This window comes from Prunus mume, linkage group LG6, assembly GCF_029339155.1.
Source record: "Prunus mume cultivar Tortuosa linkage group LG6, ASM2933915v1, whole genome shotgun sequence".
Lineage (NCBI taxonomy): Eukaryota > Viridiplantae > Streptophyta > Magnoliopsida > Rosales > Rosaceae > Prunus > Prunus mume.
The window spans coordinates 9,613,848-10,060,955 of NC_142703.1; the positions used below are offsets into that span (position 1 = coordinate 9,613,848).

A 447,108-nucleotide genomic window follows, 5' to 3' on the forward strand; every position below is an offset into this window, starting at 1 on the left:
ATAAAAAATCAATCAATGTATGATAGGCAGCTTCAAATTATTGATTTCTTTTTCAGTTTTTCAGTTTATTATTTATTATGTGAGTCTAGAATAAAACCAAATCCCAACCATATATATGATGAGCAGTGCAGCCCATAAGAGAAGGCCAAGAGAAACAAAACAACCCTTAACCAAGGGAGCAAACAAAAACGACCAAGAGAGGAAGACAGAATGTGAATGGTGAGAGAGAGAGAGAAAGAGAAACGAGAAGGCCACGAGAAACAAAACAACCCTTAAACCAACCAAGGGAGCAAACAAAAACGACCAAGAGAGGAAGACAGAATGTGAATGGTGAGAGAGAGAGAGAAAGAGAAACGCATGCATACAGTATCACTTGGGTCAGCATTGCTGTTGTTCTCCGGTTCAGGGCTTTCTAACGAGTTTTTCATCCTTGTTTCTTGAAGGGAGCGAGCGATGGGGGAAAGAAGAGAAGACAATCTTTTTTAGGGTTCGGGAAGACCGACTTTGCATTTTTTTATTTATTGCGCAAACCCACTTTTACTAGCATTTTATTGAAGATATTTCTTATTTAATTTCAACTACTTATGACTGCAGCATGGGTGGTCTCCATCTGCACCACCGCCAGTCTTCGTGTGAGAGAGGCTTTAACGGCGGCAGCGACCGCGATGCTGCTTTTGGTGGCTTCTTGGTCATGAGTTGGGTTCACTCGTGAATATGTTGTATGTTGGATTTAAAATGAAGGCACTCTTTTGCATATATATCACAAGGGTATTATTAAACCAACTTTAAAATTAACTGAGTACATACTCTAGAATCTAAAAGTACAACATAACATTTGTTTGACAAAAAAAAAGTAAACCATAATATTTAAATCAAATAGTAAATTTACTAAATACACCCTATTCAGTGACGATCCTTCGTTAAGAGCAAGGGCAATTTACCTACCCAGAAGTTTTCCAAAAAAAAAATAATAATACCCATATGTAACGTAGGGTAGGCACTAGGTTGGCAAGGTAGGCATGAGCTTCAACTCCCAAAAAGCTTCTCAGGTGCCCACATGATACAAATTCAACATGCTTTCACAATTTTTCATGTCATAAAATAGCAATACCTATCCAATATGAAATGATAATTCATATTTCTATTTGATTTCTTTATTGCAGTCCTAATTCCCAAAATATATTTTCCACGCTTCCTCACAAATATTTTCAGACCCTCTTGTATTTGGTTGGAATTTATTATGATAATTTTAATAAAGGGCTACTTATTTTAATTTATATTTCTTTGGTTTGTTAGACTATATTTCTCTTTTGTACTCAAATTTTAAGGTTGATAAATGAAGAAATATGTTGTCATATATAAATTGCAAAAATTGTTGTCATATGCGGGGTTGGAAAAATTGTAATGCTAGATATATTTAAATTTATATATGTTTTTTTGATGTGCAATAGGTAACACATCATGATATTGTTCATAACAACCTCAATTTTGCACAAACAACTAAAGTTCAAAATTTAAAACATCACTCATAGGACAACGGATGCGTCTAACTAGAAGTAGCATCATAACTATTGATTTTTGTGATGTTGTAAGTCAGAAAATGCATTAGTGCAATATAAACCGTAGTGGTTATTATAGAACTAATGTTACAAATATATAAAGGTAATGTTATAGGAAAAGGTGAGTGATACCACAGTAGCAAGGGTGATTTGGCAATGTATATTATCCGTTCCTAAAGGCAAAATTTGGCGAGTGAATTATTATAAGCTCTTGTCAAGTTATTGACCCAAAAAACAAAGCTCTTGTCATGCTTTGTATGTAAGTTTTTTCCTACCCAAAAATACGACTGATACACTATAGTACACTCTATCACACAACACCAAACCCATACAGCTCCTCAATTACACTTCTGGCAGAAGCAATTCTTTACACTTTGTGTTTTTTTTCCTCTGTTTTTTTCCGTCACAACAACTCACTTTAACATAAACAAATAAATAACATCCAAAAGAATCATTGATAAACAAATGCTAGAAGATAGTGAGCTATCTCATCTCAAAATTGTTGTATTGAAAAAGGGAGCTATAATAAAATAATAACCCACAAATGCAAAAACAACAACCCAGTATTATTATAATTAAAAATGCAACCAAAAAACATAGAATAGATGAAATGGGAAACCAATTCCTTTCTCTGAGTCAGCATTAATTAATTAATTTAGAACATGAAAAACAGTAGACATATTCAAGCCAAGCCACTTGAGCTCTCTCTCTCTCTTTTACTTGTCTTCTTCGCAATTTTCCGTCTTCTTCGATATGTTTTATCCAATCGCTTTTGTATCCGCTTCTTCTTCTCCAAAGCCAACTGTCATACAACAACAATCAAAGATGAAAAGTGAGTTACAACATTTCCAAAGAAGCTATTGTGGCATGCATCCCAACCCAAACATTGACATATCAACTTGATTTTACATATATATATCAAACATGAATCACTTTGGACAATACATTTTACCAAATTTTAGTTCCTCACCTGCTGCTCTTCGAAATTCCTCACCTCCTCCTTTTCCTTTTCGTACATATACTCCCACATCTGCAAAAATCCAGTACAAAACTGTTTCAGTACAAACTATAGCAATTTTTTGACTCCATAAACAATCCCTCCGCACATCACATTAGAATAACATTCTTAAAGACGACCAACAGAAGCTGATATCTCCAGAGCAAGACCTAGAAGACCTTACGTTGTGTGTGTCTAATAATATGAATAATAAGGAGCCCTGCGAGAGAAAACAATGCAAGCCGAAAGCTCTCCTACAACAATCATATTCAAACTCCGGTCTGATTATAACATTTGCAAACAAGATATTGAATTAATGCCTCTTAGCATTGGCAGCATATTTACTGGATGACATGGATGACCAGTGAAACTGATGTATGTTTCCATGACACGGCTCATCAAACAGATATACGAATAATAGACATCTGAAAAGCAATTAAGGTGCTAAATATACACACCAAGACCAAACAAAATGGGGAATTACTTACTATTTTACCATATCAGGCTCATAGTCAACCAACAACAATCAAGAACTCAAAGAAGGTGATTGCAACAATATTTACAAACAAGAAGCTAATAAAGTATACCAAATACATGGTTATTATTTCCTCACCTCTCGTGTCCATTCTTGAGGATTCTCAGGGATGGATGCCTCGAATTCCTCAAGATCACGAGCAGCTTCCTACAACAATCATAGAAGCAAAATTTAATTCCAAAGTGATATTACAAAGTTTACAAACAAACAAGAAGTAAACGCATGCATCTCAACATCGGCTTATTTATTTGATTACATAGATGACCACCACATCATGCTTTGACTCCTGGAATTAAAAATCCCCTATACATCGAATTAGAATCACTTTAATTTGTTTTACTCGATCAACGAACCCAGATGTTTCCAGAGCAGAGAAAAAGCTCTTGTATGTGCTTAATATGCAAATAATAGACCTCACAAAAACAACTGAAGTGCCAAATCTTGAAAAGAAGACGATGAAAACTGGGAATCATACTGGTTATCACCTTATCAGGAATGGTTGTACCAACATCTAAACTAGCAGCATAATAAATAAATAAATAAAAAGAGCAGAAAAAAGGAAAAGACATATCCAACTTGTATAGAGACATGTGACAAGTTTAGTTAGGTCAGGATCTTACCGATTCAAGACTTGCAACCAATCTGCAGATGGACTTCATAGCCCTATGACGCTCCTCCTCCGTGTCGCATGCTTCGTTCACAAAATCTACAGTAGGTTCATGGAGAAAATCAAGAAGAGACTCGGCGTACCTGCAGAATGGGAAAGAGGGGAAAATCATATCATACATGAGGACACGTTAAAACTTACAAGAATAGAGGTCAAACTAAATGAGTGAGGATTTTTACTCGCTCGAATCCTGCTCTTCCTCCTCCTCCTCCTCCTCCCCCTCCTCCTGCTGCCGTCCAGAAGGGTCGTCTGTTTTCTTCTCTATCTTGAGATTTGACATAAGGGGAGGTAACTGAAAGGCAAATTGGATAGAATTTTTTTTATAAAAAAAACCAACAATAATCATACTTTTAAGTTTACTGAAAAAAGGAAAGAGAGAGAGAGAAACGCATGCATACAGTATCAGTTGCGCCAGACAGAGCATCGCTTTTTTGCATCACAGTCTCGATTATCTCTAAAACGACTCGCAGCGTCTCTTTACTCATTGTTTCTTCCTCGGAACGGGCGAGGGAGCGATGGGTTGAGAGAAGAGAAGACAAATATTTTTTAGTGTTGGTTGGAGAAGAAGACTTGCGTTTTTCTCTTGAATGCCTGTGCCTTCATTTATATAGATGAACACCGACTTTTTCCTTTTTTGTTGGAAGAACACTGCACCGACAAACCGGTCCAGTTTTAAAAATAGGGCCCAAGCCCAAACACACGTATTGTTTTAATTTTAGTATTAAAAATAAAGAAATTGCCACTGAGATTGCCGCTAAACGTCTTCTGCAAAAGAAGGAAACCCCCATATTAAGAAATCGAAAAGCCATGGATTTTTCAATTGAGGATGGTTACCAGAAGAAAAGGAGGAAGAACTACAATCACCAGTCGCCATGGTTCGATGGTACTGAATGGGATAAGCTTTATCAAATGGAAGCTGCATTTATTCCTCAATTTTTGTGGAGTTTGTGAAGCCACTTGTGTCGAGCACATCATATTGCTGATAATTTGATTTATAGTAATTGTCTGACACCCAAACTCAGAGTTCATCCAGAACTGGTCCCTGGAGAAAGGTAAGCTTTTGGGTTTTGTCTCTTCTTAGCTATTGTCACTAATTTGTATATACAATTTGCCACCCCCAAAATCTTACCAAGTTTTCCATTATTTTCTCTCCATTTTGCAGATGCTCTCCTCTATGGACATTAATTTTGTGCGCTACACATATAAAAACTTCGAAATCGTTAACGATTATCTAGTGCCTGGGATGGGTATATATATATATATATATATATATATATCTCTCTCTCTCTCTCGCTCTCCCATGAACTTGCCTTAAAACTTTATCTTTTGTTACATTTGGTTTAAGTTCACAGTTTGTGTTATATTTGTGTGTGTAGACATATAGATTTTGGCGGTTCATGTAATGCACGGGTTAATCTAGAAAATGTTAATGGTTGTTAGAATGGCAGATGCCGTGCACAAATTTGTGTTTAGTTATTGATCAACGACGGTCAAGTGACCAAAATAACTGGGAAACAGAGGAAGTATGAACTAACTTGCTGGATTTTGATCACATTGGCCGTATAGTATCCTGTCTGGTTAAGGCCACCCATCCATCCTGATGTTGCTGGAAGAACATTATTTTAGCTGTGTTTATATTATGAGTACTCTTAGCGTGGCATTTTCTTTCTTTGTAAACTAATTCAGTCTCTTGTCTACATGTAAGCCTCGTTGAAGAAGAAAAGCACCAAACCAAAGAGATTGTCCGTAAAAACACTATTTGGTAAAAACTAATATACTTTTATCCGTTTAAATATAGGAGACCAACAAAATACAAAATATGTGTGGCTGTGTCTTGTACTTTCTATTTTATTTCTTTCTTTTTCAGTATACCCAAAACTTGGGAATCTGATTTGATTTGAGTTTTTAGAACAGGATACCCAAAACTTGTTTCCTTTAATGACATAATTTGAAAGATATTCCCCAAGGCTCCACGTCTTTTCTTGGGGAACAAGATACCCAAAACTCGTTTCCTGTTTTCTTGAATTCAGACTCCCAAAATTTGTAGGAAAGGCAGGTCCAAACCCATGGTAGTTTAAAAGAAGTGCCTTGAGCACATTCTTGGTCATATCCACTAACAGCAAGTGAAAGTGCACCCCCCAAGTATCTGAAGACACCTGCTAAGGTTTGAAGCACCGACGAGAGGCAACACCCCTTCTTTCCTCCTTACTTTATTTTGTTCGTTGGATTAAGGTTAATCTTCTTCTCTTGTACCCTACCCTGTTGTGTATGTCGATAGCGGTTATTGTTGTTTTTCCCCCCCTTGAATTGCTAATTTGCTAATAGATGCTGAGATTTTTATTTTTTAATTTTTTTATTTACACCATCTCTTTCTTTTCATTCAATCTACAATATTATTTTTATTTTGAACTATTTTTCGGAGAACAGTCCCCAACAAATTTCCCGGTAAGACTTTTAACTTTTTTCATATGAAATTTCACCCAAAACACTAAAACCTTTTTATTTTGTGCCGCAGCTGTTGTATAAAGCTCTTCAAGGCTTCTGTTGAGAATAACTTTTGACAATGCCGAAGCGCGATAAAAGTGTCTCCTTCCCGTGCATAAAAATAAACAAAGGTGTCTCCATCAACAAGAAGTTACGGCTGGCCATTGAGTCTGCGCTTCAAATTAATCATCCAAGAGACGAATCATCTCAATTGGAGGTGCAACGTAAAATTGACTTCGAACTCATCAAGAAGAACATTGAAGAGCACAGGTGGAATTTTGACCCTCTCCCATCTTTATCAATACAAGAAAAAGAAGAATTTGTTGAGGTGTCCGATCTTCCCGGGGAAGATGTGCAACGCGATTTAAAGAAACTAATAGATGATACCTCCCAATCCTGGAATGAAAAAGAAGACTTCGGATTCACTGTGCCTTCCAGAGATTCAAACATGATATAAGACGTTCCTTATCTGGTAGAAGTCCAAAGTTATGCTTGCCTACCTTGTACACTATTTCGAGCATTTACACCCGATGTTTCAAAAATAAAGCAAGGTACGTAAAGAAGCGTGGGATTTATTATGATATTTTTGTGCGATCTAGTTGTAATCGGAAAACTGCATATGGAATAATTGATGACATATGCTGCATGTTAAGGTGCACAAGTTTGAGTCTCAGGGTAGTTTCCGACACAACAGGTACGGTTATTGGTCCATTTACCTTCGTGTGCAGTGATACTCCACATGAATGTTCTTCGAGTGCCGAGAAGATCCCATCTTGTGAGTTTATGGCCGATACTAGGTTCAACAATTGTAAGGCATCCTTCATCTTATTGGTTGAGAAAAATACAGTGTTACATGATTTAGCCCAGGCTAATTTTCATGAGAATGCTAAATGCATTATGGTGAGCGGCCAAGGATATGGTGATAGATCGACCAAGGTATTCTTGAAAAAGCTTCATCGTGAGTTCAGGATTCCGATATTAGCCATTGTCGATTGCAATCCGTATGGGCTTCAAATACTTTTTATTACAAATATGGTTCGGCTAACTCAGCATTTGATAGCGTTAACTTAGCTATCAAAGACATTAGATGGTTGGGAGTGAGGCCTTTAGATTTAGAAAATACAAAATTGATGTGGAAGACAACAAATTCACAGGTCGTGCTGTCTCTATGGCAAAAGGCTTTTTGGAACAAGATTTTGTGAAGATGGACGACAATTGGGTTTGTGAGATAGAAAAGATGTTGGAGATCGGAAACAGCGTAAATATTGAAAGATTGCACACCAAAGGGATTGACTTTTTGTCAATGAAATTCTTGGCGGAAAAACTAGAGTCAAAGGATTGGATATAGAGGAATAGGGGGCATAGGGGAAGAAGCACTACTCCTAGCAATCAACACACGAATGGGGGGCATAGGGGAAGAAGCAGTACTATATATGCAAAGGCGTTCAGGGAGTGTGTTGGCTTTGCTGGAGGACTACTATTCCTAGCAATCAACACACGAATGGGGGGCATAGGGGAAGAAGCAGTACTATATATGCAAAGGCGTTCAGGGAGTGTGTTGGCTTTGCTGGAGGACTACTATTGTTACTTAAGAATGGTTCAAGCGGCGAAGTAGCTGCTTGCTATAGAGTGGAAAGCTTAAATGTATTTAATTAGTATTATGAGGGCATAATCTAAAGCTGAGGTTAAATTTATTTTATATAATTGATAATTATCACTAAGTTGCAGAGTTATGATTTTTTTACAAGTTTCCCAATTCTGCATGGAATAGCAGACATTTCCAACCACACACACATATATATATAGATATAATAAGAGTTTCAACAATATATAACGTGGTTCCCAATATTAATTTTGACGACTAAATTGAGCACAATTAATGTTGAACACAAAGGGTGAGCACAAGAACCCATGCTGCCAATGCCATAATTAATGGTAGTAGCACCGAATGATGATAATATAGCATATGTACGTCCAGGCACTTGGCCATACGATGAAGCACAAGCTTGTACTCCTTTTCTCTATGGGTTAGGTCAACCCTACTCCACTAGTACCAATAGGGGGCATAGGGGAAGAAGCACTACTCCTAACAATCAACACACGAAAACTTGGTTATAAATTATCCCTTTTCTTGAAATCAGAGCCCTAGATTTTTGCTCATCCTTCACTGCAATAATATCTCGGAGTTTGCAACGATAACTTGGTATATCTACTATACAACCATTAACTAAAAGAAAAGAAGTGATACAACGTTTCTTTCTTCCTTAGTGCAAGCTACTTATCTCTATCATCTTTAGTCAATTCTTACTGTTCACTCTTAGTTTTGTGAAATTAAAAAAAATTACGACGTGTGTATCTAGGGAATAGTCGCTTCAAAGTGAATTTGTATTGAGGTTTTATTCTGGAACTTCATCACCCTCACAAATATTTTCAGACCCTCTTGTATTTGCTTGGAGTTTATTATGATAATTTTAATAAAGGGTTACTTATTTTAATTTATATTTCTTTGGTTTGTTAGACTATATTTCTCTTTTGTACTCAAATTTCAAGGTTGATAAATGATGAAATATGTTGTTCTATGTAAATTGCAAAAATTGCTATCATATGTGGGATTGGAAAAATTGTAATGCTGGATCTTTTAAAATTTATATATGTTTTTTTTTATGTGCAATGGGTAACACGTCATGATATTGTTCATAATGTAGGGGTCTTTTTATTCCAGCAGCTTCACGAATGGGCTTGGGCTGCCGAAAAGAGAAACATGTGTGAAATTTCCCTTGAGTCTGAGTTCAAGGATCAGGCCCCAAGAGTGTTTCAAAAGGTAGTTGAGCTTTAGGAAACACCTTGGTCTTCTTCACCAACGAAACCGACAGTTGCTTACAGGTAAATTCTTGGGCTTGGCATGAGAGCTTGTGGCATGTGAGCTGAGTATTCGTGAGTTTAGCATGAGAGAGAGAGAGGCTTGGGGTTTCCTATGAGGAACAAAGGCTTTGAGAGAGATGAAGCTTGCTCTCTAAATCTGAATTATGGAAAGAGAGGTAGAAGATAAAAGCATGGATGGCTTTAGCATATTTCCAGCAGCTTGAGGAAAGCTTCGTCAAGCTCATGGGCGATTTGACAGAGGAGAAAAATGGAAGCAATGGAAGAACAAGGCTTGAAATCAAAGGGTTCTAGAGATGAGAGATGATGCTTGCTCTATCTGGATGTCGGTTTTGAGAGAGAGGAAGAGAAATGGAAGAACAAAGCATGAAATTGAAGGATTCCAGAGTGGATGCGCTTGCCTTCAATTCGTTCTTGTCTGTTCTCTCCATTGTGAGTTGTTTTGCTGGGAAGAAAGTGTCTCATTTTATAGGGGCTAGAAGACTCAATTTTATCAAGCCACCCTATCCCCTTTTCCTTCACTTTCTTCCATTTATGTAGTTTGGTGAAATTTCTCTAGCCTGAACCCATAGGCACGCAGCTTTTTGGGGTTCCAAGGTCCTCAAGCAGCTGGACTTTTCATGTGGGTGAGGTGCCACCCACTTTTGCTTCTTGTTTTCTCACCAAAGCTTGAAGAGGAAAGAATGGGTAAGGGTGCTTGGTCAAAAAGGTGATTAGCACATGGGTTTGCTTGCTTTTGCTGGTTTAGCTTTGAACTAGTTTTAACAGAGCACGACGTTGGATATTATATAAAATGCTTTAAAGGCTGGGCTGTTTTGTTCTGCACAGTTTGTGAGTTCCCTTTGATTTCATCGATCGCTAGAAGCTTTGGCTGATGTGGGATTTTTTATGAGTTATGGCTATTGGACATTTTTTAAAGATGTTTGGGCATTTTCTTAATGTGATGGGCTATTGGGTTTTCTTTCATGCTTGCCCATATGTTTGGACTCAAGGAATGGGCTTGAGTTTTGATGTTCCCAAGTAGCCCAAAACTTCTACTCCTTGACCATCAATGGGCCTCGGAATACTCGAACCATCCATACCACAACTCGCTCAGAAGCCTCGTGCATTAACGTGGCTTGGGCCCACTTAAGCTTGTAGTGTGGCATTTGCTTATTTGCTTGGCGTGGCATGTGTGCAAAGCGATATGACGAACTTTCGCGTGCCCAAATCGGGTTTCTTCTGATAAGGTATCGCAATGAAAATTTATTTGGGCCAACTGTATTTTTTGGGCCTCAACATTAGCCCTTGATTATTGGGGCCATGAATGTGTATTGAAATGATCCAAATAATCAATTTCCAGCCCAAAATAAATTGCAGTGGCATGGCATGGGTTTAGGAGCAACTCGAGGTTTGCAACGATAACTTGGTATACAACCATTAACTAAAAGAAAAGAAGTGATACAATGTTTCTTTCTTCCTTAGTGCTAGCTATGTACCTCTATCATCTTTAGTCAATTCCAAAAGGGTTGTCTATTTTCTTCTCTATCTTGAGATTTGACATAAGGGGAGGTAACTGAAAGGCAATTTGATAGATTTTTTTAAAAAAAAAAAAAAAAAACCAACAACAATCATACTTTTAAGTTTATTGAAAAAAAAAAGAAAGAGAGAGAAAGAGAAACGATGCATACATGATCGCTATGAAGACAGAGCATCGCTTTTCATCACAGTCCGATTATCTCTATAACGACTCGCATCGACTCTTTACTCATTGTTTCTTTCTTGGAACGAGCGAGGGAGCGATGGGTTGAGAGCAAGGTCTAAAATATCGGAAATATCGGTAGTCCAAAAACACGAAAATTTCGATGGAAATATTGGGATATTATCGATATCGATAAAAATTGAATAAAAACCACGGAAATTGTAAGAAAAACTTGGAAATTTTTATTGAAACTTTGGAGGATGCTTATTTAGTCAATTATCTATTAGTTTATCACAAAAAATTGGAAGGAAATGTATTGCATGATGAATTTAACTCATTTAAGTTGATTATATAGCGAACTGACAAACACCGTGAGTGTAGAAAATATGTAGTAATTAATGAAAAAAGATTAAACACACCACAATCATTTATATATAATGATTTACTATAATATTTTACATTTTATACATTGCATGGTAAGATACATAAGTAACTTAGTAAGTTGAAACGTGGTGAATAGTTGAAAAGTTGAAACTTGAAAAGCAGCTCGCAAGTATTATATATACTAGATTCCATAGTTTATAATCACAAAGTCATCAGCAGCGTGGTGATTAAGTGGCTGCAAAAAATCGGAGTTGAGAGGGGTTCGAATCCCAGTGTGTGCTGAGTTTATGTTGTTTAATTTTTGAAAGTCTCGCAAGTATTGTATATACTATATTCCATAGTTTATAATCACAAAGTCTTCAGCAGCGTGGTGGTTAAATGGTTGCAAAGAATCGGAGTTGAGAGGGGTTCGAACCCCAGTGTGCGCTGTGAGTTTAAGTTGTTTAATTTTTGAAACTTCAAGTCACAATATTATCGATAATATCGCGATATTATGACCATTTAAAGCTGCAAATCAAACGAAATTATCTTACCCGAAATATTATCGATCGAGGATAATATCGATAAATACTTGGAATGCTCCTAAAATTTCGCTCCCCCAAAAAAACGATAATTTCGCCAAAATATCGGTGAAATTATCGAAATTTTGGACTGTGGTTGGGAGAAGAGAAGACAAATCTTTTTCAGGGTTTGATGCCTGTCCGTGCCTTTATAAAGACTTGCAGCGACTCTTTACTCACTTTTATGTCCCAATTGGTTTTTTTTTTTTATAATTATTTTATTTTTAGAATTAAGGAAATATAATATGGGTAGTTATGTTCCATAAAAATAGGGACATGTTATCTGATTTTGTTTTTAATTTTAATTTTTTAATATGAAAAAGTGAATTTACTATATTATCCTTATTTAGTTAATAATTTTAATTATTAATGTTTGAATTAACTAATGGCATTTTCTGGTATTTTGAATGTTTCACCGTTCTCTGCCTTTTGCTTTATATATAAGTTTCTTTAGCACATGCTTACGCATGTGCCAATTGGTTTTATTTTTTATTTTATTTTTAGAATTAAAAAAGATAATATTGGTAGTTATGTTCCATAAAAATAGGGACATGTTATCTGATTTTGTTTTTAATTTTAATTTTTTAATATGAAAAAGTGAATTTACTATATTATCCTTATTTAGTTAATAATTTTAATTATTAATGTTTGAATTAACCAATGGCATTTTCTGGTATTTTGAATGTTTCACCATTCTCTGCCTTTTGCTTTATATATATTAAGCCCCTTTTTGGTACATGCTTACGCATGTGCCAATTGGTTTTATTTTTTATTTTATTTTTAGAATTAAAAAAGATAATATTGGTAGTTATGTTCCATAAAAGTATGAGCTATTATCTGATTTTGTTTTTAATTTTAATAAATAAAAATATGAACTTACCATATTATCCTCAGTTAATTAATAATTTTAATTCTTAATGTTTGAATTAACTAAGGGCATTTTCTGGTATTTTGAATGTTTCACCATTCTCTGCCTTTTGTTTTATATATATAGATAGATAGATATATAGATATAGATGCCTTTTTAAATTTATTTATGCCTACTTTGGCCTGTAGGGGTAAGAAAGAATTATTTTCGGTCTTTTATGAGATTTATTGTAAACAATCTCAATTGAAAATTTGAATTTGGAATTAAAACTGAAGTGATTGTAAAAACACAATTTAAACCTGTCTTGATTCTTCACACTTTGTTTTATTTTAAGATAAACAAACAAATGCAAATGACCCACTAATGTAGTGGTTTGGAGTATTTACTCCCTCGCAAGGTCCTGTTCAAGATCCTAGCATCCGTGTTGTGTGTGTGAGTTTAATATGCTATCGCCCTTTTCAATATGAAAGGTCCTAAAAAAATAATAATTATAATTATAATTATAATTATAAAAAAAAAAAAAAATAAAATCCAAAAGAATCATTGATAAACAAATGATTACCCACGAATAAAAAAAGAAGAGCAATTCTGAGCAAATGAAAAGAAAAAGAAAAAAACACGTTCCTTGATCTCCTTCAAAACCAAAAGAACGGCCTTGCAGTTCCACGGGAGAAGAAATAATGAAGGCTTAGAGGCAAAGTGCGACTGTTTGTGTCAGTCCATGTGAGGTTTGAGTATTTTCTCTTGTGTTTCTCTTTCGTAAAATTCTGCTGCCAATTCCAATGCTGACTTTGGTTTTGTGGTGTTGGATTTTATGCAAGATGAGAGGAGAATAATAGAGACAAGATGAACTCATAGGTCTAAAACTTAGACTTGGTTCTCAGAGATATAGATATATATTTTGGAGTTGAGAGGGTTTTCCTCTCTTGATACATATAAAGGAGTTGAGAGGGTTTTCCTTTTTCACACACACCAGCCCTACCAATTAAAGTAATAGCAAAAACAAGGATCCAGTATTATTAATTAAAAATGCAACCAAAAAACATATCTAGAATAGATGAAATGGGAAACCAATTATTTTCTCCGAGTCGGCATTAATTACTTTATTCAGAACTTGAGCTCTCTCTCTCTCTTTTACTTGTCTTCTTAGCAATTTTCCGTCTTCTTCGAAATTTTTTGTCCAATCGCTTCTGTATCCGCTTCTGCTTCTGCAAAGCCAACTGTCATACAACAACAATCAAAGATGAAAAGTGAATTACAACATTTCCAAAGAAGATATTGTGGCATGCATCCCAACCCAAACATTGACATATCAACTTGATTTTACATATATAGATAGATCACCATATTCATAGACTCTTGGAACAATCAATCCACCTATATATATATCAAACATGAATCACTTTGGATAATACATTTTACGAAATTTTACTTTCTCACCTGCTGCTCTGTGAATTTCCTCATACTCTCCTGTTCCTTTTGGTACATATACTCCCACATCTGCAACAATCCAATACAAAACTGTTTCAGTACAAAAACTACAGCAATTTTTTGACTCCATTAACAATCCCTCCACATATCACATTAGAATAGCATTCTTAAAGATGACCAGCAGAGCCTTGATATTTCCAGAGCAAGACCTAGACAAACATTGTGTTGTGTGTGCGTAACACGTCATTTGTGGTCTGTCTAATAATATGAATAACAAGGACCCCATGCAATGGTCGAAAGCTCTCCTGCAACAATCAGATATTCAAACTCCGGTCTGATTATAACATTTGCAAACAAGATATTGAATTAATGCCACTTAACATTGGCAGCATATTTACTGGATGACATGGTTGACCAGTGGAACCAGATGTATGTTTCCAAGACACGGTTCATCAAACAGATATACGAATAATAGACATCTGAAAAGCAATTAAGGTGCTAAATATACACACCAAGACCAGACAAAATGGGGAATATGTTACCATCTCAGGCTCATAGTCAACCAACAACAATCAAGAACCCAAAGAAGGTGATTGCAACAATATTTACAAAAAAGAAGCTAATAAAGTATACCAAATACATGGTTATAATTTCCTCACCTCTTGTGTCCAGTCTTTAGGATCGTCAGGGATGGATGCCTCGAATTCTTCAATAGTACGAGGAGCACCCTACAACAATCATAGATGCAAAATTTAATTCCAAAGTGATATTATAACGTTTACAAACAAACAAGAAATAAATGCATGCATCTCAACACCGGCTCATCTACTTGATTACACAGATGACCACTGAACCCAGATGTAGATTTTTCTGGAGCAGAGAAAAAGCTTTTGTATGTGCTTAATATGCAAATAATAAACCTTAATCTACTTTCATTAATATCAAGTGATTTATTAGATGGCAAATCTTGAAATGAAGACGAGGGAAACTGGGAATCAACACCTAAACAAGTGCACAACTTGTTAAAGAGACAAGTGACAAGTTTTAGTTACCGATTCAACAAGTGCACAAAATCTGGAGATGGACTTCATAGCCCTATGGCGTTCCTCGTCCGTGTCGCAATGTTTCTTCACTGACCTTTCAAAGATGTCACGACTTAAACCAAGAAAATAATCGGGATACCTGCACAATGGGAAAGAGCGGAAATATCACATCGTACATGAAGACACGTCAAAAATTAGAAGAATAGATGCCAAACTACGTGAGTGAGGATTTTTACTCGCTCGAATCCTGCTCTCCCTCCTCCTCCTCCTCCTCCTCCTCCTCCTCCCGTCCAGGAGCTTCGTCCGTTTCCTTCTCTATCTTGAGATTTGAGATAAGGGGAGGTAACTGAATGGCAAATTGGATAGAACTTTTAAATAAATAAAAACCAACAACAATCATACTTTTAAGTTTATATTAGATTAAAAAGAAAGTTAAATACTAAAAAAACGAAAGAGAGAGAAAGAGAAACGCATGCATACAGTATCACTTGGGCAAGACATAGCATTGCGTCTTTCCACCGTTCTGTCGAGCATCGTTATAAGGGCTTGCAGCGACCTGCTAATCATTGTTTCTTTCTTGTAACGAGCGAGCGATGGGTGGAGAGAAGAGAAGAAAAATCTTTTTTAGGGTTGGTTGGAGAAGACTGCGCGTTTTCCTCTTGAATGCGTGCGTCAGCCTTTTATATAGAGAACACTCCACCGACAAACCGCTACAGTTTTAAAAATAGGGCCCAAGCCCAAACACACGTATTGTTTTAAGTTTAGTATTAAAACTAAAGAAATTTACGGAGATTGCCACTGAGTTGGTTCCTTCTAAACGTCTTCTGCAACATAAGGAAACTCCCATCCTCTCTCTCTCTCTCTCGTTCTAAGCATCTCCAAAGTAAAAATCGAAAACCCATGGATTTTTCAATTGAGGATTGTTACCAGAAGAAAAGGAGGAAGAACTACAATCACCAATCGCCATGGTACCCCCTCTCTGTCTTAGATCGAGTTTATATATCACGGTGAATCCATGCTCTTCATAGTATTGTTTTACAGAAATGTTTTAGGAAATAGTGCATAACTTTTCTAATTTTTGGGTGATTATAATCTTTTTGGTCCAAAGTATATTTTGGGTTATTATGCATCAACAAATCATTCCAAAACTTGACACAATGCGAGGTCTCCTTCCCTAATTGAAAAATCAAAGGGTAGTGATGATTTGTTGGGTGGTGAATAATATGGAGGACAAATGTTTAAGGTTTTATTTGTATTTAGTTTAGCATCACAAATTATGAATGAATCGTTTTATGTTGTGTACTGAAAAAGGCAGGATGCACTTGTGATGCAGGAGCATCCATCCTAGCCAAAAAGGGCTAAGTTTTAGCTATATTAGATTATTCAATTAATTTTTTTTCCTATCTTTACTAGGATTTGGTTTAATTTCTTGTTTTGTCAACTTCCTTTGCCAAACTGACAAATTTGACACTTCCGAACTAGTCTATCAACATCTTTATTTGTTATGATGTGTTTTATCCCTACCGAAATGTCCTAATCTATTACCGTGAAGCTCCTTGATAATTTGTTCATGTAACGATCCCTCGAAAATACAAAACAAATTGACTTTAAATAAATACCCATCAAGCATTCGAAATGGATGCATCTTTCAACTAGTAGGACTTTTAGAGTTCAAATTCTAGAGAGCTGAAACATGAATCTATAATATACTGATCTTTTAACTCCTCAAACCCAATAACTTACGCAAAGTTTATGACTCACTGATATTGCTCATCATCATTTAGTTATTGTGTTTATTTTTCTGATTGCTGGTTATATGTATAGAACTAATTTCTGGGGGGCATTGGATTCTCACCAATGTTTGCGTTACTCAAGCCGACATTCTCGCCTCGCTGTCCACCTGTCGCTGCACGGTGCCCTCTAGGCGGAACGCTCCCCTACCGATGCATTTTTACGAGTACTCATCATAGTTAACAACAGTTTCCTTATGCTCAAAGCATCTCTAACTTTGTTATTTAGATTCCCCAGTCTTGTACAGTAGTTGAGAGAAAAGTTGAATTCTTAAAAGTAGGAACATGCGAGAAGATAATCTCATCTAAAAATTGTTGTATTGAAAACAGGGTTATTATCAAATATTACCCACGAATGCAAAAATAAGGACAAACCAATTCCTTTCTCCGAGTCAGCATTAATTAATTAATTTAGAACATGAAAAATACTAGACATATTCAAGCCAAGCCACTTGAGCTCTCTTCTCTCTCTTTTACTCCTCTTCTTAACAATTTTCCGTCTTCTTCGAAATTTTCTGTCCAATCGCTCCTGCTCATGCTTCTGCAAAGCCAACTGTCATACAACAACAATCAAAGATGAAAAGTGAATTACAACATTTCCAAAGAAGCTATTGCAGCATGCATCCCAACCCAAACATTGACATATCAACTTGATTTTACATATATAGATAGATCACCATATTCATCTGACTCTTGGAACAATCAATCCACCTATATATATATATATATATATCAAAAACATGAATCACTTTGGGTTACATTTGACCAAATTTTACTTCCTCACCTGCTCTGTGAAATTCCTCATATCCTCCTGTTCCTTTTGGTACATATACTCCCACATCTGCAAAAATCCAGTACAAAACTGTTTCAGTACAAACTATAGCAATTTTTTGACTCCATAAACAATCCCTCCACATATCACATTAGAATAACAACAATCAAGACCAGACAAAATGGGGAATATGTTACCATCTCAGGCTCATAGTCAACCAACAACAGTCAAGAACCCAAAGAAGGTGATTGCAACAATATTTACAAACAAGCTAATAACGTTTATCAAATACATGGTTATTATTTACTCACCCCCCTTGTGTCCAGTCGTCAGGATTCTCAGGGATGGATGCCTCGTATTCCTCGCGATTATGAGGAGCCCCCTACAACAATCATAGATGCAAAATTTAGTACCAAAGTGATATTACAACGTTTACAAACAAACAAAAAGTAAAGGCATGCATCTCAACATCGGCTTATCCACTTGATTACATAGATGACCACCACATCATGCTTTGACTCCTGGAATTAAAAATCCCCCTATATATCGAATTAGAATCACTTTGTTTTACTCGATCAAAGAACCCAGATGTTTCCAGAGCAGAGAAAAGGCTTTTGTATGTGGTTAATATGCAAATCACAGACCTCACAAAATCAACTGAAGTGCCAAATCTTGAAAAGAAGAGGAGGAAAACTGGGAATCACACTGTTTATTACCTTATCACGAATGGTTGTACCAACATCTAAACTAGTAGCATTATAAATAAATAAATAAAAAGAGCAAAAGACACACCCAACTTGTTATAGAGACAAGTGACTAGTTAGGTCAGGATCTTACTGATTGAAGACTTGCAAACAATATGCAGATGTTCTTCATAGCCCTATGACGCTCCTCCTCCGTCGTCGCATGCTTCCTTCACATAATCTACCATAGGTTCATGAAGAAAACCAAGAACAGACTCGGCATACCTGCAGAATGGGAAAGAGGGGAAAATCATATCATACATGAGGACACATTAAAACTTACAAGAATAGAGGCCAAACTAAATGAGTGAGGATTTTCACCTCGCTCGCTCGAATCCTGCTCTTGTTGAGAATTAAGCTACTCAATGAGCTTAATAAGAAACTGCAGATGACAATCCTGCAGATTGTTCCCGAGAAGAATGAAGAATTGAAGAACTTTCCCTTTTGGGAAGTAACTTATTACTCTAGCTATTTTGGGATAATTTCTACAGCTGGTTTTTGTCCTATTTCTTCTTAGCTGCCGGTGTTAACAGCATCTAGCCTAGGTGTAAGAATCGTAGCCTCCAATCATTATGAATGGTAGGAGATGAGTCCTTGTATCCTAAAATTTAGGATCCTGATGGCACCTTATGTCATGTATATGAGAGCAGGTTTTTGCTCAGACTGAATATAGAAAAATACATAACATATTCTCATTCCTCGGTTTTTCTTCTCTCTCTTCGCATAAACGTTTTTTAATATACCAAAAACCAACATGGTATCAGAGCTCTGGTCTGAATCCAGAGAGAGGCGTGAGTTGTGAGAGAGAGAGCTTTCCTGAAAAATTCCCAAAAGGGATAAAGGTTGCTCTTTTATTGTTTGGTTCACTAAGACTCACTAGGAAAATGGTGGGATAAGGTTCTTCAGGTGGAGATCTACGAACTCCACAGTTTGATGGTGCAAACTATGATTTTTGGGTTGTCAAAATGGAGACCATCCTCATAGCACATGATCTATGGGATGTAGTTGAGGTCGGAGTACAACCTCAGCCAGTTATTGAGGAGGAAGAAGACTCTGGAGTTGAAGGAAGTGAAGCTGAGCAAATTCCAGCGGAAGCACCTACTATCTCCAGAGAAGACATAATCAAAAATGCCAAGGCACTGAGTCTCATTCAAGGAGCTTAACTGATGAGCTCTTCCCTCGCATCAGAAATGAAAAGACTGCAAAGGAGCTTGGGATGTCTTGAGGAGAGAGTTCAGAGGAGATAAAAAGGTAAGATGTAAAACTTCAAGCTGTTAGAGCAGATTTTGAGTATATGAGAATGACTGATGGTGAAAGCTTAGATAGCTATTTGGCTAGATTTTTTGGAACTGTGAATAATCTGAAATCTCTTGGTGAAGATGTGACTGACAAGATTGTGCAAAAACTTTTGATGAGTCTAAGTAGAAAATATAAGTCCATTGTGTCTATCATTGAAGAAACTCGAGATCTTGATGTTCTTAGAGTTGAAGAAGTTATTGCATCTGTCAAGGTTTATGATAAAAGGGAAGACTTACATGCATGATGAAAGAGATAAAGTGGCTGGAACTGAGAGAGCTTTTAGTAGCCTCAAGGTTGGAAATAACCAAGTTCATGGCTCTAATAAGGGCTCACAGAGTAGACCAAATCAAAAGTGGCAGGGACAAGACAAAAATGGATCAAATTGGTCTCAAAATAACAATGGCTCAAGCTGGAATAACAATGCTGGAGGAAATTGGAACAATAGTTTCAATTCTCAGAACAAGCAAGGTAGCAGCAGTCAAATGGAAGTGTGAAACCACAATGCCAAGTCTGTCAAAAGTATCATTTTGGTGTGTGCAGGCACAAAGGCAAACCTAGATGTGGAAAATGTAATAGGTTTGGTCATACTGCAAAACGTGTGAAGGCAACAAGCAGGTGGCTAACTGTGCAAAGGAGGAAGAGGTAATCACAGGCACCATGTTCTATGCTTGCCACTCTGCAAGTGTGAAAAATGGAAGTGTATGGTTTGTGGACAGCGCCTGCAGCAACCACATGACTTCTCAAGAGTCATGTTTAATAAACATTAATGACAGACTGTGACTTGCAAAGTTAAAATGGGCACTGGAGATCTTGTACAAGCAACTGGAAAAGGCACTCTAGTAGTTGAAACTCAACATGGGAGAAGGTATATACATGAAGTGTTGCTTGTTCAGGGCTTGGATGAGAATCTATTGAGTGTAGGCCAAATGATGGAGCATGGTTACTATGTCCTATTTGGGGGTAACATGGCAGTTATTTTTATGATGGCAGCCTCAACAATGTTGTAGCTAAAGTGGTCATGGGAGGAAATAGATGCTTCCTCTCTCACTAGAATCTATGAGCAGCTAGAAAAGCATCGATGATTGAAGATTCTTGGATCTGGCATAGAAGACTTGGACATTTGAATTTTGTTAGCATGAAAAAAATGCAGCATGGAAATGGATGGCTGGAATACCTGTGTTAACCGAATGAAAGATGTGTGTGAAGGTTGTGTTTCAGGAAAACATCACAGAGAGAAGTTTGACAAAGAGGGAGCATGGAGAGCAAGCCACCTGGAATTAATGCACACAGACTTGTGTGGACCAATGCAAAATGAGTCAATTGGTGGAAATAGGTACTTATCACATTCATTGATGATTTTTCAAGAATGTGCTGGGTATACTTTCTCAGAAACAAATCTGATACCTTTAATGTGTTCAAGAAATTCAAAGCCTTTGTTGAATTGCAAAGTGGATTTAGTTTGAAAAAACTAAGGAGTGATAGAGGTGGTGAATATACCTCACATGAGTTTCAAGAATTCTGTGCAAGCATGGGAATGAAGAGGCAATTAACTACTACCTCAAAAAATGGAGTTGCTAAGAGGAGAAATAGAACAATATGTGAGATGGCAAGATCCATGATGACAGAGAAAGGAACCCCTGTGATTTTTTGGGCGTAAGTCGTGTAATGTGTGTAATCTCCAAAACAAATGTTTTACAACATTCTGTGCTAAGTAAAACACCATTTGAAGCATTCACAGAAGAAAGTCAGAATCAAGCATCTCAAAGTGTTTGGTTGTATCTGTTATACTCATGTTCCATCACCCTTGAGGCGTAAGTTTGATGACAAGGCTAGAAAGGGAGTTTTTATGGGATATGGAAGCTGTGAAAAGGGTTACAGAGTGTATGACTTGCGATCTAAGAAAATTGTGCTCTCAAGGAGTGTAATTTTCAATGAGGACAAGGCATGGAATTGGAAGAGTGATCAAGAGGAATTATTCCAATACCATTCAACCTTGGAGGAAATGAAATAGAAACTGAATTTGGTGAAGAACAAACTGAAACAACTCAGTTTGATAATGGTGGCAGCTCTCACTCAAACACAACTGTTGATGTTTCAAGAAATAATAAGTTTCTTTTACACCTAGCTCTACTCCAATGAAGTTGAGAACTCGGAAGACATATATGCAAGATGCCATGTGTATCATTGAACAGAGAACTATCAAGCAAGCAATTGCTGGTGATTTAGCTTGGCAAGAAGCTATGAATGCCTTGAGTTGGAAATGATAGAGAAGAACAATACCTGGAATTGGTTGAGAGACCAGCTGAGATAAACCGTTATAGTGTGAAGTGGGTGTTTAAAACCAAGCTTAATTTGGATGGAATGGTTCAAAAACATAAGGCGGACTTGTACTAAAATGCATAAACCTGAATTGATTACAATGAAACCTTTGCACCAGTTGCAGAAGACACAATTAACTCTCATTGCTCTTGAGACAAAAAGGATAGAAGTTGTTTCAGTTAGATGTCAAGTCAGCATTCCTAAATGGTGTGCTTGATGAGGAAGTATATGTAGTAAGCAGCCTGAGGGTTTTGAACTGAAAAATGCAAGTCCCAAGGTTTCACGCTGAAAAAGCCTTGTATGGACTTAAGTGCTCCTAGAGCCTGGTATAGTGAGATTGATGCATATTTATCTATGTGCAAGTTCAAAAGAAGCATTAGTGAAGCTACTCTGTCACTAGATCTGATAATGAAGGAGGTTTAATCATTGTCTCAATCTATGTTGATGACATTGTTTATACTGGAAACAGTGAGCGATATTTCTTTGAGTTTAAAAGGGAGATGATGCAGAGATATGAAATGTCGACCTTGACCGCTTCATCACTTCTTGGGCATGGGAATACTACAAACTGATCAAGGGGTTTTCATTCATCAAAGCAAGTATGCCAAATCCTTGCTTGTGAAGTTTGGGCTTGAAGATTGCAAACCAGTATCCATTCCATTGCCTACTGGTGAGAGACTCAAGAAAGTGGATAAGTGACTTAGGTGATGAAGGACTAGAAAGATAGTAGGAAGTCTACTATACTTATGCAACTAGACCAGATTGATGTATGCTGCCAGTTTCATGTCAAGGTTTATGACTAGTCCTACAAAGAAGCATATGGGAGTTGCAAGAAGGTCCTAAGTTATGTGCAAGGAACTCTCAACTATGGCATTGAGTATGTGAAGGATAAGTCCGCAATTCTCATTGGATTCTGTGATGAGATTGGGTGGTAGTGAGGATGATAGCAGGAGCACTTCTGGCTATGCATTGCTTTGGAAGTGGAGCATTCTCTTGGGCCTCTGTGAAACAAAATCGTTGGGCACTATCAATAATAGAGTGGTGAGTATGTCTCGGGCAACAGCAACAGCTATTTGGTTAAGGTTTGTCCTTGATGATTTTGGTGAAATGCAAACTGAGGCAACACCTCTTTTCCGTGACAATATGTCAGCAATTTCTATGGCCAAGAATCCAGTTTTTCATCAAAGGACTAGACACATAAACAGGAGGTATCATTTCATAAGGGAGGCTCTACAAGAAGAAGTGATTGACATGAAATTCTGCAGAAGTGAAGAACAACTTGCAGATATTTTTACAAAGGCACTGCCTAAAGACAGATTTAATCAACTAAGGTTGAAACTTGGAGTTAAGCCAGTAAGCAACTTAGGAGAGGTGTTGAGAATTAAGCTACTCACTGAGCTTAATAAGAGCTGCAGATGACAATCCTACAGATTGTTCCTGAGAAGAATGAAGAATTGAAGAACTTTCCTTTGGGAAGTAACGCTAGCTACTCTAGCTATTTTGGGATAATTTCTACAGCTGGTTTTTTTGTCTGTTTCTTAGCACTATGTTAACAGACTCTAGCCTAGGTGTAAGAATCATAGCCTCCAATCATTATGAATGGTAGGAGATGAGTCCTTGTATCCTAAAATTTAGGATCCTGATTTTGGCACCTTATGTCATGTATATGAGAGCAGGTTTTTGCTCAGACCTGAATATAGAAAAATACATAACATTTTCTCATTCTCTCTGGTTTTTCTTCTCTCTCGATAAACGTTTTTAATATACCAAAAACCAACACTCCTCCTTCTCATCCTCCGCCGCCGGAGAGGTCGTCCGTTTTCTCTCTATCTTGAGATTTGACATAAGGGGAGGTAATTGAATGGCAAATTGGATAGAATTTTTTTTATAAAAAAACAATCATAAAGGAAAGCGAGAGAGAGAAAATGCATGCATACAGATCGATCGTGCGTGTGCTGACATAGCATCCCTTTTTTTCATCACAGTGTCGATAATCTCTAAAACGACTCACATCGACTCTTTACTCATTGTTTCTTTCTTGGAACGAGCGAGGGAGCAATGGGTTGAGAGAAGAGAAGACAAATCTTTTTTAGGGTTTGCCTGTGCCTGTGCCTTTATATAGATATAGATTTTATTTTATTTTTAAATTTCTATAGATACTTTTTTAGGAAATTATAGATATGGATATAGATGCCTTTTTTATTTATTTCTGCCTACTTTGGCTGGTAGGGTTAAGAAGGAATTATTTCGGTCTGTTAGCATCACAGCCTAAAGAAAGTTTCTTTCTCAGGATGGTAAAGAAATTCTTTTGAAATAAGTTTCTTATTCTATGAGGTTAGGAGATTTACTGTAAACAATCTCAATTGAAAAATGGAATTTGGAATTAAACCTGTCTTGATTCTTCACATTTTGTTTCACTTTAAGACAAGCTTGCCCACCACATCAGCAAATGCACTTGTTTCGCCAAGAGGACAACCCAAATTCTTTACGCTGTTCGTAGAGGTCAGGGGTCCGGGTCGCCGACTTGTGGGTGGTCGTGAGTGGAGCCCGTGTGGTGGTCTGGAGAGAGAGAAGCACCACCTTCGAGGAGGCGGTGTTTTCTTTAAAGTCGGGAAAAAAACCAGGCTAGGCGTGGAGGCCTAGCGCTAGGCCTATTTTACTTTTTTTATATTTTTATTTTTATAAATATAAATTTAGTTTCTTTGCTCTTTTTTTTTTTCGCCAACTTCTTAGTTGAATGTATGCATTCAAGTAATATCTTAACCTTTTGTATTTACTTTAACTTTGTATTGTCCCAATTTTTTTATTTAATAATTATTTTATTTATTTTAGAATTAAGGAAAAGATAATGGGTAGTTATGTTCCATAAAAATAGGGACATATTATCTGATTTTGTTTTTATTTTTAATTTTTTTTAATGTGAAAAAGTGTGAATTTACTATATTATCCTTATTTAATTAATAATTTCAATTATTAATGTTTGCAATTAACTAGGGATTTCCTGGTATTTTGAATGTTAGCAATTCGTCCTTTTTTTTGCTTTATTTATATTAAAGTTTTGGCACATGCTTACGCATGTGCCAATTGGTTTTCTTTTTTATTATTTTTATTTTTAGAGAATTAAAAAAGATAATATTGGTAGTTATGTTCCATAAAAGTATGAGCTATTATCTGATTTTGTTTTTAATTTTAATAAATAAAAATATGAACTTACCATATTATCCTCATTTAATTAATAATTTTAATTTTAATGTTTGAATTAACTAATGGATTTTCTGGTATTTTAATGTTTCACCATTCTCTACACGCTTTTGTTTTATATATAGATATAGATATTAGTATATATATATATAAGATGCCTTTTAAATTTATTTTGCCTACTAGAGGTAAGAAAGAATTATTTTCATCTTTTTAATGATTTATTGTAAACAATCTCAATTGAAAATTTGAATTTGGAATTAAAACCGAAGTGATTGTAAAAACACAATTTAAACCTGTCTTGATTCTTCACACTTTGTTTTATTTTAAGATAAACAAACAAATGCAAATGACCCACTAGTGTAGTGGTTTGGAGTATTTACTCCCTTAGGCAAGGTCTTGGGTTCAAGTCCTAGCATCCGTGTTGTGTGTGTGAGTTTATATGCTATCGCCTCTTTTCAATATGAAATCCTAAAAAATTATAATTATAATTATAATTATAAAAAATAATAATAATAAAACATCCAAAAGAATCATTGATAAACAAATGATTACCCACGAATAAAAAAAGAAGAGCAATTCAGAGCAAATGAAAAGAAAAAGAAAAAAAACACGTTCCTTGATCTCCTTCAAAACCAAAAGAACGGCCTTGCAGTTCCACGGGAGAAGAAATAATGAATGCTTAGAGGCAAAGTGCGACTGTTTGTGTCAGTCCATGGGAAACTGAGGTTTGAGTATTTTCTCTTGTGTTTCTCTTTCGTAAAATTCTGCTGCCAATTCCAATGCTGACTTTGGTTTTGTGGTGTTGGATTTTATGCAAGATGAGAGGAGAATAATAGAGATAACAAGATGAACTCATAGGTCTAAAACTTAGACTTGGTTCTCAGAGATATAGATATATATTTTGGAGTTGAGAGGGTTTTCCTCTCTTGATACATATAAAGGAGTTGAGAGGGTTTTCCTTTTTCACACACACCAACCCTACCAATTAAAGTAATCGCAAAAACAAGGATCCAGTATTATTAATTAAAAATGCAACCAAAAAACATATCTAGAATAGATGAAATGAGAAACCAATTCTTTTCTCCGAGTCGGCATTAATTACTTTATTCAGAACTTGAGCTCTCTCTCTCTCTTTTACTTGTCTTCTTAGCAATTTTCCGTCTTCTTCGAAATTTTTTGTCCAATCGCTTCTGTATCCGCTTCTGCTTCTGCAAAGCCAACTGTCATACAACAACAATCAAGGATTAAAATATCGGCCGTGCAGATAATATCGGACCTCCAATTTACAGATATTTCGAGAGATATATCGTTATCGTTTTGGGTATCGGGAAAAAATCAACAAAAATGACAGATATAGGCATTGAAACACATAATTTTGGTGTAAAACTTTCATAGATGTTATGTACATTGTCAATGAATGTATTGAACAAATAAAACTCAAAATTTACTAATAATAAGATATATATATATATATATATATATGATGAAATATAAGTGGTATGTAATACGCGTTAATGAAAAGTTTGAAAATAAAAAGTTGATTAGAATGAATAAACCATGCATAAATCCATAGTTTATTTGAACATTGGATTACAATTTAGATGAGTGTCCAACTACATAAATGAAGAGCTCCTATGAGGTTCAAACAATGTGGAACAACTATCTAGATTCATACAATAATCATACCAAGTCATGTAACCCGAGTAGTTTGTAAGCCATGTTTGAACATGGTGCACATATGTCTCTTGAGCTCTCATCACATCCATATATGGATAGTTAGGATTAACCCAACTAGTAGGTCCATAATCTGTTTCATCATCTTGAGCTCCATATCTAGTTTCACTATAATCAGACATGATATAACCATAGCCATCATAAGATTCATTTGAGTTAGTACTAGGTCTATATTCTTTTGATGCATAGTCTATATTCTTTTGATGCATACTCTAAAACATGCATACTCCAAAACATCTTTTGAATTGAATATTGCCAAAAGCCTTCACACATATATCTAATCACTGCACATATACCTCCAAAAAATCTTTTCAGTTTCAATTTGCTTCAAAACTTTTGAATTTTTTTGGGTTTTGTTATGGGTATCGGAAAATATCGGGAATATCGGCAAAATATCGGGGATATCGCACTTATCGGGGATATATCGTCGATATCGGGGAAGATATGACCTTACCCCCCAATATCGGTGTCGACAGTTCAAAATATCGATATATCGCCGATATATCTTCCGTATCGGGCCTATTTCAATCATTGACAACAATTAAAGATGAAAAGTGAATTACAACATTTCCAAAGAAGATATTGTATGCATCCCAACCCAAACATTGACATATCAACTTGATTTTACATATATAGATAGATCACCATATTCATAGACTCTTGGAACAATCAATCCACCTATATATATATCAAACATGAATCACTTTGGATAATACATTTTACCAAATTTTACTCACCTGCTGCTCTGAAATTCCTCATACTCTCCTGTTCCTTTTGGTACATATACTCCCACATCTGCAACAATCCAGTACAAAACTGTTTCAGTACAAAAACTACAGCAATTTTTTGACTCCATTAACAATCCCTCCACATATCACATTAGAATAGCATTCTTAAAGATGACCAGCAGAGCCTTGATATTTCCAGAGCAAGACCTAGACAAACATTGTGTTGTGTGTGCGTAATACGTCATTTGTGGTCTGTCTAATAATATGAATAACAAGGACCCCATGCAATGGTCGAAAGCTCTCCTGCAACAATCAGATATTCAAACTCCGGTCTGATTATAACATTTGCAAACAAGATATTGAATTAATGCCACTTAACATTGGCAACATATTTACTGGATGACATGGTTGACCAGTGGAACCAGATGTATGTTTCCAAGACACGGTTCATCAAACAGATATACGAATAATAGACATATGAAAAGCAATTAAGGTGCTAAATATACACACCAAGACCAGACAAAATGGGGAATATGTTACCATCTCAGGCTCATAGTCAACCAACAACAATCAAGAACCCAAAGAAGGTGATTGCAACAATATTTACAAACAAGAAGCTAATAAAGCATACCAAATACATGGTATATATTCCTCACCTCTTGTGTCCAGTCGTTAGGATCGTCAGGGATGGATGCCTCGAATTCTTCAATAGTACGAGGAGCACCCTACAACAATCATAGATGCAAAATTTAATTCCAAAGTGATATTATAACGTTTACAAACAAACAAGAAATAAATGCATGCATCTCAACACCGGCTCATCTACTTGATTACACAGATGACCACTGAACCCAGATGTAGATTATTCTGGAGCAGAGAAAAAACTTTTGTATGTGCTTAATATGCAAATAATAAACCTTAATCTACTTTCATTAATATCAAGTGATTTATTAGATGGCAAATCTTGAAAAGAAGACGAGGGAAACTGGGAATCAACACCTAAACAAGTGCACAACTTGTTAAAGAGACAAGTGACAAGTTTTAGTTACCGATTCAACAAGTGCACAAAATCTGGAGATGGACTTCATAGCCCTATGGCGTTCCTCGTCCGTGTCGCAATGTTTCTTCACTGACCTTTCAAAGATGTCACGACTTAAACCAAGAAAATAATCGGGATACCTGCACAATGGGAAAGAGCGGAAATATCACATCGTACATGAAGACACGTCAAAAATTAGAAGAATAGAGGCCAAACTACGTGAGTGAGGATTTTTACTCGCTCGAATCCTGCTCTCCCTCCTCCTCCTCCTCCTCCTCCTCCTCCTCCTCCTCCTCCTCCTCCTGCCGTCCAGGAGCTTCGTCCGTTTCCTTCTCTATCTTGAGATTTGACATAAGGGGAGGTAACTGAATGGCAAATTGGATAGAACTTTTAAATATAAAAAAACCAACGACAATCATACTTTTAAGTTTATATTAGATTAAAAAGAAAGTTAAATACTGAAAAAAACGAAAGAGAGAGAAAGAGAAACGCATGCATACAGTATCACTTGGGCAAGACAGAGCATTGCGTCTTTCCACCGTTCTGTCGAGCATCGTTATAAGGGCTTGCAGCGACCTGCTAATCATTGTTTCTTTCTTGGCGATGGGTGGAGAGAAGAGAAGACAAATCTTTTTTAGGGTTGGTTGGAGAAGACTGCGCGTTTTCCTCTTGAATGCGTGCGTCAGCCTTTTATATAGAGAACACTCCACCGACAAACCGCTACAGTTTTAAAAATAGGGCCCAAGCCCAAACACACGTATTGTTTTAAGTTTAGTATTAAAACTAAAGAAATTTACGGAGATTGCCACTGAGTTGGTTCCTTCTAAACGTCTTCTGCAACATAAGGAAAACTCCCATCCTCTCTCTCTCTCTCTCTCTCTCTCTCTCTCTCTCTCTCTCTCGTTCTAAGCATCTCCAAAGTAAAAATCGAAAACCCATGGATTTTTCAATTGAGGATTGTTACCAGAAGAAAAGGAGGAAGAACTACAATCACCAATCGCCATGGTACCCCCTCTCTGTCTCAGATCGAGTTTATATATCACGGTGAATCCATGCTCTTCATAGTATTGTTTTACAGAAATGTTTTAGGAAATAGTGCATAACTTTTCTAATTTTTGGGTGATTATAATCTTTTTGGTCCAAAGTATATTTTGGGTTATTATGCATCAACAAATCATTCCAAAACTTGACACAATCCAAAGTATATTTTGGGTAGTGAATAATATGGAGCATCACAAATTATGAATGAATTGTTTTTATGGTTTTATTTGTATTTAGTTTAGCATCACTAATTATGAATGAATTGTTTTATGTTGTGTTTTGAAAAAGGCAGGATGCACTTGTGATGCAGGGGCATCCATCCTTGCCAAAAGGGCTAAGTTTTAGCTATATTAAATTATTCAATTAATAATTTTCCTATCTTAATTAGGATTTGATTTAATTTCTTGTTTTGTGAACTTCCTTTGCCAAACTGACAAATTTGACACTACCGAACCAGTCTATCAACATCTTTGTACATTATGATGTGTTTTATCCCTACTGAATTCTGTGAAGCTCCTTGATAATTTGTGCACGTAACGATCCCTTGAAAATACACAACAAATTGACTTTAAATAAATACCCATCAAACATTCGAAATGGATGCGTCTTTCAACTAGTAGGACTTTTAGAGTTCAAATTCTAGAGAGCTGAAACATGGATCTATAACATACTGATCTTTTAACCTCAAACCCATAAACCCAATAACTCGCAGCTGACTCATATTGCTTATCATCATTTAACTATTGCTTATTTTTCTAATTGCTGGTTATATGTATAAAACTAATTTCGGAGGGCATGGATTCTCACCAATGTATTACTCAAGCTCACTGCACGCTCATGCGAGAGTACATTCCCTCTAGGCGGCGCTATTCTTACATGTACTCATCTTAGTAATTAACAACTCCTTATGCACAAAGCATAATTAACAACAGATTCCTTATGCACAAAGCATTAACTTTGTTATTTAGATACCTGTGTAGTTGAGAGAAAAGTTGAATTCTTAAAAGTAGGAACATGCGAGAAGATAATCTCATCTAAAAATTGTTGTATTGAAAAACGGGGTTATTATCAAATATTACCCAAGAAGGCAAAAACAAGGACAAACCAATTCCTTTCTCCAAGTCTTCTGAAAAATTAGACATGCCAATGTAAGAATTGGTGTTGAAAGTGAAGGGTATTTATAGGTATTTATAGAAAAAATCAGAATTTTTAGATTTTTAGTTTGATTTTATAAAAATTTGATTTTTCATAATTTTATTGTCCACAAATTCCATGGCTATCCACCCGTTGTGGTTGGCGTTGCGGCGGCGTCAGCGCCGCAAATTTTTAGCGTCGGTTCATTGCGCGTGGCGACCTGCTCGCCAGCGTTCACGACGGTGACAAAACGACGAGCTGCCCGTCACCTACCACGGCATGGCATGGGTAGCGTCAAGCGGGTTTTGCTTTCGTGGGTCCCACAAAGTTGCCTGGGCTTGGAAGCAGATTTTGTTTTTTTCAGGCATAACTTTTGCAGGCATAGTTTTTGTACCGAACTTGATGGTTTCACGCCATGTCTTGGACTACAAAGTATACCTTTTGCCGGGAAAGTATCGGTCTCTCCTAACAAATATTATGTCTGTCAGGAGAAATTTTGCCGCCAAAGACATCATTTTTTGTAGTTTTAGTTTTTAATTATTTTTTCCTTTTCTTTTTGTTGTTGCTTAGAAACCAAATTGATCAAATTCATTGTGGTGAATGATGACAGCTTACGTGATTTTCACGCATGCTCGAGCCAGCAAAATACAAAATATGTGACTGTGTCTTGTACTTTTTATTATTATTGTATTTATTTAATTTCTTTCTTTCTCAGTCGAAACCAGAAGTGCACAAAGATTTTGTGGAATGCAGGTCAATTTGGAATCTGATAACTTGATTTGAGGCCAAACGAAATAGGGCATAATTCGAAAGATATTCTCCACGGCTCCCTCTATATATTCCTGGTGGGTCCATGCTTTCTCTGAGAGTGCCATTTGGCATGACATTAGGACAATATAGAGTCGCCATCATTCAGCTACCATTTCTGTATTTAAATTAGACATTGAACCACTCATATCCATTCTCAATTGACTGGAGAAAAATGGCACATAGGTTGAAGAGTTCATACTAATAAACCTTCAAAACGACGGCACATAAAACTATAACTTGTGATCCACTAAAACACATGCAATTGGATCTTCATCAACTTTTAGACACCAACTCGTGCAACAATTTCTTATTTGCTGTAAATAAATAAAGTTCATAATGAGTTCCGAATGAAAATTAATGAAATACAGTCATATCAATTGATGTTTGTAGTATTACTCAGAACGTGATAACAGAAAAGTGAAATTTAATTATCTCTTTCTTTAGTTGTAGATTTTAGATGGGAAAAGCAAAATGTGGAAATTTAGTATTAAAATGCTCAGCTAATTCCCTTGGTTTTGATTCTGCAAAACAAACAAAACCCCAACGGTAATGTGTTCTTTCAAGTTTTTTTTGTTTTTCTTAAACAAAGGATTTTTTTTATTTTTAAAAAAAAAAGGAAATTGAGCTAATCCAAACTGGTTGACTAGGACTTGGACCCTAGATCTTGACAAGTTTGATGGTTTCTGGTCTTTTATTCTCCCTTTATTTAGGTTGACGATCTGACCTCAGAAAATATGACTTTGCTGGCCAAATTGGTGGGGGCCAATTCTATAACATTATGGCCAAATGGGCTTTTTGCTAATTTGGACAATTCTCTAAAGTATGAGGCTATCAATTAAGAAATCGTCAAATTAAGCTATCGGATGGAATCCAAACCCAGAAACCAAACAAGTTCAATCCTTGACCCATTCATACTCAATTTATTTTGGGAATAATTTATTTTTCCAAAACAAAATGGTGTGTCCCCCCCAAAAATGTCTTTTCATGTGGGCCAATATGCCTCCATATAAGAAACAATAAGAAACAAAATATTTCAAACAAACAATGCATCTAAAAACCAGAGACTAGAGTAGAGACAATCCAAAAGTCTGAATATGATGAATTATTATTATTTAAATTAAAATCATATTAATTAATTCACAGCAGCCATCATTAACAGTTGCCCTGTAGTATTTAGTGGGTTAGTTGTTTCTTTCCTCATCTTCTTGATTTGTAATTTCATCTAGATCTAGATAGAATATGGGTTATATACATATATGGATAGTGACATTGTGTTTTATATAATTACAACACACTTTTATGTATGAATACTTCTAATCAAAGTAACATTAATCAAATTGTTGATAATCTAGCTGAAGACCCAAATTAATTAATGGAAAATATTAGTTCATTTCTCTAGAACTAGAAGTACTCCTACCTTTCTGCCAATCGCAGTTTAATATGCGCGTATAAATTATTTTTTCCTGCCAAATTAATTAATGGAAAATATTATCATCATGATCATTAATCAATAATATATAAGAAAATCACTACCTGACTGACGTGGGTCTTGGCTTGTAGCATGCTAACCTTTTCTGTATGTCTTGGATATGCCGGCCATTCCTTTCCATCAATACCAAACAAGTGCCAAAATTCTGCTATGTCATGCACAGGACCTTTTCTCTGCTCACCACCTTTAAAAATAAACTCCTCCTATTTTCTAACACCCCCTTCATCGCCATCTATCTTCATTTGTGATTTTGATGAAAGCAAAATTTGAAATGGCTCATGGGACTATGAATATGATCCAATCCCATGAACCTTGGACTAACTATCCCAGTCCTGTTGTTGGGTTTCAAAATAATCCAACCTCCAATCCTTTCCCCAATCCCAAGCCTATTGAAAACCGGTTTGTAACCTTGGAGAGAAGTGAACTCTCTCAGTGGGTGGAGCATATCACCAAACAGCTCATAGACGACTTGCCTGAACCCCCTGCCGCCACCACAGACACCTTGCAAACATCCGAGGACTATTTTGTCCCGTCATCTCTCTCCACCGACTTAATTAGTCCGAGTAAAATCAGCCAGAGAAGCTATGGTGATCATGACCATGAGCTTCAATGGGGGAATGAGCTTCAACTCCATGCAGATAACAACATTAGGGCAAGAGGAATGAGCAAGCTTGATGAGCATGGCTTATCCCTAATCACCCTCCTCTTCGAATGCGCGGTGGCCATCTCCGTTGACAACCTCCCCGAGGCCCACCGGATGCTTCTTGAGCTGAGCCAGATGGCCTCGCCGTATGGGCCATCATGCGCTGAGCGCGTGGTGGCCTATTTCGCCAAGGCCATGACTAGTAGGGTTATCAACTCATGGTTAGGCATTTGCTCTCCTTTGGTGAATTACAAAAGCATTCATAGTGCTTTTCAAGTCTTCAACACTATCTCCCCCTTCATCAAGTTTGCCCACTTCACTTCAAACCAAGCCATCCTCGAGGCCTTTCACCGCCGAGATAGGGTTCACATTCTTGACCTCGACATCATGCAGGCATGTGATTTATCCAAATACTTTTATAATTTCTCTTGATATATATTGATATTTTGTCGATATTTATGTGTTTTTGACATCAACTAACATCGATGTTGAATACTTCGTGTGTGCAGGGTTTGCAATGGCCAGCCTTGTTTCACATCCTCGCGACACGAATGGAGGGCCCTCCACAGGTGCGAATGACCGGTGTGGGAACATCATCGGAAAATTTGATGGAGACCGGTAAACAGCTCTCGAATTTTGCTAAGCGACTAGGGCTATCCTTCGAATTTCATCCAATTGTGAGGAAAATCGGTGACATAGATGCTTCCATGGTGCAAGTAAGGAGAGGGGAGACTCTAGCGGTGCATTGGCTGCAGCATTCACTTTACGACGCAACCGGCCCCGATTGGAAAACAATGAGACTGATTGAAGAACTAGCACCAAGAATTGTGACATTGGTAGAGCAAGACTTGTCACATAGTGGCTCATTTTTGGACCGTTTTGTTGGGTCACTACATTACTATTCGACCATGTTTGATTCACTAGAGTCATATTTGTCTAGCGACAACCCTAGCAGGCACAATGTGGAGCACTGCCTGTTTTATAGGGAGATCAACAACATTTTGGCGATCGGGGGGCCGGCGAGAAGCGGGGAGGACAAGTTCAGGCAGTGGAGGAGTGAGCTTGGGGGGAGAAATGGATTCATGCAAGTAGGGATGAGTGCCAATTCAATGGCTCAAGCTCAGTTGATATTGAACATGTTTCCTCCTACACATGGGTATAGCCTTGTGCAAGGAGATGGGACTATTAGGCTTGGGTGGAAGGATACTAGTTTGTATGTTGCTTCTGCATGGACTTGTTCTCATGCTTCAAGGTAGCTATGGCTAGGCTATATAGTTACAATAAATTTTTTTTTGGGTATGTTTTGGAAGTCTCGAGACCTTATGTAATTCAGAATTTCACCTCAAGAACTATGTGTTTTTTCCCCTTCAAAAAGATTAAATTAGGTTTAGAGAATGAAAATAATTTAAAAGGTGAGTTGGAAACTGATCCACTTTTTTCATTATCTCAAGTTTTTATGTAAGAAATTAGGAATGAGTGAAAACCGTAACGACTTCTCTTAAAAATAAATTAGGGGATGGATCTTTAAAATTACATTCCGGTTCACTTTAACAAATTTTTGATTCACCGACAAAAATTTCAAGTTTGTGTAAACTTGTATTTATACGAAAACTTGGGATAATGAAAAAAAAAAAACGTATCATGGTTTACAAGGAAGGAGCTTAATTTGTTAGTTTGCCGATAATATAAAGCAAGATTTTATTTAGTCAAAAACAATTGAGCTCCTTTCTTGTAAACCATGATATTATCCCAAGTTTCCATAGAAATAAAATGTATGCAATGAATCATAAACCACCTCTATAAAGAGCAGAGTGTAAGCCTTTTTCTTTTATCAAACACACCGAAAACAAAACAAACAAAGAAAATCCATTCGAGAATTCGCCTAGGTCAAATTGTCATCTTAAAGAACTGTCCTTTGCATGTTATCGTTGCTGGTGTTTACCAATCTTCTGTTCACAGAAGCCACCTTTGACCCGTTGGGGTAATTTTCTATTCTATAATGTTCCACATTTTTGCTTCTCTTTATTTATTTATTTATTTATTTGTATCTAGAAATCGTAATGTTCAAGTCTTTTGTTTGAATTCTTATTAGTTTATTAAAATATTTATTTATTTGGATGCAGGGTGCCCTGCCCCATGCAAGAAATACTGCCTCAGCACTGCAGTTCGAATTCCAGTGTGTGCAAGATGCTGTGAAGATGATGACCTTGTGATATAAAATCATGGCTGTGATAATTTTAAGGTTATAGCATATAATTGCGAATAGAATACCACAGCTGAGGTGAGCCCCAAAAATCAAAGTGCTCATCTTTGTCTTTGGTTTTTATTTTATTTTAATACAAGCGATATTGGGAGAGCTCATCTTTGTTTTGTTCTGAGCTTTGCCACCCATGTGACCAGGGAAAAAAAAAAATTGTAATGCAAGCTCATAATGCCATTGCCAAAGAAGCATTTCGTTCAAAATTTTATATTCTATAACCATAGTTAATTTGACTTTACATAATATGACACCATGCTTCTCTGTTTTCTTCTCTCTCTGTGTTTTCTATATGGGACAAGTATGCAAGCCGATGCCCAATTAGGTACACATTGCTTCTCTGTTTTTAGAGAGAGAGAGAGAGAGAGAGAGAGAGATAGAGAGAGAAACAAGTACAAAGAAAACATGACAGAAAAAGGTGATGAGAAAATTGAAGGTCCCATGTTGTCACCAACTCACCAACACCTGGGTGCAAAACTTAAACAGTTGATATCCCAGGAAATTATCTATTGCTTCAGAGTCTGCAAGCCAACAAATCAGTTTCTAAATCAACACTAATGATATACCCAAGAAGATAATTACAAAAAGAAGAGAGCCTTTGAGAGAGAGAGAGAGAGAGAGAGAGAGAGAGAGAGAGACATAAACGTGATAAAAGGAGGAAGAAAATACCTTGAGGTACTTTTTGTGAATCCTCAATGCCTCATTACATGCCTTTTTAGCATCCAGATTTCCAGTTATGTCACCTAAGATCTGGAGACCAATATGAGATAAATGAAGACACAAATATCAGTAAACATGAATGTGCACCTGCACCTGCACATGAGAGAGAGAGAGAGAGAGAGAGAGAGAGAAAGACCTTGACAACATCATCTAGACCCGTAGCCTCCTTTAAAAGTTGCTTTTGCTTGGTCTCAAGAACACTTGCAACAAGAAAAATGGAAAGTGCACCATGTTTTTCTGTGTATCCTGTCTTCACAATGTTTCTCTCAAACTTGCCGTATTGCTTTAGTTCTTTGTCATTTACATTAGATGGTGTGGCGCCACCACTTGGCACTTCATATGATGAGAATATGTTTGGGTTGTATTCCATGGCCCACATCAGCTGAAACCAATCTATATTACTGTCTTAAAACAAGCTTATGAATGAAAAGCAAAGAAAGAAACTCCAAGACATTAATTACATTCAGATTCATGAGACCTAAAATTTGAATTCACATCAGAAATCGACAACATGAATGCAAACGAAATCTCATCCATCATCCATAAGGAAGTAGCTATTTATCAATAAAAGAGAACCCAGTTAGGGAAATGAGTACAGTTTTCCTCCTCACCTCCCAAAGATACAGTGAATCCACAAAGGAAAACTCTCTTCGGAACAGGACCATCAGCATGCGAAATGCAAATAAATACTCCCCACCATCTAGATCCTCTGACAATAAAAAGGAAATGGAGTTTTAGCTGAGTACTAAGGACCTGTGTTAGTGGACATGCATAAAGGAAATCTTACCGAGGTGCTGATGAAGTTTAGGATCAATAGTTTTGATTACTTGGGAGAGTGTGCTCAGCTGAGATTGCACTCCAATCGAACTAGCACTGCACCTAAAATTTTCTCTCTGTTTTCGAAACAAAAGCAGGAATCTGAATTATACTGTAACAGAAGCATATCACAAGCACCAAACATCTAACACATCATTTGAAATAAATAAATAAACAACAAATAATCAGCCTCAAGGTCCCCAAAAGACCATTAACAGCTTTCTTGTCATCCATATATTTCTATCAAAGCAGAATTAGAAACACCAGATGAACATAACTAAATGAGTCTTTAATTAGTCGATGTACGAACCAAACCCAACTATTCTTCAGAACATGTTGAATGCATTAATTTGACTAAGGTTTAAGAGTTGATTTAACTATAGCAACTTGCCTACTTTTAACCTACTTTTAGTGCCTAAGATTGAATCATGTTGGCTAATCAGAGCCACTGACTAGAGCACTTCCGCTTATTATATTGTCAAGAAATCCACTTGCAGTGTTTTGTAAGGAATCAATTTCCAAGATACCTTCTAGGGCTGCCAATCATCCATCTAAACATCCTCACGTCCATTCTCAGTACATTTTTCTCAACTGCCCAAAGGGTGTACCATCACTTCAGGCCTTCCTGTTGTCCTTCTAAAGCCTTCTACTAATAATTCACTTCTCCATTTTGGTGTTCTGACATCCATTCTAGTCTACATGATGAATTTGAATAGTCAGGACTCAGTCTACATTTTCATTAAATTTGTGTTCATAGTACAAGGAAAAAAAATTATCAAAAGAATAAGAAAACCAAAATTGCTCATAATGGTACTAGAAGGCAATTACTAGATCCCAGTGTCATTATCTACTACCTGTTCGGAATCACTCATAACAAGGTTCATGGAAAATTAAAAGTAGAGGCAGTCAACACTGGTCCATCCAAACATGCAATTCAATAATAGTATCATCAAGGGAAGAAATATTAATACCAGCCTTCGCATCGCACGTTCGAAACACCAAAAGGCATCTGCTTCATCGTCAATAAGAATTACCATTGGCGAACATATATCATTCATTCCTGCTCACAAATGGCCATTATAACTGTCACCTATACTATTCAACTTTGATAGAATATCACTGAGATTCAGTAACATTCACCTTGAACATAACCAATATCGTTGTCCACCCAAGCATAAACTGAAAGAATGTCCCAAAGTTTTGCCTGATGAGCTTGACTCTCATAAAAGACAAGTGATCGATCTGTGCGAACAACATCCAAACCTACAAGCCAAATCCCCCAGTTGAACTTGAGTTAACCACTGTTAAAAGTTAACACAAGTTAAAATAACCATAAGATACCAAAATAGATAAGATTCAGAATTTGAACTATAAAAAAATATATTAAAAAACTAAATTAAGTATTAACAAAAGGTAAAATAACCATTAGATATCCAAATATATATGCCTCAGAATATTAACCATTATGACAAAAGTTAAAAAGTTAAAGAGTATCATACATATCAATGTTGGACATTCATGCATGAATAAGTGTAAAACATGTCCCTCGAGAAAAGAAATACAGAAGTGTCAAGTTAAGTTAGCGTTCTGGTTTTCTTCCTTAATCAGTTCAAGGACATTTGTGGTTTTCTTCCTTAATCAGTTCAAGGACATTTGTGGATCATTTTACCGAAAGCAACACCCAAAAGAGTGAAAACAACAGAAAACTGAGATTTTATCAAATGGTAAAGGGTAGGTTGGATCTTAGGTTCACAACTTATCCAAAGAATGTAGATTTGCAACACGTACAACAGATATATACCAATTTGATGCAAGAAAAGCTTCCACTGAATCACTTTCTTGTCTGAAGTAGCATGGTTTGCATCCCCTCCATAGTTACTTATATTGCCATTTGCTGATTCTTCTATTGGTTGGCCATCATCTGTGATGATTGGTGTTGTAAGAAATTTTCCACTGCCAATAACTGGAACCATCTTTTGGCATTCAGATTTCAATCTGCTGTACTGCTCCCTAAAATGGTCAACGTTATACATGAACTCACGATATTCAATCAAAATAAAGAATGCAGGATGGACAGCATGCCAATAGTTTTTTATTTAAAGGAAAAAAATCAACATAACGAGAATTGGAATATGGAAAACCACTTATACCCATATGGCAACTCAGATGAAGAATTTTATAAACTAAGGCTTGAACCTTAAAGGGCATATGGCTCACAAAACAAATGTTCAATGGGCTGGAGCATGATGGAAAAGACATAACATGTACGTAGATGAGCATGAATAATGCAAAAACAATTGTCATAAAAAAGAATCTAAAACACCTGGATGGCATAAAGATTTAGAAATTTAATAGTTCAAAAAATATATTTGAAAAAGGCAAAGCATGAAACCAAGTACAGAGTAAGCAAAAGGGCCCCAATGATCCAAGGAAAACCAGCTTCTGAAATCAATAGCATCTATTGAACCACATAAATATGATCTAAAAGCCATGAGAGGCACAACCTAGAGACATCATCTTGAATAGAAATGGATTCTCTACCCCTTCAAAGGCTGCTCATCCCCGTTAAATGCCATATCAAAAAATAAAGGCATTGCTCTCCAAACCTCACTTACCTGCATCCTTCTTAACTTCCAAACAACTACAGCAGAGTCTTAGGTATAACACTAAAAGAAAAACTAATATAACTGAAACCCCTTCTTGTAACTAATATAACCCTCTAAACATGATAGAGATAGCATATGAGGAGCGAAGTATACTCTGTTGCTTTTGATAGTGATTAAATTGAGAGACATATTCTACATATTAAATCAGAATTAAACAAAATGTTTTACCTCCGGCGCTGCCTGAGCTGATTCCGGTCATCAAATGTGCTATTTGGATCAAAGCAACCTAACAAGAATTCCCAGACTACACCTTTGATTGCAGGATGGACACCCTAGTATAATAAATTAAATAAGAAGATATATACTTAATATCATACACATACAATTTTAACTTTCAGTACACCAAAGGAGTAACATGTATGGTGTATCTAACACCACCAAGAATAAAAATAAATTTGATGTGTTTGTTAAGAAAAATTGTATCACGTATTTGTTATATCCTACGTCTACATGCCAACAGAGGCATAAAACAACACCCCAACCCCCCAACAAATCCCAAACAAAAAAATATAACACAGGAGAAGGTTACCCCTCGTTGGATTCGTCTTAGTACTTTGGCTATATCCAAGTGACCGTCTTCAGAGAAGGCAGCATGCCATCTTCTTGCACTAAGAGTTTTCCCAGCCTGCAAAATTTTAAAGTTTTAAACATGGATCATATACATCCATAGAAGTACAATAAGTAATCATACTGTGATAGAGCATTAGTGGTGCATAACCGAAACTTTGCAATGGAAAAACACTAGAATATTATGCTAGCAGCAATAATTAAAGTCTCATAGAATGTGGTGTTGAACTGAATTGTGTTATAAAACTAAACAATATATTAGCAAACAAAATAAAGTGAAAAGGGCACACCCTGAGCCTAAACTGGGTCTTCGGGACATCAACTTGGCATTCTGGTCTAAGTGGATAGAAAGCATCCAACTCAGCTGTCGAAGCTTTCCTCATAAAAAACAACGCCATTGTCTCTCACAACCAAGCATCCAAAAATCAATTCAATCACTTTCAGTTTTTCTTCGGTTGGGAACCAAAATTAAAATAAAGAGTCAGTACCACTTAAACATAAACAAACCAGAAACACTAAGAAGATCACATATAGTCGAATGATGACTTAAAGGGAAGCAACACAAACATATAGGATCCCAATACATTACCATCCAAATGGTACAAACAACCACCATTATACCCAAAATCCCAGATTTTCTCAACATTATGATTTATATCATCCCTATGAAAAATGCAAGTTTTTACATGTCAATATCTCAAAATCAAATTTTAAGATAAATCCAAAATCCCCTATAACTTAATATTCGTTGTGATGAATCAAATGAAATATAATTTGAACATTAAGATTCCAAAGATTGCATTTTGAACCATCCGTCCTATAACAAAAGGCCTTGAATCAAGAGAAACCCAGATCACATATCTTGTTTTGTTTCTAAATATCACATGCATACAAAATCATTCAAACATGTAGATTTATGTACCTTCACTAACTGGAGTCTTAGAAATTCAAATTTGAATTGAAAATGCTTCAACCTCCTTGAGCTTTCTTCAAGATGATAAAGATCACACAAGAGATTAGAGAGAGAGAGAGAGAGAGAGATATGGGAGCGAAGACGACGCGAAAATATTATAGAAAAGGACGTTGTGAATACATTTGCTTTAACGGTATTTTTTTATTTCACGAGCCCTTTTTTGGATTATAGTTAGCCCAAAGCGGCAACAGCTAGCCCCCCACCATTTTTCACTGAGCCTGACTCTGTCAAAACGAAAACCAGTGGGGCACTTATTCAAATAAAGTATAAATAAAGGTCCTAGTTGTAAAAATTAGAATATGTCAGGGCGCAAGACAATAGAACTTTTCTTACACACTCTAGCCAATAGAATTACGACCTAAGAAATTCTACGATAAACTCGACCGCAGGTGATTGGGCTCAGCTCGAACAAAACCCTATTTCTTCACATCTCAAACCCTAGCTCGGCCTCTTTCCTCACTCATCTTCTCCGACTCCTCTGCCCGACTTTTTTCAGAGGATCTGAAAAATGCCGTTCAAGAGATACGTTGAGATCGGACGAGTGGCCCTCGTCAACTATGGGAAAGACTACGGCAGGCTCGTCGTGATCGTCGATGTCCTCGACCAAAACAGGGTATGTTGTTGCGTTTATTTACGCAAATGCCTTTCTTCTCAATCCATTTAGGTTCAAAGTTTTCTACTTTACCATTTAAACTTGTGATTAAAATAAAGGGTATGCGTTTGCTGTTCGTTCAATGCTTGTTTACTTTGAAATAGATGGGTTGTGGAATATTTACAAGCAGCACAACATAGCACACATGCATTTACCATTGAATACTTACAAAGTGTAATGCTTTTTCACAAAATAAAATAAGTTCGAAAAATCGGCCTAGGCGCTAGGCGGGAGGACACCACCGCGATTTCACCTTAATCGTTAGGGGTAAGCGCCAGGGAGTTAGGCGGCGCCTGGGCGGTTCTGGGGTCTGGGCGGGTCGGTTAAGCGTGTGTCATTTGATACTGAATATTTACGTTTGTTTTTCTGGATTAAGCGTGTGTCGTTTGATACTGAATATTTAAGTTTGATGTAAGAACTTAGCAGACCTGCATTTTATTTTGCAGGCTCTTGTTGATGCCCCTGACATGGTGAGGACCCAATTGAATTTCAAGAGGCTTACACTCACTGATATTACCATTGACATCAAAAGGGTTCCTAAGAAGAAGACTCTGATTGCTGCCATGGAGGCTGCTGGTGAGTTTTGAGTGATTATGGAAAGATGAGGATTTAAGTCGTCTACTTTTTTATTTCTTTGCTTGTTCCCAACTGAGTTGAGTTTTCATATTGTGGTTGGCAGACGTAAAGAACAAATGGGAAAACAGCTCGTGGGGCAGGAAGCTGATAGTGCAGAAGAGAAGAGCTGCACTAAATGATTTTGATAGGTTTAAGCTCATGTTGGCAAAGATCAAGGTGTGTTTTTGATCTCTCAAACTTGTATTATCCTGAAAAACTGAGATTCCTTGTATTTTTTATTTGTAGTTTGTATGTTAATAAGCATTTTATTCGTTGGGTGAGAGGTTGATCAAACCTTTGAGGGTTAGGTTTTCATCCTTTTCCCCTTCCTTTTCTCCACCCAAGGCCCCCCTATGCTCTTTTTGGGTGGAGGAGCTAAATTCATGAATGTTAGACTCTGCCAATTAGGTATCTCTTGCTTTTTAGATCCTTTTAATTTCTACCATCAGCTAAAATTGTTTCTTCAATTTTAATTGCATGGTAGTTGTCAAACGGCTTCTAGAATTATAACTTGGTCTTTCCCTTAGTTATTTCTTAATGCGTGGATGAAGATTGCATCCTAGCTCATGCATACAAAGAGCATGAATCGTCAACACAAAGTAGATAATTAAACTTTTAAAAATTTGATCTGTTAACCTTGTTTTTTTGGTCTCAGTGTTGACTTTGTGAGCTGGTATAACTAATTAATAATTATGCTTTGTTTTTGTGTTTGTGCAGAGGGCGGGAATCATCAGGCAGGAGCTAACGAAACTCAAAAGGAGAGTGCAGCCTGAGTCTTGAATCTGTACTCTTTTAGATTTTGCAGCCTTGTTGCAATATTTTTGAGTTGTCTCTTTATGTTTTGAGTCGTTGTGGTGGCAGTAACTTGATATTTTGGTTAGGTCATAGTTATTACGAGTGGGAACCAGCCACAAGTGATTATCTCTATAAACCTTGTATGGATTTTCTTTGAAATGAAATGGAGCCAAGGAACTTTCCTTCTCAATTTTATCTTATCATGCTGAATAATATATTTTTGGGCAATTTGATAGCCTTCATATTCCACGTCTTCGTTTTTTGCTCTGATTTGTAGACAGAGAATCCAACTCCTCTTGTGTAAAGCCTTTTGGGGAGGTGCCAGGGAGTGATGGTAATGTTGTGGAACTTGTTAAAGGTGCTGTTATGCCACATTGCTGAGAGAAATTGTCTTTAAAATAAGTTAGAACTGTCAAATTCCGCAGATTTTAAGCGGGACTAAGTTGAAAGCACTTTTAAAAGCATTTGGCAAAGGAATTTAAATGCACTTTTATGCGAAATCACTGTAAAAGTGTATTTTTGGAGGAGTACTTTTTCAAGAAGTTTTTTGATAAAATTTACAATGGGCTACTAATAAAAGCATTTCTAAAAAAAATTGCTTACGAGCAAGAGTGCGTTATATAAAACCTAGAAAGTCCGTAAATCAAATAATCTCCCCCAATGTTCGACTCGTAAGTCGTGGCCAATCAGAACAAGAATTTTTATTTTTATTTTTTTGAAGAAAAAAACAACTGAACTTATAAGCGGGTTACCAAGGCTTTGTCCAATTGAACAGAGCATGGTAAAGACAACGAAGCCTCAAACTCCTGCACATTTTCCTTTTCTTCATTCTTTCAATTAAAAAAATCCAATAAAATAAGCTATGGACAAGGTATAAAGCTAGAGAAAGCAACGAGAATAAAATGGTTTGGGGGGCTGTTGGACCAAAATAGAACATCTGAGCAAAATTACAAGGCACTTGAAGTTTACAAGGACATACTTGCCAGCCCCCTTGCCTTGACCTACAAAGAGGCACCAGAAGAAAAGCAACCAGATGGTGAGCTGCTTTTGGAAACAATCTCACTCCTTCGATAACAGCATGGACTACTGTTACCTCGTCAATGATTAATTGCACTCTCTCCCGTTGCAAACGAGCTATTCACTGTGGAATTCCAGTTTGTACCTCCTTGAATTTCATGAAAGCGCAAGCTCATTGCCTATCAAACAAAATGAGTGCCAAGGTTGCTTGAATACGGTTGATGAAGGTTACATGACCAAGCTTGAGATTTAATGTTGAACAGGACTACTGCCGCTGATGTGTGCCATGGAGCATTTTGACATAACAAATTATTCTTCATTGAAATGAGCAACTTTGACGAGGCATCTGAAGCTATCTCATGGGCAACTGCATAAACAGAAAAACATCAAAGAACTCAGTTAACTAACACACATGATTTTGCTGCTGTGTACAACCTAAACCTAAGAAATACTAACTTCTACAAGGATCATTCATCATCTCTAAGAAAAGAGATGCATAGATTCTACACATCCTTACTACATGTTTGAATTTAGCAAGTCGCTATGGTACATTCACATTAGGCTCTAAGATCTAAGAGACAAGCAAGTGCTGATTAAAAAATAACATATAGCTAACAATTTTTCTTTCTCAATTTTCCTCTCTTCATCTCTACAATTGAAATGAATAATTCAAGCATCTGAATTCACTACAGAATTAGAACAATTTACCAAATTAAGGGGTTGTTTAAGCCTCCCAATGAAATTGCAAGCAATGAGGTCCATCTATTGGATCCTCTGCTCGAGAATTAGGGTAATGACTCCAATTGAGATGCTGGAGAAACTTGTTTAGGCTCAGGAACAAAATATTTTCTGTTATATCACCACAAAATCTCAATGTAAAAGCTCACCTTCTTGAACTTAAAAAGGAGCCTCGAGTGATTCATCCCATACTTCTACACTTCCATTAGAGGCATTCTCACCATCTTCTTCCATTGACAGCCTTATATATTCTCTGTGTGCAAAGCGGTCCCACTCTGTCAAAGTTGGATCCTCGCGTTCCTGTTCAATCCAAAATGCCAGTGCACCATTATTGTTCCAGAAAATTAAAACAGTATTTTATTTTATTTTAACTTTCTAATGTGTAGTCATTAGTCACTCAATGGTTTAAAACACCAATTATTGCAAAAATACCTGGCGAATAAGAAATGGATCACGACTTTCAAAAGCTATAAACTTATTAAGGTTGAAAAGGATATTGAAGACATTTCCTGAAAGTTTGCACCCTTTCAAGTCAGCTAGTGTGAGATAATCTTCCCTCTGCAAGTAAGATTTCAAAAAGTAGTCCTGTCTAGTGAGTAACTGAAAGCAAGATCTGGCATTCAGTAACATAATAACAATATCAATGATGATGATGATATTTGACCTCTGGTGCAATCATGTCAACTATTTGGCACAAAATATCCTCAAATAGAACAGGTTCTTGGGCCATGCATTCCATACGATGCAGCTGCTCCTCATAAAAGAACTGCAACTCATTGGGTGTAAGGACTCCATTTCCATCCAAATCTATACATTTGAACCTACAAAATAAGATTGGACTGAATAAAAGTGGAAAAAAGCAGACATAGTAAAAGACCAATTACTGGGAGCATAGCATCAGAAAACCAGGTTTGTGAATCAAGGCTTGTCATCACAGCAATGTTTATGGTACATGTATGACTTATCTCTGAGACTTTACGCATGCTAAAATCTCATATTTAAAGAATACTAGCACCCCAACACGCACTTCAGGCATATAAGATTGTTCCTTACATACTGAGTTTTAATTATAAGATTTTTTTTAACGGAAGGTGAGAAAGTTATTTATAATATTTGAATTCAAATGCCTCTGATAATTTCCACGGAAAGTGGGAATTAAATTTAAAACTCATGAGAAGTTCACAGGAAAAGGGAAGTTAGTTTTCCATTTTACAATTTTAATCTGTAAAATACTGATAATTTATTTTAAACATATTGCAAAAGATTACATTTCAGGGATTTAGAATATTACACCAACTTCCAAGATTTGGATTAACGTATTAAAACATGGATTCACTCTTTTCTTTGTTAGATACCTACTATTTTCACTTAAAACCAGGAACCTTGACTCTGCTTCTAAAATATCAAGACTTCCACGCCATATGAAATTACCAAATGGAAAAAGAACAAAGAAGCAAGAAACATATACCAATACTCAAGGCTAGGCTCACACGACTTATCCTCCTCTGACAGCATGAAGTAAACAAAATCTTCATAACCCATCTTCCCTTCAACCTTGCTAGTAAACTTTCTCGGAATCTGGAATGGAATTGAGCAAATACACAATCAACATGGAAACCTCATTTAGGTAAATAATTTGTTCCAGAAGTTTGTGGGGGAAGCCATAGTATATATACACCAACCTGCGAAAATACTCTATCAACAATCCTGTAGGTAAGGGCATGGTTACCATATCTAATGAGGTTCTCTTTGTCAATCAAGAAATCATGGTCCGTGTCCAGCTCCCAAAATTTGCAGTATATAACATAAAAATGTTCATAAGAGAAGTACCTGAAATTTGACAGAAAAAATAAAAACATGGTTTAGTATTTTTGTTATCACAATTTAGTACCTGAAATCTAATATATAAAAATTTGTTGTACTTAAGTTCCTCCAAAATATCTTTCAGCCACAATTAACTTCTTCCAGGTAAAAAAGGGTCAAACTATTAAGAGACATTCTCCAATAAGTATTTGAGTTAAGAATTGGTTACATACTTCTAATCTCAACCTTTGGATTGCATCTAAGAGACTACCAACACATTTAATGAATGCAATCCAACGGCCAAGATTAAAAGTATGTAACCAATCCTTAACATAAAATACTTATTGGAGAATCTCCCAACTATTAAAACACTACAAATCCAAAATAAAAACTTTCAAAAATACTCATTACACCACCACCCCCAGGGTGGCAAAAGCACACAGCTCACAGGTCATATATATCAACTGTAATTTGTACTTGAAATTTCATGTTGATAAACAAACCTCAGAACTTTGTTAATGTCCTCTTCCTCATCTGCATGTTGCATGGCAGCAATTAGATTTCCTCGTTTCAGCTCCCTGAGGGTAAGGCGACCGTTTCCTGATCTATTTATGTAGTAAAATATTCTGTATATTACAGTTTCAGCTGGGGTATTGAAAATGAAGCTTATGTAAGAAAATATTAGTATGGGAAAACAAAAAGTAATCTTAAATAGAAAAACCTAATGTAACAATACATGCTTTTTATGGCAGTTTAAAGTACCTCCAATCAATCCTATATTACATCTATAATTTGCAATATTTGTTTGAAGCAATAAAAACTACTGATGTCAACCAGATTGTTTGCAACAGATTCTGATAAAACTCTTTTATTTATTTTCAAATTTTGATCTTAACAAATAATTATACCTGAAAAGGACAAGAGATCTTAACCGGATATAACTAAGCATTCAAAAACAGTCTCTATTCTATAATCAACAGAACCATGCAACCAGTTCTGATAAGTGAATTATAAACCTTACTCAGGCATGGAATACATAAAAACAATCAATCATTATTGCACTTACGAAGAAGTACGAAATACATACCATATCTTTCTTGAAATTCAGGAGTTCCATGTAAAAATTCTAACCCTGGATGGGTTGCCACAAGCTCTAGAAGAATGGGTTTGAAGTCTACCTGCAGTGACAATACAAACAAATAATTGTAAAAGATACAAATTACACTGCAAAACCAAAAGGTCCGAAATCAAAGGAACGTAACTGACATAAATGGTCATTTAACAGCGCAGAAAACCAAAGTTCCATGTTCCTATACCAAATAGATAATAGTTTTAAATCATACCTGAGTAAGGTAATTGCTATCAGACTGCTTTAGAATTTTAAATATTTGAGTTGCTGTATCCATTGTCAGCATATTGCCATCGACCCAATATCTGACGAATGCATCCCTACAAACAAATTATGCAAATCAGCAAATAATTATATATATATATACATATATATATATATATATATATATATAACAAGAAGAAGAAAAGTAAAACATAGAAACAATATAGGGGACTTGTATAGTCGTGGTTCTATAAGTAAGAGAAGCCTGTCTATTAACGAATAAAAAAATTACAACAAAAGGTAGAAGGATTGCAAATAATATTTAAACTGGGAATATGTAGGATCAAGCTGGGATCAAATAAAAATTACAATTGTTTATAATCAAATATAAACAATAGGAAGTGAGCTACAAATATCAGGACTTCATGTTTCTATATTCTTGTCTCCTAGGAGGCTCTATACTTACACCCTTTTCTTTATTCATATCTTCAGGGAGAGAGACAGAGACACAGAGAGCAAGCTGCAGGACATAATCGCCCAACAACAAACACATGAGGAGAAGCATTCCATAGATCTTTTCTTCCAGAGTACAAAATGAGGTCCCATCAACACTAGGTCTAATTGTTTCTAGTAAGCTTAATTACATTTTCTGCATACCTGGTCACTATCCCGCTGCAGCTAGTATCTATCTTTTTAAAGATAGCAGAGGAGAAAAATGTTGGTAGCTTGCATAACTCCTTCGTAACCAACTTAAACTCTGCATAACCATGAAAATAACATCAACTCCTTGCTTTCAATGGTTTCAGTTTCACGAATCTCTAAGAAGTGGATTCACTAGGGGGCAGAGAAAATCATTAATTCTAAAAGGTGAATTTATATATCAGATACACATCTCACCGTGAAGTTGCAATCCATCCATATGACCACCAAAAAGGTCATTAATTCTAGAAAGACAATGCTCCTGAAGTTCCTTTGGTGGTGGACGGCCATTTTGAAAATAGAACTGCAAGCATATTAAATCATAAAACATTATGAGCATTAATTCTTCAATCTTGACATCATAAAAAGACCCCAGCATTCAAGTTCACAACTAAATTTCAACCTCACAATATTTACAAAAATATAATAATAATAATAATAATAGAGAAATTAGAACTGAGTTCAACCTGAGGAATGGCTTCTCGAACTGGTTCACTAACCACTTTTAGCGGAGATCGCAGAGAAGAAGGACTAGTTTTCAGCTTTGAAAAGCGAGGAGAACCAGAGGAACTTCTCGGTGAAAGTGGGGGTGTACTTCCAGCCTGAAACATGGAAGGTAATGAATTGCTCCCGGCAGCATTTGCACTTGAAGAGTTCCCAAGGGCATTGATGGGAATGCCTGCAGTTGCATCGTCAATTAGAGATTTCACCTGTCAAATCAAACCGCAAAACACCATCAGATAACATCAACTATTATTACGTCTACCATAATCATACATAAAAAAATAGAGAAAAATACAAACCCTGTATTTTAGTGGCAAAAACTATTATTTGTAAAAAGGAAAGTAATGACATCCCTGAGGCAATTACCAACAGCGAAGTACTAAGCTAACAATGGAAACCCTGTACTTATCCAAACAAGAACAACAAGCTATAGCTTTGAGGACAGAAATGCACATTGATAACAAAAATTGTACATAAAAACAAAAGGTAAGCAATTTACCAATCGACCGGTTTGAGGAAGCGAAAGCCACTGTGCGTACAAATCCTCGGCAATTTGGGGACTAGCTTTGAGCGCAAACGGAGACAATTCCGGGAGCTGTAAAAGCTCAGGATCGAAAGAACCAACATCCCCTACAACCGCGTCTATATCCATTGAGAATTCAACTCTTCAATTCCTAAAATCATCACAATCGGTGACTCTTCAACACTTATCACAATCCTAACCCAGTCGCTTTCTCTGGGGCTCAATTCTCAACACAAAAATTCAAAAACCCTAGGTCGAAAACGAAAAGTCTGAAACAAGAACGGAGCTTTGCTTTGAATTAAAACGAAAAACCCTAGGTTCCCCTACAGAATAAGATTCTAAAACCAGTTACCAGTTCTTTTCTCCGATGCTCCGTGCGAGCGAGCACTTTCTTCAATTCTGATGCTCGCCACGAATGGTCTGCTGCCGCAAGACTCAGAACCCGCCAAGAAACCTTGTGGTTTCAAGCGGACATTTGCGTCCCGGAAATCGGAGAACCGCGCCCTGAGAGTTCGTGTCTGAAGTGAAGACTTGGGAAGACTGAGAGGGTCCTTTTTGGGCAGAGAGAGAGAGAGGAGAGAGAAAGAGAGATTGTAAGAAGAAGTGAAGAATAAAAATTTGAAGGCTAAAATAGAGGGGCGGCGACCGTGAGGATGAGCGCCACGTGGGCCTTTATATAACGGAAACTGCCGCCCGGACCCGGAGACTTGCTCGTCAAGGTCTGACTATTAATCTGTTGTGTGAATTGAATGAGTGGGCATGGTGAGCCCAAACCTCTCTTCCATCAACTCAAAGAAAGACAAATTTATTTGTTTATGGATTCAATTTTTTGAGTGGTTAAACACATAAATTACATTTTATTAGCGTATTCTAATGAAAATGCTAATACAGTAGAAAACATGGCAGAGAAAAAACGAGCATAAAGAAAACGAGAAGGAGGGTATAGGAGGATTGTGACACGACAAACATGAGCATAGTCACGATTTGAGGTTTGCAGGGAGCCATAAGCTGAATTTTGATCATTTTTCCTTAGTATCTTTCATAAGATACACATAATACTACATGGAGGAAAACAAAAATGGAGGGTCTATGCCTCTTTTAAAAATACGACGTCATATCTTAAAGAATAATATAACTAGATTCTCGTATCCATATGAAAGAATCATATTTTCCATGAAGGCAAATCGTTGCATGTTAGACACGTGGACAACAAATACAAATTGTATCTAAGCATAACATGTAGTTCTATGAACATCGTGAAATTCGTGATTGAAGAAGTTAATAGTGGAGTTATGATCTTTCCAACTATACTTGAGATTTTCTATACTACGCATTGGATAGATATAGATAATCATAATTTGTATTCATTGTATCATGATTGCAATAGCGGTTTAGTAAGTAATTGATATCTCTTGTGCATATATAGAATGATAGGTACAATAGGAAAAACCTAATTACAACGGTTCCTATCCTCCAATAGAATTGGATTCGTGAAAATTTTAGTATGACATTATTTTTTTCAAATATACAAAAAAGGTTAGCTACTAACGAAAAGAGAGAGGAAAGAGAGACGTCTTCTTGAAACCCTTTGCAACAAATTTCTTTCAAATATATGATCAAATCTTTGTTACGAGTCCACTAGCTAAAATGATTAGTAAAGTTAAAGTCTATTTTCCAATCATTATCATTTGTCATAATAAGTGCCCATTTGAATCATTGACGGTTTTGTAAAATTCAAAAAGATCCCAATATTTTTGGAAGAAAAACAATCCCAATATTAAAAAAAAGAAAAGTCCCCAATCCAAATCCAGGGATATGATTGAAATTTCACAAATCATGAAGGGTCTGCTTGGATATTTACCGCCAAGTCCCTACCTATATAAATAAATAGGAAAGGACGGCGAAAATCTCCACCTTGGTTTGGTCCTCTCTGTCTCTCTCCCTCAAAGCTTCACAGCTTGAAGAAGATATCTCCGCGAGTCTCCGTGTGCTTTGCTTTCGTTGCGACCAATCTAACTGGTACCATGAACATCTTCAGTAAGAAACCCACCGCCAAAGGTTCGAGCTTTCTTAATCTTCCGCTCATTTTTTTTTCTTTTCCCTGTGTACGATTAAACTTAAATTCAAGCGTTCTTATTTGCATACTAGATCTGAATTATGGGTATAATTTATATTTTCGTAATTTTTTTATATGGGTTTGCATTTTTATCGCAGAGGCTCTTCGGGAGAGCAAGAGAGAAATGGCTAATGCTACTAGAGGTAATATAAATTATATGTTTTTTGGTTTTCATTTCTCAATGTTTGTGATTATAATGATCATTTTCATCATTCATTTTGTGGTAACTGATTTATGACCCTCTTGGACTAATTGAGGCATTGGGCAGTAGTTTTGATATTGCACTGCTTTAATAGACATTATAGGCTGGATTAGATTTGTGATTAGATGGGTTACTGTTCAAGCTTAAATTATATCTTATTTTGTCCAGCTGACCTGTAATTTTACACCTGTTGTGTATATCTCATTATGCTATGAATGGGGCATTTCCTTGATTTTAATTTTGCTCATTTGATATATTTATTTTCTTCCCCATTTTGCTTCAGGAATAGAGAAGGAAATTGGAGCATTGCAATTAGAAGTATGTCAAGAGATTCCTGTTGGTGATCCCTTTTTGTTCTTGCATTTTTATCTACAGTTTCATTTAATATATTTTACTATCATGTCAGGAAAAAAAGCTTGTTGCTGAGATAAAGAGAACAGCAAAAACAGGAAATGAGGTATTTTCTGTGTTGTATTTGACTGTTTTCATCAGTCCAGGAATACTTGAGTGACTCTGGCAATTGAATCTTATCAGAAGTAGTCAATTTATATTCTCTCAGGCCTTTGTTTTGCATTCTGCAGGCTGCAACTAAAATACTAGCCAGGCAACTAGTCAGGCTTAGGCAACAGATAGCTAACTTACAAGGAAGTCGAGCTCAAATGAGAGGAATAGCAACTCATACGCAGGTGGACTGTGAAATCGTCATATTCTGATTCAACTTTATATGTTGCATTTGTGAGTTGTGCTCTTAGTAAATTCTATTCCATCATGCAGGCAATGCATGCTCAGTCATCAGTTGCTGTTGGCATGAAAGGTGCTAGTAAGGCGATGGCAGCTATGAATAAGGTTTGATTGTAACAATGAAACAAATATTTTATGTAGTTTTCATATTGTAAATTAGACATTAAGATTGCATCTGATGATGAGATTTAGTTTAAGAGAACCCCTGCCTAGTGTTGTGTTTAGTTTGAAATGTAAATAAAATCCTAGAGAATTGTTCTTTATTATATTGCTTCCTGTTTTTATCGCTAGTAATTCAAGCTCTTTTTAGTAACTGAATTTGTGCGACATTGCAGCAAATGGCTCCTGCAAAGCAGGCACAGGTGATACGCGAATTTCAGAAGCAATCTGCACAGATGGATATGACTGTAAGATTGGTTCTATCTTTGAATTATTGGCATAGAATTATGTTCATCTCGGCTTTTGGTTGCATAAGTGGATCATAATTTAGAGCTTTGAACATGCAGACTGAAATGATGTCCGACGCAATAGATGATGCCTTGGATGATGATGAGGCAGAAGAGGAAACTGACGAGCTGACAAACCAGGTAAGTCCTAATTGCATTGTATACTAATTTTTCATTTAGATGAATATATTCATAGACGATACCCAAGAACAGGAAAAGAAAGCATGCTATTCCTCCGAGATTAGATTAATTCCTATTGTTACCAGGATGTTCTGTATACCTTTCTGAACAAATTGTTAGTTGAAGTTTGATTGCCATCTTGTGATTATTTGGTTTATCTGGTAATGAGACAAGATTGAGAAGGGGTTGTGTTAAATGATGTGGAAAGTGTTCATATGAGACTGAGAAGCAGTCTCATTCTTTATAGATGTCATTAACTATTGGTCTTGGTACCAGGAATTGACAGATTTTTTTTTGGTTAAATTTTTTTGAACAGGTGCTGGATGAAATTGGCGTTGATGTCGCCTCACAGGTTGGAATCACTGATTATGCCTTTTTGATTTTTTGTTATCATGTACTGTACTATTCCCAGTCGTTTAAACTGATGTGCTTTGTACATGATCTATTGACAGCTGTCAGCAGCTCCCAAAGGAAGAATTGCAGCGAAGAACACTGAGGGTGTTGGCAGGTACAACCTCCAATCCCTTTGTTATTGTAATAAGTTAACCGCCTGAAGATTTTTACAGTACAACTTAAAAGTTAGTCTTTCTACAAAGTAATTGATGGTTTGGCATACTTTGCGTTTAAGTATCTCATGACCACATATACGCTGGCAGAACAAGAAATTTCTTGTGGAAAGAGCACCTCAAACAAATTAATGTGCCATTTGTAATATGCATTTATCATTGCAGTGGATCTTTTAAACTTCTAATGCTTTTCTTTTTTCCCCGCTTCTTTTCTGTTTTTAATTTGGTTATGTGCTATAACTAACAAACTTTCAACTTCTTACAGTTCTGGCACTGATGAACTTGAGAAAAGATTGGCAGCTCTTCGAAATCCATGAGTCAGAGATCAGAAAGCTTTTTTTTTTTCTCCCCAGAGTTTGATATTAAATTCTTGCTAGGTTGCACATTGTAAATATTTTGTTGCTTATCGCAATTATCCATTTCAGCGCCACTACATACAATGAAGCTAATACACTTGGGATGTTTACTGATGTCGATAGATTTGAATTGCTCCTCCTTGTATCGTAAAATGAAGAGCTAATACACTTGGGATATTTGCTATCAAAGTTTCTTTGAGTGGACTACTAGACTAGTCAGTTCTTGTATTGTATCTAGCGAATGTAACTTAATTTTTTTCCTTTTCAAAGCACTTTTTTTCCGGTTAAGTTTCAAAGCATCTTATTTCTTAACCAATTGGAAAAGGCGTTCATTTGAAAATCACAGTTGTCTAGAATTTAGCTTAGCTAATTACTTAACAATTAGAATCGCTAAATTGTCCCTGCAATGAGCTCGCATCCGTGCATTTTATTTTAATTTGCCGTTTACCAACACAAAGTTGAAAAGTTTGTGGATGGATTTTAGAAGACTGCAAGGGTTTGAAAATTTCCAACGGGCCATGCTCAAGCTAGCGCTAGTGAGGAAGTTCTTGAAAAGATGACCATTACAAACAACACAAACTGGTCTCAATTCAAAGTGGCGTATAATAAAGAAATAGTAATTATTACAGCTAAGAAAAATGTATGTTTCTAATACAGTTACAATGGCCGGAAAGGAAACTCTTGGGAGAGAAAAAAGTGGGAGGAAGAAAAGCCTGGAAATGCTGTCATTAGACATGCAATAAGATCAGAAAACGCAGTGCTTAGGTGATATCCCATGTACAAAGCAAGCGAGTTTTTGTCTTGGTTTTTTGTTTTTCTTTTTTCAGTACTCATCAAATAGTACGAGGATTTATCCATTAGATGACTGGCAAATATCTATAGTGAAATACTCTCCATTACTTCCTGATTGAAAGGAGCTCAAAGCTCCGGAGAGGATCATCACGTGTGCCTCTTGCTGCTGCAGAGCGCTTGGGTTCATACCCCAAATTACCTCTCTGTGTGGTAGAAGGGCGGCTACTGCTTGAGACTAATCGGCTTGTGCGGCCATCACTGTGACTTTGATCACCAGCTGAGGAACTTGGCTTACTGTTTATAATAGCTTTTCTTGAAGTGCTGCCATATCGAGAGGAACTGCGTCCCCTTTCAGAATCATGGTGCTGAAAATACAGCAATAGCATTCCATAAGGATTTTTTCTATAAACAATTGAGAAACAATTGCACCACTTCAACTTGAATACGAGGATAAGTAAGGAGATGGCTTCAAAAAACAAAGTACTAACGTTAAAAGTTTGCAACTCTTCCATTCTTTGACTTTACCCTTAATTTCCAATGCTAGTCTTGTTTTCCCTAAGGAAATTGAGTTGAGACCCCTACTGCAATTGCTTAGACTTAATAACTTGGCCAGGATTCAATTTTGCTTTCATTGAAATTTTATAACAAAGAAAGGAGGTAACTATAAGACCATAGAAAATTGGTCAAAAGAAGTGCACTGATTATAATTATCAAAACAAAGAATAGCAACTTTTAAGTTTAGACTTGAAATTAGTAAAATTTCCAATTGGGTGCTTGAAATTCTTTTACTTGGTGACTTCTCTACACCCAATTTCAGAGAGAGAACAAATCCACAAGATTAACTTCATGTAGAACAAGCACTCACAAACTGTCCGGGCCCAAAGAAACAAGAAAATAATTAACAATACAAAATATTTTGTCAGATATCAAAACTTTACCACATCTTTGGATGAAGGTGCATCCTCAAAAGACCTGTGTTTCAAATGATCCTGACGTGGACTAGACCCTGAAGTATTTCTCCTCGAAAATGCTTCAACTGCACCTGAGAATCTTTCTCGAATCTCTTTCCCTACTGGATAAACCAATTGCATAAGGGTTTAATAATTGTGGGAAACCAAAAGGGAAAATGCTGAGAGTAAAATTGTAGTTTAAAGTTAAATAATGAGCTGAAGAAAGGAAGACATACTAAAAAAATTTAAAGAGGACCAAGTTCTCAGATACTAAATAAATCTTCAAAAATAAGGGAGTAACTGGCTCCTAGCCCAAAACTTATTTATGAAATCAGCAAGGGTCAATAATCCTTATCGGCATTTAATTCAAATATATTTTTTCAAGAGAGAGAAACACCTGAGACTCTTTCTGTTCTTTCCATAGATGGCCCGGCGCTTAAACCTGCTTTTCCATTGGCATGCTAAAAACACAGAAATGAACTAAATAAGTAATGTTCTTATGAGGTCAAAATTTGAACATAAAATTTCTAAACACTAACCCATCCTCTAGAGCTGCCACCAATCTGAGGGTACTTCAATACAGTCCAGTCAAATACATAGTCAAATTGATAACCTGCAAGTAATCATAATATTAGCATCCCAACCCCAAAGGGGGGAAAAAAGGTAAAACACTCAGCAAGCTTGACTTCTAACAAAAGAATTAGGAATCTATAAGAAGATAACCAAATTTGTGGCCGTTACCTTCTCGAATAAATAAGTCTCGGAAAAGCCTCTTCAAATAAGAATAATCTGGCTTGTCTTCAAACCGCAATGATCGGCAATAATGAAAGTAGGATACAAACTCAGATGGATGTGATCTGCACAGCACCTGTTAAACATATCTGTGGCTATATTACCCATGTTGCAACTAACAAGAATTCCCAGCACAGAATGAAGATCATTAATAGCAGCATGGTGAGTATGTGTGTGCGTGCGTGCATGAATACATATGAACAAACATGACGACATGAGCTATCAGGCTAGGCTTGGTTCAAACAACCTCTATAACGTGTTCATGTCCAAACGCAAATATTCAGCCAGCCAAGCAGCCGATCAAAATCAGCGAAAGTGGGTCATACTGGCTGAGACTTATTTTTGTTCATCTTACAAGCAATGGCAAAAGGGGAGGGACTGGGTTTGCCATCCCTAGCAATCTACATCTGCCCAATTCAAATCTCAGTCCAGTCCCGCCCCAATACCAACAGACACACACACACACGTATATATAGAGTTATCTTCTACAATGATGAACACCACAGTAAAAACATAATACAACACACATCAGGTTCATTTATGCGGTACATATGCAGTTGCTAGTAGTAAGAATGCATGCAGGAAGTTGTTACCTCTATAGGAGTTGACATTTTTTTTTCACTGATTTTATCGTACTTTTGCTTTTTTGTGCCAGCTTTTAAACCCTGCCAGGGAAGGCTGATTGGAGGATAAGAAAAAAGAAAATATGAAAAAGGAAAGGTGTCAAAAATAGAATAAAATACAATGTTGCATACCCAACATCAGGTAGCAAATGCCCAAAAAATATGAAGAACACAACTACAAGGACTTTATTTTAACCTTCCTCTTAGGAAATACATTAGAACATAACCAAGAGATTCCAGATCATCTCTTCTGCTTTGCTCTGTACGTGCAATAAAACACAATGAGAATTAGAAATGGAGCATAGTAAGTTGGATCCGTTATTATACATTTACTATTAAAAGTTAGATACCAACAGATAACAACATATAATATCTCTCACCAATTCCAAGGTGAGTGTTAACACTTGCATAGCGAGCAGTGCCTGTGAGGTTCTTGTTCTCCCTAACAAATGGAAAAAAAAGGTAATGAACTTTCACAACAACCAAATAAAAACCAAGGCTGGCACAAAGGAATCAAACTTACAAGACTTGAAAGAAAAAAAGAAAAAAAAAAGTGAAATCCAAGAAATTGGAGTGGGGGCGAAGAGATACTTAGATAATACATAATGCATGACACTAATATATACAAATTATGTATATGTATAAATGAAGAGAGAGAGAGAGAGAGAGAGCACCACCAAGCAGGAAGTAGATCAATAATGTGCTTATAGATATGATGGTCAACAATGATTTTCTATTAACTATAGGTAAATAGAAAAACAATACAAGGTAGAATATGTATTAGAACTGTAAAAAGCTTCTTTACTTTTTTTATAATGAAAAATATATACTTTTGTTTAAAGAAATAGTTCATGCTCATAAAATTTATAAACTTTCTACAACTAGGTCAAAAGGTTAAAGTTTCCAGTGCTTTCTTCTTCAAACAAGACAAATGATAAGCCGATGCTTTCTTCTTAAAATAAGACAAAACATAAGCCAATGGTTTCTTCTTCAAACAAGACAAATCATAAGCAATTCCTAGAATCCAAATCCCTCCCCCTCCCCCCTTCTTTTCCCCAGTTGAGGCAATACCTAGGCAATAAAAAGTATATCCGTAAGTAGATTCTTGAACCACAAGACAAGTACAACTGTACAAAACCCAAAAGCAAATTTATCATAAGTTGTAACTCTACAAAATAATTATAATTCACCTGTATGGTATGTGCCTATGAGTCTGAAGATCCCTATACTTCTTTGCTAGACCAAAATCAATAGCATACACCTGTGACAAGTAATGGCAGATAAATTACATTTCCAAAGAAAAAAGTGAGAATGGAGTGTTTCTCAATGAAAGATTTGAAATCCCACTTCTAATACCATAGTATATCCCCAATAGCATGTTTTTCAACAATAAATGTTAAAACACATGCATGAGTTGCTATAATTTGCTTGCACTAACCACAATTACACAAGAAAAAGATACCTGATTGGCTTTACGCCCTAGGCCCATTAAAAAGTTGTCAGGCTTTATATCACGGTGAAGAAAACCTCTTGAGTGCATGTATTCAACTCTGTTAATCTGAAAAGATGAAATTGAAGGAAAAAATTTATTATCCTGGCCATTTTAGACCATATTTGGGGAAGGAAGTACTAGTACTTACTAATTGATCTGCAAGCATCAACACTGTTTTCAATGTGAACTTCCTATTACAGTAGTTGAACAAATCTTCCAAACTTGGTCCAAGAAGATCAATAACCATGATGTTGTAGTCACCCTCAACTCCAAACCACTTGAGGTGGGGTATGCCCGCTTCATCACAAAATGACAACAGTTGATCATTTACTATATGTAAATATATCTGTAGGGAGAGAGAGAGAGAGAGAGAGAGACACTTACTTCCTCCTTGAAGAAGCATATACAATTTTGACTCATAGTGAAGCTGGGGATGCTTGGTCTTCCCAGGTTCCTGAAATTTGGAAAATAAACTATCCCATCAAATGCAAGATGATTGTAGACTAACGAGTTGAATGCAGACATATTCCAATGAGGGAATATAACAAGGTTGTAATAGAATGGAAGTTTATGGGCTCGAAATGCATCCATAACCATAATAAAGAGAGATTTAAAAAAAGATATGGCTTCGTGTCTCTTTTCATTGATAATAAATGAAACGGAAGATGTATAACATGAAGCTTCAGTTGTAACTCGAATAGAGTTTGTCGACTAGAAAATCTAATGTACCATTCTTACTCTTATTCACAAAGATTCAAAAGAGAGAGTATTTGATTTATTCTTTGATCTACTCTAGTGACACCAGTGTGTTCTGAACCTCTTGAATGGAAAAATGACTTGATGAAACATGAAATTAACTTCAATATCCCGTCAGGTATCACATTGAATAATATGTTAGAAAACTAAAGAACGCTTAGAAAATATTTACCCACAAACTAAACATCAGAACAGAATCTACTATTTAAACGTTAATCACATACCAGCTTAACAGCCACCTCCTCTCCAGTTTGCACATTTACACCTGACACCACGACATGAATTTCATTAGAAAAATACCTAAATAAATAAAAAACCAGAATGATTTTACAGAAGAACACTGATTACCATACCTAAATAGAGTTCTCCAAAAGAGCCACTCCCAATCTTCCTCCCCAACTTAAACTTCCCAGCAATCACATGCTCCATGATGCAACAATCTTCAATACAGCTCAACCCAAAAGCTCAAAATGGCTATTTTACAAGGATTTGTGCTAATTTCAGCCTTTATTGTGTGCATAACCCCAAACCCACCAAACAATAAACCCCCAAATCTCGAAAAATTCCCAATTGACACCTCTCCGCAGATCAAAACCTTCACTTTTCCCCAATAACTCGGCCTAAGAACCACACGATCGCAATATATGCATTAAATTAGCATCAAACAGGATAAATACCGAATCCCAGAAAATCCAATTGGAAAAATCCGACTTTTTCTACAATAATTACAAAATCGTCAAAATTGAGGGTAACTTTTTCCGAAAATCAAGAACCCCCTTTCTCCAACTACATATCCAAAACGCCCCAAATCCGAAATCCTTGATTGCAGACAGCGAATTGAAACCTCAATTACAAGAACATTGACCTACATTGACCCTGAAGCCCTCGAATCATTCTCCAAACCCTTTAAAAAAAAAAAAAGTAAAAGTACCAAATCAAATGAGGATCAAGGATACGTTTTTGTATTGGGATCGGACACAGAAAGAGACAAATCGATTTTAAAATATAGACAGAAAATAGGGAAATTGGCGGAGGAAAAGAAACTGCAGAGAGAGACAAAGAGATAGAGAGAGAGAGAGATAATAATAAAGGTGGGCAGAAGAAGGGAAATGAGGTTGGGGAGATGATTAGAGTTTTTATTATTTTTTATTTTTTTATATATATAATTATTGTTTTTGGAAATATTTTTTTGTAATTATAAAAAGAAATTAGAAATTATAAGATAAGAACAATAATAATAAAATATGAGGGGTAAAGCGCTACCTTCTCAGATTCTGAGCTGCAGCCTAACACGTTTGGGCTGTCTGTGAGTCTGTCAGGTCCGTCAGGTCAAGGCAAACTTGGAAAAAAAGGCTTTGGTTTCAATTTAAAAAAAAAACGTGTTCAACCCAAAAAAAGAAAAGAAAAATACAGAAAAAAACGTGCCTGGCCTTCTCTTCTTCTTCTCTATCTGTGTTGGCTGGCTCTTTCAGATTTAGTTATTTAATAGATATGTGAGGATCTTCCTGGTCCTAATTATGGGATATTCTCAGTCTCTCTCTGTCTGTCTTTTTCTGATCTGGAAGTAGTGGGCCAGTCTGGTCTGGTTTGGTCTGGTTACTATTTTCTTGTTAGAAAATCGAACTTTGTCTCAGGCTCTCTCTCATCTTTGTGTGGTCGAATTTCTGGCCCAATTTGGTGTTGGATTTCTCCAGGTTTGTTTGCTGCAGTGTTTGCTCTCATTTCATGTCTCCAAGTCCATGACCCAAAAAAGAGAAGAATTTAAAAAATAAAAAATAAAACCAAAGAGAACTTTATAGCACATTATGGGAATTTGGGTTGCTCTCTTGGGAGATATGTACTTGAAGAAAGAGAAGTTGCCTTGAATCAATTACACAATTTTACTGAAATTAATTTTAATTGGGAATATAACAAATTGTAAGAATCCAAAAAGAAAGCAAAAGGATCCAGCCCATCATCTGGTCATGGTTATAGTGGGCTTAGTTGAGTTGGGTTTCAACGTCAATCTAGATGCTGAGAAATTTTTTGGTGTGTCCGTAAGGAGGCGTTACCACGCCCTAATATTTAAGGCACGTAAAAATTCAATTTTTTTATTCCCATCATTCTAGTGGACTCCAAAGCATAGGATGTCAATAGGGTGTAGCTTAGTTGGTTGAACTCTTCCACTTCTATCATGTGGACAGGATGTTCGAAACCCTCAAACACCCAATCAATATAAGTGTAAATCCCCTCTCCTAATCAATTGTCTTAAAAAAAAAAAAATTAGGATGTCAATGCAAATTATCAACTTTACAATTAGAAATTAAGAGAACCATCTCACAATTTCCATTTGCTTTGCTTAACTTAACATAATTTACCTGTTTATGTTGACATGTCGTAGATCTCACGACGACAACTGTTTTTCCCCCGTTGATGGCCTACGACAACTGTTTTAACACCACAATGTACCGGGAAAAGAAATAACGGCCTCATGATCTTTAAATCAACAACACTTAGAATTCACATAACTGATTTTCGGATCTTCACGACGTTTGTCTGTTGTTTTCAAGGTTTGTGTCCATTACCATTTTACGTTTTTCTTGTTCTGTTTTTTTCTTATCATCCTTTTCCATCTCCAGTTTCGTTGGACGGTGAGGCCTATAGCGTTAATGGTAGAGCTTTTTTTAATCCCTACACACAGGGTGAAATTTTTTTATTCAAATTTCTTCTCTCCTAATTTTTTAAAAAAATTGAAGTTATGCATCAATCATGGTATTGCATGATTTAAAAATTTGGCTAGTTGCTAACTTGCACGCATCGAATTATGAAAGTAACACCAATATATATTGATTGCCTGATTGGTTGCCAAGTATGACTTGTGGTGTTTATGCAGAAAATTGAACACAAGAATGGCAGGATCAGGAACTGTTTTCACTTCTGCTTTGGAAGGGACGAACCATGTTAAATCCGAAACGGGGGAGATGCTCACCAAGCCTTTTTTGGATGTATGCAAACACTTGCTGCCCGTTTTAGGTATGAAATTTTTTATTCTTACCCTAAAACAGATTGAACTCGATGCATTTTCATGTTGAGAACACAATTTTTTTCTTCATTCAATATTCTTCAATGCACATGCATGAGGACCTGTTTATGTTATGGCAGATAAGTTTGGAGCTGCCTTTGCGCCTGTGAAATCTGATATTGGTAACAACATATCGGTAAGGTGCTTTTTAAAAATTTATGGAGAAAACAATGTGAATTTTGTAAGAAGCAACACGTTCCAGTTTTTTAATGTTTGAAATATTTTTCCATGTTCTTCCCCACATTGCAGAGATTGGACTCGAAGTATTTGTCAAACCCGTCAGAATTCAATCTCTTGTACAGTCTAGTCCAGGTTGAGATTGAAGCCAAAAATGCAAAATCCTCATCCAGTTGCACAAATGCTCTACTCTGGCTAACAAGGTATGCCATGTTCATGTTGCATGTTGCATGTTTTTATCAGCAAGCCAATCATTACGTTTTTGAGAATTCTCATGTCTCCGTAGGGCCATGGACTACTTGGTGGAGCTGTTCCGGAATCTGCATGACAATCCAGACTGGCCAATGTCCAAGGCTTGTTCCGAGGCCTACGGCAAGACCTTGAAAAAATGGCATAACTGGCTAGCTAGCTCAAGTTTTAGTGTAAGAACTCTCACTTGCTGATGTTTATCTGCACAATGCCATAGCCTCTTCTTCTAGCCTTTTAAAAGATTGTACTTGATGGGTTTTAGTTTAGTCATTGAGGCAGATCAAAGTAGAATATGCATGCTATTTTGCCTCAGCAACAAACAAAAAGAAAGGAAAATCTTTTCTTGATGCAATCCAAATGTGATTTGACCAATTTCTCCATTTAGGAAGACCATCTAGCATCTGATTTGAAGCACACTGGTTTTTCTTAGATAATATATGCTTCTACTTTTGATGTCTCATGATCATCCACTGAGAAAAAGGAAATGAAATTGTTCTGATTCTCTCCGGTCAAAATGCAGGTTGGAATTAAGCTTGCACCAGATAGGAAGAAATTTATGGACATATTAGGTGGTGAAACACCTGATTTGAATTCTGACATTGGTAAATTCTGCACAAACTTCTCTCCACTACTCCAAGAGAATCATAAGTTCTTGGTAAGTTTTTCTCATGTTCATACAATATTTCCACTTTTGGTTCAAATTTGCATAACTGGGTTTTAATTAAGTTCTGTGTTTCTAATGTTTCAGGACTCTGTTGGAATGGACAATGTGAAAGCTTGATGCATCTAAATGCTTGTTCATTACAAGTTGTATATGTATTTTAATATACCAAAAAATATATATAATTCCATTGGTTTTCTTGTAAGCATTGTTTGATTTGCTACTAAATACATTTTCATTTTCTTTACCACTTACCTCAATTGGACTATAAATCAGTCCTCAAAAACAGAGAGAGAGAGAAATTAGAAGTTTAACCTGGATATCTGGCTAACAAAGCAGTAAGAATCTTAGACCAACTGAGTTACTAATGATTCTGTCAAGTAAAAACTAGAGGTGCAACTCGGGTCGTGTCGGATCAATCCAAATTCGCCCAAATCCAGCGTGAGTTTTTACCCCACGCTAGATGTTATTCACTCTATTTACAATGATAGTAACTTGCAATGGAACATCAGAAATGTGTCAGTGTCAAGGTATTGAAGTAGACCAATTTTCACTGCTAAGTAAGGCCAACAATGATGAACCAAAGGAACAAGGGGGGTTTAACTTTTACCTAAATTAAGCAATGACTACATAATTAGCCGTAAATATGGCAATTTTGGTTCACATCAATGATGCTTCATGATCTTGACTGGAGAAACACAGAGCATATCCGTTTGGTAGAAAGCATTTCTGCTCATAATTGCTTTTTGAAGAAGTGCCCGCATTCGAAGAACATTAAAAAATTTATTAAAAATTCATGTGTTTGCACTTTGACTTTCATGTTTTTCGCACAAGTACTTTTGATGGTCAGAAAGCGATTTTAACCAATCTAGAAGGCGTTCTTTACCCTTGCATTCATAACTAGAGTGTGACTTCAAAGAAAAAGTTAATAATCCTAACCTAACAATAATGGTCAACGGACAAACCTAGAGCAAAATGTAGTTGACCAGTTATGAAACCAGAAGAAATCCATTGTCTGTTTCATTTTAGTTTATCAATTCTAGTTCCCTATCAGTTGTGTCTAGATCTATCCATTTTCTCCCATGCAATTTGCAACCAAGGAAATAGCCAACAAACCATGGAAAATTCATATGCATCTAACAAAACCATTCATTACAGCCTCTAAAATGACCCGTTAAAACCTTCCCCTATATTTAGCATGTCAAAGATTTTCTTTCTTTCTCCTATATTTTCACACCGAAAAATTCGATTTACTTCTGGTTATGAATCGTAAAAAAACAATGCCCTGCCATCAAATGCACGAGATAAACGATAGCTTTACTTTAATTAAGCATAATTTGTTTGCCAGTTTTCATCCCTTTTCTCATCACTGCAACCCTCCATGGCCACATTTGTCAAAAGCTGTTGTTAGTTTTTGAACACCTTTTTCCCTTTCTTCAAAAGTTTTCCCCATCTTGTGCAAAATCAATACAAGAAAGTGAATGCATATATGCCCACTTCAAATTTCTGGGCATCTTTTTATTATTTAGTTTCTTATTTAGGAAATATATAGTTTGAATTAATGCAACCCTCTCATGGGGGCCTCTGTAAATTTTAGCCTTGCAGCAAGGTTTTCCTTCTGAGGTATCATTGGATGAAATGTTTGACTTTTTTTTTATTTCAATTGTTTTGATCATTGACTTTCTTCTTGTTACCAATATTTGCAGAATTGGAGGGCAAATTTTGGATCCCACTTCAACTAGAGACTTTCCAGGAGTAGCTTAATTGGTTCTTCATTGATAGAGCCAGTATATATATTATATAATCTTCCACAAGAATGGCAAACACTGCAAATAACACAAAGATGAAGGGCCTCTTGAAAGGCCTAAGATACATTTCTCAAATTTTTGGTATGTATAATTTGTGTTCCAAGTAGAAGCAGGCTTTATAATTAGAGTATTTTTTATCATACACAAATTTTATAATGTGGCCTGACGGAGTTGCCCTCTGCTTTGGCAGATGATAACAAAGGCCAAGATATGCAGATTGGGTTTCCTACAGATGTAAAGCATGTGGCCCATATAGGATGGGAGGGTCCATCAACTGCTGCTGGTTCTCCAAGCTGGGTAATTAACCTTTTTTTGTTTGTTAATTTTTGCTTAAATGGTTAATTAGAAGCCTCATGAAAGCCATGTTTGTGGATGATGCTGCATGCAGATGAATGAGTTTCAAGCTCCACCTGGATACTCATCAGGACCTTTAAGCAATGGAGAGACAAAAGAGGATCCTGGGGTCAAATGGGTCTCTCAAGGTACTTCATTTTTGTTTTTGTACCCTAAAATTGTAAATATCCATGCAAATGTGAATGGTTTTGGTTGGATCACATCACCTTATTTATGTATTAACAAGTTAATGTGTTGGATTTTCCAAATGACTATTCAATTTTTGTGTGTATGTATGTAGATTCAAGCCGGAAGGGTAGTTCAAGGGGTGCTAGGTCTCCGGCACATGACATGCCGCCACAGCAAACATCAAGTGGGCATGGAGATAGTGGAATCGACTCCCCTAAGAGGGAAAGATCAGATAAACCGAAGCAAACAAGGCGGTCTTCTAAGAATAGGGACACAACAGATAGTGTTACTAGAGGTATCCGGCAATCCATGGAGTCAATTCATGGCAGTGAATCACCACAAAACCCGCCAGACATCCCTAAGAAAACGCGGCGAAAGAAATCCAAAGATTCCTCTATTGGGGGGGCATCAAGAAAGGCTAAACCCCATGCTAGTTCAGAAACATGTACAGATCCTGGACACCAACCTGCAACTACTTATAAATGTAGTAGCAAAGACCAACTATCTCAGAATTCTTTTCAAGAGGGGGAAGACAAGGGATTTACATGAATTTCTTCACAAAATTTATTATTGGTGTAGCTAGAATAAAATGTATCAGGGAAGTGAAGCCAAACAATTGTAACTTCAGTGTAATAACATCATTTCAATTTTTGAACATTTTGCTTCCTATGTTTTGCAATTTTTCAAATACAATGCTGTCCAGCCAGTGTATGTGCGCCAATTTCAAAGTACTTACCCTAATTGTCTACAGCTATCCATCCTTGTCCAACAGTAGAAAGATGATTTTCTTCTCTCTCTTCATGATTTGTGATCAATTATGCCTTCAATTAGATAAGAGCCAAAACATGATTGAGACTGTGAACAGCAACCATTCTGGGAAACTTCAGATTCTCTCTCCTTTTACCATATCAAATGCCAAAATAGTTGCTTGATCCCCACTCAAAAATCCCACTTCAAAATAAACAACTGCAGAATAGATAGTTGTTTACGTACCAAAAAGTTGAGATCATGTCCAACTTTTTCACTGATGGGCAGAATCCCAGGAAATTTGGGAAAATGTGATAAAACTAAACTAGAATGAAATCTAAAATAAAAGAAACCAAAAGCACCAATATTATATATATATAGAGAGAGAGAGAGAGAACCATGCTTAAAGATAATGCTATAATTTATATGCACTTTCCATTAAAAAAAGTCCATAATTACATTAGTTTTTTCCACTGTATCACCACATTGACTGCACATCCAAAATTCATCTCCATGTCAGTATAAAACCTGTTCCTTTCTTAATCTGTTAGATGACCTAATCCCAAGCTCTCTCAAGGAAAAACAAAAAAACTCAATTAAGTCTAATCCCAGTTATTAAGCAAAGATAAGCATGAACAAAACCCAAGTGGCAAACAGAAGCTTAGAAGGAACAACAACCTGCACTGAAGAAGAAACCACACTGAGAAGGGCAGGATTAGGTTTATGGGGTTTTCTGCAAACCTTCAATTGCTCCAAACCAGCAGCACTCTTAGTCTTGGAGAAGAAGATGAAGCCATCGTCAACACAGAGTTGTGGGTTTCCAGCCAACTTCAGCTTGTGCCCAATTTTGGCAGAAAAACTGCGAGATAATGAAACCTTACCACTCAGACTATTGTTCTCCAAATTAATCTCATTCACAGATTCCAAGAACCCAAACTCCTCAGGCACTGTCCCTTCAAGCTTGTTATTGTCAAGCCCAAGGTATCTCAGATTCTTCAAATGCACACCCATTGAAGCTGGAATTTCCCCAACCAGTCCCATGTCTGAGAGTCCTATTCCCAAAATACCTCCCAGGTTTTTCCATATTTCCGGAATCTTCCCTCCCAGTAAGTTCCCACTCAAATGCACTTGTTTCAGCTGAGGCATCTCAGCCAAAAACAGAGGAATCCCAGAGTTACTAAACTGGTTGAGGCTGAGGTCCAAAAGCTCTAGCCTTTGCATGTTCTTGAAGCTCTCTGGGATTTTACCAGAAAACCCATTGGAGCTTAAGTCTAGCTTCAACAGCTCCGAGAGATTACCGACCGATTCAGTGACATTTCCGGCAAAACCATTATAACCCAGATCAAGAACCTTCAGTTTCTTCAACTTGGCAAAACTCAGGAAATTTCGCCGCGGAGTTGATTCCGAGACAGAGTCAACTCTTCCAGGTTGACTAGGTGGGCAACCCCGTCTGGGATGTTCCCATAAAACCCATTTCCGGTCAGAACTACCCTCCTCAAGTTGGTGAAATTACCCAGTATGCCACCGATGGAGCCCACCAGAGACGGGTTGTCCACGAACACGAGCTCCTCCAAACTTGAACCGAAACTCGGCGGAATTTCGGGGACCGAGACGCGCATTTCGGTGAAGCATTGGTAGAAGAAGAGCTTGCGGAGGTACTTGAAGGACGTGAAGAGAAGTGGGTCGATGGTAGAATTGGGAGAGCAAGGCGGGTTGGGCGTGTAGTCCGAAACGTACCCGAAACTCAGCTCGGTGACGTGAGCCGTTTCGGCGAAAGAAACGTCGGGGTTGGAGAATAAGTCGCAAACGACGCCGTGTGGGGCAGAGGAGCAGAGGTCGTCGGGGAAGAGGGAGCGCCAGGGGATGGCAGAGTTGATGGAGTCGAGGACTTGGTAGACGGCGTCTTGCTCGGTGGAGCTGAGGAGGGGTTGCTGCTGGTGCGAAATGACGACTGTGGACAGGAGGGTAGCGAGGAAGAGGAGGGTAAATTTGGAAAATGGATGGAACAGAGGAAACCGAGCCATTGAAGAGAGAAGAGAAGTTGGAGAGGTTTTTTGGAGGCTGTGAATAAGTGGGTTTGAGAGAAGGAGGTGGAGACTGGTGGGTATAAGTATAAAAAAGGGAGGGTGTGGTAGGGTGTAGGAATGTTAAGGTGAGGTCTCTTCAATCTCTCTCATTCTCTCTGAGGAAGAGAAGTGGTTGGATCATGGTGTTTAAGTGGGGGAGGAGGAGGCTGGCTTTTTTAAGCTGCTGCTGGTTATGCAAATTTTAGTGAATTTACCAATGTGGCCTTGGTTTTGGACTGGAGTGGAAGACCAACCAATTACCAACTTTTCTTTTAAATTAAATATATTTCCATTTTTAAACAAGTAAAGTTGGGGGAATTTCTTCTTATATACATTTTTAGATTTTATTGCAAGATAATTTTTGTCTTCCTGGTTTTACAAAAATTGCTCGAAGGAGCAAAACAATGCTCTTATACAAATAATTTGTTTATCACATCTAAATTAAATTAAAATGAATACAGAAGATTCTACATAAATAAGCCTAATCACAAAGACAAAGAGTATATGCAGCAATTGGATGAAGTGAAAAATCGATAAGTATTATGAGAGATGTTCAATCATTGTTGTCATGATTCATAAACGACAGTTGTTATTTACCGTTTAGTCAATAGTCATACACTTCAAATTTATTATTTTGCTATTTTTAAGATTTACACAAAACGAATGCATACATTGTGACAAATTCAATTTGACATTAACATTCTTTTTTTTAACATTCGACTTTATTTTATTTATGACTTGGAAGGAAGGAGAGGGGGTTCAACAAGTTTAAATACATACACACAAAAACATATAAAGAAAACTAAAGTCCCTAAATTGTATGTTATAAAATTTTATTAGCTCTACTACAACATTCACTCAACAATATTTTTTCAACTATATCAATATCCGCATCTATATTGGTAGTATTTCATAATCTTTTAATGGAAAATGCTTGAAATTGTCACATAATTTAATATTAGTTACTCATGCATAGTACGTTCAAGTAAAATTTGTGTATCACTGTATATGAACGGGACATGACATTGATATGTGTCATAAAAAAATTCGACAATCACCATAACTATTACATTTTTGTTCTAAGTTATTTTATTATAAAGAATAAAATCTTTAAACTAGATGACCAGAATTAAATTAACCTCCTTTACCCAAATCTAATTTTATTTTCAAAAATAAAATTACACTAACACCCAATAATAATAGAAACTTCAGTCCAGAAAACAATATATCATAGGGATTTTTTTGGGGGTCAAAATATATCATAGGGATTGATAAATTTGAAATTACATAAATACAGACTGCGGTTCCCCAAAAAGGATAAAACTGACAGGGGTACTGCAGACATTTACAATATGGACCGTATAGCTCTCCACCAACCTCATGCAAATTATGTAAAGCAGACGACATCGGGGCCAGAAGTCAGAATGCCACAGAGAGAAAAACTTTGAACCGGATAAACCTCGACCACATCAACCCCGTACCCCAAAGTGCTTCAACGGACACATTCCCGCCCTCGCCGCTAAAAGGCGTTCGACCTTTAACCGGCAGAAAGGCTGGGCTCGGAGGAGTTAACCGGCGGAGGAGCCGACAGGAACCTGCGCGGACATTGGCAACCGCGAAGCGACAGAGCCGCGCCGCACCCGCCGACTTACTGTCTTGTGTCAGCTGCTTGTACCATGAAAGCGACGCCTAACCGATCGAAACGAGGCGCATCAAGGGCACGGCTTGGACCGTGTCGACACGTGGAAGTTGTACGGAGGATCCGTTTCCGGAAATGTAAGAGGCATGCGAATTCCATGTTGGAGACGGGGTCGTTTTGCTCCAATCGCAGCTGTAAGGTCGCGGGAGGGACCACTGGGACCCACATGTTCAAAAATGCGTTTTTGCTGTTATTGCTTTTGGGCTTTTGACCTTTTTGCTGCGTCCTGGAGTGGAAGGAAAGCAAACAGAGCCTAGAGGAGGTGGGGCTCTGATTTCTGAAACTAGGGAAAAGAGAGAGAGAAAGAGAGAGAAAGAGAGAGAGTGGTCCACACCCAATATGCAAAATAGCACTAAAATGGGGTCATTGGGATACAGAGGAAAACACTGACTCCATTTGCATACCTGGATTAAGCTTAGCTTAGGGTTTGTTTTGTTCGCATAAATTTGAGTAAAGAATTCAATGGTAGATCCCAAAATTTAGATATCAAGCGATGGATGATATGACAGTGTTTTATCTGCACAAAATAGACGATGTTGTGTTTTAAACAAATTTATTATTATTTTTTTAATTTTTAAAAGTTTGACGAATTTAACAAACGGAATCAATTTTACAACTGTCGCATCATTTGGTGTTTACGATTACCGAATTGTTTTAACCAGTATTAGTATTTTTCTTTGGTACTCATACTTGTTTTTGTTAGTACTAGGTTATAATCATATTGTTCGGTGAACCCATGAAGCATTTTTGTACCATTATGATAAAGCTAATTATTTTTATTATTAATTAATGAAGATGAATATATTTGAACTTGAAATCTCTTTCAACTAGTCGAAATTTTAGTACTCTAGGCCTATGATGATCAGCGCTTAGGTTTTCTTGTTCGGTTTCGACCCTCCTCCATGCATGAAAAATAAAAAAATATAAGGAAATCTAGCGTTTAATTTTTTTTTTTGGTTTCTCATCCCATTTGGGCCTTTTTTTAATTTTTATTATTTATTCATATATACAAACTTCTGGCCCATTTGATTGGGCTTAAAGGCCTCTGTGTATCACAGGCCAACTTGAGCCTGGGCTGAAAAAGATCTTCCTTATCGAGGACGGAAGAGTATTTTCCTCGTTTTTTCCCTCCCATATGCTCATTGACCAGAATCAAACTTCCCTCTTTTCTTCATTCCTTGTTGACTTGTACAAGCAAATCATCATCTTTTGTTTCCTTTCTTATCCACTCAAATAACTGAGATTTTGCTTGGAACAGAAAAAATTAAATTATTTATGTAAAAAAAAGCACACAACCAGACGAACAGAGACTAACTAAGTAATTATCTGTGTATTTATTTGACCACATTGTCCAAAACAATAATGGATCAAACGTGGTGGACTTTAAGCACTGATTGCACAAGTCCTAATACTATCGTCTCATGTTGTCTTCCTCTTAAATTGTGCAGCCACTTGAAAGAACTCAAATTCTCTTCCTCTGTCGCTTTTCTCTCTACTTGTATTTTCCATCAAACTTTTCCCAAGCAAAGCATACTCACAGAAACACCATGGTGAAGCAAGACCAGAAACCTCAGAAAGTTTCCATGTCTGCTGGGTTTTACAAACGACATCTTCCTTCTCCTCCTGCAATTGAGTTTGCTTCTTCTCATGGCAAGGTTTGTGGCTTTGTAATTTTAATGTTTTTTTGTTTAAAGTTGAGCTTGAATATTGGAGATGTTGGCGTCTCAAAAACACATTGGTGTTAGGTTGGTTGATTGTCTTGTTTTTAAATGATCTTTTTATGATTCAAAGGGTGTTTAGCATGAAGGTTTAGCTAGGGTTTCACGTAATTACTATAACAATTATTAGATAAAAGCAAATTAGTTTGTCTTAACTAAACGTAAGACTTATCGAGTTTGTATTATTCAGTGAGCTAGAGTTTCATTGTTCTGTTCATCCTATAAAAACAAATTTTCAAAAGGGTTTGTAGCTCAAAGGTTTCGAATCTCTCCTTACTTCAACCTCAATTGTATATATATATATAAACTTATCTAGTTCGCGTATTATTTAATGAACTAGAATTTTATTGTTTTGTTCATCGTATCAAAGTAATTATCAAAAAGCTTGCAACTCAAAATTTTTGCATTTTGAATTTCTCCTTACTTCGAACTCAATTTTATATAATTTAAAAAAAATGAATAATATGGTTAGTTTTTCAAGTTGTTATATTAGAAGTACGAGAAATATAAAAATGTGATGATCACACTGTTAAATCGTGTTATACTATTAGGCAAAAATAAAATTTGATATGTTTAATCTAAGTCATAGTATCATACATGTTATTATCATATAATGGATTTGATTACACCAACATCTTAAGGTTAATGCTTATTTAATAACACACTTAATTTTAAAATTAAGTCCAAATTTGAAAAACAAATAAAATCTTCAATCCACCCACGTTACGTAATCCCCACCTCGTCATCATTAGCCATCGCCATCGCCATCGCCAAGTTCGCAGCCCCCTTCCAGCAAAATGACAATCTTATCCTATTCGTTGATTATTATTCAAAGGGTTTTATTTTTGGACTCATTTGTTGTTTTCTGCCACATTTTTGACTAAAACTCTCGCTTTTTGAAACAGTAAATTACGCGGGTTCCTTCCTAATCGCCCAAGCAGAGAATTTTCCTACCAAAACCCTAGCAAGCATTCTGCCTCCCACATACAGAAAGAAACCCTTTTGACTTGGTCATCTCAATAATTCACATTTCTCAGTCCTACCAAATCATACGCTTATTTGTTTCTTTCTTTTTTTTGCCTTTTCTCGGTTTAAATTTTGGAAAAAATAAAAAGAAATAATTAAAAATGGCTATGGCTGGGCTGTATAGGCGAATCCTTCCTTCTCCCCCTGCAGTCGAATTTGCCTCTTTACAAGGAAAGGTACAAGCTTTAGTTGCTTCGTCACTCACTCCCTTATATATCCTTCAAAATCATATTTTCTTTTATGATCCCAATTATTTTATTTTATTTTTTATTTGTTGGTTTGCGATTCTGTTATGCTTTATAATTAAAGCTTGCAACTTTGTTCTGTAAAATGATTTTGTTTTTACAAAGAACTCACAGGATTTTGATACTAGTCTGAATTTTTTTTTTCCTTTCTTTTTTCGAATTTTTTTTTTTTTTGTGTGTAAAATTTTGGTCCAATGTGTTATTAGAAAAGCTGTGTCACACTTAAGGTTGATGTAATTTTAGTTGTAGAATGGAGGAGAGGTAAATATTTAGCTAAGCAAAATCTGATAAGAATTTTTCAGTTCACTGTAAGAGTAAGGCTGTGGTTTGGGACTGTACCAGTTTGTTAGTCACATTATGTGGGCCTTACGTTTTTCTAGGCAGTGAGTGATTTTTCTGCTTATTATTGCTAACTCTGTTGTTTTTCGAATTGCAGCAACTTTTTCTCGAAGCCATTCAAAATGGAACTATGGAAAACTTCTATAGGTTAATTTCTTATTTTCAGACACAATCGGAGCCGGCTTATTGTGGACTGGCGAGCCTCTCCATGGTCTTGAATGCCCTTGCTATTGATCCTGGAAGGAAATGGAAAGGTAAGATTCATCATCTAATGGGTTTGAAAGTATCATTTTGTTTTCCATCTAGTGAATGGCATAAGTTTTATTGTATAATCCATAAATATTTGGCCATTTTTTGTTAATCACATCCTTTAGTTTTATTTGACAACTTAAGCTTACATGGATTATGAAATTGTCCATGTTGATATGATTTGAACTGTTGATACTCAAACTCTGTTAACTGTTATAATCATTGTCATTACCCAATTAGTTGAGGGTTTGATGCTTAATATTCAATTAATATGCTACTAATCATCAGCATTTGAGCTTTTGTTGCTCCTAAAATTCTGATACAATATTGGTATTCTTTACATAGTATAAACATATTGTCACAATATAGTAGGTGCTGTCTCTCATTATTGACTCCATCATGGTTTGCAAATGTCTTGAATGTAGTAAACTTTTCTGGTCCATGATTTTCCATCCATTTAGATCCTATAATGCAAATGTATTATACACTTCAACTTTTCCCACAGGACCCTGGAGATGGTTTGATGAATCTATGTTAGACTGCTGCGAACCTTTGGAGACAGTCAAAGCTAGAGGCATCTCATTTGGGAAGCTTGTATGCTTGGCTCACTGTGCTGGAGCAAAAGTTGAAGCCTTCCGCACAAATCATAGCACCATTGATGAGTTTCGTAAATTTGTCAAGAGATGTTCTAGTTCTGATGATTGTCATGTGATCTCATCATATGATAGATCAGTTCTCAAACAGGTATTATTAATTGCCATACTACTGTACATTTTCTTTGATGGATCCATTATTTTAAGTTAGCTGTAGATATGCTTGGTATTCTCAGCCTTATGAATTACTATACTGCTATACTGATGATTATCTCATCTAAGGATTCTGCTTAAATTTCCCTTTGTCACACTCTCCAATTCTTTGAAAATTGATCAGGTATTGACTAGTAAAATCAAATTTTTATTGCAGACGGGTACTGGTCATTTTTCACCTATTGGTGGCTATCATGCTGGAAATGACATGGCGCTTATTTTGGATGTTGCACGTTTTAAGTATCCTCCTCATTGGGTGCCCCTGAAAATTCTTTGGGACGCCATGAATAATGTTGACTTATCTACTGGACAACGCAGAGGGTATGCATTCTTGTGTGCCAGTGAATATTACAGCTAATGGCAATTAAATTGGATATGCATGTTGGAAGCAATTTCTGTATAATTTCGCTAAATTATGAGATGCATTGAATGTAAATTACATTCTCACTTCTTAAGTTCCATTTTCTGCCCAGGTTCATGCTTATATCTAGGCCTCACAGGGAGCCAGGACAACTTTATACCCTGGTATGATTGAATTTGGCAATTTTATGACTTCAAAACCCAAACCCAACTCTCCCTTACACTAACACACAGTACATTCTGGTTGTCTTGATGTGCATGTGTTATTCCCTTTCTTTGAGGCTTATTAATTTGTTTATATGCGTTTTCCTGTCGTTTTCCTGTCTAGTAGTCAATATGAGTTTTACCTACATTGTGCATTTTTTCTTTCTTTTGTCTTGATGTGCATATCTTATTCCCTTTCTTTTAGGGTTAGTAATTTGTTTATATGCGTTTTCCTGTCTAGTAGTCAATATCAGTTTTACCTACGCTGTGCATTTTTTCTTTCGTTCAGAATTATAAGAGATGAGTATATTTGAGAAGCAAGGTTGATGTTTTCACTTCCGTATCCTCTTCTTAAGAGCTAATTTTGTTGCTTTAACTGATAGTGAAGATAGTTCCTTGATGAGTGCCTCAATTTCTGATTTTGGACATATCAGAGAGATGAACAGAAGTCTGTCTCTTGATCTCTTGAATTGTCATTGTTGTATTCCATCTCTCCTATATGTTGTGTGTGTTAGTATGTGTTTTTTTGGAAGTATGTTTGTGTACTAGAGTAATCTGAAATCTTGGAATTTCTTACATATATTGTATGCTTGCTGAAGATATTTATCTATGGGGCTTCTTGCAGAGCTGTAAACATGAGAGTTGGGTTGGTATTGCGAAATACTTAATGGATGATGTTCCTCTTCTCTTAAAGTCAGAGGAGGTGAAAGACATTCAGGAAGTCCTCTCTGTTGTTTTCATGTCGCTCCCATCCAATTTTGGGCAGTTCATCAAGTGGGTTGCAGAAGTTCGGAGACGAGAAGATGGTGACCAAAGCTTAAGCCCAGAGGAAAAAGCTAGGCTTGCCCTTAAGGTAATCTAGTCTTCTACAGCTTCTCATTTATTTTTCCGTTTCTTCTTTTCCCCTGTTTTCTGCCGAGAATTGTATCTGTTTTTACCTTTATGAACCCCATACTATTTTTCTAGTTTATTGCACCTCAAAATCTCTATGCCCAAATTTTTATTTGCAGGAGGAGGTACTGAGACAAGTGCAGGAAACTGGCCTTTTTAAACATGTGGCAGAATTATTATCTTCAGCAAATTCATGCTGCAGAAACTTAATTTCTGGTCATGAAGAAAACTTGCCAAACATTGCTGCGAGTGTTTGCTGCCAAGGGGCACAAATTTTGTCTGGGAAGTCTGCCTCGTCAGAGATGTACTGCTGTCAGGAAACATGTGTGAAATGCTTGAAGGCTAATGGTGAGAAGCCAGTCACAGTGGTGAGTGGGACAGTGGTAAACGGCGAAACTGAGGAGTGGATGGACATGCTAGTTCCTTCATCCCGAAAAAATTCGGGTTGCTCTTGTGGAGGCTCAATAAATCACATTGGCATGCACCCGGCTAGCAATGATGTTCTAACAGCACTTCTACTATCCCTACCCCAGAGACATGGTCTGGGATTAAGGAGGAGAAGCTTTTGAAAGAAATAAATAACCTTGTTTCCACTAATAATCTTCCTACTTTGCTTCAAGAAGAGGTAAAATTTAAACTTGTGTATTTTGATCCTTTCTGTAACTTCTCACTTCATTGGTAATTTTCAGTTAGCTTTCTCATTTGTTAGTGTCGTTATTCAGATAAGTTGTTAACTAATTCTACTGTTTATGTACGTTATTGAAGTTTGGATATCTTCTCCCTATATTTCCTGAAGTAAAGTTGCGTATTTTTCTGCAAAGTTGGTCAATGTATCTGATTACCAATATTTTTTCATGCCCAAATTAATCTTTCTGCTGCTAATTTGACAGACACTTTACTTTCATTTAAAAGATTTCATAACATTAACTACTGGCTTGGCACAGGTTTTGCACCTACGGTGTCAGCTCCAACTTCTCAAGAAATGCCAAGAGGATAGGGTAGATGAGGATCTTGGCGCTCCTTTTCCTTAGAATTCTTTACCAACCCGTTTCGGATGTACGCATGAATTTGTTACAGAAAGAGAGAGGCATTGTGGAGAGGCTATATTGTAGAGTTGAATACTTCATGATGATGCAGAAGAGTCATGGTGAAGAGACGGTTGTTTCCCCTTGATAAAGCTGCTGACCGGGTCGTGTGCTAACTTAAATACTGGTGTTAGGATACGATGTTAATTTTTTACAGACGAACTTCTTGATTATTACAATTTACATCTATCTATATGTATTTTTGACTTTCTTGTCGTGGAAAGAGTTTTTATCAAAATTCAAACCATGAATTATTTATTTGTTATGTATATCTATGAAAGTTCGAACCTGAAACCTGTTGTGCAAGTCAAGGGCGTTTGAATTGAGTTTTTGCAAGGTCCCATTCATAAATGACATACGGTCTCATCTCATCAACAATGAGAGATTTTCGTATTATTTTTTTAAAATTATTTATACCACCACCCATTGCCCAACCAGCTCAAAACATTGGACTGACCACCAAGCAGAGCACTCTTTTTGTCGTATTGTGCATTGTAACAATCTGTGGTATCAAAACGACATGTCGCTTGCAAACATGACTTCTTTGGGTTTCAATTTTGAATTCCAAAAGGCCAAAATGGAATGGTCGGTAAACTACCCGCCACAAATAAAAAAGAAAAAACGGTCAACCAATTCCTTTTCTCAAATTTTAAAATAACAAAAAAAAGAGAATTTATTTGCTGAATTTCTAAGCTGAAGCCCAAAGCAGAGACCTTTGCTCAAGAAATCAGTCTCACTTTCAGTTTTCTCATTCTGATTTTTCAATTAACATCAAAGCCTCTGAAATCCGAGCAAGAAGAAGGAAAATTTGAATCCCAGAACAACAAAAGGCAGCAGATTCAATGGCAGTGGCTGGTTTCTATCGCAGAGAGCTTCCTTCTCCTCCTGCAATTGAATTTGCTTCCCCAGGTGGAAAGGTGCGACACAACCCCACCCCCGCCCCCCCCCCCCCTCCTCTTCTTCTGTGTGTGTGTGTGTGTGTGGAATTGAATGAGGGGTTTGGTGGGTCTGTCAATGTAAATTTCATTGTTATGCAGAAGCTCTTTACTGAAGCTCTAGGAAATGGAACCATGGAAGGGTTTTTCAAGCTGATCTCTTACTACCAAACGCAATCAGAGCCCGCGTATTGTGGGCTGGGCACCCTTGCCGTCGTCCTTAACGCCCTCGCTATCGATCCCGGGAGAAAATGGAAAGGTAATTAATTTTCTCAGTTTTACTTTATTTTATTTTTGCTTTTTGAGCTAAATTAGGAACTGGATTTTGGGTTTTCTTCAATTGGTTTTACTCAAATTGCTCTTGGGTTATAAAGCCATATACTTGTTTATTTTCATGATGTGCGCTGTGACTTTTTGTGAGCTCAGGCCCATGGAGATGGTTTGATGACTCAATGCTGGATTGCTGCGAACCTTTGGAAAAAATCAAAGCCGAAGGCATCACCTTTGGGAAAGTTGCGTGCTTGGCGCATTGCAATGGAGCTGAAGTCAAAGCCTTTCGAACCCATGAAAGTTCCGTTCATGATTTTCGTAACCAAGTCATTTCGTGTACTTCTTCAGAGGATTGTCATGTCATCACATCATACCACAGAGGTGTATTTAGCCAGGTTTTGTAACACCGTTCTTTCTATCACACATTTGTCTCAATATTGGATTTATTTTCCTTTTTATATCTAAGAATTTAAGTTAGATTTATCTGATGTCTTTGAGTTCTATTTATAATCATTAGTGACTTACTGGCATTGTACTGTCTGGTTACAGACTGGAACTGGCCATTTTTCACCGATTGGGGGTTATCATGCTGGAAGAGATATGGTTCTCATTTTGGATGTTGCTCGATTTAAATATCCTCCTCATTGGGTTCCACTTTCACTTCTTTGGAAGGGAATGGATACTATTGATGCAGCAACTGGACATCCTCGAGGGTATGCCCTTCACTTTTAACCTTCCACATATTGAAGTATGAAATTCAAAGCTTTAGTAGCCAGTTAGGCTTTTTTCCTTCTTCTTTATTTCATAGAATTTTGTTGTTCAAACTGCAGTAGTATTGCTTGCTCACTTTTTGTTCTTTGCATTATGTCCTCCTGGGGTTCATAGTTGTTAATTTAATGAGTCATTGGCTGTAGGCTCTTTTATACTGACAAATGTCACTTACAATCCGTTTGCATTCTGTAATTTGGCTCTTTCAGGTACATGATTATTTCAAGGCTTAACAGAAGTCCATCTATTCTTTACACTGTGGTATTGCTCTTGTTGGCCGATCTGTTTTACGTAACCTAGTTTCTGTTAGCCTTCATGCGAAATTTCAGTATTACACTTGTATCCTTGTGGAAAAACTTAGATATTACTAAATTTGGATCAACTTCATAGGCTTGAGCAAAATTAACTATGATAATTTGACACGAAAACCCTGTCGTTTAATAAATTCATGCATTTTACATTCTGAACTTCTTTGGTTTTTTATGATTTGAAACTGAGATGTTTAAATTAGAGACTGGAAGGTAAAAGTAAAATCCACATTATTTGGTTCCTTATACATATAAAGGTGGCAGGCTTTGTTTCCCTTCACATCTCTATTGCTCACTTTCTCCGTGGTAGTCTGCTAGATATTTGTTATTGTTTGTGGTTGCACATTTTTGTTTTACTATTCTATTTCCACTTGCCATAAAACATTTAGATCTTGATGTAACTGTGAATTTTCCCCAGAGTTGCAGACATGAAGGTTGGAATAGTATTGCGAAGTACTTAATAGAAGATGTTCCTCTCCTGTTGAAGTCAGAAGATGTAAAAGATGTCCAGAATGTGATCTCAGTTGTATTCAAATCACCACCTGCCGACTTGAGAGAGTTCATTAAATGGGTTGCTGAAGTTCGGAGACAAGAGGATGGGAATCCAATCGTAAACAAAGAGGAAAAAGGAAGGCTAGCTATCAAGGTTTTATTACAGCCTTTTCCTATTTTAATTCATGCATTCTGATTTTCTGCTTTTGCTTTGTAATCCTCAAAGGGGGCAAAGTTTGAAGCATACCTTTTTATCATATACTTCTTTTCCATACTTTTTCTTCTTATACTTGAAATAAAAAGTAATATATAGGTGGGGGATCTCTGATTTTGAGTTTCTAAAATTGGGATTTCAGGGAGAGGTATTGAAACAAGTAAAGGAAATGGAACTCTTCAAGCATGTAACCAAATGGTTGGCTGCTAAAAATTCACTTTGTAAGGATACTGTATCAGTGGGTGGTAAAGATACCTTGCCTGAAATTGCAGCAAATGTGTGTTGCCAAGGAGCTAAAGTTTTGGCTGGGAAAGTCGGTTCATTAGATGGAATGTGTTGTAGAAAAACTGACATGAAAGTCTTAAAATCCAATGGTGAAAAGCCCGTAACAGTGGTCTCAGGAACTGTAACAACTAATGGCATGGAACAAGCAGTTGATATGCTTGTTCCCTCATGTCAAACAGATCCAAGCAGTCTGTGTTCTTTTTATCATGGCAGCTGCATAGGGATGCATCCATCTACAGGCGATATTCTAACAGTACTTCTGTTGGCTCTGCCTCAACACACATGGTCTGGCATTAAAGAAGAGAAGCTACTTGCAGAAATTAATAGTCTCATATCAACTGATTGTCTGCCCACTTTGCTTCAAGGGGAGGTAAATTCTCTTTCTCTGGAGCCTCGACTCTTTACTACAACTCCAATTTTTCTCCATTGTCTGATCAGTTTAGAACCCAATACCTAATTTTGCCCAACCCATCCTGCTACTAGTACTATAATAAGCACTTTCTTATGGACAAGCCTTGAATCCTTTAACACACTTATTTTAAGACACACACACACACACACACACATATGCTGAGAAGCACAGACCTTATCTCTAGTAACTCATGGATTGAATGCCTGTGGCAGGTTCAGTACTTGCGACGGCAAATCCACTTCCTCATGACTGATAATGTAGCAGGTTCTCTTTCATAACATATGTTTTCTTCTTTTGCTTAAGTTCTTAAAGCATAAAACATGGAAACACCCAAAAACAAACCCAAAAAAGTTACAATTTTGGTAAGATTTGGTGAAATTCATATTTTTGTTTTATCATGTAATTTCATTTCAAATTATGATTGCTTTCTAGTCTGTAGATGTACTCATAAACTATGCATGCCTGTAATACTAACATTCAGTAGAAAAATTAGTTTTATCAATTGGCATTCAGTAGAAAAAATCATTGGAAATAACCAGAAAAGCCTTATTTATTTATTTTTTAAAACAAACAATATTGGGAGAGGGGAGATTGAAACCTATTCTGGAAATGAAAGCCATTAATCAAATAAACTAGAGAAGCCATGCCTTTTTTTGAGTTTCTGCTACCAGTAGCCTACATGTACAAAGAAAAGCTAGTCAGCAGTGCAATGCTTTGCATGAAGGCCAAAAGAATGACCAAGAACTACCACACACAAAACTTCCACCTTAGAGGAGTGCCTCGTACTTCCTTAAGTAACTGCTCCTTATAAAAGAGTTTCTGGCTGCTACATGGGATCCCTCCCATCCTCTCACACATATAGTGCTTAATGTCCTCTATGGAGTTAAGCCTGATTGTTTCGACAATTTCGAATAAGAACCAAATACCCAAATCGTTGATCTCTTTTTTACATGATAAAACCCTAGGGGTTTCTCATCATCGTCACTATTATATAAGCTCTAGTTTGTCAAGTTGCACTTGAGCAAAATTTTCAAATTAAGGGGGAAATCTTTATTGATATTGCACTCACTTATGCTCTCATGGACTCCTCTATAAGCTTCTGAACATGGCTTACTTCCATGAACGCCTTCATTTCCCAGCCAATATGCCACGGTTTTACTTCCATCAAGATTGGTCCCCAGCCAGGTACCTGGGAAGCATATTCACACCATGTCCACATTGGGATTGATTTCTTCAGGACCAAAAAAACTACATGAACCGCAGACCAGCTGTCCACGTTGGATGTTGCTGGGGTTTCGTTTTCTTGATCTAGCACTTTGTAAACTAGGGTTTGTCGCTCTCCCGAGACACCTTCCTAGAATTGGATCATATTCATGCCCTTGAGATTCTTGAAAGAATCTGAACTCTTCTATTTGAACAAGGTGATATCTTTCTTGGATGTTGTTTTGACCAACATTTCCTTCTAAGTCAAATTGGAGAAGTTCATAATTTGTTCTTCTCATTATAGGCTTAACATATAGCCTATAGGGTCGATCCTTTTAAAGCCGTAAGACCTAGTGGCAAACCTTTTCCAGCCACCATCAATAGTAACAAAAAGTAAATACAATGGCATTGTGAGCAAATTTTCGGTGTTCGTTCGCTCATAAAGTCCGAGGACCACCCCAACAGATCTGAGGTGTGAGTTGTCTTGTGACCACAAATGGTGGGGTCGCTGGACATTGCCTGACGATCTTCAATGAGATCCATCTGTATGGACTCTCTGAATTGATGGCAGTCTTGCTCACACATAATGGAGACATCACAAACGAATTAGGTTGATACATATGCAAAAGTAACTCATTAAAATTATCAATTGCACGCATATTAGAGGCAAGTATTTTTAATACATAATACTGATCATTTATCTTCCTGTAGAATTTATCCGTACAAAATCGGCTTGTAAGAGAAGACGGCCAAATTATATACCATGTCAAGATGAACTAGTATTTCTCCAACATGGGATATTGGGTGCTAAACAGGATACTAATCTGGAGTGGGTTTTTGCTACTTTATTGAAGGGGAAATACAAGAAAAGGCTGGAATTGGCAGTGTGTTATGATTCATGAATTAATTTTGAAACTCAGGCAGGTTGACTTGGTGGTGGTTGTTGAATTTGAATCCTTCTAAAGTAAAGATGTGGAGGCAATTAATAAAAGAAATGATTGATATGGGTGGATATTATGCATGCATGGCCCTATTCAGCCATAAGTGCTTCACCAAAACCAGTGGTTGTTGAAACTGTAGCTACACTCAGAAATGGCTAACAACTATTCACAGATCGGAGGCCCATAAAATTTAGCAGTGTGGGGTTTGACCATAACATCTCTGTCTCCTAAAAACGCAAAGATATTAATGTCCAGATTTTTAAGGCACCTACCTATCAACATAATATCTATATATATTCTAAAACATTCAAAATATCAGAAAATACTCTTGATTAATGTAAATATTAAAAATTAAAATTATTAATTAAATAAGGATAATATGGTAAATTCACACTTAGATAATATATCTTATTTTTATGGAACATAACTATCAATTATCTTTTTTTTTAATTCTAAAATAAATTAAAAAATTTATATAAAAAACTCCTCATAGGTGCGGAAGTGTGTGCAGAGACTGAGGTTATATATTTGAGAATTTTACTATAATAAGAGAAATGATAGAATAATACGGATGTACGTAATAATATTTTCTAATTTTCTTTTTAAAAACAGGGAAGAGGGTTTTATTTTTCTGGTATGATCTCCATTTTCAATGCCACTTGTTAGACAAAATATGAGTACTCCACTTTTTTTTTTTAATGAATAAAAGTTAACTTGAAAACTCATATATCAGTTATCTGATCTTTGATTTATCCATCCTATGAAATCTATAGAAACATTTTTTTCTATTTTTTGTTTTGTTTTAGACTATGACTTATATTATTATATATATAAATGCAATGATGTTTAAAAGATTTACGCAAAATGAGTATATTATATCTAATAATTTGAACTTTTCCACTTGACTATAGGCCCATTTAATGTGCAACCTAACTATTTGGTTTATATACCAATCCTAAAATGTTTAGATGAGTGTAGTGTTTGGTTTCAACGTTCTAATTTGTTCTAGACGATGACAAATTTACAGTTGTTATCTGTTTGTTTCCGCACGGCACACCATCTCTCTTCTCCTGTTTTTATATAAATTCGGCAATGCTTGTTCTTTATGGAACAACATGAAGCCAAAGACACACCCCTACAAGAACAAAGCATCTTCTTAGAGAGAGAGAGATGGAGGGAAGAGAGAGCAGTTGCCATCCTTTGTTGAGAGGAGGAAGGAGGGAAAGCAAATTCAGCCATGGTTTCTCTCCAGCTCAAATCCAATCACTGGCTGCCATCTGTGAAGCTCTGGTACCTCCTTTCTCACTGGAAGACACCATAAACAACAACAATAACAACAAGGAGGAAAGCCCAGATGACCAAGCCCTTCATTCCATCTACAGAGCTTCTGGGTCTCAGCCTCCTATACCAGATGAGGTGAATTTCATGTTGGTTTCTATTGAAGTTTATAGGAAAGCTCTTCTGTTCTGTTTAAAAAAAATAAAAATAAAAAAAAATTTAATTTTAAATTTTTTGAGTACAGCTATAGTCTAAACTACAGGAGCGTATAAGAAACCCTTAAGGTGTCACAATGGTTCGAACTTGAGAGTTTGCAAGTCAATGCCCTTTATTTTTTTAGTTTATGAAATATTCAACTTGTTCTGTTTCTCTTTTGGATCAATTTGGTAAACAAACAGGTAGCAGAATTGATGGTGAAGAGGGCTCTACCAGAAGTTTTGGAGGGAATGAAGCTATTTCTGAAGATGCTGTCATTCAGATTAGGAACATTATTACTATGTAGGCATCGTTGCCTTAGTTGGAAATGGCCATTCATCCACAGCTTCTCTGAAATGTCTTTGGAGAAAAGAGAAGAAGTCCTCAAGAAATGGTCAAAGGAAAAGCTTGTGCTCACACTCAGATTGATGTTCTTGGTGGTCAAAATGTTCTGCTTCTACACCTTCTTCTCCAGGGTAATCTTGCATCTGATTTTAACCCCCCTCTCCCCACAATGAGTCATACTTCACTATACCCGTTTCATTATCCCGCTCTCTCTGTCTCTATGCCCGGGACAATGAAACGGGAATAGAGAAGTTAGTTTTTCTCCTCCACTATTCCATAATGCAAGTCTTGTCAGACTTGTCAGCTGGCCTTTTTTCTTTCTTTTTATAATTTATGTTATCTGTTCCTTTCTTCACTCATGTCTCATTGCTTTGATAATGGTAAGGGAAAGCAAAAGGACAAATATTCTTTAACTCCTACCGACCTCCGTGACACTTTCCAAGTAAAAGAAGAAGAAAAAACTCTTTAAACTAGAAAGAAAAATCAAAGAGATAGATTAGTGCTGTATTTAATAATTTATGACAAGAGGGTCTGAGAATTTCGGTCAGTTTTAAAAAAATAAATTAAACTCAAAGTGCGGATTTTACTATATATTTCTGTTTGTTTCTCTTGTGACAAAAATGTGTGACGGTTTGTAGTGATCAGGAGACCGTCTATAATATCTTGTAGCATTCATCTGCAACGTCTATGATGTCTTCAATAATATCTCATTCTGCATCTAAACTGTTTATATTTGCTCAAAACATGATTTGACAAAGGCTATATGTAAAATTGCTGGAAAATGTGGATCTAAATAACAAAATCCTACAAGAAATGTCGATAGAAAGATATATAGCAGAATACATATGTGTTCATCTTTTCAATTACAGGAATTAAAGTTTAATATCACTTTGTCTGGTTGGTTTCAGCTTGATGAAAATTCAAGAAACCCAGCATGGAAAGCAGTTGGATACGATTTGAACACCAATAAAAAGTTGATAAAAACTCCAAAGGAGAGACCTCTTGAAAAGGGAATCATAGAAACCATGAATGAGAGTGATTCTACACTTGTTCAATCTCTCACTAAGAGAGGCCTTCGGGTCTCGGATGATACGACTCACAACATCCACAAGATCCAATGTGATGTTGTTATTGTTGGCTCTGGTTGTGGTGGAGGAGTTGCAGCTGCAGTTCTTGCACAGTCTGGCCAAAAAGTGATGGTTGTCGAGAAAGGGAACTATTTTCTGCCTAAAGATTACTCTTCTCTAGAAGGCCCCTCAATGAATGAACTATATGAATCAGGTGGAATTATGTCATCAGTTGATGGGATGATAATGATATTAGCTGGCTCAACAGTTGGAGGAGGTTCTGCTATAAACTGGTCTGCATCGATCAGAACACCGGATACGGTTCTGCATGAGTGGTCTGTGGATCATAAGATTCGACTTTATGCAAGCTCTGATTACAAATCTGCCATGGATGTTGTGTGTAAGAGGATTAGAGTCACGGATAGTTGTGCTGAAGAAAACTTTCAGAATCAGATTCTGCGAAAAGGGTGCGACACTCTTGGTCTGAAAGTTGATTTGGTTCCTAGGAATTCCCCGGGAGATCATTACTGTGGTTCTTGCAACTATGGCTGTCCAACAGGAGAAAAGCAAGGGACTGATTCTACTTGGCTAGTTGATGCTGTGAAATGTGGTGCAGTGATTTTGACTGGATGCAAAGCTGAGAAGTTCATATTGGAGAATGACAGTCAAGGACGAGGTACAAGAAAAAGATGCCTTGGTGTGGAAGCAACATCTTTGGGCAAGAATATGAAAAAGAAGCTGCAAATTGAGGCCAAGGTGACAATTTCAGCATGTGGATCTCTCTTGACACCTCCTCTGATGATCTCCAGTGGACTCAAGAACCCAAATATCGGCAGGAACCTCCACCTTCACCCTGTTCTGTTGTCCTGGGGATACTTTCCTGAACACGAATCAGAATTTAGAGGCAGAACTTATGAGGGAGGGATCATCACTTCACTCCATAAGGTGGTTTCCGATACCACAAACGTCCGGGCAATCGTAGAAACTCCTGCACTAGGGCCTGCCTCATTTGCTACACTGTCTCCATGGATTTCAAGGCTTGACATGAAGGACAGGATGGAGAAGTATGCAAGAACAGCTCACCTGTTTGCATTGGTCAGAGATAAGGGTTCAGGGGTGGTGAAGAGAGAGGGTAGGATCCACTACACACTAGACCAGTTGGATAAAGAGAATCTTCAAGTTGGGCTTAGGCAGGCTTTGAGAATCTTGATTGCTGCAGGAGCTGTTGAAGTGGGAACATATAGAAATGATGGGCAGAGAATAAAATGCAAGGGGACAAAGCATGAGGATTTGGAAGAGTTTTTGGACACTGTGGTTGCACCTGCAGGACCAAGCTCAAGGGAAGAGCTTTGGACCATATACTCTTCTGCACATCAGATGGGAAGTTGCAGAATGAGTGCAAGTGAGGAGGAAGGAGGAGTTGATGAGAATGGTGAGAGCTGGGAGGCAAAAGGGTTGTTTGTTTGTGATGGGAGTTTGCTTCCAACTGCAATTGGTGTAAATCCCATGATTACCATCCAATCCACGGCTTATTGCATTTCCAAGAAGATTGCAGAGTCCTTGGAAAAAGAAAAATACATTTATCCTAATAATATTAGCTATTAGCTTATCTTGTTCTTCTGCAGCTCATAAGCTCTGAAAAATCATCTCAACACATTGGTATTGTAACTCAGAAATTTTAAAATTGCAACATGAACCCGATTTCCTCGTATAGCATATAATAATATAGGATGTCCAGTACTCTTTTTATGCTTTATAAAAGCTTTCCTAGTTTTCCTGTCTATGTTAGTCTTGTTATTATGGATGTTCAGTACATGGAGCCGAGAGAGGGGACATAGATTTATGCCATCCTTCGGATCTGCCGTCCCCCAACCTCAGCAATATTAACCCTGTCAACAACACTACATGTGAATTTTATGTTGTTTCTGTTTCTTTCTTTCTTTTCTGTCAACGACATTCCATGTGAGTCTAAATTGGACACACTGATGCTGATTGTGAGTTTAGCTTATATATATACATATCACTTGGGAAGGAACACCCTTCTCCATCGATAGAGATCTTCCTTAATATCTCCCTCCCTCCCTTTCTTAATTAGCATAAATTGTTGAAATATACTTAAAATCAAACATGAAATTCTTGGCGACCATAGTTGCGATGGTTTTAGGTATTGCTCTTTCCTTCAACATTGTGGGAAACATGAGCTGCAATGCTGCTGGACATTATGACTACTTTCAGTTTGTTCAGGAGTCTCCTTTTGCATTTTGCAGAGATGGTAATGGAAATGGATGCAAGATCCTACCTCTGCCACGAATATTTACCATTCATGGCTTGTGGCCAAGCAACTTCACAAATCGTCATAAACCTTGCGTTGGTAGACAATTTAGTAGAGATGTGGTATATCTCTATCATACATACATACACATATTGAGAATAATGCATGTAGCTTCTGTTATGTTTCTCGTGTTTTGTTTAGTTTATATGAAGCTGTAAGGCCCCGTTTGGTTCATGGGAAAAGAGACTTAGCGATAGGAGATCAATTGCATTCCCATGTTTGGTAAGTCCAGGTATGAGAAATATGGTTGCCCGATACATGGGAAAGTAGGGGGGAAAGTGAAGCCCTCCTCCCAACTTGGGTTTTGTTTTCTCTTCTCATGGGAAAGTTGGGGAAATTAATCAATATTAAATACACATTTTTCATGACAATTTTGTCCTTATTAACAATTTAGGATTACAATATATCATTAAATGCATTTTTTTATTTGATTTAATATGGGTATAATTGAAAAATTATACAAACTTTATTTTTCATTCCTACTCAAAACAAACATGGGAAAGAAAATAAAGTAATATCTCTTTGTTACTTTTTCGGCATTACCAAACGTGGAAAATGAATATTTCATTTCTCATCCTCTTGGGAAATGACATGGAAAGTGATTTCAAACCGTTCCGTGAACCAAATGGAGCCTAAGTATGTGTTCCATGTTACCCAATTCTGTGAACTTCATCCATAAAATCCTTGTATGTTGACATGGTGCCTAGATGGCCATACCCAATTAGAGTTGCCCACAACTTTGTCGTTAAACCCATTGGTTCCATTTCCACAAAGAGATAGAGGTTGCATGACCGAATCCAAATCAACCAACACACACTACCAATATACCATGAGAATTCGAACATTATACCGCTAATTAGCAAATCTATCAAATTCAGACATATTGGACTGATTCGAACCCCGTCTCAAAAAATGTATTCTTGTAACTAATACGGCACCCAAAACCATTGTGGCTAGATGGCACGTGATTCATAGGTTGTCTCCAAATCCTTCCCATCAAATACAAACATCACTTATCAAACTCAAAATATTCTTTAATCTTGAGGATGACAAGCAGAGTATGGTACTAGGAGCAGATGGGTTGATATGGCGGAAACAATGAAACAAGGGCTACCCCACGGAAATTTCAAATCAAGTATCAAGGGTGGTTAAGAATGCTGTCCTCAAGCCTTAATAATGGCTCTCTTTTTAATTCTGGTAAGTCCCCGACCATTCGGGTGAGGTTAGCTCTTTAGTTTTAGTGCTGACAAGATTCTTAGTTACACTTGTCCAAAAAAAATTACATAAATAAAGATTCTTAGTTGCACATGTTTATACATAATTATATTATGTGGTGGGCAGAAGGCACAGTATCCAAGATTCTGGGCTCTCTGAACGCATGAACTGAACTGGTACGAATTTTAAAGGGTACTTATTTATTTATCCAATTGCTGAATGCCACTTCAGCAAATGGGGGGTTTTGGCTTTACCCTTCGTTTTCTGTAAATTCACAAAAAACAAAAAGTTAAAAGTAGAGTTGGGTACTTTTTTTTTATTACAGAGAGGAGTTTTAGTTTACACGAACCGGGTGGAAATTTGGCAAAAATATATTCATAAAAAAGTACGTAGAGGAGTTTTAGTTTTTTGGTTTTTTTATTTTTATTTTTTGGCATGCATGCACGAAATGATATTTAATTTTTCTTTGCCATTGTTAGATGAATGAAGCCTCCAATGATGAATTGCGAGCTGATCTGGAGTTGTCATGGCGAAGCTTCATCAGTGGGCGGTCAAATATGGACTTCTGGGAATATGAATACAACACACACGGCAAGTGCTCCGACCACAAGTTTTCGCAGACGCAATACTTCTACCGTGCCAGGAGTTTGTGGAAGCAATACAAAGCTCATACTCTATTTTCTAATCGCTCGGTTGAACCAGGCAAGTCATATCGTTTTACTGACCTTGAACAAGCCATCCGATCATTTATAGGCGGGAGAAGACCTCTTCTCCTTTGCATGCAATCTGAGTGGAAGAAGAAGACAAAACAATATTTGCTGGAAGTCGTAATTTGCTTTGATGACATAGCAATTAATCCAGTGAATTGTCCCAAGAGGATGTCAAAAGAATGTCTTCCACAATCCCCTGTATGGTATATGCTATAGCCTATAGGTACAAGGGTGAATTAAGCTATATTGATATAAATCTAATAAGGATGGAATATATAATCTATGTACGTAGCTATGTGACGCAATGAACTAATCATGATCATGATCGTAATGCTTAATTTGCAGTCTATGTTATATATAATCTATGTTTTGATTTCTTAATGCACATCCCTATATAGTTTTGCAACAGGCATAGTCATCATGTTTGTCTGGAAATGGAAAATCTTATATGAGTTGCATGCATATGTCAATCAACTACAAGTTTAATTATCTCTCTTTTGATCATCAACTAGAATGTACATACGTACAGTGAGAAAAAGATGAGAATTTTCTTTCTTAAAAAATCAGTGCTTTTTATTAATTGTTTGAAATTAGAAGCTTGGATCATAATCTTGTATCAAACTCGTGTACATGACACACCAAGAAATTCTATATTGCCAGATTTTCTCATCTCTCAAGTTTGATGCCTCCCAAGACCTATCGAAACTATACTATTCACATAAACAATTGGCGAATCCATATTCGACATACAAATTTGTATAGTAGGAAGAGACATTCGGTTTTCGGTGCGGAGGTTATAGCAGATTGTGCATCCATCTTCGTCAACCACAAGAAGCTCATCGCTTTTCCAGAGTGCCAATACATATCCGCCGCCCTCCCTGAGGTCCATTATGGGGATTGATGTGAGCTCAAAACCTGCGTGTTTTGTCCAAACACAAGCACCAAAATCATTATCCAACAGCCACATTCCGAAGTATGGACTAACATCACAACTGTTATGCCAAACACAAAGAGCAATGGAAGATTCATTCCACACTGTAAGCAGCATGAAAAGCCCTAAAAAAGTTCTTTCATGGTCTAGCAGCTCATCTGGTAACGTTACCTCATCAAACACCTCATCGCTCATGTCAAACGAAACCATCACTTGCCTAATCATTTCTTCATATCGAAGTTCCTCCTCATCCACGAATTCCTTTTGTTGCTCAGATCCCAACCAATAACACATCCCCTTCAAGTGTATCTGGAAAATTTCAGGCCAAAGGAAAGTAGTTTCTGTTTCCAAAGAGCAAGTCTTGATCTCTCTCCAAGAAGAAGATTCTTCACTACTTCCCAGCGTGTACACTTGTACTCTCAGAGGATAAATAACCACAGAATATAATGTATGAGCATGCCTTTGCGAACCATAAAATATAATGCTAACAACTTTATAAGCTTTAGATATAGGATCATAGCCAAATCCCATGGCCCATTCGAGCCGATTATTTAATGGTAGATACGGGGCACGCTGCTGATCTAGGGACTCCCAATCCGTAAAGTATTTCTCTGAGGGAAGAAGCTTGAATTCCTGAATTGCCGGATTCCACACAAACACCTTACTATAATTATCTACGTGTACACAAATGATTCCATGACAATGGCCTACAATTCTAAGTTCTTCACCACCACTCATTACACTCAAAGAAACTGGAACATTGATGTCCTCCACCCTAGACAATAGAAACCTATGCGCACCACCATCTGCATCCTCGCAAAAAGTAAGCACTGAGAACACTGATTCGGTCTCGCTAGCATTCGAGTCCTTATTAGGGACTAATCGCTTCAAAAAGATTGATTGATTGTTGTGCAAGCAATTGGAGAGTTGATTGTCTACGAACCTGGGATTGTTGATCAACGCATACCACCATTTGGCCGCGCACTTGAATCGCATAAGGGATTTTGGAGGTAGACTTGATAGAATTTTTACCAATAAATCTTCCCCAATTTTGCAACCGTGTGCCATTATTTCAGTATATATATATGTCTCAACCCTTCCCGTCTTCTACCTCTTCTTCTTTTGCACACACAATCCGGAAATAACAAAACAACACCCAGGTTAAACATAAGGAAAAATTATCATATCTGTATTATATATAAATCAAAGAGTAAAAACAACGTAAGACTTTCTAAAGTGTAATCCACAGAGAAAGTTCAATTAACATCGTGTTCAGAATAACAAATATTAAAAGGGATTAAAGTATACCAAACCATATTAAACAATACAGAGAAAAATAGGTATATATAGTTACCTTATAATGAGTGGGAAGAAGAACATAGCAAATATACAATGGAAAGAAGCAAATTTAAGGTTTGATCATGGGATGAGAGAGAGAGAGAGAGAGAGAGATAGAGAGAGAAATACAGCAGTGATTCCGGATCTGTTCTCTCCAAAATTGGTGTTCCCCTATGTCTCTGCTTGACATGTGTCCCTCAACCTACCGCTGGAATTTGTTATTCAAAAAAGAAATTACAGACAAAATTAAACATTAAAAACAAAAAAAAAAACTAGGGAAAAGGAACATAGCAAATATACGATGGGAAGAAGCAAAATTAAGGCCTGATCAAAGGATGAGAGAGAGAGAGAGAGAGATGCAATACTAAGTCTGTATATGTTGTTCTCAAATTGAACTAACAATTTAAGGGACCGTTTGATAACAATTTCAATATTAGTTTTTATATTTTTTTTGTGTTGGAATCTATAGAGAAAAAAAAGGGAGAATGGACGTGAGAAGAAGAGTGGAGATGGGATTGAGAGAGAAGATGAGATGAATTTTTTTTTACTTTTGTTACTCCTCCCTCTCATCATCTTCCTCAATGTCATCCTCACTTCCATTCTCACTCTCTTTTTCGTCTATACTCTAGCACAAAAAGTGAAAATTAAAAACTAAAATTGAAATAGTTATCAAACGGACCCTAATTTATTAGTCCTTTTTCTAGAATTTAATGTATTAATCTATGTGTGATATCAATCGATATATCACTGATATAATTAAAAACCTTGAAGTTTTCCTACATTTCCATTGCTATAGCCTATTGTTGTTCTGGTTGTTCAGAAAGTGGAGCCATAAAAAGCCTTAAAAAAATAGATTATGAGGTAATATCATCTACAACATTATTTTTGTACGATTGTATCACAGTTCAATGGTGCCATATATTTTATGGTGTGTCTATGTTTTTTGTTTATTTTATATTCAGTTGATATTAGGAGAGGTGACTCGAATCTAGGACATCAAATGCAAGAGTAAATACACTTGAACTACAATACTAGCCCGTTATGGGCATAGACATTTTTTAAGCTTGATATATTTTTTGTGTGTGGATAAATACCATTAGGTGTTCCCATACCCGAATGGTGAGATTAATCTGATCGTGTTTTGACTTGTCTATGGCCACAAAATACTTCTAACAAGCTTCAAACCCTTGTCATTGAGGCACCAAATAGCTCGCCAACTAAAAATGAAAGTTTGTCAATCGCACAACCCCTCGTGGTTTTTAAGCTTGAAATTTTACCAACAAGTAAATGGGACATTGGGATCAAACCGAGAACCGGTTCATTCATAGTAACAGGTTTTGAAAGTCTGTAAGAAAAGAAAAAGGAACCGGAGATCTATGACGCGGCGCCGATCTATTGGCTCACATAAAATAAGAAAAGAAAAACAAAATGAAATCCATAAAATGCCTAAAACGGGTCAAAAGAATATTAAAAAAGAAAATGCACTAGGTATCCTTTCGCATTCTCAGACCCAATCCCTTGGTCCAAAAAAAAAAAATCTCAGACCCAATCGCCTCTGCGTCCGGCGAACGCAGTCTCTCTCTCTCTCTCTCTCTCTCTCTCTCGCTGTGTGCGTCTCTCTCTCTAGTTGCTTTAGGGTTTGAGAGCTTCATACAATGGTGAGAGGATTACTGAAGCAGCTTACCTCTCGTTCTCTCTCTATCGCCGGAAAATGGCAGCGGCAACAGCTCCGTCGCCTCAACATCCACGAATATCAGGTCTCTCTCTCTGCATATTTCGCTCACACTTACAATCAAATTCAAACTTTCATACGTAGCTGATCTGTTTCTCTTTTAATTCTCCAGAAACTCTGGAAAGTAAAGAACACAATTTTTCGTTTTATGATTTGTTTATATGTTTCATAGTTATTTTGTTGTCTTTGATTAATTTAATACATTTGTTTAAAGTTAATAGTAGTGATCAGTGAAAATTTTCATCCCTAAAAAATTGTCTTCCTGTGCAACAAAAAAAAACTTCAAAATTTTGAAATATACATGTATAGAATATAATGTGTATGTATATGTGCCAAATGTCTGTTTTTTTCATTTATGAGAATGGTGTACATCTTCGAGTCACATTACATCATTCTAGTTGTTGGTTATACTTCTGTGCGAGAGTGAGAATGTTGTTTGAAATTTGAGGATGAATGCCTTTCACTTTGGCTGAAACCAGGGGGCTGATTTGATGAGCAAATATGGGGTTAATGTTCCGAAAGGTGCTGCCGTCGCTTCCGTTGATGAAGTCAAAAGGGCAATTCAGGATGTATTCCCCAAGGAAAGTGAGGTAATTATTGGAAATCATGGTCTTTTCATATTCAGGTTTATTTTGACAAGAAGACAAGCACTATTCTATGTTGCTGATCAAACTGAGAAAAAAGAAATATTCATAGCAATATTCGTTTTCTTTTCCAGGACAAAACTTTATGTCTGATTTAAGGATAATTTATCTTCATATTTCAATGGCTGAAAAAGTAAAAGTTGGAATACCGTTGTTATATCTTTTTTTTTTAAGCAAACTAGCTTAGTGTTTGAAAGGGGGCAATGCTAACTTGGATTTTGGTGCAGTTGGTAGTTAAAAGCCAAGTTTTGGCTGGTGGAAGAGGCTTGGGAACCTTTAAAAATGGTCTTAAGGGTGGTGTTCACATTGTCCCGGCTGACCAAGTTGAAGATATCGCTGGTACTAAAAACCATCTTTATTATATGAGAATGTTTCCCTGGCGTTTTTGTTTGCTTAAAGTTATCTCTGGGCATACCAACATTGTCTCTCATAGAAATAACTCTAGCGCACCCAAGCTTGATATGTTAGATTACAATGCCTCTAGCAATGCATGCATGTTAGTTTACAATAGTATGTTGTGATAGTCTTTTGTACATTTATTGTTCTGTATGATTCTGGAAGTTGCTGCTTTCTAAGATGTGATGCTGCTTTGTCCTTTTGGTGCTCTTCTTTGTTTCAATTTTGTACTTCTCTTGCAGGCAAGATGCTTGGTCAGATTCTTGTTACCAAGCAAACAGGTCCTCAGGGAAAAATTGTCAGCAAGGTTGGCATTGCAGTTTGTTTCATATTGTACATATATATTAACTTGTAGCATTCAATACATGTTAGTTCCCAAACTTTCATTTTTATGTTAAATCTTGGAATCCTTGTTTCTAAGGATTCCAAATTTTCATTTTTATTTTATATTAAATAAAACTTGGTGCTAAGGAGTTCCAAGCCTCAAACTTTATTGAACATACACATCAGCACTATAAATTTTTTACTTATGATTTGGTTTCTAACTATTGCCTGTACAGGTTTATTTGTGCCAAAAGTTGTCGCTTGTCAATGAGATGTACTTTGCTATCACTCTGGATCGCAAAACTGCTGGCCCAGTATGTTCTCAAACTGACTTCATTATCTTTGTCTGGTGCAAATTACCTATTTTATTTTCCTATGTCTTTGTTAACGTAAGTTTTCTTCAAAGTGAGCTTCCTGAATTAAGATGCATATTTTGATATCCATTTTTCAGCTTATAATTGCCTGTGCAAAGGGAGGAACAAGCATTGAAGACCTTGCTGAGAAATTCCCTGATCAGATAATAAAGGTACTTAGCCGTATCTTTTATTTTTATGTTTTAGCAACTACTCTTTCCTTTTCTGTATTGTGATTTAACTAGTATCTTCTTACTTTTGTTTTCTTATTCTATGGTCGATAGGTACCTGTCGATGTTTTCACTGGAATTACAGATGAAGATGCTGCAAAGGTTGTTGATGGTTTGGCTCCTAAAGTGGCCGATAGAAGTAGTTCAATTGATCAAGTGAAGAAATTATATAAGCTATTCAGTGAGACTGACTGCACACTTCTGGAAGTGAGCATAATTTTTAGGTTAAAGTAATTGTACTGTTTAACCACTTCCCCTCCTTCCATTTTACCTATCTGACCCTTGATTTTTGGACAGATCAATCCACTTGCAGAGACTTCTGATAACCTGCTAGTAGCTGCTGATGCTAAGTTGAACTTTGATGATAATGCTGCTTTTCGTCAGAAAGAGATATTTGCTCTTCGTGATCCAACACAAGAGGATCCTCGAGAGGTTTGGTTAATTATCCTTGTGCTTGATCACTTTTACAGCTGATTAGTACCATTCGTTGCAGTTCTGTTGCCACTTACCACCCCATCTTCCTTTGTAGACTTGAATTTCATTCCTAATTGTTTAGGGTTTTTGGGCTCTACCTTTTAATGTATTTCAATTTTTTTTTTCCTTTTCTGCCTTCCTGTACAGATTTAATATATATTTTTGGTTTATATGCATGTGCAACATGTGCATCCCAAATTTGGTGAGGATTTTTGCTACAAGCAGCTATTCTCACACATCTTTTGTTGATCTGTAACAGAATTTTTTGTTTAAGATCATGATCTGGGTTGGGCAGGTTTAGACCTGCCCCTTATAGTTGGGGTGGAGGAAGGTGGGGCCCCGAGATACCTAGTGAACCTTTGTCAGCTTTTAATAGGCATTCCTGATCCCCACTTCCAACAGGAATGGAGGAATAACAGGGCCAATGAAAGTTCCCATATTGTCTACTGGGAATAATATTTAATTGTTATAGTAAAGCCCAGCTGCCACCCATGAGTTTGTTTGTTGGAGATGCTTTATCTAGGTAGTTGAATGTTATCTGATACATTTACAACAGGACACGCTGTGTCTAAAGTTAAGAGTGCACAACTTGAATGTGAAGTTCTTTGTGCTAGATAACAATCTTTTTTGGTGTTTACTTATTTGCTCTGGTGCCTTTTACCTACTGACAGGTGGCTGCTGCTAAAGTAGATTTGAATTATATTGGATTAGATGGGGAAATTGGTTGCATGGTGAATGGTGCAGGATTAGCTATGGCTACAATGGATATCATTAAATTACACGGGGGAACTCCTGCCAATTTTCTCGATGTAGGCGGAAATGCTTCTGAAAACCAGGTAATGATGGAGTGATAGGAAATGAATGAACTGCTTCTCGGACCTTTTTTCCCCACTGTTGTCATCGAGTCTTTTTCTTTTTCAGCTTTATTCTTTACTTCTTTGGTATTAGGATCTGTTTTATATCTCAATTTGAATGTGGCTTTGGGTTTAAGATGGTTCACTAGTTTGTTAAAAAATTGATGATGCTCTTTGCGCAATGTGCACATGCATGTCTGAGTGCTAAAGCCTAATCCCAGTTTTTGTTATTGGTTTTACACTCCCCTGTTAAAGAATATGACTGATTTATAGCACATAAGAAACTCAAATTTCTTTCTGTTTCTCTAATTTTAAATTATGTGAAACAGGTTGTTGAGGCATTTAAGATTTTGACTTCTGATGAGAAAGTGAAAGCCATTTTGGTGAATATCTTTGGTGGAATAATGAAATGTGATGTGATTGCAAGTGGAATCGTCAATGCTGCTAAACAGGTGATTCTCCAATTAATTGCCATGTTTTGGCAAATTATTTCCTGGTGGATTCATTTTACTTGATATCACTTTGGATTGTGCTTAAGAAGGAGATTGAAATAATTTGGTTAATTGCTGCTGGGAGATGAATTTTGGGAAAAGAAAAAAAAAATTTCCACCAAGGAAGGAGCATTAACTTTTGTTCATCCATGTTCAAGGTTAAACTAGAAGTGCCCGTGGTCGTTCGTCTCGAAGGCACCAACGTTGACCAAGGAAAGAGAATTCTGAAGGTACCAATTAGAAATTTAGGATCCTAATACATGAAAGTAAAGAGAAAAAAAAGTCAGTCATGGAAAATATATTCAGAATGTATATTAGAAACTTTACTGTTCATTAATGGCTGTGCAGGAAAGTGGAATGGCTTTAATTACAGCAGAAGATCTGGATGATGCTGCCGAGAAAGCGGTTAAAGCACTGAAGAAATAGATCCCTTGATTCTCTTTATAATTACATTATGAATATAATTCTTATTTTATCTTTTCCTTTTTCTCTTATGGTGACACTGATGTACTCTGTTGGTGTTTTGTGTATGACATTACATAACACACCACCTGCATAGTTCGATCATAATTGAAATTGTTTGAAAGCAAGTTTTGAGGCTATATTTGTTGTCAACGAATTTTCAATATTGCAGATAATTAGAAAAGAAATTTTTTCCAAAGGGGATCGAGTTCTACTACATATTCAGTAGTATTTTTAGATATTTTCTTTTTTATCAATGAGGTTAAGGAATTCGATGGGTGAGTATTTCAGGTTGCGGATATATAGATTGATCTCTTCACACAAGAACGCTGGAAAGCAAAAAACACACTATAAACATGCAAATATGCAATGGTTACTCTCCATTCTCTGGTAATTTGCCAACCCCAACAAAGACTATACCTCTCCACTTGTCTCTCTCTCTGATGTGGGATCACATCACATCACGAGGAGGGAGAAGGAGCAGAGGGTGCCGGTTATCGGGGTTGAGTGACTGTCGAGTGGGGTTCAGCAGCTGCTAGGGTTTTTTTCTTCTTTATTCAAACTCTTCTTTTTTTGTATTTTCTTTGTACAGTTAAAATATAGGACGAAAGAGGGGATTGCTGGGATGAAATTCTTTATGGTGGATCAAGTCAGCAGGAGGGGGTTATATTTAGACCTTCCCATAAAAACAAAATCCCTCCTACAAAACACCTTACAGACGAAAGAAACATCGGCCTCTCTGCCCCCTCGACAGCTCAAGCTCTCTCGCACGCAACTCTGCATTTCTCTCCTTCATGCCATGATCGAACCTTAATTTCGCTTCTTCCCACTTATCCTAGTTGACATTTTCTTTGTAAAGATGAACAAGGAGGGTTTTCTATATTGTAGTTGTTGATGATCAAGATATATATATATATATATATAATGACTTTCTCCTGTTAGATTGAAGTGAATATAATCAGCTGATTATAGTAAGGTGGAATGATTGCATTGGTCTTTGTGGCTTGCGTACGTAGGAATGAGAGTAATGGTTTTGAATCGTTTGGAATGTGGCTGATGGATGATGATGCCGTTGCCATTGCCATTGCCATTGCCAAGCGTGTTTGGAGAAAACACTTGGATTTTGAACCGAGCCCCATAATGGACCTCAGGCGGTTGGATTGGGCATTGGCATTGTGTGGTTCACGGAGATGGATGTACATTTGCTATAACCTGCGTACCAAAAACCGTACGTGTCTTCCTATTCGAAGAATTCCACCCTATTATGATCCATTATAAAATCTAATTACTGAAGAATATAATGGACTTGTGAATATATAGTTTCTGTCTAGGGAGGGAGGCAACAAGCTTGGGTGATGTGATGTGCAAATTATGTATCTATTTCATGCTATTAACTGTAAGTTTAAAAGGACACTGGTGTGCTATTAACCGTAAATATCACACACATTCATATATATACAATCAAAGTGAAGAACACATGTCAAGCAGAGACAAATGATGAGGACACCAATTTTGGGGAGAACAGATCCTTATTTACTGCTGCATTTCTCTCTCTCTCTCTCTCATCCCATGATCAAACCTTAAATTTTCTTCTTTCCATTGTATATTTGCTATATATGTTCCTCTTCCCACTCATTATAAGGTAACTGTATATAACTTTTTTTCTTTGTAATGTTTAATATGGTTTGGTATACTTTAATCCCTTTTAATATTTGTTATTCTGAATACGATGTTAATCGAACTTTCTCTGTGGATTACACTTTAGAAAGTCTTACGTTGTTTTTACTCTTTGATTTATATATAATACAGATATGATAATTTTTCCTTATGTTTAACCTGGGTGTTGTTTTGTTATTTCCTGTTTGTGTGTGCAAAAGAAGAAGAGGTAGAAGACGGAAAGGGTTGAGAAATATATATAGCTGAAATAATGGCACACAGTTGCAAAATTGGGGAAGATTTATTGGTAAAAATTCTATCAAGTCTACCTCCAAAATCCCTTATGCGATTCAAGTGTGCGGCCAAATGGTGGTATGCGTTGATCAACAATCCCAGGTTCGTAGACAATCAACTCTCCAATTGCTTGCACAACAATCAATCAATCTTTTTGAAGCGATTAGTCCCTAATAAGGACTCGAATGCTAGCGAGACCGAATCAGTGTTCTCAGTGCTTACTTTTTGCGAGGATGCCGATGGTGGTGCCCATAGGTTTCTATTGTCTACGGTGGAGGACATCAATGTTCCAGTTTCTATGAGTGTAATGAGTGGTGGTGAAGAACTTAGGATTGTAGGCCATTGTCATGGAATCATTTGTGTACACGTAGATAATTATAGAAAGGTGTTTGTGTGGAATCCGGCAATTCAGGAATTCAAGCTTCTTCCTTCGGAGAAATACTTTACGGATTGGGAGTCCCTAGATCAGCAGCGTGTCCCGTATCTACCATTAAATAATCGGCTCGAATGGGCCATGGGATTTGGCTATGATCCTATATCTAAAGCTTATAAAGTTGTTAGCATTATATTTTATGGTTCGCAAAGGCATGCTCATACATTATATTCTGTGGTTATTTATCCTCTGAGAGTACAAGTGTACACGCTGGGAAGTAGTGAAGAATCTTCTTCTTGGAGAGAGATCAAGACTTGCTCTTTGGAAACAGAAACTACTTTCCTTTGGCCTGAAATTTTCCAGATACACTTGAAGGGGATGTGTTATTGGTTGGGATCTGAGCAACAAAAGGAATTCGTGGATGAGGAGGAACTTCGATATGAAGAAATGATTAGGCAAGTGATGGTTTCGTTTGACATGAGTGATGAGTTGTTTGATGAAGTAACGTTACCAGATGAGCTGCTAGACCATGAAAGAAATTTTTTTGGGCTTTTCATGCTGCTTACAGTATGGAATGAATCTTCCATTGCTCTTTGTGTTTGGCATAACAGTTGTGATGTTAGTCCATACTTCGGAATGTGGCTGATGGATGATGATTTTGGTGCTTGTGTTTGGACAAAACACGCAGGTTTTGAGCTCACATCGATCCCCACAATGGACCTCAGGGAGGGCGGATGGGTATTGGCACTCTGGAAAAGCGATGAGCTTCTTCTGGTTGACAAAGATGAATGCACAATCTGCTATAACCTCCGCACTGAAAACCGAATGCCTCTTCCTACCATACAAATTTGTACGAATCTGGATCCGCCAATTGTTTATGTGAATAGTATAGTTTCGATAGGTCTTGGGAGGCAACAAACTTGAGAGATGAGAAAATCTGGCAATATAGAATTTCTTAGTGTGTCATGTACACGAGTTTGATACAACATTATATGGTCCAAGTGTCTAATTTCTAACAACTAATAAAAAGCACTGATTTTTTAAGAAAGAAAATTCTCATCTCTTTCTCACTGTACGTACAAGAGTTTTCATTTTCTGTATATATTGATTGATATATGCATGAAATTCATATAAGATTTTCCATTTCCAGATAAACATGATGACTATGCCTGTTGCAAAACTATATAGGGATGTGCATTAAGAAATCAAAACATAGATTATATATAACACAGAGTGCAAATTAAGCATTACGATCATGGTCACGATTAGTTCATCGTGTCACATAGCTACGTACGCATTAATTCGTAGATTTTATATTTCATCCTTATTAGATTTATATCAATATAGCTTAATTCACCCTTCTACCTATAGGCTATAGCATATACCATACAGGTGATTGTGGAAGACATTCTTTTGACATCCTCTTGGGACAATTCACTGGATTAATTGCTCTGTCATCAAAGCAAATTACGACTTCCAGCAAATATTGTTTTATCTTCTTCTTCCCCTTAGATTGCTTGCAAAGGAGAAGAGGTCTTCTCCCGCCTATAAATGATTGGATGGCTTGTTCAAGGTCAGTAAAACTATATGACTTGCCAGGTTGAAGTGAGCGATTAGAAAATAGAGCATGAGCTTTGTATTGCTTCCACAAAATCCTGGCACAGTCGAAGTATTGCGTCTGCGAAAATTTGTGGTCGGAGCACTTGCCGTGTGTGTTGTATTCATATTCCCAGTAGTCCATATTTGACCGCCCACTGATGAAGCTTCGCCATGACAACTCTAGATCAGCTCGCAAGTCATCATTGGAGGCTTCATTCATCTAATAACAATGGCAAAGAAAAATTAAACATCATTTCGCGCATTCATGCCAAAAAAAACACCCAAAAACTAAAACCAAAAGTAAACTAAACAAAACACAAGAAACATAACAAAAGTTGCATGCATTATTCTCAATATGTGTATTTATGTATGATAGATATACCACTTATCTACTAAATTGTGCACCAACGCAAGGTTTATGACGATGTGTGAAGTTGCTTGGCCACAAGCCATGAATGGTAAATATCCGTGGCAGAGGTAGGATGTTGCATCCCTTTCCAGTAATAGTTTTGTAAAATACAAAAGGAGACTCCTGAACAAACTGAAAGTAGTCATACTGTCCAGCGGCATTGCAGCTCATGTTTCCCCCAATGTCGAAGGAAAGAGCAATACCTAAAACCATCGCAACTATGGTCTCCGAGAATTTCATGCTTGATTTTAAGTATATTTCAACAATTTATGCTAACTAAGAAAGGGAGGGAGGGAGATATTAAGGAAGATCTCTATCGATGGAGAAGGGTGATCCATCCCAAGGATATATATATATATATATATATAACCTAAACTCACAATCAGCATCAATGGGTCCAATTTAGACTAATTTACACTCACATGGAATGTTGTTGACATAAAAGAAAGCAAGAAACAGAAACAACATAAAATTCACATGTAGTGTTGTTGACAGGGTTAATGTTGAGGTTGGGGGACCGCAGATCCGAAGGATGGCATAAATCTATGTCCCCTCTCTCTCTTCTCATGTACTGAACATCCATAATAACAAGACTAGCATAGACAGGAAAACTAGGAAAGCTTTTATAAAGCATAAAAAGAGGAAAAAGCTTTTAAACATACTTTGTTATCTAATTAACACTTGTTGAGAAAATTTTGGGAAAAACTCTAGCCACTCTCTTCCCCTTGTGAGTCCCAATGTTAACGCAGCTTTCCTTTTCTAGCACACACGGAAGTCAACTTCACAATCTCCTCCTAGCAATTAGCTTTTCCTGCTGTAAATCAGATTTCCTGTTGTAAATCGGATTGTATTCATGTCTATATTATTTCCTACCTTAAGTAGATTTTCTGTATCAATATAAATAGGGACTTTGTATAATCAGTTTAATACAAGGAAATATATTCTCTACATGGTATCAGCCTAACCTAAGGTTTTCTCCCTCTCCCTTATTCGATCATCTTCTCCTTTAGGTCCACCTCATGGCTTCGTCTGAATCCACCATCTCCCTCCCTAGCCCCAACTCTTCTCATTTTATCAAGCTTACTAACTTCAACTATCTCCTTTGGCTCTGCCAGCTTAAACCCATTTTAGTCGGTCATGACCTCGAAATTTATCGATGGATCGATTGTCACGCCTGATCCGGTCGGTGGAAACCTCCGCGCCCAGGCGTGAGAAAATAAAAACTAAAATAAAATAAAAAGATGCTGAAATAGGATTTAAAATAAACTTCTCTTAAAAAAATAGATCCGAAATCTTACAACTTTACAAGAAATAAATAAAGCTCTACTACTCTCATCTAATGCATCCTCAATCGATTTAGTTCTCGTCTTGTCCACTAATTCATCTAAAAAATTAAACATGGTGAGGGATGAGCAACCACCGCTCAATAGGGAATGAGACCTACCACAATAGATTGATATAACTAAATTAAGTGATATGCAATCACACAGCCAAATAAAAAAAAAATTGAATGTCAAGTCAACAACAACTCATGCTTGACAACTTGCCCATGCGTCCATTCCACTTGCCCAGGCTTGACAACAGATGGCGTCCAAGGTGTGTTCTTTCCCTTCTGTTCTTATTTTAATTTTTCTTAAGTATTGTCCTCTATTTTCACTCGCATATTTTTTATGTTTTATTTTAGGCTTTACTATTTTTATTAACTTCTTTATTTTCTTTTCCACACCTTGAGGACAATGTGTGATTTAAGTTTGGGGGTGGGAAAGTAAATTTGAGATTTGAGATTTTTTATTTATTATTATTATTATTTTTTTTTAGTCTTGTTTAAAATTTTCGTTTTTAAGTTAATATCCATAGATTATTTTAAATGTTAAAACAAATGGACATGGTGAAGATCAATCCCACATTGGAGTCTTTTCTATTTATCGTTGCTTAGACGCTAATTCATGAATTATACTTTGAAATTTGCACATCACACCAACATGATTTGTGGGGAGTGAGATTGAAATACTTACTTTTTGTCCCAGTGTGTTTTATTTTTTGTTAAAAAAAAAAGTTAGTATGTGTTATAAAGCAATAATTACCTTACCCGAAGCTTTGTTAGTAACCGGGCTAGTCTTGCCTAATCAACAGTGATTCTTGAGTCAAACGGTAGAGTTTTGGCATGAGGCAGGGTGGTGAGTTGGTTTCGTAGCCTTTTCAGCTTGAGTTAATAAGTCCTTAGGGGTGTTCTACACCTAGTGCCGTAAAGCCTTAGTGGTTTGGTAGTCATTGACCTAAAGCTCGCTACATGGGTTGGATCGAAAGCTTAAGGGAACCAACATTGCACAACCACCACTGTTACTGGAAAAAAAAAATGATTCTATAAGTGTTTGAAGTATGAATAAAAGGGATTAGGGGTAAGAGTTTTAGTTGAGTCTCCTTAACTATGATGATTCACTTTACACTGAAGGAAGTTTGTGAATTCTTTTCTAATTGATTCTAAATAGCTTAGACTCTGTGGTGGGATTAGTTGGATCTAGTGAACATATGTTCTAATTTTTAAAATTTGCTATGGATTGCAACTTGAATGAAAATTTTGTTTAGCTAGGTTTTATTTAAAAGTTTTTAGTTCGTTAATTTTTGTGTTTGTATTCTAGATTTGTTTCGCTTGAGGACAAGCAAAAAGCTAAGTTTGGAGGTATTTTGATTGGTATATTTTATATTATATATTTAACCTCATTCTTAGTATATTTTGGTTAACATTTTGGAAGAATTTTGATACTTTGAATTATATTTCCAATATAGGACTTTCGACTTCCTCTGGAGCAAAACATAATCAAATGGACAAATTTTGGAGTAATTCCAGTTGAAGGACGTTCATAAAAATTTCAGATTTTTCTACTAAGCGGTTATTTCCTGGTGAATAAATAAAGGAGCGATGTGCAGTGCTAGAATAATAACATTTTGGGCTTTTATTGCATTTTTGAAGCCCAATATAGCCTTCTGGAGAAGTGTTCAAAATGTTTTTATCTTTAAAACAAGCTATCTTGGGCCATATTTGGAGGAGATTTGAGGCCAAAACGTGGCTAAGCAGATTATGGCAGATTCTCCTAATCCAATTTGGATTTTATATCATAGTATTATTTTATTTTAACTTAGTTTCCTTGTGGGGATTGGACAGCTAGATTTTAGGAAGTATTTAAGTTGGTTTTCACAGTAATTTTGGGAGACTTCTTTTTGGCTTTTGAACGTGACATTGTGGAGAGCAATTGCTAGGGTTTTGGAGTTCTTGCGACTTTCAGGTGTTTTCATTCTTATTCATTCAAATGATATTTTCTTGGATTTTAATTATGAATATGCGTAACTAATTTTCTTTTGCTAGGGTGAAGCCTTGAACCTTAGCATGAATATGTAATTTTTATTTAATTACTTATGAGTGAGCGCATGCATACTTTGAATTGTTAATCACTGTTTTAAACTATTTAATTGTCTTAATGCCTGATCAATATTAGGATCTTTAGAAAAGTAATTGGATGCAATTTTGGTCGGAATGTTCCCTGAAATTGACGCTGGCTTCTTGTGATTAATAATTGTAATTTCACTTAAGATGAACACCACGTCTTAAGGGTTACATAGTTTTTCAAAGGGTTTTCACAAAACTTAATGAGTCTTTCATGTTCAGATTTGATCCGAACGTCTGGACGGGTTGCATGTTGGATATACGTTATATGTTGGAGGTTCCAAGTAGAATATAAATTAGGAAAACCTAACCTTCAAAGTGGCATGCGCAAATCATAAGTAATTGGTAAAAATTCAAAGGATTGCTAGGTGATGGTGAAATCCTAGTGCTGTTATAAATTGGTATTTAAAACTCTTTCCTTCAATCGTAATTGTTTTTGTTTAAAATTTGTTTTTAGTATCAAACAATTTCATAATCATCTTTCTCAACTTTTAATTTTAGGTAGTTAATTGGAACTTGATTTTACATAAATTACTAAATAGTCATTGAAGAGAACGACCTTGCATGAGTATCTATACTACAATAGCCTTGTATTCTTATAAGTATTTTATGTGATTTTAACCCCATTTGCACAAGTACTAAAATATCCCATCCCATATACCGAGACGGGATGTGAGGTTTTATTTACATGTATGTATGTATGTTAACTTATAGGTAGCTAGGGCGATGGAGGAGTGGGCAGTCATAGGTGCACCATGCACAAGCAAACTTTGTGAGGAGGCTCTGAAGTTACGCAGGATCCATAGCTACTGGCATAGTGCGAGCATTCTTGCTTGCAAGCTTGGACACTGGTGCAGTCCCACGTGGTTAAGCACCGAAGAGGCTCGCCTTCGTCTGACCTTCTTCTTCACCTGCCACCACGCCCACCACTCCACTAGCTTCAACTACAAAACTAACAACACACAACACAAATCAAACTCCATTATAAGTATATATGGACCTCCTAGCAGGAAGAAGCAAGCCGTGGTGGTGGCGGTATGAATATGAAGAAGCTTTGCCATTTATTTCCTTCACAAAAGTATATAGGTGGCTTCTTATTCTAATTCTAATTCTGACTCTAAGCATATTTATGGAGTCGTATCAACCTCAATTAGCTTCTATATGTGCCATATGCTGCGGCTGCTGCTGCATTCCTTACTTGATTCCAAACCAATACATATCCAATTTTAGATATATATATATATATATATATACATTTTTTTTTTCTTTCCAAATTTACTTGGTAAATTAAAAAAAGGAAGAGATTGTGAAGGTTTGATTGTGCCAAGAGGGATGGACAGTACAATTAACTGGAAATTGTTTCATGTATATTACATGATTTTCCCAATTACCAGGACAAAAAACTGCATTCACCACAAGATTCACATGAGCAGATAAAAAGAAGTTTATTTATTGCCTTTTTTTTCTTTGTTATCTTATTTAAGACTTGTTTATATAGTGCCTAATCCTCTTTTATTTTTCTTTTTATTTAATTTTTTTTCCTTAAATGATCTGAATTTGATATTAACTGTAAGTTTAAAAGGACACTAGTATCCTATCATAATTTAAGAAAATTAATCTCTATTTCTGAGCTCTTTCTGAAAAGTTGCGTGTATTGATTGAATAAAAATGTACATAGTCAACAAGTAATTATATATTAAATAATGCAAAAACCATACGAAAGGGGATATAGATCTTATTGCGTTTAGTGTATCTTAAACACTTGACATACATACTTAAATTTATCATGTCTAGCAAGCAAACCACAGCCGCACCAGCAAAAATCTTATCATGTCTAGCAAGCAAACCATAGCTGCAGATTCCACAACCTTTCAACTTTTTCCCGCAAAGCTACATTTGCCCTCTTCACCATTAAAACAGTCCCATGATGACACACAGGCTGCTCACCTGGTTCTCGCATACTCTGTTTCAGCTTCCACAACACATACAAACACACATGCAGCAATAATCAGTATCGCTTATGAGAGTCGGACGTCCTAAGAGGGGAATAAAATGTGTTCGCTTAGGAAGAGAGAGAGAATACAAAAACCAAATTAGAACAGATTTATACAGCCTAGCCTATACATTACAATTGGTATAAGAATGTTACGAAAACAAAGCGTTTAGGCATATCCCAATCGTGAATACGCATGTATTTATCAGCTACCTTATGATAATATGAGTGAATAATAGGAAATTATATATGGACCTGCAGCTGCCAGGAGAACGAGGACGAAGAAGCAACATGTGGTATGAACTTTGACATTCCTTTGACAAGAATGCATCTTTTCTAGTGTAACTTTTTGGGATCTATTGTTTTCTAATTCTGAGCCTATTAATAGAGTGCCTTCACTGCCTTGCCTTGTTTGCAATTGACAAGCCGTGAATTAGTGTAATGATATATCATATCCATGAGATTAGCTTTTAGTACAATTGGTCCATATTCCACAAGAAGCTCATGGGTGAAGAATGCATTGAAATTACAGCTAACCAATTCCCACTCTGTACCTAATTCTTTTTATTGTGCAAATTTAGCATCTTGTATAATCACTGACATTGTAGGAGTGAGCTCCATTAGGTTCGTTTCATATAAAAAATTATATCAGTATGGTCAAAGAAAGATATCATCAAACACAAATGACAATAATTCATTACCTAATTAACACCCATTCAAAATCAATACCCAGGGATCATCAGCTTATACCTGCAAATGCAACCTGCTCTCGATTTTGCTCCATGCTTCCAAGCTCTGAATTAACCAATGCTTTCACCAGCGCATAATCTGAAGCCTGGAGGGCAAAAAACATTAAAACAGATGTTGAAGCCATCAGGGAAGAGCTCATAATCAAGCTTCAAGCATAAAGAAACAAAAGAAAAAACAAACGTTACTGCATTCAGATTCTAAGTACCAGATTGCCACTAGTAAGGTGGAGATAACTCCTTGACATCAATCCAGGAAGGCCTCTTTGCATTGTAGTAGAAATGCGCTATCATTGGAACCAATTCTTCTGCTGTTCGAATCTCTACAAGAACAAAACAAACTTAATATCATGGCAACATAGGAACAACTTGCAAAAGTATATGATCCATGCTTTGGTTCTAGCTTAAAAAAGCACTGATTTTTTAAGGAAAATAAGTACTCACCTTTCTCTCTGTACAAGATCCTGTTTCCACGTAGAAACAAAATCTGAGGACATTCTTTAACTTTGAGAGCATAAGCCAAATCTCTCTCAATATTAATGTCTATCTTAACCGACTGTTGAATACAAAAACAGAAATTGGAGGTAAAGTTACAATCTTTAACAACAATCATCCAAAAATCATTGCAAAAAATGAAAATGACGAGTTTGATAACACACACATACCCGAGGAGGCAAGCGATCTTTGGCATCCCAATAGACCTTGACCGCCTTTTCAAGCTCTTTCAAAGCCTTCCAGTTATCGCTTGCTCTGTTGTACCTCTCAAAAACAAGAACCAGAAGCGGACTTGGATGAAATGCAAAGCTTTCCCATTCCAAGCAATTAATCTCCTTCACCCAATTATCTTCAACCTCACCTTCCCAATCAAGCTCAACCCCATTGTCACCCACCACGTTCCTTATCGGGTGATTCTCAAAGTACTCCGAAGCCCTAATCCCCCACCCCACGTCAGCATCCAAAGGCCAATCCCTACTCTCTTCTTCAACCACCATGCTCTTCTCTCTTCCAAAACCCTCATCTTCTTCATCGTCGTCAACTTTCCTCTTCATCACTTCTTCTTTCTTCTCAACAATTTCTGGGTTCTGCTCTCTGATCGATGCAAATGTTCGATCAAGTGACTCCCGCACGTAATCTTCCACCGCCGCCGCCTCGCTTCTACGCCCACGCCGAGGCTTCCTCGGAATCGTCGTCGGGAACGTCTCGCCTTGTTCTTCATCTTCGTCTTCAGAAGTTTCAATTTTTCGGCGGCGAGGTTTCGGTTTCGCGTTGGAGCGAGGTTTAGGATCGGGCTCCGAATCGGATTTTTTCGAGATTGCTAAGCAAGAAAGAGAGTTTAGAGCGCGGGTACGGTGCACAGAGGCGCTCGGCAGTATTGGCGGGAGGCAAGTTTGAAAGCTCAGCATTTTTTGGTGCTTTTTTTCAGTGGTGAATAAGTCTCTGCACCCCAAGTGCTTGTGAAAATGCCACACCTAATTCCCTTCTTCCCTCTTCTCCTGTAAAGTCTTGATGACGCCTCAGATGTTAAAGTAGTTACATGAAAACGGCCGTGTTTTGTTAACCAATTTCAAGTACTTGCAATTTGGTTTGCTTGCACCACATGAGCAGATGGGACCCACATCTTTGTTGAATAAAGTTGTGAGTCTCATTTATGCCAACGTCGGCTTTTTTAACATATTATTTGACGGATTCGACCGGGAGGGATAATGCGAAACACAAAATATTGATATACGGTGCAAAATGAGTCACTTTGTAAGGAGATTAATAATACTTTCAATCAAACTCATTTAAATTCGTAACCCAACAAATAAAGTTAGATGTACAAATCGAAACTCAGTACTTACACATTATATGAAAAATATTACCTTCAGTCATACATGGCCGCAAACAAATTCTCTTCTCTTGATGAGGCGGTCATGCGTAATTGAAAACTTGATTTTAGCGTTGATGAGTAAGTAAATGATTAATTTGCTTCCGATTGACATCTCACTTGATAATGATAATGTAACTTAAGTGTGATTAGATGTAAATGTTATTTAGGTGTGGCATCTCTATTATTGGTTAAGGTCGATTTCAATATTTACAGATGTTCTAAATATGATGTTATTGCAAAATAATCAAAGAGTAATTGCTCAGAAAATTTCCCATTTCTATTTTAAATTGAAAAGCGATTTTATCAAACATTCATAATGCATGCCTACCTACAAGCCCTGCGAGCACATACACACATTCATACATTTTTGCCCACTACAAAAAAGAAAAAAAAAAGGGGAAAAAAAAAATGTAATTTCCATATTTGAAAGCCAAAATGCCAAAATGCCAAAATGCCCAAATGGGTTTCTGCCCTTTTTAGCTCCCATCTGCCTCACAACTGTAAAACGCGAGCGAGCTGAGTTGGGTTGACAATGCCAGCTAGGTGGGCCCCATCCGTTTTCAGTAAATCAGCAACCTCCACGTATCTCTCCAAGTTCTCAAGATGCGGCTCGGCTCCAGAACTCGGCTCGGCTTCATCACCCGAAGGCCCTGGGGCCGGCTCGGCTTTGGATGTGTCCCACGACTGCCCTAGGAGGGTGCCCTTGGTTAGGAACTCGTGGGCCAAATAGCCGGCTAGAAGCTGGGCGGACGAAGCCGGCTCTGGTGGACTGTTGGAGCCGGCTTGAGGCGGTGGGGCCAGCTTGAGCATCTTTGTTGTTGTTGACTGGTGGAGCGCGTCGAAGCCACTCTCCTTCTCTTTGCGCTTGTTGTTATTTGACGCATTGGTCGTCGAAATCCGACGAGGTGGCAAACGCATCGTTTTGGTGTTCATGATGGCTATCTGGGTGCATGCCACGTGCGCAGCAGCAGTTCATGAAACCCACCACAAATCCAACCCAGAAGGAAATTTTTTTATGAAAAAAGGATAAATCTGATAAAACTTGTTTGGTAAGTAGGGAAAAAAGACAAAACAAAACGTCCAAATCGAGGGGTAAAACGGTAAATTAACAGTAAAAAATAAATTAGAAACTGACTGTAGGATGAAAAATCCTAAAAACAAAAGCAGATTCAGGAAAAATCAGGACCCACCCAAAAAAATAAAAAATAAAAAGAGAACGGGAGGGCAAAGGTTTGGGTGGGAGAGAAGAGACCGTACGGACAATTAACCGGAATCTGGAGAAAGATTGTTGCAAAGAAAGAGACAAGAGAGAAAAAGAGAAAGAGGGAGGGGGAGATAGAGAGAGAGAGAGAGAGAGAGAGAGAGAGAGAGAGGAGGAAAAAAAATATGGTATAGAGGAATGGGAGGAGGGGTTGAGTTCTCTGTATTTATAGATGTGGAATTGAACGATTGCCCCTTGTTCTCTAACGAAACTACGAGAATACCCTGATAGATGGAATGACAAATATGCCCCTAAGTTCTTCGGAGGTTAGGGGTTGGCTAGTCCAAAACTACTTAGATTCCTGTTTAGCCACAATTAATGTTAGTTTGCGTGCCACACCAAAGTTGGTTCATTGTGGCAAATCGATGTGGCAAAAATTCACTTCATCCTTGATAATTCGGATGTATAATAGGATGAACTTTCTAAAATTTAACATTAAACTCATATTTTTTTCACCATTTATATTGAGTTAGATTCCACCCTAAACCAAGGGAGTCTACACTCGATCCTAATCAGTTTGGAATAATAATAGGTTTCCCATTAGTAATTAAGATAATTTATCATAGTTATAGTCCAAATGGGATATGGACTTGAGATATATTAGCATAAATAACACAAATCTTGAATGGAATGGATTACTATAAAAAAGAAGAATAGACTTATTTCATCAATGAGGGTTGGTTTAGTTGGTAAGGATCATTCTCTTCGCTATTAAGGCCTAGGTTCGAGTTTCTACCAATAATCTCTCTTAGTGAGTAATCTGTAAAAATAAAAAAAGAATAGACTTATTTTGAAATTAAAAACATATTTAATTATAATTATATGATTTTTTTTTCCCTACTTTTTTGTCATAGACTTATGTAACACGTTTAACTAATACCTCTACCATCAATCATTTGGAACAACTAATCATAGTTGTGGTAAAAGGATGTAAATCTTTTAAATTTTAATGGCATATAACATGAACCCCGAAAAATGAAGGTGGAGTTAACACCTTGTCAAATTTACCTCACGTTCAATAAAACTACTCAACAAATTACTCAAAAGTCAAATTAAACTTGTGCTTAAGAATATATTCGTGTTGTATTCCTATTGTTCAATACTTTACCTTGACAATGAAATTATTTTCTAAGTAATCTATGTTGCTTTATGACGATTCTTGTTGGCATGTAAAACAACTTTATCGTTGGAGCGCAAAATTTTGGGTTATCTAACAAGTAATCTTGTAATTCATGTTGAGAAGCAAGATATCACCCTTTGCTTGTAACCAATAAGTGAGGAGGGGTGTTTGCGAAAAAACACTATGATGCTAAGTCAATAGGGATTCAAGAAATTGCAGGAGAATTTAGAAATAATATTGTACATCCCTTTTTTCCTATTGGGATGCTACGTTAATTGGTCTTTTTTTTTTTATGAGCAATGGAATCTTGGGCTCCAAATTCTATGTTTCATGGCTTTTTTCATGAGCCACAATCACTCCATCATGGGCATGATAGTGGGTGATCATGCGGGCTTTGTCATGTGGCATGAAACATGCTAGCCTTTGATTTTGGACATATGACATGTTTATCTTTGTAGGCCTTAGCCATCAAGTCCCACTATTTCCATGATTTCATTCATGTATAGTCATTGATATACCACATTTTTATCTAACATTTCTATACCACATGATGTGGTATGTTCATATTATATGTCACAACAATTAAATCAATGAAATGTATTTTAATTAAGACAATTAGAAAAACAAATATTGGAATAAATCATAAAAGAAAAGAAAATATTACATAATTTTAATTGTCATTTATAAGAATGATACTGTAGTAAGAGTAGCATTATTCATAGAAAAATATGTATCTTGATTGCAGCAACTTTCTCAAGTTTAGGATGCTAGTGGATTGATTTCTTGGGAGTAATTTTTGCTCCCACATTTACGAACATACAAAGACATGCTAATTAATCTTAGCGCTACGAATTTTTCCACAAAATATATATCAAGAACATACAACCTTTAAGACATTCTAGATATAAATGAACTTTTATTTCGTTAATAGATATGGTGATTCAAACTTTTGATATGTTCTAATTTTACGGGGAAAAAATGTACCACTTTATCAACAACTCATTATTGGATATGTATGAATTTCAAGTGAATCTATTTAACTTGCTAACAAGTTAACAACAATTGATCAAAAGCACGTTTTAAATTCAATTAAGATGTCTTATTCCTTCTTATTTTCCTTCTTTTAAATTCCGCATTGTTTTTTTGAAGCCACATTATTATTTGCGGTCGGTCAACTTGAAAAGTTCAAATAAAATAAGACAAATATGTGGAAGAAATTTATCCGTTGTATGCCAAAACAAAAGTTAAGGTGGAGGAACAAGTCAGCACCAATAGATAACTGAGGTGACGATGTATAAAATCTATCTGCACTTGAAAACCATAACTAGATACATCAGAAGACGGTTTGATGTCAATAAATCAAGCAAAGCTCAGCAACCACATCTTCATATGTTTGATCAGTTTCTGATCCGTGATTGTTGATAGTATTATGAAAAGATATTTGGTGGGCAGGATTTGTTCCCCGTTGTATATTTCGTACTCTTATTTAATCATTTGAGTATAAATTTGATTAGGGTATGGATTTGCAAATCAACAGTCTCAAGTTCGAACTCCATGACATCTTAATAACGTGTGTGAGAAAACCCTCTCTCCATTCATAACTTTGGCAAAATAAAAAGGTACTAATTCCACCCACTTTTTAATACCCCATAAAATGACAAGTGTATACTTTACTGTCGCATAAATGAGGTTGATTTCCATGACATCTTAATAACGTGTGTGAGAAAACCCTCTCTCCATTCATAACTTTGGCAAAATAAAAAGGTACTAATTCCACCCACTTTTTAATACCCCATAAAATGACAAGTGTATAATTTATTGTCGCATAAATGAGGTTGATTTAGTCTTTATGTTTTGTTATGGGAAAAGTCACTTTGACTCATGTAGTTTGTATAGTTTTCTACTTTGGCTTGGTCTATGTAATTTTAACTTTGGCATATAGTTTAATTATATCACAATTTAAAACACATACAAATTTCTATAAATTTCCATAAAAAAGTTCGTTCAAAATACCCTTCCATGTATGTGCTTATTCCGTCGAAAAATTGAACATGTCTTTGAATTGCGACGTATATTAAATTACAAGAGTCAAATTACTAAAAATGCAGCAAACTATAGAGATGAAGAGTGATTTTTTGTCTTTATTTATTTAGAAAAAGAAATATATATTTTTTACATTTTTAATTTTTGTAAACCGGAAATATAAGTGCCCGTTTGATAACCATTTCAATTTTAGTTTTTAGTTTTCATTTTTTGTGCTAGAGTAATATAGAAGAAAAAGAAGAAGAATGAGAGTGGAGATGACATTGAGAGTGAAGATGAGAGGAGAGGATGAGAGCAGGGATGTCTTTGAGATTTTAAGGGCCTTGCGTAAAATGAGTAATGGAGCCTCTTAAAACGACCATATATATTAATAGAAAATTTGCAATTAAAACTCACCAAAAGACAGTCACATTAAATAAAAATTATCCGACAAATAATTAATGAATTTTCTTGGATCAATAACTATATTATCAAAGTTTTACCTCAATTTGTCTTGATCTTATAATGATGAACTCGTTGATTTGGGAAATTTCTTCAATTATGATTTAGAAAAAGGCAAGGAAAACTCTTAAGTATTTGAGAGAGAGAATTGAGCTTGATTCATGAAACTTTCAAAAAAGGCTACATGGCTTATGACAGTGGGGGGAAAAGAAAAATAAACTTGAATGCTATATTATATATTACATTAATATATTATGTATTCAAAAATTTTGTTTTTTGTTTTGTTAATATGACTAGCATGGAATTATTTTTTTGGGCCTGCAAAGTTAGTGGCAAATTTTATGTAGTATATGTTATATTATTAATATTATATTAGTATATTAAACTAAACCCAATTTGATATTTTTTATTTAAAAGAAAAACCTAGCATCAATAAAATAATAATATTTCATGCAGTAATATAATATTTTTGGGGCCCTTTTGGAAGTGGGGTCCTGTGTATGTGCTCACTTTACACTCCCTAAGAATCACCACTGGATATAAGAAGCAGGAATAACAAAAATGAAAATAAAAAATACAAAATGAAATCTATTTCAAATTATTTTCACTTTCAAGTTTTTATTTTCACTTTTGTTAGTAATTCCTTTCATTCTTCCCTTTCATCCTCTCTCTCAATCTCATTCTTACTCACATTCTTACTCTTATTTTTCTGTATACTCTAACACCAAAAAATAAAAAATAAAAACTAAAAACTAAAATTGAAATGGTTATCAAACGATTCAAATTAACGGAAATATGGTAAAGAAAAGGAGAAATAACTGTTGACTTTTGTACAGTGTAGTTAAATACCGTTTACGCCAACGAAGCGTCTTAAAACGCATTCCACGTGGCGAACAATCAGCCTCAGCCACGGTGGTAAAAGTAAATGAGATGCTACACGCGGCGGGACCCAAAAAGGAATTTCCCAATTCCCGAAAACCCCAACTTTTTATTTTATTTATTCTGAGTTCCTCAATTTCTTAACCCCTAGAAAATCTTCAAGCTTACGCTTCAATTCAAAATTCCATGCCCTCCTCTCACCCAAATCACCTACTGAAGAAGCAAACAAGGAAAAGAGAAGAAAAGGAAGATTCAAAAGAATCCATCAAAGGAGGGTTTTGTTGGAAATAAAATTGAAGTGATGAGTAATGCATTGCTGTTCATGTCATGTGAGCTCTTAGCCTCTGCTTTTCTGCTTTGCACAAACAAAAGGTGATTGCTTTTGTTTTTCATTGGTTATTTATACAATTTAAGGTTGTTCTGTCAGTTTCTAGGGTTTGGAATTTCCATTTGGCTCTAGTAATTTGTCATGGTTTGTCTTTCTAATTGATGCCATTTGAGGGTTATATGTGGGTGAGGCTGAAATTTGATGATGCTGTTGGACTTTATCAAGTGTGACTGATGGGTTTTTGGGTTTCATAGTTATTGTTTTCTGTGAGTGATAAAGTTAGGGTCTTGGCCTTGAATTTTGGTAAATTTATATCTTTATTATTGAAGAAATTTTCTTCATGTTAATTTTCATTTGTATTCTCTTTTCCAGTGTTAAAATTATGGTTCCCTAAATTTTTTGTTCCATCATATGTACGATTAGTTAGTTGTTGGGTTCTCATAATTACTTATTTTCTAATGCAAAAGTTTGAGCGATTGCCTGATTGATCTTTATCTTAATCTGATCATGGTCTAAAAGTTATCACTTAACTGTTGTTATGAGCATGTTCCAATTTCACTCACAAAGGTTCTGAATTACTGTTGGTGGTTGAAGATTTTGGACCACTGTGAAGCATTATGAGGAGGAGTAGAACTGAAAAGGGGAGGAGGGGTAAATCTACGCGGAACTTTGGAAAGGTAATGAAGTGCCTCTGCTCTGGAGAGCAATTAAGAGCAGCAGATGAAATGGTTCCTTCAGAAAATGAATCCATTGCAACCAAGGATCGTACAACAAGTGAGTCTTCATCTCGAGCTGTCGAGGTTACAAAGAAACCACACACTGGCAATATAGAAGAAGCTGAGTCATCTCTGCGTGAGAGTGGTTGCTTGAACTATGAGGTTCGTTTGCTTTAAAAATTGCTTATCTGTTGAACCACCTGTTTTCTTCTTTTCAATTTCAATTTCAATTTTATTTTATATATTTTTTAACTCCCCAGAGGTAAACTAATAAAACTGAAAGGATTTTGATAAATAGACATTAAACTGATTGTTGTCAAACCCAGTTTCCGTTGCCTTTTCATTCTATTATCCGTAAATATATGAGTATTTGGTCATAATGATCAGGATTTCCACATAGACCCTTACAAACCCTTCATCTCCATCATGAACAGAGAGGTGAAGTCATTGCAACTTTTGACAAACCTTCCTGGGTCAATGTGTCACTCTGCATAGATTAAGGTTGTTGTTCAGTTCATAAAATAGTCCTACTTTTAGGCCCTTCGCATACTAAAGGCTGTCCATTGACCTTTTAGGGAGAAAACTAGGTATGCCAGGAGGAGGCTATTGAGGATAATTAAATGCAGCCAATAGTGGTTTTGCACACCAAAGCATGTCAGTCAGACTCTCACAATGAAAAGCAGAGTTCTTTGCCTTAGGAGCCTGTCTGAAACAATTCAGTCTTTGTATTGGTGACCCTGGAAGTTGTTTGTGTATTTTAAAGCTTAACATTTGAATTTTCAGGAAGCAAGAGCGTTATTAGGAAGATACGAATATCAGAAAGGAAACATAGAAGCTGCTTTACATGTATTTGAAGGAATAGATATTGCTGCATTGACTCCGAAGATAAAAAATACCCTTGCCAGAGGAGGTGAGCGGCGTAGGAGACGTTCTCAAAGTTTTTCTACCCCGCCAATGTCTATAAATGCTGTAACTTTACTTCTGGAAGCAATACTTCTTAAAGCAAAATCATTGCAGGATCTTGGGAGGTTTAAAGGTACTGTTAATATGCTGGTTTACATATTTTTCATTCTTGCTTGTAGAATCTTGGATTATGTGAGACTGTACATAATTGTAACCTGCACTCATTTATTTTAGTGAGGCGGTTTAGTTTTTGGTCAGTTTACTTTTACTAATAAAAAATTAGTACGCATTAATTTTGTAAGAATATAATAGGCTTTTAAGACATTTTGTAATGATGCCACCATCAAACAAATTCAATTTAAAATCAATGCTCTGTTATGCTTCTTCACCATAATATTGAGTGTTTTACTTGGGATGGGTAAAGAAAAAGAAGGAATTTGTGAGCTTTACCTGATAATCAGAGCATCATCGTGTGGCTTATGTATATCTTCAATCATTCTTGCAGAAGGTGCTCAATCTTGCCAGGTTATTCTGGACGTTGTTGAATCTTCATTACCAGACGGCTTGCCTCAAAACTTTGGTGCTGACTGTAAATTGCAGGAGATTGTAAGTAAGAGTGTTGAGTTGCTCCCAGAATTATGGAAACTTGCTGATTGTCCGCATGAAGCTATCTTGTCCTACCGACGGGCTTTACTCCATCACTGGAACCTTGAGGTAGAAACTACTGCAAAGATTCAGAAGGAGTTTGCTGTTTTTCTTCTTTATAGTGGAGCTGAAGCAAGCCCCCCAAACTTCCGCTCCCAAATGGACAGTTCATTTGTACCCAGAAACAGTTTAGAAGAGGCTATTCTTCTGCTAATGATACTACTAAGAAAAGTGTGTCTTAAAAGAATTCACTGGGATCCATCAATCTTGGATCATCTTTCATTTGCTCTATCTGTATCAGGGGATACCAGGGCTTTAGCTAGTCAAGTTGAAGAATTGCTACCTGGGTTTATGGATCGGAAAGAAATATTCTACAAACTAGCTCTCTGCTACTACGGAGCAGATGAGCATTCAGTTGCTTTAAATCTACTGAGGAGATTGTTGAGTAAAAGCGAGGATCCAATGTGCTTTCCAGCTTTGTTATTGGCATTGAAGATATGTGGGGAAAACCCCAGTCATGCAGAAGAAGGGGTAGGTTTTGCCCTTAGAGCCATTGAAAGTTTGGATGGTAAGTGTGATCATTTGAAAAGTACCGCCGCTTGTTTATTGGGCATATCACTTTCAGCGCATTCTAAATCAGCGGTTGCTGATTATGAGAGAGTGAAAAGACAGGCTGAGGCACTTCAGGCCCTGGAAACTGCAGGGAGAATGACAACAATGAGTGACCCTATTATTCTTTACCATCTCAGTCTAGAATATGCTGAGCAGAGAAAGTTGGATGCTGCAGTTGATTGTGCAAAGCAAATGTTAAAGCTGGAAGGTGGGTCTAATATTAAAAGTTGGTTATTGTTGAGCAGAATACTGTCAGCTCAGAAACGGTTTGTGGATGCTGAAACAATCATAGAGGCTGCTTTGGATCAGTCAGGGAAATGGGAACAAGGTGAATTACTGAGAACCAAAGCGAAACTTCAAATTGCACAGGGTCAGTTTAAAAATGCCATTGCAACCTACACTCAACTTCTCGCTTTTCTTCAAGTTCAGAGTAAAAGCTATGGTTATGGGAACAAGCTTCTAAAGGTGCATTATTTGATTACTTTTCCCATTTTTTAAGAACTATTTGAAAAACAAGTTGTGAATGGATGTTTCTTTCATATACCTTTGATACTTGAATTGTTCCACTGCAAGTAATCTTCTGTTGTTTTATTAAATGACAGAGTAATGGAAATTTTTCTGGAAGGTTGGAATTGGAAATATGGCATGATCTGGCATATGTCTACATAAATCTTTCACAATGGAGTGATGCTGAGATTTGTCTTTCCAAAGCTAAAGCCATAAATGCTTACTCTGCTAATAGATGTCATGCCACAGGTAAATTCAGAAACTCACTTGGTTTGTGTGTGTGTCCGTGTGTTTTTTCTTATATCTGTTAATCAGTTCTTTCATGATTAGATCACTCACCAATTAATAATTGAGAACGAAATATATGTATCCCTCTACGTTTGTGTTTTTGGAAACTTCTCCTGGCATAGTGTGTAGTGCTAAAGATGTGGACCTCATCGATTTTGCAGGTGTGCTTTATGAAACGAAGGGCCTCTATAAAGAAGCTCTAAGAGCTTTTTCAGAAGCTTTGGATATTGACCCTTCCCATGTACTGAGCTTAATCTCTACAGCTGTTGTCCTCAGACGGCTTGGTGATCGCTCACACCATTTGTACACTGTTGTCCGAAGCTTTCTGATGAATGCATTAAGTCTTGATAGAACGAACCATTCTGCATGGTATAACCTTGGCCTTCTCTACGAATCCCAGGGCACCCCATCTTCTTCATTAGAGGCTGCGGAATGCTTTGAGGCTGCAGTCTTTCTTGAAGAGTCTGCTCCTGTTGAACCCTTCAGATAGCCACACATACATTCATGCAAACCTTTCTCAACTTCAAAACCATTTCCCGCATACAAAAACATCCATTTTCTGATTTGGTTGAGTTACCATTCTCAGGCTGCGTCATACGGTCGGGATAAAAGTATAGATATATCGAATCCCGCTATACAGTGATGACTGCATCACCCCAATATAGTAACTATTTTATACAATGCCTTTGCTCGTATGGAGATCTTTGTTCTCCTATGTAGTCTTAAACTATATTGTTGTAACTTTCTTTATTCTTTTAATACCACCTTTTCATATATATATATTTTTATACAAGGCTGTGGTGCCTGCGGAGAAACCTTGGTTGTAATGTAAAGCTATCTACACGGATACCGAGTGGGTTCCTAGTACTTTGATGCCAACAAACGAAAGTACAAGTGAAAAAAGAAGACACTTGGGTTGTATAAAAGTAACTTGTATCAAAGTTGTATCTTTTCTTTATGTATGCTTATTCACAATAATTATATGATCATATAATTACAACAGAGAAACAATTATTTATGTGCTATTGGGTACAAGAATACATGATTTACAGTCCAAACCTAATTTCATAATCCCTTTTTTAATTTACCAGTCCTCAAGAACATCGAGGAGAGACAGCGCCTTTGTACGCAGGTTTAACATTGTTGCATTTGGCTCTTCCATTTTGCAGTTGAATGTTTTGAAGCACAATGCCTTGACATGGAACACTTTGGCTGCAATTAAATGTTATGGCATCAGTTGAAGCACTTGTCCCTCTTATGTTCTGGTACAACACATGTTTCACTTGAACTGCCGACCTCTGCAATATATTACAAATCAAACAAGGAGGGTTGATTAAGTTTCCAATGTAGGACAAATTAATGAAGGGATTAGATACTAATTAATGAAATTAATTACCTGTTGTGTACAATCCTTGCTTTTGTGGTCACAATAATTTTGGTCTATGATGATAGGGTTAGTCACATCATTCATTTCCACATTTTGGAAAACAATGTTGCTTGCACTACCTGAACCTCCCTGCCACGTCTTGATCCTAACTCCATTGGAGGTTCCAGAAATCTTAGCCCCATTCACAAATACTCCTGAAACATGGTCATTTGCATTGTCTTCTCCCAAGCTACCAATACTAATCACATCCCATGGAATCAAAATAATAAAAAATTAAAAACCATTAACATTATGTTGATAATATTTATTTCAATTTTGGGTCTTGAAGAAGTTGGAGTTTAGAGTTGGAAATTAACCTGATTCCATGGCCTGGTCCACAAGTTATGTCTGCAGCTTGCACTCTTTGGGACCCGCTTACAATAGAGATGCAATCATCACCTTCAATTCAAACAACATGGTTCAATTAGTTTGAATTGATGATCATACATGTGTGTGTATGTGTGCATATATATACAAAAAATCTCTTATATATGCGGACATTTTTCGGACATTATTATGGGCAGACTTTCGATAAGAGAATAATTGTATATATATTTCTTTATATATATATACCTGTTCCTATAACAGAGCTTGAGATGGTAATGTTCTTGGTATTTGTGATATGAATTCCATCAGTATTAGGACTATCTTCTGGTGCAGTTACTGTAAGATGGGAAGCTTCAACATTTATACAATTTTGAAATCTAACATGCATTTGTTGTGCGTCTTGGATCTTCAGATTCTTCACCACCAAGTTATTGCACTTGTTGAAGGTCACAGCCTGCACCCAAGGCATGGACACGAACAATTTTTAACTTCAAACTTCATTAATGGCACTAATTATAATAAAAAAAGCACATAAATTTTTTTGATTAGAGGATTGTATACGTACCGTGGGGGCCTGTTCGTTGCAGGGGGGCTGTGAATCAATTGAAGAGATTCTAATTAGTAAGTAAGTCAATTTTACAACTTTTCATTGTTGAATAGAGCAAATTAATTTAGGGTTTAATTAGTACCTGAGGCTTTCTTTTGCATGAGTTTTTCCACCATATATTTCCATTGCCATTGATGGTTCCAGGACCTACAACTAACAAGCTTTGGACGTTGTCAAAGATAAGCCAATGCGTGACATCTTTGTAGACTGACTGATCATCTGATGCTTCTATGGTTCCATATATCTGAAATTTTCCAAACAAGCAACATTATGCTTATGAAAACATCCAAAATTAATTAAACACATTAATCTCAATTACCTGCATTGTAAGATGAGATTTGCAGGGGCCTGAGAATTCGATCGGCCTAACAAGATAGGTCTTTTGTGGCACCACAAGAACTATGGCTCCATTGAAAGAACAAGCTGCCTTCCACGCCTTCTCAAATGCCTGAACGAACTCAATATGTACATGAAGAAACAAATTAAACATTACCTTTAACACAAATTCTATTAAAACAAGAGCATAATTATTTGTACCACATTTACTAATCACATTTATTCACGAACTCATGTAAAGAGATAAAATATTATCTTAATGGGTTCGATATGAAACTATCAACTTCTACAATAATTTCTACGAACATTATTTGGTTACATCATTCGCAAAACCAAACAGAGATTGTGACCGCCAAGGTTGTTATTAGTTAATGTGGTCATATTTATCTATATATATGTGTGTGTGTGTGGCATTAATTACTATATGAATATTCTAATATTAACAAGCCTATAAGCCTATCATCTATTATATTTATACCCGTGTGTCATCGGCACCATTTCCTTTAGCTCCAAAATTAGCAACGCTAATCGTTTTGACCGAGCTTGATGACTTGCTACCGGCTGCTCTTTCGAGCTTCCTCGAACTGAAGAGCTGAGCTCTTGGCTCGATGAATTCCATGAACTTGACACCTTCAATGGTGTTCATGTATGAAGGATGAGCTCTAGAATTATAGCCAGACTCTTTTACATGGTCAACAGAACTATGAAGTGAGTTGACCTTTGGAAACCACTACTGTAACATGAAGCAGCACAGAAAGAGACAACAACATAGAACAAGACCAAATGTTTTTGCAGAGCCATTGTTTGATGCATCCTCTTTTGTGTGTGTGGTTTTGGTCGTGTGTAAAAGAGGGACAAAACAATTCAAAAGGCTGGTTTTTTCAGCAAATGCTATGTGATGGGATGTCAGAATGTAGGTTTGTAGGCTATGAATGAATATTGATGTTCAAAGTGATGATTTGAATGTCATAAGGAGGTTTAGGTATTTATAGACAACGAGAGAGAGAGAGAGAGATATTGGCTATGGGTTGAGAGGTATGGGGTCTTGGACATTGAGAGATTGAGACGAAATGATCTCTTTGGGCGGACTATGACTTTTGCCCCATGCAGCCCTCGTATAGCATAAGGTGAAAAATAATAATATGTTTGGTACCAGTGCCAAATTAGTGTCGATATTTCGTTTACGGATAATGTTTGAACAAATGTCGACAATATATTATATACTGTAAATTGGTACTCGGTACTAGTTAATTACTCTCTTTTAAATTTATATTAGATCAGTATAATTAAATAAACCAAAAAAAAAAATTCACAATTTTAGGGTTTAAAGTTCGGGATTTGTGGTTTAAGATACACATCTTAACCCTAACTTTTCTTTCCCAACTTACAAGACATTTACTCATGCATGTAAAACCATGCAAACGCATGCATGCTTCATCATGCAAAAATATGTGATGGATTGAGCATTCTAGAGCTTGATTGGCTAATGGGTCACGTATCACACTTCCATTTGAAACATTAAATAAAAGATGGACATCCACAATAATATCATGCAGCTGAGGATAAAATTACCAATATTGTACTATATGTTTGTTCGTGACCTCAACAAAACTTGGTTCACTGTATGTGTTAGGGATTTTTGCCCTCTTTTTAAGGTGTTTATCGATAAGTTTAACAGGCACTTTTGCATGTACGTGTTCTCCTCTGCACCTAAAAAGCGTGTGGTTTTAGCATTGCTAGCCTCACAATAGAGCCTTTGAGTTGTCGTCAGATGTTTACTGGCTTGTTGGAATGTTGAGGGATGGGTTTGGATCAATTTGGAATAGAAGACATATTTGCCACAAATTCTTGGCGCTTCTTCTTTCTGCTTTGAGCTTCGAAGTTTCTAGTTCTAACTGGTACATATTTAATCTGCATTTGAGGTTTTAAGTTCGATTTCTTCTTTCTTAATAGGGCTTGTATAAAGGAAAAAAAGTTTGGTCTTGCTCTTTGCAGAATTTTGTGAGTCTTTTTAATTCGGCCACATGTCATGATTAGTATTGTGATCAAAATGCAAAAGATTTCCAACTAGGGTTTTATTTGGTTTGTACATTTTAGCATCCCATGTATGATTGCCACGTGTCCTGTTAGGTTACAAATTAACAAGCACTAGTAAATATACTTTTAGAAGCGTACTAAAATGGTTATCTTTGAATTGAATTTACTCTTCCTGGCCACGCAATCATAGGTATGAATGAAGCAGAAGAGGATATTTGATTAGGTATTTAACTATCGTAAGTTTTAGCATAACTATCAGGTACGTATATATTTGGCAACTAAATAAGAAAGAAATTGCGTACTGCAGGCGATAATTATGCATTTTGTGAATCGTTTGTGAGCATACATTCTTCAAAAGTTAGGCCACATTAAGATTTGGCTTATCGTTAATGAACAATTCAACTGTTATGTTGTTCCAGAATTGTAGCCAAAGAAGATAAATGTTCATTATGTGTTCAAACTTCTATGACGCAAAATTTGTGAGTATTTGGTTGACAAATCCTTTAACGTGAGTCGACCACGTGTCGAAATTTGGCTTCTGTATATAACTAACTGACTTTGCTTTATATGGAACCCACTCTCATAGCCCGACCCGGAAAAGGTTTAATTTGGGCCCTTCCCATACATGGGTTGGGGAGGTTTAGGGCAAAAAAATAATACAAAAATGGGCTTAGAACCCTTGAGTCGGAGTTGGGCCAAAAATGGGTTTGAAATCTTTTTCTTCTTTTCGGGTCCGATGTTGATTTGAAAATTTTCTTTTTCTTTTGACAAAAAAGATCCAGTTTATAATATATGGAGGTGGATCAAACGTTTTTTGGAAAAGTGGCAATAGTTTAAATTATATGCGGAGAGATTTCTCATATATACACAATTAATATATTATAGGAGTTCAAACCTACTATTATTAGTTTGTAAATTAAAGCGTTTTTTTATTGGAATAGAATCCCATAAAAAGATTAAATTTAAATATAAAATAATCGGTATATTGCCTTGATCAACCGGTGTAACCTACATATTCATATTCATGTGAGTTGAAATTTAATAGGGTAAAAAGAAAAGAAAAAGACATGATGTAATATTCAGTTTTATTCACGGATTGACCCAGTGGTTTTGTCATATTGGAAAAGTATTGGAAAATTGCAAATTGGTCCTTTTGCAGTTGAGGATATATTTAAATACAGTGAGCTGCTTCGTAAATGGTCCAGTGAACAGTGGACAGGCAGTATGGCCAACAGAGACACACAGCAGAGATAGGTATAAAGGGCTCTAGAAGACGACAAAAGTCAGCAGACAAACAAACAGCGTAAGTGTATAAAACGGAGAGATTATACGTTACTTTATACGTATTTTTTTGGCCCTCTTTGAATTGAAACACTTCTTTTGTTCTTTGAGTTCTTGTCCCAACAAATTTCAAAGGGCTAGTTTGACTCTCTGTGTGTGCCTTTTTTACTGTTTGTTGTAAGAGAGAGAGAGAGAGAGAGAGAGAGAGAGAGAGAGAGAGATGGAGGCAGGGTCATCATCAGGAGGGTCTTCAGCTGGTGGTGTTGTGAGTGATCAGGGAAGAGAAGAAAAGCAAAAGGAAATGAGAGAAAAGCTAAGTGAGGTTTGTGGAGTTGGAGAAGAAGAAGAAGAAGAAGAAGATGATGATAAGAGCAATGGGATTGCTTCTGGTTTTGTACCTGGGCCTTTGGTTTCTCTTAAGGAACAGATTGATAAAGACAAGGTTCTCTTTGTTCTTCTCTCACCCCCACAATTCTATTTGTCTTTTCATCTATGTTGATTTGAGTCTATTTTACTTTTTCTTAGTTAATGATAGTTTTGTTTGATTGAATATACGTCATGGGTTATTTAGGTTTTTTCTTGAACCCAAAAAGATGGTGTCTTTGGTAGCTCAGAAAATGCAGGAAAAGAAAGAAAAAGCCTTTTTTCTGGTCTCATTTTATTAGCTGTCTGAATGTGTGGTGTGGCCCCTGCCATTGCCCGAACATTTGAGATTTTAATCTCAGTTATGTTCAGTTGGGTGATGCATCTGAAATCATTTGAATACATCCTTTTAGTTTTGATATCACAATCAGATCAATCTTATTATATTGATCTAATTCCTGCCAAATTGAAGTTGCATCTATTTAGATTGGTCAGTTTGTGTAAAATTGGAAATCAAACTGTTTGGAGCCTACCAATATGATTTTGAAGCTACCTGTGCTTAACAGGATGATGAAAGCTTAAGGAGGTGGAAAGAGAAGCTGCTTGGTTGCTTGGAAAACGATTTAAATGGTTTGTCTTCGTCGTCACACTTTATGCTTGGGTCTTTATTTGACACCTAGTTTGTGATGGTTTTTGCATCTGTTGTCTTATTCTTGCTAAGAGTCTTTCCATTTGATTAGGCCAAATGGAACCTGAAGTCAAATTCCACTCATCGGAATCATCTCCGATGATTTCGAGGAAATCAGTACTCCCTTGCCTGTTGATGAAAATCAGATTGACCGTGTCCTGTTTACACTCAAGGAGGGATCTCGATATCAGCTTAAGCTAACATTTAGTGTTCTGCACAACATTGTTTCAGGCCTCACCTACTCCAACACAGTATGGAAAGGAGGGCTCCAAGGTACTAAGACTGTTTGATTGTCTTCTCTAGATGTTTTAAATGCAGTACAGATGGTTGAAAGCATTTTGAAATATGTTAACAACTTGTTAACCTGTTAACATAAATACGTACTGATTTTGCGCAACCAGTTTACTTTTTTCGTTCAACCCACTGGACTAACAAGAGAGAAAGATTGATCCTTTCAATCTATCTTGTTCTAAGTTTAGGTTGTGTAGTCTTAACAATTATACCAATTTTTTCCCTTCCCTTATGTTTCAGTTGATCAGAGCAAAGGAATGTTGGGTACATTTGCTCCTAACAAAGAACCATACGTGCACACCTTGGAAGAGGAGACAACTCCATCTGGGTTGCTGGCAAGGGGCATTTATTCAGCAAAGCTTAAGGTGCGTGGAAGTTAGTACATATTTGCAAGCAGCAAGCTCAATTTTTAATTTTTCAATGGTAACATCTGTAGTAATTGCTTGGGGTCGAAGAGACTATTTGTAGCCATTGCTTCATGTTTGCAAAATGGCTTTCGTCTAGCATTGTTTTCGTCTCTGTGGTAATTACATAATGAGTAGTAACTTGTAAATTTTGTTCGTGTATATACAGAATTATGCCGATTTTTCTGATTGGTTTCTATTTTACAGTTCGAAGATGATGACCAGAGAAGTCACATGGAACTACAATACACCTTCGAGATAAAAAAGGGCAGTTAGCTGCCTTTTTTCTGGAAGATCCTGCATTCTTAAATACATTTCTTCCATTTGATCCCCCTATTTTCTTTTATCAGCGAACCACACATCTTTGTTATAGGAACAATTAAGCTTTGCCTTGTAGGTATGATACAAATGTAGATTTGGATTCTCATTGCTTGTTTCCTTGATCTGTACAATCACATGCTAATCACATGTGTCATGTAAACCTGGGTGTGTTTGTGCCTCTACTTCACTTAAGCTTTTGTCAACTCAGCAAATTTCCACAAGGGTTTCTCAGAATTACATCAATTTAAAAGGCTTCCAGATAGAGTTTGCAGATTTAAAGATACAAAAGATAAATTATTAGTAATAACTTACATACAAAATCAACGAGGACATATTTCAGTGAATCTTGAAGATATAGACCGTGTAGTTGAATGCATCTTTTATCCGTTTGCGGCACTAAAGCCTTTACAAGCTATACTTCTTGAGTAAATAAAATACACTTATTGGAAAGAATCTGATAGCAGGCCATGTTAACAATGCATATGCAAAATACTTTGGTGGTGCATCGAAAAGCTACAAGAAAATAATAAGCTACAGCTTGACAGAGTTTGGGAAGGCTAATCAGGGCTAGAAGTGTCTTCCAGTGGCAAAATCGAGCAAAGACAAGGCTGAGGCACCAAGTTAGAGTTCTACCATCAACAAAATCATCAAGCATTCTGAAGATCCGAGATGCTGTCCCGATTCTGCTTGATACGAAAGGGAATTTGCAGTAACTGCTAAAGTTTTACAGGAGATAAAAGTGAGACCACTTGTATGTGAATGGTCTGTGCCTCCAACTATCTCAAATATCAGCAAGGGACCTGAAATATCATCAAAATTGCATAGATTATAGTTAAAAAACCATTTCTATGGATATTGGAATGTTTAATCAATGAAAACCTTACATGTCTCAGTATCACTTTCTTGTGTGATCCCATTGTTTCCACAAAATCACAAGGCCATGTAAGGTCAAAGCCCAACAAGTGCAGTAGTATTAAGCTTTCAGTAAGAGAAGAGAAAGGAATACCTCCTAATCTACAAATAATGCGAAAGAAGATTTGCTGAAGAATTCTTCAACCTACAGCTCTGTCCTAAATGAACATCTCCGAAAAGGTATCTGCATCATCAAGGTAAGGTTTTTCTGTTTCTATTTCCTTGAAAAAAAATAAGGAGGGAGGGGTGAAGGAAAATTTAGAACTTTCAGCTAAGATTTATCAGTTGTTTTAAAAGAACAAACCTGTATTCACAGTATTCAGCCCATGCACATCGAGCTTTTCCATAATCCCAATAACAGTCCTCATCCCTCAGAGGTCCACGCTTGGCTGTTGCAGATTTTATATGTCAGCGACACTGCTTAAAGGAGGAAGTTGAGGAGGAGATAGAAGAAGAGAAGAAACATTCACCTTTAGTAACAAATTTTGATGTTGCATCGGGATGGATATCATGCCACATTTGAAGCCACAACTCTCTCATTAGAACTGGGGATCTAACAATGTTCCTATGATTCGCTACATTAAGACAGTGTCAACGTATTGTCTATTTATTTAGAATCTGCTATCATTAATTGTTAATATAAAAAAAAAAATTGTAAAAATGAGAAATTGAAGTCTAAGTGAAACAAACCATCGTGTTTAGCTACACAGAATTATATTGTAATAGTCAATGTGATTTATCTAGTCATACTTTAAAGTTATTTCCATGCAGAGAAGTTATGCGTTTGTGAGCACTGGTTGAGACCCACACCTTTATCTATCTCCCAGACTGCTGTCCTTTTTCCTGGTATACTTTCAGAATCTTCATAGTAAGTTATGTACTTGACCCTTGGCAACCTTGTCATATTGGGCAAAATATCTTCTTCATGATGATGTTCCACATTCAATTCCACTTGTACATCAGAACCATCATGCTCTGACTGCAATTTCAAGAAGAAAAGAAAAATCAAAACTCATATATAATGCCACTTTACTGGTGAAGAAAAACAAACTTAATGATGATCCTTCCATTTTTGTAAAGAGACTGTTGAAATGAGTCATTGTAAACGAGGTCGCGTACTATATATTAAACTGAGAGCCAATACCTGAGGAGCCCTAGTTATGTTGACTTTTGGTCCAAGCCAGTTCTTGCACCAAGAAAGAGAATGGTACGGTACCTGTTAATGATTTGTTTACTAAATGCTGAGTATGATACTCATAATAATACTGAAGCAGGAGAATCTAAACATATTCTATTCTTGAAACCATGCTGGCATGTAATAATTTTGAACTCACAGTCTCATCCCCACTTGAAGCTCCTGGATTTCCTTCAACAAGATTTCCTGACCTGCAAGAATATTATGAAATTATCTACTACAGTTAGTGGTAACATCTCTCTTCTTAGCTTACAAGAAATCAACACCTTGTGATTTTTTACCAATTAAGCAAAAATAAGATCTGATAATACATTCCACGCTTGCACATAAACCCACACTCATGCATGCACAGGGTTTACTGATGTAGTCTGGAAATATGAAGAAAACTTACCTTGAGAACAAGGAACCTTCAATCTCATAAATCACATCGGTAATGATCCAATTATCAGGGTAGGGCTTGCCACTCGGTGCAAAATAGTAACCAACCTGTTTTTCCATTGCCAAGATACCAAAACTATCATTCACCACAACACCGTTACCAGCTAAATGTAGAACAGGCACCAACAAATCCCTAGTCATAAGAAAGAGATATCTTAGGATGAATATAATCTAGCAGCTGTTCTTATTGTCACTAAAACTGATTGATAAGTTATTCATAGAGAAATTAACCAAAAATAACATAAATGTTATTGAACTTGTGACAGATATGAAGTAAAATAAATTAGTGTATTTAAAAAAGAATGATGTCTGATTCTGAAGAGTAGTTTTACTTATATTACTCCTTTGAAATTGTTATCACTTACAAACTTCAAGTGACAACAACAAGGTGAACCATGAATTCTAGCACCAAGTGCATTTAATAAGCAAATACCATTTAGTAATAATAAACTAGAATTTTTCAAGTATGGGAAAATACTAAGAAATAAAGCACACAAACATTAAATTTTCAAATTCACCACTGTGATACAGAAACCAAAACAAAAAAAAACCAAGCAATAGTTACTAAAACAAGAACGCCAATAATGTGAAATTGCTTCAGTAATACTAATGACATAGAGAAATATTCTATCCACTACAAGAATGTAAATATACCTCAGTTTTCAAGTCCGTTCCATAGATACAAAAGATATTTTTCAGAGGCGGCCTGTCCCATGGTGAAAGTGGATTTAAAACTGGATCATCATGATATAACCTGAAATACACAGCATCGCAAACACAATCTAGTTGGAAATCTGAACCAGACACAACTTCATCTATGCTTGCAAAAAAATTCAAATTATCGAAATAGAAGTACAAAGTTTAAGGGGCAACATGCATAACACAACAACTACCATTAAAGCATCTTTATCCATACAAAATTAGGTAACTACAGTCAAGATGGCTTAATCTTGGACCACCCTGTAAAAGAATTGAAAGAGAAAACTAAAGCAAAATATACACTGGAAAAAGAACAACAATTTTTTATAGGAGAAAATGTCCTTAACCACTAGCATTAAAAGGTGTAATTTAACTTGGGTGATTGGAACACAAACACAACTAACTTAAGAAAGTAAAACGGCTATTGAAGGCAGCATTGATTTGTTGACACAAAGAAAATGAAGTCTGGAAGCTGTAATCAGACTAAGTTCAAAACTAACAGCACGGACAACAGAAGTTGTAATAAAAAGGCATCCAATGTCAGGAAAAAAAACACACAAAATGGTATTCTTCATGATTATAAACAAACTACCCACGTCTTTAATTGGTGCAAAATCCTCTTGATGTCCGGGTCATAATCCTCTATTGCTTTGAAAAAGGTCCCATCTGATATTTCGCGAGCAGAGAAAGACAATTGGGTAGGGAGTCCACATTCTATGCTAGACAAGTTAGCCTCAGCTATTTCAGTAACCGATGGATAGGCTCCAAATCCTGCCAATATAAGATGCAAAGAGTACATATGAGCATAATAACAACATCTTAACCACAAAACTTGCATGAGGGTTAAGAATTTACCACGGATTGAAGGAATTTCAATATTGATAATATTTGTTGGCCATCCAGAAAAGTTTAACTGAAATTCCCGCTCATCACAGTGATACATGTTATGACCCCTCTTGTCCATGTTTCCCCCAGAGAAATGTTTCCAGTATGTATTCTCTGCCCTACAGTACTTTGAAAATGGCATCATCCATAACGAAGATGCAAATGAATTGACCATCAATCGAGCTGTCCCCTGATAATGTCAAACATTTAAAATATGCACATGTTAGAAACGTCAAACATTTATCATATGCACATGTTAGAACATGAATTCATATCTAAAAGAACCTATCATGAATCTCCACTATTTCAAAAAAGCTAGTGAAAGCCACATTTGCTAGCTCAGTTAGTTCAGAGAAGGTCCAAGTAACCAATGTAATTTAGGTATGAACAATGATATTAACTGATTACCATACCAATTTATATTCTTTGAGTTTTCTGAGCATGATCAAGACAATATCAATTCGAATTTCTAAGTGTATCTGGATATAATGACTGAAAAGATAAAAAGATCACTTTGCCCTCTTTTTCCATAAGAACAAATAGTTAAATACATAAAAAGAAGAACAAAACATATGTTGAACAGTTAAAAGTTAATAAGAAAAAGAAATGAACTATTGTTGAGGAGAGTTATTGAATAAGAAAAAGGAGGTCACCTCAGAAATAGGAAGGCCAAATGTTAATCCAGAAAGTGTTCCTTTGACTGTCTCGATTGCACCAAGAAGTGGAGCTCCTGGATTCAACTCAACAAAATAACTAGATAAATAACATGCACTATTGTAAGTGACAAAACATTCAAGGTAAACAGACTTTGATGCAAACCAATCATACCAACGGCAAAATAGGCATGAATGTGTTCATCCAGCCATTGGATATAATGTTTCGGTGCAATTTCCTGCTTCAACCACTCCAGAAAGTAGCGGAAGACATGATTACCCAGTGAATGGGCAAACACTACTGAGGGGCCTCCACGAAGTTTTAGTGCCGTTTCAAATGTCAATCTGTATTAACACATCAGTATATGAACATAATTGTGACAATAACTCTTCTGGTACAGAATGTATGCTCAATTTGATTGTTGGTTTAGTTCATTAACAACAAATATTAATTCTCAGTTTGCCAAATGGAAGCTGACTGGTAAGGCAAATGTGGTAGTAAATAAGCCATGAGAATTAGATAAAAATACGAACTTTAGCTTGTGAAAGTAAAGGTCTCGCTCCTCAAGCATAGACGGTGACAGCCTCCAGTCATATGGCACAGCAATGATAGCATTCGCCTCAATACCGAATTCGATACACCATTTCACCCATTCTTTCCATACCGAAGAGAGAGGACCTGTTGGAAATGGTTCAAAAGAAAGCAAGAAACTTGAAAAATAACCAAAACCTGAAAAATCAAATTCAAAAGACACACATGAAATTCAGAGACCATGGAAAGTTACCAGTAATGTAGCCAGGATCGAGTTCCGTGATCGCCGAAAGACCGCTATCGGGCCGTGACTTGCACTCAGGGTGATCTGTTTGGTTGTACGGGTCCAGAAGCATGCATTTGAGCCAACAGTTCACAGCAGAGAGAAGCTGCGACGCAAAAACGATATTTAGAAACGCAGACAAAACTCATATTATGCGAAAATCAAAAGCAGAACGAAGCAAAGAGAAGAGAATAGAAGAGACGTACTTTGGTGGTGTCGAGCCAGACCAAATCGAGAGGGTTGAAATCGAGAGGAGAGTAAGGGCAGTCGAGGATCGACCAAGCGCGAAGCTGCGTGGAGGCCAAGCCAGGGATTATGATTCCCGAGAGCTTGGAATAGTCGCCGCTCCAGTCTCCTCCGACTCCATGGCCATGGAAGAGCGGTAGAAGAAGGAGGACGAGGAGAAACGCCGTGACGTGGTGGTTGTACGACGGAGCTCGCATTGCCGTTTGGCGGTTTGAAGAGGAAAATGCAAAAGCTACTGTCGTTTTTATGACACCATGTTTTTGGTTGGGAGTTGGAAAGGAAAGACTCTTTTCGGCTATTGGTCCAAAGTCTCTTTCTGTTTCACACCGTTATTCCCTAAACGACGCCGTCCAACCAACTCCGCATCACCAACACGTCGCCGTATCACCTGGTACTGCAACAGAGCCGTTTGCTGAGAGAGAGGAACGAAGAAACCAAAGCGCGCCAATACGAAACGACAAGGAGAGAGCTCCAAAGGCTTGAATTTTTAGAAGCTAACAAAATGACTTCGTTTAAATCCTCCATTGGAGCTTACGTTGTCGTTCGGGCAGTGGAAGACCAGTTTCCATGGAGTCTTCGTCCTCCAGATTCCGATTCAGAGACCTTCCCGAAATGGAGAACTGCACGCAGTCCGATTCCGCCTCCGACTTGTCCTCCGTGTCCAGCGACCTAGACGACGAGTCTGATCTTCAATCCATGACTGGAAAGGTCAGTTCTTTTCGTTAATTTCTTCAGTTGATTAATTAGTTACCTTCTGTTTAGTTTCCGAGAAAGCTCTGAGAAAAAGAAAGGGACAGAGTATTATTAAGTTCTTTGTTTGCTGTTGATTATGTAGGGAATTAAGCATCTTTGTTCAGAGCTCGTCGAGCTAAAGGCTGCATCCAGTGAAGAATTTCACAAACACATATTTTCCAATTATTCGGCCTTTGTTAGGTACTATATACTACGTTTTTTTTAAGCATAATTAAAAATGTTATCTTTGATTATATACAGCATTTTTTTTCATAAAATTTGAAGTAAATTTAGTTACTTGACCCTAGGGAATTGAGGTGATGGTTTTGTTTTGTAGAATATTTGAAGAAGTAGGGCATGTAGAAAGTGAGCTGATGCAACTGAAAAACCATGTAGTGACCCAAAAGAGGCTAGTGAGTGACCTTGTAGATGGAATATATTTGAAGGTTTTATCAAAGGAGACTATAGACTTGGTTATCGAAGAATCTGGATGTGAGGAGCTGCTTCCCATCAGCAAGTTAGAAGCTCATGCAAATGATGTTTTAGAAACCTTGGACACTCTCTTGTCTGAGAACAGGATAGATGAGGCACTGTCCATCATAGAATTGGAGGATGAGAATCTTCAAAGGTTGCAGTTCGAAGAGGATTGTCCGGTGGATGAGTTGAGATTGTTTAGCTCTGAAGTTTCTGAGAGGAAGGCCATGCTTACACTACAGTTGACAATGGTGGCTGAAAATCGAAGAATAGCTGCCCCGGAGCTTCAAAAGGCACTGGTGGGGCTCTGCAGGCTAGGTGACAGTCACCTTGCAACTCAATTGTTGATCAAGTACTACCATTCACGCATTGCGTCTGGGATACATAAGTTTCAGGCTTCAAAATCATTCTTGCATAGGGTATATATCAGGGAACTCTCTAAGTTTGTATTCTCTATGATTTCTCAAGCAGCAAGAAGTTTTGTGATGTTATATGGGGAAACTTCTCCTTATGCATTGGAACTTGTCCAGTGGGCCCGTCAAGAAACAAAACTGTTTGGTGCTTGTTTTGATAAATATGTTAAGACCATCTCAGAAATAAGTGGTGGATTGTCCACAGCAGTGGAAGCTGTACAGTTTGCAATGTCATTCTGTTCTCTGTTGGAAACTCAGAGATTAGTGCTGCGGCCATACTTGATCAAGCGTATTCGCCCTTGCATGGAAGAGGTTCTACATAAACACCTAGACCACTTTAAGAAAGTAATTGATATCTTTACAGCGACTGATGCTTGGGTTTTGGGTAGATATCTTGTATCAGGAATTATGAATGAAGGTTGTTCTTCCATGGTTGTCGGGCAACAGCCAGAATATTGCTTGCTCACTAACAGCGGCCGGAAGTTTGTAACACTGCTGCAGGTATGTATAATTTTGTCTTTGTATTGATTTTAGACAAAAACCCAGCAAAGCTGCTGGGTGATAGACATGCATTGGGTTTTTGTTTATGAGACTAAAGCTCTTGAATGAGAGACCAAATGTGTATAAAGGGTCATGATAGTTTTTTGTATGTGTATATATAAACTATTAATCTTTCTGGTGTGATGCTATTCTTACTTATAACTTGTTTTTTCCCTTCCAGTCTATCACTGTAGATGTCACCCCATTATTTTCCCTTCAAATTGAAGGATCAATCGTTAGTGGACTTATGAACCTCTTCAAAAAGTATATAGACATCCTTGAAAGAGCCATCAACTGTGAAACAGCTGTTGCAGAAACAAATAATTCGAGACTCTATTTGGCCAATTCAGTGCAACAACAGGTTTCTATCTTAGCCAATCTGTCAGCACTAGAGCAACTCTTCTCCAGCATGGTTAGAAGCATCTTCAAGGGTGTTAGTGATGTCAACTCGGAATTAATGAAAATCCATCCAGTTGAGGTTCAAGTGAAGGAACTTGACAGTTGTATTTCGTTCATTCAAGAGGCTTCTTGTCGGCTCAGAGCTCTTTTCTGTGAGCAATTTATCTTGAAAATTATGTCCGTCAAAACTAGCTACAAACTCACTCCTGCAAGTAGCGTTGACGGGCCTGGTGAGTCTTCTATGTTTCATGGAGTGATGCCCTCCCTTGCCTTTCAGGTATTTTTGCCAACATAAATGGTAGTTGTAGATGGTTTTTCATGTCACTGCCTCATTCAGCAGTTTTTGTTTTAATTTTCCTCATGCATTAGTCGTTAGACTCTTATTGGTTGATAAAATCTGTAGTTTGTGGACTAGATTTTATGCGCTTATATGTTGTGATTCTGATGTCTCATCAGGTACTGTTTTTAGAGCTGAGAAAACTGGAAAAACTTTCTGAAGACAATATTTTTGAAGTTGATTGGTTATTGGAGCTATTGAGGGAGCTTATAGAGGCCGTCTTTGTTTGGGTTTCAAATAACAAAGAGAACTGGGATATCGATGGGGAGAATATGACAGTAGAGCTTCCTCTCAATTTCAAGCAGGTCTGTGGCCCATTTTTTCTTTCGCCTTTCGCTTAGATAAGTGCTAGCAGCCTCGTTGTAATCCATTTTATTACGATGCCTGTTCATTTAATATATATCATTTTGTTTATGTTTCCTGGAGCAGTTTGTTTTGGATGTGCAATTTCTGGTGGAAATCTCAAAGTATGGAGGATACTTCTCCAATAACCCTTTGTTTCTACTAAATCTCATGAAATCAGCCTTACTTTCAGCTGGACTAGATCCAAGAAGGTCTCTCTCTCTCTCTCTCTCTCTCTCTCTCTCTCTCTCTCTCGTACTCCATCCTTTTTCATTAAAGGTGGTCCTTTTTTTCACTTGTGCTAGCTGTAAGTTCAACATTTAGCATGTGCTTCTACTGCCATGCTCAAAAGATTGAGTTTTATATTGATCCCTTAGACATTACAGTTTCTTGAATCCTTTTGCGCAGAGATGTCAATGATGATATATGGGCTATAGACTTTGCTGCTGAAACAATCCAAAAGCTGCTGGAGAGTGAGAAAACACTGTTGCCTCTGGACCAAGAGCCTGTCAGTGAACAAGAATCAGAGGACCAATCCAAGTATGCAGCTGACTCTTTTCCAGATGATGCTACTAGTTCTTCCGAGAAGGATGCAGTAGCCACAGACGAGCCAGAAGTTGCCTCTGATGCTGAATCAGAATCATTGAATGCAAAATCACGTGTGAACCAATCCAAGAATTCGGCTGGCTCTTTAGAGGAAAACGTTAGAAGCTCTTTAGAAGATTATGTGGAGCCAGAGGAGGATGCAGTAGCCACACATGATCCAAAAGTTGCCTACAATGCAAAAACAGCATCAGTGGATACAGGACCATGCATGGACCAATCGAAGATTTCAGCTGACTCTTTTCAAGAAGATGTTGGAAACTCATTAGAAGATTATGTGGAGCCAGAGGTGGATGCAGCAGCCACATATAATCCAGAAGTTGCCTATAATGCTGAATCAGCCTCACTGAATGCAGAACCATGCATGGACCAGTCCAAGAATGCAGCTGACTCTTTTCAGGAAGATGTTAGAAATTCTTTAGAGGATGCAGTGGCCACATATGATCCAGAACTTGCCTTAAATGCTGAACCGTGCAATGGAGAATCAAAGTACGCAACTGACTCTTTTGAGGATGATGTTGTAAGTCCTTCAGATGATTATACACAATCGAAGGAGGATGTGATAGCCGTAGACAATGCAGAAGTTGCCCTTAATGAAGAAACAGCATCATTGATTACATAATCTTGTCCTCAAGGAGGGTCTTATGGTGTCGTAGAATTGGATTGGAATTCCAGTGACAGAGGTGCTATAGATTTGACAGACACTTCCATAGAATCTCAAACTACTGGCTCTGAAAATTTGTCCAACAAGGCAGTTGATATATCACATAGCATTGAAGAAACTAATGTACCATCAACATAGTTGGCGGTAAATAACATTGGTGAGGCCGTGGAGATGGTCTCTGTTGAGGAGGGGAATGACAGTCCATCTGATGTCCCAAGTTTGTGATGAACAATCTATAGAGATGGTGAAACTGTGGAATTTTCAGGGATTGAATTTAATTCTGAGGAAAACTCTGTTAGACTGCAATAGCAAAATGAAAGAGGTGACATGATGATCATGGCTCCTTCAGTTTAAAATCTGAGGAAATATGAAAATTAAATAAGAACTAATGTACCAATGAGATTATTTCACGAACCTCTAAGAACATGCATTTTGTTTTTTCTTTTATCATTTTTTCACAATTGTAATTTTCTTTTACAATTTTTTATATTGTAATTGAAGAGAGTTTAATATAAAAAAATACAATCGTAAAAGGCCTTATGCCTTTATTATATTAACCCACAATCTTTAAATTTGAAATAACCCAAGAAAGGGAAAATAAAAAATAAGAGGGAAACGCAGGCGGGAGTCTCCAAAACCGAAAATGGAAAATGCGCGCGAGTGGAAACGTCAGCGTTCTAATCAAAACAATCACCCGCCCATTTCTTATTTCTCAGAACAAATCACGGTGTCCACGTGTCCCTCACACTCCAACACACCAAGCGAAAAGACCCCCATATTAATACTCCATGCCCTCCTCCTCCACCGCTGAAACCTTTATGCACTCTTTGTTCTCTTCATCTGTTCGGTTTCCAGAGCCAAGCTTCAATGGCGGATTCTAAGTGTAGTGACAGTTCTACCAGGTCGATGATGAATCCGTGGGTTCTTCATTTTCAGAAACTGGGTCTCGAGCTCAAGTGTTCGCTCTGGTTTGTTTCGCTTGCTAAATTTATTTTCTTTTTATTTTATTTTTTCGGTATTTTTTGTTTTGGTTTTATGAGAAACAAACAGGGTTTATCTGACATGGGTTTTTCTGCTTTTGTGTTGTTCTTGTTGTCTGCAGCTTGAGTTTGCTTCATCGGCCAACATTGCTTCCATGCAATCACATTTTCTGCAAGTGCGTCTTCTTCTTCAACTTTTTCCTTTTCCTAATCTCCTTGTTCGGTTACTTTGTATCTCAAGATTCTTAATTTGACGTTGTATTTTGAATTAATTGCAGTTCCTGCATACCCAATTCGACGCATTTTGGAAAAGAGTGCCCTTTGTGTAAAGTTCAAGTTGCGGATCGAGGTATAGTTGTTCATTGCCCTTAATTAGGGTTTTATGATGGGAGATGGTACTTTTAGTGAAAAAGTTAGTTTCTTTGGCTGAAAAAATTATTGTATGAACTCTAAAAAATAATCTATCTAATTAATTTTCTATCTGATGCAATGGTTTTGTGGGCTGGCAGATCTCAGGCCTGCGCCTTTCATGGAAAACATAGTAGCAATCTACAAAAGCTTGGATGCGTCTTTCTGTGCCAACTTGTTGCAGCCCATTTCTTCTGGTACAACCTTTATGTAAAAATACACTTATTTAGATACTACTTTGGAGCTTCTCACCCACTGCTCTTTGTTTTAAAGCTTTGTCAGGCGATAATATTTTAGCTGTATGTGTCAATTGCTGCAGATGTTAGGACAGTTTCGCCTAATATCAGTTTTGCTGGGAAAATGGCTAAAGAATCATTTGACAATGGCCAAGGGGGTAATTCAAACAGTGGGCAATCCATCTATTCATCAGGTGCTAATGAACGAGTTTGGGTTCCATGTAGTCTGAATCGTTCTGTTGCAGATGTAGTTGACACGAATTGCAAAGTAGATAAGTGTGTCATGCCAATAGATGGATTTAATGGAGTGGGAAATCCCAATTCGCCTCCAAGCTCTCAAATAAGAGCTGGGGGACTTGAAGAATGTATGACCATAGAAAGAGACATGAATCAGGTAGCGCAGTCATTGCCAGACAGTCCTCCTTCATTTGGTGATACCAAATGTTCAGATAATGATAGCTCTGATCGTCACCGTGAGCAAGTAAGATTTTTATAGTTTCTTGATTTACTAATGCCTTTTGTTGTTTTCTTCAAGTTACAAAAGTGCAAAATTAGCATTCACCTTTGGTATCTTACCCATGTCATGCAAGCTCGATGAAATAAAATCATGTGTGAGAAATCTATGAAGTAAATATAAATATTTTATTTTGACAGAAATTTGAAAATTCCATGGTTGAATAGAAATTGTGCGATGCATGAGTGTCTACGCGTATATGAACTCTTTTTTATTTTTTTCATTTCAAAGCTAGTTTTATTGATATATTATTATGTTCTACAGTTATACTAATGTCTTATTATTGTGATTATTTATATCCTCTACTTTTATGTGATTCTTTTTTCAGATTTCAGAAAGTTCTTTGGTCAGGAAATCTATCAGTGAAATTGATGATAGTAGAACAGGTCTGAAGAGGCATGATAGTTCTGCAACTGAAAATGATGGTCATTTGAGGGACCTCAAAAGACAAAAGAATCTGAACTTTGAGCCAGTTTCAACTACTAATTCTGAGCTGGAACATGGATTCAGGACATCTTCTAATACCATTTGTGCATTTTGCCAGTCTTCCACAATCTCAGAGGTTAGTTACTCGTACATGGTTTAATTAATCTTAGTGCCATTTTGTATACATGGTAAAGTGTAATTCAATTGAATTGATGAAATCTTTCAGGTTACAGGGCCAATCCTGCATTATGCTAATGAGAAATTGGTAGTGGGAGATGAGGCAGCTGTTTCAAATGCCATACCTGTTCACAGAATATGCATTGATTGGTATGTTCAAGCAGTAATATGTCAATTTTTTTTTTGTCCACCATAGTTAGTAAATATGTGTATGTTTTCTTTTTCTGAAAACATAATAATGTCTTCTATACACTTTCGGTTATACACGAAAGTGTATGTATTTCTAAAGATGAATATATAGTGAACATATTTTGGATTTTAAATTGCAGGGCACCACAAGTGTATTTTGTTGGTGAAGCTGTTAAGAAGTTGAAAGCGGAAGTGGCAAGGGGTGCAAAGCTTAAATGCAGCAAATGTGGGCTAAAGGGAGCAGCATTGGGATGCTTTGTGAAGTCATGCCGGAGAAGCTATCATGTTACCTGTGCAATTGGAATTTCTAAATGTCGTTGGGACAGGGTATGTATCATTTGCTTTTTTATGGAGTAGCATGTTCAATGTGTTAACTGTGGTCCTTTTGTTTAGTATCTATCGTCTTAAGATTTTATTTTTATCTTTACATTTTCGCCTAAGTCCATTAAGCCTTAAATAATAGTTAATGGTTTTTTGACATCTTACAGGAAAACTTTCTGCTGCTCTGTCCAGCTCATTGTTCTGTTAAATTTCCCAGTGAGAAGTCAAATTCTGAGAATCCCAAGTATGACGTCGTTCTTTTTTCTCTTTTGATGCCCACATGATTAGTTGAAGCAGAATTCTTATGTTTTGGTCCCTTTTATTTTTTAATTATTAGCTCTTCAAGATGCTTAATTTACTTATAAGCCCTAAGTCCTTACAAAAGGCTTGTAAAATGTTTCTTTCTTAGTTACATTGTCAATGTTTAATCGAATGTCAAATTTTCTGTCATGCAGAATATGTCCACTGTCCAACAGTTGGGTAGCTTCAAATGGAGCAAAAGAATGGATTTTATGCCCTTCTGGTTTGTCTTCTGAAGAGAAGGTTAGTTTGAAAGGAATTGCTCATGTTATTAGCCACTTGGCTCCAGGTTGTTATTAAGACATGATGGAAAGTAATCTTGAGTGTCTCAAAACTTGGTAGAGCTTATCTCTGCAATGATATTGATCCTTTCTTTGTTTACCTTGCAAGGACCTGTTGTGGTCAAATTACTAATTTGATAACATTATGTTTTGCAATCTATTTAGACTTATCCTTGGATAAAATTTATAATAATGTTATAAGGTGAATTGTGAATTCTACCAATAGTAATCAATCTGCAATGCCAATTTTCTTTTTATGTGATCAGGAAGATCATGTTCTATTGTATAAACTAAATGTCTTGGTTGCTGTATGAGCAACTTGTATGTTTTCTCTGAATGGTGCAGCTTCTTTTGATCAAGTTTGCTAAGATGAATGGTGGAACTGTGTCCAAGATCTGGAGACCAGATGTTACACATGTAATTGCAGCCGTGGATGAGAATGGTGCATATGTCCGGACTTTAAAAACCTGCATGGCCATTTTGGCTGGAAGATGGATTCTGAAAATTGACTGTAAGCTTCAATTGCATTTTCTATGGATGTGCTTGAAAGATCTTTCGTGCATTTTGCTGACAGGTCTTTTAGTTAATGTGTTATTTATCATATGGTGTGCGCTTTTTATTCATTTTAAATGTCTAATTACATAGAAAATGGGTGCAGGGGTAAAAGCATGCATGGAAGCCATGCATCATGTAGATGAAGAACCTTATGAAGTTAGTCTCGATAACTATGGGTGTCATGATGGCCCAAAAACTGGCAGGCTTCGGGCATCAAACAAGGTAAGTTCCTCCAAGAAAACTTTGTGAAAATGCATAAACTCTAGTTTACTTTCCAATAATTGCCCTCCAACTGAAATATCTGCCAATAACTTTAGAACCAATTATGCAAATCTTCTTAGAACTCTATTTTGATTTGAGTTATTGGATTATTTCCTTTGCAGGATCCAAAGCTCTTCAATGGTTTGAGTTTCTATTTTGCTGGTGATTTTGTACTGGATAGACAGGAAGATCTTGAAGATTTGATCATAGCCGCAGGAGGTACCGTCTTTGACAGCACAGAAGAAGCGCTGGAACAAAGTTCTCTTGGACAGGCAGCTTCAAGGACGCTAGTTGTTTACAACCTTGACCCCCAAGAAGGATGCAAGTTGGGGGAAGAAGTTTCAATCCTTTGGCAAAGGTCAAATGAAGCCCAGGATATAGCCGCAAAAATTGGATCCCAAATCGTTGGCCACACCTGGCTCTTGGAATCAATTGCTAGATGTGAGTTACAGCCTCTTGTCTGTTGACAAAGCATGCAATGCCAGGGATTTTTCTGTTCATGCCAAGAATATCCATCTAGCAAAAGAAAAAGAATGGGAGCTATTTGATCATGTAGATTTTATTTTCAGACTGAATCCCACATATTAGATTTCAGTTTGTGGCTAGGTTTTTCATATATATATTTTTTCCTTGTTCATATTTAGTTTTGTTTTCAAATTTGTTTATTTCTAAAAGTCAAATAAAAAAATTGAAATTTCTGACTCTTTTTAGAGAATTTATCAAAAATAGCCAAAACTTGATTCCTAATTTCAAAAATGTTAGTTTTTATAAAAAATTTCAAATATAGCAGAAAACTAATCTAAATAGACATAAATGCCATCAAATTTAAAACCCACATAAACCTATAAAAAAAACCTTGCTAAATAGAACTTTGGAATATGTCCTTCAAACACTTTTCCAATCACCCTCTCTATTTCTTTTTCATTTATTTTTTCTTTCTTCTTCCGTTTGTCTCCAGCATCACTCCCTCTCTTTTTCTTTCTTCTTCTCTCCATCTCTCTTTCCCTTTTTTTCTTCTTCTGTCTGCGTGTCTATTTTCTTCTTCTCATCTTCTTCTCTCCTATTTGTCTCCAAATAAAATGTATGTATTTATTTGGCAAAAAAAGAGAGTATTTAGAACCAAAAATTCAGAAAATGATTGAATCAATGCACAAGTATAATTTCCTCCTCTCACTAAAAAATGAAACAGAAAAATTACAAAACTTAATGGATACCAAATAAAGCTTAGACACATCCAAGTTAGTCGAAGGTCCATATTGATGAACTAATAACATCAACATGTGATTACATCTTCTGCTACACATATGTCAGAATCATCATATTACCAGACTCGATAATTTTCCAAGCCTATCTGCACTAACCTTTGATGTAGGCTCAAAGTGAATTGACGATATTAAATCATAGCACTTCGGATAGGGCTCAAGAGTTAAGTCAGCAAAACCAGAATTGAAATTTTATAAACATAGATGAAGAATAAACAAAGAAACGAAGAAGAAATTGAACGAATAACCAAGGAAGAACTGCACTCACCGTTTGACTATGGCAGCAATACGTTTGCGAATGAACTCAACGTACAAAGATTCCCAATCTAATAGGGTTTTCTTTTTTAGGTTTATGTGGGTTTTAAATTTGAGGGTATTTGTGTCTATTTAAGCGAGTTTTCTGCTATATTTGAATTTTTTTACAAAAACTGACATTTTTGAAATTAGGAGTCAAGTTTTGGCTATTTTTGATAAATTCTCCTCTTTTTGTCTGTTCATGTTTAGTTTCATTTCCCCACTCCCGTTTTTTATTTATATATATATTTTTATCATGAGTTCTAAGGCAGCCCGCCTTTCAAAGGCACATGTAACATCTTAAATGTACAAAAGTTGAAATATCAAATCCAAAATTCTGCAAATAATTATTCAAAATAAGAATACCCCAATATGCATCAAATTAATCCCAACGGCCGCTAGTAATTATATAGGATCAGAAATTTTACCCCCTAAATGATGACTCTAATTGAACTAAACACCCTGAACTAACTTTTCAATCGATTTAGCATGTGAACTTATATAAATAGTCAATTTAGCCCTTATCGTCAACTTTTTCAAATTTCATTCATTATTTCGTTTAAAGAGTCACATGGCACAAGACTTACTAATTTATTTTTGAAAATAAATTTTTACTTTAATTATTAGTTATGTTTAAATTATTATTTACTTAGTGAAAAATTAGTATTTAAATATTTTATTTAAGAACAAAATTTTAAAAAATTAATTACTATTTATTAAGTAAATTAAAATATTTAATACTAATTATTCGCTAGAGAAATAATAGTTAGAACATAATTATTAATTGCAGTAATTAAATGAAGCTAAGATAATAGTAATGGATAATGCTCAAGACTAGCCTTATCGATAAACAAAAATTAGGGATAAATCTTTTTTTTTTTTTAAGGAACCCATTAGATTTAAAGATTATCGCTACCCGGCTATACTAATGATTTCAGAAAATTTAAGAGTATTGTCCCCCAGTATAGCTTAGCAGCTATACAATTTATTTATTTATTTTATTTAAAAGGACCCGCATAAGGCCTAGGCAGTCCAATTTATTCATTACAAATTTATAAATAAACCCAATCCTAGACATGTATTTATAAAAAAACCCAAGCACTATTTAAACATAGAAACACACCCAAAATCAATCTCATAGTCAACTTTTTGGGTGTGTTTATAAATGGGTTTTAAGTGTGTGTAATGATGAGTTTTGGGTGTGTTTATATGTTTAAATAGTGCTTGAGTTTTTTTATAATTTCAACCCTCATTTTGGGTGTTTTAATGAAACTCCCTTTATTCATTTATTTTTAAAGAGTATAGCTGAGCGGCTATACTCTACAAACAGAATGTTTAAATAGTACAGCCGCGCTATTACCACAATTTAAATTTCTCTTTTTTAATTACATTAATTATTACTTATGTTTTAATTATTGTTTACTTAGTGAATAATTAGTATTTAAGAATTTTAATTCAAAATTTTTAACAACTAAATACTATTTATTAAGTAATATCATTTATGATGTTAATTAAAATATTTAATACTAATTATTCACTAGAGAAATAATAGTTAGAACATAATTACTAATGAAAGTAATTAAATCAGGCTAAGATATTATTTATTATGAAAAGAAATTTTTTTAAAAAAATATTTATTGACCAAAATTATACTAAGTTTATATTTAGGTTTTTTTTTTTTAAAAACCTCTCTCAACAAAATTTCGTCGGCACAGGTCTATGCCGGCAAAATTTGATTTAATTAGATTTCCTCCGACAAAATTTCGTTGGTAGAGGTTTTTTCGTCAAGAGAGGTTGTTCTGCCTTTTTATTTTTTTTAATAATTAAATTTTTTAAAATATAAAATTAGTTTCTTTACTTTTGCTTTTGGGCCAACTTCTTCAATTCAGTACATGTAATTAGGTAATACCTTAGCCCTTTTTTAATTACTTCAATTAGTGATTATGTTTTAATTATTATTTCTTTAGTGAATATTTAAATATTTTACTCAATTTCGTAAATTACTTGGTCAATAGTAATTAATTATTTTGAATTAAATGATCAAAGGGGGACAATACCTATACCTTGGTAATGACCTAAACGTAATGGATAATGCTCTAGACTAGACTTATCGACAAAAGGAAAATCAAGGAGCAAAAGTTTTAAAAAAATAAAAAGGCACCCATTAGATATTTAAAGAGTATAGGCGACCGGCTATATTGTTTAGTTTATTTAAAAGGACCCGCATAGCTCCTAGGCGGCCCAATTTATTAATTTATTAATTTATTTCAAAGAGTATAGCCGCGCGGCTATACTAATACTCTACAAATAGAATATTTTAAACAGTAGAGCCGCCCGGCTATACTCTATAAATACCACAATCTGAATTTCTCTTTTTTAATTACATTAATTATTACTCATGTTTTAATTATTGTTTACTTGGTGAATAATTAGTATTTAAGAATTTTGTCAAATTCAAAAATTTTAAAAACTAAATACTATTTATTAAGTAATTTCATTTATGACGTTAATTAAAATATTTAATACTAATTATTCACTAGAGAAATAATAGTTAGAACATAATTACTAATGAATGTAATTAAATCAGGCTAAGATATTATTTAATTATGAAAAGAAATTAAAAAAAAAAATTTTAAAAAACCTATCACGACGAAAGTTCGTCCGCAAAGATCTATGCCAGCAAAATTCGCTTGTGGGTTTTGGCCTTTAGATCAATGTCTAATTAATTGAGCCAATGATTAATTAATATATATATTTAATTAATCAAAAGATGGGCCTTGGGCGTTGGGGGCTATTGGGCTCTGTGATTTAAATTAAACAAAATTAATTAATTAAAGGACACTGCAACCCTTTTATTTTACTGCTTTGTTTAATTTCGTTAATGATTGTTGTTCTTCCAACAGAATGAAGCCTGTTTAGGTTTGAAACCTGGTCTTCAAGTTTATATGTCTTGATATAGTTTTGTGTTTTCCTTTGTGCAAACACAATAAACATTTTATCAGCTTACAAGTAGAGCATTTGAGGCTTCGGTTTGAGCTTCAGCCGGAGGTTTGTTTGGCAAAGTTTCCATGGCAAAGTCTCCTTTCGGATCTGTCGTGTCTGCATTGTAAACAAAGTATTTCGCCACGAAGAGGAAGAAGAGCAGGTTGAGAGAGCTCAAGACAGCCAAGAACAAATAGTAGTAGTCGAAATGAGAGATGTTCAGGTTGTCCAAAATCCAACCCCTGCCATGTTGCTTGGTGATGTTTGAAACTGTTGAGAGAAGAAAACTACTAAGAAAGCTTCCAATTCCCAAGCTGGTTGTGAAGTATGAGGTCCCAAGGCTCTTCATGCCTTGGGGTGCTTGGTCATAGAACAATTCTATCTTGGCTGTTTCCACAAAAGAATCAGCAATCCCCAACAAAGCAAACTGAGGAAAAAGAAGGAAAATTGTGAGAGGAAGTGTGTCCTTTTTCCCAAACAATTGACGTTCTCTTATGACACTCAGCCTTTTTCTTTCAGCCAACCAAGCTGTGACCATGATCATGACATGTAACACAAGGCCAATGCCTAATCTCTGCAGCAATGTGATCCCTCTAGGGTTCTTCGTGTAGCGCCGGATCCATGGGACGAAGAGGCGGTCGTAGACTACAAGGCTTATCAGCATGAAGATTGTTATGAATGCTGAGAGACATGCTGGAGGGATCTCAAAGTTGGGACCTATGCTTCTATCTAGTGTTGTGCCCTGTTTGATGAAAAGTGTTCCTCCTTGAGCTAACATCATGCTTGACACAAATGTTGCTACCAGAATCGGAACCAGTTTGATCATTTGCTTGGTTTCTTCAACTTGCGTCACGGGACACAGCATCCACGGTGAGGTTGGCCCGCTCTTTACAGCTGCTTTGTCAAGAAATCTGCAGGTAATAAAATGCTAGCGATATTTAGGCTTATCAAAATAAAACTGTTTGTATCGCATTAATTAACTACACTATATAGACCGCATCACAATTTTATTAAAAATGTGGTATAGGGTCATTTGGATCTACCTTAATGAAGGGGAGTGGTCAATTCTGAATTTCCCAGACTTTGTGTACGCTTCCAAGCTCAGCTCATGAAGCTCTTTTTGGTCATCTGGGATTGTAACCCTCCATTTTCTTAGAGCAGCCACAATCACATGAGCTATCCTGCTGAAAGGACTCTCAGAAGGCAATTTGTGCCTATAAAATTTAGTGCCCAACAAAAACACCAAAATAGAGAGAGCAAGCCCAAGTGTTGGAAGCCCATAGCCAAGAGCCCAGCCCACATTGTCTTGTAGGTAAATCAAGAATGTGTTTGAGAAAAGGGTCCCAAAGAAAATGCTGAACATCCACCAGTTGAAAAAGGAGAGCTTTTGGGTCTTCTCCTTGGGCTCAAACTCATCAAATTGATCTGCTCCCATGGTTGAGATGTTGGGTTTGGTCCCTCCTGTTCCAATTGCAATTATGTACAATGCACCATAGAATATGCCTACTTGGAATGGTGAGGCTCTTTTGTCACAATCTTCACTTTTGATTCCATGGCCACAGGATGGTGGCCTTAGGGCAGGTAATGAAACTGCTAGGGTTAATAGGGACATCCCCTAATTGGTAACCAAGAGGAGCATTATGAGTTTCTTGTATAGATACAGTGAAAAAATTATGTAATGGATAGATTGTTAAAGCCAGATAGGGACCAAATGGCCCAAAAGCCAAAATTTTCAGCTTCATTTTTCTTAATTATTAGGCATATTGGTGAAATTGTGAATCTGCTTCATATTTAAAATTGTCATGATCAACTAATCTCTTATCTATTTGAGAGCAGTTATTTGATAACTGGATAGGAAGAGTTAAAGAGGCAGGCAAGTGCATGAGGAGGCTTGTGATGTTTGATCAAATCAAACTACCAATTATATCCCAAAATATACAATGAGAAATACATAAAAAGGCCATCATGATATCCGATTGGGAATTATTTTGACACTTTCAAATCTCACCTCACACGCTCTTCTACCACTCACAAGTGAGGAGTGCATGAGATAAGTTAATAAGCTTAATAAGCTTAATAAGCTTCCATGTTACCAAGGTGAGATGTGATCACATTTAAGCAGAAAATTATCACTTATGTATAATGCTTGTGGTTTGTTCAACAATTAATGATCCATATATACTTGTGCATATATATTGGCATGCAAGTTCTATCATGAGAAATGATAAATTATGTATATGCATGTGGATATAATTTATTGAGTGCTTGGAATTGAGTTAATTCGTACCGCAAGATATATGGCAGAAGCAATAACAAAAGTCCAGTAGCGGCCGAGATGAGCATCTGCAATATAAGCTCCCAACAGAGGTGTCATCCACACAGTCCCAACCCAGTTGGTAACATTGTTGGCAGAGGTTACAGTGCCTTCATGGAGCTTCGTTGTCAAATAAATCACCAAGTTTGATGCAATTCCATAATATGCCATCCTCTCAAACACTTCATACCCTACAAATTAATCAAACACACCCAGCAACAAAAAACATCATGCATATTGATTCGTCATAGTGAAACGGAGGATGGTTTTGACCACGAGACTTATACTTCTTAACACATACTCAGTCTAATTATCTCCTTACGCGACAAGTCATGTAAAAAGAAAAATAAACTTACAAACAGATGTATACCTCCGGGATATGCACGTTTTGCTCCCAGCTAAGGGGCCCTTACAATATTTGAAGAACAAAAACTAGGGAGTTCATTACATACCTACAATGAAGGAACAAGCTCTCCATCTCCCAGTCTTTGATCGTAAAATTGGTCTACCTTTGAGATCCACAGTCCCATCTTGTGTGTGATCTTCTCTTCCATCTGCAGAGCCTTTCTCTTCTACACTTGCCATCATGTGTTTAATCAAATGACTAGGGACTTGGGGCCTTGAAAGTCATGTGATTAGCTCATAGCTTTTTATAAAGTCTTCGGACGTACGGGTAATTAATTAGTTGGTTGGCTCCAACATTTTAGATTTATTTCCTGTCACCTTGTTGGTCACATTTTTTGTTTTTCACCTATAAGCTTTATTAACGGTATAGTGTCTTGTGGGTGACTACAAGTAACCATTAATAAATTTAAAATTCACATTAATCAACAGTTGTTAATCATTCACGAAATTATGAGCTAGTCGATTTTATTTTAACTCTAACTTATTCGCCTTCTCTTAAACTAGTAAATGTTTAACAAAAAAACAAGAAGAAAAAGAAGCCGACTTAGGATCTTTGTGTTATTTTCTAATATATATTTTTTCTGTTGAGTAATTGGAAAAATTATATTTACTAATATAATTCAGCAATAATTGAAACTATTAATGACCAGAGATAGATGAGTGATGTCGACAAGTGCTAGAAGAACAAGCCCTGAACTACAACAAACCATCGAAGGATTTGGATCCTCTCCCTTTTTTTTAAGATAAAAATATTTCAGAAAACGATCCTAAAGTTTGATAATATCCATGTCACATCAAAATTAACCCAAAAATTAGGTGGCGAAAAACGAAAGATTACGATCTGCTGTCCCCTTTAATTTGACATGTGTCTTTAATTTCATCCTTCTTTTGGTAGGCCACATGTGATTAATCATATTCTAACATTTTGAAATTAACCTCATGCCACTGCAAAGTGTTTGTTTTGTATGGAACGTCACTTTCATGGAATCAAAATTAGCCGGTCATGAATATGCGAATCCAAAAATAATTTTCTTTCTTCGTCATTTTGTTTATTTATTTATATCATCAATCTACATCAACTTGCTATAAAAAATTGAAATGCATCGTAAGAAAAAGACAGACGTATGCATCAGCCATGGTGAAGAATCTGAAGATTTTAAGAAGGCTGGATGCCTTAGAGCATCCACAATGATGCTCTCTATTTCTTAGTTAAAATTTGATTAAGAATATAAGAAAGCTATTTTAGGAGCTCTCTAAAAAATTTCAACTCCAACCATATCCCATAATTTGGAGAGTCATAAATACTATAACTCTTTTTTGATTGGTCCATCTCTATTAAAAAATAAAATAAAAAATAGTTAGCATTAAATAAAGGTTTGAAATACTCATTAAATAAAGTAGCATTAAATTATAGGGAGCCACTAGGAGCCCTTTATCTCTCCTCAGATTTAAGAGCTTCTAGATGACTCCCTATTTTAGGAGGTGAATAGAGAGCGTGGTTGGAGTTGCATTTTTACAATTCCTCCCTAAAATTTGTCTAAGGATATGGTTTAAGGAGCTCATTGTGGATGCTCTTAGCCATTTTTGTAGCTAATGCAATTCTAACTCAGATAAGACGTTTCCGCATAGATGAGTTTTATATGGGTCTCACTTCTATAGGAGATGTAAACGGTCTCAAAATACTAAGACTTTTCTTAAGAGAAATCGGTTTCATCTTGTACCATATGGAAATCTTTGATTGGGTTTACAGACAGAGACCAAAAGAAATTAGTTGGATTTTATTTGATCTTAATTAACTGAGAAGCAAGGAACATATATGTAAAAAAAAGCTTCTAATCCATGATCAGCTTAACTAGTCCAGTCTTCAAGTCATCACATCTTAAGATTCCACAGCTACCTTGGCTTGAGAGATGTCAGCATTATAAACAAAGAACTTGGCAACAACCTGAAAGAATAGGAAGTTAAGGAAGACTAAGCCAGCCAACAATGCATAGTAATAGTCCAAATGTGAGGCATTCAAATTGTCCAAGACCCAGCCGCCTTGTGTCCATGTCTTTTGGTCACATCAGAAACTGTTTTTAGAAGAAAACTACTTAGAAAATTCCCAACCGCAAAACTTGTAGTGAAATATGAAGACCCCATGCTCTTCATGCCTTGTGGTGCTTGGTCATAGAAAAACTCAATTTTTGCAACTTCCACAAAGGTATCAGCTACACCCATCAGAGCAAACTGTGGCAGCAGAATGAAAATTGTGAGAGGTACTTTTTCTCCTTTGCCAAAGATGCCATTTTCTCTTGCAACGCTGAGTCTTTTTCTTTCAGCCAAACAGGCAATGACCATGATTATGATTTGCATCACAAACCCAATTCCCATTCTCTTCAGCAGTGTGATTCCTCTGGGGTTATTCGTGTAACGCCTGATTGCTGGCACAAAGAGACGGTCATAGATTGGGAGGCTGACCAACATGGAAAGTGTTATGAATGATCCAAGAGATGCAGGGGGAATTTTGAAATGGGGACCCATTGAAGCATCTAATGTGGTGCCTTGCTTGATGAAAAGGGTGTGTGTCTCAGCTATGATGATGGCAGGTATAAATGTTGTGAGCAAAACTGGAATCATCTTCATCATTTGTTTGGTTTCTTCAACCTGGGTCACTGGACATAGAGTCCATGGTGTGTTCGGTCCACTCTTCACAGCAGCTCTGTCAAGTGATCTGCAAGAGCATAATGCAGAGCAAGTAAGGTGGGACATCCACTTAGGGGTAAAGGTTAGAAATTGAAAGCACTTGGTTTGAAGACTATGATGAACATTATATATGTTTATTATTGTCTAAAACTAAGAGATTGTGATATAAAAAATGGTTCTAAGTTACTTAATTTGTTACCATTATTAAAACAAGAATTCACTCAATTAGTAGTTCAAATTGATAATATGATAACATAATATCTCAGACTGTTTAACAAGAGAACATTTTCTCATTAATAAGAGAGACTTTGTTCGAGGCCCATAAATTGTTCAAATTTATAATATAATAACATAATATGTTAGACTGTTTGATAAAAGAACATTTCCTCGATAATAAGAGATGTACGAATTTCGAGACTAAGAATTAAACATAGACATTAAGAACAAGTACCTCAAAGATGAGGTGTGGTCAATTTTGAGTTTGCTTTTGTCTGCATAATCTTCCAAGCTCAACTCATAAAGCTCTTTTGGGTCATTTGGGACAGGAACTTTCCACTTCCTAACTGCTGCTACTAGTACCTGAGCAACACTAGTGATAGGACTTCCTGAAGGCAATTTGTGCCTGTAAAATGGGGTTCCCACCAAGAACACCACCACTGAAATCACAAGCCCAACTGTTGGGATGCCATAGCCAAGAGTCCAACCAACATTGTCTTGTATGTACACCAAGAAAGTGCTTGAGAAAATGGTTGCCAAAGAAAACGGCAAACATCCACCAATTGAAGAAGGAGAGCTTGTGGGACTTCTCCTTGGGCTCAAAATCATCAAATTGGTCCGCTCCCATGGTTGAGATGTTGGGCTTGGTTCCACCAGTGCCAACTGCTATCATGTACAATGCACAATAGAAGATGCCCACTTGAAAAGGTGAAGCTTTTGTGCAGTCCTCTGCTTGAATGCCATGGTTACAAGCTGGTGGCTTCAAAGCTGGCACTGATACAGCTAGTGTTAAAAGTGACATGCCCTGTTAAGAGAAACCCATATTTTTGTTACTGCGGTTATTATATGAGCTACCTAAGACAATTCATCTGAAAAAAGGAAAAAAGTTGTGTCCAAGAATTTACCATGAGATAAATGGAAACTGCTAGAACAAAGGTCCTATATCTACCAATATACGTATCTGCAATGTAAGCACCTAAAATAGGTGTGAGCCAAAGGGTACCAGACCAGTTGGTGACATTGTTTGAAGATTGTACAGTGCCTTCATGGAGCTTCCTTGTCAAATACACCACTAAGTTTGCTGAAACCCCATGATTTGCCATCCTTTCAAATATTTCATACCCTAAAAAACACAACAATATATATATGTAAATGTATATATAATGTTATAATTAAGCTATATACATACATACCCACAATGAAGGAGCAAGCTCTCCATCTCCCAGTCTTAGATCTTAAAATTGGTCTGCCTTTGAGATCCACAGTCCCATCTTGTGTGAAATCTTGTCCTCCATATGCAGGGCCTTTCTCCTCTGGATTTTCCATAATGTCAGAGCTAGATAGAGCAAGAAAGACAGATTTGGGGTCTAGTTAGCTTTTTTTTTTGTCATGGGAGTCTAGTTAGCTAGTTGGTCTTTCAGCTTCCAAACAAAACTATGAATAGAAAATAAAATAAATAATTATATTTTTAGATCTCATTCACTTGTTTCTTTTTGTTTAGGAGTCTTATCATAGAGATGGTATTATGGTCATGCAAATTACTTCCACATTGCTTGAAATAAGTACTACATTTAATTATTGGACTTAGGACGTCCGATGGTGGTGGAGACTGGCAGTGGAAAACGTGGTGTCAACTCATGGATTCCATTGACACTCACTGAAAGTGAGTGAAAAGGTATAATTCAATCCAATCTCGCATATGTCATAAGTAATTATGTACGTGTGTGTATATATATATAAATATGAGAAATTTTTCAATAAGTATTTTATGTGAATGATTGATTATATAATTTTAATATCGACCGTTGGATTGCATGTATATTACATATTAAATCTACTAACACATCTAATAAATGCAATCCAACGGCCGAAATTAGAAACACGTAACAAATTCTTAACTTAAAATACTTATTGAAGAATTCTCCATAAGGATATACTCATCACTAAACAACAACAAAAAATGAATTGTAAAGTAAAAGAATATGAAGAACAGTGCAAGCACCAAAGATTAAGGACGACACACCCATAATGCAACCAGAAAAGACAAATTGAAGCTAAATTCAACGAAGGCAAAGACTCACTCAAACAAACAGGAAGCAAGCAAAAACAAAACATGAAACAGCAAAGCATTCAAGACAAACACTAAAGTTGAAAACCACCACCAATACCGAACATAAAGATCACAAGCAAATAATATTTGGTAAACTTTCAATGTCTGTAGACCCCATATTACAATAATTGTGTGCAATCCGTCTAAGGGCAAAGCTCAACGTCACACTCGAAATAGACTAGATACCGAAGCCCAAAAGGCAAAATTAAAAGAAATATTTAGAAAGGATTCCAAGAAACTAAGTAGGAAGATGGAAAAGATGAGGGAATAAACAGGGGGTGGTCGATAATAGAGCATGAGGGAAAGGAAACAGCTATGGCTTGGCTGGGCTTCTGTTCGTTCAAAATGCTCTGCATATGGAGGTTACTGTTCCCATGACTAACTAAACCCACGTTCATAGGCCCACACAAAAACCCACTGGAAAAAGAAACACCCAGTGGAAATGTGGGATCATAGCTAGACTGCTACTGATGATAGATAACCATGCATATGGCAATATAAACAGGTGCATATATACTGACAATACCATCCACACACGATCACCACGCTCACTTGCTTGTGTTGGGTGACTGTCATCCTTCGATGGACGTAGACCTCACACCTTATATTGGGATTCACATTTTTCGATTGATGGCAGTCACCCAAGCATACGCCAACGAGTATGGATTTTATGGTGGAGTCCACATATCTATGATTAATAGCATCCAGTCGCGTATTATTTTAGCCTCACTCACCTTTTGGGCTCGCTTGAAAATTATTTAGAGAGGTTTGGAATTAATTCTTGGCTGAGTATGTAAGGTGTAGTAGCCGGAAATGCAGTTTGGCAATCCCACCGCTGATTCTCTCAGTGACACAAACGAAGTTTTGTTTTTTAAACAGAAAAAAGGGAAAGAAAAAAAAAACATGAAAGAAAGCCAGTTTTTTGCTAAATTTTGTAAAATGGATCACCAGTGAGTAGTAACGTTCCCGAAAAACATTTAAAAAATATGTACCAAAAGGAAATCTATATATATATATATATATAATAAAAGGCAAAGAATAGTAAAACATTCGAAATATAAAAATTGTCATTGATTAATGAATTTAGGGTAATTTTCATTTTAGTACGCGGAAGTTTACTGAGTTTCAGTCTTCGCATCAAGTTTTTTTTCATCTCAGTCTCATACATATGAAAATTATCCATGAATTTATTAAGTATTGAAACTTTTCATTAAATAAAAATAATATAGTAAAATAATATTTTTTAACATTATAAAAATTTAAAATAAAAACCAAAATAAGAACTTGGGTTCTATTTTCATGAAACACAATTTCAATTTTTTTGGTTGGATTATCTTTAATTTCGTAATTCAAAAATAAAAATCAATTGGCACTTGGGGCTGGTAAATAAATAAAAGAGAACATGAAAGTTCTTAAGCCAAACATTACATATATTACGTTTGTTGCCCAAACTGTCTTATTGATTTTTATTTTATTTTATTGAAAGGCTTTTTTTCTTGTTGTAATTTATTGAGAGGCTTTGCTACTTCAACAAAAAGCAATCGGTTTGCACAAAAAAAATTTAAAATAAAAACGCAAAGTCGGTCTTCTCTCCACCCTGAAAACGATTGTCTACTCTTGTCTCAACCCATCTCTCGCTCGCTCCAAGAAACGAGGAAGAAAAACTCGTTGGAAAGCTGTGAACCGGAGGACAACAGTAATGCTGGCCGAAGTGATACTGTATCCATGCGTCTCTCTCTCTCTCCTTTTTTTTTTCTTTTTCAATATTTAAAGTTACTTTAGTTAAGTGTACGATGTAGTTTGGTTGGGACTTGTCCTGCGTGACTTGTCTTCCTTGGTGGCTTTTGTTTGCTCTCTTGGTTGGTCAAGAGCTGCTTTGTTTCTCTTGGCGAAACCCTAAACCCTTTTGTTTCTCTTGGCTGCTTTGTTTCTCAGTTGGTGACTATTTGGGCTCTATTCTTCTAATTCTTAACGTGTCGTCTTCATTTAAAAAATCGCAAAGTTCGTCTTCTCAAACCCTAAAAAATATTTATTTTCTCTCCACCCATCCATCGCTCCAAGAAACAAGAATGAAAAACTCGTTGGAAAGCTCTGAACCGGAGGAGAACAACAGCAATGCTCTTTCTGGCCGAAGTGATACTGTATCTGTATGCATGAAATTTCTCTCTCTCTCTCTCTCTCTCTCCTTTTTTCAATATTTAAGGTTATTTTAGTTGAGTCTGCGATCTAGTTTGGTTGGAACTTGTCCTGCGTGACTTGTCTTCCTTGGTCGTTTTTTGTTTGCTCCCTTGGTTGGTCAAGGCTTGTCTTGTTTCTCTTGGCCAAACCCTAAATGAGATCACTATTGACCACACACACACACACACACACACACACAAAAAAAAGTTATTTTAGTGGAGGCTTGCCATGAGATATATATGATTAAAGTTACTTTTCATTAGTTCAATTTAGTTGTGAATTCGAATATTTTTATGAATTTGGTTGCCTCTTCTCTTAATTTGAACCAACTTTCCACTCAGCTAAATCTCAGTTTGTCAAATTCCGAGATAGAGAAGAAAATGGAAGAAGTTCCTGAACAGCAGCAGGAGGGAAAGCAGGATTCCAGCCTGTAAAAATCCTCACCCATTTTATTTGGCCTCTATTATTCTTGTAATTTTTAACGTGTCCTCATGTATGATGTGACTATTCCCCCCTCTTTCCCAATTTGAAATGGTTCAACTGCCAATCTGCAGGCCTCTCGATTTTATTCTTGATGATATTGCAAAGTTAAGGAAGTTAGTGGCCCAACGCGTGATGATCCTAATAGGTTTCCAAAGTTCATCTTCAGAATGATGATGAGCCATCTTGAAAACAAAGATAGTGTATGTTCCTTTTTATTGCTCTAGACACAACTGGGTTCACATGCTATAGCTTGTTTATAAATCTTGTAATCACTTTGGAACTTTGTATTTATATATATATGTATATATATTTCAGTTAAGTTGTTGATACATATATATTTATTTTTTTTTTTTTTTTTTTTTTTATTGTCATTTTTACTTTTATTTCTATTTCTATTATTATAATCTTATATATATATATATATATAATTTAAGCGAATAATATACAAAACGATTCATGAATTAGAGGGAGTTCAACGTATGGCTTATTTATATTTAGTATATAACTGTTTCAAGTATTGGGAAGCTGTAATGTATTGTTTTAGAGTTGTGAATATGATTGAGTACATCATGCGCATGAGCACTCAGTTTGATTTGCAAAACACATGGCAATATGATGAATGAATAAGATATTCAAGTACATTATTAAAGGGAAAGAACTACGTGTGGCTTGTTCCCTCAGTAAGGGTATGTAGGCAACCTAATGTTACAAGGTGTAGCCGCGAGTTAGTGTGTTTGAAATTGCTAATGTATTATTAATGATATGAAAGTTGAGATGAATTTTAGATGATAGAACATTTATTTGGGTTAGAGAGGCCTGAGGCCATAATAAATTGATGTTGGTCGTTTGAATGGTATTATCGTGCATGCTGAATGTTGGGATTATAAAAATTATGTTTTTTTACAGGTAAAATTTTTGGGAACGTACAATTTACAAATGAGACTTTGCCGAAATTTCGGTAGAAGTCAAACTAGTAGAAAATTTGGTTTCTAGTTAGAAGGGTATTTTGGTATTTTGTGCATGGCACCTGCCGGGTGTCGTACATGCACAGGGTTCAACTTAAATTTCAAAGTGGAATTTGGGTCGGGTCCTGTCACAAATCGTCTCTTTTTCAAGTCTTCATTCTTAGAGATCACCGTTACAAAAAAATAAAAAATAAAAAATAAAATCAAACAAATTGAAAATCATTAAGGCATTTGGTTGGGATCTACAAAATAGACGAATATGGTACTTCACGAAAAAACTATAATAACAACCATCTAATTGAGTGGTGAAATAATTTTGTATTCAAGTTATTTTTTACCGAAATGGTTTTTGAGGAAATATCTACAAATTAGACGGTTGGAATCATTAATATACAATACATATGAAATATTCTCCAACAAAGGAGAATCTTGATGCATCTCTAATCAAAATTGGGGCCTCTTGAAAAATTAGCCAACCCTATATACTACACAAATCAAGAATGACTCAGATTTCGAATGACTCGAACTGTCAAAACGCTATTTTAAAGTAGTCTACTTTCATGTTTGTTTCCCATTGGGCAACTCCCCCATGAACCATGAAATACATAAACGCCGAGTAAGGTCCAAGACAAATTCAGGCCCAAGTGGGACGTAACGTGGCCTGAATATGTTTTGAATTAATTAATGATTATTCATAAAGAGAATTAGTTTTTCATTCTATCGAAGTACGTTGCTATTTCGTTCACTTATATAATGCAAAAGAATGCCATTATCTAAATTTTCCACCCTGGCTAGAATTAACAACCCTCATAGTAAACAATAAGTTAGTAATATTAACAAGGCCTTTTGCATAATGATTGCAGCACCAATACTTTGTTACTTGATTCCTCTATATCCAATCCTTTGCCACCAATTTCTTTGGCAAGAATTCCCTTGACAAATATTGACTACCTTTCAAGTTCAAATTCTCAATATTTATCATCTTTCCGATCTCCAACATTTTTTCTATCTCACTAGCCCAATTTTTGTCACTTGTCACAAACTGTTGTTTCAAAAAGCTATTTGCTGCAGTAGAGACACTAATCCATTCCAATGGTATGTCTCCTGGATGAAATTCATATTTTTCTATATCTGATGGCTTCAAACCCAACCATTTAATGTTTGGAGTGGCTAAGTCACTATTGTCAAATGATTTTCTAACCGAACCATATTTGAAATTAAAAGAAGTGAAGTCCAGATAGATTGCAATCAACAATGGGTAGCACTGGAAGCTTTAACCCATAATAAAGCTTTTTCAAGAATAACTTGGTAGCTCTATGACCAAATCCTTTTCCAGTCACCATAATGAAACAAGACTCCTTATGAAAATTATCCTTAACAAAATGAGTAAACACAGTATTCTTCTCAACAAGTAAGATGAATAATGGCCCATGGTTCTTGAAATTATCTATTATATGTTCACAAGACGGGATATGCAAGGCAAATAAAGAATAGTAAAAAAGAGTACTATGCTAGCCCAGCCCAAGGTGGGCCGAGCCATCTCAAAGCCCATAACTGGTCGGGCCAGGCCTTTTTTAGATAGGCCAGTGGGCCCCCATCGGCCCATGAGCCCGCGGGCCAAATGACGAGGCCTAGCTGCAGAGACACTAGTCATTTCCAATGGTATGTCTCCTAGATGAACTTCATATTTTTCTATATCAAACGGCCTTAGACCCAACCATTTAATGTTTGGAGTGGCTAAGTCACGATTGTCAAAAGATTTCCTAACCGAACCATATTTGTAATAATAATAAAATATGTGAAATTCAGATGGATTGCAATCGACAATGGCTAGCACTGGAAGCTTTAACCTATAATAAAGCTTTTTCAAGAATAACTTGGTAGCTCTGTGACCAAATCCTTTTCCGGTCACCATAAAGCAACGAGCCTCCTTATGAAAATTATCCTCAACTAAATGAGTAAACACAATATTCTTCTCAACAATTAAGATGAATAATGCCCAATGGTTCTTGAAATTATCTACTATATGTTCACAAGACGGGATACGCAAGGCAAACAAAGAAAAGTAAAAAAGAGTACTGTGCTAGCCCAGCCTAAGGCGGGCCGAACCATCTCAAAGCTCATAACGGGCCGGGCCGGGCTTTTTCTTGATGGGCTAGGCGAGCCCCCGTAGGCCCATGAGCCCGCAGGCCAAATGATGAGGCCTAGCTACAGAGACACTAGTCTTTTCCAATGGTATGTCTTCTGGATAAACTTCATATTTTTCTATATCTGACGGCCTCAAACCCAACCATTTAATGTTTGGAGTGGCTAAGTCACGACTGTCAAATGATTTTCTAACCAAACCATATTTGTAATAAAAAATATGTGAAGTCTAGATGGATTGCAATCGACAATGGCTAGCACTGGAAGCTTTAACCCATAATAAAGCTTTTTCAAAAATAATACTTCGGTAGCTTTGTGACCAAATCCTTTTCTAGTCACCATAATGCAACGAGCCTCCTTATGAAAATTATCCTAAACTAAATGAGTAAACATAGTATTCTTCTCAACACGTAAGATGAATAATGCCCCATGGTTCTTGAAATTATCTATTATATGTTCACAAGATGGGATATGCAAGGCAAACAAAGAACAATAAAAAATGAGTACTGTGCTAGCCAGCCCAAGGCTGACCGGACCATCTCAAAGCCCATAACGGATCATCTCAAAGCCCATAACGTGTCGGACAAGATCATATCATATCATCCATTCATATCTCGGTTATCCTTCATAGTATGTAATCAACCACTTGACCCATATTGGCCTTAGTGCCTACGTCCCCGTGTGGTACATCTATCTCTCGAATACCCCAACATTGAAGTTCTTATGTTCCATGAAAAATACCCACTTCACAAATATTCCAATCAATATATATATATATATATATAATGTGAAAGATTGCACCAAATTAGACATGCTTGACTTGAAATAGAGAGATATTTATAAATAGAACAAATCCACGATAATTCATGGTTTTCATATTTTATCACAAAATAAGAACTTTTAAAATACATTACATAAACCACTCACCTCAATAATGAGAGTCCTTAAAATAAATTGGCAAGACAACCCATCTACCTATCTTCATGTACTATCACCCAAACCAAGCTCCAAGAGTTTCATTACCACTCTCTCTCATTTTTTCTCTCTTACTCTCTCTCATTTCTCATGCAAACTATGCATGCCTTTCTCTAGATGTAGTAAACCATTTGTAAACATAGACTTCTATTTATAGTAGTAGAAATAGGCAACAAGAAATTCATCATTGGTTAATACTCTTGGCGGCAACAATATAGGATAACAACAACTTGAGGTTATCTTCAATCTTTGCATGTCCCGCCACCTAGCAAGAATGGTGGCACCATCTCTAGCTACAAGACTCTTGATCCAACACCTCATGCTAATGAGTCCACCTCAAACTTCTTACCAAATATATCTTTTAAGCCTTAACTCCTAAGTTTTCAATAAAATATAATATATAAATTAAATGGCAAAATATTAAATCTTCAAACTATATAATTTAATAAATATAGGGTTCCACAATATTACTCTATTTGAATTCAAATAAAAATACTAGAAAATCAAATTCCCACCAAATCAAATATGAAAAATCGGTTTTTGTGCAAAGTATGAGTTTTGCTAAAAATGATGACTCATTAAGTCAATATATATTTCATACTAAAATCCCATAAAATCAAATTTTCTTATTTGATGTGTAAGGAATAAAAACCGCCAAAAATTATCTTGAGAAAATGATTATCCCCCCCTCCAATCCCATGAGAACTAGTCTGCGATGTGGTTTCGTTGGTCTGTCTTGGTTGGGACTTGTCTTCCGTGGTCGTTTTGTTTGCTTCCTTGGTTGGTTAAGGGTTGTTTTGTTTCTCTTGGCCAAACCCTAAACCCTTTTAATGAAATCACTACTGACAAACAAAAATAAAAAGGTTTTATTTTAGTGGAGTCTTCCCATGAAATATATATGATTAAAGTTATTGCTTTTCATTAGTTCAAATTTTTTTTTTTTCAATTCGCATATTTTTATGAATTTTGGAATCAATTCGGTTGTCTCTTCTGGGCTGCTAATCATACATGTTTTGGCTTTGGTTTTATTCAAGACTGATATAATAAACTAAAAAACTTTATTTGTCTCTTATGTACCTATTTTTTTTATCTGTATATATATATATATATATATATAATTCTATCCAATTTGCCATTCAGCTAAATCCCGAGATAGAGAAGAAAATGGAAGAAGCTCCTGAACAGCAACACGAGGGAAAGCAGGATTCGAGCCTTTAAAAATCCTCACCCATTTAATTTGTCCTCTATTATTCTTGTAATTTTTAACGTGTCCTCGTGTATGATGTGACTATTCCCCCCTCTTTCCCAATTTGAAATGGTTCAACTGCCAATCTGCAGGCCTCTCGATTTTATTCTTGATGATATTGCAAAGTTAAGGAAGTTAGTGCGCCCAACGCGTGATAATCCTACTAGGTTTCCAAAGTTCATCTTCAAAATGATGATGAGCCATCTTGAAAACAAAGATAGTGTATGTTCCTTTTTATTGCTCTAGACACATCTGGGTTCACATGCTATAGCTTGTTTATAAATCTTGTAATCACTTTGGAACTTTGTATCTATGATTGTTGTAGGATGCTGGTGGTGAAGACGTCGGGACATCGATCTGAGAGGAGGTAATGAAATGGATTCTCATAATTCCAAGTTTACCTGGTGTTCTTTAGAAGATTTTGCTCATCGAATTTCGATTGTTTCGAACATTAGACATATGTTGTTTTAGGCACATAAAATGTTGTTTGCTCGTGAACCATTATTAGGTTCCACTAATCAAATCTAAAAGGAAAGAAAGTGATACTAGTTTGATGCAAAGTGGGAATAGAATAGTTCCCGGAGTCTGAAAATTTGATCTTTCTAGTCTAGTCAGGTGGATATGCTGATTTGAAATGCATGTTAGAGTTTGTACTGAAAATTTTCAGGAGCAGTCGGAGGTGGATGTTATGGATCTGGATGAGGATCCTCAATTATGGCCAGAAGAGGTGAGGAAATAAAATCTATGTATTTGGTAAACTTTATTAGCTTGTTTTTGTAAATGTAGCAGTCACTTTCTTTTTCTTTTTTTTGGTGATGCTCCTTATTCTAATTGGATGATATATGCCAATTTGAAAAAATCAAAAATCAAAATAATGCTATGAACTGAAACAGTTTTGTATTGGAATTTTGCAGCTGTATGATGAGTATTACAAAGAGGAACAGGAGAAGATGCGGAAGGGGTTAGAGAAGGTGAGGAAGTTAAATTTGGTTAAATGTATTATCCAAAGTGATTCTTGTTTGATATATATATGTGGACTGTTCCAAGAGTCAGACGAATACGGTCATCCATGTGAACTCAAGATGATATTTCTGTCAATGTTTTTGTAGATGTGTCTGTCAATGTTGAGATGCATGTAAGAACTTCTTTGGAAATTAAGAGTCTGTTTGGTATTAAACTTGAATCCAACTTTTTAAATTCAAAAACAGAATTTAAGTCTAAAACAAAGAAAACCTATTTGGTAGCCTTATTTTTAAAAACTCAAACTCAAGAACAACTTAAAAACACTACAATTATGAAAAATAAAAAATATCTGTTTTTTCAGTTTTTTTTATTAACCCACAAGTTCTCAATTTTTTAAGATTTGAAAATAATTTTCAAATTGTATACCAAACAAGTTTTTGATCTCTGATTGTTTTACTACAGTTGCTTTTGAAGATGGGGAAGCGATTGGACGAAATTGGCTTCTGAGATGGGGAAGCGATTGGACGAAATTTGTCGAAGAAGACAAGTAAAAGAGACGTCAAGTGTGACTTGGCTTGAATATGTCTAGTATTTTTCATGTTCTGAATAAATTAATTCATGCTGACTCAGAAAAGGAATTGTTTTCCCATTCCATCTGTTCTAGATATGTTTTTCTTTTGTTGCATTTTTATTAAAGTCTTGGAAACGAAAGACCACCAAGGACTAGTCTGAGTGTTTCTGTTCCGTTGATTCACAAGTAATGCAAGAGGGATTCCTTTTCACTAACTTGTTTTTTTTGTTGCAAATAGACTTGTTTGGGAGTGATTCTAAATATGCCAGAATCACTTCGTCTATAGAATCACATAAAACTACTTAAAGTGATTATATAGAGAAGTGATTCTCCAAATAAATGCTTTTTGACCTATTCAAAATCACTCCAAAATGAACCCTTAGTAATGAAACTAACAAAGATAGGAAAGAGACCACTAATGATGGCCAAGTATCAGGCCAAGGAAACAATTTTAAGCATAAACCGGCGCAACTATCAGCTCACTTACATTGGGTGACCATCAACTTTTGATGGATGTAGACCTCACAATCAACCAAGGACGCAACGGTGTTCCTATTAAAACTCTTGTTCCCTTCTATTTTTTGCCTAAAAATTGTGGAGTTTTGCAAGCCGCCAATTGGTGTGAGTTTCATAATAAAATTCACACTGATCTACGCTTAAGCCAATTGGCATATGTAGTTGAAATTACGTATGAATTATTCTTCAACTACCATTAATATTCCCAATCATGCAACAAAAGGAGAAAGTATTGTCTTCACGGATCTCTAATCAAAATTGGGGCCTCTTGAAAAGTTAGCCAACCCTATATACTATATAAATCAAGAATGACTCTGATTCCAAATGACTCGAACTGTCAAAACTATTCTGAAGATTTCTACTTTCATGTTTGTTTCTCTTGTTATCCTTTTCCCGTCTTCAATCCTAAAAGAACACTACCGACATCTATAATCAAGGAAAACACATAAACAGGTACTTATATAATCCCATATTAAATGAAACTGAGCACCTAAAACTACCCACATAAACTTTTTGGTAACATACCACCACAAAGACTGGCTTGGACAACTCTGAACCAAGGCAATGCATCGAGCAACTCCAACCTGAAAATCATGTCCATGCTACAAATCCCATTTATAAAATTATTGCATCCCAGAATTGAAAAGTAGGATCTCCTGCACAAGAAGTGCAAATCCAGGAGGAAAGTTATTACACATTTCAAGAAGAGTGTAGAGTAATCCTATCATGCGGCGCACATATTACTCAGTGCTACTTAAGTTTTACTAGATCTACCCTTCAATCACTAGAAATGCAGTAGCCCAGTTGCTTAAATGGACCAGACATAATAAACTCAAAGCATGAGTAATCCAGGCAGTAACATCTAGCGCACAGAAACTGAATTAAACTAATCCAGTACCAGGAACAATGAACTATCGTGATTACCCACCGGATAAATAAGTTCAATGAGTCTGATCAAGGAAAAAAAAATTCAATGAGCATGAATAATGAAGACAGTAACATAAAATTTCTAGCACATCACAACTGATAAAACTAATGCAGCACCAGAAACAATAACTATCATCATTACCCACAGTGATAAGTAAGTTCAATAGAAACTATCTAGGTCAAACAGAAAAGAGAGGGAGAGAGAGAGGGTTGAGTGGAAAGGGGAAGAGGGGAGCTCCAAAATCATAAAGCACGCACAATTTAAGCATCCTAGATATTAAATTCTGAAAATTTCAATAAGAATTACTACTACTAGAATGCATTGGTTGTAACTTCTAGCAGACCTGCCAACTACCACCAAGAATTAAGCAATCCAACCAGTCTCTGGATTTAATTTCAACTCTTCTCACGCATAAACTGTCAGACTGGAGAAATGATCACTTGCACAAGGATTCCTGTGAAACAAATTTCAAAATCTGTTGGATCTCCAATGTTAGGCCTGCCTGGACTGAGAACCACCATAGCCACCAGTGGCCTGTGAAGGATCAGATCTCCATGATGCATTAGAGTACCCTGAATTTCCATTGGTGTCGCCATAGCCACTCCCCATGTAGCCACCACGGGTCCCTTGTTGCTCTCCACCACTAGCACTACCACCAGAGTTGCTAGTTGGGGTACTTCCACCACGCCCACCAGAGCTCCCGTATCCACCAGGATAAGAAGCGTAACTCCCGCCATAATTTCCATACCCATAACCTTGATTTCCGTAACCAGAGGCCCCACTTGGGGATTGACCTCTTGGAGCAGAAGGAGCACCACTTCCACCAGGAGCACTCCAAGGAGCTGCAGCCCCATAACCAGAAGCACCATACCCAGAAGGAGTTTGGTTGCTCCAAGTACTTTTCAATGCAGCAGGTGCCCCACTAACATAACCAGCATTAGGGGCATTCGGATTTCCATATGATCCTGCAGGACCACCAAAACCAGTATTGGCACTTCCATAACCACCAAGACCATAACTTCCATAACCTCCATAACCAACCCCAGCATTTGCCGCCCCATAACCATACCCTGGCGCACCATAACCAGAATATGGAGGGAAACCACCTGCTGTAGTTTGTGGCTGCATGTACCTATTGCCATCCATGCGGCCATCAAATGCATTTGTACTGGCACCAGAGGCATTGTAACCTTGAAAACCCCCACCACGGCCCCCACCACCAGGATTTGCATCTTTAGGAAGTGCTCGCTTTACCTCTACAAGTTTACCATTCAACTCATGGTAGTTCTTGTGTAGTACTCTATCAACTGCATCTTCAGTATCAAATGTTATGAAACCAAAACCACGGGGTCGTTGAGTATTCTGGTCATACATTATTACTACATCAGTGACAGTGCCATAATTTTCAAAGAATTGACGAAATCCATCTTCTGTCAGTGTGGAAGGCAATCCTCCAACAAATATTTTCTTGGTCTTAAAATTTCCTCCCCCACCAGAGCTTCTGGTGGTATTAAAATTTCCACTTCTATTGGATGTCTGCTGTTCTTCTCTTGATAAAGCCTTTTTTGCTTCCACCTGTGTAGTCAAAGTAGAACATTCAACTGATGAAGGGACAAACATATGTACAGAGAAAGCAAAGAAATATATTAAACTAGTATACGCCCATCCATAAGGGGCAAGAAACAACCCAATAAAATGAAAGTGGTAGATTTATGTCATCCCTGAAAAATTGTTCCATACACAAATCAGCTGAGAATTTTTTGTAAGGAGACACATAAAAGTAGTAATTGAATCTTAAAAACTAGAAGTCAATCATTTTGAGACTAAAAGCTAAAAATTTGTATTTGGACAATTTCACAATTGAAGGCCATGACAGGAATTTTTAAAATAAAAGAAAATAATCCAACCTCCCTATGTGTGTTTGTACAAACTTTTTAACCAGTACCATTAAGCCGTGCTTAGAAGAAATAAATTCAGCCATTTAAATCAAGAGTAAGTTGGTGTTGTTATACAACATAATTTTCAGTAAATTACTGACTGTTTTGGGATTGAATAGTCAAGTTTTTTAATGTTGACAACTTAATCTTGTGCTTCCATGAAGCACCCTATGCGTATAATTTCACATCAATGGGCACCCAGAATATAAAATCATAGACAAATCTTCACTAACGAATAAGAAGTAGATAATAATACGAAACTCCCATTAAAAATCATTGCTTGCACACACTTTACATCTTAGAAAAGATGTCACATACACAAAATTATTTCTAGCAGACTAAGTAAGCAATGACAATGGAATTCTCGCCCTAATGAACTTGGTTTTCATCAGTCAAAGACCACAATGAACCCAAAAATCACATAACTGTAAGTACTTCTGTAAAGTTCCCCACAAGGAGCTTAACAACCAACAAAATCAGTAGAAAGTCAAAAGACACAATAAAGATAGACTCTTTTTATAAATATTTTTAAAAAAAAAAAAAAAATCAATACAAAGATAGACATTATAAGCCAAATAATTGATTCTTTCGCTAACTCTTATGGGTCTTCAGCAAGCAGATGCAAGCCCAACTCAAAATTAGCATTACCCAGTACACATTACCACATAATAAGAGACTCCAGAACGCAATAACACTCAAAACAGCTAAAGCATGTGAAAGCCTATAAAAATTAACATCAAAATAGCCAAACCCATAACACATTACAGCAAAGTAACGAAATCCCAGAACGCAGAACACACACAAGAAGCTAAAAAAACAATTAAACCCAATAAAATTAGCATAAACAAGAAAAGCATTAAGCAATCCCAATCGATGAGCCAATGCAGCTAAAATAAAAGAGGGACAGAGACTGACCACTCGGCCATCAATGGTGTGCTTGTCGTTGAGGACCCTATCGAGCACCGAGGGATCAGAGAAGACAACGAAGCCGAAGCCCCTGGGCCGGCCAGTGGTCTTGTCGCGCATGATGACGGTCTGGGTGACGTCACCGTACTGGTTGAAGTAGTCGGTGAGCTTGTCCTCTGTGGTGTCCCAGGCCAGCCCTCCTATGAACAGTTTACCTTCGTCTGAGTCCATGGCTGGCTCTCTGTGTGTGTTTTGTGTCTTGGTGTTGTTTCTGCTCTCTGAAACGAGAGAGAGAGAGAGAGAGAGAGAGAGAGAGAGAGAGAGAGAGGAGACACAGAGGGGTTAGAAAGGAAGGAGGAGGAAGTGTCGAGGAGGGAAGGGCTACTGCCTAGGGTTTGTTTGAAAACGACACCGAATTGGGCACGTGGGAACTGGAAGATAGCCGCGAAGGTTTGCCCAACCAATGGCGAGAATGTTATACATTAAGTAAAATTACTGTAGAAGAAAAAACAACAACGGGGTGGTGGCGCAGTTGGCTAGCGCGTAGGTCTCATAGCTTCTGAGTTATCCTGAGGTCGAGAGTTCGAGCCTCTCTCACCCCACTATAGCTTTTCCTTTTTATCATTATGATAAATTATTTCTTTTGAATAAAGTCCTTCATTTTTAAATGAAGACCCTTATTTATTTTTTTCATTGTCTATTAGTACTGATGGAGCATTTACCTCCAATTGTGGATTGAGATAACATGAACAAAGAATTTATCATTCCTCGCCTGAAATTGTTTCTAGACACATGAATTTTTCTTATTAGTATCATAGTTTAATTTATGATTTTCTAGAAGATGGGACAATTTAGTTGCAATTGTAACTAAGTTGCTTGGCGATTCAACCTATCCTAAACTATTTTAATTAAATTTAACTAATGCCCTTATTATTGTTTGATGAATTCATAAATTTGTGTTTTACAATCTCATTTAGAGTTGTGAGATGCATGATAATTGGCTCGGACTCAATTCTAATACAATTCAAGCCGAACCACCAACACAAAGTCTATCAAAAAATTTCTTTTTCTGTCACCGTAAATCATAATAAATTATACATTTTTTTTAATGACAGGAGGGTGATATAACTGGATGGTAAATATAGAGGCCCTATGATCCCATCCCACTCATTGTAGGGATGCAAGCAATATGGGGATACTCTAGGATATTAAAACTTAGCAAAACTGAATGAACTCAGAATCAAGTATTCTTATTTCCAATATCCCTCCCACCTTGCAAGAGTCGGTTTCTCATTTCATGAGTATTATAAACCATTGGCCCATCGCTCATGGGACCAGCGGAGCGGGTACGAAGGGTCCAGATAAAACATGAGGTAGATGTAGGGCCCACAGGCTACCAATATTTTCAGTGATCAGTGATGAACGGTGCAGATTAAATAAAGACAGAGTCTGCAACACAGCTTGGCGTTAGAAAAATCCCCAATTTACAGGCTGTGATCAACACACTCATGAATCCCTAACGGTCACTTCCCTTTTCTCGAAATTTAAAGAACCCTAGGGGCGCCCTCTCTCTGTCTCTCTGTCTCTCTAGTGGTAGGGTCCCCAAGCCCCAAATCCTTCAAAGTTTATGACCGTTTTGTCCTTTCCTTCCCCCCATTTGCCTTTCCAAAACTTTCTAATTCTTTCCTACCAACCCAACGGCCACTGCTCTCTCTCTCTCTCTCTCTCCCCCTCTTCCAGTGGGAAAGATGGATTTGAAACTATGAAAACCCAGAACCCAATTCCTTCTTTTACAGAAAGACGCAATCTTTGAGAGACCCAGAGGAAAGAGATCAATAATGGGTTGCTTTCTTGCATGTTTTGGTTCTTCCAAAGACAAAAAACGCAGGATACAGAGGTACAGGGTTCAGCACCGAGACCATGTAAGTCAGAGTTTCTAAGCTTGCTTTATGGTCATGTTTACGCCTGTTTGGTTCCTGAGAAAACTGTTGAAAGAAAGACTAGAAACAAGCAAAGTTTTAAACTTTGATTCTTTATTGTTTCCTTTTTTGGGGTTCTAAGTTTGTAAACAGACCAGTCAGTTCTGAGTAGGCCATATTTTGTTGAATTAGGCTCAATTAGTAAGCTTTTTCTCTATCTTTTAATTGTTCTATTCAGAAAACTCAAGTTCAAGACTTTGTTTTTTTGACTTTCTGTGGATTTATCAACAGCCAAACAGAGCTTTGTATTTAATCTCAACTAATCTCTCTTTCTCTGAATTTGTTTTTGGCAGAGATATACAAGTTTCGAGCCTGTTCAATCTGCAGTCTATTCTGTATCGGAGGTTCAGGAAACTCCTATTAGCCCCGTATTGGGAGAAGTCCGGTGAGAGATTGAATTTCATGGTTTTTTCAGTTCAATTGCTTCTTAATATATTTTTTTTCTTCCACTTAATGGGGTTTTTCAGTTCAATTGCATCTGTTGGCTTTTAGATTACACTTATTTTTTGGTGTTTTTTATATTAAAGTTATGAGTTATGGTCTGCAGGGATAAGCCAGTGGAGCAACTGAGCTTAAATGCTAGAAAGAAAGTAACTTTTGATTCTAATGTCAAAACCTACGAGCATGTTTCAAGCAGCGAGACCTCGGATCCTTTGTTGGATACTGAAGAGAGTGGGAAGAAGGAAGAGAGGAAGATTTTGGAAAAACCATGCCAATCCAAGTCTTCCTCTGACGATAGTTCGATCACTTCGAGCTCAGGGTCATACCCTCCTAATCATAGGTACCAGAATTGCAGGGATAGTGATGATGAAGATGAACCATTAGACTCTGAAGACAGTGATCTTGATGATGAAGATGAGGATGATTACTATGATGATGATGCGGAACTAGAGTACGAAGATGAAATTGTAGAATTGAATAAAGGGGTTTCTATACCTCAAATAAGTACTGAGGATTTTGATAGTCCAATGCCAATAAAACCAACTGGTTTGAACCACAATGCACGTGATAGGAGTGGTTATGTCCATTCCGTGCTAAACCCTGTTGAAAATCTTACACAGTGGAAAGCTGTCAAAGCCAAAGGGACATCACTAATGAAGCCTCAGAAAGAGAATTTCACACTGGATCAAGAGCCCCGGATTTCATTCAGTTCGGAACCAAGTTTAAGCTTCAAATCCAAAGTTGATCAACACAAGAAGCATTCGAAGAATCCTCACCAAGAAGTGGCAGTTGATGCTAGCCTCTCAAACTGGTTGGTTTCATCAGAACATACACCTGTTAACAAGACTAGCACAATTGCTTTGGACACTGGCACACCCGAGAAAAGCATGTCCCACGGATCAAACTCAGCGAGAAGCCAAGAAGATAGACCAATTTTAGGTGCATTAACTGTTGAAGAGCTCAGACAGTTTTCAGCTTCCTCTTCACCAAGGAAGTCGCCAACTAGAAGTCCCGATGAGATGCCGATAATAGGGACTGTTGGAACCTACTGGAATCACTCACCTCCTCCTGCCAAGGGTTCTTCTGGTGCTTCTTCTTACAAAGGAATACCAAATACCACCAGCAAATACAGAGAGGTACATTGGAAGTAAGATTTGTGAGACTCTTTTCCATTAGGTCTTGGTGGGTTCTGATAAAAATTCATGGGTTTGCAGGATAAAAGAGTGAATTGGCATTCTACCCCATTTGAGACAAGGTTGGAAAGGGCTTTGAATTGAGGGGGTGCTGCTGAAGCTTAGTGTTTGTATAAGATTGTTTTTCTTTTTTTGGAGGAAACAAGATTGGTTTGTGATTGTATGTTCATGATGTCCATTTTTTTAATTCTTTTGTGAATTATGTATTTATTTCTGTGTGACGCTTGGCTGTTGTAAAATTTAGTGGTTGAATGAAATAGACTTCTTGCTTACCCATATTTCTTTCTCCAATGCTGAAAAATGGAGATTCCATATTTGAGCGGTTGCCAAGTTCACTAGTAGGTTCTCTTCTCTGGTAGTTTTTAGTACGCATACCCAGAAATATTCTCTATCATCCACATTTTAAAAGATTTTAGGGACTAATTGTCCCCTTTTAAAATAACTTCGAAGTACTTGCCTTAAATAATAAAATACTTACAAAAAATAATCGAAGGAATATCCGTAGTTTTAGTTGTTTTTGGGCTTTTGGGGAGAAAAAAAGAAGAAAAAACAGCAATTTGGGGTTTGAAGAAAAGAAATTCATCTCAAACTCTTGAATCAAGTGACTTTTCTAGTGGTATGTCCATGAAGTAGGTAACAAGCTTATAATAAAAGTTATATTTTACTACAACATATCCATCAAGTTCCTTAATGTGAGCGTATGGAAAGATGCAGGTGGAGACATATGTGTGGATGCTGCTGAGAGTTGAGCAGCCACTTGATGCATGGTGGGTCGAGAAATGGGATTTTCATGAATGCAAGCCAATGAGAGGCTGGTAGCTAAGACCAGACTTTGTTCAACTGGACCAGCAGGTGGTGCAGGCCTCTTGTCAAGGACATCAGTTAAGAGCATGTCTATGTCTTCTCCAGATTGCAGACTTAGGAGGAGTTCCTGAGGGTGCTTCCCCATGAGTAGCTCTAAAGAAACTACGCCAAAACTGTACACGTCACACTTCTCTGTCACCTTCATTGTAGAAGCAAGCTCTGCAACAAAAACAAAGGAACAAGTACAAGAATTTAATGAGATTATATATCCTTTTGGACTTGGACTTTTTTTTTTTTTTTTTTCAATTGAAATGGGAAGTTTGAGTTCATGGTTTCAACTATATATTGGTTGAATTTTGTTGCCTTTTAAGGACAAAAGTGTTGGTCAGTTGTGGGTGAATTTGAGAAATACCTGGTGCCATGTAACCGTATGAGCCAACAGGAACTGTCCAGTTAGACTCATTCTCTCCCAGCAACCTTGCTGTTCCAAAATCCGATATCTTGGGCTCCAAGTCTATGTCTAATAGTATGTTATTTCCTGTTATGTCTCGGTGCACGATTCTTGGGGAACAGTCGTGGTGCAGGTAAGAAAGTGCATGTGCCACTGCTCTGATAATCTTTAACCGGATTTCCCAGTTCGAAATCTGTCCCTCCTCCTCCTGAATTACCTTGTTCAAGCTACCCATTTCTACATACTCGTACACGAAATACATGGAGCCATTGTAGGAGCTGAATCCATACAGTTTGATAATATTTCGGTGTCGGATTTCAGTGAGTGCATGCATTTCAGCCATGAAGTTCTTCGTCTGGTTTTCCTTGGGATTTTCACTTTCATCAAATGGTTGAAAACGCTTCACAGCAAAGATGTCACCTGTAGGCAGCATTGCTTTGTACACGCTTCCTTGTCCACCCCTTCCTATGCAATAATTGTCATTGAAATTCTCTGTAACAGCAACTATGTCTTTAAAATCAACTCTCTTCATGTAATTCCATACAGAAAATGTGGATCTTCCTTCTATATTATTGTCCTTTTATGTTGATTAGCCCTTGATCGACGACACAACATAATGTAAACCCCAACCAAAGTTAATAGAAGGGTTAAAGCAGCCACTGACGTAGCTATGGCAATAATCAATTTCCTTCTGTTGTTTTTGTCTTGGTTTTTTGTTGAAGAGTCTGCATTGCAGGGGCTCAGTCCTTGTCTCTTCTCTCCACACAGACCAGGGTTGCCTGCCACTGACTTTGCTGGAGCTTTTCGAAATGCCTGATTCTCGGGGAGAGGACCTTCAAGATTATTATATGACACGTCAACATCTTGCAGACTTTGTAGATACTGAAGACCATTAGGTATTGAACCAGAGAGATGATTGTGAGAAAGATTCAAGATTTCTAATTTTCTTAAATTCCCAAGTTGTGGGGTTATCTTTCCTGTGATTGAATTTTGACTAAGGTCTAGGAGATACTGCAACGCCAAAAGATTTCCTAGCTGAAATGGCATTGTGCCATTTAGTCTATTTCTACTCAGCTGCAAGTATAAAAGTTCCTGGCAGTTCCCAAGTTCTTCTGGTATTGGCCCACTTAAATTGTTTGCTGAAAAATCCAAGTACTGCAGCTTTACCAATGCTCCAATTTTTGCTGGTATCCCATCTGAAAGCTGATTGTTGCTCACATTAATTTTGAGTAGAAGCGAAGAGGGACCGAATAGCTCCACGGGGATTCTCCCAGTAAGTTGATTATCAGAAAGGTCGAGATTTTGCATATTTGGCAGTTTTCCCAGCCCTGGAGGGATGTTACCTGATATCATGTTGGAAGGTATCTGGAAGTCTGAGAGATTTGTACATTTTTCCCAGTTGGATGACAAAACACCATAGAGTTGGTTATATCCCAAGCCAATAAATTCCAGATTTGGGTATACGCCAAATGCATCTGTGACATTTCCATTGAGAAGGTTCTGCTCCAGCCGGACTCGGTTCAATCCTGTACAGTTCCTAAGACTTCCTGGAATAGGTCCCACTAGTTTGTTATTGTTGGCTGCTATGTAAACAAGGTTCCCTCCATTACAAATTCCAGGAGGAAGCTTTCCAGAGAAATTGTTTCTGGAGAAACTCACATTTCTCAAAAGAGTGGGACCAAAATCTTCAGGAATGCTTCCTGACAAGTTGTTAGATGTAACATAGAATATGGTAATCTTTTGCAAGCTGGTTATTGATGAAGGCAAAGATCCCTGCAACTTGTTGAAGCTGAAGTCCAGTTCTTCTAAGTTTTCCATCCTTCCTATTTCAGGAGGAAGGTTTCCACTGAGCTGGTTTTCATAAAGGCCTAATTTGACAAGCTTAGATAAATTTCCAATGGTTGAAGGGATGGTACCGGTGAAAGAATTGGTGGACATTTGAAGCTCTAACAAATTCGACAAATTTCCTATTTCTGGAGGCAAGGGACCTGAAAACTGGTTTTCATAAAGATAGAGATAATTGAGCTTTTGGAGTAAACCAATTTCATGAGGAATGACTCCAGACAGTTTGTTATTTGGGAGTAGCAACGAAATGAGTTCTGTCCAATTCGATAAAAGGGATGAATGGAGTTCACCAGATAACTGATTATCTGAAATTGCCAGCTGTTCGATCCTTGTTAAGAAGGCCATGGAAAGAGGCAAAGAACCAGTAAGGTTGTTTTTTGATAGATCAAGAAAAGTAAGGTTCACACAGGAACTAAGTTCTTTCGGGATGCTGGAATTCAGGCCTGCACTATGAAGATTCAAATTCTGAAGCATCTGCAGATTTCCTATTGAGGATGGTATTGGTCCCTGGAACAAATTTTCTTGCAGTTCAAGCAATTCGAGGTTCGACAAGAACCCAATTTCGTCTGGTATAGTACCATTGAGCATGTTTATTCCCAACCTCAGGTGTCGAAGTTTAGAAAAATTCTTAATACCTGCAGGAATTTGTCCCTCAAATGAATTCTGGTCAGGTTTAGGTACTCAAGGTTCTTAAGACCTGTCAGTAGTTGCACTGGAACCTGACCTGTGATCAGATTGAAGGACAAATCTAGAGATATTAGCTTTGGACATTCTGAGACAAATGAGGGAACCTCCACCATATTGTTATAGTAGAGCCAAAGGTCTGTTAAAGATGCCATCCCCTTAAACTGAACATTATCAGGATTCTCTAAATAGTTTGCTCCTAAACTGAGATTCCAAACTTTTTGTAGGTTGCTAAGCTGATATGGGATTTGACCTGTGAGTGAATTGTTGTAGAGAAGAAGAACTTGGAGTTCTGAGAGGTTCCCGATCTCCGGGGGAATCGGGTTTGTGAAGTTATTACTTCCCAGATCAAGTAAAGTGAGCTTTGTTGCATTCCCAATCCCAACTGGGATTTCTCCCACAAGATTGTTGTAATTGAGATTGAGGGAAGAGAGATTAGGAAAGGCAGAGAAGTCAAACCTGTTGAGTGTTCCATCAAGGCCTGAATCGACCAAATTTATTGCAGCAATGCTGCCAGCTTCATTGCACTGAATTCCAGTCCAGTTGCAAGGGCTGCTTCTGCTGCTAGTGAGAGTCCATGATGTTAAAGAAGAAGAGCTTAAACTGATTTTCCAGTTTAGCAGAGCTTCTGCTTCAGTTTGTGCATGTATTGCTTCAAGAAGACAGAACAGAAGAACAAAACAAATAAGTGTCTCTGATTTCTTCATGCTCTTGGAACAGAACTAATTGAATTCAGAGCTTTTTTTTAGTTCTCTGAAAAAGTTTTGAAGAGAAACATGGCATGCAGAAAATGCATTGAAGAATATATTAAATTGGTTATTATCTCTCCTTTGACCGTTTACTAAACATTGAAGAATATATTAAATTGGTTATTATCTCTTCTTTGACCGTTTCCTATTTTGCTTAGTGTGTGAACATCTTTTCAAGCTTCCCCACCAAAGGTTGGGTGGGGTGTTTGAAAATCCAACCTTTCCTTGTAGGTCCTGTGGATGGAGGGTGTTTTTATTTTTGTAATTTGTATTAAATATGGGTGTAATAGGCTTATAGAGTTCAATTTTCTTATGAAGTATTAATGATTTATTTTTGTTATAATTGAAAGATGGAGATGCTTATTGTTTTTAATGAATATATTTTCTTCCAACTGCTAGTCTATCTATATCAGAAGTCTCATTTCCATACTTGAAGTTGAAAAATATTGCCTTCCATTAATTGATTTGATTTGATTTGATATCTTCACGCCAGAGAAAATTAGAAAAAGTAAATTTAGATTTTAACAACAACAAAAAAAAATTCACAAAATATTGTCTTCCATTAATTGATTTGATTTGATATCCATTTTGACTTCTTTTACAAAATTTCTCTCTCCTTTGTGTTTTTCTAAAATCTCCCGGATTGACTTTATAAAAAATATATATTCTTTTTCTTGTAAAATATTTTACACGTACACAGTTAGAGCAGCCTTTTTCGACTAGAGAGGAGCAATATTCCTCAGCATTAAGATATTGTTTTTAGTGAGAAATTGAAAGCTGGTACAACAGGTCTAACGAGAGAAGATTCATAGCAAAAGGAAGGAAATGGATGGATGCCTAATGAAATGGGAAAATTGTACACCATCTTCTAAATATGCTTCTCGTACAAGTAAACTTAAAAAATTCTAGCATTCTCTAGCTGCACGTATTGACTCGCGATCGACATTTTATTAATGCTGCAAGAGACGAGAAGTAATAAACATCACACAATTTTATCAAGTGTTTATTCTTCAAAATTTATTGTCCAATTGCATATGTAAAACCGTCATACGACAATTAGAGATGAAAAGTGAATTCCAACATTTCCAAGGAAGCTATTATTGTAACATCCTACATCGACCAACAGAGAAGGGGTGATGTACCTTATATGTACATGCCCACCTCCATATAGCACGAGACATTTTGGAAGCTCACTGGCTCCGGTGTCATGGGAACTCAGAAGTTAAGCAAGTTGGAACTAGAACAATCCCAGAACGAGTAACCCACTGAAGTTGCTCGGCAGAGCAGATCCCGGAATGTGACAATTATAGCATGCATCTCAACATTGACGGACAACATATCAACTTCATTTTACAGTCCATAAGAGAAGAGAAATGCATACAGTATCACTTGGGCCAGCATTGCTGTTTTTCTCCGGTTCAGAGCTTTCCAACAAGTTTTTCATCCTTGTTTCTCGAGCGATAAACCCAACACCCAAAACACTTTATAAACACACCCAAAACCCATCATTACACACACTCAAAATCTATTTATAAACACACCCAAAAAGTTGACTTTGGGGTTGATTTTGGGTGTGTTTCTATGTTTAAATAGTGCTTGGGTTTTTTTATAAATACATGTCTAGAATTGGGTTTATTTATAAATTTGTATTTTATAAATTATGGGTATAATAGGGAAATTCAATAATCTCTCTGGCATTAATTATTATTATTTATTTGTTATGATTTAAATATGGGGTATAATAGGCTTGAAGTTAACTTGTAATCGAAGTTACCTTTTATTTTGAGCAAAGAAGAACATTATCTTTAAGGATCCATATAAAAAGGCTTCAATTATTTGCCTCATTTGATGTCTTCCCTTTACGGTAGACAAGAAAAGTAAAAAACCCTGTAGGCTTGAAGTTGACTATAGATGAGAGTATACATTCCATCAGCTTGTGATGGCATTTTATATGTTGCTTAGAGATTTCAGCATTATTTCAAACACAGAAAACTAAAAACAACAGTAAGGAAGGAAATAGATATTTATACAATCTTGTTGGTAAATAACATTCTTGGAGAAGGCCTTCGTTCTACCTACATGATTATGCCACCCAGATGTCCTTTACATCAACAATAATAAACACACACTAGGATGCCGAATGAAATGGGAAAATTGTACAACTTCTCTAAATATGCTTTTCGTACAACTTCAAAAATTCTAGCATTCTCTAACTCACTTTGCTTCCTCAAGCCTTGCACGTATGGACTCGGGATCTGACATTTTATTAATGCTGCAAGAGACCATAAGTAATGACATCAGACAATTTTATTAAGTGAATCCTTTTAATAGAAGATAAATACATCTGCACTCGAAACGCATGATTTGTACTTCTAACTGTGGAGAAAACTCACTGGATCATAATCAAATCAGCTTCAGATGCCAACTGTTTCTCAGAAATCCAATCAGGAACCAGCTCTAGCAACAATTTTAGCTGCTCTTGAACTTCCTCTGCGAAAAGAAGAAAGAAAGAGTTAGGCTCACCATGAGCTTTCATAGAAATATTATTGGCTTTTATTTAAAGACTTACTTCTGTCAACAATATCAAAATTGGTCCAGATTAGCTTGTGTACAAGCTCCTCTTTTGTGATAACGGAACGGTTCATAGACTGCAATAGGAAATGAATCATATTGAAGAGCTTAGGCAGGCTGGAAATCATTTGGTGCCGCCTCTTTGCTTCTGAGATGGCTGGATTTCTCTCCTCTATTGCCTTCCTCTCCTTTTCTCTAAGCTGAAAAAGATATATTCTTCTCAGAATTACAATTCATTATGTTCAAGTTCAGGTAGTACATGCAAAGACTTGGAATAAGCAGGCTAGAAGATTGAGACTGAAGTACATTTCCAACCACGTAAGAGTTTCAACTATAACATGGTTCCCAATAACTTTCGGGAATAAATTGAGCAAAATTAAATTCATCTGTGTTGAACACAAAGAGTGAGAACAAGAACACATTGTGGGCTGGATTCAGGAAATATTTGTTTAAATACGCTACACCATTTTAGCAGAAGTAAGAAAGCTCTCTAGCAATGTATGCACATTGTTCCGAACACATGCTGCCATAATTAATGGTAATAGCACCAAATGTAATGATGATAGCATACGTCCAGTCTACATTTAAATGTAATCTACTCCTTTTGGACATTTCATTTTAGACCAAAAAAAAAAAAAAACAAGGAGATGATACTTTCATGAAGGTGGATTAAGGTAAGATGGAATTAGTAAGCTCCAACAGCTTTCACAGAATTCTAGACATAGAAGTCATGCTCAATACGGGAAAAAAATATGGAGAATTCATGATAGACATACCGATTGCAAAAGATCCTCTGGAAGAATATCGAGGCTGTCATTATCGATTGATGCACCACCCATATCAGGAACTTCATCCTCAACATTTCTATTCTTCACAGGAGTGTCAAATTTCAAAGACCTGGAGCGTGGAGGACGCCTAACCAACTTGTTCGGTGAGCTAGTAGAATTATCATCTGGGCTCATATAGCATCGCTTGGTCGGTGCAATGCAGGCGTGTCAGCCATCAACCTAGCTGGAGTTGAAGCAAGCTTTGCTGGAGTTGACTGAATGCTATCACTTTGTGTGGGCAAACTACCATCATTTTCTATGGGGTCTATGCCATTGGTTGGAGTTACAGGCACTTGGCCATACAATGAAGCACAAGTACTCCTTTCCCCAACAGAGCAAACTGTATTGAGGTTTGACTCTGGAACTTCATCGCCCTGAAGGCAGCTTGTGGACACTGCTGGCTGCTCAACTGTGTGTACATCAGTCAATATGTCACCAGAAGATAATGATAAGGGAAGCTTGCCTGTATCTGATTGTATATCTTGCTTCCTAATATCAAATGGCTGAGGCAAAGTTTCTTCTGGAATTTCATAATCCTGAAAGCATGTTAAGCATTGTTAGACCACATGCTATTAATAGTTCAAAAAATAAATTGTTAAATTGATAAAAATAAAACGTTGAAGTCCCAAGTACAGGACCATAATCTAACTTGATATTCATAAAAACCTTTTTGAATATAGGAACCCAACTGCAAGAATAACCTTTTGAAAAAACTAAACAAATGAAACCATGTGCATAGAGTTATTTCTGTTACATCAATTAATACAGTATTCATATTCTAAATCCTTGTGTCCTTTAAAGTCTCTGCACGCTCAAAGTCATGCCAGAACACCAATAACTTTCCAGATTCCAGATCAATTTAATAACAAAGAATACTTTAGAAATTAAACCATTTTAGTAATGTTGTATCAGAAACTGAGTATTGGGTATACCTCAGGATGGGATTTTGAAATATCTGCAAGCCGTTTGTGGAACGTCTTCCTCAAATTCATACTCCCACCACCTTCAGATTTCGCTTTGCCATCACTCTCTAGTGCATCAACATTGATGGTGACATGAAGATCAGGCTTCAGACAACTGGTTCTCTCATCCTTAACAAGAACTTTCTTTATCTCAATCACCTCAGGTAAAACAAACTTCAGCTGAGCCAAGTGACCACATGTAAACCTCCTAAAAACCGAGATAAAGAGACGATCAATTTCTATAATAGCCTAATTTCATTTCTTCAGCAACCAAACAATCAATTGAAAAGAAAATTTTATTTATTTTTTGAAGTATACCTATCCGTCAAACACTCGATTTGGGGGCAAATATTGCTAAAACTGGGCTTCAAACCCCTCAACCGCAACAACCGAATCGAAGTGTCCAAGCCATTCAAAAACTCACTCAATATTTCATATCTGCAAACAAGAAACAAAAAGAAGAAATAAGCCAACCCACAAATCGAAGAAATCAAAATCAACCTAGAAATGCAGGAGCAGATCACATAAATATAACAGACAACTGAGATTCACAGACGCTTACTTTTCCGGTAGCTTCTCGGAGCGGCCGACGCGTTTCTTCTTTGGGCTTTCGTCGGGCCAAGAATCGATCTGGTCCGTCCGTCGCTTCTGGCTCGACTCGCTGAGGCTTTTGGCGGCGGCTCTTCTGATGTCGCCGATGGAGAACGCGACGTTGCCGTTTCGTGCTCGTCCAGAGAATTTTTCGGATTTCTGAGGGGTTTTGGTGCTCAGTGTATCATTGCCTAAGATTTGGGGATTTGGGTTTAGGACTTTCTTTTCTCGGCTTCTGGGTGTCTTGGATTTGAAGTTTCCTAAGGAACTCATTGCAGAGATCAAAGAGAAATGCGGGATTTAGATTCGATCGAAAGGTGAGATTTTGAGGTTTCACAGTCTCACAGAGAAGAAGAAGAAGAAGCAATGGCCATGTGGGGTTTTTCCGGTATTTATCGGCGTCTCTGGCGGGAAAGATGAGCTGGCACTCTCGCGTGACCCGTTGCTTCCCGCCAAATAGATCCGTTGGCTCGCATCTTATGTGGGCTAGTGGGCTAGTGGAACACCCGTTGTTTATTGGGCCTAAATCCAAATCTAAAGCCTATTTTTTGAAGAAAATTGTGCAAGATATTTAGATAACTATCAAATGTCCGGTTAAGAAAATGAGGAAAAAACTCTACTCAATTTTTAAATTAATAAAATTTGTTTTTATACAAAATTAATACATTTTACTTTAAATTAATAATATTGGTTTTTATACAAAATTTGATCTTCTATCTATGTATACTATTATTAATAATTAAAAATATTGAAAAAAATTAAAGTATAATATAACTCACCCATATACATACTAGTAATAAATTTACCACCAAAAAAAAAAGAAAAGGGATTGCTAGTAAATGAGACACATAATCCAAAAAGAATAGAGATGAGTAATTAGGATGGTGCAGATTTTTATTTTTTTAGAATGGACGGTGCAAATGTTAATGTTAACATACATGGTATAAGAATTTCTCTTATATCCCCATCAGCTTGTTGATGGTTAGCATGACAAATGGTTCAGGAAGGGAAGGCAGACTATGAGCTGATAGTTTTTGTGCTACATAGAGCATTGTAGGTCGAGACCCGGGACGCGTACGTATACAAGCCAAGGCTAAACTCATCACAAGCACCACTGCCTTTGCCAATTCATTCCTTGGAGCCTCCAGCCTTTGGTCTAACAAATCCTTCAAAAGCAACTTTGCATTGTCCTCCTTCATTGATTGTGATGATTCTGAAAGCTGGGATTCTAGCAAATCCCCTGGGTGCCTTCCCATCATAACTTCCAGCGCCACCACTCCAAAGCTATACACATCACACTTATCCGTGATTCGCATTGTCAATGCAAGCTCTGCACATGAAGAGAAAAACAAACCAAATCCTCAAAACATATCTCAGCCACCAAATTATGATCCAAAAATGCACAACGTTAAATTGGTATGTTACCTGGTGCCATGTAGCCAAATGAGCCAACAATATGGGTCCAGTTGGATGAATTGGCACTAATCAGTCTTGCTGTTCCAAAATCAGAAAGTTGAGCTTCGAAATCTGACTCGAGCAACACATTGTTGACAGTTACATCACGGTGCACAATTGGTGGAGAGCAGTCATGGTGCAAGTAAGAAAGTGCATGAGCTAGTCCGTGCACAATTTTAACCCTTGTAGCCCAGCCAAGTTGAGTTACCCCTTCAACCCCATACAATGCTTTTCCCAGGCTGCCTCTCTCTAAATATTCATAGAGCAAGAAGATGCATCCCCTTCTTGAACAGAACCCATATAGTCTAATGATGTTCCTATGCCGGACATTTGTCAGAGTTCGGATTTCATTCTCAAAACTTTGGAGATTGATTGCTGGAATGTCGTTAGAGTCAGACATGTTAAGCCTCTTAACTGCGACAACTTGACCTGATAGCAACTCTGCCTTGTACACCCTTCCAAATCCTCCTTTTCCAATACAGTACTTCTCATGAAAATCGTCTACGGCCTTTACAACTTCCCCAAACGTAAATTTTACTTCTTCTTGCAATATCATTGACTCAAAATTCTCAAAGTTTTGAGCACTATTGATTTTCTTAAGAGCACACTTGGTTTTCTTATGGAACATAAGAATCATAGCAATTGTAGTTGCAACCACTGATAAACCACAAACAGGTACAAGGACACCAATTATAACTTTGTTATGTTTTTTGGAATTGCCGGGGGCTTTTTGGATTTCCCATGTGAAATTGTTATTAGACAAATCAAAATTCATCACGAGTGGGAAGGGAATATCTGGCGGGACTGGGCCATTGAGATAGTTGTTGGAAAGATTTAAGCTCTGAATTAATCGAAGTTTCCATAGTGTTAGAGGAATTGACCCAAAGAGGTGGTTTCTCGAAAGATCCAAGCTTCTCAAAAATGATAATCTTCCTATATCTGACGGAATTGAGGCAGAGAACTTATTATCATTCAGATAAAGCACATTGAGTTTTGTCAACAGTCCAATTTCTGGTGGAATATTCCCACTAAAGCTGTTGTGTTGAAGTTGCAAAGAGACCACTTCGGTCCAATTGGAGAGCAGAGAAGGCAAGAGTGGACCAGTAAACCGATTAGCAAATAAACTCAGATCGGTGATGGTGTTCAGATTGGATAAGGACAGAGGCAGTTCCCCATTGAGTTTATTGGAAGCCAGGGCCAAGTAGGTGAGGCTGGGACAAAAACCAAGCTCAGAAGGGATTGAAGAAATTAAAAAATTATTACTAAGATCAAGGTGCTGGAGCTCTCTGAGTTGGCCTATAGAAGGCGGAATTTTCCCTTCAAGGTGATTGGAAGACAGGGCCAAGTAGGTGAGTTTGGTACAAAGACCAAGCTCAGAAGGGATTGAAGAGTTTAAGGAATTCTCTCTAAGATCAAGGTATTTAAGCTCCCTGAGTTGGCCTATGGAGGATGGAATTGGCCCTTCAAGGTGATTGGAAGTCAGGTTCAAGTTGGTGAGGTTGGTACAAAAACCAAGCTCAGAAGGGATTGAAGAGTTTAAGAAATTCATTTGAAGATCAAGGCATTTAAGCTCCCTGAGTTGGCCCATAGAGGATGGAATTTTCCCTTCAAGGAGATTGGAAGTCAGGTTCAAGTGGGTGAGGTTGGTACAAAAACCAAGCTCAGAAGGGATTGAAGAGTTTAAGGAATTCTCTCTAAGATCAAGGTGCTGGAGCGCTATGAGTTGGCCTATAGAAGGCGGAATTTTCCCTTCAAGGTGATTGTAAGCCAGGTCCAAGTAGGTGAGGCTGGTACAAAGACCAAGCTCAAATGGAATTGTAGAGGCTAGGGAATTCTCTCTAAGATCAAGGTGCTGGAGCTCTCTGAGTTGGCCTATAGACGGCGGAATTTTCCCTTCAAGGTGATTGGAAGTCAGGTCCAAGTAGGTGAGGCTGGTACAAAGACCAAGCTCAGAAGGGATTGAAGAGTTTAAGGAATTCTCTCTAAGATTAAGGTATTTAAGCTCCCTGAGTTGGCCTATAGAGGATGGAATTGGCCCTTCGAAATTGTTGTTGGTGAGACTGAGATATTCAAGCTTGCCCAGATTGGTAAATACTTGTTGTGGTATTTGGCCAATAAAGTTATTTCCAGACAAGTCCAGGAATGTCAAGTTCAAACATTTAGATATAAATTCTGGGAATTCTGAATGCTCAAGAAAGTACAAAGAAAAATCGAGGTATGTCAAAGAAGGCATGCCTGAAAATTTAGACCAGTCAGGAGTTTCTGATATGTAGATTCCTCCAAGAATCAAAAACTGTACCTTTTGGAGATTGCTGAGCTGATAGGGAATAGTACCAGAAAAACCGTTGCCGTAGAAACTCAGATACTTGAGCTCTGTTAACTTGCCTATCTCCACAGGTATTTGATAATGGAAAAAGTTGTTGCCCAAGTCCAAAGTTGTGAGCTTGGAGAGGTTGCCAATGGCAGATGGCACAGGCCCTGTGAAATTGTTGCCATAGAGGTTGAATTGGGTGAGATTGAGAAATGGGGTGACGTTGAAATGGGTTAGTGTTGCAGAGATGTTGAAGTTGGAGAGGTCAATTTGGGAAACTTGTTTGCTGCTCTGTTCACAAACAATGGCAGTCCAGTTGCAAAGATTGTTGAGGTTAGTGAGGGACCATGAACTGAGAGAAGGTGGTGCAGAATCAAAGGTGTTCTTCCAACTTAGCAAAGCTTCTGCCTGTGTTCTCGGTGATGAAATGGCCTTGAATGGAAGCAAAGCAAGCAGGAAAATATGAAGGAGAAGAAGAAGATAAGTAGGCTTGTGAGCAGAGAAAAGTCCTCCTTCCATGGTGGTTTGAGGAGTTAATGTTATGCTTCAAGCTTTATAGAAGGTTGATTCTTATTGTTATCATTTTCGTTCTTAAAATTCACTTGTAATTTGCATTATTTTTATTTAGCTTTATAGTTGTTGACTGATGATGGCATTTCAATTATAATATAAAGTCTAGCCCCTATGTCATAGAGTCATAGAGTCATAGAGCTAGCTAAGCCCCAATCCTTGAATTTTATTTTGAATTGGTCAAATTTTTGTATTGAATGGGAAATTTCATTTAGTTAGAAATTTCATTTAACAAAAAACAGAAAACCAAAAAAATGAAAAATAAAAAAGGGAAATAGATAGTTCTATATCCATAATCATGATGTAGCCCAGCCATTATTTTATGAGATATTTAATAATTTACTCATTCTTAGCACTAAAATTAGGGGTGGTTGCGGTTTGGTAACCGCGAATTTTTACTCAAACCGCAAACCGACCGATTATTTGCTGTTTAGTGATTTTTGAAATCGCAAACCGACCGCGTTTTGCGGTTTAAAACCGCAAGTTCTCAAGCATTCACAAAAATATAAATTCACAACCTAAATAAATAAATACACATCCTCAATTTCTCAAGCATATATAAATTCACAATCTCCTCAACTTCTCAAGCATTCACAACCTAAGAAAATTAAAGTTACAATTCCAAGCATTCTAATTAAAGTTAAACTTCTCAAGCATTCCAATTCCAAATCCTTTAAAGTTACAAACCAAAAGGAAAATGCAAAGCAAAATGAATTAAAGTTACAACCAAAAAAAAAAATCCAATTCAAAGTTAATTAAAGTTACAAACTAAAAGGAAAATGCAATGCACCAATGTTACAAACTCGAGTTACAAACTCAAGTGTTGGTGGTGAGTGGATTTAAAGAACCCCGTTGTATTGTTTGAGCACCAATGTTATCTACAAATAAAACAACATAGTTTAGTACATTTTATTATAAGAAGAAACATAAATAACATTAGCATAAATAAACTAATTACTTACAAGTTGTCATATGTTCAATTTCCTTGTATAATTTAACCTCATCATCCGTGCGGCTATACTTTGTGGTTTGCGGTAACTGCAAGTTTTGAAAATCAATATCAGAACTGCAACTGCAAATGCGGTTCGGTTCTTAATACCACAAATGCGGTTCGGTTTACCACGATTGCGGTAAATTGTCGGTTGATTTTTGCAATTTTTCGGTTTAAAATGTCACCTCTAACTAAAACTATAAATAAACCCTATATCATTTCATTTTTATATACATACCCAAAAAATAACAGATGGTCCTATTGAATTTAATTTTAATTATTAAATTACTTTGATGCCCTATTGAGTGTTGTGGGTTTTTTTATGAAATTTTGGATTGGGTTTGTTTTAAGAAATCAACGGCAATTTTGTAATTTAAAAAAAGTTAAAAGCCTTTTTGTTATGTTGTAAATGAGCTTTGGGTGTGTTTATAAATTCCATTTCATATAGAGTTCTTTTATAATTTAGGCTCTTATATTGGGTATATTAGTGAATCTTCCTTATTTTATTCCAAACTGTAGAAAAGTCTAGCCCGTATGTGAAGACTAAGAAAAATATTCACAATTGTTCTCAACTCAAGCAGTTGACTTAAAATCTACAAATGAAGGGAAATTGCCTTGGTCATTTCTGATCACCATAGTCAACGTCAGCAAATCTTGGGAAATTGCCTAAGTTAACCAAATATTGTACCCACATATAGCAATATCTTCTACTTATGAATTCAAGCACCCATCATATGTAACAATTATTAGATAGTAAATTACAACATTTCCAAGGTGCCTAAGTAACCAAATAGGTAGCAAATCACAAAAAGGAGTCAGGAATAAATCATATGCATATAAACAACTCAACTGAAAGTTACAAAAACTTTACTTTTCCGGTAAAGCTGCCAGCATATGCCTTTTTATGGGTCGATTCGGTGAAGCTTTTGGTGCCAACTCCTCAGATTGGACAAAGACAGGCAGTTCCCCCATTGAGTTCATAGGAGTAGTTTGATTGTTTTATTTATATTGTTTTAGTTTCTTACATATGGAAAACTAGCCTAGGTTAATTAGGTTATAAATATTGTTCCGAAAAGCTCAACTGTGGTAATTGCTGAATGGTACAAAGGTTCACAACCTAAAGCAATGAGAGCCAAAAAATAAGAAGGAGAAGAGGAAAAGGAGGCTTGTGACCAAAGAAAGGTTTTGCCATGATGTTGTTGACCTAAGAAAGGTGATAAGGCATTATGTTTTGCTTTTTTTTTATTTATTTTTATTTTTTTAAAATAGTTGTAACTTGTAATAAGTGCAACAATTCTCCATAAGATTGCCAAATGGGAATGGGCTTTAGTCTTTGTTTAGGTTTTAAGTTATTTTTTTCTAGGTCCTTCCTTCAGAGGGTTTTGTTTCGTTCTTTATGTTGGTGTGTGTCCAGTTTATCCAAGCAGTGGGGCGTTTTCGGATTTTCATGAAAAGGTCGCCAGAGCAAAGCCAGGTTACATTGGTTTGCTCCTCAGCTCTGCTGCAGAAAAAAGCAAGGCTATTTTGGGATTTTTCAAAAAAATACGGGCATTTTTGGCATTTGAAAAGTATTATTAATGGAATCCAAGTGTTTCCCATGTTTCTTCCATGCAACACTTCTATTATGTGATTCTTGAAAAACCACCTCAAGTGCTTTTGAATCCCACCAAAGCACTCCTAGATTATTTAAAAACATCATTTTTAAAAGACATTAGTGTTTGTTCTAATTTAAAACAGCTTTTAGCAGCTCCAAAAACACTCCCAAACGTTCCCTAAATTATGTAAATCATTCTTCCTCATTAAGGTTTTGCAACCTAAAACTAAAGTGGATACTAACAGGTGTTAATCATGTTTTATTAAAAATTGTCAAATTAGAGGACCCTCCTCCTTTTAGCCACAACATCCCGGGCTAATTAGAGCACATCCATTCATTGTTCATTAAGCTTAATCTACTTGACTCCAATATTAAAATCAAATCTAAAATAAAATGTTTCCATTTTCCTTCCCTTCGAATACTCCACTAATTTTTTGAGTGCTGCTAAACAAACCCTAAAATTAACTGAGTACACCCTATGATCTAAGTACACCCTAATATTTTAATTAAAATATAAAATTAACTAAGTACACCCTATGGAACTATCAAAAATACCCTTAGTACACCCTAATACTTGTAGCATTATTTTATAATTGATTTTCAGCTTGAAAGAGTGTTTATAAATCTTTGACTTTTCATATGGATTTATGCTACTACTAAAACTATTGACACTTTTTTTGGCAATTCCAAGTTCTTGCAATCACCACCTCTTTGTTAAAAACACAATAGGACAAATTCGAAATTAAACACAAATTATCTCATAAGATTTTTTGTGTTGGAAGAAGCCAACACTTGTAGGAAATGAACTTAAGCAAGCGAGATAGAAATAGACTGAAACTTCATCACCGATCTAAGGGAACCCGCCTTGTATAATTGCAACACTTGTAGGAAATGAAGCTAATCTTTGCAATTACTAGAATCATAGAATGACAAAGGGGGGAAAATAACATAAAAACGAAAAAAATAATTGCAATCAAATATGTTTCAAGATGCCAACCTGAAGAAAAAATAATAGCAGTCTTATGTGTGTAACACGAAAAAGAATAACAAGCATGCAAAAGTGCACCCACTTGAATATAGTTCCAATAAACCTGTAATAAGAAAAGAGCAAAACAATATAGTTTAGAGCACAAGATAGCTACAGAGCATTATACATCCATTACAGATCTGTGACTTCCAATCTCAAACTAAAATTATAGAGTGTCACCGAACCTGCTTTCTAAGTTGTCTAATCCAAGTTGCCAAGAAATAGTTCTGAGAAGAAAGAAGGAAGGTTTCATCTGCTCCAAGCCATTCTGACTCGCGGATCACAAAGATGGGCACCAAATAATCTCTTGATTAGGGTTCAAGATGGTTAGTAGGGTGCACTTATTAAAATTATATTTATTTCACAATGCCATATATCTTTTTTGGTCATTTTATATTAGGGTAAATCAGTAATTCAATATATACTTTTGTAATAGGGTGTACTCAGTTAATTTTAGGGTTCGTTTAGCAGAACTCAATTTTTTTAGTGCAGTCCCAATTCCCACATGCTAATAAAAAAACGTAGTATACGTGATGTTTATGCTTCCAGTATACGTGGCAGTATGTGGTAGGGCTTTCAGAATATTGTGAACGCACATGCTATATTTGATCAAAGCTGACTTTAAAAATTATACTAATTTCTGTTCAATTTTACATTGCAAATAAATTATGTAACAAAAATGTGATTTTCTTCTAAAATAGATAACATAAATTATGTAACTAGTTTTATTTTTTTTCCTTCTAGTTTTATATCCCCATCAGCTTGTTGATGGTTAGCATGCCAAATGGTAAAGGAAGGGAAGGCAGACTTTGAACTGATAGTTTTTGTGCTACATAAAGCATTGTAGGCCGAGACCCGGGACGCGTACGTATACAAGTCAAGGCTAAACTCATCACAAGCACCACTGCCTTTGCCAATTCATTTCTTGGAGCCTCCAGCCTTTGGTCCAACAAATCCTTCAAAAGCAACTCTGCATTGTCCTCCTTCATTGATTTTGATGATTCTTCTGATAGCTGGGATTCTAGCAGATCCCCTGGGTGCCTTCCCATCATAACTTCCAGCGCCACCACTCCAAAGCTGTACACATCACACTTATCCGTGACTCGCATTGTCAATGCAAGCTCTGCACATGAAGAGAAAAACAAAACCAAATATCCTCAAAACATATCTCAGCCACCAAATTATGATCCAAAAATGCACAACGTTAAATTGGTATGTTACCTGGTGCCATGTAGCCAAATGAGCCAACAATATGGGTCCAGTTGGATGAATTGGCACTAATCAGTCTTGCTGTTCCAAAATCAGAAAGTCGGGCTTCGAAATCTGACTCGAGCAACACATTGTTGACAGTTACATCACGGTGCACAATTGGTGGAGAGCAGTCGTGGTGCAAGTAAGAAAGTGCATGACCTAATCCTTTCACAACTTTGACCCTTGTAGCCCATCCAAGTTCAGTTACGCCTTCATACAAGGCCTTTCCCAGGCTGCCTCTCTCTAAATATTCATAGAGCAAGAAGATGCATCCCCTCCTTGAACAGAACCCATATAGCCGAATGATGTTCCTATGCCGGACATTTGTTAGAGTTCGGATTTCATTTTCAAAACTTTGGAGATTGATTGCTGGAATGTCGTTAGAGTCTGACATGTTAAGCCTCTTAACGGCAACAACTTGACCTGATAGCAACTCTGCCTTGTAAACTCTTCCAAATCCTCCTTTTCCAATACAGTACTTCTCATGAAAATCGTCTATGGCCTTTACAACTTCCCCAAACGTAAATTTTACTTCTTCTTGCAATATAACTGACTCAAAATTCTCAAAGTTTTGAGCACTATTGATTTTCTTAAGAGCACGCTTGGTTTTCTTATGGAACATACGAATCAGAGCAATTGTAGTTGCAACCACTGATAAACCACAAACAGGTACAAGGACACCAATTATAACTTTGTCACATTTTTTGGACTTGCACGCTCTAGTTGGGATTTCCCATGTGAAATTGTTATTAGACAAATCCAAATTGACCGTGAATCGGTCGGGAATCTCTGTCGTCGGGTATGTGCCATTGAGATTGTTCTCGGAAAGATCTAAGCTCTGAATAAGTGGAAGTTTCCATAGTGTTAGAGGAATTGACCCAGAGAGCTGGTTTCTCGAAAGATCCAAGCTTCTCAAATATGATAATCTTCCTATATCTGACGGAATTGAGGCGGAGAACTTATTATTACTCAGAGAAAGCACACTGAGTTTTGTCAACAGTCCAATTTCTGGTGGAATATTCCCAATCAAGCAGTTGTGTTGAAGTTGCAAAGAGACCACTCCGGTCCAATTAGAGAGCAGAGAAGGCAAGAGTGGACCGGTAAACCGATTAGCAAATAAACTCAGAACGGTGATGTTGTTCAAATTGGACAAGGACAGAGGCAGTTCCCCATTGAGTTTATTGGAAGCCAGGTTCAAGTAGGTGAGGTTGGTACAAAGACCAAGCTCAGATGGGATTGAAGAGTTTAAGGAATTCATTTGAAGATGAAGGTACTTAAGCTCTCTGAGTTGGCCTATAGAAGGTGGAATTTTCCCTTCAAGGGAATTCCCAGCCAAGTCAATACGCTGAAGACCAGATATCAAACCAATATCTTCAGGAATAGAACCACCGAAGTTGTTTTGTGCTAAATGAAGGTGTTTAAGCTTGGGAAAGTTTGATGGCAGTGGTCCTTGGAATTGGTTGTTGGTGAGATTGAGATATTCAAGCTTGCTCAGATTGGTAAATACTTCTTGTGGTATTTGGCCAGTAAACAAATTTCGAGACAAGTCAAGGAATGTCAAGTTCAAACATTTAGATATAAATTCTGGGAATTCTGAATACTCAAGACCGTTTTGAGAAAAATCAAGGTATGTCAAAAAAGGCATGCCTGAAAATTCAGACCAGTCAAGAGTTTCTAAGTGGTTTCTTCCAAGAATCAAAAACTGCACCTTTTGGAGATTGCTGAGCTCAGAGGGAATTACACCAGTGAGAGTGTTGTTGAAGAAACTCAGATACTTGAGCTCTGTTAAATTGCCTATCTCCACAGGTATTTCTTGATCGAAAAAGTTGTTGCCCAAGTCCAAAGTTGTGAGCTTGGAGAGTTTGCCAATGGCAGACGGTATAGGCCCTGTGAAATTGTTGCCATTGAGGTTGAATTGGGTGAGATTGAGGAATGGGGTGAAGTTGAAATGGGTTAGTGTTGCATCGGTGTTGAAGTTGGAGAGGTCAATTTGGGAAACTTTGCTGCTGTGGTCACAAACAATGGCAGTCCAGTTGCAAAGATTGTTGAGGTTAGTGAGGGACCATGAAGTGAGAGAAGGTGGTGCAGAAGCAAAGGTGTTCTTCTTCCAAGTTAGCAAAGCTTCTGCCTGTGTTTTTGGTGATGAAATGGCCTTGAATGGAAGCAGAGCAAGCAGGAAAATATGAAGGAGAAGAAGAAGATAAGTAGGCTTGTGAGCAGAGAAAAGTCCTCCTTCCATGGTGGTTTGAGGAGTTAATGTTATGTTCCAAGCTCTATAGAAGGTTGATTGTTATTGTTATCATTTTCGTTCTTAAAATTCACTTGTAATTTGCATTATTTTTATTAATTTATTTTTGGTCGAAAGCTTTATTTTAATTTAAGTTAAGAAGAAAATTTACTTTTTTGAACTAATAGTTGTTGACTAATGATGGCATTTCTTTGCCTAGTTTTAAGAAGAAAGATGTTAGAAAATGAAATCTATATTGCGTAGTTTTCTTTACAACAAAGTTTGAGGGTTTGTTTAGTATTGCTTATAAAAAGGCTAAAAATGTTTTTTGATATTAAAAAAAATTTAAAAAGATTTAACCCTGGTCCTTAAATTTATAACCAAGTTTCAATTAAGTGCTGAAACTTTTTTTTTTTTTTTTTTTTAAGCAATTCAATTATCCCACTTTCTCTTTCATTCCAATTGAGTCGTTCCTCACATTTTGACCGTCAATTTAATTTTTACATACCAAGGATGGGAGACGTCATGAATCGGGGAACTTAGATGGGGTTATTAAGGCATGAGAATCGGATCAACTACTCCCTCCTAGTTGATTTCATTCCCAATTTTGAGGGCATTCAATTATGAATTTTAATGTGGAACCCACATAATCTTTTATTCCTTATGTGTTAGTAAGCGTATGGGAAGTCATGAATTGAAATCATTCCATGTGTTAGTAAACACAGAAAAAGTAGGAATTTGAATCATTCCAATGCTCATTCTTTACAAGTTAACGTGCCAATGTTAAGTTAGAAATTTCATTTAACAAAAAACAGAAAAATAAAAAGGGGGAAACAGAAAAATATAAAGTCTAGCCCCTATGTTAAGTTCTATTATGAATGAGCTGAGGAAGTTAAGCCTTTGTAAGTTTCAAATCTGGAGTCAAGTCTTGTAAGTTTCCTACCTCTGACACATATAAAAATTTCTCCTGACACAGAAGGTTATTGTTGACAAAAAAAGAAAAGAAAAAGACACAGAGGGTTATTCATTTGTCCAAGTCTGGTCTTACTCTAGCTATAAGATCCAAAATCGTGAAAAGAGCAAGAACATTCACAAGCACAATGTTGGCCGTCATTAGTAGGACGATTGACTACATTGAACCTTCCGTTGATCTTCATTCTCAGTTTCACATTAGTTTCTTTCTTTACATAGACAAAGAAAAAACCCCAATCCCACGTTTTAGAATTTCTAACCATAACATGGTATTCCAATTACATTATAGTCATTTACGTATGTGTGAACGACTGTTGTATTATATCATAATATCATAAGTGCATTTCCCTTCAACATGTTATTGTCTAGGTGAAGGGACAGTTGCAATTTAAGCATTGTTGGACCAGCATGCTATTCAAAACTAGTAGTACAAGAAAAAAGGTTCTTATATTGATATAAGGAAAATCTTTAACTGCTATGCTATTCAAGATTTGTAATCAGCTGCTTTACACACTTCTAACTACTAATGTTTCTTTTAATCTTTTTTAACATGCTGAGCCAAATATTGGGCAATCGTAATTGCTCTGCCTAACAGAGCAAGTGCATTCGGTTACTTCATAAAAGCCAAACATGCGATGCGAGGGTAAAGATGATTACAATCAACAAACTTAATAGCTTGAAGCAGAGATAGACATCAAGCACAGGTTTATAAAGTTTATCTTAAACATAGAATACTTTCCAACTAGTTTCACATTTTCTTCTATTTTTGTATAACCATTAGCCTGTTGATGGTCAACATAACAAATGGTTCTGGAAGGCGAGGCATGGTCTAAGCTGTTAGCTTTTGTGCCACATAAATCATTGTAGGTTGAGACCCGGGACGCTGCAGATGTTGATGGTAACAAAAGTTGTGTGGTTGGTTTCCTCCAGTCGATTGGCCTGGTCTAGTCTCCCTTCCCTTGGCCCCAGCCATTTGTCCGGACGAATATAAAGTCTAGCCCCTATGTTACGTTTCAAAAGTCTAGCCCCTGTGATTATATGTACCCAGCAATAATATTTTCTTATGAATTCAAGCACCCATGATTATATGTACAATTAATTGATTAGTTAGTAAGCTACAACATTTCCAAGATGCCTATAAATATTTGGACAAAAGTCAGGAATAAATCATATCAATATAAAACTGAACTACTTTAAAAAATAAATAAATTAAATGGTGCAGGTTTGCAGGCTTTCCGAGAAGAAACAACACTACTAACAACTCATCTTACTTTTGTTTTTGTTTTGTTTTTTTTCCTCTCTTCTTGGTAGGGTCTTCATAACTTGCTGCTCGTCAAAGCCGTGTAAATTGAGGGCTTACTGTATCCAACCAACTTTTGACAAGTTTAAAGTTGTTCTTGACTTAGAAAAACAGCGTAGCTTTCATATCTTCATCTTCATTTTCAATTTCACACTGTAGCTTCTCTACACAGACAACAAAAAACAAAACAAAAACCACCCGCGTTATAGAGTTTCTATCTTATATGAGAATTATATCTCCTTTCAACATGTTATTGCCTAGATGAAAGGAAATTTGCAATTTAAAACATTATTATACCAACATGCTAAAGCTCGGATTTGGGCCCATGACTTGCTGTTTCGAAACGAACGACATTACAAGCAAAACTCATCAATTTGCCATGAATATGAGCTTTTTCGAGCGTTTGAGATCATTTAGCAGCCCCAAAAAAGTGTTTTAGTATTTTGCTAGTTTTTGGAAACTTTTGTTAATTTCCCTTTAGAATCCTAGGGTTTCTAGGAGTATTTAAACCAACTTTAGCCTGTGGTTAGGGCATTATGCTATCATTCTGAATTCTATAAACTTGAGGTTTTCTCATATATGGTGGATTCTAGGCTTGGGTTCTTTTAAGCTAATCGGTTGATTGTCTTCTATATTGTCACGCTGTATCAACATTAGCAAGTTCAACATTTTATTATTCTTAGGGTGGGCGTGGGCTAAGTGAAGCACACGCTGTTCAATGGGGCTCAAGTTTTTTGAAGAATATTGAACTCCAGCATTAGAAGCTTAATAAAATAAATAAAATATATAATGAATTGTTTTACTACTAATAGCATCGAGACATTTTTTTTAATATAAATTTCACACTTGTCAAATATGTTTAAATTGAAGCAATATCGATATTGCTAATTGTGAACTGAGAGTTGTCCATAAAATCATCCGTCGGCTCGCATCTTCTGTGGGCTAGTGGGCTAGTGGAACACCCGTTGTTTATTGGGCCTAAATCAAATCCAAAGCCTATTTTTTGAAGAAAATTGTGCAAGATATTTAGATAACTATCAAATGTCTGGTTAAGAAAATGAGGAAAAAAATCTACTCAATTTTTAAATTAATTAAAAAAAATTAATACATTTTACTTTATCTATCTATGTATACTAGTAATAAATTTACCACACAAAAAACAAAAAAAACAAAAAAAAACAAAAAAAGGGGTTGCTAGTAAATGAGTCACGCATATAATCCAAAAAGAATATAGATGAGTAATTAGGATGGTGCAGATTTTTATTTTTTTAGAATGGACGGTGCAGATGTTAATGTTAACATACATGGTATAAGAATTTCTCTTATATCCCCATCAGCTTGTTGATGGTTAGCATGCCAAATGGTTCAGGAAGGGAAGGCAGCCTATGAGCTGATAGTTTTTGTGCTACATAGAGCATTGTAGGTCGAGAACCGGGACGCGTACGTATACAAGCCAAGGCTAAACTCATCACAAGCACCACTGCCTTTGCCAATTCATTCCTTGGAGCCTCCAGCCTTTGGTCTAACAAATCCTTCAAAAGCAACTTTGCATTGTCCTCCTTCATTGATTGTGATGATTCTGAAAGCTGGGATTCTAGCAAATCCCCTGGGTGCCTTCCCATCATAACTTCCAGCGCCACCACTCCAAAGCTATACACATCACACTTATCCGTGATTCGCATTGTCAATGCAAGCTCTGCACATGGAGAGAAAAACAAACCAAATCCTCAAAACATATCTCAGCCACCAAATTATGATCCAAAAATGCACAACGTTAAATTGGCATGTTACCTGGTGCCATGTAGCCAAATGAGCCAACGATATGGGTCCAGTTGGATGAATTGGCACTAATCAGTCTTGCTGTTCCAAAATCAGAAAGTCGGGCTTCAAATCTGACTCGAGCAACACATTGTTGATAGTTACATCACGGTGCACAATTGGTGGAGAGCAGTCGTGGTGCAAGTAAGAAAGTGCATGACCTAATCCTTTCACAACTTTGACCCTTGTAGCCCATCCAAGTTCAATTACCCCATCAACCCCATACAATGCCTTTCCCAGGCTGCCTCTCTCTAAATATTCATAGAGCAAGAAGATGCATCCCCTCCTTGAACAGAACCCATATAGCCGAATGATGTTCCTATGCCGGACATTTGTTAGAGTTCGGATTTCATTTTCAAAACTTTGGAGATTGATTGCTGGAATGTCGTTAGAGTCTGACATGTTAAGCTCTTAACGGCAACAACTTGACCTGATAGCAACTCTGCCTTGTAAACTCTTCCAAATCCTCCTTTCCAATACAGTACTTCTCATGAAAATCGTCTATGGCCTTTACAACTTCCCCAAACGTAAATTTTACTTCTTCTTGCAATATAACTGACTCAAAATTCTCAAAGTTTTGAGCACTATTGATTTTCTTAAGAGCACGCTTGGTTTTCTTATGGAACATACGAATCAGAGCAATTGTAGTTGCAACCACTGATAAACCACAAACAGGTACAAGGACACCAATTATAACTTTGTTGTTATTTTTTTTGGAATTGCGCGCTTTAGTTAGGCCCCTAGCATCTCCACACAGGCCAGAGTTTCCAACAAAAGTATCGTCGAGGGCTTTTTGGATTTCCTGTGACAAATTGTTATTAGACAAATCTATCACGTAGACGGCGCAAATCTCTGGCGGGACTGGGCCATTGAGATAGTTGTTGGAAAGATTTAAGCTCTGAAGATTTGCAAGTTTCAATAGTGTTAGAGGAATTGACCCAGAAAGCTGGTTTCTCGAAAGATCCAAGCTTCTCAAAAATGCTAATCTTCCTATATATGACGGAATTGAGGCAGAGAACTTATTATCATTCAGATCAAGCACATTGAGTTTTGTCAACAGTCCAATTTCTGGTGGAATATTCCCACTAAAGCTGTTGTGTTGAAGTTGCAAAGAGACCACTTCGGTCCAACTGAAGAGCAGAGAAGGCAGGAATGGACCGGTAAACCGATTAGTAAATAAACTCAGATCGATGATGTTGGTCAGATTGGACAAGGACAGAGGCAGTTCCCCATTGAGTTTATTGGAAGCCAGGGTCAAGTAGGTGAGGCTGGGACAAAAACCAAGCTCAGAAGGGATTGAAGAATTTAAAAAATTATTACTAAGATCAAGGTGCTGGAGCTCTCTGAGTTGGCCTACAGAAGGCGGAATTTTCCCTTCAAGGTGATTGGAAGCCAGGGCCAAGTAGGTGAGGCTGGTACAAAAACCAAGCTCAGAAGGGATTGAAGAGTTTAAGGAATTCTCTCTAAGATCAAGGTGCTGGAGCTCTCTGAGTTGGCCTATAGAAGGCGGAATTTTCCCTTCAAGGTGATTGGAAGACAGGGCCAAGTAGGTGAGTTTGGTACAAAGACCAAGCTCAGAAGGGATTGAAGAGTTTAAGGAATTCTCTCTAAGATCAAGGTATTTAAGCTCCCTGAGTTGGCCTATGGAGGATGGAATTGGCCCTTCAAGGTGATTGGAAGTCAGCTTCAACTGGGTGAGGTTGGTACAAAAACCAAGCTCAGAAGGGATTGAAGAGTTTAAGGAATTCTCTCCAAGATCAAGGTGCTGGAGCTCTCTGAGTTGGCCTATAGAAGGCGGAATTTTCCCTTCAAGGTGATTGCTAGCCAGGGCCAAGTAGGTGAGGCTGGGACAAAAACCAAGCTCAGAAGGGATTGAAGAATTTAAAAAATTATTACTAAGATCAAGGTGCTGGAGCTCTCTGAGTTGGCCTATAGAAGGCGGAATTTTCCCTTCAAGGTGATTGGAAGACAGGTCCAAGTAGGTGAGTTTGGTACAAAGACCAAGCTCAGAAGGGATTGAAGAGTTTGAGGAATTCTCTCTAAGATCAAGGTATTTAAGCTCCCTGAGTTGGCCTATGGAGGATGGAATTGGCCCTTCAAGGGAATTCCAAGCCAAGTCCAAAGTTGTGAGCTTGGAGAGGTTGCCAATGGCAGATGGTATAGGTCCTTCGAAATTGTTGCCATTGAGGTTGAATTGGGTAAGATTGAGAAATGGGGTGAAGTTGAAATCGGTTAGTGTTGCAGAGATGTCGAGGTTGGAGAGGTCAATTTGGGAAACTTGTTTGCTGCTCTGGTCACAAACAATGGCATACCAGTTGCAAAGATTGTTGAGGTTAGTGAGGGACCATGAAGTGAGGGAAGGTGGTGCATCATAAAAGGTGTTCTTCCAAGTTAGCAAAGCTTCTGCCTGTGTTTTTGGTGATGAAATGGCCTTGAATGGAAGCAAAGCAAGCAGGAAAATATGAAGGAGAAGAAGAAGAAAAGTAGGCTTGTGAGCAGAGAAAAGTCCTCCTTCCATGGTGGTTTGGTTTGAGGAGTTAATGTTATGTTCCAAGCTTTATAGAAGGATGATTGTTATTGTTATCATTTTCGTTCTTTAAAATTCACTTGTAATTTGCATTATTTTTATTAATTTATTTTTGGTCGAAAGCTTTATTTTAATTTAAGTTAATAAGAAAATTTACTTTTTTGAACTAATAGTTGTTGACTGATGATGACATTTGTCTGGACCCTATGTTAAGTTAGAAATTTGATTTAACAAAAAACAGAAAAATAAAAAAAAGGGAAACAGAAAAATATAAAGTCTAGCCCCTATGTCAAGGTCTATTATGACTGAGCTGAGGAAGTCTTGTCTTGTCCAAGTCTGGTGTTACTACATTGAACCTTCACACGCACAATGTTGGCTGTCATTAGTAGGACGATTGACTACATTGAATTGAGCCTTCATTCTCAGTTTCACATTAGTTTCTTTCTTTACATAGACAAAGAAAAAACCCCAATCCCACGTTTTAGAATTTCTAACCATAACATGTTAGGTCGAGACCCGGGACATTAGCTTGTTGACACTGCTGGCTGCTCAACTGTGTGTACATCAGTCAATATGTCACCAGGAGAGATGACAAGGGAAGCTTGCCTGTATCTGATTGCATATCTTGCTTCCTAATATCGAATGGCTGAGGCAAAGTTTCTTCTGGAATTTCATAATCCTGAAAGCATGTTAAGCATTGTTAGACCACATGCTATCAATAGTTCAAAAAATAAATTGTTAAATTGATAAAAATAAAACGTTGAAGTCACAAGTACAGGAACCCAACTGCAAGAATAACCTTTTGGAAAAAAACCAAACAAATGAAACCCTGTGCATAGAGTTATTTTTGTTACATAAATTAATACAGTATTTATATTCTAAATCCTTGCGTCCTTTAAAGTCCCTGCACGCTCAAAGTCATGCCAGAACACCAATAACTTTCCAGATTCCAGATCAATTTAATAACAAAGAATACTTTAGAAATTAAACCATTTTAGTAATGTTGTATCAGAAACTGAGTATTGGGTATACCTCAGGATGGGATTTTGAAATATCTGCAAGCCGTTTGTGGAACGTCTTCCTCAAATTCATACTCCCACCACCTTCAGATTTCGCCTTGCCATCACTCTCTAGTGCATCAACATTGATGGTGACATGAAGATCAGGCTTCAGACAACTGGTTCTCTCATCCTTAACAAGAACTTTCTTTATCTCAATCACCTCAGGTAAAACAAACTTCAGCTGAGCCAAGTGACCACATGTAAACCTCCTAAAAACCGAGATAAAGAGACGATCAATTTCTATAATAGCCTAATTTCATTTCTTCAGCAGCCAAACAATCAATTGAAAAGAAAATTTTATTTATTTTTTGATGTATACCTATCCGTCAAACACTCGATTCGGGGGCAAATATTGCTAAAACTGGGCTTCAAACCCCTCAACCGCAACAACCCCTCAACCGCAACAACCGAAAGGAAATTTGTAATTTAAGCATTATTGGACCAACATGCTATTCATAAACAAGTACTACAAGAAAATACAAAAAGAGAAAGGAGATATTATAACTCAACCCAAAAGTGTGGTTCCAGTGTTTCCTTGACTTGACTGGCGTGGTCTAGTTTTCCCTTGGCCCCAGCCATTGTCTAGCCCCTATGTTATGTTAGAAATTTCATTTACCAAAAAATAGAAAACCAAAAAACAGACAAATAAAAAAGGGAAACAGAAGAATTTCATGTTAAGTTCTATTATGAATGAGTTGAGGAAGTTAAGCATGGCCCAACCATAATTCCAAACTGAAGAAAAGTCTTGCAGTCAACTTAAAATCTATAAATGAAGGGAAATTGCCTTGGTCATTTCTAATCACCATAGTCAATGCCCGCAAATCTTGGGAAATTGCCAAAGTTAACCAAATATTGTACCCCCATATAACAATATCTTCTACTTATGAATTCAAGCACCCATCATATGCAACAATTATTAGATAGTAAATTACAACATTTCCAAGGTGCCTTAAATAGCAAATCACAAACAAAAGGAGTCAGGAATAAATCATATGCATACAAACAACTCAACTGAAACTTACAAAAGCCTTACTTTTCCGGTAGCATCTCGGAGCGGCCAGCACGTGCCTTTTTACGGGTCGACTCGGTGAAGCCTTTGGTGCCAGCTTCTCAGATTGGACAAAGACAGAGGCAGTTCCCCCATTGAGTTCATAGGAGTAGTTTGATTGTTTTATTTATGTTGTTTTAGTTTCTTACATATGGAAAACTGGCCTAGGTTAATTAGGTTATAAATATTGTTCCGAAAAGCTCAATTGTGGTAATTGCTGAATGGTACAAAGGTTCACAACCTAAATTTCATTTCTTTTCTTTACAACATTATCACAAAAACTCAATGTTGTTCGATCTAATTTTCTTTTAATTTTCAATGTTGTCTTACAGCATTATCACAAAAACTCAACCTAAGTTTGAAGATGAGCAAACTCTCTATGTATGTATTTTTCTGTGAGACTCAAAAGGAATTCATCTTCATGATCACCACGTCTTTCAAAGTTAGCCTTACCTACCATAAACAGAAAAAAGAAGCAGAAAAAATATTACAATTTCGATTAAAATTTTGACTAATTGTCCTGCAAAATAAGAAAAATGATGAAATTTCGACGTTGAAATCACCGTAAGAAATACCAAAGAAATACAGGGAGCATTGCAAGTATGTATCATAACCACACCCGTGAAGGCTTTTGCTATGCTATGGAAGGTACAATTACAATATTTCTTTAACCCAAGTCCTTTTAAAATTGGAATAATTAAAACTTAAAAGGCAGATATTTGTGAGGTTTGTGAGGGACCATGAACTGAGAGAAGGTGGTGCAGAAGCAAATGTGTTCTTCCAGCTTACCAATGCTTCCGCATGTGTTCTTGGTGATGAGGTGGCCTTCAACGAAAGAAATGATAGCCGAAAAATAAAAAGGAAAAGAGGAAAAGGAGGCTTGTGACCAAAGAAAGGTTTTGCCGTGATGTTGTTGACCAGTTAATGTTCCAAGCTTTATAGAGGATTGTGGGCCCCACTTGGTCCATTAATTTTTTTTTAAAAAACAAATAAAACAAAAACAGAAACAGAAAAGGCAAATAAAATCTTTCCAACCAAACAATCAATTGAAAATAAAATTTTATATGGGCTTCGTCGGGCCAAGAATCGATCCGTCCGTCCACGCTTCGCCTGACTTGCTGAGGCTTTGGCTCGCGCTCTTCCGATGTCGCCAATGGAGAGCTCGACGCTGCCGTTTCGGGCTCGCCCGAAGAATTTTTCGGATTTTTGAGGGTTTTGGTGCTCAGTGTCTCATTGCCTAAGATCCGGGCTTTGGGTTTAGAGCTTTTTTTCTCGGCCTGGGTGTCTGGGATTTGAAGGTTCCTAAGGAACTCATTGCAGAGATCAAATAGAAATGAGAGATTTGGAATCGATCGAAATGTGAGATTTTGAGGGTTAACAGTCTCACAGAGAAGAAGAAGAAGAAGAAGAAGCAATGGCCATGTGGGGTTTTCCGCATTTATCGGTCTCTGGCGGGAAAGATGAGCGGCACTCGCGTGACCCGTTGCTTCTCGCCAAATAGATCCGCTGGCTCGCATTCTTCTGCGGGCTAGTGGGCTATTGGGACACCCGTTGTTTATTGGGCCTATATCCAAATCCAAAGCCTATTTTTTGAAGAAAATTGTGCAAGATATTTAGATAACTATCAAATGTCTGGTTAAGAAAATGAGGAAAAAACTCTACTCAATTTTTAAATTAATAAATTTTGTTTTTATACAAAATTAATACATTTTACTTTAAATTAATAAAATTTGTTTTTATGGAAAATTTGATCTTCTATCTATGCATACTATTATTAATAATTAAAAATATTGAAAAAAATTAAAGTATAATATAACTCACCCATATACATACTAGTAATAAATTTACCACCAAAAAAAAAAAAAAAAAAGGGATTGCTAGTAAATGAGACACATATAATCCAAAAAGAATAGAGATGAGTAATTAGGAATGGACGGTGCAAATGTTAATGTTAACATACATGGTATAAGAATTTCTCTTATATCCCCATCAGCTTGTTGATGGTTAGCATGCCAAATGGTTCAGGAAGGGAAGGCAGACTATGAGCTGATAGTTTTTGTGCTACATAGAGCATTGTAGGTCGAGACCCGGGACGCGTACGTATACAAGCCAAGGCTAAACTCATCACAAGCACCACTGCCTTTGCCAATTCATTCCTTGGAGCCTCCAGCCTTTGGTCTAACAAATCCTTCAAAAGCAACTTTGCATTGTCCTCCTTCATTGATTGTGATGATTCTGAAAGCTGGGATTCTAGCAAATCCCCTGGGTGCCTTCCATCATAACTTCCAGCGCCACCACTCCAAAGCTATACACATCACACTTATCCGTGATTCGCATTGTCAATGCAAGCTCTGCACATGAAGAGAAAAACAAACCAAATCCTCAAAACATATCTCAGTCACCAAATTATGATCCAAAAATGCACAACGTTAAATTGGCATGTTACCTGGTGCCATGTAGCCAAATGAGCCAACGATATGGGTCCAGTTGGATGAATTGGCACTAATCAGTCTTGCTGTTCCAAAATCAGAAAGTCGAGCTTCGAAATCTGACTCGAGCAATACATTGTTGACAGTTACATCACGGTGCACAATTGGTGGAGAGCAGTCGTGGTGCAAGTAAGAAAGTGCATGACCTAATCCTTTCACAACTTTGACCCTTGTAGCCCATCCAAGTTCAGTTACCCCATCAACCCCATACAATGCCTTTCCCAGACTGCCTCTCTCTCTAAATATTCATAAAGCAAGAAGATGCATCCCCTCCTTGAACAGAACCCATATAGCCGAATGATGTTCCTATGCCGGACATTTGTTAGAGTTCGGATTTCATTCTCAAAACTTTGGAGATTGATTGCTGGAATGTCGTTAGAGTCTGACATGTTAAGCCTCTTAACGGCAACAACTTGACCTGATAGCAATTCTGCCTTGTATACTCTTCCAAATCCTCCTTTTCCAATACAGTACTTCTCATGAAAATCTTCTATGGCCTTTACAACTTCCCCAAACGTAAATTTTACTTCTTCTTGCAATATCATTGACTCAAAATTCTCAAAGTTTTGAGCACTATTGATTTTCTTAAGAGCACGCTTGGTTTTCTTATGGAACATACGAATCAGAGCAATTGTAGTTGCAACCACTGATAAACCACAAACAAGTAGTACAAGGACACCAATTATAACTTCGTTGTTATTTTTTTTGGAATTGCCGGGGCTTTTTGGATTTCCCATGTGAAATTGTTATTAGACAAATCAAAATTCATCACGAGTGGGAAGGGAATATCTGGCGGGACTGGGCCATTGAGATAGTTGTTGGAAAGATTTAAGCTCTGAATTAATCGAAGTTTCCATAGTGTTAGAGGAATTGACCCAAAGAGGTGGTTTCTCGAAAGATCCAAGCTTCTCAAATCTGATAATCTTCCTATATCTGACGGAATTGAGGCAGAGAACTTATTATCATTCAGATCAAGCACATTGAGTTTTGTCAACAGTCCAATTTCTGGTGGAATATTCCCACTAAAGCTGTTGTGTTGAAGTTGCAAAGAGACCACTTCGGTCCAATTGGAGATTAGAGAAGACAAGAGTGGACCGGTAAACCGATTAGCAAATAAACTCAGATCGGTGATCTTGTTCAGATTGGACAAAGACAGAGGCAGTTCCCCATTGAGTTTATTGGAAGCCAAGGCCAAGTAGGTGAGGTTGGTACAAAGACCAAGCTCAGAAGGGATTGAAGAATTTAAAAAATTATTACTAAGATCAAGGTGCTGGAGCTCTCTGAGTTGGCCTATAGAAGGCAGAATTTTCCCTTCAAGGTGATTGGAAGACAGGGCCAAGTAGGTGAGTTTGGTACAAAGACCAAGCTCAGAAGGGATTGAAGAGTTTAAGGAATTCTCTCGAAGATCAAGGTGCTGGAGCTCTCTGAGTTGGCCTATAGATGGCGGAATTTTCCCTTCAAGGTGATTGGAAGTCAGGTCCAAGTAGGTGAGGCTGGTACAAAGACCAAGCTCAGAAGGGATTGAAGAGTTTAAGGAATTCTTCTCTAAGATCAAGGTGCTGGAGCTCTCTGAGTTGGCCTATAGAAGGCGGAATTTTCCCTTCAAGGTGATTGGAAGTTAGGTCCAAGTAGGTGAGGCTGGTACAAAGACCAAGCTCAGAAGGGATTGAAGAGTTTAAGGAATTCTCTCTAAGATCAAGGTGCTGGAGCTCTCTGAGTTGGCCTATAGAAGGCGGAATTTTCCCTTCAAGGTGATTGGAAGTCAGGTCCAAGTAGGTGAGGCTGGTACAAAGACCAAGCTCAGAAGGGATTGAAGAGTTTAAGGAATTCTCTCTAAGATCAAGGTATTTAAGCACCCTGAGTTGGCCTATGGAGGAGGGAATTTTCCCTTTAAGGGAATTCCCAGCCAAGTCAATACGCTGAAGACCAGATATGAAACCAATATCTTCAGAAATTGGACCGCCAAAGTTGTTTTGTGCTAAATAAAGGTGTTTAAGCTTGGGAAAGTTTGATGGCAGTGGTCCTTCGAATTGGTTGTTGGTGAGATTGAGATATTCAAGCTTGCCCAGATTGTTAAATACTTGTTGTGGTATTTGGCCAGTAAAGGAATTTCGAGACAAGTCGAGGAATGTCAAGTTCAAACATTTAGATATAAATTCTGGGAATTCTAAATCAAGATGATTGCTTAGAGAAAAATCAAGGTATGTCAAAGAAGGCATGCCAGAAAATTCAGACCAGTCAGGAGTTTCGAAGTAGAAGTTATTTCTTCCAAGAATCAAAAACTGCACCTTTTGGAGATTGCTCAGCTCAGAGGGAATTACACCAGTGAGAGTGTTGTTGAAGAAACTCAGATACTTGAGCTCTGTTAACTTGCCTATCTCCACAGGTATTTCTTGATCGAAAAAGTTGTTGCCCAAGTCCAAAGTTGTGAGCTTGGAGAGGTTGCCAATGGCAGACGGTATAGGCCCTGTGAAATTGTTGCCATTGAGGTTGAATTGGGTGAGATTGAGGAATGGGGTGAAGTTGAAATGGGTTAGTGTTGCGGCGATGTTGAAGTTGGAGAGGTCAATTTGGGAAACTTGTTCGCTGTTCTGGTCACAAACAATGGCATACCAGTTGCAAAGATTGTTGAGGTTAGTGAGGGACCATGAAGTGAGGGAAGGTGGTGCATCATAAAAGGTGTTCTTCCAAGTTAGCAAAGCTTCTGCCTGTGTTTTTGGTGATGAAATGGCCTTGAATGGAAGCAAAGCAAGCAGGAAAATATGAAGGAGAAGAAGAAGAAAAGTAGGCTTGTGAGCAGAGAAAAGTCCTCCTTCCATGGTGGTTTGAGGAGTTAATGTTATGTTCCAAGCTTTATAGAAGGATGATTGTTATTGTTATGATTTTCGTTCTTTAAAATTCACTTGTAATTTGCATTATTTTTATTAATTTATTTTTGGTCGAAAGCTTTATTTTAATTTAAGTTAAGAAGAAAATTTAGTTTTTTGAACTACTAGTTGTTGACTGATGATGACATTTCATAATTAATGCCATTTGTCTGGACATAATATAAAGTCTAGGCCCTATGTCAAGTTCTATTATGAATGAGCTAATACTTAGAGGAAGTCAAGTCTTGTAAGTTTTAGAATAAAATTGAACTACATTTAAAAAATAAATAAATATAAAAAAACAGAACTTGTGGTAACAAAAGTTGTGTGGTTGGTTTCCTCCACTTGACTGGCATGGTCTAGTCTTCCCTTCCCTTGGCCCCAACCATTTGTCCGGACGGAATATCAAGTCTAGCCCCTATGTTACGTTTCAAAAGTCTAGCCCCTATGATTATATGTAAGCTACAACATTTCCATGAAAATATGAAGGACAACAAGAAGAAACGGAGGAGGCTTCTCAACTCCTTCCATGGTGCTGAGTCTGTTGACCATGGTTCGTTTCATAATCAAAAGTTGTGTGGTTACACACACAAAATACCACCCCACATTATAGAGTTTCTATCTAGTATTTTCATTCATGTGCATAGACTAATGGTATAGTATTAATAAATAAATACATATGTCATAGACTTACAGTTCATTTCAGAGCACCTCCAGCGCCCAACCCAAAGCTGGGTGAAGGGGAGAGAGCCCGAGGCAGCCGGGCTCAGTTTCGAGGTGGGTCCCACCAGCCCGAAAGCCCAAGGGCAAGTCTTGCCGGCTGAAGCCCGAGTTAGACATCAGCGCCACGGCGACGCCAGAATCAATTTTTTACCGTTGACGATGAATTACACGCGCCAATGGTAAAAATTTGACTCCGTGTCTTGCGTCGGACGCCAACCGACACTCCAACGGTGTTTGCCACATGGCGCTCGAGGACTCTCCGATGACTTTTTCCAGTAATCCGACGGTCCTCGCTTTTTGGCTAAAAAAATCGAAAAAATTTTGAATTTTTTAAAAAATACCCAAAAATTCTGTATTTTTTCTCTATAAATACCTAACCATTTTATTTACTTTCCACACTAAATCTTCATACAATTTGTTCTCCATCCAATATTTTTTACTCTTTACTCACATTTCTAAAACATTCCACACCAATTCTTCATACAAACTTTTCTCATTCCAATATTTTTTTATCTCCACTCACATTTTTCACTTCCACACCAATTCTCCATACAAACTCTTCTCCTTCCAATATTTTTTACTCTCCACTCACATTTTTCTACTACTTTCCATTTGTATAAAAAAAAAAGAATGGCATCTTCTATTGAAGTCGGAGGCTCGTGGTCAACGAATGAAGATATTGCGTTATGTCAATCTTGGGTGAATATTAGTCATGACCCTATCACGGGCAATGAGATGAGGTTTCATCACATGTGAAGCAAAATTCATGGAGAATTTTGTCAAAGATCGGGTTCTATTCGGACCGAAATGGCGTTGTCTAGTAGATGGAAACTTCTGAATAAAGAGTTAGGGAAATGGAGAAATGCCTTGACAAAAGCAAAGGTGAACATTCAAAGCGATCAAAATTTGACCGATGAGGTAAAATATTTATAATTGCCATTTTAATCAATTCAATGTCATTTTTTTTTATTGCATATTCTATTTGTTTTTCTTGCATATTTTTTTTTCTTGGTGCGCCTGTAATTTGTCTATATTTTCTTGCATAATCAATTTTATTTTTGCATTTCAAAATAGTTTATATTTTCTTGCATAATAATTTTTGTTTCTTGCACTTCCAATTATTTATTTTAATAGATGATACAAGCACAAATGTGATACGGTGCCATGGGGCAAGGCAAAAAAAGTTTCGTGCATTCCATTGTTGGGAAATTGTGAAGGATTGTTCGAGATTCAAAATTATTCCCACCGGTCCGCCGATTGTGATGAATGAGACGCCACTCCACGATTCTCCATCAACCGATTCTCCATTGACTCTCCAATGGAAACGGAGTCACCATTTGTGCCACGTCCGCCAAGACCTATGGGGAGAAAGGCGGCAAAGGCCAAGAGAGGGGGCACTCGACCGATGAATGTGTACAATTATTGAAGCAAATAGCTAAGAGCACCTCACTAAGAATGGAGAGAGACTTGAAAAGAGATGAAATTGACATGGCACGAGAGGAAGCATTTGTTCTGCAACAACAAATGGCACAAGAAAAAGACATAGAGGATAGAGAGATGAAAATCATGGCCATGGATACGAGCCATATGTCTCCCGAAACAAAAGCCTATTGGAAGCTACGTGAAGAGATGTGATGAGAAAAAACTTTTCAATGACGACGGACCTAGCAATACGGATTGGTTAAATGATGAAAACCATTAGGTTGTATTGAAACACCTTTGCCATATGTTGTATTGTTGTATTATCCTTTAATTTGTTGTATTGTTTTTTATTCAATAAAAACATTAAATAAAATGACTATTTATTAAAAACATTTGAGCATCAAAACAAATATTAATTTAAAAAAACCTTCATTTATTGGAAACAACACACAAAACAAACCATACATAAAAGCATAATAATAAAAAGCATAATTCCAAAAAAACCACACACAAAATAAAACATAATTAAAAACAAAGCATAATTCCAAACAAAGCACTAATCTTGACTTCATCCATTGTGATTGCCTTTCATCTCCCACAAGTGCTCGACCAAGTCACCTTGACGTATCTCGTGAACATATGAAGATTGCATTTCTTGATGCCGATCAATCATGGGGTTGTTGAATTGACCATCCCGAAGTAAGGGTTCGGGCCCAGTGGTAGTCCATTTGGTCCAATCGGCCTTTCATATATTCTTGTCAACGATGTGTTCATTGGATCGGGTTCAAACACCTCTTGAGCATCATAGTCATACTCATCCTCCACAATCATGTTGTGAAGGATGATGCAAGTCATCATAATACTCCGCAGCACCTCCTCATCTAGCATCCGAGTAGCACCTCTAATAATTGCCCAACGAGCTTGCAAGATACCGAAACACCTCTCCACGTCTTTCCTGTAACCTTCTTGAAAGGAAGCAAAGTTTCTTTCCTTCTAGGATTGGGGATTCGGAATTGTTTTCACGAATGTCGTCCACCTAGGATAAATTCCGTCGGCAAGGTAGTACGCACCAGAGTAAACGGTATTGTTGATTTGGTACATGACCTTGGGAGAATGACCTCGCAATACCTCGTCGAACACCGGGGATTGACCAAGGACATTGAGGTCATTCTGAGATCCGGCAACCCCGAAGAAGGCATGCCAAACCCAACAATCGAATGAAGCTACGGCCTCCAAAATTATACTTTTTGGCCCTTCCGATTCCCATACTCCCCTTGCCAAGCAGTAGGCGTTCTTCCACCGCCAGTGCATGCAATCGATGCTTCCAATCATTCCTGGAAACCTCGAGCCTCGCCTTTTGTAGAAGCCGTTGCAGGTCTCTTGGCGTGGTTTGCGAAGGTACTCCCTCGTACAAATTTTCTACTGCATCACAAAATCTCACCAAGCACTCTAGGACAGTAGATTTTCCCATCCTTGCATCTCATCCACCGCCTGCAGATGCCCCATAAGCAAGCATCCGCAGCAGCTGTAAGTTTTGCTCCGGATAAGACCCAAAGCTCCAACAGATCATGCTTTTGAATGAAGTATATGTCGTAATTACAAATATCATGCATGATTTTTTGGAACAAATGTGGCTGCATTCTATATCGTTCTCGAAACTTAGAAGCAGGATATAACGAATTTGGGATAAAATAATCCTCCATGAGATTCTTACCCCGAGACTCCTACGTCTGTCCACATTCGGGGCACGACGACGACGGTGTTGCCTTGATTGATTCATCATACACACCGCTGCTGCAAGCAGTTGTTCCTCTTCTTCATTGGCATCCCGATCTTCTTGAGCACGTCTACGCCGGATTTCTTCCCTTTGTTTCTGTTGCCTCTCCAACACCCTCGACAAGTTTGACATTGAGAGTAGAATGTGTTTTCTAAAATCTAAGAAATGAAGGAATAACTAAGAGATGGTGTGAGAGGTATGAGTTGATGGTGTAGTTTTATAGAGGGATTTAGAAGATAGAGATGACACGTGGCACAATTTTAGAGGATGAAAATCTTATCTAAAATCTGATATTATAATTTTTTAAAAATATCTGAAAATCTTATCTGACATTTGACACGTGGCACAATTGTAGAGGGTGAAAATCTTATCCGAAATATGAGATTATAAATTTTAAAAATATCTGAAAATCTTATCTGACATTGGACACGTGGCACAATTTTAGAGGGTGAAATTTTTTTCTGAAATCTAATATTATAATTTTTTTTTCAATATCTGAAAATCATATCTGATATGGGACACGTGGCACAATTTTAGAGGGTGAAAATCTTATCCGAAAATTTAATTACAAAAGATTATCAAAATTAATGATTTAAAATATAAAAATATAGGAAATAAAGTACAATGAATAGTAATTGCCTTAGACTTGCCCTAGACTTTGCCCTTGTGGGTGGAACCACAAATGCAAAGGCTGACACTATTCACGTGAATAGTGACAGCCCTTACTTGCCATTGCCTTAGACTTAGCCCTTGTGGGTGGAGATGCTCTCATAATTGAGATATTAATGCAATTATAACTCAACCCAGAAGTGTATGGTTCCAGTGTTTCCTCGACTTGACTGGCGTGGTCTAGTTTTCCCTTGGCCTCAGCCATTTGTCCCAACATAATATAAAGTCTAGCCCCTATACCTATGTTAAGTTAGAAATTTCATTTAACAAAAAACAGAAAAATGATAAAAAAAAAGGGCGCATTTTCGGCATTTGAAAAGTATTATTAATGAGAGCCAAGTGTTTCCCGTGTTTCTTCCATGCAACACTTCTATTATGTGATTCTTGAAAAACCAACTCAAGTGCTTTTGAATCCCACCAAAGCACTCCTAGATTATTTTAAAAGACATAAGTGTTTGTTCTAATTTAAAACAGCTTTTGACATTTCCAAAAACACTCCCAAACGTTCCCTAAATTATGTAAGTCATTCTTCATCATTAAGGTTTTGTATCCTAAAACTAAGGTGAATACTAACAGGTGTTAATCATATTTTATTAAAAATTGTCAAATTAGAGGACCCTACTCCTTTTAGCCACAACATCCCGGGCTAATTAGAGCATATTCATTCATTGTTCATTACGCATAATCTATTTGACCCCAATATTAAAATCAAATCTAAAATAAAAAAATGTTTCCATTTTCCTTCCCTTCGGATATTCCACTAATTTTTTTAGTGCAGTCCCAATTCCCACATATACTAATATTTTTGTTATAATTGCTAGTCTATCTATATCAGAAGTCTCATTTCCATACTTGAAGTTGAAGAATATTGTCTTCAATTAATTTCCTTGATTTGATATCTTCACGCTGGAGAAAATTAGAAAAACCCTATTGACTTTATAAAAATATAAATTCTTTTTCTTGTAAAATATTTTACACATACACAGTTAGAGCAGGCTTTTTTTAACTAGAAAGGAGCAGTATAAATAGATTCCTCACCATTAAGATATTGTTTTTAGTGAGAAATTGAAAGCTGGTACAACAGGTTTAATGGGAGAAGATTCATAGCAAAAGGAAGGAAATGGATGGATGCCTAATGAAATGGGAAAATTGTACACCATCTTCTAAATATGCTTCTCGGTACAAGTAAACTTCGAAAATTCTAGCATTCTCCAGCTCAGTTTGCCTCTTCTAGCCTTGCTGCACGTATTGACTCGCGATCGACATTTTATTAATGCTGCAAGAGACGAGAAGTAATAAACATCACACAATTGGGGAAAAAATGGAGAATTCATGATAGACGTACAGATTGCAAAAGATTCTCTGGAAGAATATCGAGGCTGTCATTATCGATTGATGTACAACCCATATCAGGAACTTCATCCTCAACATTTTTATTCTTCACAGGAGTGTCAAATTTCAAAGACCTGGAGTGTGGAGGAAGCCTAACCAACTTGTTCGGTGAGCTAGTAGAATTATCATCTGGGCTCATATAGCATCGCTTTGGTCGGTGCAATGCAGGCGTGTCAGCCATCAACCTAGCTGGAGTTGAAGCAAGCTTTGCTGAAGTCGACTGAATGCTATCACTTTGTGTGGGCAAACTACCATCATTTTCTATGGGGTCTATGCCTTTGGTTGGAGTCACAGGCACTTAGCCATACAATGAAGCACAAGTACTCCTTTCCCCAACAGAGCAAACTGCATTGAGGTTTGATTCTGGAACTTCATCGCCCTGAAGGCAGCTTGTTGACACTGCTGGCTGCTCAACTGTACTGTGTACATCAGTCAATATGTCACCAGGAGATGATGACAAGGGAAGCTTGCCTGTATCTGATTGCATATCTTGCTTCCTAATATCGAATGGCTGAGGCAAAGTTTCTTCTGGAATTTCATAATCCTGAAAGCATGTTAAGCATTGTTAGACCACATGCTATCAATAGTTCAAAAAATAAATTGTTAAATTGATAAAAATAAAACGTTGAAGTCACAAGTACAGGAACCCAACTGCAAGAATAACCTTTTTGAAAAAAACCAAACAAATGAAACCCTGTGCATAGAGTTATTTTTGTTACATAAATTAATACAGTATTTATATTCTAAATCCTTGCGTCCTTTAAAGTCCCTGCACGCTCAAAGTCATGCCAGAACACCAATAACTTTCCATATTCCAGATCAATTTAATAACAAAGAATACTTTAGAAATTAAACCATTTTAGTAATGTTGTATCAGAAACTGAGTATTGGGTATACCTCAGGATGGGATTTTGAAATATCTGCGAGCCGTTTGAGGAACGTCTTCCTCAAATTCATTCTCCCACCACCTTCAGATTTCGCCTTGCCATCACTCTCTAGTGCATCAACATTGATGGTGACATGAAGATCAGGCTTCAGACAACTGGTTCTCTCATCCTTAACAAGAACTTTCTTTATCTCAATCACCTCAGGTAAAACAAACTTCAGCTGAGCCAAGTGACCACATGTAAACCTCCTAAAAACCGAGATAAAGAGACGATCAATTTCTATAATAGCCTAATTTCATTTCTTCAGCAACCAAACAATCAATTGAAAAGAAAATTTTATTTATTTTTTGAAGTATACCTATCCGTCAAACACTCGATTTGGGGGCAAATATTGCTAAAACTGGGCTTCAAACCCCTCAACCGCAACAACCCCTCAACCGCAACAACCGAAAGGAAGCATTATTGGACCAACATGCTATTCATAAACAAGTACTAGAAGAAAATACAAAAAGAGAAAGGAGATATTATAACTCAACCCAAAAGTGTGGTTCCAGTGTTTCCTTGACTTGACTGGCGTGGTCTAGTTTTCCCTTGGCCCCAGCCATTGTCTAGCCCTATGTTAAGTTAGAAATTTCATTTAACAAAAAATAGAAAACCAAAAAACAGACAAATAAAAAAGGGAAACAGAAGAATTTCATGTTAAGTTCTATTATGAATGAGTTGAGGAAGTTAAGCATGGCCCAACCATAATTCCAAACTTAAGAAAAGTCTTGCAGTCAACTTAAAATCTATAAATGAAGGGAAATTGCCTTGGTCATTTCTAATCACCATAGTCAATGCCCGCAAATCTTGGGAAATTGCCAAAGTTAACCAAATATTGTACCCCCATATAACAATATCTTCTACTTATGAATTCAAGCACCCATCATATGCAACAATTATTAGATAGTAAATTACAACATTTCCAAGGTGCCTTAAATAGCAAATCACAAACAAAAGGAGTCAGGAATAAATCATATGCATACAAACAACTCAACTGAAACTTACAAAAGCCTTACTTTTCCGGTAGCATCTCGGAGCGGCCAGCACGTGCCTTTTTACGGGTCGACTCGGTGAAGCCTTTGGTGCCAGCTTCTCAGATTGGACAAAGACAGAGGCAGTTCCCCCATTGAGTTCATAGGAGTAGTTTGATTGTTTTATTTATGTTGTTTTAGTTTCTTACATATGGAAAACTGGCCTAGGTTAATTAGGTTATAAATATTGTTCCGAAAAGCTCAATTGTGGTAATTGCTGAATGGTACAAAGGTTCACAACCTAAATTTCATTTCTTTTCTTTACAACATTATCACAAAAACTCAATGTTGTTCGATCTAATTTTCTTTTAATTTTCAATGTTGTCTTACAGCATTATCACAAAAACTCAACCTAAGTTTGAAGATGAGCAAACTCTCTATGTATGTATTTTTCTGTGAGACTCAAAAGGAATTCATCTTCATGATCACCACGTCTTTCAAAGTTAGCCTTACCTACCATAAACAGAAAAAAGAAGCAGAAAAAATATTACAATTTCGATTAAAATTTTGACTAATTGTCCTGCAAAATAAGAAAAATGATGAAATTTCGACGTTGAAATCACCGTAAGAAATACCAAAGAAATACAGGGAGCATTGCAAGTATGTATCATAACCACACCCGTGAAGGCTTTTGCTATGCTATGGAAGGTACAATTACAATATTTCTTAACCCAAGTCCTTTTAAAATTGGAATAATTAAAACTTAAAAGGCAGATATTTGTGAGGTTTGTGAGGGACCATGAACTGAGAGAAGGTGGTGCAGAAGCAAATGTGTTCTTCCAGCTTACCAATGCTTCCGCATGTGTTCTTGGTGATGAGGTGGCCTTCAACGAAAGAAATGATAGCCGAAAAATAAAAAGGAAAAGAGGAAAAGGAGGCTTGTGACCAAAGAAAGGTTTTGCCGTGATGTTGTTGACCAGTTAATGTTCCAAGCTTTATAGAGGATTGTGGGCCCCACTTGGTCCATTAATTTTTTTTTAAAAAACAAATAAAACAAAAACAGAAACAGAAAAGGCAAATAAAATCTTTCCAACCAAACAATCAATTGAAAATAAAATTTTATATGGGCTTTCGTCGGGCCAAGAATCGATCTGGTCCGTCCGTCGCTCGCTCGACTTGCTGAGGCTTTTGGCTGCGGCTCTTCTGATGTCGCCAATGGAGAGCTCGACGTTGCCGTTTCGGGCTCGTCCCAGAGAATTTTTCGGATTTTTGAGGGGTTTTGGTGCTCAGTGTCTCATTGCCTAAGATCTGGGGCTTTGGGTTTAGAGCTTTCTTTTCTCGGCTTCTGGGTGTCTGGGATTTGAAGGTTCCTAAGGAACTCATTGCAGAGATCAAATAGAAATGAGAGATTTGGAATCGATCGAAATGTGAGATTTTGAGGGTTAACAGTCTCACAGAGAAGAAGAAGAAGAAGAAGAAGCAATGGCCATGTGGGGTTTTCCGGTATTTATCGGGTCTCTGGCGGGAAAGATGAGCTGGCACTCTCGCGTGACCCGTTGCTTCCCGCCAAATAGATCCGCTGGCTCGCATTCTTCTGCGGGCTAGTGGGCTATTGGGACACCCGTTGTTTATTGGGCCTATATCCAAATCCAAAGCCTATTTTTTGAAGAAAATTGTGCAAGATATTTAGATAACTATCAAATGTCTGGTTAAGAAAATGAGGAAAAAACTCTACTCAATTTTTAAATTAATAAATTTTGTTTTTATACAAAATTAATACATTTTACTTTAAATTAATAAAATTTGTTTTTATGGAAAATTTGATCTTCTATCTATGCATACTATTATTAATAATTAAAAATATTGAAAAAAATTAAAGTATAATATAACTCACCCATATACATACTAGTAATAAATTTACCACCAAAAAAAAAAAAAAAAAAGGGATTGCTAGTAAATGAGACACATATAATCCAAAAAGAATAGAGATGAGTAATTAGGAATGGACGGTGCAAATGTTAATGTTAACATACATGGTATAAGAATTTCTCTTATATCCCCATCAGCTTGTTGATGGTTAGCATGCCAAATGGTTCAGGAAGGGAAGGCAGACTATGAGCTGATAGTTTTTGTGCTACATAGAGCATTGTAGGTCGAGACCCGGGACGCGTACGTATACAAGCCAAGGCTAAACTCATCACAAGCACCACTGCCTTTGCCAATTCATTCCTTGGAGCCTCCAGCCTTTGGTCTAACAAATCCTTCAAAAGCAACTTTGCATTGTCCTCCTTCATTGATTGTGATGATTCTGAAAGCTGGGATTCTAGCAAATCCCCTGGGTGCCTTCCCATCATAACTTCCAGCGCCACCACTCCAAAGCTATACACATCACACTTATCCGTGATTCGCATTGTCAATGCAAGCTCTGCACATGAAGAGAAAAACAAACCAAATCCTCAAAACATATCTCAGTCACCAAATTATGATCCAAAAATGCACAACGTTAAATTGGCATGTTACCTGGTGCCATGTAGCCAAATGAGCCAACGATATGGGTCCAGTTGGATGAATTGGCACTAATCAGTCTTGCTGTTCCAAAATCAGAAAGTCGAGCTTCGAAATCTGACTCGAGCAATACATTGTTGACAGTTACATCACGGTGCACAATTGGTGGAGAGCAGTCGTGGTGCAAGTAAGAAAGTGCATGACCTAATCCTTTCACAACTTTGACCCTTGTAGCCCATCCAAGTTCAGTTACCCCATCAACCCCATACAATGCCTTTCCCAGACTGCCTCTCTCTAAATATTCATAAATCAAGAAGATGCATCCCCTCCTTGAACAGAACCCATATAGCCGAATGATGTTCCTATGCCGGACATTTGTTAGAGTTCGGATTTCATTCTCAAAACTTTGGAGATTGATTGCTGGAATGTCGTTAGAGTCTGACATGTTAAGCCTCTTAACTGCAACAACTTGACCTGATAGCAATTCTGCCTTGTATACTCTTCCAAATCCTCCTTTTCCAATACAGTACTTCTCATGAAAATCTTCTATGGCCTTTACAACTTCCCCAAACGTAAATTTTACTTCTTCTTGCAATATCATTGACTCAAAATTCTCAAAGTTTTGAGCACTATTGATTTTCTTAAGAGCACGCTTGGTTTTCTTATGGAACATACGAATCAGAGCAATTGTAGTTGCAACCACTGATAAACCACAAACAAGTAGTACAAGGACACCAATTATAACTTCGTTGTTATTTTTTTTGGAATTGCCGGGGGCTTTTTGGATTTCCCATGTGAAATTGTTATTAGACAAATCAAAATTCATCACGAGTGGGAAGGGAATATCTGGCGGGACTGGGCCATTGAGATAGTTGTTGGAAAGATTTAAGCTCTGAATTAATCGAAGTTTCCATAGTGTTAGAGGAATTGACCCAAAGAGGTGGTTTCTCGAAAGATCCAAGCTTCTCAAATCTGATAATCTTCCTATATCTGACGGAATTGAGGCAGAGAACTTATTATCATTCAGATCAAGCACATTGAGTTTTGTCAACAGTCCAATTTCTGGTGGAATATTCCCACTAAAGCTGTTGTGTTGAAGTTGCAAAGAGACCACTTCGGTCCAATTGGAGATTAGAGAAGACAAGAGTGGACCGGTAAACCGATTAGCAAATAAACTCAGATCGGTGATCTTGTTCAGATTGGACAAAGACAGAGGCAGTTCCCCATTGAGTTTATTGGAAGCCAAGGCCAAGTAGGTGAGGTTGGTACAAAGACCAAGCTCAGAAGGGATTGAAGAATTTAAAAAATTATTACTAAGATCAAGGTGCTGGAGCTCTCTGAGTTGGCCTATAGAAGGCAGAATTTTCCCTTCAAGGTGATTGGAAGACAGGGCCAAGTAGGTGAGTTTGGTACAAAGACCAAGCTCAGAAGGGATTGAAGAGTTTAAGGAATTCTCTCGAAGATCAAGGTGCTGGAGCTCTCTGAGTTGGCCTATAGATGGCGGAATTTTCCCTTCAAGGTGATTGGAAGTCAGGTCCAAGTAGGTGAGGCTGGTACAAAGACCAAGCTCAGAAGGGATTGAAGAGTTTAAGGAATTCTCTCTAAGATCAAGGTGCTGGAGCTCTCTGAGTTGGCCTATAGAAGGCGGAATTTTCCCTTCAAGGTGATTGGAAGTCAGGTCCAAGTAGGTGAGGCTGGTACAAAGACCAAGCTCAGAAGGGATTGAAGAGTTTAAGGAATTCTCTCTAAGATCAAGGTATTTAAGCACCCTGAGTTGGCCTATGGAGGAGGGAATTTTCCCTTTAAGGGAATTCCCAGCCAAGTCAATACGCTGAAGACCAGATATGAAACCAATATCTTCAGAAATTGGACCGCCAAAGTTGTTTTGTGCTAAATAAAGGTGTTTAAGCTTGGGAAAGTTTGATGGCAGTGGTCCTTCGAATTGGTTGTTGGTGAGATTGAGATATTCAAGCTTGCCCAGATTGTTAAATACTTGTTGTGGTATTTGGCCAGTAAAGGAATTTCGAGACAAGTCGAGGAATGTCAAGTTCAAACATTTAGATATAAATTCTGGGAATTCTAAATCAAGATGATTGCTTAGAGAAAAATCAAGGTATGTCAAAGAAGGCATGCCAGAAAATTCAGACCAGTCAGGAGTTTCGAAGTAGAAGTTATTTCTTCCAAGAATCAAAAACTGCACCTTTTGGAGATTGCTCAGCTCAGAGGGAATTACACCAGTGAGAGTGTTGTTGAAGAAACTCAGATACTTGAGCTCTGTTAACTTGCCTATCTCCACAGGTATTTCTTGATCGAAAAAGTTGTTGCCCAAGTCCAAAGTTGTGAGCTTGGAGAGGTTGCCAATGGCAGACGGTATATGCCCTGTGAAATTGTTGCCATTGAGGTTGAATTGGGTGAGATTGAGGAATGGGGTGAAGTTGAAATGGGTTAGTGTTGCGGCGATGTTGAAGTTGGAGAGGTCAATTTGGGAAACTTGTTCGCTGTTCTGGTCACAAACAATGGCATACCAGTTGCAAAGATTGTTGAGGTTAGTGAGGGACCATGAAGTGAGGGAAGGTGGTGCATCATAAAAGGTGTTCTTCCAAGTTAGCAAAGCTTCTGCCTGTGTTTTTGGTGATGAAATGGCCTTGAATGGAAGCAAAGCAAGCAGGAAAATATGAAGGAGAAGAAGAAGAAAAGTAGGCTTGTGAGCAGAGAAAAGTCCTCCTTCCATGGTGGTTTGAGGAGTTAATGTTATGTTCCAAGCTTTATAGAAGGATGATTGTTATTGTTATGATTTTCGTTCTTTAAAATTCACTTGTAATTTGCATTATTTTTATTAATTTATTTTTGGTCGAAAGCTTTATTTTAATTTAAGTTAAGAAGAAAATTTAGTTTTTTGAACTACTAGTTGTTGACTGATGATGACATTTCATAATTAATGCCATTTGTCTGGACATAATATAAAGTCTAGGCCCTATGTCAAGTTCTATTATGAATGAGCTAATACTTAGAGGAAGTCAAGTCTTGTAAGTTTTAGAATAAAATTGAACTACATTTAAAAAATAAATAAATATAAAAAAACAGAACTTGTGGTAACAAAAGTTGTGTGGTTGGTTTCCTCCACTTGACTGGCATGGTCTAGTCTTCCCTTCCCTTGGCCCCAACCATTTGTCCGGACGGAATATCAAGTCTAGCCCCTATGTTACGTTTCAAAAGTCTAGCCCCTATGATTATATGTAAGCTACAACATTTCCATGAAAATATGAAGGACAACAAGAAGAAACGGAGGAGGCTTCTCAACTCCTTCCATGGTGCTGAGTCTGTTGACCATGGTTCGTTTCATAATCAAAAGTTGTGTGGTTACACACACAAAATACCACCCCACATTATAGAGTTTCTATCTAGTATTTTCATTCATGTGCATAGACTAATGGTATAGTATTAATAAATAAATACATATGTCATAGACTTACAGTTCATTTCAGAGCACCTCCAGCGCCCAACCCAAATGGGTGAAGGGCTGCCAGAGAGAGCAGGCAGCTCCAGGCTCAGTAGCGCCGAGGTGGGTCCCACCAGCCCGACGGCCCAAGGGCAAGTCTTGCCCGGCCGAAGCTCGAGTTAGGTGACATCAGCGTTAGCGTCCACGACGCCTACAGACTAATATCAATTTTTTTACCGTTGACGCATGAATTACACGCGCCAATGGTAAAAATTTGACTTCGTGTGTTAGCGAGGACGCCACCACCGACAGACCCAACGGTGTTTGCCACATGGCGCGACGAGGACTCTCCGATGACTTTTTCCAAATCCGACGGTCCTCGTTTTTGGCTAAAAAAATCGAAAAAATTTTGAATTTTTTTAAAAAAAATACCCAAAAATTCTGTATTTTTTCTCTATAAATACCTAACCATTTTATTTACTTTCCACACTAAATCTTCATACAATTTCTTCTCCATCCAATATTTTTTACTCTTTACTCACATTTCTAAAACATTCCACACCAATTCTTCATACAAACTTTTCTCATTCCAATATTTTTTTATCTCCACTCACATTTTTCACTTCCACACCAATTCTCCATACAAACTCTTCTCCTTCCAATATTTTTTACTCTCCACTCACATTTTTCTACTACTTTCCATTTGTATAAAAAAAAAAAAAAACGAATGGCATCTTCTATTGAAGTCGGAGGCTCGTGGTCAACGAATGAAGATATTGCGTTATGTCAATCTTGGGTGAATATTAGTCATGACCCTATCACGGGCAATGAGATGAGGTTTCATCACATGTGAAGCAAAATTCATGGAGAATTTTGTCAAAGATCGGGTTCTATTCGGACCGAAATGGCGTTGTCTAGTAGATGGAAACTTCTGAATAAAGAGTTAGGGAAATGGAGAAATGCCTTGACAAAAGCAAAGGTGAACATTCAAAGCGATCAAAATTTGACCGATGAGGTAAAATATTTATAATTGCCATTTTAATCAATTCAATGTCATTTTTTTTTATTGCATATTCTATTTGTTTTTCTTGCATATTTTTTTTTCTTGGTGCGCCTGTAATTTGTCTATATTTTCTTGCATAATCAATTTTATTTTTGCATTTCAAAATAGTTTATATTTTCTTGCATAATAATTTTTGTTTCTTGCACTTCCAATTATTTATTTTTAATAGATGATACAAGCACAAATGTGATACGGTGCCATGGGGCAAGGCAAAAAAAGTTTCGTGCATTCCATTGTTGGGAAATTGTGAAGGATTGTTCGAGATTCAAAATTATTCCCACCGGTCCGCCGATTGTGATGAATGAGACGCCACTCCACGATTCTCCATCAACCGATTCTCCATTGGACTCTCAATGGAAACGCGAGTCACCATTTGTGCCACGTCCGCCAAGACCTATGGGGAGAAAGGCGGCAAAGGCCAAGAGAGGGGGCACTTCGACCGATGAATGTACAATTATTGAAGCAAATAGCTAAGAGCACCTCACTAAGAATGGAGAGAGACTTGAAAAGAGATGAAATTGACATGGCACGAGAGGAAGCATTTGTTCTGCAACAACAAATGGCACAAGAAAAAGACATAGAGGATAGAGAGATGAAAATCATGGCCATGGATACGAGCCATATGTCTCCCGAAACAAAAGCCTATTGGAAGCTACGACGAAGAGATGTGATGAGAAAAAAACTTTTCAATGACGACGGACCTAGCAATACGGATTGGTTAAATGATGAAAACCATTAGGTTGTATTGAAACACCTTTGCCATATGTTGTATTGTTGTATTATCCTTTAATTTGTTGTATTGTTTCCTTTTTATTCAATAAAAACATTAAATAAAATGACTATTTATTAAAAACATTTGAGCATCAAAACAAATATTAATTTAAAAAAACCTTCATTTATTGGAAACAACACACAAAACAAACCATACATAAAAGCATAATAATAAAAAGCATAATTCCAAAAAAAAAACCACACACAAAATAAAACATAATTAAAAACAAAGCATAATTCCAAACAAAGCACTAATCTTGACTTCATCCATTGTGATTGCCTTTCATCTCCCACAAGTGCTCGACCAAGTCACCTTGACGTATCTCGTGAACATATGAAGATTGCATTTCTTGATGCCGATCAATCATGGGGTTGTTGAATTGACCATCCCGAAGTAAGGGTTCGGGCCCAGTGGTAGTCCATTTGGTCCAATCGGCCTTTCATATATTCTTGTCAACGATGTGTTCATTGGATCGGGTTCAAACACCTCTTGAGCATCATAGTCATACTCATCCTCCACAATCATGTTGTGAAGGATGATGCAAGTCATCATAATACTCCGCAGCACCTCCTCATCTAGCATCCGAGTAGCACCTCTAATAATTGCCCAACGAGCTTGCAAGATACCGAAACACCTCTCCACGTCTTTCCTGTAACCTTCTTGAAAGGAAGCAAAGTTTCTTTCCTTCTCGGATTGGGGATTCGGAATTGTTTTCACGAATGTCGTCCACCTAGGATAAATTCCGTCGGCAAGGTAGTACGCACTAGAGTAAACGGTATTGTTGATTTGGTACATGACCTGGGAGAATGACCTCGCAATACCTCGTCGAACACCGGGGATTGACCAAGGACATTGAGGTCATTCTGAGATCCGGCAACCCCGAAGAAGGCATGCCAAACCCAACAATCGAATGAAGCTACGGCCTCCAAAATTATACTTTTTTGGCCCTTCGATTCCCATACTCCCCTTGCCAAGCAGTAGGGCAGTTCTTCCACTGCCAGTGCATGCAATCGATGCTTCCAATCATTCCTGGGAAACCTCGAGCCTCGCCTTTTTGTAGAAGCCGTTGCAGGTCTCTTGGCGTGGGTTTGCGAAGGTACTCCCTCGTGTACAAATTTTCTACTGCATCACAAAATCTCACCAAGCACTCTAGGACAGAGATTTTCCCATCCTGTGCAATCTCATCCACCTGCTCTGCAGATGCCCCATAAGCAAGCATCCGCAGCACTGTAAGTTTTGCTCCGGGATAAGACCCAAAGCTCCAACAGATCATGCTTTTGAATGAAGTATATGTCGTAATTACAAATATCATGCATGATTTTTTGGAACAAATGTGGCTGCATTCTATATCGTTCTCGAAACTTAGAAGCAGGATATAACGAATTTGGGATAAAATAATCCTCCATGAGATTCTTACCGAGACTCCCGTCTGTCCACATTCGGGGCACGACGACGACGGTGTTGCCTTGATTGATTCATCATACACACCGCTGCTGCAAGCAGTTGTTCCTCTTCTTCATTGGCATCCCGATCTTCTTGAGCACGTCTACGCCGGATTTCTTCCCTTTGTTTCTGTTGCCTCTCCAACACCCTCGACAAGTTTGACATTGAGAGTAGAATGTGTTTTCTAAAATCTAAGAAATGAAGGAATAACTAAGAGATGGTGTGAGAGGTATGAGTTGATGGTGTAGTTTTATAGAGGGATTTAGAAGATAGAGATGACACGTGGCACAATTTTAGAGGATGAAAATCTTATCTAAAATCTGATATTATAATTTTTAAAAATATCTGAAAATCTTATCTGACATTTGACACGTGGCACAATTGTAGAGGGTGAAAATCTTATCTGAAATATGAGATTATAAATTTTTAAAAATATCTGAAAATCTTATCTGACATTGGACACGTGGCACAATTTTAGAGGGTGAAATTTTTTCTGAAATCTAATATTATAATTTTTTTTTCAATATCTGAAAATCATATCTGATATGGGACACGTGGCACAATTTTAGAGGGTGAAAATCTTATCCGAAAATTTAATTACAAAAGATTATCAAAATTAATGATTTAAAATATAAAAATATAGGAAATAAAGTACAATGAATAGTAATTGCCTTAGACTTGCCCTAGACTTTGCCCTTGTGGGTGGAACCACAAATGCAAAGGCTGACACTATTCACGTGAATAGTGACAGCCCTTACTTGCCATTGCCTTAGACTTAGCCCTTGTGGGTGGAGATGCTCTCATAATTGAGATATTAATGCAATTATAACTCAACCCAGAAGTGTATGGTTCCAGTGTTTCCTCGACTTGACTGGCGTGGTCTAGTTTTCCCTTGGCCTCAGCCATTTGTCCCAACATAATATAAAGTCTAGCCCCTATACCTATGTTAAGTTAGAAATTTCATTTAACAAAAAACAGAAAAATGATAAAAAAAAAGGGCGCATTTTCGGCATTTGAAAAGTATTATTAATGAGAGCCAAGTGTTTCCCGTGTTTCTTCCATGCAACACTTCTATTATGTGATTCTTGAAAAACCAACTCAAGTGCTTTTGAATCCCACCAAAGCACTCCTAGATTATTTTAAAAGACATAAGTGTTTGTTCTAATTTAAAACAGCTTTTGACATTTCCAAAAACACTCCCAAACGTTCCCTAAATTATGTAAGTCATTCTTCATCATTAAGGTTTTGTATCCTAAAACTAAGGTGAATACTAACAGGTGTTAATCATATTTTATTAAAAATTGTCAAATTAGAGGACCCTACTCCTTTTAGCCACAACATCCCGGGCTAATTAGAGCATATTCATTCATTGTTCATTACGCATAATCTATTTGACCCCAATATTAAAATCAAATCTAAAATAAAAAAATGTTTCCATTTTCCTTCCCTTCGGATATTCCACTAATTTTTTTAGTGCAGTCCCAATTCCCACATATACTAATATTTTTGTTATAATTGCTAGTCTATCTATATCAGAAGTCTCATTTCCATACTTGAAGTTGAAGAATATTGTCTTCAATTAATTTCCTTGATTTGATATCTTCACGCTGGAGAAAATTAGAAAAACCCTATTGACTTTATAAAAATATAAATTCTTTTTCTTGTAAAATATTTTACACATACACAGTTAGAGCAGGCTTTTTTTAACTAGAAAGGAGCAGTATAAATAGATTCCTCACCATTAAGATATTGTTTTTAGTGAGAAATTGAAAGCTGGTACAACAGGTTTAATGGGAGAAGATTCATAGCAAAAGGAAGGAAATGGATGGATGCCTAATGAAATGGGAAAATTGTACACCATCTTCTAAATATGCTTCTCGGTACAAGTAAACTTCGAAAATTCTAGCATTCTCCAGCTCAGTTTGCCTCTTCTAGCCTTGCTGCACGTATTGACTCGCGATCGACATTTTATTAATGCTGCAAGAGACGAGAAGTAATAAACATCACACAATTGGGGAAAAAATGGAGAATTCATGATAGACGTACAGATTGCAAAAGATTCTCTGGAAGAATATCGAGGCTGTCATTATCGATTGATGTACAACCCATATCAGGAACTTCATCCTCAACATTTTTATTCTTCACAGGAGTGTCAAATTTCAAAGACCTGGAGTGTGGAGGAAGCCTAACCAACTTGTTCGGTGAGCTAGTAGAATTATCATCTGGGCTCATATAGCATCGCTTTGGTCGGTGCAATGCAGGCGTGTCAGCCATCAACCTAGCTGGAGTTGAAGCAAGCTTTGCTGAAGTCGACTGAATGCTATCACTTTGTGTGGGCAAACTACCATCATTTTCTATGGGGTCTATGCCTTTGGTTGGAGTCACAGGCACTTAGCCATACAATGAAGCACAAGTACTCCTTTCCCCAACAGAGCAAACTGCATTGAGGTTTGATTCTGGAACTTCATCGCCCTGAAGGCAGCTTGTTGACACTGCTGGCTGCTCAACTGTACTGTGTACATCAGTCAATATGTCACCAGGAGATGATGACAAGGGAAGCTTGCCTGTATCTGATTGCATATCTTGCTTCCTAATATCGAATGGCTGAGGCAAAGTTTCTTCTGGAATTTCATAATCCTGAAAGCATGTTAAGCATTGTTAGACCACATGCTATCAATAGTTCAAAAAATAAATTGTTAAATTGATAAAAATAAAACGTTGAAGTCACAAGTACAGGAACCCAACTGCAAGAATAACCTTTTGAAAAAAACCAAACAAATGAAACCCTGTGCATAGAGTTATTTTTGTTACATAAATTAATACAGTATTTATATTCTAAATCCTTGCGTCCTTTAAAGTCCCTGCACGCTCAAAGTCATGCCAGAACACCAATAACTTTCCATATTCCAGATCAATTTAATAACAAAGAATACTTTAGAAATTAAACCATTTTAGTAATGTTGTATCAGAAACTGAGTATTGGGTATACCTCAGGATGGGATTTTGAAATATCTGCGAGCCGTTTGAGGAACGTCTTCCTCAAATTCATTCTCCCACCACCTTCAGATTTCGCCTTGCCATCACTCTCTAGTGCATCAACATTGATGGTGACATGAAGATCAGGCTTCAGACAACTGGTTCTCTCATCCTTAACAAGAACTTTCTTTATCTCAATCACCTCAGGTAAAACAAACTTCAGCTGAGCCAAGTGACCACATGTAAACCTCCTAAAAACCGAGATAAAGAGACGATCAATTTCTATAATAGCCTAATTTCATTTCTTCAGCAACCAAACAATCAATTGAAAAGAAAATTTTATTTATTTTTTGAAGTATACCTATCCGTCAAACACTCGATTTGGGGGCAAATATTGCTAAAACTGGGCTTCAAACCCCTCAACCGCAACAACCCCTCAACCGCAACAACCGAAAGGAAGCATTATTGGACCAACATGCTATTCATAAACAAGTACTAGAAGAAAATACAAAAAGAGAAAGGAGATATTATAACTCAACCCAAAAGTGTGGTTCCAGTGTTTCCTTGACTTGACTGGCGTGGTCTAGTTTTCCCTTGGCCCCAGCCATTGTCTAGCCCTATGTTAAGTTAGAAATTTCATTTAACAAAAAATAGAAAACCAAAAAACAGACAAATAAAAAAGGGAAACAGAAGAATTTCATGTTAAGTTCTATTATGAATGAGTTGAGGAAGTTAAGCATGGCCCAACCATAATTCCAAACTTAAGAAAAGTCTTGCAGTCAACTTAAAATCTATAAATGAAGGGAAATTGCCTTGGTCATTTCTAATCACCATAGTCAATGCCCGCAAATCTTGGGAAATTGCCAAAGTTAACCAAATATTGTACCCCCATATAACAATATCTTCTACTTATGAATTCAAGCACCCATCATATGCAACAATTATTAGATAGTAAATTACAACATTTCCAAGGTGCCTTAAATAGCAAATCACAAACAAAAGGAGTCAGGAATAAATCATATGCATACAAACAACTCAACTGAAACTTACAAAAGCCTTACTTTTCCGGTAGCATCTCGGAGCGGCCAGCACGTGCCTTTTTACGGGTCGACTCGGTGAAGCCTTTGGTGCCAGCTTCTCAGATTGGACAAAGACAGAGGCAGTTCCCCCATTGAGTTCATAGGAGTAGTTTGATTGTTTTATTTATGTTGTTTTAGTTTCTTACATATGGAAAACTGGCCTAGGTTAATTAGGTTATAAATATTGTTCCGAAAAGCTCAATTGTGGTAATTGCTGAATGGTACAAAGGTTCACAACCTAAATTTCATTTCTTTTCTTTACAACATTATCACAAAAACTCAATGTTGTTCGATCTAATTTTCTTTTAATTTTCAATGTTGTCTTACAGCATTATCACAAAAACTCAACCTAAGTTTGAAGATGAGCAAACTCTCTATGTATGTATTTTTCTGTGAGACTCAAAAGGAATTCATCTTCATGATCACCACGTCTTTCAAAGTTAGCCTTACCTACCATAAACAGAAAAAAGAAGCAGAAAAAATATTACAATTTCGATTAAAATTTTGACTAATTGTCCTGCAAAATAAGAAAAATGATGAAATTTCGACGTTGAAATCACCGTAAGAAATACCAAAGAAATACAGGGAGCATTGCAAGTATGTATCATAACCACACCCGTGAAGGCTTTTGCTATGCTATGGAAGGTACAATTACAATATTTCTTAACCCAAGTCCTTTTAAAATTGGAATAATTAAAACTTAAAAGGCAGATATTTATGAGGTTTGTGAGGGACCATGAACTGAGAGAAGGTGGTGCAGAAGCAAATGTGTTCTTCCAGCTTACCAATGCTTCCGCATGTGTTCTTGGTGATGAGGTGGCCTTCAACGAAAGAAATGATAGCCGAAAAATAAAAAGGAAAAGAGGAAAAGGAGGCTTGTGACCAAAGAAAGGTTTTGCCGTGATGTTGTTGACCAGTTAATGTTCCAAGCTTTATAGAGGATTGTGGGCCCCACTTGGTCCATTAATTTTTTTTTAAAAAACAAATAAAACAAAAACAGAAACAGAAAAGGCAAATAAAATCTTTCCAACCAAACAATCAATTGAAAATAAAATTTTATATGGGCTTTCGTCGGGCCAAGAATCGATCTGGTCCGTCCGTCGCTTCGGCTCGACTTGCCGAGGCTTTTGGCTGCGGCTCTTCTGATGTCGCCAATGGAGAGCTCGACGTTGCCGTTTCGGGCTCGTCCAGAGAATTTTTCGGATTTTTGAGGGGTTTTGGTGCTCAGTGTCTCATTGCCTAAGATCTGGGGCTTTGGGTTTAGAGCTTTCTTTTCTCGGCTTCTGGGTGTCTGGGATTTGAAGGTTCCTAAGGAACTCATTGCAGAGATCAAATAGAAATGAGAGATTTGGAATCGATCGAAATGTGAGATTTTGAGGGTTAACAGTCTCACAGAGAAGAAGAAGAAGAAGAAGAAGCAATGGCCATGTGGGGTTTTCGGGTATTTAACGGGTCTCTTGCGGGAAAGATGAGCTGGCACTCTCTCGTGACCCGTTGCTTCCCGCCAAATAGATCCGCTGGCTCGCATTCTTCTGTGGGCTTGGGGGCTAGTGGAACACCCGTTGTTTATTGGGCCTAAGTCCAAATGTCATTTCACAATTTACCAAATTAACCAAAGATATTTAGATAACTATTAGATGTGTAGGATTTCTAGTAATAAATTGACCCCCCAAAAAAAGAAAAAGGATTGCTAGTAAATGAGTCACACAGATAATCCAAAAAGAATAGAGATGAGTAATTAGGATGGTGCAGAATTTTATTTTTTTAGAATGGACGGTGTAGATGTTAATGTTAACATATATGGTATAAGATTTCTCTTACACACAGAAAACTTTCCAACTAGTTTTTATTTTTTTCCTTCTAGTTTTAAATCCCCATCAGCTTGTTGATGGTTAGCATGCCAAATGGTTCGGGAAGGGAAGGCAGTCTCTGAGCTGATAGTTTTTGTGCCACATAAAGCATCGTAGGTCGAGACCCGGGACGCGTACGTATACAAGCCAAGGCTAAACTCATCACAAGCACCACTGCCTTTGCCAATTCATTGCTTGGAGCCTCCAGCCTTTGGTCTAACAAATCCTTCAAAAGCAACTCTGCATTGTCCTCCTTCATTGATTTTGATGATTCTGATAGCTGGGATTCTAGCAGATCCCCTGGGTGCCTTCCCATCATAACTTCCAGCGCCACCACTCCAAAGCTATACACATCACACTTATCCGTGACTCGCATTGTCAATGCAAGCTCTGCACATGAAGAGAAAAACAAACCAAGTTGCCTCAAAACATATCTCAGCCACCAAAACATGATCCAAAAATGCACAACGTTAAATTGGTATGTTACCTGGTGCCATGTAGCCAAATGAGCCAACGATATGGGTCCAGTTGGATGAATTGGCACTAATCAGTCTTGCTGTTCCAAAATCAGAAAGTCGAGCTTCGAAATCTGACTCGAGCAATACATTGTTGACAGTTACATCACGGTGCACAATTGGTGGAGAGCAGTCATGGTGCAAGTAAGAAAGTGCATGAGCTAATCCTTTCACAACTTTGACCCTTGTAGCCCATCCAAGTTCAGTTACCCCATCAACCCCATACAATGCCTTTCCCAGGCTGCCTCTCTCTAAATATTCATAGAGCAAGAAGATGCATCCCCTCCTTGAACAGAACCCATATAGCCGAATGATGTTCCTATGCCGGATATTTGTCAGAGTTCGGATTTCATTCTCAAAACTTTGGAGATTGATTGCTGGAATGTCGTTAGAGTCTGACATGTTAAGCCTCTTAACTGCAACAGCTTGACCTGATAGCAACTCTGCCTTGTATACTCTTCCAAATCCTCCTTTTCCAATACAGTACTTTTCATGAAAATCGTCTACGGCCTTTACAACTTCCCCAAACGTAAATTTTACTTCTTCTTGCAATATAATTGACTCAAAATTCTCAAAGTTTTGAGCACTATTGATTTTCTTAAGAACACGCTTGGGTTTCTTATGGAACATAAGAATCATAGCAATTGTAGTTGCAATCACTGATAAACCAATTATAACTTTGATGTTTTTTTTTTTGGGCCCTGTAAAATTGTTATTAGACAAATCAAAATTCTCCAGGAGTGGGAAGGCAATCTCTGTCGGGAATGGGCCATTGAGATTGTTGTTGGAAAGATTTAAGATTTGAATATTTGGAAGGTTGCTTAGTGTTGGAGGAATTGACCCAGAGAGGTGGTTTCTCGAAAGATCCAACCTTATCAAATCTGATAATCTTCCTATATCTGACGGAATTGAGGCAGAGAACTTATTATCATTCAGATAAAGCATTTTGAGTTTTCTCAACAGTCCAATTTCTGGTGGAATATTCCCACTAAAGCTGTTGTGTTGAAGTTGCAAAGAGACCACTTCGGTCCAACTGAAGAGCAGAGAAGGCAGGAATGGACCGGTAAACCGATTAGTAAATAAACTCAGATCGGTGATGTTGGTCAGATTGGATAAGGACAGAGGCAGTTCCCCATTGAGTTTATTGGAAGCCAGGGCCAAGTAGGTGAGGCTGGTACAAAAACCAAGCTCAGAAGGGATTGAAGAATTTAAGGAATTGTTACTAAGATCAAGGTACTGAAGCCCTCTGAGTTGGCCTATAGAAGGTGGAATTTTCCCTTGAAGTTGATTGTGAGACAGGTCCATGTGGGTGAGGCTGGTACAAAGACCAAGCTCAGATGGGATTGAAGAGGCTAAGGAATTCAATTGAAGATCAAGGTGCTGGAGCTCTCTGAGTTGGCCTATAGAAGGCGGAATTTTCCCTTGAAGTTGATTGTAAGACAGGTCCAAGTAGGTGAGGTTGGTACAAAAACCAAGCTCAAAAGGGATTGAAGAGTTTAAGGAATTTTGTTGAAGATCAAGGTGGTGGAGCTCTCTGAGTTGGCCTATAGAAGGCGGAATTTTCCCTTGAAGTTGATTGTAAGACAGGTCCAAGTAGGTGAGGCTGGTACAAAGACCAAGCTCAGATGGGATTGAAGAGGCTAAGGAATTCAATTGAAGATCAAGGTGCTGGAGCTCTCTGAGTTGGCCTATAGAAGGCGGAATTTTCCCTTCAAGGTGATTGTGAGACAGGGCCAAGTAGGTGAGGTTGGTACAAAGACCAAGCTCAGAAGGGATTGCAGAGTTTAAGGAATTCTCTCTAAGATCAAGGTATTTAAGCTCCCTGAGTTGGCCTATGGAGGATGGAATTGGCCCTTCAAGGGAATTCCAAGCCAAGTCAATACTTTGAAGACCAGATATGAAACCAATATCTTTAGGAATTGGACCGCCGAAGTTGTTTTGTGCTAAATGAAGGTGTTTAAGCTTGGGAAAATTTGATGGCAGTGGTCCTTGGAATCGGTTGTTGGTGAGATTGAGATATTCAAGCTCGCTCAGATTGGTAAATACTTGTTGTGGTATTTGGCCAGTAAAGAGATTTCCAGACAAGTCAAGGAATGTCAAGTTCAAACAATTAGATATAAATTCTGGGAATTCTGAATGAAGTCCTATTAGACCAGAAATATCAAGGTAAGTCAAAGAAGGCATGCCTGAAAATTTAGACCAGTCAGGAGTTTGTAAGTTGTAGTTGGCTCCAAGAATCAAAAACTGCACCTTTTGGAGATTGCTCAGCTCAGAGGGAATTACACCAGTGAGAGTGTTGTTGAAGAAACTCAGATACTTGAGCTCTGTTAACTTGCCTATCTCCACAGGTATTTCTTGATCGAAAAAGTTGTTGCCCAAGTCCAAAGTTGTGAGCTTGGAGAGGTTGCCAATGGCAGACGGTATAGGCCCTGTGAAATTGTTGCCATTGAGGTTGAATTGGGTGAGATTGAGGAATGGGGTGAAGTTGAAATGGGTTAGTGTTGCGGCGATGTTGAAGTTGGAGAGGTCAATTTGGGAAACTTGTTCGCTGTTCTGGTCACAAACAATGGCATACCAGTTGCAAAGATTGTTGAGGTTAGTGAGGGACCATGAAGTGAGGGAAGGTGGTGCATCATAAAAGGTGTTCTTCCAAGTTAGCAAAGCTTCTGCCTGTGTTTTTGGTGATGAAATGGCCTTGAATGGAAGCAAAGCAAGCAGGAAAATATGAAGGAGAAGAAGAAGAAAAGTAGGCTTGTGAGCAGAGAAAAGTCCTCCTTCCATGGTGGTTTGAGGAGTTAATGTTATGTTCCAAGCTTTATAGAAGGATGATTGTTATTGTTATGATTTTCGTTCTTTAAAATTCACTTGTAATTTGCATTATTTTTATTAATTTATTTTTGGTCGAAAGCTTTATTTTAATTTAAGTTAAGAAGAAAATTTAGTTTTTTGAACTACTAGTTGTTGACTGATGATGACATTTCATAATTAATGCCATTTGTCTGGACATAATATAAAGTCTAGGCCCTATGTCAAGTTCTATTATGAATGAGCTAATACTTAGAGGAAGTCAAGTCTTGTAAGTTTTAGAATAAAATTGAACTACATTTAAAAAATAAATAAATATAAAAAAACAGAACTTGTGGTAACAAAAGTTGTGTGGTTGGTTTCCTCCACTTGACTGGCATGGTCTAGTCTTCCCTTCCCTTGGCCCCAACCATTTGTCCGGACGGAATATCAAGTCTAGCCCCTATGTTACGTTTCAAAAGTCTAGCCCCTATGATTATATGTAAGCTACAACATTTCCATGAAAATATGAAGGACAACAAGAAGAAACGGAGGAGGCTTCTCAACTCCTTCCATGGTGCTGAGTCTGTTGACCATGGTTCGTTTCATAATCAAAAGTTGTGTGGTTACACACACAAAATACCACCCCACATTATAGAGTTTCTATCTAGTATTTTCATTCATGTGCATAGACTAATGGTATAGTATTAACAAATAAATACACATGTCATAGACTTACGGTTCATTTCATAATTGAGATATTAATGCAATTATAACTCAACCCAGAAGTGTATGGTTCCAGTGTTTCCTCGACTTGACTGGCGTGGTCTAGTTTTCCCTTGCCCCCAGCCATTTGTCCCAACATAATATAAAGTCTAGCCCCTATGTTAAGTTAGAAATTTCATTTAACAAAAAACATAAAAATATAAAGTCTAGCCCCTTTTATTTATTTATAAAAATATAAACACTATTGACTTTATAAAAATATAAATTCTTTTTCTTGTAAAATATTTTACACATACACAGTTAGAGCAGGCTTTTTTTTACTAGAGAGGAGCAGTATAAATAGATTCCTCACCATTAAGATATTGTTTTTAGTGAGAAATTGAAAGCTGGTACAACAGGTTTAATGGGAGAAGATTCATAGCAAAAGGAAGGAAATGGATGGATGCCTAATGAAATGGGAAAATTGTACACCATCTTCTAAATATGCTTCTCGGTACAAGTAAACTTCGAAAATTCTAGCATTCTCCAGCTCAGTTTGCCTCTTCTAGCCTTGCTGCACGTATTGACTCGCGATCGACATTTTATTAATGCTGCAAGAGACGAGAAGTAATAAACATCACACAATTGGGGAAAAAATGGAGAATTCATGATAGACGTACAGATTGCAAAAGATTCTCTGGAAGAATATCGAGGCTGTCATTATCGATTGATGTACAACCCATATCAGGAACTTCATCCTCAACATTTTTATTCTTCACAGGAGTGTCAAATTTCAAAGACCTGGAGTGTGGAGGAAGCCTAACCAACTTGTTCGGTGAGCTAGTAGAATTATCATCTGGGCTCATATAGCATCGCTTTGGTCGGTGCAATGCAGGCGTGTCAGCCATCAACCTAGCTGGAGTTGAAGCAAGCTTTGCTGAAGTCGACTGAATGCTATCACTTTGTGTGGGCAAACTACCATCATTTTCTATGGGGTCTATGCCTTTGGTTGGAGTCACAGGCACTTAGCCATACAATGAAGCACAAGTACTCCTTTCCCCAACAGAGCAAACTGCATTGAGGTTTGATTCTGGAACTTCATCGCCCTGAAGGCAGCTTGTTGACACTGCTGGCTGCTCAACTGTACTGTGTACATCAGTCAATATGTCACCAGGAGATGATGACAAGGGAAGCTTGCCTGTATCTGATTGCATATCTTGCTTCCTAATATCGAATGGCTGAGGCAAAGTTTCTTCTGGAATTTCATAATCCTGAAAGCATGTTAAGCATTGTTAGACCACATGCTATCAATAGTTCAAAAAATAAATTGTTAAATTGATAAAAATAAAACGTTGAAGTCACAAGTACAGGAACCCAACTGCAAGAATAACCTTTTTGAAAAAAACCAAACAAATGAAACCCTGTGCATAGAGTTATTTTTGTTACATAAATTAATACAGTATTTATATTCTAAATCCTTGCGTCCTTTAAAGTCCCTGCACGCTCAAAGTCATGCCAGAACACCAATAACTTTCCATATTCCAGATCAATTTAATAACAAAGAATACTTTAGAAATTAAACCATTTTAGTAATGTTGTATCAGAAACTGAGTATTGGGTATACCTCAGGATGGGATTTTGAAATATCTGCGAGCCGTTTGAGGAACGTCTTCCTCAAATTCATTCTCCCACCACCTTCAGATTTCGCCTTGCCATCACTCTCTAGTGCATCAACATTGATGGTGACATGAAGATCAGGCTTCAGACAACTGGTTCTCTCATCCTTAACAAGAACTTTCTTTATCTCAATCACCTCAGGTAAAACAAACTTCAGCTGAGCCAAGTGACCACATGTAAACCTCCTAAAAACCGAGATAAAGAGACGATCAATTTCTATAATAGCCTAATTTCATTTCTTCAGCAACCAAACAATCAATTGAAAAGAAAATTTTATTTATTTTTTGAAGTATACCTATCCGTCAAACACTCGATTTGGGGGCAAATATTGCTAAAACTGGGCTTCAAACCCCTCAACCGCAACAACCGAATCGAAGTGTCCAAGCCATTCAAAAACTCACTCAATATTTCATATCTGCAAACAAGAAACGAAAAGAAGAAATAAGCCAACCCAGAGATCGAAGAAATCAAAATCAACCTAGAAATGCAGGAGCAGATCACATAAATATAACAGATAAGAGATTCACAAAGCTTACTTTTCCAAGGTAGCTTCTCGGAGCGGCCGACGATTTCTTGTTTGGGCTGTCGTCCAAGAATCGATCTGGTCCGTCCGCTTATGGTCCGACTCGAGGCTTTTGGCGGCGGCTCTTCCGACGTCGTTGATGGAGATTTTTCGGATTTTGAGGGGTTTTGCTGCTCGTGTTGAAGGAAGTTGAGGTTCCACCCCAAAACCAATTGGCAATTAGGGGAGTAGCTCAACTCCTTAGAGCAACTCCACCCATTTGCCCTTAGCCATGGCAAGGGAGTTAGGGCAGCCACTATTCACGTGAATAGTGGTTGCCCTTGCAAAATCCGAATTTTGTGTTTTCACCCGTTGCCCTTGTTAAGGCGATTATATTCATTTTTTTGTTTTATTCACAACTTTTTTTACCTCAATAATTAATTTGGATAAGATTTTCGAGTTCCTACGTGTAATACTATTCATATCTCATAATCGGATAAAATTTTCAATTTCAAATTTCAGATAAATTTTTTAAAAGAAAGGCTGGTATTTATAGGAAAAAATTCATTAATTTTGGGGTTTTTTTAAAAAATTTTCCAATTTTTTCCAGATTTTATTGCAAAAATTGGCTGCCGTTGGATTGGAGGAAAAAATCATATCGAGAGCCCATAACGCCACGTGGCAACAGGAAAAAAATCAAATCTGCGAGGGACCTCAGAGTTGCCTTGGGCGGCCGGTTTGTGGGTCCCACACTCCCAAACACCTTTTTTCCCCCTTTACCGCTAGAAAGGCTCTTATAAATCCAGGCTAGGTCCCTTAACATTTCAATATGGGACAAACACTCTCAACACACCCTCGCACGTGTGGCGAAATTCCAAGCCTAACACATGGAGAACACATATTGGGTGATGTGAGAGCACGTGAAGCCTTGCTCTGATACCATGAAGGAAGTTGAGGTTCCACCCCAAAACCAATTGGCAATGAGGGGAGTAGCTCAACTCCTTATAAATCCAGGCTAGGTCAGTTAACATTTCAATGTGGGACAAACAAGTGTCTCATTGCCTGAGATTTGGGGCTTTGGGTTTAGGGCTTCTTTTCTCGGCTTCTGGGAGTCTGGGATTTGAAGGTTCCTAAGGAACTCATTGCAGAGATCAAATAGAAATGCGAGATTTGGAATCGACCGTAAGGTGAGATTTTGAGGGTTAACAGTCTCACAGAGGAGAAGAAGAAGAATATGCAATGGCCATTTGGGGTTTTCTGGTATTTAACGGGGTCTCTAGCGGGAAAGGTGAGGTGGCACTCTCGAGTGACCCGTTGCTTCCGGCCAAATAGATCCGTTGGCGAGCATCTTCTGTGGGCTAGTGGAACACCCGTGGGCCTAAGTCCAAATCTCATATCCCAAATTACCAAATTACCAAATTAACCAAAGATATTTTTTTTGAAGAAAATTGAGCAAGATATTTAGATAACCATTAAAAGTCTGGTTAAGAAAATGAGGAAATCATTAAAAGTCTGGTTATTAATTTTATTTTAAATTAATAAAATTTGTTTTTATAGAAAAGCATTAAGTATTAAAAATATTAAAAATTATGACAAATTAAAAAAACATACTCATATTTCATAACCACAAAAAAAAGCCTATTGACTCAACCAAAAAGCCCAACACCTCAAGCCAAACCTTAGTGAAGTTGGCCCATTTATTTGATATGCCAATCCATTGTTCTAAAAGGCCCACATAAGTAAAATAAAGACCTGCAAAACCATCAGCACTTTGCTGGAAAACAGAAGCCACGAAGGAAAGTCTGAAAAGCTAATGAGAAGCTCCAAAGACATGGGAGGAGCACGTTTCAAGCAAAAACTTCCAAATGACCAAGGGATATTGGAGCGCAAATCACCCTTTGAACCAGCATGCATACCTATTTCTTTCCATCATCAGACCTAGCCTTGGAAGATGGGAGAAAAGAAAGAAGAAAGATGGCTGAAAATAGGAGTCCAAACAGAAAGGGGGCCTTGAGCTCCCAAAAATCCCTGATTTTGTGCAAATGGGTAGAGTGGATTTCACCAAAAAAGGATGATTGATAGGAGAAATGAAGGGAAAGACTTGGCCAAATTGGATAGAAACCATTAGGGTTTCTTGGAAAATGTCACTTCCAGTGCTATAAAAGGGGCCTCTTCTACCCAACAAGCATGAACTACATCAGAGAGAAAGCTTCCTCTCTTACTCCCAAAACCCAGCAATTTCGTTCTCAGCCCATCATTTTCCTTAGTTTTCCTTCTTGGCAAGTGTTCTGACACTTGATGAGTTTCAAGTCGGAAAAACACTCAAGCCACATTTTTCTCTCTTTTTCCTCATGCTCAACCAAACCTCTCTGCAAAATCCTTTCTCTCCAACCTTAACACCCCATCTTTCTCCTAGGAACACTTAGTTTTCTTTTCAGTGCTAAACTCATGACAATTTTGCTCCCATGCCACAAGCTTCTCATGCCAAGCTAAGAATTTATCTGTAAGTTGTTGTTGTTTTGGTTGGTGAAGATAACCAAGATGCTTCCTAAGGCTCTACTGCCATTTCGAAGCATTTTGGGGCTTGATTTTACTCAGGCTCAAGGGGCAATTTCTTCCATTTTGCTCTTTACGGTAGCCTAGGCCCGTAGTAGTTGCCGGAAGAAAAAAGGCCCCTACAACTAGTAATAAATTAACCACAACAACAACAACAACAACAAAGAAAGATTGCTAGTGAATAAGATGGTGTAGATTTTTATTTTTTAAGCATGAATGGTGCAGATATTAATTGTAACATACATGGTATAAGAATTTCTCTTACACACAAGCATGCCAAATGGTAAAGGAAGGGAAGGCAGTCTTTGAGCTGATAGTTTTTGTGCTACATAAAGCATTGTAGGTCGAGACCCGGGACGCGTACGTATACAAGTCAAGGGTAAACTCATCACAAGCACCACTGCCTTTGCCAGTTCATTTCTTGGAGCCTCTAGCCTTTGGTCTAACAAATCCTTCAAAAACAACTCTGCATTGTCCTCCTTCATTGATTGTGACGATTCTGGAAGCTGGGATTCTAGCAAATCCCCTGGGTGCCTTCCCATCATAACTTCCAGCGCCACCACTCCAAAGCTGTACACATCACACTTATCCGTGACTCGCATTGTCAATGCAAGCTCTGCACATGAAGAGAAAAACAAAACCAAATATCCTTAAAACATATCTCAGTCACCTAAATATGATCCAAAAATGCACAACGTTAAATTGGTATGTTACCTGGTGACATGTAGCCAAATGAGCCAACAATATGGGTCCAGTTGGATGAATTGACACTAATCAGTCTTGCTGTTCCAAAATCAGAAAGTCGGGCTTCGAAATTTGACTCGAGCAATACATTGTTGACAGTTACATCACGGTGCACAATTGGTGGAGAGCAGTCATGGTGCAAGTAAGAAAGTGCATGAGATAGTCCGTGCACAATTTTAACCCTTGTAGCCCAGCCAAGTTGAGTTACCCCTTCAACCCCATACAATGCTTTTCCTAGGCTGCCTCTCTCTAAATATTCATAGAGCAAGAAGATGCATCCCCTCCTTGAACAGAACCCATATAGCCGAATGATGTTCCTATGCCGGACATTTGTCAAAGTTCGGATTTCATTCTCAAAACTTTGGAGATGGATTGCTGGAAAGTCGTTAGAGTCTGACATGTTAAGCCTAGCCTCTTAACTGCGACAACTTGACCTGATAGCAACTCTGCCTTGTATACTCTTCCAAATCCTCCTTTACCAATACAGTACTTCTCATGAAAATCGTCTATGGCCCTTACAACTTCCCCAAACGTAAATTTTACTTCTTCTTGCAACTTCCCCAAACGTAAAGTTTTAAGCACTATTAATTTTCTTAAGAACACGCCTGGTTTTCTTATGGAAAATAAGAATTAGAGCAATTGTAGTTGCAACCACTGATAAACCACAAACAGGTACAAGGACACCAATTATAACTTTGTTGTTATTTTTTTTGGAATTGCACGCTCTAGTTAGGCCCCTAGCATCTTCACACAAGTATGTGAAATTGTTATTAGACAAATCAAAATACTGAAATGATGGAAGTTTGTTTAGTGTTAAAGGAATTGACCCAGAGAGCTGGTTTCCCGAAAGATCCAAGTAGGTGAGGCTGGGACAAAAACCAAGCTCAGAAGGGATTAAAGAACCTAAAGAATTGCGACTAAGATCAAGGTACTGAAGCTCTCTGAGTTGGCCTATAGAAGGCGGAATTTTCCCTTCAAGGTGATTAGAAGTCAGGTCCAAGTAGGTGAGGCTGGTACAAAGACCAAGCTCAGAAGGGATTAAAGAGTTTAAGGAATTCTCTCTAAGATCAAGGTATTTAAGCTCCCTGAGTTGGCCTATGGAGGATGGAATTGGCCCTTCAAGGGAATTCCAAGCCAAGTCAATACGCTGAAGACCAGATATCAAACCAATAGCTTCAGGAATAGCACCACTGAAGTTGTTTTGTGCTAAATGAAGGTGTTTAAGCTTGGGAAAGTTTGATGGCAGTGGTCCTTCGAAGTCATTGTTGGTGAGATTGAGATATTCAAGCTTGCTCAGATTAGTAAATACCACTTCTGGTAATTCACCAGTGAAAGCATTGTAAGACAAGTCCAGGAATGTCAAGTTCAAACATTTAGATATGAATTCTGGGAATTCTGAATCAAGACTGTTTAGAGAAAAATCAAGGTATGTCAAAGAAGGCATGCCTGAAAATTTAGACCAGTGAGGAGTTTCTAAGTTGTTTCCTCCAAGAATCAAAAACTGTACCTTTTGGAGATTGCTGAGCTGATAGGGAATAGTACCACTAAGACCGCTGAAGTAGAAACTCAGATACTTGAGCTCTGTTAACTTGCCTATCTCCACAGGTATTTCTTGATCGAAAAAGTTGTTGCCCAAGTCCAAAGTTGTGAGCTTGGAGAGTTTGCCAATGGCAGATGGCACAGGCCCTGTGAACTTGTTGCCATTGAGGTTGAATTGGGTGAGATTGAGAAATGGGGTGAAGTTGAAATGGGCTAGTGTTGCAGCGATGTTGAAGTTGGAGAGGTCAATTTGGGAAACTTCTTTGCTGCTCTGGTCACAAACAATGGCAGTCCAGTTGCAAAGATTGTTGAAGTTAGTGAGGGACCATGAAGTGAGAGAAGGTGGTGAAGAAGCAAAGGTGTTCTTCTTCCAAGTTAGCAAAGCTTCTGCCTGTGTTTTTGGTGATGAAATGGCCTTGAATGGAAGCAGAGCAAGCAGGAAAATATGAAGGAGAAGAAGAAGATAAGTAGGCCTGTGAGCAGAGAAAACTCCTCCTTCCATGGTGGTTTGAGGAGTTAATGTTATGTTCCAAGCTTTATAGAAGGTTGATTGTTATTGTTATCATTTTCGTTCTTTAAAATTCACTTGTAATTTGCATTATTTTTATTTATTTATTTTTGGTCGAAAGCTTTATTTTAATTACAAAATTAGTTAAACACCCAATCCTAGACATGAAATTATAAATATACCCAACACTATTTAAAACATAGAAACACACCAAAAATAAAACCAAAAATCAACAATTGTATATTTTTTGGTGTGTTTATAAATGGGTTTTGAGTGTGTTTAATAAATGGGTTTTGGGTGTGTTTATAAAGTGTTTTTCATGTGGGGTTTTTTTAATAATTTCAGCCCCTATTTTGGGTGTATTAGTGAAACTCCCTATTTTAATTTAAGTTCAGAAGAAAATTTACTTTTTTGAACTAATAGTTGTTGACTGATGATGGCATTTCATAATTGAGATATTAATGCAATTATAACAAAAAAACAGAAAACCAAAAGTTCGTGGTCCATAATCATGATGTAATATAAAGTCTAGCCCCTATATTAAGTTAGAAATTTGATTTAACAAAAAACAGAAAACCAAAAAAATGAAAAATAAAAAAGGGAAATAGATAGTTCTATATCCATAATCATGATGTAAACCTTCGTGTGTTCGTCGTATTTAATCATGCTTCTTCTTGCAATATCCTTGGAATTTTTGTGAGTATTTTAAAATACAAAATTCATTTATCTAATTTATATTGAAAGTGAAATTTTAAATGCTTGATTTAATTATATTTTATGAAAATTATAAACTTCTTTTGTATTGGTTTTGAATAAATTGGACATTAATTTGTTGTCAGTTTTGATATCTCCTTTGTGGTCTTAATTGGGAGATTATTTCCGTTAACTTTTTGTATCAATTTATTTTATCATTTAAATAAGTTAAATGCCTTTGGTTTTACAATAGTGGTTGAAGGTTTTGATTCCAAAGCTTTATTGCACGAGTTAATTGCTTAGTTGGGATCAGATTTTACTATTTGAGCAATAGCCTTCAGTTTTGTTCTTAACGTGCAAATGCGGTCTAATTGCTTGGTTAATAACCCATTCACTGGAGTCAATAAGCTTATATATACATCAAAAAGAAAAACGTTGGAGAGAGATTTTTAGCACCTTTCTTCGTTATTTTATCCTCCACATTCTTGAGTTTGTGTTCCAATTTGTTTTCTTTTATCAAGGAAATATTCGAGTTGCTCATCCGACCCAAGTATTACGAGTGTACGCTTATGAGGGTAGGTTGTTGTATCCTGGAAGGTAGGGTGCTATACAACCTTGCTACACCGAGACATTGTCTCCGAGGGTCGAAATCTACTCTTAAGGATAGTGACTACACGCCTCAATCTAAAACTATTATTCTATTCAAGTATCAATGGAGACCAACTTCCACATCCCAAAAGATAAGTATTTTATAGTACTTATACTCGACTTGACTGGCGTGGTCTAGTTTTCCCTTGGCCCCAGCCATTTGTCCGGACATAATATAAAGTCTAGCCCCTATGTTAAGTTAGAAATTTCATTTAACAAAAACAGAAAAATGAGAAAGGGAAACAGAAAAATATAAAGACTAGATACGTAGCACCTTGAGTTTTCTTCATTTTCAGTTTTATAGAGTCTATAAACATAATTTACCATTATTGCATTATATCATTTACGCACGTGCGAATGTCTTTACCTTCTCTTTGAACTTGTTGTTGCCTAGGTAGGTGAAAGGAAATTTGTAATTTAAGCATTATCGGACCAACATGCTACTCAAAACTAGTACTACGAGAAGAAAAATTGTAAAATTGAGGAGAATGAAATCCCAAATAGTAAGTTCAAAACTTTATTAATTAGTTAGTAAACTATACAACATTTCCAAGATGCCTGAGTAAGGAAATATTGGAGAAATGTATACTCAGTGACACTCACAAAAACCTTACTTTTCTAGTAGCTTCTCGGAGTGGCCAGCATTTGCCTTTTTATGTGTCGACTCAGTGACACTTTTGCCGGCTCTTTAAATTGGACAAAAACAGCGGCAGTTTCCCCCATTGAGTTCATACGAGTAGTTTGATTGTTTTATTATCACAAAAATTCAACATTATCACATCTCCATGATGCATATGTAGGTGTAGGATTGCTAAGTAATAAGAAAAGGATTGCTAGAAAATGAGTCACACATAATCCAAAAAGAATAGAGCTGAGAAATTAGGATGGTGCAAATTTTTATTTTTATTTTAGAATGGACGGTGCAGATGTTAATGTTAATCCATGGTATGATGAAATAATGTGAGGGATAGGAGCAGTAAGATGTCATGCAACTTGGGTAGGAATTTGCAAACAAAATATATCAACCGTGCAGATCAAGTTTCTCTTACACACAGAAAACTTTCCAACTAGTTTTATATCCCCATCATCTTGTTGATGGTTAACATGCCAAATGGTGCAGGAAGGGAAGGCAGACTATGAGCTGATAGTCTTTGTGCTATATAAAGCATTGTAGGTCGAGACCCGGGACGCGTACGTATACAAGCCAAGGCTAAACCCATCACAACCACCACTGCCTTTGCCAATTCATTGCTTGGAGCCTCCAGCCTTTGGTCTACAAATCCTTCACGTTGAAGAAAAGTCCATGTGAACTTTTTCAACTAACAGTTGTTGGAAATGGGATTAATGGAGTTATAGGAATTGGCCCTGAAAGATCCAAATCTGGAGTCAAGACTTGTAAGTTTCCTACCTCTGACTCTGAGGGTTATTCATTTGTCCAAGTCTGGCCTTACTCTAGGTTCCAAAATCGTGAAAAGAGCAAGAATATTCACACGCACAATGTTGGCTGTTATTAGTACGTAGGATGATTATTGACTACATTGAACCATCCGTTGATCTTCATTCTCAGTTTGACATTAGTTTCTTTCTTTACATAGACAGAAAAAAACTCCAATCCCACGTTTTAGAATTTCTAATCATAACTAGTAGTACAAGAAAAAAGGTTCTTATATTGATAAAAGGAAAATCTTTAGCTGCTATTCAAGACATAGAATACTTTCCAACTAGTTTCACATTTTCTTCTATTTTTGTATCCCCATTAGCCTGTTGATGGTCAACATACCAAATGGTTCAGGAAGGCGAGGCATAGTCTAAGCTGATAGCTTTTGTGCCACATAAACCATTGTAGGTCGAAACCCGGGACGGTGCAGATGTTAATGTTAACATACATGGTAACAAAAGTTGTGTGTGGTTGGTTTCCTCCACTTGACTGGCCTGGTCTAGTCTTCCCTTCCCTTGGCCCCAGCCATTTGTCCGGACGGAATATAAAGTCTAGTCCCTATGATTATATTTTCTTATGAATTTAAGCACCCATGATTATATGTACAATTAATTGATTAGCTAGTAAGCTACAACATTTCCAAGATGCCTAAGTAATGAAATATTTGGACAAAAGTCAGGAATAAATCATATTAATATAAAACCGAACGACTTTAAATATATATATATATATATATATATATACAATTGTACAATTGTACGGTGTGCAACATCCATATAAATTATTGTATTAATAATTGGCACAAATTATTGTGCTAATCATTCAATTAAACATACCCGCAAGTGTACAAATCTATTGGAGTATAGATTTGTAAATACGGGATTGTTCCCATGAGGAATTGGAGGCTTATACAAAGGTCTAGTTTGAATACGTAAAGAACACTTATTTAACACAACACAAAGGTAAAATACAAATTGAATACTAGAAATGAGTAAAGAAAAGCAAATGAAATGAAACAAAACAAAAACATAAAATCAAAGATAAACACAATTAGCATTTTGTATCACTCATGTATCACCACTATATCACTGCTGTATCACTAAGGTATCACCACTTTATCTCGTTTTAGGTCAAAGACGAATATTTTATGAACTTCCTCTATTTTCCAATTTCGACTTCTGTCCCGTTTTTGCCCTGTAACTTTCCAATCATTAATCCAAATTTTATATTCTTTATTTGGTTGGATTCAACATGAAAAAATAAAGAACCTAGCTTGGACCAAATGTCGAAAAATAGATACAAAAGTAAGCAGAATTCAGTGGAAAGAACACTCAAAGTTTTAAATATAAAAAAACACAAACCAGGGGGGTTGATTCAAGTAACCTAATTCTAATGCTTAAATGTAACTAATTTTAACAAGAATAACAAATATGATTATCAAAGTGTGATTTAATATGTGACGAACACTAGGGTTTTCGGAATCCACCCTAAACAATCCTACTCGTGTCCATGGATACTCAAGTTATGAACTCTAGATGCATTGCTAAGGATGTTAATTCGCAATCAAGACAAGGTTTAGTCGCTCAAGACGCATGATTCTAACTCAAATAAGTAAAGTGCGTATTTAGTGCTACAATACTCGTGCTTTCCATAAAATCAATCTAGGTGCGTTTCGTACTTTGATTTAATCATATGAAAAATCCATTAAGATTGAAGAGAATATGAATATCATAAGAATTCTAATTGTAACACCCCGACCCCAAATTTATCCCATGTTTAATTAATTTAAGTGGAATTGAGAAATTACCCGTGGGATAAGGGTATTTTGGTCATTTTCTTACCCGAAAGGAATTTGGGAATTTCGATTGTACCGTTGCGTAGAGCACGGTGAGATGAGTTCGTAGACACGTAGTAGGCTCGAATCGGAGTTGTAACGAGAGAGATATGATCACAAGAAGCTTGGCATAATCGTAAATATTTGAAAAATGGATTTTTGGTTAAAAGACGGAATTGTCACTCTCTCTCTCTCTCTCTCTCCGTTGGTAACTTAGAAAAATCGAAGAAAACCGCCTTTCAACTTCACCGGCTTCGATCTCCCTCCTCCGCCACCGTTATTGAGGTATGGATTCTACCTATTTTTAATGATATAGCTGATGGTTGGATAGGATTGCATCAATTTTGAGTGTAGATTATCCGATTTTCGATTTAGGTTTCGGCCGATTTTGCGATCGCGATTCCGACCACTTCCGGTCAGTTTTTGGGGTATGCCCAAGAACAAAAGTGACTCAAATTAGGTGTATTACCTAGGGTAGGAGTCTTGGCTCACGATTTGGAGGATTTCGGCGATGCGTTATCGCTTTAGACACCCATGGGGCAAGTCCCATTGCGATCCTCTCGATGTCACGATAGGTGTGCTCGGATCTCATTTTGGATACCGTTAGAGTTCCAATATCGATATCGCGTATTTTCCGGGTTTGCTAGGTTTGGACCGTTGGATGGTCCTGGTTATAGTTATATATGTTGATCCGTATTACCAGGATCATGTAGAATTTGACGGATCGTAAAATGGAGTCGGATACTCAAAACGCCAACCCTAGGTTAGGGTTTTAGTAACCGTCCGATCGTGCGATCGTGAGCGATCCGACCGTCCGATCTGGACCAAACTTGCAGGACGTGTGTCCTAGACCTTGTAGAACCTATAGGAACTGTCAGATCGGAATTTGGAGGTTGTGGGCCCCGCAGGCCCGTTTGACCTTAGGTTGACTTCCGAGATAGTCTTACCTTTCTTTGAGGGTTAGAATGACCTTAGTGATAGGTCTTGAGCGTTGTCGAGCTAAATGGATATTGTGGGTTTAGGATATAATTGATGAATTTAAATGGGGAAGTTTATGGAATGCTTTATTTGTTGAGGTTTATATAAGTTTAGAAATTATACTTTATATATTAAATTGTGTGGATGTATAAAGGTAAATAAAGCGATCAAATGTTAGCTTACAGTGCTATACGCACTACCCCACGTACCCCCCCATATTGTGATCATGTTGAGAAATGTAGCCTGGTGAGAATGTAGCGCCTTTGGATTAGCTGGAGATGTGTGATTGTGTGAGGCTATTAGCCGCGTGGAGAGAGATGTGTGATTGTGTGAGAATGTAGCTCCGTGAGAATGTAGCTCATGTTCATAGTAAAGGATGGATAGATACGAAAGAGCTGACAACTTGAAATAAAACATAGAAAGAAGGTTTACAGTTGCTAATTAGAAATTTTGTTCTTGGTTATCTTACACAACTTCTCAACTTTAGCTAGATGCATACAACCTAAGGTGATCAATCAAAGGAAGCAAACACATAGCATATGATCAATTTAATTAGTGAAAAGGAATTCATCAACAACATCTAGAAATTCAATAACTCAAACATCAAAACAATAAAGTAATCATGTTTAGGGCTTCAACTTAAGCCCTAGCTATGGAGTTTAGTTCCTCATGTTCATAGTAAATACAACTTGAAATAAAACTAGAAAGAAGTTACAGATTTTGTGAAGGTAAAAGCACAAAAGCTTTCAATGGTGGAACGGTTTCTTCTCGTCTTGGTTGCTCCTCCTCCTTGCTCTCCTTTCTTTCACTTGTTTCATAAATTGCAAAGTGTAGCAGTCTCTCCCTTGGCCAGCCGATCCCTTTCCCCTTGCTTGGCTGCCTTCTCTCTCTTGCCAACTCATTCTTCCATATTAAAGTACTCCACCTTTTACCCAAAGTCTTTGGCACATACTCCACTTGTCTCCACTTCATCATTTCATTTTGATTTTAATACATAGAGAGATTCTAATTTATTTCCAATCTGAAATCAAATCTCTACAATGTAATTAATTGTTACGAAGAGGTGTGGCAACAATTAGAAACGGAGATGATACCAAAAGGGGGGTAAAAGTGACCCAAAATAGACTTTCAAAGTTAGTATATCAATACTGGATCGGTTGGGAGGTTATACTTGTTCAATGGAGCTAAATTTCGGATATTTTGTAGCCGACACCCATTGGAACAAGTTTCATGAAGAACTTTACCCCATCCGAGCAACAGAACAAGGTGATCCAAAGCCAAGAAGTTGACCTACGAAAATAAGCAAAACCAGAATTTATATTCAATAATGCACTTTTAGCTCACATTCATACCAATCAATGTAAAATCTATGAAAAACACAAAAAGGAAGTAAATGCTATGAAATGTCAAGAACTGACTCAAAATATTGGATGAATAACATGATAAATCATGTGGAAAAATGAACCCAACATAAATATAAGCCACCTTTGATGATATAAACTTAAGAGCTTAAACCGATGGGTTTACCTCAGTGGTAAGGTACCTCCCCCCATCACCAGTTCGAATCCCGGGAAAAGTGCTTCCCCTCCGCAATTGCTGTAAATAAGAAAAAAAAAAAAAAAGTTAATAGCTTAATCTCAATCTCAAAAAACGTTGAAATTTGCAAACAGTTTAATTTATTGCCCACTCCATGTCAATCTCAAAAATGAAACACAAGTTTTGAAGTCCCTCTTAAAAAACATAGAAAAACTCCTACTAGTTTCACACTTCTCTTCTATTTTTGTAGCCCCCATTAGCCTGTTGATGGTCAACATACCAAATGGTTCGGGAAGGCAAGGCATGGTCTAAGCTGATAGCTTTTGTGCCACATAAAGCATTGTAGGTCGAGACCCGGGACGCGTACTTATACAAGCCAAGGCTAAACTCATCACAAGCACCACTGCCTTTGCCAATTCATCGCTTGGAGGCTCCAGCCTTTGGTCCAACAAATCTTTCAAAAGAAATTCTCCATTGTCCTTCATTGATTTTGATGATTCTAATAGCTGGGATTCTAGCATATCCCCTGGGTGCCTCCCCATCATAACTTCCAGTGCCACCACTCCAAAGCTATATACATCACACTTATCGGTTACCCTCATAGTGAATGCAAGCTCTGCACATGAAGAAAAATAAACCAAGTTGCCTCAAAACATATCTCAGTCACCAAAAGATTATCAAATAATGCATGCACAACATTAAATTTTTAAGTTACCTGGTGCCATGTAGCCAAATGAGCCAACAATATGGGTGCAGTTGGATGAATTGACACTAATCAGTCTTGCTGTTCCGAAATCTGAAAGTCGGGGTTCGAAATCTGAATCGAGCAAGACATTGTTGACAGTTACATCTCGGTGCACTATTGGTGGAGAGCAGTCATGGTGCAAGTAAGAGAGTGCATAAGCTAGTCCTTGCACAATTTTGAGCCTTGTAGCCCAACCAAGTTCAGTTACCCCTTCAATTCCATACAATGCTTTTCCCAGGCTGCCTCTCTCTAAATATTCATAGAGCAAGAAGACGCAGCCCCTCCTTGAACAGAACCCATATAGCCTTATGATGTTCCGGTGCCGGAGATTTGTCAACGTTCGAATTTCATTCTCGAAACTTCGGAGATTGATTGCTGGAATGTCATTAGAGTCGCACATGTTAAGCCTTTTAACTGCAACAACTTGGCTTGATGGTAACTCAGCCTTGTATACCTTTCCAAATCCTCCTTTTCCGATGCAATACTTGTCATGAAAATCCTCTATAGCCTTCACAACTTCTCCAAACGTAAATTTTACTTTTTCTTGCAGTATCATTGACTCAAAAGTCTCAAAGTTATGAGAAATTTTGATTTCCTCTATAAAGAGCTTGGGATTCTTACGCAACATAAGAATCATAGCAATTGTAATTGCAACAAATGATAAACCACAAACAGGTAAAAGTACACCAATTAGAAATTTTTTCTTTTTGGAAAGTCTGCTAGAGAGATTGCATTCAGTTGGTCCATGCAGATTTCCAAACATACCAGAGTTTCCAGCGAAGGCATTAGCCGGTGCATTTTTGAAATGGCACAAAATTGGGATTGGCCCTGTCAAGTTGTTGTAAGAAAAGTCATAGCTATCTAGACTAAGAATTTTGAAAAATGCTGATGGAATATCCCCTGATAAATGGTTGTGTGAGACATTGAAAACCTTTAAGCTTGTGAGCTTTCCCAAGCTTGAAGGTATTGCGCCCGAGAGTGAATTGCTGCTGAGATCCAAGTGGTAAAAATAAGATATGCCTTTTAATTTGTCAAATGTGCCAAGCTCAGGTGGTATTTCTCCTGTCAAATTGTTATTTGACAAATCAAGAACCTCAAGCCGAGTCAATTTGCCAATATCTTCAGGAATAGCACCACCGAAGTTGTTTTGTGCTAAATGAAGGTGTTTAAGCTTGGGAAAGTTTGATGGCAGTGGTCCTTGGAATTGGTTGTTGGTGAGATTGAGATATTCAAGCTTGCCTAGATTGGTAAATATCTGAGCTGGTATTTGCCCGGTAAAAAAATTTGTAGACAAGTCGAGGAATGTCAAGTTCCGGCATTCAGATATAAATTTTGGAAATTCTGAAGAGAAATGGTTTCAGAAAGATCAAGGTAAGTCAACGAAGGCATGCCTGAAAATTCAGACCAGTCAGGAGTTTCTAAGTAGTTTGCTCCAAGAATAAAAAACTGTACCTTTTGGAGATTGCTCAGCTGAGAGGGAATTACACCAGTGAGATTGTTGTTGAAGAAACTCAAATACTGAAGCTCAGTCAGCATGCCTATCTGCGCAGGTATTTCTTGATTGAATAAGTTGTTGCCCAAGTCCAAAGTTGTGAGCTTGGAGAGGTTGCCAATGGCGGATGGTATAGGCCCTGTGAAATTGTTGCCATTGAGGTTGAATTGGGTGAGATTGAGAAATGGGGTGAAGTGGAAATGGGTTAGTGTTGCAGTGATGTTGAAGTTGGAGAGGTCAACTTGGGAAATTGTTTTGGTGTTGTGGTCACAGACAATGGCAGTCCAATTGCAAAGGTTGTTGAGGTTTGTGAGGGACCAGGAATTGAGCGAAGGTGGTGAAGAAGCAAAGTCGTTCTTCCAGCTTATGAGAGCTTCTGCCTGTGTTCTTGGTGATGAGGTGGCGTTCAATGGAAGCAAGAAAAGCAAGAAAATATGAAGGATAAGAAGAAAAAGAGGAGGCTTCTGAACTCCTTTCATGGTGCTCTCAGTCGACTCTGTTTGATATTTGAGTTGCATTTCTTGTTTCATAATTGAGATATTATTATGACAAAGAAAAGTTGTGTGGTTCCAAATGTTTCCTCAACTTGACTGGCATGGTCTTAGTCATCCCTTGGCCCCTATTTTCCGTTTGAAATGTCCGTTCGCATTTATTCTATGGGCATGCTTCTTGACAAAAGTGCATCATAGATGATTAATTAATCAACTAGTCAATCAAAACATATCCCCAACATGCCTAACTAATGGAATGGGGAAATCTATCAAATCCACACAAAACTCATGGAAAGAAGAGAGGTGGCAAAGGGCATTGCCTATTTATTTAGTACCCACACCATAACATTAGGGGTTTTTATTTTTATTTTTATTTTTAAATTTATCGGCTTCTGGGTGCCTTGGATTTGAAGGTTTTTGGAGGATGTCGTTGTAGAGACCCAAACAAATTTGGCGATTTGGAATCCATCCAAAGGTGAGATTTTGAGGATGACAGTTTTCAAAGAAAAGAGGAAGAAGCAAGCACTTGGTGGCCCGTTGCTTCCCGCCAAATAGATCCGTTGGCTCCCGCATTTTTCTTAGGATGTTGGGCTAGAGTGGGCTAGTTCAACACTCGTTATCTGGGCCTTCTGTAAGTCCAATCCATATGTAAGCAAACAAATCGTAGTTAGTGAGAACTTTTTTTAAAATTCTGAATTCAAGCAATAGTCTAACCTATAAGCCACAAAGGGATGGAGTTTGCTCTCACACACTATCAAAGTGTCACAAAATTAGAACCTGAGACCACTAAATTGCAAGTCAAAACCCTTTTTCATGACTCGATGGTTGGCTAGCTAGTGGGAACTTAAAAGTGCAGGGTTTGCAGGCTTCCCAAGAAGAAACAACACTAATAACAACCCATCTTTTGTTTTGTTTTGGTTTTTTCGTTTCCCTCCGTACGGTCTTCATAATAAGTACTTGTTGTACTACCAGGAAACTTCGAATTGCTGCTGAAGCCGTGTAAATTGAGAGTTTACTGTATTCAACCAACTTTTGAGTTGTTCTTGATTTGGAAAAACGGCGCAGCTACACTTATTTTCATATCTTGATTTGAACCCACAACTTTTGAGGTGAAACACTTGGAAATGGTTTTAATGCAATGTGTTTTATTAAATTTGTAAGATCATATAGTATTTTATCTACCTACCTACCATAACATCTTCTACTTATGAATTCAATTCATGCACTAATTGGTGATATTGGGATAAAAGGGGGAGTGGGAAAATCACCATCCTATAATTACTGTTATTAGATTAGTGTTGGCCCTCTCAATTGAAGATGAAAAACCTATGTGGAAGAGATTTTGAATTTTGGCCCCTCCATGCTAAGAATCCTAACTCCGCCATTAATGGTGATACTAACTCACTTGTTAAAATATGTATGGACGACATAATAACATCATAGACTTGTAAACTTGTAATCAGTTGCTTCACACACTTTAGCTACTTAATGTTTGTTTAACTTGATAAGCCAAATAATGAGTAATAGTAAATTCCACTTAACTGGCTGCTCTGCCTTTTACGCTTTAAAATATGTAAGCCAAACCTTCTTTTATGCTAATAATTTTTTGGACGGTTACCACTTTATAGACACCGAGTCCAAATTATTAAGCGAGTTTTCACATGTGAAATCCAGTCCCAAATGGAACTCGTGCTTCTTCTCTATATAAGCCGAAATTGTGCGTGTGAAACAAATTAGGGGAGAGTCCAAGTGAGATGTGTAACTCGTGCTTCTTCTCTATATAAGGAAGCATGCATGCATCTAAGAAATGAACCATCCACGGCAACAATTCCCAAACTTTATGTCACAAGTTGACAAACTCAAATCAGATCCAACACTAAAGCAAATGCAAGTCCAAACCATGCCAATGATTCAGAAACCTCTTTCCCTCCTCTTTCACATTTTCCTGTTTTCCTCATTGCCACTTATCACAACCACATCATCATCTCCAACACCAAGAGCACAGGCAGAGGCCCTGATCAAATGGAAGAGAAGCTTTTCTTCTTCTTCTTCTCCACCACCTTCACTTCTCCATTCATGGTCCCTCACTAACATCAACAACCTTTGCAACTGGACCGGCGTTGCGTGCGGCGATCACACCACCAAAACCAGAACAGTCTCCAAAATAGACCTCTCCAACATGAACATCACCGGAACATTAACCCGATTCAACTTCATCCGATTTCCCAATCTCACTCACTTCAACCTCTTCAGCAACAATTTCAGTGGACAAATTCCATCTGCCATTGGCAACCTCACCAGCCTCACATTCTTGGACTTGGGCAACAACGTTTTTGATCAAGAAATACCATCTGAGATAGGCAGGTTAGCAGAGCTGCAGTACTTGAGTTTCCACAACAACCGTCTCTATGGTGCCATCCCTTATCAACTAAGCCATCTCCAAAAGGTACGGTACTTGGACCTTGCATCAAACATCTTTATGTCTCCCGATTGGTCCAAGTTTTCAGGCATGCCTTCATTGACCTACCTTGATATTCATAATAATACTCATCTAAATTCAGATTTCCCAGATTTCATATCCCATTGTTGGAACTTGACATTCCTTGACTTGTCTCAGACTAATATGACTGGCCAAATACCAGAAGCAGTATGTAACAATCTGGCCAAACTTGAATATCTCAATCTCACTAACAACCTGTTTCAAGGACCCTTTCCAAAAAACTTTTCCAAACTTACCAAGCTCAAACACCTTCATGCACAAGTGAACAATTTCAGTGGCCCAATTCCTGAAGATATCGGTTCAATATCTGGTCTTCAGCGTATGGACCTGCTTCAAAATTCCCTTGAAGGGAAAATTCCATCCTCTATGGGCCAACTCAGGGAGCTTCAGTACCTTGATCTTCAAATGAATTCCTTAAACTCTTCAATCCCATCTGAGCTTGGTCTTTGTACCAACCTCTCCTACTTGGACCTGACTTCCAATCACCTTGAAGGGAAAATTCCACCTTCTATAGGCCAACTCCGAGAGCTGAAGCACCTTGATCTTCGTAACAATTCCTTAAACTCTTCAATCCCTTCTGAGCTTGGTTTATGTACCAGCCTCACCTACTTGGCCCTGGCTTCCAATAAACTCAATGGGCAATTGCCTCTGTCCTTGTCCAATCTGAACAACATCAAGGAATTGGGTTTATCTGAAAATCATCTTACAGGTCCCATCCTGCCTTCCCTTATCTCCAATTGGACTGAAGTGGAATCTTTGCAACTTCAAAACAATAAGTTCAGTGGGAATATTCCAGCAGAAATTGGCCTGTTGACAAAGCTCAACTACCTTTTTCTCTACAACAATAACTTCTCTGGATCAATTCCCTCAGAGATTGGTAACTTGAAAGATTTGACAAAATTGGCTCTTTCAGGAAACCAGCTCTCAGGGCCAATTCCCATGACACTGTGGAACCTCACAAATATTAAGACAGTCAACCTTTACTTCAACAATCTCACTGGCATGATTCCACCAGAGATTGAAAATATGGTGTCACTGGAGGAATTTGATGCAAACACTAACCACCTGTATGGAGAGTTGCCAGGCACCATTTCTCGGCTTACTAAATTAAAGTCATTGTCTGTGTTCACCAATAATTTTTCGGGAAGCATTCCGAGGGATTTTGGCAGGTACAGTCCTAATTTGAGCATTCTGCGCCTTTCGAACAACAGCTTTAAAGGAGAGCTGCCACCAGAATTGTGTAGCGGTTCTGCTCTGGAAGAATTGTCTGTAGGTGATAACAACTTCTCCGGGTCATTGCCAAAGTGCTTGAGAAATTGTTCAAAACTACGAACAGTTGCTGTTCGTCACAACCAATTCACGGGAAGCATTACAAATTCATTTGGTATTCATCCCAATCTTAGCTCTGTTTTTCTCAGCAATAATAAATTTGTTGGTGAAATCTCACCAGAATTGGGAGAATGTAAAAGTCTCAATCGCTTATGGATGGATAGAAATAAAATTTCTGGTCAAATCCCACCTGAGCTTGGGAAGTTGAGCAAATTGGAAGAACTAATCCTGGACTCTAATGACTTGACTGGATACATTCCGGCTCAGTTGGGAAACTTAGGCCTACTGTACAAGCTCAATCTGAGCAAGAATCATTTGACAGGAGACATCCCCAAGAGTCTAAGCAATTTGACTAATCTCCAGGAACTTGATTTATCCAAAAACAATTTGTCAGGAAACATCCCCATAGAGCTTGGTAAGTTTGAGAGGTTGTCAACTTTAAATCTGAGCCACAACAATTTATTTGGTCAAATACCACCAGAGCTTGGTAATTTGCCCTTGCAGTACTTGTTGGACCTCAGCAGCAATTCACTCTCAGAACCGCTTCCTGCAGACCTGGCTAAGCTTATACGGCTGGAGATTCTTAATGTCTCACATAACCATCTCTCAGGGAGCATCCCAGAAACATTTTCCAGAATGGTTAGTCTATTTGGCATTGATTTCTCTTACAATAACTTAACTGGTCCAATCCCAACTGGTGCCATTTTTCGAAAAGTGCCTGCAAATTCCTTTCTTGGAAATGATGGCTTGTGTGGAGATACCGAGGGTCTAACTCCATGCAACTCAAATCCCGGAAAGTCCAACAAGATTAGCAAGGTTCTACTTGCTTTCCTGGTTTCCAGTTGTGTTATATTAGTGGTTGCAACTACAAGTACTGCTGCAGTGCTAAAGTTCAGCCGGAAATCGAAGCTTAAAGAAACCGAAAGTCCTAGGATGTCTGAGAGTTTAGATTTAGGGATATTGGGAAGATATGGAAAATTCACATTTGGTGCAATTGTGAACGCGACGGAGAACTTTGATGAGAAATACCTCATTGGAAAAGGAGGATTTGGGAGTGTCTACAAGGCTATGTTGGGCAGGGGGAAAGTGGTTGCAGTTAAGAAGCTGAACATTTCAGACTCTAGTGACATTCCAGAAATAAATCGCCAAAGTTTTGAGAATGAGATACGAACCTTGACAGAAGTGAGGCACAGAAACATAATAAATCTCTATGGGTTCTGTTCATGGAGGGACTGCTTGTACTTGGTGTATGAATATGCAGAGAGGGGTAGCTTGAGAAAAGTATTGTATGGGACAGAGGAAAGGGAAGAAGAACTTGGATGGAGCACAAGGGTGAAAATTGTGCAAGGGCTAGCTCATGCAATTGCTTACTTGCACAATGATTGCTCTCCTCCAATTGTTCACAGGGACATAACTTTGAACAACATATTACTTGAGAAGGGTTTCGTGCCACGGTTATCGGATTTTGGAACTGCAAGGTTGTTGAGCACAGATTCATCCAATTGGACTTCTGTAGCTGGATCTTACGGCTACATGGCTCCAGGTAAAATCCAATAAACTAATATTCAATTTATACATGACTTATATTGACACATTGTTTATGATAGAAAAATGTTGGTTGATTTTGTTGTTCTGATGTGCATGTAGAGCTGGCTTTCACAATGCGTGTGACGGATAAGTGCGATGTGTATAGCTTTGGAGTGGTGGCATTAGAAATAATGATGGGAAGGCATCCTGGAGAGCTTTTAGCTTCTCTATCAGTCTCATTACCAGAAAATGCAGAATTGCTTTTGAAGGATTTGTTAGACCAACGGCTAAGGCCTCCTCCCGTTCAGTCAGCAGCGGCAGTGGCTTCTGTGGTAACCATGGCTTTGGCCTGTACGCGCACTAATGCAGAGTCAAGACCTACCATGGATTTTGTGGCAAAAGAACTATCATCAGCCAGGACCCAGGCTAACCTCTCTGTACCATTTGGCATGATCACCATCAACAAGTTGGCAAATTTTCAAAACCAGAAGAACTTTTAAACATAAGAGGTCCAAACATATATGAATACTAATCGTTTATGTACCGATGCAATGTTAAGGGTTGTAGCTCTATCCTGTCAACATGAACGGTTGTAAACGTTGATTTATAACAATTATTCACGAATCGATTACTCGTGTAATCCAACCAGACTATGTTAAAACTTCTATGTTATACATTTGATTAAGTTTTCAACTACCAACAAAAGTAACACTTCCGACCTACCAACACCAAAGTGTCGTCCAGAAAGAAAAGAACCAAAAACTAGTTAGCAACCACCGAACTGTTGGGGCCTAAAAAGAAACTGGGCCCTTAAAGTGCATGAAAGAATGTTAAAAATTTCCAACAAGGTGATGGATTGCTGAAAAAAGTGTAGGGTAGGGTCCAATATCTGTCTGTGTAGACAAATGTGAAATTGAAGTGAAGTTTGAGGATGAGCAAATTCTCTATGTATGTATTGTTCTATGAGACTCAAAAGGAATTCATCTTCATGATCACCGTCTTTCAAAATTAGCCTTACCTACTATAAAGTTTATAAACAGAAAAAAGAAACAGAAAAATATTACAATTTGGATTAAAATTTCGACTAGTTGCCCTGCAAAATAAGAAAAATGTTGAAATTTCGACGTTGAAATCACCTTGAGAAATACCAAAGAAATACAGGGACCACTGCAAGTACGTATCAAAACCACACCAATGAAAGTCTTTTGCTATGCTATGGAAGGTACAATTCCAATATTTCTTAATCAAAGTAAGTCCTTTTAAAATTGGAATAATTAAAACTTAAAAGGCCGATATTGCCATGTTCAACTTTGGAATAATGAAGCTGATCAACTTTGAGAAGTACCTGGAGACTTGACTTGTCATTGTCCCACTTACTATATTTTTTTTCCTTCTGTCTTGTCATCCTCACAGGCGGAGGACTAAGCAGCAACAGCAGGCAAACTTCCTCAATCTTCATTTTCAATTTCGCATTTCTTTCCACAGACTGATACTCACGTGATTAGCACGTGAGGAGAGAGATGGAGGAAGCAGAGCATCCAAGAAGCGCCATGTGGCATTTTTCCCGTTGGGTTTTGTCAGCAGTGACGTTGCGCTGACATCAGCGAGCGGAAGTCAAATTTTTTTGAAATGTGCTCGCTGATGTCAGTAGTGGCGGAGGTATTTGAAGGCCTGAAGGGGCCCAGACTCTCCCAAAAATTTGATAATATTTTATTTTTGGTCCCCTATTCCTACAAATTTTAGAAAGTATGCATAACAATTTTGCTTGTGGCCCCCTCAAGATGTGTTTCTCTTTCCAAATTAAGTATATATAATAATAACCACTTGACTGAAGGTTGTGAATGTTTCTTATCCACACGCCAGCTTTGGTTTTTAAAAAGTGGAATCTAATGTCCATCAATATATTAATAAAAAAATTAAAGCAACCAATGAAATAAAGTTTCAAAAAAATTTCTTTATCAAATAGGAAGTAGACTTTTACCCAAATAAAAAAGGATTGGGATTTTAATTTTTGTTTCACTTGTTTATAGAGTGGTTGTGCTTGTGCTTACTCTTCCTGTTTCTACAGCAACTGCAGAAGCGATCATTTTGTGCTATGTGTATAGTAAAAACTAGGCTTCGTAACAAGATAGAAGACGAATTTCTCACAGACTCTTTGATTATGTACATTGAAAGGGAAATTGCAAAAAGTTTAGCATTGACTCAATTATAGATGGTTTTCGATATATGAAAGAACAACGAGTGTTATTTTGATACCTAATTGAATAAACAATTATTTTTTGCCATTAATTTTTCCAAACATTGTTAAGGTTGAAAATTTGAATTTTTTTAAAGTCTTGTTTGGTTTATATGTTGGCCCCCCAACACATAAATTCCTGACTCCACCACTAGATGTCAGAGCCTTCAAACTTGAGCCCAAACAAGAATTGCCTTAGCTGGTCGGACCCAAGGCTTGCCCCGGCTGGATTCCTCACCCTGGAGCTGGATTTGGGCTGGAGGGGGCATGTTGCCCTGGCAAGGCTGGTGCCCTGCACTTGCCCTTATAGTGCATGAAAGAATGTTAAAAATTTCCAACAAGGTGATAGATGGCTGAAAATAGTGTAGGGTAGGGTCCAATATCTGTCTGTGTAGACAAATGTGAAATTGAAAGTGAAGTTTGAAGACGAGCAAATTCTCTATTTATGTATTGTTCAATGAGACTCAAAAGGAATTCATCTTCATGATCACCATCCTTCAAAATTAGCCTTACCTACTATAAACAGAAAAAAGAAGCAGAAAAATATTACAATTTCGATTAAAATTTCAACTAGTGCCCTGCAAAATAAGAAAATTGTTGAAATTTCGACATTGAAATCACCGTAAGAAATACCAAAGAAATACAGGGAGCATTGCAAGTATGTATCAAAACCACACCAGTGAAGTCGTTTGCTATGCTATGGAAGGTACAATTACAATATTTCTTAACCAAAGTAAGTCCTTTTAAAATTGGAATAATTAAAACTTAAAAGGCAGATATTGCCATGTTCAACTTTGGAATAATGAAGCTGATAAACTTTGAAAAGTACCTGGAGACTTGACTTGTCATCGTCCCACTCACTTGAATTTTTTTTCTTCTGTCTTGTCATCCTATTCTCACTAGGAGGACTAAGCAGCAACAGCAGGCAAACTTCTTCAATCTTCATTTTCAACTTCGCATTTCTCTCAACAGACTGATACTCACGTGATTAGCACGTGAGGAGAGAGATGGAGGGAGCAGGCAAGTGTTTTTTGGCCTAGCCTGGTACCATTACCACCACTATTATGTCGGTGAAAGTTTTAACGTAAATTTAGGTTTTAGTCAAAAAAAAAAATTATTTTTGGAAAAAGTTAAAACTTTTTCAAAAAAGATGAAAAAATTTCAACTTTCAAATCAAAGACATGCAAATGTAAATGATTTCTTATAAAATCAAAAAATAAATAAGGACAATTTTGTCTATTTTGACTTATTTTCAAAAATTTCTCTCTCTTTTGTCTTTTTACAAAGTCTCTCAAGTTTTAATAATATTTGATGCCTTTTAAGGGGCTGGTTCCCTTCTTGGAACCTACGTGGTATTATCCTTGGTAGTTGGGAAGTTCATGTTTCGGTTGGTATAGTTGGAAATTAATCCAATACATAACACAGAATTTTTAAACATAATTCTGTTGTATCTTAGATGTTCGTCATAGTCGTTCATACGTGGATTTATAATTCTTATACAGTAATTGTTTATAATTTTTGAATTTGCACGTGTACGATTGTTGTTAACATTTCTTTTTACTCGTCTGTTATATCTATTTTATTAATAGTGTACAAATGAATCTAGATGGTCTTCCTTTAATTGCCAAAAAAAGAGAAAGTAGATATCCAAAAAGACCAAGAAGTTGAAGCACCTAGTTTGAATCTAGATGGTATGACTTATCAGATTGTTAATCTGTCTTCTCTTTATTGGTTTTTTTTTTAAAAGTACTTTTAATTTTCTATGCCAAATGTTTGGTGAAAAAATTCCACTTAAAAGGGTGCTCCGCATTCCACGCTCCAAACTACATAAATTTTTAACCTCAACTAATTATCCATTTGGCTGAATAATCATTTTAGTAATTAAAATATATAAGTGCCCAAATTCCTAACCTCAAATAATTATCCATTTGGACTGAATAATCATTTTCCATTAAAATATTTTGATACAGTAATGTAAGCGGCCCCTCTATTTTCTAATCGATCATACACCAATTTCATTTTATTTCCATGATTCTGTATCGATGAGTACAGATAAAATTGTTTTCTATACATTATACATTTTTTGCATTATTTTTTTCTTTTCTTTTTGGTTAAGATTATATACATTTTGTATGGTGTGCAAATATACTCCATAGTAAAGTTAATTTAAAAAAACAGAGATGGGTTTAGTCAAGTTCACTATAGCGGATGTGATTCACACTCTGCACCTGAGTTCGAATCTCCATCCCTCTAATTTCGATTAGATTAAACTATAACATTTTTTGTATTAAGAAAAAGATGGTGGACCACTAGTTTGGTTGGTTTGGGTATTTAGCATTATTTACAACAATCTTCATCAAAACTGCAATATATTTTAATTTTAGCATTAGCTATATGTCTCTTTGAATGTGTGTACGTTTTAAATAATACATATACTGCGCATGTCTTTTAACCTTTTCATAAAAGTCTCTTTCTTAAAACATTCACTCCAACTTGCACACTCAGAAGAATCAAATCCATCCAATGCATCTGCATACAAAGCCATGAGCATGACCTTTTAAGTTGACCTATCTTTTTCCTGTCATTTTAATATGAAGAAGTTAATGGACAAGTGGACCACTATACCTCTATAAATCTTGGATAAAATTCATACATAACATTAACGCGTCAACCCACCATGGAAGGAGGAGTTTTCTCTGGTCAGAAGCCTACTTATCTTCTTCTTCTCCTTCATATTTTCCTGCTTGCTTTGCTTCCATTCAAGGCCATTTCATCACCAAAAACACAGGCAGAAGCTTTGGTAAGTTGGAAGAACACCTTTGCTTCTGCACCACCTTCTCTCAGTTCATGGTCCCTCACTAACCTCAACAATCTTTGCAACTGGACTGCCATTGTTTGTGACCGCAGCAGCAAAGAAGTTTCCCAAATTGACCTCTCCAACTTCAACATCTATGCAACACTAACCCATTTCAACTTCACCCCATTTCTCAATCTCACCCAATTCAACCTCAATGGCAACAATTTCACAGGGCCTGTGCCTTCTGCCATTGGCAAACTCTCCAAGCTCACAACTTTGGATTTGGGCACCAACTTATTCAGTGAAGAAATACCTGTGCAGATAGGCATGTTGACTGAGCTTCAGTATTTGAGTTTCTTCAACAACAATCTCAGTGGTGCAATTCCCTATCAGCTTAGCAATCTCCAAAAGGTACAGTTTTTGATTCTTGGAGCAAACTACTTAGAAACTCCTGACTGGTCTAAATTTTCAGGCATGCCTTCTTTGACATACCTTGATTTTTATCTAAACAGTCTTGATTCAGAATTCCCAGAATTTATATCTAAATGTTTGAACTTGACATTCTTGGACTTGTCTCAAAATGCTTTCACCGGTCAAATACCAGAAGTGGTATTTACTAATCTGGGCAAGCTTGAGTTTCTCAATCTCACCAATAACCAATTTCAAGGACCATTGCCAACAAGCTTTCCTAAGCTTAAACACCTTAATTTAGCACTGAACCACTTCAGTGGTCCAATTCCTGAAGATATTGGTTTGATATCTGGCCTTCAAAGAATTGACCTGTTTAACAATTCCCTTGAAGGGCCAATTCCATCCTCTATAGGCCAACTCAGGGAGCTCAAATATCTTGATCTTCGAAACAATTATTTGAACTCTTCAATCCCGTCTGAGCTTGGTCTTTGTACCAACCTCACCTACTTAGCCCTGGCTTCCAATTTCCTCAGTGGGGAGCTGCCTCTGTCCTTGTCCAAGCTTACCAATATTGTTGAATTGGGTTTATCTGGGAATTCATTTACTGGTCCACTATTGCCTTCTCTGGTTTCCAATTGGACTGAAATGGTCTCTTTACAACTTCAAAACAACAGCTTCAGTGGGAATATTCCAGCAGAAATTGGGCTTTTGACAAAACTCAATGTCCTTTTTCTGTTCCAAAACAAGTTCACTGCCTCGATTCCCTCAGAGATTGGAAACTTGAAAGATTTGACAGATTTGGATCTTTCTGGAAACCAGCTATCAGGACCAATTCCTATAACACTGTGGAGTCTCACAAATCTTCATAGCCTACAGCTTTTCTACAACAATCTCACTGGGACAATCCCCCCAGAGATTGGAAACATGATGTCATTGGCTACCTTTGATGTCAACACAAACCAACTTCATGGGGAGTTGCCAAAGAACATTTCTCTTCTAAGTAGCCTTGAGAATTTTTCTGTGTTCACCAATGAATTATCAGGAGACATTCCAAGCAATTTTGGGAAGTACAGTCCTAATTTGGTGTATGTTAGCTTTTCCAACAATAGTTTCTCTGGAGAATTGCCACAAGAATTGTGCAGTGGGTTCGCTTTGCAAGTTCTCACAGTCAATGGTAACTACTTCACAGGGTCATTGCCTGCGTGCTTGAGAAATTGTTCAGGATTATCTAGAGTCCGTTTTGATGGTAACCAATTCACCGGAAACATTACAAATGCGTTTGGTGTTCATCCCAGTCTTGAGTTCATTGCGCTTAGTGACAACCAGTTTGTTGGTACTCTCTCACCACAGTGGGCAGAATGCAAAAATATCACTGATATGCGCATGGCTAGTAATAGAATCTCTGGTCAAATCCCACCTGAGCTTGGGCAGATGACACAATTGCAATATCTAAGCTTAGAAGCTAATGATTTCATTGGGCAAATTCCGGATGAACTGGGAAACCTAAGCTTGCTCTTCTCGCTCAACCTGAGCGGCAACCACTTGGCAGGATCAATCCCCAAGAGTGTAGGCAAATTGACTAAGCTCCAACTTCTTGATTTGTCTGATAACAATTTTACAGGAGCAATACCAATTGAGTCTGGCACGTTTGACAGGTTAACAAGCTTGAACTTGAGCCATAACAAGTTATCAGGTAATATCCCTGCAGAGATTGGAAACTTAGGTTGCAGTACTTATTGGATCTTAGCAGCAATTTTCTCACTGGAGAAATACCTTCAAACTTGGCCAAGCTCAGTCAATTGGAGGTTCTCAATGTCTCAAACAACCGTCTCTCAGGGTCCATCCCATCAGCATTTGCCAACATGCTTAGTCTAAACATTTTTGATTTTTCTTATAACTACTTGACAGGTCCAGTCCCAACTGGTGGGATTTTCCAAAAGGCGCCTGCAAATGCCTTTGTTGGAAACTCTGGCTTGTGTGGAGCTTCAGAGGGACTAAGTGCATGCAGTTCTTCCGGCAAAAAGTCCAACAAGAACAACAACAAAATTCTAATTGGTGTTTTTGTTCCTGTTTGTGGTTTATTAGTGATTGCTACTGTTATTGCTCTTATTCTTATATTCCAAAAGAAACCCAAGTTGCTTGATGAGGAAGCCAAAAGTTCTAAGTCTGAGAGCTTTGAGTCTAGTATATGGGAAAGAGAAGTGAAATTTACGTTTGGAGAAATTGTGAAGGCCACAGAGGACTTTGATGAGAAGTACTGCATTGGAAAAGGAGGATTTGGAAGGGTGTACAAGGCAGAGTTGCTATCAGGCCAAATTGTTGCAGTTAAGAGGCTTAACATATCCGACTCTAGTGACATTCCAGCAATAAATCGCCAGAGTTTTGAGAATGAAATAAAAACTTTGACGCATGTCAGGCACCGCAACATCATTAGGTTATTTGGGTTCTGTTCAAGAAGGGGTTCCATGTTCTTGGTTTATGAGTATTTAGAGAGAGGCAGCCTAGGAAAAGCATTGTATGGTGTGGAAGGAGATGATAAACTTGGATGGGGTACAAGGGTCAAAATTGTGCAAGGACTAGCTCATGCACTTTCTTACTTGCACAATGATTGTTCTCCACCAGTTGTGCACCGGGATGTTTCTGTCAACAATGTGTTGCTTGAGCGTGATTTTGAGCCACGCCTTGCGGATTTTGGAACAGCAAAACTGTTGAGCTCGGATTCAACTAACTGGACCAATGTTGCTGGTTCTTATGGCTACATGGCACCAGGTAATCTTACTGTGTAGTTTGTTCATTTTTAAGGCATTTTCGATCTTGAGAAGTATTGTAAATGCTAATGTTTTTGACTAAATACTTGGCAAAGGTGACTAATTTTGTTTTTCTTGATGTGCAGAGCTTGCATTCACCATGCGTGTCACAGATAAGAGTGATGTGTATAGCTTTGGAGTGGTGGCATTAGAAATCATGATGGGAAGGCACCCAGGGGAAATGCTCGAGTCCTTATTAGAGCCATCAAAATCACTAAAGGAAAATACAGAGTTGCTTTTAAAAGATGTGTTAGACCAAAGGCTGGAGCCTCCAACCGGTGAACTGGCAGAGGCAGTGGTGTTTGTGGTGACCATAGCCTTGGCCTGCACTCGTACCCAACCGGAGTCACGACCCACAATGCGTTATGTGGCACAAGAACTATCAGCTCGGACCCAGCCTTACCTCTCTGAACCATTTGGTGCGTTAACCATCAACAAACTAACTGGCCATCAAAAATAGAAGAGATTGAAACTAGTGGTAGCGTGTATGCCAACCAAATCTTAGTTCAAAATGCAAATATATAACTAGCTCTTTCTTGGTGTGTTTGTATTGTGTGTACATGCATTGAGCCTAGTGACAATAGTGGTTCTTGATGCCCCAGATGCATACTAGTTAAGAAAATAATCTTTTGGTCTAACCCAAAAGTTTTGAATATTTTGGTGCTTGTACCATATAATATTGTATATAATGTAGTTTCATTTACAATCGACAATTGTCAACTTTTCCATACTTCATCTGCTAAACCTTTAAATGCTTTAAATTCACCAAATTGTCTGCAAAACCGCGTTTTTCGAAACGGGTAAGACTTGCTTTTTTGTTCTTTTCTGGGGGGGTTTCAGACTTAGCTTTCAACAGCTTGCTCACAGCTCACATCATCAATGGCTTTTGATGCTTGTTAAATACTCTCCAGCCAGACAAAGGTTCTGTCTGTGTTGTTGACTTTATTGCTATGTTTTAAAATACCAGCCCATAGTCACTTAAAAAAGGCCAGACTTGCAAACCAGGTCTTAGGTTCGAACTTTCGTGACATCTTAGTTGTGTGTGTGAAAGAAAATTCCTCTATCTTGTAGTTTAGGTTATTATTTGTACTAATATATAACAGCCCATAGTCTCAATAAGAAAAAATTTCGTGGAAAAAAATAATAAGAAACACATAATTTGTATTATAATTAAGTTTTATACATGTAGCAGTGGGTCCCTGGTCACACAAATAAGTGTCAAAAATCTCTCTTATGAATATATATCATATACGTATAGTGTCTACACAAATGACCTTCGGAAACTCGAGAACATTTGAAGACAAACAAGCAAAAGTTGCATAACTACAAAGACAATCAATGAAGAGAAAGTTGAAAACCCCAACAGCATAGCATGGCTAGCATTCCACACCACATTGTTTAAGAATTGGTCCAGTTTGCTTGGGCAAGAAGGGATCAATTCTCACCCAAATCAATGAGAAGATGGAAGCAAGAAGAACTGACCAAAGGATCACAATGGTAGGAGTTCTGTTTTGCCTCCCCATCAAACCTTTGAGGAAGGGGTAGAGATGAACAATGACCCAGAAGGAGAAAAATAGCTTTCCGAACAAAGGACCCCACGAGCCGTAGCCATTGTTAATGGCATCAGAAATTCCAGCTACTACTCCTACCATGTTCAAGATGATCAGGTGGTTGGTGGTATGAGAAGAGTTGTCCATTTGAAGAGGTAGAGTTCACCAAACTCTGCATCCTCTGCTGCTTTTGATGTTACAGTAAAGTTGGTGTCAACTCCAAACAGGACTTTGAGGAGGCCTTGAAAGACAGCAAAAAAATGTGCAGACACTCCACCAATCACCCAAAATTGCTCGTTACGCCACCAGTCCTCGATGCTAACATTGCTCCATCTGAGCTCTAGGATGCCAGTTGCAATGATGGAGAGGAAAAGAGCCATGAACCATATGCTAGCAAAGTTATTAAGCTGCAAATAATGAAATTCTGATTCATGAATTGGCCAATTTCCTTTGATCTTCAAACAAAGTAGTCTCTAAAAGTAAAAGTACTTACAGTGGGGATGATGAACTTTCCGGTCAAAAGACAGACTGCTGGAACAGTGCAATATGCAATTAAGGGGATCGAAGTGAAAGGGTAGACTATGGTGTTGATGTAAGCAAGCCTCTCCAGCCATTTCAATTTTCCTCCATAGGCATACCATAAGGGGCAGTGACGACTAAGAAAGATTTCAACAGAGCCAAGAGCCCATCTCAGAACTTGGTGCAACCGATCTGATAGATTAATAGGAGCAGATCCCTTGAAAGCTGGTCTTTTTGGCATGCAGTAAACTGACTTCCATCCTCTACAATGCATTTTGAAGCCGGTCAAAATATCTTCTGTAACTGAACCATAAATCCACCCAATCTGCAATGAAAAACCAACCAAATCTTGAGTTATTATAGTTTTTGTATCAAATCCTGATGTAAGAAGAATCGAATACTAGAAATGCATAAATAGTTAAGTAGTTCATCATAATGCTACTCACCTCTTTTCCCCATTCAGTTTTTTCTTCATAGCCACAACTTATGACATGAATGGCCTCCTTAACGAGTGTTTGGCTATTATTCCCTTCAGGAAGCCCACCATTTTCCATAAGAGTGGAAGCAATAAAAACAGGAGATTGTCCAAAACGTTTCTCAAAATTTTTCTGTGACATAAGTGATGATTTCTCCAACTCATCATAGCCTTCAAACCCTTCTTCAATCTCTTCAAGATCAAACATGGGGGCACTCCCTTTCCTTACGTAGTTTTTCCCCATCATTTTCTTCTTCTTGGTGTAAATTCCCCCAAGAAGACTTCTTATCCCATGCTTCTTAGACTTAGACTTAGACTTCTTTGAACCGCGACAACAGCCACAGAAGCACCATGAAGGCCAGCAGTCACATGTCATCTTAGGTCGCTTTTCAGACACTGGAGGATCATAGCCATACAATGCTTGTCTATTGAAGACACATCCAGTACCAACATACACTGGTCCTTGGATCCCATCTAGGCCTCTCATGTTGATCTATAACCAAAAACAAAGTCAAGGCATTGAGCTAAACTTTTAAAGGCAGATAATTCTGTATTGTAAGAGAATGTGTTAGTTAAAGCTCTAGTGGCACTTACATCAAAGAACACAACATTTCGATTAGCATATCTGTCATGCCGATCAATACCATCAAACCTTTGAGGGAACTGAACATAGCATAGCTTCTTCCCGAGTTGGGGATCCATTAGGAAGCACATAGCTTCTCTTACAGCCTTGCTGTTGTTGATGTAGTGGTCACAATCAAGATTCAACATGAAAGGTGCATTAGTAAGCACTGCAGAAACTCGAACCTGTTGATCACATACAACATTTAAGGTATAAACATTACTGTATGAACCAATCTTGCCTCAACCTAAATACACACATTTAATCAACATTAGCTCACCAAAGCATTCATGGCACCAGCTTTCTTGTGATGTTGATAGCCAGGACGTTTCTCACGTGAAACATACACAAGACGAGGCAGTTCCTTACCATCCACATCTAGTGCTCCCTCACTTCCCAGATAAACCTGCAAAGCAAGTAAAATGTCCACAGGCCATTGTCACAGTGCATTTCCTTTACTTTTGCTCTCTCTCTTTGAGAAACTAATAAATCCTAAAAATCAACAAGAGCTACATTGGATGACATATGGATTTAATGGGAAGAAAACAGAATATCAAACCTGGATCATTCCCGGATGATCACGAGTGTTGTTCCCAGGCCATGGAGTACCATCCTGCATTACCCAACCCTCTTCTGGTTTCTTCTGAGCCTTTGACACCAATGCATTAATCCTCACTTTGAATTCTTCGTACTCTCTCTGCAGTACCACACAAATAAACCTTTAGACCTCATTTCGTTGTCGTCAAAGTGTTGCAACAAAATAACTAAAGAACAGAAATTAATATATGTTTCTCCTGTATCTTTTAGCTTACCTTCATGGCTCTACGCTCCTTCACAAAGTTTGGGTGCACCTTGTCCTTCAAGTAATCAATCTTCTGAGAGAAATAGAACTCAGGGGCCCTAGGCTCAACGTTATGCTTTTTGCAAAATGGCACCCATCTTCTTGCGAATTCAGCAGTCTCTGATAGGGAATCAAAAAGGAGCATTGAAGCACCATCATCCGATACATAACAGCAGATCTTGTCAACAGGGTAGTCAACAGATAAGATCGATAGAACCGTGTTTGCAGTAATGATTGGAGGCTCCTTGAGAGGGTCCACTGTACTCACATACACATCAACTGATGATAATGTGTTAGGCTCACCCTCACGCTCAAACCTTATGGTCAGGCGGTCTAGGTAAGTCTCACGGTTGATGGGGTTCCACTTGGGGAACTGATCAAGTATCCAAGAAAATGCAAACCATATCTCACAAATTACAGATATGATCCACAAAGGATAAGCATCATATGCCGGAGTTAAAATTCGAAAACGGAAGAAGAAGGCCAGAATAACAAGCCGGCAAACAATGACTATGCGGTAAGGGCTGATTTTGCTTGATGAGACAGGTACTTTTCGCCACAGTGGTTGCCGGGCTTCAGCCAAACTACAAAAAGTCCAGATTCGAACAAATGAGACACTGCTACATCAGTTGAGAAGCATAATTTGGTACACAGATTTTGTACAAAACCAACTTACAGGAAGTCATCTTCGTAGCCTTGATCATCATTTCTGTCGTCTTTGTTCACCAAACCTTTCTTTTCTTGCCTGACTTTCCATTTCTCCACTCTGTCTTTCCACTCTGCATTGCTCAAAACTTCTTTCTCACCTTCAAAATCCTTACCAGCAACTACAGAAACCAAAAATGGCATAAATTAATACATCCAATTCCCAATAAAAAGAAACAAATATATAAGTTGAATTGAATATTATCCTTACCACTTCCTCCAACAGAGAAAGGTTGATCGTTGTGATGCCACTGCTGTTGAGTGTGTTCTCCATTTTCCTGTAAAACTCAACAATTTTTAATCACTTGGGTGCCTTAAGATCACTTCCTACTCATAACAACTTATTATCTTATCAAACTAGATGAAATTACCGAATGATTAACGAAGTTATTTTTTTCTGTAGACTCATCATGGTGATCAATCTTGATCTGAAACTCATCATCAAAATCATCTGCATCAAAGTCTTCCTCATCTCCAGCAACTCTAGGACAACCTGCACATTAAAAACCGTACACGTTACATAATTTAAGGCCTAGGCCACATATAACTACATATGGATATGCAATATTAATTTATGAGAGAGAGAATTAATTAAAATGTCACCTTTTTGACGCTTATAACGAGTGTTGCACTGAGGGCAGCTCTGGTTGCCTTCACTCCTTTCATAGTCATAACAAGGCCGACAAACTGGGAAGCCGCAAACATGACATGCCACAAACAACTCCCCATCTTCTTTGTATCCAATGTCATCCCCACAAACCCTGCACACTTTCGATGAAGACACCGACTGCCTTGTCGGAGGCCGGTTCTGCATACCATTTGTCACATGGAGAAGGTTGTGAGTTCAGATCTCATGGACGAAGATTGTGTACTAAAAAAGAGATTAAGCTATACATTTTATGCATACCTCTTCAGTGCCATTCACAACATGGAGTTCATCTCGGGCGTGAGAACCAGTAAACAAGCCGGCCATGGTGTTTGAAGCCATGGCATGCAAACCAAAACGAGATTGTTGAACTTGAAAAGATGGTGAGAGGGGAGAGAAGGGAAGGAGGGTATTATAATGAAATGTTGGGGTGTAAAGAGAGAATATGATAATCAGGTGGAAGTGTGAGAGTCAGTTGTGCACCTACTGTGAGTTGGGAGGTCGTATGTTTGAGTCTAAGAAACGTTACTGAGCGATAGGTGAGAGGGAGAGAGGGTTTGCTTGCTTGGTATGGCAAATGCTCCATGGCTCGCTTCAACTCAAAGGTGTCTATGAGGCTGACGCCAAACTTTATTATTATTATTTTTTTATAAATAAACAAACAACAAAAATAAATACACACCTTACCTTCTCCATGTGTCACGTACCCACCTCAGAAAATTCTCCTTCATCAACGATATAGAACATAAATCTAATTACAAATTCAATAGAGTTCCTTAATAAAATTACAAATTATTCCTTAAACTAAAATTCCTCGTTCATATTAGTCATTTTCTGTCTAAGAACCACACTACCCGGAGAAATGTTTCTGACAATAATACCACGTGACCTGAGGACATGGTATTGCAGATTACATGGATTATTATTTAATTAGATTCGTAATATCATCATCACACACAATAGTGTTTCCTTTTGTAGAAAAAGATGAGCAGGGGTAAGCCATGTTAGGGTCTTCCAACATTTCCATGATGCCAGTCCCGAGGATGAATGATGGATCCAATTTCGTGATTCCAATGAACATTATTATTGCAAACAGCATCAAAGTTGAGAACAGAGGCGAGGTTCAAGAACGTTAAGATCAAAACTTGACTAATTAGCTTAAAACTATCAACTAGACAATAAAAATCACATACGCATTATTCATGCCCACGAGAATACGATGAATATTAAGTCAAAAAAAAGCTCTTTCCATAGGCGCCAAAGCCCATCTTAAAATGGGGACCTTCTATAAATCAGGAACGATTGGTCAGTCTAATACTGATATAACAGATGACAAGCTTATTCTTTTATTTTGGGACGCTTTGGGGTTTGGGGGTTGGACACAGAAAGATCTAGCTCAGGATCCTCAGGAGCTTCCGTTTCAGGTACCTTCTGCTTCCCTGACAGCTCCAGTGAGCCTACTTCAGATTTGGTGTTGGCTTTAACTGGATCAGTTTCAGTCTTACCAAGGTCCACCTTGGAGGGCTCCAGTTCACTTTTGTCAGGACAAGCTTGCATTGCATCTAAAGGGTCAGCGGGGTCGTCCAAATTCAACGATGATGCCTTCAGCGTGTCGATACCCGTCTTGCATTGCTTCTCAAACATCATTTGAAGATATTTCCCTTGTTCTTCTATCCGTAATTGTAGATTTCTTTGAATCTGCGGAGAACGGAAAGTTACAAATAGTGCATAGCAAAATAACCAAGAAACGCACAACAAAAGAAAACAGTATTAAACAAATAGAACCGGGGCCATATACGCAACAATCAAGGAACATATGAATTTGAGGGTTCGAAGTTTGACCAAAGCCTAAACAGTACAACGGTGCTATAAATGTTTCTCAAGCTTTGGCAGCAGAGACAAGTCAAGTTATAACTCAAAACCTATATCAATTAGAAAGAAAAATCCTTTTCCAATAAACAAATTCATACCTCAAGCTGTTCATGCAGCCGTTTCTGAACTTCCATCTGCAGCCGCAGAGCTTCAGTGATCTCGATACCCCTGTACCCAAATCAAATGAGCATAGAGTTTCTGAAAAATTTAACATGATAATGCAACCAACAATGAGATAAGAGTACACTAATCTATTGGTAGAATGTTGAATCATTTGACCCCTTTCCCCCCCTTAGATAGACCCCACTCTGGGATTATCACATTTAAATAGTGAACAGTTAGCAGTACATTCCAGGTGCTACAGTTAACAGTTCGCAGTATCTGCCAGGTGCTAAAGTTAACAGTCCTATAAAAGAATAATGATTAAAAATATCTTCCAGGTGCTAAAGTTAAGCAATTGAGGTAGCTCATATCCTCCTATTCTGCTTATAAAGCCTCTTTCCAGGTCATTTTTCCATTATGTTTTTTCTTCCCGAGGCAGCCCAAGGTATCACGAATTAATCAGTAATTGACTTACGTTTTCAAGTCAAGAGAAGTCATTTCTTCAATCGGAGTTAATTTCTTCTCCGAGGACCCTGCATAGAAGATTGTTTAACAGCACATTACATTAACTAATTAAGAAATCCTTACATGTAAGGTATAAATAGTAAATGAGGTCAGCATAGACATGCCAACTACAAAGTCTCACGGTAGAACATGAAACTCAAGGAGATAAAAACAAGCATTTCTGCACAAATATACCTCAAGGATAATAATTTCAGCATCCTGTACAGTATTGGTGAATAGACTAATAAAAAAACAGAGATAAATAATCTGAAAACATCAAAGAATAATAAGAAAATTCAAGTATTCACCAAAATACAGCCTGCTCAGAAATGATATGGGAAAAATTAATCAGACGGCTTGGACATTTTTACAAATAGTACAAAATTGAAATATTGCAAATCAATTTCTGGGAAGAGGGGCATTATAAAGGATTTTAAAAAAAGTCAGAAGAATTTCTCATTTGATGGAATCAAAAACAAAAAATACACAAAAGGTAACACTGCTAAAGATCATAATTTTTCTCTAGACCACACAAACTCCAGCACCAAAGCACAGAAAATTAAGTAACGAACAAGAAATATAGTTTTCGAAAAGAAAAAAAGATTTTGCATCCGACTTTCATTTGTCACAAATTTGGTGCTTAATTATGTCTTGTTTTATCTTCCGTCGCCAAAAACATCATACAAAAGCTTCAGCAACATAGCAGATTCGCATCACAGTAAGAATAAGAGATTCCTTATCCGAAAACATATGCACTTCAGAGATTCAATTTTTACCCCAGAAAAATTAAAACAAAAAATATAGAGACAGGGGAATGCATACTTAAAACACCCCTCCATTCCCCCTTGTATATCACTTCTGGAAACAAGGAAAATGCAAGCGAAAAGAGGTCGATGAAGTGGGATAAAATATTAAAAGAAGAATCAGAATGAGAGTAAAATCATGCCTACATAAATACAATCAACATATACACTAAATAGATATATGCAATTATGCATACATACACACATCTAGATAATATACATAAAAATGTACACATGTATAAACATTGAGGCACATGCCATATACCTTCAGATGACTCTGGTCTGTACCTAGCAGTCCGGTATTTCTGCAATTCAAAATGAACTCCAGTAAAAAGAAAGTTCTCACAAGCACACATACACACAAACAGTTTCTATGTGAAACTATTTATTGGCGAAAGAAGTATGTGTACCTGCAAATGACTTTTCACATGATAGATAGTCAAGCTTTCAACTTTCATGAGCTTTAGCACACCCTTAGGAGTTGCTCCTGCAAGAAGTAAAAACTTAATTGAGGTAGAAGTTTCTATCATACGCTAAGAATTCAGTAAAGCTAGAAGAGTTACACACTTTCACTACCGCCAAGTTGGTTCACAGCCTCCACAAAGGCCTCATGAAGTTCTGGTGTCCAACGCATGCGCGCCTTGGCGGGGGCACTATTAGCTGAGGAAGGAGCAGTAACAGAAATGATTTCCCTAGATGGAGCTGGAATGAGTTCTCTAGAAGGAGCAGGAATGATTTCCCCAGATGGAGCAGGTTGTTGCTGATGAACTTGGGGCTGCTGTGCTGAAAAATTCGAAGATGGTTTGGGAACCTGATATTTTATCTGAAACAACATAATCACAACCCAATTGGTTTTTCTTTTTTCATAACAATGACAGATATTATTCACTGAACTTGAAAATCTATATCAAGCACCAACTATACAAGAACATCTCAACCTTTGGTTCCAGATCTGTGACATTGTTGTCAACAAGAAGCTCATTCCAGTTAGAAGTCAAAGCATCATCATCAGTAATTAGCTGGTCTGCCCATTCCTGCCAATCACTTCGCTTAACAAATTCTTCAGCAGGCATAATCCCGCTACAACTACTGCTCTCTACTTGACTATTCTCGATATGGTTATTTACAGGAAAATCAAGGAAACCTGGCAGTGAATCAGTACACCAGGAACCACTGTTTTCTTTGGAATAAGGACAAGAGGATGTAGATTGAAGAAACCCTGAATGAGAAGAATGGGGTAATTGCAAAGACACAGAACTCGATGACTGAGAAATGAAAGGATTGTTTTTTGGCTGTTTTTCATGAGGTGAAGGAGCTGAGTAGTGAAGATCTGTTGAGAATCCTGATGATGATGAAAATATGTGACCAACTACTCCACTGTTGGAAGTTAAGTGACCTGCATGCACAACAGGCCTTGTCATAAGTTCTCTTTCCATGGACACCTGTTGGGAGTCAGGCAACTTGGGATATGTCTCTTCCATAGGGGTTGGAAGGACTGGTAAAGATGAAGACATTGCTGCAGATACCCCCAGGTGAGTAAACTGTTTTGCAGCTGATCTCTGAATGGACAAAGCAGGGCGTGCCTCCATCAATAGCCCTAAAACCAGAGAAGGAGCATCAGTAATTTAGTCATTAAATATTAGCTTAGCTTGTGATAGTGATGATAATTACCAACTTAAAACCTACTGAAAGCACACCTTTTGCTTGTTATTGATACCAAAATCACAGAAAGGGGTCATCAATTTTCACCTGTGAACAGAAGGATAAATCCATTAGTGCAAGACACCATTAAAACCAACCATCATAAAATGAAAGCATTTTTTGGCATGAAGATGATAAAAACTCTCCCAGAACCCCGAAAATGTTTTCAGAAAAAAAAAACCCACAAGAATGAGTTTACAATTGCATCACAGTGTCATCAGTACATTCCACTGCAAGGTAATAATGAACCCCTTAAAACTATGAGTGGAAGAACCCTAGTATCCGAAAAAAAAAGCAGAACATATAAAATAAAAATCTTTCGGCATTGTCTTTTTTTATGAGGCAGTTGATCATTTAGTTGCAACGCTACATAACACAATCAAAAGTTCACATTCATCAGCACAAAAGCAATTATTTGTCTGACTTTGAAACACCCTAAAGAATAATCCAACTTATGTCAATCAAACAAAACAGGAAAAAAATTGCCAGAAAACAAAAATATCTACAAAAATACTTAAGTAACCGAATATAAGTTCACACTTGCTTTCACTCTCTCTTAAAACCCTACTTCTGCTATAAGCCATATTCTATAAAACAGCCTCCTCCACTGAACCCCAACAACACGATCACAATTCAAGTGATAACCAGCTCCAACAATTCAAATTTCATCAAAACATGCAATCCATCCAAGTTAAAAAAAAACAGCTACAAAGAAAAAGCATTGCACCCCACCATGCAAAACAATTGCTATATCCAAGCGAAGCATGTCCACCAAAATTGAAGAATAACAAGAAAACAAAATATCCACCAAAAAAATGAACCAATACAAACAACAAATACCAATTCAATCGAAACCCAACAATACCAATTTGGAAAAAACGCAAAATTCAATCAAAACTCCAAATGAGCATTCCACAACAAGCAATAAAGCCTGAAATTCCAACCCAAAAACCAAAAAATTGAAAAACTTTATCAAAAGGGTATATCGAGCTCGTACCTAAAACCTGATAGAGCGCCCCAAGTAGGAGAATTGGAGCCCGAAACACGCAGAATCGAATCAAAACCCAGATTTTGGCGCAGGAGGAGGGAGATACGTCTAAAATAACAGGCGGGTGTTTTTAAATTCCGTCACCGGCGTGCCCAGGAGCGAAAGGAAAGGATGTGAACGGTGACGAGTCACACGAGTGCGCTTTGTTTTTGTGTCCCCTTCGGCTTTGGGCCTCGTTTGGGGCTCTCTTTCTCTCTGCATTTTTAACGAACAGTGGATGTCTCCACGCGCCTCGGCAGTTCGTTTAAACGATTTCTCGGAAGCATATGCGTGGGGCCCACAGTGGTGGCGGACTGTGATTGGTAGGCAGGGTAAATATCCGGTAAGGTGCACGTGGGGCAAGCGTGACAACTGAAATGTTCTTTGGAGTTGCCCAAAAGCCCAACGTGGCCTAAGACAAGACATTTAACGTCCTTTGTTTTTCTTTTTCTTTTTTCTCTGTGTTTTCTGTTTTGTGGGCTTGTCTTGGGTCTTTCATTCTCGGACCCAAACTTGGTCCATATGGGATGTTGAGTGGACACGTGTAAGGAACCCATATGGATAATTAGAATGTTGGACAATCTGAGTCAACACTCGAAGAGTAAAAAATGCTCAAGGAAAATTCAATACTCAAAATGGGATTTCGTTTTCATGGCCTAACAAAAATGGGATTTGGTTTTTATTATGCAGATTTGCGCTGTTAATGACCTTCTTAACAGCTGTTTAGGTAAGATTCTGAGCATAAAAGGGTTGTAAATGATGAGCAATTATTTTTACGCGTGCTCGGGTTTTAATAACAATTACGCGGTGGAGATCATTTTTATTTCTTATTAAGATAACGTAGTAAGTTAAATTTTTATAGATTTGACCAAGTTACTAATAATAAAATTAAAATGTTTTTTCTTGTTGTTTTTTCTCTCTCTGCATAATTGAAAACGTTTGCTTGAAGAAGTAGAACTGTGTATAAAATAACGTCGTGTACCTGAATTGAGCCATTTTGAGTCCAATTTCAACAAGTAATGCCATATGCTATAATTAGCCCAGAAGAAAGCTTCTTTTGTTTTGGGTTAAGAGATGGAGAGGTAAAGGGAGACAAAGTTCCAAAAGAAATCAACATCTAATGATGCCATTTCAATAATTCAATGGATTTAAAAGGGGAAAAAACATCAAGTTGTCTCCTTGACTTTTGAGGTACTTTCCTTTGAACATGCAGGAACTTCAAATGCAGAAGCACTTAAAACCCACAACTTTGCAATACAACGCAGCAGAGCATATAGTTCATACCCACTACCACTAACATTGTACTGAGAAAGGACAAAAGTGCTTTTGTTTTGGCTAGTCAAATAAGTGCACAAAGAAGCACAGAGGAACAGCAATATTGTGCTTTATAATTTATAATTTATGGACTGAAATTTCATGCTAATTGTAGTACATGGAATTGGGTAATTTGAATGTCCTTTTGGCAATTGGAAGGCCCTCAAAGCTGCTCCATTGATCTCCAATGATGCCCCAGATGAGGTAGCCTTCATCAACCAATCTGTGCCTTGCCTTAGACTTGTATTTTTGCACTTCCATGAACTCATCTTCAAGACCCCTGTATTCAAAACGACTCCTGTTAAAGTTTTCAATTTCAGGCAAGCTTAATTATACAGAAATAATCAACAAAAAGATGGATTTGAAAGCCTTGGTGATAGCTCATTATACCTTAATATAAGACCAGTCCATCCATGGTATCCAACCTTAATGAGATTGTCCACACTTGAGGATCTAAGGTTTTCCCTTCTTGAGGAGATCAAAAATATTTTTAGTCCTCTGTTTTTTATCTCATGGAAGAGCTTCAGTGTGTGCTCAAGAGCTGGTGCCTTACTCTCTCTCATCCATGCCTCCAAAGAAGTTGCATTGATCTTCTCTCCCCTAGTTTGAGATTTCCAAATCCAAAAATATATTTTACTCAGGTAATTAAAAATTTACCCCAAGAAAAACACAGTAAAACTCACTTACCCAAAACCATGTGTCTTGAAGTAAGGAATGGTGGAGAGAAGTGTATCATCAACATCAAAAATCCATGCATCTTTGCCATCACCTTCCAATGTGCAGCAGCTGCTCAAGTAGAAAGTGACCTCCTCCAAGGCCTTCTCTGAATCAGCCTTGTACTGAGAGGATGTCATGTATTTCTGAATGTACTGGACACATTCTTGGGGCACCACATCAAAACCTCTAATGTTGTTCACTTCCACATTGATCCTCCAACTCTCACAGTACTTCTTCAAGCCATCTCCTACCCCATTGTTCTTGTTTTTCTGGTTTTTCAAAATGTTCCAGTCTGCTGCAACCACTAAGCCTGTGAAGAGGCTTGAAAAAATTAGAAATCCTGTGAGTTTTCCCATTGCAAATGTGATGACAAAAAAGAAACGGAGATGGAGAAAATTATGGGTGAGTTGAGTCTAGATTGGGGGTAAAGAGAAGACATAATTGAGGGTGGCATGGGCTGTGGGGCATGAATTGTCATTGCCTTTTACCGGAGATCACATGGTGTGCAATCAATTAAGTTTGATAGCTAGTAAATTGATTGTTGATTAATGAATGTGTAATGGACAACTGGACAAAAGGAAAATTTAGAGTAATGTTGGAGAGACAACTTTTGAACACCAATTATGATCCAACGTTTTATTTGTTTTCTTTCCGAACTCACTCGAAATTTTATTTATTTCCAACCAATAAAACATTGTCGCGTTAATTAGTGTCCAAAAGTTAGTGTAGTAAGTTGATTTCTAGTATTTATGCTTTACAACTCATGAAAATTGTTCCCTAGTGATTTGTGCTCTTTGAGCATCATCACTTTAAAAACGCATCAAATGGACGCTTAATTAACATGGTCATGCATAGTTCTGGTTTGATCAATGAATCTTAGCCGTCTGATTAAATGTCTTGTGGGCTTTGCAAGGAGACTCATAGTCCATGAATCTCCAAAGTGATGTTATGAATCTCCAAAGTGAATTTATATAAACATAAAAGAGGAAAAAGCATCCAATGGACCAAAAAGAAAAAGCATCCAAGGGCTAGCCTATTTGTCCTATTTTAAATTTGAGTTGCAAAATTAGGCATAACAAACGGATGGCAAAGCAAGAAGTTTTGATAGATAGAAGTTGAGCAAAATAAAACGTAGGTGTTTGATTGATAATGGTCGTTAGTTTTAGGTAATTTCGTGTATGTTTGTCATATCGACAGTCAAAAAAGATCAACTGGGTGTTGTGAATGTGAAGTTTGAATCCTCTGGCATTTTAAAAAGAGAAGAAACAAAAAAATTAGGTCAAGTTTGTTCATGGTTGCAATCTTGGTTGGAATGCAAAAGAAACATGGCAATGAATAGTGGACCCCAAAACCATCTTTGTAGAATTTAATTTATCTTTTTTACAAGCAAAGATAGAAAGATTGAAAGAAGAATAATACTTGCTCCACTCCACAAGAAAGAGGAAACAGAAGAAATAGCAATTGTTAAGATCCCTTTTTTCCAACTATTTCAAGGTTTGGTTTCCTTTACATTATCTTGCCACAACATAAGTCTCACTGCAGAGAAACGAAATAGGTTGAAAATGAAACAAAATTTGGTCATGCTATTATTAGCCAACAATTTTGAATGTAAATCTAAGTTGCATGACTCAAAGGAAAATATCTATACATCTCAAAGGAAAAATTGTCCATATATCCTTTGAGAGGACAAAGCATCACCGGAAACTATGAGGTGAAAGATGGTCATCGAAACCGTTGTCGAAGTTCAGAGAATAGCTTTGAAGATCATAGGTGTAATGAGTGTAGCTCTTTCGCCATCCCACAGCTTGTTTCCATTGCGACTTCAACTTCCAAATCAACTTCCTCAAAAGATAGGATACATGGCAACAACCAGTTGATGCTCTTCTTTCAATGCTAACAAGTGTGACCGCAGATCCGGTGCTTGCGATTCCCTTCACCAACTTCAAACACTGGATTTTCCAACAGCTAGAGACGCTAGAAACTTTCATTTTTAAGCTCCTTATCCACCTTGGTCTGTGTGTTGTTTTATAGCGAGCTCATATGAAATGAAGCAAAAAAGCACCAAGAATAATATACGGTTGGCAAGAAAACAAACAGATGAAGCTTTCAAGTATCAATTCCCACTAGCAGGCATCATCAACGAGATGTCACAATCCCATTGGTGGAAGTTGATAAACATTATAATCAAATAGTCTATTCAACTTTTCTTTAAAACAATTCCCAGGTCCCATAGGTCCCAGTTTGGAGAAAAGATTGACGACTTGCCTCTAGTGATGTAACGTCAGTCAAGTGATACAAAACTTTTTGAATGGATCGTCTCTGAAAAGTTGCTTGTGCTCATCTGTTGTATTTGGCTTCTGTTTCAATTAAAGGCTCTTGATAGTGAACTTTCCAGGAAGCATATAAGTGGGATGAGGTCGACTCTTACATCAAAAGTTCCCACCGGCCATACCTACATGAGCCATATAGTAAACAGATTAATCAAAAAAATTGTGAACTTGCCCCTTGATGACAAGGTTGATCACACTTTACACAGAAAAGGCCCACAAAGATCATGACAAATTGTGTCGTGTATATTTTTTATACTTATATTATAAAAGGAATTAATCAAAACTGTGCTAACAAAGCATATATCCAAGCAAAATATAGCAAACCCTACTGTATTTTTAGAATAGCTACCTAGTAAACCATGAAAACCACAAAATCTTGAGAGAGGAAAAAGTTTTGTTTACCCTTTGGAAAAAGAAAAAGAAAACCCTGGATTGATATCAAGAGCTCATCAACATAAAACAACCATATTTTTAATAAATTTTTGTGAACTTTATGTAGCCTTTTCATCACATGGTTGATTATACTGCACATAGAAAGGGCCACAAAGATCATGAGAAATTGTGTCATGTAGATCTTTGATACTGATATGGATATAAAGTGAATTAATAAAGATTTTGCTACCAAAGCAGGTCTCCATTCAATGGACCAAGCAAGGTGTTGATTTCTCTTTTTCCAATCAAGGTCTTCTAACCAATATAACTGAAGAATAATTATGACTACGAGAATATTTCACAGAAAAACACCACTGCATTTAGAGTAGCCACCTAGCGAACCAGGAGGAGGAAAAAATTTGATGTTTGATCCATAAACTTACAGTTTATAATTGACTTTCACCCTTTGGTAAAGGAAAAAAATCTTGAAATGATATCAAAAGTTGATCAACATAAAACAAACATTTTTATAAATAAAGCTAACTTTAGTGAGTTGTACCATATATCTTACAAAATCGTGACCCACACAACTATTCAGTCACAAGTTTCCAAAACCATAATAGTTTCCTTCCAACTCTAAACTATTTATTAAATTTCATCCTATGTATTTATTACTATAAAACTTAACCCTGCATAGAGTTGCTTTACCTAACATATAAAAAAAATGGGATAAATGACTAATGTTATTAGTATTAATTCAGCTGCATGGAGGATAAACATTCTTACAGACGACTGGCCTGATACTTTCAAGCACCATCGCAACTTCAGACAAACAGGTGGGAGCCACAAACATGAAAAATGTAAAGGCACCAAATTCTCTCAGCAAGCTCACCTGGAAAAAAGTTCATATATTAATTCTAGCATTTCCTCTATTTCATTTCTAAAACAGTTGGGGGACAGGGAAGGTTGACTGCAGAACTAATTGAATATAAATACTCACAGTCATTATGCTCCTTCAAATCATGAGCACAGCCACAGCATCTACAAAACAAAATAAATGTGAATTGCTGCCACAATCATACATCTTGACAAAGAGTATCATTAGGGTTACAATACAAAACCTCATTGTTGAAAACTCCCCTCTAAACTGAATCTGAATTTCGCTCAAATATAGTCTAAACAAGGGTGACCTGCAACACCAATTAGCAAAGGGGGAAAGAAAATCATTCAAAACCTATGATTCAGTCAGTTCCTGTGCAAATAAGATGATTGATTCAAATCAAAGTAAAAAAGACGTCCAAACATTGCATAGAATAGTATAGGAATACCGGGATGGAATTGCAACAGCTACAAGGGATGGGGATATTTTCCACAACTGATGCAGCTGACTTCCCAGAAGTCCGCTCAAATATTCAAGAATGTTACTTTCCTAGTTCCACCACAAAAGCCAACCATGATTACTAATACAAAAAGATAAAGCATGAACAAGCAAAGAAGCATGCATGTCTTCTTATCAGCATCAATTTTGAACCTTTGAACTCACTGCTTCCTGTTTAGATAAAGGAGCTGTAGATCTTCCATAAAGTAAGTTGCACACTTCATGATATTGCTCCGAAATATTTTTGCAATCATAACAAACTGACACCATATATTCGATTAGAGAAGTCCATCTGCTTGCAATGCACCCTACTAACAAGAGCTCCTGTTTCAAAAGGGAAAAAGGGGAACTTGAGCACAATTTCTTCATTCAACAGTACAATTTATTTCCTAAAGAATGCAAGGGTACAGAGATGTGTAGTTAGCCACGCGACCATTGAAATACAAAATATTTATTGCTGAAGAGAATCAATCCTTCAGATTACAAAAGTAAAAAAATTCACAATTCATTCTAATTTATTTATTGAACTGAACTGACTTACAATTGTGCCTGAAAAACAAAAACAAAAAAAAACTGACTTACAATTGTTTCGCGCAGACCATCATCACTGCTTCCTGCTGAAACACTCAAATTCAGCCGTCCAAATATTTGTACCCACTGAATCTTAGGGGCAGAAAATATCATGCTGGCACCGGAGACCAATTGAATAGTTCTCTTATCAAGAAAATAGGAGATATTCTTTGATTTCCAGCGATTCCATGTCAGAGAACCAACCAACCACTCTACAATGCTGAATAAGGAACCACAAGATATTCAGTTCAGGTCATAGTAGTGAGATCCTGAAAACATACAACAGTAAAATTTTGATTTTTCATGTAAACTCCTCTAAGTATCTACAAGAACACTCATGACTCAGCTAAATGCATCTCAGAAAAGGAGTTTATTATGAGACATACTATCTTCTATCACAAAGAGACTAGCCACTCACTCCTTAAGCCAGACACATACAGTCTTAATACAACTCCTCAGACTAATGCTTGCACATAGAACATAATCCACTTAACTTCATTCACACACATTATTTACTCTTCTATTACACACACGCTTTTGCACACACATTTCCCACTTACTCTGGAGCATTTTCACGCTTTAATTGTTCTTTTAACAAATTATCATCAAACTCGCTCCAACTGCTATGTCTGATACTATGAGAAAGAACATCTAAGCCTGCCTCAACCGCTGACATTAAAGAAACTTTAGACCACCGCTTCAAGAGCTCTTGCACCACATAATTGGTGAAACCATCACCAGCGCAATTTTCAATCTTTGTAGCTGATGCAATGCTTCGGTGAAGTGATGTATTCTGCAACTTCAACTTGTTGAAGTATGCATTCAGAAAATCATGCTCAGTTTCTGATAGCTCTTCAAGATCCATCTCTACAGTTGCCATCAGCAAAGCTCTGAGATGTGCATCCCTCAACGGTAAGGTATGAATGAGATGGTCTAATACAAAGTGCCGTGCAGTAGTAAGATTTGCAGATGAAAGATGTGCAAGCCCCTGCTTTATCAAATACAAGCATACAACTAAGCTAAGCAGGCTACACTTTAAACTTTTTCATAAGCAAAAACTAGTTAATTCAACAAATTTAAGGAGCCAAACCAATAAAATCTACAAAACTATAACCTTAGGAAGAGAAGCAGCAGATGTCATTTCAGATAGAGCTGCATCAAGCTCCTCCATAGAGCCCCCATAATCATCTGAGCAGCCAAAACTTCCAAGAACCTAACAACACTAAAAGAAAAATCTCAACTTACTGAACCCAACTGAAAGAGACATGAAATTCAGAGATACCCTTTCCACTCAAACCAAATATGATTGGGGAAAAGCAGTGAAAGCTGACCTTCTCAAAGAAGAGGCCCCATTGGAAGGCTTTTTTTATGTTGTGGGAGTCCCAGTGGGCAAGGCGACCAGAGGATTGATACCCAGAAAGCAGAAGCAGTATATCGACAAACCCTTTGATCAGATTCAAGAGTTGCTCCAAGGAGATGTGTGGGTGGTTCCAGCCCATCGTCTTCTTCACTAAGCCACTGCCCAAGCTTACGATAGGAAATGTGAAATGGAAAGGACCTCAAGCGGCGGCGTCTCTTCGGCTTTCCGGTTTTCCCGCCCTCCCCAACCTTTTTCTTTTCATTGGGAGGCTAAAATCAATAATTTTTGCTTTGTATTTTAAATATTTTTGCTTTTTCCTTTCATTGGGCGCCACGGCTTTTGCTACCCCTCGATGGCGCCAATCAGTGCTTACGACGCCGTTTCAATACAGAAGACACGGACATTGCATTAGCATTGATTTTCATACGACGTGTCGTCTGAAGGGTGAATTCCCAACCACACAGGACGACACATTCATCATCAGTCAGCAGCTGAACTGAAAAAAAAAACCCAGCATTTTGAGATGTCGTGCACTTCCCTGCTCAGCCCTCCCAACCTCCCAACTCCACCGCCGCTGAAGAAACCCATCACCGCCAAATGGGCTAAACCCAAACCCATCACCTGCCACGTCAGCACTAAAATGTCCAGCAACCAACCGCCTGACCCAACTTCCCTCCTCTCCTCTGCCGCCAAGCTCTTGTGGGGCCCCTCCCTCCCTCCCGGCCTCCTCATCTCCACCGTCCGCACAGCCTGGAATTCCACGTGGCGCATCATGATGTCCCAGCTCGCCCCCTCCGACCCCACCCTCGCCTACACCAGACCCCCCTCCAAATTCCGCGCTACACCCAATCAAATCCCCCGCCAAGCCCAAACCTCCCTCCACCTCTACGTGGGCCTCCCGTGTCCCTGGGCCCACCGCACCCTCATAGTCCGGGCACTCAAGGGCCTCAACGACGCCGTCCCAGTCTCAATCGCAGCCCCGGGCCAGGACGGCTCGTGGCACTTCAGCAGCACCCTTATCCCCGATCCGAATACCCTCGTCCCCGGCCCGGATAACGCAAACGGGTTTAAAACCCTGAAAGAGGTTTATAAATCGAGAGCAGGAGGGTACGATGGGCGGTCCACGGTCCCAATGCTTTGGGATGTGAAGAAGAGAGAGGTGGTCTGCAATGAGAGCTACGATATAATCCAATTGTTCAACTCGGGACTCAATGAGTTGGCTCGGAAGCCGGGTTTGGATCTCTCGCCGCCTCCATTAAAGCAAAAGATTGAGACTTGGAATAGCATAATCTACCCAAATGTCAATAATGGGGTTTATAGGTAATTAATTAGTAATTAATTTATTATTAATGATTTTAATCAAGAACTGTATATTTACTGGGATTTTCCATTTTGCAGATGCGGGTTTGCTCAGTCTCAACAAGCATATGATACGGCGGTGAATGAGTTGTTTGATGCGTTGGACATGGTGGAAGATCATTTGGGCAGCTCAAGATTTTTGTGTGGAGATGTTCTGACGCTTGCAGATGTTTGTTTGTTCACAACTTTGATTCGGTTTGATCTTGTGTACAATGTGCTGTTCAAATGCACCAAGAAGAAGCTGATTGAATATCCTAACCTTCATGCTTTCATGCGTGACATTTACCAGGTACTGCCAATGCCATGGCTTCTTTTCACATAAGCTAGTTAGTGATTTTCTTTTACCAAGTTCTGATGAGACAGCTTGGGTGTTTGTGCAGATTCCGGAGGTTGCTGAAACTTGCAATTTTACTTCAATCATGGAGGGCTACTACAAGACCCTTTTTCCGCTCAACCCAGGAGGCATTCAACCCGTCATGCCCTCTGGGTCTGAGCATGAAATCCTCTGCAGACCTCACAACAGGGATTCACTGTCAGTTAAAGATAAAAGTGCAGCAGCGCTTTACATTTCTTGAGCGATACGGCAGCTCAGTTAAGAACTTCAGATATGCAATGGCATTGAGTTTCTTCATCTGCCTTCACACTCAAGGCCTTTTTCCTTATATTTGTACACTTGGGTGCACCCAAATATGATAATACAAGTAGAATACACATTTCTGGCTACATATTCTATTTATAAAACACACAATATCCAGCCTTACATTGCAGCAACCATATATAGAACTTTTGAGTATTTTTAGCAGTCTAGCCTCTGCCAACATCGAAAGCTGCGGTGTCTGGCTTTTAAATTATCATCGATAGCATTAGACACCAAATTGGCTATACATGTATAAAACCCTGTACAAAATCATCCAACAAGATCTATCCTCAGTTTTACACCTATCCTTGATATTGAACCAAAAGAGAAGGTAGCCACTACCCACTATCCATGAACTGACCCTCCGAAGTTCATGCTGTAATTGATGCAGATCTAGATCCTGTTGGATGCAGACATCAAAATGAATGTTAGCATCAGGAGCAACATGTAGTTCGCATTAAAAAATGATTGTCACAGACAAAGCATGTGCAAATTTGGCGTCTTAGGGGACAGAAATGGAAAATACACTTACTATTTGAACGTTTCATGTTCCTGCAAAATTTACTACCACATCGGCACTGGAACACCTTAACAGGATGATCATGGTCGTCAAAGTCAATGCCATAATCCTGCAAACAGATCCCATATTGCACGGCGTAAGAACAGCCACATTATCCATAAAGTCATTTATACATTAACTTATTCAATATCTATATCCAGAACCCTGTCATCGAAATTATACAATAATACCAAGTAATGCAGTCCAAAATGGAAATTGCTGTACCATATTGTGCTTGAACATTTCTAAAGGATGAAGCTAAATGTTGTCTTCAGGATAAAGGCACACCAGCATACCATATTGAGATAAATCGTTCTGGTCAAGGCCTCAAACATCACATACAATTATAATCTACAAATCCTTCCATGTGGCTGTAGGTTCAAAGTAGGTACTCAAGCATCACGTATATTTAACCAAACAATATCAATCAACCTGTCCTCTTTATGCATTCTTATTTCAATAAGCATGAAGCCTTTCACAGAAAATAGATAAACAGGTTTACCAAACGTCAATTTACCATAGTTCGATGAAGCAGAAATGACTCAATTGAACTAGAAAATAGTAATAAAGATCACTTGTAAATATGGAATTATATGTACATATTGCCATAACCTATCTAGCATAGTAAAATCAGAAATAATTTATAGAATTCGCCAGTCTGGTGAAATTCAAAGCTAAAAAGCATCTAACTAAAGTGGAATTAGTGGACAGTGGATTCTGTGTTGGCAAAAGAGATCGTAGTAAGAGTTGGCTGAATAAGTACAAGACTAAAAATAGAAATAAATTTCATATGCATAAGAATTTCAGCATTTTAACAATCCACATGAAGAAAAAAAAAAGTTCCATTATGATACATTCAAGTTTTCAGAATGCTGATATTAAAATATCAACATTTCTCCTCATATGGGAGCAGCTATGCTTATTCCATTAAAAACTAATTCTGAAAGGACAAAACAATTAATGCCATATGCATACCACCAACAAATACAATCTAATAAGATAAAATATACTCACCCAATTAAGCTCTTCCAAAGCATCCACTTTTCTTGTTGTGAAGAAAGCAATCTGCACAATAGAACATATAAATGTCTTCAATCACCAACAGAGTTGATAAACTATAACTATGCAAATGAAGGATCAAAGGCTCCATAACTTCACATACATGATAGTAGCAATGATCCGGGGTCTCCACTTCAACTGGGATTTCAACCAAGTTTGCATCCAAACATCTAGTAAGATACGAAACAATATATCAGATATTCTGAAGCCTAACTCAATTTAACACAGTCAGACGTTTCTCCACACGATAGAATGTCATAGAATGAAGCCAACATGAATCAGCTCCTTCTGCTAGCAACCCTAGCTATGACGGGCAACAAGTTCAGGGAACAAATTCTACAGTTCAAGCTCTATTTTAAAGCAAGTTGCCACTTTCCCTAGACACTCAGGCACAAGACCAGTAAACTTTCTTAAGGCGTGCAAGCTTCCCAGAAAGAGCCTAATGGCTCTGCTGCTGATACAATGCTAAAGCTCCTGGTGCATAAATTGCAGCTTCTCTCATTTCTACTCTGTTAACAAAAGAGTAACATGAAACTGTATTTTAATGCAACAAACTCTCAACATGCATTGCCTACTGCTAATTCCCTTTTAACTTGGTAAGTTTCCTTTTTGGCATCCTCAGCAAGAGTCAGGTTACTACAATTTGCAACTACATTCTACCATCCTCAGTTATTTTCCTACTATACTATTTCTGATCCTAAGTATAAAAATTCCATGCATATGCGGAAACCAGAAACTTATAATTCCCCAAAATTTACAACTTCCGTTTTTGCATATGCAAAATATATCCCATAGATATAAATATCTTAGTAAAAGAAGATTAACACATCATATGAACTGACTATTAAGGACATGATTAACCGAAAGTTAATTTGTCAAGCAAACAAAAAGTTGGCTGTGGGCTAGAGGAAGTGAACTTCAAAAGTTTACCTGTGATTAATAAACCTAGCAACATTTCCATATTTTGTTGCATCCAAACAGAGAGCTTCTTCATTCCTCAAATCCGCTTTCAAACCCCAATTTGCATCCAGGAGCACTGGATAGGGACGTTTCCCACTTCTGGCGCTTTGAATGTTCCTCTCCTGTAACTCTTTGCTGGTTAGCACTTCTCCAACATACTCACACACAAAGGCACCTTTTGGCAGGTCCTCTAAGGTTCGTAGACCCCAACCTTTTCCGTCAGAAGTAAAAAATACCTGGAATACACAGTGCAAATTCAACAGAGAGGCTGTGAGAACAGACAAAAAGTACTATAGAAGAAAACTTTATTGCTTACATTATAACGTCAGACAATATAACTATTAAAATTTATGCACAAGATTTACATCAACAAGAAAATAAATACACCACTCCATCAAATAATGACAAACTAAGAACATTTTCACATAAATTCCAACCTGCAACTTGCAATTTAAGCCTCTCTGGACCACTCGATTGCCACATTGTATGACGCAGCCGCATTTGCTCCAGCATTCTTTGATAAACTTTCTCCTTGAGTGGCCTTTGCATGGTTCTAAACAATCATCATTCTTTACTCTTTCAAGTGGGCAGCTTTTACAATATAAGGGATGATGTTGTTGAGGATTGCGAGTCATAGAGATACACTCTTCCAAGAAATCATCCTTAACAAGGCCTTCTGGGGTGTAAGCAAACTCCCCCCCAGTCTGACATGCACAAGCACAACGTGCAGGCACTGATAGGCAATCACCCAAGCAAGTTGAGCAGCAATCCCCATCCCCAATACCAGAAAGACAGAAGTTAACATCAGCGTCTCGGAAAACAAGGCTTCGGGAGATGTAGAAGAAGGATAGTGGACACTCGCTGTTCATTTCATTTACCCATGGTATTGTGACTCTTTCTGCTCCTTTAGTTATGTCATTTATATCATGATAAGCCCTTAAATCATCAGTCGTCAGATCAGACTGTTGAACAACAACCAGAACACGAGAGTCTTCCAATCCACCTTCCTTATTAACCTCAGAAAAACCATTAGAAGCAGTCCTCCCACAGGCTTCTCTGCATTCACCAAAACCATTCAAAGACAAGGGAAGTCTTGGAACTTGAGGAGCAGTAACCACAGTAGGGTGTTCGATACTAACAGATCCGTTTAAAGAAAATGACTGCATACATAATAGTTCCTTAGTTCCACCCCCAGCATCCCAAGCAGTAGTTTTTCGCAATGCATCAAGATTTGGCGCTACACTAATTGATCCATCCTGTGATTCACTATTGGAATTAGATCCCAATTCCAAAAAGCTCTCACACATATGCGCCAACAGATTCTTTAGAGAAAAGTTTGGGTCAATAATTTTGTATGAGTGCAGACATTTTTCCTCCGTCAATTTTATAACGGCATCTAGATTAGGCATATGAAAATCTGGTCTTCCAATAGCTGAATTACAACTGAAAGAAAGCTTTACCTCTCCTAAGGGTGAAGAGGCAATTTCTAAGTTAGAAGGAGATTCCTCTTCAATGGTTGCAAGCTCAGAGTTTGTATTCCCCTCATTATATGAAGCTTGAATACCATTTGTTGTACTTTCTTTCTCTTGGGATGCCACATGTTCTTGATCATTCTGTTCCACGGTTGCACCATCTTGGAGTATAGGGTTTTCTTCACTTGAGGGATCTGCAGAAGAACAAAACAACAATCATTCTACGAGAAGATTATTGAAGGTAATAATAATATCCAAAATAATTTTATTCCATAGTATTATGCCTTTGATGCTAATAAATGACTATCTTAGTTATATTCTATTCACAGTTAAAGCAGATTTTTAGGTTCCTGGTTCCAACTATCCATCCACTGGGATATCAATGATAGTATAGTATAAGGCAAACAAAGATGTACCAGGTAAAATGGCTGCAATAGGAACCTCATCTTGTGCCATGTCATCAGTGAAGGGCTCATCTTTAGGCTTCAGTAATTGATGAGTGTTAACATTCTGTTTAGGCAAAAGAATGATGCCTGGTTCCACCACCACCAGCTCCTTAAAGCGTACTCCGTGAGGTGCCAAGGGTTTAGACATAACAGGTTGCTTGCCTTTGTTTTTATTACCAATATGGGGTGAAATTGGTTGCTGCAATTCTGCCCTTGACTCAGGTGACCGTGTAATGTCCCGTAGCTGCTGGGGAGAACGAGTACCAAGTAGCTCATCTTTCTCAACTTTTGGTCTTACCGATGAAGTATCACCTAACATAGGGTTGCAGGTATTTGGGAATGGTGAAACCTGACCCTCATGACTTTTTCGCAACCTTTTAAGGGGACGTTCCCGCTGATGAGGCAGCGGCAATTCTTCCTCCATATCACTCTCCAGCTATAGACAATAGGCCAAAAGGCATGTTAACAGATATAGGTAGAAGGGTGAGAATGCAATAAACACAAGCAAGGGAGTCAAGTGTACAGACATCAGCATTTGTAGATTTCTTCTTCTGTGATGAACTCTCATGACCGCTTGAATGTAACCTTTTTGAGGTACGACTAGCTTCATGACGCACCTGATGTTCTTCCTCCATATCTTCCTCCTGATAAGTAAAAGGCCATAGATATGTCAGAAACTATAGCCAAAAGTGTGAGAAAAGAAAAAAAACAAGAAATCAGAGCACCAGAACCAAGGGAATTTAAATTACATACATCATAGTTCTTGCAATTCTTCTTCTCTTCCACAACCTAACAGAAGAAATCAAAATCAAGCAGGCATAAGTAAAGGAGAGGGAGAGGAGAGAGAGAGAGAGAGAGAGAGAGAGAGAAGAAGAAGAAGAAGAAGAAGAAGAAGAAGAAATGGAATAAAGAATGCCTGGATAAAGGAAAAAAATATAAAAGTACACCTCATTTTCCTCCTCATCAAATATAGCATCTATAAGCACTCTATAATTCTCTGCTTCGATCAGTTCCCAGTTTTTGTCAAATAACTTAAAGAGTCTCTTCAACACTGGTTTGACCTGTTTTTCATTAATACCAAGCTCTGCCATTGCTTTAAGGGCTGCCTGAACTTTTGGTTTTTGCGCCATCACTGTCCGCTCACCCCTTATTCTGATTATGAGCTGCCCAATGCCAAACTGTACCTACATATTCCAAAATTTCTCAGAGAAGATGCCCAATAGGAGTCTAAAGAAGTAGATATGCGAGTCCATTATAAAATTAAAAGGCTACCACCATCGAAACCTTGTAACTAAAATACAATCAACATAAGAGTATTAGAGCTTGCACTGTCTCACTGAAAAACAATTGGATGTTCCAACATCCTTAACACTGCACAAGCAACAGTTTTTCGGAAAGATCAAAAGGATGGAGAACTGGACTCTCTCTCTCTCTCTCTCTCTCTCTCTCTCTCTCTCTCTCTCTCTCTAAACACAGTGGAAGAGAACTTGAAGCCCCAAATATACATGCATGCAAAACATAGCACTATTATCAACACAAGTCGTACCTCGAAAAACCCTTGGAGCTCGATTCAAGCTATCAAGACCTGAAAATTACCCATAAACAAAAAAGAGTGAGAAACTAGAAGAACCTATTTCGCCTACAATTTTCCCAAGAACCAAACGACTGAAAAAGAAAAAGAAAAAATATAGAACAGAAGTTTCAGAAATATACTCTCAAAAAAAATTAGCAAAAAAACAATCTAAACCAATGTACCAAGAAATTCGTGGAAATAAAAACCCAGAACACAAAACTTGAAAACATTTTCGGGAAAAAAAACCAAAAAAATTTGAGAAAATTGGAAAAATGAGAGGTCAAAGGATCGAAATTGTTTTCAGGAAACAAAAATTGGAAGTGAGGGTGATGAGCTTACCAGCATTTCGAAGAAATTGAAAGAGTGACAGTGAGAGACTGAGAGTGTTCTTTTCTTTTTGGAGTAAATAGGGTTTTAGAAGAATGGAAATTGCTTTCGTTTTACATATTACTCTGTCTCTTGGATTGTTCTTTAATCTAGTAAAGTGATTCACTGTGAAAGCCACTTGTCATCAGTTACGGGCGAGTACGCTATCGTCTGGGATATTTGGTTGACAATTGAAAAACTTGGATGAGTGCTATGCTATCATGCGCGTGGAGGGTGAAGAATCAAAACCTCACTTTTGTAATTTTTTGGCTCTTTTGTGTAATTTTAGATGGTGGACTCGAACAGCTTATCAGTTCGATTAAAAACAAACACAGGATGTATCGAACAGAAGGTTAGCTAATTAAACTGTAATCCATAAAAGGAACTTTAATCTAAGGGTAGTTTTATTCAAGATAATTGTAATTTGCACTCCCGAAAAAAAAGGGAAAAATGTAGACGCTTACAAAATCTTTCTCATATGGTCATTTGATTTATGCACAATTGCCTTTTTAATCTTAGAAATGAACCTTTGATCCGCACTTCTTTAATACATCTCTAATTAAAATGAACATTTACTTTTAGAGAAATTCTATTAATGATAACATTCTGGCAGTGTACCAAAAAAACGAAGTTTAGGCATACAAAATCTATCTCAAATAATTACTTAATTTAAGTGCAATAACCATTTTAATCTTAGAAATTAACTTCTGATCCACGCCCCACTAATAACCATCCTCAATTGAACCAAGCCAAGTGCTGGAGTAATGCCCCAAACACAAGTTTTAGCTTGCATAGCCAAAGTCATAAATCTCTCTGTAAGTTGCCCTGCAGCAGTTCTCTGCCACTTGTAGATCTAGGAACCCTCTCTTCAGAGCAAAGAGGCTCATCTGGCTCAAGAGCTTTAGGTTTTCATCCCATATGTTGAGGCTTTAGTTTCTAATTTTTACTAAATCTTTCAACTTCTTGAAAATTACAGCAGCAAATTTACTATAAAATGAAAGGTGGCATACCCAATTTTCCTTCTTGGGTTAATTGGTTGAAGTCAGAATTTCAGAGCCACACAAAAAAATAAAAAAATAAAAAATTAAAGCCAACTGGTTCTGCAAGACAGAGAAATATCTTCTCCAACAAGGTACCTCCTGTACTGTAAACTTCAATCTTGGGAAATATATATATATATATATATATATATAAAGGAAATTCAAGCTGAACAAACACAAAAAGTGTATAAAATAAAATAGCAACCAAAAACTTCTTTGACCTTCAGTCTCTCAGAGCAAACTTCTTTGATACAGTGCCTTGAGACCTATGCCTTCTAATGACTTGTTATACTTTCTGTAAAATTTGAACCAACCTCAAGTCGAAGTCGAAATATTTCTTAAGTACGAGTGCTTTATCTCAATCAGATAGTAGATGTTATTCTCTCTTGTTAGTTGCCAGCAACTATTTTGAGCCTCTATTCTAAGGCAAATCTGCTGAAGCAAAAATGGAGGCACGATAATTTTGTTGCTTGCCCAAAGTCCACTTTGAAGACTAATCCCAATCCCCATATTGATATCTTCTTTGAGAATAGTTCTTTTTTTTGGGCTGCAACTGCTAAACATACACAGCATGCATGGCATGCGACAGCGAAGCGTTACTAATTGCAGTCAAAATGTCCAGCTAAGATTCGGAACCACTGGTCAAAAAGTACTCCAATTCCAGGTTTTGCAGCAGAATAAAATCGGTACAAAATTAAAAGCTAAGAACAAGGGAAAGGGGTTAGGAAGCACCGAAATTAAAAAGGGTTAGGAAATTTCCCATTGTTGATCCCCTAAAGCTCAGATTTTTCTGATATATATTCTCCATACTTACAAGGAACCGAAGGTCTAAACATGACCAAACGGTCAAGAACATAAAAACACGTTTAGATAGACTTCTTCATTCCAAATAAGTAAGCATTATTCATGAAACTACGGTACCCTTGACGTTTACCGTCAATTTCATTTAGTCAAATAGTGACAAACCAAGATACCCAATACTTTAAGCTTTAATCCTAGTGCTTAATTTTCTTGTTTTGGAAAAAAAAAGTAGTGAGTTTGGAGGAGCATAAATTTTGTGCTGCATGATCAGTAATAAAAGCTCCAAAAACAAAACCGGCCCAAAAAGTCCAAAACCCCACAAGAAACGGCCAGGACTCTTTATAGCAAAACCAAGCTCCCTTATTTTCAACCAAAACCGCTCTCTGGAAAACTCCGAGAGCAACTTCCTCCAAAAGTTACCAAACCCCCTCTAAAACCTTTGACGGTGTGATCAAATCTCCCATCTCAAAAAATGGGTTTGCCCACCAAGCTATCTCCTTTCATGTGTTCTGCTCTGCTTTTCTACACAGTCTTTGCTTCCTTTCCCTTTGCCATCACTTCTGCTGATTTCACAAACTTGGTTTACAAGGGCTGTGCAAGCCAAAAGTTCCAGGACCCAAGTTCTTCACAAACCCTCAAATCCCTCTTTGATTCTCTGGTCTTACAATCTTCACAAAAGACTTTCTTTTCAACCACTTCTGGTGAAGGCCAAAATGCCATCTCAGGCCTGTATCAATGCAGGGGAGACCTCACCACCTCCCAGTGTAACAGCTGTGTGAAAAAGATCCCAACTTTGGCCAGCAAACTCTGTGGAGAAGTCGTAGCAGCTAGAGTTCAGCTCGGTGGGTGTTACTTGCGCTATGAGATTGCTGGGTTCAAGCAGGTTTCTGGAACAGAGTTTTTGTTCAAGATCTGTAAGTCAGATCAGGCAAGTGGAAGCAGTGGGTTTGAGGAGAAGAGAGACTCGGCTTTTGCTATGGTGGAGAATGGGGTGAAGAATGGAACTGGTGGGTTGTTTTATGCTGGGACCTATCAGTCTGTGTATGTTTTGGGGCAGTGTGAAGGTGATTTGGGCACTGGGGATTGTGGGGATTGTGTGAAAAGTGCTGATCAGAAGGCTAAGACTGAGTGTGGTGATTCAATTTCTGGGCAGATATATCTTCAGAAGTGCTATATTAACTACAGCTACTACCCCAATGGTGTTCCAAGCATAACTTCATCATCAGGTAAACTCAGATAGAAGACTGATTTTTTTCAGATGCATTTTTGTTTTGTTTTTATCTACAAGGGTTTACTTTAGGACTTTGTTTTATTGTGCAATTTCTTTTTAATATTTAATACCTAGTTGTCTTTGGCCGGGCACGTCTTGATTTTAGTAGGTGGATTTTAAAGTAATCTTTTTGGTTATATATGATGTGGGTTCTCTTTGATTTATTTATTTCTCTTGGAGATCATAATAAACTGGTATGACGAAGAATGAAAAAGAAAGAGAGAGTCTTAATAAAATAAAATAAAATAAAAGAAATAAAGAGAGAGAGACAGTTGTATGGTGACGGACTTTGACACATAAGTTTTCAAGTTTCCATCTGTCATGAGTAATTCTATCACTTACTTTTTCTTCATCTTTCTTTTTTTTCTCTGACATTTACTGGGTAGTTTTTAGTTTCAACTTCAAGACTAAAGATTTGTGTATCAAATAAAAAATCTAACACCTGTGATGTGCTTACTGTGTGTAGGGACTGTAGGGTCTAGGCATCATACACAAAGGACAGTGGCTATTGCAGTGGGAGGATTGGCAGCTTTTGGGTTTTTAGTGGTTTGCTTGATGTTTGTTCGGCAGCTCATGAAGAAACATGGTGGTAAACATGGAGATTACTATTGAAGATTTGAATGTTTCTCAATCAAGACAAGTTAACATTTTGTACAGCTACTATAGTGGAGAGAAGGCCAATGATTTAGTGCAGATTATTGAGGGCATGAGATGGGTTTTGAAGATTGAAATGCTTTTTCAGATGGTTTGTATTGAGATGTAGGGATCAACTTTTGATCTGATCAGAAAGAAAGTTAGCATGCGCTTACCCAAATACACACTTAACTTTTGTTGGAGTTTTGTTTTATGTACTTGCCAGATATGGGTCCTCAAGATTATACTTTTTAGCTTTTGATTTCATTCTCTTCTTCGTTGTTTTTGCATCAATCATTGAGAAAAAGAAGTTTGGCATGGATCATACTTTCTTCCTTTTCTATTTCGGCCCTTTAGATGTTTATGCCCTAATGGCAATTCAAAATTTAAAAAATATAAGTTTGATGGTGATGTGCGAAGCATTTGTTGGTCGGTTTCCTTAACCACACTTATTAGAACACGCTTAGCATAATTAGGGTTGTGCTATTCCCGGCCAATTATTAAAACACGCTTTGCATGATTAGGTTGTGCTATTTTCGACCGATAATACGTGGAAAAGTTAACTCACATATCGTTGCGTTATTAACTAGAGATAACAAAAAGTGTTATTTATGTCGCATGAGAGTGTTTCTCCGACTCTTGCTGTTGAAATGTTTATTTGGTTTGGTTCAATTGGTCTCCATTTGATCTTTTTATCTTCCAATCCCTAGTTGCCTATCAAGCAGATTTGGGGTCCATCTAAGAAGTGATAGTGCTACGTGCCCTTTTTCTTTCTTTGCCATTTAGCTTTACCCATTAATGCTGATGGCTGGCTGGCTGGCTGGCTGGCTGAGCCAATATTGTTGCAAAAGTATTTCTTCGTTATATCATTAGGTCGCAACAATATTTAGAGCCTTCCTAACTAAGCAATGAAATGGGTCATAGTTCATTTTTCTTGTCTCTCTCTGTTTGGAATGAGGGTTGAAATTAGAAAATTTGGTAGCTCCGGCATAGAATGACCACTATTTTAAAAATAAAATAATGATATGAAATATTAAGGGTCCGTTTGATAACTATTTCAATTTTAGTTTTTTATTTTGTGTGCTAAAATATAGAGGAAAAAGAGGGAGAATAGAAGTGAGAATGAGAATGGAGATGAGAAATTGAGATGGAAGATGAGGGGCGTAGGGGTGGGCACGGTCCGGTTTAAGGAATTTTTTTTTTTTATAAAAATGGCCGGGTCGGTTCTGATCGGTTCTGGTTTTGAACCGGATTATTAATTTTAAATATTTTTAAAAATTTTTAAATAAAAATTATAATAAATAAGTTATTTTTTTGGCTTAAAAATTAACAAATGACCCAATTCATACAATGATAAATTTTTTGAAGTTGAATTTGAAAAAATATTAATTATAAAATTTAAAATATAGCATTGGATTTTAAAATTTTGTAATAAAATAAAATAAAAAAATACAACCAGTCCGGTCGGGTTTGGTGCAGTGTAAAACAAGAACCGAAATCGGTTGGAATCTTTTCGGTCCAATTCCGGTCAGATTTGTTGACTTTTTGGTCAACTAGTTTTTTTTCACTAGTCCGGTTCGGTGTTCCGGTTTTCCGGTCCCGATGCCCCCCCTGGAGTAATAAAAGTGAAAACAAAAACTAAAAGCTGAAATCTTTTTGAAATTATTTTCACTTTCAAGTTGTTGTTTTCACTTATGTTACTTCTCTATTCCATCATCCTCTCTCTCAATCTCATACTCACTTCCATTCTCACTCATGTTTTCTTTTATACTTTAGCACAAAAAATAAAAACTAAAAATGAAAAATGAAATGATTATCAAACGGGCCCTTAAATTTCTATTCAACTAGAGAAAGAAGGTTGGCTATGATGTGATGCACACTTAAAAAACTTCAAGTGAAGTCTTGAATTATGGCCTAACAATGTTAGCTTTAGAGGTTTTAGGTTCAGTTTTCACTTGTAATTACACAAGTGAAAAATGAAAACAGAATTTGGAATGTATTATTTGATTTTCGTATAAAAACACGGTAATCTTTCAACTTTCGTGATAGAGACTAAAAATAAACAAGCTTCAATTGAAATCCACGTGGTTAATAACCCTACTTATTTAATATTTATAAATCTCTTGTTTGAGAGACAGTTCAAACTTCAAAATAAAGCCATTCTTTTCTTTTAGTTTTTTCTTTAATCAAAAGCTTACAGCTTTCCAAGTATTATATTATATATTAAGATAACTAATCAAAATAAGACGAAGAGGAAAATTCTACCGTCCTTCAATGTATGGATACACCAGAGGATATGCATCCTTAGAACATTTTCAAGGGAGATGTCAAATACCAATTATTAAATTTAAATTTGATAGTTGATGTGACAATTTGACATCTTACACAGCTTTACACTCCACCCCATAAGTCAAATTAAATTATTATTTTATTACATTTTAGTGTCGATTCATTTTTAGTTAAAAAGAAAAGAAAAGAAAAAATAATAAAATATTCATTTGACATCTTACTTTTGGGATGTCAAAAATAACATCTCAACCTCCAACCTTTATTCCACATCTGTTTTGACACATCAGTTGGAGTAATATGAGATGTTATTTTTAGCCGTTAAATATCTATGTGGCACTTTTGACACATCGGCTGGAGATGCTCTAGAAATAACATCTCACATTACTCCAACCGATGTGTCAAAGCTGATGTGGAATGAAGGCTGGAGGTTGAGATGTTATTTTTGACATCCCAAAAGCAAGATGTCAAATGAATATTTTATTATTTTTAAAGATAGTTGATTGTTACTTTCATTTATTATTTTCCTTTTTATAATTTTTTTCTTCTTTATCTTAAATGATTTGACTGTTACAATAATTATTTATTTGACATATCGGGTGAAGTGTAAAACTGTATAAATGTCAAATTGCCACATCAACCATCAAATTTAAATTTGATGTTTGGTATTTGACATCTCCCTTGGAGATGCTCTTAGATTGAGACAAAATAACATGTTCCATTAAAGTACTTCCACCTATGGGTTTTGCCATAGCAAAAAGCCACCTGGGCTAGCAAAACGCATCCCACGCCCACTATGCATTTCCAGTCCGGGCAAGAGGCTGAGTCTACCAAGATTGGGCAAGTCCAAAGGCAAGATCGGTCCAAGGTTGAATTTAAAGGTTCCTGAATCTTGATGCGCCCAACTTTTTTTTTTATTTCGTTAAAGGTTCTTGCAATGGATTGCTTTGCTTCTCTCATCATGTTCATAATTCTATATATCTATGGAATCCCTCAATCAAAAAAAATCAAGACACTTACTCCCATTCTGATTCAAGACACAACCTATACTGTTAATATCATTGCTTTTGGGTTCAAGTTTCATTGTGCCGAAAGGTTGTGAGGGTGATAATGTTTGCACGCAAATGCAGAGGCCAAAAAAGTAGGTTTGAGGTTGAGGTTTACAGCCTTAGACTGAATGCCTGGAGAAGTAGTAGCGCAGTTCCTCCCGTTTCATATGATGTCCAAGTTTCAACGAGAGACCGATGTCCATTCTTGAATGGAGTTGTGTATTGGATTACAATGGAGCCTAATTCCTCCACTTCATTATTTATTTCGATTTTGGCAGTGAGGAGTTTAAAAGGATTATGCTACCTCATCAAGTAACCCACAGTACGTAGTTTTCAAACAAACTCTTCTGATTATTCGAGTGTTGGAGAAATCATTTTCGTTCTTCCATCAAATTCGAAGACAAGACGATGAGCAACTGGGTTCTTTTTATGAGGTATGGATTCTTGAAATGGATGATACTCAGAAATAAAGATTTCTTTGTAGTTCAGATTAACAGCCCCGGATTGGATGCTTGGTGAACAATTACCATTTTGTTTACTACATCGTAGTTATAATCAATCTACTTATCGGCTGGAATTCTCACCCTAGGGAAACGTGATGAGAGATAAAAAGAAGAGTCCACCACAACCTTGACGGGTTTAGTTATTCTGCACCCTAAGGCTCAAGTCTAGAATCTAGAGGAGCTGGTGGTTAGCAGCAGACCATATCCATCAACGTTAACTAGGAGGGTCCTACAACATTTGAACTGTTGAGATCTTAGCAATTGTTTTTCCTAGTAGAGACCGATTGTTTTCCCACTGAAAGTTTTGAAACTGGTCTCTAAGCTAACAAAGGCCATTCATCTGAAAATAATTACCATCTATCTCTCTGCTAGGGTTGCTTCATTCCGCAAGTTGGACTATGCCAACATAAGTTCCAGCTCTGTCACACCAATGAGTTCTGCAGTCAAAAACTGTACAGCCAGTAATGCATCCATGCTGTTCTAATAAGCCCTAAATTCGCAATCTTCTATCAAACTTCCACTTCCTATCTCATATTTCACCATATCATCATTCTGACTAGCAAGCCAAGACCTCCTAGAACACGTACGCTAGCCAATCACTTCCTATTTCATCCCTCACATATCATCATTCTGTCTGGCAAACCCAAACCAGCTACAACTACACTTACTGATCAAACAAAGGTTTTGAAACTGAAAAATGGAGAGGCCTGCACAAGAATATCTGTCCATACATAGCCACCATACCACCAACTCCGAATGATAAAATCAAGCATGTTGAATTCAATAGGTATAAGGGTCATAATGCATAGCACAGAAGGGGTGCATACTGATTGTTTTAAACCTTAATGAACTCCCCACAACCACAATTTTACTATACTGTAAGTACTGACTTCCGAAAGTCAGGGAAGGAGATGATATGAATATGTTTGTGAAAGATACAAAACAATTCACCACGTATTTCCAAACCAAGAAGAAATTGCAATTGTCTGTGCACTACGCTGAACATTATAATAAAGCGATGACCAATCACCCCAGAAATAGTCACTGATCTAGACAAAACCAAAAGTACTATGCTACGAAGCTCTCAGAAGTCAAAATAAATAAGGTTCAATTAATAGAAAATATTCAAAACCTGTGTGTGTTGGCCCATCATCTCGACCAAATGAAAGACCCCTCGACCAATTCCAGAGAGGATTTGGTGGCTGGCTGATGAAAGACATTCCCCTCCATGCCATATACTCTTAAAATGCATGGTACAGATCAGAATCAACGTAAAACAAAGTTCTAGCTGCCCAGAAAAGGGTATGGCTTATCTATATTGTACCATGAAACACCCTAGATTTGCAAACTGTGCCAAGGCCAATGAAACACCCCTACATAGAACAAGAGTCTCATGGCACTGAAGAGTCTAAAAGTGCCGCCATAAAATTAGAAGCCACACCTCACCAAGATGCTTGGCATATGAAAGTTTAGACAATCACAACACAAAATCACTGGTTCTTAGGCATAGTGCTCAATAACAACATTTGTTGAAGAAAAATCCCAATATTTGCAAGCATGACAAATACATTTGTACATGGGAAAATTCTTTTAAAAGCTATGAATTAAACAAAAGAGGGCACATACAACAACAAGGGATTATTATGAATAGTAAACACTAAGCCAACCAGCAAAAAATATTTCTAATATCGAAGCAAATTCAGCTCTAAACTTGTTCATGCCCAAATAAGACACACAAATGCACCGTCAGGCATTTCAGTAATTCATTGAACTTCCATTCTCCCAAAAAAAAAAACACTAAAACTCTCGAAATTATTGCAATTCCGAATCGAATCTCACTAACCCTAGGAAATTACGCAACCATCACAGAAAGCCCTCCCCAAAAAAGGTTCACCAATCTCAAACCAAAGCGATACAGAATGGTTATGAAAGAGGGGGAAGGTACCGGTGTATCGGACCCGACCCGGCCTGGCCCAACTCACTTAGGAGGCGGGGCTGAGGTGCCGAGGATGTTGGCCTGCTGGAGCTCGAGCTCGTTCAGCTGCTGCTCGCGGTCCATGGCGATGATCAATGGCACAACCAGTATGAGGAACGTGGTGCCGGCGATCCAAGCGGCCTTGCCGGTACTCTTCATGAGCTTCTTAGTGACGAATGCGGCATCGTTTGCGGCCTGCTTGCCCCGAACGACGACTTGGGACTGCGAGAACTTCGCGATCACGCCTTCGTCATCCTTCTTAGGGTTTCGCCTTTCCGGGAGGGAGATGCCTCCTTTTCGAGCTTGGGCCGCCATTAGAGAGAGAGAGAGAGAGACAGTGGATAGATGGACTGCGAGTTTACACCAGGGAAGGAAGGAGGAGGGTTTGGAGGGTGGATTATGTAATGAAAGTCTTACTTCTGCAAAACGGCATGTCGTTGGATTTTTGTTTTACGACTTGGAATTGTAGTTGGCCCATGAGTTCTTTGAGCCTGTCCACAACTTATAATTGGGCTCAACTGGTCTATACCTAAACCCAACTCGGTTGCACAAATCACGGTCCAGCCGCGCGGCTATACTATTAAAATATTCGAATATATTTAATGCGTATAGCCGAACGGCTAAACTCTTTAAATATTAATATATTTCAAACGTACAGCCGGAACCCGTATAGCCGCGCGGCTGTAGGATTTAAATATTCTCATATATTTAACGCGTATAGGAGCGGCTATACGTTTTAAATATTAATTTATTTCAAACGTATAGCCGTATTAATATATTCATATATATATGTATATATTTAAAGACTATAGCCGCCCGGCTATACTATTAAAATATTCGAATATATTTAAAGTGTATAGCCGCGCAGCTATACACTTGCTGGACGATTATATTTAACAAGTATAGCCGCACGGCTATAACATCAAAAATATTCAAATATATTTAACGAGTATAGCCGCGCGGCTATACACTTTAAATATTAATATATTTCAACCGTATAGCCGAGCAGCTATACCATTAAAATATTCGAATATATTGAATGAATGTAGCCGAGTGGCTATACGCTTTTAATATCAATACATTTCAACAGTATAGCCGCGCGGCGATACCGTTTAAATTTTAATATATTTCAAACGGCGTATACGATTAAAATATTCGAATATATTTTACTACTATACCCTTTAAATTTTAATATATTTCGAATGTATAACTGCACGGTTGTACTCTTTAAATATATACGAAGAAAAAAAAAAGAGGAATTTCAACTCCTACAATAACAGGAGAATGGTAGATAATGAAGAAGATGAACCAAATTCATATGTGGATCAATAAGCAAAACAAAGAGATCATTTAACCAATAGTTATTCCCTAACACCCTAAGCATAACCAACTTCAAACAGCAAGAATCCAAATTTTGGAGTATTCCAATATTTAAAGTGCGGATACTTCAACTTCAAACGGCATGTGATATGCATGGAGATGAGTAAGACTACAAATTATGGTTGACATACCAAACTTCAAACCCATATTCCTCAAACATAGCCCCTAAAATAGTTAAACCTTAATCATTATGATTAAGTAGGAAAAGGGTTTCATCACATATTCTGCCACTCAGTGACCGAAGAATCAATTCTGCTTGCTTGGTTTTCAAGTCAAGATATGAAGAAGGCATCATTCAGTTTATCAGGTATCATGTGCTCATATGAACTTGTGTCGGACTCCAACTCAGGTTACTTGATTGACTGTATGCTTGAAAACCCAACAAAGATTTCTTCAGGCTCTCCAAGGAAACCAACCTTAAAGGGCAAAGCCATTCAAATTTGAAAACAGACAGCAAATTCCAAAAAGTGAGGTTTCTTCCATGCCTACCTTTCTTCTTTTGAGCTTTTTGTCTCTTGCTTTCTAAACAAACCTTCTGTTAACCCTCTAATTCTAACATTTTCATATTCTACTTGTGGGCAATCTTTGTTTTTGGCTGTAGAAGCACAAACAACAAAACAACGAAGCGAGTAATTCTAGATCAGAATTTTTTTTGTTCTTCAAATTTTCGGGTTTTTTTTCATGAGCTTAGTTTTTTGTGTGATATAATGTAATTTTGTTTTGCTTCTTTTGGATTTTGAAGTGTATCCTAAAGTGAAGGTGCGGCTACAAGAACAAGATGATTATTTTTCCCCACAAAATCATCACAGGACATTGCTGTTGACAAATGCCTCTGATGAATCTGTCCCTGGTAAAATTTCGAAGTAAGAAACTGTCATCTAACTTAATATTTGAAATTCTAAATCAAATACATATATATTTTTGCAGGGAAGGAGATTCAAAGCTGTTCTCCACCATCAATTGCCATAACCAAGAAGGCTTATGTCTCCAAGCTACCGGGACACTCCATTTCTTCATCCAAAGGTTTGATTGAACCTTAACAAAGTTTACCCTCAAACATTCAATTAACACTCACATTTATCTGAAAAATTAAACATACTTGTCAAGGACAGCAGAGAACAGTAGAAATCCTGGTAAGGCTACAAAACCAGCTGATGCTAGAGCTTGTTCAATCCTTCGTCCCCGTGCCGTCTTATCTAGCCCTGGTAATTTCATTTATGATTTCCTTACACCAAAATTTAGTAGCTCATGAGATAACAGAAAGTTTTACTTTTTGATTTTTGGTTTTCAGAAAATGATGGGATGATTGGAAGCAGGAACAAGGTGGTTGATAAAAACTCATTGGCTGTCAAAGTGCATAACACAAAAGAGAAAGTGGCAGCTGCCCAAAAGCCCCAGCAACCCAAGATCGTCCAAAGTCAGGTGAAGAAGGCAGCAAGGCCTGTGAACATGACCAAAAGGCTCCAACAAAGCGTTGATAAAAAGAATGGGGTTGTGCAGAGTAGAATTCAAAAACCCATGATGGAGAAACAGCAAGCAAGCCTTGGAATGAGGAAACCAAGTTGCACTTCAACTTAATGTTAGACATATCACATTGGATCAATTTGGATGTGCCAAATGATCTGTTTCTTTCATGAATTGAGCTTTCGTAAGGTGTGATGTGTATGAGTTTCAAGAATTTATATATGTTTATCAGTCCTGTTTTCATACGGTCCAAGAGACTTGTTGTCACTCACCCTTTGATCTTAGATCTAATCTAAGGATTGAAAAAAGAGAGTAAAAAATCAATTTTATTTTATTTTTACTACATAATATATTAATTTAACTTAATAAAAAACTAAAAGTTAACAAAATAAATAATAAAAGTTCACTAAAATAAAAACACATTCAGAGTAGAAAATCATAACCGTGTTCTTCCTTTCAACTCCGGTGTAGCAGATGAAAATCTGCAGACATGTTGTTACTCAAGCCACCCACAGTCAGTTGAATGCAAAGGCATAATCTGATTTTCTTTTTCTTTTTTCGCAGACCTTAATAGTTTTTCTAATTTGTGCTCTTTCACTTTTTCGGTTGCTAGAATTGGTTTCCTTCTCTTTTAGTGGTTAATATGATTTCTATGAATCTCAGTCTTTCTTTTTTATCAAACAATGAATCTTAGTCTTGGCTTCTGGCAACAATGTTGTTCGTCATTGATAACATGTAGTCCCATTCTCCTCGACTCTATGGTCCAAAGGATTTGTGGTCAATGAGTATAGCCTAGTAACTAAAAGTATGGTGTGTGGAATATATTTAACGAGTATAGCCGTGCGGTTATACGCTTTAAATATAGACGAAGAGAAAAAAAAAAAAAAAATTGCAACTCCTATAATAACAGGATAATGGTAGATAATGAAGAAGATGAACCAAATTCATATGTGAATCAATAAGCAAAATAAAAAGATCACTTAACCAATAGTTCTTCTCTAAGAGCATCCACAGTGGGAGGTGTAAATTCGGGAGTGTAATGCCACTTTTACATCCCTTTTACATCTCCGGGGGGTGTAAATATGTTTTTGCTCTAGTGGGGTGTAAATTGGGGGTGTAGCCGTGGGTCCCAACCTTTTATGTTTACTTTTCTTCATTTTTCTTCTCTTTTCTCGAGTGGGTCCCGCCAACAAGGGATGTAAAAATAGATGTAAATATACATTTTATTTTACATCCCTATGGTGGTGATGTATATTTACATCCATTTACATCTCCTCATTGGAGACCATTCCAGTGACTCGGAGTGTATATTTAACATACATCCATCACTGTGGATGCTCTAACACCCTAAACATAACCAACTTCAAACAACAAGAATTCAAATTTTGGAGGATTCCAATATTTAAAGTACGCAGCACGTGCTTATGCATGGAGATTAGTAAGGCTACAATTTATGGTTGAGAGATACCAGACTTTAACCTCATATTCCACAAGACTATTTTGCTTCCCTCAAGATTATACTTTTTAGCTTTTGATTTCATTATCTTCTTTGTTGTTTTTGCATCAATCATTGAGAAAAAGAAGTTTGGCATGGATCTTACTTTCTTCCTATTCTATTTTGGCCCTTTGTTGTTTTTGAACTTAGAATATCTTCGAAATTTCTTTCGTACTTGAACTTCAATTTCTAATACAATCCCATCCAAACAAGTGAAAATGGATGCTAAATCATTATTGTTAAAAGTCATCTAATCATATGATAAGTTTTCTCCTCCATAGTTAATTCCACGATCTCAATTGCAAGTAAGGTTGACAATTTTTCAACATGATTAAACAAACAATACGGTAAATTTTCTTCTCCATATTTCTAATCACAGTTTGACATATGCGTATCCATTTTTCTTTTTGTGTTTTTGATGGATTATTTTTGTATATGCGTTAAACTGTGATTTTTATAACTTCCAGAAAAGCAAGGAAGTAAGGAAGCAGTGTACTTATATTTTTGGACTGGGCTATGGTCATTCACAAAATGCCCAAAACGTCTTTGTCCACAAAATTAGACGGGCCTGATCAAAGCCGAGGCATCATCATCTGCACAGCCCAAATCCAACATCCAAGAAAAGCTCCACGTCATTAACAAGAAACGAATAAATTAAGAAAAAGAAAATAAAAAGAGTCACCTGCCCTACGTCTACCACCGCTTCAAGTTTCCTCTGTTCTCTCTCTTCTGCTGTTTCGTTTTACCACCAAAAAGTTTTTACTCAAAGGCTTCAAAATCTCCATCTTCCTCGAAGCTGAGCTGAACTCTATCGAAAACGACGCCGTCTGTGGCCCAGGTACCTCCTCTGCGAGTTCCATTAACCGCCGTTCCCCTTCCTTCTTTGTTGCGCTTTCGAATTAGGGTTTATCCTGCCAAACCCTAGGCTTAATCCTGGTTAGGTTTCTCGTATTTTTTGATTTGCTGCTAAGCGTGTAGTCTGTGCTTTGCTTCTTTAATTTTACTGTAATTTCTTTAATCTTCAATGAGTTAAGTGGCCTTAGTGTAGTATTTATATTGTATATAAAACACACATAAATTTGGTACAGTTCCTTGTTTTAGGTTCTAGAAAATTATAATTTCGATTATGAAATTAAAGAGTGGTGCAACATATTATTGTTCATTGGGAAAGGGAGAATTCATATAAATTGTTAAAATTCATCGAGATTACTTGATTTTTATTTTTATCCTATCCAATATAAAGTGTAAATTTCAATGCAATGAACCTAAACTTCGTTTCCCCCACCACTTTTATATGGATTGGGTTCTTCTTGTTGGGATTGATTAGATTGAAGTCTTGAAAGGGTTATTTGCACACTTGTTCTGTCCAAACTGTTAGTGAGAGATGTATTTAAGTGTGCCACTCTTGCTGTCTCAATTGTTGAAGAGCTTATAAGTTTTTTGTTTATATTCTTGCAGTTTGCACGATACTAGAGCAAAAATTTGATCGTCAAGTATGGGGGATAGTGAGACAGTTGTTGCTCAAACATCTGCAGTGATGGGATATACATCAGCAGGATATACCACGACGGGCTACACTGATGCCAACTCAAATATTGCTCCTGATACTGGTGCCTTGCATTCTAAGGAGACCACAGAGTTTTCTACTTCTGCTGCTCCGGCAGATGCATATTCTGCGGATCCCAATTCTCTCATTCAACAATCAGATAGTTACACGACATACGAGACTAAACCATCTGTTGGAGTGACAGATGCTGGTGGGAATGTTACTGGTAATGAAAATGATGCCATGGAGTCATCTCATGCTGCTAGTTATGATTCTTCTGTGAATGGTGTTGCTGCTTCCGGAACAGGAACTGTTTCATCTGTTGATAATGGAGATGCTACAGATAATGTGGCCGGATCTGTTGATGTTCAACAATTTGGAGATGGTTCTGGTATGCTATTTCTCTTTTTTTTTAAAAAAAAAAAACCTTTTGTTTAGCCGATTGACACCATTGACCATATGATTTGATCTGTTTGCTATTTTGTTCCTCCTTATAGATTATGCATCTGAAAATCCGGATTCACTTCATTTAACTTTTTACATTTTTTCTTATATTTATTTATTTATTTTGCTCAAGCTATGTCTGCTGAAGAAGATAGACTCTGGAACATTGTGAGAGCTGATTCCTTGGATTTTAATGCCTGGACTGCTTTAATTGAAGAGACAGAGAAAGTTGCAGAGGTATGTTAGCTTGAATTTTGAGTCATTAGATGAAGCATATGGTTGAATGTTCCTGTTTCTCTTTTTCCCCAATGTAAGCACATCAAGAGATGGCAGTGGGATTTTCATGGGTGTTGTAGAATTGTGAACCTAATAGTGCCTTGTGAGAAACTCTCTTTATTCAAGTATGAGTCATCTGAGATTGCAGAATTGTGAACTTAATAGTGCCTTGTATATGTTCTTAGATGTCATGTGAGATTAGTTCTCTTAGTATGCCATGATGTTCCCATGGATTTGCATAACTGGGTATATGAAAGCAGCTACCTTCGAATGCATATGTTACTTTCTTGTTTGTTTTTCTATAGTGACACTAATTGTTAATACCGTAGGTCTTGTTGGTTACTGTTTTGTCACCACTTCTTGCTTTCATAATTCATTGTCTATTTGAATTTCATTTGTATATAACACCTAGCACCTCTTTGGAATTAACATTTGCTCAACATTCTTATGCAGGATAACATACTGAAAATTCAAAAAGTTTATGATGCGTTTTTAGCAGAGTTTCCTTTGTGTTATGGTTATTGGAAAAAGTATGCGGATCATGAGGCACGTCTAGGTTCTATGGATAAAGTTGTGGAGGTTTTTGAACGAGCAGTTCAAGGTGTTACCTATTCAGTTGACATCTGGTTGCATTACTGCATATTTTCCATAAGCACATATGGAGATCCAGACACTGTTAGAAGGTAATAGCTGTTCATTTATGCATTCTTATTGTTGGTCTTTGTTTTGGTAGTTTATGACTGCATGCTTTTCTCAGTTGCAAGAAACTGGTGTTCCTGCTTTCTAACGTCATTTCAGTATGATTGCAACAGTGGTTCTTCACATGTATTACGGAAAGGTTTGATGGGAATGCACTTTAGAAATCCTTTTCTGATGTGCAATCCCTTGATTTTGAGGCTGCTGTACTAGTGTAGCTTTTTGTTTCGTTTTGTGTTTATAAGGATCTGATACCATTTTTTGGCCTCAAATATCCATTCAAACTCCCATACCATGAAGACCTGCATCTTAGTAATTTAGTCAATGAATTATGGCTCTATTTAACTTTGACACTCTGAAGTGCATCATTATGCAAATTGCTGCTGAGAAGATCTCGTCCAGTTAAGGGCTTAGATGGCCTCTATCACTGCTCCATTTGACGGACATAGTATGGTTTATTTCAGGAAGGTAAATGCAGCGTTTAGAAGTGTCATATGGTGTTAGAGTGAATTGTGCCGGTGTCTCCCTTTCATGGATGTCTTTAACTCATATGTATTGATACTTGTACTCATCTCATCACAACACTTCCTTTTTTATGGTCTTTCAGGCTTTTTGAGCGAGGATTAGCTTATGTTGGAACAGATTACCTGTCTTTTCCTCTTTGGGATAAGTACATAGAATATGAGTACATGCAGCAGGAGTGGGGCCGCCTTGCCATGATCTATTCACGAATATTAGAGAATCCAAATCAACAACTGGATCGGTATTTCAACAGGTGATGACTCCTAGCAAATTTACATGTTTGTTTATATTTTTAAATCTACACTGGGGTTCTCTTTTATATTTTTCTTTGTTTTTTATTTTTGGGTTATCATAATTGGGTTTTCCATGCCTAGTATTGCATTGAAAATTATGCCAGAGGTGATTGCCTGTTCTTGTTGATGGTTTCTGAATTGTTTGCTTCATAAATTAGGGGACTGCTTTTACCTGTATGTGTGATACATTGCTTCCCTGTGCTTTTTATATCACGTACTCATCCATGAATAAGTCTAACATTGTTTGGAGTATATGCATATGCAAAATCCTGAAATTTAGTGAAGAACTTAGGAAAAGATTTCTATCTATTCTACCCTTTGCATTGAACATCACATCCTTTTTCTTTCAATTTTGTTTTGGAGCGTCTGATTCCAAATTTTTTGTCCCAGGATGTATGACCATAGTTAATGTATGCTCCCTGCAATGCGAGTAACCCTAATACTTTAAAGGTGTTCAAATACAAGCCACATGACCTCCACAAGAGCCCTTTTTGTATTCTACTTTTCATCAATTTAGGAATGCATGTCGTCATTTGTGATTTTTGTAACAGTATACAGGATGCACTACAATTGTATGAGTGCTTTGACATGCATAGTTTTAAATGTCCTTTTATGTGTATAAATATTTATGTGGATAGTGCAACATCCCATGCATAATATTGAAAATGGGTTTGTATTCATGGTGCCAATGGTTTTAACAGCTTTAAGGAGTTAGCGGGAAGTCGGCCACTCTCAGAATTGAGGACTGCTGAAGAAGCTGCAGCTGCAGCAGGTGCACATTCGGAGGGTGGTGACCAAGTAAATGGTGAAGAGGTTGGATCTGATGTTGCAGAACAGTCTCCTAAACCTGTAAGTGGTGGCTTAACAGAGGCAGAGGAGTTGGAGAAGTATATCACCATTAGAGAAGAGATGTATAAGAAAGCTAAAGAGTTCGATTCTAAGATCATTAGTTTTGAAACAGCTATTAGGAGGCCGTACTTTCATGTGCGGCCCCTCAATGTTGCAGAGCTTGAAAATTGGAACAACTACCTAGACTTTATAGAAAGGGAAGGCGACTTTAACAAGGTATTTTCAGTGAGTTTGGTTTCCTTTTTTGATTTTATGGCCTGTAGTTTTTAGCTATCCTGCTTGTAATACAGTAACTCACAGTTAAGTAATATTTGCTGCATCATATGCTTTATTGGCTAAATCGTTGGATGAAGCAACTTTTAAAACGGGAATTTGAACTGAGACTAAAGCATGGGCCTTCGATTTGGTTTCTTCGAGGCTAAGTATTTCAAACCCTCATTTGTCAGTGCACGTTCTAGGTTCATGATGTGTTTGTTAGTAAATTTTATTATTTTTAAAGTTCCAATGTTATGCATGCAGGTATCTTCTTATCTTCCTAACCATCTGTCTGTCAGGCAAGGAGGGTCCCTCCTTTCCTATTTGAGGGGCCTCTCTGTTCTACTAATGGAGTATTTCTTGTGCATATCTCTTTTGTGTTTTGTTTTATCCATTGGTTATTATTGTGGTGTATGAATGCACCTTTTTGTAATTAGGTTTCTGATTTTGTGAATCAGGTGGTCAAGTTATATGAAAGATGCCTAATTGCTTGCGCTAATTATCCTGAATACTGGATTAGATATGTTCTTTGTATGGAAGCCGTTGGAAGTTTGGATATTGCCAATAATGCTCTTGCTCGTGCAACCCAGGTCTTTGTGAAGGTTGGTCCTTGTAATTTATCTTCTTGTATGCTATCAACTTTGACATCTAGAGCTAAGAGATGAATGAGCTTCTATAACTGTTTATTTTGAAAGTAATGATAATAAAAAAAATACAAATTTATAAATAAACCCAATCCTAGACATGTATTTATAAAAAAACCCAAGCACTATTTAAACATAGAAACACACCCAAAATCAACCACAAAGTCAACTTTTTGGGTGTGTTTATAAATGGGTTTTGAGTGTGTGTAATGATGGGTTTTGGGTGTGTTTATATGTTTAAATAGTGCTTGGGTTTTTTTATAATTTCAACCCCCATTTTGGGTGTTTTAGTGAAACTCCCTAAAAAAAAACCACGCCTTCCTTTTTTCTCATCTATCTGGAATACATGTAAGTAGTTTGGTTAGTGGAAAAAAAGAAAAAGAAATCTAGTTAAAGGGATAGATTGTGTCGATAATTGAAGTCCTAAGGTAGTTGAAATTTGGAAGTTGTCTTTGAGATGGTTATGAAGTCCACTGTTGTGCATGAATTCCCAAGTTTCTTTGTCTAGAACGGAGTTTATATTGACCTGTCATAGTTACAAACATGAGTGTGAACTTATATTTCAAGTGTTGAAACTGTTGTAGATTATTGGATATTGAACTCTCAAAAGGAGTTCTCTGTTATGTTTGTAACCCTCACCTTTCCTGGATGAGGAACGGGCAATGAGGAAAGTGCAATCTGTTTACACCCCGCCCCACAAAAACAGATAGATAACAGGGACCTTTTTGTTTCAGATTATCAGCCTTGCACATGGTTTGCACTTGTCTTATATTGAATTTGAGGGTGTATTACCATATGCTGATTTAAGTAGAGTAATGTGTGGAGTTGATATTGCTATATGAACTACATTTTGGAGCTCGCCTCCCTCATGTTATCACTTGATTGAGGAATATTTCTTTTTATCTGGGAATGTCTAATGTATGACTTGTTTGTCTTGAAATGGCAGAGAAAACCAGAGATTCACCTTTTTGCTGGTCGGTTCAAAGAGCAGAGTGGGGATATACCTGGTGCTCAGGCTGCCTATCAACTTGTACATTCTGAAATTTCACCCGGGCTTCTTGAAGCAATCGTTAAGCATGCAAACATGGAACACCGCTTGGTGAGATGATATAAACAAGTTGAACCTTACCAGTTTCCTTACACATGTTGCATGTTTGAACCTGATTGTCTCTTTATTTTTCACAGGGAAATGTGGAAGCTGCCTACTCTTTATACGAACAGGCCATTGCCATTGAAAAAGGAAAAGAGCATTCACAGACATTACCCATGTTGTTTGCTCAGTACTCTCGGTTCACATACCTGGTAGGTTGTTAGTTAATGTCTGTCTTTTTTATGGATTACTGCCGAAATTACTTAACTTAATTCAAGTGAACTAGATGTCCTTTTATGATATGCATCCTTGAATTTTTTGTGCCATTTTAGGATATGCATCTGTGAACTAAATGTTTTTGCATCTCGTTGCTTTTTCTTTTCATTTGTTCCTAGGTATCTTTGAATGCTGAAAAAGCTAGAGAAATTGTAGTTGAAGCGCTTGAGCATGTACAGTTATCAAAACCACTACTTGAGGTTCTCTCTCTCTCTCTCTGCATAATATATATGTATTCCATTTTCTCTCTTAGAAAATAAACTAATTTCACGTTTTTCTTTAATTCTACTTGCAGGCTCTGATACATTTCGAGTCAATTCAGCCATTGCCAAAGAAAATTGATTATTTAGATTCGTTGGTTGTGAAGTTCATAGAGCCCAGCTCAGAAAACCCCAATTTCGCGAGTGTTACCGACAGAGAAGAGCTATCTAGTATCTATTTGGAGGTACATATATTTTATGTTTTCTTGTAAGATGAATATTCAAAGAGGTGTTTATATATAAAACCGTACTCCTTGAGTTACATGATTTTTGACCGGATCCTCTCTCTCATACTCACACATTACACTCTTGAAACTCAAGGGAATATGTAAAGTGCCTGAGAGTTTCTATGTTGGTCAAGCTCGGGAGGTTAATATTGACCCAGTTTTTTGTTAACTGGAGGAGTCTCTGATGTTTTTGTTCTTGAGGAGTAGTAGACTTCCTCCGGAAGTGGAAAGGTTTGAGGTTTGTTCTGCTTTGTGAGTTTTATTTGGAAGTCTTGTGGTGCTTTATTACTACCTGAGTGCATGTGATGTTCAGCCAGTGATGAAATATCTTAGTTGTTTCTTTAATATCTTAATTTCCATTTGTCCTTTGTGCCTTGGAACACAAATTTTCTGTTTCTCTTGGATTTTGGCCTAAAATTCTGATGTGCTTGGAAATGATTTTGCAGTTTATTAATCTCTTTGGAGATGCACAGTCTATAAAGAAGGCCGAGGATCGCCATGCCAAGCTCTTCTTACCTCATAGGAGCAGCATGTCAGAGAAAAAACGTCAAGCTGAGGACTTTTTATCTTCCGACAAAGTAAAGATGGCAAAGTCTTACTCTGGCGTTCCTTCGCCTGCCCAGTCTATCATGGGAGCATACCCAAGTGCACAAAGCCAGTGGCCAGCTGGTTATGGTGTACAGCCGCAAGCTTGGCCACCAGCTACGCAAGCTACACAGGGACAACAGTGGACCCCTGGTTATACTCAACAGGTAGTTTTCTGACGTGATGCATTTAGTAGGGAGAGATGTCTCCAGATAGCAATTTGGCTTCAAAATTGGATTTGGTCCTCATTTCAATTAAAAAAAATTTATTTATCTGATCTGTTTATTCAAATTTTCTTTTAATAGCCATACAATGCATATGGTGGTTATGGAAGTGGCTATGCCAATCCACAAATGCCCGCAACGACGCCACAAACTGCTGCTTATGGTGCTTATCCCTCTACATATCCTGCTCAGGTATACAGCACATTATCGATATCTTTTAATTTGTTTTTCGTTTTCTTTTGCTTTCCTTTCTTCTTTGTCCCTCCCATATGTTTTCTGAGCTGATAGTTTAATTACAATTTCAGCAGGCCTTCCCTCCACAAAGTTACGCACAGCCAACCGTGGCAGTAGCAGCGGCAGCTACAGCACCAGCGCCGCAACCTGCTGCAGTGCCTCAGGCGTATTATGGGACTTACTACTGAGTTGGCAGGACTAGCCTGCGATATTTTGCCCATGTAATCTAATTTTCTCCTTTTCTTACAGAACCCAATCGACACAAGTTTTTTGTTGGGGGAACATTGGTTTGTAGCTAACAAAGATTTTTGAAGAGACGGGAATTAGTGATCAGTTCTAGTCGTGTATGGCAAATGTATTTTAGATAATTATTTTCAAACATTTTTACGCGTAGAAATTTCTTGATCTTCAACAATGCCATTTATTTGTTGCGTACTGAAAGCCTTCAAATTTTCTGATCCATCGTTCCTCCAACTTCAAGGTAGACAAAATGGTTCTAACATGTGGGGTGTCATTTCATTTAAATAAATTAGAAAAAAGCTAGGAAAGGAATCTTCAAAACCAACAGTCTTTCCTTGTTGAAAGCAAATTTCTGTTTACCTTCTTGTTTTAGCTTTTTGTGGGCCGGTAAATATCTCTTTGCCTTATTTAGGTAGTGGAAAATCAGACCTGCCCAACTCCTCACGTTATGGGGTGATTGACAGTGACGCTTTGGGAATCAGTTCCTCCATTAACATTCCATCCATGTTCTGTGTTTGGCAATAGCCAATCCAAACACATGACTTGAACCCTAATTGTCAAACTACACCGTACCTCTCCTTCCTACGAGATTGCACTCGTACTCTTCTGAGACTCAAAGGCAGGAAACTAGGATGCCATGACCTTTGCCCCACGTTAGCAAATCCGACCAAAAGATCAAGTGGATCATCTCCTCATATGCTCGAGAAATGCTTTTATATTTTCGTTTCGTTGTCCACATCCCTTCCCTCTTTTGATAGGTGATGTAAGGATAGAGACGGAGAAAAACAACAATGAAACAAGGATATGAAAGTTTTTCTCCATATGCTCATCCACAACTACTTTCTCGCGACACAATAAGAACTTGATTTTTTTATTATAGACAGTTATTGAACAGTTGAAATGAAATATGCATTAAAAAATCTGAAGTATAAAAGGAAAATGCTAGAGAGATCAACTTTAGATACCAACTTATGTACCATCTCTCTAATAGAATGCGAGACTCATTATATTAGTAGGTTTCACCTCTATTAGAGAAATGGTACACAAGTTGGTATCTAAAGTTGATCTCTCTAGCATGACCCTAAATAAAAACTTGTGCTACGTGTTTTCATTCGAATATCAGCCGTCCATTTAATAAAATGAAACGCTGAGATTACTTGATATATTGGTTGGACACCTTTCCCTTGGTTATTTTGTACCTTTACGCAAGCTTTCCTGGGTTTTGATGAGCGGTTGCGATTCGAAGTAATCCAACGGCTGTGATCTTCTGCAGCAAAACCCTTTAAAATTAGCGAATCGGAGTCTCATAAGCCAAAGCCGGAAGCAAGCAAAAGCAGAAAGAAGCAGAGGCAGAACCCTTTGGAGTATACAAAGCCCACTCTCTCTGTCTCTCTCTCGCGCTCTCGACGCTAAGCTCTGTATCGTTTCCTTGGTTTTGAAGATTTCTTGGCGGTCTGAGCTTCTGGTACTTTCGAACGACGAATCCCAAGGTGCCGTAAAACCTTGGGTTTAGGGTTTGGGATATATAATTGGCTTGTGTGTGGATCTGTGACCGATCGATCAGAGTGTAGACGACAGTGAGTTAGGGTTTCGTAGAGTATAACACGGAAGTATTTCACCGTCGCTGCATGCGTTTGTGTTGAGAGAGGAGGCAATGGCAAGTTCTTATCCTGGAGCTGTTAGTGCTGTTCAGGTCAAGATTCAATTCCTGCAACCTTCAAGTGTATATTTATATTTTTATGTATAGATTTAGGGTTGCGTATGTGTGTAATGTGTGATTTGGGGTTCTTGCAGGTGGGGTCGTACTTTGTGGGGCAGTACTATCAGGTTCTTCAAAAGCAACCAGATGTTGTTCATCAGTTCTACTCAGAAGGAAGTTCCATTATCCATGTCGATGGTGATTCCACAGATTCTGCTTCCAGTATAGTGGTAATTGTTGCCTTTCTTGGTTCAGTTCTTTTTATACAGTTTGATAAATGAAATCGACATGCGAATCGATCTTTTTTTATTGTTAATTACTTATTTCTTTGCATTGTGCTTTTAGTTCGAGTAAAAAGCTCTATCCCATTCACCAACCAAGACCAAGAAAGGTCACTTTATATGGATTGAGTTGTTGGAATTGTTATCACCTTAGGAATTTAAGATATTGTGTCTGTGATATAATTACGAGCTCAAGATGAATGTCTTTGATTTAGCCTTACATTGTTTTCAGGGAAGCAAATTTATATGTAATACCTGCCTTTTTTTTTGGCTTTATCTTACTTGTGATTTCTATGTTTGTTATATGTTCCTTGTATGTCTTTTGTCTCAATTTTTTTGAGTGTTCATGCATAACCTTTTCCATACAGACGAGCATGTCTGTCATTTGTATTCCTAAGTTGATTTGTTTGAGACCCTTGTGCTGTTTTTTGCGCCCCTGTTAAGTCATTGGTTCATTAGATATCTTTTTCTTCTGCAGCAAATTCATACACACATACTGTCACTACATTTTACTTCAATTGAGGTCAAGACAATCAATTCTATTGATTCTTGGAATGGAGGTATTCTTGTGATGGTTTCTGGTTCTGTTAAAACAAGGGACTCCACTGTAAAGAGGAAATTTGTCCAGACCTTCTTTCTGGCTCCTCAGGACAAAGGTTACTTTGTTCTCAACGATATCTTTCAGTACGTTGAAGATGGAGTTGTTTTACAACATCCTGCACCCATACAGTCAGAAGGCAGATATGATGTGCAACTGAGTGCCTCTAGCCCTCTTCCAGAGCCACCAGGTATTGTGACACTGTACTGATTTCATCTATTAGTTGCTATATTGGAATTTCTTTTTACTTATTGAGCTACTTTTGGCATGGGGTTCCCATGTGTGGACATTTTCTTTATAAATATCAGAGTACTATGCTTTTGAGCATGTAATGATTTTGATAATGATTCTATTTTCTTTTACATTTTCTATTTACCCTTGGTAAGTCAAGATAATATTACTATTAGACTTGGGTAAGCCCTTTTATGCAGCTGTGTGCTTGTGCTGCTTGAATATTCCTTTTTCTGGCTGTTTATTGTGGAAGGTATGCATGCATGTATCATCCTTATGAATTAGAGAAGTGCTCTCTATGCATCATTGCAAAGATCTCAACGATTAGTTTGTGGGAGATATTTTGGTGTGTATGTATTGGATATAACTCGGTGTTTTTGCAGTTTCTGACTATGTTTTCGAGGAAGAGGCAAGGGAGTACATGAACTCTGTTGATATAGAAGATGATCCAGTTGACAAGTATAGTCTCCCAGAGCAACAGGTGCAGCAAGATTATGAGACTGAAGTTGTGGTGGAGGAAACTCCTGCAGAGGAAACATATGCTTCATTTCAAAGCGTGGTGAACACTGTTCAAGAAACACCTGCTGTTTCTGTAGAGGAACCGGTGGGAGAGCCTGAAAAGAAAACTTATGCTTCTATAGTATGTGCCTAAACCCATGACTCTTGCTACTTCGGTGTGAGAATGTGTTTATTTCCCCATTTGTGCCTTTGTGTGTGTTTTTTTGTGTTTTGGCAGGCATTGGCTTTGACTATATTGCTATTGTGCATCAATCTTATATTCAATTATCTATCTTCTCATATTTTGTTGAGCATGCTTTAATAACTTATGTTTGACTGTTTTGTTGTATATGACTGGAAAATAATAGTTGCGAGTTGCTAAAGGGCCATCTGCACCAGCAATAACTCCACAACCTTATTCCAGAAGTGCTCAAGCTCCTTCAGAATGGAATTACACGCCTCAGCCCACTGTTGAACAATCCAACTCTGCTCTATCGTTTGTGCCTGAGTCTGGGGCAGAAGCAGCAGAGGAAGGTTACGCGCTAGAGGAAGAAGGTGGTTTGTTTTTGAGCCATGTTGTAGTGCTTAATGACCTCAGAAACTAAATTATCCATTGTTACTTTTTTTTACCTTGCTGCTTGTTACTTCTGGTTATAATGAGGAATATCTGAGAGATTCTTTGCTTTTTATCGGAATTGAACCGATGCAAAGACCATGTCATTAATTTCTATTATGAATTGTATGGCAAAGATTCTCGATATGGTTTTTGAAATAAGAGCATGCATGACTAATTTAGGAATGAAAGTTTAGTTTCTTACGTATGACGTGTTGTAGTTTTATGAATTGGGGATTTACTGCTGTATGCTTGAGACTTGGTGAAGGTGAAGGTTGGACCATTGAATTTAACTTAGTATAAGCATTTGTAAGTTGAACCTCATTTTAAATAATTGTTCCAGGTGAATTGAAATCCGTCTATGTAAGAAACTTGCCTCCTACGGTTACTGAAGATGAGATCGAGCAGGAGTTTAAGAACTTTGGTCAAATTAAACCTGATGGGGTCTTTGTTAGGGCTCGCAAGGTGAGTTTGTCTCTCTACTTAGTGTCACTATATATGAACTTGATAGGAGCTAAAGTAGAAATTGGTGGATGCAGGAAATTGGAGTTTGCTATGCTTTTGTTGAATTTGAAGACCTTGTTGGCGTTCACAATGCACTCAAGGTTTGAATTTTTATATTATTAAATTGATGTATTATTTGCTTTCGCTTTTCAATATTATGGATTAAGGCAAGTTTCCTGTTATTTGATGGAAGTACTCTCAGTTTTCATATATGTTTATTGGATCTATTCAGGATCCTTGGGTCTTCTTGAATTTGTCTTTGGCCATTCATTTATTTAGTGGGTTTAAACTTTCCATATCTTGCACTCTTGTCGACATTGGGGATCTGTCTGCCTTTGTATATAATTGCTTATATATTGGATTGTGCTTGTTGTTTGTAATTTTATGCTTGCATATGTCTGGGGTTCAGTGCAATTTTTGGGTTGATTGGTTGGAGAGAAATGGTAGAATTTTTTAATGCAATGGATTTCTTGTGGGACATGGTCAGTTATTGGCAATTGCTGTGGACTTTGGTGTCTAGAAAATTTAGAGATACTCCATTCTTTTATAATTAATGTGGATTGGGTGGCTGTTGTATCTTTGGTCAGTTCCCTTTATTAGACATTTGTATTTCATGTGGTCCTTGGTGTTATTTTACTGTTTAGTTTTGATTGTAGAGGCTTTGTGGTATATGTGATGGATTGCTGGTCCATTGATGCTGTATTTTAATGTTTGGCGCATTTTATTAAACTTTATCAAGCTTCTTGTTAACATTACTCTTATACCGTGCTCTGTAGTCTCTATATATTTTGCATGGCCTGAATGTGTGTTTTTCCCTGTAGGCATCTCCGATTCAGTTGGCTGGAAGGCAAGTCTACATTGAGGAGCGGAGACCAAACAGCACTGGAGCTGCTCGAGGAAGTATGTGCCTAATTTCATTATTTTTTTTCATTAACGTCTTTGATGTAGCAACGTGTTTTCAGATGATGCCTATAGGATTTAATCTTTATAATAGATTTATGGGATGTGGGGTGGAGTCTTGGAGATGGCCCTTATGGTTATGTTTTGTCCTTACTGAGGTGATTTTGTGGATATGAATGTGATGGTGTTGGCAGCTGCTACATGGAAGTGGTGCTGCCTTCACAAATCTTAGAATATTTTGGTGGTAGAGACGTGCCTTTTCTCAATTTCAGTCTCAATCAATTTTGCTTTGCAATGTTCCTTCTTTTTGTTCTGAAATGTCATTCAGAAGCATTAATAGGATTGCATATAATCTACTTACTGCAGTACTTCCATGATGTATTAAGTGCTTTCACTAGTTTCAAGGTTTTCCATGGAACCAAATCATTGTCTTTCATGAGTTCAGTTCAGAAAATGTTTTAGTACGTTTATAGGAATGATGCTTAGTGAAGTTAATTGGCATAACCAGCACTTAGAATGTGATATACCGAATTATTAAGCAATAGTTTTCAGGTTTCATTACATGTTTTGGGTAGCGAAATATACTGCTGTTTTATAGTGGAGGTAAAATGTTAATTTGCTGAACTTATGGTCTCCTTACTTGCAGGAGGAAGGGGGAGAGGCAGAGGCAGTTACCAACCTGAAGCCACAAGGGGGCGTTTTGGTGGCCGGAGTTCAGGCAGGGGTAGTTACCAGGACGGTGGAGATTACAGCAGAGCGAGAGGCAATGGTTTCCAACAGCGTGGCACACGATAAGAGGAAGGATTTTAGAAGCACACAGGCAGAAGATCAAGGGAAACATTATCTGTGTTTGAAAGCTTTTCGAGATGCAGAAGATTCCCAGTCTAATATTTCCTCTAGATGGTTTCATGAAATTGTATTTGTACTTTTCAATGTCACTTACATGAAAGTTTATTTGGACTTAAGTCGACGGTTTATGCTTACAAGTTTTCTCTCCCCTTGGATGGTTTTTATCATGCAATTCAAGCGGGGAATTTTGGGCCTTTCAAGCCCCAAGTTGTGAGGAAATGTGATAAGATGTTTGTTTCAAGTTTTCTATATGAAGCCTTTCAGTTTTTCATGATTCTCATACGTTTTTTACGTTTAAGTTTTATTCTTATTATTGCTTTAGCCTTCATCACCAGAGAAAGGGGAAAAAGTTGAGACCATTCATCTCAGGAAAAAATGTTTTATGCATAGGCCATGAACATTCTTCATGAAGTTCTGAATCATTGTTTCCTACAAAGATCATGTACTGAAAATTCCTCTTTAAATACATGACCACAATCGCAAATGTATCACCTATATAGATTTACATCCCATAGTCACCGTCATTACAAAGCTATCAAAATTTTCTTAGGCACTTGCTGAAGTTATAATTCCTTCGTGACGATATGACGGCATGGCATGAAGATCGTTCCCTGCCGCATAAGCTTCATCTTCATCTTCGTCTTCCTCTGTTTCCCAGAGGAAATTAGCATATGCCGCATGGACATGGCTGAAAATCAAGAAGTAAAAAATTATGTCAAACTAAACAGGGCTTTCAAAATCTCAAAACATGTTTGATGTACACAAAAATTTGCGTACCTGTCTTGAGGTGCAGCTTGAACTGCTCGTTCATAATAGCTCAGGGCTCTATCTTGGTCGTGGTGCAGCTCCCATACTATATTAGCATATTGAGCCAAAACTTCACCATCTTTAGGGTCTGCTAGGATGGCTCGAGAGTAATATTCCTCTGCTCCATGAAGGTCTCTCTTGGTCTGAAAACAAACATGCAATTTGAGCACACTCACAAAGATAAAAAAAGGAACAAGTCAAAAATACAAATTTATTGAAGCAGAAGAGGCTCACCTGATACAAAAATTGAGCATAATTTCCAAGAAACAAAGGGTTGCCTGGATTTTCCTCAACCAGCTTCTCGTAATGCCCCTCAGCCCCATGGTTGTCTCCTCCATCATCACCAGATCCTTCCCAATTAACCTCTCCTCTACCGCGGCTACCCCCGCCGCCGCCGCCGCGGCCTCCACCAATCCCAAGCCCCTTTGCAAGATGCATTTCTCGACTCACAAGCTCTCTTTTCTCTTCAAAACCTGCACTCCATATTTTGTCCAAAAATTTCACATCCTGAGTTAAGCTCATGTTCTTCACCTTCTCCTCTAAACCAACATTTTCACCTTCCATGGCCACAACTCTCTCCACATTCTCCTCAAACTCTTCTTCCTCATCCTCATATTCTATATCACTATCTTCTTCAACATCTGAGTTATGAAGTGAAAAAGATGGGATAGTTTGCAGCATCGTGCACTTGAATCTTCCAGGAAAAATCTTGGGTGGTTTTAAGTCAGAGACATGATCTTCATTTTGGTGACAAGAAGCATAGGCCAGTAGTCCTTCCAGGTTCCCATCAGACTGAGCCCTTCGAAACCCGTAGGACGAAAACCGGTCAGAATCAACGGAGGGAGAGATTGGTGAGGAATTGTGTGAGATGTTGAGAGCCCCAGTTTGGTGGAATGAGAATTTGGAGGGAGTATGGTGGATGGTGGTTGGTTTGGTGGGCTCAGAGTGATGGTTGCTAATGATATTGGGACTGTCTGCTGAGAATGATGAAAGGAGAGATCCAATAACTGGTGTTGATGCGCTCCTCAGCAACATGATTGATATTCTTTGAAAGAAAGCTTTTTTTGCTAATTTTCCCTTTCTGCTCTGTAGATGAAAATTCTCTGCAAAATGACAACATAATATATATGAGTTACTGGAGTTGCATTATGAAGTTGCAAAATGGCAAATAAATTAACCCTTTCCTCTTCAATTATGCAGTTGCAGACACAAGAAAGAAAGTGCTATGTTTATAAAGGCAACATTTCTCTTCAGAAAAGAAGAAAAAAAAAAAAAAAACTCCCATGAAGAAAGGCTTCAAAGCTTGAGAAAATGAAATTGCAAGCAGGAAGGAGGAGAAGAAAGAAGCATACCAACTTCTGGGGTTCCAACCAATGCTGTAAATTACAAAGAATAATTAATTAATTATTGAGTCTTCTGCAACAGTGCTGCTGATATATAAAGGGGCGGCTAGAAAGGTGATTTTCCCTTTTCTTGTAAATGGAAATTATGATATTATTTGAATGGCTGAGAAGGCTCGGATTTAACTTGGTGCAAAATATCAACTTGTCTCATTTAGTTAGTTGGAAAATGGGAAAGCTCACTGGAACCTCATGAAGCTGAAAGCTCTGTCCTGCATCACATGCTCCGTTGGATGCTCTTACCTAACCCTTCTGAAAAGTCACAAGATTCTGACACCTGGACCCAACAACCAGTAATATCTGTGTACAACTGTTCGATCGTCGTTGACATGTATTTTGACATTTTATAGAATTTTTTATATTAAAGCAAGCGATATTCTACTCTAAATTATGAAGAGAGAGATTCAAATTCGGTTCAATCTGTTCTAATCAATTTGGCTAAGTTTACGTCTACGACATTTTATGGAATTAACTAATACTTTCCGAACACCACAAGAAAATTCATCTTTATTATTCATCTTTTCTTTTCCTTGAAAGTCTTACAAGCACCAGAAGGGTCAAAATCGATACACCTTATGATAATTGTGGTTATTTGATGAGGAAAGTACTCTCTTCATTGTGTGGAGCAAATAATTTGCTTCTTTAAAAGGTGGTTAAAATATAATATATATATTTTTTGTCTATTAGTATGATATAGAGAGTAGTACGGCAAGAAAAATCAGACAAAATTTGAAGGAAATGACATGACATTGCCATTGGCGTGTTGTCTGCCATGAGAAAGATGCAGAAAGTTAAATTTAGGAGACCAAACGACCGCCCGTGTTGAATTAATGAAATACAACTACTTTACAGCCGTACACGTAGCAGAAACTGAGAATTATGAATTCTCCAGTTGACCACAAAAAAAAAAAAAAGACTGCAAATTATGATTGGACCGACACGACGTCATTTGTTGTGTCGTGTCCTACATTATGCACCAGTGCACCATAAGCTTCACAACACAAGCCCACATGGGAAGAAAGTACATTTGAGGCATGCAGTTTCTTTTTTGCAAGGAATTGCGTTGGTAGCAATAGTTATTTATGCAGCCGAGATTCTGTGTTCAAATTCTCATTCTCGACAAAAAAACATTGACATTTTCACCTTTTCATCTTTTACATTTCATTTCAGCATCGTAAATTTTGAGAGGGATCGTAATATGATGACATATGGAAGTGTTGAAAAAACACTACCTATTGTTATCTAGTTGAGTGGAGTTCCCTCATTCCTGGATACTTTATGTTGGTTTCTCTTTATTTCAATGAAGCATCTCTTTGACTAAGAAAAAAAATGAACGCTTGTTTTCCTCTCAAATTACAATTTACTGTTTACTACCAAAGAATATTCAGACTATCAAGGTCAATCCCCCATGTTTTTCTTTTCAAATACGACCAAAGTGACCTACCATCCTCATTGGCTGCATTGGCTTTATTACAAGCAACTTTCCCATAAATAAAGGTGAACTCATCTTAAGAAAAGCTTCATTCTTTGAATTTCCAAATTTTATAGTTTTCATGTTTTGATTAAAATTCGTCGAGATTCTCTTAGTTATTTTTTTTATACATTAAAAAAAAAGGAGAAAATGAAAAATCCCTTATCTACTTAGCAGTATTGCACCATGAACACAAATTTTTAATTAAATATCATGTCATCTTTTGCATTCAAATCAAATCATCATCTTTCATTATCGAGCGATAAAGTTGTGCACTGTGGGAGAGGGCCCCAAAAGAATGACTCTTCTTTGTCACAGAATTTTGAAATATCTGTACTTAAAGGTGGTGTCAATCCATAAACTAATTTGAGAACCGTGTGTTACGTTTGCGATCATAGAATCAGAGATACAGAGGCGGACCCTCGTCCTGTTTATGTGAGAGCGAGAAAGAGGCAGAGAGAGTTTCGGTTTCGGGGAAACGATGTTCGGGTGCAAGTGCTTCTATTGGAAGAAACTCACCGATTTATTCCCACCAGAGCCTGAACCCTTCTCTCTGCCTGATCCCATTCCTCAGTGGCCTCCAGGTATGAAGGTTTTAGTGCAAAGCTTTGATCTTTGTTGGATTGTTCGTTTTGTTTGGTAATTTAAAATGTGGGTTTCTATTACTATTTGGATTGTTCATGGATTTTGGGCAGTATGCTTTGCGGATTGTGCTGAAGACAATCAATTGCGGTTGTGATAGTTTGCTTTTTTTGGTTAATGGATATTTCTGGTTGTTGAATGGATCATGAATTATAGCCGTTCTCTTTTTAGATAAATTGTAACTACGTTATAAACAAAACTATTTTCTTTTTCCATTTGTACAGAAAAAAAAAGTTACTTGTTTTGCACAAACCAATCAGTGCTTGCTTTATATGGGAATTACTGATTTATATTGTTAGTTTGATTTCCTCATACAAAGTACCCGGACTTATCAGAATTTAGCATATTCTGGGAATCATGAAGCTCCAATGGCCGTTTGAAGTTGAGCTTGGCTGCTAATATGAAAATTACAATCTATGCAAGCCCAATATTTTCTGTTTGTATATGTTATTTTGTATCTTCTGGTAAGTTTGTCCTCTCGGCAGGCTACTCTATGGTTGGCCATGCTCATATAACATGTCAAAATTCACAATATCATGGTTCAGTCATAAGTGCGTTTAGTCTACTGTGTTGCTTGATGACTCAGTTTTTCATCTGTAGTGTAGAATTTTGTGTGCAAACAGCCTCTCCATTGATCATATGCTTTAGACTGGGGTTAAGTTGTATTGTACCACATATGTTGCATGACATCAAAAGAATGCACCTTTTGGTTGGGATGGTTTAACTTCATATTGGTTGTTTGGTTATTTCTCTTTATAGTTTCCATACAAAACTTAGTCATATTACTAGAATATATTCCTTTTCTCCTTTATGTCCCTCTTAAAGCTTCTTTCCCCTTATAAATGGTCTTTTATGCCCTTAATAATTAGGTTCAGTTTGCTGAGGCTTGTAGAAGGGTAGGAACTATGAAATATTCCTTTAGTTCTGATGTTTTATTTTTCTGAGTACAGAATTGCTTACTTAAAGCTCCAACAGTTGGGGCCGCATATCTGTTCTTGCTTTACTTGAATAATAGAATATGAGATAGAGATATGCTTGTCAGTTTTGTGCCTCAAAATATTTTGAACTTCATTTTATGTGTGGATTTTTTTTCCTTCTTTTAAGTGCTTAGTGTGCTTGCTGTTTATTGTGAGATTTCTAGATTATGGTGTATCTCTTTTTTTTTGGTTTTGTTGGAATTAGCATGTTGTATATAGCTTGTTTCTTTTGGGGTTCAGTTTCCATATATACTCTCCAAGTTATGATGGGGTGATATCTGTATACTGCTTACCATCTCCTTTCCGCCCTTTTCAATATTTTTCCCTATTTTGAAAGCCATTCTTACATATTATTTAGCTATCTTCGTTATTGGGATTAATTATGAAGAGGTTCTGAAATTCTTTCAATCTTTTTGTAGTTTCATATTCACATATGTTGCAGCTGAATTTTGATTAACATGCAAAATTTTGGAGGTTGTGCAAATACAGAAACAATATCTTCAAGCATGGCTGAGTATTAACTCTACTCAAAAAAGGAAAACCTTAATAAAGTCAATGAGAAAACTGAGTGTTTGGGCATTCATAGTAGAGAATGATGAAAAGTGTTCAACAAAATTCCACCTAGAGTTTAAAATTGTGTCTTGTGATTCCAGTTATTTATTTGAATGATATATTGGACTACTTTTCTTAGTGATTTTAGCATGTATTTTCCTTCTCAGGTGAAGGTTTTGCTTCTGGAAAAGTAAGTCTTGGAGAAATAGAGGTTTTCAAAATCAACAGATTTGAGTTCATCTGGACCTGCTCTCTGCCAGAGGACAAGAAAAAATGTGTTACATTTTATAAACCAGCGGGAATACCTGATGGATTCCATAGCATTGGCCACTATTGCCAATCTAATGATAAGCCTTTACACGGTTTTGTTCTTGTGGTTAGAGAGGCCGATATGCCAGAAACAGCCGATGTTTTGGAGCGCGTCAAGCCCCCGGCTCTCAGCAAACCACTTGATTACACATTAGTATGGAGTCCTGACGAAGGAAATGAGGAAATTTATGCTGCATGTGGCTACTTTTGGCTACCTCAGCCACCTGAAGGTTACAAAGCAATGGGATTTTTAGTGACTAACAAGCCTGACAAACCTGGGCTGGATGAAGTGAGGTGCGTTCGAGCTGATTTAACTGACAGATGTGAAACTTACACACTCATTCTTAATGCCATTACAACATCTCTAAATCTTCCTTTTCAAGTTTGGACTACGAGACCACATCATCGAGGAATGATGGGGAAGGGGGTTTCTGTAGGTACATTTTTCTGCAGTAACGACTTGGGCATTGTAAAGGATCTACACATTAGATGCTTGAAGAATCTGAATCCTAAGCTATCTGGAATGCCAAATCTTGATCAAATTCATTCACTTATCAATCATTATGGACCCACCGTTTTCTTTCATCCAGAAGAGGTCTACTTGCCATCTTCTGTTTCATGGTTTTTCAAAAGTGGAGCATTATTGTACAAATCTGGCACATCTGTTGGTGAGGCTATTGATGGTAGCGGCTCAAACTTGCCAAGTGGGGGAACAAATGATGGCCAGTTTTGGATTGACTTGCCGAATGATGATCTAAGAGAAATTATAAAACATGGAAACTTGGAAAGTGCAAAACTTTATGTTCATGTGAAACCAGCTCTTGGTGGGATTTTTTCTGACATTGCAATGTGGGTGTTTTGCCCCTTCAATGGACCAGCCACTATCAAAGTTGGACCTCTGGACATCCCTCTTAGCAAGATCGGACAGCATGTGGGTGACTGGGAGCATTTCACACTCCGCATCTGCAACTTTTCAGGAGAGCTTTGGAGTATATACTTCTCACAGCACAGCGGTGGCAAATGGGTAGATGCATATGATTTGGAGTACATAGAAGGGAATAGAGCTATTGTCTACTCATCGAAAAGTGGACATGCGAGCTACCCTCATCCCGGGACTTACCTTCAGGGGTCGGACAAGCTTGGAGTTGGAATAAGGAACGATGCTGCTTGTAGTAATCTATCTGTGGATTCGAGTGTCCATTACGAACTTGTTTCAGCAGAGTATCTTGGAGACGGGGTAGTTACTGAGCCATGTTGGCTGAATTTTATGAGAGAATGGGGTCCAACAATTGTGTACAATTCAAGAACTGAGCTTGATAAAGTTATCAGTCTTTTGCCTGTGATGTTTAAATATTCAGTGGAGAACATTTTCAGTAAGTTTCCAGTTGAGCTTTATGGGGAGGAAGGTCCCACTGGACCAAAGGAGAAGAACAATTGGGTGGGAGATGAAAGAAGTTGAGTTTGCTTGGTTAGTGCAGAAACCCACTTGAAGAATCACTGTTTCTTTCACCATGCACGTGTTGTATTGATATACAGATGAGTGAGCCATTAGATGGCCAGCCTTGTTGTAAGCTGTAACTCTATGTATACTTGACATTCTTGTGTGTATATATATATAATTTAAAAGATAGTTTGAGTAAGGCATCTAATGGTGCTATTGCTTTCGGTCCCAAAGAAAGCTAAAATTTCTAATCCCTACCCTGTATTAGGGTAAATTATAACCAGACATGCCTAAAGTTAAACGCTATAATGAGATACAAACTAAAATGTAGAAGCATTAGTGAAATTTACCAAGAACAAAAACTTGGTTTATCATATTAATTCCTTTGTAATTGGGTCATGGGGCAGGCAGCCCTCGTTATCGAGACGATGGGGAAGGCTCAGTCAGAGGGGTGGAGTAGGCTGATAGGGGTCACCACTACTCGTCCTATTTCCAGTTCGATGAACCAAGTGGAGTAAAGAAAAAACAGAACTGATATGGTGGATGCATCAAATGCACTGTTAGTAGTAATCCTTTACCTCGACAAGGCAGGCTAAGCTAAGGATTCGGCAGTCAAGAACTTTTTATAATTCATTTGTAAAGTGATTAAGATCAGTTACCTTTACCCTCGAAGTCCTCCATCAAATGTACTCAATAAATTGTAATTGGGTCATGAAATTTACCCAAGCAAATACGGACCATGGGCCTTTTGACGAAATGGACCTCGACTCCGATACGCACTCTTTACTTTGAGAAGGACAAAACAGTCCAGTCGGTCACGGTGGGTTCGTGAAAATTGGAAGCGAAGGGCACCAGAAGTACTACGAGAACACAGCATATACGAGAGAAGACTCAGAGTGAGAGAGAAATGCTGGCGAGGAGGTTGGTTTCGTTGTTCAACAAGAGCTCCTCAGCATCACAGTTTTCCAGGTTCAAATTTATACTGTTTTTGTTCAAAACCCCTGATTTCTGATCAAATTCTAATTCCCATTTGAATAGCAGCTGTTACAGCAATGGCCGCTTTTTTTCTTTCAACAACAATTATTATGGGCTAAACCCATTTCGTAGTTTTGTAGTTTTGAGATCATATATATGTGACTTATTGCTGCAGTTCGGGAAAGACTGTGGATGAAGGGAAGAGCTCGTTTGGTCGTAAAGCAGTGTCTTTTCTTCTGATTACTACTACGGGAGGTGTAGCTTTGAGCGCTCTTAATGATCTTGTTATTTATCAGAGCTGCAGCAGGTATTTTTAAGATTATCTGGGACTTTTTTCTCGTGTCTTAAACAATATGATAGATCTGTTTGCCTGCTCAGATAGGGAACTTGGGATGGTTGCATTGGGTATTTCTAATAACAATATGTATTTTTGTATGTGATTGGTTTTCTTAATGTTATGAAGTCTTGTCTTGTGTGTGTGTCTGCTATTCTAGCTTAAAATCTAAAGTCATTTGATTGAAAAATGTGGTTTTCATTTCTTGTGTTTGAAAATAGTTTGGACCAGTTATATGACTGGCTTTACTAATTAGATCGAACTGTGCAATCGACAACTTGGTAATGTGCAAAGAATTTGAGCATTCTTGTAATGTAGTTCATGAGAAGTTTTTCGCATAAGCTTTAAAGAAACCATAGAAATTACGAGTTAATATTGTAACTAGCCAAATTTTGTTTATGACTTCATCTTATCTGGAATAAATGTCTTACGTGTCAGCATCTTTCTTGTTTGATGTGTGCTTTGTTTCCTCTGCATACACCAATCATGACACAATGTTCCCACTTGAAGTTGGAAGTTTAGGGCAGTTCTACTTATAGACTGTTGATTCATTGGTAGAGGTCTGTGGGAAGAATGAGAAATTTTTCTTGGAAGGGGGAAGGGGTTATATAGAGGTTGAGGAACAGCCCTAAACCATTTCACTGTCCTATATGTATACTTAAGTTATGGCTTCACGTTTAATCCTTTCCTGAAAATTTTGCAGCAAGGCCATGGAGAAAGCCAGTAAGAACCCGGCAATCATAGAAGCTATAGGGGAACCTATTGTGAAGGGCCCATGGTACAATGCATCGCTTGCAGTAGCTCATAAGCGGCATTCTGTATCTTGCACATTTCCTGTTTCCGGACCACGAGGTGGGGGAGTCTTGGAGGTGAAGGCTGTACGTAATGGAGGTTCGTATTGATTTACCTACACGCAAACAGATCATCGCATGTCCACAGACACAAGCACATACACTTAAAGACATACATTGTGCACATGTGCTCAAGCACACTCCTGTATTTCTTATTTTGGTATTAGGATTCTTCTTCATGCACTTCCATGTGTGTACTACTTGATTTTACATCTAAAACCATAACAGCTGTACATGATTTTACATCCAAACCCAGATAATTGATAGGCATCCTTTGTTGCTCTGTACTTATTCTCCTTGTCAATGCTGGGCCCTTTACAAATTATCTTGTGCGGAATGTTTGGATACTAACTACACTATTTCGTGTTTGATTCTGGAATTCAATCACATAGTACATATCACTTGGGTTTTGATACCGATTTCTCTTTCGCAGATGACACCTGGCTTTCATATCTCATACCTCGTGATTGGGACATCCTAATCATGGATGCCCTTGTTTATGTTCCTGAAAATGAAGTGAAGCAGCAAACAATGCGGATCGGTATATCTGACACCCCTGCTCCAGCTTGCACAGCATGCACCGGTTGTAGCACTCAAGAATCAGTGAATCCAGAGAAGAAATAAAGTAATAAACACATCAGTAAGCAAGAGTATTTGCCCATATAAATTCTCCTTTTCACATAAACCTTCGTACAGAGTGGTACAATAGTAGAAGCTTTTCACACTGAATTACACTTGAGCAGAGTATTTTGCCTAGTAGAAGAAGATAAGAGAGCTTTGGTTGTAGTTATACATTGCAGCCCATCTCAGTTTTTTCTTGAGGAAGCTTTGGGTTTTTAATCTTGGGCCGGGTTTGAGAAAGTTGAGTTGGGATGGACTGACCAAACATAGTTCCCTAGAATGTTTTATTTATTTATTTATTTAATAAGTGATTTGGTGAAATGAAAATAAAGTTTTCAGAAGCCATTCTATAATTTCCCAAGAAAAATGTAGGGCCTAGAAGGTTTAGGTCCAACGCTAAATATTAACTTGAAGTAAAATACAAACGAAGGATATGGGATGGTCCGTCCATCCATGATAAGACAAATCTTAAAGTCAAAAAAGTTGTGTCTTGATTTGTCCCATTTGGACATGGACAAGATTGTGAAACTTCATCATTTTTAATTGCTTAATTTAATTGTCTTGTATATGGTGTCTTCTAATTATAATTAATTCCTTCAAAATATCTTCTATGGTAACCTAATGACCCGTTATTAACATTTTCCGTCAGATGGAATGTATGATGACTATTTTAGAGTGCTCATTAATAACGGTTCCGTCGACAATAATAAAAGTAACTAATCTGAAAACCTTATCATCATTTAGCTTATCTTAACCTAATGCAATTGATTAGTGGAGATGTGGCTTGAACTAAAGAAGATACCATTATTCAACTTTAGTTGGCAAAATTCCACATCACTTGATTGTTCCCTCTTAAATTAAAGACTTCCAAATGAGGTGTCACCATCTCACAGTGAATGAGTGTGGGGGAGCATGGAACTGTCTGATGATGCGGGCATATGATATTTTTCTCCATTCCTTGGGCCCACTTATATACATGAGCCGATCCACCGTTGACGGACTTTGTCCCCCAGTACGACGCCGTCAAAGGCCGAGCTCAAGCTATGCTAGAGTGCTCCACGTGGCAAACGGACTCTAAAACGTTTCACAAATTCCCGGACCTGAAAGCTTGGCCAATCGTGTCCCTTCCCATCGTCCGTTGAGCTGTCCACATTAAATCCGATGTTTCCCTGTTCCCCACGTGTCACAAGATACGTGTTCACCAAGCGAGGGCCCCACGCGGTCCTAACTCCGACGTGTTGATACCTGTGTTTTGTGGACCCACGTTGTCGGCTTGTCGTTTGGAGCGTATGGGTTGCGGCGGGTCCCATCTTATGTTTTCGTTTCTACTTGAAAAACACGAGAAAATCTCGTTTCCCGTTTTTCAGTTGGTTTCATGGTTTATATTTCAAAAACTCTTTTATATAGAAAAAAAAATTACAGAAGCTTGAAGGTAGTTGCCTTCTAGTTTTATGAATCTACTATTGATCACAGATGGGTTTGGCCAGTTGATTATAGTAGTGAGTCCGTCTTTTTAAATTGAAGTTCAAATAATTTATCACTTTGGTTATATTAAATTTTTTTTAAAAGTGTTTTTCATTCCAAAGTTCTCACTAATCCTAGATTGAATTCCTTTTTTGGGAAGATCGATTGTAACAGAAAAAAAAAACAAAAAACAAAAAAATTCTCCATTAATATATATATATATATATATATAAATGAGAGCAGAGAGTAAGTAATAAGTTTGGTGTCGTCAGACGAGAACGATAAATTGAGGTAGTCTAGAAGCAAGCAAAGATATTGATGAGGCGCATAAAGCAGACAGTAGACAGAGGTGGGTCCCGGCAGCAATGAGTATGGGTAGACCCCATCCTCTTTCGTTTTAACACCACCCACCCCAAACCAAGGCAAAGCAAACACCAACCTTTTGCCCTTCTTTCTCTTTCCCAAAACCGACCAAACAAAGCATAAAGCTTTCATTTTTTGTTCAACAAATTGTGCACAAAAATTTGCAGAAACGGCCGACAAAGCGTTTGATTTTTGTGTAAATTTGCGCAAAGGATCACTGCCCCAAGCAAAACCCACTTCTTCCTTTTGTTCCTTTTCCATCTCAATCACTTGCTGTAATTGAAAATTCCTCTCCAAATTGAGCCTCTCTTGAACCCAACCCTTGTCTGCTCTTTTATACGAAGGCACAAGCATATAAGTAACTTCTGGGTTCTGAGCCTCTGAGCTTTGTGATTGAATTTGAGTCAGAAGGTGAAAGATGTCAATGGAGGGTGTTTTGGGTAGTGGTGGTGGAGGTGGAGGTTCAGCTGGTGGGTCTTTGATTATGTCAACGCTGTCTAAAGAAGACAACTTGGCCATGTCTTCTGAGGACTCTTCTAGCCCAGATGAGTCTGAGCTTGAGCTCTGTCTTGGGTTGAGCCTTGGTGGAGGTGCTGGTGGTTGTTTAGGGAAGGCCCAACAAGGCCCAAGGGGTCAATATGCTAGGATCTTGACTGCTAAAGATTTTCCTTCTGTGCGTTCATCTTTGTCTTCATCATCAGCTTCTTCGTCCTCCTCATCTTCTTCTTCATTGAGCAGTGCTAATGTCACAGCTGGGACCAAGAGAAGTGCTGATTCTGTGGCAGCTGCTAATGGTGCCAGGTATGACTTGAGTCGAAAAAAGAGAGGGTTTTTTTGGGCCTTTTGTTTTAAAGTTTCATTCATTCATTGATGTTCTAGTTTTAGGTACTCTAGGCTTTCTCCTTCTCTTATTGCACACAATAAATTATTGTTAGCATTATAGCTTGCCAAACGTGGTTCTGTTCCATGTTAACCTTGATTTGATTTTATGACATACTTTCTATTTTTGGCAAATGTTGTTAGATTTAAGAACCTAGCATCCTGACAAGGAATCCCCATTATCCTTTAACTTCATAATTAGTATTCCATATTGGCAGTTGGTCTGGAGGCAAATAATCTCTGCTTGCTTAGCACAATGCCAAATATCCTTGATGGAAGCATTGGTTTACATCTTGGAGTTATAATACTCGTGTATATCGGAACAACACTATGGTTCTACATTATCGTGCACACAATCGTATTTGTGATTTTGTAATTACCCAGAAGCATTAAAGTAGCTTTTTCTTTTCATTGTTGTTTGAAAAAATATGGGTTGCATAGTGGGAGTCATATGTATTGAGCTATGGTAATTTTCTTCTGTTTTTTAGAAGTTTTTCGTTTTTGTTTTCTTGTCTGATTGTATCTTTTGTTGGTTGAAGCAGTCAGGTTGTGGGATGGCCTCCAATCAGAACTTATAGAATGAATAGTTTGGTTACCCAAGCGAAATCTTCATCCACTGAAGTATTTAACTCAGTAGATGAGAAAAATGAATGCAAGAATACTGCAGGGAAGGCAAACAGTGGAAATGCTAAGGAGAAAGGGCACCTGAGGGGCTCCCTATTTGTGAAGGTGAATATGGATGGAACTCCAATTGGGCGGAAGGTTAATCTAAGTGCACAGAGTTGCTATGAAGCTCTAGCACAAACATTGGAAGATATGTTCGATGGACCCTCTATGCATCTGAACTCAATACGTTAGTAATTCTAGCTTTTGTATTTTGATATTCAAAATTGAATTTCAAAATCCAGGCTACTCGAATTTGAGTTGCACAATGATCGTTCTATACACTGTGGCATCATCTTACCAAGCTCTCTTGGAATGCCAATTAAATGAAGAAAAAATGAAAATTGAGTTTTTTATTTGCCAAATTTTGTCTATGTAGGAAAGTTGAAAGTTATTGGTTTCTTGAATATGTTGGGATTCAAGATAAATGTCATACGCATAATATCTATCAATCAAAATGTATGGTTTTTATTTGGACAAGATAGAATTTATTAATATTAGCTTGACGGAGTCTTTATTTCACTTTGACTGATGGCGGTACGTTATCTATAATCAGGTTCAGGTGGTCAGGAGGAGCATGGTATAATGGCAGGAGCAACTAGACCGTCAAAGTTGCTGGATGGATCATTTGAGTTTGTGCTCACTTATGAAGACAAAGATGGAGACTGGATGCTTGTTGGAGATGTTCCTTGGGGGTAAGCCTATCAATTTAGGGGCTGTGTTTGCGCACGCGAAATACTATACTTGACTTCAGTAATTGTGCTTGTTTCATCTAATTCGTATAAATTCTGTATTAGAGGAATCAGGTATCTAAAATTTTAAAACCCATCTCTGAGTACAGTATATGGTTTTTTTCTTAACACCTTATTCATTTTCACATATTTTGCATTCAGGATGTTTCTTGGTACTGTGAAGAGGTTAAGAATTATGAGGACATCTGAGGCTAATGGGCTTGGTATGTAGATGTGAATGAAGCATCAATTTTGCCTCCGAAAGCTACCGCTTTACCCGATACTGACTCTGTTAGTTTAATTTGCAGCTCCAAGGCTACAGGAAAAGAATGTGAGGCAAAGATGCCAGCCGATATAGCTCCATTTCTCATAACATAGCAAGAAGAGACGACTTATGGTTGAAGATGTACAAAGTGGATGAAACGTATAGTTGGAGCTTTTGGTAAAAAAGAGAGAAACCTTTTGGTTTTTTGGGTTCATTTTTGGTTGCTATCGAATGTTATTTCATTTTATTCTTGGTACGCCTTCTCTGAGAGTCATCTCCCTGCTTTTTCAAAGCCACAGCCATCTTAATTTTCGATGTCATAGTACTATATATATACATATGCTGCATACTTTGGTGAATGATGTTGTTGAAGTTGTATATATGGGGACACACTCAAATCCCCTTGTCTGTTATAGCAGATGGGTTGTTTTCGATTTCCCTTGTTTAATGGTGATAAAATGTTTGATAATGAGAATGATCAATGTTGTTGCGGGGCTTGTTGAAACTGAAATTTTACACATTCTGATACAGAACAACCAGACCCAAAATGAAGGCCAACAGATACAGAATGTTTTGTAAGAATAAAATGTCAATAAGATTGGAAAAAATTAAGCTGTGACTTATTTTGTACTTGAGATGTTATTCTAATAATGAGATATATGAACTATTGATTACAAACGTTAACAAAACGCAATCTTAATCTTACATACAGCATGAAAAATCAAAATAATAACAGCCAAATAGGGAAACTCAAAATTACTGTCCCTAGAGAAGGCCATTTACAGGTGAGGTGCTAAACACTGGCTGGTCTTTGTTAGTTGCATAAGCTTCATTGTTCTTGCTAATGCTTTTCCTCCGAGGCTTTGCCTCTCCAAGCATGGTTATGACATCCCTCATTGAGGGCCTGTCCTTGGGAAGCTTGGCAGTGCAAAGCAATGCTATTCTAAGGACTAGGAGCATCTCTTCTTGAACATGCAAGCAATTTCCTACACTGGGGTCCAATGCTTCTCCTAAACTCTTGTTATCCCTAATCTTCCTCCGAATCCATTCCACGACGTCTACTGATTCTCCAAACTCGGGGTCTAATGGCCTCTTTCCAGTGAGAAGCTCCAACAGAACCACACCATAGCTGTAGATATCAATCTTTTCATCAACCTTCAATGTGTATCCATATTCTGATCAAGTACACACAAAGTCACAAACTTGTTAGTGACAAGAAACTTACAGAAATGTGTAAAAGATTAAGATGTGAAACTAGAAGGTAGAAACTCACCAGGGGCTATATAGCCATATGATCCAGCCACCATGGAAACTGTTTCATTTTTTCGAACCATCATCCGTGCCAACCCGAAATCAGCAATCCTAGCATCAAGGTTTGCATCAAGTAGTATGTTATTGGACTTGATGTCTCTATGGATGACTGGTGGGTGACAATCATGGTGGAGATAAGCGAGACCTTGCGCGACACCAACTGCTATGTTGTACCTTGAAACCCAATCTACAAGTAACCTCCCTGCTTGCTTGCCATGCAGGGTTTCTCCTAGGCTGCCATTGTGCATAAACTCATATATAATCATCAAATTGGTATCATTGTTCAGAAATCCTAACAATCGAACAATGTTTCGATGCCTTAGCCTCCCCAAGACATTCACTTCCCCAACTAGATCATCACTGCTTCCTGTTTCAACATCTGTTGCTGGTCTCCATAACTTTTTAACTGCCACAACCGTGTTTGATCTTGATATCTCAGCCTTATAGACGATCCCAGTAGCTCCCATTCCAATCACATTTGATTCTTTCACACAAGCCAGAATGTCAGCGCTTGTGAAACCAAGCCTCTGGAATGCCATCAATCTCCATGGCCACTCTGCCTTGCCAACTTCAAAACTATCTTCGAAGCAACTTCCATTCGAATACCACCTTTTGTAAAGAGATCGAGCACCAAAAAGTGCAATTCCAGCTGCTAAAACCGATAAAATCCCAATAACCCATCCTGCAACAATGTTCCTTGTGTGCAAGCTCCTATGCCTTGATGTAAATACTGGGTTTCTCATACACGGAGGGAGTACACTACCGCAGAGACCAGCATTGCCAACAAGATCACTTGGGTTTATTGTTCTAAGCACACCATTTGCTGGGACAGGACCCTCAAGCTTGTTGTATGAGACATTGAGAGTTTCCAAGGCTGGAGAGATTCCAAAATTTTCTGGTATTCCACCAGTTAGAGAGTTGTTGGATAGATCAAGAATGGACAATGTGGGCATCATGGAGATTGATTTTGGGATGTCTCCAGTCAATTGGTTGTTCCTAAGGTTCAAGCTTACCAATTTCTCACATGAGGCAATGCTTGCTGGAATGGTTCCTGAAAAATGGTTTGATGAGAGATCAAGCACTGAAAGTGAAGGGCAGTCCTGGAATTGGTCTGGGATCTCTCCTACTAAGTCATTATTTGAGGCCATCAAGGTTTGCAAACTTGGAGCAGAAAGAATGGTAGAAGGAAGAGAAGAATGGAGGTGGTTTCTAGAGATATCAATGAACGAAAGTGAGGTAGAAGAAGAAATGTCATCTGGGATTACACCAGTGAGATTGTTATTTGCTAATTCTAACCTCTGAAGCTTCCCAAGCTTGCCAAGACCAATTGGGATTGTCCCAGAAAGAAGATTGTTCTGCATTCGAACACGGACAAGTGAAAGGCATGTCGATAAGCTCACTGGAATTGGACCTGTGAATGCATTGTTGAAGAGGATGAGCTTGGTAAGATTGCCCTTATTGCACAATGTTGATGGAATCTCACCAGAGAATGAGTTGGATGAGATGTCCAACCACTGCAGTGGGGAATTTTTGCCAAGATCACTTGGTAAATGACCTGAGAATGAATTGTTCCATAGCTCAAGAACACTTAACTGAGTCAAACTTGCAAGTCCCAAAGGGACTGAGCCTGACAACTGATTACACATTACATTCAGAAGCTGCAAATTCTTCAGCTCATCTATCTCAGCTGGAAGTTCCCCTGATAACATGTTATCAGAGAGATCCAGCAATTTCAATGAAGTAATGGTTACCATTTCTGGTGGGATTTTACCTTCAAAATTGTTCTTGTACAAGAACACAGTCTCCAGTAGCTTAAGCCTGCCTAAGTCAGCTGGAATCTCACCACTAAGATTGCCAACTGCCAAATCAAGATACTTGAGGTTGGTGAGATTCCCAAACTCCATTGGAATTCCACCTTCAAATTCATTGTACCCAAGAATTATGCTTTCCAAGGAGGAAAGCTGGCCAAGCTCTGATGGGATTTGACCAGTGAGGTTATTCCCAGAAAGCCCAAGAAACTTGAGCTTCTGCAAGTTCTTGAAGGACTTTGGAATTGAGCCTTGGAAGAAGCTCCCTCTAAGATCCAGAGTCTCAAGCAGAGTGGCATTGCCAAGATCCTCAGGAAGAAAACCAGAGAAGTTGTTGCTTGAAGCATTCAATGTTTTCAATCCACCTGCTTTCCCAAGCCCCCATGGAAAGTCACCAACAAGTGAATTCTGACTGACATCAAGGCTCTTCAATGCCGTGAGATTTGCCATGGATTTTGGCAAAGATGAAGAAAACGCACTGCAGCACAAGTTGAGAGAAGTGAGACCTTTGAGCCATTGGATGTCATCTGATACAGGGCCACTGAGATTCATGTGAGAGAGATCAAGCCTCTCAACATGCTTCTCAGAGTTGCACCACACACCAGTCCAATTACAGTGAGCTGCTTCATACCTAGCCACATTTTCTGGCAACTTCCAATCTTTGAGGCTGTTTAGTGGATCAATCAGACCAGCTTTTATTGAAAGCAAAGCAGACACTTCATCATTAGCCACAGCAGCAAAACCAAATGATGAACAACCAATGAAACAACACAAAAAGAAGAAAATCAAGAACTGGGTTTTCAAATGCATCTTGCAATGCTTGTTGGGTTTTGTTAGTTGGCTTAATCTCTCTGACTTTCCACCATTTTCACTCTCTGAAAACTGATACAGAGAAGGTGGGAGAGTGTCGTGGAAAGAAGATTGGCTAATGTATATGTGTTGGTTTATAAATAAACAATAATTGAATTGGCGGATTGATGAGTTTCTAATAATAGTTTTTTTGAAGGGCTCGTGAGATCTTGGGCACTGCAATAGCTGTTAACTGCAAGTAATGACGGGGAAAGCTTTGGACTTATTGGAAGTTTCTCCGACACCAAACATGGGATGGAGAATGTGGTCATACCCCTCTCTCTCTCTCTCTCTCTCTCTCTCTCATGCAGTCTAAGTGTTCTTTCTTCTTTCTGTTATTTATCTGTTATCATATTTGGTCAACTTGAGTGATGAGTTATCATAATCCCATAATGAAAATTGTTTCATTTTTTTCCGTAATTCTTTGTCTTATCTAATTATTTCTTATAAATTAAAACTAATGAGATGAAACAGTAAAATGGTTTATCCAGTATTGGGGGAAGTTTTGATCCCAATAAGAAATGGATCAGACCTTTTTAATTCCTAGAACTCAAATTGGAAAACCAATATGATGTTTGTACGATTTTTCTTTCATTTTTTTAAATACAACGATAATGTACTTTAAGTTAATCTAATCTATGGAAAAGGGAATTCAAAGTTGAGTGCAAGGGAACGGACTCATTACTCTTGGTCAACTGACCTAACCCACTTCTACGAGTTTTTCTCTCATTCACATCAGTTGATTTATGCATTTGGGAAGTTGAAATGCTACACGTATACTATATTTATGTTCAAGAGCAATAATTAAAACAAGGCTTATTTACAGCAATTTCGGAAGACAAAGTAGACTTTAATCGTAATTTTAGAGTGCATTGTTATAAATAAACCTTAAAACAATTATACCTGGGACATGGAAGTTTGGGACAGATTTTTCTTAAAAGCCACTTTATCTTAAGCCTTACACAAAGGATGTGGTGGAACCAACTCCAAAAGCTACATGCATGAATGATTTGGGTTTCATCTCAAGCTTTTCCTGCTTCAGCTTGTACTATAGGGTAACTTCTATTCTAAGTATGACAAAGATTCAGAAAATATTGTGCCTAAAGTGGATCCATCATTGCATGATTAAAAAGAAAAATATCAAGCGTGTGTATTTGCTAACATCAAACCCAAATGATAATTCTCACAAGTTTGCTGTAAAAAAAAATTGAGAAATAATGAAAAATTTACACAGTTTATGAACCTTCGTTTTCCCACTTTTTAATGTCTCAATAAGAATAAAAAAAGCAAGGCCAGTTCATACCCATGATCGAATTATATGGTTAATTAGAACTAAATAACTCAAATGAACATGTCATTTATTCCTCATGATTGATACGAGAGAATCTTGCCATGTTACAGGGTGAACCAAACATTTAAACAAAGCCAAAAACTCTGCTCTATTTAAATATTACGAATTGATATGGGCCATATCTCAATGTTAATATGCAGGGCACCTTCCTATTACTTAGTGCTACACCCCCCGAAACATTGGTAGTTTTACATTCGAGGTGGTTACGAGTATTTATTCTTTCACTTGAAGTTCTAAGTTTGATTTTTCTTACTTTATATCGCTATAAAAATATAAATTTACGCATCTAAACAAAAATTCTATAAAACACACCCAATGGGGAGTGCCCCAAGTGAATTATAAAGGAAAACAGAGTACAAAAAAAAGGAGGAGCAAACAGGAGGAAATGGAAGAAAGTGATGTGCATCAATGGTGGTCTGAACTAAGCCCCACCTACTGCCATTTCTCTCAGATTAAATTCTTTTTTTTTTCCCCTTTTTCTTTTTCCTTCTTCGTTATTATACTGCCAATTTTCACATGGACACATGCAGAGCCGTACATTTAAAAATAGTGGTAATGTCATATAGTGGCACTTTTTATAATTCAACAAATGCTACTATTTCTGCTCTAAGAACAGATGGGAAACCCATGTGAAAACAGCAGCTTCCTTGGGAAGAAGAACCTCCACCCTATTATTGGAGAGAGAGAGAGAGAGAGAGAGAGAGAGAGGTTTTTTTTTTGGGTGCCTTAAGAGATTATTGGGTTGATTGATGATTTTTTGTTTGTGATCTTAATCCTACCTTCTCATCTGAAGAACCCATGGGAAGAAGGTATGGATGGTTATATGCTTTCACATGGGTTTATGCCAAGGCACACCAAAAACCAAAACTTTCATGATTGTAAAGGGAGACTTAAAAAAAAAAAGGGATCACAATGCTTGTGGCTGCACGTGTCCCACATGCATGAGCTGGGGTCCATGATGTTTTGGGACCCACATTTGGTTTCACTAATTTAATTTGAAACCCTAGTGCATGACAATAATTCAAACCCTATGTGCCATTTTTGTGTGGTCTTGACTCTTGAACAGGTTTTGAACTATTTGTGTTTTATTATTGTCTCATCATTATTTTGGGTTTCATGACTTTATAAGTGAAAATATTATTTTGATTCTTGAGTTGAGCAGGTGGCTTGTGAACTACATACACTTTTGCTTTTGAAGATGTGAGAGCAAAACCCTCACAACAATAGTGCATTTCGCTCACTATTTTAATCTAAGGTATATCTTCATTGTCTTTCTCAATATTTGACATATATTCATGGGTATAACTATGATTTCATAAATACAAAGTAAAGAATTAATTATGGTTATGTCCATAGACACGTGTCAAATATTAAGAATGATGATAATAATATACCTTGGATTAAAGTGGTGAGCAAAAATATTTCTGCGAATTATATAAATAAAAGTAATTGAAAAGTGAAATGCAAAAGTTTCTTTTATGATATATATATATTTTTTTATCACACTAATGAAAACTTCAAACTCCAATTGTTTAAGCCCAATTAATATACATAACAATTAACGAGCCCCAATTGCTCTTTCTTGGTCCAAGAATCCCTCTTGGGCCTCATCCCTCATGAAAATATTTCTTTACAAAAAGAAATTCAAGACAAAATTTGATCAAAGAACTTTAGCATTGAATCAGTGCACTATAATTTGTTGCAAGCGACCCCTGCATTATTTACTAGAACGCTTCTCCAATATATCATCAGAACAACTATGTCTCATTATTTTTAATTTGACTCTAAATTTAAATCCCCAACTACATATATACTTTAATTTTCCTTATATATATATATATAAAGATTATTAAAACAATCTAGCCAACAGAGAAACCAACAAAAGAGCCAGCAGAAGAACAACAAAAGGAGAGAACCAAGTACTTCCAAATCCTCCAAATCCTTCTTCATATTGATATTGATCAGCTTCTGAATCAGACAAGACCTTCTTCCCCTCAGCAACATTGATATGAACATTTCTTCCTTGCTGCTCATCACCATCAGCCAATCTTATATGAGACAAAATGTGAGGAAACACTTTCTCGCAAGACTCTTCTCCAATCAACAAATCTGAATGCCCAAAACCCTCCACAACAACCCTCTCATGCCTAAACCCTGGCTGGTGCAGCTTCATGTATTTATGAGCAAGAAAAGAAGTCTGAGGTGTCACAAGGAGAGGCCGCCCACCGGATATATAAAGTGTTGGGAGAGCCATTCTTTGTGGGTGGATCAAATAGGAGTTGCTGCCATTGCTGTCCACTATAAAACCGGAGTTGCAGATCTTTCTGAGGTGGGGAAATGCTGCCATTGGAAGCCTTGTTGAGCTTTCCTTGTTCAACCACTGGTGCACTGTTGGACTTATGTTTTCGTGCCAGAATGCGTTCCCAAATATGCCGGAGACAACCTCACATTCACTGCAGCTGCATCTCTCGTACCGCGGTATCAGGCGGGCTATCAGTTTCAGGAGCCTATGACGTGAGCTCACTGGTGATGATGTTGATGTTTCCACAAGAGGAAGCGTCTTGTTATTTCCAAGTATGAACATTGATACCTGCATATACATACATTTATATAAATTATAGAGAACTAAGTAATCATCCTTCGTTAAGTACATTACCTAATCTAGCACCTGAACTTTGAGTTTGAGAGAGAGAGAGAGAGAGAGAGAGAGAGAGGGGCTCACTGGGAGCAGAGGAAGTCGCATTTTGACAGTGGACAAAGCATTAAGCTTGAAGAACATGGAAGAGTTGGTGCAAGACAGAGAAGCTATATGGCTAGCAGAGACATGACCTCCCATGAGAGCTATGTGTATGGCTAAGCCTCCAACACAGTGTGCAACTACATGCACCTTTATGTTTGGCCCAAGCAATTCAAGCATCTTATTAATTGCTGCAAATTAATTGGGAAAAAGTGAAACATTAGAAATTATAAATGCTCAAGATATATATAACCATATATGATTGATCTATGTTTTTTAATTACCAGCAGGGATATCAAATCTTCCAACATCTTCAAGGGTAAAATTGTTTGAAGGGTTCAGAACATGCAGCCTTGATTGTAACAGCCATGTTTCATGCCCTTCTTCAATCAAAGTTCTGACCAAGTCATTTGGCTCTGTTGGCAGCCAGTAACTCTCAACAGCATATCCATTAACAAGGAGAATCGGGTTTCGTTGTTCATCTGATCCTCTAAGTTTTGACAAACTTTGCTGGCACTTCCATTGCCTGCAACTGATAACCACTCCATCTTCTGCAAGCATACATAGATTTTAGTTTTCGGGCTTCTAAAACGTTACGATCGAACTCAAATTTTCTTCACGTCCACATACCTGTTTTTATGTCGTGAAGAGTGCTGCTTGGATAAGAATATTTGTGTTCACAATCTGACAGATTAAAGTGCTCTTGGCTCCCTCGAGGTGTCTGCAAGAAATAGGTTCTGAAGAGAGTCCCTGAGAGGAGGCTTAAGAACTTTCCTTTCTTGTTTCCTTCAAAGCTCACGAGGCTCTTAAGAAGCTCCATCATGGAAATACTAAGCTCCCCTTTTAATATCACCTTGTCATGATCATCATTCTTTGAGCTTTTGTCGGCAACTTTTTCAAATGTCACATGCAGTGTGGTAGCTTCCCTCCGTGCATATGATGCAAGGAGATAAGGATTCATTATCTTTCTCCCCTCTAGAATATATCTGGATGCCAGAATTAACATATACGATCAGGAGGTTGAATTTTTTGGTCAAAATGTATGGTTCAAACTCGCACTCTAGCAACATAAGTCTAACAAGAGAATATTAACTCTTCATATATACCTTGAACCGGTAGACGCCACAAGATGAAGATGATAACGCATATAGTGTGTGTACGGAGTTCTGGAATCCACTTCACACAAATTTACATCCCCGTCTATGATGTGTAAATTATCCTTCTCAAAGCCTCTAAATTCTACATGCCCTCCAACTTTCCCTCTTAGAAGGGGATGAGATTTCCCATGAATATTAGTACCCAAGTTCCATTCAATATCAGAGTCCTTCTGGTCCTCACCATGAGGGTTCATCTTCATTTTGAGATAAGCTGTGCATGGCATGCCCCCAACATGACCTCTCATGGTTTCTTTAAACGTGACAACCGATCTCCGGCCATTATCTTTAGTCTTAGTCTTCTCAGTGAAGGAATCTGGATCTTGAACACCTCCAAGATAATTAGTACCTTCTCTCCTGATCTTGTACTCCAAAACATCTTGCACAAGGTGCCTACTTATGTGCTCAGCTGCAGTGGCAATAGTAAAAGATGGGTTGATGCCAACGGAACATGGGATCAAAGAAGCATCACACACGTAGAGGCCTGGATGGACCGTGGCCAGAGGGTCGAAAACCTGCCCTTTGGGGTTGCAAACACCATGTGAAGGACCTGATGATGATGCATTGCACCCACCTAAAAGATGGACTGCTGTGCTCCGGTATTTTGACATGAAGAGAACTCCTCCTAGTTTCTGAGTGAGCTTTTGAAAGACCTTGATTTTTCGTGGGAGAAGGGGATCACGAGGTGGGATAAAGCTGATTTTGTTGGTGCCCTTCTCTAACATGATCTTGCCATCACTCTCATCATGTCCAAATGCAAGAAGAGCCACTGCTTGAGTTGCTTTAAAACCCATTGCAAGTTTTATCTTGTCTAAAATCCCATGAAAAAACCAATATCCACCAGGCCATCCATAGGATAAAATTCCTTTGAATAGAAGGTGCGGATAAGCTGTTGGAAGTATAGCATTCTGCATGTGGATCACAAGGGGAAATTAACCAAATATTGACTTAATCTAGATTTTTCACGACACACAAGAAAACATAATTAATATCCACTATGTAGCGCAAGAAACATAATTAGTAACTACCATGTGGTACAAGATGGGGTGACTAAAAGCACTATTAGTATCCAATAGTAATAACCAACAGTCATTGTTCCTCATCATGTGTGACGGATGTGACTATTAACATTGTTTTCTTGTAGTGTGGCTAAAATATTAATACTAGCAACCAAAAGACAATAAATAAAGTATATATAAGAAGCTCCAAACCTGGATTGTAAAACCCATTGATGAAGTGTAAGATGTTGAGATGGAGGGTCCTGGCCTTGCTTGAAATGGAATCTTAAAGAGTTCCTTCTTATCTAGTCCATAACCATTCAATGGCGTCGAGCTTCCCGTGAGATAAGCAACATTATTTCCATTGCAGCTGAACCCTGAGCCAAGAGCTTCTGAAACTCTCAGCCCTCTCATTTGTGACTGAAACAGGATCTCAGTCGTGCCAAAAACTCCCCCTAAAAAAAAAACACATATATAAATTAACTTGTTAAAATTTTGGGTTATTCGTTTTATTAGTCCCCGAATTTAGACCCGATTTGCATTTGAATCCCTCAATTTTCAAAATCGTTCTCGTGGTCCTTTAACTTCAGTTTCGTCAAGACAAATGGTTTTGCCGTCAATTTTGTTAACTTTTTTTTGTTAAATATACAGGTAAAATGGTATTATATATATATTTTTAGTTTTAAATTGATTAAAATATGAATAAAATATTATAAAAAAATTCAAACTTTTTTTAGAAAAAAACATATATATATATATATATATATCTCTCACCGAAACTTTTTTTAGAAAAAAACATATAAATATATACATATATATATTTTTAGAAAAAAACATATATTCTCCCATGACATACTTTATTTCTATTTTCAACATTTAAGTAAATGTCTTTATCATTTTACTTTCATTTACAAATCGAGTCTAAGTTCAAAAACTAATAAAACGAATAACCCTAAAATCTTCCATGGAGACCAAAATGTCCACAAGGTCTACGTGGTACTTTTAGCGAAATTATAGAATAGTACGGAACTATACCACATCAGCATATGCTTCCATTCAAAATTTGTCACATGTCTCATTTAAAAGAAAATTAAAAATACTTGTACAGCTCAACTTTGACCTCCAATTTTACCCTTTAAAATAACATTAGAAATAAAATAAAATAAAAGAATGCTCCAGCCAATCTCAGCGGTAACCCTACCCTACCCTACCTCCACCGTTTCTTTCCTTTATCTATGCCAATTGAAGTCTTCTTCTTTTTGTTTTTTTTATCAACAGTATCATTGAATCCATCTACCTTTTATACAGTCCATCCTCCATCTCTCTCTCCCTCTCCTCATCAGCTACCAATTTATTTTATAGTTAGTTTTAAATTCACGTCCCAAAAGAACTTCTTATAGTCTTTACTTCAGTTTGCTTTTTTGTAGAGTTTTTCCATCATGGTAATCCTCATAGTGTGATGGTTAGAATACAAAATAATAAGAAATTGGAACATGAGGTTTTAAGGCAAGGAAGACGACTCCATGGAGAAACTGAAGGATTGGGAGAAGATGAAAGAAGTTGAGAAACGATACACATATGAAGAGTTGGGTGCCTTGGTGGGGATCTTGGACTTGCTTTGCCGATGGAGAAATTTGTGCTGTTTGTGAGTGTTAGAGTTTCAACTGTAGCGTTGCTGTAAAGAAGCAGCATGTCTGAGGGGTTGAAGCCATTGAACACAAAATCCACAACCAAAGCTGATTGTAGAGATAGAATTGCAGGTAGTAAAATTAGCAGGAGGAGAGGTTTGGGATGTGAGTTTGTTTCCTTCGTTGTAGAAAAGCAGAGGAAGCTAAAAAGGAAAATAGAGGAATAAACGGAGATGTGGGGTGGAAAGTACTCCCAGTTGAAGGATTTTTTATTTTCTTCTTTTCTAATTTTATTCCAAAAGGTAAAATTGGAAGTCAAACTCCAGTTTTATAAATAGTTTTAATTTTCTTTTAAATACGTCACATAGTAAATTTTGAATGGAAATATCATATGCTGACGTGGTAGTACTGTTCTACGCTTACCTGATAGGATTACAAAATCGGATGTCACGTAATCAATCTCATTCAAATAAACCCGCCATCTTCTCTTTCTTCTGCCACTTTTGCCGTCATTGTCGTACGTGTTTCTAATCACATACTGCACTTGGCATTGAGTTTTAACAGTGCATCCAGCCTGCTTCACAAGAAGTCAACATTTGTATTGGTTGTAGTGGTCAACTTAAATATTAATTAATGCATGTACGGGTTCATCACTGAGACAAGCCGGCCTAACTCGAAAATTAGGCACATACCGGCTTTATTAGAGCTTGTAGCCATCAAGGTCGGGTTAGGCTTAAAAACCCTAGTTAGGCTGATTACTAGGCCTAAATATATTTTTATTGTACCTGTAGAAAGGATTTTAAAGGAAGAGAAGCAGAATAATTTTAAAGGAAAATGGTGGCTCTAGATACCATGTAGAAACAGATTCTTTTCATATCTGAATAAACACTATCACATGGATTTTATACAAGCTGCAATGGTTAGTCGAACTATAACAGACAATTAGGCAATTATGGGTATGTGAAGGAAGTTGATGTTCTATCCCAAAACTAATTGGCAATGGGGGAAGTAGCCCAAATCCTTATAAACTAAAGTTAGGTCCCTTAACATTTCAATGTGGGACAAATACTCTCAATACGCCCCCGCACTTGTGGCGAACTTTCAAGTTTAACACTTGGACAATACATATTGGGTGACGTGAGAGCACATGTGGCCGTTGGGCCCAACATGTGAAGCCTTGTTCGATATCATGAAGGAAGTTGAGGTTCCACCCTAAAACCAATTGGCAGTGAGGGGAGTAGCCCAAATCCTTATAAACCCAGGCTAGGTCCCTTAACATTTCAATATGGGACAAATACTCTCAACAGTATGAACAATTGTAACAGAAATCTCCTTAATTTGGTTTGACTGTCGTCAATATTAAGAGTCTCTAACAGTACCAACCAAAAAAAAATTCAATATCATGTAAAGGGATGATTATAGATAAGACATGCCTGGATTGCTGAAAGTAGATAAGTTTTGTCGTTAGAAGCTTTGGCATTATAAGGACATCCAGAAAGACAATTTCCACAGGCCAAGCAGCTCCCCATCTCTTGAAGTTTCGAAGTTTCAGAGCTTCCTGGACGTTGATCTTCAAAGTCAAAATTCACAGTCAGCTTCACAGAAGTCTCAGAAGTTTCTCCAACCTCTTCTTTAATGGCGATGTCTTCCAAGGCCTGCCCAATAGAAAACTTCACAGGAACACTTTGTATTTTGAGCATGGCTGCAGCAGAAGCCCCACAATGATCCCAGTTCTTCTCCCAGTCGTTTGGCCATTTTGGATGTCGTCTGGCCCGAACTGGCGTTGGCATCATAACTCCCGCGTTCACCAGTGAGCCTCCACCAAGCCCACAACCCACTGCTGCTACAGAATCATTTTGCTCGTATACCTATACATACGACATGTTTTGTTCAGGCTATTGATTTTCAACTTCATTTGTTGACTCTGCCCCGTAAGCACGTTTTATTATAAGAGTTTAATGTAATTTTATAATGACCGGGTTTCACCCATCCTCGTTGAAAAAGGGAAATTGAATTTTTTTTTTTTTTTTGGGTCAAAAGAAAATTGATTTTATGTGCACATATTCCACAGTTTCTACTTATTTATTCTCTTTATATACAACTATGTATCTATTTCTCTCTCATCGCACGTCAAAAGAACCGAATTACTTTTTATTTATTCTCTTTATATACGACTATGTATCTATTTCTCTTTTATCACTCGTCAAGAGAATCAAATTACCTTCTAAAACCCAAGGATACCACATGCTATTGAGAATAAAACAGTAATTGTGGAAAATGGAAACCTGAAATATTTAAGGAAACACATGTACAGACAGACCTGAATTAGTGCATCCTTGGAACCAAAACTAAGGCCTAGGTTCCGGCTCTCCATCCTCAAAGATGACAACAACTTGAAGCTGTCAGTTGGGAAATCTGTAGATTCCCATCTGCGGCCTTTCTCAAGTAGACAAACCCTTATGCCTGCAGCTGCCATGGACAACCTACAAGCAACCACAGAACCACCGTAGCCGGACCCCACAACCACCGCATCATACCCTTCTTCTTCCCCATCATCACCAAAACCTCTTTGTAACTTCTCCATTTTCTTCTAGTTCCACTCCGGGACTTTCCCCTTGGGAAAATTCACTCAACCATATGCACCAATTGATCTTTCTGCATTTTCTTCTTTTAGCATGACCCTGCAGCCTCTATATATATTCAACAAATTGCATGCTTAAGCGCTATTGACCACTCTCATTAAATTCCGGGTCATGTTTTCTTCCTCTCTTCCCCTTTTTTTTTATAAGAGATAATTAATCATATATCCATTCTTAGCACAAAAAATATAAATAAACCATACACCTTTTAATTTTCTATAAACTAACCTCTAAAAAAACCCAAAAAATAACAGATGGCTCTATTTAATTTAATTTTGATTATTAAATTACTTTGATGCCTATTGAGTGCTTTGGGTTTTTTATGAGCTTTTGGGGTTGGACTTGTTTTAAAAAATTGATGGTATTTTTGTAATTTATAAGAAGTTAAAAGCCCATTTGTTATGTTATAAATGAGCTTTGGGTGTGTTTCTAAAATTCATTTTATATAAAGTATTTTTATAATTTGGGCTCATTAATCCTTGCAAGTCATCATATGACTTTAACAAGCTACAGTATTATTGTTACAAATCCAAAAAAAATTACTTGATAGGATATCACTCATTTCAAATATGAGAAATACTAACAAGACTTGTTCAAAAAAGAGCTTATACATGAATTCGTTGTCACCTTTGCACAATGAACATGAGGTATCAAGCAAACAAATACATGTAGAGACTCTTTTTTGAGTAAGTTCGGTTAGTATTTCTCTCATCGTACAAAATTGGTTTCACAAAATTATCCACAGTTTCTTTGGATGAAATCTACTAGTTTTGATTGCTTCCAACTAGTTTGGTTTCTTCTGACTTTTGGGTCGTCAGTCGTGACGGAAGCTTTCCATACGTTGAACACTTCCTTTTTGTTGGGCTAATTAAAATGTGTTGACATTTTCATGGCTGTAATTAATAAAGATTGGATAGCTAGCTAAAGAATATCTAACCCAACCGCTACTAACATTTTTTTTATGCAGAACCAAAAATGTTGACAGATAAGGAAAATTTTACAACTATGAGCCTCTGGTTTCCCACTTTGTGTGTCTGAAACAGCAATGACAGAAAATAGATACAGCTTATCTTATAGGACATTTGAACAACTTATGGACAACTAGAAAAAGGGGAAAAGATCCAAGTTAGTCGGGCTTCAAGGATTAAAAAATATGGACTCGTCTAAGGGCCTTAGGGCTTGTTTGGGAGTGCTTCTTTCTGAATTGCTTATGTCAGTAGCGCTTTTACAAAAAAAATAGTTTGTCGTTTGGATGTCACATTTAAAAGTACTTTTACATTACATAAAAAGTACTTTTGATATTTTGTTGAGTGTTTGGCTGACACAGTAAAAAGTTACCTTGAGCCTTCTTTTCTGTTCTCATCCTTTTCTCTTGAGTCTTTTAGGTTGACATCTGGTTCAATGTATTTGTGTTGTTTCAATTTTTCTTAATAAAGTTATGTTTCCTGTGAACAAAGGATAAAATATAAAATATTGAGGAACAGAATACGTTTTCCACAAGAGGGAAGTTGGCTTTAGGCATATATGCTGCTGCTATCTTCCTTTGTTGGTTCACTGTGTAGCGTGAATTTTTATACTTTTATTTGTCTTTTCCTGTTGAATATATATACTGTTCTTCCAGTGTTTGAGAAATTTTTTCAAATTAATATTTGAAAGGGCATTCAATTTTACTGAAATTTAAAGTTCTGTATACAAAATTCGGAATTTTACCATTGATTAAATCCATGTCTTCCATTTCAGAGTGGCTCTCCATATCTTATGTGAATGCACTGGATTTAAGTAATAGGAGAGAAAAAGAAAGAAAGGGTATTTTGGCATTTAAAAAAATAAAATATGGGTACTTTCGGCATTTTAAAAGTTTCATTAAAGGAAGTCAAGTGCTTCTTGTGTTTTTGTCTTACAACGCTTTTAAGAAGAAACACCTCTCAAGTGCTTTTTTCAAAACCACTCCAAGTGGCTTTTAGATCTCACCCAAAGCGCGCTTTTGCAATTTTTGCCAAACATCATTTTTACAAGATAGAAGCGCTTTCACTCATTTAAAAGTGCTTTTCACTGCTCCAAAAACACTCCCAAATGACTCGAATGTTGAATGGATAAAGTTAAATGGGTTACGAACTTATGATAATGACCACCATCCATGTACATTTCTTAGAAACTCATGATGTGAAGCAGCACCCACCTTAGAAATTGGTTTCCAGTAATTTGAGGTTACCCAGCCTAATGCCTGTAGGGTTTTTTTTGTTCCAAAGCCTGACGAATGGCTTGGGTTGCCGTAAGAAGAAAACGAACAAAAATTCCCTAAATGCCTGAGTTCAAGAACCAAGCTCCCAAAAGGGTTTTTGAAAAGTCTGATGAAACTTTAGAAAAACACTATTAGGTTCTTTTCACTAATAGCCAGATAATCAAAATAAATTGATGAGTGACTTAGCTTGAGGAGCTTGTGGCATGGGAGCTAAGATTTTACAAGTTTAGCAATTTGAGAGAGAGAGAGAGAGAAGCATGGTTTTCTTACAGAGAATGAAAGTTTGGAGTAAGACAGAGGAAAATTAGAACGATTTCTGTTTTAAAGAAAGAAAAACAAACGAAGAAGAAGATTGGGTGGCTTGAGCAAATTCTTCGCTTGCTTGACAAAGCTTGGTCAGGCTAAGTATGATGATTTCGCTGGGTAGGAGAAACTCCCTTTTATAGGCAGAAAGAGCCCTAATTTCGTCTAACTTTTCCTTCCCCTTTTCATTGTTTCTTCTTACTTGATCTAATTTGGTGAAATTCTCTTATCCAAGGTGCATGGGTAAGGAACCCTTTGTGGTTCTAAGGGTTTGATGTAGCTGGACCTCCCCATGAGGGTGAGGCGCCACCTGTTTTCCCTCTTGGTTTTCAAAGCGAAGCTTGTAATGGAAAAAAAGATGGGTAGAGTTTTTTGTCCGATGGGTATTCATCCTACCTTCATAAATTTCCTTTGGTCTCTGTCATGGCTTCTTTGTTGACCGTTCTTGGAGTTCTAACAAAGGTGGAACTTGGTGCCAGATTTTTATAAGTTGTTGGGCTGGGCTTGTATGCACGGTATTAGGTTATTGACTTGTTATTTCCAGCGTTTGATAGGTTTTCGTCAAGTTGCTGGAAGTGGCTTTATTAATTTTGAGCATTCTTTTGATGTGGGCTTATCTAAGTATGCAGGCTAGGGCTGGCAATGGGTCGTGTCGTGTCGGGTTCGTGCCGTGTCGGGATAATAAACGTGTCAAGAATGCTTAACCCGAACCCAACCCATTTAATAAACGTGTCGTGTCGGGTTCGGGTCGTCTTTTATCGTGCGGGTTTCGAGTCGTGTAACGGGTTTATAAATAATTATATGCATGTTACGAAACTCACAATTGAAAAAAATTTAAATTAAAAAAAACAGAGAGAGTAGAGAAAATATAAGGAAAAGAAAGAAAAAAAAAGATAAAGAGAGGAGAGAAGAGAGAAGGAAAAGAAAGAAAAAAAATAGAGAGAGAGAGAGAGAGAGAAGATTGAAGGAAAGAAAGAAAGAAAAAAGAGAGATGAGAGAAAACTAAAGAGAAGGAAAAGAAAGAAGAAGAAAAAAGGAGAGAAGAGGAAAGGAAAAGAGAGAAAAAAAAAGAGAGAGGAGAAAGAAAAAAAAAAGTGGAGAAGAGAGATGGAAAAGAAAGGAAAACACAAAAGAAAAAGAAACATTATAAATATTAAAAGACATATGATAAAATCACAAAGTTGTTTGTAGCATGGTGGATAAGGTGTTTGAGAGAAATAAGGGTGGTAGGGGTTCGAAACCCCTTGTGTGTGTGCTGAAGTCTCCATTTCTCTTCATTTTTTAGCGGGTTGACACGACTCGTTTAATAAACGGGTTAGGTAGGTATTATAGCGGGTTAGCGGGTTGACCGAAACCCACCTGCTTATTAAACCTGGTCGAACAGGTTGACCCAAATTGACTGCTTTTTTAAAGTGCGGGTTGAACCCGCTAATTTCTCGTATGGGTTTCGAGTTGTGTATCGGGTCGTGTCCAAAATTGACACCCCTAATGCAGGCTACTGGATGTCTTCCTAAGGCATTGGACCATTTCCCCTTTTTCTCTCATACTAACCCATGTATTTGGGTCCGAGGAATGAGTTTGAGTTTTAATGCTCCCAAGTGGCTTAAAACTTTCATTCCTCGAACCCTCAATGGGCCCTGTGATCACTTGTTTCCTTCCATACCACAATCTTCTCAGCAAGCCTCATGTGATTTTGTGGTTTGGGTCCACTTAAGCTTGTGGCATAGCTTGGTGTTAGAATAGTGGCTCTTCTTGCACGACACCTATGCTTGTACTTGAGTTTTATTATGCCGTGATAGGCTATAATCGGGCCAAGTAACACCGAATGGGTATGTGAGTGTGATTTTGTAAAGTTGGCATGCTCTTGGCCCTTTTGCACGAGCTTGCTTGGCATGACGCGTGGCCCATAACTTGCATTGGTGCATTCTACAAATTCTCTTTTGTCCCGATTGAGCTTCTTTTGCATTCAATTATCTGTGTTGGGCCAAGAATTAATCTGAGCTTAGCCCCTTGGATTTTTGGGCCTCAACAATGCCAAATTAGTTGGCCAAAAATAAAGACTATATATGCTATGTGGCAAGCAGTAGCCAAGTTTATGTCATATATACTTCCAAAATTGCTTCTCCAATCCAATATATCATCAGAAGCAAATGGAAGGTGTAAAAAAAAGAATAATATGTGTTTGATGTACAAATTTATATTACATCTTCTTCTCTTTCTCTCTCCTGCCAGAAAGTTGCCATTGAAATCTTTCTCAACACCAACTTGCTTGAACCTGCAGGATATAATAATCTAAAGAAAGCTGAAGTTGAACACAAATAAATAAATAAATAAAGGGATAGCCTTTTTTTTTTTTTTTTTTTCCTGGGGCAGTCCCCAAAAGAAAAAGAGGGGCTGGCCTGTGGCACTCAATTGAAAATACAGCCACCAACTTTCTATATGTATAGCCTACTACTAATACTATGTTGTTTCTCTTTGAGAAAAGATAAGAGAGAGAGAGAGAGAGAGAGGTGGCTTTTATGTACCCAAAATGAATGCCTGTATTTCAGCCCAACTAGACACCGTATAAAGAACACCAGACAATGGTTTCCACCAATTAGAGGCACAATCTTGATCAGCAAGTTCTCTCTGCCTCTTCACCAAGCCAGAGAACAATGGGACAAAGGAAACACCAAAATGATCACCTAGTCTCCTTAGGCTTGAACTTGAACCAACTACAATGCCTATATCTGCTTCAAGCAGGCAAAGCAAGTCACCCACTGAGCCTCCAATGTAAACTGTCAAGTGTTTATTGCCTTCGCTCCTGCAGTCGATTAGGACGTCGTTGAAGACTTGAAGCTTTTCCATGGGAGACTCCATCTTCTTTACAATTTCACCAGTTGTGACAGATTCTTGATAAACCAACTCATTTGAATGTACATTCAAGACATTCAAATCTCCTGCACAATTGAAATTAGATATCAATTGAATATATCACTTCAAAAAAAATGTGTACAATGCATTTCCAAATAGCATACCTGAAGAGAAAGCTGATACAATGAGGTCATTACACCAGCAGTATGAAAGCACATGAACATCAGTTTTCAGATTTTCATTTTTCACAATCTTCTGAAAGAAGCTTCTGCAACCATCTTGCAGAATGAGGCTCTGTCCAGCCCTTTTTATATCCTCCACATTTAAACCCTTCAACACTCCTGACTGAACCACCCTTTCATTTGCCTTTCTCTCAAACTCCGCAAGTTGTTCAAGCGCGCTACACAGACATTCATAATCGAATTCTTCCACTGCAAGATTTTAGGAACATAACGTTTAATTTCATGCTAAGCATCAACCAAAATCAAGTCTTAATAATTAGTTTTGATCAAACCTCTCTCACTGGCCACAATGCTTTCTACACATTGTTCAAATTGTTCAGTGTATTGGGTTGAAAGAACATCCCATGTGCTCCTTAAGTCTGCTGATGGCATCCGAGCAAGTTGGGTTTGATCAGATCCATCCATATCGGCCTTTGGTGCTGTTATGATCGCAATCTCAGCCAATATGGCAGCAGAATCAAAAGCAGTGCATGCCAAATCAAAGTCACAAAGTATCATAAGATGGCGTTTGCTATAGTCATGCACCCGAGACAAAGGAACTACAGATTGCTGATCAGAAATTGGTTGAGCAGCAATAAAATCTACTTGAAGCTTCATAGCTTGATGATAGAGCTTCTCTATAATCTCAAGCTCCTCACCAGTCAAAGAAACACTAAGTTTATCTAGCATGTCTTCATTTTGCAGGGCTATTTCCTGAAATAAATACTCATGTTTGGTCATTAACAACTTTTTAAAACAAAGGGTATCAGAAAACACTTTGATTTATAATCAGAAAGACCTCGAAAACTTGAGACGAATAATTTTCTATCCAGCTTTTGTAAATGTGAGTGCTATCTTGATCAGGATTTATAATGCCTTGGATCTCAGTACTGATGAAGGCATAGAGTCTCATACAAGGAGCCAGAGCAGCAAGTGTATATGCAGCAACCTTGGTCTTTTCGAAAGGGGTTGCGATTTTGTCCAGAACCGATCTTTCTCCTTCAATTTTCCCTGATGCTGTTGCAAGCAAGAAATCTGTGTATTTGGTTGTTGCAATGTCTTTAGAAATGTCCTCATTTGGGAATTCAAAACCCCATTCCTGCATAATATGTTCATTTCATTCAAACTACTGAAACCAGAACTAACTAACATGAATTATGAACACAAAAATGAGCTAAAACTAGCAGAGATTACAATAAACAAGTCAAATTATTGTGAACAGTTATGGGAAATATTATAATTGATGAATATCTGGTGATGAAATGATGATTAATTATAAGGCAAAAGTATTATTAGTGACCATGATTATGGTGATTATATATAATGATGAACACCATGATTCATGCAGCTATTATTGCAGAACAACAACATTAAGCAATCCATGTGATAAGTTTTTAAAAGGAAAAATACAAAGAAATAAAAACTGATATGATGAGCAAAGCCTGAATAGACTAATTGTCCACTAATTACGGAAACAAAACAGAGTCTTAATCTTAATATACGGTTGCATTTCTGGCAAAGAAACTATAAAAAAAAACAATTCAAAATTTTCCCTTAATTTCTGTGCAAGTTTTCTCGGCAGCCGAACAGAATCTAAGAAAACTAGCTCTGTGCCAAGCAAACATATATACATTGTAAACAAACAAGAAAACAGGGGAGGAAAGTCAACAGAGAGAGAAAGAGACGAGAATCTATTGACTTACTCGGACAAATGTGTCGTGCATTTGAAGCCTGCCGACGGCACGTTTTCTCAAATCGCGTAAACCATTCTTGTCGTCCTCATCATCTGCACAATCTTCCGCCAATTCATATCTGAGAAAAATAAACAAAACCCATTACTCAGCTTGGGTGTATCTATCAAAATGATCAATATGGGTGTATTTATATGCTTAGGAACATACGCGAGAACGAAGGCTTTGAGAAAATGGAGGTCCTGAGAGATGAAATGGCGAAAGGTAGTTTCAGAGTGCAGAGTAGCAGAGGCTAAGCCAACGAAGAAGGGAGTGTAGAGAGAGAAAACAGAGTCGTCTCTGAACTTGAACCACAGCCGTCTGGCTAGGCCTCCTTCGTCTATGGCCATATTCCCTACCAGCTCTAGACTTCTTTTTCTTCTACGTACGATTTGGGCTGAGCAGCAAGCAAAAGTATATTAATATAAACAGAGACGAGAGTGAGAGAGAGAGAGAGAGAGGGAAAAAGGGGAAAGTTTGGTGGAATGGATTGTTTCGTTGTTGTTTGATTGTTGAAGTTTGATTTGTTTGTGTGTATTTGTGTATATATATTTATAGCTATAGCCTACAGGGGGTCTGTGTGCAGTCCAATACTGCGGGAGAAATAAGGCAATGTCTCTTAGCCGCCGGGTCAACTTAGAAACATCTTCAACATGCCCCGTGTTTGTTGGCTTCATCCCTTGCGTCATCATCTTTTTGCTACTAATATTAATTATATTTTACCCTCCTTTCTTTTCTTTTTAACATAATCCATTATGTGTGGATCATAAATTTAACGTAACTTGGATCATATATTATATATATATAAGTGATATTGAGAAAGCGGAGAATCGAACTTAGAATCTCAGATACAAGGTAAAATGTTCTTAATCGCTTGAACTACAAACTGCTTGTTATTATACATATATATTTATTAAACCCTTAACATTTCATTTGTATTTTTAGTTTGGCACCTTTTAATCATGGTTCCGTTGATTGTTTGGATTTCTCATAAGTAGCTGCAAGTTTGACCAAATATATGGTAGAACACTGGTGTCTCTCTTGAGCAGGAAGTAGTGCTCTACATGATCATAAGTTGGGCGACAAATCTAACCACAAAACCTTTTCCTCTCTTCTTTGGATACATTTTTTTTTTGGGAGTTTCACTAAAACACCCAAAATGGAGGTTGAAATTATAAAAAAACCCAACACCCAAAACACTTTATAAACACACCCAAAACCCATCATTATACACACTCAAAACCCATTTATAAACACACCAAAAAAGTTGACTTTGGGGTTGATTTTGGGTGTGTTTCTATGTTTAAATAGTGCTTGGGTTTTTTTATAAATACATGTCTAGGATTGGATTTATTTATAAATTTGTATTTTTTTTTCTTCTCAGTAAATTTGCGACCTCTTTTATAATTGGAAAGAAAAATACCACTATAATGAGGAGCTAATTAAGTGTATGGCAGCATAAATATTATACGACAATACAGTAATGTGGGTCTCATTATCCGTACGGCCATAGCCCTCCATTGTATCCCAAAATCAAGGTTATAATAAGTGCTCCAATACTTCTACCCATGCGTGGCACCTTCTCCACTACACAACATTTTACAAGATGGCCATAGGACGGTAGTAGCAATGGAAGTCTTCAATTTTGGCGTTGTGACATGTTCACATGGAAATGTGGCACACTAGTACTCCTTTATAACCCACCTAAATGTTCATAAAAGTTGTACAACTTGCATTTTGTATTTGATTGTCTAAAAGGATGTGTTATGACCAGTCGCATACGTCTTTTACCCAACTCTAATTATTCTAATTATTCACAATGCATCAATGATTAGAGTCAGTACAAAATTAATCCCAACGCGTAAAGCGGCTGAGTCTAACAATGCTATAACGAGCCAATGCCGCCATGGTTCAAAATGACCACTTCCTTTATTTCATCTGCCAAAAGGCAACCGCCGAAATCAATGTGTTACGCGGTAATGTTTGGGGCCATCTGACTTTGACTTATCAGAAGGGAAAGTGGCTCAGGTTGAGGAAGAGTCGGGGTAAGAGAGACCCTAGTCATGATTCACGGTCACATGATGAACAAACTAAATTGTTCTTTTCATTCAATTTTCAACAGTTGGATTGGATTGCAGCATCACCTTTTATTACCAACCAAGAAGCTCTCTCTTGTCGGCCTCTGACTTGGAATAGTCTATGCTCATGAACATATGTAATTATCTGCTCCTTTTTAAAAATATATATATATATTTATAATAAATATTTTAACGTTAACAATATGTTTTTATTTTTATTTTTAGAAATTTTGGAATTGCGCTTATAATTCAGTCAAAACTGACATATATTAAACGTGATGTGTTTATTTACATGTTGAAAACTCGAAAAATATGTATAGAGATATGGTTTCATTTTCAGTTCTCTTTGTTTTCTTATTCTAAATTATGGAAAAGTCGTGGGGGAGTGGAAACTAGAGCCGTAGACGACACACTAGGATGATTAGGCTATCAAACATCAAATAAATCTCTAACAAGTAGGCATGGCTTGTAAAGGATTTGGCGGATGCTGATATCATAGGATAGGATCACATCGAATTTATCAAAAATCATATTAAATACAACAATAATTAGATTGATTTCAATCATTAAGCTAATCATATCAAAACAATGCTTAATTTTGAGACTGTAATGATGTGGCTAAGTGTTGGAATTTTCTTTATGGTTGATTTCTAAGTGTGCATATGTGGGTTAGACATATTGGTCAGGACAGCGAGTCCGCTCCTTTGTACCCCAATTTTGATCATCTTCATGTAAATGAGATTAATTTAAAGTGGTTTAAACGATCATTTGTAAAAATTAAAAAATATATATTAATTTATAAAAAAAAAAGAAAAAAAAAGAGAACACACATTGTTCTGAAAGGTCAAAACCAAAGACCATACATTGACAATTTTACATGCAAAAATCCAAAAACAAAGAGCGCAAGAAATTGGGCTAAACTGTATAGAACTTGCAATATTGGGCTGTTTGGTTGTGACCCAACCCAACAATGCTCAACTGGTGCCACACAATTATTGGACTTAGACCCAAAGAAGCAGAAGATGCCACGTGTCGGGTTGTAGAAATTTGCCCAGAGTCACAACAACATACCAGAATGTAGCAAGTAGCAAGTGCCAATCTCTCTCTCTCTCTCTCTCTCTCTCTCTCTTCCGTATATCCATCCACCAATCCTTTGAAAAGCTGAGAACGTACTGAGAGTGAATGGCTGTCCTTGTTACACACCACTCTATCCCCAAACCACAATTATACTCTCCGTTTTAACACTCTTTGAGTCTTTAGTATATCTTCTTCTCTTTCTCTCTGTCTCTCTCTTTCTGTGCTTGTACAATGGCAACCCTGCAGTTACTTGCATTCTCCTCTCCAGTCTCACACTGTCTGCAGCAACCACGCCTTCATTCTGGTACTCTTTGTGGCTTCTTTTCTGCATGTGGTGTTGTTTAATTTCGAGCAGTACACTTTACTGTGGTGAATGGTTTTATTTTTTGTGTCATAATTTGACTTAGTGCATTAAGGTTTCTGGGTTATGCTTTTGGGAAATTATAGATGAAGGGACAAATGGGGTGAAATGGTTTCATGGGTTTGTTTGAAGTTTCAAACTTTGTGTCAGTTTTGGAAGTTTCTAAGTTGATGAGCTTGCAAGTGTAGGAATGTATAATAAGGGTTAATTGGATATCAATTATTTATGATTCTTAGCAATTGAAACACTAAAAGCGTTATTGGGTTTATCTTGCTACTTTTTTGTATGTTTTCATAAACCAAATTTATGTTGCTAAACCATTCAGTTCAAACGAAATTACTAAATACGTACTCAGTTCTGTGTTTTCTATATCAAAGCTCAACATTTGAATTCAGGTGTGTCATCTCCACCTTCCCAAACCCCAGAGACCATTAGGGCTCCTCAAGTACTTAATGAGAGAGAATTATTGATAAAAGTTAAAACTGAGACATGGATTCTGAAACAGAGCCATAATACTAGTAGATGATATGTGTTCTGATTGTGTAGGCTTGTTATCTTGGGCTGTCCATAGAAGTGCAAAGTCCACGTTCAATGGTCAGTCTTTGCACGTGTCTCGTCCCCAATGGGCGCCAATAAGACGGTGTACTCAAGCATCTAGATCTATTACAATGATGGTCAAACCAAAAATTCAGTTTATCCAAGGAACTGATGAACAGACAATACCAGATGTGAGGCTAACTAAATCAAAAGATGGTACAAATGGCGTGGCTATATTCAAGTTTGAGCAACCTTCTGTTTTTGACTCCTCTGGTGAATTTGGTGACATCACTGGATTTTACATGATTGATGAAGAAGGTGTTCTTCAATCAGTTGATGTCAATGCCAAATTTGTCAATGGAAAGCCTGCAGGAATTGAAGCAAAGTATACCATGAGGACTCCGAGAGATTGGGACAGATTCATGAGATTCATGGAACGCTATGCTAATGATAATGGCTTGCAATTCATCAAAAAATGAGGCAATGTATATCCTTATCTGTTGTCTTTCTCCTCCCTGTCATCTTGTCCATGTTGGCTTTCTTCAAAGTCAAATGAAACTCGGGAATCTTATTAGTCCACGCATGTAGTTTAATGCAAGTACAGCGTGGTCCTTCAGATTCAACCAATTTTTCTGTTCTTATTGAGATTTATGTCAGTATTATGTATTTTGAGTTATAGAGGTGAGAAAGATTGTGTTTCAAAGCCTTATTTCTTTTAATTACTCCGTTGTGATTAGAAGAAATGATACGATGGTGACAGATTAAACAATTTAGTCTATGAAGGTGCAGACTTGTTAAGGCATTGATAACCTTGTAAGTTTGTATCTATATCTGCCTCGGATTTCATATTGTATTGGAAATTTCTTAACATGTTCTGCTCAATTGAGGACATAGGTGATAGAAAACAGGATCAGTATACTAGATAATGAGATTTATAAATGTAAATTCATTTGACTAAAAGGAGGGTAACATGAATCTTTATCACTGCAGAAACATTTTGAGTAGAAAAAGTTCATAGTCCAAAGACTCCGAGCAGCATAGAAGACTAGTAGTTAATACAATAATAGCCTCTGCCTTTATCAGATGATAAAAGGGCATAGCTTGTATCTCTCGAGTTTTATACCCCACAAAGCCAGGATAAATATTCAACCTTAAATCTCATAAATGTGAATCCAATGAGTCAATAACAATGGATTTTTTGATTTCTAGAGTAGAGCTACCATGACCACTCTGGTGCCATGATTGCAATCAGCCCTGTTACTTCCAAGTCACCGAGAACGGGCTTTTAACCCTGTGCAAGCTATTCTTAGAATTGACCCATGTCAACTGCCCTTGTGCAAAGCTCATTTTTGCTGTTCCTGCTCTCTTCCTTGATATAAACCATACCCTGTAACTCAAACTCTGATTGATGTCTGTGAATATTAACCTTTGAGGCTTAACTTTTACTTTAACTTCCTTAGGCGCCATTAGTTCCAGCGAGTAAATGGAATTAGGACTTCCCACATTTGTTACTCGTCGTTTGATCATTTTACTTCTCATGCCATGTTTGAAAGTTACTGAAATGGAGGGGTAATTGAGGTTGAAACCCCTGTTCATCTGCAGGATTTCACGGCAGCTAACGTTCCTGTGAGTGATAGTTAGAATTTCTGATTTTGTGTATCCAAGACTGCATAAATGAGTGACATACTCCTCTGGCCTGATGTCATAAATCAACCCCGGGTCAATGGCTCTCTCAGGGTTTACATGTCCAGCACCAATTGCAAAAACTCCGGCTGGTTTGTCTCCATCCATTATCGGTTTTCCTGAATGATCAGTTACCTCAGCAGTTGTCATAACAGCAGATTTAATTGCCGCAGGGCTCCATTTCGGATGAGCTGAGCGTAGAAGAGCAGCAATTCCACTGGCATGAGGACAGGCCATTGAAGTCCCCGACATGATAGTGAAATTTCCTCTCCTAGAATCTTCTGGAAGGCCAGAGGGACCTAAGTTTTGAGGCCAAGCAGCAATGATGTTGACCCCTGGAGCAATCACATCTGGTTTGAGGATTGAAGGGTTAGAATAACTCGGTCCTCTAGCTGAGAACTGAGCTACTGCTGGTGCCCTGGATTTTCCTATAACTGTGCCTCCAAATACAATTCTAGCTGTTGGTCTCCTTGTTGAGTTTATGTAAGCCTTCAAGTGAACTGACTCTTTGAAGCCAATCAGAGTTGCAGGCAAGACGTGGACATCAACAGAGTTCTCCTCTAGGTTTATCTCTGTATTTGCCAAAATCATTGCAGCTCCTCCAGCTTCCTTCACTACTTCACCTTTCTCCGCCCTTCCATTGACACCTCGGTCACAAACCACTATTTTGCCGCGGACTATTGCTCTTGGGAGAGACCCTCTGAAGCAATATTCACTTCCACTATTCTCACCTGTCACATAAACCAGTTCAAGCGCTTTCCCAGCTCTCATAAGATGGTTTCCTGGGTACATGGATTCTCCATAGAGGTATTTTCCATTCCCCATTTGAACTATGCCGGGAAAACTTCGGTCTAGTGTGCTGGCACCAATGGTAGCAATCCAAGGAGCTTCATTGGCAACTGAGCTTTGAATTGGACCACCGTTGCCTGCTGCACATACAACTGAAATTCCATGCTCCACTGCACGAAAACTGCCAATTGCAATGCTGTCATCAAAAAGTGGAATGGGGAAGCCACCTAGAGAGAGGGAGAGAATGTCTACTCCATCTCTAATTGCAACATCCATTGCAGCAAGGATATCAGAGCTATAACATCCATTAAGCCAGCAGACTTTGTACACTGCTACATGTGCTCCGGGAGCCATTCCTCGAGCCACACCAGCTGCATTGCCAAAAACACTTGCCATTCCGACAGAAGCACCCCCAGCTGTTGATGATGTATGTGTTCCATGCCCATGGGAGTCACGCGGTGACACATACTCATGACCAGCATCTGGTGAGTATGATGACACTGAAGCTACGCGATGACCTTCAGTGAAGAACCTGGCACCAATGAGTTTCTTGTTACAATTCGAAGAATTGAAGTTTTGCCCTTCTTGGCAAATCCCTCTCCACTTTCTGGGAACTGGTGGCATCCCACGATCGTTGAAGCTTGGACTCTCGGGCCAAACTCCTGTATCAAGCACCCCAATGATCGTGCCTCGACCAAATGCAGACTTGTGCCAAGCACCATTACTTGAAGCAGTGTTAAGCCCCAAGAACTTGTATGAATAAGTTGTGTGGATTTGGAGGCGGTGGTCAGGCCTAATTGCAATGACATCAGGCAGCATTTGCAAGGACTCAAGCTCAGATTCAGACAGCTGAGCAGCAAAGCCTTCCATGGCAGAATGGTAAGAGTAGAGAAGCCGAGAAGAAGCGTCTTCTTCAGATGACATGGTTTGTTGAAGAAATGAGAGATGCCAACTAGGCTTAGTAGCAAAAGAAGAGCTGGTCACACCTTGTGGGTGGAGCTGAACAATGTAAGTCTGGAGAGTGTTTGCATGAAGGCAGACCGAGCAAAGGAAGAGAATGGAAACGAAAAGATGGGTTTTGAAATCCATGGTAGAAAGTTAAGATGACAACAATGGAGCTTAGGCTGCAAATGTGCATGATTTGGAGGAAGAAGTCTAGGGTATTTGAAGGAGTTGGGGAGATGAGATCAATTAAGAACAGGGTTTTGGGTTTGGGAAGCATTTTCTCTCTGAGCGCTGAGAGAGAGCTCTGAGTTGAAATACAAAACTCGTGAAATTTAAGAGCTCTACATCACGAGGATCCTTGGTAGTGCTGAAGAGCTTGAGCTATAGCTTTCACGGGAATTTATGGTTAAGCTTTAATTCATTTACTACCAAAGGCAGTTATGTTTTAAAAAAAATTCTATGAATCTTTGTTTCTCTATTTGGTGTTTGAATTTCACTTGGCTTTTTGTTGTACTAAACTAAAGAGCATAGATGTTGGCATCATTAAATGCTGATCTCTATCTCGTGCTGCTCTGCATTTATCCACACGCTCTCTCTCTCTCTCTCTCTCTCTCTCACTCTGGATTTGCTCTCCAAGGCTCCCTCCGCCGCATGCAGCTTGTGCATTACTGCCACCCTATTTTTACGAAAAAAATTTGACGCCATCACGTCACATTGTGTTAGTAATTCACTGGTTATAATATAATTTATGGGTACGTAATGGATTTATAAAGTTATACTATAGAGTAAAATGATAACATTACGTAACAGATGGTGGTGCTTAAAATATTCTCTTAATTCTTATGATTTTCATTGTCAAATTAAACAAACAAAATGCTCCTTATGACCCTTTTTTAAGTCAAAAAGAAATTACAATGAGGATTGACGTATCAAATTACTTTACATGAAACATAGAAGGGAAGATTGAAAAACCAAATCGCAGTATTAGAGAAAGAGTGTCGGAAGCGAATTTGGGACCATATTTGGGTGTTACAATATGAACATATTCTCAGCAAATTTTAATTTTTTTTTTTTAAAATATCACCAAAGAGTTGCATGTGATGAAAATAAAAATAAATTACTTAACTAAGTTGGAGTGATTAACTCTAATTTGTAGTTTGTCTATCATACTAATGGACCGTTGCATTCAAACGATACTAACTCGATTATCATATTGAAATTAAATTACCGTTTATATATAAATTGGGATCAAAATCGAATTAAGAGTGGCCCAATCAAAAGGCCCAAACTCAATTTTAGCGGCAAAATTGTCGGGGAAAGAACATGAGTCGTATAAAAGGAATGTTTTTGAATATATACACGCAGAAGGCAGAAACCTAATAAGAAAGTTGCTGCTAGAGCTGTGTGGCTTGCATCAAACTGAGGAATGCCCTAAGAAAGCCAGACAAAATTATCATTGTTTTTCATGTAAGCGGGAGAAGCTGCCCTTCGGACCAAAACTCAAAAGAAATTTTTGGGACTTGAAGAAGATGGAGTTTGCATGCATAGAATAGAACAGAGAAATCTAAATTCTGAAAGAGATGATGGGTTTGGTTTTGTTTGTCAATGTTGAACATCCTTAGCTTTGTATCAGCTTAACTTTGGTAAAACCTGTGTTAAACATCTCTTCATACTCAGCTCTTTTCACAGTTGTTTTCAATTTCTTCAGAGTCAATTGAATCATATATGGAAAGGGTAAATAAAGTTATACACAATTTGGTAAAATCTGTGATCCTAAAAAGTCGCTCAACTTTGGTAAAGATAACAGATTTGCTAAATTTTGTGCAGAAGATTAAGCTTATGGTATCAAAGCTCTCCTGTAACAGATAAAATGAACTGTATGTGGGCAACATCATACTTGAATTTAGTTCGTATGATAACATAAAGGGCTAATAATTACTCATTTTTATTTCCTGTAAGATGATAAGAACATGAAAGCTTGGCTAGACTACATCACAAAGAATAACTACCAAAAATTACACAATGCAGAAAGTATAAATATCAGTATAGGAAAAATGCACTAGAAGCAGAAACTATTTGTATGTTTTGGATTTGAACAAGAATGTGGGTCTCTGGATATCTTGATGGTGAGTTCTGTGATGAGTGTTCATGACAAGGAACCAGCAAGAGCCCATACCTGCCCGAACAAAATGCAGGAAGGCACATAGGCTAATCTGTTGTCTTCAGGCATTAGCCATTGGTGGAATGGATTCCTTATTGCTGTGCTGTTACCTACCTGATGATTGATGTTGTCTTTGTTCATTATGCCAAGAATTTTTCGCAGCTTCAGCAGATGTCCCACCAGAATCTCCCTCGCCATCCTTTGGCTTTGAGAAGAAAGGATCCCATTCATGAGGTCCTACCTCACGTTGCCCCTCCTCCAACAAAGCATACTTCCAACTGTTTTCCTCAATAAAGTTATCATCTGTACGACCTTCAAGGATGTCCATCCTCAACTTTGTAACTTTGTTAATAATTGCTTGTACAGAAACATCAAAGGCATCTTTAAAAATCCCCAACTTAGAGCGGGGATCAGCATATACCAGACTTGGAATAAGTTTAATAACTTCCTCCCTCATTTTCTTCACCTTTTCGGGAGGAATTCTTCTTAGCGTTTCCTCAATGCTAACGTTCCTCTTACGAATGTCATTTTCTGGGATGAACACTGAATACCTTGTATAATCTTTTGGGAGATGCCAAGTATATTGTGTGTATGCTGACCCAGGATGGAAGAAGACAGGTATGCAACCAGCCAACATTGAATCAAAAGCAGATCTACGTGTGTACGAATCGCCCTGTGGTTGCAGGCAGAAAAGGGAGCTCTGAAACATCTGCATTATACTGCTTGGAGAATGACACTTGCTTTCCCCAAAATCACATTCCAACAGCTTGCCAACCTTTGAATTCCTGCATTGATCAATGATCTGCCCCCTAATCGACTTGGGATTGCCAGGACGTGGGGCACCAGCAAAAGAGAAAAGCCAATCACGCTTTAATCTTCTCATGCGCTCCTGCCAGATGAAAACATCAGCATCTTTAGCTGGATGGAAGTATGTGGGATATGGAATACCAAAATCATTAGCATTCCATGGGCTAGATTCGACCACAAGCATGGACATATTCTTAGCAGCTGGTAAAAAGAGAAGCTTGTTACCCCAATCTGAATCTTCCTCTGAGAGTCTCCTAAAATCCCACGTTATCCTTCCTGCAACAAGAAAATGGTCTTTGCCACCCATAATGCCCCATTCTGGCCTCTTCATAAGCCAATCAACCAGATCGAGTGAAGCCGCATCCCTCCTTGATATATTGAATCCCCAAAGGTACCGGGCAATGTCAAACCCGGCATAAAAGGGAACAAAAATAGCTGCTGCGACAGATGAATCATTTGTCAAGCACTCATATTGCTTCATCCGATTGCTAAATATGACATCCACGGCAAACTGATTCGTGGCATACCAACCCGTATCCCCAAACACCCCCTCAGCATTCTCAAGTGGAGGACCAAGTCCAGCATTAGTTGTGAACTTGCACATGTTTGTCCAAAGGCTTAAACTCCTACACTCCTTCAGCATATCCTCATTAAACCTCGGGGGAAGGTCATGCACATAAATATATCTCCCACCACATGGATCATTCTTGTCTTCAGCAGTTCTCAATGCTTTCATGAATGGATATTTCTCCGCTTCATGAATCTGGATGGCTTTTGCAGGGGACTCAATGGTAGGGGTTGATTCCGTGTTTTGGTTGTCCACCTGACGATCATCGGTTACACGGGTAGGTGCCGATACAATGTTTTGGTTGTCCATCTGATGATCACTGGTTACATGGATAGGTTTCGATTCAGTGTTTTGGTTTTCTATCTGAGGATCACTAGTTACACGGGTAGGCTTCAATTCTGTGTAAACTGGACCGGCTTGTAACTGTAATTTGACAGATTGATCTACGGTACTACCTCCAAGCACAACAAAATGGAAGTACAACAGTAACATCCAGAAGAACACAGACAATGAGGCCAAGAAACAGATTCTTGTATTCTGACTCTTTCCTGTCCCCTTCTCCATTTGCTCGGATGGTACACTGGTCGGAGAGCGGCGTCTCATTGGATTCAAACTCCAATCAATCAAGCAAGCATCGAATTCCCATTCGAATTGAAATCCCGAATCCCCTCAATCAATCACCAAATTCACACACAAAACCCAAATCCCAAATCCCAAATCAACTCAATCAATCACCAAATTCACACACAAACCCAAATGCAGAACCCTCCACCCCAATACTTACACCAACAAGACTATACCAAAACAAAAACCCTGACCCTTTTTTCTGAACGCACAAATGTGAGCTTATATTCAGCTCCCAATTACAAAAGAAAGATTCTTTTTTTCTGTTTTCACAGCTACAACTGAAATAGAGATTTCAGGAACAAATATTTAGCTACAGATGTACCTGGGCTAACTAAAATTGACCAAATCTAGAAGAACCCAGATTTGAATTCCACGAATCAGGAGGAATGACCGAGTTGGTTCCATCTGTTAAATTACAAAAAATTAAATTTAAAAAAAAAATCAGTTACAGGTTGTCTTGGAGTTAAAGATACAAAATTGACAAACTTTTAAACATGAAAAAGGTCGAAGAAAGGAATGCCAACTAGTGAATTAAGAGAAAGAGACTTACAGAGGTTTTGATTTGCCGAGAAAGATCAAGAATTTTATGCAACTTTGTGCTGAGGCAGAGAGAGAGAGAGAGAGAGAGAGAGAGAGAGGCAGAGAGAAATGAGAGTATAATATGACTATGAGCTCGCAAGTCGGAGAGTCCAGATATGAAAAGGTGGCGCACGTTAGCAGCGTAAGCCGGGTGTTGCGTCATGTCGGTAGCCGGTAGGATTTCGCCGCGTGGCATGATGGGAAAGCCGTGTCGCATTGAGGAAGGTGATGTCATTCCTCGTCCCTCAAATTGCGTTGCATGAAGTTGAAAATCCCACGCTCTTTTTTGGCACCTTCAAATCCAATTCTTTTTTTTATTTATTAAAATAAAACTCTTTTTTGGTTGAGTGAGAAATGTTAATTTGGACACGTGGAGGTCAGTGAGTGGCTGGAACAGGTGAGTCTCAAAATGTTAGGGTGTGAAAGAGGAGACTTATACGCAGATGGTAACCACGAATGACACTAAGAACACATGGAATCTTGTCATTCTTGATGATCATGAATAAGAAAATTTTAGAAAAAAATCAATGTTTCCGAATTTGATATTTTAGGCTCCATCATAAATTCATAATTGCAAGAGCTACTTTATTCTTATTAGCGAAGGAATTTTGAACAATCATCTCATTTGCTAATCATAGTTGATTTCCAATAAGGAAAATGACATAAAACGTGCCTGTCAATACCTATTGATTTGGAGAGAGAGAGAGAGAGAGAGAGAGCAACCAATTTCTTGATGGAAAATGAAATTGGGTAGCATACATTTTGGTGTGATTTCATCTAGTCAGCTTTTATAATGGTTAAAAACGCATTATGACTTATAAAAGTGCTTTATAAAGAAGTATATATTACGTTTCTTTATAGAGTACTTGACATTTTAATAAAATATTTGACGTGTTTCTAGTAAAAATGTCTATAAAGAGAGCACTTATGAGTATTTGATAAAAATAAAATAATAAAATAAAAGCACTTATGGTGAGTACAAGTGCTTCTTACAAAAGTAGTTTCAAACCAAGTTCTCAATTTACAATCTATCAGATTGTGTGCAAAACTCGACTTCCAAGTGAAGAGAGAGTGATGTAGCGAAGATGGCGCTGTCTCGAGGCTTGGAATCATGGAACCATGGCTGTCCCAAACAACCCTTTTTCTCCTGCATCTGCATGTGACTGACTGGTGACTGGAAGGGACAGGATCCATCTAATGAGGAAGCTTAATTGGATTTTCTTAAGCAAATCATGGCCTTACTCTCTATCTCCACACTGCTCCTGCCCAATCAAGGAAAAGGCTCATGCATGGTAAATTTCCACTTTGCCCTAAAAATATCTATTTTATTTACTGCCTTCTTTACTCTAATGATTTTTAGATGCTCAACACAGGTAGGGTTTATACATATATATTCTTTATAATAATAAAAAAAACAAAAAATCCATAATTGCATTCATAATTTAGTTAAAAAAGTAATTAGTCACAAAGAGTCAATACAAACTAGCCATAAAAGGGTCATTACAATAACGGAGCGGTCTAACATCAAAATTAAAACAATCTGGTGCGCCTCCACTAATTACGCAAGATCGAAAAAACTCTGGCATAGACATCCCAACTAAGATTGCAAACTTAAAAAAATAAAAAAGAGATAAAACTTGAAAAAACTAAGTCATAACAATACAAATAAAACTCTCACAAATGAGCAATGAAAAGCTCTCACAAAGGAGATGTGAAAAGCTTTCACAAAAGAAAATGTGAAAACTACACAGGGAACCTAAAGAGTCTCTGCAACTTATTCTAAATATAAAGAAACCACAAAAAGAATGGTGGTGAAAATCCGACACTGAAACATAAGTGGAGATCCGACGCTGAGACACAGCCATCTGTGATGGTTGGATGAAAATCACAACAAAATGAAGACAAATAGGGAAAATCATTTGTCTCTGAAAATGAGGGAAGAGGTGAAGGGAGGAAGAAAAGAGGGGAGAGGGGAGGAAGAACACTGACTTCCTCCCTCTTAAAGTGAAAACAACTCTATGAGTGTTTTTTAAGAAAAAAGGGCTTGGGGTTTTTTAAGAAAAGTCGCTTAGAGCATTTACAATGGGCTCCCTAAACTACCTCCTTAGACAAATTTTAGGGAGGAATTGTAAAAATGCAACTCCAACCACGCTCCCTATCCACCTCCTAAAATAGGGAGTCCTCTAGGAGCTCCTAAATCTAATGAGAGAGAAAGGACTCCTAGTGACTCCCTATAATTTAATGCTGCTTTATTTAATGAGTATTTCAAACATTTATTTAATGCTAACCTTTTTTATTTTATTTTTTAATAAAGATGGACCAATCAAAAAAGAGTTATAGCTCTTATAACTCTCCAAATTAGGGAGTATGGTTGGAGTTGAAATTTTTTAGAGAGCTCCTAAAATAGCTTTCTTATATTCTTAGCCAAATTTTAACTAAAAAATAAAGAGCATCATTGTGGTTGCTCTTAGGCAATGTGGTTAGGTGATTACTTTTTGTTTTCTTGCTTATTATACTTACAGATATATGTTTCATTTTTAGCAATGAACATGGTGACATTGGTCTAGGGAAGCACAATCATTGGGAGCTGCGAAAGGGTAAAGGAATTCACAATTATGACAATGATACCAACAAATAATTAAACACCTTTTTCTAATTTGTTTGGTCATTGAACATGTTTTTAATTCGAACTCGAATTCAATTGGTAATAAAATTATCTTTCGTCACCTAATTAATTACTTTGTTAAAGGTGGAATATCCTTTTAATCATACCATCATAACCCATAAGCAAGATTCTCCATTTCTACTATAAATTAATCACATAATTAAATTGTTAAAAGGCCTAAGATACAAGGACTAGTGGTGGAGCACAATTTTTCTCACCAGAGACAAGAAAAGGACTGCTGGGTTGAAGTGACAAAATGTGCTTCATACATACAATAAATTATTCTCCTTTATCCTCAAGTGTATATGTAGGTAGGTGGTGGTGAGGTCCATTATTTATTTATTCAAGCAGCTATCGGCTAGCGTTAAGCCTGCAATTACATCACAGCATGTAAGGAAGCTCTTGTCTTCTTTGTGCTGGAGGTTGGGCATCATAATTTTAATATGCATGAGAGTGGGCAACCACTATACATCTCTGTGAGTCTAACCACACAACACAAGGGATCTTTGTGTCCTGTTTGTGATCATCTTCATAGATCTAAAGATCTGGACCAGGGAGAGAGAGAGAGAACACAAGTTTCTTTTCTAGAGCTCAAATCTTGCCAAGTGATCCACTTACATAAATAAACGATCTCACTTACATTACATAGATAAATGATCTCATATGAGTTTTACTTAACGTTTACGAATGTTTTCTTATGCTATTATAAGAGAAGAGATAAGACTCACTTACATTTATAGATAAGTGATCCCATCCCACTTGAGTTTCACATAACATTTATGAAACTTTCTTGTACTATTATAAGGGAAGAAATGATACTCACTTACATATGGTATGGGAGCTTCACATAGCGTTTACGAAAATTTCTTAAAAAGAGAAGAGATGAGACCCACTTACATGGATAGGTAACCCATGTAACAGAAGTTTCGTATACATATGTAACAAAAACCTCGTCTTCCTTTTTGGATAGACTAATCTCTATTAACTCAGAAAAAACTTGGTTGCAATGAGAATAGCTTTTCTACTTAGGCTAAGTTGATGTTTGGATAAGTTCCACTTCACAAAAAAGTTAGCATACAAATCCCAATTTCATGGACATAAAATGAAAGGAACAAGATGAATGGGAAAAATACATACAAAAACATGGGACAAGACCCTAGCTGCTGCTTCGAAGCAGATGGGCTTTCCTCTTTCTTTCTCTTTCTCCTTCTCTTCATCTTGTTTCTTCTTAAAGATTTACCCAACTTCACGTCTCCAAAGAACAAGTGAACTCCTGGATCCTTCATTTTCACACAACTCCCATCCAGAAACGAATTGTTAGCTCCCTGAACATTGCTGTTTATGTAGATGTTGATGCAGCAACAATCACCGGAGTGCGTTTCAGCTCCAGAGCCCGGCCATATGAAAAATGCTGCCCCGGTGTTCTTTCCTTCTAAGTTGATGCGTTCAAAGAAGTCATCATGGCCTGCATTTGGCTCCATAATGCGTCTGATGAGTCAATTTGGCTCCATCAAGATTTTCTTCAGACTACAGTTCCAAATCATGCTTCTTGCTTCCTTGCTTGCATTATGAGTTTGGCATAAAGACTTTCCAAGAAAAGCAAATATTCTTGTTGAATGACGACTTTAAGCCAAACTAGAATTTTAAGGAGCAAATTGTATTTGCTTCCTCAGTTAGAAATAGTGCTGCAGATCCAAAAAATATCAGAAATGAAACTCTTAAGAAGTTGGATTATAATACATTTCCATCTCAGAAGTTGGTCGTCGCTTTTTTTTCTTCTTTTCCTTTTCTGATAATATTATTTTCTTGTTTTATTATGCATGGAGTGTCTTTGATATCATCAGGATGCAAAGAAAACTATAAAATATAGAATGGTTTGCACTGCTGAAAATAGAATCTATCAATTTAATTTATAAAGGGTAGAATTAAAGCCAACAAAACTCCATCATTTTCCCATCCCACTACTACAAGGATATTAAGCAAAAAGATAAATAAGATACATCAAATTCCCTTCATGGCTCAGGGCTTATGAACAAGTAAAAAAGATGCCAAATATCTTGAAATTACAAATGGTCGAAATTCAGTCAAATGTTACAGATATGAAAATCATAAAAGCATAACTCTCCATATCTTTTATTGCTTCCTACTTTTTCTCAAAAGAAGCAACCTCCTCTGAAAACCTGTGATTACCAAGAATATAATCATCAGCAACCCCAAAAAGCCCATGTAGATCATCAGAATGGGCGCAAATTTGAAATAGAATGGGTGTCGACCTTCACATTATTAATACATTTATTCTAAATGCCACCAGTGAGGGAAAAGGGAAACAAGAAAAAAAATTATATATATGAAACAGAAGTCTTGCACCTCAAACCTGATTCAAAGTTTCCAAGTGGGTTGCACTCCTGGACTTAAAAAGCCTAAGAGACTCATGGCCAAGCATCTGGAGACACTCTTTCACTGACTGTAGAACCATAATTCGGGCCACCCTTACGATATTGGATAAGAAACTCAACAGGGTAACCCTTCAGCTTATGGGGCACAAGTCCAAGATCACTGAAAGTCAAAGCTACAAAGTCCACCACAAAATTAAGGAAAATGAGAAAACTAACCAATCATAGACAAGAAAATGATGAAAAAAGGAAAAAAAAGACACGGGGAAGAAGGAACTACGCGCCTCATCCTAAAAATTATTGAACTTACAATTTTCTGAGACGACTGTATCTGTAGCTTGGGCAAGGATTTGATCTCGGTTGAAGATTTCAGGATTAGGTAATGGAAATGGAACTTTATTTAGTAATATTTCTCGAGGCGCTGCAATTGCCTGGAACATTCAAATTCATAAACAGTTGAGGTTCAAGTAAACATTATTGGAAAAGGCATACATAGGCATGCAGTTAGCTCATCTGGCATGCAACTAGGACTGGGAGACCAGGCACTGACATGGTTATAAATATATCCACAAGACATGATAATGGAAAGAAAATGTTGAAGACACACCATTACACTTTCTATTTTTTGTTGGGGGTTGGGGTTTGGTACTAGTTGCTATCATTCACTCTTGGCATCCATACACATTTGCATCGTTACATGTTTACCTTTGCAATTGGGAGAGGAACCTTCATGTAGTGAGGCCATTCACGTATTGTCTCAAACATTAGCTCTGCCTGCAGTTTTTAGGTTCTTAGCAAGAGAAAATTCCACATTGATGCAACAAATTCACATAAACAGATGAGAAATTAGTAATTACCAATTGATGCACTGTAAAGACCTCAGGCCCACCAAGTTCATAAACTTTTCCCATGCTGGTGCCATCATCTTTCAAGGCTGCCACGATTGCCCCAGCAACATCAACAACATATACAGGTTGGATTCTGCGTGGAAGGTATTACAAGCAAAATATCCAACGAGGGTTTAGAAAAAGGCATGCAAGTGCACGATCAAAGTTGTTATTTTACACTAATTTAAAATTTAAATTTAACTAACTTCCAATTGATATATTGAAGACATACTTGGTAGATCCATCCCCAATAAGTGGAAGAAAGCCATATTTCTTTGCAAAAAAGGCCCAGCGATTCAAAATTCGGTCCTCCGTACCAATCAACACAGCAGGTCTCAAAACAGTGGCCTATTCATGAAAGTGAGTGTTAGACACTATGCTCCTGAAATAAACATATCAACATACAAGAAACCAAAGAAAATGATTCTACCTCTGGCAATTCACGTAATACTGCTTCCTCTGCAGCAGCTTTAGCCCTCAGAAATCTGGAGGGTGATGAGGAAGATGCCCCTAAGCAAGACACTTGAATAAATCTCATGATACCACCATGTTCCTTGGAAATCTGCATAAAAATAAAATATTGAAGTAAAAAAACAGTAGATGCATTACTACCAAATGAAAGAGGGGGAGAGATCCCACAAGACCCTTCTATAACTATCTTGAAAGAAAAGTTCAAATGCAGGCTTTACAGCAGCATCTCAGACTGCAGCTTGTTAGAGAAGATCATTACACACAAAATATTGTCACTGAGACAGAATAATTTTGACTAGAAACACTTTTTTTACTCCCATTTTTGTTAAGTTTGATGCTTTGTGAAACCAATTTTTAAGAGAAGCAGATGGCACTAGGATCAGAAGCAGCATAAGAATGACAAATAATGTTGTGAATGTCAATGCAGGATGCCTACCGTTGCCAGTTGTTCGGCCATGGAATGATTCACTTCCTCAAAGCTAAAGTTTCTTGTCTCATAATCCCTCCCTGCCAAGCTACAAAGTGTTCCTTCATTGATTCCAAAGATTTAAATATCTTTAACATCTAAAATTACAATTGAAGAATTTATACCAATGAGATTGATAACCACATTAGCTTTCGCCATGACTGCCTTAATTGAATCTTCATCTCTCGGATTGTATTTCATAGGTACTATCTGTGTATGTGAAATGTGAGAAGATCAGCAACATGATAGATTGAAGAATGGAGAACAAATGCATTGCCGGTCGAGAAAGAATGTTTAACTATGTGAACAACACAGGTTACCCTACCTGTCCCAAATCTCCCATCAACTTCAGATGACGATGGGAATCCTCAGAACCACGGAAAGGAACTAACACCTGACTTCCCATTTTGGCTGGCAGTGAAGTAAAGAGTCAGCACACACATGCATGAAAAATACTATAAACACTTTTCTATCTGTCTTTTTTAAGGATAAAAGATTTAAAACGTATTTTCACAGATCAATTTCAGTCCAACAATCTCCTACCAGAAATGTTCTCAATGAAAACAAGCACAATCGAAATAAATGCATGCAGGTAACAATGCCACCAATTAAAAGCATTTATATACAGTTAGCTCACCAAGTTGTTGTACAAGATAACGACCAAGGAACCCTGTAGATCCAAAAACTGCAGCAACAATGCCACTGAAAAAAGACAGATTATTTTCCAAACAATGTAAACAACAGAATTATGGGACAACGTAAAATTGCAAGCCCAATCCCTCTCAAGTGTCTAAATTCGCAAAGTGAATAATTTCACCTAAAACACATTATTCAATGAGACCAACATAATGTTTACTTTCTAGATATGAAACACAATGGGAAGAAATACATCAACAGATTCAAAATCTATGTTGTCTAGGTTTTATTTTACTAATTTTTTAATTCAGAAATGAGAAGCTTGACTCATCTGTGTAGTTAAACCATTAATAGGACATTATGTTCACCTGGCGCAATCGTAAAACATTTTTCTCACAAGACTTGAGCTGGTAGTTAGATTCTTAGAAGTTACATTCCATTTCCAATGAAAATTTTAGTTACTAATGCAAATGTAAGAGATAAAAAACTATCCTGTCCTAATAGAGTAAAATCAATTTCTGACAAAAAGTTTGAACTTTTCCTATATTTTGCCAGAAAACAGAAGGAGCAACAACAATCTAACCCTTTCACTCTTTAAATTTTCTACCTTTTCCAGACTGAAAAATGCGTAACTAGAAATGATAAATTGGAGTGTTACCTAACAGATGATCTTCCACCTGTGCCCTTGCGCACAAGGTGCCCCACTCCCTTAGTGGCGAGGGTAGATCCGTACTTCGGACGATCAGCTCCATAATCTACAAAATTGACAAATTGAAACATTAACGTCACGAACTTAGGGAGAATCAAACCCTAAGAAATGAAGAGGAAATGGGGGGGTTACAGTGATCGGAAACAGGGTAGATTGACTTGAGCGACGAGATTGAAGACGAGGGAGTCAGGTATTGGTGCCCGACACGCTTCGAAATGGCCTGCATCGCTGCTCAGCTGCAGTTTTCAGAGAGAACAAGAGAGAAGAACCTGAGCGAAAGAACAAGGACTAGGTGAAGAAGATGGAGATGGTGCTGATTTGGGCATATGCTATTGCTTTGTGATGCTGTAAGCTTTGTTTTTGGGCCCAATTTAGATGAGAGCATGATTTGGCCTGTAGGATACAAATTGGGCTCTACAAATGACCCACTTGTTTGAAAAGAGGTTTTTTTTCCAGATAATCAAGGGACATTATTGCCCTTATGATGACAAATCTTGATTTGTTTGGCCAATTTTTGGTTTATGTAATTTGAGTCAAATTCTAGTTTAGGTCAGCAAGCTACAGTGGAAAATTTTCCAAAATTGAAATTAAATGGAGTAAAGTATAGTTTAGGGACCAAAGTGAAATTTGGCCAAACTAGAGGTAATGATTGTGAAAACCGTTTTCTTGTCAACCAATCTAATATGTTAGGTTATCAGACTGTAAATGTGAACAGTTGATTAGGGTTTTGTTTGAACTGAGTGTATGATAGTTTGACGACTTAACATGATCACCAACTTGATCATGTTAAAAGAGTCTTTAATTTGAGGTGATCATGTTAAAACAGTCTTTAATTTGAACACGTAATTAATTTATGATGAGATCCTGATCCTGTTTGAAAGTAATTTTATAGGTCAAGGATCATGAGCAAAATACCTGATATATTTTCTATCCGGCCGATTGTTTAATTTTCTACAGAATCATGCATGAGCATGGTCATAGTGTCATAAACCAGAACAGAGTTTATAATTATATGCAAGTTTTCAATTTTCGAGTGAAATCCATTCAGTGCCAAAGGAAACAGGGACAAAATGTGGAATTATGATATTCTAGCACCAGGGTCTAAACATTCTGCTGTGGAATAAAACATAGACTCATTTCAGACCAAAAACATTGACTAATCCAGCTGCACCTATTGCCTAACTAAATAAATAGGCCTACTCCTTCAACTAGAGACTACATTATTCAACATGATTAAACACAAATATACCCCCCATCTCTGCCTCTTGTAATTTATTACGACTCTCACCATCCCAACTTATTTGTCTAAGTACACTGACCGTGAAAGAATTCCCCGATTTGGCTTGGGGGATGAATTAACCCATAATCACTGTAAATTAGAAACAATTTTCCTCCAATCGGGTTTTGGAATGATAACATGACATGCACCTTTATCCTTCCCATTATCTTTCAACTTCCCGAATGCAGCAGCAGCCGCTACAAACTTGGTGGCATCAACTGTCTCATTTTGTAATCATCTGCTCTTGCTGTTGCCTTTGAATCAAAGGTTCTTAGCCATGACATTGGAATCAAAAATCTGGTATGCCACTAGACCTTGATGAATATTCTGTTACCAATTTTAGAAACATGGATGATTTATCTTCTAATAGCCTTGTAGGAGTATCAAACTCTGCAACTCGACCTGCAAAAACATCAAATATGGTGTTTAAAACCTCCCCCCTAAGCACCAAAGAATAAACTTTCTCAAGGAAATGCAGAATCATGTCACCAGAATATCCAGTTAATGAGCACTTGCAATACATGAATAACTTACTGAAGTTGAGTGCCTCACTAGTGCACATAAAGATTCAATATCTTGCAAAGAACCGTGTGCAAACTCTTACATTTTCTTAACCTATACAGATTATGGATTAAGAGAAGGAGCTTATTTTTCAATCATGACTTCAGACTATTTTTCTACTTTTTGATGAATTCTGTGTGCCACCCTTCAAAAAATGCAACTGTACGTACCATCACTGAGTACCAGTACAAGATCACTGTCAATTACGGTTGGGATACGATGTGCAATAGTACACACAGTGCAGTTCTTAAACTCTGTTCGAATAATTTTCTGAATGAGATTGTCTGTGGCTGTATCAACCGACGCTGTCGCTTCATCAAGTACCAGTATTTTTGCTTGCTTAAGCAATGCCCTGCCCAAAGAAACAAGTTGTCGCTGCCCCACACTCCAATTATCTCCATTTTCCAGCACTGCAATTTCAACATAAAAATACAACTCATTGGTAGCTACACACAAACCAAGACATTCTAATTTCCTTTATTTAGAGAGTCAGATGGGTAAGAGATTTAACTCGCACCTGGTGTATCAAGCTTTTGCTCTTTTTCACGGATTATATCTCCAAGCTGAGATTTGTCAAGTGCCTGTACCGAATAAATCCAACCCTAGTTAGGAACTATGTGTATAATACATGTGTGTGCAAATTCCTAAAAAATACTTTAATTTTCTGTATACTTTTCAAGGATCAACATAGACTTAATACAAGGACCAGTATTACATTCTGAACTAAAATTTGTTGATAATTATATTAAAGAAAACCCCCTGCTGCTTAAGTAATAAGAAAATTACATGAATTGCGAAAAATGTAGTTTGATTCCAAAATGAAAAGGATAGGATATGCGACAGTAGTCAAACCTGCCAAATTTCATGATCCAAATGCTCTTCAAGGGGATCAAGATTGCCCCTAATGGTCCCTTCAAATAAGGTAGGATCCTGGGGTATGATACTGAGACGGCTACGGAGATCATGAAGGCCAATCGTTGAAATATCAACGTTGTCTATTAGGATCCTCCCCCCTGCTGGTTCAATTAGTCGAAATAATGCCTGGATCAGAGTAGATTTACCACTTCCAGTACGCCCAACAATTCCAATATTCTTTCCACCAGGAAAAGTACAAGTTACCCCATGAAGGACCACAGGAAGATTTTCCTTGTAACGAACCTTCAAAGGAAACAAGGAAGAAAGAAGCAGGACTGTTAGCATTTTGCAATCCAATTGCAACATAACTACACATTATTCCTAAAATTAAGCATAAGCATAACAAAACCTATCCCCGTAACAAAGAATAGGCACAACAAAAAACTTACCCTTGACATTAATTACAAGGACATGTAAAGATAACATGAAATTGAACTGCAGGCAGCATACCTTTAAATCAACCATTTCAATTGTTCCATTCTCTGGCCATGTACATGGAGGATGAGAATCCTCAATAACAGGTGGAGCTTCACTTGGGATTTGACTGTACTGATAAATCCTTTCAATAGAAATAATCTTGTTTTCAAGCTTGCAAAAGCTAAGTATCCACCGTGATAGGCGTGCATTCAAATTCAGGCCATATGTCACAGCAAGGCCTGCCATGCCTTCATGAAAGAACCAATTATCATTAGATATGGCATTTTGTCATAATCTGTAAACTCTACTCTATCATCTTCCCATCAAGTCATCCAATCATTTGAGACTTGAGTTTTAAACTATGTCAATACCAATCCAGTTTTCAAACCTATTCAGTATTCTAAAGCTAGCAGAAAGGGGATTTCTTTTGCTCTACAAAGCACATCGAAGTGCGCTACTGAATGAAAACTACAACAAATTAAAATGTAAACAATGTGTTTATAAGATATGATGGTTGAAAATTATGATCTCAGAGACTCAATCAGGTTAAAATTATAGTGTAGTCATGTCACAAGGAAAATGTCAGCATGAAAGAGATACGATGTCGTAGATACTCCCAGGAGAAGTTCAAAGATTTTTTTCCTGTGGGTGCACACTTTGAAATGCCCATTCTGTGATTCATATTCACCTCATGTTTTACAGAACTCAATTCTCATGATAACATATAGATAACTTTAGGAATATAAGACATAAACTTACTTGGATCGATACTTCCATGAGGAAAGCTCACAAGTAAAATCATGCAGAAAGCGAATACAAAGGTTGAGAGTAGTTCCATGCGCAGACAGAGCCATTCAATAGCTGCAATACTGCAGAAGAATGGACGAGCAAAACAATCAAGAAGATAAAGATTCCTCTTCATGAACCTTTTTTCTTGTCCAAATCCTCTTATCGTGGCAGCTCCAGCAATTGACTCACCAAAAAGATGGATAATTGGAGACTTCTGGATGCTAACAATTCGGACCAGTTCTCTTGATGAAGCCATGTAGTATTTCTGCATCACAGAATGCTTACATTCAGGTGCAATATTTAATAACTTTCAGCAGAAAGGGGAACAGGAAAAAGATCTTAGACCCTTTGAATTAGTTTTCATAACATTAAGTAATTAGCTCGAAGATTCATACACGCAACATGACAAAAAGACAAAAGAATAAGGCTACTCAAAGTTAAGGAATTGATCCAAAAGATTTAAATGCTTTTCTCTGTAGCAATCACTGCAGGCTCCAGACAATGATGGTGCATTAGGACTCAGCGAATTCATAGTTTCTGAATCTTATATATTCAGAAATAAAATTGTAAAAGTAATTGTATTACCCCCAATTATTTGAAGAAGAGATGCAAAGTATTTTTTGAGACCTTATGTCATTAAAGTTCTAAAATCTGATTTATCTACCATTTAGAGGAAATGCTAGAAATTGAATATGATACTAACAGTGAGCAATACCCCTTTTTTTTTTCTCCTTCATTTCTAAATACCAAAGAGTACTTAACACAACAATATCAGGGCAACAAATTTAATTACCTGCATCCACAAACAAGCAATGGCCATAGGAATAACAAGAAGCAAAACTTGCCAGGTAACTGTCGTCATCACACCAACAATACCAATAAGTTGTATTGTTGTTGAAGCGAACCCACCAAGTCTAAAAGGAATATCAAGATCCACCACACTTTGATCAATTGATACCTATAGATTGTAAACGATTCAAAAATTATATATGCAAATGAAAGGAGTTTGTGTAACACGTGTTTTCACAAACAGAAAGTCACATAAATTCCAGCAAAAACAAGAGACTTACGCGATTCAAGATCCGTCCAGCAGGAGTAGAGTCAAAGAAAGACATTGGTGCCCGGAACACACTTCTAAGCATCTTCACAAACAACTTCTGTGCAGCTGCTAGACCAAATGTAGCTACCAAAATAGCTCTAACAAATATAAACCAAGAGCTCCCAAATGCAAGGGCCATGTAAACAACAAGAAGGACCATCGAACTCACTTTCGGTTGGTCTCCTTCTGTTTGGGGATTTGCCCAAGCCATCCACCAACTACTAGCAATTTGAAGGAACTGAAATATTGCTTGTGCAATGATTATGGGTGGAATCAGCCATCCTTTATATGCTGCAGCCATATACGACAAGTAAACCTTCATGCTGACTCTTCCTCTTACCCTTTCCTCTTCCTGGACAAGCTGCTTTTTTCTTGAACGCTTTGCTTTCTTTTTCTCTTTAATTGCTTTCTGCTCTGAAGCTGAGGCACCTTCGTGCACTTCCTTTGCCAAACAGTCAACACTACTGCTAGGTGTATCACGATTTTTTCGGAGTTCAATAGAGCCATCTGCACACAAGCTTAGATCTGAATCTCCTGATGAGTAATTAGGAATATCCATAGCTTCAATTGCTTCGTGGTGAGCTGAGACTAGTGATTTAAAATCAGTTCCTGCCTGTAAAAGATCATCATATTTTCCTGCCTGTATGATGCGCCCTCCTTTAAGAACCTTCAGAGATGGAAAATGAAGGTTACAGAACACTCTCAAAAACACATAAAGTAGATTATATAAAATCAGACATAGGAAACTAAACTGAGAATAAATGAAAATGGAAGGGGAAAGCATGGAAAACAAAAGGAAAAATAAAACTTCAAAAGTTTTGCAATAAATTAACAGAAACAACACAAGTATAAATATACCAAGCCAACCAGTGATGTTACAACCGCTAATGTAGGACAGGCCTTCAAAATAATGCCAAAATATGCTAACTGGCTAACTTATCAAAATAAGCAACAGACTATTGATGCCAATGTGGACCTTTCATTGCAGAAACAATATATTAAAAGTTTGAAGACTATACCAGTATTAAATCAGCAGCCGGCAGAAATTCAACTTGATGGGTCACGAAAATCACAGTTTTATCTTCTAATGCTGTCAATATGTATTCCTGCAATTCCCCCATAATATATATTTAGCCATATTCAAGTCAATTGAAATGTGATATCAATGATACAATTAGCAAGTTTAACCTTAAACAACTCTGACCCAGTGTGTGCATCAACTGCACTAAAGGGGTCATCAAGTAAATAAATGTCAGCATCTTGATAGAGTGCCCTTGCAAGCTGCACACGTTGCTTCTGGCCACCACTCAGATTTATACCCCTATCACCAATTATGGTCTGATCTCCATGTGAAAATAGTTCCAAATCTTTTTTCAGTGAACAAGCATGGATAACCTTCTTGTACTTTGGTTTATCCATCGGGCTGCCAAAAAGAATATTTTCTTCAATATTTCCAGATTGTATCCACGCCGATTGAGGAACATAAGCAGCAGTACCGCATAACTTTACCTGAAATGATATGGTAAGAAGCATTCATTGGGAATTATTAATAGTCAGCCTAAGAAAAACAACTTCATGAACCCGCCAGGAATGAAAACATGAGTTGCAAAACAGAATAAGAAATTCAAAAATACAAACTTACTTCACCGGAGATTTTTGGGATCTCACCAAGGATGCAAGAGAGAAAACTTGATTTTCCAGAACCAACCATTCCACAAACAGCCACACGCATCCCTCTTTCCACTTTCATTTGTATTCCTGATAATGTTGGCCTGGGAGAGGAAGGGTCCCAGGAAAACGCACCATCTTTAATTTCTACTGACGTTTTTGTGATGCCTCTTGGCAGGACAATTGTTGCATCCTCCTGCAACTCTTCCTCCTGCAGGAATCCAGAAATTCGATCAAGGGAAACTTTTGTCTGAGCCATCATTGATACAAGATCAGGGAAATTCCTGAGTGGTTCTTGGAGTATCCTGAAAGTGGCTAGAGCAGAAAGAACACCACCTGCAGTGAGGTGATGACCCAAAAATATAGAGGTACCAAAAGTTACAGCTGAAACAAATATAGGAGAGCTCCAGAACATGAATGTAATAAACGCCTGAGAGTAGAGGGCTTTGCGTAGCCACTTGAACTCCACACCACGCATCTCTTCTAACATCAAACGGTACCTGTCCTCCCAAGCTTGCAACTTGAGAATCCTCATGTTTCGTAGACACTCGGAAGTCTTCCTCATTCTTTCATCCTTCGCAGTCATCAATTTGTCTTGATAATCTTCTTGTATCTTTGCCACAGGAACAGTAAGAACAATGGAGATAATGGTGGCAATCAACGTCGCAACAGAAGCAATTCCAACATTCTTGTACAAAATTGCAAGGGCAAGAATGATTTGCATAGGAAGCATCCACATGTCATGGAGATACCAGGAGTAGTCCCCTATCCTTTGCACATCAACAGCCATGTAATTAACAATCTCTCCACTAGTGTGACTTTGCTTGGCCGTGCTGGAAAGCCTGAGTCCTTTTCGGTATACCATTGCCGTTAGAGCTGATCTTACATGCATACCCAAGATGTCTACCCCGAGATACCACTGCCGAGTCGTTAAGGTCTCAACAAGCTTGGCTGCAAAGAATGTCCCAGCAAGGATATACCCTTCATGGGGGAAAGTCTCTATCCCCCCTAAATAATCGACAAAATAGCTAATCATAAACGGACCAACATATGAAACAAGAGTATTCAAGCCAGCAAATATGGCATTACAAGCTGCCTCCTTCCAAAATGACTTGAGAATTGCCCAGGCTAAAGAAGGCTGTTTTGAAGGATTTTCAGCCTTCAACTTCTCCCAATTTGAATTCAAGATCTTATAATTGGTCTTGGCTCGATCTTGTGGTGCAAGAAGAGGAATGTCCTTGATCTCAAGCGGTCTCTTTGCCCCAGTTGAAAGAAGTGGGTTTAACCAAGAAAGTGTGGCCAAGCTAAAAAGCCCAGCTTCATGATAAGGGGTAACTTTAAGACACCCTGCTTCTTCTTCAAGAAGCAATGGCTCTTGAAGATCAGAGTGTCCAGAAACATGAATACCAGTAACACCCCTAAATGCAACAAAACAAAGAAAGGCTAGGGCTGGTGTCACGGCGAGATTTGCCACAACATGAGAACGGAGGTGTTTTGAGCCTTCTATTGCAAAACCTCTCCCATCAACATATAAAGTGCACAGACAAATCAGAAATGACACAGACCACCAGACCCTCAACAACAGTGGGAATTTCTCAGACACCTTGAATTTACAATGCAGAGCTGCAAAACTCAGCACAAACCAACCTAAGCCTTGTGCAGCTGGCAAGCAAAGCACAGACCAATCCACAACCTTCCCATTAGAAGTTGCTCTTATCAGACCAACCCCATCAAAACCCAACAACACAACTTGTACAAACAACACATAGAAGCAACAAAAGACCGAAAATTTGAAGTCTGTACCAACTCTAACCTCACGAGTTTCAGCATCAACAACACTATTATGCCGAATTGAGCTCGCATTCGAGGCCAAATCGTCTTTAAGGATTCTAATCCGACCCAGACAAACAAATATTCGCCTGGCTGAGATGATGAAGAGGAAGGCAAGAAAGAGTACCAAATTGATGAAAATTGAAGAGAGTTCCAAAACGGGCAGACCTTGCAAAGCTCCCAAAAAGGTAATCGATGATTGCTGAGCTGGTGATGAAGCAAAGGTTCCATTGAGCAAAAGAGTGAGACCCATTATTGAATATAGCGGAACTTGTGAAGGAGTCGATTGAAGAGAGTAAGTCGATGGTGAGCTAAGCGAGAGAGATCGAATCGTTTGACAGAGAAGGGCATTTCACCATCTGGGTTTTGAGATGTAACCAAATATGTATTTGTAGATAAAAGCTCTGCAGACACATTGCACATGGAAACAAACAGATTTGTTTATCAACACGGAAAACGAAGAGAGGTGAAGAGAGAGTAGACGATTCTCTTTCTCTTTCTTCGCTCTCTATTTTCTTTTGTTATCTAGAGGGAACACAACGGGACAAAGACGATGACGAAAAATCAAAACTTCCAATGGAAAAATAACCAAAAAAAATTAAAACAGACCTGAAAATTGATTTTAATGATGTAAGCCGATGGAGGTTTTGCTGAGGCAAGCCTGTGAAGGAGGTTGCCCAACAAGCTCTGCCTCTCAAAACGCAGATTAAACACCAGAGCAAACAAAGCTCACACTAAAAATTGATAGAAAAACGCTAATGGCGACGATAAAGCTTTGGGCTTTAACGTGTAGAAGTCGAGAAAAGAGAGAGTCTTTCTTTATTTTGCTTCTTCTTTTTAACTATGCATATCCATGCCCATCTTGTAAAGTTGTTTATACAGTCGTGTGAGAAAGCGAGATGGAGAAGGAAGGAAGGAAGGAGGACGTAAAAGAGAGTATTGGTGACGGAGGGTAGTTTTTTGGTGAATAAGAAAAGGGAAAGGTTTGTGTGTGTGTTTATTATTAGTTTTCAATTTCAGATTGTGAAATAATGATATGCCTCGATTATTATTTATATGAAAAAACTTGTGCATGTTTTGTTTTGTAGAATCTAGACACACACACATACACACATCTGTGATTTGAGAAAGAGGAGAATGTAGACAACGAATATGTTGGTAATCAAAAGAGTTATTATTATTGACATGGGTTTGCGGGTGTTGATGAGATGACAGGGATATCATCAAACAAGGAAAAATATTAGATTACGAGTAGACCGTCCATTTGTTTATGTTTCATAGAGAGAGATAGATAGAGAGAGCGAGAATGAGTGAATTTTGTTTGTTTACACTTTACAGTGTGTGTTTGTTAGTGGTGTAATGCGTGGTGGTGGTGGATTTCTGGATTCGGAATGAGAATGCTGAAAACGACTGTGATTTGCAAGATGATAAGTTTTCTTTTTTTGGGGATGATTTTCCCACTCCCCTTTTAGTCACTTACATTCTCTTTTGTTTTTTAATATTTTTTTTACTATAAGATAAAAGGGAGTTTAAATAAACAAAAGAGGAGTGAGAACATACAATTTAAAAAAAATGGAGTGTAAGTAGATAAAAAGAGAGTGGGAAAATCAGTACTTTTTTTTTTGGGTTATTTATTCTAAGATTCAGGACATTGGGTTTGAGCACCCCTAGGTCTTGTTTAGTTCATGAGAAAGGAGGCTTGAAATTGGGGAATTAATTGTTTTCTCATGTTTGGTAAGTCAAGACCTGAGAAATAGTTGCTTGGCACATAAGAAAGTAGGGGAAAAAGTGAAGCTCTTCTCCCAACTTGGATTTTATTTTCTCTCATCATGCGAAAGTTTGAAAAAATGAGCTAACATTAAATGCATATTTTTCATGATCATTTTGTCCCCATCAACAATTTAGAGTTACAATATATCATTAAATGCATTACAATTTAGAATTATAATATATCATTAAATACATTCTTTTTTTAATTTAATTTAATATGGATATAATTGGGAAATTATATAAACTTTGTTTTCCATTCCTACTCAAAATAAATATGAAAAATGAAATAAAGTGATATCTCTCAGTTACTTTCCCAACATTACCAAATGTGGGAAATTAATCTTCAATTTCTTATTTCTTGAGAAATTACATTGGAAATTATTTCCCCTCAAATCTGTTCCGTGAACCAAAAGGGACCTTAATTAAGATTAGTGAATGGGGGGCTCATCAGGTCTAACCTAGTAAAAAGGGGCCTTAACTTGTAGACTAGTGGTCTAATGTTCGAATTCCTATGGCACCATGATAGTATTTGTGAAAAAACTCCCTTCCTTTTAATTTAGAGTCTCTCTTGTAACCTAAAAAAATTCACTACTTTGAGTGTGAGAACCCTAAAGATTCTTTAATGAAGGCACCCTAACACCTTAATTAAGATTAGTGAAAATGGGTAGATATAACTAAGTTGGTTAGAGCAGATGTGCTCTTCGCTCTATACCTTGAATTCTTCTTTTTATAATTTAGATTAAATTAGAGTAGAATAGATTGTATAAAAAAATAATAATAATGAAAAGGTAAAACCCAGTGCTGCCCTGTGGTTTGCAGAGAAAACTGACTGCCACAGAGGGCATGAATTTTTTGATTCAAGGGATTGAAATTCATGGGTTGGGGTGCCTAAAGAAAACAGTGTGTTGTTTTTTGTGTTGAACATATCAGGAACCGCACTTATCACCTAGTTTGGCTGCTTCTGCAGTGATGAAGATGATGACAAAATCAGTAAAGCCTTTTCTGGTTTATTAGGAAAGGCATGGCCCCTAGTGGCTGAGGAGGATCAAATTTCTTTCCAGCTGACATGAACATGTGGCTGTGGGGCTGCCCTTGTGCTTTTGGTAACAATTTTTAAGCTGGTTCATGTCTGTGAAGCACTGAAATTGCATGGCATTTCAAAGGCAATACAACTAAGGAAACCTGCATAATTAAAGTAGCCCAAGAAAAAGGGATGCTTTTCATTCTTTATTATAAATTAAAGGGTAAAAAGTAGGTATGTGTGTGAATTGAAAACTTCAGATAGAGAATCAAAACTGTTCATTTTGGATTCTGTAACCTTCTCAGTTATAATTTACCAAAAACAAAAAGCTCTTTTTGAACCAAACAAAGTTCCTAAAGTTAGTGCTACCCAAGTAATTAACCAGTAAAGACAGGAGCAAAACATGCTTAAAGCTCAGTGTTTATGCTTTGTTTAAACAGTAATTCACCACCTGCCATTCAAACATTTCGTCTCTAAAACCTACCATCTTTGCATGGTATCCATCACTAAAGAAGACCATAAACATGCTTCAACTTGGAATTCAATTCCTTGTCTGATTGATGCTGACCTGAGCCAATACAAATTCTGAAGAGCTGTCAAACTCACACAAACCCCCCACCTAGTTTAGACCAACAATTTTCAACTAAGTCGGCACAAGTGTGAACCTCAGCTATCTCTCGAAATTCGTAGACTTTCATGTAATTCTGATCACTAATTAATTTAAAACTAGATGTTGATTAACTTTTTTAATCCTACATTTAACTTCAAAAAAGAAAACCACCATTGACCATTTCGATCTTGTGACTACAATCTTTCTCGTACTGTTCACTGACATGTATGTCATGAAGATGAAGCTGTGTTTCTTTTTCCCAGAAATTCTAATGGCAAGTGGGACAATTGTTTTAATATATGAATAATATGATGAATGATTTAGACAAAGTGAAGGTACAAACGATATTGGGGAAAAGGAATATAGAACTTCGGATCTCGGATGCAGGGATTAATGTTTTTAACAACTTGAGCTAAAAGTCCTTACTTAGAAATAGGTATGTTAATGACAACAATTAGGGACAAAACTTTGTTAAGGGTTTTGACTCAATGGGCTGGTTGTTATTTAATGATGAGAAGGTCCATGACTCAATGGGCTGATTTAGAATAAACAGGAGTTTAAATATTAGCTCTGGCTAATCCATATGTAGCTGGCCAGCAGCTTCATCCAGCTGCATTATGTTGGATTTGGACATTGCTTCGGCCTCATGCTTATCCAAATAGTTGACCTACTTCTTACTTATGTCAAAGACTCAAAACAAAAGTATTGATCACTATGAAGACATATATTGCATCAGAGAGTCCATGTCAAGTATTGATCACTCAAAACAAATGTTTGGATACGTTCTATTTCAAAGAGTAATCTAGACGTGTCATGACGCCACTCAATCAGTTTAGCATTGAACTCCCTTGCGATACTAATACAATTCAGCATCTCATAGTAGAATTAACAATGAAAATCGATTACTTCTAATCTCGATCATTCTAATCTACTCATCGGAATACCTTTTGTAAATTCATAACACTTTGCGCATATGCAAATGCTTGTGCAAAAACAAAATTAGGTTAAAAGTTCAATATGAACTTCGGCCTCTTTAGATTAAGTAGGCAATGCCATTGGGCTTAGATAATCATGAAAACCAAACTTAATTTCTTTAGCTTTCTTTATAGTCGACAATGAGAGATGACTCAAATCCATTGTCGGTAGTTATAATTAGGGATAATGATGACTCAGATCCTGCACGTATTATGGCCACTGAAAGCAGCCATACATGCTTATTTTTACTTTCTCTACAATTATTATGTACGGCTGAAAAGACTAGGTGTACCACAAGGTCGGTCCAACCCCAATGGCTTAACCTTTACACAAATGTTGCCTTTGAATTATCTTCCCCCAAAGTTATTATGTACATTTGGGGACCAAGGCTAAGTGGGAGCAGACGAAAATGGCAAATGTGATGTTGATAACTTCTCCAACATACATTGCACATGTCGCAAATGACGCACAAAGGCCAAAGGGGATGGGTGGGGTGGGGCATGCTATCTATCTGTCAAAAGAGTTTTGTTTGCAACAATCACGCGAATGACTTTCAACTGTTGATCAATGTTGAATTCATTATGTACTCTACCTCAATAAACAACTAACAATCATTTTCGTCATCTGCATTAGTCATTCTCAACCACGATGAATATGTAAAGTAGGTAACATGCCTGCTAGCTATCGGTCAAAGGATTTTTTTTTTTCCAATTATATTGATCGGAATTCATTATAAGGCCTACCTCAATAAACAGCTAACAATCATTTGGTTGTGTTCGTGTGCGTAATTCTCAACCATGATGGAGGTGAAGTCGGTGACGGAATTTATGGTTGAGAATGAATATGTGGATATGCAAGATTAACATTTATCATACCATTTCATCAAAACCTAACAAACAAATGTAAAGAATGATGTGGATCCTTTTTACCACTAAAAGAATGCACATTTGTTTTTCGGGTTTTGAAAAGTTTAAGGGTAGGACAGGCTACCTATTTCAGGGCCAGGACATACTAAGGTTTCTTTGAGAACTTACAAAGGGGATCTTAGCCCCTTTTTTATTTTTATAGATACCTACCAAGGGAATTGTTGGTAACAGAATTCAAATCTAGAGGTTGATAACGAAGATAATACATTTTTTTTATGACAAAACAATGTATTGAATCTGATGGCTTAAAGGAAAATTGTGCATTGTCTGCGATCCATTATTTTCGTCGAGCCATATAAGTGCTAACATATTTTATATTCCCGTTGGGTTTTTAAAAGAAAAAATAAAAGAAATCAGATTCTTCCCATGTCATGTATGCGTGGCAAAAGCATTTTAAACAAATGTTTTGTGTTAGAAAGTGTGTCGGCCAGAAAAACAGATATTCCATACATGCTCCTTCAACCAAAACAATGTCAATTTCCACTTTATTTTGGAATTCGATAATTAACCAAGGCAAAAAAAGGCTTTTTTTGACACAAAGGTGATATAATTTTTATTGATGAGGAGTGAAAACAAGTACAAAATAATCGGTCTATGTCTTCGAAAAAAACCGGGCAAAAAAGCTATAAAGTATCCTATTCAAAGAAAAATCTTTGAAGGTTGAGAATTGAGATATTACCAGAGCTTTTAAGGTGGACAACCAATTAATGATACATTGAAAGAATTTTCTACTTGGTATAGCTGAAAATAGGATGCAAGTTTGTTCAAACCTTTCCGACCAATGATATTTTCGAAGTCAATTCAAGCACATTTGCAGATTCTATAATATTGGGCCACACTTTAGGTATAGGGATATAAAGGTAATTAACAATGAATATATAAGATTTAGACTGAATATTCTTGATGAAGAGTTTGGCCAAAAAATATTCCAAAGACAAAAAAAAAGTGCCTTTAGCCCTAAGAAGTTGGGAGGACATTCCAAAAGGAGATCTTTGTAGTCAATCTCACACTTCCATTACCAACTTCAGATATGGAATATTTCCAGATGATGCTTCTCAAATTGGATATTCTTGAAGAATAGAAAGAAGCATCACCATCCTACAATTCCTATCTCCCCCCAAAAAACCAACTTTATGCCTTATCCCTTAGAAGTTGAGGACATTCCAAAGAGACATTTTTATCAATCACTGAAAATGACCAGTTTGGAGTTTGGAACATGTTCCCTTGGCTCATACCAAATAGATTTGAAGCAGAGCCAAGAGTTGCTTTTAGTATCTGTCACACTTTGTGATCACAGAAGCACAAGCATCTCATTTGACCAGTGACCAATATTCAGTATTAAGCTTGAAATTTTCTTATGTCCCTCCACTTGCTTATAGATCATATTGCAATCGAACTTTATGCTCCACAAGATTATGTTTTACTGAGAATTTTCTCATCTTTGTCTCCGTAAAATCGGTCCATAAGATCCGAGATAAGGCAAGTTGAGGAATTTATTCTCTGTTTTAAATCAGTGCATATGCTAAGCAGTATGCCAAAGGTAAATTTGAATTCTCTTTGTGCCATTTTGGGTGGTGCAGAAATAAGAACCTGAGCTTATACTTTGCATGAGAATCTATCTACCCAGAAATATATATATAAAAATTTAATTGGCCTGGCACAAGATCTCCACCTGATAGGTCAAATAAGATAAGATGATGCATTGTGTTTGTAAAATGCATCATCTTTGATCAACTTCTGCCTCAAGTCTTACAAGTAATGCATAAATTGAACTTTTGAACTTTGGCCTCATATAATTTATCAAGGGAACAAACATATGTAGCTGCCTCTCATATCAGGTTTCTATAAATGCATATATATTGAAGTATTCTAGCAAATACGTATGTAGAAATATTGTGCATATTATTATTATTTTTCAAAAAGTACCCGAAAAATGTATGTCACTTCTCCGAAGGATTCAACATATTACATATTATTGTGCTTTACAAGAATTTTTTCTTGTTTGTATAAATAAGAAAATCTTTTTAAGCATTCAGATGGAATTCAAGGGCAGTATTTGGGTTTTGTTAATGAATTGAATTTAGAGAGATATAATTCATCCTAAATACTAAAGAGTTGCAAGCAGGGCAGAAGCCTCATCTTGCAAAAGCTTCCATGCTGCATTCACATGCCTCTCCTCGGTCAATGGAGCTCCTACTGCAAGACGTAACAAGTATTTCCCTGACAGGACCTGTATTGTATAATATGTTGGTAGTCATCAGCAACACTGAATTTACATAATCTTTTAAAACCAGGACACGAAAAACAGCGTCAATGTGTGTGACAATATAAAGTAAACAGTGAGCTTACTGTGTGAGAAACAAAAATCTTCCCGGTTGAGTTCGCAGCATCTAATAGGCCATGATTCAGTTTAGTAGCACATGTTTCGTCGTTATGAGGGGGCAGAAGACGGAAACAAACTAATGAAAATAGCCGTGGAGTAACAATCTGCGAGTTGTAGTGAATTATCAACACCACGATTAGGTTTGCATGAAATTTTCATGCCATAGCATTCAACTTGTAACAAAAGATAGCAGTGAAAAAAGACACTTCATGAAGAAGACCATTACCTCAAATCTGGGGTCTTGGGCAACGAGCTCTTCGAAGTGTTTAGCTAAATTAATATGGTTTCTTATATATGATTGTAGGTTTTCCAGACCATAAAGTCTCAGCACCATCCATAGCTTTAATGATCTAGAAGCAGCAGTCAATGATTAAGATTATAAAGCATGATAACTATCTGAAAGGGCATAGATGTGGTATAATGGGCAGTGAAACATTCTTCTTTCTCCATAATATGAAGTATTCTCAACATTCAAGCTCAGTTAAAACACATTAGTTAATAAACCTGCCTTCTCAAAGAAAAAGAGTACTTTAAATCGTAGTGTACTAAGACAAACCAAAAAAGTTTTATTTGGCTGCAAAATGTTCAAAGGCACACCTAAACCGACGTCCAAGTGGGATTTGCCAATCTTTGTAATCCACAACCAGGTTTGCTTGAGAGGCCTGTAGTAACAACAACATTATCAGTAAACATGCACACCTGTTGCAGTATTTTTTTGTTGGCTGGGCATCAACTGTCACAGTTAAAGAATTCATCCGCCCAAATTAATTTGTTGGCACCTAATAGTAAAAAAAATAATAGAGGAACACATTTACCTTGTTTTTCAGGAACTCAGGATTTGTAGACAGAGCCTGGATCAAAGCATTTCTATCCTGTTATCATGAACCAAGTATCGGCAGATACATGCATCAACAACTGTATTAATAAATAACGAGAACTGGGAAATGAGAACAAAATGTGTTACACAAAACTGATATTTGATCATATAGCGGAAAACAGTCTTAATCGGGTGGATCATACTAATTTCCTGAAGGATTATTAGAATATAGTGAAGACATATCATCACATGATTATTATTCTTTTATGGAAAACAAGGTTATTGGCATTAGCACGATTTATAGCCACTGGGGCCATAAGACAACCAACAAATCAGGTGTTTCTTGCCACAAGAACAACAAAAGTGAAAGAATGAAGTATCAAAACACAAGTGAAGAGGACTACGATAGCAAGCCACAGTGAGTCTTGCATCCTATTCATTTGACAGGGTCATATGCAAAAGGAAAATCAAAATGCTTCCCTTAGAAGTTGACTACAGAGAAGTAAAATTCATGTAAAAGTGTTTGAGTCAGTTCTTAAGTTTCATATAATGAAGACAAGGGTGATAATGGTGTGCATGAATCTTTGATGTAAAGGTGCATGTAATTCTTAGTGAGAGCAACAGTGGGAAAAACTGGGAGGAACCAAAAAATAATAAGCATACAAACAATGTGCACAGCTACACCATGACATACCTTGATCCAGAGCACAGAACAGTCAAAGTTCGTGAGAAACCATTTATGTGCATTTGTGTTAAATGAGTCTGCCTCTTCAACACCATCAATGTAATGGCGGTACTCTGGACATATACAAGCACTACCAGCATATGCAGCATCCACATGGAACCACATGTCATTGCTCTGGGAAAATGCAAAGCATTACCATTATGGTTAAACTAGGTAAGTCTTTAATATCATTGATTAGATCTTGTTTCCAAACATCCTTAAAAAAAATTGCCTTGACAATAGAAAAGGTATATGGAATCTCATATTCTAAGCAGGAAGTCAATAAAAACTTAAAAAATTATTTTTCAAAAGTCAAATTTACACAATCTAAAAGGGTTTTTCTTAAAATTTACTGGCAATGAAGAACCATGAAGAATGCAGCCATTTTTAATGGTCTAAAGCAAATTTTACAATTAAACTGTTACCTTTGCAATCTTTCCCAGATCTGGCAAAGGGTCAACAGCCGTTGATGAAGTAGTACCGACCTGAAAGTACAAATGCAAAGGTTCTTTAGTTAACCAGAATTCTAATAACATATAAAACCATGAAATTTTTTTCAAAATATTATTATGAGTTTATGGTAAACCGTATTCCATTATCAACACATGCACCAACCCTTGTACCACTGTGGTATCAAAGGAGTGGTGATGGGTTTGACTTGTAATGGGTTGTGTGTGAAAGTGTTCAATAGTTAAATTATTTGCTTTGTTTAAAACAAAATTGATTCCATACATTTCATATTTAGTTGCATACAAGTTACCATTCTTATGCCCTTCAGAAACTAATTAAATTTAAAGACCTCTTTGGTCTTCTCACAACATTAGTGAACATTTCATTGTGGTCAAATAACAAGGTAGAATCAATATGATTAACAAAATGGACACAAGTTAGCATCAAAGGTTTTTCAGTTTCTCACTGTCGCACATAGGAAAAATGGAATTAAACCACTGGTGACGTCGTTTGAAATCGCTTCATTAAGTACATTGGGAGAAAGGGCATAATCAGTAGAAGAATCAGTCCTCAGCAGCCTGCAATTCTCGGGATGGATTCCCCCTATCTGCCATTAAACAATAAATCTTATGAAAAAAGAAAGGCATTATGATTAGCAAGCAAGACTAGACTGCTGAAAAACCATAGGAAAAAAAGATGGGAAAAGAAAGAATAGTAGAGCACACTAGGAAGATACCTGACAAGCTTTTTGCAAAGCTGAATGTGTTTGATCAGATGCATAGACAACAAGCTTCTCAAGGGAATTTTTTCCTACTCTCCTCAAAATCTTGTCACGAGCTGCCAACAGAACAACAAGAACAGCTTCACTTGCTGTGCCTTGTATCACTCCACCACCTTTTCCTGCAACAAGATGTTCAATCATAAGTCAAGAAGCTCAATAAGGTTTCCACCGCAGTAACACAACACAAGTTTCTTCAACTTTTGGTAGAGAAAAACAAAAGAAAAAATGTTCACTTGGAATTTCATTAAAAAATATATTGTGTAAAAATCAATCATCTCACCTGCTGAAAGAAATTCTTCAGGTAGTTTAAGCATTTTACCAAACCAATCCAATACGATCATTTCAAGTTCAGTTGCAGCAGGAGAAGTTATCCAGCTGAACCCAACAATGTTTAAGCCTGCGCTCATCATTTCACCTAAAAATCCAGCAATGCTGCTGTTGGAAGGGTAGTACCCAAAGAAATTTGGGCTCTGCCAATGGGTAACCCCTGGTAATATCTTAGCATGAATGTCTGCAATCACATAAAAGTTTTTTTCTTCACACATGTTTCTGCCACACAAATTACATTTATCATGTATAAGACAGCATTTTAGAGAATTTACAAAAGTTATCTATTCTACATAATCAGGCCAAAAACTTCAATCCTAAACGCCACATTTGCAATAAGTATGCAGTGAAATCCAGAACATGGGGAACCCAATTGAAACTATACCATCAAAAATATGTTGCAAAGGCTCGGGATGGGTAGGTGCAGAATCCGGTAAAAGTTCCCGGAGATATCCCGGCTGCAAAATTGAATGGCGTTATGCTAATGGCAATTGGAAATTAAATCAGAATTGATATTAGAGAGATGGAATTGAGAGTTGAAACCTGCACTTGGCTGAGAACAGGAAAATTCTCTATGGTTTTGTAGTAATCAGCAATGAAATCTACCATCTTGTGGGCGTTCTCTCTGAGCTGCTCAGCATCCATTGGCTTCAGCCCACTCTCCCTGCATATCCATATGTGTAAAAAGGAAGAAGCTTTCAAATTGGTATGCAGCAAAGTTATATATCCACCAAAGAAAAGGGATAAAAAGATTGGGAGACTTACATCTTCTGCTGATTGATGCTCTGTTCTGTTTTCTTTTTCTTTCTTTCTCAAAGAAGATTGTTGCAGAGAAATGAGGGAGGTGAAGTTTGAAAGGAAACCAAGAAGTAGCTGATGGACTGTTATTCTTGTATTTCAGTTCAAGTTGGACTGCTTCTATTTGTTTTCTTTGGTTGAATTTGAATATCCGAAAGGAATAAAAACGAATGAGAAGTGGGAGATTTGAGTTGGAGGCGAGCAGAAAATGTCTGTCTTTTCTTTTGGATTCTGCTAAGTGGACAATATGCAATCATCGTCCACCAGCGTTACAAAATTACAAACATTATAAGGAAATGTAATGCCTGGCTTGTGCCACGTCATACTTTAATTACACTCTATTTTTCATGAGCGAACTTTATACTAACTGCATATACGGTATGATCCTTGAATAGTTTAATCTACAATAATTTAGGCTATTACTTATATTAATAAAAAAAAATTCAGGGTAATGATTTGAAGTAATTGTTCTCAGTTTAGGCCCTGAGTTTGAGTCATAATATCCATATAGTGTGTGTGTGTGTGAGTTAGTATGTTATCGTCCCTCTTAATAAAAAAAGTTATCAATAATTTTTTTTCTTTCAAAGATTGCCAAAAAAGGGGGAAGATTTAAATCCAAAAATATATTCACCCAATATTTGTATTAATTGCATATTAATTTTTGGGTTAAATACTTTTTTGGTCACTGGGTTTTACATAAAAATTCAATTTGGTCACTGGTCATTGTGTTTCCCGAACTTTACAATTTATAGACATTCTGTTATCTTTCGTTAAGTGCGGTTTTTATTTTTATTTGTTTTTAGGAAGCACCTTCATGAAAGTACGGCCTCCTAATAGCTGTTTCAAAACTAATGATCTTATAATCAAACTCTTTAGCTTTCTTATACATCATCTCTAATGGTTATATACTTCTCCAACTCTTTGCCTCTCTTAAGCCAGCACTTGTAGGTTTAGGAGACTGTTCTGCGACATCAGATCCAAAATTAAGCCCTGTAAAACCACATACACAATTGTAGTGCATTTTGTATACTGTTACAAAAACCACAAATTATTAAGGTGACACGCATGAATGGAGCATACATTCACTACGGTCATACATAGCTATCTGCATACTTTTTCCAATAACCATAACACAAAGGAAACTCAGCCAAAAATGCATCATAATTACACTCAAATAAATATTTATATGATCAACCACAATTTTGGACACAAGTGTTGAATGCATATATAGATAGTCGATCAAAGGCACGTATAGGTATAGCCACCTACTGCCTAATTATTATAAAATAAAATGGAACTTGGAAACATAGATAGATACAACTCATGATCGATCAGTTGAGTAAAAGTAAACTCTCACTGTAAGTATCGGCACACTTATAAGAATCTATCATTTTGATTCCGGTATCGGTGGCTTGGTGCGACTCAGGATCATATAAAACCACTTTAACTTCCCTGTGTGTACATCCCCGCGGCCTAGCCATAAGAAACCTGCCATTTGTTGTGAACCCTACTGGCAGTGGGCATGCTATATATCCCATTTTGGGGAGAAGAATCGTGCAGGTATTTTTCCAAGTATCATCCATTTCAAGAACCCATACCTCATAAAAACAACCCAGTTTCTCATCATCATCTTGTCGTAGAATTCGATGGAAGAAGGAAAGTGTTTTCTTCGACACTCGAATAATAGGAGGAGTTTGTTCGAAAACCGGTGTGGGTAGTACTACTTGATGCGGTAGCATAATCCTTTTAAACTCCTCACTGCCAAAATCAAAAGAAAGAATGAAAGTGGAGGAACTAGGCTCCATTTTCATCCAGTACACAACACCATTCAAGAGTGCACATCTGCGTCGCGAAACATGGACATCATATGAAACGGGAGGAACTGCGCTAATACTTCTCCAAGCATTCAGTCTAAGGCTGTAAACCTCAACCTCAAACCTACTTTTTTTGCCTTTGCGTTTGCGTCTAAACCTCGTCACCCTCACAACCTTGTAGTCATTTTCGGCACGATGGAACCCGAACCCGAGAGCAATGACAGTGAGAGTATAGATTGTGTCTTGAACGGGGGAAAAGAATTCCTAACCCACGAGTAAGTAATTGCAAAACCCAACACAAAATAATAAAATAAAATAAAATAAAGTAACTAGTTTTGAAACCCGTTCTCACATGTGTTCCCCATTTCAAGGAGGAACAAAATAGCAAACAGATCATATCATATGGTGAATGGTTGTCGAGCGGCATACCAGAAGGGATTTAGGTGGGTCTGGGCGCCTCGGCGGTGAATGGAATTCGCAGAGGAGGTACCTGACCTGAGGCCAGAGACAGCGTCATTTTCAATAGAGTTCAGCTGAGCTTCGAGGAAGATGGAGATTTTGAATCCCTTTGAATTTAAACACAACCCCAAACGGCACCTAAAATTTGGTGATAACAACGACAAAGCCAAATGGAGAGAGAAGAGCGGAAACTTGAAGCGGTGCGTGGTAAGGCTGGTGACGTGAGGGCGTGTTCTCTTTTTATTTTATTTTTCTTTATTATTTATTTGTTTCTTTTTAATGACGTGGTGTTAGATGTGGCCCGTAGAGATAATGATCCCTGGGCTTTGATCAGGCCCGTCCAAATTTTGTCGATGCAGAAAGATATGAGTTTCGTCCAAATGTTGAAAAAAGATAAAGGGCCATTGCCATTGTGAATAAAACCATATTTTTTAAATTAAAATTAGTACATACTATAATTTCTCTTCTTTTTTTATTTATAGAAAAGGAGTATATTTCATTAACCGAAAGCATTGGTTACAATAAGGTCATCAAGAATACAATTCATTAGCCATACATAGCCTTCTTCTAACCAATAATAAAGACCTTGTTCGTGTAGAGCAAAACGGGCAATAGCACGAGCCACCTTGTGACACTTCCAAGGTCTAAATTGGACTTCTTTTAAAGAAAATTGCACGAGTAAGTCTCTCACATCATCAACAATGTTACCGACAGTAGCCCAAATAATCTTTCTCAGTTGTTTATCCAATCCTATTATAAATTGTTATCCTTAATCACAACAATAATTATTCATGCTTATATGCCTTTTAACAATAATGATCATAATTATATGACTTTCAACAATAATTATTCGATTGGTTATTGACGAGATGATTTATGTAATGGATTATCCCATCCACTCTTTCTCTAGACTTGGCTTGAACTTATTTGAATAGTGGCCATTCCAAACAACCGCCATCGTGGTGGAGAATCATGTTTAGGGATTGTTGAGGCCCAAAAAAGTCAAGGGAAGCCCAACATAACATATATTGTTGGTCATGTGTTAATCCAAACTGTATTTTGGGAATTAATTTATTGAATAAATAATAGTGCAATTTTTAAATACGAAGGCAGATAGAGATCCCATGTCGGCAAGAGTGCAATTTTTTAAGTATGGAAAGATTAAACCCTCCAAATAAAGCCAATGGCAATAGCAATACAGTCAAAGGCAATGTCTGCCAATACCCAAGGAAAATCACACACACAAAGGCACAAACTGAGAAATAAACACATCCTCACACACAAGTAGCAGAAGACATGGGTTTAGGCACATACTTGAGAAGCATAAGTTTTCTTTTCGGGCTCTCCCACCTGTTCCTCCATAGAAACAACCGGTGTTCACCGCATTTTGAAATGAAGCAAACATTTTCTCGTCAGGAGGTTCCTCCACCACAACTTCAGTCTCAAAATCTTGCTGCACCTGTTGCACTGAGAGACTATAGTTATCAACTGGTTCATCTTTTATATCAAATAAATGAATGGCCAAGGACAAGAGCAATACAGTTAAAGGTAATGTCTGCCAATACCCAAGGAAAATCACATACACAAAGCCACATACAGGGAAATAAACACATCCTCACATAGAAGTAGCAAGAGATATGGGTTTAGGCACATACTATAGAGGCGTAAGTTTTCTTTTCGGGCTCTCCCACCAATTCCTCCCCAGAAACATCGGTGTTTCTTGAACATTGTTCACCGCATTTTGAAATGAAGTACACGTTTTCTTTGCAGGAGTTTCCTCCACCACAACTTCAGTCTCAAAATCTTGCTGCACATGTTGCACCAAGAGATATACTTATCAACTAGATCATCTTTTATATCAACATGAATTCCTAATAACGGGAATTGAGCAAAGATACAACAGCCACCCAATCCACATTAATTATAAAAAAATGGAGTATCTAAATTTTCTAGACACCAAAATCCAAAGCAATTGCCTAGTAACTGACCATGTCCCACAAGAAATCCATTGCATTAAAAGATTCCACCATTTCTCTCCGACTAAACGATCCAAAAAAACACCAAAACTCATATGCAAGCATAAAATTACACACAACAAGCACAAACGAATAAATAAGCAATTAAATATGAATGCAGATAGATATCCCATGTCGGCAAGAGTGCAATTTGAAGTATGGAAAGTTTAAACCCTCTAAATAAATGAATGGCCAAGGACATTAGCAATACAATCAAAGGCAATGCCTGCCAATTTTATCTAATTTAAACTGGCCTTTCGGCATGCGCTTCCGCTTCTGCGAGAGACTTTTTATTTTTATTTTTATTTTTAGTTTTTATTTATTTTTAAATTAAAAAAGATAATGAATAGTTGTGTTCAAATCGGGCATTCCCGGCCCTCCAAGCGAAACCAGTGGTTTCTTGGTCATGACCGGCTAAAGCTAAAGTTCCATTAAAGAGTGTTTCCACGGAGTAGAACCTCTCATAGAATATAAGGTTTATAAAAATAGGATCCATTATCTGATTTTTCTTTTAATTTTTTTTAATATGAACAAAATGTGAATTTACCATATTATACTCGTTTAATTAATAATTTCAATTCTTAATCTGGTTAAAATAATTTCAATTCTTAATGTTTGCATTAACCAATGACATTTTCTAGTATTTTGAATGTTTTACCATTCTCTGTCTTTTGCTTTATATATATATATATATATATTAAACATACAATGTAATTTTACAATAATACAATTAAAATTTAAAAGAACTCACACACATTAGTATTGTGACTATACCATTGATCCATATTTTGATAAATTCATTAAAAGTCAATTCCTCAAAATTACAATAATACAATTAGATACGGCTAATTTGTAATTTTAAAATTTTTTAAAAAAATTTGGCCATGTGCCAAGCATGTGAGGTTTTGATAGAAAATTGGATGGAATTCAAAAAATTTAACGGTAAGGATGAAATTGGATATTTATAATTTGTTTGAGGACTAAATCGACAGACAAAATAATTCAAGGAGTTAAGTTCGATTAGCGTGATAGTTCAGGGGGTAAAACTTCTGAAAATCCTTTGATAAATTCATCTTGTGGCTGAGATTAATTTGGTCCTTCAATTTTAGGTCTTTAGGTAAGCGGAACTGAATAGGAGCTGTTTACAATATGTCCTAACTCGTGGAGTTAGAGAAAGAAACTGAATGTGTTTCCTTAAAAATTTAAAAATAAAGTCTAGGCCGTTGTTCCAATTTTCAAGCTCTGCAACATTGAGTTGCCGCACATGAAAGTGCGGCCTCCTAATAGCTGTTTCAAAACTAATGATCTTATAATCGAACTCTTTAGCTTTCTTATACATCTCTTCTCTAATGGTGATATACTTCTCCAACTCCTGTGCCTCTGTTAAGCTAGCACTTATAGGTTTAGGAGACTATTCTACAACATCAGATCCAACCTCATAACCATTTACTTGGCAACCACCCTCCGAATGTGTACCTGCTGCAGCTGCAGCTTCTTCAGCATTCCTTAATTCTGAGTGCCCGACTTCCCTCTAACTCTAGTTTGGTTCACGGAACGAATTAAAGGGGAAATAATTTCCTATGTCATTTCACAAGGGATGGAAAATGGAAGATTCTTTTCCCACATTTGGTAATGTCGAGAAAGTAACCGAGAGATATCACTTTATTTTCTTTCCCATGTTTGTTTTGAGTATGAATGGAAAACAAAGTTTGTATAAATTTTCAATTATACCCATATTAAATCAAATAAAAAAAGAATGCATTTAGTGATATATTGTAATTCTAAATTGTTAATGGAGACAAACTGATAATGAAAAATGTTTATTTAATATTGGCTCATTTTCCCAAATTTTCCCATGAGGAGGGAAAACAAAACCCATTTACACCCTACTTTCTTATGGACCATGCAACAATTTCCCATACCTGGACTTACCAAACATAGGAAAGCAATTGATTTCCCATTTTCCCGTGAATCAAACGGGTCCTTAAAACTGTTAAAACCATAGGCATCAGGAATACAAAGCAATTTCTAATATTATGCGTGAGATGTTGCACTATCCACAGAAATATTTATACACACGAAGAGGGCATTCAAAATTAAGCATGTAAAAGCACATATACAATTCTAGTGGATTCTGTATACTGTTACAAAATTATTTACTAAACCACCTGGCGGTGCATTTGTGTGAGTCTTATGTGGATGTAAGAAGTGGAGGGTGAAAAGTGAAGGTGGCTGGGGAAGAAAGGAGATGGATAGATGGGAGATAAAGGGTCTCACAGGATAGGGTTAACTTGAGGAAGAACAGAAAAAGACTAAAGGAAACCGAAGTGGAGGCAAGAAACCCCAGATCTGAGACAGAGCTCAAAGGAAAAACACCCATTCTGGGTGGGAACCACAGAGGGTGAGCAAAATCACCACGGGGGGTGAGGCAAAATCACCACGGAGGGTGAAGAGGAAACAAGGAAAAATAAACAGAGAGAAAGGAAGAGGAGGGAAAAGAGAGAAGGGGAAAACAGGAGGAAGAGGAGGGGAGGGGAGGAGGGGCAGACCACCTCCCCAAGAGCGTGAAGGGTTGGGGACTAGCAGAGAGAGATTTTTTTTTTTGGCTCTTTGATACCCCTGGTGTCGGTTACTCCTCCTTAGTGGTGGCAGATCTGTTCCTGGTGGTGTTGTCGGCATGCTATGTGTGGCTGCTCCTGTGTTCTAGATCTAGGGTTTCTTTGTTTAATATTTTATGGGTTTCTGCTGTTTATTTGCTTTTCTATCCTTGGGCCTGTTTTATTTGTTGGTATTGGGCTGCATTGGAAATGAGTTTCCTCAATTTGTAATGCTTTCCACTATTAATGAATAGTATTCCCTGACCAAAAAAAAAAAACCATGTTTAGAGCCGAATTTGCTTCGATATTAGAACAATTTTGTGCTGGTTGGCTTAGTGTTCCTGTAATTTAATAAAAACAAGGGCTGTTTATTTTTTGGTTTGAAAATGTTTGAGCCCAAAATTTACAATTTTGCCCATTTATGACCAATCACGTGATATGGGCCGAATAAAGGAAATCTCAAGATATTCTTGGAGATATTATCTTGGTTTTATGAGATAATCTTGATATGACAAAAATGACTATAATATTGGCTTATTTGGAAGGAAGTCTTTAAGATATTATCTTGATTCTACGAGATAATTCTCAAGAATTATCTTTAATTGGCTTGAGATACGAGATAATATATTTTCGGGAAGGAGATTGAACCTCATCTCATACAATTGCAATATTTTTGTCCTTGAATAAATACACAAGAGAGAGGCAGGGAGAGATAATTGCTAAATCAAATGCAATAAAGGATGGAAGGTGATTTGCATGGGCAAGGATTCTTGAATAAAGAAATAGCCAAATTAGTGGCTTATAGATAGATAAATAAATAGATACAACTCATGATTATCAGTTAAGTAAAATTAAACTCTCACTATAAGCATTGATACACTGACAAGAATTCACTATTTCGATTCCGGTATCCGTGGCTTGGTGCGACTGAGGATCATATAAAAGCAATTTAGCTTCCGATCTTAAATATCCCAACGGCATAGCCATAAGAAACCTGCCATTTGTTGTGAATCTCCCAAGTGGTCGTGCGCATTCTATATATCCCATTTTGGGGATAAGAATCGTGCAGGTATTCTTCCAAGTATCATCCATTTCAAGAACCCATACCTCATAAAGACAACCCAGTTGCTCATCATCATGTCGTAGAATTTGAAGGAATAAGAAAAGTGATTTCTCCGACACTCCAATAATCGGAGGAGTTTCTTCGAAAACCTGTGGGGGTAGCACTATTTGATGAGGTAGAATAATCCTTTTAAATTCCTCACTGACAAAATCAAAAGAAAGAATGAAACAGAAGGAATTACGCTCCATTGCCATCCAATACACAACTTCATTCAAGCATGCACATATGTCTAACGAAAGGCGGACATTAAATATTGAAACGGGGGGAATTGCACTAATACTTCTCCAAGCATTCAGTCTAAGGCTGTAAATCTCAACCTCAAAACTACTTGTTTTGCCTCTGCGTTTGTGTGCAAACCACATCACCCTCACAACCTTGTAGTCATTTTCAGCACGATGAAACCAGAACCCGAGAGCCATGGTAATGCCCCTATGGGTAAAGGGATCTGTTGGAAAGGGAACAAGTGTCTTGATTTTTCTGATTGATGGATTCCATAGATATATAGAATTATGACAAGCATCAGAGAGGCAAAACAATCCATTGCAAGAACCATTAACGAAAAGAAAATAGTCGTGCGCATCAGGAACCGTTATATCCCAGCACTTGGAAAATGTTTCACCACTAGAACAACAGATTGAAAAGCAATTTTTTGTGCTGGTTGGGATGAGTAGATAATCACATGCATTATTTTTCTTCACTTGGATTTGGAGATGGGCGCTTATGAAATCAGGGCTTCTAATCAAAGTGTTCCAAGATTTGCACACACATGCGTAGCGCAAAAGAGATTTCGCCGGTAATCTTGCAAGGATTTCAAACAAGATTTCTTCGGGTAACAACATGGGTGTTGTTGTTGTTGACATGTTGAAATTACAAAAATAATGCCTACACAAGTACTCAACTGTGTAGCTAGCCCTACCCCGCAATATATATACACAGCTAGCTAGGTAAACGAAAACGAAAACAAAAAGAATTCTAAACCCAGAGAAAGCGTATGACGACAAGGAAAATGGAAAGGAAAAGAATTCTAAACCCACTAGGTGTTTAATTGCCTAAGATAAATACAAGAGTGCCCCTAAACGAATTCTAAAATTACCTGAGTACAATATTTCTAATGGATTATCAATTCTAATTCTAAGTGGATGTGGTCCACAAGTAATTTTGATTTGTTTTTTCAATAAATAATATGGGCCTCGTTGACATTAATATTGTGGTCAAACGTCAGAAGCCCAGATAAAGCTTTGGGCTACAATGAGACTTCTTTTCTCTTCAGAACCGGCAGGCCATCGTCCATCGCCCGATCCGAACCTACCCGACTTTGTTGCCTCTCCAAATCCCCGAATTTGTTCGACAAAACAAAATCCCTAAACCTAATCCTCAGAAAGACGTCGTTGCTCGCGCCACCGGAGCCGCCACGACCCCTCTGTCAAGTTGGTAAAGAGAAGGTACACACTGGCTCCTTCGTTGGCTATCTAATCGGTTTAAAGATTGCATCTTTTTAAATCTTATTTTCCATATTTCGAACTTGTAGAAATTCAAAATTTGCATCCTTTTTCTGAATCCATACAATATAGTGAATGTATTGGTTTTGGAAACACTCGTAGGGTTTGTTCTTTTTGGTTTTTAGGTCAGTATTAGAAGTACAAGTACAAACTGGGAAAAGCACTGCCGGATTTAGCTACCATCAATCTCAGTTTGTCCAAGACAAGGTTAAAAAACACTGGTTTTTTTTTTTTTTTTTTTCACTAGAAAAGTTGCACCTTTTTTATTTCCCAGATATCTAACTGGTTTCAAAATTGCATAGTATTTTCCAGATATCTAACTAGCCGTAGATCGAAATTTGCATCCTTTTTTCTTATCCCTAATAGCTTGAAAGTGTAGGCTGAAACAACTCTTGCCCAAGAATAGCTTGAAAGTGTGTCTAGATTCACACAGTGCTCAAATAATTTCCAATGCAAAGTAGATGAAGCGTTCGCAAAAAGGAATGTCATGCAGAGGTGAATCAATATTAGGCTGACCACCTCCTTGTCGTGGTCAACTTCTTCTTTCTTTTCCTTTGTTCGTTTTCTTCTTTTGCTCTGCCTTGGCCTTTTCTTTCTTCGGTTGGTTTGCCAAGGAAATTGTCTTTAGTAATTCTGCTTCTACCTGGTTTTTTGATGGTTTTCCTTTTCTCCAAAGTGCCTTATTCGAAGGTAGCAGTGTACCTATCATTGACAAGTTTGACAGATTTTCCTTCATTTGGCGTCCTAGACTCGATTCACTGCATTGCCTGTGATCTTGAATGATTTGGTTCCAAATTTGAAGGACTTTGTATCGGATCAAATTTCTTGAGCACCTGCTAAGTCAAGAGTATAGGTGCTCAAGAAATTTGATCCGGATACAAAGTCCTTCAAATTTGGCACCAAATCATTCAAGATCACGCAATGCAGTGATTCGATTCTAGGGCGCCAAATGAAGGAAAATCTGTCAAACTTGTCAATGATAGGTACACTGCTACCTTCAGAATAAGGCACTTTGAAGAAAAGGAAAACCATCAAAAACCGGTAGAAGCAGAATTACTAAAGACAATTTCTTTGGCAAACCAACCGAAGAAAGAAAAGGCCAAGGCAGAGCAAAAGAAGAAAACGAACAAAGGAAAAGAAAGAAGAAGTTGACTACGACAAGGAAGTGGTCAGCCTAATATTGATTCATCTTTGCATGACATTCCTTTTTGCCGACGCTTCATCTACTTTGCATTGGAAATTATTTGAGCACTGTGTGAATCTAGACACTTTCAAGCTATTCTTAGGCAAGAGCTGTTTCATCCTACATGAATGAATCCTTGGTCGCAAAAGCAAAGAAGGGAGGAGAAGCCTCTATTGGAGCTGTTTCGGGTTGCATTATCCTAATATTGGTAAGTAAACAGTGGCTTATGCAATGCATTTTGAGTTTTAGGCAATGCAGTTTCCCTTTAGTGCAATGCAGTTTCTGTTTTATCCTAAACAGTTTTCAACCTAATTTATGATATATCTTATTTTTGAACTGTGCAGTTTCTACTGTGTGATAGGACAAACATAATACAACCAATTCTAGGAGAAAGAAACTTCTGCCATTCTTAAATGGAGTCTTGTGGAACTCCACACAAGATTCAACCAAATAAAGGACTTGAATGACATCGAGGTATGCAATTTATCGCATGTTCTATTTTAATGTATCTTGAATGTGAATCTCATTGTACAGGGTATTTTCAAAACTCCTAAAAAGCGAAAAACTACCAGGGAAGAGGAAGACACTGTTGACAAGGTAATTAAAATCTGTATACAGTGCATTGCAGTTTGTGTTTTATACATTGCAGTTTGCATTTTATCCAATGCAGTTTTTGAATCATTCAATCTCATTGTACAGGGTATTTTGAAAGCATATAATCTCATTGAATCATTCAATCTCATTGACAAGGTATAAGAATCTATAAACATAGAATTATGCATTGCGCTTTCCGTTTCCTCCAATGCAATGCAGTTTCTAATTAGTTTCCGTTCAATATGCAGAAAAAAGAAAAAGAAGATGATGAAGGACAACAAAGAGAAGCAGAGGGAGCAGAAGACCAAGGAAAACCTGATGATGCTGATCAAACTCCAGAATTAAAATAGGCTGGAAAGAAGAAAATGTTTGAGAATGAAGCTAGAAATGAACCTCTTGCAATTCAAGACCTTTTGGTGAAGTCCATGACAGGCCAAATCAACTACCGCCAACGTCAAGATCCTAGCTTCGTTTGCCCAGAAAGATTACAATTGTGGAAGGATGAAATAAATGAAGACAGTGAGAAGAAAATGAAGGAATTGTGAGATATATTTATCTAAGGAGAAAAGAGATCAAAGGAGCTGGAAGCGGAGTTGGCAACATACGGAGAGAAATTAGATAAAGAAGAATATGTGACTGCCACCATGACAGTGGAATCTGATTCGGCTTCAGGAAATACAAAATCTGAAAAGGAGGATTGCAGAATTGGAAGGCAAGGAAACTCGTATTGACATGGAGAAGATTGCCAAGAAAAAGGAGATTGAAGAGAAGTACAATGTAGAAATTCAAAGCTTGTTGTCAGACCCAACAATCTTTGAAATGAAGATGGATCTGCCTACAACACAACCAGTTGAAGAGCAAGAAGAAGAAGAAGAGAAAGAAGAAGAGAAGCAACAAGAAAAGAAGGAAGAAGAGAAGAAGCAAAATGCTCCAACACCTGATGTTCCTTGAAGAGTACTAAGGCTGAAGAATATAGAAAGAAAGAGGCTTCAAGCATCTTGCTATGTGTACAAAAAAAAAAAATAAGAAACCAAAAAAGAAGGCAAAAAAGGATGATGAAGAACTACCACAATTCAAGCTTATCTCTTCCGAGGAGTAATCAACACAAGAGGATCCTCAAAATCAGAAGGTGGTATGCAATTATTGCAGTTCAAGATCTTGCTTTTCATTTTGCATTGCAAATAGAAGCTGCAATGCAGTGTGTTATCGCTTTAGAAACGGAAACGCATTGCAGTTTCTGTTTTATCAAAAGGAGTTTCTAATTAGTTTCCTTTCAATCTGTAGTTAACACAAGAGGCATCTCAACCCGATGCCACAAATCCAATTCCTGATCCCCCAAAAGGAATGAGCCTTTATGATTCAATACCTGTAGGTATGCAAGAATCAAATGATGAAAATGAAGGACAACAAAAGCCAACAAAGAAAAAACTAGGATGAGGTCAAAAGAAGGTTTGGCAGAAAATTTCAAAGGAGGACAGGGACAGAATTCAAGAATACTACTTAAGTACTCAACCTCGGTAATATCTCTATTCCAAAAGAACAACTCTTTCATCTTTTAATTACAATTAAACTAAAACTAATCTTGTGAATTTCATGTATTCGAATCCGCAGTGATAACTTTTGGGCAGGACTCCATAATGAGAAAGTGAGAAACCATGATATCAAAGATATTGTATGGGACCTAGAATTGTCACAAAACGTAAATATAAAAATACTTATTCTATAACACACATTGCACTGCATTTTTATTTGTGCTACCTATATCACCCATTAATAATTCCATTTTTCTCCAATCAATGTGAAACAGGTTATTGAGGCCTATATCCAAATAGAGGAGGAGAAAATAGGGCCCATGCAGACAGATAGTCCACAGTAGATGTCTACATGGACTTGGGTAAGAATTGTTTTGAAAATTCAAAATTGTTTAAACAGACACGGCACTGTAGTTTTCGAAAAATATATACTAACAAATTGCCATTCAATGATAGCAGGCTTACATGTAAACCTTTTTAGAACCAAATTGGTATAGGGCCCTGTATGAACACTTACTTGAAAAACTCGGGAAATGCAATGTTCTCTTCTTCCCGATCATTTCAAGTTCTGAGTTTCACTTTACACTTCTCACATTTCACAAAATTGAACGAAACTAGAGGCACTACAATCCACTTAGATCGTTGGGACCTAGAAAAGAAGAAAAGTGTATTGACATTGCTCAAAATTTTGTAAGTTGAATGAAACTGTCTTAATTTCTCAAAGACAAACACAAATGCAATGCAGTTTCAGTATTATACGTATTGCTTAATTTCATACCAAAACTATAATATGTAATGCACTGATTACCATTTCTTTTTCTCTTTTTTTCTTCTTCTTTAAACAGGTTAATATTGTGGAAGTGTGGCTAGAATATATCAGACCACAAGCACAAGAGTTCTTACAAACTAAAAAATACCAAAACTTGTGAAGCAAAAAGAAGGGCCCCCCTACACCTGCACAGGTTGATTTGTCCCAAATGAAGAACTCACTCTAAATTGGATTCTGTAAAATCCATATCAGTTTCCATTTGAGGATGACACAGAATGTGCTCAACAAAATTCATCTTCGTAAGAATTGTGTCTACTCAACCATTCATTACAATTTGAAATCATTCAAAACCAAAAGCTAATCTCGTATTCATTTGCAGGTTGGATTGCGGCATGTTCGTCATGTTCTACATGGATAAAATAGAACAAGGATAGCCCATTCCAAAAAGTGTAGACAAGAATTTCATGAATGAATATCGAGAACAATATGTCACAAAACTCCTACGCCACAAACACTGTGTAATTAATTGTCTCTAGTGATTTGCCTTTCGTTAACTCAAGACAATATGTATCTTAATTCTTGTGGATGTTTGTAAATGTTTCTAGTTATGATATATGAGAACATATTTCCTATACATATAAAGTGTAATATAATCTTGGAACAGGATGCAACAAAACGAAAGGGAAACAACAAACTACACTAAATTTTCTGGTCAAATACTGGAACAAATTAAAACTGCAGTGCAGTTTAGATAAATAAATAAAAAATCTGCTCAAAAAATGTGAAAAGAACCCAAGAGCCAAAGTCATAATCAAAGTACTTTGTTCAAAACACATTTAAGTAGGTCAGTAGTTGTAACATTCCAATATACTTGCAAAAATTATACAAATTTATAAATAAATCCAATTCTAGACATGTATTTATAAAAATAACCCAAACACTATTTAAACATATAAACACACCCAAAATCAACCCCAAAGTCAACTTTTTGGGTGTGTTTATAAATGAGTTTTGAGTGTGTAATGATGAGTTTTGGGTGTGTTTATATGTTCAAATAGTGCTTGGGTTTTTTTTATAATTTCAACCCTCATTTTGGGTGTTTTAGTGAAACTCCCCAAAAATTATTTTGAAATTGAATTATTGAACGAGAAACTGCACTGCAGTTTCGGTCAAAATCTGCACCGCTGCTCAAAAGGTAAATGCATAATCAAAGTACTAAAACTAATATCAAAACACATTTAACTTCATGAGCAGTTATAACATTCTCATAGACTAGCAAAAATTATTCTGAAATTGAATTATGGGACAAGAAACGCACTGCGATTTCGGTCAAAATCTGCAACAAATAAACAGAAACTGCATTGCAGTTTCTGCAACAAAATCTGCTCAAATCTGAAAACAAGCATTCAATGGCAGTCAAAAACGAATATCCACTCATGAAACAATTGTATAATTTTCATTAACTTCAAAAAAGAATCATAATATCCAATTAGAAGCTGTGTAGCCAATTAAATGCAACTAAAACTGCACTGCAGGTTTTGCAAAATGTGCAATGCAGAAACTGACTATACATTCACTAAACCATATCTAACGTAAGCAATCGTCAACTGAGAAGGAATGTTCATATCACAGCCTTGCAAGTCTTCCTATTATGCCTAGTAACACTACATCGACTGCATTTCAAGGGCTTTTTAAATTCACCAAAAGCTTTGATCCTCTTTGTTGGTGGTCTTTCGGCTGGCCTATTTGTAATTGGCGAAGCACAACTCCAGCTGCCAAACTGTTGCTGCCCAAGCCTTTCCCAATATCTAGAATAGGAAAATATGACTCTCATAGGCTTTTCGAAAGAAGTCAGTCCTGTAGTAACACTCCACGTAATCATAAACTGAATCTTTCTTTGCTAGAATTGCAGCCACCGCATGCGTGCAAGGAAAACCGTCAATTTGCCAAAGATGGCAAGAACAAGTCCTTTGCTCAAGATCAACCATCACAGAATAATCAGCAAATACTTCAAAAACAGTGAAACTAGAACGACGAACTACCCAAGTCCGACCAGCCTCCGCATTTTCCCACAGTCTAGTTTCCATCTCCGGACACAAAATTGTTGTCCACTTCTCCGCTTCAATTTGTCGTTGAGAATTCAATACCATCAATTTATGTCGAATCCCTTCTATCAAAGGTAGCACCGGCAAATCTCGAAACACACCAACCCAATTATTAAATGACTCAGCTAAACTGTTTGCCATCTCCCCATACTGCATTCCTTTGAAATATGCGTTGGCATACTGATCTCTAGACAAATCAGATATAAATGCCTTCACTTTCGAACTCCCAACAATCATAAACTCCTCCATTGCTACCGTAAACTCTTCCTCGGTAATAGCATATGCGCATCTACTAAATAAATTGATAACACGGTCTTGGAGCAATTTCCCATAACCTGATTTCAGGTACTTCGATATCAAATTCTGTTTGAGATGATAGTAATAGTAAGAATGAGGCCATTCATGAAACACAAACCCCATTGCATTTAACAAACCTTGATTGCGATTCGAGAAAAAGGTCACCACTGTCCCCATCGGTAGCAAAAGAGAAGCCAAATGTTGAAGAAACCAAGTCCAATTCTCCTCTGTCTCAGAATCAACAACTCCAAAAGCTAGAGGATAAAACCTTGCAAAACAAAACCAAAAGCACAAGTATAAGCAAAAAAGGGAAATTGCAGTGCAGTTTTTGAAAACAAATCTGCTGAAATTTGAAAGGAAACCAAAAGGCAAATCCATGATCCAAGTACTAAAACTAAGTTTAAAACACATTTAAGTTCATGAGCAGTTGCAACATTCCCACAGACATACAAAAATTATTAAGAAAATCGAATTATGAAACAAGAAACTGCAATGCAGTTTTGCTAAAAAATTGCAACAAATGAAATCTGCAATACATTACAGTAACCATACCTTCATTTCCATTCTTTCCGGAAGCACAGAGAAGCTGCCCCTTGTACTTGCTCTTCAAAAACGTAGCATCAATGAGCAACAAGGGTATGCAATATTGAAATCCAGCAATGCAACAACCAAATGACACAAAAAACAGTCTAAAGAGATTAATTCCAGCTTCACATTCAAGAGTGCAAAGAGAACCAGGGTAGTTTTTTTTACAGCGTCCGCATACCACACTAACTCATTGAAGGACTTCGACTCATCACTGTGAATGTTCAATTTAGCTAACTCTTTGCCAAACCATGCATGGTAGTATGAAATGCCTATACCATAATAATCTTTGAACTCGTGTATAATCTCAACTGGCTTCAGCTCTGGTTTTGCACGAATTCTGTCCACAATGAGGGAGGACACCACACGAGACCTCATCATCTTACTCTTTGATTCCCTTATCCAACCCGCACATGTATGCACATTATTTAATGTCCGAATTACAAAACAGCTAGTAGCTTCACAACGAGAAGCATAAACACGCCAGCTACAACCCTCCAATTTCTTAATCGAACAAATAGCAACCACCCGCTTCTTGTCATTGCCGCATATAAAAAATTAAATCCTACTTCAAGAGCGTACTTGCACAATTTCAAACGGAACTCCTTTGCACCACCGTCAAACTTCTGCCCTACATGATGTATGTACGTCTCCCACTCATTCGACAACAAAGGCTTAGCACTTGCCTTCTCGACCTGCCCAAAAATTCATTTTTGTCTTCGACAATACTAGAACACGATGACTCGCCCTTTTCACATGCTATCAACTCCTTATTTACACAAAAATCACCACTATATTCACTGCTCCCGCATAAATCCTTCACTAAAATATCAACACTCTTCTCATTTGATACAAATAAAAATGTCCTCATTATGTCCAAATCGCTATCCGTTTCTAGAAAACAACTCGGATAACTGGGCAGCGAATACCTTAATGTAAAACAACCCAACTACAAACCCTTAAACCTTAGACACAAAGTCTTCAAAATATCAACCATGGATGACTCTGATGAAACTGAAAACATAATGGTTTCCGACTTTTATGTGCACTTGGCAATGACACACACCTCCATTAGCCTTGAAAATGCAAACAAAACAACAAACAAAAACAGAAAACAATTCAAATCAATAAATAATGTACATGAGCATTTGTAAAATTCCAATAGACTTCCAAATATTAGTCTGAAATCGAATTATGAAACAAGAAACTGCAATGCGTTTCTGCCAAAACTACAACAAGCAGATGCAATTTATGACAGAAAATAAAAACAATTCGAATAGAAACCAAAAGGAAACCACGATAAAAGTACTAAAACTAAATTCCACATACAAGTCGATATAAACGAAAACAAGTTCTAAAGTACTCATACCTCAAAACTTTGGACTGCCAAAAATCTCTACAACCAAACAGCAACTCAAAATCAAATCTGATCACAAAACAAAGAATATAGGGTTTAGCATTGAACGCTACAAGATCGCGCTGCAAAATCGAGCCACAAAATTGAGCTCGAAATACCCGAACTAAGGAGAACAGAAATCACCCAAAGCGGTCATTGATGCAAATCGAGCGAGCGTAGCAGAAAAAAGAAAGCGAAAAACGAAGAAAATAAAAGGAAAACCTACAGAAAATTGAGCTCCAACGGCAGATTCACAACCACAGCTCTGAAACGAAAAAGAAAGAGAAACTCGCGCGTAGTTTAAACATTCAGAGGTAAAAACGTCATTTAATTTGTAGGTTTACATATGGGCCAAGCTTTTTAAGAAGAAGGGTAGAATTGTTTTTTCATTTGTTATTTTTAAACAGGCCCAACGAATCTGGGCCAGTCTTTGGCCTAATCTAAAATAGCAATTTTTTCTTAGGTATTAAAACCCAAACCAAAATACCTAATATCTCACTTACTAATTAGTAAACTTAATTATGTCTAATACCTAATTTTTCTAAAAAGAAAAGGGGAGCAGCGGGATCGTGCCACTCTAAACTACTTTGAATATGCCCAATATTTCCATTAAAAACCAACAAAAAATGACTTGGGAAACTTTTTAAAAATAAATTAGCATGACATATTCAGAAACAAGGATAATCTGACAAATTGTGTCTTTTCTCAAACTAGCTAGGGTCCCAAACTTGCAATGTGCAGGAAGGAAAGACGGTAAAACCTCACATTACAAAGGAAAATCAAGCACAATATACAACTTTTAGCGGCGGTTTTCCTTTCCACTGCTAATTAGGGATTTTATAGCGGTTAGCAACGATAAAAACCGTTGCTAAAGAGAGCCTAAAGTTGTCGCAAAAGGTCATAAAATCGCCGCACACCGCAGCGAAAGGTTCAAAACCGTCATTAAAAAGAACACTACCTATTTTATGCTGATTGAAGTGTTTCTCCCTCCTTTCTTTGGTGGATATTTAATTTTCCTCCCCTAATATACAAACAGGAAATTTAGTAAACCACCAAAAAAGAACTTAATTACCATTTGGCTAATATTATACCTACAACGAAATCGAGAGGAGTTCTTCCATGTCATACAAAAACTTAAAAATCCTTGTATCTTAAGCAATGAACTTCCACTTTACCAATATTAAATTTGATGAGGTTAATTCCCAAATGGTGTACAAGCTGATAACATGATTGCTATTCAGAATTTCTTATCTCCATTGGAAATTCAACATCTTGATGGAGAAGGCATAGGTAAATGCAAAGAGTAGTGCAAATCCAACAACTACAGCTGCAACCACTCCTAGAAATTCTTGTTTGAAACCAAAGTAACTTCTCAGAAACTCTTGTACTGTTTCACCTGTGTTGAGCTTGGCCTGTATATCTCCAAACTGTGATACGGTCAATCCATACAAGGTCCAAGCCATTGGGGATGCCCAATAGTACCATCTCCACCATATAGGAATTCTCTGATAGCAGCCAAAGGAACCAGATAGAAAATTTGTCATCAAAATAGATTCTATTAACTGAAAAGAAAAAAAAAACTTGCAGTGCCAGAAACTTACAGTTCGTGGGATGATGAACCCAGAAAAGAGGTTCCATAATGCATAAAATGCATTAGAAGTTATACCAGCAACATGTTGATTTGGTGTCAAGGCCACCCCCATCATGCCATAGAAGGTGAAGTACAAACATGTGAAAAACATGAAGAATAGGTACCAAAAGAATTTAGCCACAGTCCACTCAAATCCAATCATCGCATAAACTAGGACACTGTAGATCACAGCTTGTGCAAAAACATAAAGGACCTCAATTGTGACCTGCAACAAATAAGTGAATTAGCACAATACAAATAAGACAAGATGATGCATTGTAATAACTATGTTTGTAAAATGCATATAGAATAACTCACCTGTGCAAAGGCATATGCCAAGGCAGAATACATTCCAGCAGCTCGTTCTCTATAAAAGACGGTTCGTTCAACAGCCACTATTGGCTGCACTGTCATGGCATTTTCAATACCAAGAAAGATAACAGAAGCATACATAGAACCAATTGCATTAAAGAGCTCTTGCTGTTTTTCCCTGAAATTAACAAACTCAAAATTACTCATGCAAGAATCTCAACTTCTATTACATATATTTTACTTCTGCACTCTGACTTACATTTTGGAACCAAGATTCCAGAACATTGTCCCAAGCAGCAAGGCTACCACAGTTGTGTAGATCAACCTTATGGCATTGTATTCCGGATTGTGCCAGTATGACCAATGTTGTTTCCATAAGCAAGCCTTGCATTGAGTGAAAAATGACTGAGGGTATCGAGTAGGGAAGTAGAGGTCCTTTGAACCAGGAGCAGGGGTACTCAGTTCCTCAATAAGGGATTTGTTTCTCCTGAAACAAAATCACTTTCATCAACAAATTTTACTTATGCCTTCTTTCGGCAATTTTCTTTTAGTGCAGTAGGTGGTTTTTCAGTATGATAAACCAACCTATAAATTTCAGAACTTCTATAAATATCAGCAAAATCAATTCCTAATGCCGTTTCTTTTGCTGAAGTGGTAACTTCTAACATCCAAGTAGCTGGATTGTAGCCATTCTTGATTTTGCTCACCCCCTCAATTCCCTGCACAGAAGTACAAGAAAACCTTGTTTCTGAAAAAAGAAGCAGCAGAAAAAAATAAGAATATCATATTTTACCATTGAAATTTCCTGAGTTTTAATCAGATTCTACCTCAAAGTACTTGATCAAATGGCAAGAATGACGACCTAGTGGCCCTACATACATCTCCTGTCCTCCTTGCTTCATTAAAAACAACTGCAATGACATGTTGCATATGCTAACCACTTAGAACAGACAAAACACATGGGAGTACCAATTTCAATCTTTTCAGTCAATATCTGTTTCACCTCATCGAAAGCTTCAAATATGTCGATGCTTGGCTGATGAATAGTGCACAATATTGTTCTTCCCGTGTCCACAATGTTCCTAACCGCTCTCATAACAATAGCAGCAGCTCTTGCATCTAAACCCGAAGTTGGTTCATCCATGAATATTACAGAAGGGTTTGCCACTAGTTCAACCGCAATAGTCAGCCTCTTCCGCTGCTCGGTTGAGAGACCACTTTCACCAGGTAACCCTACTAGTGCTTGCCTTAATGGATTCAGCTCGACGAGTCTCATCACTTCATCAACGAACATCTACAACCAATTCTGAAAATCAGTTCAAGCTTGCTCATGACTTTAAATTGCATTAAAAGAAAATAAAGAGTAGAAAATTATTCTTAACTAGCAGATACCAACCTTCCTGGTTCCAGAACTAATTTTCGTAGATAGACGCAGCCATGCTGAGTACATCAAGGATTCATAGACAGTAACATAAGGAGAGTGGATGTCATTCTGCTCACAGTATCCAGAAATTCTGGCAAATGAGTCTTGCTTCTTTGGATACCCAGAAATTGAAATATTTCCCTCAATATATCCTCTAGTTTTTCTACCAGCCAGTACATCCATTAGAGTAGTTTTACCGGCACCGCTCACTCCCATAAGGGCTGTCAGAACACCTGGCCTAAAAGCACCACTAACACACTTGAGAAGCACCAATTTGTCCTCAACAACACCTTGGTTCTTCATTGACTGCAAGATGGATTCACAAAATTACTCATAATTTTGGAGTTGCAGAAATTTTGTCCAATCTCAAACATGTTATATCACCTGTGGCATATCCACAGAGTACGTGATTTTATCAAACGTGATGCAATGCGGCTCAAATGGAAGAACCATTCCTCTTTTCTTGTTATGATTAGTACACTCTTCTCCATTATCTGCATAGAGAGTACAATATTGGTCATCAATAAACAATTACACTGAAAACAGACATACACAAACAGTATCTGAGAGGATATATCAATATCACCTGAGTTGATTTGTGGAATCAAGCTATTTCCTTTGTTCTGTGACCAACCAACTTCTCCACTCTTCTCGTCATGTTCTTTGCTTTGAGATTCTTCCGATTTAACAGCCTGTTGCTTCTCCAATGCTGCATAATATTTTTATGGTAGTATAAGTAAAATTCTCACATATCTAAGTGTTAGAGCAGATAAGGTGAAGTTACCTACGGTTTAGATAAGTGAGAGCCACAGTGAAACAAACGTTGAATATGAGTATATATCCAATCAAAGCTCCTACTCCAATCCAATACCAGGATGGATGTGTGAAGAATCCATGAGACCTCAAAACAGCAACTCCTAGCTGTTCCATTGAGTTTGGAAGAACCTTTTAATAGCAAGGACACAATATAATTATTAAGGGACAAACACCAAAGTGTTTGAAATGGCTAGTCAATTAAGGAATTACATGACTCCAACTCTTTCCCAGGAACTCATTAACCACGATTGCATTCTGACCATACATCAAAGGTGATATCCAATAGCCCCATATCCACCATTTCTTTATATTCTCTGTGACATCAACCAAAGGGCATTAGAAAACATTGTATAGCACTTAAGATGAAGTGGTGTTTCTTTACTTTACTTATTTTATACCTCTTGACAGGACGAAGCCACCCAAAGCAAAAAGCATGAGCTGTGCAAATGACCCAAATGTGTAAGCAACAACCATGCTTCTACCAAGTCCAGCAATGGATCGGTTTAACGCAGAAGCCATCTGACTAATGAGTAAGAATAGAAGGTATTGTCTAAAAAACCTGCATCATTTTCAGAATGATATATTAAATGGGCTAGAACAACAAGCATGAACAAAAAAAATGAAGGAGAATGTGACAAAATTTTGTACTGGATTACCTTTCAACACAGGGATCAAATCCAATGACATAGTAAGTGATAAATACCCAAACAGAAACATCTAAAAACGTGATAGGGATCTTCAGAATCCATGTGGGAAGGGCATATGCCCACGACGGAAAAAAGAGGTCTCTTTGCTTATAAAAAACAGGAAGCTTGGCAATAGTCATAGAAATCTCTGACATTCCACTGAACATAACAGTAACAAAGGAGTAGAACAAAGCACCAGCATATATTCCTCCATCAGTTACTGAATCACGGTGCATATCAATCCGTAGGAATACAGTCATTGTGATCAGTGCCATTATTGCAAGCTAAAAAGAAGGAAAAGAAGTACCGCATATTAAATCCAGGTGCACAGAAGAAAAAGAAAAGGTTATAATAGAAGCTAAAATAGACTCAAAACTCACTTGAGTGAGCTTAAAAACGTAGACAAATGAATTCCTCTTCATAAGCAAGAGTTCCCTTGAAAAGCAAGCTTTCAAGAGTTCCACTTTTCTAATACCATATTTCTTGGTCGTTAAGGCAGCTGGGTCGCTCTTGGTCTTGTCAAATGGAGCTGCAAGTTCCTCAGTAATTCTTTTCCCCACAGAAAAAGATTGAAAAGCCTCCGAAAAGTGCTTGACTGTGATGAACCTGTAAGGCTCATCTCTGCTTGTCCAGTACTGCTTCTGATCTTTCCTTGATGTCACCTACAACATGTAAGGTACACAAGAGAAATTAATACATAATACTCCTCTTTTGATGCTTATCTCAATTGTTTTCAATAAGATCAAACAAGAGATAAATATGGACCTACTTCTTGCAGGAAGTCAGCTACGCCTTTTCTCTCAGGACATTTAAAGCCCATAGATTCAAAAAAATCAAGAACTTGTTCACGAGGGCCTTGGTACACAATTTGGCCATCAGAAAGTAGAATAATGTCATCAAAAAGTTCGTAAGTTTCAGGTGCTGGCTGCAGCAGTGAGATGACTGCAGTCCCGTTAAGGATGTGAACATAGTTCTTGACTGAATTTACAATCTGGTAAGTTGTTGAACTATCCAACCCAGTTGATATTTCATCCATGAATAGTGCCCTATAAGGTCCAACAAGCATCTCACCTATACACATTATCAAAAATAAATTATACCATTACTTTTTGAACTTGAGTTTCATGTAAAGAACTTGAGTTTAACCTGTCGTGACTCGTTTCTTTTGCCCTCCAGAGATACCCCTTAATAATTGATCACCCACCAAGGTATCTGCACAAGCATCTAATCCCAAAATCTGCAAATCAATGGATATTGATTAGGTGATGGTAAGTTCTAAAAGTCCTTTTCTTAATGAAGAGCTATTGATCCTACCTTAAGAATATAATCTGTCACCAATATTTCCTTCTGGCCTTCTGTTGCAATTGCCTATAATATCATAAACGATTAAAACAGAAATGTCCGATGATTTGAAAAGCATATTGCAGAACAAGCAAAAAGTAAGTCTCAAATCTTATTGGAAAAGTTCACATATGGCAGAATCTCCTAAATCCTAAAATAAAGCACTATTCTACACCCTCTTAATTTAAGTCTAAAATCAAATAAAGTAGCTTATGTCTTACCTTCATGAAGATGTCTACATCTGGATCCGGCTTAATATTCACTTCTCTTTCTCTTCTAGTTAGCTCTACCAGCATTTCTGCCAAAATTCAAAATCATAACCAATCATGTTTTAATCTATTGGCCTGGCTTTGAAATTAAAGGAAACTAAGTAAGAAGCAGTCCTATAAACCAACCATAACGGGGGCCAACCCCTTGGCATCTTGCAGAGAAGGCCAAGGTTTCTTTGACTGTCATTTCTGCAATATGAACATCATGTTGACTGATATAGGCAGCACTCCTTTGAGGCACAAACTCATGCATCTCATAACCATTGTAAGTCACACTTCCTGAAAACTGGACAAGTATTGTACGTTATAAGTTAAAACAAAGAGTGACTGAAGGGTAAAGCTCGGGAAAAAAAAAAAAATTTGATAGAAGATCTGAGAGAAATTAATGGCGCATTGCATTTATTTAACCTTAAGATCCTGATCAAGCTTTCCAGCCAAAGCCAACAAGAGTGTGGTCTTCCCGGAACTTGGAGGACCCAAAAGCAGTGCCATTCTGCACGAAAAAAAAAGAAAAAAAGAAAAAGGAAGCACGGAACTGAGTGAGTAGAGTAGTTTATTTTTGGTTAAAACCCAAGTGAGTATGCATATTAGTTCACAAAGACTAATTCTGAATTGAAAAAAGATGAACATAACAGAGTTTATTTCATGGGTAGGTTAGAGCCTTTCTTCTCACCTGCCAGGCTTGATGATCCCACTGACATCTTTAAGGATAGACAAGTGTTTCTTCTTAGTGGGAAGAATATAGACGGAATTCAAGAAACCCTTTGGTGCACAGAAAAAATAGCTTCTTAAGAATTTAATGATATTTGATAGGAAAATCATATGTACTATAATATATCATTTACCTCCACTAAGTTAACACAATAGTTCAAAACTGTAGGCAAAGCCCTGCTTCCTACGTAAGCTTCAGCTGAAATGTTTAGATGCTCGAATCTGACTTCTATTGTAGGAAAGCTTATTCCAACTCTGAGATACCAAGACAAAAAAAATCCCCTTACGATAAAATAAAATATAAAAAAACAAAGAAAATTTGAGAAAATCTAGAATGATATGCATGTAGACTAGAGAATATTGTTTACTCTTACCTATCAATGCGGCTCTTGAGCCTCAACAAGAAGCTCTCTTGACCCTCTTCCACTGCTCCGACCAGCCTCTCAAGCAAGCCTTTCCTTTCTTGCAAACCAAGATGTTTCGCATCAACTTCATTGGCATGGCTCATATCCATTGAAAAACTGCTACAAAGTTTATGCTTTTCTTTTTAGCAATGCAAGGAGACTTGTTATATATGCAGATAGGTATTTACGTGACATAAGGGTTGACATCACCCAAAAATAATTTTGGCCACCACGTTAATTGTCGTTGGATAATTTTAGCTTTTGAGATTTATGTAATATGTAGATTAAATCACACTCATGCAACTACAACTAGAAATAATGTGGTGACAATGCTCACCACCAGTTAAGGGTGGTGAGGCCAAGATGCTTTATGCATTTAATCACTTTTGAGTTTGCTTTTTTTAAGAAATTCCAGTTTGCATTTAATCACAAGTATTAACTTGAAGAATCAAAGATCTATTGGAACCGCACTATCCGACCAGATTTAATTGACCACATAGCAAGTTGATGGATCATTCTTATCAAGTATTTGATCTGACCACGTTGATGTCACCTTTATCAATTTTAATGAAACCAAGGTAAGGGGCTTGTGTTTAAAAATCCATCCTCTCCAACATCGCTTGTATTAAAAGAATTAATGAAACCAAGGAAAAGGGCTTATAGTTTATGTAATTAAGAGCAGTTATCCCTGCATTTCAGTTTATGTGCTCAAATCCCCCTTCTTTAATATCGCTTGGATCAAAGAAAAGGAATTGATGAAACCAAAAAGTTATTCCTTAGAAGAGTTCTTAGATTACCTCTGAGGTCTGTTATTCCTTAAAAGGAATTGGTGTCTCTATTACTTTGCTATTGCATTTATTGTCTTTATCATCTATATATATATGGTTACTTTCTCTCCCTGACTAGTGGGAGAGGTGAAGTATTTGACATCACTTTATCCTCTGCATGAAATTACTTCCTATGGGAAAGAAAAAAGACAGAAGACATCTTTGTCACATGTAACTTATGGTTGAGAATGAGATAGAGAAATCATGTTGTGTCCCCCACCAACGTAATAACTTTACTTGTAGAATAGAAACACTTATTCTTGAAGGGCTTAAAAACCTTCCTTACAAATTAAGGGCAAGCAGCGTGTTTGGTTCGGTGCAAAAACATAAACCTAAATGGTAATGCTTTACCTACACTGTGGACCCAGAATAAATGGGGACATAGAATTTAATAAAAGATTGACATGTTGTGGTATTGCTTTTTATCATTTCTATCCAAGCTTTGGTTTTCTACAAGTTATGGTAAGCCAAACATGGCCAAAGTAAGGAGGATATTTTAATCCGAACATAAATTCAGTCAATATTTTTTGCATACTGATTTTTTGGTGCGCGTTCACACATACACCAAGTAGCTTTTTTGGTTATGTAAACAACTATTAAGACTAAATAGTTATGTAGTTATATATAATACAAACGAATTTTAAACCATAAAAATAAATTAATAAACCAATGAACAAAAAGGGGATAAAAGTTATGGCCATCACTTCTGGTAAAGAATGAAAATTTGAACAACTAATGGGCCTAGTTCAGTGAAAAACGGCATTGACTTGCAGATTAATAGTCTTAAGTTCGAACTCTCATTATATCTTAATAATTTGCATGTGAGAACCTAGACGATCACTTGTACCAATAGTTTGATTTTCAATATTTGTGGGTCGAAAGTCGAAAGTCCAAACAAGAAATGGGCTCATTACTCAGTACAGAGGAAAATTACAATATCAGGCCTGCCATTATGGCCCAAATCTTATCACAAACGGCTATCGTCGATCGGCCCTGTTTGCCTGTTCAGAACTTGAATCCCCAAATCCATTCGACAAAAGCAAAATCCCTAAACCTAATTCCCAAGACCACGACGTTGCTTGCACTACCGTCGCCGCCATGAGACCTCCGTCGAATTCGTAAAGATGGGGTAAGCACTGAACTTTTCAATAGATATCTAATCGGTTGATAAATTTGCAGCTCTTCTCTTTTTCTTTTTCCACATGTCGATCTTTGTAAAAAAAATCAAAGTTTGCATCTTTTTTCGTTATCATCGTTATTTTGGTTATGGGTTTTCTGAAATAGATTCAAAATTTTATCGGAATCATGAAGTGAAAGAGAGCAGATTAGGATGAGAATTGATCTGTAGATGTGGTGGGTGGTGAAGAAACTGAAGTTTGAATGGGTTCAATAGGTAAGGATGGTACAGAAGAACCAGGTGCATTTGGTTGAAGAGGAATGTAGAGAATGAAGTTGAAGTAGGATTAGAACCTGTAGCTGATTGCATTAAGAAAATATATATACATATCCACAGGCTTATATAGCCCCCAACCCCCCCTAACCCACTTTTTGTTGGGGATAGTGAATGTAGGATTCTAACTCAATATGTTTTGAAGAATTGAGTTGGTATTGGTATTGGTGGCTGTGCATCTGATTAAGAGTATCAGATATGAGTCTATAAATGAAATGATAAGTATGTACCTAAGATTTGTTTCATAAAAAGATATTCGTTCGAATACACAGCCGAAGAAGAACAGAACTTGTGATTAATCTGACCAGATGATGCCAAGTTTTTTTTTTTCTTTAAACAATCCTGTTACAACCCTCAGTTGAAGGGTTTGTGGTGTGTGACTTCTTGATAGAGTTGTATGAAAGCTCCTATAGTTTCCTTAATAGCATGCAGAAGGGTTGGCTAATCTCTAAGGTAAATGTTATGGTAGGTCCATTTAAAACCTTAATTTTAAATTTTGTGGGGCTAAGATTGATTCTCTAGGCTCCAGCCTCCAATTATGTATTCGATAATTGGGTTTGGTGCAAACTTCAGTCCTATTGTTGAGTTCGAATTTCAGTTAAAACACTTCGTTTGTATGTATATATGCTACCTTCTTAGTGAGCTTTATCTGTGTCTGGTCTGATAGATACAAAAAGGTAGGGTTATGAACTTAAATATGTACTAAAAATTAGTAGAATTATTCTTTATGTTTAAGCTATCTACTTAATTATCCTTCAAAGTTTTCTATTTCAAGATTGGATCAAATTTATCTTAATGCAGCTAGGAAAACATATATTTAACCATGTTCCGGCCATATTAGGCATCAGAAAGTTTATGAAACGGGAAGAACGTTACATTAAATTCGTTGGCAGAGAAGGGGAAGGACATTATTTTAAGTTCGTCATGTCTTATTTCCAAATCATAGTGCACAAATAATTGAGTTGAAAATGTTTAAACGTCAATTCTGCTATTTTCCCTAGTCTTGCAACGATGCTTTTGATTTGATGTTCGTTTGCACATGCATTGCCTTTCATTTTATTTCTAATGGTGGTCTTCTTTAGCAGGCAAATCTTACTACCGTGAGTGGGCATTTATAGTGAATTACTTATTGATGGATGGCGACTGTTTTATTTCTTCCCCCTTAATTTACAACAATATAGATAACATTTATCACAGCAATTTGTACACCTCAGAATTTATGTGTTCAACAATTTTCTTAAAACAGCAACTAAATTAAATTTTATATTTACACAAACAACGACCTTCAAGGGGGGAGAAGGAATTAAACACTGCTTGCAACTTTTAGCGGCGGTTTTTGGGTAACCGTCGCAGAATTGTTTTTAACAGCGCTTTGCGACGAAAAAAACCGTAGCTAAATTTTATTTGCATAATTTGGGACCATAAATTTGTCACTAAAGATTAGAAAATCGTCGCAAACCGCAGCGAAAGATAGAAAACTGTCAATTAAAACACAATTATCTACGTTTTGCCGGTTGAAGTCCTTTTCCTTTCTGATTTACGGATGCCGTTCACTTTCCTTCGACCAGAATACCACATGCAATTTAGTAAATCTCGGAAGAATAATTAATTTACCATCAATACAAGTAACAGATTGTATAGTTGTGCAAAACCATTCATTAAACATGAACAAAAGATTAAATAGAATTGGTAAAAAATCACTGCTTCTTTTTGTTCCTTCAAAAACTGACTTCTTAAAGGTATAGGTAGAGTTTATGTGGCTACCAAGTTATAGATGAAGCAGTTGGACTCTGATAAAGCAAGTTCCGTAGTGCATAAAATGCTTGGGAAGTCACCTGTGCAAAGGCATATATGTACATTCTAGCAGCCCGTTCTCTATAAACAAACATTCGTTCAACTGCGTAGATAGAACATAGGCATGCATAGATAGAACCAATTGCATCAAAGAGATCTTCCGGTGCGGCTTTGTCATGGAATTAACAGATTCAAAACTACATATGCAAGAACATCAACTTCTGTTACATGGATTTACTTATGGCTTTGTATGATGATTGTGTAGATCGATCAATCTTATGACACTCTACGTTGGATTTCGCCAATACGACCGATATTGTTTCCATTAGCAAGCCACATGCATCGAGTGAAAAATGATTGAGGATGCTAGGAGCAGCAATACTCAATTCTTCAGTAAGTGATTTGTTTCTCCTGAAACGAGAAACGAATTACTTTCACTAACAAATTTTACTCAAGTAGAGAGTTTCTTTCAGCAATTCTCTTAATTTTCATGTGACCACAAGGCTTATTTATAGGCATGGTATGCAAGTGCTGCTATGTATTCAAACCTCTTTCGCTGTTTAGTTCAGTTGAGAGACCATTTTCATCATGTAACCCTACTAATGTTTGCCTCAATGATTCAGCGCCACTAGTACAACTTCTTTTCTTGTTTTCCAAGCTTACTATTATCCAACTTTTTTGGACTTTTGCCTCAATGGAACATTGTAATGTCTTATTTTTCGGGCCAATATTGGAATTAGCTAATAAATTTGGGTATAGTACGGGTATTGTAGACATACGCTTCCCAAAGATATGGTAAAAATATCGGGTTTTTCAAAATCAAATGTACTATACACATCTTATACACAAATGTATTATTCGCATTTAATACATGTACTTTTATAAATTTATAAATAAAACGGACAAAATTCATGTGTCTTTCACATATTATTGAATACAATACTACACATTAATTTTTTTTTTAAATTAATTAGTTTTCAAATACTCTATAATTACCGAATATTTCATCAAAACTTTTGTTGAAATTTTGCTGAATAACGTATTTTACTCCCTATCTATGTTGTTAAGGAATTATTAACCCAAATTTCTTATTATTTATTGAAACAAACTTGCTAAAATTATATTTAGGAAAATTAAAAACATATATCCATTAAAAAAAAAAAAAAAAAAGACGAGTAAGTAAGCTACTAAATAAAAAAGAAAATGAGGGGAAAAAAAACCTAAACCAACAGATTGGTTCTCTATACTGTGGGTCAAAAGTCAAAAGTCCAAACATGAAATGGGCTCATTACTGAATACGGCCTTATCCTTGGGGCTTTGGGTCACCAGAAAACCCGATTTCTTCTCTTTTTTAATCTTGGTCAAGAAAAACCCAATTGCTGTAATCCCCAAAATCGATCAAAACGAAATCCCTAAACCTAATTCTCCACCGCGACGTCGGTTGGGCTCCAACGGTACCAAATCGCCTTGACACTTCTATCAGATAAGTGAAGAGAGGCGAAAAGCACTGTACCATCGTCTCAATTTGTCCAAGCCAAGGTATAAAATCTGGCTTTTTCACTTTGCCCCCTTTTTATTTCTCAGATATCTTACTGGTTTCAGTTTTGGACAAAGTCGGCAAGATGTTAGTTTTCTGTTATGGGGTAGAATGATCTCATTGAAACAGTCTGTTTAAGCTTAGTTTTGTTAATGTATTTTGATGCCCTTTTTTGGGTCTTTGTAATGAAGTTGATCACTTTCTGACCAAAAAGAAAAAAAGAAACTGGTTTCAAAATTGCATCTTCTTTTTATTTAAATTTTTTATTTTCCAGATATATAACTTGTCGTAAATCGAAATTTTCATCCTTCCCACTTTGTGTTGGAGTAGTGAATATATGATTCTAACTATATGTAACTTGAAGCACTGACTTTGATATTGGTATTGGTGGCTGTGTACCTTAAGTATTATATGTAAATCTATTAACTGAGTGGTGTGTATATAACTCAGATTTATTACATATCAAGACCTTATAACCCATTGAACTAAGATTTAGGTAATTTTCCTCAATTTAGTTTTGAAACCCTCCTTAATTGTGCCCTTTTTAAAATTACAAGGGTCACTGGTTGAGAAGGAGGAAGGACAGTACTTTGAGTGTATCATGGGGCTAACTCATAGTCAACATGTAGTGCATGTGACATTCCTCATGCCTCATGTAATGCATTATTTGGAGAGAGGTTCAATTTTTTCGGAGGAAAGAAACAGGGAGAAGTTCTAGGAAGATGTGCAAGGTTGGCAGTTTTCGGGTAATGTGGGTGGAAAGGAATAGGAGAGTTTTTTTATGATGTCAAGGGTGATGAGATAGAGTGGTGGATTTCTTGTTCACTGATTCGTACATTGTGGCTGTTTAATAAAATTGTGGTTTCTTATAAAAAAAACTCAACAACATGTAATGTTCGTAAGTTCACACATATTTTGGTCTATGTATCCTCATTGAAATCGAAGCATGTTCTTAATTTTATGAAGGTTTTGATCCTAGTTCACAAATGATATACTGATATAGTTGAATTGAAATAGTTTAAACTCCAATTCTGGTAACTTTTCTTTCTACAATGTATCTACGATTTTAGTTTTCTGTTCTGGTGTAGAATGATCTCATTGAAACGGTCTGTTTGGGCTTAGTTTTGTTCTGCCTTGTTTTGTTGGTATATTTTGATGCCCTTTTTTGGGTCTTTGCAAAGAATTTTATCACTTTCTGACAAAAAAAGAAAAAGCTGGTTTCATGTATTGGTGGCTGGTTCACTAAACCTGTCTTTATGTAACTTGAAGTACTGACTTTGATATTGGTATTGGTGGCTGGCTGTGTAACTTAGTTAAAGTATTATACATAAATCCATAAACTGAGTGGTGTGTATATAACTAAGATTTATTACATATTAAGACTTCATAACCCATTGAACTATTTATGTAATTTTCCTCATTTAGTTTTGAAAACCTCTTTAATTGTGCCCTTTTTAAACTTACAAGGGTCTTGGTTGAGAAGGAGGAAGGACAGTACTTTGAGTGTATCATGGGGCTAACTCACAGTCAACTTGTAGTGCATGGGGCATTCCTTGCCTCATGCAGTGCGTTGTTTGGAGAGAGGTTCAATCTTTTTGGAGGAAAGACATAGCGAGAAGTTCTGGGAAGATGTGCTATGTTGGCAGTTTTTTTGGGTATTGTAGGTGGAAAGGAATAGGAGGGTTTTTGTTTTTGTTAAGGGTGATGAGATAGATTAGTTATGAGACATCGTATACAGTTTCGGGCATCGTCTTGGGCATCTACATCTTTAGAGTTTAGGGCGTTTATTTTTTACTAATCTATGGATTGGAAAGCAGTAGTATTGTAGAGTTATAGTTTTGCAAGTGAAATGTGGTAGAGGGGTATCTGAGTTTTAAGATTGTGGTGGTTGTATATTTGGTGGATTTCTTGTTCACCGATTTGTACATTATGGTTTTTTAAAATAAAAAAAGGATCATCTGACAAAATTTGCCCGTTTTAAAAGTAGAGCAGCGTCCCAAAATTATAATGCGTAAAAGGGAAGGACGGTAAAAGCTCACATTTCTAAAGGATTTTAGTACGGCATTCTATGCAACCTTTAGCGGCGGCTTTAATCTCCGCTACTAATTCATGAATCTACAACGGTTAGCGACGGAAAAAACTGCTGCTAAAGCGACTATCATATCTGGAGACTAAATTTTTGTCACTAAATGTCATAAAATCGCTGCAAACGGCCGCAAAAGATTATTTAAAACAACACAAATCTTACATGCTGACGGAAGTGTTTCTCCCTCCGTTCTTAGGTGGATTTTTTACAAGTATTAAAGTTGATGAGGCTTAGTCCCAAATGGTCAACAGGTTGACATGTTTGCTATTGAGACCCTAGTCTAAACTATGCTGATTGAAATTAATTGATACAGAATTTCTTATCGCCACTGAAAATTCAACTTCTTGATGGACAAGGCATAGGTAAATGCAAAGAGTAGTGTAAATCCAACGACTACAGCTGCAACCACTACCACAAATTCTTGTTCGAAACCAAAGTAATTTCTCAGAAACTCTTGCACTGTTTCACCTGTGTTGAGCTTGGCCTGTATATCTCCAAACTGGGATGCAGTCAATCCGTACAAGGTCCAAGCCATTGGGGATGCCCAATAGTACCATCTCCACCATATAGGAATTCTCTGATATGGCATCCAAAGGAACAAGAACGAAAATTTGTCATCAATACAGATTCTATTAACTGGAAAAAAAAAACTTGCAGTAGTAGGAACTTAAAGGGCATGCAACACTTACGGTTCGTGGGATTATGAACCCTGAAAAGAGGTTCCATAATGCATAAAATGCATTACAAGTGATAGCAGCAACATGTTGATTTGGTGTCAAGGCCACCCCCATCATGCCATAGAAGGTGAAGTACAAACATGTGAAAAACATGAAGAAAAGGTACCAAAAGAATTTAGCCACAGTCCACTCAAAGCCAATCATGGCATAAACTAGGACACCATAGATCACAGCTTGTGCAAAAATATAAAGGACCTCAATTGTGACCTACAACAAATAATCGAATTAGCACAAGACAAATAAGATAAGATGATGCATAATAATAACTATGTTTGTAAAATGCATATAGAATAAGTCACCTGTGCATAGGCATATGCCAAGGCAGAATACATTCCAGCAGCTTGTTCTCTATAAAAGACGGTTCGTTCAACAGCCGCTATCGGCTGCACTGTCATAGCATTCTGAATACCAAGGAAGAGAACAGAAGCATACATAGAACCAATTGCATTAAAGAGCTCCTGCGGTTTGGTCCTGAAATTAACAAACTCAAAATTACTCATGCAAGAATCTCAACTTCTATTACATCTATGTTACTTCTGCACTGTGACTTACATTTTGGTGCCAAGATTCCAGAACATTGTCCCAAGCAGCAAGGCTACGACAGTTGTGTAGATAAACCTTATGGCATTGTATTCCGGATTGTGCCAGTATGACCAATGTTGTTTCCATAAGCAAGCCATGTATTGAGTGAAAAATGACTGAGGATATCGAGTAGGGAAGTAGAGGTCCTTTGAACCCGGAGCAGGGGTACTCAGTTCTTCAATAAGGGATTTGTTTCTCCTGAAATGAAATCACTTTCATCAGTAAAAGTTAATGCATGGTTCAAGGTCTGATAAACCTACCTATAAATTTCAGAACTTCTATAAACATCAGCAAAATCAATTCCTAATGCTGTTTCTTTGGCTGAAGTGGTAACTTCCAACATCCAAGTAGCTGGATTGTAGCCATCCTTGATTTTGCTCACCCCCTCAATTCCCTGCACAGAAAATTACATGTACAAGAAAACCGTTCTGAAAAAAGAGGAAGCAGAAAAGATAAGAATATCATATTTTATCATTGAAATTTCCTGAGTTTCAATCAGACTCTACCTCAAAGTACTTGATCAAATGGCAAGAATGACGACCTAGTGGCCCTACATATATCTCCTGTCCTCCTTGCTTCATTAGAAACAACTGCAATGACATGTTACATATGCTAATCACTTAGAACAGACAAAACACATGGAGTTCCAGTTTCAATGTCTTAAGTCAATATCTGTTTTCACCTCATCAAAAGATTCAAATATGTCGATGCTTGGCTGATGAATAGTGCACACTATTGTTCTTCCAGTGTCCACAATGTTCCTAACCGCTCTCATAACAATAGCAGCAGCTCTTGCATCTAAACCTGAAGTTGGTTCATCCATGAATATTACAGAAGGGTTTGCTACTAGTTCAACCGCAATGGTCAGCCTCTTCCGCTGCTCGGTTGAGAGACCACTTTCACCAGGTAACCCTACTAGTGCTTGCCTTAATGGATTCAGCTCCACGAGTCTCATCACTTCATCAACGAACATCTACAACCAATTCTTAAAATCAGTTCAAGCACATGACTTTAAATTGCATTAAAAGAAAGTAAAGAGTAGAAAATTATTCTTAACTAGCAGATACCAACCTTCCTGGTTCCAGAACTAATTTCCGTAGATAGACGAAGCCATGCTGAGTACATCAAGGATTCATAGACAGTAACATAAGGAGAGTGGATGTCATTCTGCTCACAGTATCCAGAAATTCTGGCAAATGAGTCCTGCTTCTTTGGATACCCAGAAACTGAAATATTTCCCTCAGTATATCCTCTAGTTTTTCTACCAGCCAGTACATCCATTAGTGTAGTTTTACCAGCACCGCTCACTCCCATCAGAGCTGTTAGAACACCTGGCCTAAAAGCACCACTAACACACTTGAGGAGCACCAATTTATCCTCAACAACACTTTTGGAGTTCTTCATTGACTGCAAGATGGATTCACAAAATTACTCATAATTTGGGAGTAGCACAAACTTGTCTAATATCAAACATGTTTTAAACTTGTCCAATCACCTGTGGAATATCTACAGAGTACGTTATTTTATCAAACGTGATGAAATGTGGTTCAAATGGAAGAACCATTCCTCTTTTATTGTTATGATGAATACATTCTTCTGCATTATCTGCATGTCCACAAAAATTTCATAAAAAGTGGTAATATTTGGTCTTCAATATACAATTCCACACAAAACAGATATACACAAACAGTGTTTGAGAGGATATATCACCTGTGTTGATTTGCAGAATCAAGCTATTTCCTTGGTTCTCTAACTGAACAAATTCTCCAGTCTTTTCGTCATGTTCATTGCTTTGAGATTCTTCTGATTTTACAGAATGTGGCTTCTCTAACGCTGCATAACATTTTTATGGTAGTTTAAGCTAAATTCTCATTTCTAAGAGCTAGTGCAGGTAAGGTTAGGGTACCAACGGTTTAGATAAGTGAGAGCCAAAGTGAAACAAATGTTGAAGACGAGTATGTATCCAACCAAAGCTCCTACTCCAATCCAATACCAAGATGGATGTGTAAAGAATCCATGAGACCTCAAAACAGCAACTCCTAGCGGTTCCGTTGAGTTTGGAAGAACCTTTTAATAGCAAGGACAACAATATAATTACTAAGGAACAAACACAAAAGTGTTTGAAATGGCAAGTGAATTAAGGTATTACATGACTCCAACTCTTTCCCCGGAACTCATTAACTACGATTGCATTCTGCCCATACATCAAAGGTGATATCCAGTAGCCCCATATCCACCATTTCTGTATATTCTCTGTGACATCAACCAAAGGACATTAGAAAACATTGGATAGCACTTAATGGGAAGTGGTGTTTCTTTACTTTACTAATTTTATACCTCTTGACAGGATGAAGCCACCCAAAGCAAAAAGCATGAGCTGTGCAAATGACCCAAATGTGTAAGCAACAACCATGCTTCTACCCATTCCAGCAATGGATCGGTTTAACGCAGAAGCCATCTGACTAATGAGTAAGAACAGAAGGTATTGTCTAAACAACCTGCATCATTTTCAGAATGATATATTGTATGGCCTAGAACAAGCATGAAAACAAATTAAACGAGTACGTGACAAAACTTTGTACATGATTACCTTTCAAAAGTGGGATCAAATCCAATGAAAAAGTAAGTGATAAATACCCAAACAGAAACATCTAAAAACGTGATAGGGATCTTGAGAATCCATGTGGGAAGGGCATACGCCCACGACGGAAAAAAGAGGTCTCTTTGCTTGTAAAAAACAGGAAGCTTGGCAATAGTCATAGAAATCTCTGACATTCCACTGAACATAACAGTAACAAAGGAGTAGAACAAAGCACCAGCATATATTCCTCCGTCAGTTACTGAATCACGGTGCATATCAATCCGTAGGAATACGGTCATTGTGATCAGTGCCATTATTGCAAGCTAAAAATAAGGAAAAGAAGTACTGCATATTAAATCCAGGTGCACAGAAGAAAAAGAAAAGGTTATAATAGAAGCTAAAATAGACTAAAAACTCACTTGAGTGAGCTTAAAAACGTAGACAAATGAATTCCTCTTCATAAGCAAGAGTTCCCTTGAAAAGCAAGCTTTCAAGAGTTCCACTTTCCTTATACCATATATCTTGGTCGTTAAGGCAGCTGGGTCGCTCTTGGTCTTGTCAAATGGAGCTGCAAGTTCCTCAGTAATTCTTTTCCCCACAGAAAAAGATTGAAAAGCCTCCGAAAAGTGCTTGACTGTGATGAACCTGAAAGGCTCATCTCTGTTTGTCCAGTACTGCTCCTGATCTTTCCTTGATGTCACCTACAACATGTTAGGTACAAATAAGAAATTATACATAATACTCCTCTTTTAATGTTTATCTCAATTATTTTCATAAGATCAAACAAGAGCTAAATATGGACCTACTTCTTGCAGGAAGTCAGCTATGCCTTTCCTCTCGGGACATTTGAAGCCCATGAATTCAAAAAAATCAAGAACTTGTTCACAAGGGCCTTGGTACACAATTTGGCCATCAGAAAGGAGAATAATGTCATCAAAAAGTTCATAAGTTTCAGGTGCTGGCTGCAGCAGTGAGATGACTGCAGTCCCATTAAGGATGTGAACATAGTTCTTGACTGAATTTACAATCTGATAAGTCGTTGAACTATCCAAGCCAGTTGATATTTCATCCATGAAAAGTGCCCTAGCAGGTCCAACAAGCATCTCACCTATACACATTATCAAAAAAAATATCTACAATTACTTTACGACGAAGTAAAAATCTACGTGTTTGATATAAAGAGCTTGACTTTGTTAACCTGTTGTGACTCGTTTCTTTTGCCCTCCAGAGATACCCCTTAATAACTGATCCCCCACCAAGGTATCTGCACAAGTATCTAATCCCAAAATCTGAAAATCAATGGATATTTATTAGTTCTAGGTAATCACTAAAAGTGCTTTTCTTTATTACAGATTATTGATGGTACCTTAAGAATATAATCTGTCACCAATATCTCCTTCTGGCCTTCTGTTGAAATTGCCTATAATATCATAAACAATTAATTAAAGCGACAGAAATGTCTGATGATTTGAAAAGCATATCGTAGAGCAAGCAAAAATTAAGTCTCAAATCTTATAGGAACAAAGAGTTAACATATAGCAGAAAGCTCCTAACTCCTGAAATATAGCAGTAAGCTACAGACCTCTTAATTTTAAAGTCTTAAATCAGAAGTAGCTTATTTCTCACCTTCATGAAGATGTCTATATCTGGATCCGGCTTAATATTCTCTTCTCTCTCTCTTCTAGTTAGCTCTTCCAGCATTTCTGCCGAAATTCAAAATAAAAACCAATCATGTTTTAATCTATTGGTCTAGTTTTGAAAATTAAAGGAAACTAAGTAAGAAGCAGTCCTATAAACCAACCATAACGGGGTCCAACCCCTTGGCATCTTGCAGAGAAGGCCAAGGTTTCTTTGACTGTCATTTCTGCAATATGAACATCATGTTGACTGATATAGGCAGCACTCCTTTGAGGCACAAACTCATGCATCTCATAACCATTGTAAGTCACACATCCTAAAGACTGGACAAGTATTTTTACTTTATAAGTCAAGAGTAACATTTAAAAGGTAAAGCTTGGGAAAAAATTGATAGAAAATCTTAGAGAAATTAAATTCATTTATTTAACCTTAAGATCCTGATCAAGTTTTCCAGCCAAAGCCAACAAGAGCGTGGTCTTCCCGGAACTTGGAGGGCCCAAAAGCAGAGCCATTCTGCACCCAAAAAAAAAAAAAAAAAAGAGAGAAAAAGGAAGCACTGAACTAAGTGAGTAGAGTAGTTTATTTTTGGTTAAAACCCAAGTGAGTATGCATATTAGACCACAAAGACTAATTTTGAATTGAAAAAGACGAACATAACAGAGGTTTTCTTCTCACCTGCCAGGCTTGATGATCCCACTGACATCTTTAAGGATAGACAAGTGTTTCTTCTTAGTGGGAAGAATATGGATGCTATTCAAGAAGCCCTTTGGTGCACAGAAACAAAAAACTTCTTAAGAATGTAGTGATATTTGACAGGAAAACCATATGTGCTATAATATATCATTTACCTCCATTAAGTTAACACAATAGTTCAAGACTGTAGGCAAAGCCCTGCTTCCAACATACGCTTCAGCTGAAATGTTTAGATGCTCAAATCTGACTTCTATTGTAGGAAAGCTTATTCCAACTCTGTGATACGAAGAAAAACAATCCCATTATGATAAAAAATAAAAATAAAACAAAGAAAATTTAAGAAAGTCTAGAACGATACATATATGTAGACAGAGAAAGATAGTGAACTGTTACCTATCAATCCGTTTCTTGAGCCTCAACAAGAAGCTCTCTTGACCTTCTTCCACTGCTCCGACCAACCTCTCAAGCAAGACTTTCTTTTCTTGCAAATCAAGAAGCTTCACATCAACTTCATTGGCGTGGCTCATATCCATTGTAAAACAGCTACAACGTTCTTTCTTTTCTTTTCAGCAATGCGGGGAGCATTGTTATATATGGAGATAGGTCTTTACGTGACATAAGGGTTGACATCACCTGAAAATATTTTTGGTCATCACCATGTTAATTATTGTTTGGATAATTTTAATTTAATTTTTTTTGAGATTTGAGTAGCATGTAGACTAATCACACTCATGCAACAGCAACTAATGGATGACAAGGCTCACCACCAATTAAGGGTGGTGGGCAAAAATGTTCTGCATTTAATCACTTGTGAGTTGGCCTTCGTTAAGAAATTCCGTATAGAACTTATTTTTCATCAGTATTAACGTGAAAAATTAAAGACCTATTTCAACCACGTTATCTTTCCAGATTTAATTGACCATGTAGCATGATTACGCAACTTGATAATATCATAGCCTAGGCAATCAAGTAAGTGGCCGAAGAGAACCAAAGTTTGGAATCCACTCCAAAGTGTACTGAATGATAATCGGGTAACAACCTAAACCTTTAGCTAAAGTTGGTTTAAATACTAGCTCAAGTCCTAGAAACCCTAGGAATCCAAAAAGGAAATAAAAGCGAGAAATAACAAAATTTTCGAACATTAGCTCAAAAACTAAAATGTTGTTTTGGGCTACTAAGTGACGTCAAACACCTGAAAAAGCCCATGTCACAAAAAAGCAGTGAGTTTGATGGAGTTATGATTGATCATGATGAATAAAGTCTATCCTACCTAACATTTGAAGTCTTTACACATTCGTTTTAATTACTATTAAGTATTGCAATAATGTTTTAATTACTGTGTTTCAATAATGCTTAGAAGTTCATGGGGCCAAAAGTTTGTTTTTGTTGGCTATTAAAGTTGGTAGGCTAGTAGACTTCAAGGGCAGTTGATGTTTGTTTAGTGAATGAAGATTGAGATTTTTCTCTCATCTCTTTACTCTTTTTCTGAGTATTCTCATAATTAATATATTAGATTTTTAATTTCGGGTGTTTTTAGAATCAACAAAGTTAAGTTTGCTCGAAATTATTCTTTTGTTCTTGTTCCGCTGCATCAAAGTTGGACTCGTGACGTCGTTCTCTTCAAAACGCGGATCATGGGTCCGATTCTGAACTCAATACCCAAACCTACAGTTTTTCAATTTTTCCCTTGCACACACACACTCTTAAGTCCTTCTCAATCACTTTTCCCATCTGCTGTACATCATAAGTTGATGGATCATTCATATCGACCATATTAGCTGACCGCGTGGATGGATCACCTTTATCAATGTTGTTCACACTACACTCAAGCATTCATATGAATTACTACTTGCAGAATAGAAAGAGAAGACATATATATCACATCTAATTATGGTTGATGGATCATTCATAACCATATTTGAACCATATCACGTTGATCGATCACCAAGGCAAGGGGCTTGTAGCTCTGTGTTCGAATTCTTCCTCATTCAATATTGCTTGTATAAGAAAAAAAGAATTGATGAACCCAATAAGTTATTCCTCACAATAGTTTTTAGATGACCTCAGGTCTGTTAGTTTGAAGATTGGTATCTCTGTTATTTTCGCTATTACATTTACAAGTATTTGTCATCTATATATTATATATATGCGTACTTTCTCCTTGGTAGTGGGAGGTGACGTATTTGGAATGACTTCATCATCATGTAATTACCTCTTATTGTATGAACAAGTACAATGTTTGTAGCAGTCCCGAAAATAATCGATGGGAAAGTAGATAGAGAAATGGCATCTTTGTCACATTTGAATTATGGTTGATAGGGCAGTGGCGAAACCAGGATTTCATATGTGTGGGGACCTCTTACAAATTATAAAGAATCAAAAGTTCGAACTCACAATACATACGAAAAATAGTATATATATATCACATATGTCAAGAATTATATTGCCTATTGGTTGCAATCATAATTGTCCTTGACAAAGAGATAGACAAATACATTTTAAGCAAGAAAAACTGTAAGAGATAGACAAAGAGCAGCGATTTAGCAAATATCTTTAAAGCTTTTTTCTCCATTAAACCCAATAGAAAGAAAAAATCAAAATTTCACAAACTAAAAAAAACCTTAGGTCCCTTCATGCATTTATATCATATTATCATACATGAAAAAATATTTTATGTAAAAATATTGACTAAGTATGAAAAATGGTTTTTCAAAAAATTATTTTCTCAAGATATTTTTTGGCGGCTTTTATTCCTTACACATCAAATAAGAAAACTTGATTTTATGAGATTTTAATATAAAGTATTTATTGACTTAATGAGCCATCATTTTTAGCCTAAATCGTATTTTGCACTAAAACTGATTTTTCATATTTTGATTTGGTGGGAATTTGATTTTCTAGTATTTTTATTTGAATCCAAATAGGGGGTACTTCCTTATTTACATTGTAAACTTAAGTAAATGGAGTAATATAAAAATAAATTAAAGTAAAAGGACAAAGACATTTACTTAAATGCTGAAAATGGAAATAAGGTAATCTGTACACCTTGAGTGCACCACCACCAACTAAGCAAATGAGCAATTTGAAGCACCTCATTGTGCCTTAATAGATCCGCCACAACACATGTGGGTACATATCAAAACGTAAAGTATTTGAAATAATATACATATCTATACATAACAGTATATTACTTTTAAAATATATAAAAACTTGAGTGGGGTTATGATTGATCATGATGAATAAAGTCTATCCTACCTAACATTTGAAGTCTTTACACATTCGTTTTAATTACTATTAAGTATTGCAATAATGTTTTAATTACTGTGTTTCAATAATGCTTAGAAGTTCATGGGGCCAAACGTTTGTTTTTGTTGGCTATTAAAGTTGGTAGGCTAGTAGACTTCAAGGGCAGTTCATGTTTGTTTAGTGAATGAAGATTGAGATTTTTCTCTCATCTCTTTACTTTTTTCCTGAGTATTCTCATAATTAATATATTAGATTTTTAATTTCGGGTGTTTTTAGAATCAACAAAGTTAAGTTTGCTCGAAATTATTCTTTTGTTCTTGTTCCGCTGCATCAAAGTTGGACTCGTGACGTCGTTCTCTTCAAAACGCGGATCATGGGTCCGATTCTGAACTCAATACCCAAACCTACAGTTTTTCGATTTTTCCCTTGCACACACACACTCTTAAGTCCTTCTCAATCACTTTTCCCATCTGCTGTACATCATAAGTTGATGGATCATTCATATTGACCATATTAGCTGACCGCGTGGATGGATCACCTTTATCAATGTTGTTCACACTACACTCAAGCATTCATATGAATTACTACTTGCAGAATAGAAAGAGAAGACATATATATCACATCTAATTATGGTTGATGGATCATTCATAACCATATTTGAACCATATCACGTTGATCGATCACCAAGGCAAGGGGCTTGTAGCTCTGTGTTCGAATTCTTCCTCATTCAATATTGCTTGTATAAGAAAAAAAGAATTGATGAACCCAATAAGTTATTCCTCACAATAGTTTTTAGATGACCTCAGGTCTGTTAGTTTGAAGATTGGTATCTCTGTTATTTTCGCTATTACATTTACAAGTATTTGTCATCTATATATTATATATATGCGTACTTTCTCCTTGGTAGTGGGAGGTGACGTATTTGGAATGACTTCATCATCATGTAATTACCTCTTATTGTATGAACAAGTACAATGTTTGTAGCAGTCTCGAAAATAATCGATGGGAAAGTAGATAGAGAAATGGCATCTTTGTCACATCTGAATTATGGTTAGGGGAAACTTTTTTATAATATAATCACGTTGCCGTTATTGTTTGAGTACAAAACAAGTGCATTATGTTGTAAAAGCAATTGGATGAGCTCACAAGTTGAAGTGGGAAACACAATCATGAAGCCTTTAGACTTTTGCGTGAATCTATATGGAAATGCACTAGGTGGTGGGAGTCGAGACCCGGGAGCCGCCACACAAAATAAAATAATATTTTTATTCTTTCCAAGCCAATGGAATCGAATTCTGCCTCGTAATTCAATCTAATCCTAGTCACTAAACATGATCTAAGTGGTGGTTAAGAGCTTCTGCCTATAGAGGAAACATTCTTCAACATTATTTGAGAACATACATCGGAAGGAAGGAGATAAAAGATGAGGAAGAAAGGGAGAAAAGATAAATTTTTAAACATTAACTCGTTTGATTGGTAGGATAAGTCGTAGGTTTTGATTAGCTTAATCCAATACCATGATTGGTGCTTAAAAATGAATGTGGATAGAATAAATGATAATCCCAACATAATATCATTATGCGCATTTTTGTTGAATAATTTTAGAGTTTTTCTATTTAAACCCCACACATTTTTTTGTTCACCCCAATACTTAAATTATTAAGCTCTTAAATTTTATTATTGTGTAAAAAGACAAAAAAGTAATCCAACTTAATATTTAACCCTAATACATCCATACACTCTTCATATTTAAGTATGGTAACTTATACGAGAGCAATTTTCCTGTGCCTTCCTGTTTCTTTCTTAATATTTCGCCACCTGTCCTCATACTTAACAGAGAGATAACACCCGTTAACTCCGATTGAATAATAAAACAAATATTGATAAAAGGAAACTTTTTTATTTTTATGGATTTCTCATCTTCTTCCTCTAGCTTTCTAATCACCCAATGAGAAAAACCCGTCGATCAGAGTTCAAATGGCTCACAATCCTTTCAGAACTTGAAACAATGATAAAGCCCAAATTGGCACTCTTCCACCTTCTTAATAATAAAACAAGTCAAAGATAATTAGAATTTGGGAGAATAGGAAGCATAGAAACAGACCTAATAATTGGCCATGATTTTAATGTGAATGAAGTTGAGAGACACAAACAAGAGTTCAACAACCATCAACAAACGAGTTACTGCTGCTCGTCAACTTCCCAATGGTGGCGGCGGCTCATTTCGGATGGATAGAGGAAGAAGATGAATAGGCAAGTTTTTAATTTTAATTTTTAATATATATATTTTTGTTGCAATATTGAGGTTGAGGTTGAGGTGAACTTAAAATAGTAAGGGGCAAAATAGCTAGGTGTGGGGTGTGAGGTTGATGTGTTTTTTAAATATTTTTTTATTTATGCTAGGTGTCTATTTAGATGTAATTTAGGAAAATAGTGGGGTTTTCTTAGAAATTGTGAAAATTTGAATTAAAAATTAGGGTGAACTTAGAATATGAGGTGATCAAAGAGAAGTGCGAGGTTTAAATAGAAAATCTCTAATTTTATCGTATTGAAAAGGCGGGATACATAGAGTTAGACTTGTATCTAGACTCTGTACTAATCACAACTTGTAATTGGTTCCTATAAGTAATATACGCCTGCCACTGTTAGAGGTGTGGCTTTAGAGCATCTCTTTCATGGTATTAGAGCACAAGATTAACCTCCTGTTCGATCCTTTGATTATTTTTATCTCGTCTCTATATTTTAATGGTCTCGTCTTCCTCTCATGATGATCTTCCGCTTCCTTCTTTCTCCGATGTTGTTACTGTTCGCTTGCATAGGAATAAATTGCGTGTACTTTGCTCAAAATCTAAGCGTAATCTTATTTGTCATTTATGCCCATTGGGCAAAAGTATGAAATTACCATTTTCTTCTTCTGTCCCTGTCTCTACTGCTTCTCTTCAATTAATTTATTTTGATGTGTGTTGTTTCTGGTTTTCTCTACTATGTCTTATTTGTGGATAATTTTTCTTGTTATTCATGGATTTATCCCATGAAATTAAAATATGAAGTATTTTCTCATTTTAGTAAATTTAAGGCTTTGGTGGAAAACATGTTTTCTACTACAATTGAAGTTTTTCAAATTGATGGTGGTGGTGA

At 37.3% G+C, this 447,108-nt stretch overlaps 69 protein-coding genes, 3 long non-coding RNA genes, 1 other non-coding gene and 11 pseudogenes across 128 annotated transcripts; 34 read left to right on the forward strand and 50 right to left on the reverse strand.

Moving 5' to 3' along the window:
- Window positions 1-2,104: 2,104 nt before the first annotated feature.
- Window positions 2,105-4,343, reverse strand: LOC148916032 (uncharacterized). 2 transcript variants are annotated; one of them, XM_089054688.1, is made up of 6 exons: window positions 4,157-4,342; window positions 3,938-4,050; window positions 3,712-3,841; window positions 3,170-3,238; window positions 2,530-2,589; window positions 2,105-2,361 (listed from the first exon to the last, which is right to left on the reverse strand). In XM_089054688.1, the coding sequence occupies exons 1-6, from the start codon at window positions 4,241-4,243 to the stop codon at window positions 2,242-2,244; spliced, it is 579 nt and encodes a 192-aa protein (XP_088910814.1). In that variant the 5' UTR covers window positions 4,244-4,342; the 3' UTR covers window positions 2,105-2,241. The 2 variants fall into 2 exon arrangements, with proteins under 2 accessions (XP_088910814.1, XP_088910815.1); XM_089054689.1 differs by having other exon boundaries at window positions 2,164-2,361; window positions 2,512-2,589; window positions 4,157-4,343.
- A 9,108-nt stretch (window positions 4,344-13,451) lies between these two features.
- On the reverse strand, window positions 13,452-29,308 carry LOC103334454 (uncharacterized). Its single transcript, XM_089054487.1, has 6 exons — window positions 29,215-29,308; window positions 28,952-29,079; window positions 28,725-28,854; window positions 28,332-28,400; window positions 14,056-14,115; window positions 13,452-13,835 (listed from the first exon to the last, which is right to left on the reverse strand). Exons 1-6 carry the CDS (start codon window positions 29,299-29,301, stop codon window positions 13,719-13,721), a joined length of 591 nt encoding a protein of 196 aa, XP_088910613.1. The 5' UTR covers window positions 29,302-29,308; the 3' UTR covers window positions 13,452-13,718.
- A 3,987-nt stretch (window positions 29,309-33,295) lies between these two features.
- Window positions 33,296-35,180, forward strand: LOC103334452 (scarecrow-like protein 23). Its single transcript, XM_008237422.3, has 2 exons — window positions 33,296-34,224; window positions 34,341-35,180. Exons 1-2 carry the CDS (start codon window positions 33,442-33,444, stop codon window positions 35,085-35,087), a joined length of 1,530 nt encoding a protein of 509 aa, XP_008235644.3. The 5' UTR covers window positions 33,296-33,441; the 3' UTR covers window positions 35,088-35,180.
- A 1,102-nt stretch (window positions 35,181-36,282) lies between these two features.
- Window positions 36,283-41,944, reverse strand: LOC103334451 (uncharacterized). Of its 2 annotated transcripts, XM_089054510.1 has the most exons (12): window positions 41,780-41,944; window positions 41,148-41,306; window positions 40,820-40,915; window positions 40,459-40,562; window positions 39,426-39,634; window positions 38,765-38,887; window positions 38,596-38,684; window positions 37,596-37,701; window positions 37,420-37,517; window positions 36,945-37,190; window positions 36,758-36,838; window positions 36,283-36,609 (listed from the first exon to the last, which is right to left on the reverse strand). In XM_089054510.1, the coding sequence occupies exons 2-12, from the start codon at window positions 41,253-41,255 to the stop codon at window positions 36,595-36,597; spliced, it is 1,275 nt and encodes a 424-aa protein (XP_088910636.1). In that variant the 5' UTR covers window positions 41,256-41,306; window positions 41,780-41,944; the 3' UTR covers window positions 36,283-36,594. The 2 variants fall into 2 exon arrangements, with proteins under 2 accessions (XP_088910636.1, XP_088910637.1); XM_089054511.1 differs by lacking the exon at window positions 41,148-41,306 and having other exon boundaries at window positions 41,780-41,932.
- A 322-nt stretch (window positions 41,945-42,266) lies between these two features.
- On the forward strand, window positions 42,267-44,092 carry LOC103334449 (large ribosomal subunit protein eL14z). Its single transcript, XM_008237421.3, has 4 exons — window positions 42,267-42,443; window positions 42,929-43,058; window positions 43,162-43,274; window positions 43,815-44,092. The coding sequence occupies exons 1-4, from the start codon at window positions 42,339-42,341 to the stop codon at window positions 43,875-43,877; spliced, it is 411 nt and encodes a 136-aa protein (XP_008235643.2). The 5' UTR covers window positions 42,267-42,338; the 3' UTR covers window positions 43,878-44,092.
- A 604-nt stretch (window positions 44,093-44,696) lies between these two features.
- Window positions 44,697-51,270, reverse strand: LOC103334448 (serine/threonine protein phosphatase 2A regulatory subunit B''beta). 4 transcript variants are annotated; one of them, XR_016127950.1, is made up of 15 exons: window positions 50,862-51,002; window positions 50,486-50,660; window positions 49,950-50,192; window positions 49,681-49,786; window positions 49,441-49,540; window positions 48,794-48,899; window positions 48,538-48,628; window positions 47,954-48,095; window positions 47,330-47,477; window positions 47,116-47,225; window positions 46,312-46,468; window positions 46,080-46,205; window positions 45,797-45,947; window positions 45,618-45,720; window positions 45,137-45,276 (listed from the first exon to the last, which is right to left on the reverse strand). XR_016127950.1 is itself a non-coding variant. In XM_008237419.2 (14 exons), the coding sequence occupies exons 2-13, from the start codon at window positions 50,636-50,638 to the stop codon at window positions 45,807-45,809; spliced, it is 1,623 nt and encodes a 540-aa protein (XP_008235641.1). In that variant the 5' UTR covers window positions 50,639-50,660; window positions 50,862-51,270; the 3' UTR covers window positions 44,697-45,276; window positions 45,797-45,806. The 4 variants fall into 4 exon arrangements, 3 of the variants coding, with proteins under 3 accessions (XP_008235641.1, XP_008235642.1, XP_016650745.1); XM_008237419.2 differs by lacking the exon at window positions 45,618-45,720 and having other exon boundaries at window positions 44,697-45,276; window positions 50,862-51,270; XM_008237420.2 differs by lacking the exon at window positions 45,618-45,720 and having other exon boundaries at window positions 44,697-45,276; window positions 49,983-50,192.
- A 1,138-nt stretch (window positions 51,271-52,408) lies between these two features.
- VPS2.3 (vacuolar protein sorting-associated protein 2.3) lies at window positions 52,409-55,385 on the forward strand. Its single transcript, XM_008237418.2, has 11 exons — window positions 52,409-52,567; window positions 52,724-52,768; window positions 53,111-53,145; window positions 53,234-53,284; window positions 53,409-53,513; window positions 53,602-53,673; window positions 53,904-53,975; window positions 54,075-54,155; window positions 54,511-54,546; window positions 54,647-54,702; window positions 55,026-55,385. The coding sequence occupies exons 1-11, from the start codon at window positions 52,534-52,536 to the stop codon at window positions 55,075-55,077; spliced, it is 639 nt and encodes a 212-aa protein (XP_008235640.1). The 5' UTR covers window positions 52,409-52,533; the 3' UTR covers window positions 55,078-55,385.
- Window positions 55,386-55,696: 311 nt separating this feature from the next.
- On the reverse strand, window positions 55,697-61,980 carry CKL6 (casein kinase I-like 6). 3 transcript variants are annotated; one of them, XM_089053884.1, is made up of 15 exons: window positions 61,785-61,980; window positions 60,875-61,141; window positions 60,746-60,786; window positions 60,150-60,219; window positions 59,914-60,062; window positions 59,736-59,831; window positions 59,464-59,534; window positions 58,654-58,715; window positions 58,470-58,533; window positions 58,244-58,328; window positions 57,600-57,726; window positions 57,398-57,471; window positions 57,256-57,319; window positions 56,847-56,980; window positions 55,697-56,273 (listed from the first exon to the last, which is right to left on the reverse strand). In XM_089053884.1, exons 2-15 carry the CDS (start codon window positions 60,948-60,950, stop codon window positions 56,013-56,015), a joined length of 1,374 nt encoding a protein of 457 aa, XP_088910010.1. In that variant the 5' UTR covers window positions 60,951-61,141; window positions 61,785-61,980; the 3' UTR covers window positions 55,697-56,012. The 3 variants fall into 3 exon arrangements, with proteins under 3 accessions (XP_088910010.1, XP_088910011.1, XP_088910009.1); XM_089053885.1 differs by having other exon boundaries at window positions 56,847-56,977; window positions 61,785-61,978; XM_089053883.1 differs by lacking the exon at window positions 61,785-61,980 and having other exon boundaries at window positions 60,875-61,644.
- A 967-nt stretch (window positions 61,981-62,947) lies between these two features.
- Window positions 62,948-64,932, forward strand: LOC103334445 (glycolipid transfer protein 1-like). The gene is made up of 7 exons (XM_008237416.3): window positions 62,948-63,070; window positions 63,394-63,533; window positions 63,663-63,718; window positions 63,832-63,962; window positions 64,046-64,181; window positions 64,529-64,663; window positions 64,757-64,932. Exons 2-7 carry the CDS (start codon window positions 63,410-63,412, stop codon window positions 64,787-64,789), a joined length of 615 nt encoding a protein of 204 aa, XP_008235638.1. The 5' UTR covers window positions 62,948-63,070; window positions 63,394-63,409; the 3' UTR covers window positions 64,790-64,932.
- An 840-nt stretch (window positions 64,933-65,772) lies between these two features.
- LOC103334444 (PAK-box/P21-Rho-binding family protein) lies at window positions 65,773-67,779 on the forward strand. Its single transcript, XM_008237415.3, has 5 exons — window positions 65,773-66,292; window positions 66,376-66,558; window positions 66,668-66,774; window positions 66,866-66,959; window positions 67,112-67,779. Exons 2-5 carry the CDS (start codon window positions 66,486-66,488, stop codon window positions 67,546-67,548), a joined length of 711 nt encoding a protein of 236 aa, XP_008235637.2. The 5' UTR covers window positions 65,773-66,292; window positions 66,376-66,485; the 3' UTR covers window positions 67,549-67,779.
- A 379-nt stretch (window positions 67,780-68,158) lies between these two features.
- LOC103334443 (ROP-interactive CRIB motif-containing protein 7) lies at window positions 68,159-69,976 on the reverse strand. The gene is given in 2 exon segments (XM_008237413.3): window positions 68,159-69,128; window positions 69,131-69,976. Coding segments are annotated over 2 exon segments (1,407 nt in total). The 5' UTR covers window positions 69,771-69,976; the 3' UTR covers window positions 68,159-68,361.
- Window positions 69,977-72,932: 2,956 nt separating this feature from the next.
- LOC103334442 (glutathione gamma-glutamylcysteinyltransferase 1) lies at window positions 72,933-78,740 on the forward strand. Its single transcript, XM_008237410.3, is given in 9 exon segments — window positions 72,933-73,166; window positions 74,937-75,093; window positions 75,594-75,832; window positions 76,052-76,215; window positions 76,368-76,419; window positions 77,084-77,311; window positions 77,469-77,874; window positions 77,877-77,974; window positions 78,294-78,740. Coding segments are annotated over 9 exon segments (1,539 nt in total). The 5' UTR covers window positions 72,933-73,058; the 3' UTR covers window positions 78,381-78,740.
- Window positions 78,741-78,859: 119 nt separating this feature from the next.
- On the forward strand, window positions 78,860-85,425 carry LOC103334440 (glutathione gamma-glutamylcysteinyltransferase 3-like). 4 transcript variants are annotated; one of them, XM_089053929.1, is made up of 9 exons: window positions 78,860-79,351; window positions 79,472-79,628; window positions 79,796-80,034; window positions 80,189-80,352; window positions 80,617-80,668; window positions 81,134-81,361; window positions 81,564-82,076; window positions 82,331-82,382; window positions 85,290-85,425. In XM_089053929.1, exons 1-9 carry the CDS (start codon window positions 79,277-79,279, stop codon window positions 85,379-85,381), a joined length of 1,572 nt encoding a protein of 523 aa, XP_088910055.1. In that variant the 5' UTR covers window positions 78,860-79,276; the 3' UTR covers window positions 85,382-85,425. The 4 variants fall into 4 exon arrangements, with proteins under 4 accessions (XP_088910055.1, XP_088910054.1, XP_088910056.1 ...); XM_089053928.1 differs by lacking the exon at window positions 85,290-85,425 and adding an exon at window positions 84,033-84,560; XM_089053930.1 differs by lacking the exon at window positions 85,290-85,425 and adding an exon at window positions 83,258-83,554.
- Window positions 85,426-85,432: 7 nt separating this feature from the next.
- Window positions 85,433-88,928, forward strand: LOC103334439 (long-chain-alcohol oxidase FAO2). Its single transcript, XM_008237408.3, has 3 exons — window positions 85,433-85,678; window positions 85,939-86,211; window positions 86,989-88,928. The coding sequence occupies exons 1-3, from the start codon at window positions 85,433-85,435 to the stop codon at window positions 88,750-88,752; spliced, it is 2,283 nt and encodes a 760-aa protein (XP_008235630.2). The 3' UTR covers window positions 88,753-88,928.
- A 156-nt stretch (window positions 88,929-89,084) lies between these two features.
- Window positions 89,085-91,669, forward strand: LOC107881323 (ribonuclease S-7-like). Its single transcript, XM_016794904.2, has 2 exons — window positions 89,085-89,541; window positions 91,174-91,669. Exons 1-2 carry the CDS (start codon window positions 89,275-89,277, stop codon window positions 91,618-91,620), a joined length of 714 nt encoding a protein of 237 aa, XP_016650390.2. The 5' UTR covers window positions 89,085-89,274; the 3' UTR covers window positions 91,621-91,669.
- A 287-nt stretch (window positions 91,670-91,956) lies between these two features.
- On the reverse strand, window positions 91,957-93,718 carry LOC103334438 (putative F-box protein At1g47790). The gene has a single exon (XM_089053932.1). It carries the CDS (start codon window positions 93,401-93,403, stop codon window positions 92,078-92,080), a length of 1,326 nt encoding a protein of 441 aa, XP_088910058.1. The 5' UTR covers window positions 93,404-93,718; the 3' UTR covers window positions 91,957-92,077.
- A 1,440-nt stretch (window positions 93,719-95,158) lies between these two features.
- LOC103334437 (ATP citrate lyase (ACL) family protein) lies at window positions 95,159-99,773 on the forward strand. 2 transcript variants are annotated; one of them, XM_089054106.1, is made up of 13 exons: window positions 95,159-95,175; window positions 95,211-95,430; window positions 95,885-95,995; window positions 96,277-96,388; window positions 96,688-96,752; window positions 97,006-97,083; window positions 97,221-97,295; window positions 97,407-97,559; window positions 97,650-97,784; window positions 98,498-98,662; window positions 99,010-99,132; window positions 99,330-99,401; window positions 99,520-99,773. In XM_089054106.1, exons 2-13 carry the CDS (start codon window positions 95,329-95,331, stop codon window positions 99,595-99,597), a joined length of 1,269 nt encoding a protein of 422 aa, XP_088910232.1. In that variant the 5' UTR covers window positions 95,159-95,175; window positions 95,211-95,328; the 3' UTR covers window positions 99,598-99,773. The 2 variants fall into 2 exon arrangements, with proteins under 2 accessions (XP_088910232.1, XP_008235628.1); XM_008237406.3 differs by lacking the exon at window positions 95,159-95,175 and having other exon boundaries at window positions 95,185-95,430.
- A 1,343-nt stretch (window positions 99,774-101,116) lies between these two features.
- LOC103327528 (F-box/kelch-repeat protein At3g23880-like) lies at window positions 101,117-103,312 on the forward strand. The gene has a single exon (XM_089054716.1). The coding sequence runs from the start codon at window positions 101,561-101,563 to the stop codon at window positions 102,878-102,880; it is 1,320 nt and encodes a 439-aa protein (XP_088910842.1). The 5' UTR covers window positions 101,117-101,560; the 3' UTR covers window positions 102,881-103,312.
- A 5,809-nt stretch (window positions 103,313-109,121) lies between these two features.
- MRL7 (polyadenylate-binding protein 2-binding protein) lies at window positions 109,122-111,731 on the reverse strand. 5 transcript variants are annotated; one of them, XM_008237403.3, is made up of 5 exons: window positions 110,811-111,731; window positions 110,590-110,701; window positions 110,355-110,468; window positions 110,150-110,234; window positions 109,122-109,442 (listed from the first exon to the last, which is right to left on the reverse strand). In XM_008237403.3, the coding sequence occupies exons 1-3, from the start codon at window positions 111,546-111,548 to the stop codon at window positions 110,365-110,367; spliced, it is 954 nt and encodes a 317-aa protein (XP_008235625.2). In that variant the 5' UTR covers window positions 111,549-111,731; the 3' UTR covers window positions 109,122-109,442; window positions 110,150-110,234; window positions 110,355-110,364. The 5 variants fall into 5 exon arrangements, with proteins under 5 accessions (XP_008235625.2, XP_088911008.1, XP_008235624.2 ...); XM_089054882.1 differs by having other exon boundaries at window positions 109,122-109,369; window positions 110,101-110,234; XM_008237402.3 differs by having other exon boundaries at window positions 109,122-109,369; window positions 110,811-111,730.
- A 539-nt stretch (window positions 111,732-112,270) lies between these two features.
- On the reverse strand, window positions 112,271-113,400 carry LOC103334434 (uncharacterized). The gene has a single exon (XM_008237400.2). The coding sequence runs from the start codon at window positions 112,946-112,948 to the stop codon at window positions 112,508-112,510; it is 441 nt and encodes a 146-aa protein (XP_008235622.1). The 5' UTR covers window positions 112,949-113,400; the 3' UTR covers window positions 112,271-112,507.
- Window positions 113,401-117,867: 4,467 nt separating this feature from the next.
- Window positions 117,868-122,716, forward strand: NPGR2 (no pollen germination related 2). The gene is made up of 6 exons (XM_008237399.2): window positions 117,868-118,131; window positions 118,682-118,965; window positions 119,587-119,839; window positions 120,212-121,428; window positions 121,566-121,719; window positions 121,920-122,716. Exons 2-6 carry the CDS (start codon window positions 118,705-118,707, stop codon window positions 122,246-122,248), a joined length of 2,214 nt encoding a protein of 737 aa, XP_008235621.2. The 5' UTR covers window positions 117,868-118,131; window positions 118,682-118,704; the 3' UTR covers window positions 122,249-122,716.
- LOC103334431 (polygalacturonase-like) lies at window positions 122,541-125,410 on the reverse strand. Its single transcript, XM_008237398.2, has 8 exons — window positions 124,933-125,410; window positions 124,438-124,566; window positions 124,201-124,362; window positions 124,077-124,103; window positions 123,758-123,965; window positions 123,502-123,583; window positions 123,155-123,383; window positions 122,541-123,056 (listed from the first exon to the last, which is right to left on the reverse strand). The coding sequence occupies exons 1-8, from the start codon at window positions 125,098-125,100 to the stop codon at window positions 122,853-122,855; spliced, it is 1,209 nt and encodes a 402-aa protein (XP_008235620.2). The 5' UTR covers window positions 125,101-125,410; the 3' UTR covers window positions 122,541-122,852.
- A 2,284-nt stretch (window positions 125,411-127,694) lies between these two features.
- LOC103334588 (rho GDP-dissociation inhibitor 1-like) lies at window positions 127,695-130,060 on the forward strand (annotated as a pseudogene). The gene is made up of 5 exons (XR_016127758.1): window positions 127,695-128,214; window positions 128,702-128,765; window positions 128,876-129,096; window positions 129,355-129,479; window positions 129,726-130,060. The product of XR_016127758.1 is annotated as a rho GDP-dissociation inhibitor 1-like (transcript).
- Window positions 130,061-130,173: 113 nt separating this feature from the next.
- On the reverse strand, window positions 130,174-135,961 carry PSAT1 (phospholipid sterol acyl transferase 1). Of its 3 annotated transcripts, none has more exons than XR_016127757.1 (16): window positions 135,643-135,960; window positions 135,407-135,542; window positions 135,156-135,300; window positions 134,797-134,966; window positions 134,622-134,698; window positions 133,939-134,158; window positions 133,680-133,854; window positions 133,039-133,138; window positions 132,338-132,432; window positions 132,086-132,137; window positions 131,896-131,967; window positions 131,562-131,730; window positions 131,222-131,316; window positions 131,056-131,140; window positions 130,846-130,935; window positions 130,174-130,639 (listed from the first exon to the last, which is right to left on the reverse strand). XR_016127757.1 is itself a non-coding variant. In XM_008237560.3 (16 exons), exons 1-15 carry the CDS (start codon window positions 135,877-135,879, stop codon window positions 130,854-130,856), a joined length of 1,920 nt encoding a protein of 639 aa, XP_008235782.2. In that variant the 5' UTR covers window positions 135,880-135,959; the 3' UTR covers window positions 130,174-130,639; window positions 130,846-130,853. The 3 variants fall into 3 exon arrangements, 1 of the variants encoding a protein (XP_008235782.2); XM_008237560.3 differs by having other exon boundaries at window positions 131,222-131,326; window positions 135,643-135,959; XR_016127756.1 differs by lacking the exon at window positions 131,222-131,316 and having other exon boundaries at window positions 131,056-131,168; window positions 135,643-135,961.
- A 149-nt stretch (window positions 135,962-136,110) lies between these two features.
- LOC103334586 (exocyst complex component EXO84B-like) lies at window positions 136,111-140,279 on the forward strand. Its single transcript, XM_008237559.2, has 7 exons — window positions 136,111-136,390; window positions 136,518-136,615; window positions 136,752-137,802; window positions 138,023-138,517; window positions 138,697-138,882; window positions 139,007-139,131; window positions 139,328-140,279. The coding sequence occupies exons 1-7, from the start codon at window positions 136,250-136,252 to the stop codon at window positions 140,142-140,144; spliced, it is 2,913 nt and encodes a 970-aa protein (XP_008235781.2). The 5' UTR covers window positions 136,111-136,249; the 3' UTR covers window positions 140,145-140,279.
- A 627-nt stretch (window positions 140,280-140,906) lies between these two features.
- BARD1 (breast cancer associated RING 1) lies at window positions 140,907-145,471 on the forward strand. Its single transcript, XM_008237397.2, has 13 exons — window positions 140,907-141,154; window positions 141,289-141,342; window positions 141,445-141,515; window positions 141,676-141,771; window positions 141,894-142,291; window positions 142,653-142,886; window positions 142,977-143,077; window positions 143,257-143,443; window positions 143,605-143,681; window positions 143,893-143,980; window positions 144,364-144,529; window positions 144,677-144,795; window positions 144,957-145,471. The coding sequence occupies exons 1-13, from the start codon at window positions 141,054-141,056 to the stop codon at window positions 145,299-145,301; spliced, it is 2,037 nt and encodes a 678-aa protein (XP_008235619.2). The 5' UTR covers window positions 140,907-141,053; the 3' UTR covers window positions 145,302-145,471.
- Window positions 145,472-149,217: 3,746 nt separating this feature from the next.
- Window positions 149,218-152,302, reverse strand: LOC103334429 (protein NRT1/ PTR FAMILY 5.2-like). The gene is made up of 4 exons (XM_008237396.2): window positions 152,139-152,302; window positions 151,660-151,877; window positions 150,416-150,987; window positions 149,218-150,283 (listed from the first exon to the last, which is right to left on the reverse strand). Exons 1-4 carry the CDS (start codon window positions 152,272-152,274, stop codon window positions 149,389-149,391), a joined length of 1,821 nt encoding a protein of 606 aa, XP_008235618.2. The 5' UTR covers window positions 152,275-152,302; the 3' UTR covers window positions 149,218-149,388.
- A 1,548-nt stretch (window positions 152,303-153,850) lies between these two features.
- On the reverse strand, window positions 153,851-156,438 carry LOC103334428 (protein NRT1/ PTR FAMILY 5.2-like; annotated as a pseudogene). The gene is made up of 4 exons (XR_016127624.1): window positions 156,186-156,438; window positions 155,898-156,115; window positions 155,228-155,797; window positions 153,851-154,804 (listed from the first exon to the last, which is right to left on the reverse strand). The product of XR_016127624.1 is annotated as a protein NRT1/ PTR FAMILY 5.2-like (transcript).
- Window positions 156,439-159,884: 3,446 nt separating this feature from the next.
- On the forward strand, window positions 159,885-166,841 carry LOC103334427 (uncharacterized). 9 transcript variants are annotated; one of them, XR_016127966.1, is made up of 7 exons: window positions 164,959-165,103; window positions 165,187-165,316; window positions 165,420-165,461; window positions 165,740-165,821; window positions 166,009-166,065; window positions 166,520-166,529; window positions 166,564-166,841. It is a non-coding gene; the product is annotated as an uncharacterized LOC103334427 (long non-coding RNA). The 9 variants fall into 9 exon arrangements; XR_016127971.1 differs by lacking the exon at window positions 164,959-165,103 and adding an exon at window positions 159,885-159,908 and having other exon boundaries at window positions 165,262-165,316; window positions 165,762-165,821; window positions 166,520-166,841; XR_016127968.1 differs by having other exon boundaries at window positions 164,988-165,316; window positions 165,701-165,821.
- A 1,339-nt stretch (window positions 166,842-168,180) lies between these two features.
- On the reverse strand, window positions 168,181-171,361 carry LOC103334426 (heterogeneous nuclear ribonucleoprotein 1-like). The gene is made up of 2 exons (XM_008237394.3): window positions 170,925-171,361; window positions 168,181-169,647 (listed from the first exon to the last, which is right to left on the reverse strand). The coding sequence occupies exons 1-2, from the start codon at window positions 171,144-171,146 to the stop codon at window positions 168,565-168,567; spliced, it is 1,305 nt and encodes a 434-aa protein (XP_008235616.1). The 5' UTR covers window positions 171,147-171,361; the 3' UTR covers window positions 168,181-168,564.
- A 71-nt stretch (window positions 171,362-171,432) lies between these two features.
- On the forward strand, window positions 171,433-171,517 carry TRNAM-CAU (transfer RNA methionine (anticodon CAU)). Its single transcript is given in 2 exon segments — window positions 171,433-171,470; window positions 171,482-171,517. It is a non-coding gene; the product is annotated as a tRNA-Met (tRNA).
- Window positions 171,518-172,504: 987 nt separating this feature from the next.
- LOC103334425 (eisosome protein) lies at window positions 172,505-174,804 on the forward strand. The gene is made up of 4 exons (XM_008237392.3): window positions 172,505-172,837; window positions 173,188-173,279; window positions 173,442-174,471; window positions 174,550-174,804. The coding sequence occupies exons 1-4, from the start codon at window positions 172,754-172,756 to the stop codon at window positions 174,610-174,612; spliced, it is 1,269 nt and encodes a 422-aa protein (XP_008235614.2). The 5' UTR covers window positions 172,505-172,753; the 3' UTR covers window positions 174,613-174,804.
- Window positions 174,805-175,097: 293 nt separating this feature from the next.
- On the reverse strand, window positions 175,098-176,315 carry LOC103334585 (MDIS1-interacting receptor like kinase 2-like). Its single transcript, XM_008237558.3, has 2 exons — window positions 175,745-176,315; window positions 175,098-175,551 (listed from the first exon to the last, which is right to left on the reverse strand). Exons 1-2 carry the CDS (start codon window positions 176,313-176,315, stop codon window positions 175,193-175,195), a joined length of 930 nt encoding a protein of 309 aa, XP_008235780.2. The 3' UTR covers window positions 175,098-175,192.
- Window positions 176,316-176,347: 32 nt separating this feature from the next.
- On the reverse strand, window positions 176,348-178,216 carry LOC148916033 (uncharacterized). Its single transcript, XM_089054171.1, has one exon. The coding sequence runs from the start codon at window positions 178,214-178,216 to the stop codon at window positions 176,348-176,350; it is 1,869 nt and encodes a 622-aa protein (XP_088910297.1).
- A 2,854-nt stretch (window positions 178,217-181,070) lies between these two features.
- LOC103334424 (CDT1-like protein a, chloroplastic) lies at window positions 181,071-184,418 on the reverse strand (annotated as a pseudogene). Its single transcript, XR_016127961.1, has 7 exons — window positions 183,984-184,418; window positions 183,740-183,859; window positions 183,392-183,629; window positions 182,409-182,995; window positions 181,631-181,832; window positions 181,455-181,551; window positions 181,071-181,333 (listed from the first exon to the last, which is right to left on the reverse strand). The product of XR_016127961.1 is annotated as a CDT1-like protein a, chloroplastic (transcript).
- Window positions 184,419-184,899: 481 nt separating this feature from the next.
- On the reverse strand, window positions 184,900-188,316 carry LOC103334579 (uncharacterized). The gene is made up of 2 exons (XM_008237552.3): window positions 185,438-188,316; window positions 184,900-185,342 (listed from the first exon to the last, which is right to left on the reverse strand). Exons 1-2 carry the CDS (start codon window positions 188,295-188,297, stop codon window positions 184,969-184,971), a joined length of 3,234 nt encoding a protein of 1,077 aa, XP_008235774.2. The 5' UTR covers window positions 188,298-188,316; the 3' UTR covers window positions 184,900-184,968.
- A 4,264-nt stretch (window positions 188,317-192,580) lies between these two features.
- LOC103334578 (uncharacterized) lies at window positions 192,581-195,476 on the reverse strand. Its single transcript, XM_089055264.1, has 2 exons — window positions 193,182-195,476; window positions 192,581-193,083 (listed from the first exon to the last, which is right to left on the reverse strand). Exons 1-2 carry the CDS (start codon window positions 195,448-195,450, stop codon window positions 192,707-192,709), a joined length of 2,646 nt encoding a protein of 881 aa, XP_088911390.1. The 5' UTR covers window positions 195,451-195,476; the 3' UTR covers window positions 192,581-192,706.
- A 3,465-nt stretch (window positions 195,477-198,941) lies between these two features.
- Window positions 198,942-199,526, reverse strand: LOC103334580 (MDIS1-interacting receptor like kinase 2-like). Its single transcript, XM_016795254.2, has 2 exons — window positions 199,502-199,526; window positions 198,942-199,406 (listed from the first exon to the last, which is right to left on the reverse strand). Exons 1-2 carry the CDS (start codon window positions 199,509-199,511, stop codon window positions 199,033-199,035), a joined length of 384 nt encoding a protein of 127 aa, XP_016650740.2. The 5' UTR covers window positions 199,512-199,526; the 3' UTR covers window positions 198,942-199,032.
- A 6,534-nt stretch (window positions 199,527-206,060) lies between these two features.
- On the reverse strand, window positions 206,061-209,532 carry LOC148916034 (uncharacterized; annotated as a pseudogene). Its single transcript, XR_016128292.1, has 2 exons — window positions 206,611-209,532; window positions 206,061-206,515 (listed from the first exon to the last, which is right to left on the reverse strand). The product of XR_016128292.1 is annotated as an uncharacterized LOC148916034 (transcript).
- Window positions 209,533-215,131: 5,599 nt separating this feature from the next.
- Window positions 215,132-216,995, reverse strand: LOC103334581 (CDT1-like protein a, chloroplastic; annotated as a pseudogene). Its single transcript, XR_016128117.1, has 5 exons — window positions 216,927-216,995; window positions 216,749-216,822; window positions 216,401-216,638; window positions 215,457-216,047; window positions 215,132-215,387 (listed from the first exon to the last, which is right to left on the reverse strand). The product of XR_016128117.1 is annotated as a CDT1-like protein a, chloroplastic (transcript).
- A 1,663-nt stretch (window positions 216,996-218,658) lies between these two features.
- On the reverse strand, window positions 218,659-222,692 carry LOC103334582 (uncharacterized). Of its 2 annotated transcripts, XM_089054561.1 has the most exons (3): window positions 219,924-222,692; window positions 219,437-219,828; window positions 218,659-219,059 (listed from the first exon to the last, which is right to left on the reverse strand). In XM_089054561.1, the coding sequence occupies exons 1-2, from the start codon at window positions 222,637-222,639 to the stop codon at window positions 219,455-219,457; spliced, it is 3,090 nt and encodes a 1,029-aa protein (XP_088910687.1). In that variant the 5' UTR covers window positions 222,640-222,692; the 3' UTR covers window positions 218,659-219,059; window positions 219,437-219,454. The 2 variants fall into 2 exon arrangements, with proteins under 2 accessions (XP_088910687.1, XP_088910686.1); XM_089054560.1 differs by lacking the exon at window positions 218,659-219,059 and having other exon boundaries at window positions 219,373-219,828.
- Window positions 222,693-228,317: 5,625 nt separating this feature from the next.
- On the reverse strand, window positions 228,318-230,209 carry LOC148916035 (CDT1-like protein a, chloroplastic; annotated as a pseudogene). The gene is made up of 5 exons (XR_016128118.1): window positions 230,141-230,209; window positions 229,963-230,036; window positions 229,615-229,852; window positions 228,672-229,262; window positions 228,318-228,602 (listed from the first exon to the last, which is right to left on the reverse strand). The product of XR_016128118.1 is annotated as a CDT1-like protein a, chloroplastic (transcript).
- A 2,196-nt stretch (window positions 230,210-232,405) lies between these two features.
- On the reverse strand, window positions 232,406-235,862 carry LOC148916036 (uncharacterized). Its single transcript, XM_089055292.1, has 2 exons — window positions 233,018-235,862; window positions 232,406-232,920 (listed from the first exon to the last, which is right to left on the reverse strand). Exons 1-2 carry the CDS (start codon window positions 235,824-235,826, stop codon window positions 232,547-232,549), a joined length of 3,183 nt encoding a protein of 1,060 aa, XP_088911418.1. The 5' UTR covers window positions 235,827-235,862; the 3' UTR covers window positions 232,406-232,546.
- A 937-nt stretch (window positions 235,863-236,799) lies between these two features.
- Window positions 236,800-239,536, reverse strand: LOC103334576 (CDT1-like protein b; annotated as a pseudogene). Its single transcript, XR_016128119.1, has 5 exons — window positions 239,427-239,536; window positions 238,507-238,689; window positions 238,159-238,396; window positions 237,215-237,805; window positions 236,800-237,145 (listed from the first exon to the last, which is right to left on the reverse strand). The product of XR_016128119.1 is annotated as a CDT1-like protein b (transcript).
- A 1,902-nt stretch (window positions 239,537-241,438) lies between these two features.
- Window positions 241,439-242,413, reverse strand: LOC103334574 (MDIS1-interacting receptor like kinase 2-like). Its single transcript, XM_089054563.1, has 2 exons — window positions 241,984-242,413; window positions 241,439-241,885 (listed from the first exon to the last, which is right to left on the reverse strand). The coding sequence occupies exons 1-2, from the start codon at window positions 242,411-242,413 to the stop codon at window positions 241,476-241,478; spliced, it is 840 nt and encodes a 279-aa protein (XP_088910689.1). The 3' UTR covers window positions 241,439-241,475.
- A 174-nt stretch (window positions 242,414-242,587) lies between these two features.
- Window positions 242,588-244,074, reverse strand: LOC148916037 (uncharacterized). Its single transcript, XM_089054562.1, has one exon. It carries the CDS (start codon window positions 244,052-244,054, stop codon window positions 242,588-242,590), a length of 1,467 nt encoding a protein of 488 aa, XP_088910688.1. The 5' UTR covers window positions 244,055-244,074.
- Window positions 244,075-251,188: 7,114 nt separating this feature from the next.
- On the reverse strand, window positions 251,189-253,972 carry LOC103334573 (uncharacterized; annotated as a pseudogene). Its single transcript, XR_016127921.1, has 3 exons — window positions 251,903-253,972; window positions 251,468-251,803; window positions 251,189-251,247 (listed from the first exon to the last, which is right to left on the reverse strand). The product of XR_016127921.1 is annotated as an uncharacterized LOC103334573 (transcript).
- Window positions 253,973-255,743: 1,771 nt separating this feature from the next.
- On the forward strand, window positions 255,744-259,932 carry LOC103334572 (uncharacterized). Its single transcript, XM_089055498.1, has 2 exons — window positions 255,744-259,287; window positions 259,392-259,932. The coding sequence occupies exons 1-2, from the start codon at window positions 255,756-255,758 to the stop codon at window positions 259,769-259,771; spliced, it is 3,912 nt and encodes a 1,303-aa protein (XP_088911624.1). The 5' UTR covers window positions 255,744-255,755; the 3' UTR covers window positions 259,772-259,932.
- A 4,252-nt stretch (window positions 259,933-264,184) lies between these two features.
- Window positions 264,185-266,375, forward strand: LOC148916038 (uncharacterized). Its single transcript, XM_089055489.1, is given in 2 exon segments — window positions 264,185-266,302; window positions 266,304-266,375. Coding segments are annotated over 2 exon segments (2,190 nt in total).
- Window positions 266,376-266,510: 135 nt separating this feature from the next.
- Window positions 266,511-268,228, forward strand: LOC103334423 (MDIS1-interacting receptor like kinase 2-like). Its single transcript, XM_008237390.3, has 2 exons — window positions 266,511-267,484; window positions 267,609-268,228. Exons 1-2 carry the CDS (start codon window positions 266,578-266,580, stop codon window positions 267,980-267,982), a joined length of 1,281 nt encoding a protein of 426 aa, XP_008235612.2. The 5' UTR covers window positions 266,511-266,577; the 3' UTR covers window positions 267,983-268,228.
- A 435-nt stretch (window positions 268,229-268,663) lies between these two features.
- CESA4 (cellulose synthase A4) lies at window positions 268,664-273,260 on the reverse strand. Its single transcript, XM_008237389.2, is given in 13 exon segments — window positions 268,664-269,188; window positions 269,191-269,479; window positions 269,566-269,916; window positions 270,038-270,559; window positions 270,661-270,873; window positions 270,969-271,094; window positions 271,248-271,385; window positions 271,501-272,113; window positions 272,206-272,356; window positions 272,446-272,512; window positions 272,606-272,727; window positions 272,838-273,042; window positions 273,142-273,260. Coding segments are annotated over 13 exon segments (3,168 nt in total). The 5' UTR covers window positions 273,223-273,260; the 3' UTR covers window positions 268,664-268,898.
- Window positions 273,261-274,002: 742 nt separating this feature from the next.
- On the reverse strand, window positions 274,003-279,129 carry LOC103334420 (phosphate starvation response 1). Of its 2 annotated transcripts, none has more exons than XM_089055490.1 (9): window positions 278,860-279,129; window positions 277,859-277,910; window positions 277,100-277,758; window positions 276,729-276,984; window positions 276,572-276,648; window positions 276,427-276,466; window positions 275,330-275,387; window positions 274,851-274,920; window positions 274,003-274,578 (listed from the first exon to the last, which is right to left on the reverse strand). In XM_089055490.1, exons 3-9 carry the CDS (start codon window positions 277,748-277,750, stop codon window positions 274,219-274,221), a joined length of 1,512 nt encoding a protein of 503 aa, XP_088911616.1. In that variant the 5' UTR covers window positions 277,751-277,758; window positions 277,859-277,910; window positions 278,860-279,129; the 3' UTR covers window positions 274,003-274,218. The 2 variants fall into 2 exon arrangements, with proteins under 2 accessions (XP_088911616.1, XP_088911617.1); XM_089055491.1 differs by having other exon boundaries at window positions 277,833-277,910.
- Window positions 279,130-280,256: 1,127 nt separating this feature from the next.
- On the reverse strand, window positions 280,257-281,362 carry LOC103334419 (acid phosphatase 1-like). Its single transcript, XM_008237387.2, has 3 exons — window positions 280,891-281,362; window positions 280,594-280,803; window positions 280,257-280,483 (listed from the first exon to the last, which is right to left on the reverse strand). The coding sequence occupies exons 1-3, from the start codon at window positions 281,274-281,276 to the stop codon at window positions 280,309-280,311; spliced, it is 771 nt and encodes a 256-aa protein (XP_008235609.1). The 5' UTR covers window positions 281,277-281,362; the 3' UTR covers window positions 280,257-280,308.
- A 959-nt stretch (window positions 281,363-282,321) lies between these two features.
- LOC103334571 (fanconi anemia group F protein (FANCF)) lies at window positions 282,322-287,220 on the reverse strand. 3 transcript variants are annotated; one of them, XM_089053957.1, is made up of 10 exons: window positions 286,902-287,220; window positions 286,685-286,783; window positions 286,131-286,558; window positions 285,583-285,790; window positions 285,166-285,324; window positions 284,951-285,051; window positions 284,744-284,812; window positions 284,623-284,663; window positions 284,409-284,514; window positions 282,322-283,372 (listed from the first exon to the last, which is right to left on the reverse strand). In XM_089053957.1, exons 1-9 carry the CDS (start codon window positions 287,067-287,069, stop codon window positions 284,447-284,449), a joined length of 1,341 nt encoding a protein of 446 aa, XP_088910083.1. In that variant the 5' UTR covers window positions 287,070-287,220; the 3' UTR covers window positions 282,322-283,372; window positions 284,409-284,446. The 3 variants fall into 3 exon arrangements, with proteins under 3 accessions (XP_088910083.1, XP_088910082.1, XP_088910084.1); XM_089053956.1 differs by having other exon boundaries at window positions 285,154-285,324; XM_089053958.1 differs by having other exon boundaries at window positions 285,154-285,324; window positions 286,685-286,792; window positions 286,902-287,042.
- A 105-nt stretch (window positions 287,221-287,325) lies between these two features.
- Window positions 287,326-289,012, forward strand: LOC103334417 (Glutathione S-transferase family protein). Its single transcript, XM_008237383.3, has 3 exons — window positions 287,326-288,250; window positions 288,329-288,578; window positions 288,670-289,012. The coding sequence occupies exons 1-3, from the start codon at window positions 287,454-287,456 to the stop codon at window positions 288,862-288,864; spliced, it is 1,242 nt and encodes a 413-aa protein (XP_008235605.2). The 5' UTR covers window positions 287,326-287,453; the 3' UTR covers window positions 288,865-289,012.
- On the reverse strand, window positions 288,980-295,448 carry SUVR2 (SET-domain containing protein lysine methyltransferase family protein). Of its 3 annotated transcripts, XM_008237385.2 has the most exons (13): window positions 295,335-295,444; window positions 294,969-295,007; window positions 294,370-294,606; window positions 294,176-294,211; window positions 293,950-294,066; window positions 293,393-293,858; window positions 292,965-293,170; window positions 291,942-292,760; window positions 291,475-291,740; window positions 290,648-290,714; window positions 290,500-290,550; window positions 289,459-289,555; window positions 288,980-289,326 (listed from the first exon to the last, which is right to left on the reverse strand). In XM_008237385.2, the coding sequence occupies exons 3-13, from the start codon at window positions 294,550-294,552 to the stop codon at window positions 289,298-289,300; spliced, it is 2,337 nt and encodes a 778-aa protein (XP_008235607.2). In that variant the 5' UTR covers window positions 294,553-294,606; window positions 294,969-295,007; window positions 295,335-295,444; the 3' UTR covers window positions 288,980-289,297. The 3 variants fall into 3 exon arrangements, with proteins under 3 accessions (XP_008235607.2, XP_008235606.2, XP_088910081.1); XM_008237384.2 differs by having other exon boundaries at window positions 291,942-293,170; window positions 295,335-295,448; XM_089053955.1 differs by having other exon boundaries at window positions 291,942-293,170; window positions 294,370-294,600.
- Window positions 295,449-297,488: 2,040 nt separating this feature from the next.
- Window positions 297,489-299,372, forward strand: PDLP1 (plasmodesmata-located protein 1). The gene is made up of 2 exons (XM_008237382.2): window positions 297,489-298,428; window positions 298,939-299,372. Exons 1-2 carry the CDS (start codon window positions 297,675-297,677, stop codon window positions 299,082-299,084), a joined length of 900 nt encoding a protein of 299 aa, XP_008235604.1. The 5' UTR covers window positions 297,489-297,674; the 3' UTR covers window positions 299,085-299,372.
- Window positions 299,373-302,187: 2,815 nt separating this feature from the next.
- LOC148916039 (F-box/kelch-repeat protein At3g23880-like) lies at window positions 302,188-302,959 on the forward strand (annotated as a pseudogene).
- Window positions 302,960-304,566: 1,607 nt separating this feature from the next.
- LOC103334415 (mitochondrial import receptor subunit TOM9-2) lies at window positions 304,567-305,297 on the reverse strand. Its single transcript, XM_008237380.2, has one exon. It carries the CDS (start codon window positions 305,231-305,233, stop codon window positions 304,922-304,924), a length of 312 nt encoding a protein of 103 aa, XP_008235602.1. The 5' UTR covers window positions 305,234-305,297; the 3' UTR covers window positions 304,567-304,921.
- A 1,303-nt stretch (window positions 305,298-306,600) lies between these two features.
- Window positions 306,601-308,017, forward strand: LOC103334414 (uncharacterized). Of its 6 annotated transcripts, none has more exons than XM_089054650.1 (6): window positions 306,621-306,765; window positions 306,900-306,923; window positions 307,041-307,148; window positions 307,226-307,321; window positions 307,411-307,503; window positions 307,590-308,017. In XM_089054650.1, coding segments are annotated over exons 2-6 (585 nt in total). In that variant the 5' UTR covers window positions 306,621-306,765; window positions 306,900-306,922; the 3' UTR covers window positions 307,877-308,017. The 6 variants fall into 6 exon arrangements, with proteins under 6 accessions (XP_088910778.1, XP_088910775.1, XP_088910776.1 ...); XM_089054648.1 differs by having other exon boundaries at window positions 306,622-306,765; window positions 306,900-306,927; XM_089054652.1 differs by lacking the exon at window positions 306,900-306,923 and having other exon boundaries at window positions 306,601-306,765; window positions 307,414-307,503.
- Window positions 308,018-309,921: 1,904 nt separating this feature from the next.
- On the forward strand, window positions 309,922-318,075 carry PRP39 (Tetratricopeptide repeat (TPR)-like superfamily protein). Of its 6 annotated transcripts, none has more exons than XM_008237375.3 (14): window positions 309,922-310,193; window positions 310,716-311,194; window positions 311,381-311,484; window positions 311,977-312,206; window positions 312,827-312,994; window positions 313,736-314,099; window positions 314,597-314,740; window positions 315,729-315,881; window positions 315,968-316,084; window positions 316,268-316,348; window positions 316,444-316,593; window positions 317,082-317,387; window positions 317,526-317,636; window positions 317,750-318,075. In XM_008237375.3, the coding sequence occupies exons 2-14, from the start codon at window positions 310,753-310,755 to the stop codon at window positions 317,864-317,866; spliced, it is 2,487 nt and encodes an 828-aa protein (XP_008235597.2). In that variant the 5' UTR covers window positions 309,922-310,193; window positions 310,716-310,752; the 3' UTR covers window positions 317,867-318,075. The 6 variants fall into 6 exon arrangements, 5 of the variants coding, with proteins under 5 accessions (XP_008235597.2, XP_008235600.2, XP_008235599.2 ...); XM_008237378.2 differs by having other exon boundaries at window positions 317,753-318,075; XM_008237377.3 differs by having other exon boundaries at window positions 309,938-310,095.
- Window positions 318,076-319,104: 1,029 nt separating this feature from the next.
- On the forward strand, window positions 319,105-324,365 carry LOC103334412 (Nuclear transport factor 2 (NTF2) family protein with RNA binding (RRM-RBD-RNP motifs) domain-containing protein). Its single transcript, XM_008237374.3, has 9 exons — window positions 319,105-319,611; window positions 319,713-319,847; window positions 320,377-320,686; window positions 321,111-321,367; window positions 321,594-321,780; window positions 322,182-322,303; window positions 322,378-322,443; window positions 323,164-323,242; window positions 323,889-324,365. The coding sequence occupies exons 1-9, from the start codon at window positions 319,573-319,575 to the stop codon at window positions 324,035-324,037; spliced, it is 1,344 nt and encodes a 447-aa protein (XP_008235596.1). The 5' UTR covers window positions 319,105-319,572; the 3' UTR covers window positions 324,038-324,365.
- A 91-nt stretch (window positions 324,366-324,456) lies between these two features.
- LOC103334411 (uncharacterized) lies at window positions 324,457-326,391 on the reverse strand. The gene is made up of 4 exons (XM_008237373.3): window positions 326,251-326,391; window positions 325,133-326,001; window positions 324,869-325,041; window positions 324,457-324,779 (listed from the first exon to the last, which is right to left on the reverse strand). The coding sequence occupies exons 2-4, from the start codon at window positions 325,931-325,933 to the stop codon at window positions 324,638-324,640; spliced, it is 1,116 nt and encodes a 371-aa protein (XP_008235595.2). The 5' UTR covers window positions 325,934-326,001; window positions 326,251-326,391; the 3' UTR covers window positions 324,457-324,637.
- A 1,363-nt stretch (window positions 326,392-327,754) lies between these two features.
- On the forward strand, window positions 327,755-331,875 carry LOC103334410 (hypothetical protein At1g04090-like). Its single transcript, XM_008237371.3, has 2 exons — window positions 327,755-328,353; window positions 330,108-331,875. Exons 1-2 carry the CDS (start codon window positions 328,251-328,253, stop codon window positions 331,706-331,708), a joined length of 1,704 nt encoding a protein of 567 aa, XP_008235593.2. The 5' UTR covers window positions 327,755-328,250; the 3' UTR covers window positions 331,709-331,875.
- A 622-nt stretch (window positions 331,876-332,497) lies between these two features.
- LOC103334409 (cytochrome oxidase complex assembly protein) lies at window positions 332,498-334,812 on the forward strand. Its single transcript, XM_008237370.2, has 4 exons — window positions 332,498-332,659; window positions 332,841-332,972; window positions 333,703-333,890; window positions 334,284-334,812. The coding sequence occupies exons 1-4, from the start codon at window positions 332,598-332,600 to the stop codon at window positions 334,472-334,474; spliced, it is 573 nt and encodes a 190-aa protein (XP_008235592.2). The 5' UTR covers window positions 332,498-332,597; the 3' UTR covers window positions 334,475-334,812.
- A 1,550-nt stretch (window positions 334,813-336,362) lies between these two features.
- IAA11 (indole-3-acetic acid inducible 11) lies at window positions 336,363-339,305 on the forward strand. The gene is made up of 5 exons (XM_008237368.2): window positions 336,363-337,099; window positions 337,720-338,030; window positions 338,397-338,535; window positions 338,734-338,795; window positions 338,880-339,305. Exons 1-5 carry the CDS (start codon window positions 336,717-336,719, stop codon window positions 338,927-338,929), a joined length of 945 nt encoding a protein of 314 aa, XP_008235590.1. The 5' UTR covers window positions 336,363-336,716; the 3' UTR covers window positions 338,930-339,305.
- Window positions 339,306-339,459: 154 nt separating this feature from the next.
- Window positions 339,460-343,046, reverse strand: LOC103334407 (Leucine-rich repeat transmembrane protein kinase family protein). The gene is made up of 2 exons (XM_008237367.2): window positions 340,110-343,046; window positions 339,460-340,011 (listed from the first exon to the last, which is right to left on the reverse strand). The coding sequence occupies exons 1-2, from the start codon at window positions 342,763-342,765 to the stop codon at window positions 339,602-339,604; spliced, it is 3,066 nt and encodes a 1,021-aa protein (XP_008235589.2). The 5' UTR covers window positions 342,766-343,046; the 3' UTR covers window positions 339,460-339,601.
- Window positions 343,047-345,666: 2,620 nt separating this feature from the next.
- LOC103334570 (uncharacterized) lies at window positions 345,667-353,545 on the reverse strand. Its single transcript, XM_008237543.3, has 9 exons — window positions 352,993-353,545; window positions 352,106-352,540; window positions 351,096-351,246; window positions 349,258-349,499; window positions 347,999-348,954; window positions 347,523-347,878; window positions 347,177-347,443; window positions 346,878-347,083; window positions 345,667-346,745 (listed from the first exon to the last, which is right to left on the reverse strand). Exons 1-9 carry the CDS (start codon window positions 353,254-353,256, stop codon window positions 346,005-346,007), a joined length of 3,618 nt encoding a protein of 1,205 aa, XP_008235765.2. The 5' UTR covers window positions 353,257-353,545; the 3' UTR covers window positions 345,667-346,004.
- Window positions 353,546-357,923: 4,378 nt separating this feature from the next.
- On the reverse strand, window positions 357,924-361,186 carry LOC103334406 (bifunctional TH2 protein, mitochondrial-like). Of its 2 annotated transcripts, XM_008237366.3 has the most exons (7): window positions 360,832-361,186; window positions 360,634-360,742; window positions 359,730-360,029; window positions 359,224-359,644; window positions 358,874-359,140; window positions 358,382-358,795; window positions 357,924-358,131 (listed from the first exon to the last, which is right to left on the reverse strand). In XM_008237366.3, the coding sequence occupies exons 1-7, from the start codon at window positions 361,008-361,010 to the stop codon at window positions 358,052-358,054; spliced, it is 1,770 nt and encodes a 589-aa protein (XP_008235588.2). In that variant the 5' UTR covers window positions 361,011-361,186; the 3' UTR covers window positions 357,924-358,051. The 2 variants fall into 2 exon arrangements, with proteins under 2 accessions (XP_008235588.2, XP_088911338.1); XM_089055212.1 differs by lacking the exon at window positions 357,924-358,131 and having other exon boundaries at window positions 358,372-358,795.
- A 2,618-nt stretch (window positions 361,187-363,804) lies between these two features.
- PSB28 (photosystem II reaction center PSB28 protein) lies at window positions 363,805-365,515 on the forward strand. Its single transcript, XM_008237365.2, has 2 exons — window positions 363,805-364,119; window positions 364,723-365,515. The coding sequence occupies exons 1-2, from the start codon at window positions 364,047-364,049 to the stop codon at window positions 365,190-365,192; spliced, it is 543 nt and encodes a 180-aa protein (XP_008235587.2). The 5' UTR covers window positions 363,805-364,046; the 3' UTR covers window positions 365,193-365,515.
- A 147-nt stretch (window positions 365,516-365,662) lies between these two features.
- On the reverse strand, window positions 365,663-368,317 carry SDD1 (Subtilase family protein). The gene has a single exon (XM_008237363.2). It carries the CDS (start codon window positions 368,272-368,274, stop codon window positions 365,971-365,973), a length of 2,304 nt encoding a protein of 767 aa, XP_008235585.2. The 5' UTR covers window positions 368,275-368,317; the 3' UTR covers window positions 365,663-365,970.
- Window positions 368,318-370,046: 1,729 nt separating this feature from the next.
- Window positions 370,047-372,984, reverse strand: MUR3 (Exostosin family protein). Its single transcript, XM_008237362.3, has 2 exons — window positions 372,844-372,984; window positions 370,047-372,698 (listed from the first exon to the last, which is right to left on the reverse strand). The coding sequence occupies exon 2, from the start codon at window positions 372,267-372,269 to the stop codon at window positions 370,398-370,400; it is 1,872 nt and encodes a 623-aa protein (XP_008235584.2). The 5' UTR covers window positions 372,270-372,698; window positions 372,844-372,984; the 3' UTR covers window positions 370,047-370,397.
- A 3,550-nt stretch (window positions 372,985-376,534) lies between these two features.
- On the reverse strand, window positions 376,535-377,161 carry LOC103334402 (uncharacterized). The gene has a single exon (XM_008237361.2). It carries the CDS (start codon window positions 377,016-377,018, stop codon window positions 376,596-376,598), a length of 423 nt encoding a protein of 140 aa, XP_008235583.2. The 5' UTR covers window positions 377,019-377,161; the 3' UTR covers window positions 376,535-376,595.
- A 251-nt stretch (window positions 377,162-377,412) lies between these two features.
- On the reverse strand, window positions 377,413-381,416 carry LOC103334569 (NAD(P)-binding Rossmann-fold superfamily protein). 2 transcript variants are annotated; one of them, XM_089054908.1, is made up of 13 exons: window positions 381,232-381,416; window positions 381,049-381,145; window positions 380,392-380,456; window positions 380,080-380,165; window positions 379,880-379,964; window positions 379,725-379,795; window positions 379,248-379,379; window positions 379,050-379,165; window positions 378,788-378,911; window positions 378,636-378,704; window positions 378,241-378,361; window positions 377,912-378,106; window positions 377,413-377,717 (listed from the first exon to the last, which is right to left on the reverse strand). In XM_089054908.1, exons 1-12 carry the CDS (start codon window positions 381,323-381,325, stop codon window positions 377,967-377,969), a joined length of 1,200 nt encoding a protein of 399 aa, XP_088911034.1. In that variant the 5' UTR covers window positions 381,326-381,416; the 3' UTR covers window positions 377,413-377,717; window positions 377,912-377,966. The 2 variants fall into 2 exon arrangements, with proteins under 2 accessions (XP_088911034.1, XP_088911035.1); XM_089054909.1 differs by having other exon boundaries at window positions 377,905-378,106.
- Window positions 381,417-382,161: 745 nt separating this feature from the next.
- ABCC5 (multidrug resistance-associated protein 5) lies at window positions 382,162-390,601 on the reverse strand. Its single transcript, XM_008237360.2, has 12 exons — window positions 390,267-390,601; window positions 387,802-390,061; window positions 387,348-387,668; window positions 387,179-387,265; window positions 386,131-386,826; window positions 385,854-386,018; window positions 385,031-385,325; window positions 384,305-384,519; window positions 383,792-384,097; window positions 383,457-383,520; window positions 383,110-383,349; window positions 382,162-382,780 (listed from the first exon to the last, which is right to left on the reverse strand). Exons 2-12 carry the CDS (start codon window positions 389,908-389,910, stop codon window positions 382,668-382,670), a joined length of 4,611 nt encoding a protein of 1,536 aa, XP_008235582.2. The 5' UTR covers window positions 389,911-390,061; window positions 390,267-390,601; the 3' UTR covers window positions 382,162-382,667.
- Window positions 390,602-396,842: 6,241 nt separating this feature from the next.
- AAS (Pyridoxal phosphate (PLP)-dependent transferases superfamily protein) lies at window positions 396,843-401,510 on the reverse strand. 2 transcript variants are annotated; one of them, XM_008237359.3, is made up of 13 exons: window positions 401,207-401,510; window positions 400,985-401,105; window positions 400,827-400,899; window positions 400,395-400,625; window positions 400,070-400,233; window positions 399,800-399,940; window positions 399,309-399,368; window positions 398,854-399,018; window positions 398,158-398,214; window positions 397,940-398,004; window positions 397,569-397,692; window positions 397,309-397,446; window positions 396,843-397,189 (listed from the first exon to the last, which is right to left on the reverse strand). In XM_008237359.3, coding segments are annotated over exons 1-13 (1,464 nt in total). In that variant the 5' UTR covers window positions 401,209-401,510; the 3' UTR covers window positions 396,843-397,066. The 2 variants fall into 2 exon arrangements, with proteins under 2 accessions (XP_008235581.2, XP_088910983.1); XM_089054857.1 differs by having other exon boundaries at window positions 400,395-400,663; window positions 401,207-401,270.
- Window positions 401,511-402,570: 1,060 nt separating this feature from the next.
- LOC148916040 (uncharacterized) lies at window positions 402,571-405,542 on the reverse strand. The gene is made up of 5 exons (XM_089055041.1): window positions 405,501-405,542; window positions 405,248-405,319; window positions 404,894-405,067; window positions 403,483-403,548; window positions 402,571-403,317 (listed from the first exon to the last, which is right to left on the reverse strand). Exons 1-5 carry the CDS (start codon window positions 405,540-405,542, stop codon window positions 402,571-402,573), a joined length of 1,101 nt encoding a protein of 366 aa, XP_088911167.1.
- A 3,419-nt stretch (window positions 405,543-408,961) lies between these two features.
- Window positions 408,962-410,086, reverse strand: LOC148916041 (F-box/kelch-repeat protein At3g23880-like). The gene has a single exon (XM_089055043.1). It carries the CDS (start codon window positions 410,084-410,086, stop codon window positions 408,962-408,964), a length of 1,125 nt encoding a protein of 374 aa, XP_088911169.1.
- Window positions 410,087-411,785: 1,699 nt separating this feature from the next.
- LOC148916042 (uncharacterized) lies at window positions 411,786-413,652 on the forward strand (annotated as a pseudogene). Its single transcript, XR_016128182.1, has 4 exons — window positions 411,786-412,137; window positions 412,274-412,526; window positions 412,629-412,679; window positions 412,772-413,652. The product of XR_016128182.1 is annotated as an uncharacterized LOC148916042 (transcript).
- A 2,680-nt stretch (window positions 413,653-416,332) lies between these two features.
- Window positions 416,333-419,147, reverse strand: LOC148916043 (uncharacterized; annotated as a pseudogene). The gene is made up of 2 exons (XR_016128032.1): window positions 417,779-419,147; window positions 416,333-417,494 (listed from the first exon to the last, which is right to left on the reverse strand). The product of XR_016128032.1 is annotated as an uncharacterized LOC148916043 (transcript).
- Window positions 419,148-420,247: 1,100 nt separating this feature from the next.
- LOC103334565 (pleiotropic drug resistance protein 1-like) lies at window positions 420,248-426,930 on the reverse strand. The gene is made up of 24 exons (XM_089054706.1): window positions 426,770-426,930; window positions 426,530-426,650; window positions 426,358-426,446; window positions 426,093-426,177; window positions 425,811-425,970; window positions 425,637-425,713; window positions 425,389-425,442; window positions 425,221-425,311; window positions 424,844-425,145; window positions 424,455-424,736; window positions 424,045-424,358; window positions 423,787-423,947; window positions 423,599-423,702; window positions 423,361-423,517; window positions 423,159-423,281; window positions 422,957-423,066; window positions 422,546-422,878; window positions 422,153-422,443; window positions 421,977-422,060; window positions 421,735-421,868; window positions 421,409-421,636; window positions 421,156-421,327; window positions 420,809-421,063; window positions 420,248-420,712 (listed from the first exon to the last, which is right to left on the reverse strand). Exons 1-24 carry the CDS (start codon window positions 426,907-426,909, stop codon window positions 420,455-420,457), a joined length of 4,125 nt encoding a protein of 1,374 aa, XP_088910832.1. The 5' UTR covers window positions 426,910-426,930; the 3' UTR covers window positions 420,248-420,454.
- A 1,549-nt stretch (window positions 426,931-428,479) lies between these two features.
- Window positions 428,480-430,358, forward strand: LOC148916044 (uncharacterized). The gene is made up of 2 exons (XR_016127677.1): window positions 428,480-428,755; window positions 430,162-430,358. It is a non-coding gene; the product is annotated as an uncharacterized LOC148916044 (long non-coding RNA).
- Window positions 430,359-432,114: 1,756 nt separating this feature from the next.
- LOC148916045 (uncharacterized) lies at window positions 432,115-434,374 on the forward strand. Of its 2 annotated transcripts, none has more exons than XR_016127663.1 (2): window positions 432,115-432,409; window positions 433,875-434,374. It is a non-coding gene; the product is annotated as an uncharacterized LOC148916045 (long non-coding RNA). The 2 variants fall into 2 exon arrangements; XR_016127662.1 differs by lacking the exon at window positions 433,875-434,374 and adding an exon at window positions 432,965-433,483.
- A 225-nt stretch (window positions 434,375-434,599) lies between these two features.
- LOC103334564 (pleiotropic drug resistance protein 1-like) lies at window positions 434,600-441,281 on the reverse strand. The gene is made up of 24 exons (XM_089054128.1): window positions 441,118-441,281; window positions 440,880-441,000; window positions 440,707-440,795; window positions 440,460-440,544; window positions 440,195-440,354; window positions 440,020-440,096; window positions 439,760-439,813; window positions 439,592-439,682; window positions 439,200-439,501; window positions 438,813-439,094; window positions 438,403-438,716; window positions 438,150-438,310; window positions 437,962-438,065; window positions 437,723-437,879; window positions 437,523-437,645; window positions 437,308-437,417; window positions 436,884-437,219; window positions 436,495-436,785; window positions 436,319-436,402; window positions 436,073-436,206; window positions 435,783-436,010; window positions 435,530-435,701; window positions 435,183-435,437; window positions 434,600-435,070 (listed from the first exon to the last, which is right to left on the reverse strand). Exons 1-24 carry the CDS (start codon window positions 441,255-441,257, stop codon window positions 434,813-434,815), a joined length of 4,128 nt encoding a protein of 1,375 aa, XP_088910254.1. The 5' UTR covers window positions 441,258-441,281; the 3' UTR covers window positions 434,600-434,812.
- Between the last annotated feature and the right edge of the window lie 5,827 nt (window positions 441,282-447,108).

Bases quoted from the DNA above. Each gene is read 5' to 3' on its own strand.
- MUR3 (XM_008237362.3), bottom strand. From the start codon at position 372,269: ATGAGACGCCGCTCTCCGACCAGTGTACCATCCGAGCAAATGGAGAAG.
- LOC103334406 (XM_008237366.3), bottom strand. From the start codon at position 361,010: ATGGCCATAGACGAAGGAGGCCTAGCCAGACGGCTGTGGTTCAAGTTC. The intron at 360,743-360,831 runs GTATGTTCCTAA...TATTTTTCTCAG, and splicing joins CTCAAAGCCTTCGTTCTCGC to ATATGAATTGGCGGAAGATT. The intron at 360,030-360,633 runs GTAAGTCAATAG...CATATTATGCAG, and splicing joins TGCACGACACATTTGTCCGA to GAATGGGGTTTTGAATTCCC.
- LOC103334564 (XM_089054128.1), bottom strand. From the start codon at position 441,257: ATGGATATGAGCCACGCCAATGAAGTTGATGTGAAGCTTCTTGATTTG. The intron at 440,097-440,194 runs GTTGGTTTATAG...GAATTTCGGCAG, and splicing joins AGGGGTTGGACCCCGTTATG to AAATGCTGGAAGAGCTAACT. The intron at 439,502-439,591 runs GTTAACAAAGTC...TAATGTGTATAG, and splicing joins AAAGAAACGAGTCACAACAG to GTGAGATGCTTGTTGGACCT.
- MRL7 (XM_008237403.3), bottom strand. From the start codon at position 111,548: ATGCTGAGCTTTCAAACTTGCCTCCCGCCAATACTGCCGAGCGCCTCT. The intron at 110,702-110,810 runs GTATGTGTGTGT...TGTATTCAACAG, and splicing joins AAGATCGCTTGCCTCCTCGG to TCGGTTAAGATAGACATTAA. The intron at 110,469-110,589 runs GTGAGTACTTAT...TTGTTCTTGTAG, and splicing joins GATCTTGTACAGAGAGAAAG to AGATTCGAACAGCAGAAGAA.
- LOC103334407 (XM_008237367.2), bottom strand. From the start codon at position 342,765: ATGCATTTGAAAACCCAGTTCTTGATTTTCTTCTTTTTGTGTTGTTTC. The intron at 340,012-340,109 runs GTGAGTTTCTAC...GTACTTGATCAG, and splicing joins ATATGGCTATATAGCCCCTG to AATATGGATACACATTGAAG.
- LOC103334578 (XM_089055264.1), bottom strand. From the start codon at position 195,450: ATGGAAGGAGGACTTTTCTCTGCTCACAAGCCTACTTATCTTCTTCTT. The intron at 193,084-193,181 runs GTAACATACCAA...CTTCATGTGCAG, and splicing joins ATTTGGCTACATGGCACCAG to AGCTTGCATTGACAATGCGA.
- VPS2.3 (XM_008237418.2), top strand. From the start codon at position 52,534: ATGAACATCTTCAGTAAGAAACCCACCGCCAAAG. The intron at 53,514-53,601 runs GTGGACTGTGAA...TCCATCATGCAG, and splicing joins GAATAGCAACTCATACGCAG to GCAATGCATGCTCAGTCATC. The intron at 54,156-54,510 runs GTAAGTCCTAAT...TTTTTTGAACAG, and splicing joins CTGACGAGCTGACAAACCAG to GTGCTGGATGAAATTGGCGT.
- LOC148916037 (XM_089054562.1), bottom strand. From the start codon at position 244,054: ATGGAAGGAGGAGTTTTCTCTGCTCACAGGCCTACTTATCTTCTTCTT.
- PSAT1 (XM_008237560.3), bottom strand. From the start codon at position 135,879: ATGCGAGCTCCGTCGTACAACCACCACGTCACGGCGTTTCTCCTCGTC. The intron at 135,301-135,406 runs GTAACTTTCCAT...CATTTCCAACAG, and splicing joins CGATCCTGGCTACATTACTG to GTCCTCTCTCTTCGGTATGG. The intron at 131,141-131,221 runs GTGAATGTTTCT...AATCTGCAACAG, and splicing joins ATCAAAATTTGTTACTAAAG to CCAAGCGTGGACCTCTGAGG.
- LOC148916040 (XM_089055041.1), bottom strand. From the start codon at position 405,542: ATGGTGGAATCTTTTAATGCAATGGATTTCTTGTGGGACATG. The intron at 405,068-405,247 runs GTGAACAATGTT...GGGTATTGGCAG, and splicing joins GTACTTCATTTCAAAATGCG to ACATTACCTTTAACTGTATT. The intron at 403,549-404,893 runs GTGAACACCGGT...CTCTGGCCTCAG, and splicing joins TTGCTTCATTTCAAAATGCG to GTCAGGTACCTCCTCTGCGA.
- LOC103334449 (XM_008237421.3), top strand. From the start codon at position 42,339: ATGCCGTTCAAGAGATACGTTGAGATCGGACGAGTGGCCCTCGTCAAC. The intron at 42,444-42,928 runs GTATGTTGTTGC...TTTATTTTGCAG, and splicing joins ATGTCCTCGACCAAAACAGG to GCTCTTGTTGATGCCCCTGA. The intron at 43,275-43,814 runs GTGTGTTTTTGA...GTGTTTGTGCAG, and splicing joins TCATGTTGGCAAAGATCAAG to AGGGCGGGAATCATCAGGCA.
- CKL6 (XM_089053884.1), bottom strand. From the start codon at position 60,950: ATGGAGCATGTGATTGCTGGGAAGTTTAAGTTGGGGAGGAAGATTGGG. The intron at 60,220-60,745 runs GTATGTGATTAA...TCCAAATTTCAG, and splicing joins AGGAGGTGGCTGTTAAGCTG to GAACCTGGGAAGACCAAGCA. The intron at 56,274-56,846 runs GTAAAGTTTTGA...CTGTATTTTCAG, and splicing joins CACCTTCATCCAAAGATGTG to CACCATGATTCTGAAAGGGG.
- LOC103334574 (XM_089054563.1), bottom strand. From the start codon at position 242,413: ATGTCAGACTCTAACGACTTTCCAGCAATCCATCTCCAAAGTTTTGAG. The intron at 241,886-241,983 runs GTAACATACCAA...CTTCATGTGCAG, and splicing joins ATTTGGCTACATGTCACCAG to AGCTTGCATTGACAATGCGA.
- SDD1 (XM_008237363.2), bottom strand. From the start codon at position 368,274: ATGGATTTCAAAACCCATCTTTTCGTTTCCATTCTCTTCCTTTGCTCG.
- LOC103334434 (XM_008237400.2), bottom strand. From the start codon at position 112,948: ATGAACACCAAAACGATGCGTTTGCCACCTCGTCGGATTTCGACGACC.
- LOC103334570 (XM_008237543.3), bottom strand. From the start codon at position 353,256: ATGGAGAAGTTACAAAGAGGTTTTGGTGATGATGGGGAAGAAGAAGGG. The intron at 349,500-351,095 runs GTAAGCGTAGAA...TTTTTTTTTTAG, and splicing joins CGATTTTGTAATCCTATCAG to GGGGAGTTTTTGGCACGACT. The intron at 347,444-347,522 runs GTATGTGGACGT...GTATGCTTGCAG, and splicing joins TCTTCACGACATAAAAACAG to AAGATGGAGTGGTTATCAGT.
- LOC103334415 (XM_008237380.2), bottom strand. From the start codon at position 305,233: ATGGCGGCCCAAGCTCGAAAAGGAGGCATCTCCCTCCCGGAAAGGCGA.
- LOC103334448 (XM_008237419.2), bottom strand. From the start codon at position 50,638: ATGGATATAGACGCGGTTGTAGGGGATGTTGGTTCTTTCGATCCTGAG. The intron at 48,900-49,440 runs GTATGCAGAAAA...ATTTGTTTGTAG, and splicing joins TGCAGCGGGATAGTGACCAG to GGATGCATTCGTCAGATATT. The intron at 45,948-46,079 runs GTATTTTTGCAA...TGGATTGAACAG, and splicing joins ATCCATTTCTTATTCGCCAG to GAACGCGAGGATCCAACTTT.
- LOC103334579 (XM_008237552.3), bottom strand. From the start codon at position 188,297: ATGGAAGGAGGACTTTTCTCTGCTCACAAGCCTACTTATCTTCTTCTT. The intron at 185,343-185,437 runs GTAACATACCAA...CTTCATGTGCAG, and splicing joins ATTTGGCTACATGGCACCAG to AGCTTGCATTGACAATGCGA.
- LOC148916032 (XM_089054688.1), bottom strand. From the start codon at position 4,243: ATGAGTAAAGAGACGCTGCGAGTCGTTTTAGAGATAATCGAGACTGTG. The intron at 3,239-3,711 runs GTAAGATCCTGA...TGATTGTTGTAG, and splicing joins TGGTTGCAAGTCTTGAATCG to GAAGCTGCTCGTGATCTTGA. The intron at 2,590-3,169 runs GTGAGGAAATAA...GGATTTTTGCAG, and splicing joins CTCAAGAATGGACACGAGAG to ATGTGGGAGTATATGTACGA.
- LOC103334454 (XM_089054487.1), bottom strand. From the start codon at position 29,301: ATGATTAGCAGGTCGCTGCAAGCCCTTATAACGATGCTCGACAGAACG. The intron at 28,855-28,951 runs GTAAAAATCCTC...CCCATTGTGCAG, and splicing joins GGAGAGCAGGATTCGAGCGA to GTATCCCGATTATTTTCTTG. The intron at 13,836-14,055 runs GTGAGAAAGTAA...GTTGTATGACAG, and splicing joins GGAAATTCACAGAGCAGCAG to TTGGCTTTGCAGAAGCAGAA.
- IAA11 (XM_008237368.2), top strand. From the start codon at position 336,717: ATGTCAATGGAGGGTGTTTTGGGTAGTGGTGGTGGAGGTGGAGGTTCA. The intron at 337,100-337,719 runs GTATGACTTGAG...TGGTTGAAGCAG, and splicing joins GCAGCTGCTAATGGTGCCAG to TCAGGTTGTGGGATGGCCTC. The intron at 338,536-338,733 runs GTAAGCCTATCA...TTTTGCATTCAG, and splicing joins GTTGGAGATGTTCCTTGGGG to GATGTTTCTTGGTACTGTGA.
- PDLP1 (XM_008237382.2), top strand. From the start codon at position 297,675: ATGGGTTTGCCCACCAAGCTATCTCCTTTCATGTGTTCTGCTCTGCTT. The intron at 298,429-298,938 runs GTAAACTCAGAT...TACTGTGTGTAG, and splicing joins AAGCATAACTTCATCATCAG to GGACTGTAGGGTCTAGGCAT.
- LOC103334452 (XM_008237422.3), top strand. From the start codon at position 33,442: ATGAAAGCAAAATTTGAAATGGCTCATGGGACTATGAATATGATCCAA. The intron at 34,225-34,340 runs GCATGTGATTTA...TCGTGTGTGCAG, and splicing joins TTGACCTCGACATCATGCAG to GGTTTGCAATGGCCAGCCTT.
- LOC103334426 (XM_008237394.3), bottom strand. From the start codon at position 171,146: ATGGACTCAGACGAAGGTAAACTGTTCATAGGAGGGCTGGCCTGGGAC. The intron at 169,648-170,924 runs GTCAGTCTCTGT...TTGACTACACAG, and splicing joins ACACCATTGATGGCCGAGTG to GTGGAAGCAAAAAAGGCTTT.
- LOC103334582 (XM_089054561.1), bottom strand. From the start codon at position 222,639: ATGGAAGGAGGACTTTTCTCTGCTCACAAGCCTACTTTTCTTCTTCTT. The intron at 219,829-219,923 runs GTAACATGCCAA...CTTCATGTGCAG, and splicing joins ATTTGGCTACATGGCACCAG to AGCTTGCATTGACAATGCGA.
- LOC103334411 (XM_008237373.3), bottom strand. From the start codon at position 325,933: ATGTTGCTGAGGAGCGCATCAACACCAGTTATTGGATCTCTCCTTTCA. The intron at 325,042-325,132 runs GTGAGCCTCTTC...GTTTGTTTTCAG, and splicing joins ATGCTCAATTTTTGTATCAG to ACCAAGAGAGACCTTCATGG. The intron at 324,780-324,868 runs GTACGCAAATTT...CTTGATTTTCAG, and splicing joins CAAGCTGCACCTCAAGACAG to CCATGTCCATGCGGCATATG.
- PRP39 (XM_008237375.3), top strand. From the start codon at position 310,753: ATGGGGGATAGTGAGACAGTTGTTGCTCAAACATCTGCAGTGATGGGA. The intron at 316,085-316,267 runs GTAGGTTGTTAG...ATTTGTTCCTAG, and splicing joins ACTCTCGGTTCACATACCTG to GTATCTTTGAATGCTGAAAA. The intron at 317,637-317,749 runs GTATACAGCACA...TTACAATTTCAG, and splicing joins CCTCTACATATCCTGCTCAG to CAGGCCTTCCCTCCACAAAG.
- LOC103334423 (XM_008237390.3), top strand. From the start codon at position 266,578: ATGCTTAGTCTAAACATTTTTGATTTTTCTTATAACTACTTGACAGGT. The intron at 267,485-267,608 runs GTAATCTTACTG...CTTGATGTGCAG, and splicing joins TTATGGCTACATGGCACCAG to AGCTTGCATTCACCATGCGT.
- LOC103334420 (XM_089055490.1), bottom strand. From the start codon at position 277,750: ATGGAGGCACGCCCTGCTTTGTCCATTCAGAGATCAGCTGCAAAACAG. The intron at 276,985-277,099 runs GTTGAGATGTTC...ATGTTGTTTCAG, and splicing joins TCACAGATCTGGAACCAAAG to ATAAAATATCAGGTTCCCAA. The intron at 274,579-274,850 runs GTATGAATTTGT...CGTTCTCCGCAG, and splicing joins GGCTGCATGAACAGCTTGAG to ATTCAAAGAAATCTACAATT.
- ABCC5 (XM_008237360.2), bottom strand. From the start codon at position 389,910: ATGGGTCTCACTCTTTTGCTCAATGGAACCTTTGCTTCATCACCAGCT. The intron at 386,019-386,130 runs GTAAGTCTCTTG...TACAATCTATAG, and splicing joins CTGGACGGATCTTGAATCGC to GTATCAATTGATCAAAGTGT. The intron at 384,520-385,030 runs GTAAGTTTATGT...TCTTTCATGAAG, and splicing joins TCATGGAAGTATCGATCCAA to GCATGGCAGGCCTTGCTGTG.
- LOC103334409 (XM_008237370.2), top strand. From the start codon at position 332,598: ATGCTGGCGAGGAGGTTGGTTTCGTTGTTCAACAAGAGCTCCTCAGCA. The intron at 332,973-333,702 runs GTATTTTTAAGA...AAAATTTTGCAG, and splicing joins ATTTATCAGAGCTGCAGCAG to CAAGGCCATGGAGAAAGCCA. The intron at 333,891-334,283 runs GTTCGTATTGAT...TCTCTTTCGCAG, and splicing joins GAAGGCTGTACGTAATGGAG to ATGACACCTGGCTTTCATAT.
- LOC103327528 (XM_089054716.1), top strand. From the start codon at position 101,561: ATGGCACACAGTTGCAAAATTGGGGAAGATTTATTGGTAAAAATTCTA.
- LOC103334444 (XM_008237415.3), top strand. From the start codon at position 66,486: ATGGCAAACACTGCAAATAACACAAAGATGAAGGGCCTCTTGAAAGGC. The intron at 66,559-66,667 runs GTATGTATAATT...CTGCTTTGGCAG, and splicing joins ATACATTTCTCAAATTTTTG to ATGATAACAAAGGCCAAGAT. The intron at 66,775-66,865 runs GTAATTAACCTT...TGCTGCATGCAG, and splicing joins CTGCTGGTTCTCCAAGCTGG to ATGAATGAGTTTCAAGCTCC.
- LOC103334417 (XM_008237383.3), top strand. From the start codon at position 287,454: ATGTCGTGCACTTCCCTGCTCAGCCCTCCCAACCTCCCAACTCCACCG. The intron at 288,251-288,328 runs GTAATTAATTAG...TCCATTTTGCAG, and splicing joins GTCAATAATGGGGTTTATAG to ATGCGGGTTTGCTCAGTCTC. The intron at 288,579-288,669 runs GTACTGCCAATG...GTGTTTGTGCAG, and splicing joins TCATGCGTGACATTTACCAG to ATTCCGGAGGTTGCTGAAAC.
- LOC103334569 (XM_089054908.1), bottom strand. From the start codon at position 381,325: ATGCAGGCCATTTCGAAGCGTGTCGGGCACCAATACCTGACTCCCTCG. The intron at 380,457-381,048 runs GTAACACTCCAA...GTCTTTTTTCAG, and splicing joins GGTGGAAGATCATCTGTTAG to TGGCATTGTTGCTGCAGTTT. The intron at 378,912-379,049 runs GTATGTCTTCAA...CCTTCCACGCAG, and splicing joins ATTGGGGATGGATCTACCAA to AATCCAACCTGTATATGTTG.
- BARD1 (XM_008237397.2), top strand. From the start codon at position 141,054: ATGGCGGATTCTAAGTGTAGTGACAGTTCTACCAGGTCGATGATGAAT. The intron at 141,772-141,893 runs GTACAACCTTTA...CAATTGCTGCAG, and splicing joins GTTGCAGCCCATTTCTTCTG to ATGTTAGGACAGTTTCGCCT. The intron at 143,078-143,256 runs GTATGTTCAAGC...TTTAAATTGCAG, and splicing joins CACAGAATATGCATTGATTG to GGCACCACAAGTGTATTTTG.
- LOC103334571 (XM_089053956.1), bottom strand. From the start codon at position 287,069: ATGGGCTGGAACCACCCACACATCTCCTTGGAGCAACTCTTGAATCTG. The intron at 285,052-285,153 runs GTTCAAAATTGA...TGGTGGAACTAG, and splicing joins AGGAAGCAGTGAGTTCAAAG to GAAAGTAACATTCTTGAATA. The intron at 284,515-284,622 runs GTGAGTATTTAT...ACTTTTTTCCAG, and splicing joins TTTGAAGGAGCATAATGACT to GTGAGCTTGCTGAGAGAATT.
- LOC103334572 (XM_089055498.1), top strand. From the start codon at position 255,756: ATGTCACAAGTTGACAAACTCAAATCAGATCCAACACTAAAGCAAATG. The intron at 259,288-259,391 runs GTAAAATCCAAT...ATGTGCATGTAG, and splicing joins TTACGGCTACATGGCTCCAG to AGCTGGCTTTCACAATGCGT.
- LOC148916036 (XM_089055292.1), bottom strand. From the start codon at position 235,826: ATGGAAGGAGGACTTTTCTCTGCTCACAAGCCTACTTTTCTTCTTCTT. The intron at 232,921-233,017 runs GTAACATACCAA...CTTCATGTGCAG, and splicing joins ATTTGGCTACATGGCACCAG to AGCTTGCATTGACAATGCGA.
- LOC103334586 (XM_008237559.2), top strand. From the start codon at position 136,250: ATGGAGTCTTCGTCCTCCAGATTCCGATTCAGAGACCTTCCCGAAATG. The intron at 136,616-136,751 runs GTACTATATACT...TTTGTTTTGTAG, and splicing joins AATTATTCGGCCTTTGTTAG to AATATTTGAAGAAGTAGGGC. The intron at 137,803-138,022 runs GTATGTATAATT...TTTCCCTTCCAG, and splicing joins AGTTTGTAACACTGCTGCAG to TCTATCACTGTAGATGTCAC.
- LOC148916041 (XM_089055043.1), bottom strand. From the start codon at position 410,086: ATGTTGTTACCCGAAGAAATCTTGTTTGAAATCCTTGCAAGATTACCG.
- LOC103334445 (XM_008237416.3), top strand. From the start codon at position 63,410: ATGGCAGGATCAGGAACTGTTTTCACTTCTGCTTTGGAAGGGACGAAC. The intron at 63,534-63,662 runs GTATGAAATTTT...ATGTTATGGCAG, and splicing joins ACACTTGCTGCCCGTTTTAG to ATAAGTTTGGAGCTGCCTTT. The intron at 63,963-64,045 runs GTATGCCATGTT...ATGTCTCCGTAG, and splicing joins GCTCTACTCTGGCTAACAAG to GGCCATGGACTACTTGGTGG.
- LOC103334419 (XM_008237387.2), bottom strand. From the start codon at position 281,276: ATGGGAAAACTCACAGGATTTCTAATTTTTTCAAGCCTCTTCACAGGC. The intron at 280,804-280,890 runs GTAAGTGAGTTT...ATCTCAAACTAG, and splicing joins TTCAAGACACATGGTTTTGG to GGGAGAGAAGATCAATGCAA. The intron at 280,484-280,593 runs GTATAATGAGCT...TTTTGAATACAG, and splicing joins TGGACTGGTCTTATATTAAG to GGGTCTTGAAGATGAGTTCA.
- LOC103334410 (XM_008237371.3), top strand. From the start codon at position 328,251: ATGTTCGGGTGCAAGTGCTTCTATTGGAAGAAACTCACCGATTTATTC. The intron at 328,354-330,107 runs GTATGAAGGTTT...TTTCCTTCTCAG, and splicing joins CATTCCTCAGTGGCCTCCAG to GTGAAGGTTTTGCTTCTGGA.
- LOC103334402 (XM_008237361.2), bottom strand. From the start codon at position 377,018: ATGGAGCCAAATGCAGGCCATGATGACTTCTTTGAACGCATCAACTTA.
- LOC148916033 (XM_089054171.1), bottom strand. From the start codon at position 178,216: ATGCTCAATGGTACTATACCAGACGAAATTGGGTTCTTGTCGAACCTC.
- LOC103334565 (XM_089054706.1), bottom strand. From the start codon at position 426,909: ATGGATATGAGCCATGCCAATGAAGTTGATGCGAAACATCTTGGTTTG. The intron at 426,447-426,529 runs GTAAATGATATA...TGTGCACCAAAG, and splicing joins ATTGTGTTAACTTAGTGGAG to GGTTTCTTGAATTCCGTCTA. The intron at 424,737-424,843 runs GTAGGTCCATAT...TACATGTTGTAG, and splicing joins TAGCTGACTTCCTGCAAGAA to GTGACATCAAGGAAAGATCA.
- AAS (XM_008237359.3), bottom strand. The intron at 398,215-398,853 runs GTATGTCATGGT...TCATGATAACAG, and splicing joins GTTCTGTGCTCTGGATCAAG to GATAGAAATGCTTTGATCCA. The intron at 398,005-398,157 runs GTAAATGTGTTC...TTGTTACTACAG, and splicing joins CTGAGTTCCTGAAAAACAAG to GCCTCTCAAGCAAACCTGGT.
- LOC103334438 (XM_089053932.1), bottom strand. From the start codon at position 93,403: ATGGCACACGGTTGCAAAATTGGGGAAGATTTATTGGTAAAAATTCTA.
- LOC103334451 (XM_089054510.1), bottom strand. From the start codon at position 41,255: ATGGCGTTGTTTTTTATGAGGAAAGCTTCGACAGCTGAGTTGGATGCT. The intron at 40,916-41,147 runs GTGTGCCCTTTT...AAAATTTTGCAG, and splicing joins AGACCCAGTTTAGGCTCAGG to GCTGGGAAAACTCTTAGTGC. The intron at 40,563-40,819 runs GTAACCTTCTCC...TTATTATACTAG, and splicing joins TAAGACGAATCCAACGAGGG to GGTGTCCATCCTGCAATCAA.
- LOC103334425 (XM_008237392.3), top strand. From the start codon at position 172,754: ATGGGTTGCTTTCTTGCATGTTTTGGTTCTTCCAAAGACAAAAAACGC. The intron at 173,280-173,441 runs GTGAGAGATTGA...TATGGTCTGCAG, and splicing joins CCCGTATTGGGAGAAGTCCG to GGATAAGCCAGTGGAGCAAC. The intron at 174,472-174,549 runs GTACATTGGAAG...ATGGGTTTGCAG, and splicing joins CCACCAGCAAATACAGAGAG to GATAAAAGAGTGAATTGGCA.
- LOC103334429 (XM_008237396.2), bottom strand. From the start codon at position 152,274: ATGATGGCAAGTGTAGAAGAGAAAGGCTCTGCAGATGGAAGAGAAGAT. The intron at 150,988-151,659 runs GTACGAATTAAC...GTTACCAATTAG, and splicing joins CTTCTGCCATATATCTTGCG to GGGATGTCCCTATTAACCCT. The intron at 150,284-150,415 runs GTAGATCCAAAT...TATTACCTGCAG, and splicing joins GACCACTCCCCTTCATTAAG to ATTTCTTGACAAAGCAGCTG.
- SUVR2 (XM_008237384.2), bottom strand. From the start codon at position 294,552: ATGGCGCAAAAACCAAAAGTTCAGGCAGCCCTTAAAGCAATGGCAGAG. The intron at 290,715-291,474 runs GTAAACTTTTGA...GTATCTTACTAG, and splicing joins GCTAGGTTTATTAATCACAG to ATGTTTGGATGCAAACTTGG. The intron at 289,556-290,499 runs GTGAGTATATTT...ATCTGTTTGCAG, and splicing joins CTTTGGAAGAGCTTAATTGG to GATTATGGCATTGACTTTGA.
- LOC103334439 (XM_008237408.3), top strand. From the start codon at position 85,433: ATGGAGGGAAGAGAGAGCAGTTGCCATCCTTTGTTGAGAGGAGGAAGG. The intron at 85,679-85,938 runs GTGAATTTCATG...GTAAACAAACAG, and splicing joins AGCCTCCTATACCAGATGAG to GTAGCAGAATTGATGGTGAA. The intron at 86,212-86,988 runs GTAATCTTGCAT...GGTTGGTTTCAG, and splicing joins TCTACACCTTCTTCTCCAGG to CTTGATGAAAATTCAAGAAA.
- LOC103334412 (XM_008237374.3), top strand. From the start codon at position 319,573: ATGGCAAGTTCTTATCCTGGAGCTGTTAGTGCTGTTCAG. The intron at 319,848-320,376 runs GTAATTGTTGCC...TTTCTTCTGCAG, and splicing joins ATTCTGCTTCCAGTATAGTG to CAAATTCATACACACATACT. The intron at 322,444-323,163 runs GTTTGAATTTTT...TTTTCCCTGTAG, and splicing joins GCGTTCACAATGCACTCAAG to GCATCTCCGATTCAGTTGGC.
- LOC103334431 (XM_008237398.2), bottom strand. From the start codon at position 125,100: ATGAACACCATTGAAGGTGTCAAGTTCATGGAATTCATCGAGCCAAGA. The intron at 124,104-124,200 runs GTACTAATTAAA...ATTGATTCACAG, and splicing joins CATGCAAAAGAAAGCCTCAG to CCCCCCTGCAACGAACAGGC. The intron at 123,966-124,076 runs GTACGTATACAA...CCTTGGGTGCAG, and splicing joins GCAACGAACAGGCCCCCACG to GCTGTGACCTTCAACAAGTG.
- LOC103334440 (XM_089053928.1), top strand. From the start codon at position 79,277: ATGGCAGTGGCTGGTTTCTATCGCAGAGAGCTTCCTTCTCCTCCTGCA. The intron at 80,035-80,188 runs GTTTTGTAACAC...GTCTGGTTACAG, and splicing joins ACAGAGGTGTATTTAGCCAG to ACTGGAACTGGCCATTTTTC. The intron at 82,383-84,032 runs GTTCTCTTTCAT...ATCTTCCTGTAG, and splicing joins CATGACTGATAATGTAGCAG to AATTTATCCGTACAAAATCG.
- LOC103334437 (XM_089054106.1), top strand. From the start codon at position 95,329: ATGGTGAGAGGATTACTGAAGCAGCTTACCTCTCGTTCTCTCTCTATC. The intron at 95,996-96,276 runs GTAATTATTGGA...ATTTTGGTGCAG, and splicing joins TATTCCCCAAGGAAAGTGAG to TTGGTAGTTAAAAGCCAAGT. The intron at 97,084-97,220 runs GTATGTTCTCAA...TCCATTTTTCAG, and splicing joins ATCGCAAAACTGCTGGCCCA to CTTATAATTGCCTGTGCAAA.
- LOC103334414 (XM_089054649.1), top strand. The intron at 307,149-307,225 runs GTAAAATTTCGA...ATATTTTTGCAG, and splicing joins CTCTGATGAATCTGTCCCTG to GGAAGGAGATTCAAAGCTGT. The intron at 307,504-307,589 runs GTAATTTCATTT...TTTGGTTTTCAG, and splicing joins TGCCGTCTTATCTAGCCCTG to AAAATGATGGGATGATTGGA.
- LOC103334585 (XM_008237558.3), bottom strand. From the start codon at position 176,315: ATGAAGAGAGTTGATTTTAAAGACATAGTTGCTGTTACAGAGAATTTC. The intron at 175,552-175,744 runs GTATTTCTCAAA...TTTTTGTTGCAG, and splicing joins ATACGGTTACATGGCACCAG to AGCTTGCTTCTACAATGAAG.
- NPGR2 (XM_008237399.2), top strand. From the start codon at position 118,705: ATGAGGAGGAGTAGAACTGAAAAGGGGAGGAGGGGTAAATCTACGCGG. The intron at 119,840-120,211 runs GTACTGTTAATA...TCATTCTTGCAG, and splicing joins GGATCTTGGGAGGTTTAAAG to AAGGTGCTCAATCTTGCCAG. The intron at 121,429-121,565 runs GTGCATTATTTG...ATTAAATGACAG, and splicing joins ATGGGAACAAGCTTCTAAAG to AGTAATGGAAATTTTTCTGG.
- PSB28 (XM_008237365.2), top strand. From the start codon at position 364,047: ATGGCAACCCTGCAGTTACTTGCATTCTCCTCTCCAGTCTCACACTGT. The intron at 364,120-364,722 runs GTACTCTTTGTG...CTGATTGTGTAG, and splicing joins GCAACCACGCCTTCATTCTG to GCTTGTTATCTTGGGCTGTC.
- LOC107881323 (XM_016794904.2), top strand. From the start codon at position 89,275: ATGAAATTCTTGGCGACCATAGTTGCGATGGTTTTAGGTATTGCTCTT. The intron at 89,542-91,173 runs GTATATCTCTAT...TGCCATTGTTAG, and splicing joins GACAATTTAGTAGAGATGTG to ATGAATGAAGCCTCCAATGA.